This window comes from Moschus berezovskii, chromosome 1 (genome assembly GCF_049115385.1).
Source record: "Moschus berezovskii isolate FMDL1 chromosome 1, NW_MosBer_1.0, whole genome shotgun sequence".
In the NCBI taxonomy this organism is placed as follows: domain Eukaryota; kingdom Metazoa; phylum Chordata; class Mammalia; order Artiodactyla; family Moschidae; genus Moschus; species Moschus berezovskii.
This window is the reverse complement of record NC_142460.1, coordinates 103,917,216-104,493,931: the sequence shown is the minus strand read 5'-3', so window position 1 is coordinate 104,493,931 and position 576,716 is coordinate 103,917,216. Positions and strand designations below refer to the sequence as shown.

Here is a 576,716-nt window from a genome sequence, read left to right as displayed (position 1 = left end):
GTTTATTAAGTGTGTGTGAAGGTGAGTGAATGTGCTCATGTGTATGTGTGTAGGCATATATGTACACAGGTGAGTGTTCCACGCATGTATGCTTTCAGTTCATTTAATGACAACCATAAAATATTCGTTGAGTGTATACTAAGTGTCCAGTCACTGTTCCAGATACCTGGGATAAATCAGTGGACAAAATGCAATCCTTGCCCTCAAGGAGCTTAATTTCTTTGGGGATTTTGTGTGTGCAGAGGGGATGGGTATATACTTGTGTGTATGAGTCTGTTGTGTACACATATTAAAGAAAGAAGAATAATAACATGTGAGTGCACAGGCAAATCTGGGGCAGGAACCAGCTGCCACTTTCTAGGCATGTGATCCTGGGCAAAATATTTAACTTTTCTGAGCCTTGGTTGTTTGTTTGTTTTTTTAATTGGAAAATAATCCCTTTCTTTCACAATTGTTGTGAGACTAAATGTAAAAATACTTGGAAAGCTCTAGGCAAAGTACCTGATATATGATAGTTGCCAAATGATATTTTTTTATGTCTCCTGTGGAGTTGGAGGAGATATTTGTACGTGTATTGATATATATCAAGTGTGCATTTGTATCTGAGCAACATGCCCTGTGTGTCCAAGAGGCCGAATGTGTGGGTTCTCCCTGAGAGGAACCTCCCTCGCTCGGGATCTGTCCTACACTGTGGAGATATCTCAGATCTGGTCAAAGGTGATGCTGTTGCCTGGAAAGTTCCATTCTAAGACAGAAGGTCCTTTATAAAGCTGGGAAAGAAAGGCTGCTATGTCTGGAAGCTCATGAGTTGACCCATTTCAGCCTTGGTTAGGTCTGCCCTGAGTCCTTCCAGCTGCAGTGTGACTGTGTGTTTGTACTTCCATTTTTAATGCACACAAAGACTCTTGGCCTCCCTGTCACTGACACCAACCTGCAACAACTTGCAGCTTCTGTTTTCCCAGTTCCATGAGTCCCTGGCCATGCTATTCCCTCTGAACTTTCTTCTTATCCCCTAGATCATTTGTTAGAAATATAATTAGGAAATGGGCCCAGAAGGCCACTCTGGAGGCAGGACTGAGTTTCTGTGTAAGCTGCCTGGGACTGCCAAGACCCTTGCTTTCAGCAAGAACTTGAGCTTGTCAAGTTTCTGCTCTCCTCCCTCTACACTCTCTCTCAAGGAGAAAGGCCATGGTTTGGGCGATGTCTTCAAAGAGACTGACTCAGAGTGTCTACCTTCAGCCTCAGTGTCCTTCCTCTGCTCCATCTCCAAGTATCCATCAGATATTCAACTGAGCAGCTGAGACTCAGTGTAACTGATGACATAGCCATTTTCTTGACCACAAACCAGCTCCCCCTGGGCATCCAGCTGTTCTAATGAATGACTCCAGCATTCTTCCAGACATGCCAGCTTGAAGTTCTGAGTCATACCTCACATGTCCCTCTGTTGAATTTCCCAAAGTTGATCAGTTATCCAGTCGTCCCAAGCTCGTCCCCGAGCCGGTCCTTCCCACTCTTGTTCCTGTACCACTCCCCACGTCAGGCTGCCTTCCACTCCAGTGTGGACTCCCTGCCTCCAGCCTCTCCCTTCACGACCAGCCAGACCACCATCCATGTGCTCATGGCTTTCCCTCAGCCACTGTCTCTCTCCATCCACAGTGCCCTCTCCTCTCCTCCACAAACTCTGCTTCAACCTAACTGGTCCCCTTATGGTCCCCAGGACACTACACACTCTTGCTACCTGACCTTAGCTGAAGTGGTTTCCCTTGCCTAGAATCCTTTCCTCCATTCCAGCCTTTTATCTAAATTATAGCCATCTCTCATGGTATACAGCATCCCTGGCTGAGATGTACCCTATGGTTTTAAAAACATGATGAGGAGAAGCTGGGAAACATGGAGGAAGGGAACTAATTGCTAGTGATTTGCATAGAGGTAGAGGATTTAATCCAGAAAAGATAATGGCAACCCACTCCAGTACTCTTGCCTGGAAAATCCCATGGATGGAGGAGCCTGGTAGGCTGCAGTCCATGGGATCACTGAGTCAGACATGACTGAGCAACTTCATTTTCACTTTCATGCATTGGAGAAGGAAATGGCAACCCACTCCAGTGTTCTTGCCTGGAGAATCCCAGGGAGAGGGGAGCCTGTTGGGCTGCCGTCTATGGGGTCACACAGAGTCGGACACGACTGAAGTGACTTAGCAGCAGCAACAAATCATATCTACCCTTGGCAGGTGAAAACTAAATACACTAGAGATAGATATAAAACCATACTGCACTGTTAACTGTGGTTGCCTCTGGGTGCCAGTATTCTAGAGAATCCATTTTCTTCTTTATATTTTTATGGAACTCTCCAAATTTTCCACTACAAGCACTTGTAATTAGAAACACAAATGCTACATATAAGGAAAATTTTCTCTTTCCTTCCCCTTCTGGGCCCAGAGGAAGGCCCTGCTGCCTCAGGCTGCTGTGGTTTCTTCCTCTGCTGAGCTCCAACGGTAACTCTTGGGTGCAGCTCTGTGTTTATTCATTGTTTTAGGTCCTCCTGCCAGCTCCTTGAGGAGAAGGAACACTCCTTCTCGGCCCTCCCCCACCTCTCACTCTGCTTGTAGGAGCTACTTCTCAGAAACCGCCTGGCCTGCTTCCACCCTTGGCCTTCACACTCATTGTTCCATCTGCTGGCACCCCCTCCTCCTGGGTCCCCCCACTCAGACAGCTTGTGGGCTTCCTGCTTCTCACCTTCAGTTTTGACTCAAATGTCTCAGTGGTGAGCCTTTCCCTGAGAAGGCTATTTAAAATTGCACACCCCCCTTTCCTGCTTTGTTTCTCCCTCCAACATAGACTTCCATCCACCATGCTCTGTATTATACTTCCTTATTGTCTATCTCCTCAGAGTGATCTGAAAGCTCTAGATGACAAGGATTTTTGTCTGTTATTCTCTGCTGTAATCTCACCACCAGGATGTATGTACAGAAGATAAGTGTTTGTTGCATGAGTGAACACGGTTTATAATAACACTAGTTCCCATGTGGCAGGTCTTGTGCGAAGTGCCTGGTAATCCCCTCCTTCAGGCTTCATGGTGTTTTGAAGTAGGAAGCTTTATCTCTGTTTGAAAGATGAGGAAACCAAAGCTCAGAGAATGAGGTACTCAGCTGAAGGCAGACAGGAGCGCATGGCAGAGTGGGGTGAAAAGCAGATCTGTCTTCTCTGGGGGCCAGGGACTTGCCATTGTAGGAGACCTCTCTGCCCTCATGGCTGTCCCTCACTGTGCTGACACCCCTCTGCATCTTGGGTACCAGGCCCCCCACTGCAGGAACCACAGTGCCGCTGCCCAGAGCTGGCATTCCTCCAAATGGGCTCCCCTCCCAGTCTGGGTCCCTTCTGGTAACCCTGCAGTCAGAGAAGCCAATTTGATCCTCCTGTTCCTCGCTGACTCTACTCTGGGTGCTCTAGGGAATGGTATAAAGGAGCAGGCCCAGAGGGTTTCTTTCTACTCCCTCAGCCCCATTTTCCCAAAGGGAGCTTGGGTGCTCCCTGAGAACCTTCTGCAGACCAGCAGGGTGGAATAACAGCAAGAACCAGGAGATTCAGGTTCAAGTTCTGGATTCACAGCTCTCAAGTTATGTCATGACCATGGGCAAGTCGTTTAACTTGTGCACTGACAGAATGAAAAGAATTATGCTTTCCTTGTGGTCTGCCTCCAGTGTCGCAATGACAGCCAATGCAGAATCTGCCTCATGGGGCTGTTGTGTAGAAGTGAAGTGAAAGCAAAAAGTCGCTCAGTCATGTCCGACTCTTTGCGACCCCATGGACTATACAGTCCATAGAATTCTCCAGGCCAGAATACTGGAGTGGGTAGCCATTCCCTTCTCCCGGGGACCTTCCCAACCCAGGGATCAAACCCAGGTCTCTGGCATTGCAGGCAGATTCTTTACCAGCTGAGCCACAAGGGAAGCCAAGGGGATGCTTACTTGCCTCGTGATACAGGAACAAGATTCATCCTTAAAGAGCCACTGACTTGCCATGTGCAAGTCCTGCTCGAGGGTGGGTATTGTCTGAGTACTGTCACAACAGAAGTGAAACAGGCCAGTGGCTTTGTAAGACACACACAGCCTATGAATGACAGGTGATTCTTGCACCAACCTGGCAGCTGCCTTCCAGGAGTCTGAGGATTTACCCCACGTGGACGTTACAACTGACCATCACCAGCCAAGCATGAGATAGGACGGAGACTGGTGAAAAAGGAGGAATGCCTTCTGGAGGTCAGTCTTCAGGTCCCCAACTCAGGGACAGGGATCCCCACACCCCAGTTCTAGTGCCCCAAATCCTGAGGGGTCTGGGAGATCTTGCCTCATCTCTCTGGACTGAGACCTGGAAACCTGGGTGTGGCGGACTCTGGAAGGCTTCAGGGGGTGCTGCCTGAAGGTGGGGCTGGTGAGCCCCATGTCCCTGGAGAGGAGGAGTCACTGAGCAGGTTCTGGGAACGTGGGATCACGCAGCGCACTCCCTACCCCAGCCCAGAGCTCTAGGGACACAGGTTCTCCAAGCAAGCATGCTCAGTCCTGGGGGGCCGGGGAGTGGGTAAGTGGGGGGCTTTGATTGAAGTGGTGAGTTTTCTTAATGGTGAATGGTGAAGATGGTGTGTTTGCATATCTTCTTAAAAGTTCTGGTATGATTTAAAAATGATTGGTTCGTTAGCCACTTAGCAGGAGAATAATTCAGCAGAGATGATGAGGAGGTGGCCGAGGTCTGTCAGTAGTATCCTGCCTTGATGAGCATGAAGGCCAGGATGCCCAGGAGAGTGATCAGCAGGAGGCTGAGTCTCCCTTTGTTGAATTGCTTCAGGAAGAAAAATTTCGTCCAGTCTGCCTTGGACTGGTTGTTGAGAGGGTACCGGAGTAGACAGGGAGCCAATTTGGTTATCATCTCGGTTATCATCTTAGCACCATGCCTGATAGATAAGGCTTAATTGTTGACTGCTATTGTTATCGGGCTCAGAGGTTAAAGCGTCTGCCTCCAATGCGGGAGACCCGGGTTCGATCCCTGGGTCGGGAAGATCCCCTGGAGAAGGAAATGGTAACCCACTCCAGTATTCTTGCCTGGAGAATTCCATGGACGGAGAAGCCTGGTAGGCTACAGTCCACGGGGTCGCAAAGAGTCGGACACGACTGAGCGACGGAACAGAATGGACGGAATGAACTGTTATCAGTGGCGACCAGCCTGGGAAATGGGCAGGGTCTGCAGTCGACTGGTAGGATGGGTCATGGGTGTGGATTGTAGCTAACCATTAACTCCAATCACCCACTAATCTTTCCTAGAGTTTCAGTCCTCAGAATTTGGAATTCCTTGTGCAAGGTCACACAGTCATGACTTTTAAAAGGCCTTGATTGGGACACTTTTCAGAACACCTAACCTCTTTAGTCAGTATACTATATTTCAGATGGGAGGTAATTGTTGCCATCTCTGCTGGCTGCACAATTTGAGGACTAATTTGTACAAGCATCAATTGCCACCATGACCAAGGCATGGAGCATAATTATCTCAAGTGGAAATTATGATTGAGCCTATGAATCGAGGCCCGATTTACAGGGTCTGTGATTAAGCTGCCACCTCCAGAGCCTCCGTGACTGTTAGATGTTGGGGCTGTAATCAACTGGAGCCTGTTTCCAAACACCCACTCTCCAAGTTCCAGTAGGTCAAAAGTCCTGACTCCAGTGAATGTCAAGATCCCTGCAGAGTCTGTGGCAGAACTGAAACTTTTCCATTGTCTAAGACTTGATTCACAGTTTTCAAGGGACTTCTCTTTCCTGGCTGTGTTACCTAGTTGTGGGAGAGTAAGTATGATCTGAAGTAATCCATCTGGTATCACTCCCCTGACAAAATCTCTTTGCTCTCCCACCCACAGTTTCACCCAGGAAGACTGAGTTCTGTTTGTGCCTGAAGGGAATGAAGACCAGGGATCCAGGCCTTCCTTCTCCCTCATGTTGAGTGACCATAATCCATGGGGGAATTCATCTCTTGCCCTCACCATGGGCAAGGTCTGCTCTACACATGGGCTCAGAGGCCACACTTTTAGTACTTCTGAGAAGCTGATGATGGCATCTGTGACATGGGAGGTCTTTCATCCTGAGGCAAGGGTAGGAGTTCTGCCAGCCCTCTGTACCATCTGGAAGCAACGTTGGGAATATTTGCAGGTCCACAAATGGTATTTGATTGTTTCATGGCATGAAAGACTTAATTTGAGCCTTAATGGAGAGAGCAGACTAACGAAGATTGAGGAAACATGGCCTATAAGAACAAAACATGCTGAGTTTGAGTTAAGCTGCACATTCTACATGTTGTAGTCAGCACTCGGAACACTGCAGGTAGGCAGAGCTGGAACCAATGTCCACAGATAACTCTCCAACTTTAACTGTCTTTTTACCTTCTCACAGACCAGAGTCTTGTCATAATTACCTTGGTTATACAATCCTTATTTGTATCTCCAGAGAGACAGCCATGTTTGGAAGAAAGAACGAGTCCCCAAGTCTGAAAGGAGTTCCAAAAAGAAGGAATGTGTAACAGTGAAAAGTTGTGGGGTTTTGACTCAATCAGGCTTCAGTTCCAACCCTTGTTACGTCATACACTATCCATGAGAACTTTACAGCTTCTCTGAGTTTCAGTTTGCACAGTTCAAAATGGAACAGATAGTATCTATCCTGTTAGATTGTTATAAAAATCATTAAAACATATGTAAAGCATTAAAAAGCTGGCTCATATTAGGTATTGAATAAATGGCAAGTATTAATATCTGTAAAATGAAGGTATTTCATAATACCCAACTTGGCAATATGGTTGTGAAAAGGAGAGGGGAATGCTTTTGGCCTGTAGCAGATGTCTAATAAATGGTAGTTGTTAGTCCTGTCTTGCCATGAACTATACATCTGCCTTTCAGCAAAGTCACCTCTACTGCCAGTGAAATGGGAAGTATTTCTAGTCTACTTACCACATAAGGACTGCAGTGGCAACTGGCATTAATTACATGTGCCTCGCTTGATTCTTGCAGTTGTGATAAATAAAATCACATACAATATATCGGAAGCCAGACATGGGGCACAATGTACTAGAATGAAACATTCTGGGAGGCAAGGGACTTGGGTTCTTGTCTTGGTGCTATCTTTTGTCAAGTGACCGTAAGCAAATCACCAAGTAATCAGGCCCTCGGGTGCAGACCCTGCTGACCTTTCAACAGCTGTGAGAAAATACAAATGTGAGAAATTATCACTATTATTCCTTGACGGTAAAAGCAGTTTTCCCATTTTCATCTTTGGAACCCAGCAGAGTCCTTGGCATATAGTGGGCACTCAGTACTTTTGTTTAATGAATTAATATTAATAAACTGTCCAGAAGTTATAATCATTAGTAAACTTTTTTACCCATAAACATATAGCTTTTGGTGATTTTTTGGATCCCTGGATCTCAAAGTATTTGTATTCCATGCTAACCTTAACATACTCAGTTCAGTTCAGTCGCTCAGTCGTGTCTGACTCTTTGTGACCTCATGAATCACAGCACGCCAGGCCTCCCTGTCCATCACCAACTCCCGGAGTTCACTCAAACTCATGTCCATCGAGTCGGTGATGCCATCCAGCCATCTCATTCTCTGTCGTCCCCGTCTCCTTCCGCCCCCAATCCTTCCCAGCATCAGAGTCTTTTCCAGTGAGTCAACTCGTCACATGAGGTGGCCAAAGTATTGGAGTTTCAGCTTTAGCATCAGTCCTTCCAATGAACACCCAGGATTGATCTCCTTTAGAATGGACTGGTTGGATCTCCTTGCAGTCCAAGGGACTCCCAAGAGTCTCCTCCAGCACCACAGTTCAAAAGCATCTCAGATATGTTATTCAGGTGCAATGGAAAGTACACACACAAAAAAACTGGCAGTAAAGAGAGAAGGAAGTGGGTCTTCCATATATGGCAGCTGTAGGGGGACAGCTGCTCAATCCTCCTGCACCCAGCTCTAGTTTGGTTACCACTCATCTAGGTTCCTTGTTCTTCTGTGTACCCATTCTATAGGATTCATCCTCAGAGTGAAGGTGGTAGGCACTGCAGAGGCTTGAGCTGCTTTTGTTGATGACTCTTCATGGGTATTAAGAATGGAAAGATGTCCACAGTTCTCCTAAAGGGAGATAGCAAGTGGAAAGCAGCAAGCAGAAACATGAATGAAGGTGCTGGGCTTTCTGGTGCCAAGGGAGAGATCGTGAAGACTTCTTGGCAGTAGTGGACGTCACACGTACCCTCCACCCTACATACTGTTCCAGAATTGTTATAGTGCTTGGTCCCTGAGGGCTTTGGTAGAAGAGGAAAATGTATGAAGACTGAGAGAAGGGAGATGGAGAAGACCAAAATGCCAACAGACATCATCATGTATGCACTGTAATAAACGGCCCTGGGCCAGATCGGCTATCTATCAAGTCATCCCATGTAACTAAAGAGCATCTTAAGTAGTCATTTTTAATACCATCTCCTCACTGCAACTTCTTTTCCTCACCCCCTCTCCCCCTCCCCGTCTCCTCCCACCCTGTCTTTTCACCTTCCCTACACTGAAGTCCCACTAAAGGTAATTTCAGGCAAGCTTCACCCAATCACTCCAGTGGGGCTGGGTGTCCCGCTCCAGCCTTCAACTCACTGCACTGTAATTTCTGCTTTATTTATTTACTGTCCAGCTCTGAAGAGTAGGACCTTTATCTTGCTCAGTATGTGTGTATCAGTTGCTCAGTCATGTCCAACTCTTTTCGATCTCATGGACTGTAGCTGTCCAGTTTCCTCTGTCCATGGAATTCTCCAGGTAAGAATACTGAAGTGGGTTGCCAGTCCCTTCTCCAGGGGATCTTCCCAATCCAGGGATGGACCTGGGTCTCCTGCATTGCAGGCAGATTCTTTAACCTGAGTCACCTGGGAAGCCCTTTAATTCCCAAATACCCCCAACAGTGCATCACACAAAAAATGCTTAACAAATGTTTATTATGTGTACCAGGTTATACCTCTAATTTATTGCATCCCCACCCCCCCACCAGATATTATAATAACTAAGGAGAGTTACATGTCAGTCTTTTTTCTTTATACAATAGACAAAAACTGTTAGAAAGCTAGATACCATTCAGCTATTTTTTTCCCCTGGTACCAGGTCATTATACTGCTGAGTTCCTTCAAACTATTTAAATACATCATTTGGTGCTGCATAATTTGTTCAAGACCACAGAAGAAAATGTAAAGTTTTCCAATTCATTTTACAAAACCAGCAAAAATCTACAACAAAATCCTACGGGAAAAAGTAGACGAATTTCATTTATAAACATCAATTTAACAGTATATTAAACGTAGCAAAACTGAGCAAGATACAAAAACTAAATCTTAGTTACACGAACACAAGTGCTACAGAAATAAAGACCCTCTCCCCACCGAGTCTACTTATGACGCAGACGGTAGCTTTTATATCCCCCCACCCCCACCAACAGCTGGCCCTCACCAGGGGTGGGTGCTGGCCCTAGCCCTCACACTGGCCCCAGCTCTGGCCCTATTAGCCTCATCTGCCAGGGCCTCACGGTACTGCACTGGCCAGTGTTGGGGTTCTTTCTTATGGAGCTTGGCCACGAACCCCAGGACTTTCATCTTGCTGGTTTCCAAGTTGCTTCGGGGACCCCAAGAGAATTCACATTCCGGTGGGTTGGTATGAGGCACACGCCTGTAATTGAGGTATCTCAGCTGCACGAAATCTTCCATAATAAGCCTCTTCGGGTACCCAAAGAGGAAGTGATACTTTGAGGGACGCACCCCCAACCGACGCAGCATCGCCCAGACCTGTGCCTCTCTGGCGCTATTACCTTTCATGTAGATAAGGCCCAAGATCATCATTAAGAGACCCAACCTGGGGCCGTCTCCTCTCAGAACCTCCTCCTCATCCTCAATAGGTTTTAGTTTGTTGATCAGGATGTAAGTGTGGTGCTTGCGGTCAAGCTGTTTCAGCTCGAAACCGAAGACATACCGCAGATGCTCTGCGGCCCTTGCGATGATCTCAGGGAACAGATCCTTTAAGTCTCCGATAACGTATTTCACCATCTCGGAGCGAGTGATGGGGCTCTTCTTCCTGTCCTTCAACAGCAGAAACTGCACCAACTCGGCTACCGTCCGATCCAGACGGCGGCAGGCTCTACGCCGGGCCAAGGTTTTGGCTGCCAAAGCCCTCGCGCCTTTCGGGGTGAGAGAGGGTTCCGCAGCCCCCTCCTCCCTGACAGCGCCAAGGTCCTCCTGGGGGCTTTCCTGCAGGAGGGGGCCCGGGGCCGGCTCCGGCGAGGCGGTCAGAGCCTGGGTCTCACCGTCATGGCTGCCATCCATCTCCCTCTCCGCCTGAGGGATGGCGAGAGCCCCGCTCTCGGGCTCCTGCAACATGTTTTCGGGTAGGCAGGTGCAGAGCGCGTACGCGGGCCGCGGGGTGTGCGCGCCGCTGCACAAACCCGGGTGGAGGGGCTGGACAGCGGCCGGAGCGGCTGCAGGAGGGCTGGGAGAGACGACACGCGATTCGCGGCTGCCGGGCTGCACCGCAGAGGGCTCGGGACGCCGGCCGGGCGCGGCCACCGCGCAGCCTCCGCGCGCGCCCGCGGGCCGACTCGCCGGCTCCTTCCGGCCCGCGCAGCCGAGATGGCGGCCCGAGCCCGCGCGAAGCCCGTCCCCTTCCGGCCCCCGCGGGGCTGGGAGCGCTCGCAGGCTTCTCAGGATGCCCGGGCTGTGGAGGAGTCAGGGCTGAGTTTCAGTCTGGCAGGCTGGAGGCGGGAGCAGCCTGGCTATCCTAAGGTTTCAGTGTAGAAGGATGAAATAGGGATGGAGTTCTAGTCACGTCCCTTCAGCAGGTGCTTATTTCTGAGTGCGCCTGTCTAAGATTTTGACTGATTTACTGTGTCATGAGTGCGGTCTGCCTGGCATATCAGGCTGTGCGGGACAGTTCGCGACAGGCCTTGAACACGATGCTCGGGAGATTGAAATCTATTTAAACAAGGGAGTGTCCGGACCGGATCTGTATCATCTAGTCTCTCTGGTGACCCTGTGGAGTATGGATTGGAGAAGGGCTGACCAAAAGCTGGGAATCCAACTTGGAGTATTGGTATTATTATAGTGCAGAATAGGAACTGAGATGTGGGCTGTCTTGCTCATTGGCATATCCCTAGGGCCAAGAACAGTGCCCGGCACATAGAGGCACTCCATAAATATTGTAAAATGGATGACGAGAGGGTAAGGATAGCAGATTCTACAGGAGTCAAAGAAGATGATAAAAGATATGTCGAGGTACAGCTGGCAGAAATAGTAGCTAACTGGAGGAAAGGGGAGGGGGGTTGTTTTTAACCTAGTCAAACTTAATTACTCCCATTATTTATTTCTTTTTGCCTGCTCTACTCTGACCTTCACCAGTCTGTCTCCCTCCCTGCTTTCTCTCTCCAGCTCCTCCTCCCTCTTCTTCCTCTACCTCTTCCTCCTCTCTCCTCCCCTCCTGTCTCTCCCTCTTCTCTCCTTTCCTCCCCTTTCCTCCTCTCGCTTCACTTCTCTCTCTCCTTTCAAGCCTTCCTTAGTTATTTCCTGCCATTTCAGAATCACTATAGCAATTTGTGTTTAACATAGGCCTTATTGTGCTCTAGTCTCTGTTCTAACCATCATTCAAATATTAATTTGTTTAATTCTCAAGGTAAGTACTTTTATCACTGTCCCCATATATGGATATGTCTTTTCTATGGGATTTGCTATTTACTAGCTATGTAATCTTGGGAACATTACCTAAACTTCCTGCCCCTCATTTGCCTTGTGAGTAAAATGGGCATAATAGTAGAGACAACACTGTGGAGATAATGTGAAGAAATGCATAGAAACCATTTAACGCAGTGCTTGACACATAGTGTTCAATAAGTGGGTTTTTGTTGTTGTTGTTTAGTCGCTAAGTTGCGTCTGACTCTTTTGCAACCCCATGGACTGTAGCCCACCAGGCTTCTCTGTCCATGAGATTTCCCAGGCAAGAATACTGGAGTGGGTTGCCATTTCCTTATCCAGGGGATCTTCCTGACCCAGGGATCAAACCCGCGTCTCCTGCCTTGGCAGATGGATTCTTTACTACTGAGCCAACAGGGAAGCCCTCAATGAGTGTTAGCTATTATATTGCATATTTTTTAATGTACTAATTTTTTACATGTATTAACTCACCTACTTCTTCTAACAGCCTTGCTAGATAAGTGCTATTATTATTCTCATTTTACAAGTGAATAACACACAAAGAGGTTAAGTAATTTCCCTAACATCACATGACTGAGCCACTATTTCAATCATATAGTATGACTCCAGAGACCATGCTCTTAACCACTATATTCAGTTCAGTTCAGTTGCTCAGTCATGTCCGACTCTGCGACCCCATGAACAGCAGCACGCCAGGCCTCCCTGTCCATCACCAACTCCCGGAGTCCACCCAAACCTATGTTCATTGTGTCAGTGATGCCATCCAACCATCTCATCTGCTATCGTTCCCTTCTCCTCCAGCTCTCAATCTTTCCCAGCATCAGGGTCTTTTCTAATGAGTCAGCTCTCCATATCAGGTGGCCAAAATATTTGAGTTTCAGCTTCAACATCAGTCCCTCCAATGAACACCCAGGACTGATCTCATTTAGGATGGACTGGTTGGATCTCCTTGCAGTCCAGGGAACTCTCAAGAGTCTTCTCCAACACCACAGTTCAAAAGCATCAATTCTTTGGCGTTCAGCTTTCTTTATAGTCCAGATCTCACATCCATACATGACTACTGGAAAAACCATAGCCTCGACTAGTCGGACCTTTGTTGGCAAAGTAATGTCTCTGCTTTTTAATGTGCTGTCTAGGTTGGTCATGACTTTCCTTCCAATGAGCAAGCGTCTTTTAATTTAATGGCTGCAATCACCATCCGCAGTGATTTTGGAGCCCCAAAAAATAAAGCCTGACACTGTTTCCACTGTTTCCCCATCTATTTCCCATGAAGTGATGGGACCGGATGCCATGATCTTAATTTTCTGAATGTTGAGTTTTAAGCCAACTTTTTCACTCTCCTCTTTCACTTTCATCAAGAGACTTTTTAGTTCCTCTTCACTTTCTGCCATAAGGGTGGTGTCATCTGCATATCTGAGATTATTGATATTTCTCCAGGCAATCTTGATTCCAGTTTGTGCTTCCTCCAGACCAGCATTTCTCATGATGTACTCTGCATATAAGTTAAATAAGCAGGGTGACAATATACAGCCTTGACGTACTCCTTTTCCTATTTGGAACCAGTCTGTTGTTCCACGTCCAATTCTAACTGTTGCTTCCTGACCTGTATACAGGTTTCTCAAGAGGGAGGTCAGGTGGTCTGGTATTCCCATCTCTTTCAGAATTTTCCACAGTTTATTGTGATCTATGACCAACCTAGATAGCATATTAAAAAGCAGAGACATTACTTTGCCAACAAAGGTCCATCTAGTCAAGGCTATGGTTTTTGCCGTGGTCATGTATGGATGTGAGAGTTGGACTGTGAAGAAAGCTGATCACCGAAGAATTGATGCTTTTGAACTGTGGTTCTGGAGAAGACTCTTGAGAGTCCCTTGGACTGCAAGGAGATCCAACCAGTCCATTCTAAAGGAGATCAATCCTGGGTGTTCATTGGAAGGACTGATGCTAAAGCTGAAACTCCAATACTTTGGCCACCTCAATGCGACAAGTTCACTCACTGGAAAAGAGTCTGATGCTAGGAGGGATTGGGGGTGGGAGGAGACGGGGACGACAGAGAATGAGATAGCTGGATGGCATCACCGACTCGATGGACATGAGTTTGAGTGAACTCCGGGAGTTGGTGATGGACTGGGAGGCCGGGCGTGCTGTGATTCATGGGGTCGCAAAGAGTCGAACACGACTGAGCGACTGAACTGAACTGAACTGAACTGATATAGTCAAAGGCTTTGGCATAGTCAATAAACCAGAAATAGATGTTTTTCTGGAACTCTCTTGCTTTTTCGATGATCCAGCAGATGTTGGCAATTTGATCTCTGGTTCCTCTGCCTTTTGTAAAACCAGCTTGAACATATGGAATTTCACAGTTCACGTATTGCTGCAGCCTGGCTTGGAGAATTTTGATCATTACTAGTGTGTGAGATGAGTGCAATTGTGTGGTAGTTTGAGCATTCTTTGGCATTACCTTTCTTTGGGATTGGAATGAAAACTGACCTTTTCCAGTCCTGTGGCCACTGCTGAATTTTCCAAATTTGCTGTCATATTGAGTGCAGCACTTTCACAGTATCATCTTTTAGGGTTTGAAATAGCTCAACTGGAATTCCATCACCTCCACTAGCTTTGTCCGTAGATGTTAATTACTATTATTATTATTGACCATACTCTGCTTTGTATTATAGTTATTTTTGTGCTTATCTTATTCCCCTCCAAAACCAAATATCCTGAAAGCTAGGTCTGTGTCCTTAACTCTTACGAAGAGCCCCTCAGCATCAGAACTCAGTATGTACTTGTCATTGAATAAATGATGAAAGGCTTTGCTTTTTTTTCCAGAGGAAATAGCACTTCTTTTAAGTAAATATCTGACAGAGATTTCTAGATGTAATCATGAACTCTATTTTTAAAAGAGTCTGAAAATATAAAGTATAAAACCCATTTATACCTTATGACTTAGAAAAGCTGAAAGTATGTGAATGAAGAAGGAGGATGTTTATTATAGTCTAACTTGAGGCTATTATTAGTTTCTATTATGCCAGACATTTTATGTACAATATAATTTAGTCCTCACAAATCCGTATTAGGAAGGTATTATTATCCTCATTTTGCAAATGGGAAGAGAGTCACTGAGAGGTTAAATCACCTGTCCCCAGCCACCCATCTGCTAAGTGCTAGACTAGAAATGAGAACCTCGATCTGTCTGTTCTGAAGTCTGTACTCATGACCACAATGCTGGACTGCCTGGTTGTCAGTTTCTCCTGAGGGTAGAATCACTCCTACCTGAAATGCTATCCTTGGAGACAAAATATTCTACTTACGTATCTTTCTCACTTCAAGCTTTGCCAAGGAGAGTTAGAGGAGGTAGTTACATGCAAAGGAGCATGCAGGAGATACATTGAATGGAAAGAATTTTGAGGGGCAAATTAGTAGTAATATGACTGGGTTTTGAAAACTGAATCAATAATATAATCCTACTTATTAAAAAAAAATAAATTACTGAAACAACATGGATGAGTCTGGTTGACATTGAGTAAAAGAAGAAAGACACAAAAGATACACAGTATGATTCCAGTAAATCTGATGTTCAAGATGGGTTCAGCTAATCTTTGGTGACAGAAATGAGAATGGTGGAGGCCTGGAGTGGGGTTGACTGGAATGGGATAGGCATGAACTTTCTGGGGGTGATGGAAATATTCTGAATCTTGGTTTGGGTGTAGATAACACATTTGTCAAAACTTATTAAACTCTGCCCTTAATATCTATGTATCTCTTGGTGTATAAATTATACCTTAAAATTATAAAAATAAGGTTTTAAAATTGAATTTAATCGATTTAATTGATAGCGTTAGTTTCAGGTGTACAACACAATGACTCAATGTTCATATATACTGTGGAATGATAACCACAGTAAGTCTAGGGACCATACATGGTTACAAGATTTTTTTTCTTGTGATGAGAACTTTTAAGATCTATTCTCTTAACAAGTTTCAAATATGCAGTACAGTATTATTAACTATAGTCAGCATGTAAAAACATTCTTTAAATGAACATACCTTTAGGTATAGGAGGTGATGAGGGATATGAAAGTTGAATGTCTTTGCTTTGCCACTTAACAACCCCTGGATGCTACAATGTTTTTTACTGAAAGGGGCCTAGACAATCAGTTGTCAGTTTTGATTGTGCTGACCTCATACTGGATCGGCAGGCTATTTTTCCCCCAAATACTTGTTTATTTATTTTTTGTGTGCGGTGGGTCTTCATTGCTGTGTGCGGGCTTCCTTTCATTGCAGTGAGTGGGGGCTACTCTTTGTTGTCCTGTGTGGGCTTCTCATTGCAGTGGTTTCTCTTGTTGATCATGGGTTTCAGCAGTTGCAATGCGGGGCTCAGTAGTTGTGACACATGGGCTTAGTTGCTCTACAGCGTGTGGGATCTTCCCATACCAGGGATCAAACCAGTGCCCCTTACAAGGCAGATTCTTAACCACTGGACCCCCAGGGAAGCCAAGGCCAGATAGACTTTTAAAACAGCCCTTCCTACTTCAGCTGTTAAAAGGGAGGAAATGTATATTTCTCCTTCTTTGATGGGGTTGGGGATGGAGGGCCGCAAAACAAAACTTTGATAACTGTTGGATTAAAAGCTTCCTGAAGGATAATTCTTTGTAGCCTAGACTACAGTGTTTGAAAGCCTACAGTGCTTAACACAGTTTCGTGTGTGGAAAGGGGTAAGGGAGTCATACTGGAAAAGCAGACCGGCAGGATGAATTATCCTGGAAATGTCTGGCACTCTGTGGGTGTAGAAAAGGTGTGTTCTAGAACAAAGCACTGAACCGGATCAGAAAACCTGACTTCTGGTGTCCCAGCCCATTCATTTATTCTTGCACAGCATACTTAACCTCTCTGGACCACTGTTTTCTCATTTTTAGGCCTGACAACCTTAGCCTTTGCCAGTTCCCACAGTTATTTTGAGGTTCAAATAAGGTTATAAATGTAAACATACTTTTAAAATGCTCTACCACTAGAAACAAAAAAGTTACAGGTTTGTTTTTTTTTTTTCTTTAAGAGACGTGGTTGAAAACTCAGTAATAAGTGTGACTGGCCTCTCATGCAGACATTTTGGAATGAGCTTACGCATTCCTGGTTGAAAAAACTGTCTGGCCAAAAAAGATTAAATAAAGAAATGTCAAGTCCTGACACTCCATCTAAGGCTAGTGACTGCTTTGGTGGGAAGCCAGAGTTATCTTGTTGGATTCCTTCTAAATTTGTCAGTAGAGTCCTCTCCTTCTTCACACAGATTCTGAGCAGTGTCTCACCCCCAATCTGAGTGAGCCCCAAACTGCATAGGTGCTTATGTCTTCTCTATTTCTCCTGACAGTTTGGACAGCCGTGCAGCTGATCCAGCTCAAAGAAGGGATCAGAGGAAGAGCTTTGTCCCACATCCCTGGGCCAGGGGCAGAATGAAGCCCAGTTCTGTCACAGCAGAGCGGGCAGAATGTAAAGCCCTGGGTCCTGTATGTGTGGCTGGTATTGAAGCAGGATGGCCAGGCAGATGATTCGATCTGACTTGGGTAATGAAAATTGTTTGTTACCGTTTGAAGAGCAATTGTGTAAGCAACAGTACTCCTGTGTTTGGCTGCCTGTGACCCACTGGCGTCTGTAACATAACACCCAACCCAGAGGAGGAACAGACCCTGGCCGGCGGAGGGGAGAAGAGAGATGCAGGGGCACAGGGCCCCCTTTTCCCTCCCTCCTCCACTGTCCCACCCGCTCTCTAAACCTCGAAGGAGAGTTGGCGAGCAGGCATTTGCCACCTGGACACAATGAGGCCCAGTGCGAGGGGCAGGCGCGAGGCTGGCCGGGAGCCAGGGCCCTGTTCTGAATGGCCGTCGCCAAGGGGCTGCCAACAGCCCATCTCTGTCCCCCAGGGCCAGGGCGGGGGCCCATCCACCCCCAACTCCAAGGCCCAGCTCACGCCATTTGCTGGCCGTGACCAGAATGCGCGGGACTCAGGGCCTTTGAGCAGCTGCACAGAGCCGTTTCCCCTCCGCTGGCTACCAGTGCACTGGGATTAGTGTGGGCTCTCCGAGTGCTTTTGTGGGCTGCTTGTTATTCTGCACGCACTGAGCACTGTGCATTCATCTTTATTAGTTCTAATTGCTTCCCTATTCTAATGGGATCTTGATATTCCCATACAATTGAAAGGAAATGTATTCATTAAAATAATTCTTCTCCTAACTGCCGCTTCAAGCTGCTCCTCTAAGTGACATTGTCTCTCCAGCCACAGCCTGCTGAGGCCTCTTATTAAGACTCTAGTCAAAAGCCAACTTGGGGCAGCAAACTTTCCTTGCAGGAGTTTCCAGACACTGAAGAGAGGGCGCTTTTTAATCGGCTCACACACTGAAGCTGGAGGCCAGCTGGTAGAAATGGGGGTGCCTACTGCTTGGGGTGGGTCGGGGGAAAAGGGTGGCCTCCAGCACTGCCTGCCTCCCGTAACAATGCCCCCTTTCTGCACACCGACCCGGCTCATTTAGACAGGACTCCCCCACTGTCATCTGGGTGGAACTTTCTGTTTATGCCACAAGCAGTTACTAGGTGTGTTCTTAGAGCAAGGCGCTGAGTAAGGTGCTGTGGGAAGTGTGGAGCCGGAGCTGCAGTCTTGAGGTGTTTATGGTCTCTGTGGGTGGCTGCCTGCTCAGAGCCCCTCAAGTGTGGCAGGAGAGGGGAGGCTGGGAACAATTCTCAGTGTTCAGAAAGCTTCATGGGATAGAGAACTTAGAAAAGCAGGTACTCTTCCATAAATATGTTTGATTTAATAACCAAAGTCTTTCAAGCCATGGGGTCATGGGGGTAAAACAAGAAACTTCTTCGGGACGTTGGGAACCACCAATCTATTGGGGGAAAATAATCCATTATGAAAAATCATGCATGTGTTAACACCTGCTCTTTCTGTGAATGGTGTAAAGACAGCTCTAGGAGTTTTGGAGGAGTGTAGGGGAGTGCAGGCCGGGCACAACACTGTTGCTTGAATTTTCGTTAACTCCCTAGAACAGTCCTGTGAGAGAAGCACAGTTGTTCCCTATTTTACAAATCAGAAGTTAGATAATTTGTCCAGTGTTAAGAGTTGGGAGTCAGGACTTAAACACCAGCTTTCTGATCCCAAAGCACAGGCTGCTTTCGCATCTGTCAGAACCATCAGAGGAGATGTAATGTGGAAAGTGGCATTTAATCTCTCTGAAGGCTTTTAGGGATGGTGGGTTGTCAGCAGGTAGAGAGTGGGGTCCACAGGAAGGAAGAGCCTGAGCAGAAATGCAGGGACCGGCAAGAACCTGGCAAATCAGGACATGGCAGGAGTCCCGGGGGCCCAGTGATTGGACAGTGTGCACAGGATAGCAGGAGGAAGGAGGGTTTGTGGGGGCCAAATTTTATAGAGCCTCGCCTGTCAGAAGTTTGGATTTTATGCTATAGGTACTTCTCCAAGGAGGATATTTGAGCCTTTGGATAAACACAATATTTCTTTCAGGAACATCAGTTTTCCTCGAGGTGAGTAATTTTAAACATCTTCATATTAAGAGAAGTTCAGATATATCATGGAATAGTATGCAAAATTCTCATGAATTTTTAAGAGAAAACAGAAGACTTCAAAGAGAGCTTGGGTGTGCTGGCAGGAGCTTCAGGCTGTGAGGTCCCCTGGGGCAACCAAAGGCATTCCTTTTGTCTGCTGTTGGTGTATTTTAGCGGGAAAGTTTGAGAAGTGCTGATTTCAGATAAAATGTTTTGATCCCAGGCATAAAATAATTAGGTATATTTCAGTAAGAGTGGCAGGGGCTTGGAAGTCAGGTTGGACAAGGTAGGGACAGAGCAGGAGACCAGGTGAAAGATGGTTGTAGTAAACTCTCAGGAAACATGAAGGGCCTAGGGGGCTGCCTGGGCCTCAGGCCCCTCCTCTTTCCCCCCAAGCCTCTTTGGAGGGCATCTGCCTGAGAGATGCCCCACCTGAAAGCCATGCCTTCCTTTCACAGAGAATCTTCCTGCCCGGCCATGTCGCCCACAACACTGCCCACCTGCCACCTTCTAGCCCAGCAGGTTTATTAGCTCAGCTGCTGAAAGGTACCAGAAGGCAAGTGGTTGGACCAGTGATTCTCTGGGGTGGGAGTGAGGAAAGGTGGGTCTTGTGGTGTTGCAGTGTCTTGCTGTCCTATGCTGGTGGGCAGTGCTGTTGGTCCCACCATGGTGGCCGACACCCTGTAGTCAGGAAAGACTCAAAGGGAGGAAGGACAGAATAAGGATCTCAGCCTCGGACCAAGACGTACCATCAGGAGATGAAGGTAGCCCACCTTACTTAGCCAGACTCTCCTTTCAGGTAGGTGACTTTTTAAGGTAGTTTAGAATTTAACTCTTGAAGCATTATTTATTTGAAAAGCATTAAAAATTCCTTAGTGCTTTATTTTTTCTTCTCATTTTAGAAGGCATTGTTTATTATGGAACAGTGTGACAATCTTGACCATTTAAAAGAAAACAACAACAAAAAAAAAACACCTATAATTCCACCTGCAGGGATAACTACAATTAACAAATACCCTGGCATGTATCTTCTGCCAGTTTTTCTAAACATGTATTTTTTTCCTATTAAACAGAGTTATATTGTATATGCTGCTTTATATACACACTGTATATACTTTTTGACATACTGTTAATCTTGCACAGTAATAAACGTTTTTCTATAATGTAATTATTTCTAATTGAAACTATTGACAGATCCAGTACCACCTTTAATGCCTGTTGTTACATTTTAGGCTGTTTGCAGAATTTTTAAAATTAAATACAATGTGATGAACTTGTTTATGGCTAAAGCTTTCCTGTTTCCCAAGATTATGGAAATCATTATATAAGAATACAACCTTATAGATACATGATTTTTGAAAGACAAAATTGAGATTATTCTGTATGCATTTCTAATTTATGCACTAAGTCCAATTTGAAAATTTTTTCATGTCAACACAAGTGAATCTGCACAATTATGTATTGTTAGTTTTCTTTTAAAATAGACAATACTTTCACACAGTTCAAAAATCACAATGGTATTGAAAAGTATAATTGAGAATTTTTGCCTGCACTCTTGTCCCTCTTCACCTGGTTTCCTGATTTCCCTTCTGTAGGTCCCACTTTTAATAGTTACAGTGCCCCTTTTTTGAAAATACAAGCAAATGCCATTATATATACCTTGCCCTTTCTTACAAAGAAGTTAGCACATTATGTAGTTATTAGGTACTGTGCTTTAAAATAGAAACTTAATAGTAAGCAGTGGAGACTTTTTCATATCAGTATATAGTTCCTGGCATTTTATGGGGTAGATAGACAATAATATCTAACCAGTTCCATATAATCAGACATTTGGGTTATTTCCAATCTTTTACTATTACAAGTAATGTTATAATACATACATATATCATTTCTGTATGTGTCCAAATATATTTGCAGGAAAAATTCAGAGTGAGATTGTTGAGTCAACGGGTAAATACATTAGCAACATTAATAGAAAATGCCATATTGCCCTTTACAGGGGTGCATCATTTTCTGTTCCTACCAGCAATGTATAAGGGTGCCTATTTCCCTAAAACTTCCCCCAATTAAGTGTATTTTGGATACGTATAAATCTAATAGGTGAAAAGTCATTGCAACTATAATTTGCATTCATTTTAATAATGAAATTGAACATTCTTTTATATATTCTTTAAAGCGATCTGTATTTCTTTTTTCTGAAAAAGGGCATTTTTTTTCTCTTGGGCTATTGATCTCCTTGATATCTAGAAACAAATTATGTGAGAGTGATTTACCCTTTGTGAAATAGGTTGCAGTTTTTTTCCAGTTAGTCTTTTTTTTTTTTGCTTTTACTTTTGGTGCTTTTGCCATGAAGACTTTTTAAAAAGATTTTTATATAGATGTATTTATCAGTCTTTTATTTTATGACTTCTGAATTATTGAATCAATTAGAAAGGCCTTCATTACTCCAAGATTATAAAGGAATTCTTTTCTTCTTCTGGTGATTTTATGGTTTTATTTTGTGCCTTTAAACCTTTGATCCAACTGACTCTTATCCTGGTATACTATGTGAAATGCTACTCTAGCATCTATCTTTTTCCAGTTAGTCAAACACCATTTATTAAAAATCTTATCTTTCCCTCACTGACTTGGTATTTATCATATACCTAATTCTCATAAATATTTGAATCTGTTTCTGGGCTTTATTCTATTCCACTGGCCTGTGTGTCTATACAACATCATTTTTGGCAGCCACAAAATATTATGTTTTATGTACATAGCATAATTTATTTGACTAATTCATTTTGTTAAACAGCTAGGTTGCTTCCAATTTTCAACATTCCAAAGAGTGCCTCAGTGAATAAAATCCTTATACACATTTTATGTGTGCATGTGTATGTAGTAGATCCATTCTTTCCTTTGGGTAAACTTTCATACATACAATTACTGGGTCAAAAGTTACGTGTCTTCTTCAGCTTTTTTCCTACATACTGCCCTAATGCCTTCCAGAAAGACTGTACCACTCTATGCTCCCTCCAACAGTGTATGAGCGCTGATTTCCCCTCACCCTCACCAACTCTCTGTATTATCATTCTTTTTAATCATTGCCAATCTGATCAGGAAAAAAAAAAGACCTCTCATTGCTGTTTTAATTTGCCTTTCTTTGAATACTAGCGAGGTTGAATATTTTTTCAATTTATGGTAGTTTTTGATGTACAGAAGTTTTTAATTTTTAATGTAGTCAAATCTATCAATCTTTTCCTCTATGGTTTCTGCTTTTGTTGACATGTTTAGAAAGTCCTTCTCCATTGTAAGATTATAAAATATCCACTTATATTTTCTTCTAGTACCTTTATGGTTTCATTTCCATCTTTATCCATCTGGTATTCATTTTGATGAATGGTGTGAGCTGGGAAAGAACTTGTATTATTTATTTATTTCCCAAATGGATACCCTGTTCTTTCATCACTGTTAAGCATATATTTGTGAGTGTGTGTGCGTATAACTATTCCTAGAATGAACGTCTTGAATAGCTGGATACTGAGGGTCATCAGAAATATCAGTCACACTAAACGGGCAGATATGGCACTTTCAACATATGTGGGCTTTTAAGCACTGACCCACATTTGATCTTCAAATCCCAGCACTGCATCTCAGGGCTTGTGCAACTTTGAGCGAGCCCATCTGTGATCCTCCTTGAGTCTTGGTTTCTTCATCCATAAAATGGGGTAGTAATACTTCCCCGGACTGAAGCCTGCCCTCCTCCTACCTCCCTCCTTCACCTAGTGATCGCCTCAGGCCCTTACTGTAAATAGGACGTGCTGGGGAGGGGAGGGGTTGAGTGCTGTGTCTGCTTTTTATAGGCTTTCTATCTTTACACTTGTGCTCAGACGCTCATTTGTTACGTCTTGCTGGTTTTAGTGTCTTTTCATTAGCAGCCTTTCTCTCCCCTTCTACATATGCAGTTTTTAATCATATGCCAGCTAGGAAACCAGACAACTGGATTGTTAGAAGCCTATATAAATTAAGAGTAACTGGAATCTGAGTGAAGGCCTGAGGGCCTCTCCTGTTGTATATAATATAGTGGGTCTCAATGCTGGCTGCACATTAGAATCACCTGGGGAGATTTTAAAGCATATCCACGCCTGGGCCCTACCCCAGACCAATTAAGTCAGATTCTCTGGCAGTGGGATCCAACCCTAGGTGTGTGATGAAGCTCCACAGGTGATTCTAATGTGCATGCAGGGCTGGGAACCACTGGTTGAGTGCACTGGCTTTGTGAGACCTGTATTCACACTCAGTGGTCTCCTTCTCTGGTTTGCTCCCAAAACGTGCCTCAAGTTGTGGGGGTTGCTCTACAGAACAGAAGGCCAGATGGCAGAGATGTCAGGGAGATTCTGGAGGCTGTGGGCTTGCTGGAGAGAGCAGCTCCAGTTCCCAGGCCTCTGTCACTCTGGAGGTCACATACCTCAGGACATTTGGAAACGGTGCCCCTGGGGGCTCTCCTGAGGCGTATGAGAGGTAATGAGAAGCAAGTCTTGAGAAAATAGCTGTAGTTATTTCTGTTTTGTTTATTCGTGTATTCTCTTGTTCTCTTGGCTCCTTCTCTGTCCCCCAAAACACATGTCGGTGATACATATCAGGCCATGCTTGGTTCCCAGCTTTGGTGAATCCTTTCTATCCGTGGATGGAGCCACTCTCTCGGAAAGGTAGACTCACTCCCACCGATGATTGGTGGGCCAACTTTGTTACCTGGAAAAATAGATACACCCAACAGAATGGGTCCCAGCATTATAAGTCTTTGCTTCTAGATCAGCCTTCTTCTTACTCTCGAGTTCTGATAACCTGACTGTGGGCACATGGTCTTGGGCTCTCTTCTTGGCGTCTCACCTAGTTCATCTGTGACTAGGGCCTCCCTGTTCCACTAGATTCTGGGGGGGAAAGTTACGGCCTTTACTAATGAATGAAAACTCCTCCAAGCTTACCAATGAAGGGAGACTGTGGAGAGAGATGACTGGAGTTTTCCCTTGGGATTTCTCACTCATCACCAACACTACTCAGTGGCCCCACCCTCCAGCACACACACATACATACACTGAGACAACTCAGGATCCTTCAGACCAGCCTTTACGGCAGGTTGGGGATGACAAGAAAAATAAACAGAGAAGAATAACATGACTTCATATAATCTCATTTGCAAGATATGACTTGATCATGAGGGCTCAGGGCCCACTTATCCTAGTGTGGGGCTGCCTCTGTGTAGTCAAAACCATCACAGCAGTCCCAGAAAGCCTGTCCAGCTGCCCCCTTGAGAGTTCAGGTGAATCCACCAAAATAATGAAGCCAAGAAGCAGATGAGTTTCTCTTCTCTCTGGTGTCAGCCTCTAAATTCCAGCTTCCTATCCCATGAACTGCCTTTTCCTGGGATGATTGAAATGATTGCTCCTTTTTATGGGAAGTAGAACTCAGATTCAAGTAAGGTTTGATGGTCATTCATTGAGGCTGCATACAGCAAGGAAGAGGGTGGGCACACACCAGCTTACCTCAATGACTTGACTGGTTTTTCCAGAGGTACAGTTTATATCCACAAAGATGATGATTTTTCTTTAGATGTGTCCAGTTGAGAGACAGCATTGTGAAATCTTCTGGTGTTGATTCACAGTGGAGCCATAGATGGGCTGCTGCTGCTGCTGCTAAGTCGCTTCAGTCGTGTCCGACTCTGTGCGACCCCATAGACGGCAGCCCACCAGGCTCCCCCATCCCTGATGATGTGCTTTTCAAAGAGATCCCAATAGTTGTTCTGGAAGAAAAATACAAGGATCAATCAGTCTGCTGAGGGTTCTTCTCCACCTGGAAGTCTATGTGAGGTAGCTCTGCCTAATATGGTGATTTCCTTCTTCATACTCTTCAAGAGAGACTTCATTCCCTGTGCATGGGGAAATGTCCTTACCCTACTTGCTTCAGTTGTGTCTGACTCTTTGTGACTCCATGGACTGTAGCCCGACAGGCCCTTCTGTCCATGGGATTCTCCATGCAAGAATACTTGAGTGTGTTGCAGTGCCCTCCTCCAGGGGATCTCCCCAACCCAGGGATCGAACCCAAATCTCTTACGTCTGCTTGCATTGGCAGGTGGGTTCTTTACCAGTAGCACCACCTAGGAAGCCCAAAACAAGAATATAGAAGGACAGAACAAATCACTGGAGTCTGAGTGTGAAATGCTGATAGATTTTCCTAATGCTTTCTGTCTGGTCTGTGTTCCTGGAGGTTGTATGTCCATCATCCTGCATTCCTTCTGGGTTGGGTAACCCCATAAACCCTGGCCCACTGATCCTCAATGGAGACAGTGCTGCCCCCTAGAGGCGTTTTAGAAATACCTGGTGTATTTATATTACCCTGGTTGCTGACAGAGAGGGCCAAACTTCTTGCCTTACCTGAGTCAGTTTTATCCAGTGATTTGTCCTGCACTTCATGTGACATTTGACATTTGAATGTCCCACTTGACATTCACACAGGTGGAAAATCTCTTTATATTGGTCTGAGCCTAGAACCTAATTCCATTTTGTATATAAACACAAAGTACTTTTTGCATAGTTTTAATACATACTGAATTTTTCATGAATGCTATTATCATATAAATCAAGAGAATACTGTATTTTATCTTTCCCAGGAGTTGTTCACCATTTCAGAACCACAATATGAACAGCAAAATCTTCACTGTATTTGAGTGCCAAAATAACACACCTCTGTTCAGCTGCATTCATTCGTATCTGTATGAACATATAGTATTTGTTCAATCTTGTTTCAGCACATCAAATTTAAAGAAGTACCCATAATGTTGCAGTCAATATTGTTTTACTGCTCTTAAATTCAAACATATTCATTGCAAGTAGGTACAGTTATCTTATATCTTCTTGTATAGTTATGCTCAAACATATATAGATTAAAATGCATATTATTTTATTCTAAATTATTTTCTTTTAGTTCTTTATCTTATGGTTAGGGTTGTATATTTGATTCTTTAAAGAATTATGTTTTTCTTTTCCATTGGGATAGTCTTGATCACTGCCTCCTGTACAATGTCACGAATCCCCGTCCATAGTTCTTCAGGCACTCCATCAGATCTAGTCCCTTAAATCTATTTCTCACTTCCACTGTATAATCATAAGGGATTTGATTTAGGTCATACCTGGATGCACATGAGTTTGGGTGAACTCCGGGAGTTGGTGATGGACAGGGAGGCCTGGTGTGCTGCGATTCATGGGGTCACAAAGAGTCAGACATGACTGAGCGACTGAACGGAAAGAATTATGTGTATAGATAGGTCATATTATCTATAAATTTCATTTCAGAATAGTAAAAGTGGTCTTACAAAATATTTGCTAAAAAAGGGAGCGTTGAGTCTGATAGAATTGGGATGCACTGCTCTTGGTAATCTCCTGGACGATGTTCTGTTTTACCTAATTTTCACAACAGCTGAATGAGCCAGGTCCTGTGATGATGCCATTTTGCACAGGAGGAGACTAAGTCACAGGAACATGAGATGCTCTGCCCAAGGTCACATATCTGGAAAGGGGAAGCCAGGATTCTAGAGGCCATTTATGATGCCAGGTCACTGTTCTGGCCATCTCTCATGATTTGTCCAGGTGCCTGGGGCCTTCCTACCTGAAGCCCATCCTCTGGCCCCGCTAGGTCTTTTACAGGACCCACCAGAGACTCAGACTGAAAGAAAAAAAATGACTTTTTCCTTTTGAATAACATTTCAATAGAGCAAATCCAAGGAAAGTGCTTTGCACAGAGCAGAGCGCTAGTGAACTTTGTTGAATGAATGAGTGAATGATTTGGTAGAGTGGTGCTAGGTCCTTTGGAACACTCCCTGGATTTTTAGGAATTTACTTCAGTAAGTTGGTGTTTTGAACTGTGGTGTTGGAGAAACTCTTGAGATTCCTTTGGACTGCAAGAGATCCAGCCTGTCCATCCTAAAGGAAATCATGCCTGAATATTCATTGGAAGGATTGATGCTGAAGCTGAAACTCCAATACTTTGGCCACCTGATGCAAGGAACTGACTCATTTGAAAAGACCCTGATGCTGGGAAAGATTGAAGACAGGAGGAGAAGGGGACAACAGAGGATGAGATGGTTGGATGGCATCACTGACTCAATGGACATGAATTTGAGTAAACTCTGGGAGCTGGTGATGGACAGGGAGGCCTGGCGTGCTGCAGTCCATGGGGTTGCAAAAAGCCGAACACGACTGAGTGACTATACTGAACTTAATGAAGTTGCTGTGAGTCTCCCAGTGGTTCACACCAGGTTCACAGGACTCCCAGCTCAGGGATGGAGACTTCCATTGTTTCCCTGGGGCTGAGAAAAGCTGGCCATTCTTTTTCCTCAGGAAGCACAGCTGCTGAACAGGAACCGGAGCATCTCCCTCCTTCTTTCCCCATACGCACTGATGTGGGCCTCAGGCCCTGGATGTGGGGTGTTCTTTAAATAATAGCTTTTCTTCAAGTCCTTGCCTGTGATCTAATTGATGGTGGCCTGGGAGAAGCCAGCTCCTTCAGTGGGTACCACAAACAGATGCTGCATGGTGTTTCCTGTGTATCTTTGGCAGGTCTTACTCTGAGCTCCTGCTTCTTTCCTTCATTCAGCAAATGTTTTCTGAGGGGTAGCTTTGTACCAGATACTGGGGTGCAGGGATGAGCAGTAACGCACGGTCCCCAACCTCCAGAGACTCAGATTTAGGACAGAGGACTGGCTTCTTAGAATGTATCTCTATCTATTATTTATTTGTTTGTTTTTGGCTGTGCTGTCTTCATTGTTGCTAGAGCTCTTTCTCTAGTTGTGGTGAGCTGGGCTACTCTCTGTGGTGTGTAGGCTTCTCACTGCAGTGTCTTCTCTTGCTGCAGAGCACAGGCTCTAGGGCATGCAGGGTTCAGTAGTTATGGCACATGGGCCCAGTAGTTGCGGCTCCTGGGCTCTAGTAGTTATGCACAGAGGGCTGGCTTTTGCAATAAAGTATGGAACGAGCTGTAACAGTAGCCTATACAGAGGATCTGGGAGCCCAAGGGGGCAGGGCAGCCGACACAGATTGGGAAGAAGAGGGAAGCCTTCCAGGAGGAGATGTTGTCTCCACAGAAATTTAGCAAAGACAAAGGATGACTCTATTAGGCAGGGTCCCAACAGGGAATGATGGCACACTAAGTTGAGGAGGGTTTACATACAGAGGGGTTATTTACAAGAGTGTGGGTAGGGGGTGGAGGAACATTATCAAATATCACAGAAATGCAGGCTAGCAGCAGCCCCTAGGCCGGAAGAAATGGGGAGGGGGTCTCTGTACCTCAGAAGAAAAGTCCTGCAGATGAGTCTGCCTCGATAGAAGGAAGGGCCCTCCTCTGGGAGCAGGCTGCCTCATAGGACTGTCCCGGGAGGGAGTAGCTACCCTGGGCTTACTCGCTCCTGTGTTCCAGTTGCTCCTGGTGCTTCCCATTGGCCAAACCCAACCGGAAGCCACAGGGCCCTGGAGTTCGCTTATGGGATCCATACAGGGCAGCCTCTGGGGCACGGAGCAGGATGCAGAGTGAATCTGGAGGGGCCAGCAGGTCTTATCCAGCACACTGGGTTAGGGAAGGGAAGGTGCAGAAAAGCATGTAGATGAGGGAACTGTGTTCTTTATGGCTGGAATGTGGAGTAAACTGGGCTGAGCTGTCCATCATGAAAGACCTTGCATATCTTCCTGAGGAATTTGAAAACTTATCCTAACGGCAGGAGGAGCACTGGAGGATTTTAGGCAGGAGGTGACAAGTTTAGATTGTGTCTGTAAACCCTTCTATCCCTGGCGTGCAGCTGACCTGGAAGTACCATTTCAGATTAGAGATGGTGAGGCCTGAATCAAGACACAGCCATGGAGAGAGGAAGAGGTAGATGGGTTTGAGGACTTTTTAGGAAGTGGACTCAAGATGTGATCAGCAATTGGATAGGAAAATGTCAAGGCCTCAGTTTTTGGCACAAGAGGGAACTTCGTGGGAGCAGGTCGGCTGTCCAGCTGTCACCTCCTGGGCTTTGCTTACTGGATTCAGGAGAAGACTTAGATTGGCCCTCATTAGCAGGACTGTAAGCTTTCAAGGGGGGCTTTGGAGGGGCTTTTTAGACATGCAGCAGGTTGGCCCCACCTTGGCTATTCCGTGAGCAAATCAAGCTGGAGAGCACGAGACGGCATCTTCTGCTGCCTGCCTGGGATTCCCTGAGCCAGGACCTGCTCGCCTCCAACACTTGCCCCTTTCCATATGGAGAGAGGATGTGTTTCCTTTTAAAGCGCTTCACTGCAGGGGCAAATGAGGCCCAGCTGAGGGGGGAGAGCCAGCAATGAGGCAGCGCATGGGCTCCACAAGCTGGGGCGAGCCCTGGGTTCCTGTCATCCCCCGTTTCCTTCCCTGCTTTTCTGAAGGCCCTGGTCCCCGTAGGCTCATATTTCATCACTCGGCAACTCTGAGGAACCTGCTATCCAGTAACAGGGCCCATTCCTCGGAGTTCTCTGCCCAGAAACCTGGAATAATTTTCTTTTGTTTTAGAGGGAAATGCTGAGGTAGTTCTTTCAAGTCCTAAGAACTTGGGTCGTCATGGCAACATGTAAGGGTGGGGTGGGTGAGGTGGGGGGCTTCTTAGCAGCATTTCGTTTCAAATGCCAGATTAAAGGAAAAGCTTCTTTGGAGTTTGCCTCATTAAGACATAGCTGGGTGCAGGCTGGCTGGGTGATTTTCTGGTTCATCATTTTACACGTTACATTTTGCCTACATTTTTCTCACCTGATGGACAGTCTTCTGGGACTTCTCCCTGAGAATTTTGGCTCACGCACCTCTCCGAAAATTTCAGCTCATTTCTGGCAAGAGAGTTGGTGGGAGTGTTTTCTTTGTTCTATCTGGGGCCTTGTCCTGTAAGCCCCTTACTCACAATAGGACTGCCACTTAAAAGGAAAAAAAAAAGATAATATGCTTATTGAGGTCTTGTTGAGTCTGTGGAAGGAAGGATGTTCACTGAGCAGCCATTTCGTTCCACACTACACTTTTGGTCCAGGATCCTTCTCCCATTTGACCTGAACCAAGGACCAGGGGAGTCCAGTGCTGACTCTGGCTCTGGGGGATGCCTTCCACCTGCTCTCTGGGGGAATCTCAGAGAAAATAAAGGTGGTAATGTTTAACCCAGAGGCCGAACTCAAGTATTTTTCCCCCTAAACTGAACCATAAATCCTGGCTTGACATGACTTCAGAATTCTTCAGCTGGCACTGGCCTCCTCCCCACTCCACCCTAGTCCAAACCTTCTTTCCCAGCACGGGAACTTGGACCCACAAATGCTACTCAGTCACCTTACAATCACCCGGGTGTCAACTAAAATATTTCCCACACTCAGTCACTGAGTCTTGGCATTTATTCCTTCAGTGCGACTCCTGGATTCACCTAGTTGCTAACGCTCTTATTAACAACAGCCCGCACTATTGGCTGGTACTGAGAGCCAAGATTTCTATGCATCACCTAATTTAACAATCACCCAAAATCCTGTGAGGCAGGTACCATGCTTCTCATCTTACAGAAGAGAGAACTGAAGACCCAAAAAAGGCTAACTTGTCCAGAGCCAAGGAATGGTCAGAGGCAGAACCAGGTCTGTCTGATGCTTTTTCCGCCAGGATGGTCCGAAGGCTCTCATTCCCTCTCCTAGACCCTGGCAAGCACTCTCACACAGGCTCCATACCTCATTTCCCGAAGGTAGCCGCTGAGTGATCTTCCTTAAGCTCCCTTGTCATTGCTTCCCCCAGCATGCTCAGTTTAGGAGGCGTGGAGACCACAACTGTCTTGTTCACCTTGGTGTCTATAGGACTTAACCCACAGAGAGTGCACAATTAGCACTTATTTACTTACTGAGTCAATGAAAAAGATCTCTTTCCGCCACCAGCCCCTCCCTTGTTCTCTCTTTTTGGGTCCTTCCAAGCCAGAGCCACTGCTGGCCTCCACCATCAGACATGACTTACCTGGCTTCTGAGCCAGTCCTGTCCAGGCAGGTAGAATCCAGAGTTTTCACGTGTGTTTACAGGGTATATACCTGTGGAGTTTCTGTAGCTCTGGATGCTGCTGCTTCTGCAGGGAAAAAGTATTAATATTTCTGCTTCAGTAGATCCAAGATCTAGGGGAGAGTCCTGGGCTCCCAAATGCCCCCTGGGTCCCTTCCTCCCTCCGTTCCCTCACATGTCAGCCTCACCTATAGAGTAACTATTAAGGTGGCCAAAGTACTGGAGTTTCAGCTTTAGCATCAGTCCCTCCAATGAACATCCAGGATTGATCTCCTTTAGAATGGACTGGTTGGATCTCCTTGCAGTATAAGGGACTCTCAAGAGTCTTCTCCAACACCACAGTTCAAAAGCATCGATTCTTCGGCGATCAGCTTTCTTCACAGTCCAACTCTCACATCCATACATGACCACGGGAAAAACCATTGCCTTGACTAGACGGACCTTGGTCGGCAAAGTAATGTCTCTGCTTTTTAATATACTATCAAGGTTGGTCATAACTTTCCTTCCAAGGAGCAAGCGTCTTTTAATTTCATGGCTGCAATCAGCATCTGCAGTGATTTTGGAGCCCAAAAAAACAAAGTCTGACACTGTTTCCACTGTTTTTCCATCTATTTCCCATGAAGTGATGGGACCAGATGTCATGATCTTTGTTTTCTGAATGTTGAGCTTCAAGCCAACCTTTTCACTCTCCTCTTTCACTTTCATCAAGAGGCTTTTGAGTTCCTCTTCACTTTCTGCCATAAGGGTAGTGTCATCTGCATATCTGAGGTTATTGATATCACCGATTCTGTGGACATGAGTTTGAGTGAACTCCGGGAGTTGGTGATGGACAGGGAGGCCTGGCGTGCTGTGATTCATGGGGTCGCGGAGAGTCGGACACGACTGAGCGACTGAACTGAACTGAACTGAACTGAACTGAAGCACCTACTGCGTTAGACACTCCACATACATTATCTCATTTAACTGTCACAGCAACCTCAAAAGGCAGCTAATGGTGTGTCCATTTTACAGATGAGGAAATGAGGCTTGAAGGGACTAAGCTACTTGCTAAAGGTCTCAGACTGGCACCAGTAGATGAGGGATTTGAGCAGGGGCTTATCTGTGGTTGGAGCCTTTGTGATTTTTTCTTCCCTGCCCTTCCTCAAAGGGGCCAGGCTCTGCTGTGTCCTACCCATCAAACCTCAAAATTCCCTCTCACTTTTTGGAACCTGACAATTTCAGGGGCTAATAATCATAGTAAGAACAGGTACACTTCTGTAAACATCTGTGTATTCCAGAAGCTCCACAAATGGCCTTATTTAATCTTCATTTCCTAAGAAGTAGACACTGATTATCTCTGCCTTATAGATAAGAAAACTGAGAGATTAAGTTTCACCCCCAACGTCCAATAACTACTGAGGGGAGGAAGCTAGGGTTCAAACCAGGTGTGTCAGGGTCCAGAGTTCATTTTCCTGACTACTCTTTTTAGAGCTGTCTGTCTGGGATGAGGCCTTGACAGCCGTTTACTCGCCTGCTGCACCCCACTTCTAGCTGAGGTCCAGCCACCCAGAACCTGGTCACTACTACCTTTTGGCTTCTGGACTCCTGCTGCTCTGCCCCACCTGCCTGATGGACCAGCTTTCCAGGTTGACCTGAACAGAACTATGCTCTCCTGCTCCTTTGGTTGCTGTGTTTAGCATGTCTGGCCACCCTGGCCGCTAAGTCAGTGCTTTGGTCAAGCCCCCGCTACAGCTCAACCACCCCCGCCCCCCCACAGCTCAACCACCCCTGCCCCCCCACCCCTTGCCTGTGCATGGAGGTCCCTGTGTGATTCCTACCACCCGCCACCACCCTGTGAGCTCGACAGGCTATGGTACCCTGCGGTTACACCTGGGTGGCTGTCTAAGGAGGCCCAAGTGAGTCTCGGCTCCTCTGCCTGGCTTCCTGGGCATCACGGAGCTCCCCTGCTGCTCTCCACCAGTGATGAGCTCTTCTCTGTGGCCCTGGGACCCCCACCCTTTGGGGCCAGTCCCTGTGCTTGGCCGAACCTGGCTCAGGGCCTTCTTGGCCCTATGGCTGAGGCTTCCTGCTGGCTGCCCGCTCCCACTGACCTGCTAACTGGTTCTGCCCTGTTCTGCGGTTTGCTGGCTGCCTGAGTCTATCTGCACCGACTCCCACCCCTTGGCTCCTTCTGTCCCTGAGGAGTGCCTGCTCCGAAGCCTCTGCATGTCCCTGCAAGCTGCAGGTCCTGCCCTGCAACCTTGCCCAGTCACCCCTCACCCCACTCGATGGGACATTATCCAGCCTTTTTTCCCCAACATATCCTGACTTGGACTCTGCTCCACTTTGAGCAGAATCAATCACTCAACTGAGAATAAAAGGCGGGGTGCATGTGCAAGACTTAGTGGAGGTACTGAGATGCCCGCTGCCCCGCTCCCCAGGCCCACTGTTCGACGCCTGCACGCTTTGTGCCTGGTTGTGCTGTTCTACTTGATTCCTCCTAAGACGGCAGGCCCCCGCCTCTCACCCCACCTCCCTGAAGGCCCCCCTGGGCTATGAAGCCAACTCTGAGGACTCTAAGCCAGGGCTTTCCCATGTTCTTTGCACACAAAGAAAAGGCAAGCTGGGGTAAATGGAGTGATGGCTGGCAGCCAGGGAGGAGCCTGCCAGGAGGTCCAGACACCCCAGGCTTGGCCCCAAGTGCTAAAAGGATGGATGAGTCTCTGCTCACCTGGAACCCATTCTGCCGAGAGCAGCTCTCCTCTGAGCCTTGGCAATAAACAGTAATAAATCCCTTTTATCAAACGATTAAAACATACCAAGTGGTGTGTTAGGCATTTAGATACATCTCGTCTGGTTCTCTAAGGCAGGTAATAATTATCCCCATTTTACAGATGAGGACCTAAAGCTCAGGCATTCAACGGCTGCCCAGGGCATCTGCCTCTCTGAGCTTCCAATGGGCTAAAAGTGAGCCTGTGATGAACCCTCCCACATCCATGGTTTCCTCCTTACATGCCCATCTTGCAATGAAGCGGGATCTCTTTGAGAGCAGAGCTGGGTCTGGTTTCTGTCTGTGTCCCACCCTGCCTGGAACACTGAGGGAGCTGCCTTTTCTCCAAGTCCTTCTAGGAAGCCCCAGGATTCTTTGGCCCAACTCTTGCTGTGATCCTGAAGGAATAAACTCAAACTCAAGTGCCCTCCTCAAGGAAGGCCAGACCCCTTATCTGGGAAGAGGGGCTGAGCTGCTGCCAAGTGGCTTGGTGACTGTGGCTGTACATAATAAAGTGTTTCCAGGACAAAGTCTGTAGGAATCCATATCCCTTTGCTCCTCCTCAGTAGGGCATCTGCTCACACTAATATCCTTGGTTGTGGCCTGGAGAATCTGTCCCACTTCAGATATTGAGAAATCTCAGGTGTCTCTTTAAAGGTGATCCCATCTTTTATGGATATGAGGGCTTCCCTTGTGTCTCAGCTGGTAAAGAATCCGCCTGCAATGTGGGAGACCTGGATTCATCCCTGGGTTGGGAAAATCCCCTGGAGAAGGGAAAGACTACCCATTCCAGTATTCTGGCCTAGAGAATTCCATGGACTGTGTTGTCCGTGGGGTCACAAAGAGTCGGACACTACTGAGCAACTTTTACTCACTCACTCGCCCACCTTTATACCCGGCTCCTCATGGCGACCTCTGGCAGTCCTCGAGAGAGGAGAGGCATGGAACTGAGCAGTAGGTCCTATTTCCACACTCCTGCGTGCATTCTATCATGTTAAATAATAGACAGTGTTGGGTCAGTGTGACCCCAGAAATTGCTGAGCTGGTCCAATCTCTCCATTTATAAATAGTGAAGCCAGGGCCCAAAGAGATGAGCGTTTCCTGCAAGATCACACATGAGAAACCCCCTGACCATTCAGTGCTCTTCCCATGGAATACGTTGTTTGAGCATCAATTCAGTAACCAAGGTTCTGCCACTGAGTTCGGGGTCCTGGAAGTCACTGACTTTCCTCTGTTGCTTCTTGGTTTAGAGGACTTTGTCTGACCTGTGGGGAGAGGGGATGGGCAGGTAAAACCACCAAAGGACTAAAACCCCAGGCGCCCTCCTGGGCCCTTGCTTCACAAAATGGCTGGACCACTTGTGCTGTCTGTTGCCCACGCTCCCTCTGTTCCCATGGTGTGGGAGGGCTGCCTCTATTTTGAGGACTGTGGTTGTTATGGGTCCATTAGTGGCACAGACTTTCTTGCAAGGCAAGGTCTGTGCTCTTTGGCCAAACAGGGGCCTGGCTCACCCTCAGCCTGGCAGGACCAGGAGGGTTAACTGGGAGCTGCCCTCCCCGTCCTCCTTGTCTCCCTTTCTTCCAGAGGGAAGGCGCAAGCTCTCTGCCATCTACATATTTTCAGCTGAGTTATATTTTGCATAAAGTAAACTTAGCAAACAGAGAACACAGTGAGAATATATTTGGCTTTGAAGCGTCAGTGTTCTGACAGGCATTTCCTATTAGCTATCTCTGAGCCGACCAGCCCGGCTGGGTTTTGCTTAAGTGGCATAATTCTCCTGCAGTGGAGACAGCTCATTCATTAGTCATTCCAAAAGCCAAATACAAAATACCCTTCTATAAGCCAACTCCACCAACCAGCCCCGCAGCCCTCAGCCCAGGCGGAACAGTGAAACTGTGGAGCTTATGAGCCGGCAGAGGTCAGTCCAGGAGCCACCTGTCTGAGGACCTTAGCGGAAGGCTTTGGCTTGAGCCCTTCGTTCTCTCTGGAACAGGAATGACACATCTTCCTCTGGTTGGCAGAAGCCTGGGGAGCTGTTTGAAGGATGGGCTCTACCCCATTTCACTACTGAGTCACTCACAACAGCTAGAAGACCCAATCCAATGTACTCTGGTTTATGGTTTTTTAGGTCCTAGAAGCTAAAGGTACTCGTTCTAAGAGGAAGCAAAGGAATGTGTCGTTTCCTGCTTGGGTCTCTCTGCTGAACTCAGCCCTTCCTTGATTGGCATCCTGCATGTTTATCTCTTTTAATCCCTGTGCAGTGAGGGCCAACATCCCCATTTTACAGATAAGGAAACTGGAGCTCAGAGAAGTGACTTGCCAAAGGTCACACAGCCAGGGTTTGAGACTGTCAGGCTCCAAAATTCATCTTCTGACCTCTGTCAGGAAGCATCCTTCAGGATGATTATTTGATTTTAAAAATGAAGATCTTGATACATATGGTGGTGAGGATCTCTTTTTTTCAGCTTTGGAAGACCTGAGAATGCCCCTTAGTCCAGGCTGCTGCTGCTGCTGCTGCTAAGTCACTTCAGTCGTGTCCGACTCTGTGTGACCCCATAGACGGAAGCCCACCAGGCTCCCCCATCCCTGGGATTCTCCAGGCAAGAACACTGGAGTGGGTTGTTATTTCCTTCTCCAATGTGTGAAAGGGAAAAGTGAAAGTGAAGTCGCTCAGTCGTGTCTGACTCTTAGCGACCCCACGGACTGCAGCCTACCAGGCTCCTCCATCCATGGGATTTTCTAGGCAAGAGTACTGGAGTGGCTTGCCATTGCCTTCTCCGTTAGTCCAGGCAGGATGGGCTAAAAAACCAGCCAGGAGGAGGCAGAGAAGGCATGCTGTTCTGCGAAGAAGGCTGAAAACACCTGGGCTGGAAGCTGGTGGTGGTGGCGGTTCTGATGAGGGTGGAGCCTTACTTGAGGGGGGCCAGGAGCTGGGGCCAGCTGAGGGACAGGGAAGGAGTTGTTACAGTTCTACCACCCAGCTGGGGGTTCCACACGTGCCCCACAGCATGGGCCGTCTGACAAACCCTGACCAAGCAGAATGCCATGTGGTAGACTCCACTAACACCCAGTAATGAGAGGAACACCAGAGAAGCACTGAGAAAGTTCCTGTGCGGAGGCCACGAGCTGGCGGTCATGACCACAGCTGGCAGTCGGTGTCAGACTCCCTAGAGGGCCTAATTAGCACTCCAGGTGGATGAACACACTCACAGGTGCCCAGACCAATAGGGAGGTGGGGGTGGGGTGGGGTGGGGGAGACAGGCCAAATATATATTCTACCTCTGATTTGTATGTATGCATATGTGCGTGGGGGCTTCCCAGATAGTAAAGAACCTGCCTGCCAACGCAGGAGATGTAAGAGACGCGGGTTCAATCCTTGGGTTGGGAAGATCCCCTGGAGAAGGGCTTGGCAACCCACTCCAGTATTCGTGCCTGGAGAATCCCCATGGACTGGGGAACCTGGTGAGCTACAGTCCATAGGTCCATACTCACAAAGAGTCGGACTTGACTGAAGCCACTTAGTGTGCATATATGAATGTGTAAAAGCCAGGAGTGAGAACCTCAGAGTCCTTTCAAAGCAGAGCTCCAAAGCTTGACCTCCAGACTGGTGCCCTCCTTAGCCTGGCATCAGACCTTCCTCATTGCTGGCCTCAACTCACCTGTGCAGCATTGTCTCCCACCATCCCCTCCATCTCTCCACTTTCTGTCTCAAACTATTTGTTGTCTCCAAACACATAAAATACTTCCTCTACAGCTTTTCTGCTTGCTGTTTTCTCTGCTTGCATTTTATCTCTCCCATTCATAGCTAGCCTCACCTAGGCAGCTCCTACTCACCCTTCAAAACCCTGCTAAAATGTGTCAGGAAGCCTCTATCTCCCCAGGATTTTTTTTTTTTTTACTGTGTTCCTGACCCTTTTTCTTTAACTCTGGTAAATTATTGATTCTAGTACACTGTGGGGGACCCTATCCTATTTTATCTCTGGATTTCCAGGACTCCGTGGAGAACTGACATATAGAAAATGCTCAGTCAGTTGATAAAGCAGCACATCCTGAATGGCTGATGATTTGAAAATGTGCCACAGAAAGACTGTGCCTCAGATCTGAAAGAAAGCACAACTGATCTACGCAAGCTACTTCTCTGATGTGGTCCCACCTCATCCATATCCTCAGCTTGATGTAGTGTACATACCACCTAATCTAGTAACTGGCACATATTAAATGCTCTGTGAATGGGAACTGACGTTGTTGCAGTAGTTTCTCAGGACTCAAAATGGACCCAGAAGAGTTCATAGAAAGAACGCTGAATCTGGAGGCAGGGCTGCAGTTCTGTCTAAGACTCTAAATTGTTGTTCAGTCACTAAGTCACGTCCAACTCTTTGCAACCCCATGGACTGCAGCATGCCAGGCTTCCCTGTCCTATGCTGTCTCCTGGAGTTTGCTCAGGCTCATATCCTTTGAGTCGGTGATGACATCCAGCCATCTCATCCTCTGTTGCTCCCTTCTCCTCCTACCCTCAATCTTTCCTAGCATCAGGGTCTTTTCCAGCGAGTTGGCTCTTTGCATCAGGTGAACAGTATGAAAAGACTCCAGATAACTTTGGATAAGTCACTTCAGCCTCACTAGACTTCAGTTTCCTCATCCAGAGTGGCAGATATAGCCAGATGTCTATAGTTGGGCCCCTTCCAGCTCAAATGTAAACAAGCCCAAACAAAACCAAAACAACCATCACCGGTAGATCTTAGGGATTCCAGCTCTGATCTTCCTGGTGTGACCTTTGATCAGAAACCAGGGAACCAACCCCAACCTAAATGGCTCTTCTGGGGGTATGTTCTTGTCCCAGGCAGGACCAGTCCTCAGGGAGGGAGAAACTCCTTGCCAAACTGGCGGCCAGTCATACCCACTTCACCGTCCCAGAGAAGGAGGTAGAGTCTGTCATGGAGCTTGTGGCAAAATCCTTCTTCCTCCCCAAACACCAGCTATGATTAGCTGTGTCCTCACCACGAAACTGCAGGGGTGTGTGCGGGTGAGTCACAGATGTTCAGATCACATTTATAGAGTGCTTGCAAGGCGGGGGGGTGGGGGGGGCGGTGCTTCATGGCTGTCAGAGCACCCAAGCTCCCTTTCCTTAGCTCTAGCTGTTGTTGAAACCTTAGGACCCAAGTACCTGGGGTTACAGAGTTTAAGAATCATCCTCTGATGCTACCCAGTTTCCAGGCAGTTCCTTATCCCAGGCCTCTGCCATTCAGAGCAGGCCCCGGGAGGTGGATGGGGACTTGCCCCCGAAACCATTGTCCCTACCTCACCCTCCGCCCTCCCCCTCCACCCAGCAGGACTGCCACAGGGACAGACCCAGGCCTGAACCCCTTTCTCCCTGATCCCTGCCATCCCTGGTTCCTGCCATCCTCCAAAGGGACTGGGAGATCTCTCGAGGAGTGGTTGATCTGAAACTCACAGTCTCCCAGCCCCAACCCCCCACCCCATACCCTAGGCTTACTCTGTGGCTGCTGATGTGAAGCAGGGCTGTGGCCACTGGTGCAGGAGTCCCAGCCCTTCTGAGATGGGTGCTCTGTTCCCAAATGCCCCCCTCATGCCTCCATCCCATCTGGTGACGGAGGACCCTGAGCTGCTAGTTTGAACTGAGAAAGAGGTGGAGGCCTTGCAGGCAGATGAATCCTGGCAGGCAGGCAAGTTGCAACAGGTGGACCAGGGCTGAAGCCTGCAGACCGTGAATCACCTGGGTCCTCGCTGCTTACTGGACAGAGCTGGAATAATGACAATAATAATAGAGATCCAGGGTGCTGTTATTAACGCCCACCTTTCCTCCCAAGGATGGTATCTCTCCTCCATCTATCTGACAACCCTGGGAGAGGGGGGGAGGCGGGAGGGCAGGGAGTTGCTGAGGGCAGAGATTTTGTTGCCCTGTCTTAAATAGGGGGGAAACTAAGGCCAAAGTTATTCTCTGCTGAACCTGGATAGTCCTGAGAAAAAGACTGCTTTCCAATGTCGTCCTGATGTCGGGAGAGTCACGCAGCCTCACAGTTTCTGGTCCTTCTCACTGGCAAGCTCTAGGCTCAGGTTTTTGTTTTTGAGCTCTCACAGTCTTTCCTCTAATCTTTACTTACAACAGACTTAGGGCTAGGGATGATTATTATCCCCATTTCACAGCTGAGAAAACTGAACTTCAGAGAGGTTAGGTAACTTTTCCATGGTCACACAGCAAAGGAATGGAAGAGCCAGGATTTGAACCTGCTGGATTGACTGTGCCTTCGCAGCCTCCTGTGCCATTCACAGTCAAGAATCCCAGCATCTCCAAGGCTGGCTTCCAAGTCTCTCCTGGCCTTTCTCCATTGTCTTTCCCTCTTGGATTCATCCTATCTCAAGATTAGGGCTCTTCTCAGAGTTCCCTGGAGGACAGCTTTCATTTTCATCTCTGAGCGGCCGTGGAAAAGTAGAGACTCAACGCTTTAATTCTGGGGTCTTAGTAATTATCTTGTATCTACCACCCACTCAACTCTACCCACTAGTTATTATAATAACAACAATAATAATTTAGGGAAGCAATGATGATGATCACAGCATTCACTGATTCCCCACACTGGAGGCTGGACAGAGATAGATACAGTCTTGCCCTTTTAAAAATTTCACGGTGATTCTGGATTTGGATGTCAGGAGCATTGTATTCTAGTCTTGGTTCTGGCAAGGATATCAGACCGCACGTGTCTGAGTGAGCCCTAAATCCCTCTGTGCCTTTATTTTCCCCTCAGTAAAATGGGAATAACAGTCTTGCAAGGTGAAGTGCTTTAAGCTTCTTGAGAGAACTTGGTAATAGGACCATTCTTTTCGTTAAGCATCACCACCCATATTTACCGTTTAAGAAAGACCCAGGAGCCTGATGCCTCAGTGGCACATTCATTGTCTTCCTGCGGAAGCCTCCCGCTGCTCTGGCTGCCCAGCCCTTGGGGGAGGGTGCTGGGTCCGGGCTGGGGCAGGGGCTGATCTCTGCGTTGCAGTGGGAGTCTTACTTTTCCAGTTCTTATCCTCAATAGCTGCCTCTGCCAAGGCCCTGGAGCTAGAAAAAGCGAGGCTATTGCCTGAGCGCAATAAATGCTTTTATTAGCCCTTTTATTAATGATGGTCGGTATTCGTTGAGAAGCTGGGACAATAGTTATTCCAGTAAAAGGATATTAAGCTCCCGCAGACAGGCCGTGTATATCTAACAAGCTCTGGCCCCCTCCCTCCCCCGACGCGGCTTTATTAGGATGCAGCACACCCCTGGCCTCCTAGCAACTCCAAGAAGAGAGAGGAGGGGTGGGGGAGGAAAGGATAAGCTGGTGTCATTAAACACACAGCCCTTTTCAGAGGTTACGGTAAACCAATCACAGGAAGCTTTTGCTTCCCCCTTGAGAGCTGGGGAGCCTGCGTGATTTTTGCCTTTTTTTTTTTTCTTTGCTGCCTCTGGGTTCTTGGCTATTTTACAGCCAGAGCTGCTAGTGATGAGTTGGTAAAGGAGGAGGACATCCTTGAACCATTTGTTAAATTTGAGATCATTCCCATTCTTTATTTTCAGCCATTTTACATTATTTTAAATTTAACAAACACATTTGTAATACTTACTGTATGTGGCAGTGTTCTGAGTGCTTCTCAGATATTTATTTAGTCCTCATAACATCCCTATGAAGCAGGTACTATTATTATTTCTATTTCATAGATGAGGAAATTGAGGCTCAAAGACATGAAGCGACTTGCCCAAGGTCCCACAGCTAGTAAGTAACAGAACCAAGTTTGAACCTATACAGTTGTCTCCACTCTACTCCATCTGAAATTGAAATTGAGTGTGAAAAGAGCTGGAAAGTATTTCTGAAATTTAGCAGCTTTATCACTTTACCAAAAGGAATTAGATATCTTCATATAAGTAATATATAGTAAATTATAATAACAACCCAGAAATTCAGAATATCTGTGAGTTGAAAACATCCTTAAAGATCATCTGATCTGATCCTCTGATGAATACAAGAATTCTCTCTGCAATATCCCTCATGTGTGATCCTCCAGCTTTTGCCTGAATTTCTCCAATGACAGGGAACTCATTAGCTCATCAGGCAGATTGTTCTAGCTTGGCACACTTCTCACTGTTACAAAAGAAAGTTCTTCCTCAGGCCAGACTGAAATTTACCTCCCTGTTACTTATTCTCATGTAGCTACCTTTGTCTTCTAAAACTGGGAAAGAAAAAAAAAAGTCTCCAGTTTGTATAGGAGATCAGTCTTAAAGCGCTTAGAAACAACTTTCATGCCCCCTTAAATCTTTCTCCTCTTTGGGGTTAAACTTCCTTAGTTCTTTTATGGTTCTCATTTGTTATAATTTCCAGATTCTCTGTCTTTCTGTTTCCACCCCTCAGATGTTGTCAGTGTTCATCCCAGAGCGGTGTCAGAAGGAAGCACAACACATCAGGTGTGGTCCAGGAGCGCTGAGAGCAGGCTCACTTCCTGCTCTCCTTGTTTGGAACTCTGCCCTCCAGTGATGCAGCCTGAACTCACCTTAGGTGCGCTGAGAGTCACATTATACCCTTGACTCACATTGAACTTTGACTTCCCACGTGGCTTAGTGGTAAAGAATCCACCTGCCAACGAAGGAAAGGCAGGAGGCTCTGGTTTGATCCCTGGTTCACGAAGATCCCCTGAAGGAAGAAATGGCAACCCACCCTCTCCAGTATCATTGCCTGGTAAACCCCATAGACAGAGGAGCCTGGTGGGGTACAGTCCACAGGGTTGAAGGATCACGCATGACTGAGCATGCACGGATATTGAACTTGCAACCAATGTGTGGCTCTTTTAGCTCCCTCTTCCAAATTCTGAAATTATACTGCTGTGCTGGGTTTTTGTTTTTTGTTTTGAGCCCAAGGGTAGTAAATTTCATCTTGTTAAATTCAGTTCCTTGTCCAATCTATCAAGGTAAAGTTGGAACCTTACTCTTTTACCCTATTTAATAGTGATTTTGTATCATCTGAAATTTTGATAAATATGCTATCTGTGTTCCCATCCAAGTTGTCATCAATTTTTTTTTTTAAGCTGAATAGGAAAATTTCCAGGGCTGGGTTTGTGGAGGAAGATGAGGTAAAGCTAGAGTGGTTCCAAAAAGACATTTTCTTTTTGGATTGACAGCGGTTCTTGGTGGTGTGCGCTTTCTGGGAATGTGAGTGTTTGGGTAACTGAATAAAGACTCATCCAGCAACATCACTTCTGCGTCAGAGCTTGTGACCCATGACGAGGCAGGAAGGCAAATACTGATAACTTGGTTCATAGATCTGATTGCTTCCTATATACTCTCTGCTGACAAGTACTGAGAGTTGAAAGGGAGGATGTTATGAAATAAAAGCAAGGCTCACAAACAGGACTGTGAGGAGACAAACAGGACTCCCAGACCAGGTGATTGCTGTAAGCATTGAGATCTCCAGAACTGAAAAAGAAGACATTCTTGGAGCGAAGACAGAGCTAACAACAAAAAAACGAGCTTTGGCACACTGCATGGAGTTTGAATAAATTTTTCTCAGCTTGAACAGCCACTCTCTTCTGTCATTCCTCAGAGGTCACACCTAAGTTTGAATAAATTTTTCTCAGCTTGAACAGCCACTCTCTTCTGTCATTCCTCAGAGGTCACACCTAAAAGCCAAAAGAATCAGACTGAGGCCACCTCATTGGGGTTCACAGCAGGGAGGGTCTCTGTTTATGCCAGAGGGTGTTGGAAATCAATTTAATGTCAAGGCCCTCCTCCCCAGCCCACTCATACCATGCACCACAGGGGTGTATTTTTAACTGTCTTTCTAATATTCATTCACCCAAATTGTTCTTCTGCTTGCCCATTTTGTCACAGTCTTTTTATTCTCTAGTTCCCACCTCTTCTCCTCCACAGGCTCTGCCCTGACCCCCTCAGGAGCCTGGTGGGCTGTGGTGTCCCAGGCACTTGAGTTGGATGCAGCTGTGGTGCTGGAGGTTGGTTTGGGTGCCTGGGGGTAATTATTGGTGCCTGAGACTTATGGGATTTCCAAGACAGTCATGGAGGAGAAACGGAACCAGGCTACCAAGTCCACATATGGGAAGCCAGGAAAGCCGGCCTGTGAGAGAGCCTGGAGCCAAGGGGGAGCCAATGTGAGGGGCAGACAGAGCAGTAGGTGCTGAACTGGGTTTTTAATGTGTTACTGGTGGCCAAGGCAAAGGGGCTAAGGGCCCAGGCTGGCAAAGAACATCCCCAGCCCCATGCCTCCCTACTCCATACTCCAGCTCTGATGCCCATCTCAGACTCTTTCTTGCTCCCACAATGCACTGGGATGATATTTTAGTCCATTCAGGCTGCTATAACAAAAACACCATAGAGTGGGCAGCTTCAAAAGCAAACACTTATTTCTCATACTTCCGGAGGCTGGGAAGTCCAGGATCAAAGTGCCAACTGATTCAGTGTCTGGTGATATCCCATTTCCTAGATCACAGACCATCATTGTCTTACTGTGTCTACCTGACGGAAGCGGTGAGAGAGCTCTCTGGGGTCTCTTTATTTATAATTTTTTTGCTGCACTGTGCCATGTGGCACGCAGGATCTTGGTTTCCTGACTAGGGATTGAACACATGCATCCTGCATAGGCAGCAAGGACTCTTAACCACTGGACCACCAAGGAAGTCCCTGGGGTCTCTTTTAGAAGGACATGGATCCCATTCATGAGGGCTCCATCCTTGTGACTCAGTCACCTCCCAAAGGCCTCACCTCCTGTTCAGTTCAGTTCAGTTCAGTCGCTCAGTCATGTCTGATTCTGCAACCCCATGAACCACAGCACGCCAGGCCTCCCTGTCCATCACCAACTCCCAGAGTCCACCCAAACCCATATCCATTGTGTCGGTGATGCCATCCAACAATCTCAACCTCTGTTGTCCCCTTCTCCTCCTATCCTCAATCTTTCCCAGTATCAGGGTCTTTTCAAATGAGTCAGCTCTTTGCATCAGGTGGCCAAAGTATTGGAGTTTCAGCTTCAACAACAGTCCTTCCAATGAACACCCAGGACTGATCTCCTTTAGAATGGACTGGTTGGATCTCCTTGCAGTCCAAGGGACTCTCGAGAGTCTTCTCCAGCACCACAGTTCAAAAGCATCAATTTTTCGGCTATCAGCTTTCTTCACAGTCCAACTCTCACATCCATACATGACCACTGGAAAAACCATAGCCTTGACTAGATGGACCTTTGTTGGCAAAGTAATGTCTCTGCTTTTTTATATGCTGTCTAGGTTGGTCATAACTTTCCTTCCAAGGAGCAAGCGTCTTTTAATTTCATGGCTGCAATCACCAGCCTCATGATACCACCACATCAGGGATGACACAAGCTTTCTGTCTATAATCAACTTGAATTGTCCATCTACGGGACTTGATGCACAGGGCCCACTCTCAACTCAGGAGCTGCATCCCTTCCCCTCAGAGGGCCTGTAATCAATGTAAGAGGTGCTCCTGTTACCTGCTTCAGCTTGTTGGAGCCCCACTAGGTGGACCACCCCCACCTGGCCTCCCTGCTTGGCTAGGTTTCAGGGAGTTGGACACTCACCATCGGGCCCTGTGCCCAGTAAGATCTGAATTCAAACAGGGGGGTGGCCACCCTCAAAAGACGGAAACCAGTTATCTGTACAGAGTCAACATTTCCATTAATTTAGTAATGGCGCTGGTGGTAAAGAACCCGCCTGCCAATGCAGGAGACGCAAGAGATGCAACTTCAATCCCTGTGTCGGGAAGATCCCCCAGAGGAGGAGATGACAACGCACTCCAGTATTCTTGTCTGGGAAGTCCCATGGACAGAGGAGCCTGGAAGACTACAGCCCATGGGGTCGCAAAAGAGACTTAGAGACTAAAAAACAACAAACTTGTTCAGTTAGGTTACTAAAAAGATGAGTGTAAACAGAATCTGTTTTTTTACTCCTATACATTAAGGGAATACATAAACCAAACCAACCCCTACAGTTTGTCTGGATTGAGTATTTCACTTTATGATTTATCTTTAAGCCACACTGATCTAGTTAATGGAGAAGGAAACGGTAACCCACTCCGGTATTCTTACCTGGAGAATCCCATGGACGGAGAAGCCTGGTAGGCTACTGTCCAGGGGGTCGCAAAGAGTCGGACACGACTGAGCGACGGAATGGAACGGAACGGAACGGATCTAGTTAAAGGCCATAGGCCTTATTATTATTTTCTGTTATTAGCCAAATTCTTATTTGCTTGTGGTCTGATTCTTTCAGGTGTAGGCTTGTGTTAATTTGTAGGGTTGAGTTATTTATGTCATATTATAGTCTGCTGCTGCTAAGTTGCTTCAGTCATGTCCGACTCTGTGCGACCCCATAGACAGCAGCCCACCAGGCTCCGCCATCCCTGGGATTCTCCAGGCAAGAACACTGGAGTGGGTTGCCATTTCCTTCTCCAATGTGTGAAAGTGAAAAGGGAAAGTGAAGTTGCTCAGTCGTATCCGACCCTTAGCGACCCCACAGACTGCAGCCTACCAGGCTCCTCCATCCATGGGATTTTCTAGGCAAGAGTATTGGAGTGGCTTGCCATTGCCTTCTCCATATTATAGTCTAGTCTATCCATTTCCTATGTGTTTCCTCTCAAGATGATCACCAATTCAAAATGAATTAAAACCCTAAACCGAGCAGTGGGATAAAAGGAGTGAGAATGGAACTTGAGAGAACCGAAGGATCATCTCTTGGAATTTTGACCCAGTTGTCCTAGACCCCAAAGGCAGATGGAAGCACTCAGCTCAGAGGGGAGGGAAATAGGAAGATAACAAAGATAAAAACACCAACTCCACCCAAATGACTCAAATGAAGGCGCGTCTTGGAGGCTTTTTGTTTTCCTGAAACTCGAGGCCTGAACCTAGGAGAGCACTGTCCAGCTGCCTGTGCTCGAATGGGAGCTTCATAAATCTCCAGAAAGTGGCTGACCCTTTCTCTTCTCTCTTTGGCTCTGTTTCCTTCTTTGCTGAGGGTCCTGATTTGTCAGAGCAGAAGGGAATTGCGTCAGTCAATTTTGAATCAGACAAAACAAAACCAAATGGACAGCCTTCCTTGGAAATGAAAAAATACTGGTGGGAATTTTTTTTTTTCCACCACCCCTGACTTACTAAGCAGCGCTAAGCATATTAGAGGAGAGTGGACAGGATTTCAGATATATGGAGGGGAGCAGCAATTTGAACCCTGAGTTGGGTGGGGCTTGGGTAGGAAAGCAAAGGTGTGGATTCAGCCTCATGATTCTCCCTCTCCCCCTGCAGGTGAGAAGAGGTGAAGAGACCAAGGTAGCGCAGGTATGAAGGTGTACATCTGCAGGGATGCCCTGTACATGCTGCTACAAGGAGTAAACAGAGAAAAGAGTCCAGGAGAGTAAAAGAAAAGGTGAGTGAAGTTGAACAAGAAAATACTCAGGTCAATAATAGTGATCATAAGAACCATTAAGGGTAAGAGTGATAATAAGAACTATATGCCACATTTGTCCGTTCAACATGCCTTTGTTCACTGCTGCTCTGGGCACGGCACGTTCTAGGGTCTGAGGATACATCGGTAAATAAAATTAAGTCACTCCGTCAAGAAGTTCTAGAGTAATACATGTCAGGCAGGTAACATTCCTCATCTCATCTATTGACCCTGTGAAGTGGTTACTATTATCCCAGCCTACAAATGATAAAACTGAAGCATAAAGAAGCTTTTATAACTTGGCCAAGTCTCACAGCCGAGCCAAAATTTGACCTCCAGTCCCTCTGACTCCAGAGCCCCTAGAGTGTGATATGCACCCTCCACTAGTAAACCCCCAGGGAAGCCCCACTGGCCCAGCCTCAGTGGTGAGAACTCATTGGCCCGAGCATTTTCCCTCCTTGAACTTGATTCTATCCATCCATGGCAAAGAGGGGTTGGATTCACTGATCTCTGAAGTCCCCTCCTGCTTATTTGGAAACATATTCTATACTGGTATCCTCCCTGCTCCCAAGTGCTTCTCATGGCGATGAGTGGGAGGAGCTCAGTGGATGTTCAAAAAGAGATGACAGCCCAGAGTAATGTTTCCCACACTGGGTTCCAAGGATTTCTTTCCCGGGGTTCTGAAGTTTTCTATGAGAATTTGATGTTTGTGAAACAGATTCCTTAAGAGCCCTCAGTTCCAGAGAGAAGCAGTCCTGGAGGTGCCCTCTGACCAGCAGAGGAGGGAGAATGATGGGAAGGAAGGGTTGGGAGAAGGGTCTGCTGGACCTCAGGAAGCAGCCTGTCTGGGCAGTTACCTTTCTTCCTGGAGGTACAGGACTGGGGCAGTCCCAGCATAGCCCCTCCCCTTCCCCTGCCTTCTACTTTAAATACCTGCAAGTCTTGGGGGAGAGTGGCTCAAGAGGGAGGGGTTATATATATATTTAAAGCTGTTTCACAGCAGGAACCAACCCAATATTGTAAAGCAATTATCCTCCAATTAAAAAAAGACTCTCTAAAAAATACCAGCAAGTCCACAGGTCCCCTGAAGCTGGGAGAGGTGAAAGGCAGTGGGGGGACGGGCAGGGGGCCCCAAGATGGTTCAGGGTGCACCTAGAACTTTGAGGGTCAGGCTAGAGCATTTGAGGGAGGACGAACATGCCGCCAAATGGTCACGGGCGCCCAAACAAGGCGGGATGGGTCCCAGCTCTTCCCCTTAACCCCGACTCAGCTCACCTGGCCGGTTAACTGTTCTAATGTGGAAAGTGAGGCGAGAGTGTGAGCCCGGCTTGCCCAGGAGCTAAATGCAGCCCAGGTCCTCCTGATAAGCTTAGTCAACTTATTAAGTTACACAGGAAAAATAGAGATGGAATATTAATTCCGCACACCTCTTCCCTCTGCCTGGGGAACCTGCCTTCTCTGGGTTTCACTTTTCAAAGCCTGAAATAGATATGGAGATTTTGTACTTAATTAAAGGAGAAGGGTGCTCACTTCAGGTCTTTTCAAAATCATTTTGGTTCTGAGCTCAGTGGAGCCAGTGAAGACCCAGTCACCATCTGGCAGGAAAGGTGTTAACTTGGAGTCTCCGGTCAATTCTAGACATCAGATTCGGAAACAAAGAGAATTAATTTCGGAGTCCCCCTTGGCCGGCCCCTCCTAGCCGGTAAGCCGAGAGCCTCTGTATTGACTTGCTGGTATTAAAAAGTTAAGTCTGCTAGGTCACCTGCAACACAGAATGCCAGGTGCCAGAGCCTGCCCCACCGGGCAGGATTATCTTATCAGCCAGGCTGATAACACTCAGGAAAGCCTGGCCAGAAGGAGCAAATATTTATAAGCCCAACACCTTTCAGTCCATAACAGATTAGGCACAGGATGGCAGCAAGAGCAGGGGGCTGAGTTAGCAATCAGCTCTGGGCTTCGGAGCCTGGTTCCCGATCAGAACCTTCCTATGCATGTTCGGCTCACGAAGAAGGCACGTTGAGTGCTGAACCGTGTAGGAGGCACTTTCCCACCTATTCCCTCACCGGACCCTCATGACAGCCTAGTGAGAGAGTTATTGTGTTACTCCCATTTAACAGTGGAAGAGACTGGGGTACAGAGAGGCTCACTGATTTGCACTTTCACTTTGCTAGCAAGTGGAACTTAAACTCAGGTTTTCTAGGTCCAGAACTTGTTTGTTTTCTAAGCTGCAGCAGTGGCCTTGACTGGTTCTTGGCCATGATTTAAATTCACAGCTCCCCAAGGAGCCCCCTGTGCTCCTCAATTCCCTGGTCACAAGCTCCTCTCACTTGGCAGATGAGGCCAACCAGAATCTGATAAAGAGGGAAAAGGAGATAGTGACCCTATGGGAACAGTCACTAAAATAGCCCTGGCCCCAAAACACACACATCCCTGTGGGCTCTCCGAGGGCTTGGAATTCATTCCTTTGGGTCTCCTGGTCTTTTCTGTTTATTCATTCTCCTTGGGAGAGGTGATTAAATGATTAGATGCAAATGAATTAGAATGAGAGGTCATCCTTGGTGTCAGAGGAGGTGTCACTGATTGGAGGGGTCACTGGTTCCCTCTGTGCTAGTGTGGAGGGAGGCTGGGGGGGAACCTGGAGGAAGCCCCCTCCCTCTGGGTCTTGGGTTTCTTCTCTGCCAAAGGAGACTAAATGAGCTTAGACATCCCTACTTCCTGAACCTCAGAAAAATCTCCTGAGACGAGGAGCTCCATAAACCCTTCTCTTTTCCTCCTCAGCCAGGAGAGCAGGAGTATTCTGAGGAAGCAACTTCTAAACTGACTGCAGAAGAGGTGAGTAGCTGGGGTCAGGAAGCAGCCTGTGCAGAGGCCTGGAGGTGAGTGCCAACATGCGTGTCTGAGCAGCTGTGGTCCCAAAGCTTAAGTTACAAGAGGTTGAGAGATGAGGCTCAGAGATAAGCAGGAGCCAGATTACAGAAAGTCTCGTAAGACCATGTTAAGGAGCGTGGGCTTTATCCTAAGAGCAATAGGGAGCCAGAAAGGAGTTAAAGCAAAGAAGTGGCGTGACAGTAGGTGTGTTTTAATACTTTCCCTCTGGAACAAATGTGGAGACTAGATTGGAGGGCAGGGAAGAGGAAGGGCAGTGGGAGAGAGACCCCACCTGAACTTCTTTCTGCTTCCCACCCCCTTCCTCTGACCTAGGTTGGCCTGGTTATGATACCAGTATTTGCAAGAGTAATACTACTGGGCTTCCCAGGTGGCTCAGACAGTGAAGAATCTGCCTGCAATGTGGGAGACCCCAGTTTGATTCCTGAGTTGGAAAGATCCCCTGGAGAAGGGAATGACAACACACTCCAGTATTCTTGCCTGGAGAATCCCCTGGACAGAGGAGGCGGGTCAGCCTTTGCAAGTTGAGTTGCTGCTGCTACTGCTGCTAAGTCACTTCAGTCGTGTCCGACTCTGTGTGACCCCATAGACGGAAGCCCACCAGGCTCCCCCGTCCCTGGGATTCTCCAGGCAAGAACACTGGAGTGGGTTGCCATTTCCTTCTCCAATGTGTGAAAGTGAAAAGTGAAAGTGAAGTCGCTCAGTCGTGTCCGACCCTTAGCGACTCCATGGACTGCAGCCTACGAGGCTGCTCCATCCATGGGATTTTCTAGGCAAGAGTACTGGAGTGGCTGAGTGGATGAGTTACAGTCCATCAACTTGCAAGAGTCAGACATGACTGAGCGATAAGCACTTTCACTTTTTCACCATTTGTAGTTGCTTGCTTTGTGCCAGGCACTATGTGGGGTGCTGTCTGTGCTTTGTCTCACTTTTGCCTCACGGCAACCCCACCAGGGGGGAATGCTTACCACCCGGCATTTATAGATGAGAAAACTTGGGTCAGAGAGGCCAGGTGTCTTGCCCTGGATCACACAGCTGGTATTGCAGCAGCACTACGCAGGCAGAGATGTGGCTCATTGTTTTTAACCGTGGGTGCCCTGCCCCCTGAGATACCATCCCCACGGTTAGCCTGCACTTTCAGGGAAGGATGGAGCTCTGTTGGCCAGCTTCCTGCAGCAGAGGAGAATTGGAACAGAGGTCCTAGTTAGCACAGATGTGATTTGCCGTGGCTCCCCTTTAAACAAGCTGTGTGGTGCATCTGGAGAGGGTGTGAGATCTTTGGGAGCATTGGGGATCCCATGGCTGGTTCACCTTTTGGGTCAGAGGAGAAACAGAGCCGGGCATGGGGCAGGCTGTGGTTCTGCAACCCTCCTCTCCATCCACCTCTAACATGAAGGGGCCTCTCAGAAGCCTTGGGGGTTCAGGAACCACTTCCCAGTCCAGAGGGGAGCCAAGAAGTCACACTTTGCAGAAGCTAGAGAATGCAGAGGGAGAATGGCTGTTACTTCTTTCCCACGCTGCCTTTTCTAGAGGGGGAATAGGACCCCAGGTCTGGGTCAGGGAACTCTGAAGGGCACCCCAAGGTGGTTAGCACAGGGGCAGTGCTCCCAAAGGCCAGGTCGAGTAGAAGGGTAGACTGACATCCCTGATTTGATTCCCCCGAAGTCACTGGAGACCCCCAGTGAAATTCACCCACTTCTATCCCATGACACAGAACAAAGAGGTTACTATGCTGAGAGCCAGGAGTGCAGGCTTCTGTGCTGGGCCCTGCCACATTGGACTGGGTAACCTTGGAAAGGTCCCTCTCCTACTCCTTTTCCCCCACCGGATGGGGTGAGCCCTAAATGCCCCCTCTCCCAGCCCTGGAGTCCAAGTCTCCAGGGTCTGGATGAGCCTGTGGTCCAAGCTGGCTGGCTTCACAGCCCTCTCCGGTCATGGGTCTCATCCTCTCTTCCAGGGCCACCCTGGAGCCAGGCTAGAAAGCAGGCCAACAGTTCTGCTCCTACCCCACCCCCTCCAATCCCCCAATCCCCCCTTACTCTAGGAGGACACCAGCCCTTCTGGGTTTGCTCTGTCAGTTGGATAGGGCTGGCTTGCACCTGCAGAAGGGCACACTAATTTATTTTGCATCATTTTGCATTACCTGGCTCCTGGGCCTCCAGCTTGACATGCAGATTTATGTAAAAGAGACCCGACATGCAAATGAGCCAGGCCTGCCACTTGTTTTAGTAACAGGCAGAGCCACATCACTGGCTCCTCTGGCCCAGCTGTTCTCCCCATGGCCCATGGATCTCTCAGGCCGAGGTCCGTCTCCCTGCTGCGCTGCCTCTGCTCTGCTCTGCTCAGAGCTCAGGCCAGCTGGGAAGTCAACTTGACAGCGAGGTTAGAAAGAAGAAAGCTCAAACCCTGCTTCTCCAAGGAGTTTCTGGCTGCGACCTGTTAGGAGACAGTGGAGAGATAAAGACAAACACCCACAACCGACCAGAGAGAAGGAGGCCAAGTGAGAGAAAGGCGCACAGGGATTCAGAGGGGCCAGGAGACACGGCTGCACACAAAACAAGCATGAACGGAGAGGGACAGGCAGATGGACAAAGAGCAGGCAGAGCACAAAGTCAGAGAGGGGGAGAAGCAAAAAAAAAATAAAAAGCAGAGACAAGAGACAGGAGAGATGGGGACACAGGAGGGGGATGCTGATGGAGGGGGCGGACACCAAGAAAGGAACAGATTTCAGAGCTGCTGTGGAGGAAGAATAAGGATATAGCAACAGCCGGGCTGCGGGGAAGAAAAGTGAGGGAGGAGTTGGCGATGATGACAGCTTGACGTTGGAGAGTGGGGAAAAGGAGTCACAGGCGGAAGTGACAGGGGAGACCCGTAGGGAGAGACAGGGGAGCTGCCCTGTGAGAAGCCCTGACAGCAACTTGGCTGCCACTGGCAGGAGTCGTGCCACCACCTCGTAAACCGATTCATATCTGCCTAGCTGTATGTGGGCTTCCGTGCTAGCTCAGTAATCAAGAATCCACCTGCCGATGCAGGAGATGAGGGTTCCATCCTTGCGTAGGGAAGATCTCCCTGGAGAAGGAGATGGCAGCCCACTCCAGTATTCTCGCCTGGAGAATCCCATGGACAGAGGAGCCTGGCAGGCTACAGTCCATGCGGTCTCAAAGGAGTCAGACTAAACAGCAGCTATTAATACATATATACCTACGTATCTGTAGAGCACACTTATAAAGCACGCGGATATGCAGTGTAGAAGAAAACGTTCTACAGCCATGAGGTTCTAGAGAGGGAGCTTGAGGGGTTGTCCAGGATGGCAGTGGCCGCTGTGTGTCTGTCCTCACAGAACCTAGGGAGAATTCACAGCTGGTCACCCTAACCTTCCAGCTGGAGAGCAGCCAACAAGCTGTGTCCAGGCTGTTCCTTGTTCACCTGTCCCAGCCAGCCTCCCACTTCCTGTCCCCTGAATGCACTCAATTTGAGCAAGAAAGTAAGCAAACAAATCAAAATGCAAAGAGGGGACCCGCTGTGCTCCCACAGCCTCTTCTGTAGGGAAATTGACATTGTGGGAGGAGGGAGCAGGCAGAGGCCCTGGGTAGGTGGTCTTGGAACTCCGGCAGTTTGGGAACACTCCCTGGGCTTTTGGATAATCTCCACCTCCGCACTCTGCCCGCTACGAGAGGTCCAGGGAGGGGACAGAGGAGGCATTTCTTAAAACCTGAGGTGTCAACACTGAAGGTGTCCTCAGAACCCCTCCAGCCCAACTTCATCATTTCATGGAAGAGGGCACTGTGACCCAGAAAGTTCCAGCAGCCTGGTTAGTGCGTAGTCCCCATAGTGTGGGGTTGGGCTAACGGACATTTTTTGTTAAACAACTCTTGTTCCCTCCAGATGGTCTCCTTGGCACTGATTGACCTTGCCCTCTATGCCTCTGGGATTCCACTGACTTGCCCACGCCAGTCCTGGATACACCCACAGCCCCTTGAAGGGTGGATTGCATTTTTACTCTGAGATGGATGAATTTGGTATATATTGTGAAACTTATGGGCACAGACACTTCTGTGCACTCTTCACCTGAAGCCCTAAGGCTCTCTGGGTCACCTTTACCATCTCGCCAGCTAGTACTTGCTAGTTTCCAGCAGATAAAGCCTGCAAATAGCTGAGTCCGATGAAAGTGTCGTGTGAGCCGTGGGATATTCACCTGGCAGAGATCTGCTCTAAGCTGGGGTCTCCAGACACCTGGGTCATCTCCGGAACCCCTCCTTGCCTCTCCTCCCATCTAGAAGTGGAGGTCAGCTCCTCAGACTCCCATCACTGCCTGGGTCTGACTCAGTCTGCTTGGTTCAGCCAGAGGTCATGTGGCTCCACTCCAGGCCCATCTTTTGGGTCACTTTGGCCAGCCTCATGTGTAACTTTTGTGTTAACCTCTGATTCAGTGGTTTTTAACTTCTTGGAATGAGAGACCCTTTTGGGGACAGGATTAAGGCTATGCAGTCTCTCCCCTCATGGTACTGTTCATGTCCTTGAGACTTTGCCTATTGATGTCAGGGAATTCATGGATTCTCTGAAGCCCTCAGACCAAGACAGACAGACCTAAGGGTCCTGTTGGCAGGAAGCCAGGGTCCCCGGGGAGGCCCAAAGCCCCAAATCATTTCAGAAGAAACTGAAACCCTAACAAAGTGACATTTTAGGAGACTTCCCACAGAATGGCTTCTTTCCCTCTTTCCATCTCAGAAATTCCTTTTCTAGGCAACTGTTTCTTCCTTGTTGAAAAGTCAGATCTAAGCTTTCCACTGTACCCTAGCTTCATATCGGGCAAGCTGAAATGGCACAGAATTCACAGCTCAGTTCTCCTTTCCCGTGTACTCTCTCTCGCTGTGTCCCTCTCTCCAACAGCCCCTCCCAGGCAGCGCGCCCCTGACCCCATTTTGCTTTGTCTCAAGCCAGGGCTCAGCTGAGTGCCAGACCCTGAGATGGCTCCAGAAGAGGTGCGGGGTAGATGATGCACTCTCGGGGAGTTGAAAGCTGGCTCGTCATGTCACCTCATCATCCAGGGGAGACTGTGGATGTTCACGATCTCAGAAAAGGCCTCTGAGGGCAAGAATGGGTGGGAGGAGCAGAGAAGTCCTAGGAGAAAGGGAAGGGTGGGCAACCCGACTGAGATTTCCCTCTGCAGATTCCAGATCCTGAGTGCTGCCATATCCCCACTCCCATCTCCCCTTTTCCAAAAGTGGGTGATCGAGAAGGCTGTGGCCTGCGGACTCTGGGCCTGGCTGGAGATGCCGAGAGGCCTCTGTGTGAAGGGGGAACGATGGGAGGGCTGGAATCTCTGGGGACCGGGGCGGGCCGGGGGCCTGGGAAGATCTTTCTGGAAGGCCCAGGACACAGGGTGGCCAGGACTCAGAAGAGTGAGAGCAGGCGCCTCGCCAGAGAGGGGTCCGGCCAGCCCACAGGGTGGCCCAGCCATCCAACGTGCCTGTAGATAGAGAAAGCTGCTTAATCTCCCCCTGGAAATCAGGAAGTTGGAACCCACACAGCTGATTACAGGACCAGAGGAGTGATTTCAGAGGAAAGATGAAAAGAATTAAAGTCAGCTCAGGAGTGAGCAGAGGAGAGAGAGCTGGGAGGTGGGGGCACGTGCTGAAGGGTTTGTCTGCAAAGCCCCTGCACTCTGAGCCCAGCTGGGAGCTCTTGTAGGGGCAGGTGGGGGGCTTTGCTGAGGTGGGTTGTGTGGGTGAGGGTCAGGCCTGTCATGTGGAGGCATTCTGAGGGGTGAGGCTCAAAGCTGAGAGGAACTACCGGGGGTTCTGAAGATCATGAGAGAGCGCTGAGAGAAGACCCCCAGAGGCCAGGAACAGAGCCTAAGCCTTGATTTCCAGGCCAGGCAGGGCCCTTATGTGTGTGGTGGGGGGGCGGTGCTGTTGTGTGGGGCTGGGGCCGGGTCCTCTCCACTGTCCCTCTCCTCCAGGCCTGGAAACCCCAGCCCCAAGTCTTCTGGCTAAGCAGGAAAAGGGACAAGAAAGTGTGTGGTGGGTGGGTTATCTATCCTGTCAGAAAGTGTCACCCAGGCCATCCTGGGGCTGAGGGGGCAAGGACAGTGGCTGTGGTCCCAGGAGACCCTGGGTTGGAGGACAAGGACTGTTCTGTAATGGCCTTGCCCTGCTTCGGGTCTAGACAGGAGAGCTGAGGCTGGAGGACCGCTGGGCTCAGGCAGAGCCTCTGCTGACTTCTCTGCTCTGTTATCTGCCCCAGTCTCACACACACTCACACTCACACACACACTCACAAGACACACACTTTCACACACTCACACAGACACACACCACTCACACAGACACACATCACTCACACACCACTCAACCACACACACACACACTCACACACACACATGCCACTCAACCACACACACACACTCACACACACATACGCCACTCAACCATACTCTCTTGCTCTCATATTCTCTCTCTCTCTCTCACACACACACGCACACTTAAACATACATTTAAATAACTTGCAGACGTATATTAGCAAAAATATTCCATCTGGGCTGGGATTTCTCTCATTGCTTTGAATTCCCCTGGGTTTTAACTTTGAAAAAAAAAATAGGAAGAGGCAAAGATTTGACTAATGTTGGGTTAAGGTTTTTTTTCTTACCCCTTTCTTTCTTGGTTACTGACTGCCAAGAATTTATGTTTGTAAAAGGAAAAGAATTAACTGTGTTGATTAAGAGGCAAACTCCCTGGAAATGTTCCCTCTTAACCCTTTGGTGCCCTCTCAGCGAGCAATGCTGGGGTTCTCTGGTCCAGGGCTTCACAACCTTCTGGGGGGCTGGCTCCCCCCAAAGGGAACTTACAGAACGGAGGCAGGCTGTGCCCTTCTGCTGTGCGAATGTGTGTGTGGAGGAGCAGATGTACGGGTAAGCATTGTGAGAGTTCGTGTGCGCGCGTGGGTGCTGTGAGTTTGCGTGTGCACGTGTGTGAGTGTGCAAGTGTGGGAGTGAGTGTGGTGACCACATGTCTGCCCATCAGTCGATGTGGGGTGTGCTGGGCATCCCTGCCTCCCTCTGGCTGTGTAGTAAACACCATGAAGGTGGGGGACCTTCAACTTGACCAAATTAAGGGGGGTTCTATGATCTAGCAAGAGCAGGAGGGCCGAGGGGTTGGGGGTGGGGAGATTTTAGCTGAGGAAGCAGGTTCTTTCCTGATATCTAGCAGCTGTTACCACGGACTGACCACAGTCAAAGCCAACCTTGGCTCAGTGTCCTTGTGTGGGGAACAGAGGGTGGGGGAATTCTCTCCTCTTTCCATCTCAGCCTAAGCACCCACCAAAGGTGTTCCCTCCCTGTTTTCCTTCCACAACTCCCCCAGCCCTTAGGAAGAGCCTGGGCTGCATGGCTGCTGAGCTTATCCTCTGGGATAGGGTGGCCCTGGAGCTGGAACTGAGGGCTCTGACTGGAGAAAGGATGTTGTGGGGAGAAAGAGGAGCAAAGAAAGGAGAGCTTCTTAGAAGCTCTGAGCCTCATGCATATACGTCCAATATACGGAGCTACTGAGCCCTCCACCTGGCCTCACTCCTCCCGGACTTACCTGGACAGACCTTCCATCCCTCCTTTGTTTAGCCGATTGTCTTTCAAGTCTTAGATGTCAGCCCCTCCAGGAAGCCGTCCTTGCTCGCATCCTTGCATGACAGTTCCCTGGGCACATAGGCACTCTCCACCTGGTGTCATCCTCACATCCTATTGTCTGTTTTCCCCTGGACCCTGCACTCCTTGAGGATAGAGACGTTGTCTTCTTTATCTTGAATTCCCTGTGCCTAGGACCATGCTGGCACCCTGCATGGTTAAGGCTCACCCCCTTGGATTTAAGACCCTTGATTGCTGAGATCAGTGTTAGTCACTCCACACGCTGTGATCTAGATCGCCTTGTACACACAGCCCTGCTGTGACACTCACCATAAGACCCACGACTAATCTGCACACATATCTGACCCTCTTAATTTTCGGTGAGTTCTGCAGAACAAGAATTTTGTCGCAATCATCCCCAGGACCTAGCACAGCATCAGACAAATAATAAAGGCCTGATAAATGTCAAATGAATGAAGGAGTGACCGAATGCATGATACAGATCCAAGAACATATAGAGACTGATGTAGCTATAAAGATCGTTAAGGGCTGGAGTGCCGAGGGGAGACTGTGCTATCCAAGCGGGGGGAAGGAGAGAAGGGAAACCTTAATCGAGCATTTAATGTGCGCCACAGCCCCCAGCACTGCGCCTGGCATCCAGGGGTGGTCATTTCACTGTATCATCTCCATCTTGTGAGGGGGGTACTTCCCTCATTTGACATATCAGGAAATTGAAACAAAGAGAAGTTAGGTGACCCTTGCCCAGGGTCACCTGCTGCACAGATTCGGCTGGGATTCAAACCCAGAGAAATATGCTTCTCCCACTGTGCCATGGTTCACAAAGGAGGTGAGTTTTTGAGCAGTTTTGAAAGATGAGAGGGGCATGGCTTTGTAGAAAAGGATTGCAAGCCCAGGCAGGTGGAAGACTGAGGGTTCCTAGGATTAATGCTGGCTAGCTTGTCCCATGAGTTTACATAAGCTACTGTGTGTCCAGGAAGCAAGAGGAGACCCAACATACAAGGGAAGGTGCAACCGTGGAGAAGGCGGCAGAACAGAGAGCAGCCCAGGAAGGCCTTCAAAAATAGATCTGAAGCTCAGCTTTGAAAAGGCAATGGGTGGAAACTGTCAAAAGGAGCCAACACAGATGCAGGACTTATCAGGTGGCAAATGCTATGCTGAGCACATATGAACACATTTAATCTTTGCAGCAAGGCTCTGAGGTGGATCTTGCTATGATTCCCATACACTGGGGAGAGTGGAGACCCAGAAAGGATAAGTAAGCTGCCCCAGGTCACAGGACTGGTTAAGGTAGACCTGGGATTTGAACCCAGTCTGATTCCAGAGTTTGTGCTCATGGCCACTGAACTAAGGAAGGTGAGCAGGGATATGGAGGTCCCTCAACCTGGACAGTCAACGTAAGTCACACTGGCAGGCCACCGGGAAGTGTGATCTGGATCTGGTTGGAGGGTTGTTGTTCAGTCACTGAGTCATGTCCAACTCTTTGCAACCCCATGGACTGCAGTACTCTAGGCTTCCCTTTCGTTCATTGCTCAAACTCATATCCATTGAGTGGGTGTTGCCATGTCATCCTCTGTCGCCCTCTTCTCCTCCTGCCCTCAATCTTTCCCAGCATCCGGTCTTTTCCAATGAGTTGGCACTTTGTATCAGGTGGTCAGATTATTGGAGCTTCAGATAAGTCCTTCCAATGAATATTCAGGGTTAATTTCCTTTAGGATTGACTGATTTGATCTCCTTGCCATCTAAGGAACTCTCAAAGAATCTTCTCCAGCACCACTAAAAAGCATCAATTCTTTGGTGCTCAGCCTTCTTTATGGTCCAGCTCTCACATCCGTACATGATTACTTTTATATACTATGACTACACGCCATAGCTTTGACTAGACAGACCTTTGTGGGCAAAGTGATGTCTCTGTTTTTTAATATGCTGTCTAGGTTTGTTATAACTTTTCTTCCAAGGACCAAGTGTCTTTTAATTTCGTAACTGCAGTCACCATCCATAGTGATTTTGGAGCCCAAGAAAATGAAATCTGTCACTGCTTCCACTTTTCCCCATCTATTTGCCATGAAGTGATGGGACTGGATGCCATGATCTTAGTTTTTTGAGTATTGAGTTGGAGGGTAAGAGAGGTCAAGTTAAAGGAAAGATGCAAATCCCAGTCTAGTGAGTGAGGACATCATTTCAGACTGGGGAACGCTTAAAAGGCAGGGGGGACAGGGACAGAGTCTCTGATGATCTAAATCTTCCCCTTGCATGTGGAGAATTTTGCTTCAAGTACTCTGGGGTTCATCACCCCTGTCCCCAGCCCCCTGGAGAGAAGCCCCAGAGGGCTTTGATGATGTGAGTTATTCCTAGGGTCCATTCCCTGGAGAACTTCGACCTACTTCCTCTGCACCCTCCCCTACCTGTGAGCAGGGGAGTCGAGCCAGAGATGGCAAGTGGGCCCACCCTGGCTTTGCCCTTGTTCCTCCTGGATGCCTGCTGCCCAGGGGGACTGGGCCTTCTCCTCTTATCCATTCAGGCCAGGAGCCTGGGAAAGGGGACTTGCAGCCTCCTGGTAACAGCTCTGACGTCTCCTGATTAGAGGGCTTCTGCTCTCTCCCAGTCATGTTCCTTTGTGGTCTGGGTGGGTGTCACTGTCACAGGCCAGCCCGTGCTTCTGCCCAGAGCATTCAGAGACACTTGGGGGGAGGGGAACAGCCAAGCTGTGGTCTGAGGCGAGATGATGACTCCCACACTGCCCTGGTCTTGTGCTTTTGGGGGGCTGGCTCTTTTTGAAGGGGGATGCTTTGTATCGGAACACCAAGAGCTGTTCTCTTGAATACCCATGTTCAAGAAACGCTTTCTGTCCAGCTTTGGAACTTTGGGTCTGGAGGGAAACAGCATCCTAGAATCCCCCCATGACTTCTCTTATAGCCCCTGAAGATCAGCTGTCAGCCGTCCTCTCCCACCCGTCCACTGGGCAGAAAAATCATCTTAAAGCATATCTTGGAAAGGTCCCTTCAAACCTTTACCTTGGTACCACACCTTATGGTCACCAAGCATTCTCACATCCTTGGCCATGGGGCCTTCCTCATATCAGCCCTGTAAGGCAGTCTGCGCAGAGATTATTATACCCATTTTACAGATGAGGAAAACAAGGTCACCTGGTTGGTGAGTCATGCTGGCCCCACTGTTGGATTTCTAGGCAGTGGGATCAGAAGACAGTCTGGGAGGGGAGGGGCTGGGATCGAGATCCATGCCAACCAAAGAGATGGGATTGGAGAGATGAGTGATCACAAGTCTCTCTGTGTCCAGAAAGGTCCACCTCGAGTCACCTGCCTTTCTCTGACCAAGACACCAGCAGCTTCCCCGCTGAGTGATGGTGAGTCAGCTCCCAGCCACCCTCAGCCAGGCCTTCCTTCTCCTGGGTTTCGTAGCATCTGACTCAAGGTCTGTTTCAGGCAGGCAGTATCTGTGGCGCCTTCTGGTGTAAAGCCCACAACTAAACAAGAGGAAACATTTGAGAACTATTTGTGAATAAAGGACACCAGGAGCAGCATTCAGGCTCTTCAGAGAAAAGAGGTGCTCAGTCTAGAGGGGCGGCAACTATGGCCACCCACAGTTACATAACAGCATCACCATGACACGCTGCATTGCTTTAGCACCACTTCTGAAGCGCTTCAAGCACTTTCAGCTTTATTAGGCTATTTGATCTCGTAAAAGTCCCACAAATGGGTGGTGATAGTTACTATAACCATTTTATGGATGAGGAAACTGAGGCCTAGAAAAGTGTTAAGTGATGCACCCAAGGCCTTACAGCAAGGGAGTGGGGAAAGAGGGCTAGATCTGTCCTGTCTAGAAGTTTCTCTAGGGGTTCTGTTTCTGGGACTCCCTTTTGGTGTCTACATTCCTATGAGGTAAGGTGTGGGCAGAGGAGGTGACTGGCAGCAGGCTCAGAGACTCTTCCTGTGCAGGATCACTGAGAAACAGTGAGTCAGGCTCCCTGATATTGAAGTCAGTTTCCTCTTTCACTTCCCCAAACAATTGTTGGGGAGTGAGCTCACTTGTTGATCCTCAGAGTGGAGCTGAGGGTACCTGCGCAGCTGCCCCTGAAGGGTTTGAGAGTTGTGGTGATCTAAAACAGCGGCTAGTGCCTTGGGACTCCAGCCCTCCTGACCCAGCAGTGCCCCAACCACGGGAGGGCACCTGGCTAGCCCTGTGTGTGGCCACAGACTCAACACTTGTTTCCTGACCTCCAGTATTGTTCCCATTCAATCCTGTCCATGGCTGAGCTTCCTAAAGCTCTCCCCTATTCTCACAAATTGTCAGTGGAGTCCCATTCCTTCCAGCCTCAGTTTGGCCTTCAAGACCCACCCCATCAGGTTCCACAGTGTCTCCCCAGCCTTCGGTCCTCTGCCTTGTCCTTCTCTATAAAACCCTGTCTTCAGCCAAGACTGTAGGGCTTGTCTAGACATGTTTTGTGTTTTCCCAGCTCCACAGTGGACTGTGATATTATTCCCTTGGTCTGGAAAGCCACTCCTACTCTCTCTGCTGGATTTTTACCCATCCTTCAAAACCTTTGACGAATGTGATCTCCTTCATGAGGCCTTCCTTGATTGCACCAACCAGGAAGTGCTCTCTCCTTCCTGGGATGTCTCACTTGCTATACGGGTGTCTATACAGGCAATTCTCTATGTGTTGTGGTGATGGTATAAAGCCTTGGATGTTTGTAAAACTTCAGAGGTTGCAGAATTCTGCAGTACCACTTGTGCATGCACGTGTGTTTGGTGCGTATGTTTATGAGAGATGAGCACAGTTATGCACACCTGAACACAACAAGGGACTGGACCCTTACTGGGTTTTGAACATGTCAATCACTTCTGCTCGGCCAATGAACAGAAAGCCAGATGTATCCCCCAGAGGAGAAAGCACCCTAGCTATAAAATCCATAAACACTTGGAGGGAGAAAGAATAGAAGGAGAAAGTGAACAGTATGTATTGATCACTCTGTATTCATAGAGAGTCATAGAGGAGACTTCATGTGAACAAACGAGCTCACTTAAGGCTCACAATAGCTTTTAGAGGTGGGGATTATTGCCCTCATTTTGTGAATATGTGCCATTAAGGATCAGGGTCTTCAGGAAATAGACTCTGAGAGGAAGACTGTGTGCAGAAAGTTAATTGGTGACTGTTCATGGAACAAGCTCTATATGGAAACAGGCCTGGGCTGAGGGAGAGGTTGAATGGCATTGGCATTGCCACGAAGTCTCAGGCACTCCCATGGGGCTGCTAAAGCTTGGATGACCCTTCAAAGATGTTCCCCCATCTAGGCAATGGGGCTGGGTCATTGCACTCCTAGGAAGGGACATAACTCAGGCAAGACTGCTCCCTGTAGCTGAGGGCATTTCCTGGGGAGCACCAGCACCATCTGCATGCACCATTCTGGACTTGAGAAATGCCTGCCCTGCATACACACAGCACTGCTGGCAAGTGGGAGGATTAGGGATTGAACTCAGGCCCATACTTTGTCCTAGGGCACCATGTGACTTTCAGTCTATCTCAGAATTCAGCTTGGCCACACTGTACCCAAGAGGCACCTTCTGGAAGGCCATGCCCAGAAAGTCCCCTGTGAAGAGAACAGTCTCCCTTTTTGGGAAGGTTCAGTAGATCTAGTGTCAAATAATAGCAGTGAGAAGGCAGGTAATACTGATCAGTAACCGATGTTTTCTGATTCTCACACTTTGGAAACTTTGATGGTGGAATACGAGTGTAATATCCAAAGTATGTCACAAACAGGAAAAACACCCAGGACAGTCAGAGGGCTGGCAGGATGCATCCCAGCTGAACGTGAACCAGACCTGGTGGGCTCTGGAGGACAGGACTGCAGCTCTCCCCCAATGTCATGTGCTGGGAAATAACCTGGGGAGGGCTTTCTTCAGAAAACCAAGCTGAAAGAGGCAGGTCATTTGATTGAACTCGACATCTGGCTTAGCATCTGAGATGCATGTAGTAATCTCTGCTGTAAGTTTCTCCTTTTGCAAGGACCGTGTCTTACTCAGCTCTGTGTTTTCTGAACCTGGCACAGGAAAATTTATTACATGAAATCTGAATGACCCTGGGCAAGACCCCACCCTGCTCTATGCCTCAGTGCCCTCATCTATAAATGAGAGGTTTCCCAACCCTGTTTCTTCTTGAAACGGGAGAATCTGGTGAAGCCTCTTTAGGAGAAGGGAGGTGAGGGGGCCGCGTCCAGGGCCTCCAATCCTGCTCTACCCAGAGCAACTCCCCTTGTATTTGTTTATGCATCCATACGGTTTCACTTAAACCGGCATTCCTCAGCTAAAAACAAAGCCTGGGAACCACCAGGCTGCATATGATATCTGAGGTCCTTTACACACAGCTCTGACATGTGTGGATGTGAGCGAGCAGATGAACAAATGAACTAATGAATGAGTGAATTAATGAACTCTTGGTATACCTAGCTAACGTAGGCCAGTCCCTGGCCACACCATTCTTAGAGCAGCTGGCCAGCCACCCTGGGAAGTTTGGAAAGAGACACAGGGCTTTCCCGACGTTCTGTCAATTGTAGGAGTCTGTCTGTCTCCACCACAGCCATGGATGAGGCCTCCTCCCTGCAGATCCCTTGGATGCCACCCGGTCTGGGCTGTACTCATCTTTGACTCTCCTAATATGTTGACTCAGCTGAAAGAGATACTGACAGCAGCTGTGCGAGTCACTGGCAGGGCTGGCGAAAGCGTCCTTAGGTTTTCTCAGTGTGTGTCCCAGGGTGTGGCTCTAGGTCTGCTTGTCTCAGCTCCCTTCCCTCCTAGGGAAATGGCTCCTAATGTTGGCCTTGCCCCCCTCCCACTGTCTCTCCTTTCCTTCCTTCCTCTAAGTCAGTGGTTCCTAATCTTGACTGCATGGAAGGGAATCGCCTAGGGAAACTTAAAAATTACTGATGCCCAGAGATTCTGATTTCTTGCTTTGGGGTGTGGCCTTGGCAATAGACATTGAAAAAGCTCCCCAGGTGATTCTAATATCCAGCCAATGTTGAGAACGACTAGTCTGAGGACATGGAGTAGGACTCCCAACCTCAGCTGAAACCATTTCTAGCCATGGGATTCAGATGTCTACTGCAGCTGGGGAGGAGTGGGGCCCAGGTTTCTCTCAGCAATGGAGATGTAATTGGAAGTGGAAAGAAATACACAGTGCCACCCTTGCTTGCCCCACTAAACTACCGCTGAGTCCCATGGGAGGAGAGGCCTCAAAGGAAGTTGAAGGGACTATTTTCATAAAGGGTCCTGTGAGATTCAGGCAGGTCAGTGCTGTTTGGGGTCCAGGTGTCAGGGTGTGACCGCATGGGGGAGGGACACAGGACACTGTAAAGCTCAAGTGGACAGAGGACACCCAGTGGGCAGTGTGTCCCTTTTGAGGGAGCTTTGGGACAGTGCCCTGAGCATGGGTGGCAGCGTTTTCAGAAGGCCTGCTGGCAACAAGTCCCACTCTGGGGTGACTGTGGGCTGCACAGCATCAGAGAGCAAACACGGTTGAGGGAACAAAGCTTTGGTGAGATATGGGGTCTACTCCCCATGACAGTCCTGCTGATAAGCACATGTGGGGTGCTCCCAAGGGGCCCCCTGAATCACAGAGTGAAGCTATAGCAGACAGCATCGAGCAGCAGTAAAATCTGGTCATTTGCATGGACGGGAATCCCTGTGGACACTATAATCTTGAAGCTGTCTGGTGGTGGTGGTGGTGGAGTGACCAGATACGACAGAGGGGGACCAGAGGAGCAGACTTTGTGACCTACTCTGAAAAGGCCCCCTGGTTGGATCAGCCCCCCAACAGCTTTCTCTCCCGTGCTCACATCTGACCAGGGTCTTCCCAATTCAAGGCTTCTCTGCATACATGTTCTCAATGGGAATTATGTGCTTTACTTCCTGTGCAAGTTCTTTCTCTCTCTTGAAATCACATTTTCTTCTAAATTAGAAAACTTCTTTAATTGTTAGCAGGAGCTGAGGTTCGGTTCCTGGCATGGACAATATCATTAAACACTGGAAAATAAACAAACTGGAAAAGTTTAAGACATTTTCGAACCCTTTGCTTCCCAAAGGGCGTCTGGGGCCTTGGGCAGGACAAGGTTCTGCTGGCCTGGGTTTATATTGTGTTGATGACTTGACCCCTCCAGCTGTGAGAAGCCAAACTGACAGCGGGTTGTTTTTACTAAACTTCCCAGGATTGCAAACTTGATTCAGGAGGCATTTGCACTGATTTGCGCTGAGGTCTCCAGTGACCGCGCCAAGCTTCCTCTGCGGGCAGAGTGCATGATGGGAGTGGCCAGTGGTCCTCGGAGCTGACAGCTGGTGTAAACCATCGCAGTCCTCTGCAGCTATTCCACAGGGGCCAGGGAGGCGAGGGGAACTGTGGGAGGGGTTGGTGTGTGAGAACATTTCTTCCCATCTTGCTGAAATGTGAGTCTAATGAAATGATAATGAGGTTGTGGCCTTTAAGCTCCATTGAGCTTCTTGTGCATTGTAATTTTACCCAGAGTGGGGCTAGTTTTTGAAATGATTAAAACTATCGATTCCTAGGCCTGTGTGGCTTGAATCTGAATTCATTACAGGCCCAGAGGTGAGGGATAAACATTTCTCCCTGGTTCAGCTGGGAAACAGATCCCGTCTTGTCTGAGTCTCCTGCCCGCCCACCCAGCTCTCCAGCAGACCTCTGGCAGCACAACTAACTGGTATGGGAACCTCTGGCAGTGTTGGCAGACAGAAAAAAAATAGGACCCAGCATCCATAGAGAGACAAGTTATGAAAGTCCCAACCGGAAGCCCCAGACCATTTTCTGGGACCTCTCCCTCAGAGAGGAGGAGGAGGGAAGAGCTCAGTGTTTAGTCTCAGTGATATTTTCTTACCAACATCATAAGTGAAATGTCTTTTCTGTGGAAAGAAACACAGAATCCCTCCAAAGTTTGACCCAGAAGAATCCTGGAAGGAGAAACTCCAGCTGGAAGGGTGGCTGACAATGTGGTGTGAACTTGGACCTCCTGAGCCCCATCTTTCTCAGGATAAAATGAGGGGTTTCTCTCTCTGATTTTTGTTACCACCATTCTGGTTCCCAAGAGCATACAGTGACTCTTTTCAAGTTGAAAAGAGGTTGGCATCTTAAAAAATAACTTTACTTTGAAAATGGTATGGAGGTTTCTCCAAAAATTAAGAAATAGAACTAACATGTGATCCAGCAATTCTACTTCAGGGTATTTATCCAAAGGAAATGAAAACATTAATTCAAAAAGATGTATGCACCATCATGTTCATAGCAGCATTATTTATAATAGCCAAGCCATAGAAGAGGAACTCAAAAGCCTCTTGATGAAAGTGAAAGAGGAGAGTGAAAAGGTTGGCTTGAAGCTCAACATTCAGAAAACGAAGATCATGGCATCTGGTCCCATCACTTCATGGGAAATAGATGGAAAAACAGTGGAAACAGTGTCAGACTTTATTTTTTTGGGCTCCAAAATCACTGCAGATGCTGATTGCAGCCATGAAATTAAAAGAGGCTTATTCCTTGGAAGGAAAGTTATGACCAACCTAGATAGTATATTAAAAAGCAGAGACATTACTTTGCCAACAAAGGTCCGTCTAGTCAAGGCCATGGTTTTTCCCGTGGTCATGTATGGATGTGAGAGTTGGACTGTGAAGAAAGCTGATCGCCGAAGAATGGATGCTTTTGAACTGTGGTGCTGGAGAAGACTCCTGAGAGTCCCTTGGACTGCAAGGAGATCCACCCAGTCCATTCTAAAGGAGATCAGTCCTCGATGTTCATTGGAAGGACTGATGCTAAAGCTGAAACTCCAATACTTTGGCCACCTCATGTGACGAGTTGACTCACTGGAAAAGACTCTGATGCTGGGAAAGGTTGGGGGCGGGAGGAGAAGGGGACGACAGAGAATGAGATGGCTGGATGGCATCACCGACTCTGTGGACGTGAGTTTGAGTGAACTCCGGGAGTTGGTGATGGACAGGGAGGCCTGGCGTGCTGTGATTCATGGGGTCACGGAGAGTCGGACACGACTGAGCGACTGAACTGAACTGAAGCCATAGAAACAGCCTAAGTGTCCACTGATGGATGAATGGATAAAGAAAATGTAGTATCCATGTGTACAGTGGAATATTACTGAGCCACCAAAAATTGAGCACACTATGGTAAGTGAAGTCAGACAAAGAAAGATAAATACTGTGTGATCTCACATATATGTAGAATCTAAAAACAAACAAAGATCGAAACAAAATAAAACTGAACTGGATGAAGGGGATCAAAAGGTACAAACTTTCAGTTATAAAATACATAAATCATGGGATGTAATGTACAGCATGGTGACTATAGTTAATACTGTATTGCATATTCAAACATTGCTAAGAGAGTAGACCTTAAAAGTTTTCATCATAGGAAAAAAAATTGTAACTGTGAGGTGATGGATTCATCATGGTGATCATTTCACAATATATACAAATATTAAATCATTATGTTGTACATCTGAAACTAATATATGTCAATTGTATCTCAATAAAAAATAATCTTAAGCTATTAAGCTCAATAATCTAAACGATTAAAGGAGGCCAAGTGAAGTGAAGTGAAAGTCGCTCAGTCGTGTCTGACTCTTTGTGACCCCATGGACTATACAGTCCAGGGAATTCTCCAGGTCAGAATACTGGAGTGGGTAGCCTTTCCCTTCTCCAGGGGATCTTCCCAACCCAGGGATCAAACCCAGGTCTCCCACATTGCAGGTGTATTCTTTACCACCAGGGAAGCCCCAAAAGAGGCCAAAAAGAAAATTACAGAAAATGTCAATAGCATAAAGATAGGCATGCTTCTTAAGTATGGCTGTCTTCTACCAAAGTGCTGTTCTTAGCTCTGTTCTTGTCTTAAGGACTAAAGCAATTTATATACACTTGGCCCAGCTCCCTGCCTGTGTCCATGTGGGGGCCGCCATATTAAAACTGGTCAATCTGCCATCTTAATCTCCTTTCTGACAAGCCTAAGAGATCACATTTTAAAGGCCCACCTGGGGCCTCCCAGTCATGTGGAGGTTTGGTCTGAGGAGCAGGAGTTCTCCACCACAGTGTGGGGGTGGTGTAAATGACTCAAGGAGATAGTTGGGGCGCTGTCCTCCACATGGGGGCAAAGCAGCCTGGCAAAATTTCCCCTTGACCCCATCCTCTCCCCCTCCTTTTTTTTTTAAACAGCCTCATTGGGCAGTCGTGGCCATAAAATACACATCCATCATTATATTCAGACTGGAGCATCAAGGTCTGCCTTCAAGGTCACACACTCCGTGAGCATGTCCGTTTTGGAAATGGTGTGATACATTTCCAGTTTTCCTGCTCACTTTTTTACAAGTAAGCATCACTATCCCGAAGCGCTCTCTATGCCAGGCGAGGGGCACGCCCTTCCTCTGGGTGTGCATCTGGGGTCCCCCCATCTCATCTTTTTCTCTGTGTGGCTCCCACTATACTGTGGACTCCTTGAAGGCAGGGTTTCATTTTATTCCCTTTTACATCTCATTGCCCCGCACCGTGTCTAGCCCAAAACATACCTGGGCAGATGATTGTTGACTGAATGAATGAGGGAAAGACTCCATGATGGAGGTCATTTGTCATTTAATTTTCAGGACAACCTTGTGAGCCAAGCAGGGCAGGAATATGAGCTCTAATTTCCTGGAAAAAAAAAGCACAACAACGGAACTCCAGGAGGGTAGGGTCTTGGTTAAGGTCACCCGACTCCTGGAGCTGGCGCCAGGGCTGTGCTGCAGTCTGGTAGCTCAGAGAGGGTTGCGTTTTGCTGCCCACACTCGCTTGCTCTGGGACTTCTAAGATACCCGTTCAGTCTTTCCCGGAGAGCCTCCTACACAGGTGGTTCCCTGGGCGGGTCATAGCAAGGTCCCCTTTTATTTTCTCCCCCCTGCCCCACCCCCGGCACCTGGGCTTTTGAAAGATTAGGCCTAGCAAATGAACTGCAATTATGCAGTAATAATGATTCCATTTTCTCATTTTTATTAATAAAACACATATGCGACGTGCCACTCAGAGCATTCCGTGGAGAGAAAACGAGTTTCCCCACCAGGTGAATAAAATTTCACCCAGAGGCAGGCAGTTCACAAACCACCTTCTGGTCTGGGAATCGTGGGCGCTGCACTTGACAGCCCAGTCGCTGGGCCTCTGCCGCTAAGCCGGCTGCCTGCCCTGCGTCTCTGAAGTTGGAGGAGACAGGGGCCATTTCAGCTGCTCCCGGCTTGCCTTGCCGTCCCCGCTGGAATCAGCAGACCCTGACTTTTGGAGAAGCGTTACTGCGATGTGTCAGCTGCTCCGGGAGAGCCCTGAGTGATGTATTCCAAGACCTGTCAGGAGAAAGGGTTTACGGTCAGTTAGGAACTGTAAACTCCCTCCCGAGGAATTGCCCATGGAATTTTAATACTCTGTCTCCCTCTGTCTGGGCACTTCCTTCCACTCTTGGCCCACTCCTCGATGCATATGGAGCAGGGTTCAGGTCTGATGGTCCCCTGGGAGAGTACACGGTTTCCCTCCATCCAAGTGTCACGGCTGGAAATGGGAGGCGAAGCGCAGACAGGACTCGGGCCTCGTTGCCGCCTCAGGCCTTGGCAGGGCCCCCTGCCGTTGATTCTCCCCGCTCCCTCCCCTTTCTCAGAGCAGGAGTGAGGCCCAGCACAGGCCCAAAGCAGCCAGAAGTGGAACTCTAGCCTGGCTCCTCCTTCGGCCTTTATTCAGGCAACAAACTCTGAGGGCCTCCCTCACAAGGGCCCACTGCGCACTGGGCAGGGAGCTGGGAGCTGGAGCAGTCAGGGTTCACGGTCCCGTCCTCATGACCCTCACTGCTGCTATCCAATTCTAATCACCTACAGAAAAATGAAACAGGAAAAAAGGGAGAAATAAGAGAGGAAGTTGCTGGAGGAAGAGTGCAGTCAGGAATGACCCAAAGAGGAAGTGAAATAGAAAACTATGGGACCTCCCTGGTGGTCCACTGGTTAAGAATCCATCTTCTAATGCAGGTTATGCGGGTCTGATCCCTGGTTGGGGAGCTAAGATCCCGCATGCCATGGGACAACAAAGCCCATGCGCTGCTGGCAACTACTGATCCCACCTGCTTTAGAGACTGTGCTCCGCACGCCACTGTGAAGACCCAGTACAGCCAAAATAAAAAAAAAAAACACCCAACAGACTGTCAAAAATTTTTTTTAAAAAAGAAAACCATGAATGGTTTGGGAGGCCCAAATCAGCCCCTTCCTACAAAATGGCTCAATCTTCCACGTCTCTCTGCAATGAAACTCATCTTCAAAATTCATGCTGATAGCGCCGAAGTCTTTGTTTCTTGCCCAAACTTCACTTTTGAGTATCAGAAACACCAACGCCTCCCCCACCCCACCCCCACATCCAACTATCTTTACCTGGAGGTTGCAGAGGCAACTCATCCATGACCAAACTCACTATCTCCCATCAGCTGTATAATTATAATCTCTGATTTCCTTTTCCTTCTCCACTGAACAGTCTGAGGCTAGTCCTCATGTGTGGGTTTACGTCAGTGTCCCCAGAGCCCAGTACAGCCCATGGTACATGGTAGGCATCCAGGAATATCTGTTGAAAAACAACCAGTCCTACTTCATAGAAAAGTCAGTTTCTATAGGATCTATTTTCCTCGTTTTCCCTTGTAACTCTTCTCATCTGTTTCTCCTCAAGGAGTGACCATCCTGTGGCTACAACTCTCAAGACTGTTGCTTTAGCAAAACCCAAATGGAACTGGTGAGATTTCTTCATCCCACAGGGAACTCTTTGACCATTTGTAGGGGGGAGCGGTTGGAAGGGGTTGTCAGGACTTGCCTTTGTATCCTATGTCTTCCAGTCCAGGGCTGGATTTGCATATGTTAATATGGAGCACTGGAGCCGGTTAATGAGAAGCAGTGGGCCATGTGGGTGAGCGGAATTCCTCAGAGTATTTTTTTCAGATGTCTTAATTCACTCTCTTTGTTGTATTTCGGCAGATCCAGGTGTTTGGATTGAGTTGGTCCTGGTCCCTGCTCCCCTCCCCCAAATCTCTGAAACCACAGATTTTTCTAGATGCCAGACTCAGCCTTTTGTCCAAAGGGTGATGGAGGGGTGTAGTACTCTGCCCACCTGGAAACAGCCCCAAGGAGCTGGCCTGAGGGAGCCGGCCCTGGGCTGGAAATCCCCAGGCCAAGGGCTGGGGGGTGGGGTGCTCCTGAGGGGGTGTTGGGGGGAGAGGATAGAATTCCTGAGACAAGACCCCTCTATGGAGACAGCCCGCTGGGCTTCCAGCCCTCCATCTGGGTTCCACTAAAAACACATTTTGTGCGTTTCTGTTGTTCTTAAGTCTGGGTTTATTTCAAGGGGAAAATTATAAAGAAACATCTTTGCCTTTATTTCAACAGCAGCTTGTGCTTGGGTAGATTCTCATCTGTCTGGCCTGTCCTGCCTGGAAGTGAAGGGAGGGGGTGAGGGTAGGGTCCCAGAGAGCAGAGGCCCCAGGAGACTGAAGCCCCAGGCTCTGCTAGCTGCCAGTGTCCCAGACCACCGGGTCTGTCAGCACAGCTCACCTTCCCAGCTGGATGGTTTGAGAATGAGAGGTGGGGACTGAGGGATGCACAGGGCATGCAGAGATTGGCTCAGGCTGCCCACCTGGGAAAGCTCTACAGGCAGAAAGACAAGTGACAGCGTCCCCACAGGCATTTGAAAGCCTTCCCCTGTGAGCCCAGGGCAGCATTCAGTACGTGACCACTGCGGCGAGTCTGGGTTCCATCCTGATAGGAAGTCAGACGTAGCAGAGGCCCATCCTGAGGATTCAGGTTCTGACCCAGACCGAGAATCTGCAAGGTTAGCTGGAGTCCTTGAACCTGAATCAACCCTCACCTCAGAGACAAAGAGAATGAAGGTCAGCGCTAGACAAGCCCTCAGCCACCTAGCCCGACTTTGCCATTTCACAGGTGAGGAAACCAAGGCCCAGTGGGGAGAAGCTACTTGCTGAGGCCACAGAGGGCCACTTGGTAGACCAGACCTACATCCCAGGTCTCGGTGCTGTCTGGTCCTTTTCTGCAATGCTGCCTATGAGGGTGGGTGGGTGGCCGTATCACCATGGAGCGGCCAAGAGCTCTCATAAACACACCCTTCAGCGATTAGCATGTACGCATGCACACAACACCTACACTGGCCCTTGGACCCTGTCAGCAGTACCTGCACCCCCAGGTCAGCTGGGTTCCTCCAGGGTTGTCTTGGACACTCAGGCTCTGGCAGACACAGGGACTCTGAACACCATGGTAGATATGGACCTGTCTTTGAACGGAGCCGATGTCAGACAAAGAGAATTCGCAGCCCGGGTGCTAGGCCCTGGCCTTTACCCATCAGAGAGCAGTTCTTACAGAGGTCTCTCTTCATCTGAGAAGGGCCTCAGCAAGGACTCAAGCTGACCTGCTTGGGAAGGCTTTGATTGCCCCCTGGTGGCTGTATCTCGCATCCTCAGCCCCCGCTTTCCAGGCCCTCAGTCTATTCATTCAGCAAATTTGTACTGAGCCCCCCTGCTGTAGGCCAGGAAACCGAGTGGTCAGTGGACTGTAGGAGACTGCTGTACAAAGGGAGAATTATAATACCGGTTGATTAGTGCTATTAGAGAGGAAAGGGTAGGGCACAGAGGAAGTTTAGGAAAGGAGCCTAAGAAAGACTCCTTAAGGGGTATGGGCTGACATGCTTCCTGGGCTATGCATAAGCACTCAGTTATTAAGGTTCATTTATTTGGAGTTTATAGTTTACCAAAAGATTGCATTTGCATTTTTTAGTTTATCCTACTGACAGTCCCATGAGGTATGTATGATAGTCCTTGTTTTCCAGATGAAGACACTGAGGCTCAGACGCTCAATGATTTGCTCCAAGTTACAGTCTTGTAATTGACTCACTTAATTAGTACGGTTTCCAAACTACTTCATCTGGACCAGACATCCAGGGGGAGGTGGGCATACCAGGCAAGGGCTGCCAGTGGGGCTTGGTGGCCACCTCTGCCACCAAGGTGTTGGTAAGGTGGAGGTTAGAACACCTTTCTCCCACCCTCGGTAAGCAGACTTCTGTTCGCCCAGAGCTGCACAATGAGACCTGGCAGGCCTCATGGGGCAAACACAAACTGGAGAGTTCTGGACCTGGTGATGATACCCCAGTCCCATCACACACTGGGAAGTGAGGGACACAAGGGATGTTTCATTCCTCTTTGCTCTCCCCTGCACGTAGTTAGCTTCGAGCTCAGAAGCACCGGTTGAGCACTAAATGGCCCTCTGAATGAGATCCTTGGAGCCACAGCAAGGTGGGCCCAGGAGGAGCCTTGTCTTTCATGCCCACACACACGCTGGAACTCCCAGGTCCATGTTAAAGAAGAGTGAGAAAGCCAGTGCAGTTGTTAGAAACAGGCGGTGACAGTGACCAGCAGCCGCAGGGCACAGCCCAGGCAGTACTAACTGGGAGATCAGCCACTACTGTCCGTCCTGGAGAGAGAGACCTAGCGTTCCTGACCGAGGGGCGATGTGTGTCCATTTAGGCGCTCCTCATCCTCCTGTGCACGTGTGCTCAGTTGCTGCCAAGTCATTTCTGGCTCTTTGTGACCCCATGGACTGTGGCCCACCAGGCTCCTCTGCCCATGGGATTTTCCAGCAAGCATACTGGAGTGGGTTGCCATTTCCTTCTCCATTATCCTCCTGAACCAGGACTAGTTCATCACGAGGTCCTGCTGACTCCCTTCCCAGATTGTCTCAGCAACCCCACTGCTACCCCAGGATCTATGTCTCATCATTTCTGCTTAGAATCTGGTTTGTCTCCTAACTGTTCTCCCCCTTCCTTCTCCCCCCAGCTTCCCTCACAGGTAGGACCAGTGCCTCAGTCATACCTGCTGGGCTCCCTCAGGGTGAGTCCAAGCCTCAGGATGTACAGACATCTCATAAGGGTGGGGGGGCTGCCTCTGGGAAAGGGCTGGGCTGAAGAGAGCCTTGGTGTGGTAAAGCATAAAGGTGAGCTTGAGTGTGAGGGGCCATGTGCAGAGGCCTGATGCACCGACCGGGCAGGCTACTGGGCGTGTCAACGTCGAGATGAGAAACAATGTGAACACTCTGCTGGGGCTCAGGGTGACTTGTACCTCCCCCAGGATTCTAGGCCTGTGTGTTTCCTAATGAGCTCTGAAATGGAGCTCCTAGGAAGCAGTGTGTTGCAAGGACAGGACTCAGTGAAGAAGCCCCTTCGGACCAAAGACACTGACAAGGGGTGGAGGATTTAAATTTAATGAAGCTTCTCTGATAGCCTATCACCGACCCATTACAACAGCCATTCTCTCATATTTAATGCCATTTAATCTTCACCATAGTCCTATAAGGTGATGAAACTCAGAGAGGTTCAGTAACTGGCCCAAGGTCACAAAGCTGGAGAGTAGCAGCACTGAGATTCAAACCCAGGCCCCTCCTAATTCCAATGTGATTTGTTACAAGAACATCTGTAGACCTTGCTAATTTCTGGACATGATGTGCAGACTTTAATGAAGGAGTCAGATATTTGGGAAGACAAATATTCAAGGGAGTGGGCACCAGGTATTTTTAGGTAAGCAGATTGCCCCCGCCACAGAGTCTGAGCTCCCTGCCAGCTCAGTCTTATCCCAGGACACATATTGTCTGCTGTGCATTTGGTCTTGTCAGTGCTCTATAGAACTGCGTTTTCAAGGACTCCATCACTCCCCAAGCATACAAATGTCTCTCCTTCATTTTTCCTGTTAAGCAGATTTAACGAATGAACTAAGAATCTTGGCCACCATTAATTTCACAGCCTACAATTATTTGCATCTCCCCCCATTTTTTTTTTGGCTTGAGTCATTTTAAAAAGCCCTTATGATTCTTTTAATCCCTTTTAGTAGAGCAATTCCATTCTCCTCTTTTAACCTCCTCTCTCCTGAATGTCCCCTACCCTACCCCCACCATGGAAAGCTTTAAATAATGCAGCAAATTCTTGTTTCATTTCCTTTTCTCTGTTTCCAGATGGATTTTTCTCCCCAGAACATCCCTGGGAATCGTTTCTGTCAGATGCTTCACTAGATGTCCCTTGGTCTTTAAGCTCATCTATCCCCTCCTCCCACCCCAAAATTGCAATTTTCTATTTTAATTATAGTTTCTCTTGCCACACTTGAGGCTTTTTTTTCTTCTCCTATTGCAGTCCTCTACCTTTCTTGGATTTTAATCCTTTCTTCCAGTGCAGAGAATTCATGAAAATTTCTGGATTCCTCCAGTTTCCTTCGTTGCTGCTGAATAATTCTTCTTAGTCTGTGTGTGATTCTCATTGTTCAGATACTGAACTAAGTTGCTGAGCAGTGAAGCCAGGGTGCCCCGTGTGAACTAGTGGCCCTGTCCAAGCAGATCGAATGACCACCCTGGAGACGATGTGTCCCTCGGTCGGTCTGGTTGCTGAAGTCCTGGGCTGACTGTCTCCTAGACCCTAGGAGAAGGGTGGCCCTAGGGCCCCTGGCCACATGCCTCTGTCTCTCTGGCCAGCTGGTGAGAGCTCCTAGGACTCTCCGAATTAGGTTCTATAAGTTTCTCCTTGCAGGCTGGGCTGGCCTTGACCAAAGACAATCTGGGTCACCGGCAGCTGTTTCCCAGGTGCCTGTTGCATCCGTGGGCTGAGGCTGCAGCTGGACTGGAGTCTGGGCAGGGAGTGAACGGGGAAGTAACCCGTGTGACAAGGAAGCTGACGAGGCCTCTACACGAGGGGAGGACTGGACGGCAGTTCTCCAGTGCATTCCAGGCATAGAGGCTGAGCTACTCACCACGGAGAGGAACTACTTGAAAGCTGCCACCCATCCTGTTTGGGCTCACAAACCTGTCCCTGTTCTGTCCTTCAGGCAAGTATGTAGGTTAGGACCAGTGAAGGTCATTTACTCTGGGCATGTGTAAACTTCAGCTTTGAGCCTGGCTCAGTCAGAAACACGGGATCCTCCAGGGTGACCTAGAAGTCCTGGAGAAAGGGGTGATACACCGATAGCTCTGTAACCAGGATGGGGCATATTACTGCCTGAGCCTTAGGGCTGATATGATACAACCTCCGTGAAGGGCCAGTAATGGGCCACACTGATATTATTACACAGGCGAGGACATGCAAGGGACATCATTCTCCCAGTCATTCATTGCTTATCTCCTTCTGTAAGGGATCTGAGATAAGAGACCCACTTGGAAAGTGGAGAAAGAGAAAATGCTGTGGAGATCCTGAAGTATTAGATAAGGTCTGAGGTCGTCTCCAGTGGGAGTGAAGGAAGTGGACGGGAGGGTGTTCCTGTGGAGCCAGGTGAGCAGGCAGAGTGAATACAGAGGCAGATCCTGAGAGTCCTGGAGCAGGCTCACTGGGGGATGAGAAAGGAGCAGATGGGCTGTGCATTCCTTGTGAGCTTGCCTCTCTGTCCTGGAAGGACATCTGGAAAACCAAATAAGAAGGCAGAATATGAGGCAAATAAACAGTTCCAAAAGTTGGGGTCACACCCATATTGTGAATAATTCTGACACCTACTAGGTGTGCTTTGTAAGTTGTGCTTTTCTTTGCAGAAGATTTGTTTGTGAGTTGGCCTTTTATGCTTCCTTGAATAGTTCAAGGGCGGTACAATGTCAAAGAGTGGCTTGGAGAGGTTTCTTTTGCTCTTTTCCTCTTCATTAGGCAATCCTCCAAAAAGCACTAAATACAAATGACATTTTTTAAAACATGGGTGGTTGTTGTAAATCAACTTGTGTTGATTACATAAGTTGCAATCAACATAAAGTGTGATTATATTGTAAAGTGTAAAGTGTGTATGTAAAGTGTGAACCCAAGCCCCATAAGAAAAGTTGCTGTTTTCATTGATCTGTAAAGAATCAGCTGAATGCCCACTATGCCTTGGAGACGGGTCCTCAGATCTTGCTTCCAAGCTGATTGCAGTTTCTGGGTCTCTCCAGGCAGAGCCTACAGCTCCTACTGAAGGGGTGCTCAGTGGGGTACTGGGTTGAGGCTGGCTGGAAACAGAAGCTCAGAGCAGTCTGGAGCCGGGAGTGATAAATTTGTGAGCCAGTAGGGATTTGGGGCTGGCTGGATGCAGGGGGTGCACGGCTTCTGGGGAGGAAGGCAGGTCAAAGTGGAGGTGTGAGGGAAGTCCTTGGTGGTCCAGTGATTAGGACTTCAAGCTTCCACTGCCAGGGACCTGGGTTTGATGCCTCATAGGGGAGCTAAGAACCCACGAGTTGCATGGTGTGGCAAAACAAACAGAAAACAAAGCTGGAGGTGGGAGAGAATCTGGCTGTTCAGAGATGTAGGGGTCGGTTTGTTGAAAGGGTGGGAATCTGGAAAGGAGGAGGAAATGAGGTTGGAGAAATGATGATGCTGCCACACCCTTGGGTGCTGGGTGAAGAAGGCAGGTCTGCATCCTTGAGCAGGACTCTCCACTGAATGCTTCCAAGCCCAGAAAAGCTGGGCTGAAAATTGGATTTTAGGAACGTTGGCCAGATACAGGATAAATGGCAGGGTGGGGGCCAGCCAAGGAGGTCAGGAGGGAGAGGCTGTGACTCTGAGTCCAGCATGAGAAGCAAGGGCCTGGGCCAGTGTATATGGCTTAGAAATGAGAGGACACACAAGAAGGGAAATGGAGAGGCCATAATGGTGGCGGGTGGGGGAGGCGGCCCAAGTGGGAGGACTTGAAAGGAGGAGAAAAATGCCCCAGAAGCAGGCGACATGGGTACTTTCTATTCCCAGATGAACTCTCTGGAGAGGGCTAGTTAACCGGGCTAGTTACCGCTGCCCAACCCTCGCTAACGTGGACACTAGAGCAGCAGGGAGAGTTCCCACAACCTCCCCCCTCCAAAACGGCGGGTCGAGACAGGTAGGGGTTAATGTGGTCTGCAAATAAGCCGCAGGTTAATCCTCAACAGTGCTTAATGCAGGGTAAAATGTGATAAATTATTCACATCGCACAGGGTAATAAGCAGGTTGAATCGGTGGCACCAGGCCTCTTGAGCTGTATTTTATACTCAGGTCCTCCTCTTATTCCTCTTATTTAATCATTTTCAGAACACCTGACTTAAATAGATGTTTCGGGTCTCATTTTTTTTTCCCTGCAAAAATAAATTAGATCATACATTCATCTCATGACATTCTGACATTTACCATATTCTTACATTAAAATAAAGATGATTAGGAAGAAAGGAGCTCAGTAATTAGGCACAGGAGGAAGCTGGAACACACTCTTCCAAAGGTTACCCCTTCTGGCCTTCATGGAAGAAGAAGGTCTCTTCTGCAGAGAGGCTTCAGAAAGCTCATTTGCATAGGAGATGCTCCCAATTGATGGTTCATCTGAGGGAATGAAAAGTGTTTCTTTCGAGCTGACAGGGATTCTCTCTCCTGTGGAGCAGGGTGTCTGGGCAGAGGTTCTCACAGGCCTCCGGGGTGTCTGTAAAATGTATTATCGTGAATAGGCCTTTTGTAGCCAAGAGCCTCCCACGAGTGGGCAGCCGTTCAATGGCTCCCATCCACGGCAGCTAATTGCCCTGAACACTGGGGGATTTGCTTTACCTTCCTCAGGCAGTCTCCCCCAAAGAGCACAGAGACCTCTGTGAGGAGAGGCTTCTTGGGGAGGGAACATTTCTCTGGTAGCTCTGCTGTCGGTGGAACTTAAAGCCGGTGGGGAAGTGCTGGAAACCAGAGAAAGAGGATGGCAAACTCAGGCATCGATGAGAGATGGGAAGAGAGCACAGAGAGAAGAGGGGCAGGGCTAGTGGCGGTGGATGAGAGAATCAAGCCCAAGGAAAGGAACGGCTCCTGGGGCAAGGCGGGCTGAGGTGGACGGTAAGGTGGGCAGGGAGCAGTCAGGGCTGGGGGTGAAGTTTCGGGAGAAAGAATTAGGGCTCTCAGAAAGAAAAAGAAGGGACTTCACTGCTGGTCCAGTGGCTCAGACTCCACGCTTCCTATGCAGGGGACCTGGGTTTGATCCCCAGTCAGGGAACTAGATCCCACATCCCACATGCTGCAACCAAGTCATGGTGTAGCCAAATTTAAAAAAAAAAAAAAAAATATATATATATATATATATGTGTGTGTGTGTGTTAAAAGCATAAAAAAGGAGTTTAAAAGGAGGAGTTTAAAAAACGGAGTCATGGGAAGAGGTTAACCAGAGAAGGAGCTCCAGGAAGAGTATGCGAGGCAGCCCCCATCCCCAGCCGTTCCGATGAGCCCAGCTAAGGGTAGTTTAACTGAGCTGTCCTCTCTCCCTACCCCAAATCTGCTTCCTTCTGTATAAAGCAGGACACGAGCACACACACACATATGTGCATTTTCTGATTTCTTTATCGCATTACTGTCCATAAAGTACATGGCAAACTCAAGCCGCTCACTTCCTCCCCACCCCTGGGTGGTTGTGTGTATGCTCCTCTCCTTCATATCGACAACCAGGCCAGGGAGGATGTTTTTAATGTTTAATTAGAAATACCAGACAGATGGGGACACTAATAGAGTTTGCAGATGCTTCCAAATTGGCAGGTTCTTTGTGTCTCAAAATGGGTTTTGGGTGCCCTGGGCAGCCCATTCAGCATGTCCAGTGAGATGTGACAGTGGCCCTGACCAGGACAACTTCTGAGAGGGGCTGGCATGGATGGGAGTGTCTGGGCCACAGCCTTGCTAGCTTCTCTTACAATGGGAAAAACGGTCAGCAAACGTTTCGAAGTAAGTGTCTTAATGGATATTCAGCAATGAGGATGGAAATTCCAGATTTGGTTGCAGAAGGCAGTGGTTCATGTGTCCTGCATCATAGAAGAAATCAGAGAGGGATGAGACAGGCTGGAGAGAGGGGCAGGGGGAGGCAGCCCACATTTGCCAGTGGGTATGAAAACCTGAAAACACTCCAACCTTTACCATTGAGGTAGGAGGCACCTGATTGATGTTCAGTGATGGAGTGGACCACAGGAGTGAGAATGACTGAAGGAAGTTTTTGGGGAGGCTGGCAGGCAAGCCTGGAGCTAAGGGAACATCAAGCTGCAGGAGTGTCTGTGTGCTGCCTGGTAGGATACCCCCCCGCCGCCCCACCCCCACCCCCGCCAGCCCTGCTTCCAGCTTCCTAAGCAGGTTCATCTGAGCTCTCCTGTTAGTGCTACTTAGCGGTAGATGATGAGCCAGGATGTCAGCACCAGGCTCTGGAATGTTGCCTGTCCACCATCAGTATGGAAGGGAGGATCCCTCTCCAGGCTCCCCTGGGCAAGACAGTGCTGAGGACAGCCAGTGGTGGTATGGAAGCTGGAGATGGGGCATCGGTCATGAGGGCAGAAGTGCTACTGGGCACCTTGAAATACCGACTGCCCCAGAGCCTAGAATAAAAATTTATAGCATTCCCTTGAGGTTCAGCCCTTCTGAACGTCTTACTTAAGGTTCGTCTTTATTTCCTTCAGTCAGTCAAATAGAACCAGTATTTACTCAGCCTACATTTAAAGACTGGCCCTTAAAGAGCCCCCCAGTCCAGTAAGTCCAGTTTAAGGGATAGACAGATAGACCAGTCATCTCATACTAAGTGCACAACAGATGTTTGAACAAGGTGCCAAAGTGGCATCGAAGAGGGAAGAGGTGATTTGAGGACTAAATAGTTAAAAACCAGCAAACATTTATTAAGTGTTTACCACATTCCAGACACACTGCTAGGGCCTTCCATCAATTAATTCCCTTAGTGATTAGAAAAACCCAGTGAAGTATGCTCTGTTATTATTCTCATTTCACAGAAGAGGAAAAAATGGCAAGGAGGGTTTTTAAAAATGATCTAAATTCTTGCCTGGAGAATCCCAGGGACGGGGGAGCCTGGTGGGCTTCCGTCTATGGGGTTGCACAGAGTTGGACAAGACTGAAGCGACTTAGCAGCAGCAGCAGCAAATTTACTTAACTAGTAAGCAAGAAAGCAGGATTTGATGCTACTGCATCCAAGTGACTTTCTCAGTAGATGAAAGAGATGCTTGCCTGGAGAGAAAGTGGAGGAGAGCATTGTGAGCAGAGAGAAATGCAGTGAGGTCACATGACATGTCCTGGGAGCAATGAGTAGCTGTTTCATAGGAGCAAAAAGTGTAAGAGCAAAATGGAGTGGACTAGGGACTTCCCCAGCAGTTCAGTGGTTAAGACTTCACCTTCCAATGCAGGGGGTGTGGGTTCTTTCCCTGGTTGGGGAGCTAGAATTCCACATGTCTCATGGCCAAAAAACCAAAACAGAAAACAGAAAAAATACTGTAACAAATTCAGTAAAGACTTTAAAAATGGTCCACATTAAAAAAAAAAATCTTTTAAAAAAGCAGTAGACTGTGAGGTTGGAGGGACCAGACCATGTGGGGTCTGAGAGCTTAAATAGCACCCTCTTGTCACAAGGTACCCTTGAAGGGTTTTCAGAGGGAGTCCCAGAGTCAGGTATACTTTTAAGAAAGACCGCTCTGGCTGCAGGATGAACTGGGGTGATGGCAGTGGGGAAAGGGTTGGGGGGCTGTTGTGAGCAAATGAGATGATGAAGAACTGAACAGTGAAAGAAGGGGTATCTTTCTGAAATGATTTTTAGAAGGTTGATTGCATGTGGTGGCTAAAGGGGAGATAGTAAGGGTGCAGCCCAGGTTTCTGGCTTGGAAACTGCCATGGCTACCAGTTGAGGTAGGAAGAGCAGGTTTATGGGAGGGTGAAGGTATGGAGCCAAATGAGTTCAATTTTGGACACGCTGCTTTGGGGGTACCTGAGGGACTTCCAGAGCAGTGGGCAGTTGGATCCAAGGATCTAGATGGGTGTTGTTGGCCACCGTTCCATCTTCTCTGTCCCATCCTGCAGACAGTTCCTCCCTGGGAGCAAATGACAGGAAACATGAGACAATGGAATCTGGAGTTGGCAAGGCTGAGTGTGATTAATGCAGAAGAAATGAAGTCAGTGTTGGATGGCAATACACCCAGACTCTGTTAGACACAGCAGAAAGTGATCAAAGGTGGTAATGGATGCTCAGAATATTCACTCCACTAGACAGGGGGAATCCTTAAGTGATTTGAAGAGGGAATTCGATAAAGGCTTGAGTGTCTTTTATTTTTAGCGTGAACTTTTAAAATTCAATACAGTGAAATTTGTTGAACAATCATCATGGTCACTGAGTCAATATTTATTAAACACCTACTGTGTGTCACGCACCTTTACATGAGCTAGGGATATAGCAGTGAAGAAAACAGACAAAAATCCTTGCCTTCTGGAGCTTCCCTTCTGATGAGGGAGGGTAGGAAGACAAGTGATAAACAAAAAAGAAATGAAATACGTAATATTTGGGTTATCAACTAACTTACAGAGCTACTATGTTGTACTGTGCTCAGTTGCATCTGAGTCTTTGAGACTCAGTGAACTGTAGCCCATCAGGCTTCTCTGTCCGTGGAATTTCCCAGGCAAGAATACTGGAATGGATTGCCATTTCCTTCCTACTCCCAGGGGATCTTCCTGACCCAGGGATCAGACCCTAGTCTCTTGCTTCTCCTGCATTGGCTGGCAGGTTCTTTACCACTACACCACCTGAGCATGTGTGTGTGTGTTACTCGCTCGGTCATGTCCAAGTTTTTGCGACCCCACGGACTGTCACCGCCAGGTTCCTCTGTCCATAGAATTCCCCAGGCAAGAATACTGGAGTGGGATCGTCCCAATCCAGGGATTGAACCCAGGTCTCCTGCCTTGCAGGCAGATTCTTTACCATCTGAGCCACCAGGAAGCACCTGAACATCTTCAGAAATTAGGAGAAGGCCACTCCTCTGGGCTGAGGCCATCCGGTGGCTAGTCACAGAGCTTGGTGAGCAGAGCCTGGGTCTGATCTTGCTTTTTTGGCCAGGCGTCCAACCCACACAACTTTCATGGCAGCCCTAGAAATAACGCCCATTGAATGATGGAGTCAAATAAAATAAGGGAGGCAGGTGGTAAAGGGAAGAGGGTGTTACAATTAAAAACATAAGAAAGCCTCAGCGAAGAAAATGACGAAGAACAAAGACTCAAAGGGGATGAGTAAGCAAGCTGTGCGGCTCTCTGAGGGTAATGCATCCCTAGGCAGAGGGGACGGACAGTGCAAAGGCCTGAGACAGGAGCTTGCCTGGCATCTCTGAGGAGCAGCCAGGGGGCCAGTGTGGCTGGAGTGCAGAGGTGGCTGGAGCAGGGAGCACAGGGGAGAAAGGAGTAGGAGAGGGATCAGAAAGGCAGCTGGGGGCCAGACACTGGAAGGACTTTGGCTTTCACTCTGAGTGACAGGGGAAGCCTTTGAAGGATTTTGAGCAGGGGAGGGACATGACTTGACTTACTTTTTAATGAGCTCCATCTGGCTTGAAAATACAGTTCAGAAGGGAAGAATGGAAGCAGGGAAGTGTTGAGGAAGCTACCACAGTGACTGAGATGGAGGTGATGGCAGTTCGGACAAGGGAGTCAGCAGAGGAGGTGAGAAGTGGTCAGATGCCAGATATGGTTTATGAAGCCAACAGAATTTGCAGATGGATCAGATACAGGGTGGGAGCACACAATGACCTGAGCTGTGGAAAAATAGATTGCCATTTGCTGAGAAAGGGAAGGCTTCAGGAGGCAACACTGGTTGGGCACAATGTCAACATTTTAATTTGCGCACTCATGTGAATGTGCAAAACCGCCCTCCCTTGTAATAGGCCCTGACCCTTGCAATGACCCCAAATTACAGAGGACAAAACCCAGAGCCAGAGTAACTTGTTTGAATCTTGCCCTGCTAATAAGTGACAGAACTAGGATTCAGACAGATCTGTGTGACTCTAAAACCCAGGTTCTTTGCCCCATATACCACGTGATCTCAGAGAATTCCTTCCCCTCTTGATGACCAGAAAGAAACTACACCATGAGCTGCATGGGAGCTGAGCCTGTGCCTCTTCTATCTCTGTATTCCCAGAGTCTGGATTTGGTTGAAGAAACTAGTCAACAACACTCCTCCTCTCAACTGGAGTCATGCAGATAGAAACACCAGCTTTTTTTTGACAAGCTTTTGGTGGAAGATGAGGCTTGATGGGTGTCCATAGGGAGCTTCTTGATGTTGGCCCCCACCCTCCAGAGCTTGGTTGCTGCTGTGAGCCACATCATAGACCCTTCCCCTGGAGGTGGTGTCCTGCAGGCAGACCTTCTCTGAGAGAGACGGAGGGAGAGGAAGGGGGTGGGCTTGGCATGCTCTGGTCCTTCTCTTAAACTTGCTGTTATATATACCATTCCTCTCATAGGAGCATGGAGATGAAGGTCTTCTCAGGTTTGACCCCTACCCCAAACCTGGCATGTGATGCCACAGCTGCTCAGAAAGTGTTTGGGGAAAAAAGTAATTTTTTAATGGCTAAAATAGAAGCAAGTACTTACTACCTTGCAAAGACTAGAGAAGGCACTTTGCACACATTTCCTCCTCACCATTATATAATCCTATGAGATAGGCAATATTTTTATTTCCATTTTACAAATGAGAAAATGGAGACTTTGAAAAGTTAAGTACTTGACCTAGAGTGGAGCCAGGATTTCAACCAGGCGGTGTGTCCCACAGTGAGACCTCCAGATGAGCGCATGCACGCCCCCCAAGTGCTGAGGGCATGAGACACACCGTTAGACATTAGCATGAAGTGTGTTGGGAGCCAGACGAGTGAGCTGTGAGTTCTGCTTAGAGTTGGGGTGGGGGAAGATGGAGTTGTGAACAGTCCCGGAAAGAAGGGTTGACTCGGGTCTCAAAGGACAAGATGGAATTTGTCCAAGGGATGAGATTAGGGGAAGGAGGAAATGGCATTTTAAGTGGAGGGACTGGCTTGGGCGAAGATCCTGTGCCTTGAACAGTATATGGTATCTTTGGGAAATAAAGGCTTCCCTGATAGCTCAGTTGGTAAAGAATCTGCCTGCAATACAAGAGACCCCAGTTCAATTCCTGGGTCGGGAAGATCCCCTGGAGAAGGGATAGGCTATCCATTCCACTATTCTTGGGATTCCCTTGTGGCTCAGCTGATAAAAAATCTGTCTGCAATGTAGGAGACCTGGGTTCGACCCCTGGGTTGGGAAGATCCCCTGGAGAAGGGAAATGCTACAACTCCAGTATTCTGGCCTGGAGAATTCCATGGACTCTATAGTCCATGGGACTGCAAAGAGTCGGATACCACTGAGCGACTTTTACTCACTTCACTCACTTGGGAAATAGTGTGTGGACCAGATTTTTTGGAATAGGGATCACAAAACGGCAGTCTGCCCTCCAAATTCAACCTGAAGACAAGTGTAGTATGTACTTGTATGTTGTATAATATAAATGTAGTTTTAATTGCCCCAACATTTAAAAATTGAGTAATTTCTCATAAAATTATGGACTTCTGGCTTCTCTTGAAACACTGGAAGATAACTCTGCATCACCCTAGACTTGCGTTCCTGTGTGGCCACCTTTGCTGTGAGACGAGGAACCGCTTCCTTCTTCGGGTGGACATGTGCTCCCTCCCACTGCCTCCCACTCCCAGCACCTGCCTGCTTCTCCCATTTATTTAACAAACCTCCCTGGCTCCTACAGGCCTTGGAGTTTGCAGCCTTTGAGCTAAACACTCAGACGGAGCTTTGATGGGGCTGCTATGCCATGGCAGGACTTTAAATTTTATCCTGAAGGTTATGAAAGAGAGGAGCACATGATCACGTGAGCACGGAAGGCAGGGGGATGGGAGAGATGGAAGTAATGTTGAAATTGTTAGGCACGAAGATACCCATGGATCTTTCTGGAGAATTCCTATTCTTGGTGAAGCAATAGTTATTCCAGGAGGGTCACTGTCATGGGCACTGGACTTGGAGTCAGAGGACCTGAATTTTAAAAGAAGTTTGTCCTTTCAAAGAAGACCTCCAGCAACTCTGTTTAGGAAAGGAGGAAACTTAGGTCAAAGTCCTGGCTTTGCCATTTGCTCTCTGCCTATTTCTGACAAGTCACTTAACTTCTCTGAGCCTCAGTTTCCTCAGCTGTAAAACAGGAGTAACATTACCTAGTTTACAGAGTAGTTGTGAGTATTGAATAAAGGAAGGTGTTTGAACATGTTGTAGACTGTAGAGGTCCCAGAGAGAGTAGAAGATCAATGGGATTGATCTTATAGGAAGACCTCAGGTGCAGGGCTTGGCTCTGGGAATGCCAAACTTCTAGAGGTGGCACAAATCTCAAAGTATCTGGGGTTCCTGCCGTCCTAGGGCTTTTCCTAGTGACAGACCACATCAAGCTGCATGAGCAAGAACATATGTATAAGGATTTATGTCACCTGTCTCTCTCTACCCCTCAACACACACACACATACAATCTGGTGGAAGGGTAAAAACACAGCATGTGGTCTGAGCTATATTTGGCTTCTGGGCTTGGGGCGGGGCAGAGGGTACCCAAATCTCATATGTATAAGGATTTATGTCACCTGTCTCTCTCTACCCCTCAACACACACACACAGAATCTGGTGGAAGGGTAAAAACACAGCATGTGGTCTGAGCTAGATTTGGCTTCTGGGCTTGGGGCGGGGCAGAGGGTACCCAAATCTCCTGCATCTAATATACAGCATCCCAGTGACTTAGGGAGGGAGGCTGCACAATCTGCCTGGTTTTCAGCCTCTCCTTCCTTCTCTCCCTTCTCTGCCCTGCCGCTCTCTCCCCCCACTCCGTCTCCAGCCCTGCAATTCGTCACTGCTCTGTGTCCATGCCCTCTGTGACCGCATCTCTCGGCAGCACTACTTTTCCATTTTGATGTTAAAACAATATTTTACCCAATATATGACAGCACTTGGAGCATTTGCAAAGGCCTTTCACATCTGTTATTTCTTTTGATCCTCACCAGGTCACTGTCAGGTAGGCAGGGAAGGTATTATTAGCAAGAGTGATAGTCAAAATATTTAACAACCAATATCCAAGGGGCCCACCAATTGGAATGGATGCAGGCCATACCACTGGGCAAGGGCTGGAGGCATTCTCCCTTCCTTAGTTGAGGAAGGTCTGGGGAGGGGAAGGGCTCCAGAGGAGGGACCAGGCAGGAAGGGGCTGGGGAGGGGGCCGATTTGAAGGACTCAGGGAAATGGCTTTTTCTCAAGCAGTGTAGAAGCAAGTCTGTTTCTCAAGCATGTATAACTGTACCGGTGCCTACAACTGACTGACTGTCAGGCCAATTGCACAGATATGAGAATTTAGGTCCAGGGAGGTCAGTCACTTGCCCAGGGTTGGAGGTGAAAAGAGGACCAGAAGTTAGGTCCCCAGACTTCTCAGGCAGTGACTTTTCTGCTATTTCGAAGCGCAGGCTAACTGCAAGAGCTTTTGTTTGTATCTCACCCTCCATGATGACAGCACAGCAGCCTGGAACACTAGTGACTGCTGCTCCTGAAATATGATCCTCCGCCTCACACTTCCCTTCACACTTCTTTTGCCAAGTCTTATCTGCTCCCTGTCTCCTGTCTCCCCTTCACATGTGTCGTGATCCTGCCCCCTGAATTCCCTCACTTGACTGTCTCATGACCCCATCTCCCTTTGTACTGCCTGTTCATGTTTTTGTAAATATAATTTTCATTAAACTAATAGTGTTTGGAAGTGAAATAGTCCTACTAAGTATTAATATAGGGCTTCCCTGATAGCTCAGTTGGTAAAGAATTCGCCTGCAATGCAGGAGACCCAGGTTTGATTCCTGGGTCAGGAAGATCCCCTGGAGAAGGGATATGCTACCCACTCCAATATTCTTGGGCTTCCCTTGTAGCTTAGCTGGTAAAGTCTCCACCTGCAATGTGGGAGACCTGGGTTCAATCCTGGGCTTTGGAAGAAAGGCTACGCACCCCTGTATTCTGACCTGGAAATTCCATGGGCTGTATAGTCGATGGGGTCACAAAGAGTCAAACACGACTGAACGACTTTTACTTTTCAAGTATTGATATAATGAAAAACCAATTGCTGTCTGGTTTATTGCTCCTCACCTCTGATTTCTACTTCTCAAGAGGTAATGACTTTCAACATTTTTTGCTTTTTATTCAAGTATTTATCTCAATTTTCTAGTGGAAGTAAATGCTTATGTTGTAATTTTATATTTTTTTCTATTTTAGATACTATCTTAGCTGTGAAAAGAAGAGAAGCGAAAAGCAAAGGAGAAAAGGAAAGATATAAGCATCTGACTGCAGAGTTCCAAAGAATAGCAAGGAGAGATAAGAAAGCGTTCCTCAGCGGTCAATGCAAAGAAATAGAGGAAAACAACAGAAAAGGAAAAACAAGAGATCTTTTCAAGGAAATTAGAGATATCAAGGGAACATTTCATGCAAAGATGGGCTCAATAAAGGACAGAAATGGTATGAACCTAACAGAAGCAGAAGATATTAAGAAGAGGTGGCAAGAATACACAGAAGAACTGTACAAAAAAGATCTTCATGATGAAGATAATCACGATGGCGTGATCATTCACCTGGAGCCAGAAATCTTGGAATGTGAAGTCAAGTGGGCCTTAGAGAGCAACACTATGAACAAAGCTAGTGGAGGTGATGGAATTCCAATTGAGCTGTTTCAAATCCTGAAAGATGATGCTGTGAAAGTGCTGCACTCAATATGCCAGCAACTTTGGAAAACTCAGCAGTGGCCACAGGACTGGAAAAGGTCAGTCTTCATTCCAATCCCAAAGAAAGGCAATGTCAAAGAATGCTCAAACTACCACACCATTGCACTCATCTCCCACGCTAGTAAAGTCATGCTCAAAATTCTCCAAGCCAGGCTTCAGCAATATGTGAACCGTGAACTTCCAGATGTTCAAGCAGGTTTTAGAAAAGGCAAAGGAACCAGAGATCAAATTGCCAAGATCCGCTGGATCATGGAGAAAGCAAGAGAGTTCCAGAAAAACATCTATTTCTGGTTCATTGACTATGCCAAAGCCTTTGACTGTGTGGATCACAATAAACTGTGGAACATTCTGAAAGACATGGGAATCCCAGACCACCTGACCTGCCTCTTGAGAAACCTGTATGCAGGTCAGGAAGCAACAGTGAGAACTGGACATGGAACAACAGACTGGTTCCAAATAGGAAAAGGAGTACGTTAAGGTTGTATATTGCCACCCTGCTTATTTAACTTATATGCAGAGTACATCATGAGGAACACTGGGCTGGAAGAAGCACCAGCTGGAATCAAGATTGCCGGGAGAAATATCAATAACCTCAGATATGCAGATGACACCACCCTTATGGCAGAAAGTGAAGAGGAACTCAAAAGCCTCTTGATGAAAGTAAAAGAGGAGAGTAAAAAGGTTGGCTTGAGGCTCAACATTCAGAAAACTAAGATCCTGGCTTCTGGTCCCATCACTTCATGGGAAATAGATGGGAAAATGTGTCAGACTTTATTTTTTGGGCTCCAAAATCACTGCAGATGCTGATTGCAGCCATGAAATTAAAATATGCTCACTCCTTGGAAGGAAAGTTATGACCAACCTAGATAGCATATTAAAATGCAGAGACATTACTTTGCCAACCAAGGTCCGTCTAGTCAAGGCTATGGTTTTTCCCATGGTCATGTATGGATGTGAGAGTTGGACTGTGAAGAAAGCTGATGGCCGAAGAATGGATGCTTTTGAACTGTGGTGCTGGAGAAGACTCTTGAGAGTCCCTTGGACTGCAAGGAGATCCAACCAGTCCATTCTAAAGGAGATCGATCCTGGGTGTTCATTGGAAGGACTGATGCTAAAGCTGAAACTCCAATACTTTGGCCACCTCATGCGACGAGTTGACTCGCTGGAAAAGAGTCTGATGCTAGGAGGGATTGGGGGCGGGAGGAGACGGGGACGACAGAGAATGAGATGGCTGGATGGCATCACCGACTCTATGGACATGAGTTTGAGTGAACTCCAGGAGTTGGTGATGGACAGGGAGGCCTGGCGTGCTGTGATTCATGGGGTCGCAAAGAGTCGGACACGACTGAGCGACTGAACTGAACTGAACTGATACATATGTTCTACTATCTTCTTGAAAACTTCACTCCTGGAGCCTAAGGTTTTCTTGCCCCATGCTGGATCAGTGGCTTCCCTGGGTTGCCGCACAACTGTCATCCCCAGGCATCCTAGATCATCTTTCTGGAAAATCCTTTAGTCTTTCTCATGTATTAGATTCTCCTCCTTTCTTGGATCCCATGTCTTCTTTCTTGGTTTATTCCTCATTCTATCCGTTAGTAGCTTTATAAGAATGGGTACATCAGAGACACATTTTTTGAAACTTGTCATGTCAGCAAGTAATTTTGTTCATGTTTATTAACAGTTTGACTGCCTAGAGAGGTCTAGATATAAAATAATTTTCTTTCAGAATTAGGAAGAAACAGCTCAGTGGTCTTTGAGCTTCCATGCAGCCATGTTTTTATTTGTTTTTGTTTTACTTTCTATAGTAATTTGTTTGAATGATATGTTTAATATTTATACATGGATTTTTTATTAGCTGTTCTATAATATGCTTATGCATTTTTCTTTTTGAGATGCTTTATATATTAATTTCAGTTTTTATTTTATGAAAAATTTTATGACATTATTGAGGTATATTATTGGATTTATAAAATTCACCCATTTCATGTGTACAATTTAGTGATTTTTCACAAAATTACCAATTGAACAGTCATCACCACAAACGAGTTTTATTTATTTATTTTTCAGAGACATGAAGCTTTCGTCAGGTTAACACATGATTTTGCCAGAGCATTTACTTGTTTTTATTAAGTCACTTGATTTTAAATGAATTTACTTGATGACTTGGCATAATAGAGACCCAATTTAGGACATGGTCAATGTCTCAACTTGAAGTCAATCATCTTTAGCTCATGACCATAAGTCAGTTCTAGAAAATTTTCGTCACCCCAGTAAGATTCCTCCTGCCCATTCAGCATTGTTTTTGAGAAGTCTGATGCATAATGAACCCCAGTCCTTTATATGTGGCCCAGTTTTTCTCTCTAGGAGCTTTAAGGATCTCCTTTCTATTTCTGATGTCTGAAATATTACAATGATGTCAGTATAATCTTTTATACCATTCTGGAAATTTTTAAAATGATTTCTTTGGCAATTAATCTCCAGAATTTTCTCAGTGTCCTCTTTCTTGAATTCCTGTTCTAGTATTGAGCTTTCTAGAATAATTCTCTAATGTTCTAGTCTTTCTTCCCTTAATTTTTTTTTCAATCTCTTGCTGCTTTATTTTAGAGACCTTCTAAATTTTTTTCTTCCAAACTTATACAATTAAAAAAAAAATTAACCCTCTTTATTCCTAAAAGCTCTTTCTTATCTCTGAAGGTTCTTGTTTCTATCGACCCAATCTTGTTTCATGGGTGCAATGGTTTCATTTCCCTCTGAGGATATGAATAATGCTATTAAAATTTCTTTTTCTTGAATTGGTTGTTTCTCCTGAGCCCACTGAAATCTCTTTGCCTGTGCACTGGGCTGGTCGAGTGGTGGACCACATCTCAGTTTATCCAGCAGACACTTGCCCAAACTCTTTCCTCTAGAGGGTAAGCCAGGCTTCATGAATTCTGGTAGCCTAATGAGGTCAGAGGTGGAGGAGACTTTTAATTAAGGTAATATTAAGGATGGAGATTTTTACTTAATCCCCCTGATTTCAGTATGGTGCCTTACGGCTTTGTCTGCTTTTCCTGGTATCTTCCCCAAGTCCACAGTTTCTCTCGTTTGGCCACTCCAGAGGCCTGCATTTTGCTGGGTGGGATGGAAAAGCCATCTGGCTACAAGGAATGGAGAGAAGAATCAGATTTTTAACTCTTCTTTGTGTTTTCAGCCCAACTCCATCCCATTAGCTTCAGAGTTACCTGGTATCTCTATTCTCTAAACTTTCCTGGGTTTGGTGGGTTTTTCTGATTGTTTTTCTTTCTTTCTTTTTTGGTTTTGGCTCTCATATCAAATTAGCTTCCTTCTTGAAGGCTTTTCCACCCCCTGTCTGCCCTGCAGGCAGCTTTCTTGTCTTTACTTCATCAGTTAATACTCACCCAACTACTTTTCATCTTTCCAAAATTTTTTAGTATCTTCCATCAGCTATTGTCTCTTTTCTTGTTCCTGGAGTCCTTGTGGTTTTAAACTTTATTATTTACTGTCATTTTAGGAACAGAGTCAAAGGCATATGTTTAATGTGCCAAGTCTAACCAGAAATTCCCTTCCTTTTCTGTTGCCACACTCTGTAGTCTGACTCACATTTCTACTGTGGATTGCCCCCAAACAAATAGTCTCTTTCTGGCCCCTTTACCTTTGCCAGTAAAGCTAATGGAATATTCTCCTTACCTTCTTTGCATCCTTCAAGGCTAATCTTAAATATCATAGCCATGAAAACTTCTCCAGTTATCACTGCTAGAAAGATGACCTTGCTCTCTTCTAATTCCCTCTGCACATTTCAGCTCTCCTAAGACACCCCCTACCAAGTGGTATGTACATCCATCACCTTTCTTATATAAGTTCCTTGAAGGGAGGAACAATATCTTAACATCTTGAATTACTTTAAACCAGATCAATATGTTTTTGTGGAATAATAACTGTAATAATCAAATGTTTGCTCTAATGTGTACCTTTTTTAAATGTGCATTTCAACTACAATGGTTTTTAACACTCACAGTGTTAAAATTCTGTAAGGTAGAGTATTAGCTTCAAGTTTTGGATGAGGAAACAAGATGTTAAACTTGCCCAAGGTCCAAGCAGGAGGCAGGATCAAAAGTCAAATCCTATTCTCTTTGTCTCTAACGTCTAAAGTCCAAGTGCTGTGTTTCAGTAATCTTTTAAAAAAGTATTGTTAGTTATCTTTGTATTATTAGATTGGATACTTAACATTCTTCTTCCAGCTATGTGCTATTCTCTCCACTCTGAAAGTGTAGGTGTATTGTGGTTATACCATTCATTCCAAACCCTTGTCCCTCCAGCTGGAATCTTCAGGTTGGCCCCTGTGTATCCATATCTGTCACTCACTGGGCATTTACTGCCTGCCAAACAATTAGTAATAAATATGGTTAAGTGCATGGGCTCTGAAGACAGATTTAAATCCTCTACCTACAGCTATGAGTATGGGCAAGTTACAACCTCTCTATGCTTCAGTTTCTTCCTCTATAAAAGGAACTTAATAATAGTAGATACCACATAAAGCTACGGTGAGAATTAGATAAATACACATAAACTGTTTAGATAAGTGTGCAGAAATTAACAATACCTCTTATTTTCATCTCATTTAACTTCACACCAACCCTATCAGGTAGAAATTATCTTAACTTTGCAGTAAGGAGCCTGCTATACAGGTATACATTGAGGTCCATCTGATGCCACAATCATGTTCTTAACCACTGTACTACACAGCCATTGAGACAGAAGCTATGTGTGGACATTTTTCAGGCTTTTAAAATTTGGTAAATCCATGAACAAGACAGTGAACAACTTGATCTCCAGAGAGAAAGTGAGAACCTCATTCTGTGTATGGATAAGAGCCATCCTTAGCCCTGATAACACTAGAGTTGGGAAAGCAGAGCTCCAGCCCCCACTGCTGTGTGACATCCTCCCCACACCCTCCCCTTGTCTTGTTTCTCTCATCTGTAGGATGAGGGGTTGCACTGGCCATCTTCAAGAGCCCTTTGGTTTTCTTGCAGACTCCCAGCAAAGCCAGGATATCTGCTGAATGCCAGCACCATCTGGTGGCCGTGGGCCATAACCCAAGCCTGTTTCTCCCACTGCCACCTGGTGGCCACTAATGCCACAGTAAGTTTGCATGCCATTTTGAATTAAAAAAAAAAAAATCAAAACATTCACACGTTATCTTGATAACAACCAGATAATATATGTAAGGTTGATATTTGTACTTCTTCTACCAACAGAAAACTGGTGTGCAAAGAGGTTAGGTGGCTGGCATGGAGTCACACAGCAAGCTGGTTGGGTGTCAGAGCCAGGTCTAAAAGTTTCTGGGATGTTAAGCTACCTCTGAAACAGATCTAGTGGACTTTATTGAGAACCTACCAAGTGTAAGATGCTCACATTCATTTAGTTTGAGAATATCAGTGAGACTCAGTGAGGCTAAATAAATCTTTCAGCATGGGCATACAGAGGCAGAATCTGCACTCAGATTCTACAACTCTACCCAACCATATTGTCCTTCTTCCTCCTTCATGCCTGGGACTGGCACACAGAACAACCCAGATTCTACTCTATTCTACTCTCCAGAATCCTATAATTCCTCTTTAGGACTGAGTCCCTACATTTTGGCTTGGCTGATAGTCACCCAGAATAAAGACTATATTTCCCAGACTCCCTTGCAGCTAGCTGTGGGGGGGACTGGTATCAGTTCAGTTCAGTTCAGTCGCTCAGTTGTGTCCGACTCTTTGTGACCCCATGAATCACAGCACGCCAGGCCTCCCTGTCCATCACCAACTCCCGGAGTTCACTCAAACTCATGTCCATCGAGTCGGTGATGCCATCCAACCATCTCATTCTCTGTCGTCTTCGTCTCCTCCCACCCCCAATCCCACCTAGCATCAGACTCTTTTCCAGTGAGTCAACTCGTCGCATGAGGTGGCCAAAGTATTGGAGTTTCAGCTTTAGCATCAGTCCTTCCAATGAACACCCAGGATTGATCTCCTTTAGAATGGACTGGTTGGATCTCCTTGCAGTCCAACGGACTCTCAAGAGTCTTCTCCAGCACCACAGTTCAAAAGCATCAATTCTTTGGTGATCAGCTTTCTTCACGGTCCAACTCTCACATCCATACATGACCACGGGAAAAACCATAGCCTTGACTAGAAGGACCTTTGTTGGCAAAGTAATGTCTCTGCTTTTTAATATGCTATCTAAGTTGGTCATCGGAGAAGGCAATGGCAAGCCACTCCAGTACTATTGCCTAGAAAATCCCATGGATGGAGGAGCCTGGTTGGCTGTAGTCTGTGGGGTCGCTAAGGGTCGGACACGACTGAGCGACTTCACTTTCACTTTTCACTTTCACACATTGGAGAAGGAAATGGCAACCCACTCCAGTGTTCTTGCCTGGAGAATCCCAGGGATGGGGGAGCCTGGTGGGCTTCCGTCCATGGGGTCACACAGAGTTGGACACGACTGAAGTGACTTAGCAAGTTGGTCATAACTTTCCTTCCAAGGAGTAAGTGTCTTTTAATTTCATGGCTGCAATCAGCATCTGCAGTGATTTTGGAGCCCCAAAAATAAAGTCTGACACTGTTTTCCCATCTATTTCCCATGAAGTGATGGGACCAGAAGCCAGGATCTTCGTTTTCTGAATGTTGAGCTTCAAGCCAAACTTTTCACTCCTCTTTCACTTTCATCAAGAAGCTTTTGAGTTCCTCTTCACTTTCTGCCATAAGGGTGGTGTCATCTGCATATCTGAGGTTATTGATATTTCTCCCGGCAATCTTGATTCCAGCTGGTACTTCTTCCAGCCCAGCGTTCCTCATGATGTACTCTGCATATAAGTTAAATAAGCAGGGTGGCAATATACAACCTTAACGTACTCCTTTTCCTATTTGGAACCAGTCTGTTGTTCCATGTCCAGTTCTCACTGTTGCTTCCTGACCTGCATACAGGTTTCTCAAGAGGCAAGTCAGGTGGTCTGGGATTCCCATGTCTTTCAGAATGTTCCACAGTTTATTGTGATCCACACAGTCAAAGGCTTTGGCATAGTCAATGAACCAGAAATAGATGTTTTTCTGGAACTCTCTTGCTTTCTCCATGATCCAGCAGATGTTGGCAATTTGATCTCTGGTTCTTCTGCCTTTTCTAAAACCTGCTTGAACATCTGGAAGTTCACGGTTCACATATTGCTGAAGCCTGGCTTGGAGAATTTTGAGCATGACTTTACTAGCCTGTGAGATGAGGGGCTTCCCTGGTGGCTCAGAGGTTAAAGCGTCTGCCTCCAATGTGGGAGACCCGGGTTCGATCCCTGGGTCGGGAAGATCCCCTGGCGAAGGAAACGGTAACCCACTCCAGTATTCTTGCCTGGAGAATCCCATGGACGGAGAAGCCTGGTAGGCTACAGTCCCCGGGGTCGCAAAGAGTCGGACATGACTGTGCGACGGAACGGAACGGAGATGAGTGCAATTGTGCGGTAGTTTGAGCATTCTTTGGCATTGCCTTTCTTTGGGATTGGAATGAAGACTGACCTTTTCCAGTCCTGTATAGGCAAGTCTAAGAAAGAGTCTTTGAAGGAAATGGGCATAACCTTCTTTGCTGGCAGTTTCTAAAACAGTTCCCAGTGATCCTACTTCCTGGATGTCACATTCTTGAGTAATTCCCTTCCCTTGGGTGTGGGCTGGAGCAGTGTTTCTAAGAAATAGAATGTAGCAAAAAATGATGGGACGTCACTTCTAAGATCAGCTTACAAAAGACTGTGACTTCCATCTTGCTCACATTCTTGATGTGTTTTCTTGCATGCTTACTCAACTAAAACAAGCTGCCATATTGTGGGTGGAGAAACCATGTGACAGGGAACTAAGGCCCTCAGTCCAACGGCCTGCAGGGAAGCGAATCTTGCCAATAACCATGTGAGGGAGCTTGGAAGCTGATCCTTCCCAATTTGAACCTTGAGATTCACAGACTGAGCCAACACCTTGGTGGCAAACTTGTGAGAGACCCTGAGCCAAAAGGCCTGGCTAAGCTATGCCTGCATTCCTGAAATTATGAGATGATATATGTTGCTGTATTATGCCTCTAATTTTTGGAGTAGTTACACAACAATAGATAACTTACATACCTTCTCCTTTCCTTTTCTCTCCCTTGCTAGTCAGAAGGTGGTTTGATGGTTTGAGAAGACAACTTGGACCGGGATATTGAGGACCCCCATGAGGAGAAATGAGATAGACAGAGTCTGGGGCCTGACACAATGGAACATTACTATTATTTTGAATTTTCTTTCATTTTCAGCAGAGCCCAACTCTGCCTTTTTTGTGTCAAAGAGGTATGTGTCCTTTTTGTGTAAGTAAGGCTATCCCAAGCAAAATGGTGAAATAGGTGAAATTTGCATTTGATGTCTGTTTGTTCCTGCGTCTTCTCTGCTCTTTTCTCACTCTTTCCCTTGTCTGATGCCCAGTTCATGTCTTCAGTGCCTTCCTTTGACCGTCTTAATAGAATGGATCCCAGCCCCAGGCTTCCCTCTTCACTCTCGCTTTGCTATTGAATTCCAGCAGGGCTCCTGTGATGCCACTTCTTCCATCAGGAGACTGACAAGTGTGTGCTTGTTTGCTTGCAGGAGTATAGGAAGAGTGGCAGGGGTGGGGCTGGAAGACAAAATAAGTAGTTTTCAAATGATGGTATTTCTGATATTGTGGATTTATCAGAAAGAGATATTTTAAAATAGTGAGATCTTCCAGGTTTTTCTCAACTAAGTGCACGTGGGCTGCTCTGTACTCTAAGGCTGAAGAGAAGGAGGATGTGGGAAGACCCTAGAATGACTGGGTGGATGAAAAGGGAAAGGCAACTGTTGTCAAGAATACAAAATGGTAGAGAATACATGTCTTACTTCCTTTATGACTTTGGGGAGCAATTTATGGTTCCTGAGTTCCGTACTCACCTCCCATTCTCATTCTTTTTTTCATTGCCATTCTAGTAATACTTGGATATAAAATTTTATTCTCACTAAAGGTCAGAAGAATTTGGCTTTTTGAGCTCTCATAATTTATTTTTTATTATGGGTCTTAATAAATATTATGCTTTAATTGTTTCTTCCTGCCTAGGGAAGATCAGGGAGTATTTCTCATATCTTTGTTTCTGGCACCAAGCAGTGTGCCTAGCACATAGTAGGCTCAAGCACTCAGTACATGCTTGTGTATGCCTAAGGGGGGTTATTTATTTCTTAGGAAGCATCTTCAGGTCAGTATATGCGATACCCGCTCCACACACAAATACAAACTGTTATTGCAGAATTCACTTACTTATTTAATAAGCAATTATGGAGCTCTTACCATATGCCAAGTACTGTTCTAGATGCTTAGGTTGAAAACATAAATGAAACAGAGCCTCTCCTTTCATGTGCTTATATACTAGTGGGGAAGACAGAAACTTAACCGATAAGAAAGTAGAATAAATGGCATTTTGGAGGATGATAAGTACTATGGAAGAAAATAAAGTCTGAAAGAGTGGTGAGGGAGTCCTGGGGAAAAGAAAGTGGACTATGTGAGAGTCAAATGTGCCCCCCCACCCAGATATTCTGAGTGCTCCCCTATACTTCCTGGCTTCCACTGCAGCAAAGCAGAGCCAGGTAGCTGGTGTTGGCCAGTGGACTATGAGCAGAAGGGATATATATTTTCAGGCCAAGGCAGTTCAGAGTTGGTAAGCCTCTTCTATCCCCCTTCCTCAGAGAACTTAGAGGCATGTGTTCAACTGAGAGTGTCACCAGATGGGAAGAACCTGAGCCTCTGAGTCCTGGATGGAGGAGAGTACTCTACCCCCATCTGCTTTGCTTTTGTTGCCCTAACACAGTGGCATTTGAACAAAGTCCCAAGGAAGGGGAGGGAGTGAGCCATGTAGTTATCTTGAGAGGAAGAGGGTTCCAGGCAGAGGGAACGTGAGAATGACATCTGGACCAGCTTGAGTAACTTACAGACAACCAATTTCACTTCTCTCCAGCTGTCTTGGGTGGTTTGGCCTGTACACCAGGTTCCTTTTTTAAAAAGGAAAAGAGGCCAGTTTATTTTGTGATTGTGAGCAAAGAAAAGTGGTACAGCTATCTACCTCTTAGCCTCTTCCTCTTGTTCCCAGGTCTCGTGCTTTTTTCCCTTTCAGGATGTTGCTTACTGTGGGTGTAATGCTGATAGCAGTGTCTGGATCATGCTTTCCCTCCTCCCTGCCTGGGGAGAGCTGGATGAGTAGGGTTGGGTATCAGGCCATCATCCTCCTGCAGCAGCCCTTGGGTGTGCTCCCCTTCCAGCTCTTGGCCATCAGAGGAACTCGCCCTCACCGATTCCCATGCCCCGAGGCTCCGACATCATGTGTGGGACTTTTTATTTTCTCATGGATTTAATTTCTCTTAAGACCACTTCACAGAAGCTCCATTTTAATTGCTGTATGCTCAGTTGTTTTGTCTTACTTAAAAAGACAAGTTTAATAAATCCAAACATTCTTTGGTCTAGATCTTAATGACCTGTACAAGGTTAACTTTGATGAATACTACATTTTAAGCCAAAACATATTCTCTGAACTCTAAACATAGTATAGCTTTTGGTGCTTTTTTCAAAGGCAAGGAAATCATAACAATATTCTGTATAGAAAAATTCTAAATATAAAATATATAAGCTGATTCCACTTTTACCTTTTTCTTTTTTAAAAAAATCCAAATGCCTGTGTTTACATAATTACACATGAAAATTTTAAGAAACCTCTAATACCAATGTTTCTCAAACTTAAATAATGTTCAGTTTCCTTGTAGGGGAAAAAGAGTCTCATGGACCTCTAGAATTGGCTTAAATTATTTTTTATGATGTTGCATACACATATATATCTATGTGTATATATGCAAACTTGAAACTAAGGAAAAGACTAATTTTTATGGATTTTATGCATCGATAAAACCAAAACAAATTTATAAATTAAATACAAACAAAACTACAAAATGGGGAAATTAAAATTTACAATGTTGATTTAATATAAGGAATGGTATTTTGCTGAAACCAAATTGCCCCTCACACCATAAATATTTTACTGACTGCAATAGCACAGACCTATTTAACCACATACCTCGTGATGACTCAATTCTCCCACTAACCTTTGTTTGTATGGTACACCACAATATAATTTGTCTATAACTCGTTGTGACCACATCATTTATTTTTTAAATCCCTCTGTGTTTTTTTCCTCATACGCCTGCAACAATTCACTTAGTGCTATTTGCCAATCACAAATCCAAACAGAGGCAGTGAAATTGCATTCCCAGAATAACTATAAAGCGTTGATAAATATATAAAGATATTCCACCCCACCAGTAATCCAATACAAATTAAAATTAGAGCCACTTCCATTATCAAACTGGCAGAGCTTTTGAAAAGGATAAAGTAAATACTGGTAGGTATATGAGGTGGGCACCCTTGAACACTTCTGTTGAGAATGAAAACTGGCCTGACCTTTCTGGAAAGAAATCTGGCAGTAGGTATTCACAGACTTAGGAACTTTCATAGCATTTCAATTAGTAATTTCACTTACAGGCTTTTATCCTATGGAAATAATTTTGAAATGTGGGCAAAGGTTTCCTTATAAGTATATTCAATGCAATGTTCTTAACAGTGAAAAATAAGAAAACCCCTCTAAGTGTTAAAAAATAATAGCATCAACTATATTATCAATAATTATGTAACCATTACAAATATTTATGAACAATTTGAATAACAGGATATAGTGTTCAAAATAGAACATTGAGAAATATGGCCACTGACAGCAACATGGATGGACCTAGAGATTATTGTACTAAGCAAAGTAAGTGATACCATATGATATCACTTATATGGGGAATCTAAAATGACACAATGAACCTATCTATGAAACAAAAATAAACTCACAGACATAGAGAAGAGACTTGTGATTGCCAAGGGGGAGGGAGGGTAGAGGAGGGATGGACTGGGAGTTTGAGGTTAGCAGACTACAGGATGGATAAACAGCAAGGTTTTACTGTATAGCACAGGAAGCGGTATTCAATATCTTGTGATAAACCATAATGGAAAAGAATATGAAAAAGAATACATATATATATATATATATACATGTAAAACTGAATCACTTTGCTGTACAGAAGAAATTAACACAACATTGTAAATCAACTATACTACAGTAAAATTTAAAAAACAACAAATAAAAAGACATGGAGGAAAAAATAAAAAGCAGGATACAATACTGTATTTTCTACATAGTTCTATTGTATAAAACATGTAACTTTGCAAAGTAAAAGACCCAATGAAAATAAGCCAAAACCACAAATGCTTTTTTCCACCTGAAATGTAAGTAATTTATGCTTTACTTTTTTGTAGTTCCTGATTTTTTTCAAGTTTTCAATAATCAGTATACAATTGTTTTGTTTTTATAATTACTGTCAACAGCCCTGTAAAGGATAGCATGTCAGCTTGGACCATGCTTAAACAGTCCTTATTATGAGTTGAAATTGCTTCCCTACAACATCTCTTCACAGGTCCCAGGTTTACTTTCTAGAGTTACACAGAGGAAGTCCACAACTGCTGCAGGGATATTTCAAAAGGGTCAGTTAGCAACCTTCCCCACCTCCCACCTCCATAACCCAGCTTCCACCCCCACTTCTGTCAATTTCTTCTCTGCCCAACACTTCAAACTGTTCTCTGTCAGACAGGGTTTCTGATCTCACTAGCCTGCTTACCTTGCTCCAGACAGGCTCCTATTTAATAGGTTTCCTCTAAAAATGTGATATTCAGACCTGAAAGCAGGTCTCCAGAGTTCTAAAGCACAGTTGCAATTATGCCACTCCTCTGCTTAAGAACTTCCAAAGGCTCTTACTAGAAGAGCAGACCTCCCCCACCCCCAGCTTGGCATTAATGCCCTCCTGGATCTGGTCCCAGCCTTTTCTACTTCTAACACACTGTATACCTGTGCTTTCAAACTATGGGTTGCTATGTATTAGTGTCATGAAATCAATTTGTTGACCAGAATAATAAAAAAGAGTAGAATAGAACAGAAATACCAAGTTGCATTGCACATACTAAAGGCAATTAATATCACAGGAAGCACACACACACACACACACACACAGACACACACACACAGAGTCAGTAGGTCATAACTGAAGTCTATTTCTTACTGTGAGTGATGATCAAAAAAATTTGAAAGCCACTGCCCATGCCAGAGCCACCTCAGGCCAGCAACTTGTCTCTAATATAGCTTTGTACTGCTTCGATCCCACTGTTCCCTCAGTCAGGAATTCTCTCTGCTGTCTACTCAAATCCAGGGCCCTAATAAGATGGCACATCCTCCTTGAAGTGTTCCCCATTTTTCCTCAGGTGTGATCCTGAAATGATGGTCTCATTTCTTCAGTTCAGTTCAGTCCCTCAGTCGTGTTTGACTCTTTGAGACCCCATGAAATGCAGCACACCAGGCTTCCCTGTCCATCACCACCTCCCAGAGCTTGCTCAAACTCATGTCCATCGAGTCAGTGATGCCATACAACTATCTCATCCTCTGTCATCCCCTTCTCTTGCCTTCAATATTTCCCAGCATCAGGGTCTTTTTAAATGAGGAAATTCTTCGCATCAGGTGGCCAAAGTATTGGAGTTTCAGCTTCAACATCAGTCCTTCCAATGAATATTCAGGACTGATTTCCTTTAGGACTGACTGGTTTGATCTCCTTGCAGTCCAAGGGACTCTCAAGAGTCTTCTCCAACACCACAGTTCAAAAGCATCAATTCTTCAGTGCTCAGCTTTCTTTATAGTCCAACTCTCACATCCATATATGACTACTGGAAAAACCATAGCTTTGACTAGATCAACCTTTGTTGGCAAAGTAATGTCTTGCATTTTAATATGCTGTCTATGTTGGTCATAGCTTCTCTTCCAAGGAGCAAGTATCTTTTAATTTCATGGCTGCAGTTACCATCTGCAGTGATTTTGGAGCCCCACAAAATAAAGTCTGTCACTGTTTCCATTGTTTCCCTTCTATTTACCATGAAGTGATGGGACCGGATGCCATGATCTTAATTTTTTGAATGTTGAGTTTTAAGCCAACTTTTTCACTCTCCTCTTTAACTTTCATCAAGAGACTCTTTACTTTTTCTTCTCTTACCATAAGGGTGGTATTATCTGCATATCTGAGGTTATTGATATTTCTCCCAGCAGTCTTGATTCCAGCTTGTGCTTCATCCAGCCTGGCATTTTGCATGATATATATACTCTGCATATAAGTTAAATAATCAGGGTGACAATATATAACCTTGATGTATTCCTTTCCCTATTTGGAACCAGTCTGTTGTTTCATGTCCAGTTCTAACTGTTGCTTCTTGACCTGCATATAGATTTCTCAGGAGACAGGTAAGGTGGTATGGTATTCTCATCTCTTGAAGAATTTTCCAAAGTTTGTTGTGATCTACACAGTCAAAGGCTTGTTTCTTACAGCACTCAAAATGACTTGCCTTGTACTGTAACTTTGTACACTGAATTCTTAAGAGAACCTGGAGGGAAGGGTGGTGTCTTACCCACCTTTGAGTCCTTCAAAGACCCAGAAGCATAGTGAACCTGGTGATGCTCAATAAATGTCTTCCCACCTGAATATTTTCTATATCTCTTTCCAGGAACATTTTTTTGGTATTTTTTCTCCTTCTGTTTTCTTGACCATAGGCCCCAGCAGGCATAAGATCCTGGGGTCCATGTTATCTACAGTGGTGCCTCTAAAAATCAGTCTGTCTTGAAAGTGTTTATCTTTCTTGAGATGTAATAAGAGAAATAAATATATGCTTTTATTCATTTTATAGATATCTCCTTTATTTGAGAGCGTATCTCTCCTATACTTTTGGTGTTAAGATGTATTTATATGAAGCAATGTTGATGATAAATTAGAAAATAACAGTTGACTTTTAGTGTGTGTGCACTAATTATCTTTACTTGGCAAAGTAAAAAAACTAGTAATTCTATGTTCATCTTTAAAAAGATTAAAATTAAAATTTGCTGGTTGCAAACTCTGAAAGCCTGGGAATCAATTACCCTTTCTGGGCTGGCTGAAGATAGGTTCACTTTCTTAAATGCTACATAAATTCACTAACATAGGGCTGGAGGAGGCTTTCTCTTCTCATCTCAAGGATTATTATTTATTGACCTGTGCTCCTCCTATGTTTCCACTCTCCAGTTCCTAAATATGTTAAAGTGAAGTCCCTCAGTCGTGTCCGACTCTTTGCGACCGCATGGACTATAACCTACCAGGCTCCTCTGTCCATGGAATTTTCCAGGCAAGAATACTGGAGTGGGTTGCCATTTCCTTCTAATTACCCCTTAAATTCCTTGACCTAAATGTATCTCTTGGGGGCAGGAGGAGAAGGGGACGACAGAGAATGAGATGGCTGGATGGCATCACCGACTCGATGGAGGTGAGTTTGAGTGAACTCCGGGAGTTGGTGACGGACAGGGAGGCCTGGCATGCTGTGATTCACGAGGTTGCAAAGAGTCGGACACGACTGAGCGACTGAATTGAGCTGAACTGAAACTAAAATGTATCTCTGTCCCTTTAAATGGGGGCGTGCCGTAGCGGGGCGGACCGCCCAGGAGAGACCCGGGAGAGAGGAAGAAAGCGGAAGCGTGGCCAACGGGTATATACTGCGCGTGCGTGAGGCTCGAGCAGGGGGCGGGGTCACGTGGTCCATGGGTTGTGGGGGTTCCTGGGCCGGCGCGGCAGAGAGCTCTGGTAAGGAGTGTCCGGAGAGCGGCCCAACTGGGTGGGGACGTCGGTTGGCGGCTGTACGCGGGGCGGCAAGAGAACGCGGGCCGGGTCCCTGAGCTTTGCCGCTTTCCGACAGCGGCGCGGCTTCAGACAGGCCAACTGGACCAAGGCCCACCGTCCGAGCGGGGTTGACTCTGGGATGGAGGGGAGTACCCTGTGTTTGGCCTGGAACTGGGTTAGTTTCCACTTGTTGATTTCATGGAATGAGAGGCTGAGGTGCAGGGGCACTCGCTTATTCAGATTGAGTCTTGGAGGCCGGTAGTCACTCCCCCAGAAGGAACAGGTGTGTAACCTGCCTTTGGGGCCTGAAGCACAGGTGCAGGCTCTTCCATCCCTCGAGGCCTGGGATGAGTGTGCTTCTCTAGTGTGGGGCCGAGGCTTAGGCGGGGTGTTCACCTCTTAGGATTTGTGCGCACCCTGTGAGGTTCGGTCCAGTTTCTCTGTGGATGCGAAATGTGCCCTAGAGTGAGGGCAGCAGGGGACACGTGGGTCTCTAACGTTCGAGGCCGTTCCTGTGTCCTGGTTAGTTCTCCAAGTGTGGTACTGGGGGGAAGTGGTGGTGGCGGGGAAGGGCAGAGTTGCCTAAAATGTTTGGGTGTGTTTCAAAGAAGAGAAGGTGGGATGAATTAGTGTCAGTAAGAGAGGATTCATGCCACCGGGTTTCAGTAACTGATGGGGACTCTTCTCCAAACAGGCATTCCTCCTTCATCAGTTCAGTCCAGTCGCTCAGTCGTGTCCGACTCTGCGACCCCATGAATCACATCACGCCAGGCCTCCCTGTCCATCACCAACTCCCGGAGTTCACTCAAACTCATGTCCGTCGAGTCGGTGATGCCATCCAGCCATCTCATTCTCTGTCGTCCCCGTCTCCTCTCACCCCCAATCCCTCCTAGCATCAGACTCTTTTCCAGTGAGTCCCTGCTAATATTAGATTGATACTAGAATGGTAAGGAAAGCTGTGTCCACTACCACACTCCCGGCACCCCAAAGAACAAACCAAACGTGGTTGTTAACTTGTGGTGCCAGCTTTATTCCAGATGTCAGTGATTAGGAGATCAGTTATGAATCAGGTGTGTGTTTCAAGTACCTGATGTAAATAGGGATGGAGACTCTACATGTGTTTGTGTAAGATGTGGGTTTGCTCCTGGTTAAACTTAAGAAGAGTAGATATTGAAATCTCTGGTAATAGCTGGTGTATTCCATAGAATGCAGAATGGAGATAAATGAGAAAAAATTCTGGTTGATCTTTTGAGTTTCTTATCTCAAAGAGGCATAGGTGAAAAACTTTTTTCCAGGGGTCAAGGGAAGAGTATGTTGCTTATCCTTTATACATTTCCTTTGTACTTGGACCGATATCAGCAGATGGGTGTTTTCTGTCTTCCAGAATACTGGGACATATTGGTGACTTTTCAGCTCTTTTCCACCCTTTTATAGATATTTCAACCACTGTGATATCAAATGTCAGTTATGTATGTTAATGAAAAGTAAGGCCTGTTGAACTTAAGTGTATTTAACTTTTGATAGTTTTCACAAGAGTTTAGATATCATCTTAACCTACAGCTTCAGGTGTCATCTGTACATATTTGTAAGATTAACTGTTCTGTTCTTAAATGGATCTTAATGTTTGAATTATCTTCATTCTGTTTAACAGCCTTTCTATTACTTCATCCAACCTTAAGCACCGCAGAGAGAAGAGAAAACTCCTACCTCTAATATTTTAAATTTCAGAAAAGGACACTGGTTGGCCAGATTGGATATAAGAGTGTCATGTGCTTATTCTTCTGGCTAAGCAGATAGGGTATTTGATTGGTAGAACCACCAAAATTGTTGAAACCTCTGTTTCTGAAGTCCATGGGTAAAGTGAAATGAGTACCCTCAAGTGTGATGCTCAGTTAGCTACAAATAACATCATCCTTGATTAAAACTACCTTCACATGGATCAAAGTATAAATTTTCAAGTCCTGTGCTGTATGCGCTGCTGCTGCTGCTGCTAAGTCACTTCAGTTATGTCCGACTCTGTGCAACCCCACAGATGGCAGCCCACCAGGCTCCCCTGTCTCTGGGATTCTCCAGGCAAGAACATTGGAGTGGGTTGCCATTTCCTTCTCCAATGTGTGAAAGTGAAGTTGCTCAGTCATGTCTGACTTGTAGTGACCCCATGGACTGCAGCCTACCAGGCTCCTCCGTCCATGGGATTTTCTTTTTTTTTTTTTTAATTTATTTTATTGGAGGCAAATTATCTTACATTAATATATTGGTTGGTTTTGCCATACATTGACATGAATCAGAATCCATGGGATTTTCTAGGCAAGAGTACTGGAGTGGCTTGCCATTGCCTTCTCCGCTGTATGTGCTACACCAGCATAATTAGAAAACACTTTCAGGCTTTTTTTCTGTCTTACATACAGGTGTCTGGTTGCAGTTCAAGGTTAAAGTGACTTATTTCCACATCACCTGTGACTGGTAGTGTAATATCTTTACTGCTGGTTTCTGAAATTTTATTTTTCCAGTTTTTCCTAGGCCCTTGAAGAAGGTTACCTGGTGGCTCAGCTGGTAAAGAATCGGCCTGTGATATGTTCCCTGGGTTGGGAAGATTCCCTGGAGAAGGGAAAGGCTACCCACTCCCCTCTTCTGGCCTGGAGAAGTCCATGGACTACAGTCCATGGGGTTGCAAATAGTCAGACGTGACTGAGCGACTTTCACTTTTGAAAAAGTACCTTGATAATTGAGTACCATTGCAGTACCCTGTGAAGGAGTCATGTAGGAGCCTGACATATGATCTCTTAGGAAGTCAGTCACAGCCAGTTTTTGCTCCACGTTGGAACAGCATGCTGTGTGTTCCTTTGAGCACAGGTGAAATGGGTTGTCTGTGTGTGAGGCATGTGAGAAGTGAGACTGATGAAAGTCCAGCAGACACCCATCCCTTCCCCACACACACTCAGAAGCTTGTAGTTATTGAGTGGAATGGTATGCAGAGTCCAGCCCCTATGAGAATCATTTCTTTTTTTTTTTCTTTGCCTAAGATAATGGTTGAATTCTTGTAAATTGGATGAATGTACGATGTGCATGCTTAGTCGCTATAGTCGTGTCTAACTCTTTGCAGCCTTATGGACTGCAGCCTGCCAGGCTGCCCTGTCCATGGGATTCTCCAGGCAAAAATACTGGAGTGGGTTGCCATGTCCTCCTCCAGGGGATCTTCCAGACCCAGGCGTCTCTTAACCCCATCTACATTGGTAGGCGAATTCTTTACCACTAGTGCCTCCTGCAAAGCCCCGAATGTATATTTTCACCTTGGCCTATAGGTTGAATTAATGTAAAACAGCACAAAATGTTTGAAATTATGGAGTTTGTGTCATGTCATACATGAGCAAAATGATCATTTAAAAAAATGTTAGAGATTGAAAAAAAACTTAATTGCAGAGAGGGGAACTTGCAAGGTGGGGGGCTTTTGGAGAACAGAATGACTACCCGTATTTTATTTTGAATGACCAGAACGGCTGTTAAAGGCTCTAGAAGCCAGTGATGCAGCATTGCTTGGCTGCTTCTGTGGGGAGGGTGAGTAGGTGCATGGATTGGTGTAATTAGGCTACTGTGTAATTAGGCACTGGGAATACTGTGATGGAAGAAGGGCAGATGTGATCTTTGCTTTCTTGGAACCCACATTCCAGTTGAGGGAAAGAAATGGAGGTTCAGACACTGAAAAAAATGATTGTAATGTGATAAGTGTAATAAAAGGAGAACACTGTTACAGGTAATTACTAACAGGTGCCTACTAACTAGTCAAGTTGAGCAGGAGAGAAAAAGACTTTTGAGGAGGCAAAGTTTTAGCTGATATCTGAAGGATGAGTACGATCATCTATAGTTGACAGACCTGATTGCATAAAAGTGGAACTCAATTATAACTTGGTTTATTATGGCATAGATTCCTATATGCTATAAGTCAAGTAGTATCCTCTGAAGCTTAACAATTACAGGTAATAAAACTGATATATTTAATTCACAACACAAGTGTTATTCCTATCTTCTGATTTTTGTGTTGATCAGTAGATGTTTATTGAATGTGTAGCTAGGCATGTTAGTGAACCCAGTGATGTGGAGTATGCAAAGACGCCTGGTCCCATTTCTGTTGTACAGTTGGGGAGAAAAGATGTAGTCACATGGTAAGTTAACTAATGAATCAATATAAGGAAGCTGCCAAGGTGCCTTTCTAAAGACGTTCATTCTGGATTCTGAGGATGCTTAGGGAGGGAAGGTTCCCAGAAGGAAGGACAGAGGGACTCTGGATACATATAATAAGGTTAGTTTTAAAGGAACTATTATTCCTGTAGGCATTGGGGAAATGTTAAAAATGAGCCCATTTACCAGAGTAAGATAATAGAAAAACTCACAGAAGTTCATCCTCTGTTATATTTTTCTTTACAAAACAAGCCACAAGAAGACAGCTCGAAACAAATAGAAAAAAAACACATGGATTGAAAAGACCAGAAACAAAGTTGGCATGTAACATTGCTTCCATGTCATGATTTTGTGATATCTTTCAAAGGCTGTAGTGTATTAGGAAAAAACCCAACTTGATTTGATTTCAGTGTAATGTGGTAAGTGTCTCATGTAACATTTTTGGGAGGAAAGGAATGTCAGCAAATTAAACAGGATCCTGAAACTTGAACAGTTGGGAATGTCTGCTGAAGTTTAAAAAAAAAAAACTAGTAGAAGAATTCCACTTTAACCTGGCTTAATATAGGTCACATTCTAGAGTTCTTATTCAGTTGGCCAGTGTTGTTATGGAGTCATTGCTGTTTATATGGTACACATATTTTTTTTCTTCCCCAGGTGTTCCTTGGGCCTCCTTTATTCATTGGTCAGGAATAATTAAGAGAGCCTTGGGAGCTCTCAGGATGTCAAACAATCTTTGGTTGAAGCTATTAAATTATTAGTTTATCCGCCCTCAGAAATGGACAACATACTGGGTAATCATGATTCTGTGATATATATTCTCTGTTAGATTAATCTGATTCACGTAACCTGTTGTGTAGTTTGAAGGTACACTCTGGCATGGCATCCCCTTGAGAACTATAAAAACCCTAGATTACGGGATGGTTGGGTGAAAACTAGTTATAGAATTGTATCTCAAGAGGAAATTACTAGTAGTTCATTTCTTTGTTCTGCATCAAGTGTGTATATCAGTCAGCCAGTCAGTTCAGTCGCTCAGTCGTGTCCAGCTCTGCAACCCCATGAACCACAGCACGCCAGGCCTCCCTGTCCATCACCAACTCCCAGAGTCCACCCAAACTCATGTCCATCGAGTCAGTGATGCCATCCAACCATCTCATCCTCTGTCGTCCCCTTCTCCTCCTGCCCTCAGTCTTTCCCAGCATCAGGGTCTTTTCAGATGAGTAAACTCTTCTCATCAGGTGGCCAAAGTATTGGAGTTTCAGCTTCAACATCAGTCCTTCCAATGAACACCCAGGACTGATCTCCTTTAGGATGGACTGGTTGGATCTCCTTGCAGTCCAAAGGACTCTCAAGAGTCTTCTCCAACACCACAGTTCAAAAGCATCAGTTCTTCGGCACTCAGCTTTCTTTGTAGTCCAACTCTAACATCCATACGTGACCACTGGAAAAACCATAGCCTTGACTAGACAGACCTTTGTTGGCAAAATAATGTCTCTGCTTTTTAATATGCTGTCTAGGTGTAATATCACGCAGAAGGCAGTGGCAAGCCACTCCAGTACTCTTGCCTAGAAAATCGCATGGACAGAGGAGCCTGGTGGGCTGCAGTCCACGGGGTCGCTACTAGTCGGACACGACTGAGCGACTTCACTTTCACTTTCTCTTTCACACATTGGAGAAGGAAATGGCGACCCACTCCAGTGTTCTTGCCTGGAGAATCCCAGGGACGGGGGAGCCTGGTGGGCTTCCGTCTATGGGGTCACACAGAGTCGGACACGACTGAAGTGACTTAGCAGCAGCAGCAGGTGTAATATCAAGTACCATGTATTAAGCATTTCATCAGTAGTCTTTATTTGGAAGAGTGTGCTCAATAAATGTTTGGGCAATACCAAGTGACAAGGGAGGGGTAGGTATTTCAGAATGCTGGTGATATGGCCAGAAACAATTGAAGTTTGCTAGTGTATTCATTTTCTATTTCTGCTGTAACAAATTACCACAAATTTCATGGCTTAAAAAAACCACAGATTTATTATTTTATAGTTCTATAGTGCACCAGTCCAGTATTGGTCTTACTAGGTCAAAATTAAACTGTGGCAGGGCCAGGGTCCTTCTAGAAGAGAGTCCATCTCCTTGTCTCTTGGAGTTTCAAGAGCCTGCCTGAATTCCTTGGCTCCTGGCACCCTTCCTCCATCTTCAGAGACTGCAGCACAGCACTTCTCTGACCCTGCTTCTGTTGTCACATCTCTTTCTCTGTCTTCTGCCCATTTCTCACACTTTTAAAGACTGTTTGGTTACATTGGGCCCTTCTGGATAGTCCAGGGTAGTCTCCCCAACTCAAGATGCTAACCTCTACCATTCAGTTTATGTTTTACTTGTTGGTGTTTAGTCGCTCAGTTGCATCCAACTCTTTTGCGACCCCATGGACTGTAGCCCACTAGGTTCTCTGCCCATGGAATTCTCCAGGCAAGAATACTGGAGTGGGTAGCCATTTCCTGCTTCAGGGGATCTTTCCCCATCCAGGGACTGAACCCAGGTCACCTGAATTGCAGGTGAATTCTTTACTGTCTGAGTCACCAGAGAAGTCGATTGAGTTCATGAGGAAATTTTGCTATTGTTGTTCTAAGAAGTGTAGCCTCTGGTAAGGTCGCCTTTGGATATACTTAGCACTGGCTAGACTTTTACAAAAGTACCAGATCTTGTTTCAGGGTCTTTAAAGGAATTTGGAAATCTTGAAGTTTTAAATTTCTTGAATACTTGTTCTGTGTTCAGACATTATTCTAAATGCTTTACAGTCATTATATCATTTGTTCTTCATAGTAACTCTACAAAATAGGTAATTGTATTCCTGAGAGTTGGGAGTCTTAATTGTGACTCTTCCCTCGCTCCCCCCCCAAAAAAAAAGAAAAATTGGGGGACTGTGTTGGTTTATGTAGCCTAAATGCTGGAAAGCTATGTCTGGAGCTAACATCAAACATAAAAGATTGGAGCCGGGGGCTTGCATGATGTCAGGACACTACTCTTTCCTCTTTTCTGGTTCTGGTTATAGGTTGCTTTCATTCTTGCTCAAGAATTTGTACTGAGAGTATAAATTTTGTTGGTGGAGACACTGACAGATGCATAGTAGGTGTTGATGTATGTTGAATAAATGACCTCTTTTTCTGCAGAATGGGATAGGGTATATTGCTTAGCCTTATTATTCATTGTTTAACGAACAGCGGGAGTGGCTCTTCCTTACCAGTTCCATTTTGGTGCATCTTGGTAAAGGACCCTGGCTGTATTGTGCAGTCTTTGTTACTAGGGGCTTTTTTATTGACAGCCTCCACAGGAAGCACATAGTTTGAAAGAGCTTTCCCCAGAACAAAAGGTGATGCTGTGGGCAAACAGCACAAATGGCCACAATATTTCATCTTACAAATATAGAAATAGAGGAGCTCAGAAAGGGTAGACTGATTGACCAAGGTCATAGATAGGAACTGGTAAAGTCCAGATTCAGATATGATTTTAATTGACTCTTTGGTCTATATTCTTTCCAGTTTGCCACCACATCACACTAACAGGAGCTCGGTGAAGTGAAGGTAGGAAGTAGGGTGGCACAGCAGGGTGACATTCTTTTTTCAGAGAATGCTTGATTTCTTGAAACTTCTTCAGCGTGGTATTGGAATTCACAGATGCTGAGATGTTTTGAGAACCTCTTATTAACTCCAGATAGAAGCTATAAAAAGAGCCAGGAAAAAATTGTTTTCCTCTCAAGTTATTTTGGGGACACAAATGTGAAGAATGAAACGTTTTAAGTTATAGAGTCATTTAAAGTTTTTGTTTTTGTTATGTGGTTTTTTCCACTATTTTAAAAAAATGTATAAGAATAAAACTTAACTGTCTTCAGGAAACACCTATTGTGAATATTTGTGCATATTTGTAAGCATTCCTTGACTAATTGAAATCATTTTTGCTAAGTGGTACAAATAAGAGGGAACTTTATTGAGAAGTAATTTGTCATGAGCCAGTTCAGTCTTCTTTGAAGAAAGGCTCATAAAGGCTAATACTGCCCCTGCCTTTGGCTTATTGCAAAAGGAGAAGTACATTTAGTACCCGAGATTGGAAAGATGCTTTCAAATGTTGCCAGACACAGAATACCCTCAGTTACGTCTTCTAGGAATGTAGTCGATAGCACATGTTTGTAGGCCAGAGCCTCATAGTCTGTCTTCTGTGACACGTGAAAGGAATTAATCTGTTTGGTAATATACGAATGTACTAGCTACACAAATTGGTTTCAGCTCTTGAAAATCAGTCTTCATGAGTCTGTGTCTTATGCATAGTAGATATTCATTTTAAAAAATTATAGAAAGAAATATTGAAGAAAGTGGGATTCACGTTCAGTCAGTTCAGTTTAGTTCAGTCGCTCAGTTGTGTCCGACTCTCCGCGACCCCATGAATCACAGCACGCCAGGCCTCCCTGTCCATCACCAACTCCCGGAGTTCACTCAAACTCATGTCCACAGAGTCGGTGATGCCATCCAGCCATCTCATTCTCCGTCGTCCCCTTCTCCTCCCGCCCCCAACCTTTCCCAGCATCAGAGTCTTTTCCAGTGAGTCAACTCGTCGCATGAGGTGGCCAAAGTATTGCAGCTTCAGCTTTAGCATCAGTCCCTCCAATGAACATACAGGATTGATCTCCTTTAGAATGGACTGGTTGGATCTCCTTGCAGTATAAGGGACTCTCAAAGAGTCTTCTCCGCCTGCTGCTGCTGCTAAGTCGCTTCAGTCATGTCCGACTCTGTACGACCCCATAGACGGCAGTCCACCAGGCTCCCCTGTCCCTGGGATTCTCCAGGCAAGAACACTGGAGTAGGTTGCCATTTCCTTCTCCAATGCATGAAAGTGAAAAGTGAAAGGGAAGTCACTCAGTCATGTCTGACTCTTAGCAACCCCATGGACTGCAGCCAACCAGGCTCGTTCGTTCATGGGATGTTCCAGTCAAGAATACTGGAGTGGGGTGCCATTGCCTTCTCTGAAAACTGAGCCTAATTAGATGAAATTGTCAGTGAGTTTTGGGCATATTATTTTTAAAAGAACAATAACAACAACTAATTCTCAACTCCTTTTAAGAAAATTAATTATTTCAATGGCTCTGTGGTTGTCAGCTATTTTTCCTGCCTTCACTTCAGTAAGGAATAAAGAGTAACAGAAGTTTGTCTGCTGGGGAAGTTTGGTGGTACGTGAGCACTTAGTTGCTCAGTCATGTCTTTGACTCTTTGCGACCCCACAGACTGTAGCCCGCCAGGCTCCCCTGTCCCTGGGATTTCCTAGGCAAGAATACTGGAGTGGGTTGCCGTTTCCTTCTGCTGTCTTTGGGTAGTATATCATTTGAGAAAGCTTCCTACTGAGAATTAGTGCTCATGGGGTACCATGGAAAACACCTAGTCTAGAACACAAAATTACGTTTGCTTTTATTATCATCATTACTGTGGCATTGTTTCTATTTTCTTATTTTTGTTCTTTTATTGTATACAGGCAGAGCTAAGTGATAAATGTTTTAAAGTTTGGTCACTTGTATCCTAATTATAACACAAACTAAAAACATGTAAGGGCAAATTTAATGGTTAAACTATATATATTTTTTTCCTGAGTATATTTTTAGTTTTTTAGAAATTTTTCAGACAGTTATTTTCTAGACAGTTTTTTTTTAAAGTAAACCAGATTATGTTTCTTTTTGGTATGATATTGTATCCTTTAGAGCTGTGAAAAAACAAAATTTGCATACATTTCTTTACTATCTCTGTTTTCCCTTAACTAGCCTTCTTTCTAGAACACTCTGGTCAGCTGTGGAATTATTTTACACTGACATCATTGTCTCCTCTAATAGATCTGAACCTTTAGATTTGCTAGTGTCCTATTAAGTGACTTGCTATCCATTCTGGGCCCTCTGTGTCTGCACTAAGTTTCCCTTAGAGGTCTATGGCCCTGTCTGGATGCTGATGACAAAACTGGTCTATATACTTATCTTCATGGAGAATTGGAGATCTGCTCAGGTTTGGGAATGTGAAGAAGGGGTTAACTGCAGTTTTCGGCACCAGTGATCCTCTTGTTCTTAGGTACGTAAATCTGGTTGGTACCAGGTCTAGTGGTTGAGCTTGTCCTATGTCATCTCTATCACCAAATTTAGGACTTTGGGTGGTGGGCCACTTCCCAGACTCCTAAGTCAGATATTCCTCCTTTGTGCTCCCATAAAAACCCTCCCCCCATATCATAGCTCGTACCCCAGGATTGATTTCTCTTAGTTTGTTATCAGATGATTGAGTGAAATCAGTTTCCACAAAAGTCTGACCCAGTAAGTCTTTGGTATGTCCATTTGAGGAAATCTAAATAATATATTTTTTCTTTTTTGAAAGGAGATCATCATTCAGTTCATCATGATCTGAGGCCAAAAAAACAAAAACTTGCTTGGATTGACTGAATAAAGTTATTAAAAGTAAACATGGAAAATGAACCAGACCATGAAAATGTGGAAAAAAGCCTCTGTACCAAGACTACTGATGAGGAACTGAACAAGTCTTTCAGTCTAGAAGCTTCACTTTCAAAATTCTCTTACATAGATCTGGACAAGGAACTGGAGTTCAGAAATGATCTGGTAAAAATTCAGCTTTTGTCAAGTGATGATGTTTAACCAAAATGTTGCTTAGAGTGCACTTTATAATCCAAAGACTCTAAATTCATCATTTTGGATAGATTAATAGGCATCTAAATACAGTTTTATGAAATAATACTATTCATTTCTATAGCTGATTATAGTTTATAAAACACTAATACATCTCATTTGAGCTTCACAATGCTCTGATACTCCATTTTTACAGGGGAAGAAACTGAAGTGCAGCTCTGTTAAATGATAGCTCTGTCATAGTGCTAGTGGTAGACTTAGAATTCTTGTGCAGTGATTTTTTTTCCTCATTGACTTGATATCAATAGGTTTTTGTGATGATATGAATATTTAATAACAAGTTGTTTGACCTAATTATTCACCACCATAATTTATGAAATAATTAGGAAATTCAGTGTCAGACCTTTGTATATCTCTTATGACTTAGAAGATTAGGGTTTGTCGTAAGACATGCTGTTTTGTTTAAGAAAGCAGATGCCAAAGCCCTTCAATAGAAGCTTTCTGGAAAGGATTGTTAGGATGTTGCTGTCAGTGCATATTTGTCCTTGATAAACTCTGAATATGTGGATAGAAAAGGAAACAGTTCTGAGGTTTTTGACCTAACCCTTAATATCATGAATTATTGAGTTGGCTTTCCGTGAGAAGAGTTTGGTGGTCTGTTTGTCTTCTAATTGATAATGGTTCTAATCAATTAAAACACCCTCCCAATTTTAAGAGGGAAAGTATTATTATGTGAGCATTAATTTCTTTTCTCTATTTAGATTGATGATAAGGAGTTCGATATTCCTCAGGTTGATACTCCTCCAACACTGGAAAGCATACTAAATGAAGTAGGTATATATTAACAGTCACTGTTTTATCATGTTGATTTGAATACTTCTGGGTTACAGTGTTTGTTTCCAGGTCTGCATTGTCCAATAAGGGAGCCAGCAGTCACATGTGGCAATTTAAACTGATTACTGTTAAAGAAGAATTAAAAATCCATTTTCTCAGTTGTGCAAGGCACACTTCAAGTGCTCAGTTGTCATATGTGGCTAGTGGCTCTTGTAGTGGACAGCATAGATGCCAAAAGTATTTCCATTATTGCAGAAAGTTCTAGATTGTGAGCTTTTCAGGGGCGGAAGCCATGTCTTGTTTGTCTCTGTGCCCAGGACAATACCTCATGCTTGGGCCGACTAAAGAAATGTTGTATTAAGTGAGTTGAAATACTAAATTCATGACACTTCTGAGATTTGTATTATGTTTTGATAATGTCATCTCTGCCAGTGATATTCAAATAGCTCGTCCTCGGGAGATACAAAAGAGCATCTGCAGCCTTGTAATGCACTTCATCACCCTTCTATATAAAGAAAATGAAGCCACCATAGTTTATCTTGTGAATGTCATCTCGATTAAAAAGTTTCTCAGAGCTCTGAAATGATGTTACTTTCTGAATTAGCAGATCATAAAGGCTTTATAATGGAACTCTTTGGAAGTACATGTTGATGAAGTGTGCTAGCTTTTTTGTACCCTTCATCTGCTCTCAGTTCTTCAACTCAGTCTTCTTGATCTTTTAACAACTTGCTTAAGACTCCCATTGGAAGTTTTAGCTCCTAATTTGAGAAAGATTCTTAAAAATCTATTTCAGATCCATAGTTATGTTTTGTAAAAGATAATGATGCAAAGATTCCTCAATAGAAATGCCCACTGGCCCCATAAGAGGGGTTGGGCCCTGGTTTGCTTTTTTTTTTTTTTTGGCTCTGGCCCCTTTATTACTTCTTTATCTGTACTTTTAGGTTTATAGGCAGTACTATATAGGATGCAAACTACTTTCTCTATGAATTATATCTTTTATTATTTTAAAATATCAGCTTGATATTGCTATTTCTTTGAATATATTTTTAAATGTTATGTTTGATCTGTATTAAGAAGACTTGAGCATTTATAATTTTAACCAAGAAGGCTTTGGTCAATGAGACTGTCCTGTTAAAGTCATATTTATTTATTGTTTTCTAATAGGAAATCTTTCATTTATAGATGAAGAGATTAATTTGTCAGTTTTCATAACATGATGTTAATCACATAATTATTTCAATTACAAAGTGAGAACTACAAATAATCTTAGAGGATGTGTACAAAGCCCTGTTTGTACATCTTTGTACAATAATGTCAAAGTAATGCTCTAATGAATGAGGCTGTAATTTATAATGAAGGAAAGCTATCTTTGCAGAATTTACATACCTACTAGTATCAGTAAGTATAATAATCACTAGTGGTTAACTGATGATACTGTTATCTTCCTCACTAATTTGGGTGCCTTGTGCATTTGGGTTACAGTGTTAAATACTGCGATTATGAAGTGATATGTGATTGTCTCTGATTTTGAGAGAAAAATAGGACTGGAAATTGGCTGGCTGTCACACCAAGGTGGACAAGTGAAAATAATAATTTAAATTGTAGAACATTATGAAGACTAAAAAGGGAAGAAGTATTGAAGAGTGATTTTAAGAAAGAAAAGGGACAAAAGTAGAAAGTGTAAATAAGCACTTGCTTCAGGATATGTGGATACATATATCCTATAAAATTCATAAATAAACCTGAAGAGATGCTGGGAAGAAGTGGACATCTATTTTACAGAAAGTTAGAGATTACTGAGACATGCTAAATCTCAGAACTTAGGTCATGAAATAATGTTACTAGGCCTTGGCATCCTTTGAAACTGTGCTACTTCTGAGGTTTTTAATCTTCAAATTCCGTTCTCTAATAATAATCCTCTCCCATCCCTACATTCTCTTCCTTCCATTAAATCTCCTCTTTGACCTCCTTAGGACCAAGTCTCTTGATCCTCTTTAGTCCCCAGTGTTTGAAAGTAGCCCTGACTTCAGTTCTGCTGTTGGCTCATGCAGCCGGATATTTCTTTTGAACTTTTAATGGAGATATCACATAAAGAAAAAATGCACAGGTCATAAGTGTACAGCTTGGTGAATTTTCACAAACAGAATTCTTCGTGTAACTGGAGTCCATCTGAAGAAATAAAGCATTGCTGCTGCTGCTGCTAAGTCACTTCAGTCGTGTCCGACTGTGTGTGACCCCATAGACGGAATCCCACCAGGCTCCCCCATCCCTGGGATTCTCCAGGCAAGAACACTGGAGTGGCTTGCCATTTCCTTCTCCAGTGTGTGAAAGTGAAAAGTGAAAGTGAAGTCGCTCAGTCGTGTCCGACCCTTAGCAACCCCACGGATTGCAGCCTACCAGGCTCCTCCATCCTAGCACCCCAGAAACTCCTCTTGTGCTTCTGTAGTATTGAACCCAGGATAATCACTGTCCTGACTTCTACCAGCATTGCTTGGCTTGCTGGCTTTGAACTTCATAAAAATGGAATTATATAATATATGCTTTTGTGTGTCTGACTTATTTCCCTTAACATTGTGTTTTTAGATTCATTTGTATTTTCCTGTATGTAGTTATTCATCCATTCCCATTGCTGTGTAAAATGCATACCATTTTTAATTCATTCTACTATTTATGAGCAGTTTTATAATACCCAGTTTCTGGCCACTTTGACAAGTGCTGCTGTAAATATTCATGTCTTCAGGTACCTACACACGTGTACACATACACACATTTCTTCTGGGTATGTACCTCAGTAGAGTTGCTGCGTCATCAGATGTGGGCATGGTCGGCTTTGGTAGATGCTGCCACAGGTTTCTCAGAGTGGTTGTGATAGTATATGCTTTCTGTAGCAATATACGGATATGGTTATATATGATATCGTGTATATTACCATGTCATATATATGGTAATATATATATACACCATATCGTATATGAAGATATGGTTCCCATGTCTTCATCAACTTTTTAATTTTTCTCTTTTTCACTTTAACCATTCATACTTAATAGGTGTGTAGTAGCATCATATCAGAATTTTAATCTGAATTTTCCTGAAGATTGATGAAATTGTGTCCCTTGACATATGTTGTAGACTTTTGGATATCTCTTTTGTGAATTGCTTTTTCATGTCTTTTGCCCTTTTTCTGTTGAGTTGATTTTTAAAGTATTTTTAGGAGTTCTTTATATGTGATGTATATAAGCTTTCTATTAGATGTGTGTATTGCAAATATCTTCTTCCATTCTGTGGGTTACTTTTTTTCTCAGTTAATGGTTTCTTTCGATGAGCAGAAGTTCTTAGCAGTAGTTCAACTTACTAAGTTTTTCCATTTTTGTTAGCTTTTTGCTGCATCCTATTGAAGAAAATTTTGCAAATTTCAAGGTTATGTTGATGCCATCTTATTTTAAAATCTCTGTTGTTCTACATTTTACATTAGATCCGCAGTTCATGTGAATTGTGTGTGTGATGATGTGAGGTATGAGGCAGCAGCACTTACTGAGCACCATTTTCTGTGGTGTCACTTTTTGTTTTAAATCAGGTGATCGTATATGGTGGGTGTGATTTCATTGGTCTTTCTGTACTTGCCCCAATATCACAGTCTGTTTGAATCTTTATAATAGGTCTTGATATCTACTAGGTTCAAATCTTCCAGCTTTTTTGTTATTCTTTAAGATTACCTTGCTTATTCTTAGTCTTTTGCATTTCTACATAAGTTTTATAATCACTTTATTGGTTTACAGACACACACCCCAGGTGAAAAATGATAGGATTGTGTAGATTCTACACATCAGTTTGTGAGAATTGATATCTCTACCGTGTAGCTTCCGTGGTGGCTTAGTTGGTAAAGAATCCACCTGCAATACAAGATACCCTGGTTTGATTCCTAGATCAGGAAGATCCCCTGGAGGAGGGCATGACAACCCACTCCAGTATTCTTGCCTGGAAAATCTCCATAGACAGAGGAGCCTGGCGGGCTGCAGTCCATGGGGTCTCAAAGAGTAGGACACAACTGAGCGACTAAGCACAGCACACACCATGAAGCTAATAATTTTAAATTCAGCCTCACTGGTACCCTTAATTATCTTCCTCATTCCCCCGCCCCCCCACTTAATCCTGTAAGCCCTCAACCCTGGCTTAATTTAGCTAATCTATTTTCTTTAATTATATCCCTGGGCTGCTTAAGAAAATCAAATAAGATTCTGGCTGACTCTCTTGCTTAAGACCTTGGTTCTGCATTTCATTTATGAGTTGTTTCCGTTCTCTTTCCCTAAGGCAGTCCTTCATTCTTGCACAGCTCTCAAGTAATGCAGTAACTTTGCAAACTTTCATCCTGTTCTTTGCACTCCATTTGTATGTGGAGATATCTGAAAAACAGTTGGAAATGTGGCCTAAACCTCAAGAGAAATGTTGGTACTAAAGATACAGATTTTGGAGTCCTTAGCATGACATGGTATTTGAAGCTATATATGGGGGTTAGCTTGTTCATACAGAAATTGTGTGAAGTAGGAAGAGCCAAGAGCCAAGAATATAATCCTGGGGAACAAAATCACTCAAAGGTTGGGCTGAAGAGAAATAGAACATGACTAATAGAAGAGGCACATAAGTTGAAGGAACAGTAAATAAGAGATGTATTGGAAACTAAGGGAAGAGAAAATTTCCAGAATTGAGGCTTGGCCAGTGGTATTACTTGATGCATATGGGGCAGTGGCATGCTAAAGGAAAAGAGGCTAGCAGATTTGACTGGTAACTTCAAGAGTAGTACTCAGTAGCCAGTAATGGGTCGAGAAAGTGGAGTGTGGACTGCTGTCTTAAGAACGTGGATAGAAATAACGGAGTCCAGCTGAAACCGAAGGTATGATCAGAACTTTTTTCTCTAATGTCTGCTGCCTAGAATCAGCTTGTTTGAAGCTAGACTGATTTTGCTTTATCTGCTGTTCTTTCTTATCTCAATTAGTAGTATTACCTTTTGCCTAGTTGCTCTAGCTAGAATCCTTGATCTTTTTTGACTTCTTTCTTAAATTTAACCTTCTTTGCCCCCCGCAAAACACTGTTTAGATGGTAAGCAGGAATCTTTAATTTTACCACAGTAATGTCTCCTTATTCCTTCTCTTGACCCCTTCGGCTGCATTCCTAGACTGAACTCTTCTCTCTTTCCTTGACATTGCAGTAGCCTTCTTCCTGGTTCTTATTAGTCTCCCTGCCCCAGTCTTCCCCTCTACTCTCATTCATCTTCATTCTACCCCATTTATCTTCTTAAACATGATTCTCATCATGTGTCGATTTCTTAGAGATCTCCTTGCCTTCCAACTGCCTGCTGTATGCAGTACATTAATTTATTAAGTAAATGAGTACTGATTATGTGTCCAGCATTGTACTAGACACTAGGAATACAGTGGTGAATGTGGGACCTCCTGTCACCTACCTTAATGAAATGTAAAGCTTTTTACAGTGTGGGTTCCAGCTTATGTTTCTAGGATCATCTCCAACTCCTACTTGTATACTCTGCTCATCTTAGACTACTTCCTTTTTCACTGGCACAATCCATATTATGAAATCACTGTGTTTGCACATGCTGTTTCCAACCCAGAATGCCTTTCTTCTGTCATGTTTATTAAGGTATACTATTTATAGTCAGGTGGTATTTATTTTCTTCAATCGCCATTGACTGTTAGTTAACTAATAAAGCACCTAGGCAGGTTTGAATATGAAGAAATATTTGGCAACTAAAAATATAATCTGCATAACTGCTCCTACTTCTTTCAGCTACAATAAATAATTTTTTGGAGTGAAAAAAGTAGGGAGAGATATCTAGAGTTGAAATTTAATTCTGTACTGTGCCTCTCTGATCAATAGCAATGCATGGAAAAGGGGTGAAAAACAGTAAGTGTATGTTTATTTTGGAGCAACCCATTAATGCCTGTTTGACTTATAGAGTATTTGGACTTTTGAATTTATGTGTCCACGTTCTTCTAATTTAGACTGATGATGAAGATGAATCTTTTGTTCTTGAAGATCCTACCTTGTTAAACATTGATACTATTGATTCTCACTCTTACGATACTTCATCTGTGGCAAGCTCAGATAGTGGTGACAGGACAAACTTAAAAAGGTAAGTATTCTTTTTTTTAAAAAGTTGAAGTATAGTTGCTATATAGAGTTGTGTTGATTTCTGCTGTATAGCAGGAGTGACTAAGTTATACATACCTTCTTTTTCATATTCTTTTCCATTATCCCAGGATATTTCCAATATTCCAGGATATTGAATGTAGTTCCCTGTGCCATACAGTAGGACCTTGTTGTTTATCCATTCTTTATGTAATTCTACTAACCGCAAACTCCCAGTCCATCCCTCCCCCACCCTTCCACCCCCTTGGCAACCACAAATCTGTTTTCTTTGTCTGTGAGTCTCTTTCTGTTTCATAGGTAGATTCATTTGTGCCATATTTTAGATTCCACATAAAGGTGATATCGGTATTTGTCTTTTTCTGACTTAATTCACTTGGTATGATGATCTCTGGTTGCATCCATGTTGCGTAAATGGCGTTATTTAGTTCTTTTTTTTTTTTTTTTAATGACTGAGTAGTCTTCCAGTGTATGTAGGTACCACATCTTTATCCATTCATCTGTCAGTGGACATTTAGATTGTTTCCATGTCTTGGGTCTTGTGAGTAGTGCTGCTGTGAACATAGGGGTGCATGTGTCTTTTTGAATTATAGTTTTGTCTGGCTATATGCCCCAGAATGGAATTGCTGTATCATATGGTAATTCTATTTTTAGTTTTCTGAGGAACCTTCATACTGTTTTCCACAGTGGCTGTACCAACTTACATTCCCAGTAACAGTGTAGGAGCATTCTCTTTTCTCTATACCCTCTCTGACACTTGTAGACTTTTTAATGATGGCCATTCTGACTGGTGTGAGGAAGTATCTCATTGTGGTTTTGGTTTACATTTCTCTAATAGTTAGTGATGTTGAGCATCTTTTCATGTGTTTGTTGGCTATCTGTATGTCTTTGGAGAAATGTCTCTTTAGGTTTTCTGTCCATTTTTCAATTGTTTTTTCTTGTTGTTGAGTTGTATGAGCTGTTAATACATTTTGGAAATTAAACCCTTGTTGGGTGTATCGTTTGCCAATATTTTCTCCCACTCTGTAGGTTGTTTTTTCATTTTGTTTAAGGTTTCCTTTGCTGTACAAAAAGCTTGTACATTTGATTATGTCCCATTTGTTTGTTTTTGTTTTTATTTCTTTTGCCTTGGGAGACTGACCAAAGAAAACATTGGTAACGATTTATGCCATAGAATGTTCTGCCTATGTTCTCTTCTAGGAGTTTTATGGTGTCATGGCTTATGTTTAAGTCTTTAAGCCATTTCGAGTTTATTTTTGTGCATGATGAAAAGGTGTGTTCTACCTTCATTGCTTTATATACATCTGTTCAACTTTTCCAGCACCGCTAAGCTGAAGAGACTTCTTTTCCCCATTTTATATTCTTGCCTTCTTTGTTGAAGATTAATTGACTGTAGGTATATGGGTTTATTTCTGGCTTTCTGGTAAGTATTTGTTTAAATCAAACTTGCATACAGTATGGTCTGCTGAAGCCGAGCATGGAAAGTAGAAGGCCACTTAGGTGGAAATGAAATGCTTGTTAGACCCTGAAGATTTTGGTACTGTTGAGAGGAGAGCATAAGAAGGTGGATACCATGTCCGTCTTCTGCACCTCTGGGGTGTGTGCTCAGTCACTCAGTTGTGTCCAGCTCTTTGCAGCCCCATGAGCTGTAGCCCACCAGGCTCCTCTGTCCATGGAATTTTCAGGGAAGAATACTGGGGTGCCGTGCCATTTCCTACTCACGGGATCTTTCCCGACTCAGGGATCATCTCCTGTATTGGCAGGCGGATGCTTTACCGCTAGCCCCACCTGGGAAACCCCCAGTAGGAAGCTAAATATAGCCAGGGAGTCCCAGAAGCAGGAGAGCCTTTAGAGGGCGCACACATCAGACCTGGTGCAGTGTCCATGGTGGAAATGTGGAGATGTGTGGGAAATGTGGTGGGAATCACCTCACCAACGTTCTGTTCCCTCCACTCCTTCCTCCACCACCTTCCTCCCGCTGTCTAAGGACAGCTCCAGCATTTCTTCATTCCCTTGGAATGAGTTCAGAGGACAGTTGCAAAGATGATTAAAGATTTGGGAAAAGGACTCCTAACTCTAAATAGCTTCATTTTGGCTGCTTTCACCTTGCACATTCTTGGAGGGCACATGAAAAGGAAAGAGAAGTGGAGGAAGCATAATGTAAACGCTTTATTGAATTCATGTGTAACTTTAGTGTTGATAACTTGTCAGTGCATATTTCTTCAGCTTCTTAAATTTTGCCTGTATCAGGACTGTATTCTTTAGGTTGTCAACTCTTGTGAAATAGGGGCCGTGGCTGGGTATATTAACTTGTTCATCAGTTTCTTCTACAACTGAACTTTTTCTGCTTTATTGAGATGTGATCAATATACAGTACTCTGTAGATTGAAGGTATACAATGTAATTCTTTGATATGTGTATATTAAATGACTAACACAGAAAGGTTACTTAACACCTTTATCACCTCACATAATTATAATTTTTTTCTGGAGTGAGAAAATCTAAGATCTACTTTCTTAGTAACTTTCAAGTATATAACAGTGTTGTTAGCGATAGTCAGCACACTGTACATTAGATCTCCAGAACTTATTCATCTAAAAACTGTAAGTTTATATTCTTTGACTAGCATCTCTGTATTTCCCCCAACCCCTGGATATCACTGTTCTAGTCTCTGTTTCTATGAATTGCTTCTTAAAAGGTAGTGATTTTGTTTCTTTTGGGTGTGCAACCCAAAAGTGTGATTGCTGGATCACCTGGTAGTTCTATTTTTAATTTTTTGAGGGACCTTCATGCTATTTTCCATAGTGGCTGCACCATTTACATCCCTACTGACAGTGTCCAGGGATTCCTTTTTATTTGCATCCCCACCAACTCTTATCTTTTGTTGTTTTGATAATAGCCATACTAATGGGTATGAGGTGGTATCTCATTGTGGTTTTCATTTGCATTTCCCTGATAATTAGTGATGTTGAGCACCTTTTCATGGACCTATTGGCCATTTGTATGTCTTCCTTGGAAAAATACCTATTTAGGGCCTCTGCCTGTTGGTTTTTTTGCTTCCGAGTTATAAGAGTTCTTTTTATATATTGGTTATTATGGGATTAAAGGTTTGCAGATATTTTTCCCAGTTCCATAGTTGCCTTTTATGTTTTGATTGCTTCTTTAGCTGTACAGAGGCTTTTTAGTTTGATATAGTCCTGTATGTATATATATATTTATGTATATCATATGTATATTCACTTTTGCTTGTGCTTTTGGTGTCATACATAACTAAAAAAATCTATGCCAGTACCACTGTCAGGGGCTTTTCTGTTTGCTTTTTCCTAGGAGTTTTGTGGTTTGAAGTCTTATGTTTAAGTCTTTAATCCATTTAATCTTTGTGAGTGGTATGAGACAGAGATATGATTTCCTTCTTCTGCATGTGATTACCCAGTTTTCCTAGCACCATTTGTTGAAGAGAATATTCTCTCCTTATTGAGTGTTCTTGGCTCCTTTGTCAAATATTAGTTGACTCTATATGCAAGTGGTTATTTCTGTGCTGTCTATTCTGGTCATTGATCTATGTCTTTTTTAATGTTAGTACCATACTGTTTTGGTTACTGTAGCTTATAATATAGTTTGAAGTCAGAAAGTGTGATGCCTCCAGCTTTGTTCTTTTTTCTTAAGATTACTTTGGCTGATTGAGATCAGTTGTGTTTCTGTAAACCAGCAATGAAATATATAAAAAATAATAAAAATCACATTTACAGCAGCATCAAAAGCAGTGAAGTACTTAGGAAGAAGTTTAGGAACAAGGAGGTGAAAAGAGTTGTACACTGAAAGGTAAAAGACATTGATAAATGAAATTAAAGAAGACAAATAGATGGAAAGCTTTTCCATGTTCATGGATTAATTAAAATGTTCGTACTACCCCTACCTATGTATAGATTTAGGTCAGTCCCTATCAGAATCTCGATGACATTTTTCACAGAAAAGTAATTCTAAAATTTGTATGGAATCCCAATAAGTTAAATGTTTTTGATGATTTGGTCATTAACCTGCTTAAAAGCTGTGGTGTCATCCTTTTACCCACAGAGTAATGTCCTAACTGCTTTGCATGGTGTCAGTCTGAAGCCTGCTTACTATTTTGACATAAATGCTGAGCACTCCCACTTCTGCCTCCTGGCCCATGCCTTTTGTGTACCGCACTCCCCCCACACACTGTACACCATTACGTCTTCATATTTTTGCTTGTGCTTTTTTTTTAGTCCGACAGACTCCTTATCTAGCCTTATCCATCACAGCCAGATCAGATGTCTTCTCTTTTCTATAGCTGTCCCTGATATCCCCTTAATAAACAGGATTAAACTCTTTATTTTGTTTCTATCATGCTTTATTCATTTTTCTTCTCTAACATTTATCCTTTAATTTGAGTGAGTTACTCATTAGTCCCTCTAGCTAGGATATGAGATCCTCCAGAGTGGGAACTTTGAGCTTTTTATATTTGTATCCCCAGAACATACTTTTAGTCATATCGAGTAGGTGTTCAGTGTTTGGTAAAAGCTTAAAGAAGTATTTTTTGTACAGTGATGAGTAGGGTAAGTGAAAGGAGCTGTTAGTAGGAGCGTCAGAGAATGACTAATGAGTAGGAAATTTGAGGCGGTTGGGAGAATGAGAGGGTCGTTACAGACAACAGTAGGGCAAGAATGGTTGCAAAGGTGGAAGGCAGGTAGAGGTGATGTAGACCTGTAAGCAGGGCTTCTCTATAGGTGACCTTCTGATGAGTAGCAGAGCCTTTTGCTATAGTTATTAAGGTGAGCAAGGAATAGGTTGAATCTGTGAAGAAGAGATGGTGGCTTTTTTCATTTTCCTGCTGTGCTTCTCTGAGGTTCAGGGTGAATTTAGTATAACATTTTAATGTGAGACTTTTAGACTTTATACCTCTTGAGAAAACAGAGCTAACAATACAGTATTGCTTTCTGCTTTTCTTGTTTTTATTTACTTCTTTCAGAGCTTTAAGACCTTGCCTTTTCAGTTGTTCTCTTCTGTTCTTAAACGTTTTCCTTTTTTTTTTCTTAAAGAAAGAAGAAGTTACCTGATTCTTTTTCACTCCATGGATCAGTTATGCGACATTCACTTTTGAAGGGAATTTCTGCCCAGATAGTGTCTGCAGCTGTAAGTATTTTGTTCTCTTCCCCCAGCTTTATAACCTGCAATGGCATAATGAAGCAGGAATGAGCATAAAACAAAGCACAGCACTTCTCTTGGCCCGAGGCTTAAGAAAAACAGAATCTGGCTTTCATGGGTTTTGTGTGATTATTTTTGACTCATAAGACATAGCTACACATCTTGACGTAGAAATTAGTGCAGCCATGAAATAAAGGTCTGCCCAGAGTCTCGGGTGTGCCTAAATGAAATATGGCAGCAAGCCTAAAAGAAACACTATCTGCCTTTTCTTTAAATTCCTTTTCAGTTTAGTTGCCATCTTGTGTATTTGGTTGAGGTGGAAGGATTTTTTAGTGTTTTCATATGGAGGAATGATTGATCAGAATCTTTTACAACTGAGTGATGTTTTTATAATTCACAAAAGTCTTTTCATGTACCTTATTTTATATACTCTTACAACTTTGAAAGTAGGGAAAGCCATATCCTATTTTACAAATAAGAAGACAGACTCAGAGGTGATATTAACTTGTCTTACATCATTGGGTTAGGAGATAGCAGAGCAATTATTCAAAATTGGGGGTTTTTGGCTCAAAGTCTAGTGCTGCTTTTGTTGTGAAACGGGGGTGGTATTGGTGAAAGTGGCCAGTGTGTAATGGCTGGAACAGAGTATCTCTGTTTTGAAAATGGTTTGGAGCACTGGATTAGTACAAAAATATTTAATAGTCCATTAAGACAATAGATGCTGATTCTGGTATGTCTATCAAATTTTCATTTGGCCTCAAGGCTTATAGTTTTACATAGTCTTTTGGTTTTATGAATTCAATATATAGATTCTATAAATAATAATAATAATAATGATGTTGATATGAATAGTGATTCATATCCCAGGAATTTTGATATGTTTTTATATTCTTTTCATGGAGTTTAAGTAGTGTTTTGCATGTTCAATTTGGACAAAGTTTTATTTTTTTGAGGGTAAGAGATTGATACAGAAGTGGATCATGACACCATAGCCACATTGTAATTTTTACGTTTATCAGTGAAAGCTCTTATTGCAGACCACCACCCCCACTCCCCACCCCTCTACCCTGGGCAAAAAAACCAGAACAAACAAAAAAACAACAAAAAAGGAAAAAGTGTTCTCCGTGGGCATTTGGTATACCCTGGCCTAGCTCATATATCATGAAGTCAATTTAAATAGAGAGATAGGCAAGCAATGGAGGAAACCTGGGCAATTGTCCTTCCTCTTTTAGGTGGAGAGTAACTCATATTTGCTAGAATGGGAACCACCTGTTGAGGATTACATTTCCATGACGTTTTCTGAATTTAATCCTTATGTAGGTGATGAAATTCATTCCTTTCAAAATCAAGATGAACCAGAACAGTCATTTGACCCACCTGTGCAGTTTTAAAAATATTTTGAATAATTGAGACTGAACTAAAACTCAGACATTGAACAATGATTAGATAAATCTGTTATTTAAAAGGGTTTCTCTTTTCTCTTGAAGAGGAGGGAAAAATTCTAATAAATCCCAGAGTGTTTGCATTCTGTTCTTATTTCATTGCCATGGCTGAGCTCCTTTGGTATGTTAAAATGAAAACTGCTTTTCTTGTGACAGTCTTCATACTTTGTTTTTCTAATTTTGGATTACCAGCTCAATTTAAATTGTATGCTTTTCTGTGATGGTTGGTATATTAACATGTAAAGCTAGTTATATTTTGGGGTATCTCCTCTGAATGGCTCTTTAGTAATGACTTCAGCCGTGTGGATAGTGATGTTATTAGGGCTTCCTAGGGTGTTGACCATCATATACTTGTAGTCTATGCCTGGAGAACACTTAGGAGAGATGAAACTTTTGGAGTTGTGAACTTTGTTGTTTAATTTTGGAATCCCCCTCAAAGTAATATGACATGGAATTATATTTAAAATTGACTCAAATTAACTTTAAAGTATATTTATCATTTTATGATCACTTAAGATAATGGAGATCGGAGAAGGCAATGGCACCCCACTCCAGTGCTCTTGCCTGGAAAATCCCATGGATGGAGGAGCCTGGTAGGCTGCAATCCATGGGGTCGCTAAGAGTCAGACACAACTGAGCGACTTCACTTTCATGCATTGGAGAAGGAAATGGCAACCCACTCCAAAGTTCTTGCCTGGATAATCCCAGGGACGGGGGAGCCTGGTGGGCTTCCGTCTATGGGGTCGCACAGAGTCGGACATGACTGAAGTAACTTAGCAGCAGCAGAAGAAGATAATGGAGATACCTTAAGATAGTGATTTTGTAAAATGTGTCCATTGCATAAAAATTTCCTAAGAAAAAGCAGATTCCTGGGCATTATCCCAGACCTACTGACTTGGAATCTAGTTCTAACAGTGTAGCTAGGGATCTGCATTTTAACAGATATTCCAGGTGACTCTAATGCTCCTTGACTTTTGAGAATCACTATCCTAAGCTGCAACATCAGTTCTAAAATTCTGTAGTAGGGGGCAAAAGTGATGGTTCCACCTCTTTTCTGAATTATATATGTAAAGAGAGGGCCTTATACCTTTTTTTTGTTTAAAAGTGGAAATATCTTTCAAACACTTTTTTTTAAATTTTATTTAGGACAAAGTAGATGCTGGCTTGCCTACAGCAATTGTAAGTACACTTTAAATAATCTTCTAAAGGTAAGCTTTCTATTACCCCGTTTTCTTAGATTTATTCTTCTGATACTCAGTTATTACATACATTTTATGAGAATAAATTCATATGTCATTTATTGCCAGTAATCATTTAAAATTTATTCGTGTTGAATATTCTCTCTCTTTCTAGTATATTGTTACTCTTCAGTTTTGTTTTTTGAGATGCATATAATGGGATACTGATTAGCCCATTTCCAGATTTATTTTATGTGGTGCTATCCTGCCCAAGTACATTTGCTCCTTCTGTGACTTGACCTCCTTTTGGTTATAGGGAGTGGAGACAGTGTTTGGTAAAATTACTTTGTGGTAAATAGTACATTTAACAGCTCTGAACGCCGCTGCCAAGCTTGCCAAATAGTAAATCTGTGAGGGTGATTATAGAGAACTGGGGGATATTGAAAGTACACTAGTGCCCTCTTTTCTATTTTCAACTATTTCCAGCTGCCTCCTGTAGCTCTCTTATTAGTCAGTCAATTGGTGAGGGAAGTAGGCTGAGTTTTGAGTATTTCTGGCGCCTTTTGACTCTTGTGAATGAGCTGGGGAAGGTCTTTCCTGTCCTTTTCCCACACCTCATAAGAGGCTCTTGGTTGGGTAGCATAAGTGCCTTTACTTTGTCTGGACCCTTGAACTTTTTTTGTTTTAAATTGCTTTAGAGGAAGTTAAGTGGCGTGTTTTTGCCTATAATGTTGAACATATGATATTTTAGTATTGTTACCCTTAAATTTAGAGGGATGCCAGGAAATAAGATGTTCTGAGTTTTATCTTGCATTTTGCCTCCTAGATGAAATTTTCCTTATTTATGATAGATGGTATGTTATCTGGTGTCTAGAGGAAAGAAGACCAACAAATTTAATTCTGATTATTTCAAGATCCTTGATGTAATGTTTTAAAATATAATCTTCTCTTGTTCTCAGGCAGTATCCAGTTTGATAGCAGTGGGTACATCTCATGGATTGGCCTTAATATTTGGTAAATTTTCTAGCTGCTTATTTTAAATATTAAGTACTTGAGTTTTTTAAAAGATAAGGTCTCAATCACAGTTTTTATAGTAAACTTATTTTTCTGAAAAATGCCAGAAAAACTTGAAGAGTAGCAGTCAACATGTTTATAGTTAAAAATTGCTTGACTCAGCTTCATTTTGTTGCTCATTGCAAGTTTATTTTCTTCTTTATGAATTTATAAGCTATCATATCATATACCATTTGACTCTCTGCAGACCTGTACAAAAAGAATGTAAAGTTGAGAGTGACAAGATTTGTCATTTTGTCTGCCTCTGGTTTGTGGTGGTGGTTTTTTTATTCTAAATCATATCTGAGTAGTAAGTATTTGAAAAGATCTTCAGGGAAAGATTTCCAGGCTTTCTCAGTAATTTTCAGTAACTTAACTGATAGTAAGGTTTTTTCATTTACATTGTAAATCCCTCTAAACTGAAAGTTTTTTTAGCCCATAATCACTTTATTTTTTGGGTTGAGACGAGAACTTTGTTATTTTTATAGTATGTGATAATCCTAAGTATTTTTTTCATTTTTTTTTCCTCCATGAGACTAAATAACCCTGATTTTCATCTTTCTTTGCTTTTGCTGTCAATACTATGAGCAAAACATTTTGTCTGTTTAAATACTACTAGAAAATGTTTTCCTGTCATTTTTAGTGTTCTCATGGATTTTAAAGCTTCTGAAACTCTCTCAAATGGAATTCCTGATGACACTGTATTTTAGTAAGGATGCTACAGAATATTGTTTGTGGAATACCTGGGAACACCTTAATAGCAAAACCATAATTTGATCTTTGTGGGCCTTGCATCTTTATCATGAGTGAATAACTAGTCATTTTCCCTTGTTTTTGAATAATTTGACTTCCAAGTTTTCCATTATACCAGAAACCTATTCATCATGTGATTTTAACATCTAATCTTTTCAGAGGTGATGGATACAAATTATTGTCTGGGGATGAGAAGAATGGAAACAAAAAAACACAATTCTCTAGAGAGAACTTTAGAATTGATTCTTTAATAATTTCTCTTATTCCATAATATGTGTTCATAATAAATTTAGATGAGCAAAAGATTGAAGATACACCAAAATCTGCTATCCAGAAATAATTCCTAGCATTTCTGTATGACCTTGTAATCTTTTTTCCTGTACATATGTATATACATATGTTTACCCCCAAATTGGATCATGCTAATTTGTAACCTGCTTTTTCATTATAATGAACATTTTTCTATGTAATTATTAAAATCATCTGTAATGTCTTTTTTCCTGTGTTATCAGCTTTTTTGTTTTAAATTTAAGTATGGTTGATTTACACTGTTGTGTTAGTTTCTGGTGTACATCAAAGTGATACAGTTCATGTGTGTGTGTATGTATATATACACACCCACATATACATACATATATATTCTTTTTCATATTCTTTTCCATTGTGGTTTATTACAGGATATTGAATGTAGTTCCCTGTGATACACAGGATTGTGTTGTTTATTTTATCTATAGTGGTTTGTATCTATTAATTTATCCCTCTCCTTTAGTAACCATAAGTTTGTTTTCTGTGTGAGTCTGTTTCTGTGTAACATCATTTTTAATGGCTACATGTATCCTGTTAAATGGATTCACCATTTAATCAATCATTTTCTACTATAAGACATTTAGGTTGTTTCTAAACCAAAAAATAGAGTGATGACCATCTTTGTAACTGCAATTTTTTGTGCACATGATTACTTCTTTCAGACAAATTCCTAAAAGTGGATTGCTTATGTCAGGGTATGAACATTTTAAACGCTTCTGATGTATATTGCCTCACTGCCTCCTAGAAAGTTTTACCCAGTTGCTCTCCTATGAGGTATATAAGAATGCTTGTTTTCCTATGAAGGCAGGGTTGGTATTAATTAGATTGATAGAATTTTGGGAAAGAATGTTGGAAGGACTTTTAGTTAGTCACTTTATTTACATATGAGGTGTTTGAGAACCGGAGAGGTTAAGTGACTTGTACAGAGCCAAATTCAGAGTCAAAGTATACTGAATCCTAAGATCAGTACGTTTCCACCCCTCCAAGTTGTTCACCTGTTCTGAGAGAGATGGAGGCAAATTCCAAGATACAAAAAAGAAAGAATGCAAGAACTAAGATGAACGAGGATAGAATATAATGCATATGTTTGTCTAACAGCAGAACATGCTTATTTTTGTTCCCCCTTACCAGTACTCACTCTGAACTCTGTCTGCTTTAATATCTCTTCCTTACCCACCAAGGTTCTAAGAGTATGTGCCTGCTTATAATCAAACCCATGTAGAATTCACTGCAACAAATTAAAATGAAGTCTTTTAAAATAAAAAGCTAACAGGGGAGAAGAAGAGTACATTGTCTTTCATTGCTGTTTCCTTAATTTCCTTGGACCTGCTTTCTAATTCTTTATAGACCCGAGCAACTTTCTTGTGGATTTGATGAAACGGTAATCTTTCATTAAAAGTCTCATGAAAAAGAAAGTATGCCGTAATGAGCATTTTGAGAAAGAATCCTAACATTCAGTTATGGTTTGGATTTTTAATCATGCAGTTAATAAATTTTACTCATTTTTGTAGGAATCAGGTATCTGGACAATGAGTTTTAACAAATGGGTTAAAATTTGCTTGAAAGTCAGGAACAAATGGCAGAGTAATAATGCTAAGAAGTGTCTAGATTTGAGGTCTGGGTTAAATCTGATCTTTTAAACATCTTTGTTGATCATAGGAAGAAGTGCAGCAGGAAGAACTTGTTTAAGTACCTTTAGAGTCTCTTTGGAATGAAGGCCTGGGTCATTAGAATAGTAATCATTATAGGTTTCTTAAGCATGATGTAAAATTCCTATTCTTAAGGAAGTAAAGATATATAATATTTGTTATATATTTTGGTTCTTACCTAATTATAGGATCTCAAAAATTTGACTCTTAATCGAGATCTATACCTATCCTAAGGCCCTTTAGTTTTTCATTTTTTGAGTTGTTAGTATACCTTAGTGGATTATCTTTTTGAAATTGTTTTTATCAAATTTAATGGACTTGAATTTACTATGCTAAAATATGGATATTATGGATTTTTTCTATTTCCATGACCAATGCTGCTGCTGCTGCTAAGTCGCTTCAGTCGTGTCCGACTCTGCGACCCCATAGATGGCAGCCCACCAGGCTTCCCCGTCCCTGGGATTCTCCAGGCAAGAACACTGGAGTGGGTTGCCATTTCCTTCTCCAATGCATAAAAATGAAAGTGAAAGTAGAAGTCGCTCAGTCGTGCATTTAATCACATTTAGTATTATTCTCACAGATAACTAAAGTTTACCACTTATACTCTTGAAATTTTCCCGGTCTTTTCTCTGAACTTTTGAACTGATTTCTTGCTTTTCTCTTTCTTTTGATCTTTTCTCCATGGATTCAAAGGAAAAGGTATAGTAATTTTGATTTGCATGAGTGACTCTTTGTCTTTTGACCTTTTTATTGTTGAAGGAGAATGTTATCAATTACAGTTGACACCCTCTTATGAAATGCTTATTGAAAATAACTAGCTAATTGAAATTGGTTGCTGCTAAGTCACTTCAGTCGTGTCCGACTCTGTGCGACCCCATAGACGGAAGTCCACCAGGCTCCCCCGTCCCTGGGATTCTCCAGGCAAGAACACTGGAGTGGGTTGCCATTTCCTTCTCCAGTGTGTGAAAGTGAAAAGTGAAAGTGAAGTCGCTCAGTCGTGTCCGACCCTTAGCGACCCCATGGACTGCAGCCTACCAGGCTCCTTCATCCATGGGATTTTCTAGGCAAGAGTACTGGAGTGGCTTACCATTGCCGTCTCCGAATTGAAATTGGTTAGAGGATTGTTTAAAAAATTACAAATATATGCATATTTGTAATATTTGATTTTAAATGAAAATAAATATTCATTTCCCCCCTAATCTTTTGATACAGTCCAAAACTGTTTGAGTTTTTTCCTGCCAGTTGGAGGTCTGCAGCATCCTTTTCTGGCACAAGTTGCATCAATGATGGGTCATGCAAAATTTGTACTTTTAATTAAACAAAAGAGATAAAAGCTTAGGTACCTGTGAATCACTCGAGGTGTGCAAAATTTTAGATTTTCATAGAACTTTTCAGTTTTCTGCAGTTATCTTTTTTTTAAATTGTATTTATTTTAATTGGAGGCTAATTACTTTATAATATTGTATTGGTTTTGCATACATTGACATGAATCCGCCATGGCAGTACACGTGTTCCCTATCCTGAACCCCCCTCCCACCACCCTCCCCATACCATCCCTCTGGGTCATCCCAGTGCACCAGCCCCGAGCATCCTGTATCATGCATCGAACCCAGACTGGCGATCCATTTCACATATGATAATATACATGTTTCAGTGCCATTCTCCCAAATCATCCCACCCTCGCCCTCTCCCACAGAGTCCAAAAGACTGTTCTATACATCTGTGTCTCTCTTGCTGTCTCGCATACAGGGTTATCATTACCGTCTTTCTAAATTCCATATATATGTGTTAGTATACTGTATTGGTGTTTTTCTTTCTGGCTCACTTCACTCTGTATAATAGGCTCCAGTTTCATCCACCTCATTAGAACTGGTTCAAGTGCATTCTTTTAAATGGCTGAGTAATACTCCATTGTGTATATGGAGTATTTCTTATTCATTCGTCTGCTGATGGATATCTAGGTTGCTTCCATGTCCTGGCTATTATAAACAGTGCTGCGATGAACATTGGGGTACACTTGTCTCTTTCAATTTTGGTTTCCTTGGTGTGTATGCCCAGCAGTGGGATTGCTGGGTCATATGGCAGTTCTATTTCCAGTTTTTCAAGGAATCTCCACGCTGTTCTCCATAGTGGCTGTACTAGTTTGCATTCCCACCAACAGTGTAAGAGGGTTCCCTTTTCTCCACACCCTCTCCAGCATTTATTGCTTGTATACTTTTGGATGGCAGCCATTCTGACTGGCGTGAAATGGTACCTCACTGTGGTTTTGATTTGCATTTCTCGGATAATGAGTGATGTTGAGCATCTTTTCATGTGTTTGTTATCCATCTGTATGTCTTCTTTGGAGAAATGTCTGTTTAGTTCTTTGGCCCATTTTTTGATTGGGTCAGTTATTTTTCTGGAATTGAGCTGCAGGAGTTGCTTGTATATTTTTGAGATTAATTCTTTGTCAGTTGCTTCATTTGCTATTATTTTCTCCCATTCTGAAGGCTGTCTTTTCACCTTGCTTATAGTTTCCTTTGCTGTGCAGAAGCTTTTAATTTTAATTAGGTCCCATTTGTTTATTTTTGCTTTTATTTCCAATATTCTGGGAGGTGGGTCATAGAGGATCCTGCTGTGATTTATGTTGGAGAGTGTTTTGCCTATGTCCTCCTCTAGGAGGTTTATAGTTTCTGGTCTTATATTTGGATCTTTAATCCATTTTGAGTTTATTTTTGTGTATGGTGTTAGAAAGTGTTCTAGTTTCATTCTTTTACAAGTGGTTGGCCAGTTTTCCCAGCACCACTTGTTAAAGAGATTGTCTTTTCTTCATTGTATATTCTTGCCTCCTTTGTCAAAGATAAGGTGTCCATAAGTACATGGATTTATCTCTGGGCTTTCTGTTTTGTTCCATTGATCTATAATTCTATCTTTGTGCCAGTACCGTACAGTCTTGATGACTGTGGCTTTGTAGTAGAGCCTGAAGTCAGGCAGGTTGCCTTACTTCATGACAGTTACTTAGAGCAACTCATCTTTACCAAGTTTTTCTAAAACATCCATTTAGCTGTCATAGAAACAGCAGCTTGCTCTTTTCCACTCTATTTCATCAGTTGACATATCGTTTAATTAACATTTGTTAAGTGCAATAGTATTTGTAGTTGCATGAACAGATTTGGAAATGAACACAGTTGACTCTTCCTAAGCATCTGCATTCTAGAAAATAGCCAGTTATCTGTGGGGAGTCAGTGTATCCTGTGCTTTAGTCAGTAAGATTAGAGGGAATGGAGAGCTTTAATTCTGTGTGTGTTAGATGGTGGTCAGATAAAGTGCTTCTGCTGTTTCATGATTATTGATGAAAAATGTTTCCTAATTTCTCTTTTCTTCTTCTTTGGTCTTAGAGAATATTTTAATGTGCACAAAGGAGTAGTATTGAAGAATGGTGAAAATTGGCGATAAAAGTAGAGCTGTATGCATATAATTTGATTTTGATTCTTTCTAGGATCTAGGTATTTCCTTTGATGGTCTTTAGGGTGTAGTTAAATTAGGGGTGAAGAAATAGAGCATTAGGTTAATTTTGGTATGTGGAAAGAGCAGAAATTCTTGAAGTATGTTCAAATTTAGATTTTATGGCTATTGTAGACTTTATATGTTATTTATGGCTTTTCTTTGTTACTTAGTCCATTACTCTTAAGCCTGGAATATGCTGAGATCGACCCTAAGTAAAGTGTATTTTGAAAGATATACTAATAAAGAAATAGATGTAATTCATTGCACTGTAAATTTAGATGTGCTTTTTGTGGTATCTGGGCTTTGAGTTCTCTTAATTGATAAGCTACTTATTATCATTAAAATAATTCTTTGCATGTGTATCATTGGATAGTTTTCATATTTTTCATAGGCATTTACAAAATTTAAGCTCTATACAAACTCTGTGAAGCTTATAGGAAAAACGATAGTCTTGTTGCATTTTTTCCCCCCCAAATCAAGAGCCCTTTTGAAGGAGTAGAACATGGAAAGCTCTGATTTTCACCTTTCTTACTTCTGTTGGGTCCCTTTGTTCCTTCTGTATAACTTTAGAAATTGTTTGAAAGAGGTTTTATGTTTGTCTTCACCAAGTACCTTTCCCCAGAATAGTCTAGAAAAATCTGGACTACAGAATGTTCTAGTAGAAGAAACCTCTTCCGTAAGACCCCGCTTTCTTCTTTCCACAGAAATTCTATCTTTTCTGATTTTAGTTTAAATTGTATAGGTTTGTTAATGTGGCACCATAAATGCAGAATGTATAATGATACCAATAAGAATTGATAAGTATCTTTGTGGAGTTGAACTAAATTACATTTTATGCACCGTCCATTACCCCACAGCCATGCTGCCTTATAAAGGGACATTATAAAGATAATGAATACGTTGTAAAAGTCAAGGGGAAAACATTGACAGTCTTCATTAACAGAGTCTTATGGGATATAAATTTAGTACATATTTTAGGAGTGACCACTGTTGATAATTTGGTCCTTCGCTAGTTTTTAGTACACAGAAAAAGAATCATGTCTGGGTTTTTAGTGTAGAGGTTAGTTGTGTCTTTTTCCTTCCCTCTTTACTTCCTTTTTCTTAATGGTACCCTTATTCTCTATTTTGTCATACTCCTTAAATTCTCCTCTGCTTACTTTCCTTGAGTTACCAGTTTAGTTCAATTCAGTCACTCAGTCGTGTCCGACTCTTTGCAACCCCATGAATCGCAGCACGCCAGGCCTCCTGTCCATCACCAACTCCTGGAATTTACTCAAACTCATGTCCATTGAGTTGGTGATCCCTGAGTTATAAGTGTATTTAAATAGTCAAATTTAAAGTAAGGACTTTGTTAAAGCAATAGTTAGTGTCTTTAAGTACTGGTCGATCAGAACTGTGTAGTTTGGATATCAAAGCAGAAACTGTTCGACAGTACTCTTGCCTAGAGGGCAGACAACTGGGCTAAATGGACTTTTTGAGGCTGGTGCAGAATTTCTGTCTTTTTCCTCTTACTTTTTAGTCCATTCGTTGGACTGTTCACATGATCCACAGTGGTGGTATGTATACAACACTGTTGCCCAACCATTGAATCTTGACAATTTGCAGAACAGGGTGTAAGGATCATCTACTAACTGTATAAAGTAGCCCTGACAAAATAAGGATCAGGGAAAACACTATTAGGCATGCAATTCAGTAGAGCAAAGTAAAATGTGATGTCATATTTAGAATCAGGAAAAAGGCAATTTTAATAGTTTGGAATCAAACTGGAAAAGGGAAGAAAATGTATGTAAGGATGGAAGGAAATAAGGAAAAAAATCTGTTCATGTGATAATTTTAGATGTGAATAAACATAGGACTTAAAGTACATCAGACCTTGTGTATTATAATTTTATTCCTTTTCAAATGTTCATCTTGGAAGGCTAAGATCTAAAGTGACATCATAAAACATCAAATATTTTCTGTGTGCTAGATGCAGCTACTAATTGTGTCAGAACTGAGACAGTTAATTCTGACATTAATTGTGTCAGAACTCCTGGGGAGGTAAGGATTGCTATTTCAGCCTGCTTGTGAACACAGAAAAATATTCTTACAGTATTCACTTTGGATGGGCAAAAGGGCTTACCTAGTATTATTCCCTGCATTTGGGAATGAATGTCTTTAGGCTTTTTCTGATGATAACTGGGTTTACCTTTGTGGGAGGAAGATTTGCAAATATGGCATCTTTTAAGATGATTGTCCAGAGAAGGCAATGGCAAGCCACTCCAGTACTCTTGCCTAGAAAATCCCATGGATGGAGGAGCCTGGTAGGCTGCAGTCCATGGGGTTGCTAAGGGTCGGACACGACTGAGCGACTTCACTTTCACTTTTCACTTTCACACATTGGAGAAGGAAATGGCAACCCACTCCGGTGTTCTTGCCTGGAGAATCCCAGGGACGGGGGAGCCTGGTGGGCTTCCGTCTATGGGGTCACACAGAGTCGGACACGACTGAAGTGACTTAGCAGCAGCAGCAGCAAGATGATTGTCAGATGCCTTCTGTGTGCAGGGCACTGCCCTAGGCATTCTGGGGATATTGATTCTCTCATGATCTCAGCCCTTAGATAGGTCATAGTCTAGGAGTGGGAGTAAGATGTCTTCCCTCCAATAAGTAGCACGTAGATAGTGAAGGGAAGCACAAACAGTTGCTGGAGGAGTTAAGAGAACTCCTGATTGTGCAAGTATGGTGTCCCCCCCCCCAAAAAAAAAACAGTTAAAGTTTGTAGACATGCTTTATGTTTAAAATTTTTATTTCATTGTTTTCAAGTGGGTACAATAATGAGCTCTTTATAAAATAAGCACTGCCTAGGATAAGCCATGGAGAAGGCAATGGCACCCCACTCCAGTACTCTTGCCTGGAAAATCCCATGGACAGGGGAGCCTGGTAGGCTGCAGTCCATGGGGTCACTAAGAGTCGGACATGACTGAGCGACTTCCCTTTCACTTTTCACTTTCATGCATTGGAGAAGGAAATGGCAGCCTACTCCAGTGTTCTTGCCTGGAGAATTCCAGGGACAGGGAGCCTGGTAGGCTGCAATCCATGGGGTCGCACAGAGTCGGACACAACTAAAGTGACTTAGCAGCAGCAGCAGCAGGAGAAGCCCTAGAGGAATTTCTTCTAATTATTAGATAATAAAGTTTAGTAATATCCAAATGCTTCCTAGAGAAATCAGAGGTGATTACAGCAGTATCCTTGCCCTTAAGTAACTTAATTTAGTAGAGATTTGAATTATTTGCTTTTAGCATATCAGCTGTTGATACTTGAAAAGAATTTCCTTAAGTTGTTTAAACATACCCTATGATTTTATTTATATTGTTCATTTGCTTGGTAAATCTTTTCTTCAGGGATAATATAAATGTAAATTTTAGCCATACTGTAAATAAATTTTGATTTTTGAAGTTTTAAATCTACTGTAAAAGGTGGTATTTCATGTACCTTGCATTCTAATAGAATGAAAGTTAGTTGGTTGTTCCAAGAGGTACAGTTTTCTTAGTATTTTTTTTTTTAACATCAGCAAGTTTTATATTATGCTTCCTTGTAGTTATTGTTTTTTCTGCATTCTTAGTGTCTAATTCAATGCCTGCTGTCTAGTGGATGCTCAATAAATGTATTTTAAGATGAACATAACTTCATTTGATTCTTTTGATTCTTACTACCTCAAAGTGTTTGAAAACAAGTCTATGCTATGTACATACTTAGTCACCCCTTTATTTCTTTCACTTGATTTTATCAATTGCTTTCTTTAGATCAGAATCAAGCTTTGCGACTCTGCTTGGGTAGCACTAGTGTTGGAGGTCAGTATGGAGCTATCTCTGCCCTCAGTATCAACAATGACTGCTCAAGACTTCTCTGTGGCTTTGCTAAGGGACAGGTAAATAGGAACTTTCTTTTACCTATAAGACAGTGTAAAATGAATTAAACCAGTTATCTCTAGATCAGTATCTTGAAGACAGAAACATGTTATAAAGTGATATGTCTGTCTGTAGAGCTAACCTGAATTTTGCTTGGTCTGATTTTTGTCCAAATTTTTAAATTAAGTTATTGACTGAGCCAGAGTCTGTGATTTTTAATATCTCAATTCATATGTCCCTATATGTAAATAGCTTTTATAAACCAACCAGGCTGTTATACAAAATGTACTTTCATTCTGTAGTGAGGATGATTATTGTTGATTTTTAAGTATGGTTATATTCTGCTTTGTAACTGTGTCCCTGGACACAAATTTGGTATTTGTTTTTACTTCTTAAACTGGACAGTAAGTTTTGTTTCTTCTCTTCTGACTTACATGTCACTAACTGGTTTGGCAATAAGCCCTTTTTATAATTTTTACCAGTGCTAAAGAGATGCACTCATTAAAGAAATCTCTTTTCCCTCTCAGTAAAAGAATAAGATTTAGAATCTGAAGGGAAAAGTAGCCTGGGTAGGATGCAGGGAGGATGAAGGTGGAATGAGGGCCCCGTGCTTTAGTGGGTCTGCAGCCTTTAGTTATGTTTTAACTTTATAGTTCTTTGTCTGCAATGTTTATAGATCAGGAATAGATTATTTCAACCAAAAGCCAGGATGCTTATGTCCAAAAAAGAGCAATAAATTTGTTTTTAAAGCGTTTAGTTGTCTTGTAGATCACTATGTGGGATTTGGCCAGTGGAAAGCTTCTAAGATCAATAACAGATGCTCATCCTCCGGGAACAGCAATATTACATATTAAGGTACAGTTCTTATTTTCTTTTTCTAATAATCTTTATTATTATGCCTTTGTATCCATTTTAAAGTAGATTTCTTTTTAAACAGAATCCTTGAAAGTGAACTGTCTTTTATGTGACTGGCCCAACAAGATGTTTTCTCAAGTAAAATCCAGAGATAGGCTATCATGGTAACATTCAGCTATAAGTTGTATTGACGTCTAGTAGATACAGCAGGAAAGAGAGTAAATTGAAGTGATCCTAGACGAAAGGTTGGCAGCAAAGACAGCAGTACCCTGCTGAAAACTCACGTGCAAATTTTAAAAGGTCTTTTTACTTTTTCCTTAGTCCACCAGGATTTTACTGCTGAGGTGGTATGCCCTGTCACACTTTGTTGGGAATTACTTGAAGTTCAAGGCACTGGTTGTGAAGGAACCAAGGTTTGCTTTATGTTTAGAAACGAATTTCTTGGTTTATTTTCTTTCAGGCCTCCAAAGGAAAAGCATCAAGGTTTGAATCTTGACTTTCTCCTTACATGCCTGAAAAAAATAAACCACCTTAGGTAACATTTAATTTATAAATACAGTGTGAACCTTGGTTTTCGTATGCTGTCAAGTCCATGTTCAGAAGTATAAAACGTACAGGATTATAACTCGGGAAGTCTAAAATCAGATCTTCTGGATTTTAATCATGTACACATTTGGTTAGTTAGCTGTGCAGACCTCTTATCCATACATATGCTTTTTAAAGTCTGGGAGCATCTGGAGTTTATGTGTCTGCATCTCGGTTAGTTACATAAAAAGTCTTTTGTGACAAGGCAGCATTTGAAGCATTTAGTAACAATGAAAACAACCAAGACAAGTAAAAGTAGAGAGAATTTCTCCTTTCTGAACATCATGGCAGTTTATCTTGACCTGTTTTCATGCCAACTTCTGATATGTTATTGTTTGTGTTATGTCTTATCTCCTTTAATAGATTAAGGTCTTTGAAACCAGGATCTGTTTCTCTTTTATTTTTGTGTGTTACATGTAGTAGTTGCTCAATAAATGTTTGTTTGGTGGTTTATGAAAATCTAATCCATTTGCAGAAAAAATCAAAATCTTTGGGAGACACAATAAGAAATAGAAGAGGTAAAGACAGAGAGAAAAAGGCAGAAGAAATAAAAGCAGAAGAATGTAGCTGACATTGAAAGCACACTTGTGTTTCTTGGGAATGCCACAAGTATAGACACTTCTCAGTAATTCTGAGGCCTGCTATTGACAAAGGCTACTTATGCTGTCAACCTCTTACTCATTATTCTCTAAACTTAACCCTACGCATCCCATCAATAATAATTTGGGCTTTAATTCATACACACACACACACATACATGTCTCTCTGTGTGTGTGTATATATATATATAATATTAAAATTAAATGTACTACTGTACTAAGTTTAGGTATATCATAAAACACATACACAGGAAATAGAAAATAAATAAAAATTATGAATGCTGTTATTTTCTCTACACTCCACTTTTGCAACTGCTCAGCTAGACCTTTGAGAACCATGGTGTAGGACTTCTGAACTTTGCCTATGTGTGGTTGAGGAAGATGCATTTCATAGTAGCCTCCTATAGTTCAGCTGTTCCGGAAGAGTCCAAAGGCATGCCAGTTAAGATGGTTTTACAGCCTTTGGGGTTAGGAAGACTAGTCACTGGAAGTGATATAAATTAAGTTATTCAATTTTGTGTCTATTGGCATGCACATCTACCAGACCACATCAACCCTTAGGACAGTCTCTCATTATGAACATTATTTATTGAGCTTCCCAGGGTAGATAATAGTAACTAAAGTATACTTTATTGAAGAAGACTGAAGGGGCAGTACATTTTAGGAAGAGTTGCATAAAAAGTTAAACTCTTTTTAAATATTGTAGATTAACTCTTCAGTTATTCAGAAAACATATTCTGACAAGCTTATTTCCCAAAGACATCAAATATCTTTTACTGTGTCTTTATTCTTGAGAGCTAGGCAGCTGTAAGTATATCCAAAGTATCCTATTCAGCTTAATAGCAAGTTTCAAAAAATTAATAAAAGAACCCAAGTAGAGAAGTTTAGGGCTTTTACGAATCACAGTTTGTATTTTTCTTTTATCCTTTTGAGAGGGTTTTACTTCTTTAAAGTCTCAGTTTTTAATGATACTGAACGGGTAAGTTTGTATGTTTAGAGTAATGAGGTTAGTCTAGGTGATTTCAAATGCTATTAAATGTATTTGTCTTGTATTTTTAAAATTTTATATTTTTTCCCCTTTTTAACATTTGACTGGTTGTTTAAAAATCATTAAGAAAATAAATTCCTTCTCTGTTTAGTTTACAGATGATCCAACACTTGCAATTTGCAACGACAGCGGAGGCTCTGTTTTTGAATTGACATTTAAGTAAGAGACTATTGGACGTTTGTTAGACAAATGAAAGGATTAGCTCCAATTTAATGACTTAAAGTTGAATATGAAGAGGTCTGGAAAACCTATGTGATTGTAAATAGGTTGTGGTTGTATATTACACTTATCTGGGGAGGTTTATAGAACACACGGAGCACCATGCCTGGTCTCCCAAAATTCTGTGTCAGTACATCCGAGTTGGGATTCTAGACTCCTTCTTCCCAAAGTGTTCCTAAACTCTGTCAATCTTGGGAACCATTATCCTGGAGTATATCAGTAATTTCAGTTTAGACCCCAGGCCCAGTTTGTTATAACCATAATGACCAGGTATACAAGGTTCCTTTTGCCTTGGAATTGCCCTGTTTTCTTTAAATAAAGGGAAAGACTGTTTAGATATGTGTAAGAACATTTATAAGTCTGAGTTAAAAAAGACAAAAAAATTCAATGTGTATTTTGTTTCCAGAGTTTTCAAAGTAAGGACTATGTTTTTTACATTTCACATGCCTCCTGACAATATCAAGTCCAAAGTAATTGTTTGAAAAATACCAGTTCAGTTCAGTCGCTCAGTTGTGTCCTACTCTTTGCGACCCCATGGCCTGCAGCATGCCAGGCCTCCCTGTCCATGTCCATTGAATCGGTGATGCCATCCAGCCATCTCATCCTCTGTCGTCTCCTTATCCTCTCACCTTCAATCTTTCCCAGCATCAGGGTCTTTTCATATGAGTCAGTTCTTTGCATGAGGTGGCCAAAGTATTGGAGTTTTAGTTTCATCATCAGTCCTTTCAATGAATATTAAGGACTGATCTCCTTTAGGATGGACTGGTTGGATCTCCTTGCAGTCCAAGGGACTTTCAAAAGTCTTCTCCAACACCACAGCTCAAAAACATCAATTCTTCGATGCTCAGCTTTCTTTATAGTCCAATTCTCACTTCCATACATGACTACTGGAAAAACCATAGCCTTGACTAGAAGGACCTTTGTTGACAAAGTAATGTCTTTGCTTTTTAATATGCTGTCTAGGTTGGTCATAACTTTCCTTCCAAGGAGTAAGCGTCTTTTAATTTCATGGCTACAGTCACCATCTGCAGTGATTTTGGAGCCCCAAAAAATAGTCAGCCACTGTTTCCACTGTTTGCCCATCTGTTTGCCATGAAGTGATGGAACCGGACACCATGATCTTAGTTTTCTGAATGTTGAGCTTTACACCAACTTTTTCACTCTCCTCATTTACTTTCATCAAGAGGCTGTTTAGTTCTTCACTTTCTGCCATAAGGGTGGTGTCATGTGCATATCTGATGTTATTGATATTTCTCCCAGCAATCTTGATTCCAGCTTGTGCTTCATTCATCCAGCCTGGCATTACTCATGATATACTCTGTATATAACTTAAATAAGCAGGGTGACAATATACAGCCTTGACATACTGCTTTTCCTATTTGGAACCAGTCTGTTGTTCCCTGTCCAGTTCTAACTGTTGCTTCCTGACCTGCATACAGATTTCTCAAGAGGCAGGTCAGGTGGTCTGGTATTCCCACCTCTTTCAGAATTTTCCAGTTTATTGTGATCCACACAGTCAAAGGCTTTGGCATAGTCAATAAAGCAGAAATAGATGTTTTTCTGGAACTCTCTTGCTTTTTCCATGATCCAGTGCATGTTGGCAATTTGATCTCTGGTTCCTCTGCCTTTTCTGAATCCAGCTTGAATATCTGGAAGTTCACGGTTCACATATTGTTGAAGCCTGACTTGGAGAATTTTGAGCATTACTTTACTAGAATGTGAGATGAGTGCAATTGTGCGGTAGTTTGAGCATTCTTTGGCATTGCCTTTCTTAGGGATTGGAATGAAAACTGACCTTTTCCAGTCCTGTGGCCACTGCTGAGTTTTCCAAATTTGCTGGCATATTGAGTGCAGCCCTTTCACAGCATGATCTTTTAGGATTTGAAATAACTCAACTGGAATTCCATCACCTCCACTAGCTTTGTTCATAGTGATGCTTTCTAAAGCCCACTTTCACATTCCAGGATGTCTGGCTCTAGATGAGTGATCACACCATTATTATCATGTGGGTCATGAAAATCGTTTTTGTATAGTTCTTCTGTGTATTCTTGCCACCTCTTCTTCTTCTGTTAGGTCCATACCATTTCTGTCCTTTATTGAGCCTATCTTTGCATGATATGTTCCCTTGGTATCTCTAATTTTCTTGAAGATATCTCTAGTCTTTCCCATTCTATTGTTTTCCTCTATTTCTTTGCATTGATTGCTGAAGAAGGCTTTCTTATCTCTCCTTGCTATTCTTTGGAGCTCTGCATTCAAATGGGTATATCTTTACTTTTCTCCTTTGTTTTTTTGCTTCTCTTCTCTTCATAGCTATTTGTCAGGCTCCTCAGAGGGCCATTTTGCTCTTTTGCATTTCTTTTTCTTGGGGATGGTCTTGATCCCCATCTCCTGTACAGTGTCATGAACCTCCATCCATAGTTTATCAGGCACTCTATCAGATCTAGTCCCTTAAATCTATTTCCCATGTCCACTGTACAATCGTAAGGGATCTGATTTAGGTCATACCTGAATGGTCTAGTGGTTTTCCCTACCTTCTTCAATTTAAATCTGAATTTGGCAGTAAGGAGTTCATGATCTGAGCCGTAGTTAGCTCCTGGTCTTGTTGTTGCAGACTGTATAGAGCTTCTCCATCTTTGGCTGTAAAGAATGTAATCAGTCTTATTTTGGTGTTGACCATCTGGTGATATCCTCGTGTAGAGTATTCTCTTGTGTTGTTGGAAGAGGGTATTTGCTATGATCAGTGTGTTCTCTTGGCAAAGCTTTATGAGCCTTTGCCCTGCTTCATTTTGTACTCCAAGGCCAAATTTGCCTGTTACTCCAGGTGTTTCTTGACTTCCTACTTTTGCATTCCAGTCCCCTATAATGAAAAGGACATCTTTTTTGGGTGTTAGTTCTAAAAGGTCTTGTAGGTCTTCACAGCACCGTTCAACTTCAGCTGCTTCAGCATTACCGGTTGGGGCATAGACTTGGATTACTGTGATATTGAATGGTTTGCCTTGGAAGCGAACAGAGATCATTCTGTCGTTTTTGAGATTGCACGCAAGTACTGCATTTCGGACTCTTTTGTTGACTATGATTGCTACTCCATTTCTTCTAAGGGATTTTTGCCCACAGTAGTAGATATGATGATCATCTGAGTTACATTCACCCATTCCAGTCCATTTTAGTTCACTGATTCCTAAAATGTCGACATTCACTCTTGCCATCTCCTGTTTGACCTCTTCCAATTTGCCTTGATTCACGGACCTAACATTCCAGGTTCCTATGCAGTATTGTTCTTTATGGCATTGGACCTTGCTTCCATCACCAGTCACATCCACATCTGGGTGGTGTTTTTGCTTTTGCTCCATCTCTTCATTCTTTTCGGAGTTATTTCTCCACTGATCTCCAGTAGCATATTGGGCACCTACTTGCCTGGGGAGTTCATCTTTCAGTGTCCTATCTTTTTGCCTTTTCATACTGTTCATGGGATTCTCAAGGCAAGAATACTGAAGTGGCTTGCCATTCCCTTCTCCAGTGGACCACATGTTGTTAGAACTCTTCACCATGACCTGTCTGTCTTGGGTGGCCCTACATGGCATGCCTCAGTTTCATTGGGTTTGACAAGACTGTGGTCCATGTGATTAGATTGGTTAGTTTTCTGTGATTGTGGTTTCTGTCTGTCTGGCCTCTGATGCCTTCTCTCAGTGCCTACCGCAGTACTATTGATTTATTCAGCTGATGTTTATTGGCTATCCCCTATGTGTAGGCATTGTTCTAGATACCAGAGTTATGGCTGTGAACCGGTCAAGGTTGCTACTGTAGTAGAACTTACATTCTAGTTGGGGTGGGGGTAGGGAGACAGTCAATAAACCAACACATAAATAACTTTAGGTATGAGTGCTGTGAAGAAAATAAGACAGGTCAGTGTGCTGGAGTACATTTGAGAATAATTCAGGAAGGCTTCTCCTGAAGGTGACATTTAAACAAAAACCTGAATGATAATCTGGGCAGCAGATGGAAAGACTTGAAAGAAGTGTTCCAGGCAGAGGGATATTCAAGCACAAAAACTTTGAGGTGGGCACACTGTGGCCTGCTGGAGCAGCAGACAGAAGGCTAGTGTGGCTGGAGCACGTGTTTATCAGGAGCAGTAGCAGTGGGACAGGACTGAAGGCAGGAGAGAGATCATATAAATTCATAAAGGGTGTTTTAGACCTGGTAAGAGTCGATTTTATTTTGTGTACAGTGGTAAGCCATAGGAGAAGGTGGTAAATCTGACCCTACGTTAAAAAGGACATGCTGATGTCATGTGGAGTTTGGATTGTTGGGGGCAGGAGTAGGGGTCTAGAGGCTTTTGTCGTCATTTGCTGTAGAGATGTAGTGCCTTGGATCATTGCTAAGTTGATTCTGCATTTTTGGGTTACATTTTCAGGAGAGTGATGGGAGTGAGAACTTGTGAATCTCGATGCCTGTTCAGTGGTTCCAAGGGTGAAGTTTGCTGTATTGAACCTCTCCACTCTAAGCCCGAGTTGAAAGATCATCCCATCACACAGTTTTCCTTATTGGCCATGGCATCCTTAACAAAGGTATTTAGAAGATGAAGCTCATAACTTAAGAGACTTTGAATACCAAAAGTCTGAAAATTGCAGGGTGAATAGTGAAAATGTATTTTTTCTCCCTAAAGATACTGGTCATTGGATTGAAGCCATCCTTGAAAGTGTGGATGACTTTTCCTTATGGACGGGTGAGTAAGTCTCTCCATCTTATGGACAAAAAGACCATGTTGGGAGGTCGGGGAAGATGACTCATGAGTGGCGAATTCTGTGAGGTTGTCAGAAAACTAGGTAGAATGGGAATCAGCTCTCTGTCTGCTTACCTTGATGTGACCAAAACAGTGTCAGCTGGTGACCAGAGCAGTGTCATGGGATCACCAGATCTATTCTTTCCTACCTTTATTCTGTTAAGTTTTCTTTCATGAACAGCTGCTGCTTTGATATTGAACTACTGATAGAGAGGACCCTACTGTAATATAGTGTGAATTGCTCTGACGTATTCTTTCCTGGGTTTCTTCTGCCTGTGATATTTCATTTTGGGGGATGCTTCTCACAATGTATTATGTACACCTTGGTATCTCTTTTCCTTCCTGCTTGGATGCTTTCAAAGTGATGTTTTCTTCCAGTGAATATGTAAGGAGAGGCAAGAATGGGATGGGATGGAGAATGATGATGTAGAACCAAGACTAGTCCAGAAAGTAGGCCCTGTAATGAGGGAACTCACTCTTCAGTTTTCTTATTGGTACTCTATCTCTGGGCCCCAGGGAAAGCAGGCCTGCCCTCTAAGATGGTAGAGCCTGCTCAGATTACCATTAACTGTTCTTAGGTGACCTTCATTGGCTAATTGAGATTTATCATGGTATGTGTTTACATCTTTGTTTTTGTTGACTTCCCCCCAATATTTTATTATGAACATTTTCAAATAGAGAAGTTGAAAGGATTTTACATTAAACATCTATATACCTACCATTGTAAAACTCTACCTTTAGTATTTTATTGTATACCTCATTATATACCTGTTTATTGTCATTCACTCATCAAATTGTTTTTTTTAAATGTGCTTTCAAGTCAATTGCAGAAATTCCCCCAAAATATTCAACATGCATATGATTAAGTACAGTTCAGTATTCAAAGCTTTTCCTTTGGTAGAAAAATTTACATACAACAAAACACACAGATCTTGAGTGTACATTTGCTAAACTTTGCCAAACATAGATACTTAGATAACCCAAACTTCTGTCAAGATGTGGAACTTTACTGTCCACAAAGAAGGTTCCCTGTTGACGCTTCCCAATCAGTCCCTACTCCGCTTGAATTTTAATGAGAAATTAGGGGAAGTTTTTATCAGTTAACACCAGTCCATTGCTGTTTTAAACCAGAGTTTTCTCTTTATTCTTCTTGTGTTAACAATGATTTTTTTTTCCCTTCTTACCCAGATGGATCCTTCCAGTGTTCCTTTGCTGGCCTGGCACTTCGTGGCAGTACATAATTACGTGAATCCCATGCTTGCCTTCTGCAGAGGAGATGTTGTTCATTTTCTCTTGGTAAGTCCTAATATGATTCTACATCTGTGCTGAAGTCCTTTATCATAGGTTATTATTCTGATTCACCAGTAATTCAATATTGTGTCAAAGAAATATACTATCATAATTCTTTGGAGAGAGAGAGTAACCTATTTAATTTTTGAGGCTTTAGTGGTTAACATGGAAAACCCTCAGCTCCGTGCCTCCTCATGGTGTATTTCTTATTTCCATCTCCGTTGACTAACAAATAATTAATGGTTTATGTGTATGTGTAAATATTTCAACGCACATAGGTCTGTATTAATGGCTTACCTACCTACATGTAGTGTGTTTATTAGAGAGCAAGTATCATTGACACCTGCTATGTCCTTTACATTGTAGTGGACACGAGGCAATTGGAGGACAGGTACAACTTAATTTCTTCTTTAAAATAGATTAAAATATGGTTTGAAAGGCAAAACCAGTATGTTCATTGCTACTAGTGAGGACAGTTTAAGGACTCTACAGTGTGATGAAAATTTAAAACTTGATGTAAGTTTCGAGTATGAAGAGATTTGTATGGAGGCTGTGGAAGACTTTATGAAGGGTACAGGGCAAATACTGCAGGAGGGGTGGATATACATATTGGGGGAAATAAGATGAACTGAAGATACAGAGAGAAGAATGCGCCTGTGGCACCTCTTCTTGAGTTTCCTAGCTCAGTGACGGAAGTGCCTCACTGTCCACCTAGTGTCTCCAGCCCGAGATCTGGGAGTTGCCTTTTAGTTGCATTTTTCTCTCTGTTCTTGCTCCATCACACATCCTGCTGCTAATTTACTTCCTTTTTTTATCTCCCTTATTGCTGCTTCCCCAGCCTAAACCACAGGCATTTCTAACCAAGGCTCTGAAATAGCTTCCTAACTAGTCTTTTGCCTCAGTGTCTTTTTATTTCTTTTTTAAATTGACATATAGTTGATTGACAGTATTGAGTTAGTTTCCGGTGTACAGCAAAGTGATTCAGTTTATATATATATATATTCATCTTTTCCAGCTTTTCCATTGTAGATATTATGAGACATTGAATATAATTTCCTGTGCTTTACAGTAGGACCTTGCTGTTTATCTTTTATCTATAATAGTTTGTATCTGTTTATCCCAAACTCCTAATTTATCCCACTCTCTCTTTCCCCGTGGTAACCATAAGTTTGTTTTCTGTATCTGAGCCTATTTCTGTTTTGTAAATAAGTTCACTTGTATCATTTTTTTAGAATCCACATATAAGCGATGTCATATGTTTGTCTTTCTCTGTCTGATTTACTTAGTGTGACAGTCTCTGGGCCCATCCATAGTGCTGCAAAGGCATTGTTTCATTCTGCCTTGTGGCTGAGTAACATTTCATTGTTTTTATGTACTACATCTTCTTTACCCATTCATCTGTTGATGAACATTTAGGATGCTTCCGTGTCTTTGGCCTTGGTGTCTTTACATATGCCTACATCTCTGTCAGGAAAGCTCTGTGCTCTCTTCAGCGTTATCCTAGCTCATGATTAGCATTGCCTTCCCTGACCTCCTGACCTCAGTTAGCATTTCCCACTACAAACATCCATAATACCTTCTTTTATAACATTCAGCACTTCTAAAATTCCTTATTTAATGTTTTTCTTCTTCACTAGACTGAAAGCTCCATAAGTCTAAAACCAACCCTATTGCTGTATTCCAACTACTAGGACAGTACTTAAATATATAGAAGGTCAATAATAAATGTTAGAATTAATAACAGGGAGAAGCTTATTGTTGAAAATAAAGTTGAATATGTGGCATGGATCTAGATTCAGTTCAGTTCAGTTGCTCAGTCGTCTCCGACTCTTTGCGACCCCATGAATCACAGCACGCCAGGCCTCCCTGTCCATCACCAACTCCTGGCATTCACCCAAACTCATGTGTATCTAGTAGGTGATGCCATCCAGCCATCTCATTCTCTGTCGTCCCCATCTCCTCCCACCCCCAATCCCTCCTAGCATCAGACTCTTTTCCAGTGAGTCAACTCTTCGCATGAGGTGGCCAAAGTATTGGAGTTTCAGCTTCAGCATCAGTCCTTCCAATGAACACCCAGGACTGATCTCCTTTAGGATGGACTGGTTGGATCTCCTTGCAGTCCAAGGGACTCTCAAGAGTCTTCTCCAGCACCACAGTTCAAAAGCATCGATTCTTCGGTGATCAGCTTTCTTCACAGTCCAACTCTCACATCTATACATGACCACGGGAAAAACCATAGCCTTGACTAGATGGACCTTTGTTGGCAAAGTAATGTCTCTGCATTTTAATATGCTATCTAGGTTGGTCATAACTTTCCTTCCAAGGAGTAAGCATCTTTTAATTTCATGGCTGCAATCAGCATCTGCAGTGATTTTGGAGCCCCAAAAAATAAAGTCTGACACCGTTTCCACTGTTTCCCCATCTATTTCCCATGAAGTGATGGGACCAGATGCCATGATCTTCATCTTCTGAATGTTGAGCTTCGAGCCAAACTTTTCACTCTCCTCTTTCACTTTCATCAAGAGGCTTTTGAGTTCCTCTTCACTTTCTGCCATAAGGATGGTGTCATCTGCGTATCTGAGGTTATTGATATTTTCTCTTGATTCCAGCTTGTGCTTCTTCCAGCCGGTTGACAAATTATGGCCTGTGGGCCAGACCTGGCTGGCTACTTGATTTTGTGAAGTTTTATTTCATGCCCATTTGGTTATGTCTTATTTATGGCTGCTTTTGCACAACAGTGGCAGAGTTGAGTAGTTATGTCAGAGATTGTATGCTCTGCAGATCTGAAAATATTTACTCTGTGACCTTTTACAGAAAAAGTTTGCTAACCTCTGATCTAGATTGTGTAATAATTGCCCTAGGTTGGTAAGGGGGAACCATCACAGGTTCTTAGGTAATTAAAGTGATATGATTAAAGTGACATTTCAGGAATAGCACTGTAGAAATAGCAAAAAGAACATTATAGGAGGTTGGAGGGAAATGGAGCGTTTTGGTCTTGTAATAAAGCAAGTGAGGTCTTTAGACAGGAATGGTTGCAGTGAGAGTTAGGGATGGCATTCTGAAGGAAAGACAAGGCTTTTCATGGGGACTGAAGGACATAAACAAAACATTGCCTTTCTGACTTTGTATTTTAGAAGCATGACATATTCAAAGAGTTAGAGTTAGGGAAGGATAGTGTTGGGTTGGAAGTGAAGGTGAGACTTGAGTGGTATATTAGGGAATGTTCTCTGGGCAGATTGGCAATCCAGGTCTGGGGTGCAAATGCAAATTCCAAGATCGAGAAGGTAGTTGAAGCTGTGTAAATCAAAAGCAAGAGCATCCGTAACGTTGGTGGACACTCGTGTAAGGAAAAGGAAAACAAAAGCAATAGAAAGGAGGATCCTGTAAAGGCATGTGGAGGTAGGTGGGGAAATAGAACAGTATGGCACCACACAAAAGACGGAGGAGGAGAGGCTTCAGGACATTATCAGTTCCAGTGTAATACCAAAGCGAGATCAAGGAAGAAGTCTGAAGGCAAGGCCACCAGATAGGTACGAAGTAGCTTTTTAGAAACGTTTCAGAGGACTAAGTATCAGCAGAATTGAAGTGGAAGCTGAATTATAGAGCATTGTTAAAGAAATGGGTTTCTAGAATAGACTCACACTAGTGAGTACGGTGTTTGGTTGCAAGAGGAGAAAAGTTCTTAATTTTCTGTAAGAAGTAAATCAAGGAAAATTTTTGTTTTTTGAAGATGAATAAGTCAGAAACCTGTCTGATAGCAAGAGGATAAGGGACCTTTCAAAGAAGTGATTAAAATATATTAGCAGAGGAGGGGTAATATTAAGCAGTGATGGAGGGAGTAGGATTCAGAATTTGTACAGGTGAAGTGATTTCTTTTTTTAGTAAGGACTTTAGCCAGTCTTAGAATAGTTAATATTGGCCTTGATATTTTTGTTTATGAAACACTTTCAACATATGCAAGATACGAAACCATTTGGTGCTTTCTTATTTTCATTTTACAAATGAAACTGGAAGAATAAATGATTTACCTTTGGTGACTCAGCTGTAATAGTGGAACTTGCTCTTAAACATGTGGTTGTGGATCTAGCTCCTTTTACCAGAGCCTTCTTTCTTACTGGGGAAGTGACTTAGGAAGTGAAGATGGGAGGACATGAAGGGCTCACATTAAATGGTCTCAGTTGTTTGTTATCTGACAAGTGATGGGACTTGAAGGCAAAGAGGAATTGGGACGTAAAGGTAAAGAAGGACATCTAGTCTACTGCTATGGGAAGTGTGCAAGAAAACCCGAGTTGAATTGAATGTCATGAGTTTCAGGCAGGTTACTGTATTGTGTCTGTCTTCTTCAGTGCTCTGTCGCCTTGGAGCAGAAATAGAACAAATGATAAGGACAGTTGAAGATTATAGAGTGTATACATATGCATATATAAATAAAGTATTAACCCTTGAAGTTCTGGGAAATCTCAGGCTGTTTGAGCTATACTAGTATCATATTTCAGAAAAGCCTAGTTTTGGTCACTGCAGCACCTTTTTTTCCTTTTAATGTACTTTTGTTTTACTTTTTTTAACACCATGCCACTAATCCTATTTTATGCTTTAATTCTGGCTAAATACAGTTATTGATGTGATGAAGTTAGTTTGTTCTGAGTATGACAGAGTGAATATTACATTTGCCAGTGCAGGCATACCCTGGGGATATTATTGATTCCGTTTCAGACCACTGCAATAAAGCAAATATTGCAATGTAGTGAGTCACATAAGTTGATTGGTTTCTCAGGGCATAGAAAAGTTATGTTTGCACTACATTGTAGTCTTTTAAGTGTGTAATAACATTATCTCTTAAAAAAAGCAGTATACATACCTTAATTAAAAAATACTTTATTGCTTAAAAAAAGCCAAAACAATTACAATAGTAACATCAACGATCACTAATCACAGATTACTATAACAAATAATACTGAAAAAGTTTGAACTACTGCAAAAATTACCAAAATGTGACACAGGGACAGGAAACAAGCGAGCAAACGTTGTTGGGAAAATGGTGTCAGTAGATTGATGAAAGATTGCCACAAACCTTCGGTTTGTAAAACACACAATATCTGGAAGCACAATAAAGTGAAGTGCATTTAAAACATGGTATGCCTAAACTGACAGCTTGACCACTGACCAGATATACCATGGATTAACTTATATGCAGAGTACATCATGAGGAACGCTGGGCTGGAAGAAGCACAAGCTGGAATCAAGATTGCTGGGAGAAATATCAATAACCTCAGATATGCAGATGACACTACCCTTATGGCAGAAAGTGAAGAGGAACTCAAAAGCCTCTTGATGAAAGTGAAAGAGGAGAGTGAAAAGGTTGGCTTGAAGCTCAACATTCAGAAAACAAAGATCATGGCATCTGGTCCCATCACTTCATGGGAAATAGATGGAAAAACAGTGGAAACAGTGTCAGACTTTGTTTTTTTGGGCTCCAAAATCACTGCAGATGCTGATTGCAGCCATGAAATTAAAAGACGCTTGCTCCTTGGAAGGAAAGTTATGACCAACCTTGATAGTATATTAAAAAGCAGAGACATTACTTTGCCAACCAAGGTCCGTCTAGTCAAGGCAATGGTTTTTCCCGTGGTCATGTATGGATGTGAGAGTTGGACTGTGAAGAAGGCTGACCGCCGAAGAATCGATGCTTTTGAACTGTGGTGTTGGAGAAGACTCTTGAGAGTCCCTTATACTGCAAGGAGATCCAACCAGTCCATTCTAGAGGAGATCAATCCTGGATGTTCATTGGAGGGACTGATGCTAAAGCTGAAACTGCAATACTTTGGCCACCTCATGCGACGAGTTGACTCACTGGAAAAGACTCTGATGCTGGGAAAGGCTGGGGGCGGGAGGAGAAGGGGACGACGGAGAATGAGATGGCTGGATGGCATCACCAACTCTGTGGACATGAGTTTGAGTGAACTTCGGGAGTTGGTGATGGACAGGGAGGCCTGGCGTGCTGTGATTCATGGGGTCGCGGAGAGTCGGACACGACTGAGCGACTGAACTGAACTGAACTGACTGATACCAGATATCGGAGAAGGCAATGGCAAGCCACTCCAGTACTCTTGCCTAGAAAATCCCAAGGACGGAGGAGCCTCGTGGGCTGCAGTCCGTGGGGTCGCTACAGGTCAGACATGACTGAGCGACTTCACTTTCACTTTTCACTTTCACACATTGGAGAAGGAAATCGCAACCCACTCCAGTGTTCTTGCCTGGAGAATCCCAGGGACAGGGGAGCCTGGTGGGCTGCCGTCCATGGGGTTACACAGAGTCGGACACGACAGAAGCAGCAGCAGCAGCATACCAGATATACTACATACACTTGTGAGTGAATTTTTCATTTGTTTAATAGTTTCTTTAGTTATCAGTATTTGTTTTACCCATATTCTGAATGGAAATCATGTTCTAGGTGGATTGACTAGGTGAGAAACTTTTTAAAGTCTCTCAAACAGTTGTTTTTATTTCATTATCAGGTTAAGAGAGACGAATCTGGAGCGATACATGTTACTAAGCAAAAGCATCTCCACCTATACTATGACCTCATCAACTTTACTGTGAGTATTATTGAAATGAAATATCCCCATTTACTTTATGTAATTGTTTTGAGTCCATGTTCTGTTAAGGCCCACAAGATTTCTGCCATGACCTTTAGGATCATATAAAATGTAGACAGAAGTGAAGTCCTACTTGTCCTGAAAAAAGTCTTGACATTGGTGTGATGCCACACATTATTTTTATTGTCCTTCAGCCTGCTGAACACTGGCAAGATCACCAAAAGTTCTCTTTAGTATCTTGAATAGCTCAAATAGATCAGAATAACTTCTTCAGGATCATTGCTGGGCTTTCTTTGTAAACACATTTTGGTACTTCTGAGTATGTTCTCATTGGTTCAGGAAATGCTATTTTCTTGTGGCTAAAAACTTTGCAGAGTTCTCTCTACCATGCATCTCGGTCCTGAGCAACCTTTGGGTTTTAAAAAAAACGATTATTTCCTTTCGTATCAATTTTTATAATAGATGATTTATTAATTTAGTTGCACACTGCTTTTTAAATCTTACAAACTTGATTTAGAAATAACACTTTTTTCCCATATACATTTCATGAAATAATTTTGTTCAACCTCTTGCCATGTATATTAGACATCAGTGTTTTGTCATTACCAGCATCCCTTATGGAATTGTCTTAACATATTTTTCTCGAATTTATCATCGTCACTTGCATTTAAGATGTTTGAGGTGCATCTCTGTAACCATCTGCATATGATTCTGTCCCTGGAAAAAATTTCCCAATCACAAATAGCCATTCTAATAGTAGGACAGTGGGTGTTTTTCATTTGTCCTGTGACATATTCATGATGTGACCCCTAACCGCATTGCTTTGTAAGTTACCTTTAAAAGGGTTGTTTACAACGTGTCAACAATTAAAATAGAGTCTAATCCCCAGAATAATCGCTAAACATGCTAACATTCTTAGTCATTCTTTCTCTTAACCAGGTGACCTTTGAAAGCTTGTAAAAGCTAGCACCAAGTTTGTACAAGGCTAAATAATTTGTCTTTTCTGAATGGTACTTTGTTTCTCAAAGTAATCAAGAGAGCACATTACAAAAGTTCTTTGTAAATGGTTTGAGTGTCAAACTGTTTTCTGAGAGACAATGTTTTTTTGAAAAACCAAAGCCTTCCCTTACAGCAGCCACTACAGTGATAAAGTATATACACATGTAGCATAGTTAAAATAGAAAAATTGATCCATTTTCAACTTGATTGTTATTTGATTGTGCAAATAATTTCTGAGCATAGGAAGAGATCATATAAATAAACCAAAACCAGTATCAGAGAAAGTGCAGGGGAAATACTTTGTTCTGGCTAATTTAGAATTCTAATTGTGAAGATTTTAAGACTTCATTTATTTCTTGGGGAGGAATTGAGAATTTTCAAAAAAATATTTTGAAAATAAATTTTATATATAACCCAAGAAATTTAATCAAAAGGACATCTTTTAAGACTCTTGAGAGTCCCTTGGACTGCACAGAGATCCAACCAGTCCATCCTAAAGGAGATCAGTCCTGGGTGTTCACTGGAAGGACTGATGCTAAAACTGAAACTCCAATACTTTGGCAATCTCATGTGAAGAGTTGACTCACTGGAAAAGACTCTGATGCTGGGAGGGATTGGGGGCGGGAGGAGAAGGGGACGACAGAGAATGAGATGGCTGGATGGCATCACTGACTCGATGGACATGAGTTTGAGTGAACTCTGGGAGTTGGTGATAGACAGAGAGGCCTGGTGTGCTGTGATTCATGGGGCTGCAAAGAGTCAGACACAACTGAGTGACTGAACTGAACATTATTAACAAATATTCAGACTATATAGAGAAATAGAGCAAAGAGCTCTGCCATAATTTGTAGGTGAAGGAAATATATATTTTTAAGTAGTTTCCATTTAAAAATATGTAATACTTAAATGCTAACAATCATTCTTTGACCAGCTAGGTTTATGAGGTTTTCATTTGCCATTTTGCTTGATTACTGTCAAAAACACTAGAAATGCAAAGTTGGTCACTTTTAAGTTATTGTGCCAATGTACTACCTTTAAAAATTTTTGATAAAAAGCAATTTATCTCATAATATCTATTATGGCTCTTAGTTAGCCTTCTTTTACATTATGAATCACTCTAATACCATCAGAACTCAATACTGTGCTGTGCACCTGCTGTTCTTTGGGCTGGTACTGAGTAGTTCTTGCTGTGATTGTGTTGTCATCATCTGATTTATTAAATGGTTAAGGTCCTCAACGTCATTTAACTGAGTAGTCAAGCTTTCTTCTCGTCCCGGATGATGATGTGGGATGGGCCTCACTTTTGTGTTTCTGTGTGCTTGAATTACAGTGGATAAACTCGCGCACAATTGTGCTCTTGGACAGTGTAGAGAAGTTGCATGTGATTGATCGGCAAACTCAGGAGGAACTGGAAACAGTGGAGATCTCAGAAGTTCAGTTGGTCTATAATAGCAGCCATTTCAAATCACTAGCCACTGGAGGAAACGTGAGCCAGGCGCTGGTAAGGGTAATCCTTTATTTTAGTATTGTTCTGATAAACTTGATATTTTAAGAATTCTGAGGAGTTATCTTTATGTCTTGGAAGTTTCTTTGAAAACCACTAACTGGGTTGAAGTGGATGTGAATTTATTTGTAAGTATGTGTAGGAATGTGAATGTAAGAATGTGAATTAAAACAATAATTCCTGTTATCTTCTATTCATAAGTGTGACTAATACCAAAGAATTTTAACTTTTATACTAAAAATAATGAAGTGAAATTTAAAGTTCATAAGAAAGAAATTATAAAAGCAAGATATTTTAGAAAGTTTTATATGGTGACAACAAACATGATAGATTTAAGGAATTAAAGACTACAGAGATAGGTAGCTTGTAAGGCTTTGGAAATATATGGATAATTGCTAAAGACTCGAACAGGTATGAAGACTGTAGTCATTGAAAGGCAAAGAGAGCTTTGAGAGAAAAATTCTTTAGGAATGGGAGGTAGATGAAATGTAGGAGTCTGCAGAGAAGGAAGACCTAAAAGTTATTTTAGTATTAATTTTACTATATTTTAAGTAATGACAATGGCATTTAGCAGTTTACACAGGTGTGTGTGCCAAGTCTTTGCAACCTTATGGATTGTAGCCCGCCAGGCTTCTCTGTTCCTGGGATTGTCCAGGAAAGAATACTGAAGTGGGTTGCCATGCCCTCCTCCAGGAGATCTTCCCAACCCACATCTCTTATGTCTCCTGCATTGGCAGGGGGGTCCAGTTCGATTCTTGGGTCGGGAAGATCCACTGGAGATGGGATAGGTTACCCACTCCAGTACTCTTGGGCTTCCCCTGTGGCTCAGCTGATAAAGAATCAGCCTGCAATGCAGAAGACCTGGGTTCGATCCCTGGGTTGGGAAGATCCCCTGAAGAAGAGAAATGCTACCCACTCTAGTATTCTGGCCTAGAGAATTCCATGGACTGTATAGTCCATGGGGTCACAAAGAGTCTGACAGGATGGAGCGACATTCACTTCACTCTTTACCACTAGTGCCACCAGGGAAGCCCATTTACATAGGTAGTTTATAGTTAAATTACTTAAAATTATGATCTCATGTTTCCTAAGTTAGTAACCTTTAAGCAGGAAATTTGGACTCTTGTGGAGCTTCTCTGCATAATTTCTTGGAAAAAAAATAGTAATGAAGGTCTTATTTATGAGTGTCTACAGCATAGTATCTAGCCATTGATCAAATCTCCCTGAGATATTAGAACTTCAGAGCATAAATATATGTGAAAGAGTCTTCCAGTATTTTCAGAATTTAGAAACTAGGAAAATCCGGAAGAAGAAATGGTAATTCAATAGAATTCACTAGGTTAAGAATAATTATTGTCCCACACTTAGATATTTTCTTTTGTCTGGAAGTGTAAAAGTATTAGTTACTCGGTCATGTCTGACTCTTTATGACTCATGGACTGTAGCCCACCAGGCTCCTCTGTCTGTGGAATTTCCCTGGCAAGAATACTGGAGTGGGTAGCCATTTCCTTCTCCAGGGGATCTTCCTGACCCAGGGATCAAATCTGGGTCTCCCACAATGAAAGCAGATTCTTTTCCATCTTAGCCACCAGGGAAGCCCCCAGATCAGCTCTCCCTGACTCTTAGCAACTGCGGCAGCAGTGGTGGTGGTAGTAGTGGCAGTCTGAGTGATTACTAAAAACACTGATAGACTTTGAACTTGTACTTTTCAGCCATGATGGAATAGTGGGGACTGGGTTTGCTCTCCTGTCTGGGGAAAAAAAAAAAAAATCAAGGAAAAAAGCCAAAAAACAAAAACAGTAATTTTCAAGATATTAGTGAACTTGAAAATAGAACAATAGAATCTATCCAAAATGAACCAGAAAAAAATTTAAAAAGTGTTAGTGACCAGTGAGGTAGCGTGAAGTAGCCTAATATGTAGTAGAAATCTCTGAAGGAGAGGAGAGAAAAAATTAGAAGAAATAATGATCAAAAACTTTCCAAAACAATAAACACAGAATTTCAAGAAGCTTAGTGAACCCAAACACAAGTAAAATGAACAGACTGATACAAATGAATTGGAAAGAGGAAATATTAGAGCAGGCAGAGGAAAAAGAAACATTAAATGCAGAGGATCAGCAATAAGTGTACGAGCAGATTTCTCACCTGACATAATCTGCCGTAGTCTCCAGAGAAGATATACCAAATGGCCGAAAAGCAGATGACAGGATATTCAACATCATTAATCATTCAGTTCAGTTCAGTCGCTCAGTCGTGTCCGACTCTTCACGACCCCATGAATCACAGCACGCCAGGCCTCCCTGTCCATCACCAACTCCCAGAGTTCACTCAAACTCATGTCCACCAAGTTGGTGATGCCATCCAGCCATCTCATTCTCTGTTGTCCCCTTCTCCTGCCCCCAATCCCTCCCAGCATCAGAGTCTTTTCCAGTGAGTGAAGTCTTCGCATGAGGTGGCCAAAGTATTGGAGTTTCAGCTTTAGCATCAGTCCTTCCAGTGAACACCCAGGACTGATCTCCTTTAGGATGGACTGGTTGAATCTCCTTGCAGTCCAAGGGACTCTCAAGAGTCTTCTCCAATACCACAGTTCAAAAGCATCAATTCTTCGGCGATCAGCTTTCTTCACAGTCCAACTCTCATATCCACACATGACCATAGGAGAAACCATAGCCTTGACTAGACGGACCTTTGTTGGCAAAGTAATGTCTCTGCGTTTTAGTATGCTGTCTAGGTTGGTCATTATGTAAATACAAATCAAAATCACAATGAGATACCATTTCATGCCTCCCGGGATAGCTGCAGTCAAAAAGAGACAATAACAACTGTTGACTGCAATGCAGAAAAATTGGAACATTCATATTTTGCTTGTTGGACATGGTGCAGCCACTGTAGAAAACATTTTGGCAGTTCCTCAAAATATTGAAGATTCCATGTGATAGAGTGGTTCTATTCCTAGCTAGCTACTCAAGAGGAATGAAGCCATATCTCCATAAAAACACTTATACACAGATGTTCATAGCAGTATTATTCATAACAGTCAAAAAGTCAGAATGTCTGCCAGCTGATAAATGGATAAGCAAAATGTGGCGTGTCTGTGTAGTAGAATGCTGTTCCTCAGTTTAAAAATGAGCTACTGACCCATGCTACAACATGGATGAACCCCAGAAATACCGTGTTAAGTGAAAGAAGTCATGGAAAGACCGTGTATTGTTTGATTCTATTTATATGAAATGTCCAGAAAAGGTAAATTTATAGAGACAGATGTAGATTAATAGAACTGGGAATAAGAGTGGGAATGAGAATTGACTGGAAGTGGGTAAAAGTTATCTTTGTGGAGTGATGGAAATATTCTGAAATTGGATTTTGGCGATGCTTTTGAACTGTGGTGTTGGAGAAGACTCTTGAGAGTCCCTTGTACTGCAAGGAGATCCAACCAGTCTATTCTAAAGGAGATCAATCCTGGGTGGTCATTGGAAGGACTGAGGCTAAAGCTGAAACTGCAATACTTTGGCCACCTCATGCGACGAGTTGACTCACTGGAAAAGACTCTGATGCTGGGAAAGGTTGGGGGCGGGAGGAGAAGGGGACGACAGAGAATGAGATGGCTGGATGGCATCACCGACTCTGGGGACATGAGTTTGAGTGAACTCCGGGAGTTGGTGATGGACAGGGAGGCCTGGCATGCTGTGATTCATGGGGTCGCAGAGAGTCGGACACGACTGAGCGACTGAACTGAACTGAACAACTGTACATTTACCAAAATGTTACTGTATACTTAATGACTGAATTTTATGGTATATAAATTATACCTTAATATTGTCATTTAACAAAAGAAGTTGACTGTTTAAAACAAAAGTAATGATATTTTGTGGTACGTACTTGATGATATGTAGAAGTAATAGGATGACAGAAATAGTACATAGCAGGGAGTGGGGAGAAGGAAGTATGTTACTGTAAAGTTCTTAACATTATACATCAAATTGTATATTATGTAAATGTAGACTGAGATTAGTTAAAGCTGCTTATTATAAACACTAGTCACTGAAAAAGTATCCCTTTATAAGTCAATAGTAGCAAAAAAAGGATGTTAAAAAATATTAAATTCAATGAAGCATAAAAAAGGTAGTACAGGTGGAAAACAATAAGATAATCTAAATCCAGCTGTATCAATAATTATAGGAAATGGAAGTTATCTAAACATTTCAGTTGAAAGGCAGGGATTGTCATACTGGATTTCAAAAAAAGCAGGACCAACTCTATGCTGTCTGCAAAAAGCTCTCATTAAATACAAAATCATAGATAAGTTAAAAGTAAGGAAAGAAAAAGACATATTGTGCAAATACTAATAATTAGAATGGCTATTTTAATATCAGATTAAGTAGATTTCTGAGTAGGGAATATTACCAGAGATAAAGAGAAATTTCAAATTGATAAAAAGATTAATTCGTCAAGAAGACATAATAATCTTAAAGGCTTAAGCACCCAATAACAGACCTTCAAAATATATGAGACAATAACAAATCTAAAAGAAACAGACAAGTCCACAGGTATAGATTTTGGAAAATTCAAAACTCCTTTATTAGTAATTAATAGAATAAGTAGACAGAAAACCATCAAGGGTATACAGAAGATTTAAAAAGAATTATTGACCAACTTGACGTAACTGATATTTAGAGAGTATTCCACCCAGCAAAAGCAAATTACAAACTTTCTCAAGTGCAGATGGAGCATCCAATAAATTATATGCTAGGCCATAAAGCAAACAACAGTAAATTGTTGAAAGAATCATCTGGGTAAATCTGGAGAAAACGCAAATATTTGGAAATTAAGTAACACCTTTATAAATAACCCATAAGTCAAAGAAGAAATCTCAAAGGAAGTTAGAATATATTTTGAACTAAATGAAAGTGAAAATGCAGTGTATAAAAATCTGTGGTCTCGGACAGCTTATACAGCTCAGCATTTTTACACAAAACAAAGCAGAAGATCTAAAAAGACATTTCTCCAAAGAAAACCTACAGATGGCTCATAAGTACATGAAAGATTGCTCATTATTAGAGAAATGCAAACCGAAACAACACGATCACCTCACACCAGTCAGAATGGCGACCATCAAAGCATCTACAAATAATCAGTGCTGGAGAGAGAGAAAAAGGAACCCTCCTGCACTGTTGGTAGAAATGTACATTGGTCTAGCCACTATGGAGAATAGTATGGAGGTTCCTTAAAATAGTAAAAATAGTTACCATGTGATCCATCAATCCCACTGCTGGACATGTATTCAGAAAAAACTGTCATTCAAAAAGAGACATGCAGTTTAATGTTCATAGTACTATTTACAATAGCCACGACGTGTTGTGTGTACATGGAAGCAACCTAAATGTTCATTGATAGATGAATGGATAAAGATGTGGTGTATATTTATATACAAACAGACACACAGTGGAATATTACTCAGCTATAAGAATGCCAGATACAGCAATATAGATGTACCTAGAGATTATTATCATGCTAAAGTAAACCAGAGAAAGACAAATATCATATGAAATCACTCATATGTGGAATTAAAAGAAAAGATGCAAATAAACTTATTTACAAAAACAAAAACAGGTTCGTAGACATAAACAAACATGGTTACCAAAGGAGAGAGCTGGGAGGGATAATTAGGAATTTGGGATTAATATATGCACACTACTATATCTAAAATAGATAACCAACAGGGACCTACTGTATAGTACAGGGAACTGTGTTCAATATTTTATAATAATCTATAAGGGAAAAGAATCTGAAAAAGAATGTATATATGTAAAATAACTGAATCACTTTGCTGTACACTTGAACTAACACAACATTGAAAATTAACTAAAAAAAAAATCTGGGGTCTGTAGTCAATTTGAGGGTAATTTATAGCTTTAAATGGGCATCCCTGATAGCTCAGCTGGTAAAGAATCCACCTGCAATGTAGGAGAACCTAGTTTGATTCCTCGGTTAGGAAGATCCTCTGGAGAAGGAATAGGCTACCTACCCACTCATGTATTCTTGGGCTTCCCTGGTGGCTCAGCTGGTAAAGAATCTGCCTGCAATAGGGAGACCTGGATTCGATATCTGGGTTGGGAAGATCCCCTGGAGAAGGGAATGGCTACCCACTCCAGTATTCTGACCTGGAGAATTGCATGGACTATATATACGCCATGGGGTCACCAAGAGTTGGACACGACTGAGCGACTTTTACTTTCACTGTAGCTTTAAATACCTTAAAAAAAAATCTCAAATTTGTAACATAAGTTTCTATCTTAAAGAAACAGAGAAGAGCTAATAAACTTGAAGTATATTAAAGGAAGAAATAACAAAAGTGAACACAAATCAGTTAAGTAGGAAATGGACAAACAGAGAAAATCAAAGAAAATAAAGCCTATTTTTTTAAAAGATTAATAAAATTGATAAAACACTAGTGAGTAATTCAGAAAAATGGTGCAGTTACTAATGTCAGGAATGAGAGAGATGCAATTACCGTGTAGTCTGAAAATATTAAAAAGATAATATAAATAACTTTATGCCTAAAAATTAAACAATTTTAGATGAAGTGGAAAAATTCTTTGAAAAAGTACAGATTACTAAAACTGACCAAGAAGAAATGAAAGTCTAAGGGGTTGTATGTTAATTTGATTTCCTACAAAGAAAATCCAGGCTTAGATAGCTTCACTAGTAAAGTCTATTATAATTAAGGAAAAAATATCAATTTTACATAAAAATCTTTTTAAAAATAGAGAAAAAGGGAGCACATTATTCTTTTTATAATATCAGCTTACCTCTGATAATAAAACTGAAGACATTGCAATAAAGTATAATACAGACCAATGACCTCATGAGCATAGAAGCAAAAATCTAAAATAGTAGTAAATAGAAATCAGCAATGTATGAAAAGCGGAATCATTTTCAAATGGTATTTATCCAAGTCATGCCCGTCTGTTTTAACATTCAAAAGTCAATATAATTCACTATATTAGTTTACTGTAAAAGATGTCAAAAGATGTAGAAAAAGCATTTCACAAAATTCAGTATCCATTTCTGATAAAATTCTTAGCAAACTAGGAATAGAAGGGAGCTTCTTTGGCTTGATTAAAAAGAACATCTACAGAAATCCTACCACTAACATTGTACTTAAATTTAAAGTGGTACTGCTAGAAACCCAGACTGAAAAAAATGTGCAAAACCCTGATTCTGATCTTCTAGAGGAAATATAGAAGCAGAGGAGCATGTTAAAAGATTCCACTGGGATGCCATTAGCAAAATTCAGATAGTAGGAAACTCCAATTAATAAGTGTTCAGTGTCTTCAACAAATAGGCTTCATGGAAAGTAAAGGACTGTGAGAGATAGAGGCACACCGACTCTTAAGAGATGTATCAGCCTGCTTCAGTGTATGGCCCTTATTTGAGTCTTGACTTAAACAAATGAAATGTAGAAACAAAGAATAAAAATCTCAGTAACGTTTGACATTTATGAGGCAATTTGAAATCCAAACACTGATCAGATATTTGATATTGAGGAATGATTGTTAATTTTTAAAAGTCTGTCAAGGAAATTGTGTGGTTATGTTAAAAAGGATTTATTATGCATATACTGAATTTTTGTAAATGAGGTATTTAAAATCTGAGATTCATTACAAAATTATTACTGTGTTATAGAGGAGTCAGTGGGAATTATAGATGAAACAAGATTGAGCTTATAATTAATTAAGCTAGTTACTGGATACATTGGGTTCATTATTTTTTTCTCTCTACCTTTGTATATATTTTTACAATTTCATAATAGGAAACATTACTAGTTATCAGTTCTTGACCACATATATTTTGGAAGATTTATAAATACTACTGTATTTAAGCCTCTCAGAAACTGCATGGTTTTAAAATATGGAAAAACATAGTGTCAGAACTTTGAAACTTGTTTAAACTCTGTCACCTAATAGGTGACAGAGCCAAAATTTGCAACCCAGATTTATCAGGCAGTAAGTCTTGTTTCTATTTGCTGGGCTCTGATGATTTTCATATACTGTGCTGCTTTATCTTCTTGTTTGCTTTTGTGTTTTTTGTTGGTATTTATTTCAAAGAACTTGGAGGTATCATTTCAATTAGCCTTATTCTTTGCCAGAGCAGTGACTACCTGTTATCCAGTTGTGGGCAGGTTGCAACAGTTTTTTTTTTCAGATTTAGAAGTTGACATGTTCCTCCCTTTTTTGCATTACTCTGAAAGATAAAAAGACCATATACAAGCAGAGAACTACTTTTTGCACTTTGTCTTTTCTGCCATTTTCACAGACAGAGCGGCACTCGACTGACATTTTTTTCCCCCACTCACTTACAGGATGAAACTATATTTTCTTTATAATGCACATTCTTGAAAATTTGAGACTTCTAATGCATGTAGTTTTTACCTTTTAATTTTTTTTTTTAGGCTTTGGTTGGAGAGAAGGCTTGCTATCAATCCATAAGTAGCTATGGTGGTCAGATCTTTTATTTGGGAACAAAAGTAAGTTCTTCCACTTTGTGACTTGGCGTTTATGTCAGGAGAGTTAGGGTTGAAGGAGGTTGCTGGTAAAGAGAGCAGTACATTACAAAGTGAATACTGATCAGCAGTAATTGAAAACTTTGAAGGGTTAGATGATCATGATGATTAACTAATCAATTTTTTAAAAGATTGCCCCTTAATTTTATTATAGGTTATTAGAAGATAGTGAATATAGTTCTCTATACTGTACAACTAGTTAATTTTCTCTATTTTTAGACATACTATATTTTTACTTTTGTTTAGGTTCTGTTTAATAGGATGCTTATTTTCTTTATTCAGAGGTATACTTTCTCAATCTTCCTTCACATTTATGTTTTCATGACCAGGAAGATAACTTTATCATATATATTTGTCATGTAATTAAGATGTGCTTTAGCTTAGATCAGCTTGTGCTCACTCACTCGATTGGTCCAACTCTTTGTGACCCAATAGACTGTAGCCCACCAGGCTCCTTATGTCCATGGGATTTCCCAGGCAAGAATACTGGAGTGGGTTGCCATTCCCTCCTCTAGGGGATCTTCTCAAACCAGGAACTGAACCTGTGTCTCCTGCATTTGGCAGGCTGATTCTTTACCACTGTACCACCTGGGAAGCCCTAGATCAGTTTAGGGTATATCATTAATAAAATACATTGAGATATTTGACTTAGAATAGGAACTTTTTGTATATCAATTTGTCCCTTTTTTTTTGAACTTTTTGTTTATCAATTTGTTTTTGTTTTTTAAAGCTTTTTGTGTATCACTTTGTTCCTTGTTTTTTTAAACTTAGCGTGGAGAAACTTAGCATGTTGGGAAATTGGATTTTCCTTCTTCTTTGTCCATGGAATGAACTCCTTGGACTATAGATTTATTCACTTTTAAATGTTTGATGTACTCTTTTTTTTTTTTTGTCCACGCCACATGGCATGTAGGATCTTAGTTCCCCAATTAGGGAGCAAACCTTCCTGCAGTAGAAGCATGGAGTGTTAACCACTGGACTGCCAGGGAAGTCCCTGTTTTACTTTTTTTTTTTTTTTATATATGTTTTACTTTTTAATATGGGCTCTTGAAGACCCTTTACTTTTAAGTGTAATATGAAATATTTTTACTTAAAGAGATGTAAATGAGATGTAGAACTGAGACAAATGTGTCTCTCAAATAAATCTCTTGGAGATGATAAGTCTAATTTCCTTCTCATTTTCTAGTCTGTTTATGTGATGATGCTGAGGAGCTGGAGGGAGGTGAGTTCAGAGTAATTTTATATATTAGCACTATTGAATTGAGCACATCTTAGCATTTTTTGTTTTGACTTCGCAGAAAAAGATTATTTGGATTTGTGCTTTTTAATTTCAGAAGTGTACATCAAAACTATTCTATCATATACTTGGTTTGATAAAACTGACTCACGATTAGGTTTGGCTATGTATATAGAAAATTCAAAATACCAGTGGTATAAAAGATCTTTCTCTCATGTAACAGCTGTCTGGAGGTACACAGTCTGTGGCTAATATGGCAGCTCCATAGTCTTTGTCATACTACCCTATTTCACCATTCTTGTGTGTGGATTCTAGTCTCAAGGTCATTTTATGTTCCAATATAACTGCTGGAGCTCCAGCTGTTAAGTCCACATTCCGGGAAGGAGGAAACAGAAGAGAACGCTGGCCCTGACCTTTTAAGGTCACAATCCAGAAATGTCTAGATAACACTTCCTCTTATCATTGGCCAGAAGTTAGTCACATGGCCCCAGGTGGCCACAGGAGAGTCTTAGAAATGTCCTTTAGCTGTCTAAAGGTTTATTGCTATCTCAAACAAACTTGGAATTTGTTATGAAGGTGGAGGTAGTGAATGGATATTGTGGCAACTAGCTGTTTCTGCTCCAGCAGCATTCTAGCTGTTTCCTCTCTTCAGGTTTAGGCTGTAGCTCCTTATACCAACTTATACAGTCACCGTACTATCCAGTGCTTTACGAAATTGTTTTCCTTGGAAATAAGATAGTCACATGGTTATTGGAATAATTTCAGCTACTAAGCAACAACTTTTGGAAAGACACTAGGTAGAATAGGAATTTTTACTGATGATTGGTCAGACAAAGGGATGTGGTTTCTCTCATTTATTCATTTTAGAGAGTGGATCACCTCTTGAAACAAGACTGTCTTACAGAAGCTTTGGCTCTGGCATGGTCTTTCCATGAAGGAAAAGCAAAAGCAGTAGTAGGTAAGTCAACAGAACACTGGTGTAGTAGGTACTGCTTTTCTGAGGCAGAGAAAATGAATAATATTAATCATTCACAGAACACTTTTGACTTAGTGTTCAAGTGTTTTATAAGCAAGATGTTATCGACCTTACAGATTTTCAGGAAAAAAGGTTAATGACAAATACAGGATATAGAATTTTAAATGTCACTTTTAAAGTTCATTTCGTAAGGAAAACTTAGCTGTTAGAACAAAAGAAAGTACACTGACATGCTGTCTGGTCCAGCCGATGGGAGGTGTTCCTGTTATGGCATATTACCCAACATTTTGCTACCTAGATTTGTTATATCTATTTTAGCATAGGTTATCAATAGAAGTCCAGAGCAGTTTCACTCCTGAAAATGTGGATTAATTTCGGATTTATGCTGGGTTTTGCTTCTCTGCAGGATTATCAGGGGATGCAAGTAAGCGAAAGGCTATTGTTGCAGATCGTGTGAGTATTTTAATGGGGTCTTTACTGGGGTACATCTTGGACATGATTAGGTAAATGACTATAGTCAAGAAGAGAGTGTATAAAAAAGCAAATCAGATGATAATTCCTTGGTGTTACTGAGAATGCTTTTGTAAATTCCTTCTTACTGACTTTTCTTTTTTCCCTTGCTCACTCTTTAATGAAGATTATAAATAGTGAAATAGCCAGAAGACAGCAGACAGGAGAAGGAAGAAAACCCAGGGATCTGGATTGTTTCTGAACTAATTGTAGCCCATAGGATGCTGATATTTGTTATAAACTGATATGTAATAATGAGAAATACTGAAAGTGCAAGTGTTTGTATTGCCTGAGGTAGCAAAGATGGCTTACGTTTATTATTATTATTGTTCAGTCGCTCAGTTGTGTCCGACTCTTTGTAACCCCCATGAACCACAGCACACTCTGTCCATCACCAACTCCCGGAGTTTACTCAGACTCATGTCCATTGAGTCAGTGATGCCATCCAACCATCTCATCCTCTGTGTCCCCTTCTCCTCCTGCCCCTAATCCCTCCTAGCATCAGGGTCTTTTCCAATGAGTCAGCTCTTCACATCAGGTGGCCAAAGTATTGAAGTTTCAGCTTCAACATCAGTCTTTCCAATGAACACCCAGGACTGATTTCCCCTAGGATTGACTGGTTGGATCTCCTTGCAGTCCAAGGGACTCTCAAGAGTCTTCTCCAACACCACAGTTCAAAAGCATCAATTCTTCGGCGATCAGCTTTCTTCACAGTCCAACTCTCACATCCATACATGACCACTGGAAAAACCATAGCCTTGACTAGACGGACCTTTGTTGGCAAAGTAATGTGTCTGTTTTTTAACATGCTATCTAGGTTGGTCATAACTTTCCTTCCAAGGAGTAATCGTCTTTTAATTTCATGGCTACAGTCACTATCTGCGGTGATTTTGGAGCCCCAAAAAATAAAGTCTGCCACTGTTTCCCCATCTGTTTTCCATGAAGTGATGGGACTGGATGCCATGATCTTTATTTTCTGAATATTGAGCTTTAAGCTGTTAATTAGCATTAATATGGCTAGTGTTAATATTTAATACTAGCTTTGTTTTCCTAGTCTAGGCTTGCCTGAATTCATTTACTGTTGTCATTCCTCCCCCTTTTTTTGTGCAAATGCATTGGTAAAAATTAGATTCCAAATTAGTATAAACATTTAGAAAACATATACAGACACTGGTCATTCCCAAGACTTGTAAATGATTCTCTTAGTTTATAGTAGGAAGAATTGCCTGTATGTGTTCTTTAGGGAAAGATCTATGCAGAGGATAACTGAAGAGGTAAACGTCAACATTTTATTTCATTTTTATTTCATACTAATGAATCTGGAACCTGGAGGTATTTATTAGGAAAGAGTAGCAAATTGGTACTAACCCTGAGCCTGAAAGAAATTAGGCTGGGGTTAAAAAAATGGGGAAATAAAGCCACTAAAATTTTAAATTATAGTTTTTCATAAAATAGCCAAGCCTGATTCTGTATTATTTATGATCATATATATTAAGATGACATATATTAAGTATTAAAAAGCTTTAGAGACATATTTTAATTACTGTTTTCCTTACAGATGGTAGAAATCCTATTGCATTATGCAGACCGAGCTCTAAAAAAGTGCCCAGACCAGGGAAAAATCCAAGTGATGGAGCAACATTTTCAGGTACATATGCAAGTGCTTCTGATAGACATTACTATGAACAGGTCTAGTACTGGTCTTTGATATTATTTGAGAGTGGAACTTTCATGTTTTGCTTAAACATTTTTCAGCATTCAGAGCTTTATTACAGAGCTTGTGGAACATTCTCAGTTCTTAAATTTTGAAATAGCAGGTGTACAGACACATGGGAACGGATGAGTAAAATGTTGTGGGGTGTCGGTGCTTAGGCGCTTGGTGCTTCATGGAAGGAACAGACACCTTACACCTTGCTGATGACTAACACTTCTGTTGACTTGTTGGACAAGTGGACTACCAAGGTTTAAATTTAGTTCTCTTAGGAGCACCTGTGATTCAAGAATAGGTACATTGCAAAAAAATTATGATCTCTTAAATATACTAGTAAAAAATCCTTTGGTTTCTCTTGAAACTCAGTGAAAATAGAAGTCAAGGAATGATTTAAAGATCTGCACAGTGTTTATTATGAGAGTATTTACCATTTGCAATCATCTCAAAGTATATTTGTTGGGAATCTGTTGTTTCTTCTTCACTCTGAGGTCTTGCTCCCCTCCCCCTGCCTCCTCTTTTAACAGATATTTGAGCGTCTGGTATAGCAGTCAGCAAACATTTTCTAAAAAGGGCCAGATAGTAAAATTTAAGCTTTGTGGGGTACATATGGTCCCTGTCACACGTTCGTCCATGTGATTTTTTTTTACTTGTTTTTAAACAACCCTTTAAAAATGTAAAAACCATTCGTAGCTGGGAGCCATTCAACAACAGGCTGTGGACAGGACTTTGCCCATGGGTCAAAGTGTGCAACCTCTGGTCTAATATGTTCTAGGCACTGGACGATAGTGTGCAAAGGATGTGTGCTCCTTGTTATCTTGAAGTTAATAGTCTAGTCAAAATAACTTTTCTTATGCACATTAGTGGACATATTTAGAAGCAATATAGGGTTTTGGAGTTGGAGGAGCAGACACAGCTCATATCTTTTTATATTTCCATTTGATGCTCTTAACTTTGGAAGACTATAAGAGTAGATACGGCAGTAAACAGTTGGAGGGTATCAGAGCAGGATTTGGTTTCCTGAACTGTGCTATTGAATGCCATAGTAGCGGGCTTCTAGCAAAGTAACATTTATTACCTTGTGGCTAGAGGCTCATTAAATTTGTAGTGAAGAAGAGAGAGGAGCTTATGTAAGGTTATAGAAGTAGACAGCCTAGGAGGAAAACATATGGCAGAAGGAAAGCATTTGCGGATAGAACTATTTAGGAATAGTACCTGGTATATAAATGATCTTGTATATCACTGCAGTATATTGAGAAAAGAAAACTCAGGATTTTAACAAGAGAATATCTGTTATCAAGAAGTGGTAGGATGGTACTCATGTAAGAACTCTGGTTGTTGGAAGATGTACTTGGTGAAAAGAAACATCCAATAGGGAATGTTTAGAGGGGTTAATGAGGAGGATGTGTGTGTTTACATGTGGCATGCATGTGAATATACACATAAGGTGGAAACCACTTTGTTGGGGAAGAACCTGGTAGAGAGCTATAAAAGAAAAAAGGGAACAAAAGTGATATTCTGACAGAGAATTATTAAGGAATCTCAGCATGACAGGGACTGTAGATGATAGTTTCTAAAACAGATTTTAAAATTTACTGAAAAACAAATCATGGTAGTAATGTGTTCTTTAACCGTCTAGATATTTGTCACAAGTTTAATTCTGCTAAAAGAGTATCTAATAAAATTTGATTTATTAATCACTTAGCCTCATAGGCAGTAAAGAAAACAGTGGTGGGAATCATTATTCTGAATTTACTTTTTACCAATGATTGGGGAAGTATAAGGGATAAACTATTGATAGAAAAATTATCTCTTTATTTTAAAGGTTATAATAACATCTCATGATGAAAAATAACATTGTGAATCCTGTATTTTAGAAAGCAGATATTTCAGGGGAAAAAAAAAAGCATAGTCTCATGGTTATAGGCCAAAATACTAATATACCCCTAAATACTAATAGATTCACAAAGAACAGGAATTTTTTTTTTAAAACTTTTTATTTTATATTGGGGTATAGCCAATTAACAATATTGTGAACAGTTTCAGGTGAACAGCAAAGGTACTCGGCCATACATATACATGTATCCACTCTCCCCCAAACTCTCCTCTCATCCAGGCTGCCAGATAACATTGAGCAGAGTTCCATGTGCTATATTCATTTTAAATATAACAGTGTGTACATGCCTGTCCCAAACTCCCTAACTGTCCTTTCTCCCTATCCTTCCCCCCGGCAACCATAAGATCGAAGAACAGGAAATTCTTAAATTTTGACACAATAACTACAAACAATACAAAAAGAAAGGAAATGGGGAAGAATGTTGAGAGAAGTATGTCTATAAAACAGAACATCTACCAAAGTTGGAGAGAGGTGGATAACCAAAAATATTTGTCAAAAGCATGAAGAATCTATATGACTATCAGAAAAGAGACTCATATGGTCCAGATTGTACCTACCAAAATACTAAGGGACGCAGAGGGATTTTGACAAAGATTAACCTAATACGTATATTACATGCCAAGTATTATGTGAAGGGTGTGGCATTCATTTTTGTTTAATTCCTGCAACAAGCTCATGAGGTAGATCCTGTTTTTATCCTCATTTTGTAGAAGAGGAAGTTTAGGCTGAGAGAGGTTAAGTGACTTCTGAAGGTAACATTGCTGATAAAGAGTGGGGTCAGAACTCCAGTTCAGGTTATTCTGACTCCAAAACCCAGCTCTTAAGTAACCATTGTACTGTATTGTTATTTTCAGAGCAAGTTCAGGGAAAGGGTGGGTGAGAAAGGGTGATATTAGTAGACGATCAGGAATGATAATTATAGCAAGCATCTGAAGTATGCTGTGTGCCAGACACTGTTACAAACCATTTACACTGTTACAAACTATTTACACACGTTAACTTATTTAATTCCTGTAACTCTATGAGGTAGGTTTTGTCATTATTCACATTTATGAGTGAGACCAAAGCACAGAGAGGTTAAATCACCTGTTGGAGGTCACATAGCTAGTGAACAATAGAACTGGGATTAGAATCCAGTACTGGGACTTCGGAGTCCACATCTGGAATGCTACACTCTACCCTGGAGCAACACTTGTGGTTTTGCTTCCATTTTCATGAGCACAGAGAGTGGTCTTTAAAATGGAAAAGTCCAGATAAATATATTAAAGAAACAGACTGAAGCCCAGCATATGTTTCATATAGTTACATTATGATTGTTCAGATCTCAAGACCCAGTGCAGTTATAACCCATGGTCCTATTTGAACAGTCTGAGCTATCTAAATAATTTGTAAGTAACTTTGGATCAGTTTTCAAATAAGGCACACTTGCTTAAGCACGGATGCCTAAGCAGAGAAGACATAGCTTATTTCACTCAGGAGGACTATACTTTTGAAAAAGGTGATCTTTAGCCCATTAGGATGAGTAAAATACATGCTCAAATGGCCACAAATCTTCTGTTTTAAGTTTTAAATTGTAAATATTTAATCATAAAATAGTAAAATAGATTAACTCTTATAGTGTAATTTTGTAGAAGAAAAGTGGATGTAGGAACTGTAACCCCACTGTGGTTTGTGAACATTTTCCATGAGTTCATTTAAGAATAACCTTGCTAAACTCATAAAAACTGCACTTTTGAAAGGAATGTGAGGACACTACATTCATGCAATGCTTATTACATAACATCTTGATTTTGTTAAAGCATTTGCCTTAGTTTTCCATTACTCTCATTGCTGAGATGGATTAGTAAATAGTAGATTTACAGATGATGAACATTCCTACCCCAAAGAGTATTCTTGCAGGTTTAGTATTAATTACTTTCTAGGGCTCTTTCATATCCAAGATTTTATCATTGATTTGGATGAAGATTTATTGAGTGGCTTGTCGAATTTGGATCGAACCAAGAGTCAGGTTCCAAAATGATCTTGACAGAGTGCAATTAAAATTGTTATGAGGTGAAATTTAGCACGGATAGACATCAAGACTTGCACTAGATTCAAATAATTAAGTTGAATTCATCTTGGATTGGGGAAATCTAGCTGGACAGGATTTTAGTTGACCATGAACTTAGTGTGAGTCAATTGGGTATTGAGACCCAGATAGAGGACAGTGATAGTACCACTGGGCTATGTGTTGAAAATAAAAACTTTAAATAAGGTAGTTTATGGACTGTTGACAGACCAACTTTTATCCAACAACTGGGCTGGTGGGAGGTTTTTAAAACAACAATTGAAAAAAAAAAGATACCGGAGTTGTTTAATCTAGGGAGAAAGTAAATGCAGACGTGGCTGCTTTCAGATGGTGAAGGACTATCATAGGGAGATTGATTGTACCGCAGCAGAGGCAAGGCTAGTATGTGAAAGTGAAAGTCGTTCGGTTGTGTCCGACTCTTTGTGACCCCATGGACTCTACAGTCCATGAAATTCTTTAGGCCAGAATACTGGAGTGGGTAGCCTTTCCCTTCTCCAGGGGATCTTCCCAACCCAGGTCTCCCGCATTGCAGGCAGATTCTTTACCAAATGAGCTATCAGGGAAGCCCCTAATTGGGTAGAAATCAGGAGGTCTAGTTCAGTTTTAAATGATCTCTAATGATTATGTGATAAGTCTTGGACTGTGTGCCTCCTACTGTCGAGTGTATTGAAGTAAAGGGATGATGACCAGCTAACTAGGACATATTTTTTTAAATTAATTTATTTTAATTGGAGGATTAGTACAATATTGTGATGATTTTTGCTGTACATCAACATGTATCGGCCACAGATGTATATGTGTCACCCCATCCTGAACCCCTCTCCCATCTCCCTTCCTACCCCATCCGTCTGGGTTGTCCCAGAGCGCCAGCTTTGGGTTTCCTGCTCCTGCTGCTAAGTCATTTCAGTCATGTCCGACTCTGTGTGACCCCATAGACGGAAGCCCACCAGGCTCCCCCGTCCCTGGGATTTCTCCAGGCAAGAACACTGGAGTGGGTTGCCATTTCCTTGTCCAGTGTGTGAAAGTGAAAAGTGAAAGTGAAGTCGCTCAGTCGTGTCTGACCCTTAGCGACCCCACGGACTGCAGCCCAGCAGGCTCCTCCATCCATGGGATTTTCTAGGCAATAGTACTGGAGTGGCTTGTCATTGCCTTCTCCGTTGGGTTTCCTACTTCATGCATAAAACTTGCACTGGTCATCTATTTTATAAGGTAATGTACATGTTTCAGAAGGTGAAGGTGGGATGATTTGAGGGAATAACATTGAAACAGGAGTGTTTATAAAAGACTTTGTTTTGCTGGGTGGGAAGGTCTGAGACTTCAGTATCATTATCAAGAAACTCATTGGAAACAGGTAACCAGTAATCCAATTAGTTGAAATTCCTAAGACTAGATTCTATCTCAGTCAGAATACTGAGCATTGGGACTTCCTTGGTGGTCCATTGGTTAAGACTCTACACTTCCAGTGCAGGTGGTGCAGGTTTGATCCCTGGTGGGGAAACAAAGATCCCACATGCTCTGTGGCATGGCCAAAAAAACAAACAAACTGAGCATTTACATTTTACCAGCAGGTGGCACTCATGTATGCTGTCTCAGTTTTAATCTTTACCTTTGAGGAGGAACCTCACCTTTTCCTTAGAATCAGAATATATAATACCATTCAGTATTTTTGCTTTCCTCCAAAGATCAATATTTGCCCCGTCTTAACTACAGAAGATAGCTTTTGGATCTCATGATGTTTTTGACAGGCTTTGGCTTTTATTTATCTAAGAAAGGTTTGAACCTGTAATTATAATTTATTTGTACAATAGGTAGTAAGCACTCTAGTGTTCTTGCCTGGAGAATCTCAGGGACGGGGGAGCCTGGTGGCCTGCCGTCTATGGGGTCACATAGAGTCGGACACGACTGAAGTGACTTAGCAGCAGCAGCAGTAAGATTAAAGAGAATTAAAGTGTTCTCTTGTCTCATACATCTTGAACCTTGCCTTTTCTTTAGGCTGTCTTTCTTATCCCCAAAACAAAGCGTGAAAGTGTTAGTTGCTCAGTCGTGTCTGACTTTTTGTGACCTATGGACTGTAGCCCGCCAGGCTCCTCTCTCCATGGGATTTCCATGCAAGAATACTGGAGTGGGTTGCCATTCCCTTCTCCAGGGAATCTTCCCGACCCAGGGATCGAACCTGGGTCTCCTACATTACAGCCAGATTCTTTACTGTCTGAGCTGCCAGGAAAGCTCCTAAAAACAAAATCAGACAGCAAACAAATCCCTTCTTTGCCCCACGCCATCTCCCATAGTCTTATTAGGCCTCTTGTTTGTACAGTCTCAGCAGAGCCACACAGAGCTGTCTTCGTCTCCTCACCTCCCTCACTCCTTGTCTATGAATTCTGTGGGCCCTTTTATTCCTTATCTTATTGGTCCTCAGTAGCAATCAACACAGTTAGCAACTCTGGAAACAGTCTATCTCTATGGCTTCTGTGGTATCATACATTCCAGGTTTTTCTCCCTCTCTCTCTTGCTACTAATGTCTTTCTTTGTTCATTCTCAAGATCTTGTCTGTCACTTGAGAGTATTTGTTAAAAATGCCTTTTCTTGAGTTATTTCCCTGTTCTGCTGAGTTAGGCCCTCTGAAATTGGTGACCAGGATTTGAAATCAGCCCCTGAGTTGATTGATCAGCATGTTGGAAGTTTGAGAATCATTGCTTTATCTTGTGACATAGGTAAATAGCTATCTTACTATTACCTCCAACCTAAGTTGTTCTGAGTTCCAAGATTCCTATAGTTAAGTTGTCCGTTTATATCTTCACTTGGATGTTTTATAGGTGCCTCAAACTCATGAGGGTTTTCCCTGGTGGCTCAGATGGTAAAGCATCTGCCTGCAATGCAGGAGACCTGGGTTTGATCCCTGGGTCAGGAAGATCCCCTGGGAAAGGAAAGGGCAACCCATTCCAGTATTCCTGCCTGGAGAATTCCATTGACAGAGGAGCCTTGTGGGCTACAGTCCATGGGGTTGCAAAGAGTCAGACATGACTGAAGACTAATATTTTCACTTTCAAACTCATGAACTGCTACTGCTGCTAAGTCAGTCGTGTCCGACTCTGTGTGACCCCATAGACGGCAGCCCACCAGACTCCAAACATTTCCTCTCAAAACCTCATCTGATGACCCCTGTTTTAGTGATCGGATCCATGTCCACCTAAAGTAAATCGAATGATTCTTGTCTTTGACTTGTTCCCTTTCCTGCGTCTTGACTTTTCCTCCAATTTAATCATTCTGTCTAGTCTGCCACTGGCCTGTTCCACGTCACCATCAATCTTCTCTTGGTATATTACCATAGCCTCTGCATTGATCTTCCTGTACATAGTCTTATTGTACTTTAGTCCATTTTCCACACAGCAGCCAGAGAGAAATGTATTACGTTTAGACATGAGACTCTCAGGATTTTAAAATATCTTAAGAGCTTCTCGTCCCATCACGTCATGGGAAATAGATGAGGAAACAGTGTCAGACTTTATTTTTTGGGGCTCCAAAATCACTGCAGATGCTGATTGCAGCCATGAAATTAAAAGACGCTTAGTCCTTGGAAGGAAAGTTATGACCAACCTAGACAGCATATTAAAAAGCAGAGACATTACTTTGCCAGCAAAGGTCCGTCTAGTCAAGGCTGTGGTTTTTCCAGTGGTCATGTATGGATGTGAGAGTTGGACTGTTATGAAAGCTGAGCGCCAATTGATGCTTTTGAACTGTGGTGTTGAAGACTCTGGAGAGTCCCTTGGACTGCAAGGAGATCCAACCAGTCCATTCTAAAGGCGATCAGTCCTGGGTGTTCATTGGAAGGACTGATGCTAAAGCTGAAGCTCCAATACTTTGGCTACCTCATGCGAAGAGTTCACTCACTGGAAAAGACTCTGATGCTGGGAGGGACTGGGGGCGGGAAGAGAAGGGGACAACAGAGAATGAGATGGCTGGATGGCATCACCGACTTGATGGACATGAGTCTGAGTGAACTCCGGGAGTTGGTGATGGACAGGGAGACCTGGCGTGCTGCGATTCATGGGGTCGCAAAGAGTCAGACACGACTGAACAACTGAACTGAAGGGCTTCTCATTCCATAGTGAAGACTGAATTCGCAGGCGGTTTCGAGGGCTCCGTGTGATCTATCCCTGCCTGTATTCCCCTAATTCTCTGTATCCCTTCCATACTTCAGAGTTCTTTTCAGATTCTTGGTATTCCTGTTCTTTCTTGACTCAGAGCCTTTGTCCATGGTGTGTTCTATGCATAAAAAATGCTTCCCCCCCCACTTTTTTTTTTTTAACTGCTATGTATTTTCAGGTGCCAGCTTAAACATCACCTCCTCTGACTTCCAGATTGTCAGATTCATTTCTTTGTAAAAATTGTCACTTAAATTACTTATTCAGTGTCAGTCTTCCCCAGCTAGACTTTGTATGAATACAAGGCTGGGGACTTGTATGAATTCAGAGACCATTTTTTAATCTTTTCACCACTCTATTCCCAGCATCTGGTTTAGTGCCCTTGATTTTGATAAGTATTTGTTGAAGGAAGTTTTAAAAATACATGAATTTATCTTGTATATTGTGTTTGCCTTAAGGAATATGTTGTAAACCTAGCTGTCTTCAGGCTAACTCTGGGAGGTTTGAACTGAGAATAAAACTTAGCATTTGTAGCACAGATGTCCACAGTCATGACTAATATTATTATATGCTATGTGCCTGGCAGGTATCTCATTTAATCTTGATAACACACTTGAGGATTAGGTATTATTATTTATCCCCATTTTACAGATGCTTACAAGTATAAATAGACGCAGAGGGAGGTTGAATAACTTGTGTAGTATCATACAGTATATCAAACCACAGTAGGCACCCAGCCTCTTTGACTTGGGAGCGTTGACCCTATTCTGTATACCTTGCAGTTTATTCTTTGAAAATTTCAGACCCGTATGTTGTCAGCTAGGTCACTTTGAAATAAAGAAGACCTAAATAATAATGTGGTTTCAGGAAGATACTAAAATATATACAAAAGTGAAAATACAAATGAATTCATTTTAGGGTAATCATAGTAATCATATTTGAATGATCTTGGGCCCTTTTATTCCTCATCTTATTCGTCCTCAGTAGTATTCAACACAGTTAACAACTCCAGAAACAGTCTGTCCCTTTGGCTTTTCTGGTGTTTGAGTTTTCTGTTAACAGTGTTCTCCAACTCTAAAGCTGCCAAGTGAACTGTGGAAGCATTTTTATGTATTTTTGGTTATTTTATCTTGTTACGTTTATCTTTGTTTGTTCATGTTACAGAGTAGAGGTTAAATAAATAAACCCAAAGCATTTAAAAAATATGAATCAACCTTAAGAAGATTTGAAAAGTTATATAATTTTAAAATATCTTTAAAGTGAAACCTTACGTTAATCGTTACCAGGCTCCCTTCCTAGTTTCATTTTACATTTCCATGTCAAAAAGAACATTCAAGGCCTTTGTTATTGCAGCCGTTGGCATTTATTTTTGTATTAAGAGTTCATGCCAAAGAGTGGACAGGGACTAAAAGCTAAATGTAGGATGAAGCAGTAGAGCTTTCCTTGTCTAATGCATGCTTCCCTGAAATGATTTGAAGAAGGAAAAACAGTATTGGTGTCCAGCACACTGCTTTATCTCTGAGGCTTGTTTAAAAATGTTGGTTCTAGGGGGTCAGATTTTTTTCCTTACCAGATTATTTTGTTATAATGATATCTGAAAATAAAAAAGAAGGAAAAATACATGTATACACTTACGCATACAGAGGGCTATTTATATATAACTGTTCACGGTGTTTGTGTACTAATACTGGAATACCAGCTGCTTAATTCTGAGTGCCTGCAGAGATGGATTGATCTGTTGATCTGTCTATCTGAGATATGTGTGTGTGTGTTTAGGTATGTGTATCTGCTTTGGTGTACATATATTCTAGGACTTTGATTTTGAATTAAGATTTTGAATCATTATCAAACAATGCAGTTTTTATTGCCTGATTGATTTTTAGAATATAAATTATGAGAATTATATTGCTTTAGTTATAATGCAAAGGAATCTGCCTCTACTGTCTCATTTCTTTTCACATCATCCCCATGAAATAGGGAAAGCCAGAGATTATATCTTGAGTTGGCAGATGGTGAGACAGTCACAATGCGATAAAATGATCTATTCAATCACTCAGACAACTGACATACTTAAATTTAGGTCTTCTGTCAGCTCAGCATGTAAGTCACATATTCATATTGTCTTTTAAAATTAATCTTAAATATATGCAGATATCTAACAAGAGAAACAATCTTCTTTGGTCACTTGATCACTTACAGGGCTATGTAGTGAGGAAGAAATTAGAAAAATGTTTGCTTTATAAAAATTCTGGAGACCAAAGGTTCAGCTGTTTCTCAGGGATGGCCTTGTATGCTTCTGAGACTCAGAGGGATTCCTCTTAGTCTGTTTAGAGCAGATGTTGCGCACAGTGTCTGTGTCGCAAGACAAATAAGTAGGCAGCGCACAGCACAGGCAGGAGGACTTGGAGTCGGCACGTGGGTCCTTGGTCTCCCAATATCTCTTAGTGAGGCAGGTGTAGACAGGTCTGGCTGGATGGAATGAGGATTTTGCTTCAGTAGAAGAACTGGTCTTTTTCCTTTTTCTTTTAAATTATATATATCTGTTTGTTTATTTTTGGCTGTTCTGTGTCTTTGTTGTTGCAAGTGGTCTTTCTCGAGCAGAGTTCCATGTGCTATACATTAGGCCCTTGTTGGTTATGCGTTTTAAATACAGTGTGTACATGTCCACCCCAGACTCCCCAACTATCTCTTCCTCTCATCCTTCTCTCTGGTAACCATGAGTTCATTTTCTAAGTCGGTGAGTCCCTTTCTGTTGTGCAAGTTCATTTGCATCATTTCTTTTTAGACTCCACATATAAAGGATGTCATATTTCTCCTTCTCGGTCTGACTTCACTCAGTATGACAATGTCTGTGTCCATCCATGTTGCTGCACATGGCATTATTTCATTCTTTTTTATGGCTGAGTAGTATTCCATTGTATATATAAACCGCGTTTCTAAAGCCATTTATCTATTGATGGATACTTAAGTTGCTTCCATTTCTAGGCTATTGTAAACAGTAAGTGAACATTGGGGTGCATGTATCCTTTTGGATCATGTTTTTCTCTGGATATATGCCCATCAGGTTCATATAGCAGTTCTAGTTTTTTGAGGAACCTTCATACTGTTCTCCGTAGTATCTGTACCAGTTTACATTCTCATCAACAGTTTAGGAGAGTTCCCTTCTCTCCACACCCTCTCCAGCATTTATTGTTTGTGGATTTTTTGATGATAGCCATTCTGGCTGGAGTAAGGTGATATCTCATTGTAGTTTTGATTTGCATTTCTATAATAATTAGCAATGTTCTTTTAATTAAATTTTAAGTGTTTGGATCATTGTGCATGCGTGCTAAGTCACTTCAGTTGTGTCCGACTCTGTGTGACCCTGTGCACTGTAGCTTGCAAGGCTCCTCTGTCTATGGGATTCTCTAAGCAAGAATACCAGACTGGGTTGCCATGCCCCCCTCCAGGGGATCTTCCTGACCCAGGGATCGAACCCTCATCTCTTATGTCTCCTGAATTGGCAGGGGGGTTCTTTACCCCTGGCACCACCTGGGAAGCTCTTGGATCATTGTAGATTCACATTTAGTTGCAAAAATTAATGTAAACAGATCCATTGTACTCTTAACTCAGTTTTTCCGAGTGGGAACATTTTGCAAAACTGTAGTACAGATACTTAACCAGGATATTGACCAGTGCAGTAAAGATACCAAGAAACATCATCATCACCACATACATCCCTCATTATGCCCTTCTGTAGCCATGGCTACTTCTCTCCTGTCCCCCCTCCCTGCCCCATTTCTTAACCCTTGGCAACTGTTAATTGTTCTCCATTTCTATCATTTTGTCATTTCAAGAATGCTATGTAAATAGAATTTTTAGTCTGTAACCTTTGGGGATTGACCTTTTAAATTCAACTTAATTCTTCGGGGTTTCATCTAGGTGGTTTTGTCTGTCGGTAGTTTGTTGCTTTTTATTGCTGAGTTGTATTCCACAGTATGGATGGACATACCACAGTATGATTAACATTCAGACATTGAAGGACATCTACATTGTTTCCAGCTTGGGGCTGTTAAAAATAAAGCTGCTATAAACTTTTGTATATAAGTTTGTATAAGCTTTCTTTATTTCTCTGAGAGAAATGTTCAAGAGTGCAATTGCTGGATCATACAATAGCTGCATGTTTAATTTTTTTTAAGAAACTACCATATTGTTTTCCAGAGTGGTTGTACCATTTTATATTTTCAGCAACAATATATGAATGATCTGGTTTGTCCATGTCCTCATCAGTATTTGGTGAAGTCACTCTCAGTTTTATTTTTGCTATTCTGATAGATGTGTACTGATATCTCTTTGTGGTTTAACTTCTGTCAAATTTTATGTGTTTTGCCTATGTTCTAATTAGATTTCCATTTTAATGTTGAGTTTTGATAATTTTAGATTTTTAAAAATGTATTCTACATTCTAATTTTTTGTCAAATAGATGATACTTTCAGTCAGTAACTTCTTTTTACACTTTTTAGCAGGGCCTTTTGCAGAGCAAAAGTTTTCAATTTTGATGAAGTCCAGTTTCTTTTTCTTTTATGCTTTGGCATCAGGTCTGAGAATTCTTTGCCTAACCTAGTATCCTGAAGATTTTTTCCTGTGTGTGTTTTTTTTAAGTTTTACCGTTTCGTGTTTATATTTAAATCTGTGATATTTTGAGTAAAATTTTACATAACTTAGATTGAAGATTTATTTTTGTTTTTTGGCCCATAAGTGGCCAAGTGCTCTGGCATCATTTGTTGAAAAAGCTATCTTTCCCCCACTGAATTGCTTTAGCACCTTTGTCAAAAGTGAGTTGGGTGTTCTTGTGTGGGTCTGTTTCTCAGTTCTCCTTTCTGTTTCGTTGATCTGTGTGTCTGTACTTCTGCCAGTTGCCACAGTCTTGGTTCAGTTCAGTTCAGTCGCTCAGTCGTGTCCGACTCTCCGCGACCCCGTGAATCACAGCACGCCAGGCCTCCCTGTCCATCACCAACTCCCGGAGTTCACTCAAACTCATGTCCACAAAGTCGGTGATGCCATCCAGCCATCTCATTCTCAGTCATCCCCTTCTCCTCCCGCCCCCAACCTTTCCTAGCATCAGCTATAGCTATATACAATAAGTCTTGAAATTGGATAAAGTGATTCTTCCACTTTATTTTTCATATCAAAATTATTTTAGCTATTCTAATTTCTTTACCATATACATTATATAATATTCTTGTCTGTACAAAAAATCTTGTGAGGATTTTGATAGAAATTATCAATATATTATACGTATGTATCAATTTGGGCAGAATTGACATCTTTACCATGTTGAGTCTTCCAGTATGATTGCTGTACATGATTTATTCGATTTATACCTAGTCAGTTTGCCTGCCTGCCTTACCTCCCCTCCTCCCTTCTTTTCTTTTACAATTGTAGATGGGATTGAATTTTTTATTTTGGTGGCCGTGTGTTCACTAATAGCATATAGTTGGTTTTTGTGTTTATCTTGTATCCTGCAATCTTGCTGGACTCACTTTTTTGTTCTAGGAAGTTTTGTGTAGATTTCTTGGGATTTTCTATGTAGATAACCATGTTATCCACATACAGGAACGGTTTTATTTTTTCCTTCCTAATCTGTGCTTTCTCCCCCACCACCCCCAATACCACCCCTGCCAATGGTTGGAACTTCCAGGGAAGTATTTCTAGGGCTGGAACTTCTTCCCACGTTGAATAAGACTGGTGAGAGTGACATTCTTGCCTTGTTCCCAGTCAGAGTTGAAACGTTTGATTTTTCACCATTAGGTATAATGTTAGTTGCGTATTTGTTGCAGATACTCTTTATCAAGTCATGGAAATTTCCCTTTCTGTTTTTTTAAGAGTTGTTTTTCATGAATGGATGTTGAATTTTGTCAGATATACTTTATTCACTGTTTGATATGATTTTTTTCATTTGTTAATTCCGTTCAGTTCAGTGGCTCAGTCGTGTCCGATTCTTTGTGACCCCATGAACCGCAGCACGCCAGGTCTCCCAGTCCATCACCAACTCCTGGAGTTTACCAAAACATGTCCATTGAGTCGGTGATGCCATCCAACCATCTCATCCTCTGTCGTCCCCTTCTCCTCCTGTCCTCAATCTTTCCCAGCATCAGGGTTTTTTCCAATGAGTGAGCTCTTCGCATCAGGTGGCCAAAGTATTGGTGTTTCAGCTTCAATATCAGTCCTTCCAATGAACACCCAGGATTGATCTCCTTTAGGATGGACTGGTTGGATCTCCTTGCAGTCCAAGGGACTCTCAAGAGTCTTCTCCAGCACCACAGTTCAAAAGCATCAATTCTTTGGCGATCAGCTTTCTTCACAGTCCAACTCTCACATCCATACATGACCACGGGAAAAACCATAGCCTTGACTAGACAGACCTTTGTTGGCAAAGTAATGTCTCTGCTTTTTAATATACTATCTAGGTTGGTCATAACTTTCCTTCCAAGGAGTAAGCGTCTTTTAATTTCATGGCTGCAATCAGCATCCGCAGTGATTTTGGAGCCCCAAAAAATAAAGTCTGACACTGTTTCCACTGTTTCCCCATCTATTTCCCATGAAGTGATGGGACCAGCTGCCATAATCTTAGTTTTCTGAATGTTGAGCTTCAAGCCAACTTCTTCAGGCTTCTCTTTCACTTTCATCAAGTGGCTCTTTAGTTCTTCTTCGCTTTCTGCCATAAGGGTGGTGCCATCTGCGTATCTGAGGTTACTGATATTTCTCCCGGCAATCTTGATTCCAGCTTGTGCTTCTTCCAGGATTTCTCATGATGTACTCTGCATATAAGTTAAATAAGTAGGGTGACAATATACAGCCTTGTCATACTCCTTTTCCTATTTGGAACCGGTCTATTGTTTTACGTCCAGTTCTAACTGGTGCTTCCTGACCTGCATACAGATTTCTCAAGAGGCAGGTCAGGTGGTCTGGTATTCCCATCTCTTTCAGAATTTTCCAGTTTGTTATGATCTACACAGTCAAAGGCTCTGGCATAGTCAATAAAGCAGAAATAGATGTTTTTCTAGAACTCTCTTGCTTTTTCGATGATCCAGCGCATGTTGGCAATTTGATATCTGCTTCCTCTGCCTTTTCTAAAACCAGCCTGAACATCCGGAAGTTCACGGTTCATGTATTGCTGCAGCCTGGCTTGGAGAATTTTGAGCATTACTTTACTAGCATGTGCTAGCATGTACTAGCATGTGAGATGAGTGCAATTGTGCGGTAGTTTGAGCATCCTCTAGAATTGCCTTTCTTTAGGATTGGAATAAAAACTGACCTTTTCCAGTCCTGTGACCACTGCTGAATTTTCCAAATTTGCTGGCATATTGATTGTAGCACTTTCACAGCATCATCTTTTAGGATTTGAAATAGCTCAACTGGAATTCCATCACCTCCACTAACTTTGTTGGTAGTGTGCTTCCTAAGGACCACTTGACTTCATGTTCCTGGCTCTAGGTGAGTGATGTCTGTCTCTAGGTGAGTGATCACACCATCATGATTATCTGGGTCGTGAAGATCTTTTTTGTGCAGTCCTTCTGTGTATTCTTGCCACCTATTCTTAATATCTTCTGCTTCTGTTAGGTTCATACCGTCTGTCATTTATTGAGCCCATCTTTGCATGAAATGTTCTCTTGGTATCTCTAGTTTTCCTGAAGAGATCTCTAGTGTTTCCCACTCTGTTGTTTTCCTCTATTTCTTTGCACTGATCACTGAGGAAGGCTTTCTTATCTCTCCTTGCTATTCTTTGGAATTCTGCATTCAAATGGTTTTATCTTTCCCTTTCTCCTTTGTTTTTCACTTCTCTTCACAGCTTTTTGTAAAGCCTCCTCAGACAGCCATTTTGCTTTTTTCATTTCTTTTTCTTGGAGATGGTCTTGATCCCTGTCTCCTGTACAATGTCACGAACTTCTGTCCATAGTTCATTGTTAATTAGGTGATTTATATTGATTTGTTTGAGTTTTAAACCAACTCTACATTCATTAGGTAAATACGCTTGGTTATGAGATATTGTCCTTTCTAATGTGAATATCTGTGTTCATAAAGAATGATAATCTGTTTTGTTTTCTTGTAATGCCTTTGTGTGGTTTTGGTGTTGGAGTTATGCTGACTTCATAGAATTAGTTGTGTGTTATTACCTCCTTTTTTATGTTATGGAAGAGTTGATTTTACTAATAATTTATAATAATTGATATTATTTATTTCTTAAATGTTTGATAAAATTTACCATTGAAAGTATCAAAGTCTTGAGTTTTCTTTGTAGGAAAGTTTTAAAGTACATTTTCTTAGAAGGTTTGTAGTTCTATTTCTATTTGAGTGAGCATTTATATTTTCTATCTTTAAAGAAATTCAGCCATTTCATCTAAGTTTCATTATTCAACAACAACTCATGACATTTTCATTACCCTTTTCATATCTGGAGAATCTATAGCGATGTCATCTCTGTTGTTATTTATTTTGTTAATTTCTGATTTAATTTCGTTGTGGTCTGAGAACATACTTTGTATGACTTCTATCTTTTTAAATTTGAAACTTGCTTTATGGCCTAAAATATATCATTTATCTTAGTAAATGTCCTGTGTGTTTAAGAACAATATATGTTTTGCTGATGTTGGAGTGTTCTAAAAATGTCAATTTATAGATTTCTTTAATGCTATCAATTCAGTGGGCTTCCCTGGTAGCTCAGCTGGTAAAGAATCTATCTGCAATGCAGGAGACCCTGGTTCAATTCCTGGGTTGGGTAGTTCCCCTGGATAAGGGATAGGTTACCCACTCCAGTATTCATGGGTTTCCCTGGTGGCTCAGTCAGTAAAGAGTCAATTCAGTATGTACCACTGTCATTGTTGACTTTATAATCTTCAAATGTGATCAGTATTCCTTCTTTGAAGAGTTTTAGAGAAAGTTTGTTTTTTAGGTGGAAAGAACATTTATTTTCTGATGTATGATTCCTTTCTTTTTTTGTATTGGGATCAGATAATGTTTTGTGTACTAATTCTACTTTTTGGAGTTTATTTAGGGTTTTTTTTGCTGTGTCTGTGGCCCAGTGTATGATCACTTTTCATTAGTGTTCCATCAGCACTTGAAATATATGTTTTGTGTGTTTTCACAGAGAATAGTTCATTCTCAGTCAGATTTTTTAAATTGTTAGACATCCTAAATCCTTACCCTTTTTTCTTCCACCCAGTTTCTCGTGGACAGTGAGGAGTAACTTAAAGTGCCCTGTTACAGTGCTCTTTTCTCTCTCTTTCCTTCCATCTTTAAGCCTTAGGAGCATTTCAGTTCAGTCGCTCAGTCGTGTCCGACTCTCCGCGACCCCATGAATCACAGCACGCCAGGCCTCCCTGTCCATCACCAACTCCCGGAGTACACTCAAACTCATGTCCACAGAGTCGGTGATGCCATCCAGCCATCTCATTCTCCGTCGTCCCCTTCTCCTCCCGCCCCCAACCTTTCCCAGCATCAGAGTCTTTTCCAGTGAGTCAACTCGTCGCATGAGGTGGCCAAAGTATTGCAGTTTCAGCTTTAGCATCAGTCCCTCCAATGAACATCCAGGATTGATCTCCTTTAGAATGGACTGGTTGGATCTCCTTGCAGTATAAGGGACTCTCAAGAGTCTTCTCCAACACCACAGTTCAAAAGCATCGATTCTTCGGCGATCAGCCTTCTTCACAGTCCAACTCTCACATCCATACATGACCATGGGAAAAACCATTGCCTTGACTAGACGGACCTTGGTTGGCAAAGTAATGTCTCTGCTTTTAATATACTATCAAGGTTGGTCATAACTTTCCTTCCAAGGAGCAAGCGTCTTTTAATTTCATGGCTGCAGTCAGCATCTGCAGTGATTTTGGAGCCCAAAAAAACAAAGTCTGACACTGTTTCCACTGTTTTTCCATCTATTTCCCATGAAGTGATGGGACCAGATGCCATGATCTTAGTTTTCTGAATGTTGAGCTTCAAGCCAACCTTTTCACTCTCCTCTTTCACTTTCATCAAGAGGCTTTTGAGTTCCTCTTCACTTTCTGCCATAAGGGTAGTGTCATCTGCATATCTGAGGTTATTGATATTTCTCCCGGCAATCTTGATTCCAGCTTGTGCTTCTTCCCACTGTAGAATATAGAGTGTACCATGTTGTAATTTGGCATATAGAAATAGGAAATTAATCTTCATGATGGTTTATTTACTCAATGCCATTTTAGCCTGAATTTTACTTTAGCTGATAAACATTTAATCTGATCACAATCCTGTTTTTCTTTGCATGGAGTTTGAGGGTTGGCTTCTTTTTAAGATTTAAGATTTTTGCTTTTTTCAGATTTCAGTCTGAAAATCTTAGGTGAATTAAAACAAATATTTTTTGTTTTTATTTTTTTAAAAGAAAACCTTTTACCACTTTACTTCTGATATTTAAGATTGTGTCTTTTATTCCAGCAATTACCTTTGTAATTATAGTATTGTATAGTTCTCATCATCCTCTATTTGGGGGGGGGGTGGGCATTGGTCCTTTCTGTTGTTAAATTTAGCATAATTTTCTTTATTCTTCCTCCTTAGCATAATTTTCTTTATTCTTCCTCCTCAACCCCTCCTCCGTACCAAATTTTAACCATTATCTTTTATACTGTTAAAAATGTTTCTACTTCTAAGTTTGTGAGTTTAAAAGGATATCTTTTGACTACCAATACGCAGATGACGCCACTTAATCTTCCTCCAACCTTCTTTTTTTCTTTCTTCTTCCAATTTGTCTTCATATAAGTCTTTTCCTCACTGTCAGGGTATCTGTTTGTTTAAGACTTACTTTTTAAGTTAAATAGAGTTCTTGCTGATCGCCAGTGCTTTTGCTATAGTTTCCCCAGTCATGTCTTGGCTGCTGAATCAGTTCCTTCAAGAAAGGCTGATTCCCTGGTGGTCCAGTGGTTAGGACTCTGCACTCTCACTGTCGAGGGGGCCCAGGCTCAATTCCTATTAGGGAAACAGATTCCACAAGCCACGCCATGAGACCAAAAAAAAAAAAAAGGGCTAATGAATCACCTCCAGTCTCATCAGTAAAGTCTTTAACTACCCTGAAGTTGTAAAGCTCACAGTGGTGGCTGTATGATTTCCAAAATTCTTATTTTCAATTGAAAGCTTGAATTTTAATTATTAGCAACATGTTCCTTTTTTTCCCTTAAAGTGACAGCTTTACTGTGTTCCATTTCTGAAAAAATTTTTGTCATACACGAGTCTGAATAGATATCTTTTCCTGTCAATCATCGTACTCCATGATAGAAGTGATTGGTTCAGCTCACAACTCAAACAGTTGCACAAGTGCTTTTGTTGAGACAACTATCGTGCTTTGCTGTGCAACAGAAGTGCTTTAGTCCTGTTTCTTGTTTCATCACACAGAATTTTTTTTTTAACTCACTGGAAAAGAGTCTGATGCTGGGAGGGATTGGGGGTAGGAGGAGACGGGGACGACAGAGAATGAGATGGCTGGATGGCATCACCGACTCGATGGACATGAGTTTGAGTGAACTCCGGGAGTTGGTGATGGACAGGGAGGCCTGGCATGCTGTGGTTCATGGGGTCGCAAAGAGTCGGACACGACTGAGCGACTGAACTGAACTGAATACAATTAATAAAAAGCACTGCTTCATCAAGGACAGTCTTTTTTTTGTTGTTTTTTTGACTGTGCTGAGTCTTTGTTGTTGCTCGCAGCCTTTCTCTAGTTACGGTGAGTTGGGGCTACTCTGTAGTTGCCATGTGCCGGCTTCTCACTGCGGTGGTTCCTCCTGTTACGGTGGTGGGCTTAGCTGTCCTGCAGTATGTGGGATCTTTCCTGACCAGGGATCAAACCACGTCCAGCTGCATTGGTAGGTGAATTCTTAACCACTGGACCACTGAGGAATCCCCTAAGGGCAGTCTTGAATGAAAATGGCATTTTTTTTCCTTTCCTCTGAGGGTGTGACTGTGAAGAATATGATGACTGAAGTGACTTAGCAGCAGCAGCAGCAGCAGTATAGATTGGTTCCACTGCTTGGATTCGGGCTAAGAAGGCAACAGTTTAACTGACCCTTGTTGTATTATATTTGCAAATGAGAACATGCTGAATAATAAAAGTGAAATCTTCATATTATTAAGATTATAATATCATGAAAATGTTTGACTTTGCAAAACTCTTGAGTCACACTTTGAGAACAGTTGATATCATCTTAATTATGCTAAATGATTAGAAAAAGGCAAAGAAATATAATCGTTTGAATAATATTTTCTCTTAGTGGTAAAATTATGGAGGACATTTTATCTTTTAAAATGTCGTTATGTATTTTTCAGATGTTCTTTGAATTCATATCACTTTCATGAAGAAGAATATCATGCTTCACATTCTTGGCTATAAAATGATAGGCTTCTAAACAGAAGGGGACAAATTTTTAATAAAAAACGTATTTTTTTTCCAGATATGGAGGCCATTTGGTCAAGATTTGGCCAAAAGTAAAGTAATATGGAAGAGGTTAAAAAAAAAAGGAAAGCTTCGAGAGAACAATGTTTTTTGAGTTGTTGAGTCTTCAAATTGTTGGTCTCTAGCTTTTATATTGAAAAGCATTTTTCTTTTCCTAAAAGATCTTGAAAACGTTGTTATCTTCTGTCATCGAATACTACTGTGAGAAAATCTGAGGCTAGCCAGGTGTGTTTCTGTCCTCTCTCAAAATTCATTTTATTTACTGGCTACTTAGTTTGGGTAATCCAGAAATTTTACTGGGTCTCAGAATAACCATCCCAGGCCATTTTTTTCGTGCACTATTAATATGCAGATTGACGACTATTAAAAAAAAAATCTCAGCAAGGTTTTCTTGGATTGTATCTTGAACTATTTGTTGTATTCTGTTGTTTTAGTTTTCTTACTCAGGGGTTTCAATTACGCATATATTGATGTTTTCTCCTTCTCTTCCTCCCCTTCTCACCTTTCTCCCCGCAATTCTCTGCAAGCTGGTTCTCACCCATTGCTGTGCTTACCATCTCATCACGAAGATAAAACACCTTTTTACTACTGATGCTGATGATATCCTAATCTATCAATAAAATGTTCATCTTTCATTCATCCCTGGTGCTGTATTAAACAGTGATGATCACTCCTTCCTTTTTAAAATTCTGTATCCTGTAGATATCTATGATTGTATGCTCTTCTTTTTTTTTCTTTTCTTCAAACTTTTAAACCTTTGTGACTGTTCCTGAGTTGGATTTTGTTTCTGTTCTCTGACCATGTCTAAATATTGGTCGTCCTCAAGATGTACTTCACTGTTCACTGATTTTTTCCCCCTGTTATCGCTGGACAGTTTTATTCATGTATAATATTTCCTCTCATAACTTAGAAGTGTGTAATTGTTATCTAGCATTCCTCATGATGTACTCTGCATGTAACTTAAATAAGCAGGTTGACAATATACAGCCTTGACATACTCCTTTCCCTATTTGGAACCAGTCTGTTGTTCCATGTCCAGTTCTAACTGTTGCTTCCTGACCTGCATATAGGTTTCTCAAGAGGCAGGTCAGGTAGTCTGGTATTCCCATCTCTTTCAGAATTTTCCACAGTTTATTGTGATCCACACAGTCAAAGGTTTTGGCATAGTCAATAAAGCAGAAATAGGTGTTTTTCTGGAACTCTTGCTTTATCAATGATCCAGCGGATGTTGGCAATTTGATCTCTGGAACCTAGATAGCATATTAAAGAGCAGAGACATTACTTTGCCAACAAAGGTCCATCTAGTCAAGGCTATGGTTTTTCCAGTAGTCATGTATGGATGTGAGAGTTGGACTGTGAAGAAAGCTGAATGCTGAAGAATTGATGCTTTTGAACTGTGGTGCTGGAGAAGACTCTTGAGAGTCCCTTGGACTGCAAGGAGATCCAACCAGTCCATTCTAAAGGAGATCAGTCCTGGGTGTTCATTGGAAGGAATGATGCTGAAGCTGAAACTGCAATACTTTGGCCACCTCATGCGACGAGTTGACTCACTGGAAAAGACTCTGATGCTGGGAGGGATTGGGGGCAGGAGGAGAAGGGGACGACAGAGAATGAGATGGCTGGATGGCATCACCGACTCTGTGGACATGAGTTTGAGTGAACTCCGGGAGTTGGTGATGGACAGGGAGGCCTGGCGTGCTGTGATTCATGGGGTTGCAAAGAGTCGGACTCGACTGAGCAAGTGAACTGAACTGAACTGAATTGTTACCCAGGTGTTTCAGATTACTATATCCAATTGCTTACTGTTCAGCATCTAAGTAAAGATGTTCCTCAAAGCTATTATGATAGCCCAGGCTACATTTAGCTTCTTCCTTCTGACACTCCCTCTTTTATTCCTTATCTCATTTCATGACATCGTCATCTAACCGTCACTCAAACTAGAAACTTAGCTGTTTCATAGACTCCTATGCCTTCCTACCCACAACCAGTCTGTCACCAACCTCTACAGTTTTTCTTTGTAAATAGTTATTGATTCTATATCCCATTTTTTATGCCTACTGTCAATACCCCAGTTTAATCTCCTGTTTCCATCTTGGACTGTAATGGCCACCTATCTTCAGCCTTTGGTTTTCCAAAATCTTTGGTTTTCCAAATCCTCCCTTTATAGAATCAGCAGAGTAATTTGTCTGCATGTATTAATCTGGTGGTTTCACTCTCCATTATCCCTGTAGTTTATTTTATCCTTAGTACTTAATACTAGGCTAGGCACTTAATTCCTCATTTTATGCCTTTAGTAATTCTGAATATATTTTAATAATTCTACCTAGTAATTAAATGAAGTTTTATGGGTCTCCCCCTATTGTTTGTAGTTTCTGCTGCCATCTACTTATGGTACATTATTTCATGAGGTGCTTTAAAATTTTTTATTTTGAGCACATCTTTAGTGGGACTTTTTCAGGTCTTATTTTGCCTATGTCAAATACTGTTTCTGGAATTTTCTTCTTTCAAGTGCCCTAGGAGTATCCTTTTTTCAGGATCACCTATTATGTTCATTTCTTGGCTTGATTATTCCCATACTAAGGAGATAGTGTAAATTCGAGTCCCAAATCCACCTATAGGCAGGATCTTGATTATAAATTCTCAGAGAGTACAAATTTACCCCCACAGAGTCCAGGCATCCAGGCAGAGACAGGGTTTCTTGTGATCTTTCTACGCCTATAGGCAGTCCCCACCTCCCCCGCCCCTAATTTCCTTTCTCTAAGGAGGCATCTTTCAAGAATCCTGGTTTTAGGAGGGTCTTTGTTTCACTTCTTTATGTTGCAAGAATCAAGGCCTCAGCTTGTTTATGACATTAAAACCCAGGCTCTTATATGAATAACAAATTTATTAGACAGTGACAGCTCAGGGCTTATTGTTTTGGTTTGCAGTTCCGTTTTCGATTTTAAACCCTGGGTATTGCGCCTATTTTGGGGCAGGGGGAGCTCAATTATGTATTTTAAAGAGTGTTTATTAAATTTCCCCAGTGTTTCTAAGAAGTTTTTTATTTGTTTTCTCCTGGAGATTATTCATCTCACTCTGTATTCTCACTCAGGGTTTAGACTTAATACAGCTCTAACACATTTCAAATCTATGGTTTTAGTTTGTTTTTGAAGAACCTAAGTAAGATTCTAATGTAGTCATGAGGAATATTAATAGCTAGAGGAAGCAGGATGGATGGCGCAAGGATAGCCTTTCAGAATCATAGGTCCTTCTTCCGCTTACTTCTCTCTCAGATAATAAGGATTCCTTAGTTTTTGTTCTTTTTGTCAAAAGATGTTAAACATGTGGTATTCTCTTCTTCACATAGTGTTTCCTCTCTTCTGATGGGGTATTCTTCTGCACATAGCCTAGCCTTCCAGGATGTTTAAAGGAAACCATTGCTTCTCAGCTAACAGAAAATGAAAGAGCACTGCTGAGCTGTTAATGCCTGGGTGCTTGACAAGTTCTAGTCATAATAAGCTACTGCTCTTTCCTCAAACGGTTTCGCTTTAAAAAGGCCAAAATTATGGGTTGCCATTTGCTTGGTATGAGTCTATACATGATGAATTTTAAAATATCAAAATATTTTGAAACTGAGAAATTAAATCAACCTTAAAATAGCTGGTTTGGAGGATTGTGGCAAAATATGGACAACTTTAATCACCCGAGCCACCAGTGGGACCAACTAACTGTATTATATTATTAATTTGATCTATTTCTTTCCTTGCAGATTTTCTTTACAAAACTGTGAGATAATTACATATTTTCAATGTTGTTATAATGTTGTAAGCTCTTTATTAACTTGTACTGTCCACATAATATTTTATTTAAATAGCAGATTTACTTAACTGTTTTCCCATGTTGTATATTTAATTTCAATGTCTCTCTCCCCTCTGCCTCCTTCTCCCCTTTCTTTTATTATAGAGCTGTAGAGAATACCTTAATACATTATTTTTTTTTCTTCTTAAATGTATTTAGGATATTTCCAGATAGAATTACTGGGTAAAAGTGTTTTCACATTTTTAAGGCTTTTGACACGGAATGCCAAAATGCTTACCAAAAGTATAGTGCCAAGTTATATTCTCCCAACAGTTTAACAGTACTTGAAACAGACTACTTTTATTATGTGTTGTGTCTATCCAGGGGGCCATTGGACAGAGATGTGGTTCTGATGCTTTCTTTATTGTTTCTCTACAGGATATGGTACCTGTCATAGTTGATTACTGCCTTCTGCTACAGCGAAAGTGAGTATACATTGCCTGTCAGAGTCAATTATTTTGAATCCTACTTGCCTCTTGCTTATTTATAATATACTGCTATGAATTTGACTGAATGGTTTTTTAAAACAATGAATTTACAGAAATTTGATTCTTTAAAAATTTTCAGTCCATTTACCTAATAAAATTAACTTGTCCAATATAGATGCTGTGGGTATATCATCTGTAAATTTATGTGGCAGAATAGTGGAGATGAAGAACATAGCAAAAGAATAATACTACTTAAAGATCTTTAAAGTATGTGACTCATGCACTATATATATATATAGAGAGAGAGAGAACATATATATATATATATGTGCTTTTTTATGAATCATAACTAAAACACAGTATTTCATACCATTCAAAAAAAGGCAAGATTTATTGTGTTTCCACAGTGTTGGTTTTTGGAGCCTCTTTGTTTAAAAGAAATAAGTGTAAATAAACTCTTGATTAGATTTTGTTTATTTAAATAGTAACTGTGTAAATTAACCAGCCTGTGCTATTTCATAATTCTTCAGATTTATAATAATAGCGTCCTATATTCCAGGTTTTGTTCTAAGTACTTTCCATTAATTTATCTATCTTTTATAACAAGTTATTTAACTTTTATAATAGTGAGGTAGGTATCGTATTATCTTCATTTTACATATGAGGTTCCAGAAGCAGTATGTGATTAAGTGACTTGCCAAAGCTTACTCATACTTCTTTTGAGGAGCAAAGGTAGGGTTCTAATGCAGGCGGCCTAGCTCCTGGGTTTTTGCTCTTAACTACCAGCTTGTACCACTTCTTCAGTAGTAGAGGACAGCTCTGACGATCCAGTGCAGATACTCCCCAAACCCTATGCAACACTGACTTGACTCCTGAATTGATGTTTATTCAGGTTGCTTGAATCATATACAGTTGGATATGAAGGTTATCAAGACAGTTATTTGCTGTGTCAGACCTTCAGTTAAGTCACAAAGGGCTCTAGCTTCTGTTTACCTAGGGCTCATTCATTCCAGTGTTTTAGCTATAACATTAAATGTAATTATCCAGTGAGGTATATTGTATTCACGGTTGGGTTATTGTTGAGAACATTGTTTTACATTGTACATTATATTGTATTTACATTATATTGTCTTCTTTATAAAGACCCATGGAAGACATTTCTCTTATATCTAGTGGGGTGTTTTTGGTTCTGTTTATATATTTAGTGTACACTGGCCAGTGTTAGGATTGATGCTCTTGCTCCCTTCAGACAGTCTTTGAATTTGTAATTATTTCATCATCAAAGCTGAGTTCTTCACACTTTTTAATTGTTAAATTGATAGTTCAGAAAGTGAATTTGGTAATTTTCTCTGTCAGTTTGAAGTTATTATGAATGATAAACTCCAAATAGAATCTTTAATATGAGTATTAAAAGTTATGTAGAAGACCTTTTTGATGGCCCTCTGTTATTCAGAATGGATTTTTTCTGTTACTCTCTGTAGGGAGCTAAGTTTGAGTAATTAGCATCTGTTTTGAAATTAGCCCTTCCAGGAAACAAAGTCTGCACCCTGAAGAGTAATGCTTAAGTACAGAGAAACACAAGAGCCAAAAACTTTTTTTGTAGGTACTTTTCTTTCTCCCTCTTTCTCTGATGCTCTAATAAATATTCTCCCAGGATGATGAGAAAATGTCTTAGAATTTTGTTTTATTTTTATTTGAAGTTAGAGATGCAGATAGGAGTTGCTGAGTTATATTTTTCTTGCTTCTTTATTATAGCCTCTTACTGGTTAAGAAAGAAATGGAGTTTGCCATTAATCTTACCAGCACTGCATGCTGCAGTTTGTCACAAGAGTGCCTTTGTGAACTTTTATGCTCTGGTTACTGAATTTTTAGCTCTTTAATTCTCCTCCCCCAGACTTTTTGTGCTGAGCTGAAATATATAATTATCTTTCTTAGCATGTTGTTTTTAACAACACATTACAGAGTGCAAGGGCTAGCAAATACAACATTTTCCTTAAATTCATTAGAGTTACTTTGTTACTCTTATTTTATCTTTCTTATAGTAAAGCTTCATTAATCCCAGTTTCTTTAACTTGGCTAGTAGTTGGTAATCACAAAAATGTAATGGACTATTGATTTCAAATGAAACTAACATAAAAAATACTCCAATAAATGTAAAGCAAAGGGGAAAATGGTGCAAAAATTACATTTGTGGCTATGAGAAAAAAATTAATGGATATAGACACCACCACCCCCCCCAGATATTGCAAATACTATTTATTGAAAAGCAGCATGAGGCATACCTAGAGGCTATTATACAAAGTGAAGTAAGCAAGAAAGACAAATACCGTGTATTAATGCATATATGTGGAATCTAGAAAGATGGTACTGATGAACATACCTACAGGGCAGCAATGGAGATGCAGACATAGAGAACAGACTTGTGGACGCAGTAGGGGAGAGAGAAGGTGGGGTGATTTGAGAGAGTAGCACTGAAGCATGCTTACCATATGTAAAGTATATGGCCAGTGAGAATTTGCTGTATGATACAGGGAACCCAAAGCTGGTGCTCTGTGACAACCCAGAGGGATGGGATGGGGAGGGAGGTTTAAGAGAGAGGGGACACATGTATACCGATTGTTGATTCATGTTGATATATGGCAGAAACCATCACAATATTGTAATTATCTTCCATTAAAAATAAAATAAAAGACTATTGGGACTTCCCTGATGGTCCAGTGGCTAAGACTCTGCACTCCCAGTGCAGGGGACCCAGGTTCGATCCCTGGTTGAGGAGCTAAATCTCACATGCGACAACTAAGACCTAGCACAGCAAAATAAATAATAAATAAAAATAAATCAAATAAAAGACTGTTAAAAAAAAAGAAAGCAATGTGGGGCTCTGTGTGTGCAGTTGTAGCCAGTCCATTTATCATTTGTCCCCTTCCAGGACTTCGGGTGAAGCAGGCCCCCTCCCATTACTTTCAGAATCTACTCTGTCCTTTTTGTGGGACTTGTCATCAAAGACCACATCTGTGGATGAACCATCTACCACTTTTCACAGCTGACGTGAGGCACATATGTAAAGATTACACATTTAGCAAATAAGTAATCAATCAGTCCTAACAGGTAATTGGAAAAGGCAATGGCAACCCACTCCAGTACTCTCACCTGGAAAATCCCATGGATGGAGAAGCCTGGTAGGTTGCAGTCCATGGGGTTGCTAAGAGTTGGACACGACTGAGCGACTTGGCTTTCACTTTTCCTTTCATGCATTGGAGAAGGAAACGGCAACCCACTGCAGTGTTCTTGCCTGGAGAATCCCAGGGACAGGGAAGCCTGGTTGGGCTGCCGTCTGTAGGGTCGCACAGAGTCGGACACAACTGAAGCGACTTGGCAGCAGCAGCAACAGGTAAATAGAATTAGCACAGTTATTATATTTAAAAAAGATAGAATTAAAGAATCAGTGAATTATATAAGTCAGTACATTGTATGCATGGAAACACGGATTGCCAGTCATCAGAGAACTGAAAACAGCGATATTGTTTAATTTGTAATTAAATTATATGGGGAAAAAAACTAAAGATAATTGTCCATTGAAACTGTTGAAATTATACATTGCTGATGGCTATATGAATTGGTGCTGTGATGCTTTTTGGAGATAATTTAGTTTTATAAAATTTTATTTTTTAATTGATGAAACATTACTTTACAATTTTGTGTTGGTTTCTGCTCTACAATAACACGAATCAGCCATAATTATATATATGCAAAATCTCCTCCTCCTCCCTTCCCTCCCCTTCCCCATCACAGCCCTCTGTGTCACCACAGAGTGCCAGGCTGGACTCCCTGTATTATTTAGCAACTTCTCATTATCTGTTTTACACATGATAGTCTATGTATGTCAGTGCTATTTTCTCAATTTGCCCCACTCTCACCTTCCCCCACCTTCCCGTGTCCACAGGTCTGTTCTCTACTAGGTTCATCAGTGTATTATTTTTCTAGATTCCATATATACGTGTGTGTGTGTTAATACTTGTTTTTCTGATTCACTTCACTCTATAGAAGAAACTCTAGGTTCATCTACCTCTCTACAACTGACTCACATTCATTCCTTTTTATGGCTGAGTAATATTCCATTGTATAAATGCACCACTTCGTTATCCTTTCATCTGTTGATGGGCATCTGGGTTACTTCCCTGTCCTGGCTATTGAAGGTGTTGCTGCAGTGATCATTGGGGTTTATGCATCTTTTTTGAATTGTGGTTTTCTTAGGGTATATGCCCAGTAGTGGCACTGCTGGGTCATACAGTGGATTTATTCTTAGTTTCTAAAGGAGGCTTCATACTGTTTTCCTTAATGACTGTATCAGTTTACATTCCCATCAGCAGTGCAGGAAGATTCTCTTTTCTCCACATCCTCTCCAGCATTTATTTGTAAATTTTTTGATGAAGGCCATTCTGACTAGTGTGAGATGATACTTCATTGTAGTTTTGGTTTGCGTTTCTCTAATAATGAGCAGTATTGAGCATCTTTTCATGTGTTTATTGGCCATCTTTATGTCTTCTTTGGAGAAATGTCTGTTTATAGGTCTTCTGCCCTTAATTTGATTGGGTTGTTTGTTTTTCTGATACTGAGCAATATGAGCTACTTATATATTTTGGTGATTAACTCTTTTATCAGTTGCTTCATTTGCAATTATTTTTTCCCATTCTGAGGGTTGTCTTTTCACCTTGTTTATAGTTTCCTTTGCTGTGCAAAAGCTTCTAGGTTTTTTTACGTCCCGTTTGTTTGTTTTGGTTTTTATTTCCATTAATCTAGGAGGTGGGTCAGAGAGAATCTTGCTGTGATTTAGGTCAAAGTGTGTACTGCCTATGTTTTCCTGTAAGAGCTTTATAGTTTCTGGCCTTACATTTAAATTTCTAATCCATTTTGAGCTTATTTTTGTGTGTATGGTGTTCAGTTCAGTCGCTCAGTTGTGTCTGACTCTTTGAAACCCCATGAATCGCAGCACACCAGGCCTCCCTGTCCATCACCAACTCCCAGAGTTCACTCAGACTCATGTCCATTGAGTCAGTGATGCCATCCAGCCATCTCATTCTCTGTCGTCCCCTTCTCCTCCCACCCCCAATCCTTCCCAGCATCAGAGTCTTTTCCAGTGAGTCAACTCGTCGCATGAGGTGGCCAAAGTATTGCAGTTTCAGCTTCAGCATCAGTCCTTCCAATGAACACCCAGGACTGATCTCCTTTAGAATGGACTGGTTGGATCTCCTTGCAGTCCAAGGGACTCTCAAGAGTCTTCTCCAGCACCACAGTTCAAAAGCATCAATTCTTCGGCGATCAGCTTTCTTCACAGTCCAACTCTCACATCCATACGTGACCACGGGAAAAACCATAGCCTTGACTAGACGGACCTTTGTTGGCAAAGTAATGTCTCTGCTTTTTAATATGCTGTCTAATTGGTCATAACTTTCCTTCCGAGGAGTTAGCATCTTTTAATTTCATGGCAGCAGTCAGCATCCATAGTGATTTTGGAGCCCCCCAAAATAAAGTCTGACACTGTTTTCCCATCCATTTGCCATGAAGTGATAGGACCAGATGCCATGATCTTTGTTTTCTGAATGTTGAGCTTCAAGCCAACCTTTTCACTCTCCTCTTTCACTTTCATCAAGAGGCTTTTGAGTTCCTCTTCACTTTCTGCCATAAGGGTGGTGTCATCTGCATATCTGAGGTTATTGATATTTCTCCCAGCAATCTTGATTCCAGCTTGTGCTTCTTTCAGTCCAGCATTCCTCATGATGTACTCTGCATATAAGTTAAATAAGCAGGGTGACAATATACAACCTTGACGTACTCCTTTTCCTATTTGGAACCAGTCTGCTTTTCCACGTCCAATTCTAATTGTTGCTTCCTGACCTGCATACAGGTTTCTCAAGAGGCAGGTCAGGTGGTCTGGTATTCCCATCTCTTTCAGAATTTTCCACAGTTTATTGTGATCCACACATCAAAGGCTTTGGCATAGTCAATAAAGCAGAAATAGATGTTTTTCTGGAACTCTCTTGCTTTTTCCATGATCCAGCGGATGTTGGCAGGAAGTGTTCAGATTTCATTCTTTTACACTTAGCTGTCCAGTTTTCCTAGCACTTCTTAAATGCCACACTTTTTAAAAAATTTCTAAAAGTAGAATGCCTAAGGAATTATTAATAAGTACCCCAAATGGAAAGACTACATAAGGAGATATTCATTGTGGCCTTACTCATAATAGTGAAATAGTAGAAATAAATGTCATCCTACAGGAATAGCTAAATAAATTCTGGTGTTTTGGCATATTGACACATAAATAGACAAAGTGATAGTTTTAAAGAGTGACTAGAAACTTAGAACAATGCTTATCATATAATTGCATGAAAACAAAATTCAGATGATATCTATGATGACTATAACTCTAAAATTACTTCTGGGGATTTCCCTGGTGGTTCAGTGGTTAAGACTTCACATTCCAGTGCAGGGGATGCATATTCAGTTCCTGATCAGGGAGCTGAGATTACACATGCCCTTTGGCCAAAAATCCAATTATAAATAAAAATAAAAAACAGAAGCAATATTGTAATAAATTCAGTAAAGACTTTAAAAATGGTCCATATAAAATAAATCTTAAAAAATATAAAGTTATTATTTGCAGAAGAAATGCAAAATAAATAGTTATTGAGTGTGGCGGCATTTGATTAATTACATTTTTTTGTGTGTCTGCAATAAAAGTTTTCAGCCATGTTTTTAAAATATTGAACATTTTCTTTTCCTTTCCCTCAATTATCACTACCTAAACCCTTTGGGAAGCAAGGGGCAAGAACTAGATAAAGAAGCAAATTGGCCATGCAGATCAGATGGGAAGATTTAGATACCAGGAAAGTGGAAAGGATAAATTGTGAATAGTCCATTTAATTTTTTTCTACTTCATCACAGTCTCTGTACTACCTGCTCTCATATTGGTATTGTCTTTAAGAAGCAGTGTGTCGTAAGGGATTCAGCACAGAGTTTAGGCTAGAAGACTGATTCAAATTCTGACTCTATCCCCTTGTTAGCTAACTGACTTGCAGCAAATAATTTAACTTACTCAACAGTTTTTATCTGTAAAAAGTATTGGGCAAATTAATTAGGATAGTATATATAATATGAGATTTTTCTAAATATAAAGCTCTATGCAAATATTGTTACTATTTTTAATAAACTTGGAAGTTGAAATAGGAGAATGATGAGATATACTTAGTAGACTGAATTTAATGGATGGTTGGAATGTTCCTAAAAGTATTTTTCCCCATTCTATTACAGGGATCTTTTATTTAGCCAGGTGTATGACAAATTAAGTGAGAATTCAGTGGCCAAAGGAGTGTTTCTGGAGTGCCTTGAACCATATATTTTAAGTGATAAATTGGTGGGGATCACACCCCAGGTAATGAAAGACTTGATTGTTCATTTCCAAGATAAAAAGTTAATGGAAAATGTGGAAGCCCTCATTGTACATATGGATATCACCAGCCTAGATATTCAGCAGGTGAGTTTATAGGCAGTCTGCTAAATTATGGAATAGACATCATTCCTTTATTGATTATATTTATCTGATTTTATTAGGCCTCACTCTATCGACCCCAATTATTTTTGAGCACTTTTTGGTAATAAGAGGTCTCATAAACTTGTATTTATCAGTATATGTCTTTGAAGTGTTCTTTATTGAGAGCTTGATTAGAAAATCCTGCAAGCCTTTGGTTTTTTTGACATCCCCCAGACCTCTTAGCGCAGAGTTTATATTTGGTAGTTGCTCTATAAATAATTATTGGCTGATCCTCCATCAGTTTGTTCACTACTACAGTTTTCATCCTGCAAATGAATTTCAACTATAGGTACTTTCACATGAATAATAGAATATTTTTACTTTTGAGAGTATGAAGCCATTTTTTTTGAAAAGTTAGTTTATATGTCCAGAGTTGATAACTTCCATACATTATTTTGAAATACAGAGGATAGCATAAGAAGCAAATTTTCAGACATTTTAGCTTGATTAGCCAACCTGTTGTTTGATAAAATGCTTCCAGTATATCTGAGGTCTCCAGAACAAGTTTTAAGTCCTTAATTGAGGAGCAAATATGTATCTGACCTAAGACACTTCATTAACTCTTCATTTAACTCTTCAGTTTCACACTAGTCTAATTATGAGCGAAGGCACAAAGATACCAAGGGGCTGAGCCCTATGATCTAAAATATGAGTGATTTACAAAGTTAGAAGGACCAATAGGTTTTTTGTTTTTTTTTTTTTAATGTGAAAAATCACATGAAAATGAAAGGTTTGAAAAATGATTATTGTTTTCTTCCTGGAAGCTCTGTATGAATCCCTGTGAGTTTGCAAAAACGAGTTCCTCTTCTATATATGCCTTTCTGTCACGTGGGTAAGTTGGCATAATCTTCACACCTGACATTAGGTCCATTGATTTGAGAGCATGTTATCATTCTAGCTTTATTTACCTGTCACTGATGTAAGAGAAATTTCTGATTTCTTCTCCTTCTAACATTTTTAGCTTTTTCTCTGAAACTGGGTTAATATATCTATTCTTTTTCATGTTAAAAAAGCAGTTTTAAACAATCTCCCCCTCAGATTCCTTTCTCTCTGTATCAAACCATCCCCTTCTTCCTCTTGCCTTACCACCACATCTTATTTCCCCCTTGCAGCCAGATTCCTTTCTTCCCCTGCTCTTTCTCTCCTTTCTTTCCCACACTTTGAAAGTATTTTCTAGATTGCTTCTTCCATTTCATTCACATCCTAATAATTGTTCAACTTTGCTTTCACTGGAGTCTGTAATGACCTCCATGTCCACTATATCAAATGGTATTTCCCAGATTCCTTCAACAGCATTTATTCATTAATTCAATAAGAATTTATTGAGTTACAGGCTCTGAGTATGCTTTCATGAACCTAGTGGACAAGGCTTGTCCTCTCATAAGGCTTATATTAACATCAATAAAAAAAAGTTTGGCAGTGAAAGACAAACAAGTAAACAAACCAAAAATATCCAAAACAAGTGTTCTGTTAGAAGTCAAACAGGCAATAGGTAAAGAGAGAATGAGAGACTATCTTAGATTGTTATAGAAAACTTTCTTGAGAAAGTAGCATTGAGTCTGATTGATTCTGGAATCTGAAGAGGAATCAGTAATGCAAAGATCTTGGAGGAGAAGATTGTTATGGGTAAAAGCAACAGCTGATGCAAAAAAGGAAAAAAACAAAAAGATATGCCTTGGGTCTTAACATGCTTAGTCACTCAGTCATGTCTGACTCTTTATGACCCTATGGATTGTAGCCCACCAGGCTCCTCTGTCCGTAGGATTCTCCAGACAAGAATACTGAAGTGGGTTACCATGCCCTCCTTCAGGGGATCATTCTGACCCAGGAATTGAACCCAAGTCTCTTCTGTCTCCTGCATTGCGGTCAGATTCTTTATCATTGAGCCACAAGGGAAGCCCTTGGGTATTAAAGTTACAAATGAAAGAAAAACAACTTGGTTGAAAAAGAGAGGTAGCCCTTTCAGGGCAGGGTACAGATTTTTCTGTTTTATTTTGAGTGTTGTGTGAAATCATCAAATGATTTTAAATGAGATTATTCTGATTTGCTTACGGGTAGCAGAATGAGAGATGGGGACCAAGTAGAGAAGAAGCAAGGAAATTGGTTAAGAGCTAGTCAAAAGGAGGTATACTAGCCAGAGATGGTAGTGGTGAGGTGAAGAGAGATGGCTTGACTTTGGGTGTGTTTTGGAGGTAGAACTCATTTTCTGATGAATCAGACCTGGAGGTGTGGAAGGAGAGAATTTAAGACTCTTGCTTAATATTTTGGCTTGAGAAGCAAGGTGGATAGTAATTCCTTTAAGAAGACTGGAAGACTGGAATAGGTCTGAGCGTAGGAGACAAAATCAGGAGGTATATTTTGCAGTTTTATTTTGAGATACTACTAGACATAGACACTTAGGTGAAGATGTGAAGTCAGTGGTTGAATATGTGGGTCAGAGGGGAGGTTCAGTTCAGTTCAGTCAATTAGTCGTGTCCGACTCTTTGTGACCCCATGAATCACAGCACGCCAGGCCTCCCTGTCCATCACCAACTCCTGGAGTTCACTCAGACTCACGTCCATCGAGTCGGTGATGCCATCCAGCCATCTCATTCTCTGTCGTCCCCTTCTCCTCCTGCCCCCAATCCCTCCCAGCATCAGAGTCTTTTCCAGTGAGTCAGCTCTTCGCATGAGGTAGCCAAAGTATTGGAGTTTCAGCTTTAACATCAGTCCCTCCAATAACAACCAGGACTGATCTCCTTTAGAATGGACTGGTTGGATCTCCTTGCAGTCCAAGGAGCTCTCAAGAGTCTTCTCCAGCACCACAGTTCAAAAGCATCAGTTCTTCGGGGATCAGCCCTCTTCACAGTCCAACTCTCACATTTCCAGAGGGGAGGTTAGGGAAGCTATAAAGATACATATGATCTTGACACTGGCTGAGAGGAAGAGCAGAGGACCCAGTACATGCCTTTGTCTGGAAAAATTCTCCCGTGACACCTCACTTCCATTTTCCCTCTGAACCTCTTTGGCTGTTCTTACCATTCTCCTTTTTTGACCTCTGCTTTTCTACTTCAGTCTTCTTCTGTCACTCAGTACTATAATTTAGCTCTCATAGGAACGATGTACTCCATACTTCAAGTTCAGGGCTTCGCAGGTGACTCAGTGGTAAAAAAAAAAAAAAAAAAAATCCACCTGGCAATACAGGAGACATGGATTCGATTCTTGGGTCAGGAAGATCCCCTGAAGGAGGAAATGACAACCCACTCCAGTGTTGTTGCCTGGAAAATTTCCATGGACAGAGGAGCCTGGCGGGCTATAGTCCATGGGGTCGCAAAGGGTTGGACACGACTGAGCAACAGAACTTGATCCTTCAAGTCATCTCTGTTCCTCTTTTGTTTTCTCAAATTGATTTCTCTCCATCCTTAACCGTTTCAAGCTCCTTTCATCCTTCCTGCTCCTTTTGCCGGCAAACCCCCTCATTTCCACCTCTGCCTTTGGCTTACGTACATGCATCTCTTGTTGTTGTTCAGTCACTCAGTCGTGTCTGACTCTGCGACCCCATGGACTTCAGCACTCCAGGCTTCCCTGTGCTCCACCATCTCCCAGAGGTTGCTCAAGCTCATGTCCATTGAGTTGGTGGTGCCACCCAACCGTCTCATCCTCTCTCACCCCTTCTCCTCTGGTCTTCAGTCTTTCCCAGCATCAGGGTCTTTTCCATTGAGTCAGCTCTTCACATCAGGTGGCCAAAGTATTGGAGCTTCAGCATCACTCCTTCCAGTGAACGTTCAGGGTTGATTTCCTTTAGGATTAACTGGTTTGATCTTCTTACTGGCCAAGGGACTCTCAAAAGTCTTCTCCAACACCACATTTCAAAGGCATCATTTCTCTGGCACTCAGCCTTTTTTATTGTCCAGCTCTCACATCAATATGTAACTACTGGAAAAACCATAGCTTTGACTGTATGGAACTTTGACAACAAAGTAATAACTCTGCTTTTTAATATGCTGTCTAGGTTTGTCATAGTGTTTCTTCTAAGAAGCAGGCGTCTTTTAATTTCATGCATCTGTTAGGTCCTAACTTAAATATTGCTCCTTCAGGGATGACCTTCTGAATACTCCAGACCAAGACAGCTTCCTTTATAGACTTACCACATTTGTAAATGAACTATTTGCGTACTTGAGTATCTTCCCCAAGTCATAATTCACATACCATTTTGTGCCTCTTCTTTTGGTGAGTGTCCAGGATGAATGGAAGTGCTGTCAGGGTAGAGACTAAATCTGGATTTGTCTTACCTATTATCCCAGTGCTGAGGAGAGGACCTGAATATAAATGTTCAGTAAATATTTGCAGAACTAGTGACCAAAGGTAGAATGGATATGAAAAGGGGGAGGATAGAGAAGAAATAAAATCATATATTGGAGGATGTTTAAAAGTCGCTATTATACTATTTAAAGTAACATTGAACCTACAACAGCTCTTACCCTGGCATTGTGTTTGAGTACTGTAATTTCAGGTTTTTTTTCAGAGAAGGGATAAGAAAAATTAGGAAAGAGAATTCAAAATCTTCTCCATAATTAAAGCTTTGAGGAAAATAATTGGTGAGACTTACTAAATTGTATGGACCAAGCAACATTTCCTTTTTACAGATAGTTCTCATGTGTTGGGAAAATCGACTATATGATGCTATGATCTATGTCTACAACAGAGGCATGAATGAATTTATTAGTCCAATGGAGGTAAGATTCTTCCTAATTTGTACACATATTTAATAATGTCTATTAATGTTTTTACCCTTCTCTGCATTTGCTTTGAATAGTTTGTTTTCATCCAGTCACTTTAAATTGTCTTGTGGGTTTATTAGACTTGCACCCATTGTTGTTCAGGACTTTAGATAGTCTTTATAATTTTATACCTTCATATACCTATATGCCATTGCATTTTTTTTTTATCTGCATAAGTAGGTGTTTAAATCCCAGGGAACAACAGATAAAAGCCTGTGAGACTCTTAAGTTTTTTTTCTAAAAGATTTTCATATTATTGTAGCTTTTCCAAAAGTTACAAGAAATTTATACTATAGAGTAATTGTTAATTATTATTTATTAATAACGAATCATTATTCAATTCTATAATAGAGTAATACTCTATTACTCTGTCTGGAGTAATGGTACTATTGAGTAATGCTGTTCTGTAGCTATATTCTGCTAGGGGAAACTCCTGAAAATGGTGAGAGGTCATTATTTGTTAATAGCTAATTTGTTGCTTTTCCCATTTCAGAATTTTCTAGCATTCATTAGAATTTCTTATTATCTTTACCATTAGAAAAGAGCACCTAAAAAGCATTTGGGTTTATTTTTAAAAGAAACAAACCTGTCTTCATCATGTTAGTTCCTTTAAATTTGAAGACAGAATTAAGGGTTATGGATTGTGGATATGTCAGGAAGATCCCCTGGAGGAGGAAATGGCAACCTACTCCAGTATTCTTGCCTGAAGAATCCCATGGACAGAGGAGCCTGGTGGGCCATGGTCCATAGGGTCTCAAAGAGTCAGACATGACTGAAGCGACTTAGCATGCATGTAGTGCCCTGCCAGCCCACTGTGTTATTACGGTGACTTCATCACCTGGTTCAGAAGATCCAGGCGTCTCCTGAAGGCATCCAGTCAACATTTTTGCATATTTAATGAACCTCTGAAAGCATTTACAGTATTATTTAAGTCAGCAGTCATTCTGTGATATTTCAATTTTCTTTTCACTTGGAAGGTGAATATCCCTCTAATTCATAATTCCTTAAGTTTTGTATACTTCTTTCTCTTGGTCATTTTCCAGATGAGTGCCACAGCCTTCCCACACTGGTTTTGATTTTGATTGTCTGTGTTTCAAATAAGTATTCTTAACATTTGAACAACTCTCAGCTGCCTCTTCAGTGAGGTCCATGACCTCTGTGCATGCAAAAATGTTCTCCATTTTTAAACCACAGTTAGGAAGAATTAATGCGGTTTCTAGTTTCTCTCAAAATAATCCCTGCAAACATTCTGATTTGATGCATTCTGTGTTGATAAAATTGGTTGTGGGGTTTTTGTTACTGCTGCTTTTGAAGTTTTTGTTTTGTGTGGATTTTTTATTGCTTAGAATCTGGTTTGTATTTATAGCTATGCATCTCAGATGGAACACTCTACTGTTGAGCTTGCCTTGTTTTTTGTTGAATAGTTTTCAAGTTTAATGACTTTAAGCAGGAGCTTGGTGTTTGTTATTAAATAGTTATTTGGAGAGTTTAGCAGTGGGAAGTTAGAGGCATCCTGTGATTGCCCTTTTATAATTCTCTGCCTATAAAGAAATCACTATTCAGTGTTTAAAGTTTAGTTATTTCAGTTTAAATAGGGCCAAATTAAAAGAATCTGAAAAAGAATAGATATATGTATATGTGTAACTAAATCACTTTGCTGTACACCTGAAACTAACACTGTTGTAGCCACAGGTTCTGGGAAGCAAACTCACTCAGAGGGACAGTGCAGATAGTGGAGTGCAGTTTGTTACACCGGTGGGTCCAAGGCAGAGTCTCCTTTTAGCCAAGGACCCTGACCGACTTTTGTGAAAACCTTATATACCTTAAGTGTACTGCTCAAGCCCACATCCCCAAATTCATTAAACCTAGACTGGAAAGTGTTAAAGGGAGATGCAATCCAGTTGCAGCCATGATTCATAATCAGAAGGGTCAGGTATACATTGTAGCTTACACCAATGGGTGCCATAAAGATTACAAAGGTGATTGACTACATAGGGGATTATTGCATTCTTTTTGGCAACGGGAAATCTTGGTTTGGAATCGTGTTTATCAGTCTAGGGGGCCACTTTGGCCATAGGTATATTATCCCCTTGGCTACCACGCACATAAGTCCAAAGCTCACTGAAAGTGCAAGATGGAGTTTCCTTCTTTTTCAAGATGGCGTCAGCTCAGCCTGTTCCTTTCCTCCCTCAACACAACGTTGTAAATCAACTATACTCCAATGTGAACGAAACATTTAAAAAAAAAGAGGAACTGTATTGCCTTTTGAAATTTTCTACTTTTTCTAGGATGAAAGACAGTGTCATCATATTTAAAATGATTACCATAGTATCTGAAATCTTTCCTTAGTTCTAGTTTTGGCTGTTATATATATATAATCTGATATAGTAATATATATATATATTATCTGATATAATAGTGCCTTGTGTTGGGAGGGAAAACTTGACCAACTGAAATCCGAATGGTGGGGAGAAGACTGTGAATTAACTGACAGTGAACGGATTGACAGGGGAAAGGACAAGGTTTAGTCACACTTGTACTGGGAGAACTAAGAAATGAGTGAATCACTAAACAACCAGAGGGAGAGGCTTATCTACGAGTTTAATGAAACTTGGGGTGTGAGGGGGGAGGGATTTAGGTTTCCTTGGAAAATATGAAGAGCTTTATTGGGCTCTTTGATAGTAATGAACAGTTGGATTTGCCCCACTTCCCAGTGCTAAGGGCCTGTCTTCTCCCAAACAGTAAACTCCCTCCCAGGAAGGCCAGCATAGTTTTGCCATTAATCTTGTATTTTCTTAGGCTCTATTTCCATTTCAACGTCTTTTTCTGTGTGGCTGCTGATTGTTCACATTTTCAGCTTACAGTAATCTTACTTACTGTTTTGGTGGGCTCCTAATCCTTTGATTTGCTTACTATTTTTTAAAAAATAAAGCTCTTTTAGGAGTCTGCTGCTGCTGCTGCTAGCTTATATTAGAAATAACGTTCTCAACAAAGACTTTCTTCTAACTGGTATTTGTTAAATGGTTTCTTTCAGTGAGGAATATGACAACAATGATTATTTTCTAGTGATCCTACTGAAACAGTTTATGTCCACATTAAAAGTTTTTATATTTAATCTTAATAGCAAATGACTAATTCAATCAGAGAAAGGTGATTATAGCATAAGATTTTTAATTATTTTTTGAAATATTTTTTGAAAGATGATGTTGATTGTTCTATTAATTTTCATGCAGAAACTTTTCAGAGTCATTGCACCTCCTTTGAATGCAGGAAAGACGCTAACAGGTATTAATTTTCTAAGCCTTAATGTTTTTCTCTTCTTTGTGTTTAAAAATATTATTTAAATACACAGATTTCACCAATTTTATGTGTACAGTGTGAATTTTGATAATTGTGCATGATCATATAACAACTGACATATTCAAATTGTAGAAGGAGCTATGTAATTCCACACTAAAAGGTTTCCTCCTGTCCCTTGTACTCTACTCCCCACAGTCCCATCCCCTGGCAATTTCTGACCTACTGTGTTTTTTTTTTAACTACTGTTCATGTAAATAGAATTACATAGTATTTAATTTTGGTGTTTTATTTATTTCACTTAGCACAGTGTTTTTGAGATTCATCCATGTTGTTGCATATATAATTTTGTTCCCTTCAGTTGCTGAAAATGGTAATCTGTGGGTTGGATATACTGTCATTGGTTTATCTACTCATCAGTTGAAGGACCCAGTTGCTTCTGTTTTGGAGCTATTATAAGTAATGCTGCTCCATTTGTGAATGAGTTTTGTTATGTTTTTAATTAAACTTTTTATTATGAGGAAATTGTAGATTCACATGCAATTGTATGAAATGACACAAGAGATCCTGTATACTGTTTACCCATTTTCTCTCAGTGGTAACATCTTGCAAAACTAAAGCAGAGTATCACAACCAAATATTCACATTGATTCAGTCACAGTACAGAACACTTTTGTCACCACAGGTATCCCTTATGTTGTTCATATCCCCCATTGCTGACCCATAGCTGTGAATAAGTTTTTTTGGGCATGTGTTCACTCTTCTTGAACAACTATCTAAAATTAGAATGGATGGATTATTGTATAGTAAATGTATGTTTTACTTTCTGAAGTATTGCTGTTTGGTTTTTCAAAATGAGTATACTGTTTTACGTTCCCATCAGCAGTATGAGAGAGTTCTGATAGCTCCATATCTTTGCACACACTTGGTATTGTCAGTCTTTAAAAATATTTAGCCATTCTAAGTGAGTGGTTAATGGTATCTCATTGTGGTTAAAATTTTATTTCCCTCATGCTTAGTGATGTTCAGCATCTTTTCATGTGCTTTTGCCCATTCATGTATCCTTTTTTGTATGAATCATCTATTTAAATCTTTTAGCACTTTCTAGAAAGGTAGAGAAGAGGTGTTATTTCACTTCATATTATTGAATTCTGGGTGTGTGAAATCTCCATCAGAGCCTTTTAGAGTCCTTATGTAGTCTGGATACAGTTCAGTTTCAGTTCAGTCGCTCAGTCATGTCCAACTCTTTGCGACCCCATGAATCACAGCACGCCAGGCCTCCCTGTCCATCACCAACTCCCGGAGTTCACTCAAACTCACATCCATCGAGTCGGTGATGCCATCCAGCCATCTCATTCTCTGTCGTCCTCTTCTCCTCCCGCCCCCAATCCCTCCCAGCATCAGAGTCTTTTCCAGTGAGTCAACTCGTCTCATGAGGTAGCCAAAGTATTGGAGTTTCAGCTTTAGCATCAGTCCTTCCAATGAACACCCAGGATTGATCTCCTTTAGAATGGACTGCTTAGCCTTTATTATTTACTTCATCTTGCCTTGGGTTTATTTATTTATTATTTTTAGTTTCTTGGGGTGAAAGTCTAGATTACTGATTTGAACGCTTTCTTCCTTTTTTTTGTTAAAAAAAAAATACGTGTTTATAGCTGCAAATATCTTTAAGCAGTGCTTTAGCTGCATTCTGTAAGTTGTGTCTGTTGTATCCTTATTTTCATTCATGTTGAAGTATTTTCTAATTTGCCTTGCTGCTGCTTCTGCTAAGTTGCTTCAGTCGTGTCTGACTCTGAGCGACCCCATAGACGGCCCACCAGGCTCCCTTGTCCCTGGGATTCTCCAGGCAAGAACACTGGAATGGGTTGCCATTTCCTTCTCCAATAATTTGTCTTGAGATATTGGTTATTTAGAAGTATGTTGTTTAATTTCCACATATTTTTGGATTTCTCACATTTCCTTCTGATACTGATTTCTCACTTTTTTCCATTGTGCTTAGAGAATATACTTTGTATGGTTTCTATTTTTTTAGTTTATTGAAATTTATAGCCTAACATATGGCCTGTTCTGGAGAATATCCCAAGTGCACTTGAAAATAATGAATGTGTTTTGTTGTTGAGTAGAATGTTCTATAGATGTCTGTTAGATTTAGTTGGCTTATAGTTTTGTTCAAGACTTCTGTTTCCTGTTCATCTTCCTCTAATTGTTCTATCCATTATCGCAAAATGAGTATCTAAATGTTATTGTTGAAATACCTATTTCTTACTTTAGGTCTGTCAGCTTTTATTTTATTTTGGAGTTCTGATGTAGACAGTTTGGAGTTCTGTAGTAGACAGCTTACAATTCTGCCTTATTAGCCTTTATTTCCTGCTTGTGCAGATCCTCAAAGTCAGGCCTGGGTTGTAAGTCTTTTCAGGTCTTTCCTGCATGTGTCCACAGCCCTTTACCTGTACATGTCCATGTCCTTCTAGAGTTCCAGAAATATTTTGGACATTTTGAAAGCCCCTGAAGACCTCCATTCTCCAGTTTTTCCTTTTAAATTTTCTGGTGGGTTTTTAGTCAGTTCCTTCTGGTGTACTGCCTCTGACACCTGTAAAGTTAAATATCCCTTGAGGATAGTGCTCTTTGCTTCGAGTAAACTCTGAGTCAGGACAGAAAAAGATAAGCCCTAGAATGCAGCTTTTAAGTGAGCTGCCAGATAGGTTAGACAGTGATAGTTCTCTAAGGGATGGGCTTTCGGGGGCACTCCAGACCCATTTTGCCCCCTTGAATGGTTGCTGGTTTTCACAGCTGCCACAGTTGCAAGGCTGTTGGTTTCAAAGCTATGGTGAAGCTGGGAAAAAGCGAGTGGGATTAGGTAATGTTAAACCACCGTGAAGCTCACTGTTCTTAATGAGATTCAGGCATTTTCCTTGAATTAAACATTCCTAGGATTATTGGAAGCCTTAAATAATTTTTAGAGTTCTGGAAAAGTTGATTTTGATCATATCTGCCAATGTTCTTTGCTTTCATGAAGGAGCAGATTATTGGAGGTTCTCCCTGCATCATCTTATAGGTCAGACCCTCTGGCTTTTGTTTTTGTTTGGTTTGGCCTTTTTCCTCTCTGTCCTTGTCCTTGGATGGTTTCTGTTGCTCTGCCTTCAGGTTCACTGTCTTTCATGTCAACTCAGCTGTTAAATCCATTCTGAGTATTTATCTTCCATGATCATATTTTATAGTTCTGCAGTTTTCATTAGGTTCTTTTTTTATTGCTTCTGTTTCTCTCCAGCATCTCTTCATTTATCTATTCTAATTTTCATGTGTTGAAACATATTTTGTTTTGTTTCATTGAGGATAAATATAATAGTTGATTTAAAATTCTTATCACTTCTAACATTTTGTTCATTTCAGGTTTGGACTTGATTTTCTTTTCCCTTAAGAAAAACATAATATGTTTTATTTTCTTGTTTCACATGAAATATGATGAAATATTTTAGATTGTATCATGGATATTTGAATGTTACATTATGGAGATTCTGGATTCTGTTATTTTTTTCCACCAATAATTTTTTCTCATTGTTTTATCAGGTAATTTTCTTGGCTGGGCTTGAATTGCAAACTCTGTTTCTGTTGTGGCTCCAGTCTCTTCTCAAAAGGTCCTTTGTCCTTAGCTGGTTTGCTTTGATTCTGTTCCATCTATGTGACTTAAGGGTCAGTCAGTAATGAAGATAATCAAGTTTGAAGATCCTCTTTCTGGCTTACTTTTTTATAAGATTCTGCCAGTCGGTTGACTGTTCACATCACCTAACTTCTTGAGCTCCCCAACCAGAAAGATTGCTGGTTTTCCCATGTGAGCCCTCAGCTGCTACTGTGCTTGGCACACAGACTGCACTTGGTCTCAGACTGCAAACCTCCAGTGATGGTAATTTACTTGTGTACATCCCTGTCTCCTCTCCTCTGAGCACACAAACTCCACACCAAAACCTAGGACTTTCAGGGGTGAACTCTTGTCTTGGTTCTGACTTTTTTTCTCTGGATGAGCTGCTCTGACTGTTGTTCATACACAGCAGCTTAGGGATCAGTCACTAATCTGGGTAGATAGTTTGAAGATCCCCTCTTTGACTCTTTCTATTATGAGATTTCACTGGTCTCTTCCACTTTCATGGTTTCCTTCACTTTTCTGGTCCCTCTCCCACAAAGATTAGTTTTCCTTCTGTTACAGCCTCTGTGTGCAGTTACTGCGTGGGTGCCAGTCTGTCCTGTTCCCAGAGAATGTGAACTTCCCACCAGATTTGTCTACTACTTCTGTTCCCTTTTCAGTACCTTCAGGTAGCTTTCCATATAATGTCTAGGTTTTGTAGTTTTTTCTTTCTGTAAGGACAGGAGGAGGGAAGATCATTTGGTAGAGCCTTAATCTCTCTTTATTCTTAGTCCCTTTTCAGTAACCCTGAAACTAATCCTTTAACAAACTTGAAAATTACCTTTCATGTATATATGTAGCAAAAATGAAAGCAGAATATAAAAAACTCCCGTGTTCTGGTTCATAAAGCACAACAAATTTTAAAGAATAGAAATCATACAAATCCTGTTCTCAGACCATAATGGTATTAAACTAGAAAATACTAAGTGAAAGAAAGCTGCTGCTGCTGCTGAGTCGCTTCAGTTGTATCCGACTCTGCGTGACCCCAGAGACGGCAGCCCCCCAGGCTCCCCCGTCCCTGGAATTCTCCAGGCAAGAACACTGGAGTGGGTTGCCATTTCCTTCTCCAATGCATAAAAGTAAAAGTGAAGTCGCTCAGCCATGTCCAACTCTTAGCAACCCCATGGACTGCAGCCTACCAGGCTCCTCCATCCATGGGATTTACCAGGCAAGAGTACTGGAGTGGGTTGCCATTTCCTTCTCCAGAAAGAAAGCTGGGAAGTCTCCAAATACTTGGAAATTAAACAACACACTTCTAAATAATATATGGACAAAGGAGAAATCTCAAGAGAAATTTAGCAGTATTTTGAAATAAACGAAAATACTTAAAAAATTTGTGAGATGCAGCTAACGCAGAGCTTCGAGGGAAATTTATAACATTGAATGCATATGTTAGAGAAGAAGAAACATCTAAAATCAGTACTCTAAGCTTCTAGCTTAGGAATTTAGAAAAAGAAGAACAAATTAAATCAAAGTGAGCAAAAGAAAAGTAATGAAAATTAGAACAGACATTAATAAAACTGAAAATAAGAAATCAGTTGAGAAAATTGTTGATGCTGGGGTGGGCAGGGTTTGGTGAAAACCAAAAGCTCTTTCTTTGAAAAGATCAATAAAATCTGAGCCTCTAGCCAGGCTAGCTTGGATAAAAAGGAGAGCAGACACAAAATTACTAATGTCAGAAATGGAAGAAGGGATAGCTGTCCCGATCCTGTGGGCATTAGAATTCTGAGTAATAATAAAAGAGTATTATGGACAATTCTATGCCCATAAGTTTGATAACCCTAATGAAACAGGCCAGTTTTTTGAAGGATACAATTTGCCAAAACTCACACAAGAAGAAATAGATAATCTGAATAAGCCGGTACCTATTAAAGAAATTGAACCAGTAATTAATAAGCTTCCAAAACAGAAAACACTAGGTCCAGTGTGTTTTCACTGATGAATTTTGCTAAACTTAAATTTAAGGGAGAAATTATACCAGTTGTCTACAATCTCTCAGAAGACGGATCTCAGGGAGTATTTTCTAGCTGTTTCTATGAGGCCTGATACCAAAACCAAGACATTATAAGGAAATAAAACTTACAGACCAGTATGTCTCATGAATATAAAAATAAAAATTCTCAACAAAATGTTAGCAAATTGAATCTGTCAAGTTATAAAAAGAATGATACACCACAACCAAGTGGTTTATCCCAGGTGTGCAAGGCTGCTTCAAGATTTGAAAGTCAATTAATGTATTTCATCACATCAGTAGAACAAGAGAAGAAAATCACATGATCATATCAGTAGGTACTGAAAAAGCATTTAACGAAGTTCCATTCCTATTCATGATAAAAACTCTCAGCAACTTAGGAATAGAGAAAAACTTGTGGAACTTGGTAAAGAACATCTACAAAATACCTACAGCTAATTGAGTTTGAGTGAACTCCAGGAGTTGGTGATGGACAGGGAGGCCTGGCGTGCTGTGATTCATGGGGTCGCAAAGAGTCGGACACGACTGAGCAACTGAACTGAATGTCATATTTATTGGTGAGAAACTTAGTGGTGAGGAGCAGCGCAAGGATATCCTTTTCTTACTACTGCTTTTCAACATCATACTGAAAGTCTTAGCTAGTGAAAAAAGATAAGAAAAGGTATATGGATTGGGAAGGAAGAAATAAAACTGTTTACAGGTAACATGATCATTTATGTAGAAAGTCTGAAGGAATTGACCCCAAAACTCCTGGAACTGATTAGCAGTTGTTGCAAGTTTGCAGATACAAAGTTAATATACAAAAGGCAGTCACTTTACTATATACCTTCTGTGAACAAGTGGAATTCGAAAATAAAAGTACACTGCCGTTTATCCGTTTAGTTCGTTCCCTTAGTCGTGTCCAACTCTTTGCATCCCCATGGACTGCAGCACGCCAGGCTTCACCAACTCCTGGAGCTTGCTCAAATTCATGTCCATCAAGTCAGTGATGCCATCCAACCATCTCATCTTCTGTCGTCCCTTCTCCTCCTGCCCTCAACTTTTCCCAGCATCAGGGTGTTTTCCAGTGAGTCAGCTCTTTGCATCAGGTGGCCAAAGTATTACAGCTTCAGCATCAGTCCTTCCAGTGAATATTCAGGACTGATCTCCTTTAGGATGGACTGGTTGGATCTCCTTGCAGTCCAACGGACTCAAGAGTCTTCTCCAACACCACAGTTCAAAAGCATCAATTCTTCGGCACTCAGCTTTCTTCACAGTCCAACTGTCACATCCATACATGACTACTGGAAAAACCATAGCTTTGACTAGATGGACCTTTGTTGGCAAAATAATGTCTCTGCTTTTTAATATGCTGTCTAGGTTGGTCATAACTTCTCTTCCAAGGAGCAAGCATCTTTTTAATTTCATTGTATTTCATGGTATAAATACATTTATATTAGTACCCTTATGTATAAATCTGACAAAGTATGTACAAGATCTAAATGACAACTACGAAACTCTGATGAAAGATATAAAAGAACTCAATAAATGGAGAGATATTCTGTGTTCATGGATAGGAAGACTCAGTGCTGTCATGATGTCATTTTGTACCAATTTGATCTACAGGTTCAGTGTAATCCCAGTCAAAAATCCCAGCAAGTTATTTTTTGGATATTAATAGTCTTATTCTGAAATGTATATGGAGAAGCAAAAGACTCAGGATAGCTAAAACAGTATTGAGAGAGAAGAACAAAGTTGGAGGACTGACATTACCTAACTTCCAGATTTAATGTAAACCTAGCTCAGAGGGTAAAGTGTCTGCCTGCAGTGCAGGAGACCTGGGTTTGATCCCTGGGTCAGGAAGATCCACTGGAGAAGGAAATGGGAACCCACTCCAGTACTCTTGCCTGGAAAATCCTATGGATGGAGAAGCCTGATAAGCTACAGTCCATGGTGTCGCAAAGATCAGACACGACTGAACAACTTCACTTTCACTATAATCAAGACAATGTGGTGTTGGCAAAAGAATCAAAAAATAGATTGGTAGAATAAAATAGCTCAGAAGTAGACTCTCATAAACATAGTTGACTGATCTTTGAAGAAGCTGTTGGTGTAAAGATAGTCTTTTCAACAAATGGTGCTGGAAAAACTGGATATCCACCTGCAAAGTGGCAGCTTTTTAATATGCTGTCTAGGTTGGTCATAGCTTGTCTTCCAAGGAGCAAACGTGAATCTAGAGAATCTAGACACAGACCTTACACCTTTCACAAAAATTAAGTCACAGTGGACCATAGACCTAATTGGAAAATGCAAAACTGTAAAATATCTAGAAGACAACACAAGCAGTAATTTAATTGACTGTAGTCATGGTAATGAATTTTTAGATACAGCACTATCCATGAAAGAAAGATTATTATCCATGAAAGAAGTAATTGATAAGCTGTGCTTCTTTAAAAGTAAAAAATTCTGCTCTGCAAATGACAACATCAAGAGAATGAGAAGGTAATCCAGACTGGGAGAAAATATTTGCAAAAGACTCTTATCCAAAATATATAAATAACTTTTAAAACTTGACAATAAGAAAATGAATAACGCGATTAAACAAAGACTTGAACAGACATCTCAAAGAAGATATGCAGATGGCAAGTAAGCATATTGAAAGATGTTGAGCACCATTAGGGAATTACAGATTAAAACAACAATGGGATGCCAGTACACACCCCCATTAGAATGGCTGAAATCTGAAACACCAACAACACCAAATGCTGGCTAGAATGTGGAGAAATAGGAACTCTCATTTATTGCTGGTGGAAATGCAAAATGGTATTGCCATTGTGGAAGACAGTTTGGCAATTGCTTATAAAACTAAACATGCTTTTATTGTATGATCCAGCAACTGCACTCCTTTATCTGAAGGAGTTGAAAATCTATCTCCACAAAGATGTCACCACAAAGGTGGATAGTAGCTCTCTTCATAACTGCCTAAACTTGGAAGCAACCAAGATGTTCTTTAGTTGGTGAATGAGTGATTAAACTTGGTACATCCATACAATGAAATACTGTTAAGTACTAAAAATAAATGAGCTATCAAGTCATGAAAAGATGTGGAGGAAAATTAAATGCATTACTGAGTGAAAGAAGCCAGTCTGAAAAGGCAACGACTTAGGATTCCAATTATATGACATGATGCAAAAGGCAAAACTGTGGAGAAAAAGAATCAGCGTTTGTTAGGGGTTAAAGGGAATGGAGGGACAAATAGGTAGAGCAGAGGATTTTTAGGGCAGTGAAACTATTCTGTGATATTATAATGGTGGATATGTTACTATACATTTGTCAAAACCCATAGAGTGTACAGGGCTTTCCTGGTAGCTCAGATGGTAAAGAATCTGCCTGCAATGCAGGAGACCCAGGTTTGTTCCCTGAGTCAGGAAGGTCTCCTGGAGAAAGGAATGGCCATCCACTCCAGTATTCTTGCCTGGAGAACTCCATGGACAGACCGTGGGGTCACAAAGAGTTGAACACGACTGAGCGAATGACACATTATAGAGTGTAGGGCACCAGAAGTGAGCCTTACTGTAAACTGTGGGCTTAGGTTGTAATGATATGCTAGTGTATGTTCATTGACGACAAGAAAGGTCTCACTGGTGCAGGGCGTTGGTAGTGTTGGAGGTTGTGTGGTATAGGAATGCGGGATATACAAGAAATCTTTATACCTCCGTCTCAATTTTGCTGTAACATGATTAAAACTTCTCTACAAAAGTAAAAGTTTATTGATTGGAAAAAATATTTGGAATTGAAGCAGAATGTAATTATTCATGTAATTTTGAGCAATTCAAGTTTATTTGCATGTACAACAACACAGACTTGGAGTCTTTATAAAGGATTATTGATTAAGAGATGTACACTTGCTTGCATTATTATAGTATTGTTGTCAAAAATTTCAGTTCATCAGTATTACCAACCATAAATTCCTACCAACCGAAAGGATTGCTGATCACTTCACCCCTTCTTGATGCTTTTATACTATTCTTTGTTAACTTTGATCTTTTGACCTAAACCTTGGTCTAATTATGTTTCCGGTTTCTTTTAACCAAGAAATAAATTTATACTACCAGATGGCAGAATGTTACATCTTAGACATAACTTTAGGATACAAAAGGTCATAAAGAGTGTTTAGTCTTAAGTTTTTTAAACATTTGTGAACAATGAACTTTTTGGCCTAGAATATTGTAGGTAGTAAGAGTCCATGTTACAAATGAGAAGGCATTATAATTATACCTTAATATTAGTTAATTGGTCAAATCATTGCCTGTTCAACACCTTCTCTTGGCCTAAGCTATTAGTTAAGCCAACAATACATAAATGTCTATACGAAGTTTACATCTTTTATTGTATCTGTACCCTTGAATGACTGACTGATTTTGTGTCTGTGAAAAGAATCTATTAGAAATTCTAAAAAAAAGAAAAAAGAATTAAAGTGGTCTTATCTCACTTTTCTATTGTTTGGGAATATACCTAGAGCACCTTAAATGCCACAGGTTTTTTTGTTGTTGTTAGTTGTTGTTTCCACATAAAGATTATATTTCTGAAAAGCTTTTGAGAGAATTGCTAAAGATACTTTTCTATTTTAGATGAGCAAGTTGTTATGGGCAACAAGCTTCTTGTGTATATTAGGTAAGAGGTTTTGAATTTATTTATGTGTATATACTTCTTTTACAAAACTTCTATATTCTCAGAGGTACTGTCATCTCTTAATCTATATAGTGCTTTCATTTTTCAGTGTTCTTTCATGTATAGCCATGCTTCTGAACAATCAGTAATTCTGTCCTCTACCCTTGCTCTCCTCTGCCATATATTTGCAATGTCTAAAGACATTTTGCTTTGTCACAACTGGGATCGGGAGAGATGCCACTGGCATTTAATGCATAGAGGCCAGGGATGCTGCTTAGCATTCTGCAGTGAACAGGATAGTCCCCACAGCAAAGAAAACCGAAATATCAGTAGGGCAGAGGTTGAGAAATCTTGATACAGAGTGTTTTACTTTTACTACCAAGTCTATGGGATATGTTTTTGTCCATATTTTATGTATAAGGGCAAGAAATTAGTTTGCATCATGAACAAAGTTAGTGACTGAAGTAAGCGGAAATGTTTATCTGTTTATTCCTGGATCAGAGTTCTTCTGATAGACTATGCAAGCTCAGAATTCTGTCCTAATAGAGCTTTTACATAGATAACTGGCTGGCAGGCAGGCAGGAAGGTGGCAGAACTGATGGCACATCGTTTTAGCTTCTGTATGCATCAGTTATTAACTTTGAGACCTCTTTCACATTTGTTACATCGATTCTTTAGTATAGAAGAACATATGTAGCATTTACCTTGCTCTTTATCATCTGCACTTTAAACTTTTTAGAATATGCTGGTATCCAGCTGTCTCTAACATTCAAAATTGATGACTACTTCAAAGAGGTTTAAAATTTACTCCTCCCCACCCCCTGCCACCAAAATAAGGACATATTCAGAAGACAGTTTATAACTCAGCCCCCAGAGCTAGTCATTAGCCATTAGGAAGGTCTGGTTTGGAGGTAAAACCGTACAGTTAATTTCTCATGAGATTCTAATTCTCCCCAAAGGCTTGTCCGATTACAAATATTTTTTAGCCTAGCTCATTTCCCATCTTTATTCACCATTCTTAGAACCACTGGATTTAAAAGTCTCTGCGAACCTGAGGCTTTTACCTGATAATAGTATAATGATGCTGTCAGATTCTTTCCAGATGCTGGGTGTAAGACTTCTAGGTAATCTGTCCTTATTCCTTCTTTTTCATTTAGTGCAGCTTGGGTTTTCTTAGGAAAAATAAAAAGAAACAAAAGTCATTACTCAGTCATAGGGTGTGTTATTTCACCACCACCTTCTGTCACCCACATTTTCTGAACTGGCTATCATCTCAGTCTGGATTTGGACCTGACCTACCTGACAAGAGCTGAGCCTGCTTAAACATCAGACTAGTATCTTGGGTTTGAGAACAGTGTATTCCCAGGAAGTTAGCCCATTCAGTTCAGTTCAGTCGCTCAGTCGTGTCCTACTCTTAAGATCCATTCAATTTCTTCTCTTTTAGCTGTTGTCTAGCAGGTCGTGCATATCCACTGGGTGACATCCCTGAAGATCTTGTTCCCTTGGTTAAAAACCAGGTTGGTGCATTTTCATAGCATTTTTACTCTCTTAAAATGCGGTAAAGACAAATTATAATTGAGGGTTGCACATGGGTCCGGAGCTATCTGCTGTGACAAGAGAGAGCCTGCACACCATCACTGGAGCCAGTATTTATAGCTGAGAGAGGTTAGAGAATTTATAACCCAGTGGCAATTTAAACGAAATTCAACCTGGTTTTATTTTATACAAATGGGAATCATTGCTTCAGCAAGATACTTTGTGAGAAAAGAATCAACTTTTTTTTTTTTTTTCCAACTTGCAGGTTTTTGAATTTCTAATTCGCCTGCATTCAACCGAAGCTCCCCCTGAAGAAGAAATCTATCCCTATATTCGGACTTTGCTGCATTTTGACACACGAGAATTTCTAAATGTATTGGCGCTGGTAAGAAATACTGCGATTCTAAGGTATTTTTAAAAAGAGTTGAGGTGATAATTATTTTTAATAGAAAGAAAGATGAATAATAGTCCTTACACAGGTACAGTTTTTATGTCCTAGCAGTAAGTCAGGGTCTCAAAAGTTTTAATTTTGTTGTGCTATCTACAATTTCTAATTCTTTTTCTCCTTCCTACCCTTCCTTTTCTGCATTCTTCCCCTCTCTTTCCTTCCTCCCTGAGTGTCTGTGTCTGTCTGTATGTCTCTTTCTGACACATCCTTATTAAAAAGTTAAAGCAGAGTTAGATGTGGTACATCCTTGATTTCATAAATTGTTATTGTTTGCATACTAAAGATGGCAGATTGCTCTGAATGACATGTGGTGATGATGATAGTAGAAGTAACTGGAGTTGAAATGGAATGTGGAAGCTTCCTGCTGAAAAAATATCCTTATACCTGTTTAGTTTTATGAAAGAGAGGTCTGGGTAAGCCAGATTCTCTGTGAAAATGCCCCTGGGGGAATAATTATATAAAACATGATATATCTTCCTAATTAAGCCATGTTGTAGTTGTTTTTTTAAAAAGATTTTGATAATGTGGACAGTGCTTATATTTTAGTGTCCAGTGAAACAGCAGACTGACAAATTTAAAAAAAAATTGTATGTGCACAATATTTGAAGGAAATATATCTAAATGTTAATAGTGATTATATCTGTGAGATGAAGTAAATTTATTTAATGAACATATAGTGCTCTTATTATAAGTTGAATAATAAACTGTTAAACTTTTAAAAAGTGCCTGTGATAGGGTTGATATTCCACTCATATCACATTTTGCATTACTTTAGTTGGAAAATCTGATTTCAGAAGTAGTAACTTTAATAGCAGAGGAAGAAGGGAAAAGAAACTTGGAAAATGAAAGTCAAATCTAGTTGGTTTAGGAGACCTTCAGTTCAGTTCAGTCGCTCAGTCGTGTCCGACTCTTTGCAACCACATGAATCACAGCACACCAGGCCTCCTTGTCCATCACCAACTCCCGGAGTTCACTCAAACTCATGTCCATCGAGTCAGTGATGCCATCCAGCCATCTCATTCTCTGTCGTCCCCTTCTTCTCCCGCTCCCAATCCCTCCCAGCATCAGAGTCTTTTCCAGTGAGTCAACTCATCGCATGAGGTAGCCAAAGTATTGGAGTTTCAGCTTTAGCATCAGTCCTTCCAATGAACACCCAGGACTGATCTCCTTTAGTATGGACTGGTTTGATCTTCTTGCAGTCCAAGGGACTCTCAAGAGTCTTCTCCAGCACCACAGTTCAAAAGCATCAATTCTTCGGCGATCAGCTTTCTTCACAGTCCAACTCTCACATCCATATGTGACCACTGGAAAAACCATAGCCTTGACTAGACGGACCTTTGTTGGCAAAGTAATGTCTCTGCTTTTTAATATACTATCTAGGCTGGTCATAACTTTCCTTCCAAGGAGTAAGCGTTTTTTAATTTCATGGCTGCAGTCAGCATCTACAGTGATTTTGGAGCCCAAAAAAATAAAGTCTGACACTGTTTCCACTGTTTCCCCATCTATTTCCCATGAAGTGATGGGACCAGATGCCATGATCTTTGTTTTCTGAATGTTGAGCTTCAAGCCAACCCTTTCACTCTCCTCTTTCACTTTTCATCAAGAGGCTTTTGAGTTTCTCTTCACTTTCTGCCATAAGGGTGGTGTCATCTGCATATCTGAGGTTATTGATATTTCTCCCAGCAATCTTGATTCCAGCTTGTGCTTCTTTCAGTCCAGCATTCCTCATGATGTACTCTGCATATAAGTTAAATAAGCAGGGTGACAATATACAACCTTGACGTACTCCTTTTCCTATTTGGAACCAGTCTGTTGTTCCATGTCTAGTTCTAACTGTTGCTTCCTGACCTGCATACAGGTTTCTCAAGAGGCAGGTCAGGTGGTCTGGTATTCCCATCTTTTTCAGAATGTTCCACAGTTTATTGTGATCCACACAGTCAAAGGCTTTGGCATAGTCAATGAAGCAGAAATAGATGGATGTTTTTCTGGAACTCTCTTGCTTTCTCCGAGGTCCAGAATACGATGTAAGTGTATTACATTGTAATAAAAAACTCTTAGTGTCTGTCCTGGAGGAAAAAAAGTGGTAGGGCAGGGGTTCAGAAAGCATCCTAGAGAGCAACAAAGAGTTTTACCTAGTTTTCATTTTTTAAAGGGCTGTCATGGCACTGAAGATCATTTGGGATTATGCTATGTCTAAATTATGATATTGACATTGATAGTAAGACTGCAATAAAATCTACGTCATGTACTTGACAGATATTTGCCAAGTATGTCACACATACTGTACTAACTGTGTGTGTATCCTGGGCTGACAGAATATAAGCCTTGCCTTTGTGGAGGAAGAGGATCCAGCTTGTAGATTAGTAACTATAGCATGGTGTAAGACATGTCACCAGAGATATGAAGGATACTGTAAGAACATTTAGGAGAGGGATCGAACGGAAGGGTCAGCAAGGTGCCTTGGATGAAATGATGTTGATGATAAGTCTCACAGGATGTGTAAAAGTCTGGTTAAGGATAGGGAAAAGTATTTCAGGTAGAAGGACAGAGTGTGTAGAAAGACCTGGAAATAAGATAGAGCAGTGTGTGTTAAGGTAATTGAAAAAAATTCAGTATGGCCACATCTTTAATTGTAAGGAACTCTGCAGAGAGAGAGAGAAATCCAGAGAGGCAGATAGAGACTGAGTTTTATTATCCGTGGTAGGAAGTTTGGACTTTATAGCCGCTGAAGCCTTTTGCCTTACTTAGTTGCTCAGCCCTTCCGACTCTTTGTGACCCCATGAACTGTAACTTGCCATGCTCCTCTGTTCTTGGGGATTCTCTAGGTAAGAATACTGGAGTGTGTTGCCATGCCCTCCTCCTCCAGGGGATCTTCCCAACCCAGAGATTGGACCCAGTACTCCCGGCATTGCAGATGGATTCTTTACTGTCTGAATAGAAAAATGTCATAATTTGTAGTTTAGAAAAATTCCCTCTGATTGTTGAATGGAAAATGGTTTGAAATAAGAGTGGAGGCACGAAGATGTTAGCAAAATTTTGTGGTCATCCAGATAGACGATAATGGCGGCTTGAATTAGGACAGTGACAGTGGGGGTTCTAAGACATGAAAGGATTTGAAAGATATTTTAGGAGGTAAATCAGCCTAAAATTTAGAGTTTATTGTACAGTTCAATGTGCAAGGTAAGATGAATAGGGAAGCATCAAAGATTCCTACATTTCAGACCTTATGAACTGAATGTATAGTGGTTTATTTGTAGATTCAACAGGAAATCAGAGGAGAAACAGTTTTATTAGGAAATGGATGAGACTGGGCGTGCAGAGTAGTGGTGAGGTATAGTGGAGGTAGATAATTAGTTCTTTTCTGGACTTAATGAATTTAAAATGCCTAAAAGACAAGCAGAGGTTTCCTGTGTGTATGCATCAAGGGTTGGCTGTGTCCCCAAGTATTACAGCTGGAGAAATTGATAAGACTTAGGATCCTAAATCCTGGATTCACTACCTATTTGTCTACTATAGTTGATTATTCATGTGACCTTCCTAATTAATATGCCTTAATAAAAAGAACATTTTTAGGGACGCACTAAAGAATTTAGATGACAGACTTTTAAATCATATTTTCTCACTTTTTAAAATGTAGGAATATTTTTTTCAAATGAGGTTTTTAACTTTAGCTTTATTAGGGTACAATGTATACAAAATATAATTCATCCATTTCAAGAGAAGAGTTTGACAAGCATGAATGCATGCGTGCTAAGTCGCTTCAATCGTGTCCGATTCTGTGTGACCCTATGGACAGCAGCCTACTAGGCTCCTCTGTCCGCGGGATTCTCTAGGCAAGAATACTGGAGTGGGTTGCCATGTCCTTCTCCATTGACAACGTATACAGTCTTATAACCACTACCACTATCTAGATACAGAACAGGTGGTCACTTTTGCAGTTTTGTAGTGAGTCCCAATCCCAGCCCCTGTCAACTGCTGATCTGCTTTGGGAAATAGGGTTTCACCTTTCTAAAATGTCATTTAGAGAAAAACATAAACTTTGTGGTTTCTTCTGACTTGTTTCACTTAAAATAATGCTTTTGAGACTTACCTATACTGTTTCTTTTATCAGTAGGTTGTCCCTCTTTATGGCTATGTAATTTTTCAGTTTATGGATATACAGTTGTTTTTTTTTTTTTTAATTTTAATTGGAGGCTAATTACTTTACAATATTGTATTGGTTTTGCCATACATTGACATGAATCCGCCCCGGGTGTACATGTGTTCCCCATCCTGAACCCCCCTCCCACCTCCTTCCCCATATCATCCCTCTGGGTCATCCCAGTGCACCAGCCCCGAGCATCCTGTATCATGCATTGAACCTGGACTCGCGACTCATTTCACATATGATAATATACATGTTTCAGTGCCATTCTTGTTGATCCATTCACCAATAGTTGGTCCTTTTGATTGTTTCCAATTTAAGTTACTATGACTAAAGCTATCATGAATATTTACATATGAGCCTTTGTGTAGACATACATCTTTATTTCTCTTGCTGCTACTGCTGCGTCACTTCAGTCGTGTCCGACTCTGTGCGACCCCATAGACGGCAGCCCACCAGGTACCCCGTCCCTGGGATTCTCCAGGCAAGAACACTGGAGTGGGTTGCCATTTCCGTCTCCAATGCATGAATGTGAAAAGTGAAAGTGAAGTCGCTCAGTCGTGTCCGACTCCTAGCGACCCCATGGACTACAGCCTACCAGGCTCCTCCATCCATGGGATTTTCCAGGCTGGGAAGTACTGGAGTGGGTTGCCATTGCCTTCTCTTTACTTCTCTTGAGTAAATACCAAATAATGCAGTCACTGGGTCTTTTGTGAAGTGTATTGTTTTACTTCCTAAAAAACTAACAAGACTTTTCTAAAGTGGTTCTGCCAGTTTTCATTCCAGTAGTATATGAGAGTATCAGTTTCTTCATCTTCTCTCCAAAACATTGTATGGTTCGTCTTTTTAATTTGACCATTCTAGTAGATGTATACTGGTATCTCATTGTGGTTTTCTATTTCCCTCCTGACAACTGACATTAAACATCTTTTCATTAAAATATATTAGCAAAGAAGTTATGTTTCCCATTCATATATTCTCCATCCATATATACTCTATGGTGAAAATATCCACTTTTTGACCATTTTCCCCTATTTTTAAACATTGTATTTGTTTTCTTGTTTTGAGAATTTTTTCAGGTAAGTTTTTAAACATCAGAATACATGAATTTAGCAAGTGTTTTCTCCCAGTCTGTAGTTTGTCTTTTCATTTTCCTAACACTGTGTTTTGAATAGCGGAAATTTTAAATTTTGATCAAGTCTAATTTATTAGTTTTGTTTTAGAAATCCTGCTTCTGGGCTGTAGCTGTGAAATCTTTGCCTAACCCAAGGTCACAAAGATGTTCTCTAGAAGTTTTATGGTTTTACCTTTAAATCTGTGATCCATTTTGAAGAAATTTTGGCCTGTGGTGCAAGGTTTAGATGCAAGGTCTTTTTTTCTTGTTCTTTTTTTTTTGCATTGAGATATCTAATTCTTATAGCATCATTTGACAAAAAGACTGTCCTTTCTCTGCTGGTTTGTCTTTGTACTTTGTCAAAGATACATCATCTGTGTATACTGGGTCTATTTCAGAACTCTGTGCTATGCCTCTGGTCTGTTTGTCTGTCTTGATGACAGTACCACACTGCCTTGATTACTGTAGCTTTATAATGAGTATGAAAATGATGTTATATGTTCTTATTCTTTTTCAAAATTACTTTGAATTTTGTAGTTTGGGGTTGTTTTTGGCATTTCAGTATGAATTTTGAGTTACCTTGTTAACTTCTGCAGAAACCTGCCTGGATTTTGATTAGGACTGTGTTCAGTATTTAGTCAGTTTAAGAATTGACTTAGCAATACTGAATTTTGTGACCCATGGAAAGATATACGGTTCCATTAATTTAGATTTTCTTTAATTTTTCTCAGCAATGTTTTGTAGTTTTCAATGTAGTTTTCTAAGTGATAGGATTCAGTATAATGTTTTCTCTACTAAAATTTTTTGAAGTGAAATAATACTTGCCTCCCATTTATCTTGCTTTTATATACTTCCATAAGGAAAACTGGTGTCACTTGACTTTTCTTAACTTTCCCAGAGACTTACTCTTTTCCTAGAGTACCAGAATACTTTTTTCCTTAACATTAATATTTAAAGACTAATAGTTTAAGATATTACTCAGAATTGACTGTTTTTGGTCAATTTTACCATATATGTACTGTGGGCCTTTTCAGTATGTGAATTTGAGTCTTTTTAGTTTAAGAAAATTTTCTTGAATTACAGATTTAAATATTTTTTCCCGCTCCATTATTTTGTACTTCATCTTCAGAAACTTACGTTATTTGTATATCTTTGCGTTCTATATCACCTTTCTTTGGTCTCTTTTATTTCCTTCTTTGTTTAAATTTCATTTTCTTGGTTCTTTTAATTTACGTTCTCTATTTCTGTTAATTATACTTTCGGGCATATCTGTTCTCCCTTGGTAGCTTGTAATTCTGTCTTCATTTATAAGATGACTTTTTTTTTTTCTTTCAGTTTTTGTTTTTATTTTCCGAGTTCAGTTAGCTTTTATTTCACATTTTCCTACTCTTCATTTCTTTTCTGAATTCTTAAATTTCTGGTTTGTGATGTTCTTTCGAATCTGCAATTGTATGTTTAAATATATTTCATATATATTGAGATATTTTTATAGTTTACTTCTATTTTCTGGCTAGTTCTTATTTTGTTTTATTCTTGAGTGCCTTCACTTTCTGTTTTTTTGGATTTTCATTTTTAAATGGATTTTTCTGGACTAGCAATAATTGGTGATCTTGTTGGATCATGGGGGAAGATTGCATACTGTTCCAAATGCAAGTACCTGCTTTATTTGCTATAACTCAGTGCAGTTTCTTAAATAAATAGTGTCTTTGGGGTGTAGTCTATTTTCTCAATCTTGACAAGTCTCTTGTTTTAGTAGGATCTTTTTCTTGAGCCCTTCCTTCTTTACCACAGGCCTCCAAGGAATATATTTCCTTTCTCTTTTCTATCTCAAAAGCTGTATCTTACCAAGACCTCCAATTCATACTTGTCATTCTGCTTCCTTTGATCTTCCTGTCAGCCAATGCTATGATCCACTGGGTTGCAGACCTGGTCTCAGTGCTTGCTCCCCCAGGATGGATCTTCCTATTATTTTGAAGGTGAATTCCATTTGATACTATATGTGTTCTTTGCCTGCTGAAACCTCGCCATACCTTCCCTTCCTCTACCCAATTCTCTCTTGACGGTTTTGTTTAATGGACTTTAGAGCCAACTTTGCTAGTTGGGGATGTTCACTTACTCACTTTTATGTAAGTCAAAGTTTTTAATATGTGTTGTCCTTCTAGTTTTCCCATTAGGCGGGTTGTGGGTATTTCTTTTTTTTCTTTTCTGTGTGTATGTGGATCTTATAGGGAGATGTGTGAAGAGATTAGGACAGGGGTTCACAAACTGCGGTCTGTAGACCAAATCCAGCTGCATTTGACCTCTGGCTTGGGTGAGACAGAATACTTTTCAATTTTTAAGGGTTGTAAAAACGGAAGAATATGTCATGCAAACCACATGTATCCTACAAAGCCTAAAATATTTTCTCTCTGGTCCTTTACAATGTTTCTTGACCCCTGGATCAGGATTTAGCCAACTGTCATTATCTTACAGAAACTCTGTATAATAATTTTTAAGGGGCTACAGAAGTTTTTATGACCAAATTCACAGGTGACTTTGGACTTGAATTTTAGGTCTACTTTTGCACTTCACAAACTGTCATTCTCCATTAGGATGTCTTTACATATTATTCCTCTAACAAGCATTGTATAATTAGAAGAATCTTTGTGGAATGATAATGTTTTAACATAAATGTGCCATTTTGGTGGCAGCTGTTAACTACAGTCAAAATATGTCATTGTGTATATCACAACATGCTTAATAAAAGTATTTCACCACTTAATTACGTTTATAGTAGTAAACTTGCAATGTGTGTTTCAAAGCAGTGAATACATGTTACCAAAAGGCAAGTGGATAAAGCAGTTCTTTTTTACTTGCTGTTAGTGCTGTAGTTATTTAATACATATGCTAATTCTCCATGATTTTGTGTTTGCTTGAATAGCACTTGTATTAGCAGATAGTATCTTGTCTGACAGCGGAGTGACATCTCACTTTGGCAGGCTGGGTGTGAGGGGGAAGTTGTGTTTGTTTGAATGTGTGTATATTTGTTATTTTCCTAAGCCTTAGAACTGAGAGACTTTCTTGACCATCTTTCCTTCTTCAGACTGGGTCATGTTTAACCCATGTAAACATCAAAATACCCTCTGTTTGAGCTTTTCGAATAAGAGTTCTTCCAGTTCCCTGAGTAACTTATTTCAGCTTTTCTTAACTAACCGGCAGCAAAGTGTTCTAGGTGAAGAAAATTTTTTATAAAGATTTCATTTTCCTCTGTAATTAACTAGACAAATCAGCAGTCATCGTTTAAAATGCTTACTGTGTGTCTGACAAGAAAAGGGAAAGAAGAACATGCTAGTAGAGAAGAGCATGAGCAGAGGGTCTTTGGGGAAGTTGGGGAAGCTTGGGGCCAATTTAAAGAACAGCAGATATTCTGGCTTGAATGTTAACTGTGATGTAGTCTTGAAAGTTTGTGGGTTGGAAATTCTTTAATTTGTTGGCACAATATGTAGTCTATTTCCTTGCTTCGGGATAGTCAGTAGTAAATTACTGCTTTGTAGATTTAAGCATTTCATGAACAGATGGGCATAATAAAGGACAGAAATGGTATGGACCTAACAGAAGTAGAAGAGATTAAGACGAGATGGCAAGAATACACAGAAGAACTATACAAAAGAGGTCTTAACGACCAGGATAACCACGATGGTGGGGTAACTCATCTAAAGTCAGACATCCTGGAATGTGAAGTCAGGTGGGCCTTAGTAGCATTACTACGAACAAAGCTAGTGGAGGTGATGAAATTCCGACTGAGCTATTTCAAATCCTAAAAGACAATGCTGAAGTGCTGCACTCAATAGGTCAGCAAATTTGGAAAACTTGTCAGAGGTTGCAGAACTGGGAAAGGTCAGTTTTCATTCCAGTCCTAAAGAAGGGCAATGCCAAAGAATATTCAGACTACCACATAGTTGCACTCATTTCACATAATAACAAGATCATGCTCAAAATCTTTCAAGTTAGGCTTCAGCTGTTCATGAACCAAGAACTTCCAGATGTACAAGCTGGATTTAGAAAAGACAGAGGAACAAGAGATCAAATTGCCAACATCCATTGGATCATAGAAAAAGCAAGAGAATTCCAGAAAAACACCTACTTCTGCTTCAGTGACTATGCTAAAAAGCCTCTGATTATGTGGATCACAGCAAACTTTGAAAAATTCTTAAAGAAATGGGAATACCACCTTACCTGCCTCCTGAGAAACCTGTGTGCAGGTCAAGAAACAACCGTTAGAATTGGACATAGAACAACAAACTGGTTCCAAATCAGGAAAGGAGTACGTCAGGACTGTATATTGTCACCCTGCTTATTTAACCTTTGGGCAGAGTCCATCATGTGAAATGCCAGGCTGGATAAAGCACAAGCTGGAATCAAAATTGCTGGGAGAAATATCAGTAACCTCAGATATGCAGATGACACCACCCTTATGACAGAAAGGAAAGAGGAATTAAAGAGCCTTTTGATGAAAGTGAAAGAGGAGAGTGAAGAACCTGACTTAAAACTCAGCATTCAAAAAGCTAAGATCATAGCACCCAGTCCCATCAATTCATGGCAAATAGATGGGGAAACAGTGGAAACAGTGAGAAACTATTTTCGTGGGCTCCAAAATCACTGCAGATGGTGACTGCAGCCATGAAATTAAAAGACACTTGCTCCTTGGAAGAAAAAGCCATGATCAGCCTGGAAAGCATATTAAAAAGCAGAGACATTACTTTGATGACAAAGGTCTGTATAGTCAAAGCTGTGGTTTTCTCAGTAATCATGTACGAATGTGAGAGTTGGATCATGTAGAAAGCTGAGCGCAGTAGAATTGATGCTTTTGAATTGTGGTATTGGAGAAGACTCTTGAGAGTCCCTTGGACTGCAAGGAGATCAAACCAGTCAGTCCTAAAGGAAATCAACCCTGAATATTCATTGGAAGGACTGAAGCTGAAGCTCCAATACGTTGGCCACCTGATTCAAAGAGCCAACTCATTAGAAAAGACCCTGATGGTGGGAAAGGTTGAAGGCAGAGGAGAAGGGTACAACAGAGGATGAGATGGATTGTGAGAGGGTAACAGGCAGGAAGGCCAGGGGTCTCCAAACTGAGGAAATAAGCTGAAAGTATCTCTTAAAATTCTATGTTGCTATGATGACACCTGGTTCTACCTGAACTGAACTTTTCTCAAACCTTGAGCTAACCAATGCGTTTTCCTTATGGAAATGTTTTTCTTAAGCTATGTTAATGAAACTATGTATTTGCTCTGGAATTTGCCTTTCTTCAAAATGGTTCCACCTAATACTGACTTTTGAATGCTAATGGTTAAACAAACCAGTATTCGTATCGATTGTTTTATGGCTTGGGGATGACATACCTCATGCCATCCTATTTCAAAAATGCATATCCTGGGAGAGGGGTCTGGTGAAACTCCCATCAGCCTTGAGGTGTCTCTCTTATCTGATTAATAACTTTCTAACAGACATAAAATAGCTTACTAAAACTAGCAGGGGGGGGCACTCTCCGTCCCCCTTCTGATGTCTGTGTCAGAAGCTTTCTAGTCCCTTTTTTACTTTAATAAAACTCTGCTATACAAAAGCTCTTGAGTGATCAAACCTGGTCTCTGGTACCAAAGTTAAATCTTCAGAGATCACAAATCCGACACCATTCACCATAAGCTATCAGTGGGATGGCATCACCGACTCAATGGACATGAATTTGAGCAAGCTCCGGGAGATGGCAAAGGACAGGGAAGCTAGGTGTGCTGCAGTCCATGGGTTCTCAGAGAGTCAGACAGGACTGAGTGACTGAACAACAACAAAGGGCTGAATGTTCAAAGTGAAAGTTTAGGAAGATCTTCAAGTCTTTTGTCACTCTTACTCAGTAGTATTTTCATTTCAGTTTTTTTGTTTTTTTATTTTTACGGTGTTGCGTTGGTCTCTGCCATATAGCCACAGGAATCAGCCATCAGTTCAGTTCAGTTCAGTCGCTCAGTCGTGTCCGACTCTTTGCGACCCCATGAATCGCAGCACACCAGGCCTCCCTGTCCATCACCAACTCCCGGAGTTCACTCAAACTCATGTCCATCGAGTCGGTGGTGCCATCCAGCCATCTCATCCTCTGTCGTCCCCTTCTTCTCCCGCCCCCGATCCATCCCAGCATCAGGGTCTTTTCCAATGAGTCAGCTCTTCATATGAGGTGGCCAAAATATTGGAGTTTCAGCTTTAGCATCAGTCCTTCCAATGCACACCCAGGACTGATCTCCTTTAGGATGGGCTGGTTGGATCTCCTTGCAGTCCAACGGACTCTCAAGAGTCTTCTCCAGCACTACAGTTCAAAAGCATCAATTCTTCAGTGATCAGCTTTCTTCACAGTCCATCTCTCACATCCATACATGACCACTGGAAAAACCATAGCCTTGACTAGACGGACCTTTGTTGGCAAAGTAATGTCTCTGCTTTTTAATATGCTATCAAGGTTGGTCATAACTTCCCTTCCAAGGAGTAAGCATCTCTTAATTTCATGGCTGCAATCACCATCTGCAGTGATTTTTGGAGCCCAGAAAAGTAAAGTCTGACACCGTTTCCACATTTTCCCTATCTATTTGCCATGAAGTGATGGGACTAGATGCCATGATCTTAGTTTTCTGAATGTTGAGCTTCAAGCCAACTTTTTCACCCTCCTCTTTCACTTTCATCAAGAGGCTTTTTAGTTCCTCTTCACTTTCTGCCATAAGGGTGGTGTCATCTGCATATCTGAGGTTATTGATATTTCTCCCGGCAATCTTGATTCCAGCTTGTGCTTCTTCCAGCCCAGCATTTCTCATGATGTACTCTGCATATAAGTTAAATAAGCAGGGTGACAATATACAGCCTTGACATACTCCTTTTCCTATTTGGAACCAGTCTGTTGTTCCATGTCCAGTTCTAACTGTTGCTTCCTGACCTGTGTATAGGTTTCTCAAGAGGCAGGTCAGGTGGTCTGGTATTCCCATCTCTTTCAGATTTCTCCACATTTTATTGTGATCTACACAGTCAAAGTCTTTGGCGTAGTCAATAAAGCAGAAGTAGATGTTTTTCTGGAACTCTTTTGCTTTTTCGATGATCCATCAGATGTTGGCAATTTGATCTCTGGTTCCTCTGCCTTTTCTAAAACCTGCTTGAACATCTGGAAGTTCACGGTTCATGTATTGCTGAAGCCTGGCTTGGAGAATTTTGAGCATTACTTTACTAGCGTGTGAGATGAGTGCAATTGTGAGGTCGTTTGAGCATTCTTTGGCATTGCCTTTCTTTGGGATTGGAATGAAAACTGACCTTTTCCAGTCCTGTGGCCACTGCTGAGTTTTCCAAATTTGCTGGCATATTGAGTGCAGCCCTTTCACAGCATCATCTTTCAGGATTTGAAATAGCTCAACTGGAATTCCATCACCTCCACTAGCTTTGTTTGTAGTGATGCTTTCTAAGGCCCACTTGACTTCATGTTCCAGGATGTCTGGCTCTATGTGAGTGTTCACACCATCGTGATTATCTGGGTCGTGAAGTTCTTTTTTGTACAGTTCTTCTGTGTATTCTTGGAGAAGGAAATGTTAACCCACTCCAGTACTCTTGCCTGCAGAATCCCACGGACGGAGGATCCTGGTAGGCTACAGTCCATGGTGTCGCAAAGAGTCGGATACGACTGAGCGACTTCACTCACTCACTCACTCTGTGTATTCTTGCCACCTCTTCTTAATATCTTCTGCTTCTGTTAGTCCATACCATTTCTGTCCTTTATCGATCCCATCTTTGCATGAAATGTTCCCTTGGCATCTCTAATTTTCATGAGGAGATCTCTAGTCTTTCCCATTCTATTGTTTTCCTCTATTTCTTTGCATTGATTGCTGAGGAAGGCTTTCTTATCTCTCCTTGCTATTCTTTGGAACTCTGCATTCAGATGAGTATCTCTTTCCTTTTTACTCCTTTGCTTTTCACAGCTATTTGTAAAGCCTCTTCAGACAGCCATTTTGCTTTTTTGCATTTCTTTTCCATGGGGATGGTCTTGATCCCTGTCTCTTGTATAATGTCACGAACCTCTGTCCATAGTTCATCAGGTACTCTATCAGATCTAGTCCCTTAAATCTACTTCTCACTTTCACTGTATAATCATAAGGGATTTGATTTAGGTCATATCTGAATGGTCTAGTGGTTTTCCCCACTTTCTTCAATTTAAGTCTAAATTTGGCAATAAGACGTTCATGGTCTGAGCCACAGTCAGCTCCCGGTCTTGTTTTTACTGACTGTTTAGAGCTTCTCCGTCTTTGGCTGCAAAGAATATAATTGATCTGATTTCGGTGTTGACCATCTGGTGATGTCCATGTGTAGAGTCTTCTCTTGTGTTGTTGGACGAGGGTGTTTGCTATGACCAGTGCATTCTCTTTGCAAAACTCTGTTAGCCTTTGCCTTGCTTCATTCCGTGCTCCAAGGCCAAATTTGCCTGTTACTCCAGGTGTTTCTTGACTTTCTACTTTTGCATTCCAGTCCCCTATAATGAAAAGGACATCTTTTTTGGGTGTTAGTTCTAAAAGATCTTGTAGGTCTTCATAGAACCATTCAACTTTGGCTTCTTCAGCATTACTGGTTGGGGGATCGGCTTGGATTACCGTGATATTGAATTGTTTGCCTTGGAAACAGAGATAATTCTGTCGTTTTTGAGATCGGCTGTAATTATACATATATCCCCTCTGTCTCGAGCCTTCCTCCCTGCTGCCCCTCTACGTCATTACAGAGAGCCAGAATGGGCTCCCTGTGTTATATACAGCAGCTTCTCTCCAGCTATCCATTTTACACATAGTAGTGTATACTGATGTTACTTTCTCTGTTAGTCCCACCCTCTCCCTCCCCAACCTGTGTTCACAAGTCTGCATTTCCATTCCCTCCCTTCAGTTTCTTCATATATGCATCCTATAGCTTCTATGTATTTTCAGAATCCAGTGGTGTCATTTACTTGGGTGCAAGTTCTATTCAAAATGTATTTGGCTGTCTTTGAGCAGGAATATAAAATAAAAAATGCTGTACTTGGCAGTGTTGTGAAAATAGAATACCTATTCTTTGTATGTATTCTTGCGGATTTTAATATTGTGACAGTTTTACCATAGTGATTTTTAAAAGTATTTATTGTTGAACATCATTTATTCCTAATTGTCATGGAAATCATGGAAATTTCTTTTCATGACAGTTAACAACTGTATTTCAGTTATTGTTTTCAAAAAGCATGGACAAGATGATGGCTGAGCATGTAACATGTATTTCATCCTTTTCAAATTCTTGCTCACAAATTGCCTCTTCCCATCAATACTTTTTCTTTTTTGTTGCCTATAAACTTTGCCTTCCTTTAATTTTTATAAATTTTAAAAATTATTTTTTATTTTTAGTTTTAGTGGGTCTTCATTGCTATGTGTAGGTTTTCTCTAGTTGCAGAGAGTAGGGGCTACTTTCTAGTCGTGGTGCATGGGCTTTGCGGTGCAGTGGCTTCTCTTGTTGCGGAGCTTGGGCTCTAGAGTGTGTGGGCTCAGTAGCAGGGGTGCACAAGCTTAGTGGTTCCACGGCATGCGGAATCTTCTCAGACCTAGGATTGAACTCATGACCAGGGATCTGCCTCGTGTCTCCTTCATTGGCAGGGTGAATCACTTTTGTGTTGTATAACAATCACTTTATTTTTATACTTTTTATTCAGAATGCCAAATAATATTGAATAATGTAGCCTTCTGTTAAACTCACTAAAAATAACTTGTTAAAGTTATATAAGAAAAAACCTACTGAGGAGTGGTTATGTTATTTGGGAATTTACCTATTAACAAGAATTTAATATCTTGTTTCCTTCTAAAACTTTCAAATAATGCTTACCTTTTTAAAATTTCTTTTTCCTTTTTAGACTTTTGAAGATTTTAAAAATGATAAGCAAGCTGTAGAATATCAACAGCGTATTGTGGATATTTTGTTGAAGGTGAGTATCCCTAGAATGTCTTTGATTTGATATTTATATTTATAAAAGTGAATTACTTTGTAGCATGTTCTAAATAATTTTGTTTAATAAAGGAATATGTTACAATCATTTAAAAATTTCATTATGATGTCTTTGTCTTCACAAGCTAAAGTACTAATTATTCATTCAAAAAATATAATGTATCTCAGCTTTAGACTGGATGTTGGATACAGAGTGCTACTCGTGAGAAATGCATATTGTGATAATTGCTATGTTAGTGTGATTACATTTAGTAATGGAGACTAACTTCAGAGTGCTTTGAGAAAATAATGTTCTGAAGAGCCGTCTGTCTCACACTAGCATCATCACTGCGTTGCTAAGATAGTGCCATGTGTAGTTTTGCCATGGTACTGAGATGATGGGTAACTTAGGAAAGATTTGAGGCACACAGAGATGATCATCCCAGTCTAAGTCCATCTGGATTCAATTGAAAACTATTTTGAGATTCATGCTGTTGCTCGTGAATGACTGCGGAGACAGATTCTTTTCCTCTCCATCTGCACAGCTTCACCCAGGCCAGTTTCTTCTTGTAGTTAAAAGCTTAGAGTTTTTATCCTGTTCATTTGGCTATAAAATAGTAGTTCCTTCCTCTTAGTAACTTTTAGATTATTTTGGAGAAGAGATCAAAATTGAAATATTTTCTTTGTGTATAATATTAATTCATTAACTACATTTATAGTAGTTCTTTATAATTTCAAAGCTCATTTGTAAACACGATCTCATTTGAGTTAAAATAGGCAGTGATGAATATGAGAGCTCCCAAATAACGTCAGTTTGATATTGGTGGCTAGTATGGAGAATTTTCACTTAGGTTTCAAAATACCTTCCTGAATGGTCTTATCTTGTCCTTCTTTAATTTGTGATCTTACCTTTCTTCTAGGTAATATTCTTCTCTGGCTTCCCATTGGTGCAGTTGAAATTAAGTTCTTCTGTGAGAGAAAGTTCAAAATAATAACAGTTTATTGTGGAAATTTAATTTTCTCCTGTAAGTCTGGAGTGTAGGCAGCCTGGTCTAGTAGAGTGGATTCACAAACTTGTCAGGGATGCATAACACTTCCATCTTACTGCTGTTGTTCTTAGTACATGGTTTGTGTCTTTTGGTCCAAAATGACTGCTCAGGTGCCAGTATTACCTCTGCATTCTAACCAGGCTGAATGCAGAAAGAGATGAGGTAGAAAATGTTCTCTTTCTTTCAGAAGATTTCTTAGAAGTTGTGCACTGCAGTTCTGCTTATATCATGTTGATCAGCACTTAGCTAGGGAGACTGTGAAGTGTACTCTGTATGGCGGGTGGCCACGTGTTTAGCTAAAAATGAGCAGTTCTGTTTCTAAATTAGATGGAAGGAACAGATGTTGGAGTACAAGTAGTAGTTTTTGCCATACCCATGTAAATTTTAACATGGTATACAAGATCCTTTTATACTTTCTGACCCCTGACTACATCTCTGTAACTGCTTCTCTCTCTGACGTTCCCTCTCACCCCACCAGTCTGTATTATCAACTCCTCAACAGAGTTTTTGGCCATGCTGAGCAGCTTGTGGTTCTCAGTTCCTCGACCAGGGATTGAACCCGGGCCGTGGCAGTGAAAGCCTGGAATCCTAACCACTCGGCTACCAGGGAACTCCCTTCTCACCGATTTTAAACTGTTGGGATTCAGTGAACTTTCTGTGTCATCTTTTTTGGCTTATGTTCTTTGTGTGAGTTTTCTTTTATCCCATCGTGTGTTTTCCTTCGCTTTCTCTGCCTGGCCAATTCCTAGCCATTCTCCAAGACATAACTCAAATATCATCCGTGAGAAACTCTTCAGAACCCTCTCTCACAGTTCCAGTTTGATTTGTTGCCTTTTCTCTGGGATCCTGTAACACTTCATGGTACACTTGACACACTGTATGGTATTTGTTTACATGTGTCTTTTCCTACCTGGAATGAGTTTTCTGTAGGTAGCGACTGTAAGGGTATGTTTGGGGTTTTTCCGTCATTATTTTAACACCTCTAACAGGATGCCGGCAATCTGGTAGGTGTTCAAGAAATGTTTGCAAGTTGATTGAATTAGAATTTAAGTTTTAAATTATAATTAGAATTTAAGTTTTAAAACTGTACTAAGTTGGGAAAATGATCCAAATGAAGGAAATAAAAAACTCCATAAAGTACTTAAACTGTTACTCTTGGTGAATTATTGCTTTTATATATTGTTTTCTTTAATTGAAGTATGGTTAATTTATAGTATTGTATTAGTTTAGATATGTAGCAAAGTAATTCAGATATATATATATATGTATGTGTGTATATATGTATATTTTCAGGTTATTTTCCATGATAGGTTATCACAAGATACTGAATATAATTCTCTGTGCTATACAGTAAATTCTTATTGCTTATCTGTTTTATTATAGTAATTTGGTTTTTCTAAACTTTTTATTTTATATTGGACTGTAGCCAGTTAAGGTGTTGTGATAGTGTCAGGTGAAATGCAGAGGAACTCAGCCATACATATACATGTATCCATGCTCCCCCAAACTCCCCTCCTATCCATGCTGCCACTTAACATTGAGCAGAGTTCCCTGTGCTTATGTATAATGATTTGTATCTGTTAGTCTTGTACTCCTGTTGACCCCTGCCTCCTCCTTTTCCCTACTAGTAACCATAAGTTTGTTTTCTGTATCTGTGAATCTCTTTCTATTATGTATATAGATTCATTTGTATTATTTATTAAATTCCACATGTAAGTGATACCATATGATATTTGTCTTTCTCTTTCTGAGTTACTTCACTAAAGTATAATATTCTCTAGGTCCATCCATGTTACTGCAAATGGCATTATTTCATTCTTTTATTTATTTTTGGCTGTGCTGGGTCTTCGTTGCTGCATGGGCTGTTCTCTAGTTGCAGCAAGCAGGAGCTACTCTCTAGCTGTGGTTGTATGGGCTTCTCTTTGCAGTAGCTTCTCTTGTTGCAGAGCGTGGTCTCTAGGGTGCACGGCTTCAGTAGTTGTGGCTCCCGGACTCTAGAGCACAGGCTCAGTAGTTGTGACACATGGACTTAATTGCTCCTTGGCATGTGGGATCCTCCTCGACCAGGGATCTAACCTGTGTCTCCTGCTTTTGGCAGGCTGACTCTTCATCACTGAGCCACCAGGGAAGCCCTGCTTCATTCTTTTTTATGGCTTAGTAATCTTCCATTGTAGCCATGAAATTAAAAGATGCTTGCTCCTTGAAAGGAAAGTTATGACCAACCTTGATAATATATTAAAAAGCAGAGACATTACTTTGCCAACCAAGGTCCGTCTAGTCAAGGCTATGGTTTTTCCCGTGGTCATGTATGGATGTGAGAGTTGGACTGTGAAGAAAGCTGATCGCTGAAGAATTGATGCTTTTGAACTGTGGTGTTGGAGAAGACTCTTGAGAGTCCCTTGGACTGCAAGGAGATCCAACCAGTCCATTCTAAAAGAGATCAATCCTGGGTGTTCATTGGAAGGACTTATGCTAAAGCTGAAACTCCAATACTTTGGCTACCTCATGCGACGAGTTGACTCACTAGAAAAGAGTCTGATGCTAAGAGGGATTGGGGGTAGGAGGAGACGGGGATGGCAGAGAATGAGATGGCTGGATGGCACCACCGACTCGATGGACATAAGTTTGAGTGAACTCCGGGAGTTGGTGATGGACAGGGAGGCCTGGCATGCTGTGGTTCATGGGGTCGTGAAGAGTCGGACACGACTAAGCGACTGAACTGAACTGAATCTTCCATTGTATATATATAAACCACATATTCTAAAGCCATTTGTCTCTTGATGGACACTTAGGTTTCTTCCATGTCATGGCTACTGTAAATAGTGCTGCTACGAACATTGGGGTGCATGTATCTTTTTGAACTAGAGTTTTCATCCATACAGGCTTCCCTGGTGGCTCAGATGGTAAAGTATCTGCTTGCAATGCAGGAGACCCAGGTTTGATCCCTGGGTTGGGAAGATCCCCTGGAGAAGGAAATGGCAACCCTCCAGTATTCTTGCCTGGAGAATTCCATGGACAGAAGAGCTTGGTGGGCTTCAGTCCATGGGATCGCAAAGAGTTGGACACGACCGAGTAATTAACACTTTCATCTCTATATATGTCCATGGGTAGGATTGCTGAATCATATGGTAGCTCTATTTTTAGTTTTTTTAAAGGGGCCTCCATACTGTTTTACATAGTGGCTGCATCTTGTATATTATTTTGATAGTATTTAACCTAGGGTCATTGAAGAATGACCTTATCTCAAATGATAAGTTTGAGATTATTTTCTCATTTCTTGTGATAGAATTTTAGTCACCATATATGTAGCTTTTGTGAGGGAGCAAGGATCAGAAAACAGGAGAGTGAGCATCAAACCTCAGGCATTATCGTGGGTGCTGAATGGCTGCAGACATAGAGTGGGAAAGCTGTAAATTTGTGACTTTGTATAACATTGCCCAGAAAATTTTGTAAACATGGTCTCTGAAATTGATCAGAGAGAAGAAATGGGAAGAAGCTAAAATTTCTGGGATAATACTAGTTGGACACTTGCTGAAGTGGCAAGGGATTGGGGCTGTGAGTTAGAACTGTTTCCTTAGAAGACTTTTTAGGATCAGACAGGTGAGAGAGGAGTTTACACTTGTAGAGCAAAAGGAACAGCTAAAAGCAGAGAAGAATACTAGTTGGGCCCTGAGAGTTGAGTCCTGGGAAAGGACCCACACGCGGAAAGGAAATGGTGATTGGGTATTTTAAAGCTATAGAAAGCTATTTGAATATTATAAGTTGGAATTTAGATACACAGTTTACAACTTGAAACATCCTTATATTCTAAGTGATTGCTGGACTAAGTAAAAGACAGGGGCAAACTGCTTAGCAAAGTGAGAAAAGGCAGGCCAAAAATGGGGCCCCAAGGGAGTGTTTTATCTTTGAAGAGAAAATGAAAGGAGAGAGTTTGTAGATGAGATGAGCTGCTGTTCCCTAATTTGTTGTAGAATTGCCTCAAGTTCAGTTAGTTTAGAACAACGCCTAGTCTTCTTTCTCAGACTTCTGCTGTCTCCCTCTTTGTTAATAGCATTGTTCTCCTCCCTGCCTAAGTCTCAAGACCTGTCATTTTTCATTCTTCCTTTAGCCACACGTTTCCACGCACGTGAATTCCTGCCCTGTCTCCTCTCTCTCTGCAGTGAGTTTTGCACCTGTTTCTCCTTCCCTGTTCATCATCACTGCATTGTTCTGAACTCCTCTGACTCTCCCATGGACCTCTGCAGTCCCATGCATCTTGGTCTCTCTACCTTTATTTCTTGCTTCTGTTACTTTCTCCTAAGCACTGCTGTTGGGGTAATTTTCCTAAGCATAGTGCTGATCACAATCAGCTCTCCTCATTGCACCTTTAGTAACTCCTCCATTTTCTAACAAATAAATTCTGGATTCCTTAGAATGGCATTGGAGCCCTAAGTTTTCCTTTTGGTCTGATTTTTCCCTCCTCCTCATGCATACTGCTGCATTCTAATGAATCATGGCATTTCTCCAGACAAACTTATATTTTCTTGTGTTCATGTTTTTGCCCCCACTCTTCTCTCTGCCTGGGCTGCTCTTTCTTCTGACATTTCTTCCCCTGTCATGGACTCCACATGGGCTTTAAAGCTTAGTTTAGAAGCTACTTTTCTCATTTTTTTGTTTCAAATTTTTTCTCTGATCAGTTGAACTAAATTTCCCCACTGTGCTTCCATTGTCATTTGTTCCTTTGTAAGTGCTGATCACATTGTGCTTTTTATTTAAGATTTGTTTACCTGTCTCACCTTGCTTTCTGGTTCACAGTTCCCTTGAAGGCTTCTACCATAAGCGTCTTAGGCATAGTGGTAGGTACTCAGGAGACAAGAGCTCACTTAAACCAGAGGAGAAATTATGACTTGATAACTGTGTGTGTGTGGTTGTAAAGAGCATGTTATATGAAACTATCTGTTCACTGAACTGCTTATAGCCAAGGCAGAAGCCATTCACTTCACTGACTCATAGGCTGGCTGACTTCTTTTCTGGGATACCTTCATTCTCAAGTTGTCTTACCTTTAAACCGTAAAGCAGTTCCCTTCCTGTGTTGGTGGACAGATTTTTTAATAGGGTTACTTTAATTTTAGATTCTCTTTTAAGAATTCCAGAAGGAAACATGATTAACGTTTTTTTTTTTTTTGGAAATCTGCCTCTAACAATTCAGTTCTTTTCCAGCTTGTGCCTGTAAATATGCCAGAGCTCACTCAAATGCTTTCAGGAGTGCAGGTAGTTGTGCTTCTTCTCTGAGTGGTGTTGAACTCAGTCGTCACACAGCCGATGAAAGAATCTTTTTTATGAGTCCTTCGTACTGAAGCTTCCCCACCCCTGCCTCGAACTGTATATTTTTCTGTGTCAAACCAGATGATATATTGAATAAATGGTCTCTTTTGCTCATAGGTTATGGTGGAGAATTCCGATTTTACACCCTCACAAGTAGGGTGTCTCTTTACCTTCCTTGCCCGGCAGCTTGCAAAACCTGACAACACCTTATTTGTAAACAGAACTCTTTTTGATCAGGTGAGTGTCTTTAGCCATAAGAAGTAGAATTGTTTTTATTTACTATTTGTAGAAAAATTCACCGGATTACATGGTTTCTTAATAGAATAACCTACCAGGTAAGTGTCCTACAAGGTAGAGGCTGTTCATCTTTCAGTTTGGATCTAAATTAGCTTTTGTTTTTTAGTGTTGTGTTTGGATTGTGTGACTGTTCAGTAACTTGGTGTCATGGGAGTATGATTTGTGGAGATTGGTTTATAGAGATTGTTTTCCCAATTATTCTGTTCTAAATTTGGCTAGAATTTTTGACTTAAGAATTGTTCAATTAAATAATTACCCATCTCATTGGTAGTAAGATATGATGTTGATCATCTGGAAGAGAGATTATTTTTAGAAAACCCGAATTTACTTACTTATCATTCAGAAGGTTTTTCCAAATCCCAGTTAAATACCTTCTACAAAGCCACAGGTGATGAAGAAAGTACTCTTTACCTGGAGAAAGTTGCTAATAATGACCAGCATTTATTGAGCACTTCATTGTGCCATGCTCTGCTTCAAAGTTTTACATGGATGTATTAACTCAGTACTCCCAGTACCTCTGAACTTGGTATAGTTGTTACTCCTATTTTGCAGATGAGGATGCTAAAGCCTGGAGAGGTTAAATCACTCATCCAAGTCACTTAATAAGTGTTACTAGCAGCAATAAATGTTGTTATTAAGTATTAATAAGGTTAGGATTCAAATTCAAGTGGCCTGATTCCAAAGTCCATACTTAGCTCAGTCCATGGTATTGGGGATTTTAAGGTATATATGATGTCAGATTCTAGTCATGTTTCTAAATAGTATAAAGAAATATGTTTAAGGGATATATTGAATTGTTAGCATAACTGAGCCTGCTGTGTCATATATTGGGCCGACCAGTTGGGAAGTTATATCTCTGTGGTCTTTGTTGAGCTGGGTGTGAACAAATTGGTGATAGAGAAAGAGTAACTATGGTTTTCCTTATGGCATGCTAGCTGGTATCCAATTTAAAAATAACTTTTCTTTGACCAGGTCCTTGAATTCCTTTGTAGTCCTGACGATGACTCCCGACACTCTGAAAGACAGCAGGTATGAACTGCTAGAACTCATCTTGCTAAAGAATGGGAAAGAAGACAGTGAACCAGAAGGAGACTTCTGTACTAGACCTTACGGCCTAAGGGTAGAAAGACTTGTGTCTAACCCTAATACTATGTGAGATAGTGGCAACCAGGAAATAGTGTGGATGGTTGTTAGTTTGAGCCTCAGTCAAACTATAAATAAATTTCTAGGCAGACTGTACCTGTCTTGCATACACCATGACATCAAAAGAGAATAAAAAATTTATCCTTCTCCTTTATAAGCCATAGTTGGCACCTACTGTATGCTTCTTTCTGCCAGCATCATGTTAGTAACCATACCTAGTTGCTGTGGTCATGAACCAGAAACACTTCAAGATCTTGAGTATTGGAACACTCAGCGTTTGGGAGTGCCCTGTGGTTCCACTGCACTAGTCCTCACCATTTCTGGGGACTGGCATCTGTCTCATCAGTTCAGTCACTCAGTCGTGTCTGACTCTTTGCAACCCCATGGACTGCAGCACACCAAGATTCCTTGGCCATCACCAGCTCCCGGAGCTTACCCAAACTCCTGTGCATCGAGTTGGTGATGCCGTCCCCTTCTCCTCCTGACTTCAATCTTTCCCAGCATCAGAGTCTTTTCCAATGAGTCAGTTCTTCATATCAGGTGGCCAAAGTATTGGAGCTTCAGCTTCACTGTCAGTCCTTCCATTGAATATTCAGGACTGATTTCATTTAGGACTGACGGGTTGGATCTTCTTGCAGTCCAAAGGACCCTCAAGAGTTTTCTCCAACACCACAGTTCAAAACCATCAATTCTTCAGCGCTCAGCTTTCTTTATAGTCCAACTCTCCCATCCATACATGACTACTGGAAAAACCATGGCTTTGACTAGACGGACCTTTGTTGCAAAGTAATGTCTCTGCTTTTTAATATGCTGTCCAGGTTGGTCATGGCTTTTTTTCCAAGAAGCACTCATCTTTTAATTTCATGGCTGCAGTCACCATCTGCAGTGATTTTGGAGCCCAAGAAAATAGTCTCTCACTGTTTCCATTGTTTCCCCATCTATTTCCCATGAAGTGATGGGACCGGATGCCATGACCTTAGTTATCTGAATGTTGAGTTTTAAGCAAACTTTTTCACTCCCCTCTTTCACTTTCAAGAGGCTTTTTAGTTCCTCTTCACTTTCTGCCATAAGGGTGGTGTCATCTGCATATCTGAGGTTATTGATATTTCTCCTGGCAATCCTGATTCCTATTTGTGCTTTATCCAGCCCAGCATTTCTCATGATGTACTCTGCATATAAGTTAAATAAGCAGGGTGACACTATACAGCCTTGACGTACTCCTTTCCCGATTTGGAACCAGTCTGTTGTTCCATGTCCAATTCTAACTGTTGCTTCTTGACCTGATACTGATTTCTCAGGAGGCAGGTAAGGTGCTCTAGTATTCCCGTCTCTCTCAGAATTTTCCACAGTTTGTTGTGATCCACACAGTCAAAGGCTTTGGCATAGACAATAAAGCAGAAGTAGATGTTTCTCTGGAACTCTCTTGCTTTTTCAATGCTCCGACAGATGTTGGAAATGTAATCTCTTGTTCCTCTGCCTTTTCTAAATCCAGATTGAACATCTGGAAGTTCATGTATTGCTGAAGCCTGGCTTGGAGAACTCTGAGCATTACTTTGCTAGCGTGTGAGATGAGTGTAATTGTGCGGTCATTTGAACATTGTTTGGCATTGCATTTCTTTGGGATTGGAATGAAAATTGACCTTTTCCAGTTCTGTGGCCACTGCTTAATTTTCCCAGTTTGCTGGCATATTGAGTGCAGCACCTTCACAGCATTGTCTTTTAGGATTTGAAATAGCATAACTGGAATTCCATCACCTCCACTAGCTTTTTTCATAGTTATGTTTCCTGAGGCCCACTTGACTTCACATACCAGGATGGCTCTAGGTGAGTTATCACACCATCGTGGTTATCTGAGTCATGAAGATCTTTTTTTGTATAGTTCTTCTGTGTATTCTTGCCACCTCTTCTTAATATCTTCTGCTTCTGTTAGGTCCGTACCATCCGTCCTTTATTGTGCCCATCTTTGCATGACATGCTCCCTGATGCTGCTGCTGCTAAGTCGCTTCAGTCGTGTCCGACTCTGTGCGACCCCATAGACGGCAGCCCACCAGGCTCCCCCGTCCCTGGGATTCTCCGGGCAAGAACATGGGAGTGGGTTGCCGTTTCCTTCTCCAATGCATGAAAGTGAAAAGTGAAAGTGAAGTTGTGTTTGACTCTTTGCGACCCCATAGACTGCAGCCTACCAGGCTCCTCCGCCCATGGGATTTTCCAGGCAAGAGTACTGGAGTGGGGTGCCATTGCCTTCTCCGGACATGCTCCCTAGGTATCTCTAATTTTCTTGAAGAGATCTCTAGTCTTTCCTATTCTATTGTTTTCCACTATTTCTTTGCATTGATCATTGAAGAAGGCTTTCTTATCTTTCCTTGCTAGTCTTTGGAACTCTGCATTCAGATGGGTATATCTTTCCTTTTCTCCTTTCCCTTTAGTTTCTCTTCTTTTCTCAGCTATTTGTAAGGCCTACTCAGACAACCATTTTGCTTTTTTGCGTTTCTTTTCCTTGGGGATAATTTTGATCCCTGCCTCCTGTACATTGTCATGAACCTCCATCCTAGTTCTTCAGGCACTCTGTCTATCAGATCTAATCCCTTGAATTTATTTGTCACTTCCGCTGTATAATCATAAGGGATTTGATTTAGGTCATACCTGAATGGTGTAGTGGTTTTCCCTACTTTCTCCAATCTAAGTCTGAATTTTGCAATAACGAGTTCATAATTTGAACCACAGTCAACTCCCAGTCTTGTTTTCGCTGACTGTATAGAGTTTTTCCATCTTTGGCTGTAAGGAATATAATCAATCTGATTTCAGTATTGACCATCTGGTGATGTCCATGTGTAGAGTCTTCTCTTGTGTTGTTGGAAGAGGGTGTTTGCTATGATCAGTGTGTTCTCTTGGCAAAACTCTGTTAGCCTTTGACCTGCTTTGTTTTGTACTCCAAGGCCAAATTTGCCTGTTACTCCAGATATCTCTTGACTTCCTACTTTTGTGTTCCAGACCCCTATAATGAAAAGAACATCTTTTTTGGGTGTTAGTTCTAGAAGGTCTTGTAGGTCTTCAAAGAACTGTTCAACTTCAGCTTCTTCAGCATGACTGGTCAGGGCATAGACTTGGATTACTGTGATATTGAATGGTTTGCCTTGGAAACGAACAGAGATCATTCTGTCATTTTTGAGACTGCATCCAAGTAGTGCATTTTGTTTATTAAGTTTGTTTACTATGATGGCTACTCCATTTCTTCTAAGGGATTCTTGCCCACAGTAGTAGATATAATGGTCATCCGAGTTATATTCACCCATTTCAGTCCATTTTAATTCACTGATTCTTAAAATGTCAACATTCACTCTTGGCATCTCCGGGTTTGACCACTTCCAATTTGCTTTTGATTTATGAACTTAACATTCCAGGTGCCTATTCAATATTTCTCTTTACAGCATCGGACTTTGCTTCTATCACCAATCACATCCACAAGTAGGGGGTGTTTTTGCTTTGGCTCCGTCTCTTCATTCTTTCTGGAGTTTTTTCTCCACTGACCTCCAGTAGCATATTGGGCACCTACCGACCTGGGGAGTTCATCTTTCAGTGTCCTATCTTTTTACCTTCTCATACCATTCATCAGGTTCTCAAGGCAAGAATACTGAAGTGTTTGCCATTCCCTTCTCCACTGGGGAAGGAAACGGCAACCCACTCCAGTACTCTTGCCTGGAAAATCCCATGGACAGAGGAGTGTGGTAGGCTACAGTCCATGGGGTCACAAAGAGTCGGACACGACTGAGCGACTTCACTTCACTTCACTTCTCCATTGGACCATGTTTTGTCAGAACTCTCCACCATGAATCCGTTTATCCTTCCACTAATCACTGTGAGAAAAAAACTGATCACTTCTTTCTACTTAGCCACTTGCTTGAGGGCCCTTTCTAGGAGTAGGATTTCTTAAAAGCTTAGCCACTGTAATTGTAAACACTGAGACAGTCTGTTTATAACTGATGACCAGATTTTGTCAGATAAGTGAAGTTGCTCAGTCGTGTCTGACTCTTTGCGACCCCATGGACTGTAGCCTACGAGGCTCCTCTGTCCATGGAATTTTCCAGGCAAGAGTACTGGAGTGGGTTGCCATATCCTTCTCCAGGGGATCTTCCCGACCCAGGAATCGAACCCAGGTCTCCTGCATTGTGGTCAGACACTTTGCCATCTGAGCCAGTACTTCTGGAGCAATGCTGATTTTTTTTATGGTAATATATTCCCAGCTGGAGGTTGAGACTCAGATAAAGAACATAGGAATGCAACAGTGAACCCTTTCTCTGCACAGCTGTGGCCCCATGACTGCTGCAGACTATCTTAGAAAAGAGAACAGCTGCTTAAATTTTGATTGTCTCTTAAATTATACTGAATACAAACAGTAACTTGGGTCCCTCATTTTGCCCCTATTTCTCTATTGGCAGGAAAAGTGAATCATGTTATACATGGTGTTGCTATATAAAATGATAAAAACTTTTTATGTAAATTACTAAATAAAGCAGAAATAAAAACCAAGCCTAAATGTAAAAGCCAAACCTTTAAAAGTAATCATAGTTAGTAATCTGTTATTGGGAATCCTTTTTGAGATTACCTGGGGATTTTTTTCCCTCACTCATTTTAGAAAGTAGAAAACTGATGATGTAAATTGCTCAAGGTCATAACTAAAATTCGAGCTCAGTTCCTTTCCTTCTAATCCAGCAGTCTTTCTCTTAAACGGTTTTTCATATATCAAAATTTTGTACTGATGTGAATGTTGATTGATACTTTCATTTATTAAAATAAATAAGATGAAAGTGCTGTAATGAAAGCAAGTCAGAACATCACTCATCTGTCAGTGTTGTGACTTCTTTGCTGAACTGGATAACAGTTTTCTAATACTGGGAAAATGATGCCTTAATTTTTTTGTGCTATTTTTGGTGTAATGACTGACAAACACACTTTTAAGTTTGATTCTCTTACTAACTTTATCTCCATCAATATCTTAGCCAGAAATTGGCACAGTTTTTCTGTAAAGGGCCAGAGAGTAAATATTTTAGGCTTTACGGGTCATATATAGTCTCTGTCACATATTCTTTGTTTGTTTTATAATCCTTTAGAAATGTAACAAGCTATGATTTATAGCATTTATTAATTTCCATGGTGTAAGTATTCCCATCGTGGCTGATTTCAACCTTCCAGCATGATATCATATTGCATGTGAAGTTGGGTAGCAATGTACCATAACACACCCTTACATAATATTTCCACCGTACAGGTAAAGTGAAAGTGTTAATCGTTCAGTTGTGTCTGACTCTTTGTAACCCCATGGGCTGTAGCCTCCCAGGCTCCTCCATCCATGGACTTCTCCAGGGAAGAATACTGGAGTGGGTTGCCATTTACTACTCCAGGGGTTCTTCCTGACTCAGGGATTGAACCTGGGTCTTCTTCATTGCAGGCAGATTCTTTACCATTTGAGCCATCAGGGAAGCCCACCATGCAGTAAGGCTACAGTCTCTAACCTGGAGAGCATATGCAATAAAATATAGTAAAATACTTAGGAAGTGGTGTGTTTGGGTATTACCTTTGTTTTTAATTTATTTATTCATAAGTTTATATAATTTTATTTTTAACAAATGCCTTTATTTAACAATGAGCTTAAAAATTCCTGGAAAGTTGACAGTTAGCTTCAACTCCTGTAAGTTGGTTCAGACTCACTCCAGCACTGGCAGTTGATCATGTTATTTCTGACTGAGGCTTCCAGCAGATACGTTCGCTCCATCATTGTCCTATATAGCAGTGCATTGTAATACTCTAAATGGGTTAAATTAGAGTTCTGAAGTATAAAGGTAGGCTAGGTTTTATTTCTTTCTGCCTTTGTAAAAAAAATTAATTTGAAAGTAATTTTCTGTGTTTGAAAATATTTTGTTAAATGGCTTCCTGGAGTTCTGAGAAAGGGCATGTTACTCTGGGTCTTGAACTTAAATATAGGAGAGAACTTTCTGATACTGCTGTAATGATTATGTAGTGATTCTGTTATATTTTGAGATTTATTTTAAAATATGTCTCATAGCCTGGTCATATATTCAGAAACTTCGTGAGGTAAAGATTAATTTTTTATTCAGCTGCTTCAGTTCAGTTCTCACTCAGTTGCGTCTGACTCTTTGTGACCCCATGGACTGCAGCATGCCAGGCTCTCACGTCCATCATCAACTCCTGGAGATTAACCAAACTCATGTCCATTGAGTCGGTGATGCCATCCAACCATCTCATCCTCTGTCGTCTTCTTCTCCTCCTGACTTCAATCTTTTCCAGCACTAGGGTCTTTTCAAATGAGTCAGCTCTTCACATCAGGTGGCCAAAGTATTGGAGTTTCAGCTTCAGCATCAGTCCTTCCAATGAACACCCAGGATTGATCTCCTTTAGAATGGACTGGTTGGATCTCCTTGCAGTCCAAGGGACTCTCAAGAGTCTTCTCCAACACCACAGTTCAAAAGCATCAATTTTTCTGTGCTCAGCTTTCTTTATAGTCCAACTCTCACATCCATACATGACTACTGGAAAAACCATAGCTTTGATTAGATGGACCTTGTTGACAAAGTAATATGCTTTTTAATATGCTGTCTAGGTTGGTTATAACTTTCCTTCCAAGGAGTAAGTGACTTTTAATTTCATGGACACAGTCACCATCTGCAGTGATTTTGGAACCCCCAAAAGAAATTCTGCCACTGCTTTCATTGTTTCTCCATCTATTTGACATGAAGTGATGGGTTGGATGCCATGACCTTAGTTTTCTGAATGGTGAGCTTTAAGCCAACTTTTTCACTCTTCTCTTTCACTTTCATCAAGAGGCTCTTTCATTCTTCTTCACTTTCTGCCATAAGGATCGTATTGTGGCTGAGTGGACTCCTGAAAAACTAATCAATAAGAGTAGATTCCAAAGTGTTTTTACTCATTTATTTTAAATATGCAGGTCCTTTTAGAATTGCTGCAGGCTGGAGGCATAGTTCAGTTTGAAGAGAGTCGACTCATCCGTATGGCAGAGAAAGCAGAATTGTAAGTTGTGTTGAAGCCATATATTAGTTCCCATAGAACTACTAGAGTACTACTTCTCTAACTTGAAGCCCAGTTGACTGATGCATTGCCATTTTTTTAAATTAAGAAAAGCTGTGCATGTAATAATTTTTAAAAAACCTAAATGCAAAAGTTTTTGCCTTTCAAGTCTAGAAGTTAGTTTAATTTGCAGAAATTAATAAATTAATAGCAAGTAAATTTGAAGTTCTTGTTCATTTTTTTTTTTAGTGTAAAAATGAAATATCAGTCTTATGGGGTATTTTTTACTTAAAATTTCCATGGTATTTATAGATTTTTGGCAGTTACCTTACATATATATTATAAACAATGCAGAATTTAGCAAGCAGATGCAACGTGTTAGCACTATTGTTTATCTAGTTTGTTAAATATTTCATTTGACATGTTTAATTCTGAACAGGGAAACTTCATATTATTGATTGTATTAGTTTCTAATACATTAACTATTTTTTATATGACATATTGTTGCTTTAACATTTATTTTATACACATCTTTGAAATTTCTTAAAAACATAGTATTCAGCAGCATCTTAAAACCTGTATTCAAAGGAATGGCAGATATTCATATTCCTTAGATACTATAACTTGATTTAACAGTAGAAATCACATCTACTATATTCATTTTCCTTAATACTAACCTCTATGCCTGAACAGATATCTTAAAACAGTAAGTTGATAACCACCTGCCTGTTTGGTACACTGAAATTTTTCCTTTTATGTTCTAGCTACCAAATTTGTGAATTTATGTATGAACGAGAACACCAATATGACAAAATTATTGATTGCTACTTACGTGACCCACTAAGAGAGGTGAGTTAAGAGATCACTTTACCCTTTTTTCTTACTCAGTTTCCTCCCTCAACTTATCAAGTAGAAATAATTATTCAGTAGAAATATTTGGACATATGTTTCTTCATTATTCAACAGCTGTTTATTGAGTGCCTGTTACTAACTCAAGTGTATATTGATAATTTAAACAGATATATAGTTCCTGTAGTTTTATAACTTATTAGTGATGGAGACTGACAGTAAGAAAACCAAATATGTAATTGCAAATTGTGATAAGCATTAGAGAAGGTTCCCACGTGAGTAAATAATGGGGGAACGAACTTATACAGAGCAGCCAGGGAAGGAATCTCAGATAAAATGACATATAAACTGAGTTTTGGAATTTGAGAAGAAGCCAGTCAAGCAAAGAGCCCAGAATAAAAATGTTCAAGGGTAGGGAACAGTATACGCAAAGATCCTGAGGTGGGAAAATTTTTTTACATATTCAAGGAACTGAATAGGGATCATATAAATGAAGCAAAGATCAGTGTAAGTGGAGCATAATGGACAAGGGCAAGACAGATATGATGCGAAACTAAGAATGTGGACAGGACCACCAAAGCAAAAGAATAATATTCACTCTGGGTTAATGAAATCGAGACTGAAATTAATTGGAACAGATTTGCAACTTCTAAGAATCTACCCTAAGGAGAAGGAAATGGCAACCCACTCCGGTGTTCTTGCCTGGAGAATCCCAGGGACGGGGGAGCCTGGTGGGCTTCTGTCTGTGGGGTCGCACAGAGTCGGACACGACTGGAGTGACTTAGCAGCAGCAAGAATCTACCCTAAACAGTTACTCTTTCTCTTTTAAGTCTGTCTTCCATTAGTTAAGGGGCTTCCCTAGTAACTCAGCTGATAAAGAATCTGCCTGCAATGCAAGAAACCCCAGTTTGATGCCTGGGTCGGGAAGATCCACTGGAGGCAGGGTAGGCTACCCACTCCAGTATTCTTGGACTTCCCTGGTGGCTCAGCTGGTAAAGAAACTGCCTGCAATGTGGGAGACTGAGTTCGATCCCTGGCTTGCGAAGATCCCGTGGAGAAGGGAACAGCTACCCACTCCAGTATTCTTGCCTCGAGAATTCCATGAACTGTATTGTCCATGGGGTGGCAAAGAGTCAGACATGACTGAGTGACTTTCACTTCACTCCGTCAATTAACCATCTCCAAATGGTTTTCTTTTCCAAATAATAGATATTTACCAAGACCGATATAGATAATAGATCAGTTCAGTCACTCAGCTGTGTCCGACTCTTTGAGATCACATGGACTGCTGCACACCATTCTTCCCTGTCCATCACCAACTCCTGTAGCTTGCTCAAATTCATGTCAATTGAGTCGGTGATGCCATTCAACCATCTGATCCTCTGTCGTCCCCTTCTCCTGACTTCAGTCTTTCCCATCTTAGGATCTTTTCCAGTGAGTCAGTTCTTCGCATAAGGTGGCCACAGTATTTCAATATCAGTCCTTCCAATGAATATTCAGGACTGATTTGCTTTAGGATTGACTGGTTTGATCTCCCAATCCAAGGGACTCTTCAGAGATAGTAGATAGTGACTAAATATTCTTGAGTGAATGAATGAATAAATTTTATTGTCTTGTGTTTTTCAGGAAGAAGTCTTTAACTACATTCACAATATCTTATCCATTCCTGGTTACAGTGCAGAGGAGAAGCAGTCTGTGTGGCAGAAAGCTATGGATCATATTGAGGTACTGATTCAGTAGAATTTTGAAAACTTTGCCGTATTTGTATAGATATCTCCCAAATTAAGTTTTTGCTAACTATGTAGTGGGAGATATGTTATTAAGTTGATTTGTTTGAGGGTTAACATCTTTTTCAGATCATTTATTCCACCTCACATTTGTGGAAAACCCATGTTATATACAATTTATTATATCATGACTTCTGAAAATAACTCATGTTAAATCAGCTAGTTCACAAACCGGAATTTTAGTGTTTTTTCACAGTGTTCTTAGGAATTCTGAGAGTACTATTGATCTTTTCACCTATCATGTGACAGGAGCCATTCCCTCAATCACCTGATGGAATTTTAGAAACATCACTGCAACGAGTTATTCTCTCTGATGTATTTCCCTTATATAAGAGGATGTATTTCTCTTATGTAAAAGGATGATGATTCTGATTTTGTTTATGAATGCTGTTTTACAGGAATGCAGTAGTTGACTTTGAAACTAAAAGTTCTTTTTTAAATATTTGCTTAGTTGTTAAATACTCAGCAGTGTCTGACTCTTTGTGACTCCATGGAGTAGGGCCCATCAAGCTCCTTTGTCCATGGGATTTCCCAGGTAAGAGTACTGTAGTGGGTAGCCATTCCCTTCACCAGGGGATTTTCCTGTCCCAGGGTTCGAACCCAGGTCTCCTTTATTGCAGGCAAAATCTTTACTGTCTGAGCCAATAGATGGTTGGCCCAAAAGTTTGCTTCAGATGCCTAAATGCGGAGACTAATGTCAATTTCAAAATCAGATTGATTATATTCTTTGCTTCCAAAGATGGAGAAGCTCTATACATTCAGCAAAAACAAGACTGGGAGCTGACTGTGGCTCAGATCATGAACTCCTTATTGTAAAATTCAGACTTAGATTGAAGAAAGTAGGGAAAACCACTGGACCATTCAGGTATGACCCAAATCAAATCCCTTACGATTATAAAATGGAAGTGACAAATAGATTCAAGGGATTAGATCTGTTAGAGTACCTGAAGAACTATGTACGGGGGTTCGTGACATTGTATAGGAGGCAGTGATCAAGACCATCCCCAAGGAAAAGAAATACAAAAAGGCAAAATGGTTGTCTGAGGAGGCCTTACAAATAGCTGAGAAAAGAAGAGAAGCAAAAGGCAAAGGAGAAAAGGAAATATATACCCATCTGAATGCAGAATTCCGAAGAATAGCAAGGATAGATAAAGCCTTCCTCAATGATCAATGCAAAGAAATAGAGGAAAATAGTAGAATGGGAAAGACTAGAGATCTCTTCAAGAAAATTAGAGATACCAAGGGAACATTTCATGCAAAGATGGGCACAATAAAGGATGGGAATGGTATGGAGCTAACAGAAGTAGAAGATATTAAGAAGAGTTGGCAGGAATACACAGAAGAACTATACAGAAAAGATCTTCATGACCCAGATAACCACGATGGTGTGATCACTCAGCTAGAGCCAGACATCCTGGAATGCGAAGTCAAGTGGTCCTTAGGAAGCATCACCATGAACAAAGCTAGTGAAGGTGATGGAATTCCAGTTGTGCTATTTCAAATCCTAAAAGACAATGCTGTGAAGGTGCTGCACTCAATATGCCAGCAAATTGGGAAAATTCAGCAGTGGCCACAGAACTGCAAAAGGTCAGTTTTCATTCCAGTTCCAAAGAAATGGAATGCCAAACAATGTTCAAATGACCGCACAATTACACTCATCTCACACGCTAGCAAAGTAGTGCTCAGAGCTCTCCAAGCCAGGCTTCAGCAATACGTGAACCGTGAACTTCCAGATGTTCAGGTGGTTTTAGAAAAGGCAGAGGAACCAGGGATTTCATTTCCAACATCCATTGGAGCATCAAAAGAGCAAGAGAATTTCAGAAAAACATCTATTTCTGTTTTATTGACTATGCCAAAGCCTTTGACTGTGTGGATCACATAAACTGTGGAAAATTCTGAAAGAGATGGAAATACCAGACCACCTGACCTGCCTTCTGAGAAATCTGTATCAGGTCAAGAAGCAACAGTTAGAATTGGACATGAAACAACAGACTGCTTCCAAATCAGGAAAGGAGTACATCAAGGCTGTATACTGTCACCCTGCTTACTTAACTTACATGCAGAGTACATCATGCGAAATGCCTTGCTGGATGAAGCAGAAGCTGGAATCAAGATTGCCAGGAGAAATACCAATAACCCCAGATATGCAGAGGACACCACCCTTATGGGAGAAAGCGAAGAACTAAAGAGCCTCTTAATGAAAGAGAGAGAGGTGAGTGAAAAAGCTAGCTTAAAACTCAGCATTCAAAAACCAAAGTTCATGGCATCTGGTTCCATCACTTCATGGCAAATAGGGAAACAGTGGAAACAGTGAGATACTTTATTTTCTTGGGTTCCAAAATCACTGCAGATGGTGATTGTGGCCATGAAATTAAAAGACGCTTACTCCTTGGAAGAAAAGCTATGACCAACCTAGACAGCATGTTAAAAAGAGACATTACTTTGCTGATAAAGGTCTGTCTAGTCAAGGCTATGGTTTTTCCCTTAGTCATGTATGGATGTGAGAGTTGGAATATAAAGAAAGCTGAGCACCGAAGAATTGATGCTTTTGAACTGTGGTGCTGGAGAAGACTCTTGAGAGTCCCTTGGACTGCAAGATCAAACCAGTCAGTCTTGAAGGAAATGAGTCCTGCATATTCATTGGAAGGACTGATGTTGAAGCTGACTCTCCAATACTTTGGCCACCTGATGTGAAGTGCTGACTCATTTGAAAAGACCCTGAGCTGGGAAAGAATCAAGGCAGGAGCAGATTGTACAACAGAGAATGAGATGGTTGAATGGCATCACCGACTTGATGGACATGAGTTTGGGTAAGCTCCGGAAGTTGATGAAAGATAGGGAAGCTGGTGTGCTGCAGTCCATGGGGTCGCAAAGAGTCGGACATGACTGTGCAACTGAACTCAACTGATTGTGTGTGTGATGAGGATGGCATCATAATGCATTCTAAAAAAAGGGCCCCCAAATCACTCCTCACTTTAGTTTTCTTAGGTACAAAACATGCAGTATTCTTCAGAAACCAACAGAGCTAGAGAGCTGTTGGAATCTCTTCTGTTTTTTTGGTCCTCTCATTACTGAGAAAAAGAAGTAATGAAGGATGTTGAGGTAGTTCTAGTTTTGTAAATAACATTTACATCTACAAAGTTTGTTTTTTCCTCCTTGTAGCAAGGATCAGGAAATGGTAATGGGTTGAGAGATGTAATGAAAGATATGATTATTCAACATGTTTTAAAAATTTTTTACATATGAAAAATGATAAGAAAGGATGAGCTCTGAAAATTTCATAAAGCATTTCGTGTAATGTGAATACTTTTAGTTCCTGATGATTATGAAGTTTAGATTAGAAATGTGAACAGCATCTAATATAAAACATCTGGTGTGAAAAGTGTTACAGTTAGTAGGATGAAGGACTTGCCACACTTTCATTTATTGGATTGGGAACATATATATGTTATTGAGTCTTATCATGTTTCTGCTAACAACAAGATCAATATGTCTTGGTGAAAGAAAGAAAACCCAAGAAAACCTTCTTCGACTGTGAATTATATTTTTTTCTTCTAATCATTTGATATTCTTTTTCTTTTCATCATCCCCTTTAAGTCTCCATAGTTACATTATGGCTCATTGTTCATTTCATTTCAACTGCATTATGCAGTGCTTTGAGCACATGGACTCCAGACATCCAAAAATGAAGCTCTTGTCTCTCTGCATAATGTGAAACATGATGCATTAATCAATGAACAAACAAATTATTCAGCAGAAAACTCATACTGGTGAAGCAAGAAATATTTTTGCTGTGCAATAATTATTTCTGCTGACTATTTTTCCCACATCTGTGCTTTTTTTTTTAACCTTGAACTTTTTAGTACTTCTGAAGGTCACATTAGAAATCTATAGGCTTTTTGTTGAAGGTCTTGTGTAGCTTTTTTAATGTAAATGAAATCAACATTAAGTGTGTAGAGGGAAAGTCCTTATAATACAGTTTTCAGACAGGATACGTACATAGTGTATGGATTAGTGGTTCTTAACACTTTGCGAGGTACAGACTGCATTTGAAACTCTAATGAAAGATCTGGACCTGTGCTTCATAGTCATGCGCATGTGTACAGATGCATCATTTTGTTCACCATTTCAGGAGCCACAGATTTCCTAAAAGCCATTCTTAGGTTGGGTCTGTGGATTTCAGTAAAGAATCTCTCATTTAGATGGTTTTTCCAATATAGACAATTAATGTTTCATGAGATTTTTAAAAACACTTTTCATTTTGAAATATAAAGAGAAAAGTTCATAAAATAAAAGTACAGTTTAATAAATTAAAAACTCAACATACCAGAAATAGTTATTGCTAGTACACTAGACTGTTTCAATGTATCCTTTCCTGATCATGGTTCACTGCCTCACTAATACTGTCAGAAAAAGAGGATAAATATTCATTATCCTCATTCTTCTGATAATTTATTGCACTTTTATATATTGTCATTGCATCTGCCTGCACCCCTAAAGATATATGTTTTGTTTGGCTTGTTGATGAACTTTATATAAATAAGGTTATACTCTGAGGTTATTTTCTTTTTCTGAATATTTTGAGAAGTTTATATATTTTGTTGTATGTAGCTGCGGTTCATTTTTATTATGGTACAGTATTAAATTTTATAAGTATATCACTGCCTATCCATTCTACTGATACCTTACATGTGTATCTTGAACACAGCCACATGCGTTTTTCTAGTACAGTGTCTGTTTGATCTCCAGTCCAGCATTACAGCATCAGCTGAGAACTTGATAGAAATGCTGTTTCAGTCTTCTCCTCAGTCCTAATTAATCAGAAACTCTGGTGACAGGGCCCAACAGTATATTTTAATAAGCCCCTCTAGTGATTTTGGTGCATGTTAACATTTGATAATCTCCGTTCTAGGGTGTGTAGTTGTCACTTAACTGGGATAAATATTTTAAACGTCAGCAGATGCCAGCATTGTGTGAGATTTTCCACTGACTCTATATTCTTGCTGAACTTTTAAAATTTTGTCTGTCTAGTGGATGTATAATGACATTTCATTTTGTTTTAAATTTACATATCCTTAATTATTGAGATTGATAGATTCATATTTATTGGCCATTTAAATTTTCTTTCTGTGACATCACTCTTCAAGTCTTTTGCCCATTTTTCTGTTAGAATGTCTCTTGTACTCATTGATGAAGGAATTCCTTGTGTATCCTAGATGTTAGTCTTATTTTCAGTGATACGTGTTGCAAGTATCTTCTACTCCCTGGCTTTTTTCTGTGGTTCTTTTTAAGAAAAGTTTTTTTTTTTGTTTTTAACTAGTCAGAATAATCAGTTTTTTTCCTTCGGTACTGAAGAAGTCCTTCTGTATTGTCTAAAAGCTTTCTTGTTTCTTTTTTTAACTTTAAATCTTAGACCCACCTGAATGCGGTTTTTGTATAGGGTTTGAGGTGGGGATTAATTAATTTTTTTAAAATATGGATACCTAGTTCTCTCAGGAACAATTTTTTTCCATTTTTGAATTTTTCCCCTTTTTAAAAATTGAAGTATAGTTGATTTACAATGTTTCAGGTATACAGCAAAGTGATTCAGTTGTATATATATATTTTTTCCATTTCATATTCTTTTCCATTATAGGTTATTACAAGATATATATTGAATATAGTCCCCTGTGCAATATAGTAGGTCCTTATTATTTATCTATTTTTTATATAGTAGTGTATATCTGTTTATCCAAAATCCCTAATTGATCCCTCCCCCCTTTCCCCTTTAGTTTCTATAAGTTTGTTTTCTATGTATGTGAGTGTTATTTCTGTTTTGTAAATAAATTGATTTGCATCATTTATTTTAGATTCCACATGTAAGTGATATCATATGGTATTTATCTTTGTCTGATTTCATTTAGTGTGATAATCTCTAGGTCCATCCATTCTGCTGCAAATGTCATTATTTCGTTCTTTTTAATGGCTAAGTAATATTCCATCATATACCGCATCTTCTTTATCCAGTCATCTGTCTGTACACATTTAGGTTGCTTCCATGTCTTGACTGTTGTAAATAGTGCTGCTAGGAACATTGGAATGCATGTATCTTTTTGATTTAAAGTTTTTACCTTTTCTAGGTGGACATATGCTCAGGAGTGGGATTGCTGGATCATATGGTAGTTGTAATTTTGGTTTTTTGAGGAACCTCCATTTTCCATAGTGACTAAACCAATTTACATTCCCACCAACAGTATAGGAGGGTTCCCTTTTATCCACACCTTTTCCAGTATTTACTATTTGTAGACTTTCTGATGATGGCCTTTCTGATCCATGTGAGGTGATATCTCATTTTAGTTTTGATTTGCATTTTTCTAATAGCAATGTTGAGCATGTTTTCATGTGTCTGTTGGCCATCTGTTTGAGAAATGGAGAAATGTGTTTAGATCTCCTGCCTATTTATTGATTGGATTTTGTGTGTGTGTGTGTGCGCGCACGTGCACATGCTATAGGAGCTGTTTGTACATTTTGGAAATCAATCCCTTATTGGTTGCATTGTTGGCAAATATTCTTTCCCATTCTGAAGGCTATCTTTTTATTTTATGTTTTCCCTTGCTCTACAGAAGCTTGTAAGTTTGATTGGGTCCCATTTGCTTATTTTTGCTTTTGTTTTCAGTACTCTAGGAGATGGATCCAAAAAAACATTGCTGTATTTATATCAAAGAGTGTTCTGCCTAAGTTTTCCTATAGGAGTTTTATAGTATCTGCTCTTACATTTAGGTCTTTAGTCCATTTTGAGTTTATTTTGTATATGGTGTTAGAGAATGGTCAGTTTTCATTCTCTTACATGTAGCTGTCCAGTTTGCCCAGCACCAGTTATTTAAGAGCTGTCTTTTCTCCACTGTGTATTCTTGCCTTGTCATAGATTAATGACCGTTAGTGTGGGTTTGGGTTTATTTCTGGGCTTTCTTTCCTGTTCCATTGATCTGTGTCCTAGCAACAGTTATTTTAAAAGATTACCTTTATGCACTGCTCAATAGTGCTAACTTATGATGAGACATCAAGAATCTCTGTGTTTTGTCTTTTTCTGGGTCTTGTTCTGTTTGATTGGGCTTGAAGTCACTAGAAATATTGTTGTTTTATAATAAGTCTTCATATTTTTAAAAGAGTATTGTCTGCTTAGTTCCAAATACCTTTTAGAATCAACTTGTCAAGTTCCTAACCTTATGACTGTGACAGGGATTGCATTGAATCTTTGAATCTTTTTTAATCTGACATCTTTACATTATGAGGCTTCTACCTTATGACTGTATGGTGTAACTGTTTGTTCAGTACCTTTCTGTAACATTTTATAATTTCCTCTGTAGATTTCCTCTGTAGATTCCTCTGTAGATTCATCTACTGTTACATTTATTGTTACAACTTCATATATTTTAGCAAAACACTAATGTTAATAATGTTAATAATATGGTTAAAATTTTATTTCTGACACATAATGTTTAGTATAAAAATTTTTGTGGAAGTCTTCTATTTCTAGTATGCTAAAAATTTCTCCCTTATTCTGTTTTTGTCATGAATTTTATTGGTATTAAATCAGCTTTGAATTCTATGGATAAATGCAACTTGAGCCTGTTATATTATCTTTTTTATACATTGTTAGATTCTATCTTTATTTATCAGTGTTCGCAATTAAGACCAATGTATAATTTTCCTTCCTTCCTTATGTTCTACAGGGTTTAGGTATCAGAGTTTTGCTACGCTTATAAAATGAGCTGAGCTGAAGAAGTTTCCTTTTTTCTATTCTTTGTAAGATATTAATTAACTTTGTAATTATTTTTTCCCTAAATGATATCTGGGAACTTACCAGTGAAGCTATATGGGCCTGGAGTGTTTTATATAGGAAGATTTTTGACTATTCATTCAATTTCTTTAGTGACTACTAATCAATGCAGATTTTCTGTTTCTTAAGTCAGTTTATTGAATTACATTTTTCTAAGAATTTAGCCATTTTGACTGAATTTTCAAATTCTTGACATAGATTAATTCATAATAGTTTATCTTTTTAATATCTGAAGATCAGTAGTAATATCCCCCTTTTCATATGTGATATTGATTAGTTGTGCCTTTTCTGTTTTGAGATGTGTTGTATGAAAATAGTATAAACTACAGTTATTTGTGTCAGCTAAGTATTATTAATCCTAAAACACCAACACAAAATTTTTAGATTTATATCATGAATATTGCAGTCATGATAGTTCATCGTATTTTTATTTGACAGTACAATATGTTGGTCTATAGACAGTCTTTGCATTTTAGCCGTGGATCATGCAATTGAAAAGGTAGAATAGGGTCACACAAACCAAGTAAGAGGAGAGTTTCAAGAAGAAAGGGATAGCCAGTAGTGTCTAGGAAAGTTCAAGGAGAGGGCAGATGGCAAGTCTTAGATTTGACAGAAAAAGGTCTTATTAACAGTGGTCAACCTCTTAGTGTCATTTAAGACTTATGACCTTAAGTTAATTTCTTAAGACAGTTTTGGTTTCAAACTCTACAAGGCATTGGAGGTAAAGTTTCAGAAGTCTTAGCTAAAGAAATGGCAACTGTGGTTTTTTTTTTCTTCATTTCTTTAAGTAATTACTTTAAGCTCAAAGGTAAATTCACTGGCAGAGAATTTGGGGAGCTTTTGTTCTTACTATTCATCCTGTAGGTATCATGGCCTAAATCCAGAATTTTAGTGCTTTCATTTTCAATGAATTCTGAATTACCTTTTATATAAAAATCTGATCTTTTTTTAAAATGATGTTTTTCTGATTTTGCTCACTTGCAATATGTCTTTAAATTGTGGCCCTATATTGAGGTCTCCTGAAAAGCAGTATAGAAGCTCGTGAAGGTATCGATGTTGGTATCATGCGTCACATCTGTGGAAATTCTATTTAAATTTAACACTGTAGATTATTTTATCTTTTTCTTTTGTTACAGGAACTTGTGGCCCTCAAGCCCTGTAAAGCTGCAGAGCTGGTTGCTACTCACTTTTCTGAACAGATCGAAACAGTCATTAAGAAACTTCAGGTAAATTCTGCAGAACATCTAGTGGAGAGACAGTTACTGAATACCCACCTAGGAATCTTTATTGTAATGGTTTCTTCCCTTCATTGTTTCCCTTTAATGTTTCTACACATTGTGTGTGTGCATGTGCATGCCTAGAAGCAATTCTTTGATAATCTGCGTCTAGAAATGAGGGGGTTTATCTTTATGCATAATGAGTATTACCATCCCAGAAACATTTTTGGAAATATAACCTGTACTTACTCTAAAGTTGTAATCCGCAGAGGGTCCTCCTCCCCAACCCCACCCCAACTCTTACCTTTTTCTATAGTGACTATGACTATATTCTCTTCGGAGTTCATGTTATTTGTTTAGATTTCTGTTGTGCTCCTATTGGGCTAATGCTGTCTATTTAGAACTTTTTTGGGGGAAAATCTTAGCTGGAATACAGCTGTTTTAATGCTGAATACTGAGATGCTCAGTTTGAAGTACTGTTTAATGGACCTAGCATTCCATTTGTCACTACTAATGGTAGTACTAGTAGTGAGTTTTGCTCACTACCATGGTGGCCACAAGTGATAGAGATAGAGATTAGGACAATGACAGGGGCATGTAGCACAACCAAGAGTCCTCAGGTAGCAATCATAGTAGTAGAAGTTAGGTATGCAAGAGGGAAACCAAAGTAGTGATTTGTGGGGGGCAGCTTTATACATGAGTGATAAAGATAGGGATTTCATTTCATTTCATTCATTCATAGTCACACTACATAATACTGTGGCCCCACTCTGTACCACAGTATGGTAGACTCTGGGGGGGCACTGATAAGAATATAGTCTTTTTCTTAATTTTTCCTGTGGGATAGAGAAGTACTTATATAACCACAGTATATTGTTATAAGCTCTACACCAGACATACATAAAAAGTGCTGTAGGAACAAGTGACAGACTGTGTGAGCAAGTCAGACAAGTGTTCCCAGATATGCCCAAACTGGGTCTTGAATAATTGGTGTCAGTTTTCCAGGCAGAGAATTGAAAAGGGCATTCTAGATAAAGGGCTCTGGGTGAGGAAAGACTTGAAGGCATGAAGCAGCATTCATATTCAGAGAATGATGTGGTAAAGATGATGGTGGAAGAAGCATTAGATTAATCTGTAAAAGATATATTGGAAGAAAGGAATTAAATGTATAGAGACTGGAAAATAGTTTGGGGGCTGATACTGAACAGTCATATGTGTAATGCTAAGAAATTATGCTGTATCTTCTGTGTGCTGGAGACTGAAGTTTCTTTTAAGCAAAGGAGTGATACCAGTAGATTCATTTGATAGAATATTAACTCCGTGTGTGGAGAATGGGCTGGCAAAGAGAGCAAATAGAGGCGAGACCAGTTGGGAGGCAAAAGGTCTTGGCAAGAAATGGTTAGGACAGGATGAAAGCATTGCCGGTGGAGAGGACAAGTCTAAGATACATTTGTGAAATAAAATGTGTGGGGCTTGGAAATTAGTTGAATGTAATGGGTGGAGTCCTTGCAATGAACACCCAGGATTGATCTCCTCTAGAATGGACTCTCAAGAGTCTTCTCCAGCACCACAGTTCAAAAGCATCAGTTCTTTGGTGCTCAGCTTTCTTCACAGTTCAACTCTCACATCCATACATGACCACGGGAAAAACCATAGCCTTGACTAGACAGACCTTTGTTGGCAAAGTAATGTCTCTGCTTTTTAATATGCTATCTAGGTTGGTCATAACTTTCCTTCCAAGGAGTAAGAGTCTTTTAATTGGTGATGGACAGGGAGGCCTGGCATGCTGTGATTCATGGGGTCGCAAGGAGTCGGACACGACTGAGCAACTGAACTGAATGGGTGGAGTGAAAAATGACTCCTGGGTCTATAGGGTTGGTTGTCCAGTATGATGAGGTCCATTAACTCAAGATAAGGAGTCCTCTATTAATTCAGTGAATATTTCTTTTGGCTGTGGGCCAACAGAAAGAAGAGAAAAGTCACTCAGTCATGTCTGACTCTGCAACCCCATGGACTATACAGTTCATGGAATTCTTCAGGCCAGAATACTGGAGTGGGTAGCCTTTCCCTTCTCCAGGAGATCTTCCCAACCCATGGATTGAGCCCAGGTCTCCCACATTGCAGGCGGATTCTTTTCCAGCTGAGCCACAAGGGAGGCCATGGGCCAAAAACACATTGATAAAGTGATGATATAAAAACATATACAGTTGACTCTTGAACAATGCAAGGGTTCAGGGTGCCAATCCCAATGTAGTCAGAAGTCCCTATATAACTTTTGACTAACTACTAATAGCCTACTGTTGGCTGGGAACCTTACCAGTAACAGAAACCTTCAATTAACACATGCTTTGTATATTACATGTATTATGTACTGTAGTCTTAGAATAAGTGAGCTAGAGAAAAGAAAATGTTATTAAGAAAATCTTAAGAGAAAATACATTTACAGCACTGAACAAAATTTATCAATACTGTTGTATATTTACAAGATGAATCATCCATCAGTAGCCATATCAATATTGTCTTTTACAAAGCACTGTATATGTTATATATATTATTAAAACATGACATCAAAAAATGAAAAAATGTGAAAAAGAAATTTGTATTTATTTACAAGCATAACAACTCATGCATTGATAATGAGAAAGCAGTATGATTGCTTTATGGTGGCCTAGTGTAACTGATATGATTGCTTCATGGTAAGCCTCGCCTGTGCCTTAATGAGTGAATTGTTATAAAATTTTTATAGCACAAAGTATTGTTGTTCAGTCACTCAGTCGTATCTGACTCTTTGTGACCCCATGGACTGCAGCACACCAGGCTTAACTTGTAGTTTGCTGTCTCTTCTGTAGTTGATTATATTGGAGAGTTAATGAGGTTTTTTTGGTGGTGGTTGCTATTTGGACCTCACCTAGATTAACTGTCTCACAGTTGGCCATTGTCACAGGGAGAACCAGGTGAGGCAGGGTGAACCCATCTGTGCCACCAGAGCAGGTCAGAGCACTTGCTCTGGACCCATTCCAAGGGTCCTCATGCTGGGAACTGTTACAGGATTTGTCTCAGTAGAGGGCATTTTTTTTTTTTGGCAAGGGTTGAGGGGCAAAACAATGTATTTATATTTGTTCTACACTCAGAATTGAATATGTGGCAATGATTAGAATTACTGAGAAGAAATGACCTCCAAATGACTCTTTAGCATTTCTTAGATCTGCACAGAGAGCTCACTAGAAGTAAACATATGCATGCATGCTTTTTAAAGGGATGTTCTAAAATTCTTTATCACAGCATAGTTGGAAGAGTTTGTTTTAATATTTAATTGTATTCTTTATTTTTCTGTTCAGAACCAGGTTTTGCTTTTCAAGTTTTTGAGAAGCCTTCTTGACCCAAGGTATGTTTATAAAATTTAGTTTTTCATGATACATAGGTGAAAAACCAAAGGAAATAAATTGAGTTTAAGAAACTGACTCATGATATCCAGATAGTATAGTCAGCTCTTGATTTTTAATATTAGCAGGAGTACTGGTTATAGAGATTATTCTAAATACATGATTGGAAAACTGATTACATCTTGAAGGTATATTTTCCTTCCCATTTGAATGTGAACCTACATGATAAGTTGTCATCTATGTAAAGAAAATGATGAAGTCATGCCATTAGGACTTGTTTCAGGAAGAATTTGATGACCATCTAGCTTCCTCTGCCTCTGGTAGCATCACTCCTTCTGACTCCTTATTCTATTCTGTATAGTGACAGCTTTACTTTTCAAAGTAAATAACCTAGTTCCCAGCCCACCTTTAAATATATTACTTTTTAAACTTTCATTTGAAATGTTTAGTTTTAAATAACTTTCTGGAGATGTGGGAAGGAAAGTTTAAATGTTTCTTTAAGTGCTTCTATAATACTCATCAAATAAAAACTAAACCAAGGAGATGATGAGATTAGTAATGGGTTTGTAAGCAAAGCAGCTCTGTATGTGAGATCTTAATGTCTTCCTGCCCTGGCGGCTCAGACAGTAAAATCTGCCTGCAATGCAGGAGACCTGGCTTTGATCCCTGGGTTGGGAAGGTCCTCTGGAGAAGCGAATGGCTGCCCACTCCAGTATTCTTGCCTGGAGAATTCCATGGATATAGGAGCCTGGCGGGCTACAGTCTATGGGTTGCAAAGAATTGGACATGACTGAGCAACTTAACAGTTTTAAGACAGTCACTCTTAACCAGAATTGTGTGTCAGAATCACCTAAGAAACTTTTAAAAATATAGGTGCCTGAGCCTAACCCCACAGAATTATCATGATGTACATCTGGAGTTAAGCATCACTGACTTGAATGTAATATTCTAGGGTGACATAGCTTTCGCATGCCTTGTGATGTACTCTAGCCATTGAAAACAGTCATATACTTACTTTAGAGATTCAGTTCAGTTGCTCAGTCGTGTCCAACTCTTTGCGACCCCATGAACCGCAGCACACCAGGTCTCCCTGTCCATCACCAACTCCCGGAGTTTACCCAAACTCATGTCCATTGAGTCGGTGATGCCATCCAACTATCTGATCCTCTGTCATCCCCTTCTCCTACCCTCAATCTTTCCCAATATCAAGGTCTTTTCAAATGAGTCAGCTCTTCGCATCCTATGGCCAAAGTATATTATTATAAAAATATAAAATTTTGGCTATTCTAGTATTCTCTACTATTTTTAAATGTCAAAATACCAGAAGTTTTGTAGATTGTAAAAATTCTTTGAAATTTCTGTCATTTAAACCTTAACCAGATTATGCTTCTTTATTTTTTTATTTATTTTTAAAATTTATTTATTTTTTTTATTTATTTTTGTTGGTTTTGCCCTACATTGACATGAATTCGCCCCAGGTGTACATGAGTTCCCCCTCCTGAGTCATACAGATGTGTGAATGTTGAGAAAAGCAGTCTGACTACATACCTTCCTGAGCTCCAGTTCGATACGTTTTCAAAGTATCTATGTTTTAGTTCCCTGGTTGCAGAAATTACTGAGGCTCGACATCTGTTTTTAATTTGTATGAGTCATGTGTTCTTCCTTCAGATCCAGTTTGGACCCTAGCCCACCGCTGGAATTAACTGATGGAGATACCTTAGAATTATGGTTAGGGGTAGGAGGGAAGGAAGAGAGCTGGGGGAAGGATGGGGCTGAGGGTGGAGCTGAGAAGAAGGGAAACGGGGCCAAGGAGGACTGAGCTAAGTGGAAGAGGAAGGAGGTGCCCAGCCCTTTCTCTGGATCCCATGGACCTTTTTTCCCCAGAGCAGAATTCCTTCTATCCCACCAGTATCAGATCCATTCTCTTAAGACCTGATCCCTCTTCCCCTTGAATAATTTATTTTAACTGAGTCCTTGTTCTCCAGCCATCCTACCTGGATATACTCTAGCTGGAAGGACAGAGAAGTTCAGCTTTGAACTTGGCCTTTTCTCATATGTAGCAAAGTATAGAGGACAATGGCGATGAAATCTTAATTTTTTTAAAAAAATTAGGTAATAGAAATATCACTTTAGTCATTTGCTCTGCTGTTGCTCTGATATTTAATTTAAACTTCACAGTAATAAAAATGGCAAATCACAAGAGTATTAGAGGTCTTCCATGAAAAGTCCTGCTCTATTATTACCTATACCTAGATTGTAAATATGTTATAAGGTAAGATCCTTTATAACATGAGCAACTGAACTAAAGATCCTTTCGAAGTACTATGACAGTTGTTCACTAGCAAACCACAAATAATTTTGCATTTACTCAGTATATGAGTGAGGTGGCTCAGTGGTAAAGAATCTGCCTGCCAGTGTAGGAGACACAGGTTCAATCCCCAGGTTGGGAACATCCCCTGGAAAAGGAAATAGCAAGCCACTCCAGTATTGTTGCCTGGGAAATCCCATAGACAGAGGAGCCTGGCAGGGTACAGTCCAAGAAGTTAGAAAAGAATCGGACGCAACTTAGCAACTAAACAATAGCAGTATATTTTATCTCCCTAAATATCTCCCAACCCAGGATAATTAAGTTAACTTTTCACACATTACTCCTTCCTTGTCACATCAATTCAGCTCCCAGGCTCTGTCTCACCTACTTCAGAGAGAAGCAGTGCACGCACAGTCCTTTCCCTTTCCTCTCCCCACAAAGCCACGTGACCTGGAATGTCCTCACTTTTGGTGTAAGAGCCAGGTCGCCAGCTTTACGTTAGCCTAGAGAAATTAAGAGTTGACAAAGATTCTCCTCTTGACCAAACTTTATTCAGACTCCTCTGAGCCCTCTGCTCCACTAGGTCTGACCTTGGGCTTCCATCTCTGTTTTTGTGGAGTGTATTTTGAAGAATCCTGCTATGTCATTTTAGCCAGAATCCTTACCCTCAGTATCTGGTCACCCTTGATGTCTGTCCAAATTTCCTGTTCCCTACCACCCCCCAGGAAATACCTGATCCTTTCGGCCTGCCTTCAGCAAGTATTCTGTTAGGTTAGTTTGTCAAAGAATTATCCTGTCCTCTTAGTAATTTTCTATCCATGGACTGCCCCCTAACCCATGGCTGTAAATCTCCACTTCTTGTGTTTGAGTTGAGCCCAGTCTCTCTCACTTACTGCAACACCCCATTGTGTTCCTTATGCCTATCATGATAGTCCAAATAAAGTCTACATTACTGTTTTAACAAGTGTCATGGATAATTTTTTCTTTAACAGAAAAAGACTGAAAACTTCAGCTCCACCTTTAAAGAGAGCATACTTTCCTACTGATCCACCGTATCCAAGATGCCAAAGAACTAGTGTTCTGCTTTCAGAGTCCCAACCCAGAACCCATTACACTTCATCCTCTTGCTTTATGTCTTACCTAGGAGGCAGGCATCAATTTTGATTATGCTGTAAATTTATTTTAAATTTGATGTTTGGCATTTCAGTACAATCGTTTTTATATAAATAGTATTTTAAATGATAGTATCTCAGTTCAGTCAGTTCAGTCGCTCAGTCATGTCCGACTCTTTGCGACCCCATGAATCACAGAATGCCAGGCCTCCCTGTCCATCACCAACTCCTGGAGTCTACTCAAACTCATGTCCATAGAGTCAGTGATGCCATCCAGCCATCTCATTCTCTGTCGTCCCCTTCTCCTGCCCCCAATCCCTCCAAACATCAGGGTCTTTTCCAATGAGTCAACTCTTCGCATGAGGTGTCCAAAGTATTGGAGTTTCAGCTTTAGCATCAGTCCTTCCAATGAACCCCAGGTCTGATCTCCTTTAGGAGGGACTGGTTGGATCTCCTTGCAGTCCAGGGGACTCGCAAGAGTCTTCTCCAACACCACAGTTCAGAAGCATCAATTCTTCGGTGATTAGCTTTCTTCACAGTCCAGCTCTCACATCCATACATGACCACTGGAAAAACCATAGCCTTGACTAGATGGACCTTGGTTGACAAAGTAATATCTCTGCTTTCTAATATGCCATCTACGTTGGTCATAACTTTCCTTCCAAGGAGTAAGCCTCTTTTAATTTCATGGCTGCAGTTACCATCTGCAGTGATTTTGGAGCCCAGAAAAATAAAGTCAGACACTGTTTCCACTGTTTCCACATATATTTCCCATGAAGTGATGGGACCAGATGCTATGATCTTACTTTTCTGAATGTTGAGCTTTTTTTTTTTTTTCCAATTTCAGTACAATCATTTTTATATAAACAGTATTTTAAATGACAGTATCTCAACTAACCCATAAAAGCCTGTTTGATTCACAATGTTAGTATATAATACCAGTGAGGGTGGGAAAAACTGTTTTCCTTCTACCTGTCTAGGTTCTAGACAGATTAAGAAGAGAAAGGCATACAAAATTATTGAGTGTTTTATGTGATATGTAAACTTTCATAAGGAAATGAAGACCTGAAGAAGCACTTAAACCTGAGCATTTTATGCTAGGTTTGACGAAGAGTAGAAAGTCAGGGACAAATGTATAGGACTGAAGGATATGAGCTAAGGGTAATAAGCTGGGGGAAGCTTAGCAAGACATGTTTGTTTGGATTCCTGTCAGTGTCTATCTTCAGAGATGAGGAAGTTCCTTCTCTCTAGGAAGAGAGAGAATACCTTTCATAAGTGGTAAGCCAGTTTAGTTACTCACTCATGTCTGACTCTTTGTAACCCCATAGACTGTAGCCCACCAGGCTCCTCTGTCCATGGAATTCTCCAGGCAAGAATACCGGAATGGGTTACCATTTCCTTCTCCAAGCTTTCATAATGTAGTCTTATGATCTGCTTCACGGGAGAAGGGGAAGGGCAGAGAGTCCATCAGTATGCCAACATGCTATATTTTGGGAAAGTGTGTCCTGAACCCCATCACTGATATGTGTACATTGAATTCTGAATTGAGGGGGAGGAAGGTTAGGAAGGTTGAGTTCAGAGAATGTAAGGAGGCACTGCTTCCGGATCCTGCCTTACACCAAGATCTGAATTACAGTTTGTCTTGGGTGCCCTCTGAATTCTGCCTCCTCCCACTCTGTCCTCTTCTTTCAAGGGGTGCAGGGTGCACACACTTCTTCAAGCTCTCCACTTTATAAGCACATTCAGAAATATAGTATTGACCCCAGGTAAAATCCAAGATTAACTTCTTCCATGCCCCAATCAAAACACTCAAAACTCTTGCAAATTGCTTGTCTATTTGTGTATCATGTGACACTTTTACAGTGAGAATGTACAGTTACCATATGAATACAGTGAAGTATACACAACTTTGAAAAAAGCCCTGTTTCAATGCCAGTTGACTTCAAGGTAGTATGGACTAGTTTACATTGATATCTGAATGATTTCCCATCACAGTTTAGCCTTTGTAAATGAGTATACTGTTGACTGATATGAAGTAAAGGGTTAGAATCTTTGAAGGTATTGGGAAAACTGAAGTGGGAACAGGGGAGTGTAGAAAAAGGGATTTAGGGTCAAAAGAACATCAAGAGAAGGTAGACTGGTTCTGCCTAGCAGTTTTCCCTGGCAGACAACTTCAGACTATTTTTGCCTTTGATTCTTCTCTTTCTGTTCTTAAGCAGTGAAACTTTTTTTAAAACATCCAGGTTTTTCCTCTCATGAAGCTCCTATAGCGGCATTCTGGAAAGTAGAGAAAATGAAAGAAAGTCATTATAAGCAATCATGGGAACTGCTTATATATATGTGTCAAATCAGAATATTGCTTTTTTTTCTCTTGCCCCCAAAACCTGAGTTAGTAGGGTCTTCCCTCATTCCTCTGTGTGTGTGTGTAGTTTATGCATATTTGATTTAACATTTATTTGTATTTATTGAGTACTTAAAGCAAGAATTTATTTCATTATTTTGTCAACAGCATTTTATAGGGAACCAATAATCTAGTTGAATTCTCATGTGTATTTCTCTATTTTCTTTATCCAATGTCTTTAAGTTACCTTTGCTCTGTAAATAATGTCCTTTGTAGAATTAATTGACCTACAAAGATATTGGTGGCATTTGTATATAGAAAGATTAGATAGTTTTGAAGGGAGGGAGGTTAATCCTCAGAAGCAAATTATTTGCCTGAATTGAGGCCAACAGCCTGGGAGAGAAAGGATTTGCATCCTCTTCCAATTTCCTTCTTTTGAGACAGCTGCTACATAAAACTCTACCCCAGCCCTACTCCCCATGTGCATTCCTGCTGGCCAGGAATTCTTACTACAGTTCTGATATGTTTACATCCAGGTGCAGGTCCTTTGTAAAGTGGGGATGCTTGAAGGAAAATGCAAAAGGACACTGATAGTTTTTGGGGGGCTATGAGCTTCATAAGGAATGAAGAGAATGTACAAGTGTGTTTATATTTACAGTATTTTCCTCAGTACAGTTTTCTCAGTGATGTTGATTTTAGCCTTTGTTAACAATATTCTGGATGCCTCTGAAATATGTGGTATGATTTTCTTGTAGAAAAAAAAAAACACATAAAACATCACGTTGTGTTTCTAAGTCTTTAATCAAAATAAAGTAAAAATTGAACATTGCCAAGGAAATGAGTGTCTTTGCCAAGGAGCAAAAACATAGATTATGGAAATTCTTATACATTGATTTAAGTTGTATCTGTCACTGTTTCTCTGGATAATTTTGAAGGGATATTTTAAGATACTGACACAGTGTTGAAATAGCATATTTCAAAGTTGAAAAGAATATTATATATCTTCATGAACTTTAATATATAAAAATGCATTCCTACTTCAGTGAGTGCCTACTTGGCCAGACTCACCATCAGATACTCTATCTCTGGTTAGTATTTTTGCCAGCAGCTCAAATTCAATCTTCTAAATCCTTACACATCATCATCTCCTAATCTCCTTTCAGGTAACTAGATGAATGGATGGATGGGTGGATAGATAGATAGCTTACATTCAATTATGTCTTTATTCCTTAATAATTCTTTATAGTGAGATTGCTGTCTGCTAAGCAACGTGTGAGAGATTGAAATAGCTCAAAATAATACTGTGTTTTCAATCTAAATGTGTTCCTCCTCCTTTATTTTCTTTCTTAGCTAATGGCAGTATCCACACATTTATTTCATTTAAAAACTTACTGAGTACCTACAGCATACTAAGCACTGTGACAGGCATGGGAGATACAATGGTGAATTGTGAACCCTGCCTTCAGAGGCAATTGGAGTGTAAGCGTCTTAAATAAAATGCTAGGTGCGATGATGAGTTTAACTCTTCTTCGCCGCTCCTCTGCACCCTTTCAGCCCTGCTGCACAGAATAAGCTAATCGTCGGAATGTGCCTCTTGGCCGTCCCTTACATGCGGCTCCTCCTCTTGTTCCTCCACTGCCCTCGCTCCTGCCTTCAGCGTCTCTCTCCCGGTCTCTGTTGCTGGTCTCCTCATCAGCCCTGTTAATTTTTCTACTCCTATTTTCAAACAGCCAAATAATGATAATGTTCTGTTTCCCTTTCTCAGAGTTCTTTTAGCTTCTGTTACCCAGGATAAAATCCTGGATTTATGGCATAAAAGACCCTTCTTAATTTTATTCAGGAGTATCGGTTCAACTTAATTTTCTTCCATTCTGCCATTTCTCTTTTCCCCTTTGTTCCTCAGAAGTGCTGAACTATTTGTTCATGGGATACACTGCATAGGGTTGTTCTGCCTGCCCTTTCAATATGTGTTCCTTCCTTTTAGTCCACTTTCTTTCTTTTCATAGTTTAACCTATATGTATTAAGCGCTCTAAGGTTATACATGTGCTTTGCTCCAGTGAGTCCATTTTGGAAAATATATCCTAAGAAAATACCAGAAGAAAAAAGTAGTTAATATTAAATTATCCCTGTCAGCATACTTACAGTGAAAAAACTGTCTAACAAAGTAGATGAGGGAAGCAGCTATCTAAATGGTAAGATATATAAACATAATTGAATACCAAATTGGCAAACATGGCAGGGTGAATGTTTAAATAATGTTAAACTGGAAAATATATAACAGTAAATGTTATGCTCTCATACTGTTTGTGTGAATGAATGAGTGATAATTGGATGATGCAGTGAGATGTAGATAGCTTCATGCTTACCGTATTCATTGCCCTCATAGATTGCTTATTGTTGCTGTTTAGTCTCTGAGTCACATCCAGCTCTTTTGTGACCCCATGGACTGTAGCCCACCAGGCTCCTCTGTCCATAAGACTTCTCAGGCAAGAATAATGGACTGGGTTGCTATTTCCATGATAAAAGTTTAGATTGGTAAGTTAATAATGAAAATGAGAGCAGTTGTTAGGAGTTTGGAACGAATGGTCTGCTCTTTGCTTTTAGAATTTGTGACACAATGAAAAGTTTCACGTGAGTGCTACATACTAAAGTTTCAAAAACTTTGCTTGTTTATATTTAAAAAAACTTCCCAGATACCCATATTTTTCTGTTTTTCAGTGAAAAGAACACATATTAAGGTACTTTTCGGCTTTTAAAAAATCCTACCCTTTCTTCTATATTATTTATACTACTATTTTTTTCATCACCTTTGTTTTTTGTTTCTTTTCTATTCCTTTATGCCTCCTCTGACTTTAATTGAGCATTTTATATATGATTCCATTTTCCTTCTCTTAGTATGTTAATTACACTTCTTAAAAATGTTTCTAGCAGTTACCTTTTGATTTTTGAATGTACATTTATAACTAATTCCAAGTTCAACTGTAACACTAGTACTTCATGGGTAGATAACATTCATAATTTCTTACTCCTGTGTCTTATAATATTGATGTCATTCATTTCACTTATTTATAAACTATAATCACTGAACACATTGTTACTGCTATTCTTTTGACACTATTATCTGTTATGATAATTAATAATAAGAAAATAAAATTTTTACTTTACCTTCATTTATTCCTTTCCCAGTGCTCTTCCGTTTTTTATGTGGATCCAAATTTCTGACCTGCCTCATTTTTGTACTTTCTGAAGAGCTAACTATTTGAAAAGCAAGTTTACTGACAATGTATTCCCTCAACTTTTGTCTGAGAAAGTATTAATACTTCTTCACTTCTGAGAGATAATTTTACTGGATATGGAATTCTAGGTTAGTATTTTTCTTTCAACACTGGAAATATTTCACTCCACTCTTTCTTGCTTTCATGGTTTATGAAGAGAAGTCTGATATAATTCTTATCCTAGCTTCTCTATGGGTGAAGTTGTCTTCATCACCCCCCACCCACTCCCCTGGCTTCTTTCTGGACTTTTTTCTTTTTTCTTTGATGTTCTGCAGTTTCAACACAATATGCCTAAGTGTAGATTTTTTGGAGGCTTCCCTGATAGCTCAGTTGATAAAGAATCCACCTGCAATGCAAGAGACCCTGGTTCAATTCCTGGGTCAGGAAGATCTGCTGGAGAAGGGATAGACCACCCACTACAGTATTCTTGGGTTTCCCTTGTGGCTTAGCTGATAAAGAATCTGCCTGCAATGTGGGAGACCTGGGTTTGATCCCTGGGTTGGGAAGATCCCCTGGAGAAGGGAAAGGCTACCCACTCCAGTAGATTCTTGCTATTTATCCTGCTTGGTTCTGTCTGAGCTTCCTGGATCTCTGGTTTGGTATCTTTCATTAATTTGAGGAAATTCTCAGTCATTATTGCTTCAGATATTTCTTGTGAACTTTTCCTCTTTTTTTAATCCTTATCATATTGCCACCTTGTATATATTATACCAAGTGTATTTGTCCCATAGTCCTTGGATGTTCTGTTTGATTTCCAAGCCCCACCCCCAGTCTTTTTGCTCTTTGTGTTGCAGTTTTGAAAGTTTCTGTTGACATATCTTGAAGTTCAGTGATTCTTTCCTCAACTGTGGGCAGATTGTTGATGTACCCATCAAAGACATTCTTCATTGCTTTTAGTGTTTTTTCTTTTTAGCATTTTCTTTTGATTCTTTCTTCAGTTCAGTTCAGTTCAGTCACTCAGTCGTGTCCGACTCTCCGCGACCCCATGAATTACAGCACGCCAGGCCTCCCTGTCCATCACCAACTCCCGGAGTACACTCAAACTCATGTCCACAGAGTCGGTGATGCCATCCAGCCATCTCATTCTCTGTCGTCCCCTTCTCCTCCCGCCCCCAACCTTTCCCAGCATCAGAGTCTTTTCCAGTGAGTCAACTCGTCGCATGAGGTGGCCAAAGTATTGCAGTTTCAGCTTTAGCATCAGTCCCTCCAATGAACATCCAGGATTGATCTCCTTTAGAATGGACTGGTTGGATCTCCTTGCAGTATAAGGGACTCTCAAGAGTCTTCTCCAACACCACAGTTCAAAAGCATCGATTCTTCAGCGATCAGCTTTCTTCACAGTCCAACTCTCACATCCATACATGACCATGGGAAAAACCATTGCCTTGACTAGACGGACCTTGGTTGGCAAAGTAATGTCTCTGCTTTTTAATATACTATCAAGGTTGGTCATAACTTTCCTTCCAAGGAGTAAGCGTCTTTTAATTTCATGGCTGCTGATTCTTTCCTAGTGTTTCCATTTCTCTGCTTACCCAAATGTTCTTATATGTTGTCAGTTTTTCTGTTAGATCCCTTAGCATATTAATCATGGCTGTGTTAGATTCCTGTCTGGTAATTCCAGCATCTCTGCCATATTTGAGTCTGATTCTGATGCTTGCTGCTGCTGCTGCTAAGTCACTTCAGTAGTGTCCGACTCTGTGTGACCCCATAGACGGCCTCCCCTGTCCCTGGGATTCTCCAGGCAAGAACACTGGAGTGGGTTGTCATTTCCTTCTCCAATGCATGAAAGTGAACAGTAAAAGTGAAGTCGCTCAGTCGTGTCCGACTCTTAGCGACCTCATGGACTGCAGCCTACCAGACTCCTCCGTCCATGGGATTTTCCAGGCAAGAGTACTGGAGTGGGGCGCCATTGCTTGCTAAGTCGCTTCAAACCATCTCTGTGTGTGTTTTAATATGTCCTGTACTTTTGTTGTTGTTGGAAGCTAGACATAATGTAGAGTATAAAAGGACTTGAAGTAAGTAGGCCTTTGGTATGAGTTTTTATGTTTATCTGGGAGGAAGATTCCCTGGAGTAGGAAGTGGCAACCCACTCCAGTGTTCTTGCCTGGAAAATGCCATGGACAGAGGAGTCTGGGCTGCAGTCCATGGGGTTGCAGGGAGTCGGACACAACTGAACATACACATGCACACAGCACACAGAACTCCTACTAAAGGTCTGAGATGTGTGGTTCTTTCTTTGCATGTCCCAGTTATTTAGAAGCCCTGCTGATGTGGCAGTGAGGTATGACAGTGGTGGAAGGAAGCAGTCTACTGTCCTGTGATGAGCTTTTAGTCTTTTAGTGAGGCGGTGCCCCTGTGACCTTCCCAAGTACCTCTCGGTCCCCAACCCTGCTTTAAGTGAGACAGGAAGGCTAGAGAGTGCTGGAGTTGGGCATTTCCCTTTCCCCACATGAAAGGCTAGAGCAGGCTGGAATTGGGCATTTCTTAGCTTAGTTACTTTGGCTACCTGATGCGAAGAGCCAGCTCATTGTAAAAGACCCTGATGCTGGGAAGAATTGAAAGCAAAAGGAGAAGAGGGCGGCAGAGAATTAGATGGTTAGGTAGTATCACTGACTCAACAGATGTGAATTTGAGCAAACTAGAAGATAGTGAAGGACAAGGAAGCACGGTGTGCTGCAGTCCATAGTGTTGTAGAGAGTTGGACACAACTTAGTGACCGAACAACAGTAACTTAGTTATGCTCCAGGAAAGGCCCAGTTGGTTTGGCTCTAGAGTAATTATAGTGCAGGTATATTAGATCTGCCAGGGCTTTCTTAATAAAGCACTACAAACTCTATGGCTTAAACGACAATTTATCATCCAAGTTCTGGAGGCTTGAAGCCCATGGTTAGTGTTGGCAGGTTTGGTTCCTTCTGAGGGCTGTGAGAAAGAATCTGTTCAATGCCTTGTCTCTAGCTTCTGGTGATTTGCTGGCAGCCTTTGGCATTCCTTAACTAGTAGAAGCATCACCCAGTTTTCAGCTTCCACCTGGCATTCTCCCTGGGTGTATGTTTGTGTCTGGATTTCCTCTTCTTTGAAGGACACTGATTGTGTTTGACTAGAGGCCCACCCTACTCCAGTGTAACCTCATCCTAATTTAACTAATTACATTTGCAAATACCTTACTTTCAAGTAAGGTCACATTGTGAGGAACTGGGAATGAGGACCTCAACATGAGAATTTGGGGGTATCTGTTTCAGTCCCTACAGCAGGCCTTGTTACGGACAAAGTGCTCTGATTGTGTTTCAGAGTGGCCACATTTCCACCCCCCTCTGCTGAAGCATGATGGGATTTTTCTCCAGTCCTCACAGTGAACCTGGCGAGCCCACTGGAGGTAAAACTAATAAAAGCATGAGAACTCCCTGACAAGATGTAGCCCCTCTGGAATTTTTAACTCTGAAGTTTGTCCTTACTGAACCTCCAGTGTGTTGTCAATTACAGTTTAGACTTTCCTGCCCCACTCCAGTGTTCTTGCCTGGAGAATCCCAGGGACGGGGGAGCCTGGTGGGCTTCCGTCTATGGGGTCACACAGAGTCGGACACGACTGAGGTGACTTAGCAGCAGCAGCAGCAGCAGCCCCAGTCCTGGTTCCAGCAGCAGTGGTCTCTGCTTCTGGGCTTCTGCTCCAGCTCACTGTAATACTTTGTATCCACCTCTCTCAAATTTGAGGGGTGGCAATTTGCTCTGTGACCTCCTTCCTCAGATGAATCCAAAAAGAGCTGTTGATGTTCACTTGGTTCAACTTTTTTTCTTGTGAGGATGGAATTGATAACTTTTAAGCTCTTTGCATGCTAGACTAGAGACCAGAAATCTTTGTCCTTTTTATGGTCAGAATTATGTATGGATATCATAATAGATTTATAGTAGTCTGACCATGGAACAACAGACTGGTTCCAAATAGGAAAAGAAGTACGTCAAGGTTGTATATTGTCACCCTGCTTATTTAACGTATATGGAGAGTACATCATGAGGAATGCTGGACTGGAAGAAGCACAAGCTGGAATCAAGATTGCTGGGAGAAATATCAATAACCTCAGATATGCAGATGACACCACCCTTACGGCAGAAAGTGAAGAGGAACTAAGAAGCATCTTGAGGAGAGTGAAAAGGTTGGCTTGAAGCTCAACATTCAGAAAACAAAGATCATGGCATCTGGTCCCATCACTTCATGGGAAATAGATGGGGAAACAGTGGAAACAGTGGCTGACTTTATTTTTGGGGGGCATCAAAATCACTGTGGATGGTGATTGCAGCCATGAAATTAAAAGACGCTTACTCCTTGGAAGGAAAGTTATGACCAACCTAGATAGTATATTAAAAAGCAGAGACAAAGGTCCGTCTAGTCAAGGCTATGGTTTTCCCTGTGGTCATGTATGGATGTGAAAGTTGGACTGTGAAGAAAGCTGATCGCTGAAGAATTGATGCTTTTGAGCTGTGGTGCTGGAGAAGACTTTTGAGAGTCCCTTGGACTGCAAGGAGATCCAACCAGTCCATTCTAAAGGAGATCAATCCTGGGTGTTCATTGGAAGGACTGATGCTAAAGCTGAAACTCCAATACTTTGGCCACCTCATGCGACGAGTTGACTCACTGGAAAAGACTCTGATGCTGGGAGGGATTGGGGGCGGGAGGAGAAGGGGACAACCGAGAATGAGATGGCTGGATGGCATCACCGACTCGATGGACATGAGTTTGAGTGAACTCTGGGAGTTGGTGATGGACAGGGAGGCCTGGCGCGCTGTGATTCATGGGGTCGCAAAGAGTCGGACACGACTGAGCGACTGAACTGAACTGAACTGACCTGACCCACTTTTCTAGTAGGGTCAGTAGCAGATATTAGTGATACAGAGAGCTTTGCATTAGAAAGAAAATACACTTGCAGTTACCTGCATTATTATTATTACTATTATCAGTTCAGTTCAGTAGCTCAGTTGTGTCCGACTCTTTGTGGTAGAAAAAATTATTAGTTTTTATTTGAAGTCTGTACAGCATTAAATTGATTCAGATATTGTTTATACTTGATCGGGTTATGCAGCTAAGTTTTTTTTTCTATCCATAAAATCGTTAGACTTATAAAATCTATTCTTCTTGCTTATGCAGGAGATCACTCAAAACAATCCACCTTTTTCCTATCAGTATCAGATAAGTAACAAAAATTCTATTGAGATTTGGAAGAGGACATTTGACACTTGATTGTTAGAGTACGGAAATGGAAAGCAATCCTATGCGCTAAAGATCTGTCTTCAACCTGCTATTACATTGATTTGATGTGGCAGCATCTTTGCTGTTAGCCTGTCTCCTTTGCACTATGCCTCATAAAAGTATATATAGGATTTCTGCTGTTCCTCTCTGAGGAATACCGGCAGCTGTGCACAGCGTGCAGGGTCAGCGTGGAGAGTAAAGAGATCAAGTACTGGCTTCCTTCTTGCTGGAGGACAGGTTTCCATCTAGGCCAGTCATCTGTCCCATTTGTGGAACATTATTGTTGATTACGTGACAGTTTCGTGCAAATTGTAGGTATTGTCTTTGCTACCTATAATTAACACATTTAAAGCATTTTTTTCAGACAAATTGGCAAACCCAGGTTTTTGTTTAATTTGTAGAGGAGTCCATTATGGAATTTTTAACTTGGGATATATGTGGAAAGCTTCAGCTTCAGCTTCATGGCTGTGTGAAGTGACTTGATTTGAATAAAAACTATATGGAAAATAACTTTATTTGCTCTTATGGGTTGTGAGTTATTATTTGCATTCTCAATTCCAGAGGTACTGAATAGTCATCAGTATGCCACCACCTCCAAGGGCTGGATGTATGGAAATGAACAGAGTTCAGACAGTGAGGATTTAGGCTAAGCTGAGGTGGCCCGCAGTTGTCAAAGCAACTCACTGAGGGAAACTGTGAAGTCCTCTTTCTCAGAGATCTAGAAAAGCAATCTAGACTGGCCTATTTTTGTGCAGTTTTTAGAATGAAGGGGAAGGACCAGACCAGACTTTTTTATTCTTGCAAAATATTCATTTTCTTAGTCAAATATTTTGAAATCAGAAATTTGAATATTAGAATCATTTTTAAGTTATACTTTTCAAAACTGGCATATAGTTTATCCTTCCCCAGAAATAGCCAGTTATACTAGATTATAATTTTAATTAATTTTCAGAGACTGAGTGAATATTTTCTCCAACCTGAATTTTGGAGTGTGTTTAGACTGTGTGTGTGTGTGTGCATGCTTCAAATGACATATGTATATTCTATTTTAAAGCTGATGGAAGAAAGCCTTTTATGAGTCTTATAAAATTCTCCCTTTGTATGTATTTAAATGTTTACATCATGTGAGTCAATTCTGTCATTAATATAGAAATTCCCTAACAGACTGGTTCCAAATAGGAAAAGGAGTACGTCAAGGTTGTATATTGTCACCCTGCTTATTTAACTTATATGCAGAGTACATCATGAGGAACGCTGGACTGGAAGAAGCACAAGCTGGAATCAAGATTGCTGGGAGAAATATCAATAACCTCAGATATGCAGATGACACCACCCTTATGGCAGAAAGTGAAGAGGAACTCAAAGGCCTCTTGATGAAAGTGAAAGAGGAGAGTGAAAAAGTTGGCTTAAAGCTCAACCTTCAGAAAACGAAGATCATGGCATCTGGTCCCATCACTTCATGGGAAATAGATGGGGAAACAGTGGAAACATCGTCAGACTTTATTTTTTGGGGCTCCAAAATCACTGCGGATGCTGATTGCAGCCAAGAAATTAAAAGACACTTACTCCTTTGAAGGAAAGTTGTGACCAACCTAGATAGCATATTAAAAAGCAGAGACATTACTTTGCCAACCAATGTCCGTCTAGTCAGGGCTATGGTTCTTTATGGATGTGAGAGTTGGACTGTGAAGAAAGCTGATCGCCGAAGAATTGATGCTTTTGAACTGTCGTGCTGGAGAAGACTCTTGAGAGTCCCTTGGACTGCAAGGAGATCCAACTAGTCCATTCTAAAGGAGATCAATCCTGGGTGTTCATTGGAAGGACTGATGCTAAAGCTGAAACTCCAGTACTTTGGCCATCTCATGCGACGAGTTGACTCACTGAAAAAGAGTCTGATGCTGGGAAGGATTGAGGGTGGGAGGAGACAGGGACGACAGAGAATGAGATGGCTGGATGGCATCACTGACTCGATGGACCTGAGTTTGAATGAACTCCGGGAGTTGGTGATGGACAGGGAGGCCTGGCATGCTGTGATTCATGGGGTCGCAAAGAGTCGGACACGACTGAGCGACTGAACTGAACTGAACTGAAAGAGTAGATAAAGTCTAGGTCTAAAATACATAATTTTGACAGCCATTAAAATTAGCAATGAGTATTTGGCAAAGGAGGTAGCTGATAAAAGACATGATAGAAATATGCTTGGGAAATGGATATAACAAATCGCTTTTATGTGTAAGACTGATAAGCAGCAGTCAGAAATGGATGTAAATTTGTTAATGCTACAGTTTACTTATTAAAGTTTTGATTATGTTGATTTGCCTGATCATTTCCTAGCAAACACATTATTTCCCTCAAAAACAAATGCATCAAAATCTATTCATTTGGGTGATTTGCTTGGTTTGATGCATATTCACATCTTCAGTACTTGTAAAGAGTTTTGTGAATAAATGTTCTGGAAAGAATTAAGTACTGTGGTTTATCGGCAGGTGCTTATGTCTGATTTTAATCTGCTCCGTAGTCTTGGATTTGTAAGACATTATTACCGGAAGTCTGACATAGGTAGAATATTAGCACCACCTAAAGGTCCATCTAGTCAAGGCTATGGTTTTTCCCGTGGTCATGTATGGATGTGAGAGTTGGACTGTGAAGAAAGCTGATCGCTGAAGAATTGATGCTTTTGAACTGTGGTGTTGGAGAAGACTCTTGAGAGTCCCTTGGACTGCAAGGAGATCCAACCAGTCCATTCTAAAGGAGATCAATCCTGGGTGTTCATTGGAAGGACTGATGCTAAAGCTGAAACTCCAATACTTTGGCCACCTCATGCGACGAGTTGACTCACTGGAAAAGACTCTGATGCTGGGAAAGGTTGGGGGCGGGAGGAGAAGGGGACGACAGAGAATGAGATGGCTGGATGGCATCACCGACTCTGTGGACGTGAGTTTGAGTGAACTCTGGGAGTTGGTGATGGACAGGGAGGCCTGGCGTGCTGTGATTCATGGGGTCGCAGAGAGTCGGACATGACTGAGCGACTGAACTGAACTGAACTGTGTATAGACATATGGAAAGTACACGGACTCACCTTAATGTCAAGAATTGGTTTGCATTCCCTTTCTCTTTTACCTAATTATGTTCTATTGAGACACAACTTTTTTTCTACAAAGAGAACTGTCATTCCCCTGGGTGTGCCATCTTCATCTCCTATTTTCTCCGTGTAGAACTTTCTGACAGGACTTAGTCCTAACTACATCTGACTTTACGGCCCTAGTCTTTGTCATTTTCGCTCCTCTATTCTACATTTTGAGTCCCTCTGTTTGAAGACAGTCCAATGTACTGTTTATTTCATCAGTTCAGTTTAATTCAGTGTGTGTTTACCGAGCACCTATTATTTTGTGATAGTACTGTGCCAATGCTGGGAATACAGTGATGAATACTGCACCATCTTTGGTTTCAGAATTTATCGTATAGTTGGGACAGACACTTAGATAGCTTTCAAGTTATGTGATCAGAACTCAGGTGGAGGTCTACATAGGGAATAGCCAGTCATTTAACAAAATCCTGCCTTAAAGGCAGTTGTGAAATAAAGAAAGAGGAAAACTTGATCTTTGGGATTTACAGCCTATTTGAGGAGATACTGAATTAGCCTCAGCATGTATTGAAATCCCCAAGCAGCAGAATTTAGTGAGATCCTTGCCCAACCTCTGGTCAGGACTGAGAGTCATAAAGCTCTTAATTTGGGAAAGATTTTCTATTCTAAATATAATTCCTATTCTGTAACTGAAGGGTCTTGCTAATAAAAATAGGAGTGCTATGTACCACTATCTGGAATACTTATAACCCCTAGATCATTCTCAAGTCCAGATATTCCTACCTATGGCTGTTAGTTTGCTGCACCTGGGTTACAGTTGTGTTTAAAGACTGATTCCCTTAAATCTTGAGGGGCACCTCTCAGGGTACACAGAGTACCTTGTAATCGGTCTGATTTCTGATGGGCCAGATTTTCTATGTGCCATTATGAGAAAAAACTAGAAGGGTCGATTTAGACCATTAACCTTTCTGGCTGTCTCTCTCTGTCGCTCCTTTTTTTTTTTTTTCTTTTTAGCGATTTATTTCTTTTTTATTTGATTTTAGTAAAGTATAGTTGATTTACAGTGTTGTGGTAATATCTTCTGTATGGCAAAGTGAATCAGTTATACATATTCTTTTTCATATTCTTTTCCATTATGGTTTGTCACAGGATATTGAATATAGTTTCCTGTGCTACACAGTAGAATCTTGTTGCTTATCCATTCTATATATGAGTTTGCATCGGCTAATCCTGAACTCCCATTCTGTCCCACCTGTAGTCCCTTCCTCCACCAAGGCAACCACAAGTCTGTTCTCTGTATCTGTGAATCTGTTTTTTTTTCATAGATATGTTGATTTGTGTTGTATTTTAGATTCCACATATAAATGATAGCATGCAGTATGTATTTTCTCCTTCTGACTTAATTAGTATGTTCTCTAAGTCAATCCATGTTGGTACACATAGCATTATTTCTTTTTGATGGCTGAGTAATATTCCGTGTGTGTGTGTGTGTGTGTGTGTACTGAGTAATATTCCATGTGTGTGTGTGTGTGTGCGTGCCATGTATGTGTGTGTGTGTGCCGTGTGTGTGCCGTGTGTGTGCCGTGTGTGTGTGTGTGTGTACTGAGTAATATTCCTGTGTGTGTGTGTGCCGTGTGTTTGTACACCATATGTTTTTTAACCATTCATCTGATGGGCATTTAGGTTTTTTCCACGTGTTAAGTATTGTTGAGTGTTGTGAATAGTGCATGTATCTTTTTGAATTCGTTTTCTCTGGGTATACTCAGAGTGGGGTTGCTGAAACATATGGAAACTCTATTTTTAGTTTTTTGAGTAACCTCCATACTGTTTTCCATAGTGATTGCACCAGTTTACATTCTAACCAACAGTGTAAGAGGGTTCCCTTTTTTTCACAGCCTGTCTATCATTTGTTATTTGTAGACTTTTTAGTGATAGCCTTTCTGACTGGTGTGAGGTGATACGTCATTGTTGTTTTAACTTGTATTTCTCTGATAATTAGTGATGTTGAGCATCTTTTCGTGTGCCTTTTGAACATCTGTATGTCTTTGGAGAAGTTTCTGTTTAGGTTTTCCTGTCCATTTTTTGATTGGATTGTTTTTTGTTGAGTTGTAGAAGCTATTTGAATATTTTGAAAATTAAGCCCCTGTGCCATCGTTCACAAATACTTTCTCCCTTTCCATAGGTTGTCTTTTTTATTTTGTTTATATTTCATTTGCTGTGCAAAAGCTTGTAATTGACTTACATACCATTTGTTTGTTTTTATTTCTATTGTCTTGGGAGACTGACCTAAGAAAACATTGCTATAATTTATGTCAGAGAATTTTTTGCCTATGATCTTTTCTAGGAGTTTTATGGTATCTTGTTTTATAAATAAGTCTTTGAGCAATTTTGAGCTTATTTGTATGCATAGTGTGAGGGCATGCTCTAACTTCTTTGATCTATATGCAGCTGTTCAACTTTCCCAGCACCACTTGCTGAAGAGATTGTCTTTTCTCCATTTTATATTCTTGTCTCCTTTGTCAAAGATTAATTGACCATAGGTGTGTGAGTTTATTTTTGGGATCTCTGTTCTGTTTCATTGATCTATATATCTGTTTTTGGGCCAGTATCACACTGTTTAATCATAACTGTAGCTTTGTAATCAAAGCTTTGTCTGAAGTCTGGAAGGGTTATGTCTCCTGTTTTTGTTCTTTTTCCTCAAGACTACTTTGGCAATTCTGGGTCTTTTATGGTTCCATATAAATTTTAGGATATTTGTTCTAGTTCTGTGAAAAATGGGTAATTTGATAGCAATTACATTAAATCAGCAGATTGCTTTGGGTAGTATTGCCATTTTAACAGGATTCTTCCAACCCAAGAGCATGGGATATCTTTCCTTTTCTTTGAATCGTCTTTAGTTTCCTTTATGAAAGTTCTCAGCATGCAAGTCTTTTACCTTCTTGGTGAGGTTTATTCTTTTTTTTTGGATGCAATTTTAAAAGGTGTTTTTCTACATTCCCTTTCTGCTGTTTCTCTGTTAGTGTAAAGAAATGTCACCAATTTCTGGATGTTAATCTTGTGTCCTGCTACATTGCTGAATTCGTTTATCAGTTCTAGTAGTTTTTGTGTGGGGTCTTTAAGGGTTTCTGTATAAGGTAGCATGTCATCTGTGTATAATGATAATTTTACCTCCTCCCTACCAATTTGAATACCCTTTTATTTCTTGTCTGACTTCTGTGGCAGGGATTCCAATACAATCTTGAAGAGAAGTAGTGAGAGTGGGTATCTTTGTCTGGTTCCAGATTTTAGTGTGAAGGCTTTCCACATTTCACTGTTGAGTATTATATTGGCTGCAGGTTTGTCATAAACAGCTTTTATGTTGAGGTATGTTCCCTCTATATCCATTTTTGTAAGGGTTTTTTAAAAATCATGAATGGATGTTGAATTTTATCAACTGCTTTTTCTGCGTCTGTTGAGATCATTGTATCGTTTTTGCCCTTTCTTTTGTTGATATGATGTATCACATTGATTAATCTGCATATGTTGAATCCTCCTTGTGATACTGGGTTGAATCCAGCTTGGTCATGGTGTGTGACCTTTTTTATCTGTTGTTAGATTCAGTTTGCTAATGTTTTGTTGAGAATTTTTGCATCTATATTCATCAAAGGTATTGACCTGTAATTTCCTTTTTTTTTTTTTGGTAGTGTGTCTTTGTCTAGTTTTGGTATTAGGGTGACAGTGGCTTCATAAAACGTCTCTGGGAGTATTCCTTCCTCTTTGGTTCTTTTGAAGAGTTTGAGAAGGATCTGTGTAAGTTCTTTGCATATTTAGTAGAATTCTCCTATGAAGCCATCTGGTCCTGGACTTTTTTTTTTAATTACATATTCTATTTCTAGAGATTGGTCTATTCAGACAGTTAACCTTTCTTTAGAAGGTTAGTTTTCCAAGCAGTCATTTTTGTATCTTCTTAAACCTGTTCCAGTTCTTTATATACAGAGCTTTGGTTGAGGAATTCTGAAGAGAAGATAGACTCCCAGAAGAACTGACCTATTTTGAGGGGAGAGAAAATGATTCTTAGATCTCCAATGAGAAGCAGTTGATTTTTCTAAATATTTCCATTAGTCTCCACCATGATAAAACTAATCCTTGACCTCCACAGCTTTTGTGTAGTCATTATGAATAGCAGGCTTTGTGAATGGCTGACATTCCAGGCAAATGAACCATAAATTTAATATATTTTACTCTTAATCCACTTGCTTGTTTTAACAACAGCCAGATAATTATCTGTTGCTGCATTGTGCAAGATGCTGTTGCAGGCTTTGAGAATTCATTAGTGAGAAGATACCTGGTGGCTGCCCTCACAAAATTCATAGTCTTTTAGGGAAGATAGGTAATTAAAGAAGTGATTACAACATGATGTGATTGGTACTATAAGGGAAGTAAAGTGGGGACAGTTGTTGAGACTGGAAGATGGCTTTTTGTATATAGTCATTCATGGATCAAATTATTCAAACTAAACTAAGTCTATCTTTGGGTTTTTTTTGAGCAATAATAGAACTTTGTGTATGATTTAGAGGAGCCCTCACTGAATCTCATATCCATAATTATTCAAGATAAATTGAGAAGCATTGTGATTTAGAATGTCTCTATCATATATAATTGACCTTAATAACCTAAGTAACATTAAGACTTTTGATTCACAGTTTTACCTGATCAAAAGGTAGTCTTTGTTTTAAGGTAACATTTTGTGTTGTTGTTGTTCAGTCACTGAGTTGTGTCCAATTCTTTGCGAACCCATGCACTGTAGACCATCAGGCTTGTCTGTCCATGGTATTTCACAGGCAAGAATACTGGAGTGGGTTGCATTTCCTTCTCCACGGAATCTTCCCCACCCAGGGATCAAACTTATGTCTCCTCCATTGGCAGGCGGATTCTTCACCACTGAACCACCTGGAAAACTTAGCATGCTTTTTAACTCTAGCCTTAATTACAGATATGATTAAATAATGCTACTCTCTTGCCTTTTCTGTTTTCAGGGAAGGTATTCATGTAAATCAAGAATCGCTGCAGATATCTCCCTATATAATAGAGCAGTTCATTGACCTCTTGTGTCAGTTCAGCCCAAACCACGTTATTGAGACACTGCAAGTCCTTGAGTGCTACCGCCTAGAAGAAACTATTCAGGTAAGACCAGTGCTGTAGAGAAGGAAAGAGTCAATGTTTATCATTCACTATTTTACAGATGAGCACAGGGAGATGCATATGTTAAATCAGTTGCCTGAGTTTATGCCCAGTATGTGCTAGCATCGAAGATTGAACCCACTTCATTTGACTCCGTGGTGCATGCTTTTCTTTGCTGTGATAAATTGCCTCTCTGTTCATTCTGGTGAAGTCAGAAACAGCACATGCCAATAATTGTTGTTAATCAAGTTTCACAGGCATTTTAGCAAACAGGACAAACACAGAAAAAGGAATACAGTAAAAATATTAAAAGGGGAAAACCAAACTCTTACTTCAGACACTGATGGTTAGATAGTTCTGTGATACTGTCGTGAGACTTATGAGACTAAATGGCAATTAGCGCAGTCATTGCCTTGATTCTCTTTCCTTGTTTCTTCCATTTCCAAATGGAAATGTGTGTGTGTGCACATGTGTGTATGTATATATGCACACATGTTCTAATCTACCATAAGAGGCTATATGTTCCCTGTTTAAAATTTGTTTTTTAGCTGCCATTATGTCTTTGCCATCAAAACTGATGAAACAGTAACCTATATTTTCTGCATCCACCTCCTAAACTCCCCACATGATTCAGTTCAGATTAGTCGCTCAGTCGTGTCCGACTCTTTGCGACCCCATGAACCGCAGCATGCCAGGCCTCCCTGTCCATCACCAACTCCCGGAGTCCACCCAAACCCATGTCCCTTGAGTCAGTGATGCCATCCAGCCATCTCATTCTCGGTCGTCCCCTTCTCCTCCCGCCCCCAATCCTTCCCAGCATCAGACTTTTTCCAGTGAGTCAACTCGTCACATGAGGTGGCCAAAGTATTGCAGTTTTAGCATCAGTCCTTCCAATGAACACCCAGGATTGATCTCCTTTAGAATGGACTGGTTGGATCTCCTTGCAGTCCAAGGGACTCTCAAGAGTCTTCTCCAGCACCACAGTTCAAAAGCATCAATTCTTCGGCGATCAGCTTTCTTTATAGTCCAACTCTCACATCCATACGTGACCACTGGAAAAACCATAACCTTGACTAGACAGACCTTTGTTAACAAAGTAATGTCTCTACTTTTTAATATTCTGTCTAGGTTGGTCATAACTTTCCTTCCAAGGAGTAAGCGTCTTTTAATTTCATGGCTGCAGTCAGCATCTGCAGTGATTTTGGAGCCCAGAAAAATAAAGTCAGCCACTGTTTTCACTGTTTCCCCATCTATTTCCCATGAAGTGATGGGACCAGATGCCATGATCTTAGTTTTCTGAATGTTGAGATTTAAGCCAACTTTTTCACTCTCCTCTTTCACTTTCAAGAGGCTCTTTAGTTCTTCTTCACTTTCTGCCATAAGGGTGGTGTCGTCTGTATATCTGAGGTTATTGATATTTCTCCTGGCAATCTTGATTCCAGCTTATGCTTCCTTCAGCCCAGCATTTCTCATGATGTACTCTGTGTATAAGTTAAATAAGCAGGGTGACAATATACAGCCTTGACGTACTCCTTTTCCTATTTGGAACCAGTCTGTTGTTCCATGTCCAGTTCTAACTGTTGCTTCCTGACCTGCATACAGGTCTCTCAAGAGACAAATCAGGTGGTCTGGTTTTCCCATCTCTTTCAGAATTTTCCACAGTTTATTGTGATCCACATAATCAAAGGCTTTGGCATAGTCAATAAAACAGAAATAGATGTTTTTCCGGAACTCTCTTGCTTTTTCGATGATCCAGCATGATTAAATTGTTCTAAATTATGAAATATTTCAGAATATGCAGAAGTGTGCAAAATATCAAATACATATGTGCCTATGAACCCAACTCTTTAGATACTAATATTTTGCCATACTGGCTTCAGATCTTTGTTGTTTGTTTTAGAAATAGGAGAAAAATCATCCTTCATCTGTCATGTCTCCCCTGAGGTTACCACCAACCTGAAGATGGGAGGTTTGTTCTTCCCATCCTTTTTAAAAAATTTTTCCTATATATGAATTGAATTTACCTATAAAATACAAGTTACAGTTTTATATGCTTTTAAGTTTTCTATTAACAGTATCATAATAATCCTATTGCAAATTGCTTTTTGTTAATTTTTTGTTTATCAATTTTTATGCATGTAGCTGTAGTTCTTTCATTTTCTGTTTGTGATGCAAAAACAGTTTATTATGACACCATTTATATAAAATTAGGTAATGTTTGCAATAGAAATGATCAGCTACATCCATGGGAATCTAGCATGTCATACAGAGGAATAAATATTTTAACAAATAACACTTGGTTGTCGTGAACAGTTGATCAGAAATTTTGTTTTTGAAAAAAGAGCCTCAAACTAAACAGTAAAAGTTTTGCATTGTCAGAGTAGTTCTTTCGTTTTAATATCTGTTGAATGACCGTGCCACAGTTTATATATTTTCCTATCAGAGTGTTGCCAGTTTTGTGCCATTATAAACAATGCTTACTCTGGACATCTTTGTCCATATCTTCTAAGTACCCATCTGAGATTTCTCTAAGTAGTATGCCTGAAAGTGGAATTCTTTAGACAATAGAGTAGCTTAATTCTACTCATATTGCCAAGTTGATTTCTTGCTTGTTTCCATTCTCATCATTAGTGTTTGAAATGTGCTATTTTTTTATATCCTTGCTGATTTCTAGTATTTTAGACTTCTTACTTTTTGCCAGTATGATTATTATCATTGCTTGTTCAAGACATTGCATATCTTTCCATATGTTTAGTGACACTTTGGATTTTCTTTTCTCTGAATTATGTATTCATATCATTTGTCCAGTTTCCTATTAAGATTTTGCCCTCTCTTACTGATTTCTAGAAGCTCTTTCTAATTTCTGGATCTCTAGTCCTTTACTGATTCTGTGTGTTGGAGATGCCCTCTTCCAGTCTGTTATTGCATGTCTTTTAATGTGTTTTTAGTGACTTTTATTTTATCAGTCTTTTCCTTTAGTGTCAAAATTTTGTGTGTGTGACCTTTATTTCCTACTTGAATGGCATTAAGAATGTCCTCTTATATGAGTTTTGTAGTTTGAGACTTTTTTCATTTAGACATTTAATACATCTGGAATTTATTTTTGTAAAATGGTCAAGAGAGGAATTTAAATATATATTTTTCCATGTACATGGTTAACGGTCCATGTGGCTTTTTTTGGCTGTGGTAGGTCTTCATTGTTGCGCAGGCTTTTATCTGGTTACGGTGAATGGAATCTGCTCTCTAGCATGGGCTTCTCATTGCGGAGGCTTCTCCTGTTGAGGAGCATGGATTCTAGAGCACACAGGCTTCAGTAGTTGTGGCGCAGCAGCTTAGGTCATTAATCCATTTTGAGTTTATTTTTGTGTATGGTGTTAGAGAGTGTTCTAATTTTGTTCTTTTACGTGTAGCTGTCCAGTTTTCCCAGCACCGCTTATTGAAGAGACTGTCTATTCTGCATTGTGTATTCTTGCCTCCTTTGTCATAGATTGGGTGAGCATGTGTGTGTGGGTTTATCTCTGGGCTTTCTGTCCTGTTTCTTTGATTTTTATTTCTGTTTTTGTGCCAGTGCTATACTGTCTTAACTGTAGCTTTGTAATATAGTGTTGAGTCAGGGAACCTGACTCTTCTAGCTCCTTTTTTCTTAAGATTGGTTTGGCTATTTGAGGTCTTTTGTGTTTCCATATATATTGTAAAATTTTTGCTTCTAATTCTGTGGAAAATGTCATTGGTAATTTAATAGGGATTGCAATGAATCTACAGATTGCTTTGGGTAGTATAGTCAATTTCACAATATTGCTTCTAATCCAAGAACATGGTATATCACTCCATGTGTTTGTGTCATCTTTGATTTCTTTCATCAGTATCTTATAGTTTTCTGAGTATAGGTCTTCTGCCTTTTTAGGTAGGTTTATTCTTAGGTATTTTATTCTTTTTGTTGCAAAGGTGAATGGGATTGTTTCCTTAATTTCTTTTTGTGATCTTTCATTGTTAGTGTATAAGAATGCAAGAGATTTCTGTGCATTTATTTTGTATCCTGCAACTTTACCAGATTCATTGATTAGCCTTAGTAGTTTTCTGATCCTAAAAGACTAAAGGCAGCTAAAGGCATCTTTAGGATTTTCTATGCATAGTATCATACCATCTGCAAGCAGTGACAGTTTTACTTCTTTTTCAATTTGAATTTCTTTTTATTTTTTTTCTTATTTTTTTAATTTTTATTTTTATTGGAGGCTAATTATTTTACAATATTATGTTGATTGGTTTTGCCATACATTTACATGAATCCGCCCTGGGTGTACATGAATTTCTTTTTATTTCCTTTTCTTCTCTGATTGCCATGGCTAAGACTTCAAAGACTATGTTGAATAATAGTGACCAAAGTAGACATCCTTGTCTTGTTTCCTGATCTTAGAGGAAATGCTTTCAGTTTTTCACCATTGAGAATATTGTTTGCTCTGGGCTTGTCATGAAAAGAAAAAAGTGTTGGTTGCTCAGTCATGTCCGACTCTTTGCAACTCCATGGACTGTAGCCCTCCAGTCTCCTTTGTCCATGGAATTCTTTAGGTAAGAATACTGGAATGAGTAGCTATTCCCTTCTCCAGGGGATCTTCCTGACCTAGGGATCAAACTCCAGTCTCCTACATTGCAGGCAGATTCTTTACCATCTGAGCCACCAGGGAAGCTCATGGACTGGTCGTTTATGGCCTTTATCTTGTTGAGATAAGTTCCCTCTATGCCCACTTTATGGAGATTTTTTTTTCTTTTTATCATAAATGGGTTTTGAATTTTGTCAAAAGCTTTTCTGCATCTGTTGAGATGAACATATGGCTTTTATTCTTCAGTTTGTTAACGTAGTGTATCATGTGGATTGATTTATGAATACTAAAGAATCCTTGCATCTCTGGGATAAATCCCACTTAATCATGGTATGATCCTTTTAATGCATTGTTAGTTTCAGTTTGCTAGTATTTTCTTGAGTGTTTTTGTGCCTATATTCATTAGTGATACTGGCTTGTAAATTTTTTTGGTAGTGCCTTCGTCTGGTTTTGATATCAGAGTGATAGTGGCCTGATAATATGAAATTGGGAGTGTTCCTTCCTCTGCAGTATTTTGGAAGAGTTTCAGAAGGATATGTGTTAACTCTTCTCTAAAAGAGCAAGAGAGATCCAGAAAAACATCTACTTCTGATTTTATTGCCTATGCCAAAGACTTTGTGTGGATCACAACAAACTGTGGAAAAGTCTTCAAGAGATGGGAATACCAGACCACCTGACCTGCCTCCTGAGAAATCTGTATGCAGGTCAGGAAGCAACAGTTAGAACTGGACATGGAACAACAGACTGGTTCCAAATAGGAAGAGCAGTACATCAAGGCTGCATATTGTCACCCTGCTTATTTAACTTACATGCAGAGTACATCATGCGAAATGCCAGACTGGATAAAGCACAAGTTGGAATCAGGATTGCTGGGAGAAATATCAGTAACCTTCAGTTCAGTCTAGTCGCTCAGTCGTGTCCAACTCTTTGCGACCCCCTGAATCAATAACCTTAGATATGCAGATGGCACTACCCTTATGGCAGAAAGTGAAGAAGAACTAAAGAGCCTCTTGATGAAAGTGAAAGAGGAGAGTGAAAAAGTTGACTTAAAACTCAACATTCAGAAAACTGAGATCATGGCATCTGACCCCATCACTTCATGGCAAATAGAAGGGAAACAATGGAAACAGTGAGAGACTATTTTCTTGGGCTCCACAATCACTGCAGATGGTAACTGCAACCATGAAATTAAAAGACGCTTTCTCCTTGAAAGAAAAGCAATGACCAGCCTAGACAGCATATTAAAAAGCAGAGACATTACTTTGCCAACTAAGGTCTATCTAGTCAAAGCTATGGTTTTTCCAGTAGTCATGTATGGATGTGAGAGTTGGACTATAAAGAAAGCAGAGTGCTGAAGAATTGATGCTTTTGCACTGTGGTGTTGGAGAAGACTCTTGAGAGTCCCTTGGACTGCAAGGAGATCCAACCAGTCCATCCTAAAGGAAATAGTCCTGAATATTCATTGGAAGGACTGATGCTGAAGCTGAAATTCTAATCTTTTGGCCACCTGATGCAAAGAACTGACTCATTTGAAAAGACCCTGATGCTGGAAAAGATTGAAGGTGGGAGAGGGAACAACAGAGGATGAGATGGTTGGATGGCATCATTGACTCAATGGATATGAGTTTGAGTAAGGTCGGGAAGCTAGTGATGGACAGGGAAGCCTGGCATGCTGCAGTCCACGGGGTCGCAAAGAGTCAGACATGACTAAGCAACTGAACTGAAATACTTGATAGAATTCACCTGTGGAGCAGTCGGTACCTGGACTTCAGTTTGTTGAAAGTTTTTAAATCGTAATTTTGGTTTTGGTACTTGTGGTTGGTCTGTTCATATTATCTATTTCTTTCACTTTCAGTCTTAAAAGGTTGTATCTTTCTAAGCATTTGTCCATTTCTTCTAGGTTGTCCATTTTATTTGAATATAGTTGTTTGTAGTAGTCTCTTATGGTTCTTTGTATATTATTGGTGTCGGTTTTAACTTGTTTTTCCTTCCGCTGTTAATTCCTTCTTGTGTATTTTAAATTCTTCTTGTTGTATTCTTCAGCTTTGATAATCCTCTTTTCTATTTTCTTTTTGTTTCAGTTATCACTGTGTTCATCTTATTTTCCCACATTCAGATAGCATTTTATTAGTAATGCTTTGAACTCTTTTCAGGTAAATTATTTATCACTTTTTGTTTCCCATCCCCTTAATGAATTTTTCTCTTTCATCTGTAACTCATTCCTGTTTTTTATATCTTGTTTGACATTCTCTTTTTTTCTCTGTGAGATTATGTGAAACAGTTCCCAGTCTTGAAGGCATGTCCATATGTGGGAGCTTCCCTATGAAGTCTGCTTGTCCCCAGTGGCATCGGTGGAAGAACTAAATTTAAAGTGAGCATAGGCTGCATCATTCCCTGTTTTGTGCTATCAGGCTCTATATTGCTGGCATGCAGGGCTAGAGTCACTGCCCCGTCATGGGTGATGCCAAGGCCTGAGGGTCTGGAGCAGGGTTTTCTCCAAATGTGATGGTGATATTTGCCATGGTTCGGGATATGGCTGGGACCTGAGGGCTTGGGACTGCACTTCTAAGATTGTTCCACTTTTTTTTTAATTAGCAATTGTTATTTACTTATGGCTGTGCTTAGTCTTCATTGCTATGCGTGAGCTTTCTCGAGTTGCGGTGAGCAGGAGCTACTCTTGTGGTGAAGGGGGGCTGTTCTTCCTTGTAGTACATGAGCTTCTCGTTGCAGTGGCTTCTCTTCTTGCAGAGCACGAGCTCTAGGCCCCCAGGTTTCAGTCGGTGTAGCACACAGACTCAGAGTTTGCTGCTTGAGGGCTGCAGCGCACAGGATTAGTAGCTGTGGCACACGGGCTTAGTTGATTTGCAGTATGTGGGATCTTTCCAGGATTGAATCTGTGTCCCCTGCCTTGGCTGATGGATTCTTAGCCACTGGACTACTAGGGAAATCCAGTTTGTTCCCCTTTTTTTCCTGGTGTGCACACATTGGCACTTATGGCAGAAAGTGAAGAGGAACTCAAAAACCTCTTGATGAAAGTGAAAGAGGAGAGTGAAAAGGTTGTCTTGAAGCTCAACATTCAGAAAACTAAGATCATGGCATCTGGTCCCATCACTTCATGGGAAATAGATGGAAAAATAGTGGAAACAGTGTCAGACTTTATTTTTTTGTGCTCCAAAATCACTGCGGATGCTGATTGCAGCCATGAAATTAAAAGACGCTTACTCCTTGGAAGGAAAGTTATGACCAACATAGATAGTATATTAAAAAGCAGAGACATTACTTTGCCAACCGAGGTCCGTCTAGTCAAGGCAATGGTTTTTCCCGTGGTCATGTATGGATGTGAGAGTTGGACTATGAAGAAGGCTGATCGCTGAAGAATTGATGCTTTTGAGCTGTGGTGCTGGAGAAGACTCTTGAGAGTCCCTTGGACTGCAAGGAGATCCAACCAGTCCATTCTAGAGGAGATCAGTCCTGGGTGTTCATTGGAAGGACTGATGCTAAAGCTGAAACTGCAATACTTTGGCCACCTCATGCGACGAGTTGACTCACTGGAAAAGACTCTGATGCTGGGAAGGATTGGGGGCGGGAGGAGAAGGGGACGACCGAGAATGAGATGGCTGAATGGCATCACCGACTCGATGGACATGAGTTTGAGTGAACTCCGGGAGTTGGTGATGGACAGGGAGGCCTGGCGTGCTGTGATTCATGGGGTCGCAAAGAGTCGGACACGACTGAGCGACTGAACTGAACTGAACACATTGGGTAGAGGCAGGGTCAGGGCCAGAGTGGCTGAAGCCACACTAATAAGCTAGATCCGTTTCTACCTTTGTGCAGTTGTATCAGCAGTGGCAGTCTCCACCCTAGTTAGAGGCAGGCTGAGGGCCTGAGCTGGTTCCAGTCTTTCCTGATGCTTGCACTTATGTGTGTGCAGGCAGTGACAGTACTGACGTGACTGGAGGAAGGGTCAAAGTCCAGGCATCTGCTGCTCCCTCCCAGGTACAGGCATGCACGCTAATCCCTGCAGTGGCTCCCCGCTCTGGCTAGATGCAGGGCCATGGCATGAGGTGGCTCCACTCCCTCCATGGCCACTTGGGCTCATTGGAAATTAAATTTCTAAAAGGAAATTTTTTGAAATGACCTTTTAAAAATTGGTTAGTGCTGGTATGTGCTGTTAATGTTTGTGCATTGTTTTCCAATCTTGTATTTTTTTTCATTCCCTCATCAGATGTCTGGGAACTCTGGGATATCACTGAACAGAAGCAGTGATAATATGCATTCTCTCCTTATTTCTGATTTAAAAGGAGATGTTGGAGAAGGAAATGGCAACCCACTCCAATATTCTTGCCTGGAAAAGTCCGTGGACAGAGGAGCCTGGCAGGCTGCAGTCCATGGGGTTACATGACTGAGCATGTGTGCATGCAGGTGGAGGGAGATGGGTTGGTAGCAATAAACTGGTAGAACTAAAAAAGATAAATAATAAAAGGGGATGTGTCTAACATTTTGTATTAAGTATGGTGTTTATTTTAGGATTGTAATAGATGATTTTTATTAAACTAAGAAAGTTCAGTTACCAGTTTGGGTTACAGTGTTTTGTATTGTTTTCATTTTTGTCAGAAATGGATGCTGCATTTTATTACTTTTTCCGCATTTATTAAGATGATTACATCTTCCCTCTTTGATCTGTTCACGTGTTAATATGTTATTTGTTTCTTTCTTTTTTCTTACTCCTGAGAAAGTTTAATTCTAATTTATTAGTCTTTTCAAAGACTAACATAGAATATTTTAAACCTCATTGTTGTTTCTTTTTATGACATTCTTTTCTGTATTTATTTTCTTTTTTCTTAGCTTAGCAGATATTTCTTTTTTTACTTATTAGGAACTCTTGGTTTATTAATTTTTATTGAGAATTAGCTAATTCCCACAGGCTAATTTATAGTGTTTTCATTGTCATTTTGTTCTAAATATTTTATGAATAGATACACTTATAAATTTCTGGTGTATATTATTACTATTTATGTATACATGTTACTTTTTGTTTAGTGGATATACATAATTCAGGTGCATAACAACTTTTTAAATAAGTGAAAAGAGAATGAATGTCTTTGGCTCACTTGTAGTCCCAAATGGGCCACTCTAAGACTAGAAAGACAAATATTTGCATGTTATGCTGTAGAGTATCAGTAATATACTGTTTAGCATATGAATTCATTATTTATTATCATGGAACTTTTTCATCCTTAATAGGATATTTTGACTCCGCAAACAAGATTTTTCAACAAAAACTTTATCTTTTTTTTTCTTTGCTAGATTACCCAGAAGTATCAGCTTTGTGAAGTTACTGCTTATTTATTAGAAAAGAAAGGAGATATTCATGGTGCCTTCTTAATAATGCTAAAGGTAACATTTTACTGTTTGCTTTGTCATATTTCTGTCTAGCCCTCTATTCATTTATCAGTGTTTTTTTCTTGAGATAAAATTGGCATATAACATTGTGTAAGTTTTCATCAATCAGTTTCTTATGTTTCAGAGTAAGTTGCAGACAGCAGTACATTTTATCCCTAGATATTTTTATCATGCATGTCTTTAACTTGAGTCAATCTTTCTTTGTATTTTTTTAAGGTAAAATTTATATCCAATAAAATCCTCCAGTTTTAAATGTACCATTTAATGAGTCGTAACCAGTGCATGCACTTGTTTAACTCCAGTGCCTAACAAGATAAGAGAATATTACCTTCAGTCCAGAAAGTTCCTTCACAGTCAATTCCCAATTATGTCCCCTCAGAGAGAACAATTTGAATTTTTTCTCTGTGGATTAGTTTTGCCTTTTTTGTTCATTCATACTAAAGGAATCATCCCATAGATACTCTTGTATAATTCTTCCATTTGAAATAATGTTTTTAAGATTTGTCTCTGTTATTACATGTATTAGTTCCTTTTATTGTTGAGTAGTCTTTAATTGTATGACTACATCACAGTTTATCCATTCTCCTGTTGATTGACACCTGAACTATCTCTAGTGTTTTGCTATTATGAGTAAAGTTGCTATGACTGCTCCTCTACAAAAATGTTTTCCTTTCCCTGGGGTCAGTACCAGGGAATGGAATTGGTGCCTCACAAGATAAGTAGAGGTTTAGTTTTATAGGAAATTAGCAGACCTCTTTCCACAATGGCTGTAACATTTTATGTTCCACCAATAATGTATGAGAGTTCTGGTTGCTCTACATTCCAACAGCAGTTGGAATGGTGTTATATCAGTTTTGTAAAAAATTTAATTGTTATGAAATAAAATTTAGCATTTCAGTGGCATTAAGTATATTCACATTGCTATGTAACCTCGCCACCATATCTCTTTTTCAACTTCCCAAACTCATTAGACCAGTTACTCTTCCCTGCCTGCTAGCCCCTGGCAACTACCATTCTACTTCAGACTCTGGGAATTTGATCACTAGGTACCTCACATAAAAGGAATTGTGTCTAGCTTATTACAGTTAGCATAATGTCTTTAAGATTTATTCATATTGTAACACATCAGAATTTCATTCATGTTTTAAGGCTGAATAATATTCCATTATATATACACTACATTTTGTTTTTCCATTCATTCAACAATGGACACTTGGGTTGCTTCCACATTTTGATTGTTGTGAATAATGCTGCTATAAACATGGGTGTACTAATATCTTCTTGAGTCCTTGCTTTCAGTGGGATTACTGAATATACACCAGAAGTGGGATTGCTGAGTCAAATGGCAATTCTATTTTTAATTTTTAAAGAACTGCCATACCGTTTTTCTGTAACGACTATTACCATTTTACATTCTCACCAGCAGCGCACCAAAGTTTCAATTTATCTTCACCAACACTTGTTATTTTTTATTTTCTTGGTAATAGCCATCCTAATGTGTGTGATTATATATCCATTTTTTTAAACATTGTCATCTAGCTAGGAATAGATTAGGGATATCCTATTTATATTTTAAAAAATAGTTCACATTAGCTTCACAAATAGTTCACATGGCTAGTGTTTTTCTAGCCATATAATTGTGAAACAGGCCAGGAACAGTATTCCACAGAGAATTTGTATAGGCTCTTAACCCCTTTTAATCTCTAGGTTACTCTTTCATCTTTTTTTTTCCTTGCAATGTATTTGTTGATGATACCATGAACCCAATTTTAAAGGATAAGTAAATGTATTCTTGGCATGGATGGGAAATGGAGAAGTGGGAGATCTTTGCAGGGAGTGAAATGATCGTTTGTAAAATACAAAGAAATACAAACTGCTAGGAGATGAGCCAGTAGCTTTACTAGGGCTCAGCTCTCAGTGTATAAATAGGCAGGTCAGTCTGGAAACAAAGACTTGATCCAGATTTGGAAAGATTTTGTAGGACATGCTAAAGAATTAGGGCTGATTGTGCTTTCACCCAGGATGAACTGAAGGTTTTTGAACAAGAAACTGATGTGATGTTGTTTCATAAAGACTGCTCTGTTGACTGTAGGAGGATCTGTGGGATGCAGAGAAGGAGGACGTAAAACTGGAAGCAGAGAGCACTTAGGAGGCTATTGCAGCAGTGAATCAGGAAGGCTTGAGTGGGTGTGACGGTTCTGGTGAAGTGAAAAGAGAAGGTGGATTTAAGAACTTATTAATCATTGGAATATGGTATGGGGTGAATGAGAGGGAGCAGTTAATGATGATTCTGATTTTTAGTTTACCATTAGCCTATAAAGGACCTCAAGGAAAGGAGCAAATTTGGGCTAGAAGGGATATATTAAGGTCAACTTCAGTCCATATTAAAAAGCCTTCGGAATATCAGTTAAGGGTGTCTGAGGATCTAGAATTCAGTGGAGTAGTGGATGCTACAACTACATATCTAGAAGACGTCACACCCAAGGCTGTGCCCTATGCTGTGGTGATAGACTTGTCATGTCCTTTTTTATTTGCTGCTGCTAAGTCACTTCAGTCGTGTCCGACTCTGTGTGACCCCATAGACGGAAGCCCACCAGGCTCCCCTGTCCCTGGGATTCTCCAGGCAAGAACACTGGAGTGGGTTGCCATTTCCTTCTCCAATGTGTGAAAGTGAAAAGTGAAAGTGAAGTCGCTCAGTCGTGTCCGACCCTTAGCGACCCCACGGACTGCAGCCTACCAGGCTCCTCCATCCATGGGATTTTCTAGGCAAGAGTACTGGAGTGGCTTGCCATTGCCTTGCACCCATCCCTTTTTCTCATAATTGAGTGTGAATTTTATTCCCTTACCCAGAGCATGGATTAACCCTAATCCCCATTACTGTGCCTAAAGAGTGTCAGTGATGACTATGTGGTGGTACAGCAGAAGCAAAAGTGGGGCAGAATACGTGATATTTGATATTTTGGGTCACTTCCAGTACTGCTAGCTATGCTTTCTCTATACACAGATGTTCTCCTCTGAATGACAGAGATCATTCTTAAAAACCTTGTTGTTTCTTGGATTTTACCTTTAAAATATGTTAATTCAGGTGTTGGTGGATTAGAAATATAAAGTGTTCCTTTTACCTCCTAGAGACTACAAAGCAAACTTCAAGAGATAATACATCAAGATGAAAGTAAGTTCTTGAGTGTAATTTGCAGTTTCTTTTTCTGTGGACCCCATGTTTTAAAATGTATTAAATGAAAAACTACATTTACTAAGTAATAATTGATCTGTATATTACTGTTTATCATTGATGCAAATTTTGACTTGTTTTCAAGGCTCATAACAGGAAGTAATATGAACCATTGTGCTTTTGTGATGCTAATTGTCAGTACTAGAGGTCATTTCATTATACAGAAAATTAGATATTCTTCACTGGTATTAATTAATTTTTGGCCATATTTTTTTTTCCTTTTTTTTTTTTTATTGGAGGCTGATTATTTTACAATATTATATTGGTTGGTTTTACCATACATTGACATGAATCCACCCCAGGTGTACATGTGTTCCCCTTCCCAAACCCTCCTCCCACCTCCCTCCTCCCCTTATCCTCCCTCTGGGTCATCCCCGCATGCCAGCCCCGAGCATCCTGTAATATGCGTCGACCCTGAACTGGTGATTCGTTTCACATATGATAATATACATGTTTCAATGCCATTCTCCCAAACCATCCCACCCTCACCCTCTCCCACAGAGTCCCAAAGACTGTTCTATACATCTGTGTCTCTTTTGTTGTCTCGTATACAGGGTTATCATTTGCATCTTTCTAAATTCCATATATATGCGTTAGTATATTGTATTGGTGTTTTTCTTTCTGGCTTACTTCACTCTGTATAATAGGCTCTAGTTTCATCCACCTCATTAGAACTGGTTCAAATGCATTCTTTTTAATGGCTGAGTAATGTAGTTCTTATGTTTTGGTTATTATAAATGAGATTCATAACTAACATTTTAAAACTTACTATAATGTGCTGAACAACAACAAAACAGAGCTTCTAATCAGTAAGTAATAGCCAATGTTTCTGTTTTGAACGTACTTGATTTTAGCAGAAAGCGTTAGAACTTGAAGTTTAGGATCTTGAATGACTTTGTCACAGATAGATATGTAATTTTTATTGTATTCCTTGATACTAAAAAATTGTTTTGTAAAAGTGTGGTAAAATAAGTGCCACATAAAATTCACTGTTCTAACCATTTTTGAGTGTACAGTTCACTGGCAGTAAGTACATTCACAGTGTTGTACAATCATCACCAGCATTCATCTCTAGAACCTTTTCACCTTGCCAAACTGAAATTCCATGCCCATCAGTTACTGCTTATTCCCTCCTCCCCACTCAGCCCCTGGTAACCACCATTCTGCTTTCTGACTTGATGAATTTGATTACTCTGGGTTAGGTATCTCATATAAGTAGAATCAAGTAGTAATTGTCCATTTGTGTCTAGCTTATTACACTTAGCGTAATGTCTTCAAGATTTATCTATGTTGTAGCACATGCAGAATTTCACTCATTTCTATGGCTGAATAATACTCTTGTTTTATTTATATGCTGTGTTTTGTTTTCCCATTCATTCATCAATGGGCACTTGGATTGCCTGTACCTTTTGACTGTTGTGATCAGTGCTGCTGTGAACATGAGTATACAGACTTCTCTTTGAGTCCTTGCTTTCACTTCTTCTGAATATATATTGCTGGATATATGGATTGCTGAGGTAAAATTTTTTGAGGAAACACCATGCCATTTTCCATAATGGCAATATCATTTTACACTCTCACCAGCAATGCACAAGAATTTCAAGTTCTCCACATATTAACTAACATTTGTTATTTTCTGTTTTCTTGGTAGTAGCCACCCTATTGGGTGTGAGATAGCATCTCCTTGTGGTTTTGATTTGCATTTGTGTAATGATTGGTGATGTTGAGCATCTTTTTCTTGTACTTAATTGGCCATTTTCTATATCTTCTCTGGTGAAATGTCTGTCCAGATCTTTTGCCCACTTTTGAATCGGATTATTCATTTTCCTATTCCTTAACATTTTCAAAATAGCCCTCCCAAAGTTCAGAGAATCACTGGATAGGTGATTTTTAGATTGTTTTACCTTTTTAACTCACTAACACATTTCTTGAATTCCTTGGCCCACACAGTCCTCTAAACACCTTTACCTTAATTCCCTGTAGAGTATTCATTCTTAGAACTTCCATAAACAGTTGACTTTTCTTTATGTCGTTCAACTAAGCATTTAGTTATGGTTTTTGTGCTGTCAGTAAGTGTTCAATTTGACTGCTAGATTTGTTGCATTTATAGTATTTTTCTTTTTCATTTTTCTGTTATGAAAATAATTTTTGCAGACACTACATGAAAGATTATGGGAAAAATAAGAAGAATGTTTCCCCAAATCACTACAGTGATTTGCAGGTGATATGTCTAGGGAAGCCAGTTCTTTGAATTCCAATGAGGATAAATTTCTCAGTAATAGTCTCATAACTACCATCTACTGTCAGATTCAATTTTGACAGTGTGCCTTGGTGGTGTAGTAATAAGCATAGCTGCCTTCCAGTTTTGACAGTGTGCTTAAGAATTTTGGAGGATTTGGTAATTGCACAACAGTGAGCTGGTTCCTGTGGGTTACACACAGATGGCTAAAACATAGTCCTCACCCAAAGAGCTGAGTTGCTTGAAGGACATAGATGTTTAAAAAAAAAAACTTCCAATGCAGGTAGAGTCAAATACTACAGTAGAGATGCAGTGAGAGTGACAAAGGATTGTGGACAACTGGGAAGCTATTTGTAACTGAGTTTCTTTTGTGGAAGGTGCAGCCTTGGAAATAATCATGACTGGAATAATGAGTAGGAATTTGAAAGACAAGAGCAAGGAAAGGAGCTTCTGGGTTGAGGAGAACATTAAAGTGCCTGACTAGTAACCTTGGGAAATAATCTGGTGGAAGGATGCCCCAGAATATTACTTTGTTTACTTAGGATCAGAGGTTTATTGACATTCTATTGGTAAAAATTAGTTTTTCATGGATGAGACTCACGTTTGGACTTGTGCTTAAGAGAACTACTGTTTAGCCACTCAGTCATGTCTGACTCTTTAGCAACCTCACGGATGGTAGCCTGCCAGGCTCCTCTGGGGTTTCTGAGGCAAGAATACTGCAGCGGGTTGCCATTTCCTTCTCCAGGGTCTCTTCCTGACCTCCAGTCAAACCCATGTGTCCTGCATTGGCAGGCAAATTCTTTACCACTGAGCCACCAGGGAAACCCTAAGAGAACTGTAGTGGCAGTATAAAAGGGAATGAGGAGGCCAAGATTTGGAAGTCAAAAGTTAAGCTGTAGTGCAAACAAGGTGATGAAGGGCTCCATCAAGTAAAAGCCGTGGATATATGGGAGCGTGGGTATGGAATTAACAAAATTAACTATTTATCTGAATGTATGGATGAAAGAATTAAAGATGATGAAGATTTATAAACTGGTTGACTGAAAGGTCATGTTCTGTTAGTTTGGAAATGTAAGGGTTTGGAGCATATTTGAAGTGAGAGAACTGGGCTAGGTTTTGCACATACGAAGTTCAAAGAGACTACAGGACGTCCATGTAGAAATGGATGCCTAGAGCCTGGTGAGAATTCAGCCTGCAGATTATGAAAGGAATAAGGGCTGGCAGTGTATATTTGAAGGTTATCAGCAAGGACATAGGAGGTAAAACCAGAAGAGTGGCTGAAGTTATTGAGAAAGAAATGAAGAGAAAAGTGCCTGAAATAGTATCTTGAAGAAATACGTACATTAAAGAAATAGAGGGAGACCTGTGAAAGATATTTCTACTAACAAATCCACAAACAAATATTTGGGGATTTTTCCGTAGCTAAAGTACATTATAATGCTAAGTATTAATATGATGTGTTTTCTATGTCCTCGGAATGTCAAACATTTATATAGAAAGCTGTTGCAAACAATTATCTGCTTTTTAATCTACTAAACCTCAGTATCAGGTCTTACACGTGATTATATCATTGAAACCTAAAAATATGCAGAGAAAAAAAAGTTTCAGTTTTTACAGAAGTTTTGAGATTATCAGTATTATATCCTTGAGTGATGTTAACAATTTTTCTGACTCTAGATACCAAAGAGGATCCCTCATTGAAGGATGTTGAAGAGACCACAGTAGAGACGATTGCCCTCTGCCAGAGAAATTCACATAATTTGAACCAACAGCAGAGAGAGGTAGAAGAATCACTACAAAGCCTTTTAAAAGTCTGTTTTGGTCTGAAACTAGAAATTAATTCTATTTCCACTGCCCTCTCAGCTACCTGAATTCTATGCAACTGGATTTTAATCACCATTCAGTGTTCCCAGGAGTATATGACTCCTAAAGTTATTATGGGAAGGGCCTGTCTGCTTTGTTCTCACAAAAAGCTTTATATTCTTAGATTTGACTGTGCTACAAAACTTAGGTGTGTGAATACTAGATGTCCTTGTTCTCTTTGGACAGAGATTTTGTGTATTCCGTGTAGTGGTACTATGGATGTGTCATCCATTTATCATGTCTTATTCCCTGGGGATAAAGTAGTATGAAGAACTGGTGGAAAAGCCTCAAGGGATACAGAGAAAGCTGGAAAAGGTCAAAAAGGCTACCATATAGTACTTCTCAAACTGGCTGCACATAAGTCACCTGGGGAGCTTTGAAAACTCCCAGACTATACCCATGATCAGTTAAATTTAAGTCTCTGGGGCTGGACCCCCATCATCAGTGTGGTTCTGTTTGTTTGTTTTTCTGTTAGGAGGAGAAGGAAAGACTGGCTTTATTACTTTGCCAGATACAGGGGAAACATAGTAGGCTAGTGCCTCAAAAACTGTACCCCTGTCCCTGGTGAATGTCTCAAAGCCTCCCATTTGTTTCCACTGTTGCAGCCAAGGTTGGAACCACACCTGTAACAGATTCCAGACTGCAAAAAGGGAGTACGCAAAGCTGAAGGAGGTATAGTTGAGAACCTAGTGTGGCTGGGAGTTACAGCAGTGAAGCAGAAACAAAGGGGGTGAGATGCGACCTGACAGCTAAGACTCTGTACTAGTTTTAAGAAGTAAAGTTAGCAGTATGATGTGGTATAACTGTGTCTGCCCTTCTAGTCTCTGGCCTCTGACTTAACACTACGTGGCCTCCTTCCACTGCTGGGGCTTCTGAAATGTGAAAGAGGGTAAATTTTTCATAGTTTGCCATACGTGTTACAGTGAAAATGGTAAACTTGTGTGTTTTCTGTTCTTATGAGATGGGTAAATTTCTCCTTTGCTTTTTTCCTCAAGGCCTTTTTTTAGGTTATAAATTTTGAACACCCTTTAGAATATAAATTGTGTATAACAAGCTCATTTACATGATGTGGATTTTTTATTAAAACACTTTTTTGAGTGAAATGATACATACCCATTATTTTTGTAATCCTGCAATACAAAAAGTTGTACAGAAGGACATTTTTAAAAAAGTATCCTGTATCACATCACTCAGAAATAACCATCATTATCATTTGATGAATATCACTGTAGATATTTTTTTTATCTGCCTAGGTTTACATAATTTTAGAAAAATTGGATCAAAAATGCTTTCTTTAAAAATACAGTATTTACTCTCATTTAGGAAGCCTGTGTAAAACTGAAGAATTTCTGAATTTCAAATAGGTAGTTGTTTACTATACTATCTCTTAATAAATCTCTCTGAAGTTTAAAAAATCTAAATAACTATAATAGATTGGAATTATCATTTATAATTACATTTCAGTTTTTATAGTATCTATGATGTGCAGCCAATAAGGAAGTTTATGTGAACCCATACACACTTGCTCCAGCCTCTCTTCTCTGTCCCCTTGAATTTTTATTAGTTATGTTATTTTACCTCATTGAGGTTAACAAAACATTCTTTTCTATATCCACAGTTCCCATAGGGTTTAATCTTTATTTCAATGGATTATAGGCTTTACACTGTTCCTTTTATTTTTCTTTTAAAGTACTTTTAAAAAAAATTATATATTTTTATTAATGGCTGCACTGGGTCTTCATTGATATGTTGCAGGCTTTCTCAAGTTGCCTCGAGTTGGGGCTGTTCTTTGTTGTTTTCCTTGCGCTTCTCATTGCAGTAGCTTCTCTTGTTGTGGAGCATGGGCCGTAGAGTGCCTTGGCTTCAGTAGTTGTAGCTCGTGGACTCAGTAGTTGCGGCTCACAGTCTTTGGAGTGCAGGCTCGTCGTTGTGGCACATGGGCCCAGTTACTCTGTGTCATGTGATTTTTCCTGGATCAAACTCTGTACCCCACAGTGGCAGGTAGATTCATTCCTATCCACTACGCTACCAGGGAAGTCCTACACCATTCCTTTTTGCCATAATTTTTTCATTCGTGAGTTTTTATTTTATCTTTTGGCTAACTGTTTATATTGCACATGGTTATATTTTGATAGAAAAACACAAAAGTAAAATTGTTAAAGCTATGTTTATATGTATTTAATACTAAGCCTTTTTATCTTTCAAACTTTCTGTCTCCTCCCTAATATCTACTTGATGTTCTTCCTTCTTACGGAAAGTTTAAGGAAAAATGACAATTATGTTCTATAAATAAAGCCATTAGGCTCACATAAGCTAAAATATGTCCAGATTCACATATATTAATGGTAGAATTTGAGCAGGTCGGGAAGCAACAGTTAGAACTGAACATGGAACTACAGACTGGTTCCAAATAGGGAAAGGAGTACGTCAAGGCTGTATATTGTCACCCTGCTTATTTAACTTCTGTGCAGAGTACATCATGAGAAATGCTGGACTGGATGAAGCACAAGCTGAAATCAAGATTGCCAGAAGAAATATCAATAACCTCAGATATGCAGATGATGCCACCCTTATGGCAGAAAGTGAAGAAAAACGAAAGAGCCTCTTGATGAAAGTGAAAGGAGAGAGTGAAAAAGTTGGCTCAAAACTCAACCTTCAGAAAACTAAGATCATGGCATCTGGTCCCATCACTTCATGGCAAATAGATGGGGAAGCAGTGGAAACTGAGAGACTTTATTTTTTTGGGCTCCAGAATCACTGCAGATGGTGACTGCAGCCATGAAATTAAAAGATCCTTGCTCCTTGGAAGAAAAGTTATGACCAGCCTAGACAGCATATTAAAAAGCGAGACATTACTTTGTCAACAAAGCTCTGTCTAGTCAAAGCTGTGTTTTTTCTAGTAGTCATTTATGGATGTGAGAGTTGGACTGTAAATAAAGAAAGCTGAGTGCTGAAGAACTGATGCTTTTAAACTGTGGTGTTGAAGACTCTTGAGAGTCCCTTGGACTGCAAGGAGAGCCAACCAATCCATCCAAAGGAAATCAGTCCTGAATATTCATTGAAAGAACTGATGCTGAAGCTGAAGCTCCAATACTTTGGCCACCTGATGCAAAGAACTGATTCATTTGAAACACCCTGATGCTGGGAAAGATTGAAGACAGGAGGAGAATTGGACAACAGAGGATGAGATGGTCAGATGGCATCACCGACTCAATGGACATGAGTTTGAGTAAACTCCGGAAGTTGGTGATGGACAGGGAGGCCTGGCATGCTACAAAGAGTCAGACACAACTGGGGTCAGACATGACTGAGCAACTGAACTGAACTGAATCTGATATTCTGAATCAGATTCACATATATTAACGGCAGAATTAGATATTAAATTCATGCCTCCAGAACTTTAGGGATTATCCTGATTATATTTGAACTCTTATCTCTTAATCATAGACAGAACTAAGGCTTCCTTTGATGTGGTGAAAGGGTAATTTATTCTGTATATCTTTTTGGTCAAAAATGTATCTGAGCTGGTATCTGAGTCTTCCTCTCTTAAACACGCATGCACCTCTTAACACCACTGTCTGCTTGCCCCCACCCTCTGACAACTGGTTTTTGCTTCTTTTTTGAACAACTTGCGTAACAACCACAAAAACATTTGAATGTTAGTTTTTATTCAAATACTATTTTTGTGAAAATGCTGAACTCATTATATGTAATATCACACATTAAGTTTGGGGGATATTCGTGGTTGTTTGCCTTTGTTCCTTTTTGTTTTTGTTTTGGAGAGAGTCAGAACAAGAGCTCTGGCCACAGACCCTAAACTAACTGGAAAATTTGAAGTATCCAAAAGCTTAATAATGAACTATCTGTACTGTCTCTTTCCAAAAGTTTCTTCAGTTAAAGTCAGAGTGCAGGAAGTTGGGTTGTCAGTCCTTTTCCAGGTGGAATCTATACCTGTCCTACTTTGTATGTCTGTCTGCCCCAGTGTCCAGTGATTACATATAATAAAAAGTATGGCTTTGTTATGCACATAATTCCGTGAAAGGGAAAGTGGTTGGTTATGTAACATGACAAAGTAGTTCACGTTCAGTTGTGTTGCTCTCGGGTTAGGATTGTCATTATCATAATGGTTCTTTCAGCCTGTGAGTTTTTAGAGTTATCCAAGTTAAAATTTTAAGAACCAGCCTTAAAGAGCAAGAGAGATGAAATATTTAATAGGTATTTGCCATATATTTCTGGTTAATGTGGAGATTTAATTGAAAAGTTCCTTTATTTAAGGGTACAAATACTTCCCATGGCTCTTATCTCTACAGCCATGCTTCCCCAGTCTGCTGTTTATAAATCAAGAATAAAGTAACCTTTAAAAAGGTAATTCACCTAAAATTTCTGGATTAAATAAGGAAAAATTTAAATCAAATTTCTAAATATATTATAAAAACCAAAAAGGTAAAATTTAGGTATACCATATACCGTTAGATTAAAAGACCTAGAAAGAAATGATGTGGTTTAAAAACAAGTTGAAATAGGCAACTGAAAGACAAACTAAGTAAAGCCATCTAAGAATAAAATGCAAGATTAAAAATTCATGAGTACTAGATAAAATTTCAATAAAATAAAGAATTGTCAGTACACAACATAGTTAAAACTAGTATCTTAAAAACTAGAAGAAAAACTGTTTAAAAAAATAAAGCATAAAATCCTGACGTTAGAAAACCTCAAATTGGGGCAGATAAGGGCTTCCTTGTAGAGCTCTTTCAGCGCGGGAGGCTGCCCAGTTGGAAAGTTGCTGGATTGTGAGCCTATCCCCTTAGTGGGCTCCCTGAGTAACCATGCTTGTCCTGCTCTGTCAGTACTGACTTTTCTTCATGCCTGTTGGATGTTTGCAGGAATAAGTCTCTTCCAAGATTCCGGGTTAAATGAGGCCTTTGTAAATCTCTACCCAACAAGAAAATATGCTTGAAATTTTAAAATGTATTAGTTTGATTTTTGATGATGAAGATTTTCTCTAAGGCTTAGGAAGAGTACATATGATGCACATATGGCAGTGTATAATCTTTTGGCAAATTACTCAACTTCTCTAGACTTCAGTATCTTATCTCCAGTAAAGGTAATGCTTACTGTATTAGGTTATCGTGAGATTGAATTGCCAGTTGAAATGAAAATTGTATGTAAGCACTTAATACAGTGCCTAATATAATAGGAATAAATAAATGATAGATTTATTAATTTATCTCATAAATAAATTTCCATCCTCATTCTGTGATTGGGAATATTAATTGAAACAATGTTAACTTCCACTTCTTAGTTTATGATGACTGAGAAAATACAAAATAATGCTCGACACAGAAGAAAACTTGAGATAATTATATTCATTTATCTTGCTTGATGTCAAGCTGACAAGAAATGGGAGGAGGGTAGTTGTGGGGTAGTTCTCTATCCCCTTCTGCTTTACACAGGGCTGTTTAGACTGTGTCAGTGATATAACATTTAAGAATAGCTGGAGGCTCTGCTGTGGCTCCTTTGACCCTCCCCTCTCCTAAGACACAGAAGATTGCAGTTCCAGACTTACTTAACTTCACCTTCCTTAATTTTCCCAAGGTACATGGTAAAGATATCTGTTATGGTTTTTGCTTTTTATTGTCTCTTCCTAGTCAGGTGTTCCATCTTTTCTTTTTCTGATTTTTACCAAAAAGTGTGTTTGAGAAGTACATTTCAGCCTGTGAAACAGTAGGCTGATGTTAGTTATTCTTAAAAACAACACAGTCCTTTTGTTTTTCTTTGTTTTTCTGTGACATTACAGGCACTCTGGTTTCCATTATTGGAGGCAATGATGGCCCCTCAGAAGCTGTCTGGTTCAGCTGCACCTCATCCACACTCTGAAGGTAAGTTTGTCAGCATCCATGTATACCATCACCCAATTTTTATCTGCTAGAAATAGTCGTTTAGATAACTTCTCCCAGTATCATGTTTTTATTATTATCTTAAATGAAATCATATTGTAGTTTTTATCTCATTTTTCAGGTTCACTTCTTTCTGAGGCACCAGTTACATCCTTTGTCTTAAATAACAGTAACTTTGCAGGTTACCAGGTTAACTTTAAAATATCAAATTGGCCCTGGTTAGCTAAGTTTCTAGGAAGCTTTATTCCTGTGACTTACAGGAAAAACCTAAAACTCTGATTTTAAACTAACCTTAATATTAACATGTTGTTATAACAGCTCTGAAATCTTTGACCATGCAAGTTCTCAACAGCATGGCAGCATTTATTGCCCTTCCATCCATCTTGCAGCGAATCTTACAGGTGAGTTGAAAGGGGAAAATTCAGTGTTGATCAATTTTAACTTACATTTTAGTTATGTATAAATAATGTTTAAACGGGTCTCAAACATAATGCAGCTGATTTTTGGCATTAGATAAATATCTAAGTTATGACTGTGACTCTCATCCTTTAGCTCTCATCCAGTGATGTCAGTTTGCCTGACACACACTTGTAGCCTTCAGTTGTTCACTGTGACCTTGGGATTCAGATACATAAGCTTCTTTTTGGTGTCCTGTTTCCAGCTGGTTACACTTTTTAGTGCAAAAAAAAAACCACATAAAAATTGTTAATATGGACATTTCTTAATCTTGTTACTTAGGTTTTCTAACTCATCCTAAAATTTTATGTCCATAACTTATCTCCTACTCTTCAGCAAAAAGGCCTGAACCTTTCCAACTTCATCAAAAAGAGAATGCTAAAAATACACTAAGATATTTTTAGAAAAATCTGTGAACACTCTTGGGGAAGCAGTAGGAATTATCCTTAGAATCCATTTTGTCTTTCCTTACTTTATGCAGGATAAGTGAAAAGTAAAAGTGTTAGTCGCTCAGTTGTGCCCAGCTCTTTTCAACCCCATGGACTATAATGCACCAGGCTCCTCTGTCCATGGAATTCTCCAGGCAAGAATACTGAAGTGGGTAGCCATTCTCTTCCCCAGGGAATTTTCCCAACGCAGGGATCAAACCCCAGTCTACCACAATGCAGGCAAATTCTTTACCATCTGAGCCACCAGGGAAGCAGGATACAGACACACCAAAACAAAGAAAAACACAGTAATATGATGCTGTTGATCTTCATAATTTTCAAATTATTTTTATCCGACCATGAAAGTTGCTTTCATCTCTCTTTTAAGACTCTACAGGCTCTCCTTTCCCATCTGGTATGAAGCAGCTGGGCCTTTGCTGATAAAGACTACTGTATCCAACAGTCTCTCACCACATTGCATGTTATCCTTTAGAATGTGTCTTCACATGTATCACTTCATTTGATCTTTATCATGAATTGAATAATAACTTGGTACAGACTGCTTTTCTTACATCCATCGTAAAATACATTTGTTGTACGGTTTCAGTTATATATGAACTATCTCTATAATGAGGGAGTACTTTAAGTTACCAAGTAAATTAGAAAAAAATGAAATCCTAAAGTCATAAGTGTCTTCCCTCTCATTATACACATTCAGCTTTATGTTCAGCTTTCATCACATTTTAATACATAAATTATAATAAATAAAAATTGATTTTTCTTTTGGCAAATGCATATAATTTTTTTTTAAATAGTGTATTTCGAGAGTCATATCCTTGAAGGCTTTTGGTATTTGAAAATCTTTATTTTTGTGTTATACTGGTATTCATTGTAGTTGTAGTCTTATCATTTCCACCATCAGTGGTTAACTCATACTAATCAGGAGAGTATGCTGATTGTTAAATTCCTATTTGCACATAACTCTACCTTATGTTTGTATAGAGATTTTTATTTTTTCAAGTTGCTTTCACAGATACTGTATTTGAAGCTCACAAGAATCTCTTGAAGTAGGTGGGGCTACTGTAAAAATTTCTATTGATGAAGGAGGAAACTAAAGTATAGAAAGTTAAGTACCTGATCCACCATTAGAGGCAACATCCAGACTGCCACCAAAGTCTCTGATCTCTTAATTTACACTGTTTCCCACTATATCATGTAAGCTCCTTCATTTGCTTCAGTCCCTGGTGTTTTGTGGCATTCTAATCTTATAAATCTAGTGGCTTCCCTGGTGGTTCAGATCATAAAGAATCCACCTGCAATGGGTTTGATCTGGGTTCGATCCCTGGGTTGGGAAGATTCCCTGGTTTGGGAAGATCTCCTGGAGAAGGGAATGGCTACCCACTCCAGTATTCTGGCCTGGAGAATTCCATGGACTATACAGTCCATGGGATCTCAAAGAGTCAGACACAACTGAGTGACTTTCACTGGTTTTTTGAGGAGTTAGTTATTAGTTGGTTTATGTATTGTATATTACCCTGTTTGGTTAATTATCTATGTAGATGGAAAAAAGGCACTGCCCTAAAAGACTGTGGGGAGACAAGAAAATATCAGATCTAACAATTCATAGGGCTCTAAAGAACAGGTCATATTGGCCACCTTAAGGATTGCATGCTCTGAACCCCAGGTAGGGTAATTGCTACTTCTGTATCTGTACACTCTCAGTCCATGTGATAATAGCTGGAACAGCCATGTGAAACCATGACTGTGCCTCTTGACTGTACCTGATTGACTCAGAGTGGACAGCTGGCCAAGAGGGGCCAACCAGTATCCTTTCCAGGAAATTTTGGAACTGAATTGAAAAGGTGAAGAGTTTCTCTGCAGTTCTCTGGATTATATAAGGTACAAAAGTTCAGGAGCTGACAGTGACTACCTTTCTGTCATATGGACTGAAATAGTATAAAGTTAATCTTCAGAGAGAAGAACAATGAAGCAGGCACACAAAGAGGAGAATAGACAAGATACATGGAGAAGAGGGAAGATAGAAGGAGAGGATTCAAGACATTGGGAGAGGAGTGTGGAGAGAAAATCCTGAAGGTGTCTACATCCCTCATTGTGGTTCTTAAGCCTTACCTGTATTCCTTTGTTTGGCTCCTTAAACACCCCAGCACCTTTACAATTATTATGTTTTTTGAGTAAGATAGAATGAACTAGGTTTCTCTAGGTTTCTCCTCTGTGGCCAGAGGAGTACCAATGAAAGTATATGTGTGAGACAGACTGTGGAAAGATTTCCTGGAGGAGTAGATGTCTGAACTGAATCTTAAAAAGCCTAAAGGAGTCAGTGGTTTTTTAAAAAAAGGACTATTATAAGCAAAGTGAACTATATATAAAAGAATCTGAGGTGAAACATGGTAGGTACGTTTGAGGAGTTGCAGATGTTTAAGTATGCTTGGAACATAGGACAAGATTAAAGTTGCATCACAGAGCTGAAGTTTGAGAGGCAGGGACCCTGTCCTTAGTTGCTTTGTAAACTGGGGAAGGGACTTTGGTTTTTATTTTAAATTCACTAAATACTCATTAAAAGATTTTAACCAGAGGACTGATGAAATGAGGTTTCTTTTTAGAAATATCACTCAGTCTGTATTATATAGGATAAATTGGAAGGGATCAAGACTGAGACTGAAGGCATAGAAATACCCAGAATATATTCATAATAGGTACTCAAAGTTTGTTATTTGAGTTACATAGAATGGATAGGAGAAGATGGATTCAGAACTTGCTTAGCTAACAGAATTTAATTGACTTTTTGACTGATTAGATGTAGAAGAACACAAGAAGAACCCAGGTAAACCCCTGATTTCAGTTTTGTCTGGCTAACAATGAGCAGTGGGGAATACAAGACCAGACTTCATAGGAAGAGGTAAGAGGTGGAAAGGAAGATTTGGAAGTCATCAGCATAGAAGTGGTAGTTAAATTCTTTGAAACCAGATGAAGTTCAGCCTGAACAGAATTAGTGAAAAAAAGGCTAAGGCCAAAATGGAGTTCTAGGAAACATTCAAGTATCAGAGGGTTTACCTATTTTTATTGCCCCTTAAAATAATGCGGGAGACCCTGGTTCAATCCCTGGGTCAGGAAGATCCCCTGGAGAAGGAAATGGTAACCCACTCCAGTATTCTTGCCTGGAGAATCCCATGGATGGAGAAGCCTGGTAAGCTACAGTCCATGGGGTCGCAAAGAGTCGGACAAGACTGAGCGACAGAACAGAACAGAAAACAAAAGAGATATTGACATGATGAGAGGTTCTCAAAGATCTTCCTGACCTAAATATTCATTCAGAATGTTCCTGGGGACCTTAATTGTACAGGTTTCGTTCATGAACATTAGGTGATAAGTCAGTTTTTTTTTTTCCCTTTCAGTTTTAATAAATTAGTATTTTTAAGGGACCATATTTATGTTCTGTACATTCTGCCTTTACTCCCTGTTCTTACTCTATGGCAAAAGTAATTTTTGGCTTCTGAAAAGCTGCTTATGACTATTTTACTAAGGGAATTAATACAAACAAATGACTTATATTCTCTTGGCATTATTCATATTTTAAAGTAATGCTTGATCAGTAAAAATTTTATTTTTTTAAATTTATTTTTATTGGAGCATAATTGCTTACAGTGTTGAATTAGTTTCTGCTGTACAACAGTGTGAATCAGCTGTATGTTTACATATATCCCCTCACTCTTTAGCCTCCCTCCAACCCCAGTTCACCCCATCCCACCCCTTTAGATCATCAGAGAGTACCAAACTGAGCTCCCTGTGCTATACAGCAGCTTCCCATATATGTGGTATAGTAAGTATCAGAAAGCAATAGAGGTATTGCTATTTGCAAGAACATAGATGGACCTGGAGAATATTATACTTAGTGAAGTGAGTCAGAAATAAATACTGTATTGTTGTTATTGTTCGATCATTAAGTCATGTCCAACTCTTGGCAACCCCCCCATGGACTGCAGTACACCAGACCTCCCTGTATGAAAAGTGAAAGTGTTAGTTGCTCAGTTGTGTCCAACTCTTTGAGACCCCATGCACTGTCGCCCACCAGGCTCCCCTGTCCATGGAATTTTCCAGGCAAGAATACTGGAGTGGTTGCCATTTCCTTCTCCAATCACTTATATATGGGATTCTAAAAATAATACAAATGAATCTATGTACAAATCAGAAACAGACTCACCGATATAAAAAAACAAGTTTATGGTTACCAAAAGGAGGAAGGGGGAGAGGAACAAATTAGGAATATGGGTTTAACAGATGCAAACTCCTCTGTATAAAATGGATAAACAACATGCATTTACTGTATGGCATGGGAAATTATATTCAATATCATATAACCTATAATAGAATATAATCAGAAAAAATAACTGAATCACTATGCTGTACACCTGAAACTAACCCAGTATTGTAAACCAACTATTACTTCTATTTAAAAGAAAGAAAATGCTGGGAAAAAGTGGTCATCACATCTTTTTATAACATGCTTTTTAAAAAACAAGTTTATGTGAAGTACCTAAATGTGCTCTTCTTTTGTAGATTAAGGACAAGTTAAAGAGAAACTTCAGCAGTTATTTATTGCTGAAGAATCTAGCTGACATATTTGGAAAATAATTTGAAAAGCTAGTGGATTGTGTGCATGCTGTGCCAGAAGCCTTGAGCTCTCTTTTGCATTCTATAATTTATATGTTGTCCCAGCATGAGGTTATTTTCATGATTTTGCTTTTAAATTATGCATGTTAGAGTGAAATGTACTGATATAAATATAGACGTGACCTATAAAGGTTTCTTCTTCCAGCATTTAACCTTTTCAAGACCTCTTTATTCTCCAAACCACCCTTGTCGTAGGTGAATGACAGAGCTTTTCTGTGCTGGAATGTGTGCTTTTCTGTCCACACATACACAGTGCATACTTGTATTGTGTATGTGTGAACATGTTAGAGTAGCTATTACAGTGTTTTTGTAATAAAGTATTATAGTGTCCATTGATACTTACTTAAAGAAGTAAATGTATTTACTGAGAGCTTGAATGTACGTGTAATTGGATGTAAGTTCAGAAGTGTTAACATGGATCCGTTTTTATGCAAAGAAAATCAAAAGGTTGTCTCATTTGTACATGGCCTGAGTTGTTCTAGTAAAGAGCTAGTCTGAGATGTCTGTAGTTTTGTCTTTTGCAGATGCTCTGCACGTATTGGACAGGTATCTTTAACTTAGTGAGACAAATTTCCCCAGTAAGTTTAAGTGATCTGTTCAAGCCCAAAGTAAACTTGTTCATTAGTACACAAATGCATAGTTACCCTTTGGTTTCTTCAGCAGTACCTCAGCATCAGGACCAAGAACCTATGGCAGACAATCTGGTGCTGCTCTTGACCAACTGAAAGTACCAAACACTGATCTGAGTTAGGAACTGCATCTGTCCTGTCTTTAGGAACCATCACCAGAGCATAGAAGAGAAAAAAAAAAAATCCTAAGATTATGTTGTACAAGCGCATGAACACACAGTTTCTTCTCACATTTCTGTATCTTTCTCCTAAGTTTTCCCTGGTCCACAGTCTCCTTTTTTTTTTTTTCTCTTAACATCTGAACTCACTGTACCAAGATTTTAATAAACCCTACTCCTTAATAAGTAACCAAAAATGTTCCCCGTACCTCCCAGCAAACATTAGTTTGTCATTTAGTTATTCATATTTGTTACTCTTATCTAGCAAATATTAGTTTAGTTTATTAGTTTGTATGTCATTTTCCTTTCTTGAAATCTCTTCCTAAGAAAGACTGAGACCAAAATTTGCAGCCACCAGCTTTTGATAATAGGGATGGGACCTCAAGGTGGACTATGGGGAGAGAAACCTAAATCCCCAACAACAAAGAATGGTTGAATAACACATACCATCTTCACACATTTCATACCCTGTAACTGTTCCTATTGTTTGATAATATGGGAAACTGCTCACAACATACTATTAAGTAAAAAAAAGTAAAAGTATTATATGAAATGCCCCCAAAATATATCCCTCTCTCTCCTTCCCCAGAAGTAAGACTGGAAGAATATACCTCAAAATATCAAAAGTGTTTCTATTGGGGTGGTTAGATTTCAGTTCACTTTTATTTTTGTATACAACAGTGTTTTTCAAATTGTCTATGATAAACAAGTTATTTGGCATACCTCATATGAAAAGCAGTGGAAGGAACATTGTCTAGGTATCTGTTGTTTATCAGTAGTGATTTGATTAAGAAAAACTTTGAAAAACTGCAAGTTGCTTAGATTCAGAAACTGATCTCCTAAACTGGCATGACTTGGTTTGGACCAGATGGTAGCCAGATGTGGGTCGCAGGAGGAGTTGAACAGATTCTGAGTGTTCTTGAGTACTTTGGTATTAATGTAGCAGATAAATAAGAGCTCGAAAATGGATGTCTGTATTAGTCGCTCAGTCATGTTCTACTCTTTGTGACCTCATGGACTGTAGCCCACCAGGCACCTCTGTTCGTGGGATTTTCCTGACAAGAATACTGGAGTGGGTTGCCATTTCCTTCTCCAGGGGATCTTCTTGACCAGAAATCTCCCGCATTGTAGGCAGATTCTTTTACCATCTGAGCTACCAGGGAAGCCCCCAAAAAGGATAGGTGATGTTTAATAAGAAAGAAAGGAAGCTTACTGCAGAAACAAAACCAGAGTGAAATTTATGGTTGTTAGCAAGAGGCTTGAATCATTTAAATTTTATTTACTTTTCCAAAATGATTTGATGACCTGAGACCAGTGTGCATTTCCAGTAGAAAGGTTCGTGGAAGAATAAGTATTTTGTGACTATTAACAAATACTTAAGAGTCTTGGGCTTTTTCAGATAACTTATATTTTAAAATACATTTAAAATAACAGGAATAGAATTATAATCTTTAGCAACTTTTTTCTAATTAGGACCCAGTTTATGGAAAAGGAAAACTTGGAGAAATCCAGGGCCTTATTCTGGGAATGTTGGACACCTTTAACTATGAACAGGTAAGCTACTTTCTATTTCTAAGCCCATTCTATGGTAGAAAGAAGCTATTTTCTCTTTGTACCTGTACTTTTTCTTTAGAAATTACCATCTGTTTAGTGGAAGTTTGAAAGATTGAAGTGTATGACTTTCCAATTAAAAAATTTTTTAGACCTTAATTTATATTTTGTATACATATACACATATATTCTGGAATGTGTAATTGCAGCTTTTGAATTTATTTTATTCTTTTGTTTCATGGGTGATGGGACATATATCTTGTTTCCCAAATGAAAAATATAAGAAACTTTCTTGGAAAATAATGGAATATAAAGGTATAACTCAAAAAAGAAAGGGTCAGGATGAGTATAGAAAAATTGCAGGATAAAATTAGTGTTCTTTTAAACATTCTGAAACAGTTAATCACCACTAACCAGAAATGGTCATTAAGTTCAGTTCAGTTGCGACCGACTCTTTGCAACCCCATGAATCACAGCACTCCAGGCCTCCCTGTCCATCACCAACTCCCGGAGTTCACTCAAACTCACGTCCATCGAGTCGGTGATGCTATCTCATTCTCTGTCATCCCCTTCTCCTCCCGCCCCCAATCCTTCCCAGCATCAGAGTTTTCTAGTGAGTCAACTCGTTGCATGAGATGGCCAAAGTATTGGAGTTTCAGCTTTAGCATCAGTCCTTCCAATGAACACCCAGAATCGATCTCCTTTAGAATGGACTGGTTGGATCTCCTTGCAGTCCAGGGGACTCTCAAGAGTCTTCTCCAGCACCACAGTTCAAAAGCTTCAATTCTTCGGTGCTCAGCTTTCTTCACAGTCCAATTCTCATTAGTCTTCCTTTAACCCGAAACTGCTTGTGGCATTAATTTTCAGTAAAAGCCAGCTTGGTGTACAAGTTTTTCTTCATATACTTCAAAGTGACTCATGAAGCCACCAAGGAATAGTGCCATTTAGACATGTTAAGATACAATGTCTGCTTTTTTAATAGAAGAAAAAGAAAGAAATTGAATGACAGAGCTTTTCTTAGGGTGCTGTAAGAACTGCAGTTATGTTAAGTAAAATAGCACAAGGAAGCTGATCCCCCTTCAGGCACAGAGTCTGTGATGGCAAAAGGAAACTGAGTGCAAAGCTGAAAGTTTTTACAAACTTTGGAAGAGGAAGAAAAGATGGAGTTGATTGGAAAGAATTGAAATAGACCATTAGAACAAAAAGTTCTGCCTTATAGATAAAGTTTAAGGATAAGACTGTGTAGCAAGGAGGATGGACAGTATATCTTTCCCTTTGGGACTGACAGAAAAGAACCCAACTGCACATCGAAATGATATATATGAATGTTGAGAATTAGATGTAGTAAGGAAACAATACTTTATAAACACAGGGAACTTTAAATGACTTAATGTGATAGCTGTGAAATATCTTTATGTGACTCAATGGCAGATGTCACAATCTTGAGTAGATTCAAATGGCTTTTAAGTGCTGATTGGAAAATGTGATCTCTTGCCCAAGGGAGATGAAAAATGAGTAATGGCCATTAGCTTTTCCAGTGAAAGGTTAATGTGGAATATTGCCATGGATGCAGTTTCTATTTAAAAAATCAGAGTTTATTTTTTAACAATTTGTTAGAACTTTGAGCAATTCAAAGAGAGCTTATTATATGAGTGTAATAAATAAGTGGATTTGGGTTAATCCAGTCATCTGAAAGCCATCAGTTCCAAATTAAGCCACAAGAATGGCATAGCACTCATTTCTCCATAGTAACTAGTGACAGCGTTTTAATAATTATTTTGAGACTCGATGTAGTACTTATCAGTACTTGTACATTGAAGTTAACCACTTAAGTCTGAGGTGCTTTGATGTTTATTTGATCAGTTTTATGCCTTTGTAGTCTCTTCCTGTTCACCTGTGGTTAAAAATGAAACAAGTGCAATTCTCCACTCATCCCCTCTGTCTCTTTCACTTTATAAACAACTTGTTGATTTCTTTTTATTTTGGTCATTCATAGACCCTGCTGGAAACGACGACTAGCCTTCTAAACCAAGATCTCCATTGGTCATTGTGTAACCTGAGAGCTTCAGTTACCAGAGGACTGAATCCCAAGCAGGATTACTGCTCTATTTGTTTGCAGCAATACAAGAGACGCCAAGAAATGGCTGATGAAATTATTGTCTTTAGGTAAGAGAGGGAAGGAAACGTAGTACATATGTGTGTATACATGTATGGTATTGCCAGGCAGGAGCACACGTAGACACACAGCCCCAGTCAGCCATTCTGGCAGTGAACAAAACAAGGCAGAGTTCCTGTTCTCATAGATCTTATATTCTGCATAGGGGTCAGGGGGAAAGAGTATTAGAGTGGTCAGGTCATAAATAAATACAGGTAATAAGAGCTATGGAGAGAAATAACACGCAGGGTAAGGGGATGGAGAGAAGAGTTCAGGGTGAGAATGTTATTTTAAGATACCATAATGAGGAAAAACATGTCTAAGAAAGTGACATTTGCGCAGAATGAGAGCGGTAGGAGTGAAGGTTAGAAATATATTTTAAGAGAAGAGCTAACTTGCTGATGTGTCAGATGTGAAGTGACAGGGATAAAAACATCTTCAGCCCAAGCTACTGAATGAATGTGGTACCGTCCTCTAAAATAAGAAGGAACAGGCATGAGGACCTGGGGAAATCAAGAGTTTTGTGTTGGAGATGTTAGGTTTGAGATGCCTTTTAAACATTTAAGTAGGAATGTCAGGTAGACAGTTATTCTAGTCAGAGATATGTCCTGGAAATATAAATTTAGACATCATCAGCATGTAAATGATATTTAAAGCCACAATGCAAAGCTAGAAGTAGTCTAGTGCAAAAGTAGAAGGTTTGATCTCAGGAGGAGACAGCTCATCCAGAATATACAGATAGAGGCAATGTAAGATGGACTCTAGAGCCAGGCTTTAAACCTTGAGTTCAAACCTTTACTCGCCCACTTCCGAGCTATTCCAGTGAAGTTGTTCAGTCATGTCCGACTCTTTGAGACCCCCAGGGACTGTAGCCTACTAGGCTCCTCTGTCCATGGAATTTTCCAGGCCAGGGTACTGGAGTGGGTTGCCGTTTCCGTCTCCTAGCTATTAGACTTAGACAAATAATTTCATCTCTTTACATCCTAGTTTCTTTATTTTTAAAGAGGGATAATAATGGTACCTACTTGCTAGAATTTTTGTGAAGATTAAATGAGATAATTTACATAAGACACTTAAAACCATATTGACATACAGTAAGCACTGTATAAGTGTTAGCTTCTGTTTTTACAGATAAAGATTGATAGATTTGGTGATTAGAAGGGAAAGTATTTCTTATCACATAAAGAGCCCATTCATTCTACAACTATTTATCAAGCACACTATGTCAGGTACTGTTAGAAGGGATAGGGTACCAACCTTTGTTTTGAATAAAACAAAGGTTTTGCTCTCAGAATTTATACTCTAGTGAAAGAGATAGACGAGTGAAATGCCAGATAGTAACTAACAGGAAAAAATAAAAGCATGTTAAGTGAGATGTAGAGTGTCTGTGAGGGGAGATATTTTATGAAGAGTGGTCAGGGAGAACACCACTGTTAAGATGATTATGGACAGGCAGTTAAAAATGAATTAATTAATAAAAATGTAATAATTACCATGAGTATATATGGTATAGAGGAGAGAGAACCTTGGAAACTAGTAATTTGTGAAGAGTTGTTAGGGAGACTTAAGTGACATTTGAGCAGAGACTTAAGGGAAGTTTCCATGCAATATCGGGGTAGAATGCTCCAGACAGAGGATCAGCCAGTGCAGAAACCATGAGGCAGGTGCTTGGCATGCCTCTCTGATAGTGAGTGAGCAGGCTAGCATTGCCTGAGCAGAGTGAAGGGAAAATGATGAGATGACTTCAGCAGCCAAATCATGTGGGAACTAAATCATTATGAAGAGTTAAACTCTTCCTCTGAGATGAAGAGCCATTGGATGGTTTTGAGGATAGGGTTGACACGATATAATCTATGTATTAAGGATCACTTTGACTGCTGTGGTGAGAATGGACTGCAGAAGATCAAGGGTGAAAGTGGAATGACCATTTAGGCTAATCCAAGTGAGAGATGGCCCAAGATGATAATAGTGAAGTAAGCAGTGGTGGGGTTCTGTATATATTCTGAAGGTATAGCTGACAAGATCTGTTTATAGATTGTATATGAGGTATGAAAGAATAGTTTTCAGCCTGAGAAACTGGAAGGCTCTAGTTACTATTTGTTTAGATGTGGAAGGTTGGATGAGAGTGTGCATTGAGGGTAGGGTTTGGTGGAAATCAAGAATTTGGTTTGGGGCATGTTATATGTATGGGGGAGGATAGAGAAAAGAAAGATTTTAAAGACTATCAAAGAGAGAAAAGGACTGACTTCTGAGGTGGTCCAACGTTTCAGGTTGGAGAAATGAGGAGGAATCAGTGAAGATGACTTAGAATTATGCTCAACACTTATTTCTGGAAGGTTTATTTGGTAGCTTAATGTAATTAACAGGGAATTTCTTCATAGAAATGATGTTAGAATTTACTGTATAGTACTAACATTTTTGTGAATGCTTATAAATCAAATCATGACTCTTGAATTTGGTGAGAAATACCACTCATGTTATTATCAAATGACTTATATAATTATCATTTTCCCCAGTTGACGTTGTTCAAACTGTCTAAAAATGTTTAATAGTTTGAGAAGTCGGCAGAAGTTCAACTCACCCCTGGGTGGTTTGTAGTCAAAGAACTGTGATGCTGTTGTCCTCACAACTGAAGTGTACAAAATACATGAGTCTGGATTTTAAAAAAGAGAGGAGAGCAACAAGAGCAACAACTCTTTTCTTATTTCTTAACCTACATACCCACCAGTGCATTTCAGCTTACTGGAAATAATTATCGCTTTTAAATACTGTCTAATACAACTCAGGTTTATGATTTTATGATAATGAAAAGTGTCAATTGGTTACCTTCGTTTTGCAGCTGTGGCCATTTATATCACTCATTCTGTCTGCAAAGCAAAGAGTGCACCATAGAAATTGAAGGGCAAACAAGATGGACGTGCTACAAATGCAGCTCAAGTAACAAAGCAGGAAAGTTGAGTGAAAATTCATCTGAAGTTAAAAAGGGAAGGATAACCCCATCACAGGTAAAACTTGTTTTCATGTCAAGGTGGAGAAAGAAATGGCAACCCACTCCAGTACTCTTGCCTGGAGAATTCCATGGACAGAGGGGCCTGGCAGGATACAGTCCATGGGGTTGTCAAGAGTAGGATATGACTGAGTGACTATCACTCTCACTCATGCAGATAGTCTCTTCTTAACAATGTCTTTTAGACCTGGGCTCTTTTTTTTCAGGTCTTTTCAGGCCTCAGCAGATTTACTTCATTTTCTGTTTCCTGCACCTTCCTCCATGCTGCCCTATCCTATAGTTGACGTTAACATCACTTAGTGAAATGTTGGACCCATTGCTTTTCTCTCTTTGTTTTTGGCTTGAGAAACTGGAATTCTGTAGTTGCGATTTATTTAAATGTGGAAGGTTAGAAGGGAGCATGCATTGGAGATGGAGTGTAGAGAAACGAAAGATTATAAAGATTATCGAAGACAGAAGGATTGACTTCTGAGGTGATCCAGCATATCAGATTGGAGAAATGAGGAATCAAAGATGATTTAGAATTATGTTTAAATCATCTAACTTATGCTAAATCAATTAAGCTTTCAATATTAAGTCAGAAGATAACCCAGGGAAAAAACTCTGACCTAGCTTCTCCCAGATAATAGTTCAGAGTTTCTACATTCCAGTGGTAGCCATTAGTATCCATATTCATCCAGTAAATACAGAACCATGTGCCAGGCACTGTGTTAAATGCTGGAACAAGACATTTGTCTTATGGAGTTTGTATGACAATGAAATTATAAACATTTCCAGGAAGTGTTCTCCAATTCTTTCTGACACCAATTACATGGTATTTTTTCCATATTCAGTTCTGACAACAGTTCTGTCAGTTCTCTGGGTTCCAACTGTATGCCCAGTAATGCCATTCAGTTCTCACACTGACCACCAGGAATTAGTGTCAGACTTTATACATTTAAGGGTCCATTCCCAAGAGACTGTCCTTACCACCAGTTACAAATGGGGTACCAGATTACTTACTGTTCTGTCTGACTTGATAAATTTAGGGGTCCCTGTGACCCACTCTGCCAGGTTTAATAATTCAGTAGGACAACTCACAGAAGTTGGGAACATGCTTTATGTTTACCTGTTTATTATAAAGGATAGTCAGGAATAGCCATATGAAAGAGGTGCATAGGGCAAGGTAAGGGGGGGAAAAGGGTGCCCAGAGCTTCCATGCCATGTCTTGGTATACCACTTTCCCAGTTATCAGTGTGCTCACCAACCTGGAAAGTCCTTGAACTTCAACATTTAGGGGTTTTTATTGGAAACTTCATTACGTAACCATGATTGATTAAATCACTGGCCATTAGTGCTTAGACTCAATATCTAGCCCCTCTCCCCTCCTCCTATATGGGGGTGGGGGAAGGATGGGGAGGGAAGAACTGAAAGTTCTAACTCTCTAGTCATGATTTGATCTTTCTGATGACCAGCTGCCATCCTGAAACTAAGTAGGGGTCCCCAAGTACCAGTCATCTCATTAACATTCAGAAGGCACTCTATTTCAGGAGAGTCTGAGAGTTTTAGGGACTATGTGATAGGAACCAGAGACAAAGACCAAATGATATTTTTTATTATACCACAAGGACTTACAGATGAACTGTTCTGTAAAAGTGATAATGAGCAGAGCTGATCTAGACATGAGATGTCATGGAAGATTTCTTCAAAGTGTTAGTTAGCTGCCCCAAAGCAAAAGAGATAGAGTTTAAGCACAAGGATAGGCAGGAGGAGAAATATTCCAGGCAGAAGGAACAGTATATAGAATAAACAAAGCATCTCTGCAGGAACTAGACATTGAGTATGATTGGATCCAGAGGGTGAAAGAATGGTATTATATGAAATTAGTAAGTAAACAGGGACCATACTAATTATTTTTATGTTTGTGCTAAAGAAGCAAGACATTGAACGGCTTTAAAGAAGGAATGATATGATATGATCAAAATAGTATTCTTTTTTGAAGAATAGTGCTTTTAAAAGAACTGCAGTACAGAAAATGAATTGAAAGGAAAACAAGATAGGTGAATGTAGGGAAACCCAAGATTATTGAAATTATTTTGTGGAAATAAATAGTAACTTGTACTAGAATGTGGAAGTTGGGATGGAGAAAAGAGCCATATGTGAGATGTGTTTGAGATGAGTACAAACGTCAAAGTAATTAATATGGTCCCTGCCTACCTCGCCAGCTTCATCTCATACCGCTTTCACCTTCTAGATTCAGTTATGCTCAACTTTTAATTCTATATTGATTCTATATTCTTTTTTGCTTTACAACTGGTAACCTTTATTTGAGAGGTAGAATCAGTAGGACTTGGTGATAATTAAATTGGTTGGTGAGGGAGGTAAGACAGAGAGAAGAGTCAAAGATAGTACCCAGATTTCTTATTTGAACAACCAAATGGATGGTGGTACCATTTACTGAGATAGAAAGCACTAAATAAAGAACATACCTGAGAGTAAGGCAGAGAATTTATTGTTGGAGTTAGAGATGTCTGCTGGATATACAGATGAAGATGTTCAGTGTTTCTGGATTGAAAATTGTATTAGTCATCCAGTGCTTCCTTGTTCACATTTAGGAAAGGAAAATCGGGTCCTGTGATTTCTAACATCTTTCCAAGCTGAATTCAAATGCAGATGTGGGAACCTTTATTTATGTAGATAACTAAGGCTTTGCATTTTGGTGTACTTCAGTTTTTTTCCCTCTTTCAGGTATATTCTGTTCATAAACAGATTGTGACTAAATGCATATTATTGTCTGCATATTACCAATTAGATTTTTTTCTTTCTTTCTAGATAGTCCCCAGAGGCTAAAATATGCCTTTTTTCCTTTTTTAAAAAATAGTTCTGTATGCAGTTATATATTTTAATACATAATTTGCAAACAGTAAATTCACTTCTGCAAGTTTTGACAACCTCCTTTACAATCGAGACAGAGCAATATTACCACATCCCTCAAAAGTCCCCCATAGCTCTTTGTAGTCAGCCTCTCTCTTCACTCTCCAGCCCCTGGCAACCACTGATCCATTGGGAGTTATTTAATACCAGGTGAGATAAAGATTGAAGTTCTTTTCTTTTGAGTGAAGGTATCCATTGAATTGCCTTTGTACCTTAATCAAAAACCAATTGACCTTGTATATGTGGGTTTATTTCTAGACTTTCTATTCTATTCCATTGATCTATATATCTGTCCTTGATCCAACACTGTGTCTTTATAATAAATCTGGATATCAGATATCAAGTTTGTTCTTCTTTCTAACATTTGGCTATTCTATTTGCTTTTCCATATAAATTAAAAAATCACCTTGTCGGTTTCTCCCAAAAATATTCATGCTGGGATTTTATTAGGATTGTGTTGACTGTATAGATAAATTGGGGGAGAGTAGACATCTTAATGATATTGAGTCCAATCCATTAACATGGTATGCTGCTGCTGCTGCTAAGTCACTTCTGTCGTGTCTGACTCTGTGCGATCCCATAGACAGCAGCTGACCAGGCTCCGCTGTCCCTGGGATTCTCCAGGCAAGAACACTGGAGAGTATAGCTCCAATTTATTTAAATTTTCTTTGGTTTATTTCATCAATGTTTTGTAGTTTTGGCATATAAATCTGGCATATGTTTTATAAGGTTCATTTCTAAGTATTTAACGACTTGATATTACATGTTTTACTCTTTTATATTTTAATTTCTAATTGTTCATTGCTAAAATATAGAAATACAATTTACTTTTGCATATTGACTTTGTATCTAGTGACCAGTGGCCTTACTAAGCTTACTTATGAGTTCAGTTCAGTTCAGTTCAGTCGCTCAGTCGTGTCCGACTCTCCGCGACCCCATGAATCACAGCACGCCAGGCCTCCCTGTCCATCACCAACTCCCGGAGTACACTCAAACTCATGTCCACAGAGTCGGTGATGCCATCCAGCCATCTCATTCTCCGTCCGAGTACTTTATGTATATTTTTGGTATTATCTACATAATCTTATCAAATGCAAATAGTGACTGTTTTGTTTGTTTCCAATGTTATTTCTTTTTCTTGCCCTATCACATTGGCCTCTAGTACACAATTGAATAACAGTAGACATCCTTGTCTTGTTATTGATTGTAGGGGAAAGTATTCATTTTTCATTATTCAATATAATGTTAACTGTAGGCTTTTGGTATGTAACCTTTACTCTATGTTTGAGAATTTGTTCCAAGAATGGATGTTGAATTTTGAAAACATTTGTACTACATTTGTTGCCGTGTTCCCATATCCGCGCACCTCACACAAGAAAGTAATCTGTTTCATTGACTTTCTTCTTGCCTGCTCTCAGAACATTGAGAGAAGGGAAATTATTTTGAAATTGGATCTGTATGTCAAAGGAAGTTTTATTTCTGAGGCTATCCTATTCTGCAGGGCAGAAAAAATGAGTGCAACCTTTTCATTTCTTTAGGAAACTCCATTGGGATTACTGATCATCCTTTTGAAAATCTGTCTGATGCTTCCTAATTAATAAGGGGAAATAGAAGGAGAACTGTTTTGGATTCCTTATATTTTCTGTCTGTCTCCTTTGGTTTTCTTAGTAAGATTTGGTAAAAGGATCTAGTAGGTTGGTAATGCAAGAAAAGAGAAGATGAAATTTATCAAATATATGCTTTAGATGTGAATATGATAATCTTCACAACAACTTTAGCTGAGGGAACTGTATGTAGCTCAGAAAAAGAGGACCAGTATTTGAAATCAAGTTTTTAAAATCATCATCACTCTCAGTTTTCCTGCCTCCTGACTGTTCTATTTTTAGTATTTTTACTTTATTGAAATCTGGTAAAGGTGATTTTTAAAGTTCAGTTCAGTTTCTCAGTCATGTCTGACTATTTGCAACCCCATGGATTGCAGGGTACTAGGCTTCCCTGTCCGTCCCCAACTCCCGGAGCTTACTCAGTCCATCAAGTTAGTGATGCCATCTAACCATCTCATCCTCTGTCGTCCCCTTCTCCTTACACCTTCAATCTTTCCCAGCATCAGGGTCTTTTCCGACGAGTCCATTCTTCGCATTAGGTGGCCAAAGGATTGGAATTTCAGCTTCAGCATCAGTCCTTCCAATGAATGTTCAGAATTGATTTCCTTTAGTATTGACTGGTTGGATCTTCTTGAAGTCCATGGGACTCTCAAGAGTCTTCTCCAACACCACAGTTCAAAAGCATCAATTCTTTGGTGCTCAGCTTTCTTTATAGTCCAACTCTCACATCTATACATGATTACTGGAAAAACCATAGCTTTGATTGGATGGACCTTTGTTGGGAAAACAGTGTCTCTGCTTTTTAATATGCTGTGTAGGTTGGTCATAGCTTTTCTTCCAAGGAGCAAGCATCTTTTAATCTCATGGCTGCAGTCACCATCTACAGTGATTTTGGAGCCCAAGAAAATAAAGTCTCTCACTGTTTCCATTGTTTCCCTTCTATTTGCCATGAAGTGATGGGACCAGATGCCATGATCTTAGTTTTCTGAAGGTTGAGTTTTAAGCCAACTTTTTCACTCTCTTCTTTCACTTTCATCAAGAGGCTCTTTAATCGTTCTTCACTTTCTTCCATAAGGGTGGTATCATCTGCATATCTGAAGTTATTGATAATTCTCTCAGCAGTCTTGATTCCACCTTATGCTTCATGCAGCCTGGCATTTCGCATGATATACTCTGCATATAAGTTAAATAATCAGAGTGACAATATACAGCCTTGACATACTCCTTTCCCGATTTGGAACCAGTCTGTTCTTCCATGTCCTGTTCTAACTGTTGCTTCTTAACCTGCATACAGATTTCTCAGGAGGTAGGTAAGGTGGTCTGGTATTCCCATCACTTTAAGAATTTTCCAGTTTGTTGTGCTCCACACAGTCAAAGGCTTTGGCATAGCCAGTAAAGCAGAAGTAGATGTCTTTCTGGAACTCTCTTGCTTTTTCGATGATCCAACGAATGTGGGCAATTTGATCTCTGGTTCCTCTGCCTTTTCTAAATCCAGCTTGAACATGTGGAAGTTCACAGTTCATGTATTGTTGAACCCTGGCTTGGAGAATTTTGAGCATTAATTTGCTAGCACGTGAGATGAGTGCAATTGTGCGGTAGTTAGAACATTCTTTGGCATTGCCTTTCTTTTTTAAAGTACAGTGATACTATGTTGAATGTGCTAACTTAAGATTTCTTACCATTGTATGAACCATTCACGTTTTTAATTGTAAGAAAATTTTAAATGAAGATGCTAATTCTATACATGATGGTTTTTATTAAGCTTAATTTCATGAGAGTTCTACTTTGCTCTAATTTCCTTCAAAAATCTGTCACCCTTGGTTATTAAGTTCCTGATCTGTTCGTGGAGAGAAACAGGTGTGTGTCCCATTGACTCCAAAATCAAGCTGAGATTGCCAGTCAGCTTCCACCTGTTGCTTTCCATCCTCAGTAAATAACTGAATACATTTGAAACTTTTCACTGCCTTTGTAATATGATCCTTCTGTCAAATAGCTTTTTATTTCACCCTTTCCAAGGCTTGAGATGATTGACTTTTTACTTCTTCAGTTACTGACTCTTATTCAACAGGATACAAGTAACCCTCAGAACTGTGGTTTTCTTGGATAAAATCTTTTTACCTTTTTTCTTGACTCTCTTACTTTCATTTCTGGTTTTCACAACTGATCAATATATATAAGCCATAACTCTGACATGTCAATTTTCTCCCAACAGTTCTACACAGGCATGATTGGATTTCTTCTTCCAGAAAGTCTGCTTTCCTCTGGAACAAGTTTTTTATTCTTTGCAAGGAAATGTAACAGAAATGACTCAGATTTCTTTCTTTCTTATTACCACTCCCTCTCCCCTTAGGTTTACAGTAGGTCAATCGGGTTAGGTCCAAGACTAGACATTGCAAGTTGAATTTTCCGTTTTGCATCCTCTATATATTACTCACAGATAAAATACGTTTGAGAAACTAATTTCAACTGAAATACTCATCCTGCTTTTACATAGATTATTCTTTTATTAAATTTATAGTAGCAAATAACCACCTTCATTGGCACTGATTAGCATTAGAAGAAATTAACTTACTATTGTTCATTTTAAAAATAATAATTCTTGGCCAGCAGGCAGCTTAATATCAATTCAAAGAAATATAATGAAAAATTTACTAGATTTTAGTTTTAACATTAATTAACAGGGCTTAAAGCTCTTGAGAGCTGGCAATAAGCTAACACATTATTGTGTGCCAGAAATATTCCAATTGTTATTCCTCTTAAAACTTAAAAAACTGAGAGCACACACAAAAAAGAAAACTACAGGTCAATATCACTGATGAACACAGATGCAAAAATCCTCAACAAAATTTTAGCAAACAGAATTCAGCAACACATCACAAAGCTTATACACCATGATCAAGTAGGGTTTATTCCAGGGATGCAAGGATTCTTCAATATATGCAAATCACTCAATATGATGCACCATATTAACAAATTGAAAGATTAAAAGCCATATGATAATCTCAATAGATGCAGGAAAAGCCTTTGACAAAATTCAACACCCATTTATGATTAAAACTCTTCAAAAACATGGGCATATAAGGAACCTACCTCAACATAGTAAAGGCCATATATGATAAGCCTACAAACATTATTGATCATATAATGATAAGGCCATGTATGATAAGCCTACAAACATATATGATAAGCCTACAAACATATATGATAAGCCTGCTGCTGCTGCTGCTAAGTCACTTCAGTCGTGTCTGACTCTGTGTGACCCCATAGACGGCAGCCCACCAGGCTCCCCCGTCCCTGGGATTCTCCAGGCGAGAACACTGGAGTGGGTTGCCATTTCCTTCTCCAATGTGTGAAAGTGAAAAGTGAAAGTGAAGTCGCTCAGTCATGTCTGACTCGTAGCGACCCCATGGACTGCAGCCTACCAGGCTCCTCTGTCCATGGGATTTTCTAGGCAAGAGTACTGGAGTGGCTTGCCATTGCCTTCTCCGTGATAAGCCTAAGCAAACATTATTCTCAATGGTGAAAAACTGAAAGCATTCCCCCTTAAGATCAGGAACAAGACAAGGGTGTCCACTTTCATCACTATTATTCAATATAGTTCTGGAAGTCCTAGATACAGCTATCAAAGAAGAAAAAGAAATAAAAAGAATCCAGAAAAGAAGAAGAAAAGTTCTCACTGTTTGCAGATGACATGATACTGAACATAGAAAACACTGAAGATAGTATCCGAAAATTACTAGAGCTAATCAGTGAATTTAGCAAAGTTTGAGGATACAGAATCAATAAACAGAAATCACTTGCATTTCTATATATTAACAATGAAAAATCAGAGAAATCAGGGAATCAATCCCATTCACCATTGCAACAAAAAGAAATATCTAGGAATAAACGTACCTAAGTAGACAAAAGAACTGTACACAGAGAATTATAAGACACTGATGAAAGAAGTTAAAGATGACATAAACAGATGGAAAGATATTCCATATTCCTAGGTAGGAAGAATCAATATTGTGAACATGACTATACTACCAAATGCAATCTACAGATTCAGTGCAATCCCTGTCAAATCACCAATGGCATTTTTCACAGAACTAGAACAAAAAATTTTCACAATTCATATGGAAACATAAAAGACCCCGAATAACCAAAGCAGTCTTGAGACAGAAGAATGGAGCTGGAGGAAGCAACCTTCCTGATTTCAGGTTATATTACAAAGCTACAGTCATAAGACAGTATGGTACTGGCACAAAAACAAAAGTGTAGACCAGTGGAACAAGACAGCCCAGAAATAAACCCATGTACCTATGGGCACCTTATTTTTGACCAAGAAGGCAAGAATATACAATGGTGCAAAGACAGCCTCTTCATAAATGGTGCTGGGAAAACTGGACAGCTATATATAAAAGAATGAAATTAGAATATTTCCTAACACCATACACAAAGATAAACTCAAAATGGATTAAAGACGTAAATGTAAGACCAGAAACTATAAAACTCTTAGAGGAAAACATAGGCAGAACACTCGAGGACATAAAGCAAGATCCTCTATGACCTACCTGCTGCTGCTGCTAAGTCACTTCAGTCGTGTCCGACTCTGCTAGAGTAATGGAAATAAAAACAAAAGTAAACAGGTGGGACCTGATTAAACGGAAAAGCTTTTGCACAGCAAAGGAAACTACAAGCAAGGTGAAAAGACAACCCTCAGAATGGGAGAAAATAATACCAAGTGAAACAACTGACAAAGGTTTAATTTCCAAAATATACAAGCAGCTCATAAAACTCAATGCCAGAAAAACAAACAATCCAATCCAAAAGTGGGAAAAAGACCTAAACAGACATTTCTCCAAAGAAGACATACAGAAGGCTAACAAACACATGAAAAGATGCTCAACATTGTTCATTATTAGAGAGATGCAAATCAAAACTGCGATGAGATGTTACCTCACACCAGTCTGAATTGCTGTCATCAAAAAGTCTACAAACAATAAATTCTGGAGAGGGTGTGGAGAAAAGGGAATGCTCTTGCACTGTTGGTGGGACTGTAAATTGATATAGCCACTAGGGAAGACAGTGTGAGAATTCCTCAAAAAAAAAAATAAAACCACCATATGACCCAGCAATCCCACTCCTAGGCATATATCTAGAAGGAAACCAAAATTGAAAAAGATGCATGTATCCCATTGTTCATTGCAGCACTATTTACAATAACTAGAACATGGAAGCAACCTAGATATCCATCGACAGATGAATGGATAAAGAAGTTGTGGTACGTATACACAATGGAATATTACTCAGCCATAAAAAGGAATGCATTTGAGTCAGTTCTAATGAGGTGGATGAACCCAGAGTCTATTATACAGAGTGAAGTACGTCAGAAAGAGAAAGATGAATACTGTATTCTAATGTGTGCATATGAAATCTAGAAAAATGATATTGAAGAATTTATTTACAGGGCAGCAATGGAGAAACAGACATAAGAGAATAGACTTATGGACATTGTGAGAGGGGAGGAGAGGGTGAGATGTATGGAAAGAGTAACTTGGAAATTTACATTACCATATATAAAGTAGATAGCCAACAGGAATTTGCTGTATGTCTCAGGAAACTCAAACAAGGGCTCTGTATCAACCTAGAGGGGTGGGATGCGGAGGGAAATGGAATTTCAAAAGGGAGGAGATAAATGTATACCTATGGCTGATTCATGTTGAGGTTTGACAGAAAACAGCAAAATTCTGTAAAGCAATTACCCTTCAATAAAAAATAATTTAACAAATAATAATTTTTTTAAAAAACGAGAGCATCAGGAGACTCATTAGAAAGTCTTACTATGTGTAGCTTGATACCTTTTTCAGATTTTGATATATCATCCTTTTTCAGTAAATGACCAGATACAGCAGTCAAATATCAGCGTTTTTTGTTTTTTTAGTAAGAGATAAATATGCAAAGAAGAAGGGGATTAAAAATAATAAGCATATAGATGCCTAGTCATCCTTCACAATTGCAAAAAGAGAGAATGAAAAGAAATAAGCTGATACTTTCCCTGGTACTTGGAGTTGGTTTTATTTCTTGGTTTTTAGAATTGTATAAGCAAATGTTTCATTTTGGGGGATAAATCTACACATAATGTCAGATAGAAGTATTTACAACTTTGAAGAAATTATTCAGTAAGTGACATTTATTAATGCTCACTGGTCATAATTTTCTGTTAACCATTGTACATTGTTTATTTATCCCACTATTAATTGGAGATTTGTTTTACCTGCTACTTAATGAAATAGGAAACCTGATATTAAGGCCCTGTTTTCATTTCTCTGTTTTCACAGAATGTTAGCTCCCTGTTAAGTTATTCTTAGCCAAACGAAATTCTAAAAAATGAATTTTGAAGATAGAAGCATTTCTCAAAAGAGTACCTTCTAAATTAAACTTACAAATGAAATGAATATTAATATGTCTCAGAAGTGCAGAAGTGATAAATAATCCTAACATCAATGCATCTTTTTGAGGAGACTTATGTTCATTAACTTCAATACTTTGGCCACCTCATGCGAAGAGTTGACTCACTGGAAAAGACTCTGATGCTGGGAGGGATTGGGGGCAGGAGAAGAAGGGGAAGACAGAGATGGCTGGACGGCATCACTGACTCGATGGACATGAGTTTGAATGAACTCCGGGCATTGGTGATGGACAGGGAGGCCTGGCGTGCTGTGATTCATGGGGTCACAAAGAGTCGGACACGACTGAGCAACTGAACTGAACTGATGTTCATTTTCCAATATTCTTGTTATTATATACTGGTATTAAGTGATTCATTACTTCAGCTCATATATAATGTATACCTGGTTATTGTTATTCAGTTGCTCAGTTGTGTCTTGCTCTTTGTGACCCCATGGACTACAGCACACCAGGCTTCCCTGTCCTTCACTATCTTCTGGAGATTGCTCAAACTCATGTCCATTGAGTCAGTGATGCAATCCAACTATCTCATCCTCTGTTGCCCCCATCTTCTCTTGCCCTCAATCTTTCGTAGCATCAGGGTCTTTTCCAGTGAGTCGGTTCTTCGCATAACGTGCCCAGAGTATTAAAGCTTCAGCTTCAGCATCAGTTCTTTCAAGGAGTATTCAGGGTTGATTTCCTTGCTGTCCAGGGGACTCTCAAGAGTCTTCTCCAATGCCACAGTTCAAAAGCATCAATTGTTCGGCACTCAGCCTTCTTTATGGTCCATCTCTCACATCCGTACATGACTGCTGGAAAAACCAAAGCTTTGACTAGATGGACCTTTGCTGGCAAAGTGATGTCTGTGCTTTTTTAAGATGCTGCCTTGGTTGGTCATAGCTTTTCTTCCAAGGAGCAAGCATCTTTTATTTCATGGCTGAAGTCACTGTCTGCAGTGATTTTGGAGCCCAAGAAAATAGTTTGTCACTGTTTCCCATTGTTTCCCTTTCTATTTGCCATAAAGTGATGGGACCGGATGCCATGATCTTGGTTTTTTGAATGTTGAGTTTTAAACCAACTTTTTCACTCTCTTTCACATTCATCAAGAGGATCTTTACTGCCACTTCTCCTTCTGCCATAAGGTGTCATCTCCTTATCTGAAGTTATTGATACGTCTTCCAGCAGTCTTGATGCCAGCTTGATCTTCATCCAGCACAGCATTTACCATGATGTACTCTACATATAAGTTAAATAAGTAGGGTGACAATATACAGCCTTGATATACTACTTTCTCAATTTTGAAACAGTCTGTTGTTCTATGTCTGGTTCTAATTGTTGCTTCTTGACCTGCATACAGGTTTCTCAGGAGGCATGTAATGTGGTCTGGTATTCCCATCTATTGAAGAATCTTCCACAGTTTGTCGTGATCCACACAGTCAAAGGCTTTAGCATAGTCAATGAAGCAAAAGTAGATGTTTTTCTGGAATTCCATTGCTTTTTCTGTGATCCAGCAAATGTTGGCAATTTGAGCTCTGATTCCTCTGCCTTTTCCAAATCCAGCTGGTACATCTGGAAGTTTTTAGTCCACATACTTTGAAGACTAGCTTGAAGGATTTTGAACATTACCTTCCTAGTATATGAAATGAGCACAATTGTGTGGTAGTTTGAACATGCTTTGACATGGTGGAATTGGAATGAAAACTGACCTATTCCAGTCCTGTGGCCACCATTGAGTGGTGCACTTTAACAGCATCATCTTTTAGGACTTGAAATAGCTCAGCTGAAATTTCATCACCTCCACTAGCTTTGTTTGTAGTAATGCTTTCTAAGGCCTACTTGATTTCAAACTTGAGGATGTCTGGTTCTAGGTCAGTGACCATACCATCATGATTATCTGGGTTATTGAGATGTTTTTTGTACACTTCTGTGTATTCTTGCCACCTCTTTTTAATATCTTCTGATTCTGTTAGATCCATACCGTTTCTGTCTTTTATTTTGTCCATCTTTGCATGAAATGTTCCCTTGGTATCTCTAATTTTCTTGAAGAGATCTCTAATTTTTTCCATTTTATTGTTTTCCTATATTTCTTTGCGTTGTTCACTTAAGAAGGCTTTCTTATCTCTCCTTGCTATTCTTTGGAACTCTGCATTCAGATGGGTATATCTTTCCTTTTCTCCTTTTCCTTTCACTTCTCTTCTTTTCTCAGCTGTTTGTAAGGCCTCCTCAGACAACCATTTTGCCTTGTTTGAATCCCTTTTTCTTGGGGATGGTTTTGGTCACCACCTCCTGTAAAGTGTTTCAACCCTCCATCCATTGTTCTTCAGTAGCATATTGGGCACCTACCCACCTGGGGAGTTCATCTTTCAGTATCCTATCTTTTTGCCTTTTCCTACTGTTCATGGGATTCTCAAGGCAAGAATACTGAAGTGGTTTGCCATTCCCTTCTCCAGTGGACCACATTTTGTCAGAACTCTCCACCATGACCCATTCGTCTTGAGTGGCCCTACACGGCATGACTTAGTTTCATTGAGTTAGACAAGGCTGTGGTCCCTGTGATCAGATTGGCTAGTTTTTTGTGATTGTGGTTTCAGTCTGTCTGCCCTTTGATACCCTCTCTCAGTGCCTACTGTCTTAGTGGGGTTTCTCTTACCTTGGATGTGGGGTATCACTTCACAGCTGCTCCAGCAAAGTGCAGCCGCTGCTCCTTACCTTGGACGTGGGATTTCTCCTCACGGCTGCCACTCCTGACCTTGGACATGGGGTATCTCCTTTCAGCCACCGCTCCTGCCTTTGGATGTGGGATATTTCCTCTTCGCGGTGTGCTGCTCCAGCGCCACACAGACACCACTCAGGGTTTAGCAATATGTGAACTGTGAAATTCCAGATGTTCAAGCTGGATTTGGAAAAGGCAGAGGAACCAGAGATCAAATTGCCAACATCCGCTGGATCATCAAAAAAGCAAGAGAGTTCCAGAAAAACATCTATTTCTGTTTTATTGACTATGCCAAAGCCTTTGACTGTGTGGATCACGATAAACTGTGGAAAATTCTGAAAGAGATGGGAATACCAGACCACCTGACCTGCCTCTTGAGAAACCTGTGTGGAGGTCAGGAAGTAACAGTTAGAACTGGACATGGAACAACAGACTGGTTCCAAATTGGGAAAGGAATACGTCAAGGCTGTATATTGTCACCCTGCTTATTTAACTTATGTGCAGAGTACACCGTGAGAAATGCTGGGCTGGATGAAGCACAAGCTGGAATCAAGATTGCCAGGAGAAATATCAGTAACCTCAGATATGCAGATGACACCACCCTTATGACAGAAAGCGAAGAACTTAAGAGCCTCTTGATGAAAGTGAAAGAGGAGAGTGAAAAAGTTGACTTGAAGCTCAGCATTCAGAAAACTAAGATCATGGCATCGGGTCCCATCACTTCATGGCAAATAGATGGGGAAACAGTAGCAGACTTTATTTTGGGGGGCTCCAAAATCACTGCAGGTGGTGACTGCAACCATGAAATTAAAAGACGCTTACTTCTTGGAAGGAAAGTTATGACCAACCTAGATAGCATATTAAAAAGCAGAGATATTACTTTGCCAACTGAGGTCCATCTAGTCAAAGCTATGGTTTTTCCATTAGCCATGTATGGATGTGAGAGTTGGACTATAAAGAGAGCAGAGCGCCAAAAGATTGATGCTTTTGAACTGTGGTGTTGGAGAAGAGTCTTTTTGAGAGTCCCATGGACTGCAAGAAGATCCAACCAGTCCATCCTAAAGGAAATGAGTCTTGCGTATTCATTGGAAGGACTGATGTTGAAGCTGAAACTCCAGTACTTTGGCCATCTGATGCAAAGAACTGACTCATTGGAAAAGACCCTGATGCTGGGAAAGATTGAAGGCAGGAGGAGAAGGGAACGACAGAGGATGAGATGGTTGGATGGCATCACTGACTCAATGGACATGAGTTGGTGATGGACAGGGAGGCCTGGCGTGCTGCAATCCATGGGGTCGCAAAGTGTTGGACACCACTGAGCAACTGAACTGAACTGATAATTCTTCAGGCACTGTATCAGAGATAATCCCTTAAACCTATTTGTCACCTCCATTGTATAATCATAAGGGATTTGAGTAAGTCACACCTGAATGGCCTAGTTGTTTCCCTACTTTCTTCAATTTCAGTCTGAATTTAGCAATAAGGAGTTCATGATCTGAGCCGAAGTGAGCTCCTGGGCTTGGTTTTGCTGACTGTATAGAGCTTCTCCCTCTTTGGCTGTAAAGGATATAATCAGTCTGATTTCAGTATTGACCTTCTGGTGATGTCCATGTGTAGCGTTGTCTCTTGTCTTGTTGGAATGTACGCCTGCTGCTGCTGCTAAGTCACTTCAGTCGTGTCCTACTTTGGGCCAAATACTATTCTTGGTACCAAATATACATTGGTGAACAGCAACAAGAAAATAGTTCCCAACTTCATGTAGCTTACCATCTAATAAGAGAGCTAGACAGTAAATAAGTAAACAGACTGTCAGATGTATAGTTTCAAATTGTGAGAGGTGTATGAGTAGTATGAGGAAACAGAATGTTACAGGGAGAACAGAAGGAAAACCTACTTAGGATTGAGGGGTCAGAAAATATCTATCTGCAGAGATAAGAAGGGTCCAGCCCTGGAAGAACATTCAAAGCAAAAAATAACAGCAGGCACAAAGAAACAGAGGAGGAAGTAACTTGTTCAAGGAACTGAAAAAGATCAGTCTGGAACATAGTGATAAAGGGGAACATGGCAAAGAATGAGGTTTAAGAGGTAGAGAGGGCCAGATGCTTATTGGCTTGTAATATTCTGGTAAAGAGTTTAGCTTATATTCTTACAGTAACAGTAAGAAGAGTTTAAAACAAGGAAATTGATACTATCCATTGATTGTGATTGTGGAAAATGTGTAGACAGCCACACCACTATTACCATCCACTTCTTCACCTCTTTGCCAGAGCAGCGTAACAGATTCTTAAGGTTCTATAATTTTTTTCACTTTCCTTTGATCCAGAAAAAGCTTGAAAAGGAAGACAATAGTACCAAAAAAGAGTGTTTCCAGTCTTTACATAGAACTAAAGCTTTACTGGAAATATAGGCAAATGGCATAAAAAGTTTTGTTGTCCAATAAAATGTGGAAAAATGTTCAACTTTACCAATGATCAAAGCAATACCGGCTAACACAGCAATATGATACCACTTTTTAAAATGTATTAAACTTTCAAATTTTTAAAAATACGTATTAAACTGGCATATATTAAAAATACTAATGCATTTATGATAGGGATGTGAGGAGACAGACTAGTGGGAATGCATATTTGTACAAGTCCACAGTCTCTTATCCAAATCCTTTTATCCAGACATGTCTCAGAATTCACAATTTTTTTGTTTTTTTTTTTAAGAATGGTAATATAGAGACTTCCATTTCACTAGGAGGCTTTGGTGGGGGAAATGGTCAAAATATATAAAGCAATGATTCTCAAGACATTGGACCTCAAGCAGTGAAGGATAATGACCCCTGAGAGACAATAAACAAATTATATAAATCCTAGCATTACCCCTCGGAGAAGGCAATGGCAAGCCACTCCAGTACTATTGCCTAGAAAATCCCATGGATGGAGGAGCCTGGTAGGCTGCAGTCCGTGGGGTCACTAAGGGTCGGACACGACTGAGCGACTTCACTTTTCACTTTTCACTTTCCACTTTCACACATTGGAGAAGGAAATGGCAACCCACTCCAGTGTTCTTGCCTGGAGAATCCCAGGGACGGGGGAGCCTGGTGGGCTTCCGTCTATGGGGTCACACAGAGTCGGACACGACTGAAGTGACTTAGCAGCAGCAGCATTACCCCTTAACGTACTCCTGGAGGAAAGTTTCCAAGCCATTGCACAGGGAGGGAGAACCAAGGCGGAGTTCATCGGTGTCTCTGTGTTGAGACAGAGCAGGGAGTCCAAGGAGACAGGTAGCTAGAGTTCACAGGACAGACTACTGGATGGAAGAGAGCCACACAGAGGGCTCCGGAGATCTGTGGAAGGCAACCTTGCATTGAATACTGACCCATTAGTGTGTGGGGAAATGAGCCACGGCCAGAAAAAGAAGTACCCAAAATATTAGGGGTAGCAGTGCCTCAGGTTCATTGAGAGCCAGAAATATTGCAAGCCTGGAAAGCTTAATAACTTACAGGGCAGCACTGAGAGTACTAAGTAAGGTTTTGACCCCAGTATTTGGGGTAAATTTAATCCTAGATTAACTGCTGTTTTGATCCCACCTAACAAAACTTAAAAGAATCTAAGATAGTCAAATTATTTCCATGTAGTTTAACCACATCACAGAGCAAAGTTCAGTAATATGTTAAGGATTACAAAAATATCTAACTGAACAAAGTAGAATTCACAGTGCCTGGCATTTGATAAAAAATTACAAGGCATGCAAGAAAGCAGGAAAATACAAGTCATAAAAAGGATAAAAAAATCAATTACATGACATTCTGGAAAAGGCAAAACTATGAAGACAGTAAAAAGATCAGTGTTTGCTTGTGGGGAGAAGATAGGGAAGGATGAATAAATGAACAGAATTTTTAGGGCAGTGAAAATACTCTGTATGATACTGTAAAGATGGATATGTGTCATTAAATGTTTGTTCAAATCCATAGAATATGCAGTGCCAAGAGTGAGCCCTAATGTAAACTGTGGATTTTGGATGGTGATAATGTGTCAATGTAACACGTCACCAGTTACAACAGATGGACCGCACTGGTGGGAGATGTTGATAATAGGGGAAACTCTGCATCTGTGGGAGTATGGCATATATGTAATTTCTCTGTACATTCCTCTCAGTTTTGCTATGAACCTAAAACTGCTATTAAAAAATTGTCTTAAGAAAACAGTCCATTGAAGCAGACCCAGAAATGGCACATATGCTAGGATTAGTAGACAAGAACAGCTATTATAATTGTATTCTATATGTTGAAGAAGCTACAGGAAAGATTGAACATGTTAGAGAAATGGAAGTTATCAAGAGCCAATCAGACATCTGGAGATTAAGCCTTCAATGTATGACATGAAGAACACACTAGATGGAATTAACAGCATAATGAGCATTGAAGAATGATTACTGAACTTGACTTTATAACTGTAGAAACTATGCTGAGTCAAATACACACTGAAAAGAAGCAGATAACTATGAATCATGGAACGGCTTGAACTGGCAAAATATAAATGTTATTGGAGTTCTGGAAGAAGTAGGGGCAGGGATAGTACAGAAAAAATGTTTGTAGAAATGTAATGTTGTTCAGTCACCCAGTGGTGCCTGACTCTGCAGCCCCAGGGACTACAGCACACCAGGCCTCCATGTTCCTCACCATTTCCCAGAGTTTGCCCAAGTTCATGTTCATTGCATAGATGCTGCTGTCCAGCCATCTCATCCTATAATGCCCTCTTCTCCTTCTGCCCTCAATCTTTCCCAGCATCAGGGACTTTTCCAATGAGTCATCTGTTAACATCAGTCCTTCCAGTGAATATTCAGATTGATCTCCATTAAGATTGACTGGTTTGATCCCCTTGCTGTCCAAGGGGCTTTCAGGAGTCTTCTCTAGCAACACAGTTCAAAGGCATCTATTCATTTGGCGTTCTGCCTTCTTTATGGTCCAGATCTCACAACCATACATGACCACTGGGAAGACCATAGCCTTAACTATACGGACCTCTGTTGGCAGAGTAAAGTCTCTGCTTTTCAACACACTGTCTCGGTTTGTCATTGCTTTCCTGCCCAGAAGCAATCATCTTCTGATTTCATGGCTTCAGTCACCATCTGCAGTGATTTTGGAGCCCAAGAAGAGGAAATCTGTCACTGCTTCCACCTTTTCCCCTTATATTTGCCTTGTAGTAATGGGGCCGGCTGGATGGCATCACTGACTCGATGGACATGTGTTTGAGTGAGCTCCGGGAGTTGGTGATGGACAGGGAGGCCTGGCGTGCTGTGATTCACGGGGTCACAAAGAGTCGGACACGACTGAGCAACTGAACTGAATGGGGCCGGATGCCATGATCTTAGTTTTTTAATATTTAGTTTTAAGCTGGCTCTTTCACTCTCCTCTTTCACCGTCATCAAGAGGCTCTTTAGTTCCTCTTTGCTTTCTGCCATTAGAGTAGGATCATCCACTTTTCTGAGGTTGTTGATACGTCTCCGGCCTGTCTTGATTTCTGGCTTGTAACTCATCCAGCCTGGCATTTCTCGTGATGTGCTCGGCGTATAGGTTAAACAAATGGGGTGACAGCCGGGCCCTGTTGTACTCCTTTCTCAGTCTTGAATCAACCAGTTGTTCCCACACAGGGTCCTAACTGTTGCCTCTTGACCCCCATACAGGTTTCTCAGAATGTAACACAGAGTCCCATTTCCAATAATGGCCTGTATTGGACAACTCTTCTGCCAGTAGCAATTATATAGACAAAATATTGTAGGAGAGTAACTAGAAGTAGGCAGAAACTGTAGGAACAAAAACCTTAAAAAAGGGATGCAAACTAAAGGAGCTTTGCTTGACTAGCCTTTTTCCCTTTAGAGCTTATCTCATTTTGCCTTGGAGAAATGGAGGAAAAGGGCTTACGAAAGTAGTATTGTTATCAAGATGAAGAAACAAGAGTTCAGGACTACCAAGTCAGCTGTAAATTGAGAGAGGACATCTCAGAAAGAAGGGAGCCAGAAAAGAGGGATCCCCAAACTCTTTTTGTGAGTTCCCAAATTGCACATATACAAACAGTGCTTGAAGAAACCAGACAGAAAGTAGCATCAGGAGGCCTAAAGCACTGAGCAGAGATATCAGCAGCTGCATAGTGCTCAACTTGAGTACAAGCTTTGACAGATTTGAGGGATTGATAAACACCTCAGATTTTGTATTGAAACAGTAGAAGGACCATGCCTTAGGACTAAATGCCATACTAAGACTAAGGGCCCACTTGACTTCACATTCCAAGATGTCTGGCTCTAGGTGAGTGATCACGCCATCATGATTATCTTGGTGGTGAAGATCTTTTTTGTACAGTTCTTCTGTGTATTCTTGCCACCTCTTCTTAATATCTTCTGCTTCTGTTAGGTCCACACCATTTCTGTCCTTTATCGAGCCCATCTTTGCATTGAAATGTTCCCTTGGTATCTCTAATTTTCTTGAAGAGATCTCTTGTTTTTCCTAGTCTGTTATTTTCTTCTATTTCTTTTCATTGATCGCTGAGGAAGGCTTTCTTATCTCTCCTTGCTATTCTTTGGAACTCTGCTTTCGGATGCTTATATCTTTCCTTTTCTCCTTTGCTTTTCATTCTCTTCTTTTCACAGCTATTTGTAAAGCCTCCTCAGACAGCCATTTTGCTTTTTTGCATTTCTTTTCCATGGGGATGGTCTTGGTCCCTGTCTCCTGTACAGTGTCACAAACCTCCGTCCATAGTTCATCAGGCACTCTATCTGTCAGATCTAGTCCCTTAAATCTATTTCTTACTTCCACTGTATAATCATAAGGGATTTGATTTAGGTCATATCTGAATGGTCTAGTGGTTTTACCTACTTTCTTCAATATAAGTCTGAATTTGGCAGTAAGGAGTTCATGATCTAAGCCACAGTCAGCTCCTGATCTTGTTTTTGCTAACTATATAGAGCTTCTCCATCTTTGGCTGCAAAGAATATAATCGATCTGATTTCAGTGTTGACCATCTGGTGATGTCCATGTGTAGAGTCTTCTCTTGTGTTGTTGGAATGTGAAGTCAAGTGGGCCTTAGAAAGCATCACTACGAACAAAGATAGTTGAGGTGATGGAATTCCAGTTGAGCTATTTCAAATCCTGAAAGATGATGCTGTGAAAGTGCTGCATTCACTATGCCAGCAAATTTGGAAAACTCAGCAGTGGCCACAGGACTGGAAAAGGTCAGTCTTCATTCCAAACCCAAAGAAAGACAATGCCAAAGAATGCTCAAACTACCGCACAATAGCACTCATCTCACACGCTAGTAAAGTCATGCTCAAAATTCTCCAAGCCAGGCTTCAGCAATATGTGAACCGTGAAATTCCAGATGTTCAAGCAGGTTTTAGAAAAGGCAGAGGCACCAGAGATCAAATTGCCAACATCCGCTGGATCATGGAGAAAGCAAGAGAGTTCCAAAAAAACATCTATTTCTGCTTCATTGACTATGCCAAAGCCTTTGACTGTGTGGATCACAATAAACCGTGGAAAATTCTGAAAGAGATGGGAATCCCAGACCACCTGACCTGTCTCTTGAGAAACCTGTATGCAGGTCAGGAAGCAACAGTTAGAACTGGACATGGAACAACAGACTGGTTCCAAATAGGAAAAGGAGTACGTCAAGGAGGTATATTGTCACCCTGCTTATTTAACTTATATGCAGAGTACATCATGAGAAGCGCTGGGCTGGAAGAAGCACAAGCTGGAATCAAGATTGCCGGGAGAAATATCAGTAACCTCAGATATGCAGATGACACCACCCTTATGGCAGAAAGTGAAGAGGAACTCAAAAGCGTCTTGATGAAAGTGAAAGGAGAGTGAAAAGGTTGGCTTGAAGCTCAACATTCAGAAAATGAAAATCATGGCACCTGATCCCATCACTTCATGGGAAAGAGATGGGGAAACAGTGTCAGACTTTATTTTGGGGGGCTCCAAAATCATGGATGCTGATTGCAGCCATGAAATTAAAAGACGCTTACTCCTTGGAAGGAAAGTTATGACCAACCTAGAAAGTATATTAAAATGAAGAGACATTACTTTGCCAACCAAGGTCCGTCTAGTCAAGGCTATGGTTTTTCCCGTGGTCATGTATGGATGTGAGAGTTGGACTGTGAAGAAAGCTGATCGCCGAAGAATTGATGCTTTTGAACTGTGGTGCTGGAGAAGACTCTTGAGAGTCCTTCGGACTGCAAGGAGATCCAACCAGTCCATTCTAAAGGAGATCAATCCTGGGTGTTCATTGGAAGGACTGATGGTAAAGTTGAAACTCCAGTACTTTGGCCACCTCATGCGACGAGTTGACTCACTGGAAAAGACTCTGATGCTGGGAAGGATTGGAGGCGGGAGGAAAAGGGGACGACAGAGAATGAGATGGCTGGATGGCATCACTGACTCGATGGACATGAGTTTGAGTGAACTCCGGGAGTTGGTGATGGACAGGGAGGCCTGGCGTGCCGTGATTCACGGGGTGCAAAGAGTCAGTCGCGACTGAACTGAACTGAACTGAAAACTAAGGGAAAAAGCAAAATAAATCCTTCCTCACAAAGTCAAAGCCCAAACTTTGATACAATCAATTGGAAGAAGGGAAAGGTGTAACCTAAAATTAAAAGAAAAAACATCAATGGTGGTAGATCGGTGGATGACCTAGATATTTGAATTAGCAGTCAAGGACTTTAAAATAGAAATTATAAATCAATTAAAGGATTTAGAGGAAAAGATTAGCACAGTGATTGAATACATAGGGAAATCTTAGCAGATAAATGGAAGCTATAAAGTAAAGCCAAATGTAAATTCTGGAGCTAAAAAAGCTGAGATGAAAATTTTATTAGATATCAGCAGCATTTTTAAATGTTATCTATAATTTGGAGACAGTTCAACAGAAATCATCTTGAAGCACAGAGACTGAAAGATTAAAAATAAGTGAAGAGTACTTGGTAACCTGTGAAATGATATCAAATAGTCTTTTATATAGATATATATCACTGGCATTCTCAAAAGCAAGGAGAGATAAGTAGGGGGGTGGAACTGAAAATTTCCTACATTTGATGAAAAACATTAACCCATATGTCCAAAAACTTAGCAAATTGCTAGTGGGATAAGTACAAAGAAAATCACACTCAAACACATCATTGTCAAACTGCTAAAACCAAAGATAAAGAGGAAATCTTAAAAGCAGCCGAAGGTAAGACAATAATACAACAATAACTGACTTTCTATAAAGGTGGTGGGAATGGGAGGCTGGAGGACAAGAAAATGGCATCTTTAAGGTACTAAAGAAAACTAACAAACGGTGCTTATGTTATGTTACATTCCCAGTGGGGTCTAGGGCAGCATCCCATAATCAAATCCTTAAAGACCATAAATAGCTTCAGTTCAGGTCAGGTTTTGATGTTAGATAATTTCTGGTGCCAAAAGTTTTTAAAAAGAAATACTTTTGAATTCAGAGCTTTTTGGATTTTAGAATTATAATAAAAAAGTTTGTGGATCTATTTACTTCTCAAGAGGAAAACTGGCGGTTTATATTTGTAAATGTCTACATCCTTCCCAGGTGGCTCAGTGGGTAAAGAATCAGCCTGCAGTGCTGGAGACGCAGGAATCATGGGTTCAATCCTTGGGTCGGGAAGATCCCCTGGAGAATCCTTGGCAACACACTCCAGTATTCTTGCCTGGAGAATCCCATGGACAAAGGAGCCTGGCAGGTTACAGTTCATAGGATCACAAAGAGACAGACGTGACTGAAGCAACTGAGCACGCACACACACACACACACATCCTTAGAAGCAGGAACTTAATCTGTGCAATGAAAGTAACACATGAAGAATGTATGCCAAGAGTTACACAAGGATGTTTATGAAAGCATTTTTAAAATAATTTTTAAAAATTGAAAACAGCCTAATGTCCCAATAGCCTCCTGATACTTCGTTAAATTACTTCCCTGGTGGCTTAGAGGGTAAAGCATCCGCCTGCAATGCAGGAGACCCGGGTTCAATCCCTGAGACGGGAAGATCCCCTGGAGAAGGAAATGGCAACCCATTCCAGTATTCTTGCCTGGAAAATCCCATGGACGGAGGAGCCTGGGAGGCTGCAGTCCATGGGGTCGCAGAGAGTCGGACACGACTGAGTGACTTCACATTCCTTTTTCTTTCCTATCTGTGTAATGAATGGACTGCTTTATATCCATGAAGAAGCATGTTGTCAAAGAATATTGACATGGTGGAATAAACATTCTCAAGATGTTACATGAAAAGATCACAAAACAGTATGATTCCAAATGTTAATAGTAGTTATTGCTGTGTGGTTGTCTTGTCATTTTTACTTGCTTTATTTCATTCTTGTATTTCTTAATTTCCACCTATGAACATGTATTCCTTTGGTAATCTGAAAAATCAGGGCTGGTTTTTAAAAAAGCACGGCAATACGGAAGATATTCCTATTGCTATTTAACTTCAGTTTGATTCTCTAAGTTGGGAATCATTTTGTTAACGAAGATCACAAAAGTGTAGCATTATTAAGGCCTTGGCATAGTATATCATGCATATCCCCAGATATAGTGTCTACACACCTGGATTTGAAGTGTCTTTTAAACTGCATTGCCTGAGGCATTTCCAGAAGGAATCCTGTTAAATGAGAAATAAGACCTTTCGTAAGTGATTCTAGACCATTTCTGTTGCCACTTCAAACACTCTGACTTAATCTCCAGAGAACAGCTTTCTCAGATAAATTGTCCAGCACCACATCTAGTTCTTGGCTTGTTTTTAAAAGTCTGCAGATTTTTATGAGGTCATTTTTTAAAACTTAAATATCTACTTTGCTTTGAAAATCTATTTTCTCCCTTTTCAGAAAGAGCATACCAGGAGTTAAAATTGGATCACATTTAGCAAGCTACATCATACATCTGGAGTAAATTCCAGAGTATTAATATCATGGTATGTTAAAGCAAAGACTTTCAAGTCTAATTTTTGCAGACCTACTAATCTTAAAGGACAGTCTGGGTAGCCAACAGTTTTGATCCCTGAGTTGAGGTATGTTTTCTAAAGTTATTCTGAAAGTCAGAGGGGAAGGGCAGAAAAGACTGCAGTATGGTCCTGTTTGAATAGCTTGATGCCACAGTTAGAGGAAATGTCTTTATCACCTTTTACTGTAGACTCTTAGAATTAAACTGCTGGAATTGGAACAGGCTTGAGAAGTAGAGCCCAGTTGCTTTCCCAGTGCTTATATCTCTTCTGCATCATTCTAGACAGATAGTATCTAGTATCTGTTGAGCTACTTATAATAATTATTTTTTCTTATAAGTTAATATTCTGATTTCATATCTTAGTCTCTGTGTACTTAATATTTGCTAGAATTCATTGCTAAAACTATGTGAACATAGAGTTTTCTTTATGTAAAGATTTGATAACAAATTTAGCTTATTTAATAAATGTAGGGCTATTCATATTTTGTTTTATCTTGGGTCCAGTTTTATATGTTGCTTTTAAGGAGTGTGTCCTTTTCATTTATCAAATTTTTGGTATAAATTTGTTCTTAATAGGCTCCTATTGCCTCTTAAACATCTGTGAGTAATGCGGTGCAGAGTAATAATTTCCTTTTCATTGCTAATATTGGTAACTTACATTGTTTTTCTCAATCAGTCTAAATAGCAATTTATCAATTTTGTTATTTTCAAAAAACCAGTGTTGGCCTTGTTAATTTTCTCTGTTGTTTTGTTTGATTTCTATTGCACTGATTTCTGCCTATTATTACCTTCCTTAGTTTGGTTTTACTTTGATCTTCTTTTTCTAGCTTCTTAAATTGGAAGTTTCTTTATTTTAAACCTTTATTTTCCAGAATAGCATAAAAAGTTATAAATGGTTTTCTGAACACTCTTTTAACTGTACTCTACAAATTTCCTTAAATGTTTTATTGAGGTATAGTTGATATAAAATACATTGTATTTGAAGTATACAAATTTAACATATGTATATGTGTATGAATTCACCAACACACTCAAGATACTGACCCTATCCATCACCTGCAAAAATTTACTCAGTTCCTCTCTTCTGATCCAGGGAAATCACAGATTGACTTTCTGTCACAGTACGTTGATTTGCATCTTCTAGTTGTTGTGTATGTGCTCAGTCGTGTCTGACTCTTTGCGACCCCAGGGCTACAGTCCATGTAGCCCCCCAGACTCCTCTGTCCATGGAATTTCCCAGGCAAGAATACTGGAGTAGGTTGCCATGCCTTCCCCCAGGGGATCTTTCTGACCCAGGGATCAAACCCACATATCCTGTGGCTCCTTCATTGGTAGGCAAATTCTTTACCACTAAGCCACTTGAGAGGTCTTGCATTTTCTAGAATTTTAGATAAATGAAACTGAAGTATTTATGCTTTTTTGGTCTGGGTTCTTCACTCAGTGAAGTTATTTGAGATGCATCCACATCGTTGTATCAAGAGTTCATTCCTTTTTACTGGTGAGTAATATTACATTTTATCAGTTCATTTCAGTCGCTCAGTCGTGTCCGACTCTTTGTGACCCCATGAACCACAGCACGCCAGACCTCCCTGTCCATCACCAACTCCCAGAGTCCACCCAAACCCATGTCCATTGAGTTGGTGATGCCATCCAACCATCTCATCCTCTGTCGTCCCCTTCTCCTGCCTTCAGTCTTTCCCAGCATTAGGGTCTTTTCAAATGAGTCAGCTCTTTGCATCAGGTGGCCAAAGTACTGGAGTTTCCGCTTCAACATCAGTCCTTCCAGTGAACACCTAGGACTGATCTCCTTTAGGATGGACTGGTTGGATCTCCTTGCAGTCCAAGGGACTCTGTGGATATACCATAATTTGTTTATTATTCCACCTGTTGATAGACATTTGGGCAGTTTTAGTTTATGGCTATTATAGGTAAAGCTTTTATGAAAATTTGTGTAAAAAATTTTTGTTTCAACATATATTTTTCTCTTGAGTGATACCTCAGAACAGAGTTGCTGACTCATATTAAAAATGTATGTTTATCATTTTAAGAAACTGCCTAACTGTTCTCCAAAGTGATTGTAGCATTTTACTCTCCTGCCAGAAGTTATGAGGGTTTCAGTTCCTCCACATCTTGATATAGTCAGTCTTTCTAATATTGGCTACTCTAATAGGTGTGCAGTGGTATCTCATTATGTTTTTAATTTGCATTCTGTGAATTACTAATGACATAGAGCATCTTTTCATGTGTTTATTTATCGTCTTTGGAGAAATGTCTATTCAAGTCCTTTGCCCGTTTTTTAATTGAGTGGTTTGTCCTGTTGTTGAGTTTAGAAGTTCTGTATATAGTCTGGGTACTAACCCTTATCACGGGTGTCATTTGCAAATACTTTCTTCCAATCTCTGAGCTGCCTTTTTATGCTATTTACAGTGTCCATTTGTCCATGAAAGTTTTTAATTTTGATGAAGTCCAGTTTGTCCCTTTGTTGTTGTTGCTGCTTGAGCCTTTGCTGTCACATCCAAGCAATCTAAATCCTAAGTCATGGAACTTTTCCCCCTATATTTCTTTTTCTAAGAGTTTCATAGTGTTACCTCTGGCATTTAGGTCTTTGATCCATTTTGAGGTAATTTTTGATATATATGATAGACTGTAAGTCTAGCTTCATTCTTTTGCTTGTGGCTCTCCAGTTCTCCCACCACTGTTTTGTCTAAATGACTGTCTTTTCCACATTAAATGGTCTTACTTAGCACCCTTGTTGAAAATCATTTGACCATATACACCATTTACAGGATTTATTTCCAGTCTGTTTTATTCTATTGTTCTATAATTCCTCCTTTATGCCAGTTAGCACACTGTTTCTTTGGTGGGGGGGGGGGGTTTATTGAAGTATAGTTGATTCACAGTATTGGTGTAAATTACAATATTTTTGTAAACAGTGTTGTAAACATTACAATATTGTGAAAAAGTTTTAGGTGTACAACATAATGATTGTTTTATATATGTGTGTACACACACATATATTTCCATTATAAGTTATTGCAAGAAATAACCTATAGTTATTCTTAGGTTAAGAATATATTGAATATAGTTCCCTGTGTTATACATTAAATCATTGTTGTTTATCTATTTTATACATAATGATATGTATCTGTTAATCCTATACTCCTAATTTATCCCTGCCCCCTACTTTCTCCTTTGGTAACCCTAAGTTTGTTTTTCTGTGTCTGTGAGACTATTTCTGCTTTGTAAATACATTGATGTGTGTTATTTTTAGGTTCCACGTATAAGTGATACTATATAATATTTGTCTTTCTTTGTCTTTCTCTGACTTCACTCAGTATTTCTAGGTCCTTCCATGTTGCTTCAGATGGCAATGTTTCTTTTTTTTTTTTGATGGCTGAGTTTTATACACATACACACCCCACATCTTCTTTATCCATTCATCTGTTGATAGACATTTAAGTTGCTTCCATGTCTTGGCTGCTGTAAATAGTGCTGCTATTAATGTTGGGGTGCACATACCTTTTTGAATTAAAGTTTTTTCCAGGTATATACCCAGGAGTAGGATTGCTGGATCATATGGTGGTTCATGTTTTAGTTTTTTAAGGGACCTCCACGTTGTTTTCCAGTGTGGCACCAATTTTTATTCCTACCAGTAGTGTAGGAGAGTTCCCTTTTTTCCCATACTCTATCCAGTTTATTATTTGTAGACTTTTTGATTATGATCATTCTGATTGTTGTGAGGTGATACCTCATTGTGGTTTTGACTTGCATTCCTCTAATAATTAGTTGATCTTTTTAAGTGCCTGGCCATCTGAATGTCTTTGGAGGAAATGTCTATTAAGGTCTTCTGCCCATTTTTTGATTGAGTTTTTTTTTTTTTTTGATACTGAGTTGTATGAGCTGTTTTTATATTTTAAAAGTTAAGCCCTTGTCAGTCGCATCATTTGCAAATATTTGCAGTCTGTAGGTTGTCTTTTTGTTTTGTTTATGGTTTCCTTTGTTGTGCAAAAGCTTTTAAGTTTGATTAGGTTCCATTTGTTTACTTTTGCTTTTATTTCTTTTGTTTTGGGAGAGTAAGTAATCTAAGAACATATTGCTACGATTTATGTCAGAGAATGTTTTGCCTATGTTCTGTTCCAGGGGTTTATGGTGTCATGTCTTATATTAATATTTAGGTCTTTAAACCACTTCAAGTTTATTTTTGTATATGATATGAGTGAGTGTTCTGATATCATTGATTTACATGAGTCTTTCCAGCTTTCTAAACACCACTTGCTAGAGACTGTTTTCTCCATTATATATTCTTGCCTCCTTTGTCGAAGATTAATTGATGTAAATATGTGGGTTTATTTCTGTTCCATTGATCTGTACATCTATTTTTGACTAGCACAGTTTTGATCACTGTAGGTTTGCAGTAAGTTTGGCAATCAAGAAGTGTGAGACCTTCAGATTTGTTCTTTTTTAATTGATTGTTTTTTGCTACTCAGGATCCCTTGAGATTGCATATAAATTTTAGGATGGATTTTTCTATTTCTCAAATTGCCATTGCATTTGAGACTGACCCCATTGAATCTGTAGGTTGCTTTAGATAGTATGGACATCTTAACAATATTTAGTCTTCTAAACTATGAACACAGGGCGTCTATTTGTCTTTGTCTTTAATTTCTTTCAGCAACATTTTGTAGTTTTCAGTATATAAGTCTTTTGCCTCCTTATGTTTATTCCTAGGTATTTTATTATTTTTGTTGCTATAGTAAATAGAATTCTTAATTGCCTTTTTGAACTGTTAATTGTTAGTGTATAGGAATACAACTGATTTCCTGTATTTTATATCCTACTACTTAATTTGTTTATTCTAATAGCTTTTTTGTGGAATCTAAATTTATAATTTTCTACAAATAAGAGCATATCATCTGCCAACAGAGATAGTTTTCCTTGTTTCTTTCTAATTTGAATGCCTTTTAATCTTGCCTAATTTCTCTGGCTAGGACATTTATTGATTTGGATATGTTAAACCCTCCTTGCATCCCATGAATCCCGCTTAAACTTGATATATGAACTTTATAAGGTGCTATTGAATTCAGTTCGTGAGTATTTTGTTGATGATTCTTTCCACTATATTCATCAGGGATATTGACCTGTAATCTTCCTTCCTTGAAGGTTAATGCTGATCTCCTAAAATGAGTTCCCTCCTCGTCAGTTGTTTGGAAGAGTTGAAGAAGGAATGGAATTAATTCTCCTTCAAATACTTGGTGGAATTCACCAATGAAACTATCTTGTCCTGGACTTTTCTTTTGGGGGAAGTTTTTTTTTTTATTACTGATTCAGTTTTCTTACTAATTTTTGGTCTATTCAGATCTCGTTTCTTCAGAATTATAGGTATTTGTAGGATCTGATTTCCTTTTGATTTCTTCTTTGATCAAAGCATTATTTGGAAATTTGTCAGTTCCTAAATATTTGAGAATTTTCCAGAAATCTTTGTGTTACTCGTGTCTAATTTATTTCTATTACAGTTAGAGAACATTCTTTGTATGACTTCAGTTGTTTGAAATGAATTGAAAATTGCTGTTGTCAGAGAATAATCTATGTTAGTAAATGGTCCATGTATACAGGCTTACCTCATTTTATCGTGCTTTTCTTTATTGCACTTTGCAGAAACTTCATTTCTTTTTTACAGATTGAAGGTTTATGGCAATTTTGCCTCAAGCAAGTTTATTGGCACTTTTCCAAAAGCATTTACTCACTTTGTGTCTCTGTGTCACATTTTGGTAATTCTCACAATACTTTTCATTATTATTGCATGGTGATCAGTGATCTTAGATGTTACTATTATAATTGTTTGGGGACCACAAACTGCGCTTACTTAAGATGACAAACTTAATCAATAAATGTATGTGTTCTAGCTGCTCTGCCTACTAGCCAATCCCCTGTTTCTTTCCCTCTCCTTAAGAAAGAAAGGTAGTGCTAAGTCGTGTCCAACCCCATGGGCTATACAGTCCATGGAATTCTCCAGGCCAGAATACTGGAGTAGGTAGCCTTTCCCTTCTCCAGGGAATCTTTCCAAGCCTCCCTATTCCCTGAGACCCATTAATGTTGCAGTTAGGCCCATTGATAACCCTGCAGTGGTCTCTTAAGTGTTCAAAGGAAAGGAAAAGTCACATTTCTCTCACTTTAAATCAAAAGCTAGAAATGATTAAGCTTTACTGAGAAAGCCTTACCAGAAGCCAAAATGGGTCAGAAGCTTAGGCCTCTTGTGCCAAACAGTTAATCCAAGTTGTGAATGAAAAGTAAAAGTTCTTAAAGGAAATTAACAGTGCTACTTCAGTGAACACACCAATGATAAAGCAAAACAGTCTTATTGCTCATGTGGAGAAAGTTTTAGTGATCTGGATAGAAGAACAAATCAGCCATAAAAATCACTTAATCTATAGCAAGGCCCTAATTGTCTTCGATTCTGTGAAGGCTGAAAGAAGTGAGGAAACTGCTGAAGAAAAGTCTAAAGCTAGCAAAGGTTGGTTCATTAAGAAAAGAAGCCATCTTTGTAACGTAAGAGTGCAAGGTGAAACAGAAAGTACTGATGTAGAAGCAAGTTATTCAGAAGATCTAGCTAAGATAATTAATGAAGGTAGGGGCACTAAATGACAGATTTTCATCATAGACAAAATAGCCTTATATTAAAAGAAGATGCCTTGCCCTCTAGGACTTTTATAGCTTGAGAGGAGACGTTAGTGCTTGGCTTCAAAACTTCAAAGGACAGATTGACTCTCTTGTTAGTGGCTAATGCAGGTCATGACTTGAAGATGAAGCCAGTGCTCATTTACCATTCCCAAAATTCTGGGGCCCTTAAGAATTATGCTAACTTTGCTTTGCCTGTGCTCTATAAATGGAACAACAAAGTCTGGATGACAGCACATCTGCTTACAACATGGTTTACTAAATATTTTAAGCTTATTGTGAAACATACTGCTCAGAAAAAAGTTTCCTTTGAAAAAAATATTATGGCTCACTGACAATGCATCTGGTCATGTAAGGACTCTGATGGAGATATACAACAAAATTAATGTTGTTTTCATGCTTGCTAATATAATATCCATTCTGTGGCCCATGGATCAAAGAGGAATTTTGACTTTTAAGTTTATTATGTAAGAAATACATTTTTTAAGGCTATAGCTGACATAGATAGTTCACTGATGGATCTGAGCAAAGTCAACTGAAAACCTTCTGGAAAGGGTGCACCATTCTAAACACCATTAAGATCGTTGGTGATTCATGGGAAAGGACAGAATATTGACATTAACAGGAGTTTGGAAGAAGTTGATTCCAACCCTCACAGATTACTTAGAGGGGTTCAAGACTTCATGGAGGAAGTCACTGCAGATGTGGTGGAAGTGGCAAGAGAATTAAAGCCTGAGGATGTGACTAGATTGCTGCAGTATCATGATAAAACTTGAACAGATGAGGTGTTGCTTCTTATGAATGAACAAAGGAAGTGTTTTCTTAAGATGGGATCCACTCCTGGTAGAATGCTGTAAAGACTGTTGATGTGACAACAAAGGATTTATGTTACATAAACTTAGTTGATAAAGCGGCAACAAGGTTTAAGAGGATTGACTCCAGTTTTAAAAGAATTTCTGTTGTGGGTAGAATACTGTCAGACAGCTTTGCATGCTACAGAGAAATCATTCTTGAAAGGAAGAGTCAAAAGATGTGGCACACTTAATTGTTGTCTTATTGTAAGAAATTGCCACAGCCACCCCAGCCTCCAGGAACCACCACCCTGATCAGTCAGCAGCCATCAACATAGAGGCAAGACCCTCCATCAGCAAAGAAATTATTACTCACTGAAAGCTAAGATTGTAGTTAGCATTTTTTAAGCAAGAATATATTTTTCAATTAAAAATGTACATTGTTTCTTTAGATATAATGCTCCTTAATAGACTAGTATAGTGTAAACAACTTTTATATGCAACAGGAAACCAGAGAGTTGTGTGACTTGCTTTATCGCAACTTTTGCTGTAATGCAATGGCCTGAAACTGAATTCATAATATCTGTGAGGTATATCTCTACTGTACCTGAAAAAGATTATGTATGTATTCTGCCTTTGTTGGGTAGTGGGTTCTGTCAGTGTACATTTTCTGTATCCTTCCTTTTTATTTTTTAAAATTGACATTTAATATTGTGTGGTTTGAGTGTACCATGTGTTGGTTTGATATATTTATGTATTACAATGTGATTACCCCAGTAGCCTTTGTTGTTGCTGGGTTGTGTCTGACTCTTTGCAACCCCATGGACAGCAGCATGCCAGGCTTTCCTGTCCATCATCATCTCTGAGAGCTAGCTCAGGCTCATGTCCATTGAGATGGTGACACCATCCAACCATCTCATCCTCTGTCATCCGATTCTCCTCCTTCTTTCAATCTCCACCATCCAACCATCTCATCCTCTGTCATCTGATTCTCCTCCTCCTTTCAATCTTTCCCAACATCAGGGTCTTTTCTAGTCAGCTCTTCGCATCAGGTGGCCAAAGTATTGGAGCTTCAGCTTCAGCATCAGTCCTTCCAGTGAATATTCAGGATTGATCTCCTTTAGGATGGAATGGTTGGATTTCCTTGCAGTCCAAGGCACTCTCAAGAGTCTTCTCCAACACCACAGTTCAAAAGCATCAATTCTTTGGCATTCCCGTGGTCATGTATGGATGTGAGAGTTGGACTGTGAAGAAAGCTGATTGCCGAAGAATCGATGCTTTTGAACTGTGGTGTTGGAGAAGACTCTTGAGAGTCCCTTATACTGCAAGGAGATCCAACCAGTCCATTCTAAAGGAGATCAATCCTGGATGTTCATTGGAGGGACTGATGCTAAAGCTGAAACTGCAATACTTTGGCCACCTCATGCGACGAGTTGACTCACTGGAAAAGACTCTGATGCTGGGAAAGGTTGGGGGCGGGAGGAGAAGAGGATGACGGAGAATGAGATGGCTGGATGGCATCACCGACTCTGTGGACATGAGTTTGAGTGTACTCCGGTGGTTGGTGATGGACAGGGAGGCCTGGCGTGCTGTGGTTCATGGGGTCGCGGAGAGTCGGACACGACTGAGCGACTGAACTGAACTGATGGTCCAACTCTCACCTCAATAAATAACTACTGGAAAAACCATAGCTTTGACTAGATGGACTTTTGTTGGCAAAGTAATGTCTCTGCTTTTTAATATGCTGTCTAGGTTGGTCATAGCTTTTCTTTCAAGGAGCAAGTGTCTTAATTTCATGGCTGTAGTCACCATCTGCAGTGATTTTGGAGCCCAAGAAAATAAAATCTGTCACTGTTTCCATTGTTTCCCCATCTATTTGCCATGACGTGATAGGGCCAGAGGCCATGATCTTAGTATTTTAAATGTTGAGTTTTAAACCAGCTTTTTCACTCTCCTCTTTCACCTTCATCAACAGGCTCTTTAGTTCCTCTTCATTTTCTGCCGTAAGCGTGGTGTCATCCACATATATGAGGTTACTGATATTTCTCACAGCAATCTTTTTTATTTACTATTGTTCTTTTTATTTTATTTATTTTTATTGAAGAAGAGAGATTTTATTGTCACATATTCTTAAGTCCCACCATTCTTTATTTTTACAGTTTCATAATGGTCCACAAAGCTCAAGATCTAATTTTTCCTTATTTCACATAGCAGGTGAGTTATTCTTTTCCTATTGTAGAAGGAAAGACTTGCCTTCAGTCTCTTCCTCAGCCCCAAGAATTAGTTTAAATGAGTTTTAAACTTTATCTTCTTCATATGGACAAATATAAATAATGACGTTATGAGGAAAAGTTATTGGGGATGATTATAAGTTAGTGGGTAGATTTAGACAGTTCTGTAAAAATTTAAGTTCATCCATCACCAAAATATCAGTCTTTTCCCCACAGCATGACTACAATTGGCTTTTTTTCCCTTCTGCTTCCACTCACTCAAAGACCAAAAGATAACTAAAATTTCTGACTCCTGCTGAAAATTTGGGAGCCTAGACCAGGCAACTTGGAGGAGATAAGACTCATCACAAGTCAGAGTAGAAGGGGTATTGCACAGTACCCTGCTCAAGACCTGGGTGGAATTCTCCTTTTCTCCTTGATTGTCCTGTTTGGTTTATACATTTATATACATATAAATTTATATTCACTGCTAACTAAGCTCTAATTGTCTTTCCATATTAAATCTGCTTTTGAGTAATTGATTTTATTTAATTGCCTATTATTTACCAGTTTTTTTTTAACTCTTTTTTTTTTTATTTTTTCAAAAACAATTTTAGGAATCTTTACTTAAAAACAACCTTATCTTAAAATGGAGTAATTTTGGTTTTACGAGCAGCAAGCAAAGTACAGAAGCAAAAATGCATTACAGGAGCATTAAGTTCTACATTAGGTCACAGCATCTAATCTGAAATCACACCCATAATATCATTTTTCAGGATATCTGGGAAATAGTTATTTTCCAGGATGTCTGAACCATCGCTACTCTATTTTGACTTTTAATTGTAAAAAAAAAAAAAAAAAAATTTTTTTTTTAATAGCCAAAGCAGATTTCACCATTAATGACCTCAGTGTTTTTCTAGGTATGAGAAGATGAAAGAACTGAAACTCATAAAACCTTTTTCTGAAAAGATCTAACTATCTGAAGGCCTGTACTGCCAGTTTTGTTGTTTTTTTTTTTCAGAGCACAGAGTGCGTCATTCCTGATTTTCACCCTGAACTTCTTTCAGAGGGTGTTGAAGGTCAGCAGCTTGCAATGGTCATGATGTAATCTTTGTAGAGGCAGCTGACAAGTACCAACTTCCAGTCAGCAGGGTCCCTTCATAGCCACATATCTGACCATGTCACACCATTTCATGGCCATTGTGTCCCACGGTGCTGGGAAGGCTCATTCCCAGGTCTAAGGAAGTGATGGGCCACTCAGTGTGCTAAAATTGGACCAGGCCTTTCAAGTAGCAAAAATCTCTGGACCACTGTCTTACTAGCCTCCTGGTCCAGGAAAATAATTCCTCTTGTTGCTTTTTCCCATACCCAGAGTCACATTATTACAATTTTTGATCTCATATGGAACTGTCAGTTCAGCATTATATCACAGGCTCAGTGAAACAAGTGACATAGAAAATAATATAGCCATAGCTAGCAGTTATTAGTAAAATAAGAATTATAAGTCAAGAACTTTCATTAGATAAAGCCTGGTATACCCCAAGTCACCTGACTTCATTCGTTAAATGATTATAGTCTGGTGTTAATCTCCTGGTTGTACATTATGGAGCATCCGACCTTTATCTGAAGATTGGTTACTGAGATAAGCCTTAGAAACTAACCTGGAGTGTCCTTTTTAATAACCTAATTAAATCTTTTAGCAGTATCACGTAATAAGGAACTGTCTCAGCAGTGAGTCTTAGTAAACAGTGGACATTAACAAAACTAGAAACTTAATTTAACAATTTACAAAACTTAATATTCTGTGATTTTTCATTATGGAGGCCCTGTAGCCAGGGAGGCTTTAACCCATCACATAAAAATGAGGTTTGTCAGGGAGCTGGGAAAAGCGAAGCAGCCATCTTGGATTTCCCATAGCCCTGACTCTGATTTCCAGCTATTGTTTTTAATTTTCCAATTTAGAAGCAGACTGTTGCCATGGTTTAAGGACATTAGGATGGCACAAGTCTAACAGAGTTTTTGTATAAGCAGAATGAGCTTTTATATGTCTACAAACCCGACAATTGGATTAATTTCTAAAACTAGCATAGGATCAGGCCTATGGTAGAAAAGCATTTGATTTATATACAGAGGGCTAAGAAGTCAAGAAAACATTATAAATGATCATATGAATCAGGTCCAGCATCCTGGTCAAGCTGTCTAGCTCTGATGTCGTCGTCTTATCCTGGTGTAGTGTAGTTTCTTCTGAAAAAAGTCCTTCCATCCAGGTTGGAGACAGTCCTTTAAATTATGTCCTTTTTTTTTTTTTTTTATTTTAGTCCTGGTTGCAGGTCACGAGTCTTCTGATCTTCATCCAAAGATAGATCACTGAGATAAGCTTCAGAAACAAACTTAGGGTGTTCTTTAAGAATTCAATTAAATTTTACATTAATATCACATAACAGCAAAGAACTATCCAAGAAATGAGTCTTACTACCTCCATTGGTAGACCGCCATTAACAAACTGGGATTTAACATTTATTGAAACATCCTTTTCTCCCTAAAATCACCCTTATTTTTACCAAATATAACCAGATTAAGACTTGTTTCAAAAAAAGATCTGTTCTCAATAAACTTGACCTGATTATTTATATAAACATAGATCCTTTTTTTTTTTCGCTGAGACTTTTATGGAGTCTCAAACTTAACTTTGTTTATTTTTATATTTTTTTTATTGGAGGCTAATTATTTTACAATATTATATTGGTTGGTTTTGCCATACATTGACATGAATCCGCCCCGGGTGTACATGAGTTCCCCTTCCTGAAACCCCCTCCCACCTCCCTCCTCACTTTATCCTCCCTCTGGGTCATCCCCGCACACTAGCCCCGAGCATCATGTAACATGCATCGACCCTGAACTGGCGATTCGTTTCACATATGACAACATACATGTTTCAATGCCATTCTCCCAAACCATCCCACCCTCACCCTCTCCCACAGAGTCCCAAAGACTGTTCTATACATCTGTGTCTCTATTGCTGTCTCGTAAACAGGGTTATCATTTGCATCTTTCTAAATTCCATATATATGCGTTAGTATACTGAATTGGTGTTTTTCTTTATGGCTTACTTCACTCTGTATAATAGGCTCCAGTTTCATCCACCTTATTGGAACTGATTCAAAGGCATACTTTTTAATGGCTGAGTAATACTCCACTGTGTATATGTACCACAGCTTTCTTATCCATCCCTCTGCAGATGGACATGTAGGTTGTTTCCATGTCCTGGCTATTATAAACAGTGCTGCAATGAACACTGGAGTACATGTGTCTCTTTCAATTCTGGTTTCCTCGGTGTGTATGCCCAGGAGTGCGATTGCTGGATCATATGGCAGTTCTTTTCCAATTTTTTGAGGAATCTCCACACTGTTCTCCATAGTGGCTGTACTAGTTTGCATTCCCACCAACAGTGTAAGAGGGTTCCCTTCTCTCCACACCCTCTCCAGCATTTATTGCATGTAGACTTTTGGATAGCAGCCATTCTGACTGGTGTGAAATGGTATCTCATTGTGGTTTTGATTTGCATTTCTCTGATTATGAGGGATGTTGAGCATTTTTTCACGTGTTTGTTAGCCATCTGTATGTCTTCTTTGGAGATATGTCTGTTTACTTCTTTGGCCCGTTTTTTTATTGGGTCATTTATTTTTCTGGAATTGAGCTGCAGGAGCTGCTTGTATATTTTGGAGATTAATCCTTTATCAGGTGCTTCATTTGCTAATATTTTCTCCCATTCTGAAGACTGTCTTTTCACCTTACTTATAGTTTCCTTTGCTGTGCAGAAGCTTTTGATTTTAATTAGGTCCCATTTGTTTATTTTTGCTTTTATTTCCAATATTCTGGGAGGTGGGTCTTGGAGGATGCTGCTGTGATTTATGTCAGAGAGTGTTTTGCCTACGTTCTCCTCTAGGAGTTTTATAGTTTCTGGTCTTACATTTAACTCTCTAATCCATTTTGAGTTTATTTTGGTGTATGGTGTTAGGAAGTGTTCTAGTTTCATTCTTTTACAAGTAGCTGACCAGTTTTCCCAGCACCACTTGTTAAAGAGACTGTCTTTTCTCCATTTTATGTTCTTGCCTCCTTTGTCAAAGATAAGGTGTCCATAGGTGCGTGGATTTATCTCTGGGCTTTCTATTTTGTTCCATTGATCTATATTTCTGTCTTTATGCCAGTACCATACTGTATTGATGACTGTGGCTTTGTAGTAGAGCCTGAAATCCGGCAGGTTAATTCCCCCAGTTCCATTATTCTTCCTCAAGATTGCTTTGGCTATTCGAGGTTTTTTGTATTTCCATACAAATTGTGAGACCATTCAGATATGACCTAAATCAAATCCCTTATGATTATACAATGGAAGTGAGAAATAGATTTAAGGGACTATATCTGATAGATAGAGTGCCTGATGAACTCTGGACGGAGGTTCATGACATTGTATAGGAGACAGGGACCAAGACCATCCCCATGGAAAAGAAATGCAAAAAAGCAAAATGGCTGTCTGAGGAAGCCTTACAAATAGCTGTGAAAAGAAGAAAAGTGAAAAGCAAAGGAGAAAAGGAAAGATATAAGCATCTGAATGCAGAATTCCAAAGAATAGCAAGGAGAGATAAGAAAGCCTTCCTCAGTGATCAAAGCAAAGAAATAGAGGAAAACAACAGAATAGGAAAAACAAGAGATCTCTTCAAGAAAATTAGAGATACCAAGGGACATTTCATGCAAAGATGGGCTCGATAAAGGAGAGAAATGGTATGGACCTAACAGAAGCAGAAGATATTAAGAAGAGGTGGCAGGAATACACAGAAGAACTGTACAAAAAAGATCTTCACGACCAAGATAGTCACGATAACGTGATCACTAACCTAGAGCCAGACATCTTGGAATGTGATGTCAAGTGGGCCTTAGAAAGCATCACTACGAACAAAGCTAGTGGAGGTGATGGAATTCCAGTTGAGCTATTTCAAATCCTGAAAGATGATGCTGTGAAAGTGCTGCACTCAATATGCCAGCAAATTTGGAAAACTCAGCAGTGGCCACAGGACTGGAAAAGGTCAGTCTTCATTCCAATCCCAAAGAAGGCAATGCCGAAGAATGCTCAAACTACCGCACAGTTGCACTCATCTCACACGCTAGTAAAGTCATGCTGAAAATTCTCCAAGCCAGGCTTCAGCAATATGTGAACCGAGAATTCCCACATGTTCAAGCAGGTTTTAGAAAAGGCAGAGGCACCAGAGATCAAATTGCCAACATCCGCTGGATCATGGAGAAAGCAAGAGTTCCAGAAAAACATCTGTTTCTGCTTCATTGACTATGCCAAAGCCTTTGACTGTGTGGATCACAATAAACTGTGAAAAATTCTGAAAAAGATGGGAATCCCAGACCACCTGACCTGCCTCTTGAGAAACCTGTATGCAGGTCAGGAAGCAACAATCAGGACTGTACATGGAATAACAGACTGGTTCCAAATAGGAAAAGGAGTACGTCAAGGCTGTATATTGTCACCTTGCTTATTTAACTTATATGCAGTGTACATCATGAGGAATGCTGGGCTGGAAGAAGCACAAGCTGGAATCAAGATTGCTGGGAGAAATATCAGTAACCTCAGATATGCAGATGACACCACCCTTATGGCAGAAAGTGAAGAGAAACTCAAAAGCCTCTTGATGAAAGTGAAAGAGGAGAGTGAAAAGGTTGGCTTGAAGCTCAACATTCAGAAAACAAAGATCATGGCATCTGGTCCCATCACTTCATGGGAAATAGATGGAAAAACAGTGGAAACAGTGTCACACTTTATCTTTTTGGGCTCCAAAATCACTGCGGATGCTGATTGCAGCCATGAAATTAAAAGACGCTTACTCCTTGGAAGGAAACTTATGACCAACCTAGATAGTGTATTAAAAAGCAGAGACATTACTTTGCCAACCAGGGTCCATCTAGTCAAGGCTATGGTTTTTCCCGTGGTCGTGCATGGATGTGAGAGTTGGACTGTGAAGAAAGCTGATCGCCAAAGAATTGATGCTTTTGAACTGTGGTGTTGGAGAAGACTCTTGAGAGTCCCTTGGACTGTGAGGAGATCCAACCAGTCCATTCTAAATGAGATCAATCCTGAGTGTTCACTGGAAGGACTGATGCTAAAGCTGAAACTGCAATACTTTGGCCACCTCATGTGACGAGTTGACTCACTGGAAAAGACTCTGATGCTGGGAAACTTTGGGGGCGGGAGGAGAAGGGGACAACAGAGAATGAGATGGCTGGATGGCATCACCGATTCTGTGGACATGAGTTTGAGTGAACTCCGGGAGTTTGTGATGGACAGGGAGGCCTGGCATTCTGTGATTCATGGGGTCGCGCAGAGTCGGACACGACTAAGCGACTGAACTGAACTGAACTGATGTTCTAGTTCTGTGAAAAATATCATTGGTAGCTTGATAGGGATTGCATTGAATGTATAAATTACTTTGGGTAGTATACTCATTTTTACAATATTTATTCTTCGAATCCACGAACACGGTATATTTCTCCATCTATTAGTGTCCTCTTTGATTACTTTCACTATTGTTTTATAGTTTTCTATGTACAAGTCTTTGGTTTCCTTAGGTAGATATATTCCTAAGTATTTTATTCTTTTCGTTGCAACAGTGAATGGAATAGTTTCCCTAATTTCTCTTTCTGTTTTCTCATTACTAGTGTATAGGAATGCAGTAGATTTCTGTGTGTTGATTTTATGTCCTGCAACTTTACTGTAATCATTGATTAGCTCTAGTAGTTTTCTGGTAGAGTCTTTAGGGTTTTCTCTGTAGAGGATCATGTCATCAGTGAACAGTGAAAGTTTTACTTCTTCTCTTCCAATTTGTATTCCTTTTATATGTCTTTTTCTGCTCTGATTGCTGTAGCCAAAACTTCCAGAACTGTGTTGAATAGTAGTGGTGATAGTGGGCACCTTGTCTTGTTCCTGACTTTAGGGGAAATGCTTTCAGTTTTTCACCGTTGAGGATAATGTTTGCTGTGGGCTTGTCATATATAGCTTTTATTATGTTGAGGTGTGTCCCTTCTATTCCCACTTTCTGGAGGGTTTTTATCATAAATGGATGTTGAATTTTCTCGAAGGCTTTCTCTGCATCTATTGAGATAATCATATGATTTTTATTTTTCAATTTGTTAATGTGGTGTATTACGTTGATTGATTTGCGGATATTGAAGAATCCTTGCATTCCTGGGATAAAGCCCACTTGGTCATGATGTATGATCTTTTTAATGTGTTGTTGGATTCTGATTGCTAGAATTGTGTTAAGGATTTTTGCATCTATGTTCATCAGTGATATTGACCTGTAGTTTTCTTTTTTTGTGGGGTCTTTACCAGGTTTTGGGATTAGGGTGATGTTGGCCTCATAGAATGAGTTTGGAAGTTTCCCTTCCTCAGCAATTTTCTGGAGGAGTTTGAGTAGAATAGGTGTTAGCTCTTCTCTAAATTTTTGGTAGAATTTAGCTGTGAAGCTGTCTGGACCTGGGCTTTTGTTTGCTGGAAGATTTCTGATTACAGCCTCTAGTTCCGTGCTTGTAATGGGTCTGTTCAGATTTTCTATTTGTTCCTGGTCCAGTTTTGGAAAGTTGTACTTTTCTAGGAATTTGTCCATTTCTTCCAGGTTATTCATTTTATTGCCATATAATTGCTGATAGTATTCTCTAATAATCCTTTGTATTTCTTGTTGTCGGTTGTGATCTCTCCCTTTTCATTTCTAATTTTATTGATTTGTTTCTTCTCCCTTTGTTTCTTGATGAGTCTGGCTAGTGGTTTGTCAATTTTATTTACCTTCTCAAAGAACCAACTTTTGGCTTTGTTGATTTTTGCTATGGTCTCTTTTGTTTCTTTTGCATTTATCTCTACCCTAATTTTTACGGTTTCTTTCCTTCTACTGACCCTGGGGTTCTTCATTTCTTCCTTTTCTAGTTGCGTTAGATGTAGAGTTAGGTTATTTACTTGACTTTTTTCTTGTTTCTTGAGGTGTGCCTGTATTGCTATGAACTTCCCCCTTAGCACTGCTTTTACAGTGTCCCAGAGGTTTTGGGTTGTTGTGTTTTCATTTTCATTCATTTCTATGCATATTTTGATTTCTCTTTTGATTTCTTCTATGATTTGTTCATTATTCAGCAGCGTGTTGTTCAGCCTCCATATTTTGGCATTTTTAATAGTTTCTCTCCCATAATTGAGATCTAATCTTACTGCATTGTGGTCAGAAAAGATGCTTGGAATGATTTCAATTTTTTTGAATTTACTAAGGCTGGATTTATGGCCCAGGATGTGATCTATCCTGGAAAAGGTTCCGTGTGCGCTTGAGAAAAAGGTGAAATTCATTGTTTTGGGGTGAAATGTCCTATAGGTATCTATTAGGTCTAACTGGTCTATTGTATCATTTAAAGTTTGTGTTTCCTTGTTAATTTTCTGTTTAGTTGATCTAGCCATAGATGTAAGTGGGGTATTAAAATCTCCTACTATTATTGCATCGTTGTTAATTTCCTCTTTCATACTTGTTAGTAATTGTCTTTAATATTGCGGTGCTCCTATGTTGGGTGCATAAATATTTATAATAGTTATATCTTCTTGGATTGATCCTTTGATCATTATGTAGTTTCCTTCTTTGTCTCTTTTCACAGCCTTTGTTTTAAAGTCTATTTTATCTGATATGAGTATTTCTACCCCTGCTTTCTTTTGGTCTCTATTTGCATGGAATATCTTTTTCCAGCCCTTCACTTTCAGTCTGTATGTGTCCCTCGTTTTGAGGTGGGTCTCTTGCAGACAACATATATGGGGGTCTTGTTTTTGTATCCATTCAGCCAGCCTTTGTCTTTTTTTGGGGCATTCAACCCATTTACGTTTAAGGTAATTATTGATAAGTATGATCCCGTAGCCATTTTCTTTATTGCTTTGGGTTCGAGTTTATACACCCTTTCTGTGTTTCCTGTCTAGAGAAGATCCTTTAGCATTTGTTGGAAAGCTGGTTTGGTGATGCTGAATTCTCTCAGCTTTTGCTTGTCTGTAAAGCTTTTGATTTCTCCTTCATATTTGAACGAGATCCTTGCTGGGTACAGTAGTCTGGGCTGTAGGTTATTTTCTTTCATCACTTTAAGTATGTCTTGCCATTCCCTCCTGGCCTGAAGAGTTTCTGTTGAAAGATCAGCTGTTATCCTTATGTGAATCCTCTTGTGTGTTATTTGTTGTTTTTCCCTTGCTGCTTTTAATATTTGTTCTTTGTGTTTGATCTTTGTTAATTTGATTAATATGTGTCTTGGAGTATTTCGCCTTGGGTTTATCCTGTTGGGGACTCTCTGGGTTTCTTGGACTTGGGTGATTATTTCTTTCCCCATTTTAGGGAAGTTTTCAACTATTATCTCCTCAAGTATTCTCTCATGGTCTTTCTTTTTGTCTTCTTCTTCTGGGACTCCTATGATTCGAATGTCGGAGCTTTTAACATTGTCCCAGAGGTCTCTAATATTGTCTTCATTTCTTTTAATTCATTTTTCTTTTTTCCTCTCTGTTTCATTTATTTCTACAATTCTATCTTCTAGCTCGCTTATCAGAGAAGGCAATGGCAAGCCACTCCAGTACTCTTGCCTAGAAAATCCCATGGATAGAGGAGCCTGGTAGGCTGCAGTCCGTGGGGTCGCTAAGGGTCGGACACGACTGAGCGACTTCACTTTCACACATTGGAGAAGGAAATGGCAGCCCACTCCAGTGTTCTTGCCTGGAGAATCCCAGGGATGGGGGAGCCTGGTGGGCTTCCGTCTATGGGGTCACACAGAGTCGGACACGACTGAAGTGACTTAGCAGCAGCAGCTCACTTATCCTGTCTTCTGCCTCTGTTATTCTATTGTTTGTCCCCTCCAGAGTGTTTCTGATCTCATCTATTGCATTATTCATTGTATATTGACTCTTTTTTATTTCCTCTAGTCCTTATTAAACCTTTCTTCCATCTTCTCAATCCTTTTCTCCAGGTTATTTACCTGTAACTCCATTTTGCTTTCAAGATTTTGAATCATTTTCACCACCAAAATTCAAAATTCTTTATCAGGTAGATTCCCTATATCTTCCTTTTTTGTTTGTGTTGGTGGGCATTTATCTTGTTCCTTTACTTGCTGGGTGTTTCTCTGCCTCTTCATCTTGCTTATATTGCTTTGCTTGGGGTGGCCTTTCCCTCTTCTGGCAGTTTGTGGAGTTCTCTTTATTATGTAGTTTCCTCGCTGTGTGTGGGGTTGGACGGGTGACTTGTCAAGGTTCCCTGGTTAGGGAAGCTTGTGTCGGTGTTCTGGTTGGTGGAGCTGAATTTCTTCTCTCTGGAGTGCAATGAAGTGTCCAGTAATGAGTTATGAGATGTCAGTGGGTTTGGAGTGACTTTAGGCAGCCTGTATATTGAAGCTCAGGGCTATTTTCCTGTGTTGCTGGAGAATTTGCATGGTATGTCTTGCTCTGGAACTTGTTGACCCTTGGGTAGTGCTTGGTTTTAGTGTAGGTATGGAGATGTTTAATGAGCTCCTATCGATTAATGTTCCCTGGAGTCAGGAGTTCTCTGGTGTTCTCAGGATTTGGGCTTAAGCCTCTTGCCTCTGGTTTTGGTCTTATTCTTGGAGTAGCCTCTAGACTACTCTGTCATTTCCAAGGTGGTTCCCTCTGTTTTAGCTTCTGTTTGCTGGTTTCTTCAGTGTCTTAATTTCCGCCCTGACACTAGGGTGTGAGTGGACACTTTTTAAAGGCTCAGTTGTTCAGTCCTCTTCTGGGAAGGGAAGAACGCTGCAGACAAATATCTCTGGTGTCTGTGGGTAGTGCTTGCAGCGTCTCGGCCACACTGGGTTTCCTCCCGCTCACAGCACGTGTGCTGTCCCAGTTCTACACTGCTCAGGCTCTAGGTTGCTCTGCTGGGAACTGTCCGAGGCAGGTGCTGGGTTGTATGCACTTCCCAGGTCTGAGCAGCTCAAGTTCAGGTTCTCGGGTACTCCACAAAGGCGCAGACTTGGTTGGGCCTGCGTTTTGTGCCTTCCCCGGTCCGAGCAACTCAGATGACCAGGTGTTTGGCGACCACGGTCGCTGCGACTTATCGCCTCCCCAGTCCCTGCCACTCGGTTTTCTGGGTGTACAACCGGCGCACCTTCTCAGGTGGATATCGACTGGCCCGAGCCCAAGAAGTCTTGATTAGCAATGAAGCCTGCCTGCAGTTTGGTATCGGATGCCTTTCTGGGGCCGCGATTGCCCCCTCTGGCTCTGGCTGCCCTCCCTTGCCTGTCTCGGTGGGGGATAGGAGATGGGCCGACCGCAGCCAGCTCGCTCTGCTCATTCCTTTGTTCTGTGAGTAGGGCTGGCAGAGTCTTAGGTTAGAGCTTTCTGCCTTTTCGCGGGGAAGCTATCCCAGTCTGCTTTGCTATCCCTAGTTCTCTCAGATTGCCCTCACGGCATTCAAGCCCAGTCCTCTCTCTAAGCAGTTCAGCCGGCTCCTCCCTGCCCAGCCCTCGCTTGCTAATGGCCTATGCAGGCGTCTGCGCTGCTTCTCCGCTGGGAGTTACCGTTTGGTGGGTAATCTGTGGGTTTTTAAAAAATCTTTAAAAAAAAAAAAAAGAGGGTTATGTGGCCCTCTGAGGTTCCAAGGCTCGCCACAGATTCGCCAGTGAGAGTGTTTCTTGGTGTTTGGAAACTTCTCTCTTTTTAAAGCCTCCCTTCCCGGGATGGAGCTCCGTCCTTACTTCTTTTGTCTCTCTTTTTATCTTTTATGTTTTTTCCTACCTCCTTTCGAAGACAATGGGCTTCTTTTCTGGGTGTCTGATGTCCTCTGCCAGCATTCAGAAGTTGTTTTGTGGACTTTACTCCGCGTTCAAATGTTCTTTTGATGAATTTGTGGGGGAGAGAGTGATCTCGCTGTCCTATTCCTCCGCCATCTTGTTCCTTCCTCCTCACAGCAATCTTGATTCCAGCTTGTGCTTCATCCAGCCCAGCATTTCGCATGATGTATTCTGCATGTAAGTTAAAAATTCAGGGTGACAATATCCAGCCTTGACTTCTCCTTTCTCAGTTTTGAACCAGTCTGTTGTTCCATGTCTGGTTCTAACTGTTGCTTCTTGATCTGCATATACAGGTTTCTCAGGAGGCATGTAAGATGGTCTGGTATTCACATCTCTTGAAGAATTTTCCAGTTTGTTGTGATCCACACAATCAAAGGCTTTGATATAGTCAATGAAGCAGAAGTAGATGTTTTTCTGGAATTCTCTTGCTTTTTCTGTGTTCCAACGGATGTTTGCAATTTTATCTCTGCTTTTTCTAAATCCAGCTTGAACATCTGGAAGTTCTCGGTTCATGTACTGTTGAAGCCTGGCTTGGAGAATTTTGAGCATTACTTTGCTAGCATGTGAGATGAGTGCAGTAGTTTGAACATACTTTGGCATTGCTTTTCTTCGAGATTGGAATGAAAACTGACCTTTTCCAGTCCTGTGATCACTGCTCAGTTTTCCAAATTTGCTGGCATATTGAGTGCAGCACTTTCACAGCATCATCTTTTAGGATTTGAAATAGCACAACTGGAATTTCATCACCTCCACTAGCTTTGTTCTTAGTGATGTTTCCTAAGGCCCACTTGACTTTGCATTCCAGGATGTCTGGCTTTTGCCTGAGTGATCACACCACTGTGGTTATCTGGGTCATTAAGACGTTTTTGGTATAATTCTTCTATGTATTCTTACCACCTCTTCTTAATATCTTCTACTTCTGTTGGGTCCATACCATTTCTGTCCTTTATTGTGCCCATCTTTGCATGAAATGTGCCCTTGGTATCTGATTTTCTTAAAGAGATCTCTAGTCTTTACCATTCTGTTGGTTTCCTCTATTTCTTTGCATTGTTCACTTAGGAATGCTTTCTTATCTCTCCTTGCTGTGCTTTGGAACTCAGGATTCAGATGGGTAAATCTTTCCTTTTCTCCTTTGCTTTTCACTTCTCTTATTTTCTCAGCTGTTTGTAAGGCCTCCTCAGACAGCCATTTTTCCTTTTTCCTTTTCTTTTTCTTAGGGATGGTTTTGATCACCACCTCCTGTACCATGTTATGAACCTCTGTCCATAGTCCTTCAGGCACTCTATCAGATGTAATCCCTTGAATCTATTTGTCACTTCCACTGTATAATCATAAGGGATTTGATTTAGGTCATACCTGAATGACCTAATAGTTTTCCCTACTTTCTTCAATATATGTCTGAATTTGGCAACAAGGAGTTCATGATCTGAGCTGCAGTCAGCTCCCTGTGTTGTTTTTGCTGACTGTATAGAGCCACTCCATCTTTGGCTGCAAAGAATGTAATCAGTCTGATTTTGGTATTGACCATCAGGTGATGTCCATGTGTAGAGTCATCTCTTGTGTTATTGGAAGAGGATGTTTGTTATGACCAGTGCAGTCCCTTGACAAAACTCAGTTAGCCTTTGCCCTGCTTCATTTTGTACTCTAAGGCCAAACTTGGCTGTTACTCCAGGTATCTCTTGACTTCCTACTTTTGCATTCCATTTCCCTATGATGAAGGACACTTTTTTTTTTTTGGTGTTCATTCTAGAAAGTAGTGCAAGTTTTCATAAAACTGTTCAGCTCTTTGGCATTAGTGGTTGGGACATAGATTTGGATTATTGTGATTTGAATGGTTTGCCTTGGAAACAAACAGATCATTCTGTCGTTTTTGAGACTGAACCCAAGTACTGCATTTCAGACTCTTTTGTTGACTGTGAAGGCTACTCCATTTCTTCTAAGGGATCCTTGCCCACAGTAGTAGTTATAACGGTCATCTGAATTAAATTCACCCATCCATCCATTTTAGTTCACTGATTCCTAAAATGTTGATGTTCACTGTTCCCATCTCCTGTTTGACTACTTCCAATTTATCTTGATTTACGGACCTAACATTCTAGGTTCCTATGCAGTATTGTTCTTTACACATTGGAGTTTCACCACCAGCCACATCCACAACTGGGCATTGTTTCCACTTTGGCTCAGCCTCTTCATTCCTTCTGGAGCTATTTCTCCACTCTTCTCCAGTAGCATATTGGGCACCTCTTGACCTGGGGAGTTCATCTTTCAGTGTCATATCTTTTTGCCTTTTCATACCAGTAGCCTTAGCAACAGAGAAGGCAGTGGCAACCTGCTCCAGTACTCTTGCCTGGAAAATCCCATGGACAGAAGAGCCCGGTAGGCTGCAATCCATTGGGTCGCGAAGAATCGGATATGACTGAGCGACTTCACTTTCACTTTTCACTTTCATGCATTGGAGAAGGAGATGGCAACCCACTCCAGTGTTCTTGCCTGGAGAATCCCAGGGACGGCGGAGCCTGGTGGGCTGCCGACTATGGGGTCGCACAGAGTCAGACACAACTGAAGCGACTTAGCAGTAGCAGCAGCAGCCTTAGCAAACACCTTTATAATGTCAGTAATTACCATTTCTTTTTTGTGTTGAGAACAGTAACGATCTAGTCTCTTAGCAACTTTGAAACATACAGTAGAGTATGTCCTTTTTTGTCTGACTTCTCTCTTTGTATAATGCCCTCTAGGTCCATCCTTATTGTTGCACATGGTAAGATTTCCTGCTTTTATGACTGAGTAATATTTCATTGTGTGTGTGTGAGGATGTGAGATATATATATATATATATCTTCTTTATCCATTCATCTTCTGATAGATGCTTGTTTCTGTATCTTGGCTACTGTAAATAATGGTGTGCTGAACATGGGTGAGCAGGTATCTCTTCAAGATGTTGATTTCAGTTCCTTCTGATATATACCCAGCATTGAGATTGCCGGATGATATGATAGTTCAGTTTTTAAAATGTTTTGAGCAACTGCCATACTGTTTTCCATAATTGCTGTAGCAGTCTACATTCCCACCAACAATGTGTAAGGGCTCCCTTTCTCCACATCCTCGCCAACATTGGTTATACCTTGTCTTTTTTTAATGAAAGCCGTCCTAACTGGTGTGAGGTGATAGATCACTGTAGTTTTGCTTTGCATTTCCCTCATAAGTGATGTTGAGCACTTTTTCATGTATCTATTGTTCTTTGGTTTGTCTTTTTTGGAAAAATGTTCAAATCCTTTGCCCATTTTTTAAATTGGGTATATCTTCTGTAATCTTCGTATTTGTTCTCTCATTTCTTGAGAGAAATGTGGAAATCTCTGACTGTAAGATATATTTATCCTTGCATTTCTATCACTTTTTAACTTATGTATGTTAAACTGTTAGATGTATAGATGTTTAGGATTGTTAAGTCCTCCTGATGAATTGATTTCTTTATCATTATGAAATAATATATCCCTGACTACTTTGGATCATGTCAGTTGTCCACAAAGATAATTAAAATTAATATTGTCCCCAAAGATCTATTAGGTTTCTTACCATTTGGCTAAAACCAATTTGGACCATCCGTAATACTTTTCATAGCTTAATCACATTTTTATCTTGGCTAACCACTGAGTTTTTCATCTGAAAGAAACTTCAAAGGGACTTTAAAAAATATACATATATTCATTGGTTCCCTTAAAATGTCTATTTTATCTCAGTTATACCACTTCTGGGGCTTCCCAGGTGGCACTAGTGGTAAAGAATCCACCTGCCAATGCAGGAGATGCAGAAGACTCGGGTTTGATCCCTGAGTCAGGAAGATCCCCTGAAGAAGGAAATGGTACCTCATTCCAGAATTCTTGCCTGGAAAATTTCATGGGCAGAGGAGCTTGGCAGGCTACATACAGTTCATGGGGCCTCAAAGAATTGGACATGACTGAGCACACCCACACACACTACTATACCACTTCTAATTGAGTTATTTTGAGGGTGGGTCAAACAAAACTAAACTGTAAATAAGAAGATATCAAAAGGTTTGCCTTTTTTTTCCCCCTAGGTGAAAATGTCCCCATCGTGTCATCCATCCAAAGGGGATCCTGCTATTAAAAAGGTGAGTGAGTTTTAATAGAAGAAAGCCAACTTCCTCCTTCTGTGTGTGTGTTCTCTATTGAACAGTGTTCTCAAAATGATTTTTAATCATCTTAATGCTGTCAAAGGTTCTTTCTGATTGGATGCTTTAAACAGATATCACCAGAGTTCTTTGACTCTTCCAGAAAAGCCAGTTGGGGGTTTGAGTCTAGCATCAGTCTCCAAACAGCTAGGGGCTTTCATTTTTCTAGAATCTCTGTGTGTGTACTGTGTGCCCATTTCCTTCAGTTGTGTCCGATCCTTCACAACCCTATGGACTGTAGCCTGCCAAGCAACTCTGTCCATGGGATTCTCCAGGCAATAATACTGGAGCGGGTTGTCATGCCCTTCTCCAGGAGACCTTCCTGACCCAAGGATCGAACCCACATCTCTTATGTCTCATGCACTGGCAGGAAGGTTCTTTACTACTAGCGCCACATGGGCATCCTGGTATCAGTGAGTGATAGCAGATGAAAGATATTCTAAGGATGAAAGGTATATATATAGTTTTTCTTAACAAGGTACCATCCCTCCAGGTGGCTATTCCTAAAACAAACTAGTCTGAGGTATTAACATTTCAGCAGGTATCAGCTAATAAGTAAGTCCTCATAAATACTCATGAGATAGAACTCCTATCTGTGAAGTTTCACCCCTTGACTGTAAACTCTGGCACAGATAGAGTGTGTCTTTCAACCAAGTAATTCTCAGATGATGCCAAGAGAAACACTAAAATCCTTTTCTTTATCCAGCTATAGCAGTACAGTGGAAACATAGTCAACAGATTGGCATTTTTGCTGTGCTCTCTTTTTCTGTTTTTATTTCTCTGATAGTTGAAGTGTCCTGGTTGAAGGTTTGCTTTCCTTGTCCCCCACTTTTTTAAACAATTTCACAGCATCCATGTCGGCAAAGGCTTGTATAATAGAACAAAAATAACAACTTGCTGGCCCTGTTGACTTAACAGCAGGTTCTAGCTTCAAAGCATTCTGCCAAAAACAGGTCCCTTTTCTCTGCCTTCAGAATCCTCCGAGCCTGCTTCAAAGGAAGAAAAAAAAAGAATAGAAGCAAAATATGTTATCTGAAAAGCCCTAGAACATGTTGCACATGAAGACCTCTTTCACTCTTGTCAAGGCAGCAAGGGCGTGCAAGGCGGTGGTGCTGATTGCTGCCGCTCAGAACCATCACACTGTAACACGAGGAGCTGGAAAGGGCATCATCAGCCACTTAGTCCCACTCAGTACAAAGGAGGACACTGGACTCGAGAGGGAAATTTTCTTGCCTCTCTCAAATGTTACATGGAACACACTTCTAACACAGTGGTTAAAAACCCATGCTTTGGGTTCAGCCAGACTTGGATTCAAAGATCAACTCTTCTACTTCTTTACCTGAATAACCTCAAATCAGCCTCCCTGTTTCCTTCTCTGTAAAAGGATAATGCTACCTCTCAGAATTTAAAGATTAAATGAGAAACGATTTAAGTGCCTGACACATAGTAAATACTCAGTAAATTGTAACTGGCATTAAAACGCAAGTCTCCCCCAATTCCTAATCTAATGTCCTTTCACTTTGTTGTGCTACTGATACTGTCCATTCAGCAAATACTTCTTTGTACTAGATAATGAGCAAAGAAGCAGACTACAGAGATGAGAAATAACATCCATGTTCTCAAGGACCTCAGCCTTTAGTGGAAAAGGTAGACAGGTGCCCTGACAGTTACCTTGCAACTTGACACATGCCATGCAGGATGATGGGGTGCTGCACGAACACAGGGGAGAAGCCCTGTTTTGAAATTACCAACCTCATTTAGTACAACTCTTATATTCTTTAGGTACAGAGTCCAATTAAAAAACTTGAGAAATGGTTAGCTGCTCTCCTACAACCTCGTTACTAGATTATAATGAAAGCAAATGCAACTATACTTAAAGACATTTATTAATATCTCAAAAACATTTTATCCAGACTATTAATACATATTTTGAATACCTTTTATTTTAGCAATGAGAGACCGTTTCTAATATTTAACATTCTGATTATCAAGCCATTAATTTTACCAATAGAAAATTTTTCTGCTGTTTTCTGAGCTAATGAGCAAAGTTGTAGGTGTTACTCCGTATTTGAACAACTAAAAGGCTTTTTAGGAGCCTCCTTTGGAAGTTCATGTGTTGCCATCTTTGAAATGTGGATTCTTGGTTAGGGCCACTGACCACCCCTGTCTTGAAGCCCTAACTTAACAGCACATACTTAATATCTCACTGGTTACAGTGTTTAGAAAAACTTTAAAATGTACATCATAACAGATGCTTCTCCCAGACTAAGAGAAGAGATCAGGGAAGGCTTCCCAGTGGAGGTAGAGCTTAATCCAGCCTTGAAACAAGGGAAAAGGTATTCTTGGCAGATACAGGTGAGCACAACACATTTCAGGAAATGGGGACTGTTCTGCCTATCTTAAATATGGGAGCTTACAGCAGCCCAGTGAAATAAATAAGAGTCCAGGTGACAGAGCCCAGTCTGTGAAGTTTGCTTTTGATCTCACGGATAAGTGCTCCCATCAAACATGAGGTTTGAGGCAGAAAGACCAATTAGAAGAAACAAAGTCCTAAGCCTGTGCTGTGTTAATGGAATGAGGAGGTGAGGTAGATTCAAGTCTTAGCGTTTTCTGTCCCCCTACACACTTTTGACACCCTAAGTCTAAGTTAGGCGTCCTTCCTTTTTTGAGCTCTCAGAGTACCCTGAACTTGCCTCTACCAACATGCTTACCGGGCTGTGCTGAAATTGCCTCTTTGCTTATATGTGTCCCCCACTAGACCCTCGGCCTCAGAAGGGCAGGGCCCACAGCAGTTGTGTTTCTTGTTGTTCGTCTAAGTGTAGAACAGAGTATGCAGTCGCTCAGAAGTTGTTTCATGGATGAGAAAGACGTAAGATTCCACAGACTTCGTCGTTGTTTTGGGGACTCAAGGGGGAAGAGGAAGTTTCTGCTGAGTAAAAAAGAACCAATGAAAAAAACATCATTGCTGTCCTGGGCTTGTGTTCCCAGCATGGTCAGCTCCTTACTGTTTGAGCTCAGTCAGCAGCACTCTGAGCACGATCAGTGTGAGGCTCAGCGTGTCATTGTTATTTCCCTAGTTCGGTGTGTGTATCTGTGTTTGTATGTGCATATCTGTGTACTCTGATTGTCGTCTTGGATCTGCAGTCACTCTTCCCAAAGCTGCACTGACAGGGGGGAGCACCAGCAGTATCTGTTGAACAGTGTGGCTGCCAGAGTGACGTGTGTAAGAAACACAAAAGAGCAGCAGTGTGCGTGATTTGAGCCAAAGCTTTTCTGTTGACCAGTAACCACAAAGTGTTTGGTGACTCTGCTGTCAGCATTGGCCCTGCCAAGAGCCATATTCAAGTGCTGAGGAGCCGGGAGCTGTGTTCTGTCAGGTCCTGCTGGCTCGGGGTGGGTGTTTCGTGGAGGAGTCACTCTATTCTGCTGTCATGTCAGGACCTGGCAGACTCCATTAACATTTTGTATTTTAGGAATTCCTTTGGAAAGCTCTGGGTTAGAAATACTTATCATGTGTAATAATATATCTTTAGTGCTTAAAGTTTGTATAACATTTTTTATATATAAAATTTCTTCTTAATGCACTCTAACTGATAAGTTCAATAAAAAAAAGTAGGAAGACACATATACTTTCCTAGGACTTCTGTATCTTGGATGTATCTTGATCTAGGATGACTAGAAATTTGAAAGTTACATGCATTTTCCTTAGAAACTGTCATAAAGTCCATTGCAATAAACTCCCTAGCATCGATCAAGATTGGAGGTACTATCAGTGTTTGAGGTGGATTAAAGAAATGTAGAGAGTTAGTGGAAGGCAGCATTAAAAACTTCTTAGCTATAATGCATCACTTCTTCACTACACTGGAAACACCAACCAGGAACTTATGTGGCTAAGTTGACGTTGTTCAGTCACTCAGTGATGTCCAACTCTTTGCGACCCCATGGACTGCAGCACACCAGACTTCCCTGTCCTTCACTATCTCCCAGAGTTTTCTCAGACTCATGTCCATTGAGTCAATGATGCCATCCAGCCATCTCATTCTCTGTCACCCCCTTCTCCCGTCTTCTGTCTTTCCCAGCATCAAGGTCTTTTGTTGTTGTTAGCTGGTTTAATATGGGCATCATCTTTATTTTATTTTTTAATTGAAGTATAATTGGTTTTTAATGTTGTATTAATTTCTGCCATACAGCAAAGTGACTCAGTTATACATATATATGTGTTTTGTTGTGCAGTCACTATATACATTCTTTTTAATATTCTTTCCCATATAGTTTATACCAGAATATTGAATATGGTTCTCTGTGCTATGTAGTAGGACCCTATTATTTGTCCATTCTGTATGTAATAGCTTACATCTGCCAACCCCAACCTCACTCCATCTCAACCCCTTCCTGCTTGGCAACCTCAAATCTGTTCTGTGTGTGAGTCTGTTCCAATTTCATAGATAAGTTCATCTGTGTCATATATTAGACTCCACAGAAGGTGATACATATGGGGCAGTGCTTTATATTTGATACTTGGATGTAGGTGGTCAGTAACCATTGGTTATTTGTATAGGAGTTTCTGTATATTTATCTGACCCATTCACTTTCTTAAAAAAAAAAAAAGAATTGGTAGGTTTAACCTAATCTTGTAGCTGGTGGTCACATGGAGGTAAACAAAGAGAGGAAACTCTTTCACGGTCACACTGTAATTCTTTCAGAGGCTGAGCCAAAAATAGCTGAGTCAACTGATTCGGGTCTGAATGTTCTTGCTTATTAGTTATTTTTGGATGTTCAGCACTGTCAGGCATTATATAGAGAAAAAACTTAAAAAAATATTATGGTGTTTAAGGCCTTCACTTACAATATTTTCCAGTTTCTGTTATTAATATGGTGAGCTCCTTTCATTGTTGAGCATCTGGCCTTCCTGGGCTAGATGCAGGATGATTGCTGGTCAGTGAAGCAGGCTTTATCCAGACAGCTCTCCTGGAAGCGTCTCTGTGGTGAATCCAGGGAATCCAGAGTAAAAAACACAGGTCTCTGTTCCTCAGCTGTTGTCTGTTTTCTTGTCATCTGCCTTTTCTTTGATTCTTTACCATCCTCTAGTATTGTTTTTTTAGTGGAATGTCATTTTGTACTTTTTTAATATATGCAAATATTTGGTTATACACACACAGAATACCTCCAGCGTGGGGGGTGGGCAGTATTTGCCTCTGTAGAAGGAAATAGGGAACCAGCCTTGTTTTCACTGTTATATCTTCTGGTACTGCTCTTTCAGTTCAGTCGCTCAGTTGTGTCCGACTCTTTGCGACCCCATGAATCACAGCATGCCAGGCCTCCCTGTCCATTACCAACTCCCGGAGTTCACCCAAGCTCATGTCCATCGAGTCGGTGATGCCATCCAGCCATCTCATTCTCTGTCGTCCCTGTCTCCTCCCGCCCCCAATCCCTCCTAGCATCAGTCTTTTCCAGTGAGTTAACTCGTTGCATGAGGTGGCCAAAGTATTGCAGTTTCAACTTTAGCATCAGTCCTTCCAATGAACACCCAGGATTGATCTCCTTTAGAATGGACTGGTTGGATCTCCTTGCAGTCCAAGGGACCCTCAAGAGTCTTCTCCAACACCACAGTTCAAAAGCATCAATTCTTCAGCACTCAGCTTTCTTCACAGTCTAACTCTCACTTCCATACATGACCAATGGAAAAACCATAGCCTTGACTAGATGGACCTTGGTTGGCAAAGTAATGTCTCTGCTTTTAATATACTACTCTTTAGCACTACTTTTTTTTTTTTTTAACTCTGAGTTATTTTCTCTCTATTTGCAGAGAGCAAGGGCTACTCTTTTTTTTTTCTTTTTTACTTTACAATATTGTATTGGTTTTGCCATACATCAACATGAATCCACCATGGGTATACACGTGTTCCCCATCCTGAACCCCGCTCCCAACTCCCTTCCCATACCATCCCTCTGGGTCATCCCAGTGCACCAGCCCCAATCATCCTGTATCATGAATCGAACCTGGACTGGCGATTCAGGGTCTTTTCCAGTGAGTTGGCTCTTTGCATCAGGTGGACAAAGTATTGGAACTTCAGCATCAGTCCTTCCAATGAATATTCAGAATGAACAATGGCATTGTCACATGCATAATAATCAGAGAAAGCAGTTTTGTCATATTCTTGATTACAGAAGCATGGTTACACTCTCTGAGCCGTCCCTGTTTTAGGTGAGCTTCCTCTACTATTGTGGAAGCATGAGGGGCTGGGCACTCTGACTGGTGGAGCCCACTAGTTAGGGGTACAGTCAAAGTTCTCTTCTTCTCGTTAGGGGGAAAACTGGGAGTGGCAGAGTGGGAAGCCTTTCTAATAGTTGTGGGTAAATTAAGTAAATATTCAGTAAGCCTATAACGGGCCAGGCTCTTCACACACAAGTTAACGGTGACTGAACTGGTGGATTTAATAGCCAAACCTCCCAGAAATTGGTGCACAGTTTCACATGTAATACCAGAATTTAAAGCTGACTTTTTTTCTGAAATGTTCTGGTGAGGCAGAATTTTTATAGATGATTCCAAGTCTTGCCAGTCATGTCAGGAATGTAGATGACTGTATTTGCGCACGATTTTTATTAAATTATGTAGTGGGAAAATTTTTTTTTTTTTTTAAGGAAAAAGCCTCATAGAACCACTATTTCCATAGCAACAGGAAAAGCTGGCTGCTTTTCCTGTCTCAACTGACCAGCCCAAGAATGACTGGTTGATAGTTTCATAAAAGTCAAAGGAACACGAAAAGAGAAAGTGCTGAGAGACAGATGCAACATTTTCTAGCTGTTGTGTGATGGTGGCTTAAATAAAGATTCATTTGCCTTTTTTATTTAATTGAAGTGCAGTTGATGTACAATATTTTATAAGTTGTTGTTGTTTTTCAGCCACCAAGTCACGTCCGACTCTTCACAACTGCATGGACTGTAGCACACCAGGTTTCCCTGTCCCTCACCATCTCCCCTAGGTTCATGTCCATTGAATCGGTGATGCCATCCAACTGTCTCATCCTCTGTCACCGTCTTCTCCTTCTGCCTTCAGTCTTTTCCAGCGTCAGGGTCTTTTCCAGTGAGTCAATAAGTTACAGGTATACAACATAGTGATTCACAATTTTTAAAGGTTAGTCCATTTATAGTTATTATAAAATATTGGCTATATTCCCTGTGTTGTACAATGTATCCTTGCAGCTTATTTTATATATAGGGGTTTGTCTTTCCTACTCCCCTTCCCTTATATTTCCTATCCCCACTGGTAACCACTAGTTTGTTCTGTGAGTCTGTTTCTTTTTTCTGAGACATTTACTAGTTTGTTGTATTTTTTAAATTCTGCATATAAGTGATATCATATACTATTTGTCTTTCTCTGTCTGATTTATTTCACTTAGCATAATACCCTCCACATCCATCTATGTTGCTGCAAGTAGCAAAATTTCATTCTTTTTATGGCTGAGTAGAATTCCATTGTATGTATATACATCTGTTGATGGACACTTAGGTTGCTTCCAGTTTTTTTGTAATTGTAAATAATGCTTCTATGAATATTAGGGTGCATGTATCTTTTCAAATTAGTGTTTTGAGGATTTTTTGGATATATACCCAGGAGTGGAATTTCTGGATTATGTAGTAGTTTTATTTTTAGTTTAATAAGAAACCTCCATACTGTTTTCCACAGTAGCTGCACAATTGACATTCCCATCAACAGCATATGAGGGTTCCCTTTTCTCTACATTGTTGCCAACATTTATTATTTGTGTTTTTAATGTTGAATTACATGAACTATTTATTTTGCATATTAACCTTTTATCAGTCATATCATTTGCAGATACTTTCTCTCAATCAGTAGGTTGTCTTTTTTGTTGATGGTTTCCTTCACTGTGCAAAAGCTTTTAATTAGGTCCTGTTTGTTTATTTTTCCTTCGGTCTCCATTACTCTAGGAAATGGATCCAATGGATCCAAAAAAGTACTGCCACAATTTATGTCAAAGAGTGTTCTTCCTGTGTCTTTCTCTAGGAGTTTTATGATTTTAGGTCTTACATTTAGGTCTTTAATTCAATTTGAGTTTATTTTTGTGTATGGTGTTACAGAATGTTCTGATTTCGCGTGTAACTGTTCATTTATCCCCACACCACTTGACAAGGTTGTCCTTTCTCCATTGTGTATTCATGCATGCTTTGTTGACCATAACTGCGTGGATTTCTTTCTGAACTTGATTCTGTTCCACTGATCTGTGTGTGGGTTTTTGTGCCAGTACCATACTGTTCTGATTGCTGTAACTTTGTCGTATAAGCTGGAGTCATTGGCCTTTTTGTGCCTCACCCTTAACTCTCCTGCAAAGGTGCGATTCCCCATGAACAACCAAGTGATAGCCCTTGTTGTATGCTGCCTCTTTCCTTAAAGTATTTGTCTTAGAAAAACTTACATGCACATTATATCCAGATGTGACTTCCATGCCTCTATTAATTTAACAAACAGAGCAACTGGGGGATGTGATTTGATCTTTGTTTTTGCATAGACAGGGTAAAAGATCTCAGCAGGCCAAGGTACCTCTTTATGCTGATGTGAAGAAGCTGAGGTGCAGTTGCCTTCAGATATCTGGAGGGTGCTGACTGGGAAGTTAGAAGTGTTGTTTGTATTGGGTTGGTCAAAAATTTCGTTTAGACTGAACTACTGGGTTGGCCAAAAATTTCGTTTGGGTTTCCTGAAAGAAATTTTTGGCAAACCCAATTCAAAGAATGCTTCTGACTTCCAAATTTTTGGCCAACCCAGTAAGTAGTTCAGAGGACAGAACTAGTACTTAAGGGTAAATACTGCGTAAATAATGTTGTTGGTTTAGTATGAGAATTTTCTTACATTATCTATTACCAGAGGTATGCAAGCAGTGGCAGGATGTCTGTCTCTCAAAGCTGCTACAGAGGGATTCTTGCTCTGGGTGAGAGGTTGGACTGGTTGATTTTTAGATCTTTTGGAAGGATGTTATGAGTCTGTAGTTGCATTAAACAAGTGGCATGCTTGTTAATATGCTGAATTATTTTAGGTAGACCCTAACACCTAGTCTGAATTAATAAAATATGTTGTCTATCAAAGAAAAACAAATTTGGACTTAGATTCATTCAAAAGAATTACTGCCATAAGGGGAGGGAGCTATTACAATAGAAGGGAGGAGTCTATTACCATAGGGGGAACATTTTGACCAAAGGATCTGCACGGGTCTCAAAAATTAGGAAGAAAGGAAATTTGTTTTATAGAGGCAGGTAAACACGTCTAGAAAGGACCAGATATGGGGGAGTAGGTGGCAGAATCAGACAGTAATCAATAAGTGTCTTTGCTTGATGTCAGCTGATTCTCAGATGATATCATTAAGGAGAGGTTGTTTGCTGGCTTGAGCAGAGGGTGGGTCAGAAGCTTGGGAGGAGAGAAGCCTAGCTAACATTTGGTCATCAGTTGGCAAGCATTTTGTTCTAATCAATCAGTGAGGACAGGCACCTCAGCTAATCTTTTTTGAGGCAAAGAATGGAAATTTGGTAGGTGTGTGTCTGGCTTTGGCATACGTAAGCCTGAGGACTAGCTAGGTCTTCTCTGAGTCTTATGGGGAGGGGTGGTTCTTTCTGTTCTGGAAAATAGGTTAAGGGGAATTTCCTTATCTGACTGTTTTCCAGGAGCTCATGGCTCAGGTAAAGTTTGACATGGTCATGGATCTGACTGTTGCTGCCATGTTCTTTCCTATTCTTATTTATTTATTTAACGTATTGTTGATTTACAGTGTTGTGTTAAATTTTTTTGTACATCAGAGTGACTCAGTTATATACATATATACATTCTTTTTCATTCTGGTTTATCCCAGGATATTGAAAGTAATGCCCTGTGCTGTATAATAGGACATTGTTTATCCATTCTGTATGTCATAGGTTGCATCTCCCAATCACAAACTCCTATTCCATACTTCTTCTGCCCTTCTCCCCTTTGGCAACCACAAGTCTGTTCTCTCTTTGAGTCTGTTTCTGTTTTGTAGATAGGTTCCTTTTTGCCATGTTTTAGATTCCACATAAAAGTGATAGCATGTATTTGTCTTTCTGACTGACTTTACTTAGTATGATGATTGCTAATTGCATCCATGTTGTTGCAGATGGCATTATTTTGTTCTTTTTTATGGCTGAATAGTATTCCATTGTATTTATGTACCACATCTTATTTATCCATTCATCTGTCAGTGGACATTTAGGTTGTTTCTGTGTCTTGGGTATTGTGAATAATATTGCTGTGATCATATGGGTGCATCTTTTTTTTTAAGTTTTATTTTTTGAACTTACTTCTTTTATATTGGGGTTTCCGGTGAACAGTGAAGAGCCTCAGCCATACATATACATGTACCCATTCTCCTCCAAAGCCCCCTCCCATCCAGGCAGCCACATAACATTGAGCAGAGTTCCATGTGCTGTACAGTGGGTCCTTGTTGGTTATCCATTTTAAATAGAGCAGTGTGTACGTGACCATCCCAAACTACCTAACTATCCCTTCCCTAGCAACCATAAGTTCGTTTTGTAAGTCTTTGAGTCTCTTTCTGTTTTGTTAAGTTCATTTGTATCATTTCTAAAAGGTATTGTTTTTCTACATTCCCTTTCTGCTGTTTCTCTGTTAGTGTAAAGAAATGTCACCAATCTCTGGATGTTAATCTTGCGCCCTGCTCCGTTGCTGAACTCGTTTATCAGTTCTCGTAGTTTTTGTGTGGGGTCTCTAAGGCTTTCTGTATATAGTAGCATGTCACCTACAGACCGTGACAGTTTTACCTCCTCTTCCAATTTGAATATGAACAATTATATGTCAACAAATTTGATGACCTAGAAGAAATAGACAACTTTCTAGAAACACACAGTCCATGAAAATTGAATAAAAAAGAAATAGATGATTTGAACAGAACAATCACTACAAGTGAAATAGAATCTATAATTTAAAAACAAACAAAAACTCCCTACAAACTAAAGTCCAGAACCAGATGGCTTCACAGGCAAATTCTACCCAACATACAAAGAAGAACTTTTATTGATCCTTCTCAGACTCTTCCAAAAGATTGAAGAGGAGGGAGCACTCCCAAAGACATTCTATAAAGCCACCATCACCCTAATACCAAAACCAAAGATACCACCAAAAAAGAAAATTACAGGCCAATACCTTTCATAGTGAATATAGATGCAAAAATTCACAACAAAATTTTAGTTAACCACATCTGTGATCTAAAGATCATACACAGTGACCAAGTGGGATTCATCCCAAGTTCACAAGGATAGTTCAGCATATGCAAATTAATGTGATATACTACATTAAACAAAGAAAAGACAACCACACAGTCATCTCAATAAATGCCAAAAAAAAAAACCCATTTGACAAAATTCAACATCTTTTCATGATAAGTCTTACCAAAATGGATACAGAGGGAATGTATCTCAACTTTTAAAAAACTACTTATGACGAACCCACAGCCAATATAATCCTCAACAGTGAAAAGCTGAAAGCTTTCCCACTAAAATCTGAAACAAGGATGCCCACTCTTAGTCCACTTCTATTCAATACAGTATTGGAAGTCCTAGCCACAGCAATCAGACAAGAAAAAGATACCCAGATTGGAAGGGAAGAGGTAAACTACATGCATAAACTGCATGTCACCATATGCAGATGACATGATATTATATATAGAAAACCTTCATTCTTTTCCGTGATTATGACCTGAAGTCCCTGACCTGGGTTTTTCTGAAACCTGCCTATTACTCCTCAGGTAGAAAGAGAGAATGTCAGTGAGATACAGTTACTAAGAAGGACAGCAGTGATCCTTTGTTTGTGACACTAATTCTTCTCTACTATAATTGTATGTATCTTCTGGCTTGAAAAGTAAGACTAGCCAAGGGTCTCAGGGGATCTCAGAATTCTTACCCAGTGTGCAGATCCCATTCCTCACCCATTTCTTTTGCATTAAGTTAATATTTTCTAATGTAATGTTTTGATTAATGTGTTTTTTTAATCAATAAACTTTGTTAGAGCAGTTTCAGGTTTATGGAGAATTTGAACAGAAAATATGCAGTTACCATATATCCCCTCACCCCAAGTTTCCCTGTTATTAACCTCTAGCATTTCTGTGGTATGTGATTACACTTAATAAGCCACCATTATTATTAACTAAAATCAATAGTTTACACTACAGTCATATGTACAGTTTACATCACCTAATCATCATTCCTTCCCTCCCTGCAAAGTTTTGGCAACGGCTGTGGTTTTTTTGTTTGTTTGTTTTTTAACTGTCTACATAATTTTTTTCTTTTCCAGAATGTCATATTGTTGGACAGTGTGCATCATTTTCCTTCTCTAGGTTCTGTTTCTATAAATTGAACCGGAAGCACATTAACTTTTTTAGCAGCCATTTGGTAAGGTTGATTCAACTATGTTTGATAGCAAACTCCTGATTCTGTTCACACATGCTGCTGGTCCTACCCTATGTAAATAAATCAGTTTTTAGAGTCAATACAGGGCTTTTCTTATATTGTTTCAGTTTATAACCTTTGGGAGTCATGTATTTTCATACCATGCATGTTGGCCTGTTTTATGTTTATCCAAGCCATGGATAAAATATTTGTACCAAACAAAGCCAGGAATGGAGCCCTGTAGCTGATCATGAGAGACCTAGTCATGTTATTTATTAGTCACCATACTTTGGCAGTTGAAGGTTAATGGATGTGATTTTTCAGCTTCTTATTCTGCTTCTGAATTATTAATAGTTGACAAGATTGTTTCCACTGAGTAGAATCCAGTCATATGAGATCATATACGTATGTGAGACCACATCAGAGCCAGTGGTGGTTCTTTATTCTATCTTTGGTCCCCTCTCAGCATATGGAAGTATATAATAAGTAGTGCTCATCAAAACAAGTAGTGCCATCATGTCTACCATCTTGGAACTTTGGACCCTACTGCAGTTCAGAGTATTGAGCAGCTTACAGAAGGGCCTTTCCCCTCCAACAGTATTCCTGATGAAGCTTTTCAGCCTTCCTAAAATACGTGGCAGAGATCTTTTCTCTTCAGCATGTGTGACAGAGCTGCCAACAGCTTATTGTTTTGCATTAAAAACAACTCAGTAGGCCATTCTTAATTGCACTCTGTTGAAATATCACCTATTTGTAAAGGTCATAGACTCCAAACAGCAGAGCTTTGCAGAGTTTGAATTGCATTAATGTAGGTGATGTTCCTGATTGGCTGATATACTGTTACCCAGAGTACAGCTTTCTGTCTGGACCACTGTCCCAGATCAGTTACTGTGTCACCCTTGAAAGCTCCCAGTCCTTTCATGGAATATCATAACATGGAATCTAGTATGTACAGCAAACCGTGAGGAATCTTCTTTGGTTAAAGGAAGAGAAGGTAAAGAGTGGGTATTTACTTAATATGGCGTGTTCTGTCTGACAGGTCACTGCTTTGGGACTTTCGTGGTTTTTGTTGTTTTCTATACATATCCCACAGGCATTCTAGTTGTGATTCTGTTTTGACATGAATACGTTTTAGCCCCCAGGTTTTGTGGTGAAGTAGCTGTTAATAGTAGCTATTATTCCAGACACAGCATTTTCTTAAAGAAGAGACCCCACTCTAAATGGTTGAGTCACATAACTTTTTCCTTTATTGATTGATTCAGTTAAGGCTACCTTTTTTTGGAACTATACAGGGCAATTCATATCTGTCTCCCGCAATTTCACTGCAATGTGTGAAAGAAAATGAAATTATACAGAGATTTCTTTGCAGTCTTTAGGAGGAAGAAATTCTCTAATTCCCTCTGTTTTGCTTTTAGCTGTGAGAAGCCTTCTTCAACAGTGCCAGCCATCTCTTTCCCTGCTCCTCCCATTTGCTTCAGTAGTGTTGTGATTCCCCAGTCAGTGTACCTGTCTACTTCCAAGAATCTCTTCACTGACCCCACTGCCTCTGTCTCCTGGAGCTCCAGTCTCCCCTCCTCCACCCCTTCCATGCTGAGAAAACTTCAGTTGCTCCTTGGTGCTAACAAAGTCAAGTCTGAATAAGTTTAGATGGACAGTCTAGGCCGTTGATGCATCACCAGCCCACACTTGATCCTCATCTTCTCTTCTTTTCCTTCTTCTTTAACTAAAGGAAATTTCTCACTTTCTTAAGCATAATGAATCCCCTGTCCTCATATTTGCTCTTCCTCTCCTTTCCGTAGTCTGGTATGTCCTTCCTTCCCTCCCCTCATAAGTGATGCGTTATTTTTAACCTCCAGCTCAAATTCTGCTTCATTCATTCGAAAAACATTTATCGAGTACCTTCTGTACAACCAGGCACCGGTCTATGTGCAAGGGGATCCTGCAGGGAACAAAGCCAAGTCTCTGCCTTCACAGAGCTCACATTCAGCTGACAGAGGGGAAATATTAAAGATATATGGTGTATTATATTCTGAGAAGGCTATGGAGGAAAAACACAATGAGGGAGATAAAAAGGAAGATTGCGTTTTTAAATGAAGTAGTCACCAAAGGTTGATAGCTAACTTTTTTACCTGAAAGAAGTTGAAGGTTCAGTCATGGGCTTCCCTGATAGCTCAGTTGTTAAAGAATCTGCCTGCAGTGTGGGAGACCTGGGTTCAATCCCTGGGTTGGGAAGATTGGAGAAGGGAAAGGCTACCCACTCCAGTATTCTGGCCTGGAGAATTTCATGGGGTCGCAAAAAGTCGGGCACACCTGAGCGACTTTCATTTTCACTCATGTGAGCCTGAGTGGAAAGAGCATTCCAGTCAGAAGCAACAGCAGATGCAGAGGTCTGGATGCAGGAGAGTGCCGGTGTGACCTGGGAACAACACAGAGGCCACTCTGCCTGGGATACTGAGAAATCAGTTGAGAATATGAAGGAAATGAGGAATGTTGAGAGTTTGGAGAGAGAGGTAAACCTGTAGCATAGTGGCAGAGTGAATAGGCCAGGGAGATAATCAGGAAACACACTTGCAGTTCATAACACTGGATTTAAATGTCTTTGACCTCTTCCTTTGAATTCTTATAGCAGTTGTTACTCATGCTTCATCTGGTACTTGGCATAAACTACTGTTTATTGTTTTCAGTGTCTGGCCTAAGTTTCTAACTTGGTATTTGTTGTGGCCTTTTTTTTTTTTTTTTTTAATATGTTATACCCCACCTGTCTCCTCAGCTGCTTTGATGTAATTTTCAATATGCAAACAGCAGAAAAGGACAGAAATAATGGAGAGTATCAGAACAAAATGAAAATATGCTTGAGTAGAATTTAGTGATAGCTGAAAAGCATTTGGAGAGGAGGAATCTTGAATGAAAAATTTTTAACCTCCACTATCTAAAACAGGGAGTCACAGAGAGTTGGACATGACCAAGAGACTGAACTGAATCTGAAACAGGACAGTTTGTTGAAATTGAATGATACTAAAATCATTACTGTAATAATTACAGTGAAACCCACCTTCTCATTGCCTCAGTTGTTACCCCACACATCCACCTTGATCCCAGAATAAAAGTTTTACATATAACCAATATATTCAGTCAGTTCAAGTTGTTCAGTCGTGTCTCTTTGCGACCCCATGGACTGCAGCACGCCAGGCTTCCCTGTCCAGCACCAACTCCCAGAGCTTGCTCAAATGCACGTCCATCAGGATGGTAATGCCATCCAACCATCTCATCCTCTCTCGTCCCCTTCTCCTCCTCCTTTCAACCTTTCTCACCATCAGGGTCTTTTCCAGTGAGTCAGTTCTTCGCATCAGGTGGCCTAAGTATTGGAGCTTCAGCTTCAGCATCAGTCCTTCCAGTGAATATTCAGGACTGATTTCCTTTAGGATTGAGTGGTCTGATCTCCTTGCAGTCCAAGGGACTCTCAAGAGTCTTCACAGCATCATAATTCAAAAGTACCAACTATTTGGCATTCCCCCTTCTTTATGGTCCAGCTGTCACATCCATATATGACTACTGGAAAAACCATAGCTTTGACTATATGAACCTTTGTCAGCAAAATGATGTCTCTGATTTTTAATACACTGTCTAGGTTTGTCTCTCATAACTTTCCTTCCAGGGAGCAAGCATCTTGAATTTCATGGCTATAGTCACCCTCTGCAGTGATTTTGGAGCCTGATTCCACTTTTCCTCCTTCTGTTTGCCATGAAGAATTGGGACCAGATTCTTTGATCTTAGTTTTTTGAATGTTGAGTTTCAAGCCAGCTGTTTCTCTCTGCTCTTTCACCCTCATCAAAAGGCTCCTCTTCACTTTCTGTCATTAGAGTGGTATCATCTGCATATGGATTGTTGGTATGTCTCCCAGCAGTCTTGATTCCAGCTTGTGATTCATCCAGCCTGGCATTTTGCATGATGTATTCTGCATGTAAGTTGAGTAAGGAGGGTGACAAAATACAGCCTTGACATACTCCTCTCCCAGTTTTGAACCAGGCTGTTGTTCCATGTCTGGTTCTAACTGTTGCTTCTTGACCTGCATACAGGTTTTTCAGAAGACAGGTAAGGTGCTCTGGTATTCCCATCTCTTGAAGAATTTTCTACAGTTTGTTGTGATCCACACTGTCAAAGGCGTTAAGGTAGTCAATGAAGCAGAAATAGCTGTTTTTCTGGAATTCCCTTGCTTTTTCTATGATCCAGCAAATGTTGGCAGTTTGATTTCTGGTTCGTCTTTTCTAAATCCAGCTTGTACTTCTGGAAGTTCTTGGTTCACATATTGTTGAAGCCTAGCTTGAAGGATTTTGAGCATTACCTTGCTAGCATGTGAAATGAGCACGGTAGTTTGAACATTCTTTGACATTGCCTTTTTTTGGGATTGGAATGAAAACTGACCTTTTCCAGTCCTGTGGCCACTGCTGAGTTTTCCAAATTTGCTGGCATATTCAGTGCTGCAGTTTAACAGCTTCATCTTTTAGAATTTGAAATAACTCAGCTGGAATTCCATCACCTCCACTAACTTTGTTTGTAATAATGCTTTCTAAGGCCCACTTGACTTCACAGTCCAGAATGTGCTCTAGGTGAGTGATCACACCATTGTGGTTGTCTGACCTTTTTTGTATAGTTCTTCTGTGTATTCTTGCCACCTCTTCTTACTATCTTCTGTTCCTGTTAGGCCCATACCGTTTCTGTCCTTTATTGAGCCCATCTTTGCATGAAATATTCCCTTGGTATCTCTAATTTCCTTGAAGAGATCTCTAGTCTTTCCCGTTCTATTGTTTTCCTCTGTTTCTTTGCCTTGTTCACTTAGGAAGGCTTTCTCATCTCTCCTTGCTATTCTTTGGAACTCTGCATTCAGATGGATGTATCATTCCTTTTCTCCTTTGCCTTTCCCTTCTCTTTTCTCAGTTATTTGTAAAGCCTCTTCAGACAGCCGTTTGCCTTGTTGCATTTCTTTTTCTTGGGAATGGTTTTGATCACCGCCTCCTGTACAATGTTACGGACCTCCGTCCATAGTTCTTCAGGTACTCTGTCTATCAGATCTAATCCCTTGAATCTATTTGTCACTTCCACTGTATATAAGGGACTTGACTTAGGTCATACTAGATACATTACTGTGGAGAAGGCAATGGCAAGCCACTCCAGTACTCTTGCCTAGAAAATCCCATGGATGGAGGAGCCTGGTAGGCTGCAGTCCATGGGGTCGCTAAGGGTCAGACACGACTGAGCGATTTCACTTTCACTTTTCACTTTCACACATTGGAGAAGGAAATGGCAACCCACTCCAGTGTTCTTGCCTGGAGAATTCCAGGGAATGGGGAGCCTGGTGGGCTTCCGCCTATGGGGTCACACAGAGTTGGACACGACTGAAGTGACTTAGCAGCAGCAGCAGCAGCAGATACAGTACTGTTGTGGATTTCTGATTTAATTCTGTTGAGGTCAAAGAACATACGCTGTATGATACAGATCTTTAAAAAGTCATTGAGACTTTCTTATGGCCAAGCATATGGTTTCTCGGTGTGAACATTATTCACGCGAACATTCATGTGAACATTCATGTGAATTCATGTGAACATTGTTCAGTGAACATTATTCATTGAAAAGTGTAATCTACAGTTGTTGGGTATAATTCCTATAAATTTCTATTATGTGAAAACAGTCGTTAGTGCTCTTTATATCTTCTGTATGCTTGCTGATTTTTTTTTGTCTAGTTATTTGATAATTACTGAAGAGTATTAAAAGTCTCCAACTATAATTGTTGATTTATCTGTCTCCTTTTCCTTTTTCTGTTTTTGATTTATCTGTATTTTGCTTTCCTATTCCTTCTTCCTTGTTTTCTTTAGGGCTATTTGAATATGTCTTAGTATTTGTGTTGATTCTTCTGTTGTTCTTTATCTTTTAAGTGGTTGCTGTAGGAATTACAGAATACATCTTTACATTATTGCAATCTGATTAGAGTTAATATTTTACTACTTAACACAAAATATAGGAACCTTGCAATGCTAGAGGTTCATTTACTAATCTCTCATCATTTAATTCTTTCTATGGTTTCCATTTCTCTAGTGAGGTTCCCTTGTATATTGAGTTGTTAGGGCTATCGTTTCCTTTAAATCTTTAAGCATAGTTATATATGCTTTAAATTCCTTGTCTGCTAACCCAGTATTAGTCATCTCTGAGTCTGTTTCTATCAGCTTCTTTCCCAGTTAGAAGTCACATTGTCCTGTTCCACATATTGGGAAACTTTTGATTCTGTACTCATCATTGTGGATGATGTGTTATCATCTGGATTTTGTTGTCTTCCTTTAGAGACTTTTGAGTTTTGTTCTGATAGGTTATTAATTTACTATTAAATCAGCTACATATTTTTGAGGCTTGCTTTTAAGCTTTGTTTGGCCAGGTCTAGAATATCCCTGATCCTAATACAGGGCTTTTTTTTTTTTTTTTTTTGGTCTCAGTGGACACCCAGGTGTTTATCAAGGCCTTTTCACCTTAGAAGTCAGTATTCCCTTGTCTTCCAGCACTCTGTACCCTCCAGAAGCTCCATTTGTCTCCCAGCAGTTGAAAGCTGCTCCCCAGCAGTTTTTCTCTGACAGGCCTCTGGAGTCTTGCCTGTATATGTGCAGCTGAGCAATCAGGCAGAATTCACTTACTTTGCTTTGTGCTTAGTCCTGTCCAACTCTTGGTGACCCTCTGCCTAAGGGGACTCTATCTATATAGAGTCCTAGAGCTCCATCTCAATTCAGCTTCCTCCTTTTCAAAATTCTCCCCATTGCCCAGCCCCAGACTCCTGTCTCTAATTCTTCAACTCCACAAGACTGCCGCTTTCCCCTTGGCCTCAGCCTGGAGAGTGCATCCAGGTAGGACCCCAGGGCAGTCACAGGACACCTTTGGTGTATCTCCCTTCTGGCAAGGATTGCAGTCCGGCTCTGCCTTTTGTCCCAAATTTGGAAATAACTTATATATTTACATTTATATTTATATATGGATAATTTTGTACCTACTAATGTTGGGAGAGCTACTCTGGTTCAGCAGTATTACTTTATAGTGGCAAGATTTGGAAGTCTCCAGTTTGCTGGGTTTTTTCCTCAGTTACAATAGCTTAATATAGTACCTTTTCTTAACTTTCTTCTTCTCACTTCACTTCCTACCCTCCATCTCCCAACAACCAAGATCTCAAAAGAGAAATGGTCCACAATCTCTCTCTCTCTTGGCAGACAGCAAATTGGTGTCTAAAAGAAACTGGGTACCACCACAGTGCACAAGTGTTCCTTTTCCTTAGGTTTGTAATTACGTTGTTAACTTGAATTGGGTTTGGCTATATAATGTTAGGGTTAAACTTGCTTTTCCAGTTGACTCTTTACTGCTCTTGTTATCAGGTAATTATTTTATCCAGTTAAAATGGGCAGGAGTGCTGGAATTTAAAATGTGTCAGCAATCAGGACCCTGATAGGAAATCATTAAGGACCCTGCCCTCGGAAGAGAGCTTTGTCCTAATTGCTACCCCACAGCAGCATCCATCAAGATAATCGTTTGACTTTCCTCTTAAGTAGACAGTAATCAGTTAGATAATCAAAGGGTAGGAAGCCTTAATTACATATATGAATTCCCTGTTTTGATTTTTTAATAAGACAAAGGGGGATTTCTGACTAACAGAAAATGCCACCCTACTCAGGAGCTTTTCTTTGTAACTCTGCTTCCCATAAAAATAAGTCTTCCTGGATTCTTTTAGATTTTCTTTTCCTGACAGAAATAAAAAGCAAGAATGGAAGGACCATAATATACCATGTAGCAAGAATGAAAGTTTGCATAGGACAGTGCCCCCAGAAAGGAAGGCGGTTGGGGGTCCCAGCCTAGTTGTCATCCACTGCATTTCCTGGTACTTTCATTTTTCATTTCTAGTTACCAGTGGCCCTGGTCTGTGTCCTGACATCTCCAGATAATGCCAACTGTAGATAATGCCTCCATGACATGGGGTGGTGATACCCAGAAATTATTTTTTAATGTGTTTGGGAGTCTGAGCTTCCCATTACACTCAGATGGCTCTGTAGTAGTAATCCCTGTTAGGACAACAGGCAAGGTTTATGAATTTGACCAAGGAACTACATTAGTTATTTAAAGTTCAGGCTGCATTTCACAGTTGCCTAATCTGTTTTTAAAAAACCTTTATTTTCTAATCTTAGTGAGACTCATTAATTTTTGCCACCATAGATTTTTCTCAGGGTGTTGCTTTCCAAAGCAGGTTAGGAGTAGCCAAGCATAGACAGGTGGAGTATACAGGCGTCAGAGACTTGAAACCAACTGGGGGACATTGCTTTTTGCGAGGGAGCAAAATGGGTGGACAACCAAATGAGAAAAAACACTGTGTCAGCTGTATAGTGACACAGCACTCTGTGGTTCTGACCTCATCAGGGGCCCCAGGGATCCTCAGCCCCCCGGCACACCCCCAGCTCAGGCTGTCCTCGGAAAGTCCCTGACACCTCCACACTTGGAGCAGCTCGTGTTATTACTAACGTGGAGAGTGGGCTTAGGATTAGACCTGTTGTCAGGAGCTCCCCTTACAAGTTGTATTTTAACATGTCTGAACCTTCTCCCATGTAAATCAGACATCAAGTCTACCTCTTGGGTTAATATACACATCAAACACAAAAGAAGTAGAATAAGGCCAGAGACTTAAATAGATGACAGGAAGCATTTTCCCTGTTTCTTCCTTCTCCTCCCCTTCTTCCCTCCCGTCTACTCCCCTCATGTGAAGAAGGTTATGCAGGTTTCTGTTTTGTAGATGAGATAACTGACCTCAACAGTATCAACACAACGGATTTGTGTCAGGCACGCTCAGATTTTTTTCTGTGCTGGCAGAACACATTCATGACCTGATGTGTGCATAAAACTGTCTTCACACCGTGCGTGAGGTGTCTCCCTGCAAGAGCTCAGCTCGTTCCTCAGCACTGCTGGTTCTCACAGGACTTCTGCAGCCCAACCCTCCAAGATGCACGTGTAGGCATGACACTAACAGCTGTAGAGGGTTTTCATCTGCCCTCCTGCCTCCTGGGCTTTTTGTTGAGACCCTCATAGGCCTGGTGTAGGATGTTTTAACTAGAAAACAGAACAGTGAAGGATCTTCTGAAGAAGGTGAGGCCATCAGTGTTTCAAGAGCATGGCTCAGATAGTGACCCAGCTAGTCCTAGTGTGCCCTTTTTTTTTTTTTAATGTTTACTGGAGTATAGTTGATTGACAGTGTTGTGTGAGTTTCAGGTGTACAGCAAAGCGACTCAGTTATGCTTATATCCACTCCTTTTTTTTTTTTTTTAAAGATTCTTTTCCCATATAGACTATTACAGAGTATTGAGTAGAGTTCCCGGTGCTATACAGCAGGTTTTTATTAGTTATCTATTTTATGTATGGTAATGTTTATATGTCAGCCCCAATCTCCCAGTTTATGCCTCCCTCCTTTGTCCCCGGGTAACCATAAGTCTGTTATCTACATTCATAACTATTTCTGTGTTGTAAATAAGTTCATTTGTTCCCATTTTTGAGATTCCACATATAAGCGATATCATATTTGTCTTTCAGTGTCTGACTTATTTCACTGAGTATGACAGTCTCTAGATCCATCCATGTTGCTGCCAATGTCATTGTTTTGATTTTTTGTGGCTGAATAATATTCCATTGTATATACATATACGCTTTTTTATTTTTTATTGGAGTATAGTTGCTTTATAATGTATTAGTTACACAGCAGAGTGAATCAGCTATACATATACGTATATCTCCTCTTTTTAAAATTTCCTTCCCATTTGGGTCACCACAGAGCATTGAGTAGAATTCCCTGTGCAATCCAGTCAGTTCTCATTCCTTATCTGTTTTATACATGGTATCAGTAGTGTGTATACCTCAATCCCAATCTCGCAGTTCATCCCACCTCCCTTTCCCCATTGGTATGTATACATTTGTTCTCTACCTGTCTCTGTTTCTGTTTCGCAAATAAAATAATCTGTACCATTTTTCTAGATTCCACATATATGTATCAGTATCAATCAATGCAGTATTTGTTTCCCTCTTTCTGACTTACTTCAGTCTGTAGGACCATCCACATCTCTACAAATGATTCAGTTTCATTCCTTTTTATGGCTGAGTAATATTCTTTTTTAAAATTAATTTATTTTAATTGGAGGCTAATTACTTTACAATATTATTGAATAATATTCCTTATCCATTCCCCTCTTGATGGAAATTTAGCTTGCTTTCATGTCCTGGCTATTGTAAATGGTGCTGCTGCCATTAACATTGGGATGCATGCATCTTTTCAGATTATGGTTTTCTTCAAATGCATGCCAAGGAGTGGGATTGCTGGGTCATATGGTAGTTCTGTTTTTAGTGTTTTGAGGAACCTCCATACTGTTCTCCACAATGACTGTGTATCAGTTTACATGCCCAACAATGCTGTGGGAGGGTCTCTTTTCTCCACACCCTCTCCAGCATCTATTGTTTTGTAGATTTTTTGATGATGCCCGTTCTGACCAGTGTGAAATGATACCTCATTGTAGTTTTGATTTGCATTTCTGTAATAATTAGTGATGTTGAGCATCTCTTCAAGTGGTTTTTGCTCATCTGTGTGTCTTCTTTGGAGAAATGTCTGTTTCGATCTTTTGCCTACCCAGGCAGCTCAGCTGGTAGAGCATCAGACTTTTACTCAGAGAGCCCAGGGTTCAAGTCCCTGTCCAGGTGCCAAAAATAAATAAATAGATCTTTTACCCGTGTTTTGACTGGGTTATTTGTTTGATACTGAGCTACATGAGCTGTTTGTACCTGCTGCTGCTGCTAAGTCACTTCAGTCGTGTCCGACTCTGTGTGACCCCATAGACGGAAGCCCACCAGGCTCCCCCATCCCTGGGATTCTCCAGGCAAGAACACTGGAGTGGGTTGCCATTTCCTTCTCCAATGTGTGAAAGTGAAAAGTGAAAGTGAAGTCGCTCAGTCATGTCCGACCCTTAGCGACCCCACGGACTGCAGCCCACCAGCCTCCTCCATCCATGGTATTTTCTAGGCAAGAGTACTGGAGTGGCTTGCCATTGCCTTCTCCGGTTTGTACCTAGTGTGGGTAAAACCTTCTGGGTCCCTTGAAAGTGACTGTCAGGCTCTTTCCAGGTCAATGCCAAGAGCATGGCAAGTAGAGGAGACCCCTGGCCTGGACCGCCCAGTTCAGATCTGGGCTGTACCACCAACCAGTGACCTTGGGCACCTCCTGCACCCAGGACCTTAGTTCTTCCAAATGGAAGATGAGGGTGACAAAAGAACCAACCTCCTAGGGTGTCTGATGATTAGATGAGGTGGATAATACAAGTTCAGGGCTCAGAGCACGCTGGCACACAGTAATCACTTGCTCCATAACTGTTAGCTGCTGCAGTGGTGGTTACTCCTTTTTCACCTCATAGAAAACTTAAACCAGCATTTCTTCCTCTGCTGTGAAAAGTCACTGTCCTGTTTCTTTTCAGTTGTGGTCTTGTAGATCATGGGGTTTTTTAATGGATGTTTTTCAGTCAGTCTTTCACAATTTCCATGTCCAGCCTCACACTTTCTTCCCTCACAGCTGGTTCTGAGAGAAATCTCCTCAGGAGATGTTCTGCCAGGTGTTCCCGCCTATCTCCAGTCAGCTTAGCAACATACCAGCTTATTTTATTATTTCTTCACCTAGTTCATTATTAACTGTGAGCTCATGGAGAGTTTTGCGGCCTTGGGAAATGAAGGTGAGAGGCCAGGTTCTGTGTAAAAACAAACTGCCTTGTGGATGGGAATTTTAGGAAAGGTGTTTTCTGTTTGCAGGTGGAGCAGGAAGTATGGTTTCACTCCTATCTCTGAAGTCAGTTTCACTTTAGGCAATAGGGTTAAATATTAAGGACCTCTAGTTTGAAACAGCTTGTGTATATATGTGCTACGTCACTTTAGTCATGTCTGAATCTTTGTGACCCCATAGACGGCAGCCCACCAGGCTCCCCCGTCCCTGGGATTCTCCAGGCAAGAACACTGGAGTGGGTTCCCATTTCCTTCTCCAATGCATGAAAGTGAAAAGTGAAAGTGAAGTCACTTAGTTGTGTCTGACTCTTAGCGACCCCATGGACTGCAGCCTACCAGGCTCCTCCATCCATAGGATTTTCCAGGCAAGAGTACTGGAGTGGGGTGCCATTGTCTTAACTGTATAAGAAATAAAGAAAGACTTGATAACGAGGCCAAAGCAGGAGAAAGTGGGAAATATGGCTCTCATTCCGTCCATTCTGCTCCGGCTCTGCCTGCATCCCCACCAGCAAATTACAGAACCGCCAGCAGAAGGCTCCTGGAGTACAGAGGAGACGGTTACATCACAAAATCAGACCAAGAGCCGATGCCTCTCACATTCTAGGCTCAGCCTTCTCATGTGGGAAGACAGTTAGGAACAGAGATGCTGGGATGTTTATCTCAGGGCCTTGTTTATTGTGAAGAATAAGGCATGAACAGGCAGAGCTCAGTCTCCCGTGAGTACCTCTGTCTGCGTGTATGACTCGGAAGGCTCCATATCCAGAATGCTTGGTGTTATTATCCGTATTCCTAGGAACTCAGCCTTCGGGGTGGCAGCGATCAGAGTTGTTTCCTGTATCAAGCTTGATGTGCTTATGAGGCCTGTGAATCCCGAAAGCCCTGGTTTGCTTTTTTCCTTGCAGCGGATGGAATTACAGCTCTCACTTCCACCCATCTGTGAGGCACTGAGCTTTGAAATGGGCTAGTACACTCGCTCTGCCCTGCATCCCTCTCCCTGGGGCTCTCCCAGATCATCAGGGCCACGTTTTCCACTGGGTTTACTTTAAATCTGAGTGTTACAAGGGCATGTCCGGGGCTGTCATTGTTTCTTCCTCTTCATGTTCAGCTAGTTTAATTTTCAGCTCTTGTTACTGGACTTCATTACATGGAGGAAAGAAATTTGCTCTAGCAGATAGTATCTTTCTCTTCCAATTGGAGAATCACTCCTGATCAGTTCTGTGCCTGGTGGGTTCGATGGTCTAGATATGGTGCTTTACGTTTAAGGATAAAGCACCATAAAGCACAAACTGAGACTGTGTTCAGATTTGGCGCTCCTACTTTTCTTTTGAGCATGGCACTGATTTAGCAAATCAGTTTCTCTGTACAGCATCTTAGGCTGAATCTACTGTTTCTCTTCAGCCCTATCATGGGTCTTTGTGACAGCACCCCTAGTTGGTTGCCCTAGTTTGCTTCTAATGTTGCAGTAAGATCCCCAATTAGCTTCAGTAAACACCACTACCTTCAGCCTTTGTGCCCCAAATGCCTGTGATCTCACGGCACCCAGATGGCAGTGTGGCCCTGGTAGCACTGCCCTTCTATAGATCAGAACACAGACCCAGCAGAGCAGTGGGACCTGCTCAGGTTATACAGGGACCTATGGCCAGATTAGCGCTCAAGTTCGCAGCTTCTCAGTCCCTTCCTGTGCCTTCCAGATGCTTCCCCTAGGCACAGACATAACACAGGCACAGCAGTCACGGCCATTTACTGACCATCAAAAGGGTGCCGGACCCACATGTCAGTTGATCCTCACAATTCTGGAGAGTAGTGTTTTGCAGCTAAAGAAGAAACTAAATAACTCAGCCAGAACTGCTCACTAGTCATCACAGAATCCAGGTGGAACCAGGTCTGTGTGAAGTCACACCCTGCATGCCCCTTCCTGCTTTGCAAGTTCCAGGTGGTTTAGAAACGCCTCAGTGACTATGTAAGAAGTAGAAAATCTGCTCACCCTTCCCACGCCTCCATTGGTTTGATCAGAGATAGTCATTTCATAGCTGTTCCGTGCCGGACCAAGTGCTAGGCACTGTGAGTGGGAGACAGCGCCCTTTCCTCGGGGCGCTTATTGCTCAAGGCTTCCCCCCACTGCCCCTTCTCTCTCTCCTGCAGCATCCACCCCTCCCTCTCATTGCCAGAGTTGCCAGTCTTGTCTGCATTGTGCTCTGACGGTTCGTCTCTTTCTGTGTTCAGTGGCCACGTTAGGACTAGGTATACGTGACCAGTACTGTGTGTAAACGGGGAGGCCCTCCTGTGCCTCCAGTTAGTAACACTTAGGTGAGGACTTGCGGAGTCCCAGGCTTCTACTGTGTACTCCTTCATCTTCTCAGCCACTTTATGTGGGGCAGCTGTTTTCACTGTGCTCATAGAAACCCTAGCTCAGAGAGAATAGGTAACTTGCCAGCAATTGTGGTGCCAGTGATGGTGATGCTGGGGTGTGGGCACAGGCAGGCAGGCCCTGGAGCCCAGGCTTTTGTCTGCCAGCCACTGCAGTGTCACGGGCAGGCTTTGGTCACATGCAGTGGAGGGTCCAGCACAGGATATGCCAGGACAACAACAGAAAGACGCTTTTATCCACAAGTCCCACTGGTTTGGTAGATTTCCCTTCCTTCTTAAAAGGGCTGGTATTTTCTGACATTGGAGAAATAATCCTTCCCCCTAAAGTGAATTAAACAAAATAGATATTTCACTGAGATACAGGATAAACATGCCAGAAGTCACAAAGAATCTTTACAAAATCAAGTTCTTAGAAATAGGAAGACAATGCCAGTGATTTCACAGTGGGCCAGGGAGAGCAAGCTGCTGCCCACTCTGATTCCTAAGATGGACAGCTCAGAGTAAAGGAGTATGTGGGATGTTCAGCCAATGTTTGTTGAACATCTTCTGGCTGCAGAGCCCTGGGAATGAAGGATGAGTAAGAAGTAGTTCTGATATTCACGTTCACAGGCTGACAGGGAGGCAGGGAGACAGTTACAGGGAGCACAGTGTAGTTATGGACCAGCCACGTGGCTGCTTAGTTATTGACAGAAGGGCTCAGAGACAGGGCCAGAGCTGAGCCTTCCACGTCTCGTGTGTGCAAGAGTGTAATCTGGACCCCAGAATGGCGTGATTTCAGGGACATTTTGACGATGTATGTAGATGATGTGAGAGCGTCGTTTCAAACGAGGCTGCCCTGGTAAACATGGTGTATATGGTTATTATACCTCAGTAATCTCTCACGCTTTGCTTATCAACACTGGAGAAAATGAAATCTTGTGGATTTCTCATGTCCCAGAATCTGTGAGATGTTAAGCTCCTCTTGATTGACTCATCTTTATACCCCAGGTGCTAATATAGCAGAAGTCCCAGAAATATCTGAACCAGAGAACTGGCTCCCCATTCGTGAGGCCTGGAGGTGAGAGAGGACGAGCCTGCATAGGGAGGGGCATAAACCAGCTGAAGAGGACTCTGTGGACCAGCCCCCTCCCGGGGCCCCGTCCTGCCCTCCTTACCCCACCTCACTGCTGGATCCATCAACGCAAGGAGCAGCAGACAGAAATCCTCACCTTCAAGAGCTGTTAGTCATTCCCTGAATGCTTCCTCTTTTTTTTAAAAGCTGTCTTGTTCCAGGCAGGATTTTAAGACAGGTGAGCATCTGCTGGGTCCCAGGCATATCTGCAGATAGCTCTGCTGTCTCCTCAGATGACCTGTTCTCAGATAGACTTCCACAGTGACAGCACGGCCTGGCCAGGAACAGGGCATCTCCATTCTGCAGCAGCTCTGCTTCCAGAGGGTTCCAGGGTGGCCCCAGCCATGGCACCTTTGTTCGGTATCTGGGTTGTTCAGGATGATGGCTTGTGTTATCAGAAAGGACCTATCACCTTCAATTATTTCACACCTGTGGAACAACCACATTTTTTAGTTCTCAAGGATGTCATTAGAAAATCCCTTCCCTAGGTATCTCCAAGGAGTGTAAGGGCCTCGAGCAGAATACGATGACAAGCCCGGGACTCAGTGCCACCCTGCATTGGCGTATCCTGTTTGAAATTACGGTTCTGGGTATGTGTTTGTGTGCACACTTACCTATTTATTACTCCAGCTTTTTTCTCCAGGAGAGGGGGACTAGGGTTTATAAGGTAGAGGCTCTTGTTATGAGCCTTGATTGTGAATTTTTGATTCCTATTGGGCAGCCTTTTTCTCCTCCATTTACACAATTGTGTTAACCTACGTGGTAAAGTAGGTGTAGGGCTTGCAATTAAATCCAGCAAACCATGTGGCAAGAAACATTAAATTTGCTTATTATACCTAAGGGTTGCTAAGATGAAAGTGAACTCAGTGAATGTTGAAAACATACCTAATTGGGACACCTTAGAAAAAGAGAAATGCTGGTTGTTTGGTTGACGTGGTTTAGTTGAATGGGAAGAAGGCAAATGCCCATAAGCTGAGCGGGTCCTGCTCCCCTTAGGACGGGGTGAGGACAGGAAGTCCAGCTGTGCTGAGTGGTTCTGGGTACAGGTTAGCGGTGCTACTCCAAATGTTGCCTGGGGGCTCGGACCCCACCCCACCCCTTCTAACCAGAATCTGCATTTTAACGAGATCTCTCTGTGGTTCTTCAGTTCAGTCGCTCAGTCGTGTCCGACTCTCCACAACCCCATGAATCACAGCACGCCAGGCCTCCCTGTCCATCACCAACTCCCGGAGTTCACTCAAACTCATGTCCAGAGAGTCGGTGATGCCATCCAGCCATCTCATTCTCTTTCATCCCTTTCTCCTCCCGCCCCCAACCTTTCCTAGCATCAGTCTTTTCCAGTGAGTCAACTCGTCACATGAGGTGGCCAAAGTATTGCAGTTTCAGCTTTAGCATCAGTCCTTCCAATGAACACCCAGGATTGATCTCCTTTAGAATGGACTGGTTGGATCTCCTTGCAGTCCAAGGGACTCTCAAGAGTCTTCTCCAGCACCACAGTTCAAAAGCATCAATTCTTCGGCGATCAGCTTTCTTCACAGTCCAACTCTCACATCAGTACATGACCACAGGAAAAACCATAGCCTTGACTAGATGGACCTTGGTTGGCAAAGTAATGTCTCTGCTTTTTAATATACTATCAAGGTTGGTCATAACTTTCCTTCCAAGGAGTAAGCGTCTTTTAATTTCATGGCTGCAATCAGCATCTGCAGTGATTTTGGAGCCCAAAAAGATAAAGTGTGACACTGTTTCCACTGTTTTTCCATCTATTTCCCATGAAGTGATGGGACCAGATGCCATGATCTTTGTTTTCTGAATGTTGAGCTTCAAGCCAACCTTTTCACTCTCCTCTTTCACTTTCATCAAGAGGCTTTTGAGTTCCTCTTCACTTTCTGCCATAAGAGTGGTGTCATCTGCATATCTGAGGTTATTGATATTTCTCCCAGCAATCTTGATTCCAGCTTGTGCTTCTTCCAGCCCAGCGTTCCTCATGATGTACTCTGCATATAAGTTAAATAAGCATGGTGACAATATACAGCCTTGACGTACTCCTTTTCCTATTTTAATACTGAAGAAGAGCTAGATCAGAAAACATGAGTTGGACCAGCATTTGAGACTCCTACACTTGCTGCCTCAGTGAGCAAACTCCCAAGGGAGTTTATTCTGTGCCTGGAATAGACTCATCAGCTATGTAGTGCTTCCTGGGGGCAAAAGCATGATGCTGTTTTTAACAGTACCATTTTCTACTTAAAAAGAAAATTTATTAGAGTACAGTTTATTTACAATGTTGTGTTACTTTCAGATGTACAGCAAAGAGATTCAGTTATACATTACATATATTCACTCTTTTCAGATTCTTTTCCATATAGGTTATTACAGAATATTGAGTAGAATCCCTGCGCTATATACAGTAGGTCTTTCTTGTTCTTATTGTTGTTCAGTAACTAAGTCATGTCCAACTCTTTGAGACCCCATGGACAGTAGGGGTCCTTGTTGGTTATCTATTTTATATATAGTACTGTGAATATGTTCATCTGAAAGCCCTAATTCATCCCTCCCTTCCACATTTCCTTTCCCCATTTTCCCTTTGGTGACCATAAGTTTGTTTTTGAAATGTTAGTCTATTTCTGTTTTGTAAGTAAGTTCACTTGTATCATTTTTTAAATTACATTCCATATATGAGTGATAGATTTACCTTTCTCTGACTTACTTCACTAACTGATAATGTCTAAGTCCACCCATGTTGCTGCAAATGGCATAATTTGTTCTTTTTTAATAGCTGGATAATATTGCATTGTTAGATGTACTGCGTCTTTATCCGTTCTTCTGTGATGAACATTTGGACATTCTATGTCTTAGCTAGAAGCTGCAGTGAACACTGAGGTGCACGTATCTTTTTCAACTATGGTTTTCTCCAGATACATGCCCATGGGTGGGGCTGCTGGATCATATGGTAGTTCTGTTTTTAGTTTTTTAAGGAATAATTCAGGGCCGTTTGTGATTCCAAACAGATTAAAAATGTTTGTTCTAGTTCTGTAGAAAATGCTTTCAGTAATTTGTTGGGATTGCACTGAATCTGCAGGTTGCTTTGGGTAGCATCTTGAGTGTTGATTCGTCCAATCCAAGTACATGGTATATCTTTCCGTTTGTGTTATCTTTCAGTACTTTTATCAGCGTCTTAGAGTTTTCAGAGTAGAGGTTTTTGCCTCCTCAGGTAGGTTTATGCCTGGATTTTTTTTTTTCTGATGTGATGGCAAATGGGATTGTTTCCTTAATTTCTCTTTCTTTCATTGTTAGTGTATGAGAATGCAAGAGATTTCTGTGTATTAATTTTGTATCCTGCAAATTTACCGGATTCACTGATGACCCTAGTAGTTTTCTGGTAGCAGCCTTAGGGTTTTCAATGTATTGTATCATATCATCTGCAAACAATGAGGGCTTTACTTCTTTTCCAATTTGGAGTCCTTTTCTTTTTCTTCTCTGAGTGCCGCAGCTAGGACTTTCAAAACTATGTTGAATAAAAGTAGTGAGAGTGGACATCCTTGTCTTGTTCCTAACCTTAGAAGGAATGCTTTTAGCTTGTCACCATTGAGAATGATCTGTGTGTCACATGCATTTTCTACTTCTGATCTCACATGACCTTCGCTTTCACAAAATGATTTGGCTTCCAGAATACATCCAATGATTAAATAAATGCAGAAATCTAGATTTTAAAAAACCATGTGCCTATGGAAAATAATGTAAAACCTAATCTGGTTGCCACCACGTCCTGTACAGCTGCTAGTCTTACATGGCTGACCACTTAGCTTTGAGTTCCTTTGTGACAAATGCAAAACAGAAAACACAATTGGCAGAAAGTCTGTACAGCTAGTAACTGTGTCCAATACAGGTTTTCTCAGCACAGGGTTTGATGGGCGTTTCTTCAGTGGCTCATCATCTACATTTTCATAACAAGCACAGCAGTATATTTCATGAGATTTTTTCTTGCTCTTGTCACTTTGTCATTTTCCAGCTTGGCTTTTACAACCTTCTTTTTAAATCAACCACTTTAACACCCCAACCCAGCACCACCTTACCTAGTCCATTCCTGACTTTGTTCCACTTAGACCCTCCTTAAACTTCATCATGGAGTAACCACGGAATCAGCAAAAGTAAGATCAGGGTGGTTTGGTCCCTTGTCATATGGACTGTGGGGATGGCAGGCCCCACAGCTGAAGTGCTGAGTGGCCAGTGAAAGGCAGGTGTTGTCCATAACCAGTCCTGCCCTTCCAGTTCATGCCAGCAGTACTTGAGGGATGCGGAAAATTGGGGCAGGACCATGTTTTCCATTGTTAAGTCTCTCAAAAGTATTATGTGTTTTCTCTTCTTACTTGTTTGAGCTTGGTTTGCAGTATTTTTCAAACCTTCAGATCATCTTTAGCTTGGAACACCCCTGTGCATCTTACTTAGTATAAACTGAAGTGTGATAGTCCACACAATTTCTCTCCAAGAACAGGATCGTTTTTCTACCAAATTAGATTGAGAAGTGTTTCTTCAAGTGTCAAGGCAAGTTGGAACATTCTCAAGAGTAGAGAGTGATCCCTCCCCTCCGTGTGTCTGGAGACCCAGAGGTGTGAGTCTAGAATGAAAAGTGGGGCCTCTGTGGTCTATCCTCCTCTTTCTGGCTGCCTGGCTTGGGATTCCCACGGGCCAGCCTCCGCCGTCCCCGTGTCACTGAGAGCGTCAGGAAGACGTAAGGCGCCTGGGCCGGGGCGGCCTCCAGGGCAGCTCAGCAGGGTCCACGGGCCCAGGCGCTGTGAGCGTCCCTACTGTCAGCTGTGCTCTCCATCTTGAAACACATTCTTTCACAGAAGATGAAGCTGTGAAGCTGTTTCACACTCACAAGCATGGTTTATTCAGTTCAGTTCAGTTCAGTTCAGTTGCTCAGTCGTGTCTGACTCTCCGCGACCCCATGAATTACAGCACGCCAGGCCTCCCTGTCCATCACCAACTCCCGGAGTACACCCAAACTCATGTCCACAGAGTCGGTGATGCCATCCAGCCATCTCATTCTCCGTCGTCCCCTTCTCCTCCCGCCCCCAACCTTTCCCAGCATCATAGTCTTTTTCAGTGAGTCAACTCGTCGCATGAGGTGGCCAAAGTATTGCAGTTTCAGCTTTAGCATCAGTCCCTCCAATGAAAAACCAGGATTGATCTCCCTTAGAATGGACTGGTTGGATCTCCTTGCAGTATAAGGGACTCTCAAGAGTCTTCTCCAACACCACAGTTCAAAAGCATTGATTCTTCGGCGATCAGCTTTCTTCACAGTCCAACTCTCACATCCATACATGACCACGGGAAAAACCATAGCCTTGACTAGACGGACCTTGGTTGGCAAAGTAATGTCTCTGCTTTTTAATATACTACCAAGGTTGGTCATAACTTTCCTTCCAAGGAGCAAGTGTCTTTTAATTTCATGGTTTATTCAGGGGTGGTGCTTACTTCCATTCTGCCTTAGTGCTTAGGGTTCTTCCCCCTAAGGGTGGGAAATTTTGAAGAAAAGAAGCAAAGTCATTCCTCGAACACAAGTTTATATAACCTCTTAACACTGTAATGCTTTTGAAAGTTCAAATCCTTAGGGAGTGGGGAGGGATAGACATGGCAGCACCTTCCTCCTAGAGTGGTTATGAGGGTTCAGTGAGCTCATCCACGGAGAGCACACAGGGCTTGGCACGCAGGAAACGCTCAGCACATGGTAACAGTTCCGAGTGGTGTTTACTTGTTCTCTGCCTCCCCTGTTCCTGCCAGGACTTCCTGTAAACAGAACAAGTCTTCAGACCCCCATCTGCAGCCCTGCAGTCCCAGAGCCCTCGCTCAGCTCGGAGGGATGGGCGCTCATGTCGACACCTTCCCCGCTGAAACACACCATCATTTAACTGAGGATGCTCTGAATTGTAGTAATAAAACCCAGCATATACTGAGCCCTTATGGGGGTGCGGGGGCAAGCAGATAAAAGAAGGATCTCATCTAATTTAATATTCAGTAAGCCCATAAGGAAGCATTTACCTCTCTCACAAGTCAGAGAAGGGACCTGCCTAAGGGTCACCCAGCAGGTTAGTGTCAGAACTTGTATTTCAGGTTGCCTCTGACTCCAAAGCCTACAGCGGCCTTTGCCAGGACCCCATTTCTTCCTCCAGCTGTGAGCTGGATTGGATCCACAGAGAGCAGGACCATGGTGTTGGCACAGTAACCAGTGGGACAAGGCGAAAACTGCTGGAGAAGCAAGTTAGACTTCCCCGCTCCCAAAAGCAGACTAAAATCTCCGTCCCTTGGGTAGCTACCAGCTTTACAATAAGGCAGGGAGATGACGTAATTTCTCATTTGTAACATATCCCCGCCACCAGCACAAAGGAGGGGCATCTTTGCTGGCTGCATTCAGTGCTGGATACGGGGGTGCACGGTTGCATGGAGCTAAATTCTCCACAGTAGAGGCAGAGAGGAACCGAGACACCCCAAAGGAAGCTCATAAGTATGGAAACACTGAGGCTACAGGGAGAAGCCTTAGGGAGGTTGTCAGCCTAGAGCTGGCACTAAGGGCCTGAGGGGGTGTGCAGCCACTTGTAATAAATATTCAGTAAAGTGGCTCATTGATTGCTGGTAGCGTGGGTTTTCTTCCACGTGAAGGAAGCACTGCATCATGTTCCATGGAGGCTGCCCATGTATCTTATTAATCCTACTGTTTCTGATTTCTCAGGCAACCTCAGAACCTGTTCTGGATCCACAGCAAATCCAAGCATTTGATCAGCTCTGTCATCTCTACCGAGGAAGTTCCAGGGTAATGTTCATAGGGTTATCTAAATTTTCATTTCCCTGCTTATAATTACTGTTTTGGTAACGCAGCGTCCCAGGTCCTCACTCCAGCCTCCTCCTCCATCTGTAAGGTGCCCTGGCATCCCTGTCATGGTGTGTGGAGCCCTGACCCCAGGGAGCACTGAGAACTTGGCAGAGGATGCATAGTAAGTGGAAAGACCTCTGTCCCCTACTCACCGTGGGCTGAGGACACAGGAGGGCCTCCAGAGAAAGCAGGCGTAAGCCCAGTCCCTCACCTGGGAGCCTCTGTTTTTACTGATGACTGCCAAATCTGCCCTAAGCCCCAGACTCTGCTGTACATCTGCAGTGGCTGAATTTGTTTTGGCCATGAAAGATAAATGCCAAATTGTAGTGGCTTAACCAATATAGCATTGCAAATGCAGGGATCCCAGGCACATTCCATGAATCTCTCTCTAGATTTCTTCTACATTGTGGTTCTGTCATCTCTAATATATGGATTATACTCACATGGTTCAACATGGTTGCCCCAGCTCCAACCATCACACCTGCATACCTGTTAGCAAGGTGGAAGAAAAGGAAGAAGTTCATAAGCCCTCTATTTAACGATAGTTCCTAGAAACTGTGTACACCACTTCCACTTACCTTCTTTGTCCAGTACTTAGACAGGGGACCTAACTGCAGTGGAGACTAGGGAGACTGGTCTTGATTCCAAAAGCCCTAAAACTACTGAATCCTGGAACTAGAAGAAGAGTACCTATTTAGAGGGCTACTGGCAGTCACGCGCAACACTCTGCTCTTGCTTGCCCATGCCTGTCTCTGTGTGGCCTTCTTTGTCTGTCATCCAGTCACCTGCCAGCACCCTGGGCTCATCCTTCCCACCCCACCCACTCCATAGGGCGATCTCATATCTGTTTCTCCCCTTTCCTTCCAGCTCACAGAGGTCACTGCAGGTCTTCTGTCCCTTCTCTAGGGATTCTGCTTCTTGCAGGGCACCATCTCCAAGCCCCAAAGTCCTGTTACTCCCCTGGCTTATAACACTTTCCTGGCTCTCCAGCCCCTGCAGGTGGAGTCAAATTCAACCAGCTCCTCCTCACCCCCAGTCACACCTAAATTCTAGTCTGGCCAGATTTCTTCCCTGCGCTTTCCTCGAGCTTCACAGACTGGCTCTGGGCTCTTGTTTTTGTGCTGCACTCCCTTTTCCCATTCCCCACACACCTGCTAGGCTGGTGGCAGCCCAGAGGAAAATCGGTGTTCCATCTCTGAGAACTGGTCTGGGCAGAGGCTTTTCTTCCAGGAAGTTCCCTGACCTGGCCTCACCTCGCCCCTTCCCAGCCTAAGTCCGGCTCTGCCCCGGGAGGGGTTTCTGGGCCTTTGATTCTCAGGAAGTTCTGCTTCACACTATTGAGCCACTAGTTCAATTCAGTTCAGTTCAGTCGCTCAGTCGTGTCTGACTCTCCGCGACCCCATGAATCGCAGGCCCCATCAATTTCCAGAACACTTAAGGTACAAAAGTGGAAAACAAAAAATATTTTTGTGCTTGATCCTTTCACTTCAGCATCTGAATGTGAAAGAACTTCGTGTTTATGTAGCCTCTGTTGCCTGTCCTGGTATGGCATCATATGTAGTAGTCCTTGCAGAGAATGCCATAGGCTGGTGGCAGCCCACAGGGTTACAGAAGATGGGAAGTGACGTGGGTGGGGCTTGTGCAGAGCGCAGGACCCCCTCTGTAACCTGCTGGACAGCAGTGAGAGTCCCCGCAGGGAGCCTGGTTCAGGACTCTGCCTCGGACCACAGCCACGTGTCTGAGCAGGGCCAGGTGCTGGAGTATTTTAGGTAAATCAATACTGTGAACCAGGGCTCTTCAGATGTCTCCCCAGTTACCACAGCCACTGCAGTGAGTTTTCAACAGAAGGACAGACACATGTAAGCCTCCTGCCACTATCACCTAGGTGAGGAAAGAACCCTTATCAGAGGTCGGAGGGCAGTAAAGACAGACACCCTGGGGGAGGTGGGAAGAGAGCAGGTGACAGACGTCATCTCCAGGGGAGGCAGAACCTCAGGCACCTTGGCCAACCAGAAACTGTCCCAGGGACCAGAGCTTGAATCCCAGGCTACCCTCACCCCTGGGGTGACCCAGTTACTTCACTTCTCAGGGCTCTGGGTTTTTCACCCAGAAGGTGGTTGTGGAGAATCAGACACATTTCATGTAAAAGACCTAGTAGCATGATCTAGTAGCCTAGAAGGCACTGGCTTGCCCTGCTGTAGGTGACGGCTCAGTCCTCACAGCTGCTGTCTTTCCAGGTAAAGTTCAGGTGTGGCACTCCACTCTCCTCTGACCATCAAGGGCAACTTGGGGCTAGGTCATCAGGCTCTATTCCTGATCTTCCCGGCAGGCTAGATCAACAGTCTGCCTTCCTTGGCAGGTCTCCCAGCACTGAGCCTGTAACGGAGGGTGTCACTGGTGGACACCGGAGCAGGGAGGGCACTTAGAGGAGAAGGTGGCATCCGTGAGTGTCCCTGGAGGCCGTGAGTTTGAAGTGGCAGCTGGCGCGTCCATCGGGAGCTATCTGGATCATGAAGGCAAGGGCGCAGAGCCAGAGATCACCACTCACTCTGAGGAAAGCCCACTAAGGAGAAAGGGAGTTTGGAGTGAGCTGGGCAACAGGGTCACGTGCCCTCTGCTGAGGTACACAGCGTGAGGGAGGCTCAGAAAGTATCACAGTGCGACGTGCCTGTGAGACTTACCATGTCCAGCCTCCTCGTTGTTAAAGGAGGAAACTCAGGCCTTGCCAGAGGCCGTGAACATGTGCAGAGTCACCGTGGTGGTTAGCTCGATGCAGATGTGGGGTCCCTGCCTGCTTTACCTCCAGCCCCCGCTGACTGTGTCCCCTCCTCTGCAGCTGGCCCTCCTCACGGAACTCTCCCAGAATCGCAGTGGCGAGAGCTGCAGGCCATTTGGAGGGTCCCAGAGTGGCCCCGCCTTCAACAGCATCTTCCAGAAGGAGAACTTCCAGCTGCAGCTCATTCCTCCCCCGGTGACTGAGGACTGAAGTCTTTCCTGGGCCTGGAGCCCAGAGACAGGCCAGCAAGGGGAGGGATCACCCGAGGACTCCATGCCCCCAGCCGCAGAGACCCTGGCCCTTCCGATATTGTTGCAGCCTGGGCACCAGACTGATTTTGTTTTGCTTATTAAGCAAATGAACACGATGTACCTCCATCTAGTTATTTAAGGATATGCGTTTTTGTCTGTTGGGACTGTTTCCCCAAAGAGCGGAGAAGAGGCAGAGCTCTGTAGGCAGCAGCCCAGTCCATGGCCACCCCGGCCCGTCTTCTCCTGCTGGTGGTTAGTATGGGGTGCCGCTGCGTCCTGCTGCCAGAGGGACAGTGGTCGCTGGGCTGCAGCATCAAGGAAACCTGCGCTGGAGGGGACGAAGGGCCTGTGGGGGCCAGGGCACCTCCCTTTCCTCGTTTGTGTTGAAACAGTTTGAGTGTTAACATCTGCCATTTCTAACCATAAATGCCTCCTGTTCATGCCCTGCAGGCCTGCTGACTGTCTCACTCTCCACCTACCAAGTCACAAAGGACGTTCAGAACCATTGTGGCCACAGTGCAGTTCTATTATAGCTCAAAGTCAAGGGCCCTGACTGGGGCAGCCCTGCCTTTATTCCATAAGCAGCTGTGTCACAGGCTCCATCCAGACCACCAGCCACCCAGGCGCTCCTTGGCCAGGGCCCAGGCTGCCAGAGCAGGATTTTCACATTTCTTGGCCCAAGAACTTTGTACATCATTGAGCCAACCACTGCAGGAGACTGTACCACATAGGCAGAGACTAGGTGTCCATCCCGCGGACTCAGGGCCAGCAGGCTCTCAGAGCTGTAGAGCACAGACAACACCAGGCAAGTGCTGCGGTCCAGCTCCAGGTCCGACGCCCACAGTTCCGACCACCCCAGCAACCCTCCACACTCCAGCACTCCAGGTGCCAGGCCTCACGCTGGGCTCTTTCTAATCCTCCAGAACAACCCCCAGGAAATCGATGTAGAAACTACATAGAACTGCGAATAGAAAAGAAATCCTGCTTCTGTCACATCCTGGCTGTGATCCTGAGCAAGTCAGTTCACCTCTCTCAGCTTCAGTTTCTTTATAAAGAGTAAATGAGCCCGTGCCTGAGAACGCAAAGTGCAAACATGTGCCGTACTGCCCAGATGTGTGAGCTGAGCTCTTAGCACAGAACTCCCGCAAGGCGGTGGCATGGTGGGGGGGATACAAGGAGGCCACACTGGGGGGTGTGGAGGAGTAGTACAAGACCAGCCATCAGACACACAAGGGTCTCAACCCCATCCTACAGATAAGAAAGCTGAGGCTTACATGGGAAAATTTAACCAAGATGACACACAAAAAACAGCAGATCACAGATCTGAACTCAGAACTGATTCCAGAGCCAGTGACACCACTCCACAAACTCCATATCAGAAGGTTTCTTGATTTCTTGATGAGTCTAAAATCAAAGCCAAAGGAGCTTGACAATCTCAAAGCAAAACGCAGCGCTTGCTGCCCTTCCTCAGTTTATACTCGAAGGAGCCAAGGCAGTTAGTTCACTGCACACCCAAGCCGTTGTTCACACCAGGACCGGTGAACACCAGCACCTCTCTCCTCCAGCCCATCCCTGATTTATCAGTCCCAAGAGTCCCTTGTTATTCGGGTCACAGCACCACTGAACAAAGGCCGACAGCTTTATACCCAGGTCATGCCTTCTGGGTTGGATTTGAAGAGCCCTCCTGGCTCATCTGAGGGTAGGTGAGAAACCGACCCGCTGGCTGGGCACTGCTGGGCCCTGGGACGTGCCAGCCTGAGCTAGGCCCAGTACGTCCCCTCTCCTGGCACTTAGCACGTGTCCTAGTCTGCAGTGACATCGGGTCCCACTTCAGAGCAGCTCCACAGGGGAGATACAGCCAGGCTCTGCTGCGGCTGGGGCTAGGGGGGCTCACTGCAGAGGGGGGGCTCCCAGGGGTACAGAACAGCAGCCCTCGGCACACAATCCAGCCCACTGCAGAGCTCCAGCTGCTCTTCCAGTCACATGCCCACCCCTGGGCTGTGACAGGTGGCAGGAGGAAGGATCTTGGGGAGGCAGGCTCCAGGCACCCATGGGGAGGGCATGTACCTGAGCTGAGCCGGCTCCTCCTATGCTGCCCCAGGGGAGGGCAGGGGGTCCTCTGAAAGGAAGTTGGGGTCCTGAGAGAAAGGAGGGGTTCTGATTGGCCAAAACACAACAATGTCCATCACAGCCCGTTTCTTCTTTGTACCTGGTAAACAGTATTTGAAAGTTAGTTGCTCATTCATGTCCAACTCTTTGCGACTCCAGGGACTGTAGCCCACCAGGCTTCTCTGTCCATGGAATTCTCCAGGCAAGAATACAGGAGTAGGTTGCCATTTCCTTCTCCAGAGTATCTGGAAGGACCATCTGAAAATGGTTACTCAGCTCCCAGCTTCAGCAGAGTGCCCCCCTCCTGCCGTGGTGGGTGGGGGTAGATGCAGCCTCACCCAGTTCCCCACGGGAGGCAGAATGGACTGATGCAGACAGGCCTCTGAGAAACAAAGATAACATCTGCTCCCTCTGCAGCAAAGGTCCAGGTGATGTGTGGGAGATGCTTTAAAGGCAACATAGTACCAACCACAGCCCACCACGCTGAGACGGGGAGGGAAGGTGTTTGTGGAAGAGGAAAGCCAACAGGGGCGAATGCGTCAGTGAATAATTCAGAGCTTTGGGGATCCTTTTAGAAGCAGTATGTTTCCACTAGGCACTCCCCACTGAAAATGTTTTTCCAAAAGTGCATCTCCAGAATGAGATGCCTGTGACGCACGCACAGCTGCAGGAAAGGCCTGGTGTGTTGTCCTCTGGGCAGCCCGAGGAGGACTCCATGACCTTCGGGAGTCTGCGGGGAGGCGGCCCCACTGGGCCCCAGGGGGCAGCTCTGATTCATCAGAGGGTTCATCCAGCGGCCCCTCCTCTCCAGGGCACTGGTGGCCATCTTCCTGCCACCAGCCCCTCCACACTCCAGTACTCTCTGAAGCCTTCCCCACTTCCCCAGGTAAGTAGCAGTTTGACTCACCTTGTTTCCCCACTTGGGTGTTGTCCTGTCTGCCGCCATCGCTCCTGAGGGCACACGACTGTGTCTGGTCCACTCCTGCATCTTTCACAGTACAGTGCTGAAAGCAGACCGGCTGCAACCATCTTTTAAGTCTCTTTAGTGTAAACGTTTTATAGACACAAAAATTCACAAACCACATGTGCAAAGCTGGATTAATCCATGAAATAAACACCTGTATAATCAGCACCCAGATCAAGCAAACAGAAATGACCAGCGCCCAGATGTCCCAGAATTCCGTTCATCACCCCCCACCCCAAAGTCAGCCACCATCGTGCAGTATAAAACCATACTTTTGCCTGTTTTGAACTTCATATAAATGAAGTACATTTACTCTTTTGGAAGTGGATTTTTTTTTTTTTACTCCAATTATGTCTGAGATTTATCCATGCTGTTCATTCTTATTGCCAAGGAGTATCCCATTGTATGAATACACAATAACCTATCCATTCTATTGCTGATGGATGATTGGGCTGTTTCCAGTACTGTCTTCCTGTCTTTTTGGTGGACATACGTATGCATTTCTGTCGGGTCTAAACTTAGGAGTGATTTTTCAGGGTCAGAGGGCAGGTATAATTAACAGATTTTTGAGCATATGCTACTGCCTGTGTGGATAAACGAACGTCTCCAGCTTCGGGGACAAAGCCAGTAGCCCCTGTTCCTACCTGAAATCTGTTCCCTCAGAACTCTATGCCACATCCATCTCAAAGGTCAGAATTTGGTGCCGATAATCTGGAGGGCCAGATCCCAGCCCCTAGCAACCTGGAGGACCTCATGGTTTGCCAGCCCAGCCTCTCTTCTATACAAGAATGAGTCAGTCCATCATTCTTCAATATTCCCCCAATCCACTGCACCTGCAACAGTGACTTCCTGACTTCCAGTCAGCTTCCTCCCTTCCTCCTCCCCGCCGCCAACCTTGCCATGATGCCGTTACTCCCTTTCTGAGGCCTCTGTCAGGCTGATGTGGAGCCCACGTGCTCTTCTGTTTGACTCAGTACACACTGCAGCACTAGGAATTCGCTGCCTGCATGTGACTCTTCGGATACATGGGGTGAGGCTAAATCCCCCGGGGAAGAACTGACCTTCAAGACCCCCAGTGATTTCTAGTTGGACCCTCTGATCATGTGCTGACCTCCTGGCGACCTACAGAGATGCCCACTCAAGACCCCATGTTCACTGGGGCCTTGGTCTCTTGGGAAACCCCAATCCTTCCTACATTTAGTGAAGCTCCTACATCAAGCTACAGTCACCACTCAACAGTCTAGATTCCCAGCAAAACCAGGCTCTGAAGATCCCTATGAATCCCACGTGGCCTCAGGAAGCCCACCCTCCAGACGTACCACAGAACCCCAGACCTGGGTCCTCCCAATGGTTCCAGGCCTCACCGCATGGCCTCAGAGCACTGCTGTGGTTCTTCCAAGGTCTTCTGCCGACACATGGTGTACCTACGTTTGCTTGATGAATTAGTTCACACAGACTCTAAACACATGGGCCGAAACCCTTAGTCTACTACATGGGGCTCTTCCTTGTTCACAGCTGGGTCATCAGAGTCAGGGGCCACAGTCCCCTGGGGTCAGCTGCCCCCAGGAGGCAAGCCCGAGGTAGGTGAGGGCTGGTGCTTACCACAGGAAGCAGCTAGTATCCAAGGCCCCACTTCAGTGAGGCTGGGAGCAAAAGAAGGTAGAAGCCACTAATACCTAAGGTGCTAAGATTTGAGGCCAATTCCCAAGAGGGTGCTTAGATCCAGGGTGGGCCACTCCTGAGCCTGGTTTCGGCCAAATCCAGGGGGAGGTCAAGCCAGGCTGGGCAGAAAGCTAGAGCAGTAGACAGAGGTGCATCAGGTGATGCCCAGAGGGCTGGGCTGTTGTTCCTGGATGCCCCTGCCTAGAGTCAGGGCTGGGAAAGGCTAGGTTTGGGGAGGAAACAGATAAGGGAGAGCAGCAAGAGAGAGCAGGCGTGACTACAGGGCCTTAACCAGTGAGGGCTAACACCAGCTGAATTTGGGTGTTTGGACCAAACTCTGGACCTGCTGCTGCTGCTAAATCGCTTCAGTCGTGTCTGACTCTGTGCAACCCCATAGACGGCAGCCCACCAGGCTCCACTGTCCCTGGGATTCTCCAGGCAAGAACACTGGAGTTGGTTGCCATTTCCTTCAATTCTGAGCGACTCACCTGCCTCTACTGTCAACTGAACTGTGGGATGCTTCAGCCATGAACTCATGAAGCTATCCTGTCCTACCTGGCACACACGGTTGCTGGGTTTGGCAGGTAAGATGGTGTCTGTGGAAATGCTTTGCTAAATTCCCCTTCAGGTGCTGTGTGGCTTCGAGGATCCACGCCGCTGCACTTTCTGCCATCATCCTGCAGTGACTGTCCAGACCTTCTGGGCGTGAATCTTCTGGGATGCTCGCACACTAGGTGATGGCTCGTGGTCAGCGAGGGCTGAAATGTCCCACCAGAGACCTTCTGATCTGCCGTTGCCAAAGCCACACACACAGCTTCAGGCCGGGAACTGAGGACATGAGAAGCAAATACCCGCTCCAGCCCCAGCTCAAAACCCTTCCGGTCACGGGTGGAGGCCTGGACTGCGGTCCCTCCCTCCCTCCCTGGGGAGGCCAGGTGGCTCCAGGACACACAGTCCGTAGCCCAGCCTTCAGGAGCCCCCTCCCCAGGCAGGGGAGCAGGCGGGAAGCTGCCCAGACTCGCGGGATCCCCACTCCCTCCCACAAACCTCCAGCAGTCTCGGGCTCCACCTGCACTGACTGTCCCGGGACTCAGTATCTCCCAGCTTGCGGAGTTTGTTTCCCAGTCTGTAAGTAATTATCAACTCATTCTTTGAAAACTAGGAAAATTCCAAAAAGCGAACAGAAAAACACCATGAATATGCAGGCATATACTCCTATCTGCCTGGTTTCTGAACAATTCTGACTTCTAATTGCTTCCCTTTGGCATCACCGACTCTGTGGACATGAGTTTGAGTGTACTCCGGGAGTTGGTGATGGACAGGGAGGCCTGGCGTGCTGTGCTTCATGGGGTCGCGGAGAGTCGGACACGACTGAACTGAACTGAACTGACCCTCACACCCCAGCAAGCCCGAGTCCTAAGGTCCCATCTTACCCCTTCATTCAGCACAGAGTTGGAGTGGGACTCCAGGGGTTAAAGGCATCACCAGTTCCCAGGGACTGAAATGTAGTGAGGACAAGATGCTAAGTTTACTGCAGAATAAAAGCATGTGCAGTCAGCACCTGTAAGACGCTACAATGAGATGCTTTCTAGAGCTCGGCAATACAATTATGTAGAGTTAAATTAGCAGAATGCACACACAGTTGATGAGATTAGCTGTCTACAGAAGTCACTTTAAAAGATAAGTTATCTTTTGTGAAGGCAGGAAGAGCTAGCCTAGATTCTTGATTAAACACAGAAGCAGCAACGGCCAAATCCAAGCACTGAGATGTCTACAAAAAGATGGCGTGTGCGCACGCATGTGCGTGTGTGTGCACGGGGTGGGGCTCCATGTGAAGCACAGAACAGCAGGAGGGAGGGAGAAGCCTGGCAGCGTCTGGATGAGGAAGGGGAAGGTGTCCTCTGGGTCAGGGACAGAAAGGGCACCCTGTGCCCTGCTGCTCGCCCACTGTCTGCCTCCTGGCTCAGCCCCCAAGGTCCTGAGAGTGGGAAGGCCTACAGGAGGAAGCAGACGGCCCAGCACACAGGCTCCACGGCCAAGGTGACTGGGTTCAAATCCAAGTCCCACGTACTTGCAGGTTGCACCACTCTGGGCAAATGTTTGCTTCCTGAGGCCTTTTCCTGGTGTGACAGGAGGATACTGCAATCTCTCCTAGAGGGCTGCTGTGGGGATAACTCAGGAAAGCAGAAAGGTAGCTGTATCATCATTACTATGAACAGTGGTATTACTCTTATTACTGATGAACAAATTTATTTAGCACTCCCCATGAGGTTGTTCAGTAAAAGCCAGCCCCAAAGCTGCTCTGCTCTTGGTGTGAATAAAAAAATCAAGCTCTTGAACCTGCCATGCTGAGCCTTGGTGACCAAGTGACCAGGCCCCGAGGCTCAGCAGGGCAGCTGTCACCCTGGCTGCCAGCCTGCAGTCAGAACCGTCTTACGTGGAATATGTGAGCTCAATACACAGAGTGCAGTTCTGTGTGAAATAAATCCTATTTGTGAGGGAACGTAATTTTTATTTGTATAAACCTAATGCAGCCAACAAACAGTTATTTAAAGGGTTCTGGGAGTTATCATGAGTGCTGAGCGTGAGTGTATAGTGTACATAATAATTATACAATAATAATTATCTGCAATAAGTTTCTGTAAAATTTAAATGGAATAATGATATAAATGACATTTCCTAGCACAAAGGAAGCACTGATATGTTTCACATTTTCCAAATGAGGTCTTTTTGTTTTTCATTTAGCTCACACTGTGTTACTATTTAATCAGACAGAACTTCTCCAAAGGTGGGGGTGGAGTGGGGAGGAAGGATATTCCAAAATTCAAAATAGCATATTTGTGCTGGTAAAAAAGGAAAAAATCACGTTTATTTTACAAGGTAGTATTCTCCTAAAGTATTATACAGAGAGGAAAGTTGAGCTGTTTGTAGGAAAACAAGGTAATTTTAGGAAATTAGAGAAGAATCAACATTGTGCTTAAAACTTGAAAACAGACAGGTTTTAAAAATCACACAGTAAGTTACTATTACAAGGTACGAACAGCCTTAGAAGTACATATGAACACCATGATATGGAAGCTCAGCATTAAAACCGCTAGTGATGATTTGCTTTTAGACTTGTCCAGTCTATGAAGAGGGCACTTCAATCTGAACAGAAAGAACTCAAAGCGTGACCAGAGACAGGACCCTTTCCCAGTACAGCCAACTCTCAATTACCCATGATAATGAAAGGGAGCAGTGACACTGAAATTTTCTAGAGGTTAATTATTCCAAAGTTAGTTCTGAGTGCCCTTGTACTCATGTTTGAGTGTGAGAAACACTGACGTCCCTGGGACTGACAGCACTGACCAAGAGCACAGACCGCCCACTGCTCGCTCTCTCCCCTCCTCTCGGGAAGAGACAGCGCACACAAAAGCCGGAACAACCGCTTCTTCCAGTGCCGACACCACCTCTGGAGCGGGGGAAAAATCCAAACCGTGTCAGCAAAATTTTGCAAATAAAATGCAATAATAAGTGTTGACAGTATAAATATTTTTTTTAATTGTGCTTTTATTCCCCCTTGCCTAAAAGTATTTATACCTCCAAAAATATCTGGGTATTTTGACAGCTTTCTAAATTACCTGGTTGCATCCTATTGCCTAAGCAGAGAGATTTGCATAAAAGGAGGTTATGATCAAAGGAATTATGATGTTTCACACAGGCCAGGAAGCAGAGATTAAGAAATAAAACCACCACTCAAGATAAAATCAAATCCTAGATCAAATCCAAAAAGGTACTTCAGGAAAACAACTTCATGGTTTTGTTCTGGTCCTGGTGATTTTATTCTGTACTGTATTACCTCGAACTACAGGTCGTCCCCTTCCAGGAATGCAGCAGTTTTTCTAAAGAGGTTTTTCTCAGATTTGCATTTCAAATCTTGAATATACCTAGATTTTTTATTGTAAAGCTTCCATTGTCAATGTACCAAATAGTTATAACCACAAAAGCATTTTAATTGCTTTGTTATTTCTCAGAAAAGTCATGAACACATGTGAAACTCGAAAATGCTAAAAGAAATCTTGGTTCGATCAGAAAGCTAAACTCCACACAGTACTTATTTCGTATCTTCTACCTAACAGCTTTTACACCAACTTTCAAAACGTGGGAATGGTGTCAGTTTTTGACAAAAGCCTGAGAGAGCAGTTTTTCCATCCACACAGCCCAACTCTGCCCCAGGTGAGCAAAGGTCCAAGCAATAAAGCTTTCATGTCTCTCAATGTACAAGTGTGAATCAAAAGCCTATGTAACATAACCGTGTGCAATGTCTATAATACACACTGCAGCCTAAACAGTTTCTAAAGTGCCTATAAATATGCTTATACAAATGAGTAACACAGTATCAGGATTACAGAGAGATTCTTTCATATAATATAGAACAGAACAGGCCTAGAATTTAAGTTGAAACTACATATTTTTATACCCTTACCAGTTGTTTTGGAATGCAAGCATAAAGAAACAGTTCTGGTTCAATCATATATGATTTTCAGATAATTATTAACAGTGATAGAACAAAAAAAGTTCTTGCTTGTGCTTATTTAGAAAAGGCTATTTTGAGATCCAGGAGCATTTTATATTTAGAATCCAATGGGATGTCTCCAATTCTATAAAATTGATAGTAGTAAGTGAATCTTAGTGAGTTTTTAATTATAAAGAGTTTGTGCGAGTATTTAAAGTGATTATCAACTAGTGTTAAATCCAAAAATTCCATTAAAATCCTGGCTAATCTGAATGGCAGCTCAGGAGTTTTAAAAAACAGGAACCTAGGCAAAAGTCGTAGATACAAATGTGAAGGGCCCAACCCTGACACAGCCGGCCTCAGAAGTGTGGCCCTGAGCCCATGGACTCCCATGGCTTTGGAGACCTGGTGGTTGACCCCAACTATCAACACATTAACAGATGGAGGAGAGAACGGACAGGAACAGTGCAAACAGAGCCTCGTATTCCTGTCCAGGGATGAAAAGAGCTCACCCACGGCTAGGTGCAGACAGGACGCTGATTGCAGGTGGCCAGTCAGTCCTGGCGGCACCGAGAGCCCACAGCAGGGCTCATCAGCTCTTTGTCCCTAAGCCTTTCTCCCCACACCTGCCTCTGTCGCACTCTCCTGGGCCCCGCTGGCCCTGGAGCTCTGGACACCATCTTCTCGGGCTGATGTGTTGAGTCTTTATGTTTCAGTAAGTGGGAACTTTATGCTGGCTGCATTCTCACCTAGCACACAAAGTGTTAAGTAACACTGCTTTCAAAGGAATACGCACACTCTGCTTTCTGAACCCTTAAGGATGTTTAGGGCACCTGAACCTAACAAAATGTTCTAGCCAGTCATGAGAACTGCACATACAACTAGGAAAGCAGGTTCTGCCTGGAGAGGTTTGTGCAGGATGCCAAGTGGAGGCTTCAGGAAAGGACACAACAGGCCTCTTCTTGTTTCTTAAAATATGAACTAACGTGACACAGAAGAGTCGCATCATGATGCCGACAGAGCACAGGATGCTGCCAGAGAGCACGCTCGTGGAGAGTTGGGAACAGGAAATGATTCTGTCTCCAACCTGGACAGTTCAGTTTCATATGGCCGTATTTCAAATTTCCTGGATTCTTCACTATGCCTCACAGACAGTACATTTGGAGAAATGGCAGATAACCAACTCACACAAGAACACCTGTTATAAATGGATATTAGGAGCAAAATTCTGACGAGAGCTAAATAAGAAAGAATCAGTCACTATTTTATGTGTGTAAGAAAAGAGAACATTTACAATAGCCCGTGAGTATTACTGTAGTAAAGGGAATGAATATTACACAAAATATTTTCTCCTGACTTAGCAGTGAACTATTTCAACTGTTTTTGCATTGGCATAAAAAATCCATGCATCATACTGAATTCTAGTCCATTTCTCACCTAAGCCATTCTAATGCTTCATACAACCAAATGAAGCAGAGTTAATCAAACCTATTAGATTCATTCCTAATCCCTAAAGGACTGCTGTCTTTAGCATTTCCATGCTAACTAAAACTATTATTGATTTTTTTCCTTAAGACATCAGATGTGGCTGCCTCCTAAATATAATACCTACATGACTTCCTAAAAGTCTCCCGCAGATTTGAACAATTTTAAAAAGCAGGGAAATGTTGGGGAAGCCACCCCTGAAGCCAGCTCAAATGCTACTCCTTCTCCAGCTAGCCCAAGCCAGGCGCATCTCTGCCTCCCCCGGGTTCCCAGGGCACTCCAGGTCCCCTCACCTGCATGGATTACCTCCCCGAGTGGACCATGCATGGTCCCTTCCTGCTGGGGGTCAGGCCTGACTCATTCTGTATCCACACAGCACGCTGGAGCGGGGATAGGCATTCAACCTAAGCTGGACTGAGCATGAAACAGATGATGTCATCTCTTCTGGAGCAAGGTCTAGCCCAGCCCCAGGTCATGGAGGGCTGGTTGTGCAGACACCGCCTTAACTGGGGGCTGAGCTGGCCTCCAGGAAGCTGTGGCAACGCTGGCCCACAGCCAGTGCAGGCAGCAGAGAGACGAGGAAAGGAGAGAATGGCACGCACCAGAGCACACCCTGAGCTGGCCAGGGGAGCATTTTCCACCCGGACTAGCAGGGTAGCGATGCTCATCAGCATGCCAAAAGGACTGCCAGAGCGTTGTTCTGCGAAGAACTGGCTATTTATAGAACAGTGTCTCCTTCACTCTGGGTATCTCCTCAACCTGATCCATGACGCTCTGTGATCAAAGTTCCCAGTGAAATTAAGGCTGGGTCACAATTCATGACACCAGATGCTACATAGAAAGGAAGTGAAGATACAAAAGAAAACCATTTATAACAAGAGCATGTCTTAGTTATAAGATGAATTTAAAAGTGAAGCTACATTAGCAGACCACTGAACTGCTACGGTTGTTACAGAGGGGTAGAAAACACTGCACTGGAAACAGGATCCATCAGACAAAAGTACAAAAGCTCAGCGTGGGTCAGAGGACGTGGCTTCCCGCCTGGACCCTCACACGGTGGTTTCTATTGTTTCAATCACTTCCAGATCAGACTGCGAGGGGGAAAGGAGGGTGCACTCGTCTGGCTCCCAGCTGCTCTCTGGACTGTAATCTTCCTCTGAACTCAGTTCTGCTCCTTCTTCCGTGTCCTCGTCACACGATTCCACATAGTGAGCCCCGATCGCGTTGATCCCAGAGTCCTCGGAACTTGAGGGAGAAGAGCAGTGATCTATTTTTGGTGTATTGCTCTCTTTTGAAATAAAGGCATCGTGTGCAGAGACCTCCTCGGGGCTTATTTTGTGGGAATGTGGCGCCGGCTGCTTCTGCACGTAACACATCTTCCCATTAATACATTTAACCTGATAGTTGTCAATAAAGAGGTCTGAGATCATACAGTACCTTGGCGAGTCAGGGGGGAGAGGGGGCTGGAAAACAGATGCAAATTTCAGAAAGTGTTCAGTGAGGGAGACCGAAATCTGAATGGTGTTCGCAGGCTCCCGAGGCTTCGCAGGAATCTCAGTGCTGGGCAGCTGTTCCACAGGGGTCATCGGCTGATACACATACTTGCCTGTGGGGACACAGAAAGGCAGCTGAAATCTGAGAGTGCTACGCATACTAGGGTAAGGCAGCCACAATGGCTTCTCTCTGAGGACTCAGAATGTTTTTAAAACGATTTCAAAACCATCTCCAAAGAAACTAAAAATAAAATCAACATGGTTATAATCAATCAAAAATTCAGCATGGTACATAAACATCATGGTGTTTTCATCTAAAAACTCAACACACTTTACAAATCTTAATTTTATATTTGAGTCTTTTTAATGCCTCTGGAGTAGGTGGGTGGATACTATCATCCTTATTTTACAGGCATCTTGAAATGATCTACCCATCATACCAGAATAAAGAACGTTTACAATATAATATGGTAAAAATACACTGTAAAATAGTATTGTTGTTATTCAGTCATGTTCAACTCTTTGTGACCCCATGGACTGCAGCATGCCAGGCTTCCCTGTCCTTAACCACCTCCTGGAGTTTGTTCAAACTCATGTCCATTGAGTCGGTGATGTCATCCAACCATCTCATCCTTTGTCATCCCCTTCTCCTCCTGCCTTCAATCTTTCCCAGCATCAGGGTCTTTTCTAATGAGTCGGCTCTTTGCATCAGGTGGCCAAAGTACTAGAGTTTCAGCTTCAGCATCAGTCTTATTTTATGGTGTAAAACAGTATAATATACCATAAAATTATAATTCTATTTTATCTTTAGTGATTAGATGCTAATATAGAAACTTAAACGGGGTTCCCCGGTGGCTCACCAGTAAAGAATCCACCTGCCAATGCAGGAGACTCCAGTTCAATCCCTGAATCGGGAAGATAGATGCCCTGGAGAAGGAAATGGCAACCCACTCCATTATCCTTGCATGGGAAATCTCAAGGACAGAGAAGCCTGGTGGGCTTCAGTCCAAAGGGTCATAAAAAGTTAAACAGAACTTAGCAAGTAAGCAACAATAGACATTTAAATTTTATTAGCAGGATTATGGAAGATTTTCATTCTTCAGGTTTCTAAATGTAAATCAGAATACACACACACATATTTAATAGATAACAGCCTATAGGATTGTCCTGGTCACCCTCAGTGGCTGGGGTAAGGTGCAGAGTATGAAACGATCTCTTTTAAAACCTAAAGCTCATCAGTGACCTAAACAGGAGATATTCTCCCTAATGCCAGCTTCACAGGCACAACCTTAGCCAAGCAGAAGTAAAGGCACAGGCAGATGCAGAGTGACCTGCAGAAAATCAAGAAGCTTAGCCCCAAACCTTCCCTCTTCTCTGAACCCTCAAGTGTTTCTCACGGAATTTATGTGGAAGTGAAACCTAACTGCATCTGTTCCTACTGTCTCTTTCCTCATTTTCTTCACTCAACAGTTAACAAAGCCATCTCTGCATAAAGTGTTAAGAAAATAGCGATGACAAATACCTAGTCTGTAAGCCTAACCAAAACGATCACATGGATGACAGCTTTGTTTAACTTAATGAAACTATGAGCCATGCTGTGTAGGGCCACCCAGAACAGACGGGTCATGGTGGAGAGTTCTGACAAAATGTGGCCCACTGGAGAAGGGTAAACCACTTCAGCATTCTTGCCTTGAGAATCCCACGAACAGTATGAAAAGACAAAATGATATGACACTGAAAGATGAACCCCCCAGATCAGCTGGTGTCCAGTATGCTACTGGAGAAGAGTGGAGAAATAGCTCCAGAAGGAAAGAAGAGGCTGAGCCAAAGAAGAAACAACGACCAGCCTTGGATGTGTTCGGTGGTGAAAGTAAAGTCTGAGGCTGTAAAGAACAATATTGCACTGAAATCTGGAATGTTAGGTCCATAAATCAAGTAAACTGGAAGTAGTCAAAGAGGAGATGGCAACAGTAAACACTGACACTCTAGGATAATCAGTGAACTAAAATGGACAGCAGTGGGAGAACTGAATCCGGATGACCATCGGATCCATTCCCCTGGAGGAGGAAACGGTGACCCACTCCACTATGCTTGCCTGGAAAATCCCATGAACAGAGGAGCCTGGGGGGCTACAGTCCAGAGGGTCAAAAAAGAATCAGACATGACTTAGTGACTAAACAATTGTATCTATTACTGGGCAAGAATCACTTAGAAGAAATGGAGCAGCCCTCATAGTTAAAAGACAGTCTGAAATGCAGTACTTTGGTGCCATCTCAAAAATGACAGAATGATCTAAGTTTCCAAGGCAAACCATTCAATATATTACAGTAATCCTAGTCTATGCCCTGAACACTAATGCTGAACAAGCTTAAATTGAACACTTCTATGAAGAACTATAAGACTTTCTAGAACTATCACCAAAAAAGATGTCAAATTCATCATAGGGAACTGGAATGCAAAACTAGGAAGTTAAGAGACACCTCGAGTAAACACAAGTTTGGCCTTGGAGTACAAAATGAAGCAGGGCAAAGACTAGCAGAGTTTTGCCAAGAGAATGCACTGGTCTCAGCAAACACCCTCTTCCAACAACACAAGAGACGGACTCTACACACAGACATCACCACATGGTCATACTGAAATCAGATTGATATTCTTTGCAGCTGAAGGTGGAGAAGCTGAATACAGTCAGTAAAAACAAAACCTGGAGCTGACTGTGGCTCAGATCATGAACTCCTTATCGCAAAATTCAGACAACTTGAAGAAAGTAGGGAAAACCACTAGGCCATTCAGGTATAGCCAGTCCCTCCCATCAGCAAGCTTCCACAAGCTTCTTATCTTTATCCATCACAGGGCAGATGGAATTTTAACTTACACTCAGATTACATCATGCGAAATGCCGTGCTGGATGAAGCACAAGCTGGAATCAAGATTACCAGGAGAAATATCAATAACCTCAAATATGCAGATGACACCACCCTAATGGCAGAAAGCGAAGAGGAACTAAAGAGTCTCTTGATGAAAGTAAAAGAGGAGAGTGAAAAAGCTGGCTTAAACTCAACATTCAAAAAACTAAGATCACGGGATCTGGTCCCATCACATCATGGTAAATATGGGGAAACAATGGAAACAGTGACAGATTTTATTTTCTTGCACTCCAAAATAACTGCAGATGGTGACTGTAGTCATAAAATTAAAAGACACTTGCTCCTTGGAAGAAAAGCTATGACCAACCTAGACAACATATTAAAAAGCAGAGACATTACTTTCTTGACAAAGGTCTAGTCAAAGCTATGGTTTTTCAAGAAGTCAAGTATAGATGTGAGAGTTGGACCATAAAGAAAGCTGAGTGCCAAAGAACTGATGCTTTTGAACTGTGATACTGGAGAAGACTCTTGAGGGTCCCTTGGACTGCAAAGAGATCAAACCACTCGATCCTAAAGGAAATTGGTCCTGAATATTCATGGGAAGGACTGATGCTGAAGCTGAAGCTCCAATACTTTGGCCACCTGATACAAAGAACTGACTTATTAGAAAAGACCCAGATGGTGGGAAAGAGTGAAGGCAGGAGAAGGGGATGACAGAGGATGAGACAGCTGGATGGCATCACCGACTCGATGGACAGGAGTTTGAGCAAGCTCTGGGAGTTGGTGATGGACCGGGAAGCCTGGTGTGCTGCAGTTCATGAGGTAGCAAAGAGTCAGACAGGACTGAGTGAATGAACTAACTGATTAAGGTATGACCTAAATCTAATCCCTTATGATTATACAGTGGAAGTGACAAATAGATTCAAGGGATTAGATCTGATACAGTGCCTGAAGAACTATGGATGAAAGTTTGTAACACTGTACAGGAGGTGGTGATCAAAATCATCCCCAAGAAAAAGAAATGTAAAAAGGCAAAGTGGTTGTCTGAGAAGGCCTTAAAAATAACTGAGAAAAGAAGAGAAGCTAAAGGCAAAAGGAGAAAAGGAAAGATATACCCATCAGAATGCAGAGTCCCAAAGAATAGCAAGGAAGAGATAAGAAAGCCTTCCTAAGTGAACAATGCAAAGAAACAGAGGAAAACAACAGAATGAAAAAGACTAGAGATCTCTTCAAGAAACTCAGAGATACCAAGGGAACATTTCACGCAATGACAGGCACAATAAGGTACAGAAATGGTACAGACCTAACAGAAGCAGAAGAGACTAAGAGGTGGCAAGAACATTCAGAAAAACTGTACAAAAAAGATCTTAATGACCCAGATAATCACAATGGCGTGGTCAATCACCTACAGCCAGACATCTTGGAATGTGAAATCAAGTGGGCCTTAGGAAGCATTACAACAAAGCTAGTGGAGGTGACGGAATTCCAGTGGAGCTATTTCAAATCCTAAAAGACGATGCTGTGAAAGTGCAGGATTCAATATGCCAGCAAACTGGGAAATTCAGCAGTGGCCACAGGACTGGAAAAGGTCAGTTTTCATTCCAATCTCAAAAAAGGGCAATGCCAAAGAATGTTCAAATTACTGCACAACTGCAGTCATTTCACATGCTAGCAAGATAATGCTCAAAATTTTTCAAGCTGGCTTCAACAGTGCATGAACCAAGCACTTCCAGATATACAAGCTAGATTTAGAAGAGGCAGAAGAACCAGAGATCAAATTACCAACATCCATTGGATTGTAGGAAAAGCAAGAGAATTCTAGAAAAACATCTACTTCTGCTTCAATGACTATGCTAAAGTCTTGGTCTGTGTGTATCACAACAAACTGTAGACAATTCTTAAAGATATGGGAATCCTAAACCACTTCACCTATCTCCAGAGAAACCTGTATGTAGGTCAAGAGTAACAGTTAGAACTGGACATGGAACAATGGACTGGTTCAAAATTGGTAAAGGAGTTTGTCAAGGCTGTATATTGTCACCCTGCTTGTATAACTTCTATGCAAAGTACATCATGTGAAATGCCAGGCTGGATGAAGCTCAAGCTGGAATCAAAAGACTGTCAGGAGAAAAATCAACAATCTCAGATATGCACATGTTACCACCCTAAAGGCAGAAAGAAAAGAGGAACTAAAGAACCTCTTGATGAAGTTGAAATAGGAGAGTGAAAAATCTGACTTAAAACTCAACATTCAAAAGTCTAAGATCATGGCATGTTGTCCCGTCACTTTTCGGCAAATAGGTGGGAAAAAATGGAAACACTAGCAGATTTTATTTTCTTGGGCTCCAAAATCACTGTGGACAGCGACTGTAGCCATGAAGGTAAAGATGCTTGCTCCTTGGAAGAAAAGCTATGACAAACCTAGAGAGTGTATTAAAACGCTGAGACGTCACTTTGCCAACACACGTCTGTATAATCAACATTACAGTTTTTCCAGTAGTCATGTTTGGATGTAAGACTGGACCAGAAAGAAGGCTCATCACCAAAGAATCGATGCTTTCTAACTATGGTGCTGGAGAAGACTCCTGAGAGTCCGCTGGGCAGCAAGGAGATCATACCAGTGAATCCTAAAGAAATCAACCCTGAATATTCACTGGTAGGACTGATGCTGAAACTGAAACTCCAATACTTTGGCCACCTGATGTGAAGAGCCGACTCACTGGAAAAGACCCTGATGCTGGGAAAGACTAAGGGCAGGAGAAGAAGAGGGCAACAGAGGATGAGATTGTTGTATGGCATCACTGACTCAATGGATGTGAGTTTAAGCAAATTCCAGGAGATGGTGAAGAACAGGGAAGCCTGGCATGCTGCAGTCCATTGAGTCACAAAGAGTCAGACGATGACTGAGCGACTGGACAGCAACAAAGTATGATTTAAAGACATAAATCTGGAAGAAAAAGTGCTAAAAGTCCTAGAGACTAAAGCCACAAATGTGTGCACCACCCTGGGTTTATTCCTAGTGTAACTGATTTATCAATCAGTCCATGTGATATCGTCCATGAATACTTATGACTATTTTTTAACCTCAGTGCTGTCGCCATTTTGGACCAGGTAATCCTTTGTTGAGGGGCTGCCCCTTGCACTGCAGGATGTTTGGCAGCATCCGTGGCCTCTGCCCACTCGATGCCAATAGAACCTCCTCCCAGGTCTGACATCAAAAATGTCTCCAGTTGTTGTTACATGCTCCTGGAGGCAAAATAACCCTTGTTGAGAACTGCTGGTTTAAGACCTTCTCATGAGCATCTCTTTGTAGGCAAATCACAAACTGTGCTCTGCTCTCATTTGTTTTAGTTCTCAGTCAAATTGAAAGTTCTAGAATAGGGATCACATCTGTAAGGAAAACTACCTTAGATTTTTGAAGAGAAACTTTAGATCAGACATGTAAACAGCAAACTGTGCCAGAGACAGTACGACATCACTCATGTATTAAGATCAAGCAAGCCTGCCTATATGTTTTACCTCTGTTTCTTGGCTCCTGTACACAAAAGTAGGCTTAGATGCCACAACTTCTTTCTAATTACATTATTCTAAAAATAAACTGGGTTTCATTCTGGAGTAAGGGAACTTCTCTGGAGATCCAGTGGTTAGGACTCCTTGCTCTCACTGCCAACGGTCTGAGTTTAGTCCCTGGTCAGGGAACTAGATCCTGCATGCTGCATAGTGCAGCCAAAAAACAAAAACAAAAAAAATTAATTTGGGGGTAAAACTGTTAAACCTTTGGGGTCCCAGGTCTGCTTCCAAGTCTGGATATATTTCACACAAATCCTACAGTTACCAAAAATACAAGCAAGAAGAACCACCATGCTTCCTTGGGAAACTGTTTTAAATATATCAGGAATCTTCAATACTGTTATCTGTAAAGGAGGGCATTACTCCTTGTCAGGCAAAGTTCAAGTCAGGCAAGATCTAACAGTTTGTTATGGCAGGACCTCTGCCTCTAAGCAGAGAGAGCAAAAAGGCAGACCTTCAAGCCTCACCTCTGATCCACCAGCCGCAGGATTAGAGAAAGATGAGGTTGTGCAGGAGACAGAGAAGGGACTGGGAGAATTTAAGGGCCTACTGTCCACAGAGTGGTGAACACAACACCTGAAATGGCGGTTTGATCTTTGCACTCCTTGGCTGGTAGACTGGTGGTTACTGAGTTCAGGAGGCTGCAGGTGGCAGATGCTCAAGAAATGCCTGTTGCAGTGATTAAACACATTCTGTCCCAAGAAACCCACTTGTTATGGCATAAGAGGATCTTAAGACCGAGAGGGACCAGGGCTCTGCCTCATCCAAAGGTGGAGAGCATCCTGAAGCCTGACCCTGGGCCTTGTCTCCCCAGCCTCTCCTACACTCACTTAACCCTCCTTGCTGCCCCAGCCCCTTGCCCCACTTTGTGTTTCTTCATAATTTGCCTTTTTTTCCTCAGTTCTTCTACCTGTTACTCTCTCTAATCCTTTCTCCTTCAAAGTACCATTTTTCTTTCTTGAAGTATAGTAAGAGAAACGCAGCTTGGAGAGAAAGGTGTATGCTGCATTCCAGATAACATTTTCTTCTACAAGTTACACTGACTGACTAAATGTGCTTATTCAGAGCTGAAACGACAGCCTGTTATCTGGTGAAGTTGGGGTACAGATGCAAAAACGTGGGCAGAGAAGGGGTTTCTGGCCACTTAGCCAGGAAATTCAATAATCACTGTATTCTCTGAACAACTGTCTTAATGAAAGGTTTACTGTGTTATTTAAAGAAAAAAAAATGGATACCAACTTTTAAAACTTAAATCCCTAAAAGGAAAGATACTCAAAGACAGTCAGGGCTTGGAGAAGAGAAAAGTAAAGACAGCGAGAAAAGAATCTAGACACCACAGTGACCCAACATTCCACCTCTGGGTACACACCCAGAAGAACTGAAAGCAGAGTCTGGAAGAGACATCTGCACCACACTCCTGGCGGTGTTATTTGCAATAACCAAAAAAGGTGGAAGCCACCTGAGGGTCCATCGATGGATGGCTGGATAAACAAGATATATGGTATATACACACAATGCAATGCTATTCAGCCTCAGAGAGTAAGGAAAACCATACCATAATGTGGATGAACCCTGAGGACACCATGTTAAGTGAAATAGGCCAGTCACAAAAATACAAACACTTTATGATTCCAGTTATATGAGTCACCTAGAATAGTCAAATTCACAGAGAAAGGAAGTGGAATGGTCTTTTCCAGGGGCTTAGGGGTTAGAAGGTATGGGGAGTTGTTGTTTAAGAGGGATAGTTTTGGTACCAGTTTTACAGCATGAAAAGAATTCTGGAGATGGATATTGGCAACGGTTGCACAACACTATGAATGTACTTAAAACTGCTGTGCTGCTACTGCTGCTGCTGCTAAGTTGCTTCAGTCGTGTCCAACTCTGTGCGACCCGACCCCATAGACGGCAGCCCACCAGGCTGGGATTCTCCAGGCAAGAACACTGGAGTGGGTTGCCATTGCCTTCTCCAATGCATGAAAGTGACAAGTGAAAATGAAGTCGCTCAGTCGTGTCCGACTCTTAGCGACCCCATGGACTGCAGCCCAGCAGGCTCCTCCGTCCATGGGATTTTCCAGGCAAGAGTACTGGAGTGGGGTGCCATTGCCTTCTCCGAAAACTGCTGTACTGTATACTAAAAAATGGTTATGATGGGAAATATTATGAGAATTTTAGTATAATTTAAAATAATAATCAGTATGATTTACTCTATTAGCAGACTGAGGATAAAAATCTGTATGATGCAGAATATATGAAGAATTCTTACAACTCAAAACCAGGCAAAATAACCCACTTGTTAAAAGGAGGTCAGCTAGGCAAGGGCGACAGGCGTGATCCCTGCGACGAGGGGACGCTTGTACCTTGCTTACTCCGCTGTCAGCGTCTCAGGACTCTGCACGGCTGTGTCACAGCTACAGTCGCCACTGGGCTAGAGAATACAGGGGCTCTCTCTATTTTTCCTACAACTGCATGTGAATCTATAATTTTTTCAAGATAAAAAAGTATAATTGAAAACAATGGGGGAAAAACACCATCACTGAGGTGACGCTGCACCCTTTTCATTATGCAGGACTGTATCAGGAGGGACACGCTACAGACAGGTCTCATTACAGATGGTGTTAACTTGGAACACTTGCTTAAATGTGGTATTTGTCTAGGTTTCCCCCACTGTAAAGTTAGTTCTTTTCTCTTTGTAATGTTAAGTATCTTATGAAGAGATATTTCGAGACTATTCAAATATCCTGCTTCTCATCATACCTCCATCTATTAATTTTAGCATACATACATAGGTGGATGTGGTCTGCAACGGTCACTACTGTGGTGTCTGCCAAGTAGTGATTTTCTATTTCCATCATTTCTTCTATATTTACTAATGAGAATTCTACCCTAGCAGGAGCTGCTCCTTCTCCCTCACTTATTTATTCAAATGTATTCAACTGAAATGTATTCAATTATTTACTCATAGAAGCATGGACTTGCAGATATTTATTTTTTCTAAGGATTGTAATCCGTTATTACTATTATTTTGTTGTTCAAACTATCCCAGACTTCGCTCTCGCAAGCTCCTTTCAGTTAGCCCCTGTGTCATTTCAACATGCCCATATTTTCGTGACAACTTCCTCATTTTGTGACATCGTAAGAAGTTACTGGCTTCCCCTGCCCCAGTCATGGAATCAGCCATTTCTCCAAAGAGCCCTAACTCCTTTCTTAAGAACTTACTTTCTTAAGCTTATTCTCAAAATACTCCTGTGAAGTAGAATCTTAGTTATCTAAAGACTCATTCAGTCACTCACAAAATTCATCCATAGGAAACCTCATTACACTATTTAACTCTCATTTTTTAAAAAATAATATAAGAAGGGACTTCCTTGGTGGTCCAGTGGCTAAGACCGTGCTCTCAATGCAGGGTCCCGGGTTCCATCCCTGGTCAGAGAGCTAGATCCCACATGCTGCTACTAAGGATCCCACAAACTCAACTATTAGTACAAGATCTCACGTGTCTCGACAGAGATCAGACCATGTTGCTGACCATGTGCTGCAACTAAGACCCAGCACAGTCAAATAAACAGTGTGTTTAAAAAATAATAATAAATTAAATAATATAAGAATTAAAAATAAACTTCATAACCCAATTAATTTATCTGGGATCTTTTTCAAGGCAGCTGAAATCACATTCTCAATAATGAAACTAATCACAATAGGTTTCTGTGATCACTAAGTGAAAAATAAATTCTGTATGTGTTTCTTTTCAGGAAACCTGGTTCAACACTTTCAGCTATTTCTCAACCAAAGGCCAATCAAAACCACTAAGAAGTAACTTACACTACTCTTTAAAGTCTTGGTTCATAATTTTTCTGCTTATTCGTCCCAATGGTGTTTAGCAATAATATGTAGTACATACTGTTTCCACAATGACTCAACGAGACACTATAAAAGATTTATGTTTTCATCCTGGTGGAATGGAGGGAGGACGAGTGGGAGGGGAGACTTAATTACTTTCTCAAACTCAGGTAATAAGTCAGAGGTCAGTTCCAGGACTCAGCTCTTATGACATCCTGTGTTCTTTCTTCATGAGAATACTCTTTTTTTTTTTAATTATTTATTTTAACTGGAGGGTAATCAGTTTATAATATTGTGGTGGTTTTTGCATACATCATCGGTATACATGTGTCCCACCATCCCGAACCCCCCCCAACTCCCTCCTCACCCCATCCCTCTGGGTTGTCCCAGAGCACCAACTTTGGGTACCCTGCTTCATGCATCGAATTTGCACTGGTCATCTATTTTACACATGGTAATACAAATGTTTCAATGCTATTCTCTCATATACTCATTTTTAATTAATAAGATTTACTTAATGCTCTTATTAGTTTACACTGTCATTCTCTGCCATTAACTTCAATTAATACTCCAATTTGTAGCAGGGCAGATACATTTCCTTGAAAGCATTTCTTTTGGTTTTAGCACTAAGTGGGTTGAGGGATGTAGAAAATGATTTATATAGCCCCTTAAGCTGTTGTATGTACTTTGTTAAACTATTTTTTTTAGGATCAGTTGCACATTGATTCTTTAAAAAAAAAAAAAGATCCTCTGGGGGCAATGAGATTTTTGCTTTTACAGACAGTTTTATGACTGTTAAATGTGTGTCCCCTTGACACATGAAGAACACTGCTCTCAGGGAATGCAAAGTAATTTTAAAATTAGCCTAAGCAAAACATAATTAAAAAGGTAAATCTACTGAAAAAAATTGAGTGGCCTAAGGGAAATTGCATCCACAGTTTGGTACTTTGATTTTATATAGTGAATTACAGAATGTTTATTTTAGTCCCAAGGGCAATCATTATATTGAAAGCAATATTAAATAATCTTATCCAGCTATTTCTGCCATGTGCATTATTTACTTAGTTATGTAGCATATCATAAGCTAAAAGCAAAAGAACCTAACACTTATAATCAATATTTGTTTGTGGCCTCACCCTCCTCCACCACGCTCCACTAGCAATCAATATACCAATATTTTTGTACATCAATCTATAAGAACAATAAAGTTCATATATAGCTCAATATATTGAAGTCCCCAATCAGAAATTTATGCAAGGTCCTAGTTTCTTCATTTTTTCAAACTGTGTAACCTTTAGTGTGGTGGAACATATACTAATGTAAAGCAAAACCCTAGTGAGACAGAGCACCAGAGCATGGTTTATTTACTTATTTAACCAATGTTTACTGACTACCACCTTCCCTAGTGGCTCAGATGGTAAAGAATCTGCCTGCAATGCAATGTGGGAGACCCGGGTTCAATCCCTGGGTTGAGAAGATCCCCTGGAGGAGGGAATGGCAACCCACTCCAGTATTCTTGTCTGGAGAATTCCACGGACAGAGAAGCCTGGTTGCTACAGCCTATGGGGTCTCAGAGAGTTGGACAAAATGACTAAGCAACTTAACACTTTCACTTTGGGCCTCCCTGGTGGCTCAGACAGTAAAGCATCTGCCCGCAATGCGGGAGACCTGGGTTCGATCCCTGGGTTGGGAAGATCCCCTGGAGAAGGAAATGGCAACCCACTCCAGTACTCTTGCCTAAAAAATTCCATGGATGGAGAAGCCTGGTAGGCTACAGTCCATGGGATTGCAAAGAGTCCGACACGACTGAGCAACTTCACTCATCACTTAATATGTGCAGTCATGCTTTACGTGGCTTCCAGTCAAAGAGCAGGGAGAAAATAACAAAGTAAAAATAAAGGCTTCTCTGGTGGCTCAAATGATAAAGAATCTGCCTGCAATGCCAGAGACCCAGGTTCAATCCCTGGGTCAGGAAGATCCCCTGGAGAAGGGAATGGCTACCCACTCCAGTATTCCTGCCTGGAAAATCCCATTGAGAGGAGGAGCCTGGAGGGTTACACCAGTTGAGCAAAGTTGTAAGTATGCAGGACCTTCTCCACGCCGCGATATAGGATTCCAGGCTTCACAGAAGGCTTGTACCTTGGTGTTAAAAGACACGCACCTGTGGAGCAGCAAGTGGGACTGCTCCAGGCCATGTCCAGAGCCAGAACATGTAGCTGGCATGTGGATTCACAGGGCCAACCAAGAGAGCAAAGGAGGATGAAGTCCATGAGGAAGACAGAGGCTGGACGGGGCCTGGAATGCAAGGCTAAAGGGTTTGTGTTTTGGCAACAATGGGGAACCATTGCAGATTCCTGAGGAGGCAAGTAATAATGACAAAAGAGGGACCAGAGAATTCAGTCTGGTAAAAATGTGCATAGAGACTGGGAAGAGGCGAGACGGGGTTAAAGCGAGGCTCCTGTGGGTCTTTAAGCATGACATCTGACTAAAGTCACCTGGCTCAGAAGAGGAAGGAACACAGGAGACGTTCCCAGAAAGGTGACAGACCCTGGGGGTTCACAGGCAAGGACTGGGGAGCCCACTGCACCTGGATTTGCATCCCAATCTGCTAGTACTGGTTGCCCAACCTTTACCAAATCATTCAAGTCCCCTGCTTTCCACTTCCTCAGGGTAAAGCGGTCAGTGCTCTCTCCCTGCTAAAGCACTGACTCAGTGTGGGGCACACTGCAGACTTTCCAGCACTGGCGCTGCTTGCAGAAGACAGGAGCTGCCTGGGTCTCCAAGCCCCTTGAGGGGCTTCCCAGCCTTGCTGTCTACTCACTGCCATTTCTGTCTGCTCCATTCACATGACAGGCACAGATAAAGCTAGTCTGAAGTGCAAATCAGACTTCGGCAACCAAGCTACCACCCTCTCTGGGTTGGTTTCACACTCAGATCTGGAGTTAAGGCAAACTGGTGAGAGGAGGAGTGGAAGAGGTGAAGGAAGGATCATGCAGCAGCCGGCGCAGGGCAGAAGCCCTCACCAACAGACCTCCACAGTCCGCACTGCTCTGGGCCACGATTCTGACACCCTCAAGTGTGGGCAGCTGCTACAGTGAGACCTGCCTTAAAAATAACATTTCTGGAAGTGCCATAAACCAACAACAGAGAGAGAAGCTCTGCCCCACATTTACCGAGTTAGAGCAGTCAAGGTGAAGACAGACAAGATGAAGGCTCTATCCCTTTTGAAATTATGTTTAGTCCTACCTGAAGTCACATCTTCTGGTGTGAGGGGCAGATATATGCCCAAAAGAATTTTGTGTATTTTAGTAAGTAACTACCATGAACGACTAGGGGTAAAGAGAAGTGTAAAATACATCCCTCCTAGCATCCAATTCAGGTCACACAAACATGTGCAAGCACAAGAGGAAACAGAAGTATTAAGTCGGGAAGTATTCACTATATACGGTGCAGGAGTCCAGAGAAAAGCAAGGGCTGGAAGGGCTGAGAAACACGTAATGTACACTTAAGAAGAGCGAGGGCTTGGACAAAATGAAGCAAAATGGCAGGCTTTGTGCAAAATCCAGAGGTGGACGAAGTGTGGGATCTCTGAGGCACAGTGCAGTGAACAGCCTGACTGCAACAGAGGTTCTCTTGTCACTGAGACCAGTCCCAGCACCCGGGTAATCTGGAAGGCGGCTGTGTTCACCACTGTACCACCAATGCCACCCAGACAATCTGGAGAGAGAGCAGGACCCTTCCCTTGCCGAGGAAGACTGGATACCATAAGAGCCACTCTGCTTAATAAACTGACACAACGGAACTCCTTGAATCTGTAGACACAGACAATTCCAGTTGGGAAAGAGCCTCTTGTAGAACCAGAGAGTTCAGAAACATCCAATAGGCAAGTCTGGCTACAAGAGGCTATAGTAAAAAAAAAAAAAGCAAACAAAAAAGGCAGAGATTGAGAAGTCTCTTAGGCTTCCAGTCCCTTTCGAGGGCAAATAAGGGTTTCATGCGGCAAATATGTCTGAGACATCCTACTCACCCACTGGGAGCTGTTCTGTAGAGCTGGTTTTAATATAGTAATTGATTAGAAAAGGGATGGCTGAGGGAGTCTTCTAAGGATGGGTGACTGAGGGGGAAATGAAACATGAAAGCCATAGGTTCAGAAAGAAAAAGATGGCTGCTGACAGAGCACACAGAGACTCAACCAGTACGTATTACATACCTGCACTTTGCAGTACAGGAAAACCCTGGGAGAAAAGCTTGACGGAGGGAAAGAGGAACAAGTAGAAAGGTGGCTGATTATGCATCATTACAAGCTAAGAAAAGTTGTGTTAGTTACCTCCCTCTTTCTGTCTGAAGATGATGATGATAATCATTACCTTTAATTTCTTTATAACAAGCCTTGACCATCTCAGTCTCCTACCTTTCTCTGCGAAAATCAATAGTGGATGGGTTGAGTTACCAGACTTGACAACAGATATCTAAAATTTCAAATAGAAAAAAATGGAGAACAAAGAAGTTTCCGATGGAAGGCAGCACAGGTGGAGACCGAGAGCATGAAGACTCCAGGGCAGTTTCTGCCATTTTGCGCGCGCACAGCTGTGGGGTTCTGCAGACCCCCCAGTAAGCTGTTTAGCAGCCATTAATCCAACGGACAGGTGCTCCTGACAGTCTAAAGCTAAGCTAAGGGAAAGAGTATAAGACATCTGCCACATTCATCTACTGATCTAGGGATAAAATGTTCAGAAATTCACAAGAAAAGGATGCTAACCAGTCAACCTGATCTAAGAAAAGTATGATCTTGAAGCATCTGTGCTCTGCACAGGGGCTCAGTAGGGACTCAGGAGGTGTTGACTGAATGTAAAATAATACATCTTTGTTAAAGGTTATTTTTGTAAGAAACATGTCTGTATGGTAGTCAAGAACGTCATTTTCAAATTTATACAAACCAACATGGCATTCTGGAACTTTTATTTTTTCTTAGTCACGATAATAAAACACATTCTAAGTATCAATGAGATTTAATTTAAAACCAAACTGTTAACATTTACATAATTGTTATACTCGCAGGGTAGGTTGGGAGTAGCATTCAGTACCTTTATGAATGAGAGCAGAACATCGAGGACGGCAAAGTACAGTAGAGCACTTCCCTGGAGCCTGGGATACAGCTGCCTACAAAAAGGACAATGGAGAGGGACAGGGAGAGTGGCCCTGCCTGCAAAGCATGCATAAAAGAGCCACTGGAGAAAAGAAACCCTAATTACACGTGATGTCCTAGACGTAACTGGACCATGTAGGAGCAGCAGGTAATGAACCTTCCCAATCAGCACCATGCTTAGCACTATGCAAGCTTTACAGCTGTTTGCCCACATTGTGTGTGGTCATTTATGACTAGAGAGGTTGCCTGCATGGGTTCAGCTTTATGATACAACAATGAGATTTGACAACATGATAACAAATGCAGATTTTCAAGGCTGAATAAGACTTCTCTGGGTTTGATGAGTTTTTCAAATTATCACTTGAATTTACAAGGAAAAAAAAAAAAGTACCACCATCAAAAATATCTCCCCTGCACAGAAACAAAGTCACAGGCCTTTGGGGGCTACACAGTGGCTTAAAAACACTCCCAGAGACACCACCCTTACAGCAAGGATGAAGCATATCCAGGTGCAGTTGTGGTTATGTGCCTGGACTAATCTCAGCAAATAAAGCCATCCTGAGAATTGTCTGTGCAGATGACTAGCTCAAAGAGGTCCCCAGCTGTTCCTGCCAGAGGCATACCAATTGTGGAATTTTTTAAATGTTGCCAATACACAACCAAACAGGATTCCTGTGAGTCCTTTACAGACCACAAACCTAAAATGTCAGGAGAGATCTTCTTGATGGCTTCAAACAAAGACTAATGAGGCTTTCATTGCTTCCGTCTGTAATACAAACAGGCCACATTCTATTCAAAACAAGTATCTCCAAGAGTTTGCTGATTAATGCAAATAATTCAAAAAATCTATAGTGTTCCCATAAAACCTCAAAGGATTACAAAATGATGTGACAAAGGAAGACACTTTTTTCCTTTACAGTAAACATTTTTATGAACCCAGGGGAGACATATTCATATACTGCACTGCCTAAGGAAACTTTTGGTGGATGTGATGGTAAATTATGTGTGTCACAGGAGGGATTTTTGGATGAGACCAACATTTAAATTGGTAACCTCTGGGTAAAGCAGATCACCGTCCATAATGCAGGTGTGCCTCACCAAACCAGATGGAGGCAGAGAGCAGAGAGACCAGCCTTCCTAGACAAGAGGTAAAGTAGACTGTCTGGGACTTCATCTACAACACTGACTGTCCTGGGTCTCCAACCTGCCAGTCCGCACTGCAGATTTCTGGACTCACTATTCTTCATAATTGTGTGAGTCGATTTCTTATAGTAAATCTCTTCCTGTATGCACACACACCCGATTGGTACTGTTTCTCTGAAGCACCCTGAATAATACAGTGGAATTGATTTTACTTGCAACGGGGAAAAGGTTTGTATAACCTGTTGAACATTCACCTCTACTATCGAGGAAACAATGTACCGAACTCTTCAGTCTAGTGCCCGTTTTTCCTTTATCAAATCACCTCAAAAAGGGATCTTCTACTTCAGTTTTAATTGTCTCTCAGGCCAGCTGGTGAGAAGCAGCACTGAGAAGGTTCCAAACTTTGTTCTTTTCTGGGAAATCCGGAAAAAGGACAAGATGGTGGAGGAGAACAACTTCAGCTCACCTCCTCTGATGAAAATGCCAAAACCATTTTTTGGAATCTACCCAATGAGAAATCCATAATTTGACTATCTTGGGCCAGGTCTCAAAAAGCCCCTAGAGGGAGGAGGGGATTGCGACACACAAACTTGAGTCACAGACTCCTCCCTAAGAAGATCCCGCCGGCGCCAAGAATTAAGAAACTCCTCCCAAGAAAAGTCCCGCCGGCGCCAAAAGTCGAGCCAATCAGGAAAAGAGGGAAACCCCCCCCCCCTAAAAACCGCGCGCGTATAAGCTGGCCAATGAGCTTCCGTGCATGTATAAACTGGCCAATGAGCTTCTGTCAGCTTGATCTTTTGAACAGAAATAGGTGCTTATGTATCCTGGAACCTGTCCCCGCCATATTTGGTTTTCTTTTAAACCAACCAACGAAAACCCTGTAACCAAGCTTCTCGCTTCTGTACCCGCGCTTTCTGCATCCCGACCCCATAAAAACCCCCTGCTCCAGCCGTTGGGCGCGCAAGTCCACCGAGAGACTTTGTCGCCCCAGGTACCTGTGTATCTGAATAAACCTCTTGCTGTTTGCATCCGAACGTGAATGGTCTCGCTGTTCCCTGGGAAGGGTCTCCCTTGTGGAAAAGATACTCCACGGAGGTCTTTCATTTGGGGGCTCGTCCGGGATCCGGAGACCCCCCCCCTCGCCCAGGGACCACCGACCCCTCGTCGGGAGGTAAGCTGGCCAGCGTTTTATGTTTTACTGTTTTATGTTTTCGTGCTTTCTGTGTGTCTGTTGTGGTGCGACTTGAGTTTCAGCTGAAACAATCTGTATCTGGCGGAGCAGGAAGGAGCTGACGAGCTCGGACTTCCCTCCGCAAGCCTGGAAGACGTTCCAAGGCTATCTGGAGCCCGATTTTTCGGTGCTCATCCGTCTCAGTTCACGACCAGAGTCGGACTTTTCGGGGCTCCGCCCTTGTCCGAGGGGTACGTGAAACTTCAGGGAGGCGAGGGATCCGGACCCTCATCTACGCCTCCATCCGAGCTTTTGTTTTCAGTTTTGCGCAAAAACCGTGCCGTGCGATTTTGGTGTATTAGTCTCTGTGTCGTGTTTGTTTGTCTTATAACAGGAGTACCCTTACTAGAAAAAAAAATGGGTCAATCTCTAACCACCCCCCTGAGTCTTACTTTACAGCATTGGAAAGGTTTTGGCTATGGAGATTAAATAAAAATTACGCTGCGAATACAATCCCCAGAGCTCGGGTCAAGTAAAAAGGATGAATCGGACCCTAAAGGAAACATTGGCAAAATTGGCAATAGAGACTGGCGGGGACTGGGTGACTCTCCTTCCTTATCCCCTTTATTGTTTATGGGGTCCCTCCGCCGACCCCCTATAGAATTGGTCCAACTGTTTTATAAACTAGTAAATTTTATATTGTAATGTCTAATTCATGACTGAAGACTCACACTGTGTCTGTCTTAATATGTCTTGGTATGTCTTTGTCTCTGAGTAATAATTTTAAAGTTAATTTGTAAATGAGCTCTATTTAATTGGCTTAAAGGGTAAGCGCTTACAAATCAGATAATTCTAAATTAATAAATTCCAGGTTCAAGTAAAGTGGAAAATATTCAGTATTAAATACCTGATATTAATGTTTGTTGATCTATCTAATATAGACATGTCTTAGAGTAATTAACGTTAAGTAGAATATTTTCATTGCACCTAGGTTCAACATAAATATATCTGGTACAAGTTTGTCGACAAAGAAATTACCTTGAGTAAAGAAAAAAAAAAAAAAAAACTTCTAAAAAATGTAAATGAGACAAGAGCTTTTAGATAAACTCTATTAAGATTAAAATGTCTGTCTAAAACAGTTTCTCTAGATTTTGGTAACCTGAATTTCTAAGGTTGTGCTAAATTAAGTAACAAAATTTTATTGAATAGCTAGGTCATTTCCAAATAAAATAAGGTTCTGAAACATTCACTACTGAATGCTAACTTAAAAAAAAAAAAAAAAAAAACTAAAGATTTTAGACTATTAACAAATAATGTTTGATGCCATCCTGAGATGTTTGCTAAAATTTTTAAGTTATCACTGGTGTTTATGTTCACCAATCTATAAAATGATAATATAAAGGTCAAGTCTTGGTTGCTTAAGGGAAGTAAGATGTGTGTGTTCAGTAAAAAAAAGGTATAAATAATAAAGTTACATTTATAAAGGAAAAAGATAATAGGTCTGACTTACAGTTGGCTGTTTCAGGATGGGAGAACAAATGGGTACAAAAAGTAATAAAATGGTTTTGTGAAAAGTGGACCCCAAGGAAAGAGTTTTGTGTATAAACAAACGTTTTCTTGAGATGTTAAACTGCATTTGACAATAGATTTAAGATTATTTGCCTCTTAAATGGTCTGTTCTATATTTGCCTCTGAAATCCTATATTGTTACTATGGCTGAGTGACTAGCTATTGTTTCAGTGACCTATAATCCCATCTGGGTGAGTGTTCTAAACCTTTCTGATATTTGTTGACAAAACTTCCTAAATCAATCTGATGAAGCACTTTTGGCTTCTAGCTGACTTTGGGATGCTTCAGAGGGCCCCTGAAACATCCCAAAGGGAGATATTATACTAATTGGGTTCAACTTCCATGTTAAATTACATGGGAAGTACTGTCAAGTAAATAATAAGTCTCGGGTATATTGTATGGTAAATGTTACTAATACAGATATCCTAGAAACAATTTATATATAAATTCTGATATATTCAGGTAAAATGTTGCCGTAATTCTGCTTACTATCTTAAAGTGTTGTCACAGCATTAACCAAGTTTCTTGTGAAAATGCTTCCTCTTCCAGAAGATTTATAAAAAGGACTTTTGGATAAATACAAGTTTCTGAACTGGGTACGAAGTTAAAAGATTCTAGTGAGAAACCTGATGACTGTACAAAGGTTAACAAAAAGACCGAATGAACTGGCAAATATGCTTATAACTTTTATGGTTTCTGAAAAATTACTGGTTTGAATCTGTGTTTTAATTATGACTTAACAGTAATTTGGTAAAATGATATTTAATACACAAATTGAAGCATTTAACATTTTTCTCTGTCTGACCCCTTCAGAGACTGGAAACTCTTAGGCTTCCAGTAACTTTATCAGATAAACTAAGAAGGTTATCTCACTAACAGGTACAGAAATCTCAGTTTGGGAGACCTTAAGAAAGGGAGGAATTCACTCACATCTGTTACGCAAAATCTGTGATAAGCCTTTGAGATGACTTTCTCTAACCCTGAAAGGTCTTAAAGTTAAGTTTGAGACTCCATAAAAGTTTCAGGAAAAAAAAAAAAAAAAAAAAGAAAAGTCTATGGTTATATAAATAATCAGGTCAAGTTTATTGAGAACAGATCTATTTTGTAAACAAGTCTTAATCTGGTTATATTTGATAAAAATGAGGGTGATTTTAGGAAAAAAAAAGATGTTTCAATGAATGTTAAATCCTAGTTTGTTAATGGAAGTCTGTATCTACTAAGACTCATTTCCTGAATGATCTTTGCTGTTATGTGATATTAATATGAGATTTGGTTGAGTTCTTAAAGAGCACCCTAGGTTTGTTTCTGAAGCTTGTCTCAGTGATCTATCTTTGGATGAAGATCAGATGCCTTATGACCTGCAACTAGGACTGGAAAAAAAGACATAATTTAAGGGACTGTCTCCAACCTGGATGGAAAGACTTTTTCCAGAAGAAACTACACTACACCAGGAAGAGAAGACGACGACATCAGAGGTAGACAGCTTGCCCAAGATGTTGGACCTGATTCGTAGGATTATTTATGTTTTCTTGACTTCTTAGATCTCTGCATATAAATCAAATGCTCTTCTACCATAGGCCTGATCCTATGCTAGTTTTAGAAATTAATCCAATTGTCGGGTTTGTAGACATGTAAAAGCTCATTCTGCTTATACAAAAACTCTGTTAGACTTGTGCCATCCTAATGTCCTTAAACCATGGCAAAAGTCTGCTTCTAAATTGGAAAATGAAAAACAATAGCTGGAAATCAGAGTCAGGGCTATGGGAAATCCAAGATGGCTGCTTGGCTTTTCTCAGCTCCCTGACAAACCTCATTTTTTTATTTGATGGGTTAAAGCCTTCCTGGCTACAGGGTTAATGCCTCCATAATGAAAAATCATAGAATATTAAGTTTGTAAATTGTTAAATTAAGTTTCTAGTTTTGTTAATGTCTAGTGTTTACTAAGACTCATGGCTAAACAGTCCCTTGTTACGTGATACTGCTAAAAGATTTAATTAAGTTATTAAAAAAGACACTCTAGGCTAGTTTCTAAGGCTTATCTCAGTAACCAATCTTCAGATAAAGGTCAGATGCTTCATAATGTACAACCAGGAGATTAACACCAGGCTATAGTCATTTAACAAATGAAGTCAGGTGACTTGGGGTATACCAGGCTTTACCTAAGAAAAGTTCTTGACTTATAATTCTTATTTTACTCTTAACTTCTAGCTATGGCTATATTATTTTCTATGTCACTTGTTTCACTGAGCCTGTGATATAATGCTGATATGCAGTTCCATATGAGATCAATAACTGTAATAGTGTGACTCTGGGTATGAGAAAAAGCAACAAGAGGGAATATTTTCCTGGACCAGGAGGCTAGTGAGACAGTGGTCCAGAGACTTTTGCTACTTGCAAGGCCTGGTCCAGTTTTAGCACACTGAGTGGCCCATCGCTTCCCTAGACCTGGGAATGAGCCTTCCCAGCAACGCGGGACACAATGGCCATGAAATGGTGTCACATGGTCAGATATGTGGCTATAAAGGGACCCTGCTGACTGAAAGTTGGTACTTGCCAGCTGCCTCTACAAAGATTATGTCACGACCATTGCAAGCTGCTGCAACACCCCCTGAAAGAAGTTCAGGGTGAAAATCAGGAATGAGGCACTCTGTGCTCTGAAAAAACTGGCAGAACAGGCCTTCAGATAGTCAGATCTTTTCAGAAAAAGGTTTTATGAGTTCCCATTCTTGCATCTTCTCATACCTAGAAAAACACTGACGTCATTACTGGTGACATCTGCTTTGGCTATTAAAAAAAAAAAAAAAAAAAAATTTTACTATTAAAAGTCAAAATAGAGTAGCTATGGTTCAAACATCCTGGGAAATAGCTATTTCCCAGATATCCTGAAAAATGATATTATGGGTGTGATTTCAGATTGGACGCTGTGACCTAATGTAGAACTTGATGTTCCTGTAATGCATTTTTGCTTCTGTACTTTGCTTGCTGCTCATAGAACTAAAGATCCCTGGATCAAACTCTACCCACGGAGGAAGATTCCTCCGTTTGAACAAAAGAAATGGGGGAATGAGAAATCCATAATTTGACTATCTTGGGCCAGGTCTCAAAAAGCCCCTAGAGGGAGGAGGGGATTGCGACACACAAACTTGAGTCACAGACTCCTCCCTAAGAAGATCCCGCCGGCGCCAAGAATTAAGAAACTCCTCCCAAGAAAAGTCCCGCCGGCGCCAAAAGTCGAGCCAATCAGGAAAAGAGGGAAACCCCCCCCCCCTAAAAACCGCGCGCGTATAAGCTGGCCAATGAGCTTCCGTGCATGTATAAACTGGCCAATGAGCTTCTGTCAGCTTGATCTTTTGAACAGAAATAGGTGCTTATGTATCCTGGAACCTGTCCCCGCCATATTTGGTTTTCTTTTAAACCAACCAACGAAAACCCTGTAACCAAGCTTCTCGCTTCTGTACCCGCGCTTTCTGCATCCCGACCCCATAAAAACCCCCTGCTCCAGCCGTTGGGCGCGCAAGTCCACCGAGAGACTTTGTCGCCCCAGGTACCTGTGTATCTGAATAAACCTCTTGCTGTTTGCATCCGAACGTGAATGGTCTCGCTGTTCCCTGGGAAGGGTCTCCCTTGTGGAAAAGATACTCCACGGAGGTCTTTCACCAAAAAGATATACTCTACTTTCAAAGACAAAGAGAAAGCCTCAACGAGACAATAGGAGGGGCGCTTCTGCGATAAAATCAAATCCCATACCAACAGGACAGGCAATCCACGAACTGGAAAACACATACATCACGGAGTTTCTTCCACAGGAGGGAGAGTTCCAAGCCCCACATCAGGCTACTCAGCCTGGGGTCTGGAATCAGGAGGAACTGTCTCAGAGCATTTGGCTTTCCAGGCCAGAGGGGCTTGAGTGCAAGAGCTCCATAGGACTGAAGGAAGCAGAGACACCACTCTTGGAGGGTGCACATAACGTTTCAGGTGCCCTGGGACCCAAAGCAAAGCAGCGACTCCATAGGAGCCCAGAACAGACCTACTGGTGGGTTTTGGAAGGTCTCCAGAGGAGGCAGGAGTTGGCTGTGGCTCACCAGCAGAGGAGGCAGGGGGGTGGCAAGGACACTGGTGGCAGAGGCCCCAAGGAATATTCATTAGGTGAGCAGTCCCAGAGGTCATCATTTTGGCACCAAGCCCCAGCCCCACCCAACAGCCTGCAGGCTCCAGTGCTCAGGCAAAACAACCAACAGGCTGGGAAAACAGCCCCACCCAAAGACAGGCAGGCTGCTAAAGGCATCCTAAATGCACTTGTTCCATCAATCAGTGTCCAATTCTTTGTGACCTCATGGACTGCAACATGCCAGGCTTCTTTGTCCTTCACTATCTCCCAAAGTTTGCTCAAACTCATGTCCACTAAGTTGATGATGCCTCTAAACACAAGCCTTGACAGGGCCCTGCCCATTAGAGGGACAAGACCCAGCTCCACTCACCAGTGGGCATGCCAAACCCTCCAATCAGAAAGCCAAAACAAGCCTCTTGGACAGCCTCACCAACCAAGGGGCTGACAGCTGAAGCAGAGGAGCAGCTACAACCCTGCAGCCTGAAGAATAGAGACTGCAATCACAGAAAGTTATACAAAATGAGACGACAGAGAAATATGTTCCCGATGAAGGAACAAGATACAGCCTAGGAAAAAATAACTAAATGAAGTGGAGAGTCAATCTGCCTGAAAAATAATTCAGAAAAATGACAGTAAAGATGATCCAAAATCTAAGAAAAAGAACAGAGGCACAAGGAACTCCCTGATGGTCCAATAGTTAGGATGCCACACTTCCACTTCAGGGGGCTCAGGTTTGATCTTCGGTCAGGGAACTAAGATCCTGCATGCCACACGGCCTGGCCAAAAGATAAATAAAGAATGGCGGCAGAGACCAAGAAGATACAAAAAGTATTTAACAAAGAGCTAGGAGTTTTGAAGAAAAGAGATAATACAATAGCTGAAATGAAAAGTACACTAGAAGGAATCAATAGAAGAATAACTGGGGCAGAAGAAAGAATAAGTAAGTGGGAAGACAGACTGGTAGAAAACAATGCTGCAGAACAGAGAAAAAGAATTTTAAAAATGAGAAGCATCTAAGAGACCTCTGGGACAACATTAAATGCACCAATATTTGCATTACAGGGTATCCCAGAAGACAAAAGAAAGGATCCGAGAAAATATCTGCAGAAAGTAGCCAAAACCTTCACTAACATGGGAAACACTCACTCAAATCCAGAAGTGCAGAGTCCCATAGGGTATAAAGCCAAGGAAGGAAGCTGTGTTCGACTCTTTGCGACCCTGTGGACGGTAGCCTACCAGGCTTCCCTGTCCATGGGATTCTCCAGGCAAGAGCACTGGAGTGGGTTGCCACTTCCTTCTTCAGCCAAGGAGGAACATGAAAAAGGAGATATGACAAAAATTAAAGACAAAGAGAAAGTATTAAAAGCAATGAAGGAAAAGCAACATATAACACACAAGGAAATCCCCACATGGTTATCAGATTATTTTTCGGCAGCAAATCTGCAGGACAGAAAGGAATGGCCTGATATATTTGAAGTGATGAAAGGGAAAATCCTACCACTAAAAATATTCTACCCAGCAAGATTCTCATTCAAATTCAAGGAAAAAAAAGCTTCACAGAGAAGCAAAAGCTAAGAGAATTCAGCATCACCAAACGAGCATTACAACAAATGCTAAAGGACCTTCTCTAAGCAGAAAAGGCCACCTAGAAATAAGAAAATTTTGAACAGAAAAGCATGCCAATAAAGGCAAAATACAGCAAAGGCAGGAAATCATCCACACACATGCACGATATCAAAATAAGTAATTCTGAGAAGGAAGTTCAAATGCAGGATATTGGAAGTACATTTGAAATTAAGAGACCAGCAACTTAAAACAACTATATATATAGACTGCTATATCAAAGCCTCCTCATGGTAACCACAAACCAAAACATGTAACAGATACACACCAAAAAAGAAAAACCAATCCAAATACAACTCTAAAGATAATCATTAAATCACAAGAAAAGAAAGCAAAAGAGGAAGGGAAGAAAAAAGGCCTACAAAAACAAATCCTAAACAATTAACAAAATGGCAATAAGAACATACATATCAGTTCAGTTCAGTTCAGTCGCTCAGTCGTGTCCGACTCTCCGCGACCCCATGAATCACAGCACGCCAGGCCTCCCTGTCCATCACCAACTCCCGGAGTACACTCAAACTCATGTCCACAGAGTCGATGATGCCATCCAGCCATCTCACTCTCTGTCGTCCCCTTCTCCTCCCGCCCCCAACCTTTCCCAGCATCAGAGTCTTTTCCAGTGAGTCAACTCGTCGCATGAGGTGTAACTACCTTAAATGTAAAGAGATTAAATGCTCCAACCAGAAGATACAGACTGGCTGAATGGATACAAAAACAAGATCTGTTTGCATGTTGTCTACCAGAGACCCACTTCAGACCTAGGAAAACATACAGAGTGAAAGTGGTGTTATTGTTGTTCAGATGCTAAGGTATGTCTAACTCTTTGAGATCCCATGAACTTCAGCACACCAGACTTTCCTGTCCTTCAGTATCTCCTGGAATTTGTTCAAATTCAAACTCGTGTCCATTGAGTCAGTGATGTCATCCAACCATCTCATTCTCTGTCACACCCTTCTCCTCCTGCCCTCAATCTTTCCCAAGCAGCAGGGTCTTCTCTAATAGGTCAGCTCTTCACATCAGGAGGCCAAAGTATCAAAGCTTCAGCTTCAACATCAGTCCTTCTAATGAATATTCAGGGTTAATTTCCTTTAGGATAGACTGATTTGATCTCCTTGCTGTCCAAGGGACTCTGAAGAGTCCGCTCCAGCACCACAGTTTGAAAGCATCAAATCTTTAGCACTCAGCCTTCTTTATGGTCCAACTCTCACATTTGTACATGACTACTGAAAAAAACCATAGCTTTTACTAAGTGCACTCTTGTCGGCAAAGTGTTGTCTCTGCTTTTTAATATGCTGTCTAGCTTTGTCACCTTTAATTTTTTTGAAGAGATCTCTAGTCTTGCCCATTCTATTGTTTTCCTCTATTTCCTTGAACTGAACACTTAGGAAGGTTTTCTTATCTCTCCTTGCTATTCTTTGGAACTCTACATTCAGGTGGGTATACCCTTCCTTCCTAAGGCTTTCTTATCACTCCTTGATATTCTTTGGAACCCATCTGAATACAGAACTCCAAAGAATAGCAAGGAGAGATAAGAAAGTCTTCCTAAGTGTTCAATGCAAAGAAACAGGAAAACAATAGAATGGGAAAGACTAGAGATCTCTTCAAGAAAATTACAGATACCAAGGGAACATTTCATGCAAAGATAGGTACAATAAAGGACAGAAACAGTATGGAGCTAAGAGAAGCAGACGATATTAAGAAGAGGTGGCAAGAATACACAGAAGAACTATACAAAAAGATCTTCATGACGCAGATAACCACAATGGTGTGATCACTCACCTAAAGCCAGACATCCTGGAGTGTGAAGTCAAGTGGGCCTGAGGAAGCATCACTACAAACAAACCTAGTGGAGGTGATGGGAGTTCCAGTTGAGCTATTTCAAATCCTAAGAGATGAAGCTGTCCAAGTACTGCACTCAATATGCCAGTAAATTTGGAAAATTAAGCAATGGTTATAGGATTGGAAAGATCACTTTTCATTTCAATCCCAAAGAAGGGCAATACCAAAGAATGTTCAAACTACTGCACAAATGCACTCATTTCACATACTAGCAAGATAATGCTCTAAATTCTCCAAGCCAGGCTTCAACAGTATGTGAACTGAGAACTTCCAGGTGTTCAAGATGGATTTTGAAAAGGCAGACGAACCAGAGATCAAATTGACAACATCCACTGAATCATAGAAAAAGCAAGAGAATTCTAGAAAAACATCTACTTCTGTTTCATTGACTATGCTAAAGCCTTTGACTGTGTGGATCACAACAAACTGTGGAAAATTCTTCAAGAGACGGGAATACCAGGTCACCTGACCTGCCTCTTGAGAAACTTAATGTAGGTCAAGAAATAACAGTTAGAACTGGACACAGAACGATGGACTGGGTCAAAATTTGAAAAGAAGTATGTCAAGGCTGTATATTGTCACCCTGCTTATTTAACTTACATTCAGAATTCAGTTCAGTTCAGTCGTTCAGTCATGTCCGACTCTTTGCAAACCCATGGACTGCAGCACACCAAGTTTCCCTGTCCATCACCAACTCCCAGAGCTTGCTCAAACTCATGTCCATTGAATTAGTGATGCCATCCAACCATCTCACCCTCTGTCATCCCCTTCTCCTCCTGCCTTCAATCTTTCCCAGCATCAGGATCTCTTCTAATGAGTCAATTCTTCACATCAGGTGGCCAGATATTGGAGCTTCAGCTTCAGCATCACTCCTTCCAATGAATATTCAGGATTGATTTACTTTAGGAGGACTGGTTGGACCTCCTTGCAGTCCAAGGGACTCTCAAGAGTGTTCTCCAACACCACAGTTCAAAAGCATCAATTCCAGTACATCAAGCGAAATGCCAGGCTGGATGAAGCACAAGCTGAAGTCAAGATTGCCAGGAGAAATATCAATAACCTCAGATATGCACATGACACCACCCTTATGGCAGAAAACAAGGAGGAACTAAAGAGCCTCATGAGGAAGGTGAAAGAGGAGAGTAAAAAAGCTTGATTAAAACTCAAAATTCAAAAAACGAAGATCTTGGCATCTGGTCCCATCACTGCATGGCAAATAGATGAGAAACAATGGAAATGGTGACAGACTTTATCTTTTGGGGCTCCAAAATCACTGCAGATGGTGACTGAAGCCACGAAATTAAAAGACACTTGCTCCTTGGAAGAAAAGTTATGACAAACCTAGACAGCATATTAAAAAGCAGAGACATTACTTTGCCATCAAAGGTCCGTCTAGTCAAAGCTATGGTTTTTTCAGTAGTCATGTATGGATGTGAGAGGTGGACCACAAAGAAGGTTGAATGACAAAAAGCTGATGCTTTCCAACTGTGGAGTTAGATAAGACTCCTGAGAGTCCCTTGGACTGCAAGGAGATCAAACCAGTCAATCCTAAAGGAATCAGTCCTGAATATTCATTGGAAGGACTGATCCTAAAGCTGAAGCTCCAATACTTTGGCCACCTGATACAAAGAACTGACTCATTAGAAAATAACTGATGCTGGGAAAGACTGAAGGCAGGAGGTAAAGGGGATGGGCAGAGGACGAGATGGTTGGGTGGCATCACTGACTCAATGGACATGAGTTTGGGCAAGCTCCAGGAGATGGTGAAGGACAGGGAAGCCTGGCGTGCTGCACTCCATGGGGTTGCACAGACAACAACGATTGAGCAACTGAACGACAACAAAGGTCTGTCACTGCTTTTCTTCCGAGAAGCAAGTGTCTTTTAACTTCACGGCTGCAGTCACCATCTTCAATGATTTTGGAGCCCAAGAATATAAAATCTGCCACTGTTTGCACTTTTCCCCCCATTTATTTGCCATGAAGTGATGGGACCGGATGCCATGACCTTAGTTTTTTGAAAGTTGAGTTTAAGCCAGCTTCTTAACTGTCCTCCTTCACCTGCATCAAGAGGCTCTTTAGTTCCTCTTCACTTTCTGCCATTAGGGTGGTATCATCTGCATATCTGATGTTATTGGTATTTCCCTTAGCAATCTTAATTCCAGCTTGTGATTCATCTAGCCTGGCATTTTGCATGATGTACTCTGAATATAAATGAAGTAAGCAGGGTGACAACACACAGCCTTGATGTACTCCTTTCCAAATGTTGAATCAGTCCATTGTTCCATGTCTGGTCCTAACTGTTGCTTCTTGACCTGCATATAGGTTTCTAAGGAGTCGGGTAAGGTGGTGGTGTATTCCGATCTCTTATTTAAGAATTTTCCACAGTTTGTTGTGATCCACACAGTTAAAGGCATTAGTGTAGTCAATCAAGAAGAAGTAGCAAGTAAGAAGACAGAAAAAGCTATGCAAACAAATCAAAAGAAAGCTGGCACTGCACTACTCATATCAGCCAAGGTAGACTTTAAAAACTGTTAGGAAAGACAAAGAAGGACACTACATAATGATCAAGTGATCAATCCTAAAAGAAGATATAACAATTGTAAATACATATGCACCCAACATAAGAGCACCTCAATATACAAGGCAAATACTAACATCCATAAAGGAGCAACTGACAATAAGACAGTAATAGTGGGGGACTTTATCACCTCACATTAATGGACAGATCACGCAGACAGAAAATCAATAAGGAAACACAGGCTTAAGTGACACATTAATTCAAAAAGACACACGTACCCCTGTGTTCACAGAAGCACTATTTACAATAGCCAGGACATGTAAGCAACCTAGATATCCATCGACAGATGAATGGATAAATAAGCTGTGGTACATATATACAAAGGAATATTACTCGGCCATAAAAAAGGAATGAAACTGGGTCATTTGTAGTGATGTGGATGAACCTAGAGTCTGTCCATAACAGAGTGAAATTAGTCAGAAAGAAAAAAGCAAATATTGTATATTAATGCATATATATGGAGTCTAGAACAATGGTACTGATGAACCTATTTGAAGGGCAGGAATAGACACAGACACAAAGAAAGAACTTGTGGATGCAGTAGGGAAAGGAGAGGCTGGGATGAATTTAGAGGAGCACTGACATATATACACTACCATGTGTAAAACAGATGGCTAGTGGGAAGCTGCAGTACAGGCACTGGGAGCCCAGCTCAGTGCCCTGTGATGGCCTGGAGGGCTGAGGCAGGGGGTGGTGGGAGGAAGGCTCAAGAGGGAGGGTATATATGTATACTTAGAGCTGATTCACACTGTTGTACAGCAATGCAATTATCCTCTAGTTTGAAAAAGCTAACACAATATTGCAAATCAACTATACTCTAATAAAAACAATTTTTTTTTTAACGAAAAATGGTACAGATGAACCTATTTACAGGGCAGGAATAGGGACGCAGACATAGAGAATAGACATGTGGACATAGAGGAGGAAGAGGAGGATGTGATGCACTGGGAGATTGGGATTGACATATATATATACTGCCATGTCTAAGATAGATAGCTAGTGGGAACCTACTGTATAGCACAGAGAGTGCTCTGTGATGACCTAGAGAAATGGGAGGGAGTTCCAAGAGGGAGGGGATAAACATATACATAGAGCTGATACACTTCACTGTACAGCAGAAACTAATATAACATTGTAAATCAATTATATTCTAATTAAAAAATACTCAAATTAAATTAAAGACCTAAATGTAAGATGGATTTGGTAACTCTCAGAAGAAAAACAGGCAAAACACTCTTTGACATGAATCACTGCACTATCTTTTTAGATCCATCTCCTTCAGTAACGAAAATAAAAACAAAAATAAACAAAAGGGACCTAATTAAACTTAAAAGCTTTTGCAGCACAAAGGAAACCATAAACAAGATGAAAAGACAATCCACAGAATGGGAGAAAATAAATGGGAAAAAAGCAACGTACATGGGATTAATCTCCAAAATATACAAACAGCTAAGGCAGCTCAGTATAAAGAGAAACCCCACTCAAAAAATGGCCGAAGGTCAAAATAGGCATTTCTCCAAAAAAGACATACAGATGGCCAAAAAGCACATGAAAAGATCCTCAATATCACTATTTACTAGAGAAATGCAAATCAAAACTATAGTAATGTATCACCTCACACCAGTCAGAAAGGCAATCATCATAAAGCCTACAAACAATAAATGCTGGAGAGGCTGTAGAGAAAAGGGAACTTTCCTATACTGTTGGTGGGAATGTAACTTGGTACAATCACTACCAAGAAGAGTAGAAAGACTAAAATTAGTACTATTATATGACTCTGAAATCTCATTCCTGGGCATATATCCAGAGAAAACCAAAATTCAAAAAGATACATGCACCCCGATGTTCACTCAGCACTATTTACAACAGCCAAGACATGGAAGCAACCTAAATGCCCACTGACAGAGGAATGGAAAAAGACAGTGTGGTACATATATAGAATGGAATATTACTCAGCCATTAAAAAGGATAAAACAAGGCCATTTGCAGCAACATGGATGGACCCCAAGATTATCATACTAAGTGAAGAAAGGCAGACAAAGATAAGTGTCACATATTATCACTTGTAAATGAAATCTAAAGATATGATACCAACGAGCTTATTTATAAAACAAAAACAGACACCAGACTTCAAACAGAAGCTTATGGTTAACAAAGGGGAAAGAAGGGGGTGGGGATAAACTAGGAGGTTTATATTAGCATATATACATTACTATACATAAAAGAGATAATCAACAAGGGCCTAACATATAGCACAGGAAACTCTACTCAATATTCTATAATAACCTATATGGGAAAAGCATATGAAAAGCAATGTACTGTGCTTAAGTCACTCAGTCATGTGTGACTCTTTGCAACCTCGTGGTCTGTAGCCTGCCAGGGTCCTCTATCCATGGAATTATCCAGGCAAGAATACTACAGTGGGTTGCCATGCGTTCCTTCAGGGGATTTTCCCAACCCAGGGATCAAACTGAGGTCTCCCACACTGCAGGCAGATTCTTTACCATCTGAGCCACGAGGGAAGCCCAATAAAACTGGAGTGGGCAGCTTATCCCTTCTCCAGGGGATCTTCCTGACCCAGGAATAGAACCAGGATCTCCTGTATTGCAGGTGGATTCTTTACCAGCTGAGCTACCAGGGAAGACTTGAAAAAGAATGTGTATAACTAAACCATTTTACCATACACCTGAAACTAACACAACATTGTAAATCAACTATACCCAAATATGAAATAAAAATTAAATTTAAAAAATTTTTTCTTCAAAGGGCAAACAAATACTTCAAAGTGATTCAATGATACAACTTGATCTAGTCTGATTCTCCTATAACAAAATGATGGAACTCACAAACATTAATGGGTTATATTCTTCAGGTATTTCCATCAAGTTTTCTAATAAATATTGTCCCTGCTTCCTTAGATTAACAATACTTGCAACTCTTAAGTATTTTTAAATATTAATTTTTTTCTAAAGTTATTTTTATGCAGTTTCACCAAACTGCATTCTGAGTTTATGTTCCAATTCGACATTATAAAATCAAATAAAATTTATGTTTAGTACCTCAAATACTTTGAGTTATTTCACTTATTTTCCGTTATTTCCTTTATATATTTTGAATTTTGATATCAAGGGTCATATGATGCTACCCCAAATTTCGCATCCCTTTTCTAGTTACACAATGGGTATGAAACCCTGTATCGTCATTAGCAAACTGCTGTCATTTCTATCTTGTATATGAGTAAAGAAATAACAACTGTAATACAGTGTGTAAGTGATGATGCAGAGAGAACAGAGGAGGAACAGAGAAACAAGAGAGGAACCTGCTGCTGGAGGGCAGGAGGGAAGCAAATACTTGTAATAGATGGTGTCTGAGCTGAGTCTGGTGGCTGGAGGCCTGGTGGGGCTGGAAAAGGTTGGACACTCCAAGCAGATAATGCAGTGTGTAAAAGCACAGGAGTGCATAAGAGCAAAGATTTTCAAAGGATTAAATCACCTAAGTATGGCTGGAATAAGCAGTAGATATAAGAAGGAAAAGAATCCAAAAAAGATAAGCCAGGCCTTGCTATAGGGATTAGTCATAGAAACTTTATCCAGAAGATAATGGGTAATCACTGAAGGATCTGAAGTAAAGAAGGAGGCAGTCAGAGTATATCCTTGTTTTAGAAAGACCACTCTGCCAATAGTAGGGAAGGAAGACCAAAGGATCAGGAAGAGAGGAAGACAACCTAGGTTAGAGGAGAAGAATGGGTGTGTTGAGTGTTAGTCACTCAGTCATGTCTGACTCTCTGTGACACCATGAACTATGTATAGCCCACCAGGCTCCTCTGTCAATGGGATTTCTCCAGGGAAGAATACTAGAATGGGTTGCCAATCCCTTCTCCAGGGGATCTTCCCCACCCAGGGATCAAACCAGGTCTCCTGCATTGCAGGCAGGTTCTTTACCATCTGAGCCACCAGGGAAGCCCAGAAGAATGGGCTTCACCAGAAAAACGAATAAGGGCTAAATTAAGGCAGTGGCAAAGGAGTAGGTTCAGTTCAGTTCAGTTCAGTTGCTCAGTCGTGTCCGACTCTCCGCGACCCCATGAATCACAGCACGCCAGGCCTCCCTGTCCATCACCAACTCCCGGAGTTCACTCAAACTCACATCCACAGAGTCGGTGATGCCATCCAGCCATCTCATTCTCGGTCGTCCCCTTCTCCTCCCGCCCCCAACCTTTCCCAGCATCAGAGTCTTTTCCAGTGAGTCAACTCGTCTCGTCGCATGAGGTGGCCAAAGTATTGTTAGAAAGAGATAAATTTTAAGACATGATAATTTGCTTTGTGAAGCGAGAAGTAAGGGCCAAAGCTGACTCCTAGGTTTCCGACTCCTAGGTTTAAGCAATGACATACAAACAAACAAACAAAAAAACCCAACAGACAAAATATCTGAAACAGTAGTTTTCAGGACACTGAACATCAGAGACCAAAAATTTTCTCCTGAGAGACAAAAAACAAAGGAGGTAAGCCTTACAAGTTTCCAAACTTACTGCCTTGAGACAATTTCCTGGCCACAGCATAGGGAAGGACAACCTAGGAAAAGCCTCAAAAAAATACACTCTGAGATAAGAAGACAAAGCTGAGAGTCCAGGGGGACTAAGAAAGCCAACGTACCAGGGAGGAAAGAGCTGCACACGGAAAAGAAATCCCGAGACCAGCAGAGAGCCCCCATAAATATTCAATACCATGCTGATGAGTACAGGCACTGTGATTCACCTTACTACATTTTGGAAATACTAAATATTTTGTTAACAAATTGAAGATTCTGGCAACCATGCACCGAGACATCTATTGGTTTCATTTTTTTCTAACAGCATTTGCTCACTTTGTGTCTCTGTGTAACATCTTGGTAATCCTTGCAATATTTCAAACCTTTTCATTATTGCTATCTTTGTTATGAGTATGATCCACGATCTTTGGTGTTATTACTGCAAAAAGATTACAACTCACTGAAGGCTCAGATGATATCATTTTATAGTGATAACATTTTAAAATTAAAGTATGCACATTTTTTTTCCAGTTCTAAAAGACAATTGTATAAAGTAAACGTAACTCTTTTTTTTTAGGTTTTTTTTTAAACTTTTTATTTTGTATTGATATTGTGATAGTTTCAGGTGAACAGAGAAGGGACTCAGCCATAGACATAAAGGTAACTTCTATAGGCACTAGGAAACAAAACGATCTCATGATTCACTTTGTCATATTTGCTTTATCACGGTGGTCTAGAATCAAACCCACAATATCTCCAAAGTATGCCTGCACATGCTGATGAGGAAAAAATTGAAGAGGATTAGAGGGAAAAATGCCTGCCACTCAGAGTAGGTCCCACGAGCAACATTTGTAATTTGTAGGGCACTGAGGACAGGACTCAGGAAGGTCTTTCTCAGTACTGTTCCTTAGTAGTTTTCTTTTTTTTTTAACAGAAAAACTAGCCTGAGTAAGCATTGATCTTTACCCACCTAAAAAATCATAAAAGCAAAACCAGAAAAAAATCATTTCCAATTAACTTAACTACCTCCTAGAACTAAGTGCAAGAATGTCTTTAAGGATACAAAAACACCCAGCAACCAACAAGATAAAATTCACCTTTCTGGCAACCAACCAAAGGTTACCAGACATATCAAATAAGGATGGAAATATAACCTTTAATGTAAAAAACATCAATAAATTGAAATCTATCAAGAAATGACAAGGATGTTAAAATTAGCAGACACAAATACAATTATTGTAACTGTAATCCTCATGTTCAACAGGCAAGCTGATGGTGGGACAACTGGATAGCCACATGCAAAAGAAAGAAGTTAGACCCCTACTGTACAACATGTATGGAAATCATCTCAAAATGTACCACAGACCCATATGTAAGAGATAAAACTACACAATTCTTAGAAGTATAGGATTAGATCTTTGTGACCTTGAGTTAGACAGTGTTTTGTTCAATATAACACCAAAAACTCATGCTTCAAGAAAGTTAAAAAGGCAACCCATAAAAATGGGAGAAAATACCTGTAAATCATGTATCTGAGAAATGACTTCTACCCAGAGTATATAAAGAGCTCTTACAGCTCAACAAAAGATGATAAGTAATCTAATTTTAAAAAGGGCAAAGGATTTGAATACACATTCCTCCAAACAAGAAATACAACTGGCCAACAAACATGTAAAAAGATGCTCTAAAACATCAGCTATTAGGATCACAATGAGCTACCAATTCACAACTACTAGGATGACTATAATAAGAAAAGACTAGACAGCAGTGTGTTAAGTTGCTTCAGTTGTGCCAGACTCTCTGCGATCCTATGGACTGTAGCCTCCCATGCTCTTCTGTTCATGGGGATTCTCCAGCAAAGAATAATGGAGTGGGTTGCCAAGCCCTTCTTCAGGGGAACTTACCAACCCAGGGATCAAATTCACATCTCTGTCTCCAGCATTGGCAGGTGGGTTCTATACCACTACCACCTGGGAAGCCCACCTGGGAAGCCCAGACAACAATAAGGGTCAGCAAGAATGGGAAAAATTGCTCATGGGGATCTAAAGTGGAGCAGCTGCTTTGGAAAATTGTTCAGTTTCTCTAAAAGCTAAACATAGTTACCTTATGACCAAGTAATTCCATTCCTATATATATAACCAAGAGAATGGAAAAGATACGTCCATAAAAAAACTTGTGCACAAACATTTATAGCAACATTATGCAGAGCAGCCAAAGAGTAGAAACACCCCAAATGTCCTTCAACTGATGAATGGATAAACAAAATGTGGTATAATCCATATAATGGAATCTTATAAGATCATAAAAAGCAGAAGAGTAATGATACTTTCTACAACATGGATAATTCTTAAAAACATTATGCTTAGGCTCAGAGCTTAGAGTGTTAACTTCTAAATTTTTTAAAAAAGCATTTAAATTAAGGAACCACTATGAAGTTTTAATTTTTTGTTTTTAAAAGGTGAAAAAATAAGCAAAGGGGGAAAATGTTCAAGTGTAAATATTATAACTCAAACCACACTCGATTGATATTAATGAATCCAGCAGTGAATATTTATACAGTGACTATTTTTAATGCTATATCCTCCCCTTTCATTTTTTTAAAGAAATCTGGGTCCTTATGCAGTATTAGAAGTACTTATGTTTGTATCAGCAGCAGATATTTATACTCCAACTGAATTAAAACATTAAATTTAAAAAGAAAAGGCAAAGATAGTTACTGAGTAGATTACATGATCATTACTCCTGTGGTGGCATATTCTATATAATATGACTTCAGCAGAGGAAAAGCAGATGAGCTACCATCACTGTCATATAAAAGGTACTAAATAAATGTTTATCAATGACTATAAGTTAAAAGAAGTGTGTCTTAATGGAAACACTTTGGAAAGGTATGTGATATCCTAACTACAAAAATATTTCCTTTAGTATGTTTCCTCAACAGCTACTCTGAAGTTAGATGGATCAATGAAAAAACTGCTTTTAATAGAACTGTTCTGGCACATCAGGTAACTCAAGGCAAATAGCTGAGAAAATACAAGAACTAAATTTGTTACAAAAATTTTGCCTTGGAAATCTACCCTAAAATTAGTAATTTATGTAGCACATACTTACTTAGAGATCCCCCCATGGGAAGGTTCTTGGCCTACTAAAGCTCACCCATTAAAATTTACCATAAAGATTCGAAAGGAAGTTTTACAACTATAAATCTAAGTGGTTCAAGTGTTACACTGTCATGAGGATTCCCTGGGGAATGGGATACATATTGTTAAGTTCTGGTCACAGGCCTACCAGAGTAGAAGGTGCAGTTGCAGCAATCATACACTGAAGAGTATGCAGAGGATTTAAACACAATTGTGAAAATCAGGAGTGTTTTTAAACTTCAGTATTTTGCCCAATTAAAGAAAACTAAACCAAAAAAATGGGGAAATTTACCTAGTCAGAAAGTTTAATAGTCATATTTTTTCTAGTAGGGTTTTTACTTTTTTTGTTTAGTTTTCTAGTTGGGTTTTATTTTGTTTTGTCTTGTTTGAGGTTTGATTTGGTTTTTACAAGTAGAGATACACTCTGATGCTGATGAAGGGAGAAACTTTTCATAATTTTACTGAAAGCCTTCCTCTTTTTGCTATACCAGTGGAAAGTGGTCAGCACAGAACAGAACAAGGGAACAAAGGAGAGACATAACTGTCAAAGATCAATTCTGAGATAAGGTCATGGCTACTGTGCAAAAATATTTTATCATGCAAGCTGCATGCCTATCTACTTTTTATGATTTTTTAACAAGTATTTTAGATTCAAATTTCTTAGAATGTAGTCCAGTTTCCAAAAGATTTCTTAAGGGGGCTGGCTCTGGAACCCTGCCAATGGAAAGTCTGGATGACTTCAGAGCTGGGTAAGCCCTGTTTGTCAGCACCAACAGAGGCTGAGATTTACAACTGGGCTTCTGAGTCACTCCTACTCCAAAAAGATAAGGAATCTTACATGCAGTGAAAGGTACTGATTTAAGCCTTGATGTAAAATGATATGCTCAGAGAGAAAATAAATCAACTTATATTAACAAGGGGAAAAAAAAAAACCAAAACAGAGAGACTTAATAAGTGAACTTGTGTAGATTATTCTTCAGGAAAGTTCAGACTTTGGTTTCTCTTTCACCTGCATCCCTTCCAGTCCTAAGACTTTGACAGATGTCACTGATGACTTATGTATGACTCTGTGGCTCACTGTGTGACAATATTCTGACTATAACAAGAAACTCGTTAAGTGATTATCTGCCACCTGCTATCATTCCCTTATTTCCCAACAAGCATCGCTTTTCTCTATTCTGGCTTTCTTTCACCCTGTCTTTTAGACTTGAAACATTAGATTTCCATTGCCAAATAATTCCACTATTTTCAAATTTACCTAGAAAATTTATTTCTGCAAAGCTTTTCAACAAATAATTCATATAAGCATGCCCAATTGGCTAAAAAAATTACATTTAGGGTGTCTGTATATTCAACCTATTCTTATACGGTCTACTTTCAACATTTTAAAAATAATAACTGTGAAATATCTGTCTTACACAAAAGTATAAAGAAAAACATAATGAACTTCCATGCACCCACTACTTAAGTTTAAATATAAAACTAGCAATATAGTTGAAATTTCTGTGATTCATTCCTAATTTCATTCCCCTCTCCCTCTCCAGACTCTATCACTACAAGTGATAACCTCTATCTTGAGTTTCTATCTAATGCTTTTATTTATTTTTAATTGAAAGATAATTGCTTTACAGAATTTTGTTGTTTTCTGTCAAACATCAACAAGAATCAGCCATTAGGTACACCTATCTCCCTTCCCTCCAAAACCTCCCTCCCATCTCCCTCCCCATCCCACCCGTCTAGATTGTCAAAGAGCCCCTGTTTGAGTTCCCTGACTCATACAGCAAATGCCCATCAGCTATCTATATTACATATGGTATTGTAAGTTTCCATGTTACTCTCTCCATACATCTTACCCTCTCCCTCCTCCCCTCCCCACGTGTCCACAGGTCTGTTCTCTACATCTGTTTCTCCATTGCTGTCCTGCAAATAAATTCATCAGTACCATCCTTCTAGAGTCCATATAAATGCGTAAGTATATGATATTTATCTTTCTCTTTCTGACTTACTTCACTCTGTATACTAGGCTCTAGGTTCATCCACCTCATCAGAACTGACTCAAAAGTGTTCCTTTTTATCAAGTAATATTCCATTGTGTATATGTATCACAACTTCTTTATCCATTCATCTGTCAATGGACATCTAGGTTGTTTCCATGTTCTAGCTGTTGTAAATAGTGCTGCAATGAGCAATGAGATACATGTGTCTTTTTCAATTTTGGTTTTCGCAGGGTATATGCCTAGGAGTGGAATTGCTGGTTCATATGGTGGTTTTATTTTTTTAAGGAACCAGCATACCATCTTCAAAAGTGGCTATATCAATTTACATTCCCATCAATAATGCAAGAGGGTTCCCTTTCCTCCACGTCCTCTCCAGGATCTGTTTGTAGACTTTTTGATGATGGCCATTCTGACCGTACGGTATGAGGTGGTATCTCATTGTAGTTTTGATCTGCATTTCTCTAATAATGAGCGATATTGAGTATCTTTTCATGTATTTGTTAGCCATCTATATGTCTTCTTTGGAGAAATCTCTGTTTACGACTTTTTCCCCACTTTTTGATTGGGTTGTTTGTTTTTCTGCTATTGAGTTGTATGAGCTACTTGTACACTTTGGAAATTTATTCTTTGTCAGCTGTTTCCTTTGCTATTATTTTCTCCCCTTCTGAGGGTTGTCTTTCCTACCTTGTTTATAATTTCCTTTCCCTGGTGGCTCAGAGGGTAAAGCGTCTGCCTGCAATGCGGGAGACCTGGGTTTGATCCCTGGGTTGGGAAGATCCCCTGGAGAAGGAAAAGGCAACCCACTCCGGGACTCTTGCCTGGAAAATCCCATGGACGGAGAAGACTGGTAGGCTACAGTCCATAGGGTCGCAAAGAGTCGGACATGACTGAGTGACTTCACTTTCACTTTTCACTTTGCTATGCAAAAGCTTTTAAATTTAATTAGGTCCCACTTCTTTGTTTTTATTTCCATTACTCTGGGTGGTGGGTCATAGAGGATCTTGCATTGATTTATGTCATTGAGTGTTTTAATTTCATTCTTTTGCACGTAGCTAACTGTCCAGTTTTCCCAGCACCACTTATTTAATAGGTTATCTTTGCCCCACTGTATATCCTTGCCTCCTTTGTCAAAAATAAGGTACCCATAGGTACATGGATATATCTCTGGACTCTATCTTGTTCTAATATATTTTTTTTGGCACATGAAATTTTTATTCTTTCCAAGCAACAGGTGTTCTCACCTGTAAGTATAGACAGGAACTATCTGTTGGTTTTTAAGAAAAGATAATATTAAGGCCATGTCCCAGTCCTATGCTATGCAGCATTAGGTACACTGGAGTATTTCCAGTGGCCACTGGTAGCTCTTGATCACTTGAAACATGATTGACTGCCGCAAGTAGAAATCAAATTTGGATACACTGGAGGAAATAGTTTTTATCCCAAAATGACAGTGCACATCAAACAGCAGCTATCATTTTGGGACAAAAATGTTAAAAATCTAACTCATGTTCAGTGACTCAGGTTTGACATAATGCCATGGGAATCTTCCTGCAGTTGCAGATTCTGGGATTTTTTTTTTTTTTGAGGTCACTTGATTATTATTGACTGCTGTTTATAATATACAAAAAAGAAAATATTTTAACCAGTCTAAACATCCAAAAAGAGACAGACACAACTGAAGCGACTTAGCATGCAAAAGGGATATCATTATATCCCTGGACTTATCCATCTATAGACTAAGAATTTTCTTTTGGTATATATGAACAATAATCAATAATAACCATGGTACTTGAAAAAAAAATCCCAGAATCTGCAAATGTAGAGACTCCCATGGCATTATCAAACCTGAACTTACTGAACATGAGTTAAATTTTTAACATTTTTATCCCAAAATGATAGGTGCCGCTTGACATGCACACAAACCCTATAGAGAACTGGGACCAAACCAAAGTAGCCTATCTAATATTTGCCTTCCTGCAGAAATTTTCACCTACACTATAAAAAAAAGGATCTACAAACTTTCACCTAGACTAGAAAAGGGGAAAAAGTGGTAGAAAATTAAAAACAAAAAAAAGTGAGACTTGTAAAGAATTAACTGAGTCATACTTTTTTTGATAGAATTGCAAGAACAGAAGTTGAAAGAAACACAAGATTGCTTAAAGTATTCCTTTTCTTCTAACATGGCTGAAAAGAGCAGGGTCTTGATTCCTGCCTCACTTGAGGTTTATTCAGAAGTTAGAAAAACATTATCCAGTCATAGAATTATGGACAAGAATAAAAGGCTTTATAAATAACACTTGTAGAATCATCTAATGTAATAATCCTATTCATTATTCTTAGTGAGTTTTTAGTACCAGATAGTGACAAAAGGAAAATCCCAGTTATGATATACATGGAAAAAAGACACAGTGGACTATCAACACCAAGCTATAAAATAGTAATAAAGCGAAAGTGAAAGCGAAAGTCGCTCAGTCATGTCCAACTCTCTGCGACCCCGTGAACTATACAGTCCATGGAATTCTCCAGGCCAGAATACTGGAGTGGGTAGCCTTTCCCTTCTCCAGGGGATCTTCCCAACCCAGGGATCACACTCAGGTCTCCTGCATTGCAGGCAGATTCTTTACCAGCTTAGCCACAAGCAAAGATCAAGAATACTAGAGTGGATAGCCTATCTCTTCTCCAGGGGATCTTCCTGACCCAGGAATCAAACCCAGGTCTCCTGCATTGCAGGTAAATTAAGTAATTTTATCTCGTTTTATTTGTATACTGAGGAATATGGAAAGTGAAAGTGTTAGTCACTTCTGCAGTCTTGTCCAACTCTTTGTAACCCTATGAACTGCAGCCCACCAGGCTCCTGCTCCTCTGTCCATGGGATTCTCCAGGCAAGAATACTGGAGTGGGTAGCCCTTTCCTTCTGCAGGGGAACTTCCCAATCCAGGGATTGAACCGAGGTTCCCTTCATTAAAAGCAGATTCTTTAATCTCTGAGTCACCAGGGATATCAGGATTACATTAAAAAGATTCAGGTAACGATTCAGATATTTGAATATAAACAGACCTGGAAATATCCAAGAATTGGCAGCATTTTTCTCTGATATTCCATACCATGTAAACACCTCCCTAAAGGCTACCTGTACAGTAAATCAATGCAACAAATTAAAGCAGCTCAGATATTCAAGATATAAAAAAGATATAACTTTTTTAATTTTTATTTAATAAATGGTACAAAGCACAATGACAAAAACATTAACAGTTAAAATTTCACCAAATGAAATTATAATTTTAAATGGTGGCAGCAGCTAGATTTTAATGATTAAAGATTCCCCACCAGAAACCTATTCTAAAATATTTCAATTAGAGGAAGGAGGGAATAAGATGGCAGAGGAATAGGACGGTGAGACCATTTTCTCCCCCACAAATTCATCAAAAGAACATTTGAATGCTGAGTAAATTCCACAAAACAACTTCTGAATGTCAGCAGAGGACATCAGGCACCCAGAAAAGCAACCCATTGTCTTTGAAAGGAGGTAATAAAAAAACATAAAATATAAAAAGACAAAAGAGGTAGGGACGGAGCTCCGTCCCAGGAAGGAGGCATAAAAAAGAGAGAAGTTTCCAAACACCAGGAAACACTCTCACTGGTGAGTCTATGGCGAGCCTTGGAACCTCAGAGGGCCACAAAACCGGGAGGAAAAAGAAAGAAAGAATTAAAACCCACAGATTACCCGCCAAACGTAACTCCCAGCCGAGAAGTAGCGCAGACGCACGCATCCGCCATTAGCAAGCAGGGGCTGGGCAGGGAGGTGCCGGCTGAAGTGCTTAGAGGGCGGACTGGGCCTGAATGCCGCCAGGGAGCTCTGGGGGAGCTGACCGGAGATAGCAAAGCAGACTGTGGGGTAGCTTCCCCACAAAAAGGCGAAAAGCCCTAACCTAAGACTCAGCCAGCCCTGCTCACAGAACAAAGAACTGAGCAGAGCTAGCCGGCTGGAGACGGCCCATCCCCTGCCGAGACAGGCAGGGGAGGGCAGCCAGAGCCAGAAGGGGGCAACTGCGGCCCCAGAGAGGCATCCGATACCAAACTGCAGGCAGGCTTCGTTGCTAACCAAGACTTCATGGGTTTCTGACTGGTCAACATCCACCTGAGAAGGTGCGCCGGCTGTACACCCAGAAAACCGAGTGGGAGGGACCAGGGAGGCGATAAGTCGCAGCGACCGCGCTCGCCAAACACCTGGTCACCTGAGCTGCTCGGACCGGGGAAGGGCACAAAACACAGGCCCAACCAAGTCTGCGCCTTTGTGAAATACCCGAGTACCTGAACCTGACCGGCTTAGACCTGGGATGTGCATGCAACCTAGGGCCAGCCTCAGACAGTTCCCGGCAGAGCAGCCTAGAGCCTGAGCAGTGGGACAGCACACACGCCGTGAGCGGGGACAAACCCAGTGTGGCCGGGACACTGCGAGCACTCCCCACAGACGCCAGAGATATTTGTCTGCAGCGTTCCTCCCTTCCCAGAACAGGACTGAACAAGTGAGTCTTAAACAGTTTCCACCACCGCCCCCTAGTGTCAGGGCGGAAATTAGACACTGAAGAGACCAGTTTAGCAAACAGAAGCTAAAACAGAGGGAACCACCTTGGAAGTGACAGAGAAGTCTAGAAGCTTCTGCAAGAGTAAGACTGAAAACCAGAGGCAGGAGGCTTAAGTCCAAATCCTAAGAACACCAGAGAACTCCTGACTCCAGGGAACATTAATTAATAGGAGCTCATCAAACGCCTCCATACCCACACTGAAACCAAGCACTACCCAAGGGTCAACAAGTTCAAGAGCAAGACATACCATGGAAATTCTCCAGCAACACAGGAAAATAGCCCTGAGCTTTAATATACAGGCTGCCCAAAGTCACTCCAAACCCACTGACATCTCATAACACATTACTGGACACTTCATTGCACTCCAGAGAGAAGAAATCCAGCTCCACCAACCAGAACACTGACACAAGCTTCCCTAACCAGGGAACCGTGAAAAACCACCCATCGAACCTCACCCATAGTGAATAAACTCCACAATAAAGAGAACTCCACAAAGTGCCAGAAGATGGAAAGGCCACCCCAAACACAGCAATATAAGCAAGATGAAGAGGCAGAGAAATACCCAGCAAGTAAAGGAACAGGATAAATGCCCACCAATCCAAACAAAAGAGAAAGAGATAGGGAACCTACCTGATAAAGAATTCCGAATAATGATAGTGAAAATGATCCAAAAATCTTGAAAGCAAATTGGAGTTACAGATAAATAACTTGGAGACAAGGATTAAGAATATGCAAGAAAGGTTTAACAAGGATCTAGAAGAAATAAAATAGAGTCAATATACAATGAATAATGCAATAGATGAGATTAAAAACACTCTGGAGGGAACCAACAGTAGAATAACAGAGGCAGAAGATAGAATAAGTGAGTTAGAAGATAGAATGGTAGAAATAAATGAAGCAGAGAGGAAAAAAGAAAAATGAATTAAAAGAAATGAGGACAATCTCAGAGACCTCTGGGACAATTTTAAACGCCCCAACATCTGAATCATAGGAGTCCCAGAAGAAGAAGAAGAAAGACCATGAGAAAATACTTGAGGAGATAATAGTTGAAAATTTCCGTAAAATGGGGAAGGAAATAATCACCCAAGTCCAAGAATCCCAGAGAGTCCCCAACAGGATAAACCCAAGGCAAAATACCCCAAGACACATATTAATCTAATTAACAAAGATCAAACACAAAGAACAAATATTAAAAGCAGCAAGGGAAAAACAACAAATAACACACAAGGGGATTCCCATAAGGATAACAGCTGATCTTTGAATAAAAACTCTTCAAGCCAGGAGGGAATGGCAGGGCATACTTAAAGTGATGAAAGAAAGTAACCTACAGCCCAGATTACTGTACCAGCAAGGATCTCATTCAAATATGAAGGAGAAATCAAAAGCTTTACAGACAAGCAAAAGCTGAGAGAATTCAGCATCACCAAACCAGCTCTCCAACAAATGCTAAAGGACCTTCTCTAGACAGGAAACACAGAATGAGTGTATAAACTCGAACCCAAAACAATAAAGTAAATGGCAACGGGATCATACTTATCAATAATTGCCTTAAACGTAAATGGGTTGAATGCCCCAACCAAAAGACAAAGGCTGGCTGAATGGATACAAAAATGAGACCCCCATATATGTTGTCTACAAGAGACCCACCTCGAACAAGGGACACATACAGACTGAAAGTGAAGGGCTGAAAAAAAATATTCCATGCAAATAGAGACCAAAAGAAATCAGGAGTATCAATACTCATATCAGATAAATTAGACTTTAAGACAAAGGCTGTGAAAAGAGACAAAGAAGGACACTACATAATGATCAAAGGATCAATCCAAGAAGATATAACAATTATAAACATATATGCACCCAATATAGGTGTACCACAATATGTAAGACAATTGCTAACAAGTATGAAAGGGGAAATTAACAATAACACAGTAATAGTGGGAGACTTTAATACCCCACTCACACCTATGGATAGATCAACTAAACAGAAAATTAACAACAAAACACAAACGTTAAATGATACAATAGACCAGTTAGACCTAATAGATATCTATAGGACACTTCACTCCAAAACAATGAATTTCACCTTCTTCTCAAGCGCACACAGAACCTTCTCCAGGATAGATCACATCCTGGGCCATAAATCTAGCCTTGGTAAATTCAAAAAAATTGAAAACATCCCAAGCATCTTTTCTGACCACAATGCAGTAAGATTAGATCTCAATTACGGGAGAAAAACTGTTAAAAATTCCAACATATGGAGGCTGAACAACACGCTGCTGAATAACGAACAAATCATAGAAGAAATCAAAAAGGAAATCAAAATATGCATAGAAATGAATGAAAATGAAAACACAACAACCCAAAACCTCTGGGACACTGTAAAAGCAGTGCTAAGGGGAAGGTTCATAGCAATACAGGCATACCTCAAGAAATAAGAAAAAAGCCAACTAAATAACCTAACTCTACACCTAAAGCAACTAGAAAAGGAAGAAATGAAGAACCCAGGGTTAATAGAAGGAAAGAAATCTTTAAAATTAGAGCAGAAATAAATGCAAAAGAAACAAAAGAGACCATAGCAAAAATCAACAAAGCCAAAAGCTGGTTCTTTGAGACGGTAAATAAAATTGACAAACCACTAGCCAGACTCATCAAGAAACAAAGGGAGAAAAACCAAATCAATAAAATTAGAAATGAAAAGGGAGAGATCACAACAGACAACACAGAAATACAAAGGATCATAAGAGACTGCTATCAGCAATTATATGCCAATAAAATGGACAACTTGGAAGAAATGGACAAATTCTTAGAAAAGTACAACTTTCCAAAACTGAACCAGGAAGAAATAGAAAATCTTAACAGATCCATCACAAGCATGGAAATTGAAACTGTAATCAGAAATCTTCCAGCAAACAAAAGCCCAGGTCCAGACGGCTTCACAGCTGACTTCTACCAAAAATTTAAAGAGCTAACACCGATCCTACTCAAACTCTTCCAGAAAATTGCAGAGGAAGGTAAACTTCCAAACTCATTCTATGAGGCCACCATCACCCTAACACCTAAACCTGACAAAGATGCCACAAAAAAGAGGACTACAGGCCAATATCACTGATGAGCATGGATGCAAAAATCCTTAACAAAATTCTAGCAATCAGAATCCAACAACACATTAAAAAGATCATACATCATGACCAAGTGGGCTTTATCCCAGGGACGCAAGGATTCTTCAATATCTGCAAATCAATGTAATATACCACAAAAACAAATTGAAAAATAAAAACCACATGATTATCTCAATAGAAGGAGAGAAAGCCTTTGACAAAATTCAACATCCATTTATGATCAAAACCCTCCAGAAAGTGGGAATAGAAGGAATATTCCTCAACACAATAAAAGCTATATATGACAAACCCACAGCAAACATTATCCTCAATGGTGAAAAACTGAAAGCATTTCCCCTAAAGTCAGGAACAAGACAAGGGTGCCCACTCTCACCACTACTATTCAACATAGTTCTAGAAGTTTTGGCCACAGCAATCAGAGCAGAAAAAGACATAAAAGGAATACAAATTGGAAAAGAAGAAGTAAAACTATCACTGTTTGCAGATGACATGATCCTCTACACAGAAAACCCTAAAGACTCTACCAGAAAATTACTAGAACTAATCAATGAATACAGTAAAGTTGCAGGATATAAAATCAACACACAGAAATCCCTTGCATTCCTATACACTAATAATGATAAAATAGAAAGAGAAATTAAGGAAATAATTCCATTCACCATTGCAACGAAAAGAATAAAATACTTAGGAATATATCTACCTAAAGAAACAAAAGACCTATATATAGAAAACTATAAAACACTGGTGAAAGAAATCAGAGAGGACATTAATAGATGGAGAAATATACCGTGTTCATGGATTGGAAGAATAAATATTGTGAAAATGAATATATTACCCAAAGTAATTTATAAGTTCAATGCAATCCCTATCAAGCTACCAACAGTGTTTTTCACAGAGCTAGAACAAATAATTTCACAATTTGTATGGAATACAAAAAACCTCGAATAGCCAAAGCAATCTTGAGAAACAAGAATGGAACTGGAGGAATCAACCTGCCGGACTTCAGGCTCTACTACAAAGTCACAGTCATCAAGACAGTATGGTACTGGCATAAAGACAGAAATATAGATCAGTGGAACAAAATAGAAAACCCAGAGATAAATCCACGCACCTATGGACACCTTATCTTTGACAAGGGAGGCAAGAATATTCAATGGAGAAAAGATAGTCTCTTTAACAAGTGGTGCTGGGAAAACTGATCAACCACTTGTAAAAGAATGAAACTAGAACACTCCCTAACACCATACACAAAAATAAACTCAAAATGGATTAAAGATCTAAATGTAAGACCAGAAACCATAAAACTCCTCGAGGAGAACATAGGCAAAACACGCTCCGACATAAATCACAGCAGGATCCTCCATGACCCACCTCCCAGAATATTGGAAATACAAGCAAAAATAAACAAATTGGACCTAATTAAAATTAAAAGCTTCTGCACAGCAAAAGAAACTATAAGCAAGGTGAAAAGACAGCCTTCAGAATGGGAGAAGATAATAGCAAATGAAGCAACTGATAAAGGATTAATCTCAAAAATATACAAGCAACTCCGGAAGCTCAATTCCAGAAAAATAAACGACCCAATCAAAAAATGGGCCAAAGAACTAAACAGACATTTCTCCAAAGAAGACATACAGATGGCTAACAAACACATGAAAAAATGCTCAACATCCCTCATAATCAGAGAAATGCAAATCAAAACCACAATGAGGTACCATTTCATGCCAGTCAGAATGGCCGCTATCCAAAAGTCTACATGCAATAAATGCTGGAGAGGGTGTGGAGGTAAGGGAACCCTCTTACACTGTTGGGAATGCAAACTAGTACAGCCACTATGGAGAACAGGGTGGAGATTCCTCAAAAAACTGGAAATAGAACTGCCATACGACCCAGCAATCGCATTCCTGGGCATACACACCGAGGAAACCAGAACTGAAAGAGACACATGTACCCCAATGTTCATTGCAGCACTGTTTATAATAGCCAGGACACAGAAGCAACCTAGATGTCCATCTGCAGACGAATGGATAAGAAAGCTTTGGTACATTTACACAATGGAGTATTACTCAGCAATTAAAAAGAATACATCTGAATCAGTTCTAATGAGGTGGATGAAACTGGAGCCTATTATACAGAGTGAAGTCAGCCAGAAAGAAAAACACCAATACAGTATACTAACGCATATATATGGAATTTAGAAAGATGATAATGATAACCCTGTATATGAGACAGCAAAAGAGACACAGATGTATAGAACAGTCTTTTGGACTCAGTGGGAGAGGGCGAGGGTGGGATGATTTGGGAGAATGGCATTGAAACAAGTACATTATCATATGTGAAACGAATCGCCAGTCCAGGTTCAATGCATGATACAGGATGCTCGGGGCTGGTGTACTGGGATGAACCAGAGGGATGGAATGGGGAGGGAGGTGGGAGCGGGTTTCAAGATGGGGAACATATGTACACAAAGGACAGATTCATGTCAATGTATGGCTAAACCAATACAATAATGTAAAGTAATTAGCCTCCAATTAAATAAATTTTAAAAAAAGGAAAATATTTCAATTAAAATGGATTAATATATCTAAAACACCTCGCATCACACTTGCTAGAGTCTTAACAGAAGTTAAAACAACAGCAGCAATTAACCCTATCAAAAAAGCAATAAAGCTCATGCATTGAGGGCTTTCCTGGTGGCTCAGTGGTAAATAATCTGCCTGCTAATGCAGGAGACACAGGTTCGATCCCTGATCCAGGAAGATCCCACATGTCTTAGAGCAACAAAGCACATTTCTGCTCTAGAACCCAGAAGCCTGAATTACTGAAGACTGTATGCCCCTAGAGCCCATGCTCTCAACAAGAGAAGCCACCACAGTGAGAAGCCTGTGCACTGCTAGAGAACAGGCCCCACTTGCAGCAACTAGAGAAAAAGCCCACGCAGCAGTGAAGACCCAGCACAGCCAAAAATTAATAATTTCAAAAAAACACCTCATGCTTTGAAACTATAGAAGTACACAGTTTTACTAATTAAAAAAGTAAATCTTATATAACACAATTTTGTCTGTTTTTTTGACTACTTTGCACAGCTTGCAGGATCTTAGTTCCCTGACCCAGGGATTGAACCTGGACCCATGCAATGAAAGTGCCAAATCCTAACCACTGGACTGCCAGGGAATTCCCTAACACAGTTTCACTAAGAAACCTTGAAAATGATCTTGTCTAACCTCTCCATTTTAAAAGGTAAGGAAACTGAAGTCTAATGACTTAGCCAGATAGTACCAGAGCCAGCATTCCTGACATGCTTTTGCAAGTTCTTTTGCTGAGCTAAAATTATGAAGAAAAAGAAAAAGGCAGACCTACCAAAAGATTTGTTTTCAATAAGAAGCACTGGACTCCAAGGCAGAAGGCCAGATTCTTACTCCAGCTCTCACTATAATTATAACCTTAGGCAAGTTACCAAAACTCTCTGAGAGTTTTTGTGGATAAAATGAGAAGGCCAGAATGGATCAGTGATTCTCAGTCTTGGCTATGCAGCGGAATCCTCTGAGTGGCTTTTTAGAAAACAGCAATACCCAGGTCCTACCTTGCAAGATTGTATTTCAAATGGTCTGGGATGGTGCCTTGGCATCAATATTTTTTAAACGCTTCCCAAGTGATTCCAATGTGCAACCAAGATTATAATTCACTAGTAAAAGTAATTTGTAAGATCTCTTTTATTATCTAAAATTCTAATTCATTTTTCCTAGTTTTAGCTGTAGTCATCTGACTGTAGGTTAACTAATGGATAGATTAAACACAATAAATGCACATAAATCCAGAAAGGGAAAAAAAAAACTGTCCCTTTCTAGACCTTGCAGACATTCAAGGTATGGGTAGATTCTATACCACAGCCCCCTAGCATTTATCGAGGCCTGTTACAGAGAACGTATCTGCTTCTTTCCCTATTTGTCCTATATGTGCTAAGTTGCTTCCGTCATGTACGACTCTTTGCGATACTTATGGACTGTAGCCCTCCAGGCTCCTCTTTCCATGAGATTCTCCAGGCAAGAATACTGGAGGGGTTGCCATGCCTTCCTCCAGGGGTTCTTCCCAATCCAGGAATCGAACCCACATCTCTCATGTCTCCTGCACTGGCGGGTGAATTCTTCACCACTAGGACCACCTGGGAAGCCCCATGTGTCCTATAGAGGGAGCTCAATTAGTATCAAACTCTTGGCCCTCTATATGCCTTTCCTCCTTCCATCCAAGGAAAGAGAGAATGGTTTACCACTTAACAAATTTAATAAACTATGTACACTTGGCTCAGCTCCCTCCTTTTACCTCTTGGAAATGAGTCGACCACAGAACACAAGTCTGACCTACTTCTCTCGGGACAGTCTCTGCAGTGGCACTCACCTCAGTCCAGTGCTGCTACGACTGGGTGGATAAGCCTTCCAACTCTGAGCTGGCAGAAGCCTGCTGCTGCTGCTGCTGCTAAGTCACTTCAGTCGTGTCCGACTCTGTGTGACCCCATAGATAGAAGCCCACCAGGCTCCCCCGTCCCTGGGATTCTCCAGGCAAGAACACTGGAGTGGGTTGCCATTTCCTTCTCCAATGTGTGAAAGTGAAAAGTGAAAGTGAAGTCCCTCAGTCGTGTCCAACCCTTAGCGACCCCACGGACTGTAGCCTACCAGGCTCCTCCATCCATGGGATTTTCCAGGCAAGAGTACTGGAGTGGCTTGCCACTGCCTAGCTGCCAGCAAATATAAGCTGCATCCTCTAACTTCAATTTTATTAGAATAAGGGTGATATTTTTGTTCCCAGATACTGATTCTTGTCTTACTTCTCAACTGCTTCAGAACTCAGTGTAAGAGGAGGAATGCTATTTATTGAGTCCTTCAGATATCTCAACAAGACCTCCTCTGTATTTCATAATATCACAGAAAAAGAAAGATGATGTGCTTAGTGATTTGGCAATGTTCAGAGTGAATGAATGAACAAAGGAGCAAATAAATGTTATAGCTGTTATGGACTGAATGTTTGTGTCCACCCAAAATTCATATGTTGAAATCCTATCTTTCAATGTGATAGTATTAGGAGGTGGGGCATTTGGGAAGTAATTGGGTCATGAGTGTGGAGCCCCCATAAATGGGACTGGTGCCCTTATAAGAGACAAAGGAGAAATAATCTCTCTTCACCATGTAAGGACACAGCAAAAAGCAGCCATCTATAAAGCAGGAAGAGGGCCCTCTCCAGAACATAACTGTGCTGGCACCCTGATCTCTGCATTCTAGCTTCCAGAACTGTAAGAAATAAATAGTTGCTGTTTAAACCATCCAGCCTGTGGCATATTTGTTACAGCAGCCCAAGGTGACCAAGACAATGGTAGAAAGAGAATATCACATCTACTGAAGAATTATATTTTAACCAAAGGAACTTTCATCAACCTTATTTCTGGGTTTTCCAACATTCTGGGATGGAAAATTAATTCTTAAAAAAAAATACTTTTACTGAGTTATGACTGATATACAAAAAGCTATACATATTTTAATGTAAGCAATGTACACAACTTGATGAGTATGGAAATAAGCATGCTCTGTCAAACCATCACCACAGTCTATTCCATAACATATCCATCATGCTCAAAAGTTTGTTAATAATGCTTTTTGTGGAGAGCCATCCTATACATTCTAAAAAGTTTAGCTACATCCCTAGCCTTTACTCATTAGATGGGAAGCAACCACCTGGTTGTGACTGTCAAAAATGTCTCCAGACACAGCCAAGTATCTCCTAGGTAGCAAAATCATGCACTGGTGAAAACCACTGCCTTAATCTGACTTGTCAGTGAAGAAAGCCAAAGTGCAACTGACTACCTCTTGAAAGAGCAAATACAGAATCACAGTTTACAATGGCCAGAGAGGTCATTAGAGCTCAGCTGGTCCAACATTCTGAATTTTCAGATAAGAAAATTCAGTTAAGGAAATATTAATATTTATTACCAGTCATTCATTGAAGCAGAAGCTCTTACTTTTAAAATCAGCAACCTTGTCAATAAAAATGCAAATATAAGCATAACCCAGTCATTTCTTGTTTTTCCCTCCTGAAAACATTAATCAGTAATTATTTCTGGAGCCATGACATAGCACTTTAAAATACGTGAAATACATTTCCTCCTTGTAATACCTATAAGAAGTCCTCAGAAGCTATGCCCACAACTAAAGGTAAAAACCATGGTTCTTACCATATGTACCACCAAAAATAAATAAGTGAAGACACAAAAGAGTGGACATTGACAGCGCAGAAATGAAGGAACTAAAATGTTAATTAAAGGTACAGAACCTAACATGTATTACTTGGCAGAGAAACAGGTAGGTTTATTAATATAATCTTGCCTTCTCCAATCAATCTTCCACAGTAAGCTTTCTCAAGAAGACCCTTCTAAAATACAAATCTGATGCTGTTTCTCTTAGCCTGGCTTTAAATCCTTCAATGGTTCACAATATCCATCATCCTCAAGATAAAAACAAAATGTCCTACAATGGTATGCCTTCCATGATCTTGTTCCTGCCCACCTCTCCAGCCTCATTTCCTTTCCCTCTCCCATACAGACCCTACATTCTAGCCATTTCCATGAACCTATGTTTCATAAGAAGAGTAAAAGTGAGATCAATACAACTGTGCATAATATTTGTTTACAAACCCATCCTTCAGTTGTCAGGTCCAATGTCACTTCCTCAGGGACCACTGCCCCAACCCCTACTCTAATAAATGTTCTCATAGCACCTTAAACCTCTCCTTCACTGCTTTTATCACAGTCACAGCATTTGCAATTATGTATGTGACTATTTTATTCATCTTTCTCCACACAGACTGTAAGGGCCATTAGGACAGGAAGTGTGTGTTTTCATGCTCACGTACGTCCCCAGTGGAGGTACTACATATGCCTGGCATAAAGCAGATGCTCAATAAGTATCTGTCAAATAAATGAATGTTCTTTTACATCTAACAAGTCTTTTCACAGTGCTATCTCCAATCTGTAAAGACCCTCCTTTCCTTACCTGGTCAGTTCCTGTTTTCCTTTAAAACTCAGTTCAGTATCCCTCACCCTGGAAGTCTTCCCTGATCCCTAAGTCTAAGTTAGATACTCCTTTTCTGTGCTCTCACAGCATCCTGGATATATTTTCATATGGCATATACACTGAACGGTAGTTTTCCATTTATCGGACTCTCCCAATAAGGGTTGTGTCTATCATCTGTATATGCTCTGTAGGTACCACAAGTGCCTAACACAGAGGGGCATTCAGTAAAGGTTTCAGTGCATACAGATGTGCATATACTGCATTTAATTACATAGGTTCACAACTGTCTGCACAAACCTCTACTTAGTGAAAACATTATAGGGATAAAATAAAGCTGGAAATAAACACTGACATTTCAATTACATTGAAGGTCTTCACAAAGGACTGTGACTTAACAAAATTGCTTTTAAAAAAATGTTACTTCTTCTTGGTGTGCTTTAATAACAAAATTTTAAAACCCGTATCAGAACACTATATAAAATCTAAAAAAACAATTTAAAATAATAAATCAGTTCTGCCTGGGCGCGTCCACCAGAGTGGATGGTGGGAGTCCTGAACCGCGCTATGGAGGCGTCCAGTGAGCCCCAGTTGGATGCCAAGTCCAAGGTCACCAACCAGCTCATAGATTTTCAGTGGAAGCTGGGTATGGCTGTGAGCTCCGACAGTTGCAGATCTCTCAAGTATCCTTATGTTGCAGTGGTGCTCAAAGTGGCAGACCATTCAGGCCAAGTGAAGAACAAGTCCTTTGAAATGACAATCCCACAGTTTCAGAATTTCTACAGACAATTCAAGGAAATTGCTGCAGTTATTGAAACTGTGTGAAAATTGATTCTAAACCGAAAATAATCTAAAATCACGGACTTCACTTTCTGCAACAAAGCTGCTTAAGGATCGAATGATATTTATTGAATGAAAATTATACTTTTGGTTTTCCACTTTTTAAAATAATAATAAAAAAATCAGACAAACAAACAAATAAATAAATAAATAAAATAATAAATCAGTTCTAAGAAAATAGGAAAGTTGAATGTTGTACTCGGTGCAAGTTGAGTCATAATGATATTATCTCAAGAACCACTCTACCATGTTATTTCATTATTGAAAGGATACTTTAACTTAAGAATTTGCCAGAAAATGACTTTATCCCTTTTACAGATGATGGTAATGACTTCTGTAAATTTCTCTTAGGTCCTTATATTGAAAAGAAGAGTTAGTTGCTAAAGCAACCTCATTTTTCTTAACACATCTATCCCTCCAGACTTTGGAAACATTAAATGTTCTTCCAATGACTCTTTAATGGACATAATTAAAACAATATAAAGATGGAAGCTTTTGTTACTTGGCTGCTTCTATCACAGCTCATAAATGACTACACATTTGCCCTACTTACAAGTCACTCTCTCCTAAACCCAGAACAACCAAAGCTTTCAAGAAACCAATAAAAGGTCAATAGCCAGGTGACTCTCCTTTTCTCTATCTACAACTTTATTTAAAATGCAGTAAAATGAAAACTGGTAGAGAGAGAGGACACGGATAGGACCTAAAAGAAGAGTGATGGGGAGAGGAGAGAAGTGTCTTCTTCAAAAAACCACCCAAAGACAACCCCTTTCCTAGTGGCTCAGATGGTAAAGAATCTGACTGCGATGCAGGAGACTCTCAATGCATTGAGACATGAACTCAACCCCAGGGTCAAGAAGATCCCCTAGAGAAGGAAACTGCAACCCACTCCAGTATTCTTGCCTGGAGAATTCCATGTACAAAGGACCTGCCCAGCTGCAATCCATGGGGTCACAAAGAATCAGGACACGACTGAGCGACTTTTACTTTCATGACTCCTAGCCAATCACCCCTCCACAGCCTCTCTCCCAAGCACCCTCCATTCTCCTCCTCTTCGGCTGTGAGAAGAGGAGAGAAAGAGACTAAAAGCCTCTTAGCAACACAGACCCACTCTGTTGCTGCTGCCACTTGGCCTTGCCTGAAGACATCTCACTACTTGCAGAAGCAGCCACTTTCTCAGCTCCCCTCTGCCTGCACCTCCTCCTCCTCTATTCCCCCCCGCCCTTTATTACCCTTTGTGTCATCCTCCACAGCTCCAGGGAAGACACTCAAAAGTGGGGAGCAGAAAAGATGCTTATTGAGGATATCAGTTCCTGTGTGTGGGAAGTAGAGACTGAAGGTTATATGGTTTACAGACAAGATCCCTAAAAAAAGACACTCAAGGACCAAGGACATAAACACCCAAGGCCAAGAGCACAGAATATCTTCCTTCACCAACTCATAGAACCGTGATACTCCTCTAATTTCGTCAAACACAGAGGAACGACCACCTTGACAGAAGTTCACAGAGGATGTCAACAACGTTTTGTAGCAGTCAGAAAGGCAATCAGAGCATAGCAGGTATAAACAGAGACAAGGCAAAGGAGGACATGAGCTCACCTCTTCTTATGAAAACACCATAGTAACAACCAACTGTAAACAACTATTGACCAAAAAAATGCTGCCGCTGCTGCTGCTAAGTCACTTCAGTCGTGTCCAACTCCGTGCGACCCCACAGATGGAAGCCCACCAGGCTCCCCCGTCCCTGGGATTCTCCAGGCAAGAACACTGGAGTGGGTTGCCATTTCCTTCTCCAATGTGTGAAAGTGGAAAGTGAAAACTGAAAGTGAAGTTGCTCAGTTGTGTCTGACCCTTAGCGACCCCACGGACTGCAGCCCACCAGGCTCCTCCATCCATGGGACACCCTACATCCAAGACAAAGAGGAAGCCACACCGAGACAAAGGAGGGGCTCAAATGCGATAAAATCAAATCCCATACCTGCTAGACGCAATACTCAAAATGGAAAATAACTATATCACAGATGCTCTCCAGCAGGAGTAAAAGTTCAGAGCCCAACATCAAACTCCCTAGCCTAGGGGGTCTGGCATTTGGAGAAGCCCTCAGGGTATCTGGCTTTGAAGGCCAGCAAGATTTGATGCCAGGAACTCATAGGACTGGGGGATATAGAAACCCTACTTGTGGAGGGAGCACACTAGGTGTCATACACTCCAGTACCCAGGGAAAAAAGCAATAATCTCATGAGAGCCTGGGCCAGACCTACCTGCTAGTACTGGAGGGTCTCCTGCAGAGGCAGGCAGTGGCTGCGGCTCTCTGTGGGAACAAAGACACTGGCAGCAGTAATTCTGGGGAGTGCTCATTGGTGTGAACTCTCCTGGAAGCCACCATCTTCTCACCAAGACCTCATCCCACCCAAGAGACCACAGGCTCCAGCACTGGGGTGCCTCAGGCCAAATAACCAACAGGGCAGGAACACAGCCCCATCTATCAGCAGACAGGCTGCTAAAAGTCTTCCTGAGCACATGGCTGCCTGCTAACCACACCCCTTGACACGGCCCTGCCCATCAGAGGGGCAAGACCCAGCTCTACTGACCAGTGGGCAGGAACTAGTCACTCCCCAGGAAGCCTGCACCAGCCTCTTACACAGTCTCATCCACTAGGGAACTGACAGCAGAAACGAGCTACAACCCAGCAGAACGGAAACTGGGTTACACAAAATGAGATGGCAGAGGGCTCTGTTTCAGATGAAGGAGTACGGTAAAATTGCAGAAGATCAACTAAGTGAAGTAGAGACAGGCAATCTATCCCAAGAAAGGGGATAGAAAAACTTAAAGAACAGAGAGATGAAGAATACAGTAACTGAAATGAAAAGTAAACTGGAAGGAATCAATAGCAGAAATGAGGCAGAATGGGTAAGTCAGCTGGAAAATAGCAAGGTGGAAATCACTGCCATGAAACAAAAAAAAGAATGAAAAGAAATGAGGACAGCCTAAGAGACCTCTGAAACAACATTAAACACACCAACATTCACATTATAGTGGTACCAGAAAAGAGAGAGAGAGACAGGACCTGAGAAAACATTTGAAGAGATAATAGCTGAAAAAGTCCCTAATATGGCAAAGGAAAGCAAGTCCAAGAAGCACAGAGAGTCGCAGGTACGATAAACCCAAGGAAGAAGAAGAAAACTATTAGAGCTTATTAATGAATGTGGTAAAGCTGCAGGATATAAAATTAATACACAGAAACCTCTTGCAGTCCTATACACTAACAACAAAAGGTGTAGTGGAGAAATTAAAGAAACAATCCCATTTACCATCACATCAAAAAGAATAAAATACCTAGAAATAAACCTACCTAAAAGACTTGTATTCTGAAAACTATGGGCTTCCCTGGTGGCTCAGATGGTAAAGAATCTGCAAAATGCTGGTGAAAGAAATCAAAGATGACACAAATAGGTAGAAAGAATTAATCCTGTTCTTGAATTGGAAGAATCAATATTGTCAGAATAACTGTACTACCCAAGGCAATTCACACTCAATGCAATGTCTATAAAATTACCAATGGTATTTTTCACAGAACTAAAAACACATATTTTAACCTGTATGGAGACACAAAAGACCCTGAACAGCCAAAGCAATCTTAAGAAAGAAAAACAGAGCTGGAAGAATCAAGCTCCCTGACTTCAGACTATACTACAAAGCTACAGCCATCAAAACAGTATGGTATTGGCACAAAAAAAGAGAAACACAGATCAATAGAACAGGATAGGAAGCACAGAAATAAACCCACACATCCATGGTCATTAATCTATGACAAGGTAGGCAAGACTACAACATAGAAAAGACAATCTCTTCAATAAATGGTGCTGGGAAAACTGAACAGGTCCATGTAAAAGAATGAAATTAGAACCATTCAAAAAATAAACTCACAATGGATTAAAGTTAGCTAAGTATAAGCCCAGATACTATAAAACTCTTAGAGAAAAACATATGCAGAACACTCTTTGACTAAATCACAGCAATATCTTTTTTGACCTGTGTCCTAAGAGTAACAGAAATAAAACCAAAAATAAACAAATGGAACCTAATTAAACTCAAATACTTCTGCACAGCAAAGGAAATCATAAACAAAACAAAAAGACAACCTACAGAATGCAAGAAAATATTTGCAAAGGATGCAACTGACAAGGGATTAATCTTCAAAATTTATCAATAGCTCATGCAGCTCAATATCAAAAAAATAAAAAACCCATTTGAAAAACAAGCAGAAGACTTAGAGACATTTCTCCAAAGAAGATATACAGATGGCTAAAGGCACATGAAAAGATGCTTAACACTGCTAATTAGTACAGAGATGCAAATCAAGACTACAATTAGGTATCACCTCACACATAGACAGCCATCATTAAAAAGTCTACAAACAATAAATGCTGAGGAGCATGTGGTGACAAGGGAACCCTCCTATACTGCTGATGGGAATGCATACCCACTTGGAGAACAGTATGGAGGTTCCTTATAAAACTAAACATAGAACTACCATATGACCCAGAAATCCTATTCCTGGGCAGACAACTGGAGAAAAAATACAGTTCAAAAGGATACATGCCTCTCTATGTTCACCACTACTCTGTTTACAATAATCAAGACATGAAAGCAATCTATATGTCCACTGATAGGTGAATGGATAACGAAGATTTGGTACATATATACAACGGACTATTCAGTTCAGTTGCTCAGTCAACTCTTTGTGACCCCATGGACTGCAGTACATCAGGCCTCCCTGTCCATCACCAACTCCCGGAGTCCACCAAAACCCATGTCCATTGAGTCGGTGATGCCATCCAACCATCTCATCCTCTGTGGTCCCCTTTTCCTCCTGCCTTCAATCTTTCCCAGCAACAGGGTGTTTTCAAATGAGTCAGCTCTTCCTACCAGGTGGCCAAAGTATTGGAGTTTCAGCTTCAGCATCAGTCCTTCCAGTGAATATTCAGGACTGATTTCCTTTAGGATGGACTGATTGGATCTCCTTGCAGTCCAAGGGACTCTCAAGGGTCTTCTCCAACACCACAGTTCAAAAGCATCAATTCTTTGGCGCTCAGTTTTCTTTATAGTCCAGCTCTCACATCCATACATGACTACTGGAAAAACCATAGCCTTGACTAGACAGACTTTTGTTGGCAAAGTAATGTCTGCTTTTTAATATGCTGTCTATTACTCGGCCATTAAAAAGAATGAAATTGCACCATTTGCAGCAAGTGGACCTAGATATTATCACACTAAATGAAGTCAAGACAAAGACAAATACCATATGATATCACTTACATGGGAAATCTAAAAAAAAATCACACAAATGAACATATTTACAAAACAAAGGAGACTCACAGACTTCAAGAACAAACCTATTGTTACCAGAGGCAATGCAAAAGGTGACAGGTAACTCTGGAGTCTGGAATTGGCATATACACACTGCTATATTTAAAACAGATAACCAAGGACTTACTGTACAGCACAGGGAACTCTGTTCAATATTCTGTAACAACTTAAATGAGAAAAGAATTTGAAAATGAGCAGATACATATATATGAATAACTGCATCACTTTGCTGTACACCTGAAGCTAACACAACACTCCAATATAAAATAACTACACTCCAATATAAAATAAAAATTTTTTTAGAAAAGAGTAATGGGAACAGATTCAGCTTCAAATCTGGAAAACCCACGGCCAGATCACTTTCTTACTGGAAAACAGCAAGAACTGGATTACACTAATTGAGAAATGTTTTTTCAATTTCTTTCCTGTATCTGATTTGATTCATGAGATAAAAATACTCTTTAGGAAACTGTCTTGTTCTAGTTTCTACTTAACACATGTAGCCCATGCTCTCCACTCGAACTCCCTGACCTGAGGTAAAACCCCACAGGCCAACATCCAGTCCAATTACTGTCTCATGGGCCTTTAGACTTTAACTTGCAATCTCTTGAGTTCCCTCCGGCATAAAGAAATTTGCATTTCCTGTCTTCAAACATGGTCATGCATGAAAAACTTTTTTCTCGCTGCTATATTTAACCCAAAATGTATCCATGTTTGCAGCAGGAGAAGGACATTCCTGTATTTTCTTACTCCATTATCTACCAGAGAAGTTTCTTATTGTGATAAGTTACTCTTTAATACATCATCTTTAACATTATAAGTCCTCACTAAAGTCCCTCAAAAATAAAAAGTATTACTTACTTTCTAAACAGACTTTGTCCCTCTTCCCACCAACAATGCTTATTGATCCTAATGACTGACTGGTGATACACTGGCTCTAACATCTAGTTTACTACCACTTTGCTAGTCATGACAGATCAAACAGTGTACCATATTTTAGTAACTAAAAAGGCATGTTTAAGTGATTATGAAGTTTTGAGGTAGGCTTTCAATTAATCCAATGCTGAATTTAAAAGTACATCGCTAATCTATTTTTAGTTTTCTGTCTTTGTATCTTCATTTTTCAGAAGTTTGGTACTTTTAGAAAAATGAAGCTAAGTTTCATAAATGTCTTCTAAAGATCCTATAGTAGGTCACAGAACACTAACATTACTAAAGGTTACTTGAGAGACATGACAGCTAATTGGCAAAGGGTAATTCAGCAAGTATAAATACATCTCTGCCTAATGGATAATATATACAATGGGAAAAGTGTACCTATATATGGTCATGTAACACCCAGAAAGAGCAAGGTTTTGAAAAAGTATTCATTCATTCAATAAACATATATTATATATCATTGTATTACTGAATGTTAAACATTCAGTGTAAAACAGATTCCTTTACTTACACAACATTGGCATTCCAGTGGGAGAAGGAAGAGAATATAGTAAACAAACAGACATCCAAAGCAAATACACAGACTGTGATTAGAAAGGAAAAAAAGCATGATGCTGTTACAAAGAATAGAGAGGGCCTACTCGAGACAGGATTGTCAGGAAAGGCGTCTGTGAAGAGATGGTATGTAAAAGGGATGGCATGAAGGAAAAGAAGGGTGTGTGTTATATTACAAGCTTACAGCACAGGAGGCTGGAGGGAGGAGAGATGGTAGGACGCCATGTGGTGTGAGAATATTCAAGGCAGAGACAATAGCAAGAACAATGGCTTATAGCAAGAAAGAATGTTCTATGAGTCCTGATCGGAATTCAGGCTAGTCTGATGTGAGAATAATGAAGAGGGAGAGTGCAATGAGATATGTGAGGCTGGAGAAGTAACCAAGATCATATAGCACAATCAAAAAGTTACAATGTCTGGACTACATAAAAAAGCAAGGCCCAACAATAGGCTGCCTATAAAACACCCACTTTAAATATTTAGACATAAACTAGTCAAAAGTAAAAAGATAAAAGAAACTATATTATACAAAAGTTAACCAAAAGGAAACTGAGTGACTATAACATCAAAGTAGATTTCAGTACAGGGACTATTACCAAGGATAAAGAGGGATATTACATAAAAGGGCCAACTGACTAAGACATAATAACCCTAAATATTTAAGCCTAACATTAGAGCTTCAAAATACACGAAGGAAAATCAAATCTCTCCAAACTGATCTACAAATTCAATGCAAATGTAATTCGAATCCCAGAAGACTTGCTTTCTTTTATAAATCGAGAAGTCGATTCTAAAATGTGTATTTATCAACAGTTTTGAAAAAGAAGATTTCAAGACTTAGAATAAAACCATAGTAATTAAGACAGTGTGGTGCTGGTGAAAGGACAGACACAGATCAATGGAACAGAATACTGAGTTTAGCATCCTTACAGTCAAAGATTTCCAATAAAGACACCAGGGCAATTCAATGGAGGAAGGACAGTTTTCAATGAAAGGCACTGACACAACTGAATATCCATACGTTTCAAAAAAAACGAATCTCAACTAATACCCAACACTATATACAAAAACTAACTTGAAATGTAGGAGCCAACTAAACACGAAACTTATACAGTAAAACTTCTAGAAGAATATATAGGAGGTAATCTTTGTGATCTTGGAATAGGCAAAGATTTCTTAAATAGAACACAAAAGCATGGACCATAAAAAATGAAAGTTTAACTAGATGTCATCAAAATTTAAAACTCCTTTCTACATACTATAAGAAAATCCACAGATTAGGAGAACAATCTGCAAACACGTACTTGACAAGGAGTTGGAGTTGAATCCATAATATATAAAGAACTCTCACAACCTAACTGCAAAAAACATACAACAAATAACTGAGCAAACTGTTTGATCAGATTACAGACAGCAAATAAGTATATGAGATGATGTTCAGTATCACTGGTTATTAGAGAAATCACATTAAAGCTACAATGAGATACTACTATACCCATATTGAAATGGACTGTTGTTTCAAGTTGACAATACCATGTGCGGACAAGGATGTAGGACAACAGGCATACTCATTCATTGATAGTGTGAATGCAAAAGGTCCGTCTAGTCAAGGCTATGGTTTTTCCCGTGGTCATGTATGGATGTGAGAGTTGGACTGTGAAGAAAGCTGAGGGCTGAAGAATCGATGCTTTTGAACTGTGGTGTTGGAGAAGACTCTTGAGAGTCCCTTGGACTGCAAGGAGATCCAACCAGTCCATTCTAAAGGAGATCAATCCTGGGTGTTCATTGGAAGGACTGATGCTAAAGCTGAAACTCCAATACTTTGGCCACCTCATGCGACGAGTTGACTCACTGGAAAAGAGTCTGATGCTGGGAGGGATTGGGGGTGGGAGGAGACAGGGACGACAGAGAATGAGATGGCTGGATGGCATCACCGACTCGATGGACATGAGTTTAAGTGAATTCTGGGAGTTGGTGATGGAGAGGGAGGCCTAGCGTGCTGTGATTCATGGGGTCGCAAAGAGTCAGACACGACTGAGCGACTGAACTGAACTCTGGAAACGTTTGGCAATTTTTTAGAAAATTAAACATATACAACCCAACAATCCTATTCCCAGATATTTACTGAACAGAAATAAAAATATGCATCTCCACCGCAACATGCATTCAAATGTTTATAGAAACTTTATTCTTCACTGTCAAAACCTGGAAACAACCCAAGTGTCCAACAACTGATGAACAAACTGGTACATTCATACAATGGAATACGAAACTGCAATAAAAAGGAACAAATTACTGATACACTCAACAGCATGGATGAAACTTAAGAGCATTATGTTAAGTGGAAGAAGCTACACACTACATAATTCCATTTATATAACATTCTGGAATATTATAAAAACTATAGTAAAAAGGTTGCATATTGTATGATTCCATTTATAAAACATTCTGGAAAAGCATAACTATAAGGAGCAAAACAGATTAAAGGTTGCTTTAGGGTTGGGGGAGAGATAACAAGGGGGCTTGAGGAAAACTTTGGGGGTATTGAAAATATTTACACCTTGGTGTGGTGATGTTTATACAACTATATATGTTTAAATTTCATAGATGGGTATACATAAAAATGTGTGAATTTTACTGAGTTACCCTTCAATGAACCTGACTTTCTAAAAAGGAAAAGAAAGCACGGATCATGGTAAGCAGAAAAGGATGCCACCGAAAAAAGTGAAGGTTAAAAATGATAAATATCTTACAATTCTATAATGCTCAACTTTTAAAAACAGTTTCTTACAAATTTTTTTCCTTTAAAACCACTCTTTAACTTAATTTCCTGAATTTAAAAAATATCAAATGACATAATACATTGGTTTGGGTTCAAGCTGCCAGTGTCTTTATGTAGCTAATAAAAACTCTACAGCTGAAAGCTCCAGGCTCCTTTTCTAGGTAAGACAGCTTAGAGAATTTGTTGCAAGATGATAAAAGGGATATGGGAGTCACAGACTGAAGGAGCTGTCTTTTCAGACAAGTGAAGTTCAGGGATATGCGGCAAAATGGCTCTAGAACAAGGTCATTAATGTCAGAACGCGGAGTCCCAAACAACTTCTCTGGGTGCCTCCAGGTACGAGCAGCTGGAAAGAGAGAATAGGGATGTAACAGAAAACAGAAGTCACATCGGATACCGAAGAGACTCAGAATGGACTTTCACATGTAGCTCATCATACCTTCAAACAACCATGGCAAACAGGTATTATTTTCTTCTATATTAAGGCCATATGTGTTTCTCTGCCTAGAGTGGAACAGTCGTAGGAAAAGGCAGAACCGACTACATCACTTATGGGTCCTAGTATAAAATGAAAATGAATGTAGGTCCCATGTTCAAAGCTTAAAACTTTTAAGCCAACAACAGCAAATCATTAAACTGAGCACTAAGCCCTTTTAAGAGAAGAGCTGTCCAACTGCACAGTCATGTGGCCAAAATAGCAGTCCAGGGGAGAACGCATGGTCCACTGATAAATTCGTCATAAACACGCAAGAGATCTCTTGTCTATTCCTTTACTGAACTGATAATTACACTACAAATGTATTATTTAATATCTTCAGTTTCAAATCTCCAGAGGAGATTCTACAGCTTTTAAAAAATCCATTTTAATGTCTCAGGAAAGTTTTCCAGGTATCTTTTATCTACCTTTTCTATTGAAATTCCCCATCTCCCTTATCTCATACCCAGGAATAACAGAGAATACCTTTCCATTACCTTCTCTAAGGTGTCCCTTTTATACCCCTGAAGATCATTATGCGCCGTCTATCCAGAACCACAGGATATAAAAGCAAAAGTAAAATATCTAACTCATTCTAAAACTAAAATAAGCTAACTCTTACAGAGAGAAATTAATCAGTTTAAAAAGTTGGCCTATATATGAGACAATGAATAAGGAAGTACTACTGAAAAGCTAAATGTATTGCAAAACCGCAAGTTCTTTATATTTTTATCTCAATTTTTAAAGTCTTAATCTCTAACACCTTGAGAAGATACAATTAACTAGTAGTTAATTAGTTCCCTGTAAAAAGGAACTAAGATCTAGAAACAATTCCTTTTAAAAAAACACTATTTTTTTAAGTCTAAGTAAAATTATTCCCTCCAAAAAAAAAAAATCTATGTAATTTGCATATGAAGAACATATAGAATAGATCAACACAAGTATTAATAAACTGAGAAACATTTTTTATGAGTTAAGGTTACGGGATTATTTGGCCCAGAAAATTTTTCCCTCAAGGCTAATGTCAATTTTTTTATTAGTATAGTATCACTGAAAAACAAACATAAAACTATGTAAAGCCTCTTACGCTTATAGCTCTTATACAAGTACAAATCAGAAACTAATCTTCAAGTTAAATACACAAGCAACAAAACCAATAATAAATTAGCAACACTAATTTAATTTGACAAATAATGCTGTTTGGTTTTTTTTTTTTTTCTTGTTTTAATTTTATTTATTTATTTGCATTACAATAGTTTAATATGAACAATCAGAACTAATTAACAGTATAACAATATTTTACAACTGAAATAATTAAAATAAACTATAAAATTACTACATAAAACAGGTCTGATCTAGCTTATTTACTTTCTATAATCTCTTCAGTGCTGCAAAACCATTTATTTCTTTTTTTTTTTTCATGTTTTAATAAACACTTCGTCTTTTTGTATTGCTTTTTTTTTCATCACAATAATAGAAATATAACATCATATATCACTGTAAAACACATTTCCACATAAATGCTGATAAGCACAAAATACTTTTCATCATTTACATTTTAACTGTAATAATATATGGCAGAATTAAAGCTGCATCCATCATGAGTCTAACTCACCTTGCTGTAATGAATTTTTAAATGTAATGGTTTCTGTCGCAAAGTAAAATCGTACATAATGTCTAGTGACACAGTACGCTGGTGGATGGGTGGATCTGGAAAATGGAAATGCAACTTCATTTTTAATTAGATTTATAAACTTCACCACCTCCACCTCCAGCCAGCTTCCCAACCCTCCCTCCCACCACCATTATTTATTTATTTATTTATTTATTTATTTTTTTAAAATGAGGCTTTTAATTAATGTTTGACAGAGCTGATTCAGGTTGAATAGACTAAATTTCTTTAAACAAACTTACTTATACTCCAGAGTCCTTTAAAAACTTAATAGCATTTATACATTGAAGGTATTTGATTTTCTTGTAACTAGCACTTCAAATGCAACAAGCATTTGAAGCAACAAGCATTTGACCCAACAAGTAAAACTTTCTACAGTTCATAACTTTTATAAATAAAATAAATTAAATGTACAGTGAATAAGTTCTCTGAAATATTTCAATATTTCTGCAGGTTTAGTAACATCGTAAAATACATTTCAACTAAAATTCACTAATCTAAAAACCTGTTAGGCATTTTTAGGCGTTTTAAGTTGGAAATGAAGACCAATGTTACATCGTAATATGCCAATTACAAATAGCACTTCAAATAGCAAATACTACAGTTTGTCCCAAACTTTAAAAACTATTCATGAACTCAACACTGAACTATTGATGGCTATGAGAATTGTTTCCTAGCCTTTTTGAAAATTTCAACCCATTTACGTTTAAGGTAATTATTGATAAGTACGATCCCGTAGCCATTTTCTTTATTACTTTGGGTTCAAGTTTATACACTCTTTCTGTGTTTCCTGTCTAGAGAAGATCCTTTAGCATTTGTTGGAGAGCTGGTTTGGTGATGCTGAATTCCCTCAGCTTTTGCTTGTCTGTAAAGCTTTTGATTTCTCCTTCATATTTGAATGAGATCCTTGCTGGGTATAGTAATCTGGGCTGTAGGGTATTTTCTTTCATCACTTTAAGTATGTCTTGCCACTCCCTTCTGGCCTGAAGAGTTTCTGTTGAAAGATCAGCTGTTATCCTTATGGGAATCCCCTTATGTGTTATTTGCTGCTTTTCCCTTGCTGCTTTTAATATTTGTTCTTTGTGTTTGATCTTTGTTAACTTGATTAATATGTGTCTTGGAGTATTTCGCCTTGGGTTTATCCTGTTGGGGACTCTCTGGGTTTCTTGGACTTGGGTGATTATTTCTTTCCCTATTTTAGGGAAGTTTTCAACTATTATCTCCTCAAGTATTCTCTCATGGTCTTTCTTTTTGTCTTCTTCTTCTGGGACTCCTATGATTCGAATGCTGGAGCGTTTAACATTGTCCCAGAGGGCTCTAATATTGTCCTCATTTCTTTTAATTCGTTTTTCTTTTTTCCTCTCTGTTTCATTTATTTCTACAATTTTATCTTCTAGTTCGCTAATCGTGTCTTCTGCCTCTGTTATTCTATTGTTTGTTCCCTCCAGAGTGTTTCTGATCTCATCTATTGCATTATTCATTGTATATTGACTCTTTTTGATTTCTTCTAAGTCCTTATTAAATCTTTCTTCCATCTTCTCAATCCTTTTCTCCAGGTTATTTATCTGTAACTCCATTTTGCTTTCAAGATTTTGAATCATTTTCACCATCAAAATTTGAAATTCTTTATCAGGTAGATTCCCTATATCTTCTTCTTTTGTTTGTGTTGGTGGGCAATTATCTTGTTCCTTTACTTGCTGGGTATTTCTCTGCCTCTTCATCTTGCTTATATTGCTTTGCTTGGGGTGGCCTTTCCCTCTTCTTGCAGTTTGTGGAGTTCTCTTTATTATGTAGTTTCTTCGCTGTGTGTGGGGTTGGACGGGTGACTTGTCCGGGTTCCCTGGTTAGGGAGGCATGTGTCAGTGTTCTGGTGGGTGGAGCTTGATTTCTTCTCTTTCCTTTAGAAGACAATGGCTGCTTTTCTGGGAGCCTGATGTCCTCTGCCAGTATTCAGAAGTTGTTTTGTGGACTTTACTCCGCATTCAAATGTTCTTTTGATGAAATTGTGGGGAAGAAAGTGGTCTCGCCGTCTTATCCCTCCGCCATCTTGTTCCTTCCTCCCCAGAACACTGGATTCTTATATTCCACTTGATCGTGGAGTACCTCTTCCCAGCTGCTCCAGCAAGGCGCAGCCGCTGTACCTTACCTTGGACGAGGGGTATCTCCTCAAGGCCGCCCCTCCTGCTTTGAATGTGGATCAGCTCCTCTCGGCCCTCCGGTGCCCAAGCAGCCACCGCCTCCTGGACGTGGTACAGCTCCTCTCGGCCACAGCCCTAACCCTGGGTGCGGGGCAGCTCCTCTCAGCCACGATTCTGCACGTGGTCGGTTGCGCCGGGAGCCGGGCGTCTCTCGCGTCTGCGCCGCCGGGAGCCGGGCGTCTCTCGCGTCTGCGCCGCCGGGAGCCGGGCGTCTCTCGCGTCTGCGCCGCCGGGAGCCGGGCGTCTCTCGCGTCTGCGCCGCCGGGAGCCGGGCGTCTCTCGCGTCTGCGCCGCCGGGAGCCGGGCGTCTCTCGCGTCTGCGCCGCCGGGAGCCGGGCGTCTCTCGCGTCTGCGCCGCCGGGAGCCGGGCGTCTCTCGCGTCTGCGCCGCCGGGAGCCGGGCGTCTCTCGCGTCTGCGCCGCCGGGAGCCGGGCGTCTCTCGCGTCTGCGCCGCCGGGAGCCGGGCGTCTCTCGCGTCTGCGCCGCCGGGAGCCGGGCGTCTCTCGCGTCTGCGCCGCCGGGAGCCGGGCGTCTCTCGCGTCTGCGCCGCCGGGAGCCGGGCGTCTCTCGCGTCTGCGCCGCCGGGAGCCGGGCGTCTCTCGCGTCTGCGCCGCCGGGAGCCGGGCGTCTCTCGCGACTGCGCCGCCGGGAGCCGGGCGTCTCTCGCGTCTGCGCCGCCGGGAGCCCAATGCTGTTTTTTTAAAGACAGCTAATTTCTCCTTGAAACGGGACCATGGTACTCAGTGCCACAATACAGACTTTTTTAAGTGCATCAGTTCTGAAGAGTTGAGTGAGTGCTTTTATAAAATAATAAAACAATTGAGTAAAAAGTGAAACACTTCATCAAACCAGATGTTGTACCTTTAGGATCCACAAATCTATAAAACAGTTAATTCTTATTTCTAAAACCTAATCAGAAATGAATTTTACTCTGTTGTAAATAAATTATTCACAATACATATATCCTTTATTTCTGAGATAACTAAGCAGCAACTATCGTTGTAAAAACAATGCCTCTAAAAATATTTTAAAAGGTCACGAAGAAACAGTATACATCCAGGGAGAGAGGAATATATTTAACCCCAGAAATCATTCGACAATTTATCCCTACCCTATCCTAAAAACCTTTTAAAGCAGTAAAAAACTTGCCAGTAAGATGCTATCTTCAATAACGTTAAAATAAGCAACCAGAAACAACATACACCTTTGAAAGCAGGATACAAAAAGTGAGATTAAGAACTCCTATGCTGTGACATCAAAACAACAAAAATTACTCCCTCTATCTATACAAACACACATATATGTATGCCAAAGAATGTTCAAACTACCACACAATTGCACTAATCTCACATATTAGCAAGGTAATGCTCAAAATCCTCCAAGCTAAGCTTCAACATTACATGAACTGAGAACTTTCAGATGTTCAAGCTGGATTTAGAAAAGGCAGAAGAACCAGAATCAAATTACCAACACCCAATGAATCATAGAAAAAGCAAGAGAATTCTAGGAAAACATCTACTTCTGCTTTTTTTGAAGTACACTAAAGCCTTTGTGTTGATTACAACAAACCATGGAAAATTCTTCAACAGATGGAAATACCAGACCACCTTACCTGCCTCCTGAGAACCCTGTATGCAGGTCAAGAAGCAACAGTTAGAACTGGACAAGGAACAACGGCTGGTTCCAAATTGGGAAAGGAAAATGTCAAGTATGTATACTGCCACCCTGCTTATTTAACTCCTATGCAAAGTTACATCATGTGAAATGCTGGACTGGATGAAGCACAAGCTGGAATCAAGATTGCTAGGAGGAATATCAAGAACCTTAGATATACAAATGACACCACCCTTATGACAGAAAGCAAAACAAAACAGTCTCTTGATGAATGTGAAAGAGGAGAGTGAAAAAACTGGCTAAAACTCAACATTCAAAAAACTAAGATCATGGCAACCAGTGCCATCACTTCACGGCAAATAGATGGGGAAACAATGGTAAAAGACTTTTATTTTCTTGGGCTCCAAAATCACCATGGATGGTGACTGCAGCTATGAAATTAAAAGAATCTTGCTCCTTGGAAGAAAACTAAAACAAACCTAGACAGAGTATTAAAAAGCAGAGACATTACTTTGCCTATAAAGGCATATAGTCCATATTCAAAGTTATGGTTTTTCCAGTAGTCACGTATGGATGTGAGTTGGAACATAAAGAAGGCTGAGCCAAAGAATTGATGCTTTCATACTGTGGTGTTGGAGAAGACTCTTGAGAATCCCTTGGACTGCAAGCACGTCAAACCAATCAATCCTAAAGGAAATCAACCCTGAATATTCACTGGAAGGACTGATGCTGAAACTTAAGCTCCAATACTGTGGCCATCTGATGCAAAGAGCTGATGCGCTGGAAAAGACCCTGATGCTGGGAAAGATTGAAGTCAGGAAGAGAAGGGGACAACGGGGACGAGACAGTTGGATGGCATCACCGACTCAACAGACATGAGTTTGAGCAAGCTCCAGGAGATGGTGAAGGACAGGAAAGCCTGGCGTGCTGCAGTACATGGGGTCACAAAGAGTCGGACATGACTGAGCAACAACAACATACATACATACATACATACATATATATCTACACACACATATATATGATTTGTTGCACTGGGAGTTAAATCTGAAATAAATCTAAACACAGCATAGCTTCCTCTACCCAATCTACTCTCTTCAAACCTACTTATTCCATTTGCCATTTTTGGTGGTAACAAACTAAATCATCTAAGACTCAGATACAAAGTCTCTGTCTCCGCCTTTTCTTTCCAAACCTGCAGACTCACTAACTTTGTGGGCAAGAATAGTAAATAATGTTTTGGTTTATACATTTTCAAAGAAAGGAAAGCAACTGTTTTTACCTATCGGATGTTCTTTTCCAGTTTCTGCTAAACTAGAATAACAAAGTACAGTGAAAGTGTTTCCTTAACTGATTTTAACTTCAGTTCAGTTCAGTTCAGTCGCTCAGTCGCTTTGCGACCCCATGAATCACAGCACGCCAGGCCTCCCTGTCCATCACCAACTCCCGGAGTTCACTCAAACTCATGTCCATCGAGTCGGTGATGCCATCCAGCCATCTCATTCTCTGTCGTCCCCTTCTCCTCCCGCCCCCAATCCCTCCCAGCATCAGAGTCTTTTCCAGTGAGTCAACTCGTCGCATGAGGTGGCCAAAGTATTGGAGTTTCAGCTTTAGCATCAGTCCTTCCAATGAACACCCAGGATTGATCTCCTTTAGAATGGACTGGTTGGATCTCCTCGCAGTCCGAGGGACTCTCAAGAGTCTTCTCCAGCACCACAGTTCAAAAGCATCAATTCTTTGGCGATCAGCTTTCTTCACAGTCCAACTCTCACATCCATACATGACCACGGGAAAAACCATAGCCTTGACTAGACAGACCTTGGTTGGCAAAGTAATGTCTCTGCTTTTTAATATGCTATCTAGGTTGGTCATAACTTTCCTGCCAAGGAGTAAGCATCTTTTAATTTCCTGGCTGCTATCAGCATCTGCAGTGATTTTGGAGCCCAAAAATATAAAGTCTGACACTGTTTCCACTGTTTTTCCATCTATTTCCCATGAAGTGATGGGACCAGATGCCATGATCTTCGTTTTCTGAATGCTGAGCTTCAAGCCAAACTTTTCACTCTCCTCTTTCACTTTCAGACACAAAGAAAGTAAAAGTGAAAGTCGTTCAGTTCAGCCGTGTCCAACTCTTTGGGATCCAATGGACTACACAGCCCATGGAATTCTTTAGGCCAGAATACTGGAGTGGGTAGCCTTTCCCTTCTCCAGGATATCTTCCCAACCCAGGGATCGAACCCAGGTCTCCTGCATTGAAGGCGGATTCTTTACCAACTGAGCTATGAGGGAAGGAAGCCCCTTGACACTGACATTGACACAGGATATGGGTAATTGAGGTCATTCCTTATTGAGACTGATGAAAAGAAAAAGTCAACCTCTCCAGGACAAATAAGGAAGGAAGTGAGACTCCAAGCTTGACCCATTCACCCTCAATGCTCATTCTCCATTCCCCACTTGCTCAGCTCAGTTTCAATAACCATCTACTGAGTGTCCACTGCATTCCAGTCACTGTTCTGGGCACCCAGACTACAAGATTATTAAGACATAGTCCCTGCTTTATTGAAGTTTCCTTCTGGAATATCCCTTTCCCAAGTGGAATTTTCCTCATCTATCCTTAATACATCCAATTAAGGATTCCTTTATCTAACAATGCAGAATTAAGTACTCCCTCTTCTGAATTACTGTTAACCATTTATACCTCTCAAACTCTCTGAATACCATTGTCTTATATCAATGTCCACTGAGTACAGGTGAAGGGAAAGAAACAGTTAAATTCTATCTCCATCAATTAAGCTTCAGCTATTTAACCTTTAGCAAGTTAATTAACTTCTGAGTCTCAGGTTCCACATCTGTAAATAATGACATTTACTAAACACCTATTATGTGCCACATTTTCTAATCCCTTTGCTCATATTAATTTATTAAATCCTCACAATAACTCTGTGAGGTTGGCTGTATTATTACATCTTACAGATGAGGAAATTGATCTCCCTAGAAGTAGCCTATTTGTTGCATGAAATCATATTGGGGGAGTCTATATCCAAATAGTCAAGCTGTTGACTCCATATTCTGAACCCCAGTACTGTCTGTACCTCAAAATGAGGTAATGATACTCACAGAGGATCATGTTTGATAATGCATGTAAAAGCTTTTAACACTCTGCCCAGCACACAGTAGGTACTCATTAAATTCGTTCTCTTCCAGCTCTCTGGGAGATTCTAAATTCCTTTAAGGAAAAGTCTGTTTTTCACTCTTTTTATCTCCGAACAAATCTAGTGCAGTGCTTGGCAAACAAAAGGTGATCAATATTGTCAGCCCTCCATTTTCACAGGCTATGCATCCATGGATTCAATCAACTATGGATCAGAAATAGAAAGTTCCACAAAACAGAAACCACAGAGCTAAGTCCACACACCTATGGATATCTTATCTTTGACAAAGGAGGCAAGAATATTCAATAGAGAAAAGACTTATCTCTTTAACAAGTGGTGCTGGGAAAACTGGTCAACCACTTGTAAAATAATGAAACTAGAACACTTTCTAACACCATACACAAAAATAAACTCAAAATGGATTAAAGATCTAAATGTAAGACCATAAACTATAACACTCTTAGAGGAAAACACAGGCACAACACTCTCTGACATAAATCACAGCAAGATGCTCTATGACCCACGTCCCAGAGTAATGGAAATAAAAACAGAAATAAACAAATGGGACCTAATTAAACTTAAAAGCTTTTGCACAACCAAGGAAACTATAAGCAAGGTGAAAAGGCATCCTTCAGAATGGGAGAAAATAATAGCAAACGAAACAACTGACAAAGAATTAACCTCCAAAATATACAAGCAGTTCATGTAGCTCAACACCAGAAAAATAAATGACCCAATCAAAAAGTGCGCCAAAGAATTAAACAGACATTTCTCTGAAGAAGACATACAGATGGCTAACAAACACATGAAAAGATGCTCAACATCACACATGATCAGAGAAACGCAAATCAAAACCACATTGCAGTACCATCTCACGTCGGTCAGAATGGCTGCTATCCAAAAGTCTACAAGCAATAAATGCTAGAGAGGGTGTGGAGAAAAGGGAACCCTCTTACACTGTTGGCAGGAATGCAAACTAGTACAGCCACTATGGAGAACAGTGTGGAGATTCCTTAAAAAACTGGAAATAGAATGGCCATACGACCCAGCAATCCCATTGCTGGGCACACACACCGAGGAAACCAGAAGTTAAAGAGACACATGCCCCAGTGTTCGCTGCAGCACTGTTTACGATAGCCAGGACACAGAAGCAACCTAGATGTCCATCAGCAGACGAATGGAAAAGGAGGTTACGGTCCATGGAATATAACACTATGGAATATAACTCAGCTATAAAAAAAGAACGCATTTGAGTCAGTTCTAATGAGGTGGACGAAACTAGTGCCTATTATACAGAGTGAAGTAAATCAGAAAGAGAAACACCAATACAATATATTAACGCATAATATGGAATTCAGAAGGACGGTAACGACAACTCTATATGCAAGACAGCAAAAGAGACATGGGCGAAAAGAACAGACTTCTAGACTCTATGGGAGAAGGCGAGGGTTGGGCTGATTTTAGAGAATAGCACTAAAACATGTATATTACCATATGTAAAACAGATGACCAGTGCAAGTTCGATTCATGAAGCAGAGCACTCAAAGCTGGTGCTCTGGGACAACCCAGAGGGATGGGGTATGGAGTGGGGAGGGAGATGGGTGGGGGATTCAGGATGGGGGAACACATATGGACCCATGGCTGATTCTTGTTGCTGTATGGCAAAAACCACCACAATACTGTAAACTAATTAGCCTCCAATTAAAATAAATTAATTTTTTAAAGAAAGAGATAAAAAAAAAAGTTTCAAAAAGTTCCAAAGGCAAAACTTATAATTTGCCATAAGGAGGCAACTATTTACACAGTATTTATACTGTATTCGTAACTATTCACATTGTATTTGTGATGCATTACATACTACAGTTATCTAGACATGATTTAAAGCAGGCGTCCCCAACCTCTGGGTTATAATGTCTGATGATCTGAAGTGCAGCTGATGGAATAGTAACACAAATGCAGTGCTCAAGAAATGTACTGTACTTGAATCAGCCTGAAACCATCCCCCTCCCCCACCCCACTCCTGTCCATGGAAAAATTGTCTCCCACAAAACCAGTTCCTGGTGCTAAAAAGGTTGGGGACCTCTGATTTAAAGTACACAGAAGGATGTGCATAGTTTCTATGCAAATACTACACCATTTTATATAAGGAACTGAGCATTCTTGGATTTTGGTATCCATGGTGGGGGCGGGGTGCTGGAGCCAACCAACCAGTCCCCTTGCTCCCCCTTGCAGATACCAAGGGTCCAGTGTTGATGCACTTGACCCATCGGGACAAACTGTCCATAAAATGGATAGCAGAAGAGTCTCATCTAGAGCCAGCCCCCACCCATATGTGGGCACAGGGACAAGACTCATTTATTTTTCAATTTGACCTATTGCTGGTCTGGTAGGATCTTCTTGTCCTACAAAGATACTGGAAAATAGAAAAATTTTTCTTTCACCCAGGGATGGAGACAGTGTTGAATAAGGAACAGGACACCTAGACCCACGATGCCAGTTTCTAAGGGATAAATTGGAAATAGAACCCTAGTAATCCCAGGATTTCACATTTTATAGTGAAGTATAAATGGTTCTGCTATGCCTGAGGTAGACAGTTTTTATATGGAAACTGCTGAGTCCACCTATTTCTTAGTATTATGAATCCTGCATGTAACAATTGTTATATTCCACTTAGTAATATACAAGAAATCCTTCTTTCTGAACATAAAGATCTACTTTCATTTATTTTTCTTCACTACTAATAAATGTTGAACAAAATATTTAAGCTGTATCAGTGCATAAGAACATTAACATAATAGCATGCTTAGGGTATCCATGTGTCTTGGTTCAGTCTTGCATAAAGATTCTCTATATCAGAAGGAAATACATAGTTTTACACTACCATGTATAGAGTTACCTGTTCTCCCTGCCCTAGGAACCCCAAGTTTCGATATGCTTGTACTTCCAGTATTACCACAATAAAATCAATCATCTGGGAAAATTTTAGGTGCTGAATAAAATCTTTGTTGTAGTTGTTTAGTCACATCCTACTCTTTGCAACCCCATGGACTGCAGCACACCAGGTTTCCCTGTCCTTCACCATCTCCCAGAGTTTGCTCAAACTCATATCCACTGACTCAGTGATGCCATCCAACCATCTCATTCTCTGTCGTCCCCTTCTACTCTTGCCTTCAATCTTTCCCAGCATCAGAGTCAGCTCTTCGCATCAGGTGGCCACAGTATTGGAACTTCAGCTTTAGCATCAGTCCTTTCAGTGAATATTCAGGGTTGATTTCCTTTAGGATTGACTGGTTTGATCTCCTTGCTATCCAAGGGACTCTCAGGAGTTTTCTCCAGCACCACAGTTTGAAGGCATAAGCACTCAGCCTTTTTTACTGTCCAGTTCTCACATATGTACATGGTTACTGGAAAAACCATAGCTTTGACTACACAGACCTTTCAGTTCAGTTCAGTCGCTCAGTCGTGTCCGACTCTCCGCGACCCCATGAATCACAGCACGCCAGGCCTCCCTGTCCATCACCAACTCCCAGAGTTCACTCAAACTCATGTCCACAGAGTCGGTGATGCCATCCAGCCATCTCATTCTCGGTCGTCCCCTTCTCCTCCCACCCCCAACCTTTCCCAGCATCGGAGTCTTTTCCAGTGAGAGGCAAAGTAATGTCTCTGCTTTTTAATATGCTGTAGGTAAAATCTTAGTAGCTACTTTAAGACCCTAATTATAAGTTAGAACAATATTTTTTGAAAAAGTGTATTCCTCCTAACTAAAAAAGCAAATTTAATAACCCTGTCAGCCAGCTTCTAAGTGACAGACTGCCTGTGGTGTCAAAATCTGAAATTTGAAATGTGACTAAGGATAAACAAATTTTAATATGTATGAAAAATCTTAAGAAATTTTTTAAAATCCATGATGAATTTCACTCTTACACCACTGTGTATTGTGCCACTGTGTTTAGCTACAACTTTGATACATCCCCTGAGAGTTATATTTTCAAGATCTCTGGCCCATGACAAAAGGAGTAAAACCAGCTCAAACCATCTGGATTAACCGATATGAAGCCAGACACATGGTACGAGGTAAAGAAAAGTTGGTCTCAGCTAAAGGTAGTATACAAAAGTAGATAAGGTGATGCCAAAAGCTGAGAGCAAAAGCTGTGATGAAAAATTCTGCACCCAAGGCCCTTGGTCACAGCAGCCAACAGAAATTCCTATCTGTGGCCACACTGATGATAGACAATCAAAAAGCTTCTGCTACCTTTTAAATGAAAGTTGTTGAAGTTGGAGAAGGAAATGGCAACCCACTCCAGTATTCTTGCCTGGAGAATCCCATGGACGGAGGAGCCTAATGGACTATAGTCCACGGGGTCGCAAAGGGTCGGACACGACTAGCGACTTCACTCACTCACCTTAGCATCAGTGTGTTCCAAAGTCTTGCATTTCCACAAGACTGAAGGCTTCACACTTTGGATTAGAAACATCTGAGACCCGGGATCATCCTGGGAAAGATTGCAAGACTCCTCTAATGTGCTCCCATGCTCCTTTTCTCCTGTGGTTTAACCTGGACCAGCACTTACATCTGTTTTTCATGCCCCACAATTGATTATGTTTGGTTTCTTTGTGCCTAAAGGAAAATAAAAGGAGACCAGAAATCCTTTATGGTGTAATAGGAAAAGGGGTTAGTTTGAGTTTCTCTTTTTGTAATTGTCTTGCAGCTCTTCGGTGGGCCTGGCCAGCCTGGTGATACTGAGAGAGAGGCTTTAAGGCTGTAAGAACTATCTAAACCTTAAAGCCTTGGATCTTTGGGGTAAAGGTTAGTGGGGCTGTGTTGTATAATGCTTTGAATTGACATGAAATGAGTTTAAGGGGGAAAACCATAAGCTGTGAATTTTGATCGTCAACATCTGTCCATTTCAGAAGCCTCCCTTTTAGCAGACAGCCTATGTACCTTTTATGTGACTGCCAGTAGTTTAAAAAAAAATCTGTTTCAAAAAATTGTTGCATGTTTTGATGCAATTTGGAAAACTTTAAATTCATAAGAAAAACATTCATGTCAATACTGAAGAAACGTTTGAGGCTTTTCTTAATTGCAATAAATATCCAACATTTTTCTAATAAAAAAAAAAAAAGTTGTTGAAGTTGATCTGATCAACCTTTTTGCATTTTAAAGGCCTCACTGATTTCCAAAAATGCTCCTTTACTCTAAGTATCCAGTTACTCTCCCAATGAATGGAGTAACTCAAATGATGTCTCGAAATGTTTAAATCTTGGGCCCCAGGCCCTGCCTTCTTATTGTTTATGTCATTGTTGGCTATAAATATGAACTACAGAAAATACAATGATAACTATAATGATGTAGTTACCAATACCATGAAGTATTACATTATTTCTAATTCTACAATATATGTATTACCTCTAGTTGACAAAACACCTGTATGCAGGTTAGGAAGCAACAGTTAGAACTGGACATGGAACAACAGACTGGTTCCAAATAGGAAAAGGAGTACGTCAAGGTTGTATATTGTCACCCTGCTTATTTAACTTATATGCAGAGTACATCATGAGGAATGCTGGGCTGGAAGAAGCACAAGCTGGAATCAAGGTTGCCGGGAGAAATATCAATAACCTCAGATATGGAGATGACACCACCCTTATGGCAGAAAGTGAAGAGGAACTCAAAAGCCTCTTGATGAAAGTGAAAGAAGAGAGTGAAAAGTTTGGCTTGAAGCTCAACATTCAGAAAACGAAGATCATGGCATCTGGTCCCATCACTTCATGGGAAAGAGATGGGGAAACAGTGTCGACTTTATCTTTTTGGGCTCCAAAATCACTGCAGATGCTGACTGCAGCAGAGAATGAGATGGCTGGATGGCATCACTGACTCGATGGACATGAGTTTGAGTGAACTCCGGGAGTTGGTGATGGACAGGGAGGCCTGGCATGCTGTGATTCATGGGGTCGCAAAGAGTTGGAAACGACTGAGTGACTGAACTGAACTGAACTGAAAGCTCAGAGAAGTTAAGTTACTTACCCAAGACCATATAGCAAAATGAATACAAGCACAAAAGCCAGAATCCAAACTTGAGTCAATCTGACTGCCAATAAAGACCATACTCTTCCCATTCTCATTACCTTTTATAATATTGCTGTGATCATAATATACTATCCAAATATTATTTGTTTAAAAAAGAAACTACACACACACTAATCTCCCTAGTACCTGAGATAATACCAGACCTTTTTTAATAACAATGATCTCATAAAAGCAACAAATTTACATATCATCACTGTTAATAACCACTATCCATGAGGATGGGGAATTTTGTATTCTGTTCACTGCTGAAGCCTCAGCTCCTAGAATAGTACCTGGCACCATTAGGTATTCAATAACTATTTGGTGAATGAATAGCAAAAATTTATGGTGGCAGGGCTTCCCTGGCGGCTGAGTGGTAAAGAATCCGCCTGCCAATCCAGGAGACCTGGGTTCAAACCCTGGTCCAGGAAGACCCCACATGCCTTGGAGCAACTAACCCCAAGCACCATAACTATCTGAGTCTGTGCTCTACAGCCTGGGAGTCGCAACTACTGAGACCACGTGCCATAACTACTGAAAGTCCCCGGAGTCCATGCTCTGCAACAAGAGAAGTCACCACAATGAGAAGACTGAGCACTGCAACTACAGAAAAGCCTGTGCAGCAGTGAAAGCACAGCACAGCCATAAATAAGTAAGTTTTTAAAATTATGGTGGGAAATTTTTAATTATTAAAAGCACCATGCTTTGTGCAAGACACATTCTGTAATTCTCTTTCATGACCAATATAATATTGTAAAATAATTAGCCTCCAATAAAAAATAAAAAAATAAAATAAATAGGCAACACCTAAAAAAAAATAATAATAATCTTAGCCATGTTTATTTGGCTAAGATTAAATTTATATATAAGTTTAATGAACTATTTGTGATTGGCAATAAATATATGAATAAAAAAAAAGAATGTGACTAAAAGTCAAATATATACAATAAAGAACAAATCAAGTACTAGTTCTCGAAGTAATTAAAGAAAGAACAACAAATTTTTAGGGAGAAGTATACTCTTCAACATCGCTACAGTTTATGTTTTGAGAAAATTGAAATAGAAAAAAATATACTTTAGGTTTACATTAAAACATATGAAATATACTGCAAATATACAATTGCTTTGTTTTTTAGAGATTGCACACATACAACTTTAAAGTTCAGGGATAAGAGCTAAGCAGAGCTGTAGCCCATGTATAAACTATCCACAGAAGAGACACTCTCGAGAAGGACTCTTACAGCTAAAAAGACATTAAACACTTAAGTGAAAATATCTCTGGAGAGGCAACTAACAAAGGGACTTTTAAAGGAACAGTAATGGTTGGAAGTCTTAGAATACTGAGAAGGATAAAAGAAATGTTCCATGAGACTGTCTTCTAGGTTCAAAAGAATTTGAAGTCAGTTACTTCAACAATCTACTAGCAAATATCCAAAGCTGCTAGCAACTTTTGGTACGAGATCCATTCAAAATAGCCCAATACAACCAGCTGTTTTAATGGTACCCCTGGTAACCAGTTGAAAAGAAAAAGAAAGGGAAATGGGGCGGTGGGGGCGGGGGGAAGGATCTAAAAGAAATGTTAGTAGTGATAATACTATTATTGCACTTTGCTTACAAAACAAGCAGCATGCTTGGAATTTTATGTAAGTAAATTACTTTCACGTATTGAAGAATATGAGGCATCTTCACATATTCTTTTAGGAACGTAGGCTGGGATCTTGCCAAGCACATTCCCCCTTGCAATATGACAAATATTCTGATTCTCTGGCTTCTTGACTGTTCCAGATGCCTCCATTTTCTGTTTTGTGTGTGAATATAATTAATCCACCAGTATAGAAACACTCATGCCAAACCAAGGAATAAATTCACAAATGAAAGGGTAGGCTTACAGTAACCGAAGTAAAACTAAAATGTTCAGATATCATAAAAACTTTGAAGAAGCTTAATGAAAATAAACTGCTTAGAAATTAAAATGAATTGGCCATATTCTATCTAGCAAACACTATAATAAATAAGTTTCAGAGTTTTACATCTCTTTTTCTAAAAATGAATGAGCTTATATCTGATTAACCTTGTGAAGGGCACTGAATACAGAAAACTTAACTTTCTTCATTTCATGATGCTGATAACTGTAGGGTAAAGGAGTTAGAGAAGGCGAGGTCTGGAAAAAGAACCAGACCAGAACTTTACAGGAACAGATCACCTTTAATGAGGCAAGAAGGGGCAGCAGTCAGATTAGTGACCTGCTGCACTAACCCAAGAAAGAGTAAGTTTATATAGGCATATATGTGGAAAGCTACTGTCAAGGGGGCCTGTTCTTCTCCAAGATTGTTCAGAGTAGTTATCTCTTAAACAGCTGGGGCAAGGAATTCTAGAGTCTGGCCAGAGGCTGGACCCGCTGGGCTCTGGGAGTAATCAGCCTTAATGTCCATTTCTTTCTTTGGGTGAGAGAGTTCTTTGTTTTGCATAGAATGGTGGTGAGGACCTGAAGGGGAGTTTTGACTCCAGGCTATTCTGAACCATGTAACTTTCCTTCAATAATTTCTTCAGCTTTTTTACTTCATGTAAAACAGATAAAGAGATGCCTCTCTGAAGTTGGAAGGGCGGCGTCCTCATTATGAATTTCCCAGGCACATCTATGGAACCCTACCTTACAGCATAATCTGAAAAACTCTGAAACAGATGGTCTCTAGGTACTTCCTTTTCTAAGTTCTAGAGAAGTTAGACCTAAGTTCTACCACACTATGAATATATGGCATTTACTTAACCAAGTAATTAAAAGTAATGTTAAATGAATTAAATCATTTAACAAATAGTTTTTTCTTCAATTACCCATTTTTCTTTAACAGAAAGTTTCTAAGTATATAAACTTGGCCTTTAAATTATTACATTTTTGAGAGTCACGATGATTAAATGAGATTAGTAAATAAAATATCATTTTTACATCCTTTCAAAATAAAGGGCTTCAAAATGATAGTTATACAGGGAGGCTCATAAATCCATAATTCTGTTTAAAGTAAATCCAAAGTTAAATACAGAAATTAATTATACTAATCATAACTTTAAAGTAAAACGTTAAGTACTCCAGCTTTAGCTATAATTTCACACACACAATTTGAAATGCAGATCAATTCTAAAACACAGCTTCTCAAGCTGCTAAAAATGGCTAATAACCTTTGTTATTTAAATGAGGCTTGATATTGCTACATTATAAAATAATAAAAAACACATTATAGGTAGACTCACTGTCAGGTGACAGTAAACTATACAAAATTATAATAAAGGCCTTAGCTCCTTAATCTAAATATAATATTTAACATTAGCTTAAAGCAGACAAAACTTCACTTTTGTTAACAGTTCCAATATAGTCAGTAGTTCTTGAAGAAAAAAAGCCATTATAAATAACAGCAGAGAGTATCTCCTGACTATTGTTAAAAAAAAAAAAAGGCTAATAACACCATCCAGAAATTATATAAAAATAATCACTTTAACAGTGTAATACAAGAGGAACAGTCTACAATTTGTATTGTTCTCAGATTAAAACCTGAGGGACAATAAATTCTGATTTCAAACTGAATATGTAAAATGTTCAATTTTTTAAAAAGCTAGTTTACCAAATTGTATATTCCCTGAATTTAATCACGAGGAAATATCAGACAAATCCAATGTGAAGGTCATCCTAAAAAATAATTGACCAAACTCTTTAAAAGCACCTATACAAAAAACAAAGAAAGACCAAGGAACTGTTCCAAATTAAGAGACTAAGGAGACATAGCAACTAAATGCAATGTGGCATCCTAAATTTGATCTTGGACCAGAAAAGGGCATCAGTGAAAAAACTGGGGCATCCTGAACAGCCTATGGAAATCACATCAGGGGTCAGTGAACTCTTCTGTGTAAAGGACCACACAGCAGATGTTTTAGGATCTGTGGGCCACATAAGGTCTCTGTTACATATCTCTCTATGCCATTTTCTTTTAATAATTCTTTAAAAATGTATAATCCATCTTAACTTACAGGCCTTACAAAATATGCAGTAAGCCTGATTTTGATAATCATGCCATAAAAACGTAAGCTCAATATTAATAGTTAGGGAAACCTGAGTAAAGATGGCACTTCAGACTGACATATAAATTTATATTATTTTATAACTTTTCCATCAGTTCAAAATGAAGAATTAAATAAACGTTAATTAAATAAATAAAATATAAATCTTAATTAGATTCAGTTCAGTTCAGTTCAGTCGCTCAGTTGTGTCTGACGCTCTGAACCCCATGAATCACAGCACGCCAGGCCTCCCTGTCCATCACCAACTCCCGGAGTTCACTCAAACTCATGTCCATAGAGCCGGTGATGCCATCCAGCCATCTCATTCTCTGTCGTCCCCTTCTCCTCCCGTCACTGCAGATGCTGACTGCAGCCAGGAAATTAAAAGACGCTTACTCATTGGCAGGAAAGTTATGACCAACCTAGATAGCATATTAAAAAGCAGAGACATTACTTTGCCAACCAAGGTCCGTCTAGTCAAGGCTATGGTTTTTCCCGTGGTCATGTATGGATGTGAGAGTTGGACTGTGAAGAAAGCTGATCGCCGAAGAATTGATGCTTTTGAACTGTGGTGCTGGAGAAGACTCTTGAGAGTCCTTTGGACTGCAAGGAGATCCAACCAGTCCATTCTAGAGGAGATCAATCCTGGGTGTTCATTGGAGGGACTGATGCTAAAGCAGAAACTGCAATACTTAATTAGATTCAGTTCAGTTCAGTCGCTCAGTCGTGTCCGACTCTCCGCAACCCCATGAATCACAGCACGCCAGGCCTCCCTGTCCATCACCAACTCCCGGAGTTCACTCAAACTCATGTCCATCGAGTCGGTGATGCCATCCAGCCATCTCATTCTCTGTCGTCCCCTTCTCCTCCCACTCCCAACCTTAATTAGATTACATCCATGTAAATAACAGCTGTGTCAACGTCAAACTTTTAGACTGAATTATATCATCAGCTTTCCTAGGTCTCCAGCATGAGCTGTAGATCATGGGGTTTCTCAGCCTCCATAACCACATAGACAATTCACCGCAATAAATGTGTGTGTGTGTCTCCAACTGGTTCTAATTTTTTGGAGAACCCTAATACACTCTCTCGGAGAAGGCAATGGCAAGCCACTCCAGTACTATTGCCTAGAAAATCCCATGGATGGAGGAGCCTGGTAGGCTGCAGTCCGTGGGGTCGCTAAGGGTCAGACACGACTGAGCGACTTCACTTTCACACACTGGAGAAGGAAATGGCAACCCACTCCAGTGTTCTTGCCTGGAGAATCCCAGGGACAGGGGAGCCTGGTGGGCTTCCGTCTATGGGGTCACACAGAGTCGGACACGACTGAAGTGACTTAGCAGCAGCAGCAGCAATACACTCTCTATTCTTCCATCCCTCAGCCAGGGTAACCAGTAATCCACTTTCTGTCCCTGTGGATTCGCCTATTCTGAACATTACATACAAATGGAATTATACAATTACGTGGGGGTTGTGTCTCACTTACTTCGCTCAGCAGGTTTTCAAAGTTCATCTATGTGGCAGCATTCATCAGTACTTCATTCGTTTTTATTGTCAAATAATAGTACAGGTATGGATAAACCACACCATGTTTAGCCATCCGTTAATCAACTGATGAGACATTTGGGTGGTTTCTACTTTCTGGACATTATGGATAATACTTCTGTAACATTTGTGTACAAGTCTTTGTGTAGACATGTTTCATTTCTCTTGGGTAAATATGGAACCTAACCTAACCTAACAGAAGCAGAAGATATTAAGAAGAGGTGGCAAGAATACACAGAAGAACTGTACAAAAAAGATATTCACGACGAAGATAATCACAATGGCGTGATCACTCACCTGGAAACAGACATCTTGGAATGTGAAGTCAAGTGGGCCTTAGAGAGCATCACTACGAACAAAGCTATTGGAGGTGATGGAATTCCAATTGAGCTATTTCAAATCCTGAAAGATGATGCTGTGAAAGTACTGCACTCAATATGCCAGCAAATTTGGAAAACTCAGCAGTGGCCACAGGACTGGAAAAGGTCAGTCTTCATTCCAAACCCAAAGAAAGGCAATGCCAAAGAATGCTCAAACTACCGCACAATTGCACTCATCTCACACGCTAGTAAAGTCATGCTCAAAATTCTCCAAGCCAGGCTTCAGCAATATGTGAACCATGAACTTCCAGATGTTCAAGCAGGTTTTAGAAAAGGCAGAGGAACCAGAGATCAAATTGCCAACATCCGCTGGATCATGGAGAAAGCAAGAGAGTTACAGAAAAAATTCTATTCCTGCTTCATTGACTATGCCAAAGCCTTTGACTGTGTGGATCACAATAAACTGTGGAACACTCTGAAAGAGATGGGAATATCAGACCTGACCTGCCTCTTGAGAAACCTGTATGCAGGTCAGGAAGCAACAGTTAGGACTGTACATGGAACAACAGACTGGTTCCAAATAGGAAAAGGAGTACGTCAAGGTTGTATATTGTCACCCTGCTTATTTAACTTATATGCAGAGTACATCATGAGGAATGCTGGGCTGGAAGAAGCACAAGCTGGAATCAAGGTTGCCGGGAGAAATATCAATAACCTCAGATATGCAGATGACACTACCCTTATGGCAGAAAGTGAAGAGGAACTCAAAGGCCTCTTGATGAAAGTGAAAGAGGAGAGTGAAAAGGTTGGCTTGAAGCTCAACATTCAGAAAACGAAGATCATGGCATCTGGTCCCATCACTTCATGGGAAAGAGATGGGGAAACAGTGTCAGACTTTATATTTTTGGGCTCCAAAATCACTGCAGATGCTGATTGCAGCCAGGAAATTAAAAGACGCTTACTCATTGGCAGGAAAGTTATGACCAACCTAGATAGCATATTAAAAAGCAGAGACATTACTTTGCCAACCAAGGTCCGTCTAGTCAAGGCTATGGTTTTTCCCGTGGTCATGTATGGATGTGAGAGTTGGACTGTGAAGAAAGCTGATCGCCGAATAATTGATGCTTTTGAACTGTGGCTCTGGAGAAGACTCTTGAGAGTCCCTTGGACTGAGAGGAGATCCAACCAGTCCATTCTAAAGGAGATCAATCCTGGGTGTTCATTGGAAGGACTGATGCTAAAGCTGAAACTCCAATACTTTGGCCACCTCATGCGACGAGTTGACTCACTGGAAAAGAGTCTGATGCTGGGAGGGATTGGGGGTGGGAGGAGACGGGGATGACAGAGAATGAGATGGCTGGATGGCATCACCAACTCGATGGACATGAGTTTGAGTGAACTCTGGGAGTTGGTGATGGACAGGGAGGCCTGGCGTGCTGTGATTCATGGAGTCGCCAAGAGTCGGACACGACTGAGCAACTGAACTGAACTGAACTGAAAACTGCTAAGTCATATGATAACTCTATGTTTTTTGAGTAACTGACAAACTGTCTTCCAAGATGCTTACACCACTTCACACTCCTACCAGCAATCCATGAGAGTTCAAATTTCTCCACATCCTCGCTAACACTTGTTTTTATCTGTCTTCCGTATTACTGTCATCCTACTAGGTGACAAGTAATATCTCAAATAGTTTGACAGTCTAAAATTGTAAAACAATCAAATGGCTGTCATCTTAATCAAAATAATTTTACATAAGTTGCTGCAATTTAACACAAAAGTTAACATATGATTAGGTGATAATTTCTCCAATGAAGGGAATGGAGACACCCATTACAGCGGGCCCTTGAACTTCATTAAATTTGGAGTTTTTTTTTTCAATTAATAAGTACTACAGTACTACACAATCTGAAATTGAACCCACAAATTTTGAAACATGAATATAGACAGCTAAATATAATTATATGTGGATTTTCAGTAACCCTAGCCCCTGCACTGTCCAACAGTCAGTTGTACTCAATAAAAAGAAACTAAGTGATAATGTCTTCTTAAAATAGAGTTTGCTTGAAATCTGATATCTGGTTAAACAGATGATTAATATACTTACTGCCTCTCATTATACTAAATTCATATGTGCATATATCTATGTTCCATGAATATATTTTTTATTCTAAAATGCTTTGGAAAAAAAAATACCACACAGTAGGAATTTTAAAAATAGACTTATCCTGATTGTATGGTATACTAGTCAACTAACTAATTCTCCTGCCAAAAACAATTCTGAAACATTAGAAAAAAATTTTAATATTCCAACTACACTAAAAAACTGACCAAAAAATTATGAAATTATCAGACCAAAACCCAAGTAAAGGTAGAAATTCAAAGAAGTAAGTATAAAAACAAACATATTTACTTTGAGGATATTTGTAGGATGAGGTGAACTTGAGCTTTGGTTTCTAGGACATTCTGGAAGCAGAGGGTTCAGGAGCCAAAAATGTAAGCCTTTACATAAATAGGCTAAAAGTAAGCTCCCCATAACTCCAGGAGTTGGTGATGGACAGGGAGGCCTGGCGTGCTGTGATTCATGGGGTCGCAAAGAGTCGGACACGACTGAGCGACTGAACTGAACTGAAGCTCCCCATACAGACAGTATTAGTTTAAGAGTAAACTAGAAATAAACCTACTCCTGTAGGACTTTTACATATCTTGAATCTTGGACAAATGAGGAATACGGGGAGAAAACTAACAACTCATTAACAAAAGCTGTCCTTCAAAAGGTTTTAGCCAAACTTTACACATCCTGGGTGGTCCAAATCTGTCAATGTATGTGTCTAGATTACAGCAGTCCTGCACTAACAGTGAGTGCCTCTAGATGCCTGGCAGAAGCAAAAGCAAATAGTGTCTGGAGGAATTTCCACAGGTAACATTCAAAGAAATAGGTGCTCACAGTTCAAAAACTCAATATACAAATAAATCAGGCTCTTTGTAAAGTCCAGTTGAATCAGATCTGTAAGGCTTTTAATACTGGAGTGATCGGAAATAGAATATAAAACAAGTATTCCTGTTATGTCCACAGAAATAAAAGGAACTGAAGATAAGAGCAGAATCAAGTACCTACTAAAAATGTGCAAGTCTTTTTCAAAATGACTACTTGAAAAAGTACCAAAGACAGTATCTATAAAATAATACAATAAGTGGAAAACTCAATGAATTAATTTGATAACAGATTAAATACAACTGAAGAGATTATAAACTAGAAGGCATATCCAAATAAATTATTTAAGATGCAATATATAGCAACAAACGGACTCACAATAAAAAATAGAGATTAAAAGACAAGGATAGTAAAATGAATATTTAAAACATCTGATTACAGTTCAAAACAAGAAAAAGAAAATAGTGAGAATAGGGAAAACATAATATATGAAAGAGTGAGTGGTCAAGTATTTTATGGAACTGATAAAAGACATCAATCCACAGACTGAAGAAGCTAAATGAATCACAAACAGGGTAAAGAAAGAATTCCACATTTGGACAGACAGTCAGATGTTGGACACACAGTCAAATGCAGAACATCAAAGACACTATCTTAAAAGCAAATAGAAAAAGAGATAGATAACCTTCAAAGGGGGAGAAGGTAATGGCACCCCACTCCAGTACTCTTGCTACAAACTGACAGATGACGTCCCTGCAGCAAAAGGAGATCTAGCAGAAAACAGAATGATATATTCAGTATACTAGAAGTCTACGTTTATGAACGTATCTTTGAACAATGAGGGTAAAAACAAAAATATGCTAAACTTCACTCATAATATGAGAAATTAAAACTTAAGTTAAATACTATTTCTATCCTATCATATTGGCAAAAGCTCAAAAGTTTGAAGACACACTCTAACCATAAGGCTGTGAGGAAATTGGCATTCTTGTATGTTGCTGGCCAGAGCAGCAACTCCTGTGAAGCAGAATTTGGCACTACCTAACAAAACTATCGGAGAAGGCAATGGCAAGCCACTCCAGTACTCTTGCCTAGAAAATCCCATGGATGGAGGAGCCTGGTAGGCTGCAGTCCGTGGGGTCGCTAAGGGTCGGACACGACTGAGCGACTTCACTTTCACTTTTCACTTTCACACATTGGAGAAGGAAATGGCAACCCACTCCAGTGTTCTTGCCTGGAGAATCCCCGGGACGGGGGAGCCTGGTGGGCTTCCGTCTATGAGGTCACACAGAGTCGGACACGACTGAAGTGACTTAGCAGCAGCAGCAGCAACAAAATTATATGTGCATTTATTCTTGATCTAGCAACCCCTCCTCTAGGATTTTATTCTAAAGGCATACCTCTACAAATACATAACAATACATGCACCAGTTATTCAGTGTTACATTATTTGTAATAAAATATGAGAAACAAAATGTCAAGCAAAAAAAAAAGGTTAAAAACCTACTGCACATATATATACAATAGAATACTATGCAGGCAAAAAGATATAAGAAGGACCTCCATGAATGAGTAGGGAATGATTTTTAGGATATACTGTCAAACAAAAACACAATGCAGTAAGCAATAAAGTATGACTAGATTTAGTTCACAAAAGAGGTAAAAATAAAAATGCGTATGAGTATATAAATACACACACACATAAATATACATGTGTGAACATACACAGAATGCAGTCATTTTGCAAAAACACACAGAATAACAGAGAAAATTAATAAAAATGAATATTTATTTAAAAGAGGTGCAATGGAATGGAGTGGGAGATACAGAATTATAGATGAGACTTTTCTCAGTATTCTTTTATATGCAGCTTTGACTTCTGATATAGTCAAAAGTTAAAATCAAATAAAAAAGACAGAGACTAATACTTCCAGGAATATGGAGTAGACATGCTTTATCCTATGCTTTCTAACTACAATTAAAACCCTACACATTATATATACTGAATAAAACAGAAAATGACTTTGAATTGGGGAGAAAGGAAAGCTAACCCACTAGTATCTTAGGAATCAAGAAACAACTTGGTGGTGAGTTACTGGGGATTTTTGTGGGGGTTTATATTCCCGGTTTGGAGCTAAGTTCAGTTCAGTTCGGCCGCTCAGTCATGTCCGACTCTTTGCAACCCCATGGACTGCAGCACGCCAGGTTTCCATGTTCATCACCAAATACCAAAGTTTGCTCAAACTCACGTCCATCGAGTTGGTGATGCCATCCAACCATCATACTCTGTCGTCCCCCTCTCCTCCCACCTTCAATCATTCCCAGCATCAGCGTCTTTTCCAATGAGTCATTTCTTCACATCAATGGCCACAGTACTGGGGTGTCAGCTTCAGCATCAGTCCTCCCAATGAATATTCAGAACTGATTACCTTTAGGATTGACTGGTTTGATCTCCTTGCAGTCCAAGACACTCTCAAGAGTCTTCTCCAATACCACAGTTTGAAAGCATCAATTCTTCTGTGCTCAGCTTTCTATATGGTCCAACTTTCACATTCATACACGACTACTAGAAAAATTAAATGTAATTCTCCAGGCCATAGAAAAATTAAATGTAATTCTCCAGGCCAGAATACTGGAGTGGGAAGCCTTTCCCTTCTCCAGGGGATCTTCCCAACCCGGGAACTGAACCCAGGTCTCCCTCATTGCAGGCGGATTCTCTATCAGCTGAGGCAAAAGGGAAGACCATAGCTCTGACTAGACAGACCTCGGTTGGGAAAGTAATGTCTCTGCTTTTTAATATGCTGGTTGGATATTAACTGGTTGGATCTCCTTGCAGTCCAAGGAACTCTCAAGAGTCTTCTCCAACACCACAGTTCAAAAGCATCAATTCTTCGGCGATCAGTTTTCTTTATAGTCCAACTCTCACATCCATACATGACTACTGGAAAAACCATAGCTTTAACTAGATGGACCTTTGTCAGCAAAGTAATGTCTCTTCTTCTTAATATGCTGTCTAGGTTGGTCATAACTTCCCTTCCAAGGAGTAAGCATCTTTTAATTTCATGGTTACAGTAACCATCTTCAGTGATTTTGGAGTCCAAGAAAATAAAGTCTCTCACTGTTTCCACTGTTTCCCTTCTATTTGCCATGAAGTGATGGGACCAGATGCCATGATCTCAGTTTTCTGAATGCTGTGTTTTAAGCCAACTTTTTCACTCTCCACTTTCACTTTCAAGAGGCTCTTTAGTTCTTCTTCGCTTTCTGCCATAAGGGTGGTCTCATCTGCATATCTGAGGTTATTGATATTTCTCCCAGCAATCTTGATTCCAGCTGGTGCTTCATCTAGCCCAGCATTTCTCATGATGTACTCTGCATAGAAGTTAAATAAGCAGGGTGACAATACACAGCCTTGATGTACTCCTTTCCCAATTCAGAACCAGTGTGTTGTTCCATGTCCAGTTCTAACTGTTGCTTCCTGACCTGCATACAAGTTTCTCAAGAGGCAGGTCAGGTGATCTGGTATTCCCATCTCTTTCAGAATTTTCCACAGTTTATTGTGATCCACACAGTCAAAGGCTTTGGCATAGTCAATAAAGCAGAAATAGATGTTTTTCTGGAACTCTCTTGCTTTTTCAATGATCCAGCAGATGTTGGCAATTTGATCTCTGGTTCCTCTGCCTTTTCTAAATCCAGTTTGAACATCTGCAAGTTCTTGGCTCACATACTTTTGAAGCCTCGCTTGGACAATTTTGAGCATTACTTTGCTAGCGTGTGAGATAAGTGCAATTGGGCGGTAGTGTGAACATTCTTTGGCATTGCCTTTCTTTGGGATTGGAATGAAAACTGACCTTTTTCAGTCCTGTGGCCTCTGTTGAGTTTTCCAAATTTGCTAGCATTTTGAGTGCAGCATTTTAGCAGCAGCATCTTTTAGGATCTGAAATAGCTCAATTGGAATTCCATCACATCCATTAGCTTTGTTTGCAGGGATGCTTCCTAAGGCCCACTTGATTTCACGCTCCAGGATGTCTGTCTCTAGGTGAGTGATCACACCATCATGGTTATCTGTGTTGTGAAGATCTTTTTTGTATAGTTCTTCTATGTATTCTTGCCACCTCTTCATAATATCTTCTGCTTCTGTTAGGTCCATAACATTTCTGTCCTTTATTGTGCCCATCTTTGCATGAAATGTTCCCTTGGTATCTGTAATTTTCTTGAAGAGATCTCTAGTCTTTCCCATTCTGTTGTTTTCCTCTATTTCTTTGCATTGACCACTGAGGAAGGCTTTATCTCTCTGTGCTGCTCTTTGGAACTCTGCATTCAAATGGGTATATCTTTCCTTTTCTCCTTTGCCTTTAGCTTCTCTTTTCTCAGCTATTTGTAAGGCCTCCTCAGACAACCATTTTGCCTTCTTGCATTTCTTTTTCTTAGGGTGATGTCTCAACAAAAACCTGTTCTCTTACTAAAGGACAAGGAAAGAAATAACCCAGCATGATGTAAAACTTTTAGACAGTAATCACTCTACTCCAGGCAAATATCAGAGAAAATACTGTGTACTGTACCCCGATTCACAACTGCGGAAAATTCTGAAAGAGATGGGAATATCAGACCACCTGACCTGCCTCTTGAGAAACCTGTATGCAGGTCGGGAAGCAACAGTTAGAACTGGACATGGAACAACAGACTGGTTCCAAATAGGAAAAGGAGTACGTCAAGGTTGTATATTGTCACTCTGCTTATTTAACTTTTATGCAGAGTACATCATAAGAAATGCTGGGCTGGATGAAGCACAAGCTGGAATCAAGATTGCCAAGAGAAATATCAATAACCTCAGATATGCAGGTGACACCACCCTTATGGCAGAAAGCGAAGAACTAAACAGCCTCTTGATGAAAGCGAAAGAGGAGAGTGAAAAAGTTGGCTTAAAGCTGAACATTCAAAAAACTAAGATTATGGCATTTTGGGGGGCTCCAAAATCACTGAAGATGGCAACTGCAGCCATAAAATTAAAAGATGCTTACTCCTTGGAAGGAAGTTTATGACCAACCTAGAAAGCATATTAAAAAGCAGAGACATTACTTTGCCAACAAAGGTCCATCTAATGAAGGATATGGTTTTTCCAGTGGTCATGTATGGATGTGAGAGTTGGACTATAAAGAAAGCTGATGACCGAAGAATTGATGCTTTTGAACTGTGGTGCTGGAGAAGACTCTTGAGAGTCCCTTGGACTGCAAGGAGATCCAACCAGTCCATCCTAAGGGAGATCAGTCCTGAGTGTTCACTGGAAGGACTGATGTTTAAGCTGAAACTCCAATACTTTGGCCACCTGATGCAAAGAATTGACTCACTATATATTGACTCACAAATATTTGAAAAACACACACATGGAACGGCCCAAATCTGGAACACTGACACCACCAGTGGTGGACAGGGTGTGGAGCAACAGCAACTCGCATACATTTCCGGTGGAAATGAAAATAATACAGTCACTTTGGAAGATAGACTCTTACCATACAATCCAGCAATCAAACTTCTTGGTATTTATTTACACAAAGGAGATGAAAACTTAACATTCACACAAAAACCTGCACACAGACGTTTATGGCAGCTTTCTTCATAACTGCCAAAAATTGGAAGCAACCGAGATGTCCCTTAGTAGATGAATGAAGCAACTGTAGTATACAAGACCCCAGAGAGCCAAAACAATCTTGAGAAAGAAGAAAGCTGGAGGCACCATGCTTCCTGGCTTCAAACTATACTTCATTCTTGGTGATGATTCTTTCAGATTTGATGTCAAAAGCAAAAATAAAAAGGTGGGAACACATCAAACTAAAAAGCCTATGCAGAGGAAAGGGAACCATTAACAAAATGAAAAAGTAACCTTCCCAATGGGAGAAAATACCTACAAATCATATAACTGATTATGGATTAATATCCAAAATATATAACGAACTCACTAAATTCAATACCAAAAATAATCTGGTTTAAAAATGGGAAACAATCTGAATAGACCTTTTTCCAAAGAAGACATACAGATGGTCAAGAAACACATGAAAAGGAGCTCAACATCACTAATCATCAAGGAAATGCAAATCAGAACAAAAATGAGATATCACCTCACACCTGCTAGAACAGCTGTTATTAAAAAACACCTAAGAAATAACAAGAAATAAGCACTGGTGAGGCTGTGGAGAAAAGGGAACCACTGTGTGCTGTCGGTTCGGGATGGAAACTGGTGCAGCTACTATGGAAAACAGCAGAAGGTCTCTCAAAAAATTAAACACAGAACTACATATGATCTAGCAATTCTACCTCTGGGTGTGCATTTGAAGAAAATGAAAATGTTGATTTGGAAAGATATACGCACCCCCCTGTTCACTGCAGCATTATTTACAATTGCCAAGACGCTGAAATGATCTAAGTGTCCACCAGGAGATGAACTGATAAAGAAAATGTGCTGTATGTGCAGAATATTATTCAGTCATAAAAAAGAATGAAAGCCTGCCATTTGTGACAACATGGATGGACCTTGAGGGCATTACAGTAAGTGATATAAGTCAAACAGAAGAAGACAAATGCCATATATTCTCACTTACACATGGATCAAAAACAAAAACCTGAAAATTCACAGGTACAGGAAACAGACTGGTGGTTGCCAGAAGCATGGCAGTCAGAGAATGGGGCAAAATGAGTGACGATGATCAAAATGGCCAAATTTTAGTTATAAAATGAACTATGATTAGGGATGTGTGAGTGCTAAGTTGTTTCAGTCATATCCAACTCTGCGACCCTGAAGACCACAGCCCACCAGGCTCCTGTGTCCACGGAATTCTCCAGGCAAGCATACTGGAGTGGGTCGCCATGCCCTCCTCCAGGGGATACTCCCAACCCAGGGATCAAACCCACATCTTCTGTGTCTCCTGCATTGGCAGGTGGGTTCTTTACCATTAGCACCACCTGATAATTGGGAATAGTTGTTTCGTTATTGTAACCATAATAATAGCTAATAATACTCTACTGTATATTTTCAAGTTGCTACCAGAGTACAGCTTAAATTAAAAGTTCTCAGCATAGGAAAAAATTCTGTAACTATGTACGGTGATGGATGTTAACCAGACTTACTGCAATGATCATTTCACTATATACACAAATATTGAACCACTATGCTGTACCCCGGGCTTCCCTGGTGACTCAGAGGTTAAAGCCTCTGCCTCCAATGCGGGAGACCTGGGTTCGATCCCTGGGTCGGGAAGATCCCCTGGAGGAGGAAATGGTAACCCACTCCAGTATTCTTGCCTGGAGAATCCCATGGACGGAGAAGCCCGGTAGGCTACAGTCCATGGGGTTGCAAAGAGTCGGACACGACTGAGCGACTGAACAGAACGGAACGGATGCTGTACCCCTGAAACAAATGTCAGTTACACCTCAATTTACTTTTGTAAAATAATAATTAAAAAAACAAAACTGTGGTACATGCAGGTGATGGAATATTATTCAGCACTAAAAAGAAATGAGCTACCAAGCCATGAAAAGACATGTAGAAATGCACATTAATAAGAAGCCAGTCTGAAAAGACTATACACTGTATGATTTCAACTATATGACATTCTGGAGAAAATAAAACAATAGAGACAATGAAAAAAATCAGTGGTTTCCAAGGGGAGGGGTGAAACAGCGCACAGGGTATTCTTAGAGCAGTGAAAACACTGTATGATATTACAAATGCTGCATGTATGTCATTATTGTCCATATTCATAGAATGTGCGATACCTAGAGTGAAGCCTAAGGTAAACTGTGGACTTCAGATGACTATGATGTGTCAGTTCATTGGTTCATCCTGGGTTTAAAAAAAACTGTACCATTCTGATAAATAATAATGGACAAGGCTATGCACAAGTAGGGGCAAAATACACGGGAAAGCTCCATACCTGCCTCTTGATTTTGCTGTAAACCTAAAACTGCTCTTAAAAAAGTCTTAATTAAAGACACTTCACCAAAAAGGATATACAAATGGTGAATAAGCACACCAATGTCAACCATCAGGTAAATGCAAATTAAAATCAAAATGAATGAATAGTACACATCTATCAGATCACTCATATAAAAATAGCAGCACCACCAAACACTGACAGAAAATGTGGTGAAGAAACTGGATCACTCATACATTGCTGGCAGGAATGTAAAATGGTACGGTAACCATGGAAAACAGTTTAGCAGTTTCTTAAAAAACTAAATGTGCAACCTCCACATAACTATAAGCATTTGTGCTTCTGGGCATTTATTCCAGAAAAATGAAGGCTTTTGTTCACACAGTAAACCATACACAAAGGTCTACAGCAGGCTTATTTATAATAACCAAAAACTAGAAACAACCCAGGTGTCCTTCAGTGGGTGAACAGGTAAACAAACTGTGGTACATGTACAGCATGGAACACTACTTAGCCATAAAAAGGAATGGGCTACTGATATACCCAACAAACAGAATGAATCGCCAGAGTTATTACGCTGAGTGAAAAAAGCCAATCCCCAAATGTTACATAACATACGATCTGTTTATATAACATCCTAGAAGTGACAAAACTAAATAGAGAACAGATTAGTAATTGGCAGGGATTAATTAGGGCTGGTGCAGAAGGGAACGTGAGTATGGCTATAAAGAGGCAACATTGAGGTATCCTTGCAATGCTAAAACTGTTCCTGAACCCATATGTATCAATGCCAATTTCCTGGTTGTGATATCATACCACAGTTCTGTAAAACGCTACCACTGGGAAACTGGATACAGAACATGTGGGATCTCTGTATTATTTCTCACAACTGTAAGTGAACCTACAAATTATCTCAAAATAAAAATTTAATTTAAAAAAGATGAAAAATGTATACCTGAAATTGATTCAAATCAGAAATAAATGAACCCAACTGATAACATGACCACACAGAAAAAAATTAACTCAAGAAACTTTTGAACAGTGTTCTGACTACATACATCCTTCCCAGGATATAATTTATCTTGAATTTTAAGTCATCAATTTGTTGTTGGTAGTGAAACCAATAGAAGAAATGAGTAAATATTATGATATCACGGAAAGCAGGGTTTTTACCCACACAACTATGGAATGGGGAAAGACGAAAGAGACGCACACTTTCTAAGTCTGCCGCTGAAGGTAACACGCAGGAGCATCCCAGCAGAGACAGCACACTAAAAACCCAGGTAATGGTTTCCATACCGTTCTTCACCGAAAGGAACGTAGGTTTCTTGGAAAAATGACTCATTTCTGGCCTGGCGTGAGGAAATTCCTAGGTAAGTCTGGAATATCTTTTTTCAGAAAGCAGTAAAGTAAAATGACAGGGACATGTCAAAAGGTCACAAAGTCATCTTGAAGAAGCTCTCACTGCCCAAATGTAGGACAATCTGAGCATCAAAAAAATATGATGCTTGATTATAGTATATTAAAAAGAGTCAAGCTGTCTATCATATTACCTAAAAAAGAAGAGATATAAAGAAAAGAAACCTCTTCAAATGCCATCAAATGTTAGGAATGACACAATTAGAATATCACTATCAACACAATGTAATAAGTGATTCACACAGACTCTCCAGTCAATACTAAAATCAATGGGTTAAAGTTTATTGGGGAACAGGATATTCACTCAGTGTCAAAGTATCACTCCACAGTTACTTATTCTTCAGTTCAGTTCAGTCGCTGAATCGTGTCCGACTCTTGGCGACTCCATGAATCACAGCACGCCAGGCCTCCCTGTCCATCACCAACTCCCGGAGTTCACTCAAACTCATGTCCATAGAGTCGGTGATGCCATCCAGCCATCTCATTCTCTGTCGTCCCCTTCTCCTCCCGCCCCCAACCTTTCCCAGCATCAGAGTCTTTTCCAGTGAGTCAACTCGTCGCATGAGGTGGCCAAAGTACTGGAGTTTCAGCTTTAGCATCAGTCCTTCCAATGAACACCCAGGATTGATCTCCTTTAGAATGGACTGGTTGGATCTCCTTGCAGTCCAAGGGACTCTCAAGAGTCTTCTCCAGCACCACAGTTCAAAAGCATCAATTCTTCGGTCATCAGCTTTCTTCACAGTCCAACTCTCACATCCATACATGACCACTGGAAAAACCATAGCCTTGACTAGATGGACCTTGGTTGGCAAAGTAATGTCTCTGCTTTTTAATACACTTATTCTTACCAAGTGATTAAAATAACTACAAAAAAAGTAACAAAGGAGAAACAATACGTCTATACTGACAGATTTGGTGGTTATCACCCTACACAAGCAGAACACAGTGACCTGCGTCTCCTCCTATAATGCTATACAAGGGATACAACAGTACAAAGTTAATAACTAGGCAAAATGTTTAACCTAAATCTAATACGGCACATTTAAAACATGGGATATACTACAGACAGTTAATCTGAACTCTTCAAAAACTTCAATACCACCCAAAAGAGTATGATTATTATAGAATGTTTGAAGGGGAGACTGAAGTGATAAAATAATGAAATGTGATGCATGAATGTTTTTATTCCAGTAATTTTATTTATTTCACTTGTTAAACCATTTTACTGAGGTATGACTGACACAGAAAAAGCTGTACAGATTTAATACATAAAATGTGATGAATGCAGAGGTAAGTATACACCTGTGAAACCATCACCACAGTATATGCCATTAAAACATCCATGTGATATATGAATCTTGATTGGCTCTTGAATTGAAAAGTCAGCTATAAAATTAATTTTTTGACAATTAAGGAAACTGTATGTTAGATGGTGTTGCTGAATTCGTGTTACTATCTTAGGTGTGATTAGTATTGTGGTTTCATATGTAAATGAGAGGTATGCTGAAACATTTAGGTGAAATGTCATGTCAGCAACTTACTTCTAAATGGCTTTAAAAAAAGCACATGTATGAGCATATGTGTGTGTGTGCAGACAGAAAGAAAAAACAAATGAGCCTAACAGACACAAAATACCATGATTATTACACAAAATACCAAATTATTACAAAACTCTTTTAGTGTTTTCATTTCACTAAAGGTCTGTTTAAATGATATACAGAGGAAGAAATAACATTCTATATCACACCAAGAATCTAGTTTTAAATGGGCAAATAAGCACTGCTGCTGCTAAGTCAAATAAGCACTAAGGACGTTAAAAAATTTGTCCCGAACAGACTTTTTCAGGGCATTGCGCAGATACAGCTGGAGAGATTTACTGTAGCTGCTGACCACTTCAGACATTGCACGTTTTTGGTAGTGTGCTTACAGAATACTGCTAAATATCCGAATATTGAAGAACAAACCAACAATAAGAACAAAAGAAACATAAAACAAAAATTCTGTGAATTTTAGTAAAGTAACTTGCAAAAACAATTAAATCTACTTTGTCCACCATTCTAGCAGCCAGGACTCCTCCTAAAAAGCATAGTTTTATACACTGTGCAACCACTCCAAAACCCTTCATGTTGCATATAACTAGCACTTTGCCATTTTTCTACACAAAATCAATATTCCAAATGATACCTAAGTATTGTTACAGGAAGGAAATGGCAACCCACCCCAGTGTTCCTGCCTGGAGAATCCCAGGGACGGGGGAGCCTGGTGGGCTTCCATCTATGAGGTCGCACAGAGTCGGACACGACTGAAGTGACTTAGCAGCAGCAATCATTAAAGTCAGTATGTGCAGCTTCACTTTATCAGCTTTATAATATTCTGATCCTTTGAAACGTATTAACCCATGTGTGATATAACACTTCTACATCATGTTTGATATAATCTGTTTGATATAATAATAGTACTTATTAACTGGTGTATCTAATTAACCGAAACTATCCATTGCTTAACAATGGTGGAAAATAGGATAGAGCAGGGGAGTGGAAGAGCACAAAATAAAGTTCCAAGATAAAAAGTAGATAACTATCACAAAGTAGCTAGTATGAAACAGACCTTTCCACAATGAGGACAACTGAAAAACTTGATTTCTAAAGGTCATACTATCCAAAATGTATGTTTTTACCATCTGTGATGTGTTGGAGTGTGTAATTGAACAAATGAGTATGGTTACAAAGTGAATTCCACATTAACTGGGACATTTGTGCAAGGAGAAGCAGCTGGAGTTTGGGTTTTTGACATATCACCACTATGATAATATAGCTATGTAATTATCCCCATATTAAAAATGGTGAAACTGAAAGAGGGAAGTTAAGTAACTTCCCCCAAACCATGCAACTCATCAGTGGGCAGAGCCAGAATTCAAACACAAAGCCCAATTCCAGAGCCTGTCCCTGGGATGACTATACTATACTAATATTTCCGTCGCTTGTTTTGAGGAGGGGCTGATGCTGAACACCTGCACTAAGTACCCGGCTTATGTCATTTAATCTTCACAACAACCCTGTGAAGTAGGATTTTTATTCCTATTTTTCAGATGAGAACACTGAAGCTGAGAAAGGTTGAGTAACCTATCTGAAGTTATCCTGCCAACGAACGGAAGAACCAGGACTGAACTCAAGTGTCTGACTCCACAGCCCTCACTCTTTCTACGACCACACTCTGCCCTCACATTTTATATATAAAACACTTTATTTTTCAAGAAAGCATATCTTCTTCTAGATAACTGTTAGTTTAAGTTAAACATATGTCCCTGTGTTTATCTGGAATTAGTAACAATTTCTCCAAAGATATTCTTTCTTGTGAATTAATGAGGTTCCACAACATGAGAGGATAAACTTAAACTGAGGGTGTTAAAATGCAGGGAATAATCATAAAAAAGTCCTCAAAAGCTATTTGGTTCAAACCTTTTAAAGTTCAACAGGCTTGGAAACCAGTAATAATTCACGGTACAAATGCAAAGCTCACCAAAAGAGGCTTGCACTAGTTAGGGATCATCTAAAGATATGACATGACTGAACCATCATATTATACAAATGCATCATTAAATATCTTTATATCTTTTATAACTTTTCATTTTGTATTGGAGTATAGCCAATTAACAATGCTGTGATGGTTTCAGGTGAACAGCAAAGGACTCAGCCATATGTATATACATGTATCCATTCTCCCCCAAACCCCCTTCTCATTCAGGCTGCCACGTAACATTCAGCAGAGTTCCCTGTGCTATACAGTAGGTCCCTGTTGGTTATCCATTTAAAATATAGCAATGTGTACATGTAGATCCTAAACTCCATTAAATGCTTTTTAAAAGCATGGTTGTACAGTTTGCAACCACTCCAAAAATTCATATTGCATATAATTGCCCTTCTCTTAAAATAAGAAACCATTCTTATTTTTACTTATTTATTTAAATCCTCTTTGTTCCAAAGAGAATTTGAAATGGCTGAAATCCTCCTCACTGTACCCTGAGCAGAACCAAGAAACCCAGAGCCTGGTTACCAGCTGGTCTGTGACATTCTAATACACTGACCACATGTGGTCAGGGCTACTTCATGGGACCTCCAGCAAGTTTCCACCTAATAAATGAGGATAACAATACCTACTTCACAAGGCTGTTGTGAAGTGTAAATGAGCTAACACATGCATAAAGTTACAATTGTGCCTGCATATAAACAAGTGTGCTGCTATTATCGAAACACCACTGAGATGGAAAAACACCTATGAGCTTTCTCTGCTGCTGCTAAGTCACTTCAGTCGTGTCCGACTCTGCGCAACCCCATAGACAGCAGCCCACCAGGCTCCCCCGTCCCTGGGATTCTCCAGGCAAGAACACTGGAGTTGGTTGCCATTCCCTTCTCCAATCCGTGAAAGTGATGTCGCTCAGTTGTGTCCGACTCTTAGCGACCCCACGGACTGCAGCCAACCAGGCTCCTCTGTCCATGGGATTTTCCAGGCAAGAGTACTGGAGTGGCTTGTCATTGCCTTCTCCTGAACTTTCTCTACCTCTGGATAAAAGATTTGAGGAAACCCAGAAAGTGACTTCACCTCTGCACTGGCTAACACCTGAATCTTCTTCCTTTAACTACCAGACATGGAAAGAGGCCTCATTAGAAGAAAAAAGCTTCAGCTGACTCCTCCATCTAATCAAACTACCACTCCCTTTTTTGCCAGTTTTCACTGTCAGACATCTCAAATATATTTTCTGTAGCTTCTGTTACTGACATGCCTGAGCTGTCCCTTGGGAAAACCAGCTGGCATTACCCCGGGGAAGTCAGAACTTGATTTGGGGGGTTGAGTAGAAGCAGGAAAATAGAACAAATGGAGTAATGCAAAAACCATAATGCTAATACACTAGCTAGTGGAGAGAACTATACTTGCCACATGGTCCTGACAGTTAAATCCTCTAATCAGCTTTCTTTCCCTATAGGACATATAGAAGTAGGAAGACAAATTATAACCAAACACTTGCTGAGATAGTCCAGTCACAGGACCAGACATTTAAGCTTCTAGGTAGTGCCACCTTCTCTGAACAGTCCTGGGAAAAAACACTTTCAAATTCGGCCTCTCCTACTCCCATTTTTCTGTAATTCTATTCTGCCCATCCACCTTCTGCTTTAACAGTCTTTCTTTAGATATGTTAATATCATCTATTAGACTACATCAAGTCCCACTCTTCCTGCTTTCAACCTGAAAGAGACATCTTTTTAAGATGTCTTCACAGAAAACTGAGCTCACCTATTGTGTGATTTTATTAAGCCAATAAAGGTGAGTTCTGCTGGTGGTACAGGCATCATATCACATACATGACCCCACCTCTACCTATCCATCCCCCCCTCACCCCCCAACACCTTCTCTTCACTTTCTCTTTGATAGTTCTTAACTTGTGTTTCACTCCCCACCATATTCAGGGATCTCTTTACAGTTCCCATTCTTCTGTACTTCAATATGGCAATTGATACAATTTGCCACCTACTTCTTAAAAACTTTCCCCATCACTGGTTTTAACAAAGCCAAAAAACTGTTGATTTTGCTCATTAACTTTAAATTGCTCCAGAGTACCTGTAGTGGTTAAGACTCCAGGTCCAAGAATCAGACAGAGAAGACTTCAAATCCAGGTTCTACTCCTTACCAGCTACATGCCCATAGGAAAGTTACTTGACTTCTTTAAGCCTTTCTCCTCCACTATAGAATGGACATAATAACATAATTGGTTATTGAATGCTTAGCATAATCAGCTTACTCTGGCACAAAGTAATCACTCAATAAATATTAACTACTATCTTTGTGTCCTAATTCTCTTATCCTGGTATTTTATTCTTCTCTTTCTACCTTGAAGAATTCATGACCACAAATAGATATGCTATAATTAAGTATATTTCTTAAGTTATTGTTGCAAAACTAAACCTTTCATCCTCTTCTTCAGTAATAAAAAAAAAAAATCACTATCTCTAGTTTCACCAGTATCTAAGAAACAACCTGCTGAAAACGGATTTCATCTTCATATTCTTTCTTAAAGCACTCCTTTCCCTTGGCCTCTGTAACACCACACTTCCCAGATTTTTTCTTCTTTGGCCATCTCTTCTTAGACTCAATTGACAGCTCATCCTCCTGTAACCAGCCTCTAAATGTTAAGCGTTCTAAAGGGAAAGCCTAAAGGGTTTCTTCATTTCTCATACTATAACCTCTCCGTTGGCAATCTCATGCTTCATCATGGGTACAACTGCAATCTATAAAGAAGTTAATGACTTCCGTATTAGCTCCAGTGCAGACTTCTCCAAGTTCTATATCCTCTATATCCAAATGCCTACTGACATCACCATGCAATAACAAGGCAACATAAACTCAAGAGATACAAAATTGGATTCATGGTCTTTGTGGATTCATGATTCCATGATCATCCAAACCTAGTTCTTCTCCAGTATTTGGTTGTTAGTGAATGAACAGCATCACCATCCATCCAAGCTGCATAAGGCAAAATTCTAGAATCCTAGAAGCTATCCTTTATAACTATCCTCTTCCTCTCCCTCCAAATCTAATCTAATTTCCATTAAATAGACATTGTTGCATGAATTTCAAACTATTTTTTACACTAATAAGAAAATATTCTCCCATGCCGATTTCATTCCCCTACTACTCATTTCGCCATTATAATGCCAAGGTCTCTAGCAACTGGAACTTCCCCACTGTCCAGTTCATCCCTCCCTAACACCCCAACAATCAAATTTCTTATTTCTTCTAACAACCTATCTACTCCAGTCACAAAAAAGCTACTTTACAATATCTACTGCTGCTGCTGCTAAGTCGCATCAGTCGTGTCCGACTCTGTGCGACCCCATAGACGGCAGCCCACCAGGCTCCGCCATCCCTGGGATTCTCCAGGCAAGAACACTGGAGTGGGTTGCCATTTCCTTCTCCATGTACAATATCTACATATGATTTATTCTTTACCATCCCTCTTTCCTAGCCAAGCCACGTCTTTTCCTCTCTCAAAACTCTTTCTGGAATCCTTCATTTGTTAATTCAACCCAATACCACTCCATAAAAAAATAATAATAAAGGTTCAGATTCAGGGCCATAGTTCATTCAGCCTAATAATCTATCTCCGACAGAGACATCAATAGAACATATCCAGTTTTCATCACAGACATAGTCCTCAAAATTGATTACCCAAATACACTAATTATTTCCTTTACATCAAGCACTGCATCTGTCAACATAAACACAGTTTGTGTCTTTCATGAACAGGTATGTACTTGGAGCCTTTTCTACTTCATGAGGGTATAAATTTCACAAATTTAACATCAACCATATAAAACTGAATTTCCTTTATACTTGTTCTGAATTTCCTCTCTCAAGCATCTCAAGGTAGTCTTCCTGGTTTAATATTTACCAATTTGATGAACAAGTTGATCATTTTTCATCCATATCGTTTGTGATTTTAAAGGAATGCAAAAATAAATATAGGATGAATCACACCCTTACACTCTGTTTATGCGACATGATCCAGCTATATTCATATCTGTATTCCTAGTTTCCATAATAATGTCTCATAAAGAGAAGGTGTTCAATGCATGTTCACCAAAATTAAAAGAGTTTTATTTAGGACTGATATTGTGTTCATGAATTCCAAAAGAAGTAGAACTTCTCAAATATGTTAACTCTGCTTCTCTTAAAGAAAAATAATATTGGGGCTTAAAAAGGGTAGAAAGAATTGATGCTTCAAACAGGTGAGGAGACTGAACAGGGCAGCTGGCTGCTCTAAATGAACTGAAGCTATTCTTGGACGTGATCACCAAACCACCAGCAGCAGAGGAAGCATGGAATCCCAGAAGGCTGCCAAAGACTGAAAAGAGCAAATAAATGCAGGCTAGATTTAAAAAAAAAAAAAAGAACTGCAAATGGTCCAGTATACTCAATGTCAGTCCTTTCTAAATGCAGATTATTTTAAAAGTAGCTACTAATCACTTAAGAAAATGTTAAGCATTTGTGGAATCAACCTGCGTTATACTCAACTAATTTCCTTTATTTTTTTTTTTACAAGAGTATGTTTACAGATAGATATCATATATCAAAAAGACATAAAAGTAGTATGTACGGAGAATTTCGACAAAGTATCTGATCAGGTTCTCACTAAACCAATACAGATAAGATAAACAGAAGGTGGATAAAGGTATAATGAGGGGTGTGTGTGTGTTTAGTCACTCAGCCGTGTCCAACTCTTTGCAACCCCACAGGGACTGTAGCCCACCAGACTCCTCTGTCCATGGAATTTTCCAGGCAAGAATACGGGAGTGGGTTGCCATTTCTTACACCAAATGATCTTCCCAACCACCCAGAGATCAAACACGCATTTCTTGGTCTCCTGAATTGGCAGGCAGATTATAGCTGAACCCCCTGGGAAGCCCAATTAAGTAGTGAGGTAATTGTTAAAATGATCATAACAACAGAGTGCTCATTAATGAACTGTTATGAACCTGAAAGCGAGTTCAGGACTTTGATCTGTGGTCTTCTCCTATTTAACAAGTTTATCAATAAGGAAAGAGGAAAATACATGGAAGGGATCTATCTAAATGATCTGTGAGTAACCATATCCAAAAATATATGTATAACTGTGAGATAGACCAGCGCTCTAACTTATGCCACAAATGTAAAACACACACACAAACAAAAAAGAGGCTTAATGGCTTAGTTCACAGCAAGCTGAGTTCAATCTGACAACGACAAGCTCAATATGATGTGGAAGAAAGAAAAGCTAATGTGATGCTAACTGCAGTAGTAGTATTTCAAACACAAGTGATATCAGTCCTGCTTAATTTTGGACAGATCATACCACAACTGGGATATGGTGTACCCTTCTAGGGGTCACTATCTTCATAAGATCATAACCATTTTGGCATATGTTCAGCACAGAAAAACCAGGATGCTTAGGGGTCTGAACACCATTAAAGGAAAGGCAGAAAAGAATGGTGGTGGTTTAGTCACTCAGTCATGTCTGACTCTTGCTACCCCAAGGACTGCAGCCCACCAGGCTCCTCTGTCCATGGGATTTCTCAGGCAAGAATACGGGAGTAGGCAGCCATTTCCTTCTCCAGGGGATCTTCCTGACCCAGGGATCAGACCCTGGGATCGAATTCATGTCTCCTGCACTGTCAGGAGGATTCTTTACCACTGAGCCACCTGGGAAGCCCATAGAAAGGAATGGAGATTTGTAAATAGGACAAGACAATGCTTGAGAGGAAAACAATGGCTACCTTCATTCAGTCATTCAACAAATGTAAATTACAAACCTATTTCAGGCCAGATGCTGTGACTAGAGATGGAGTAAAAAAGTCTACATCCTGTGTATATCTGAAAAGTTGAAACAGACAGATCTAAAAAGGTTAAGATTGTTATATATGATTTCATAAGGTAGAAATAGGAGGTGTAGGAAGACATTCCAATGTAACTGATTTTAGCTCCATATAAGGAAGAGCATTTTTAAGAGTCAAAGCTGTCTAATGAAGGAAGAGGCTTCCTGAGAAGACAGCAAGGTTCCCATCAGTAACGGTGTACTCAAAGGGGAGATTGCCGAAATAAGACAGGCACTGAACTGGACCATCTTTAATGTTCCTCACAATTCACACTATGGTTCTTTCTATACTTCCACAGGAAATGGACTCACCGGAGTCACCCTACTTGTGTACTCTAGCATCACAGGTTTCCCACAGTTGTTACTTTCAACTCTTCACCCTGTCCCCACTGAAGCAATGCCACACAATTAGGAATGGAGCTGAGAGCAACAGGAATAATGAGATATAGGACGAAACAGACCCAACAGTGCACAGAATGCAAAAAATCAATACTATTCAATGTGTCTTGCATTTGTAAAGGAAATGTAAGAATTCTCTATCCCTAAAGTCATAAATTTAAAATATCTTATTATATTCAATTAATATAAACAAGGATCTGTTATGTACTGCATCTCTTGTTGGGAGCCATTTTTTCTAACCAAGGAAGAAAAAATAATTTTAAGATCACTTTGAGAATCTGCATCCTAAATAAGCACTCCAAACCCTCCATTATAAGGTTATGTGGAAACTAAGTTTAGAATACATTTCTAAGAAGAAATAATTCATCAGATATAGCAGGCCAAATACCATAAACTAATCAAGTTGTGAAATTCTGATTAAATGGGCACTTAAATCTATTTTAAAAATCACAGGCAGGATAGACATAAGAAAAAGGTCTAGACTATTTAGTTCTACAAATTACTTTAAGATCACTGAAGCTTACTTTCATTCATTTTATTTTTGCAATTTTAAAACAGTCTCTATAATACACTGGCTTTATATGCTGGAACTGGGTATTCAAGGAATTCACCCTTTCAAACTGTTAATATTAACTTCTTGGAAGCAGTCCCTCACTCTTCAGCGCTTTCTCAACCTGGATACAAGAAATGGGCTACGATTCCAAACCCAAGGGTTCTCCTTCTTCTAAACAGCAGCCCGTTAAGACAAAAGTGAAAAAAGAAAGAGGTGCACCTTTTAACCACCAGCCCTGAAAAAAGACTTCCCCTCTGGTTGTCGTCAACTCTGACGGCTGTCTACCCTTTCTTCACACGCGCCTGGTCTTTTCGGTTGAAAAAGAAAACGGGGTGGGGGGGAATACACCCCAGTTTTCCTGGGACGGGGAGACCGCTTTTGTAGAAGTGGCTATAAAGGTAGGTTCCCCCCATATTTCATCTCGTTGCCAAGGCAGCGCCGACCCGACTGGTCCGGCGCGAGGGCAGCTCCCGCCGCCCGGACCCCACGGCGGCCCCGGCCTGCGGCAGGGCAGCCCCGGCCCAGCCAGGCGCCCCCCAGGCCGCACTGTCCCTGCGACGACCCCGGACGGCCCCGCGGGAGCCCTCGGGACCGCGGAGAAAGGCGAGGAGACGGGGCTCGACTTACAGTGACACCATCCGAGGTGACAGCACCAGTGCAGCTTGAAGCACTTGCCGTGGCTGTGCGTGGCACAGATGGAGAGCCCGTCGCACGGCTGGAAGTCGGGTCTGCGGGCGGCGCAACTCCGCGCCAGGGCCTGAGCCTCGTCCACTTTCTCGCTCTTCCAACCGCGCTCGGGCGCCGGCGCCGCGGCCGCACTCATGTCCTCTCCCTCCGCGCAGCCGAGACCCGGGGCTCGGCAGGAGCGGCGTCTGGGCGGGCAGGAAGCCGAGGCGGGCGCGGCGCGGGCCGGGCGGCAGCTCGGCGCTCGGAGGTGGCGGCGGCAGAGCTGGCGGCGGCGGGAGCGCAGCGGTGCCCAGGCTCGCAGAGGAGCCGCCCCGGGCGCTGCGACCGGGGGCCGGGCCTGCCGCCGCGCGCCCTCCCCCCGCCGCGGCGCGCGCCGCGCCCCCCGCGCACACGCACGCGCACACGCGCGCGCTGGCCCCGGCAGGCGCCACGAGTCCCTCCGCAGCCCCGCCCCTCACACACGGCGGCTTACGCGCGCTCGGCGGCGCCGTTGCCGCCGCATACTCGGTCACTCTGCCCCCGTAGGCTGGCCCCTAAGGACGGGGAGCCTTTAGGAACACAGCCGCCTCGGAGGCTCGGTTTTCACACGCACGCCAGCTTCCACGCACGCTTCCCACACTCACAGTCCCTCCAGAACACACGGCCACACTCCGCGGAGGGCTGTGAACGCTGAGGTCGCCCAGCGCGCTAGTCCCTGCGCAGGTGGGAGCGGGGTTTTCACACACGCACAGCCTTGCCCCACGCACGGCCCACTTTGCCCTCGTACACACACACACACACCCAGAGTGTCGGGGCACATCGGCCCCTGGGGGCACGCACACGTGCATACAGGATACACGTGCGCTCCCCCGGGGCTGTCTCCCGCTCCCAGCGCGGCCCCTGGGGCACACATCTTGGGCCAAGGCCTCCAGCCTGCGTGGGCGTGGCCTGTGTTAACCACTACCCGCCTCTTAGCTGGAGGCTGCAGCCCCACCTTGCTAAGCGGGAAAGTTATCAAGCTGGGTGCCATGGGGTTGTGTATGTAACAGAGATGTATCTGTGATGCATGGGACTGGTATGTGGAATGTGTTACGTGTGTGTATATTTGGTATGTGGATTAGCTGTGGTGTGTATGTGTAATTGGATGTGTCGTTAAGTGTGTACATGGTATGTGTGTGGTATGCATGATGCCTGTGACTGTGATGTGGACTGTGAAATATGTGTACATGCATATATGTGGCATGGATGCATATGACCATTGTGGAGAGTGGGTGGGCTGTTTTTGTGTGGCAGGGTATGGTTCTGTATGTGGTATTCAGTAGATGAGTTTCTGTGTATGTGGGGTGTGGTAGGCACAGTTGTTATACAGGGTTGTGTGTCTGTGGTATGTATATGGCAGTGTGGTGCATGTGACTGCTATATTGAGTGTATGTGTGTGGTATATATGGATGGATTTGGTTGTGTGTGGTACATGTAGTTGTGGGCATACAAGCAAGACTCGTCTTTGCTGTGGACTCTGTGTGTGCCTTTGTGTATTAATCCCCACCCCGGCCAGCGGGTGTGACTGGCCCTGTTGGTGGCTGCAGCTGTCCCCCACACCCCCTATTCAGCTTGCCTTCTTCCCTCTTGGGGACTGCTGCTGCTGCTGCTAAGTCACTTCAGTCTTGTCCGACTCTGTGCAACCCCGAAGACGGCAGCCCACCTGCCCCTGCCCCTGGGATTCTCCAGGCAAGAGTACTGGAGGGGGTTGCCACGGCCTTCTCCTCTTGGGGACTATTGCTCCAAATGGATTTTTCATGCCAGGCTCTGCTGCTGAGAACTCACCCCTGGCAGGATTCAGTGAGGAGAAAACAAACCATTTGCTCCCAGGGAGAACGACTGGGAATTAGCGTTTCCCTGCAACAAGGCCAGAGCCCAGCCTTGAACACAGAAAAGGAGGGGACCTCCTCTCGCTGTTTGCCAAATGTTTTTCAGAGCACAGGAAAATGCCTGTAATTGCCAAGGTTCAGGGAACAACAACAAAGTCTTTCAGTACAAATGCTGTGTGGGAACATGGTTATGCCCAGGTCCACCTTCTCCATTATTTTATTCCTTTACTGCTTTGCACTGACAAGGAGATTCATCATGGTTTTGAAATAACCAAATTCATCTTCAAGCTCTGAAAATCTTCACTGCCATAAGCAGTCTTCCCTTTTTTTTAACCTTGGCTTAAGATGGTAACTGTAATCTGCATATATATGACTCTAGTGAAGTCTTTGTTTAATAGGGGTTGAGGAGAAACAACCCCTTTATTGACTACACCAAAGCCTTTGACTGTGTGGATCACAACTGAGTGGAAAATTTATAGAGATGGGAATACCAGACCACCTTACCCGGCTCCTGAGAAGCTTGTATGCAGGTCAGGAAGCAAGAGTTAGAACGAAACATGGAACAACTGACTGGTTCAAAATTCAAAAAGGAGTACATCAAGGCTGTGTACTGTCACCCTGCTTATTTAACTTACATGCATAGTACATCACGTGAAATGCCAGAGTGAATAAAGCACAAGCTGGAATCAAGATTTCTGGGAGAAATATCAATAGCCTCAGATATGTATATGACACTACCCTCATGGCAGAAAGTGAAGAACTAAAGAACCTCTTGATGAAAGTGAAAGAGGAGAGTGAAAAAGCTGGCTTAAAACTCAACATTCAAAAAACTAAGATCATGGCATCTGGTTCCATCACTTCATGGCAAATAGATGGGGAAACAGAAACAGTGACAGGCTTTATTTTGGGGGCTCCAAAATCACTGCAGATGGTGACTGCAGCCATGAAATTAAGAGATCCTTGCTCCTTAGAAGAAAAGCTATGACCAACCTAGACAGCATATTAAAAAGCAGAGACATTACTTTCCCAACAAAGGTCTGTCTAGTCAAAGGTATGGTTTTTCCAGTAGTCATTATGGATGTGAGAGTTGGACTCTAAAGAAAGTTGAGCGCCAAAGAATTGATGCTTTTGAACTGTGGTGTTGGAGAAGACTCTTGAGAGTGCCTTGGACTGCAAGGAGATCAAACCACTCAACCCTAAAGGAAATCAGTCCTAAATATTCACTGGAAGGACTGATGCTGAGGCTGATGCTCCAATACTTTGGCTACCTGATGCCACTAACTCATTGGAAAAGACCCTGATATTGGGAAAGATTGAAGGCGGGAGGAGAAGGGGACAATAGAGGATGAGATGGTTGGATGGCATCACCAACTAGAAAAGACATCAGTTTGAGTAAGCTCCAGAATTTGGTGACGGACAGGGAAGTATGGCATACTGCAGTCCACGGGGTTGCAACGAGTTGGACATGACTGAGTTACTGAACTGAACTGAACTGAAGAGAAACAATTTGGTGGCAAAGGTATTGTCAAGGAAGGTATGAATCAAAATCTCAAAATATGATTCCCCAAATAACCTAACATTACAACAATTGAACATTGAGACATGAAGCATCATGTCTTCAGCTTCAGCCCCAGGTATCTCTCTCCCCCACCAAAAATAGCCTAAGGAAGTACATCCCTGCCTCATGTCTCCATCCCTGCTATGAATTTCACAGCCTGATCCACCTCAGAATAACATGCATAAAAGAGAAAAAGAAATTAATAATCCATTATTGCCATAGCAAGCCAACCCAGAATTTGTTTAACAAAAGGGGATTCCCCTCTCTCCTACTCTATTCTTTTCCTTTCCTAACCCATAAATTCGCTCTAATACTGTCCATGCTATGTAATTTGAACAGAATCCTTCTGCTGGCTTTTATTCGAGAGTGAACCATATTATAAGTTTCTGTTATATATGAAACCATGCCATCTGAGCTAATGAAAAATGAGCAGAAGTAATGTGTTACAGCCAGGAGGCAAGGTAAATGACCCAAATACCCTACTTTATGATTTGAAGCTGAGAAGTCTTTACATTTTCTGTAACATAAAACTCATTCCATTCCCTTGGCCTAAAGATGTTATTAACCTCTATTTTCCGGAATGGAGCACAAAGAGGTATATGTGCTGTGACCTCTCAAACATTATACATGGCCTTCAGGATGTGTTTTCAGGATATAAGTCTTTTAAGTTTTATTATGGAACATAGAAAAGTAGAGTAGTATAATGAATCCACAAGTATCCATCACCCAGCTTCAATAATTATTAACTCATTTGGAAAATCTTTCATCTGCAGCTCTTCCCACTCCTGACCCTCACTCTGCCACTGAATTATTCTGAAGCAGATCCCATACATCATGGGCTTCCCTCGTAGCTCAGTTGGTAAAAAATCCACCTGCAATTCAGGAGACACAGCTTTGACCCCTGGGTCAGGAAGATCCCCTGGAGAAGGAAATGGAAACCCACTCCAGTATTCTTGCCCAGAGAATCGCATGGACAGAGCAACCTGGCAGGTTGCAGTCCATGGGGTCACAGGAGTCGGACATGACTTAGTGACTAAACCACACCACACCACACCACATCACACACATATAATTTCATCCATAAATAGTTTAACATCTATCTCTAAATGAAAGTTTAAAAACCGTAACCCACAATACCATTATCACATGGCAGGATACAATTTGACCATAAATATGAACTTATTCCATAGCTCCTGACCACCCATCCAGCTTCCCTTTAAGAATGCCACTTCCACTGTGGAATTTATCTCTTTCCTGCCTCTTTCTCTCCTGCCTACCTCTTCAGCTTATCTGCCACTTTCTCAAGTTTTCTCATACCAATCCAAACTAAGTTATATACATACTTCCTTTGTATCACTTAACAGCTTTAAATACGTAATTAAAGAAGGAATTATTTATGGCTGATTCTGTTGAGGTTTAACAGAAAACAACAAAATTCTGTAGGCAATTATCCTTCAATTAAAAAAAAGAAAAAAATTTTAAGTTAAAAATAAAAGAAGGAATTATTGAGCGAATGTGTTTCCTTATCCCCTCTCCTCTGCTACAAACTGTAGGTGCCTGAAGCCAGGAACATGGGCTCTGTTCTTGTTCACCATATTGTTCCCAGTACTTAACACAGAGTTAATCATTGTCATTGAAGTAGTGGAAATTATTCCATTGCAGATTCCCAAAGGCTGGAAAAAGTCCATCTATGGAAAACTGTTTATAAACGTGTGTGAATAATTCCTGTAATTACCTTTTCAATAACCATACCCTTGAATATTCCCCTCCCACACTGATGCTGACCTTAGCTATGTATATTGGTTACCTATTGCTATGTAATAAATCACTCCCAAATTAACACACACAACACAGTTCCTGTGGTCCGAACTCTAGGTATGACTTGGCTAGGTCACTTGCTTCAAAGTCACTGACAAGTCTGCAATGAAGGTATGGGCCAGGGCTGCATTCTCATCTGAAGTTTCAACTGGGGAAGGGCCTACTTCTAAGCTTGCTCACTGATTGACTGTTGTCAGGATCTGATTCATTAAAAACTGTTGGGCTGGGGGTCTCAGTTCTTTACTGGTTGTTGGCTGGTGGGTACACTTAGTTCCTTGCCACATGGGCCTCTTTGTAGGCCTTTTCATGCTTTACGAGATCAAGCATGTAGAAAGAGTCAGAGAGTGTCAGTCTTGTATAATCTAGTCTCAGAAGTGATACCTCATCATTTTGCATATTCCGTCTATTAGAAGCAAATCAATAGGTCCAGCCCTCATGTCAGGGGCAGAGGTTACACAAAGACATAAATATCAGGAGACAGAAATCACTGGGAGCCATTTTAGACGCTGCATTCCACATCGTCTGAACTGCTTTAGCCAGTGGGAAAATAGAAAACATGCATAGAAGATTTCCAAAGAACCTGCTCATTGAAATTTGCATTTTCTTTCTGTGCTTGAAACCACACAACCAAAATGGATACAAGCTGGTGGAACAAGCCTGCTGGAGGATGAAATGCCTTGTGGAGGAGAATGGAGGTGCCCCCAGGTGATAATGCCCAGATAATTGTCTATCAACCAATAGACGCATAGTATAGAAGTATAGTGAGGCTATACTAGATTATCCTAGACCCGCCTGCTGATTGCAGAAGTGAGAAGTCCAGTAGAACTCTGCTGAACCAGTCCTGGACAGAGCAACCATGAGGACACACCACAGCATCAGGAGCTACGTGAAACAGCTATTGTTTCAAGATGCTGAGTTTTGAGTAGTTTCTTACAGAGTAAAAGCTCACTGATGACATCCACCCATTCTATCTTGTTGTGGGCAAAGTAATTGAGGATTCAAGAGGCTAAGTGACTTGCTCAGAGTCACAGTGCAGCAGGCAAAGAGGGACAGGTTCTCTGGGACTGGGCATCAGAACAGTGCAGATGGTTCAAGTCTAAGCTCTGTTGTTTTCTGGTTAGGAGGCCTGGGCAAATCATTTATGCTTTCGAGACTTCAGTTTCTTTGTCAGCAAAACAAAAATGATTTTCCAGAATATCTCTTGGCACTCAAAACTATGACCTGCCCACTTGGTTATAGATGGAGCTAGTGCTAGAAACCTGTCGGTTCAGATGTCATTTGTGAATAGTCAGCCATTCTCGACTGCACATTTTTGTCTAATGCTAATGTGAGTTTTGTCTACGCACACCAACCACTCTGAACACTTTGATAAATCGAGTCATTACAAATCAGTTACTTTTGGTTGCTTGATTGAACCAAGCAACTAATTCCACCATGGTTATAAATAACCTGCTAGTAATTGGTCAATTTGTCATATTAAAGCAATTAGAATGATTAAGTGGATGGAGAAGCTTCCAAATGAGGTGCAACTATATTAAGAGTCTTCAGTGGGGAGGGAGGCTGCCTCTTTAGCATTGCCACTGGCATAATTCAGACCCTCATCATCCACTTTGATATAAAGGAAAGAACGGCAACTTTGGAATCAGACAGAGCAGAATCAAAGCTCAGCTCCTCTACCACCTAGCTGAGTGATCTTGGACACATTATTTAGCTTCATCTCTTAAATGAGAATTATAATTCCTATTCCATACACCTGCTGCTGCTGCTGCTGCTGCTAAGTCACTTCAGTCGTGTCCGACTCTGTGTGACCCCATAGACGGCAGCCCATCAGGCTCTCCTGTCCCTGGGATTCTCCAGGCAAGAACACTGGAGTGGGTTGCCATTTCCTTCTCCAATGTGTGAAAGTGAAAAGGGAAAGTGAAGTCGCTCAGTCATGTCTGCAGTAGTCAGTAATTATGATAACATGCCAAGAGTAGAGCACAATAGCTGGTATGTTGCAGATCCTCAATAAATATCAGTCTTCCTCTCAACACCTTCAAATGTCTCCCATGTTTACAGACTCTCTATGTTCAATCCTTCCTTCATGATGCTGAGAAGAGGTTTCTGTTAAACATAATCTGATCAGAACGTGTGTGTGTGTGTGTGTGCGCATACGCGTACGTGTGCTCAGTTGTGTCTGACTCTTTGAGAGCCTGTGGACTATAGCCCACCAGGCTCCTCTGTTCATGGGATTCTCCAGGCAAGATTACTGGAGTGCGTTGCCATTCCCTCCTCCAGGGGATCTTCCCAATCCAGGGATCAAACCAGAGTCTCTTGTGTCTCCTGCATTGGCAGGTGGATTCTTTACCACTGCACCACCTGGGAAGCCCAATCAAAACATACCTGGCCTTAAAAACCTTTGACACTGCTCATTGCCTACTGAAAAAACTCCGAATCTTGAGGCTATACAAAGCCCTCCCTAGACTCCAAATCTCCAGATTTTTACTGTGCTTCTGGACATGTAATACACTTTCCTTCCTGCCTGCCTCTGTGCCTTTCCCCATTCTGTTCTCTTTGCCTTGAACTGCCTGCCCCTCACTTTACACATGAGGAGTGCCCCTCCTTTCCTTCAAATTCTAGCTGGAAGCCAATTCGAAACCTTTTCTTAGTTTTCTCACTCCTCCGTACTCAAGGACATGCTGTGCCTACCACTTGGTACTAGAAGACACTCAACAAATATTTTTGCATGGACACATTAAAAAATGTATGACTAAACAGTAAAAAAAAAAAAAAAACCAGTATAGAAAGGCAAAACATCTATTTTTTAAACCATTAAGCCCCCAGAACTAGGAGATTTCTATGAAGCTTTTGAAATTAAAAAAGAAGTTTTGTTTAACAAACTGGCTTGTAATCTTATTGAATGAATGTCTTAACCTCTTACAGGTGAGTGACCGAGGCTGCAACAACTCTGCCAAGAGGTATTTTAGACATTGCAAGAAGAACAGACTCATATTAAATACTCATGGTCCTTCCCTAACCTGCTACACATTGCACCATGAAGGACAGCTTTCCTGCAAAATATTCCATTGCACCTTCACCAAAGGCAAAGTATAAAAACAGATGGGTCCCTGAAACTGAGAAGGATCCTGCAGGGTTTTCTTGGATACAAGGCCCTCTGTGCCCTCCCCTTCTTGTTTGGCTTCCTTTGAGTTTCAGAGAACAGACTGAAGTAGTTAATGATTAGAACAATAGAATCACAAGACTTCTGGTTTCTTCCAAAGAGATTTTAATATATGTACATATATATAAAACAATCTGATGCATGTCTTTGCATTATTCTACAGAAACTAAGACCCCACCCAGTGGAAGATGATGACTATATGCTGATCACAAGCCCATAGTCCCCAGATTGGTTAGAACTAAAGGCTGATGATTGAGATTCCTGAAATATCACCTTGTTACCTTGCTACCAAGCAGCCAGAAAAGTGTCTCCCACAACCCTCACCCATAATGTTGCCTTTGAAAACCCTTCCTTAAGAGCCATCCAGGAATTCAGATCATCAGCTGTCCATTTGCCATGCTTGGCACCTTGCAATAAATAGTGTGCTTGTCTTCACCACAACCCAATGTCAGTAGGTTAGCTTCACTTTGCATTTATAAAGCACACCCAAGTTCAGTTTTGTAACACCCTGAGCAATCCAGAACAGCAGTTCCTGTAGTCTTTTTGAAGCAGTAGAAGTGGTAGATATTTGTGGATCATCTTAATACAGTTTTCAAAATTGACCATTCCATCCCTTCAGTTCAGTTCAGTTCAGTCGCTCAGTCGTGTCCGACTCTCCGTGACCCCATGAATCACCAACTCCCGGAGTTCACTCAAACTCATGTCTACAGAGTCAGTGATGCCATCCAGCCATCTCATTCTCTGTCGTCCCCTTCTCCTCCCGCCCCCAAACTTTCCCAGCATCAGAGTCTTTTCCAGTGAGTCAACTCGTCGCACGAGGTGGCCAAAGTATTGCAGTTTCAGAATTCCATTCCTTAGCTGCCCTTTAAAGGGATACACCAAGTTTTGTCCCATTTGTCTTATCAACTAGAGAAATATCTTTATCTATGAAAATTTTTTGTGGAAAAATAACCTCCAGAGTAGATTCTGAACATAAAAAGGCCTATGATTAATGTGCCAAGTCATCAGCCCCCTGTGGGCATCTGTACACACCCTCAATGTCCAAGCCCAATAACCATTGGACTTTTCCTGAGTAATATGATGTGACACTAATGGAAGTGGGATCTAGGTCAATTTTGTGCTCCACACAGCATAACTGTTCTTTACGCTCCAGTGGTCCACACTCACTTCTGGAAGCAGCAGACCCATCATAATTTTGAAACAAGAACATCCTGGCTTCTTTTAATGGTAGGATAACACACACAGTTTACCATTTCCATTTAAAAAAAAAAAGAAAGAAAACCTTTTTTCTTGATGATTAGCAATTAAAATAATTCAGCTTTAATTAGCTCATTTCAGTAAGCAGCTAAAGGCTAAAATGACAGTGAAGAGCAATCTGGAATACAATGACTGACTCATGGATTATAAATAAGACAGCCAAGGTGCCACATGCAACCCTTGAAGATGCTGGGCTGCGGTCAGCACTCCATCCACACCCAGGGCCCCAAGCATTTAGGCAGCGTCCAGCATCCAGTGCCAGCTTATTTATTTACTCCACAAACAGCCGTTGAGCATCTTCTGTGTGCCAGGCTCTGGGTTAGATGCTAGAGAAAATTTAGAAGGGAAACATAAACCAACCATAAGAATACAAAAGATAATTGCTTTATCTAAGAGGGTTAAACAAAGCACAGTAAAAGAATGGGGGAAAACAGAAAAATCTGCCTGGAGCAAAAAATATTTCATGGAAAGGATGAGTTAGCCCTGGCAATGCAGTCAGCCTGGGCTGGGGTATGATGGAAAAGAGCACAGCATGCATGCAGGCAAGAAAAGCAAAGGGCCACCCTAAGTCTGTCTTGCTCGAAAGTAATGCTGGCCTGATAGGCCAGTCAGATGAGGAGTGGCATAGGCAGGAGGGACAGATCATGAAAAGGCCTACAAAGTTCAGACAGAGTCCCCTAAACCAGTAGTTTTTTAATACTTTTCAGTTAGAAGCACTTTGTTCAATAAAAATACATCAGAAAACATGAATGAAACAAATTCATGAAGTCCACCTGCTCCCACTGAAGCTGATACATATTGGTTGGGAATACTAGAACCTCATTTCTTTGCAACCCCATAACAGCAGAGCCAAACTACAGCTTAAGGAGAGTGCAAGTTGTGGTGAGCAGCCTTTCACATGGCCCCCAGGGATCACTACCTCCTGGTATTCACACTCAGAATAATTCCCTCCCTTGAGTGTGGACAGGGTTCAGTTCAGTTCAGTCGCTCAGTCGTGTCCAACTCTTTGCGACCCCATGAATCACAGCACGCCAGGCCTCCCTGTCCATCACCAAATCCCGGAGTTCACTCAAACTCATGTCCATTGAGTCAGTGATGCCATCTCATTCTCTGTCATCCCCTTCTCCTCCTGCCCCCAATCACTCCCAGCATCAGAGTCTTTTCCAGTGAGTCAACCCTTTGCATGAGGTGGCCAAAGTATTGGAGTTTCAGCTTTAGCATCAGTCCATCCAATGAACACCCAGGACTGATCTCCTTTAGAATGGACTGGTTGGATCTCCTTGCAGTCCAAGGGACTCTCAAGAGTCTTCTCCAACACCACAGTTCAAAAGCATCAATTCTTCGGCGATCAGTTTTCTTCACAGTCCAACTCTCACATCCATACATGACCACGGGAAAAACCACTGCCTTGACTAGACGGAAGCAACACCAATAGTAGTGATGGAGTCACTTCCAAGATTAGGTTACAAAGACTATGGCTTCTGCTGTCATAGTCTCTGTCTCTGTCTCAGAGATCTCACTGTGAGGGAAGTCAGCAGTCACATTGTGAGTGGCCTGTGGAAAAGGCCACATGGGAAGGAAATGACCTTCTCTGGCCAACACTGGAAAGGACTCGAGGCTCCAAAAACCAAAGGAGTGAGCTTGGAAGCAAATCCTCCCACCTGAATCCTGAGATGAAACAGTTCTAGCCAACACCTTCACTGCAGTTTTAAGAGACCCTGAGCCAGTTGAGCGGCACCCAGATTCCTGACCCACAGAAACGATGAGATAATCTGTTATGCAGCAAGAGATAACTAACACAGGAGCCAAGGAGGGATTCTGAGCCCAGAGTGACAGGATCAAGTGTGAATTTTAAATATTAGGGGGGCTTCCCTGGTGACTCAGTAGTAAAGAATCTGCCTGCCAATGGAGGAGACACAGGATCATCCCTGATCCAGAAAGATCCCACCTACCACAAAGCAACTAAGCCCGTGCTCCACAACTATTGAGCCTGTGCTCTAGAGCCTGGGAGCCACAAGAGAAGCAACTGCAATGAGAAGCACGTGGACAGCAACTAGAGAGTAGCCCCCACTCTTCACAACTAGAGGAAAGCCTGCACAACAGCAAAGACCCCAGCACAGCCAAAAATAAATTTAAAATTTTTTTGAATATATTGGGAATTTTGGAGTGACATATACGCATTACTATATATAAAATAGATAAAAAATAAGGACCTACTATATATCACAGGCAACTATATTCAATATTTTATATTATAAAAAAGAATATATGTCCTTTTTATACTTTCAAATATGAATATATATTCATATGAAATAAATATATTCATATTTCCTATGAATATACCTTTTTCAAAATATATTCACTTTTACTAATCACTTTGCTATACACTTGAAACTGACACAACATTGTAAAACAACTCTACTTCATTTTTTTAAAGCAAAGTATTATCCAAGGAGAATTTACAATTTTAACCACTTATTGCAATAAAGTTGATTAGTTAAACTTAAAAATAAAATAGCTACCCCATTAATAACTATTAAGCTAGAATGAGCCAGTAGGAGAAATTGAATGGGGCAAGATTAGAGGTAAGGCAATTTCCACTCTGGGCAAGGGGGAGTGGGGTGGGAAGAGAGCCTGAATGGTGGGAATGGAAAGCAGGAGAAGTGGTATAAATCCTGAAGAGGTATAATCAATAAAATTCTGGATTATTTGAGTCTGGGGAGCAAAGGAGTTTCAGGGACCATGCTAGTCATTAGCTAGGGAACAAAGAAGGAGGAATGTGAAGAAAAACAGAACGAGTTCCATTGGGGATGTGTAGAGATCAAAGCGGCTGGGAATCATTCTCAGGGAGAACACTGACAGCTACTTGGAGGCTGGCTCAGAGAAGTCTGAGGTAGGGTACTCTGCATAAGAAATTGCACCTACACATTAGTGTGCTTCACTCACAGAGGCTGAAAACTCCACTGCCACTGGGGCCAAGAAAATAACATAAAGGAGTGAAGAGCTCTGGATATAAAGTAATAGACAGCAATGGGGACCTATGAACTGCAGAATCCCTGCCTTCCTTAAAGCTATCAAAATCAAACCCATTTGAAACTCTCTGCTGTGTGGGAAGCTGAATTCAGTTTCTAGAGAAGCTGGATTTAACAGCACTCCTTAGGAAGGTGTCACAGCAGAGTGAGAAGGACTTGAGTCTTGGAGTCAGGCAGCCCTAAGTTCAAATCTTGCCTTCACCATTTGCTAACTGATGTCATGTATGCTCTCTGAGCCAGCATTTTCTTAGCCGTATACAGGGTTGATAACCAATTTTAAAGGAGGTGGTTGTGATTAAGTGAGGAGACAATGGTTATTCAATGCCAAGTATAGTTCCTGGCACAGAACAGACACTGAAGTGGTAGCAGATATTGTGACAGTGATATAATTGGCCATCATCTCCCACAGAAGGGCTCTCCAGGACACAGTGAATATCCTCAGCATTTTGTTCAGAGAACAGGAATCATGACAGAGCATCCATGCTAGAGTTCTTAGTACTCAGTGTCCTGGAGGGTGGGCGGGTGGGTGGGTGATCAGGTATTCAGTACTTTGTACAATGTGAATTTTAAAGTCAGGAGGTACATGGTGCACTAAAGGAAGCCAAGACCTCAGACTTGCCTGGTGATCCCAGTGGTTAAGACCACACTCCCAATGCAGGCGGCCCAGGTTTGATCCTGGGTTGGGAAACTAGATCCCGCATGCCACAACTAATGTTCCCGAATACTGCAACGAAGCTAATAGATCCCATGTGCCGCAACCAAGACCCAGCATAGCCAAATATATGAATAAATAAATATTTTTTTAAAAGGAAGAAAAAAAGAAACCAAGACCAGAAGTCATTGAACATTCAGGCCTCCAGGAACCAGGGTTGCATATAAAGCAGCCCTAGGACCAATAGCAGCAGGCGACCACTCCTGTGCTCCAGAAACGTGACTCTACTGTTCTTGCCTCACATCACGAACACACTTTTTCTATTATTTTGTTGTCCACCCTAAAGTTTATCTTCCCTCATAGTATCTGCTTTCTTCTAACTTTGATCGCATATGGTCTCAACCCCTACTTATTCTTTTCCACTATTAATCCTTTCTAACTCAGTTCTTGATATGACCTAGCTTTTCTTCTTTCCTCCCAGGTTGAATTCCTGAGAGTGAGAATTTGACCACCATCTTAGCAGTCATTGGCAACTGAAGGAAAAGAAAGTGAAGTCACGTGATGCAAAGGCCATCTAAACTGCTCCTTTAGCAGGTAGACAGTCTCCCACTGAAGGAACGTTGGACATGGAGGTGCTGTGGCTGACATGCCTGGAGTAGTGTACAGGTAGTGTGTGTCGAGCAGAGGCTGGGAGTGGAAGAACGTGTCAGAAATATGATACTGTTGTTTCAGAAGTCAGTGTGAGAATAATAATAAGCTGTAAAAAGAAGGAAGTCCTGCCACTTGCAACAACTTGGATGGACCTTGAGGGCATTATGCTGAAATAAACCAGACAGAGAATGACAAATACCTTATGAATCTCACTTACATGTTGAATCTAAAACAAAAACACCCTCTGCAAATTCATAGATACTGAGAACAGATTGGTGATTGCTAGAGGCAGGAGCCAAGGGGTGGAGGGTGGTAGAAATGGAGGAAGGGAGTCAAAAGGTGTAAAATTTTATTGTAAGAAAAATAAGTCCTGGGGCTATAACTGGTCATGTCCCAGGTGGTGCAGTGGTAAAGAATCTGCCTGCCAATGCAGGAGACACAAGAGATTCAGGTTCAGTCCCTGGGTTGGCAAGATCCTCTAGAGAAGGAAATGGCAACCCATTCTAGTATTCTTTCCTGGAGAATCCCATGGACAGAGGAGTCTGGCAGGCTATAGTCCATGGAGTCACAGAGTCAGACATGACTGAACATGCGCATAGCAGCAGGGGATGTAATTAATTATAGCATGGTGATTGCAGTTAATAATATTGTGTTATATATTTGGAAGTTGATAAAATGATAAATCTTAAAAGTTCTCATCACAAGAAAAAAATCTCTGGTGATGGATGTTAACTAGACTTATTATGATGATTATTTTACAATAGCTACATATTTCAAACCATTGTGTTGTATAACTGAAACGAGTATAACTTTAGATATCAATTTATCTCAAAAAAGTCAGGTTGAAATTAGTTGTAGGAAGATGACATGCAACGAGACAACACTGAAAGCTTCTCCCTGGAACCCCTCGTTCCCTCCCACCCCCAGTGGATCAGGTACAAAGAATCATCAATGCTGTTAGTTCTAAACATTGTGGTGGCTTCATTCGGGTTCTTTATATAGCTGTTTGTAAAATGAAGCCCTTCTGTGCCCCAGTTTCAATGGGATAGAATAAGGCTTGCTTGCTGTATTCATTCCTACTTGGCCTGAGTGTATACCTGAGTAGAATTTGGGGCACCCATGTTATTCCAGGCCTGAGCAGAACTAATTCATCTAGGGTGAGATAAGGGTAAGTCCAAGGCTGTTTCTCATCACTGGCAGCTGTATTTCCCCAAGGAGCAGCTGATCCCGGGGAATTTCATTCTCCACTTCCCAAAGAGAGAAAGCTGAGCCCCAGTGGCAGCTGTTGTGATTTCCAGGAGCCACAGAGCCACCCTCATCCTTCTCGCATCGCCTGTGGGCGCCCATCCAAATGCATATGTTCCTGTTTGGAAACTGAAGGTGTAAATAGCTTGGAAAGTGACTGAGAGCAGAGACTTATGGATTCACAGATGGACAGGATTAAGGAAAACTCCCCTTTTAACACTCAGAAAAGTGGAGTCACAGAAAAGTGATGAGCTGACTTGCCCAAGGTCTTCAAACTCCTCATTCTACAATCTATCCTGGTAGAGAAAGAAATCATATATTGTGATTCTAAAGCTGCTGTTCTTTTTCTTCCACATAGAGGTATGAAGAGGAATTGGCTTCTACTTTTGTGCATTTTACATTTTGATTACTCCTTTTTCACTCTCTACCCATATTTGGTTATTAGGATGAGGTTTTGATACTGCGATGTTATAGGCAAGGACCCAGCAACGCACAAACCTTGCCTTGCTGCCACTGCCTGATCGCCCTCCCATTAGGCTCCAAGGAAACTGAGCATGGAAAGAAATCACAGGTTGTGAAACAAGATGCCTCCATGTTAGGAGGGCCCAGGTGCCCATACCCCAGTGTAGAGCTCTCTGGTAAAGAAGTAAGCAGAGCCTCCTTCTTCTTGTTATATCCCTGCCCCCCAATCATGTGCAAAGAGGAAGAAGTCTAAGAAATAGAGGACCTGTATGGCCAGGTTTGCACAATAGGTTTGGTTTATTTGCTCCCCCAAGTGCATGTCAGGAGAAAGTAGAAGAGAGAAGAGATTAACCAGGCACGATGCATCTAGAAGCGAGGCAGAAAGCACAGGAGAGGAGCCCATGGGTTCACACCCTGTTATAAATGTAGTGTGGTTTCCTTATCTGGTGCTGTGTGACAAATCATTCCAAAGTATAACGACTTACAACAAGAATCATTGATTATGTCTTGTGGTTCCAATGGAGCAGGAGGAATTCAGACAGGGCACAGCAAAGACAGCTTGTCTCTACCCCATAATTTCTGCAGTCTCCACAGAAGACTTGAAGGCTGAGGACTGGACATGTCTAAAGGAGCATTCACTCACATGTCTGTAGTTGGCTGTTGGCCAGAGTGTTCACGTGGCCTCTCCAGGAGGCTTCCCCTAATACAGCCAGTGCCTCTAGAGAAAGCCAGGTGGAAGTCATAGTAACTTTCATGACCCAGCCTCAAAGATCACACAGCATGCCTTCTGTTACGTGTGAAGTTGAGGCACTTACAAAGGTCTGCCTGGGTTCAAAGGGAGAGGGCAGACCCCACCTCAGAATGAATCATGTCAGCATCACATCATAAGAACAGTGAGAGATGGGAAAATACAATCTACCTCAGTGCCCAATCCATGTCTTGGACTCTGACCATTCCAACTAAAAATTTCTTCCCTGTTGAGTGGGAAGCCAGGAAGAAGGTGATCTGAGACAAGAATGTCTAGGAAGGGGGCCTCACATTTTATTTCTCACAGAATCATCACCCTATTCATACAGATATTAATTTACAGGCTACTTCCCACTCTCTTTGTAAACCTCCTTACCTTGCCCCTAACAAAAATTCAAATCAGCTGTCTGGCTTTGACTTCTAGATAAGACTAGGTTGATGGGCTATAAGGCACATATGTGGATACTTAACAAGGACCCTCCCCTCCCCTTAACCCATCAACCCCCTTGCAAACAAACAAAACAAAATAAAACCTAACACTTTATTGAAGTGGGCCCGAGAAATCCACATGAAAGTTAATTTACCTTGGAACTACACCAATGTAAAATGCAAATACATTAGCACTTATATCTTATTAATCATTTACATTTTAGTGGAGATTCATTTGGGTTTGAACTGGGGTAAGAGGGGGATAAAAATGGAGTCAAGAAGCTGTAAGGAGAAGGCAGCGCGCATGCTCAGTGGTGTCTGACTCTGCGGCCCCGTGGACTGTAGCCCACCTCTGTCATGGGATTCTCCAGGCAAGAATACTGGAGTGGGTTGCCATTTCCTCCTCCAGGGGATCTTCTCGACCCAGGTTTCAGAACTGCGTCTCTTGTGTCTCCTGTGTTGGCAGGCGGATTCTTTACCACTAGCGCCACCTGAGAAGCCCCAAGGATAAGGTAGAGGAGGAAGAAAAAGCAAAATACCTATAATTACCTAGAACTTTGCTGTATTGCACTTGACCAACCTCTAGTTCTTGAAAGCAGTTTACATGGTTTTCCAGCTGTGGACCCACACTATCAGCTTGAGAATCACAGATCCTTCTCCATCTTTCAACCAGACACCAGCCCTCGATGCCAGGCTTCTCTTTCATCCTACCTGTCACTGGAGATGCCTCTTCCCTGTGAAGACTCCTACAGAAGGAACTAAGTAATCCACATTTTCTAATTAAAAATGATAGCAATAACAATTCCCATACTAACACTTAACAACTTACTATGTGCTGCATACTATGCTAAGTACTCATACTGTCTCAAATAATCTTTACATAAATGATCTACAGGCTGGATCCTAGAAACCATCCCCACTTTACAGATAAGGAAACTGGAGGCACAGAGAGGTTCAGTAACTTGTCCAAGGCAGCACAGCTGATGAGGCCTAAAACTGAGATAGGAACCCAGGCAGCCTGACTTTGAAGCCCATGCTCTTAAACATTGCACTGTTGCATAGGGAAACCTTGTACAAACCAGTTATTGGGAGAAAGATCACTGTAAGCACCTTTATTAATAAATAGATAAAAAGATAAACATTATGAATTAAATGCTAAATTATTTAGCCAGGGGGAAAAGTAGCAAATCAAGAGTAGAAAAAAAAAATGAAACAAGAATATATGTAAATAAAATAAAGAACAAAACCAAGATGTGTATTTAAAAAGTGCTTTTTAATAAATGACTTGTCTCAATGAAAACAAGAAAAAATTTAAATTAATAAGATTAGAAATAAGAATATAATGCATAACCAAAATGAATGCCTGCTTACAAAAATATAAAGCCCTGTGAAAGATTAAATAACTGAGAAATATTAGCAGTTATTCCCACAAAGATGCGTGGTCCTGATGGGTACACAAAAATTTCCCAAACTTTCAAAGAACAACAACAACAAAAATGTCTATGTACATAAACTTTCAATGTATGAGTTTGTGTGTGTTGTAGTTATCCAATTTATTACATGAAATGAAAATGAATTATTTAAAAATCTGAATAGGAATAAAATCAAATTATAGGCAAATCTCATTAATGAACATAAATGTTAAGATTTTGTGTCAGTAAAAGCAGAGAAAAGCACTTTGCATGTACTAGTCACTATGCTTAATTTTAGAAACACAAAACAGATACATACAAAGAAGTAAAAGTGATATAGGACATGACTTTAACAGGAAAATGGAAATATATATAATATAATAATATATATTCAAAGAGATTTTAACAAGTTTTTAGCTTTAATTTTCATCTCTTCCTGATGAAAACTTTTAAAATCAGGTGTTGGTAATTTAGGGTTGCTTTTTTGTCTTATGGAATATAATTCATTAATTCATCAGAAAGGCAAAATCCTGCTCTGTATCTCATGTTTAAACTCACCTCTCTTATATGAGAATAAATCCTTTATCCCCAGGTAAGGAATGTGGAAGAAGAGGTACCGGTAAAAAGAAAACTATCAGCATCTTTGGGCAGGGACCCTAATAACTACAGATTGTGGCAATAGGGATCTAGGATCCAAGGAGAGACAAATTCAAGAGGCTCATGTGCATGAAATACACCAGAATCGCCCAGAAAAAGTCATAGGAACCACTGCTTCTAAGTCCTGAGAATATGCTTTGTTTTTTCAGGCTTTTTTTAGTTTGAACTACTGCCACACTATTTTTATCTTCAGTTCTTCCAAACAGGAAACTAAGGCAACATTAGCTTGGTGGATTTCCAGTCTAAACATAATAGAGTGTATTGAAAACAAACAGTTTATTTTATTCTTAAAGAAGAAACACTGGTTTCTCAAATCAGATTTTTTGTTCCAGAAATGTTGTCAATAACTATTCAAGAAGAAAGAAAATATTATGTATAAATATCAGAAAGGAAGAAACTAAACTGTTTTATAGATAACATGAATATAGACCTAGAAATCTAAGAAAAGTAACTAAAAATTTACTGGAAATGAGTTGAGTTTAGTTGCAGGACTGACTCCAAAAAATTTGTAGGTATATATGCATATTATACAGGCTTCCCAGGTGGTACAGTGGTAAAGAATCCACCTGTCAATGCAGAGACACAGAAGACACAGTTTCAATCCCTGAGTCAGGAAGATCCCCTGGAGCAGGAAATGGCAACCCACTCCAGCGTTCTTGCCGGGAAAATTCCATGGACAGAGGAGCCTGGCAGGCTGCTGTCCATGGGGTCACAAAGAGTTGGACATGACTGAGTATACACACACACACTGCATATCACATATACGTGTATTCTATTATATTATATATGTATCAGTGTATGTACTGACATATAACAAGGAAATACAGTAAAAAAGGATTCTATTGTTGCTATTATAGCAAAAAAAAAGACCAAATAAATGGGAATTGATTTAACTTGTGGCAAGGTTTATTCATAAAAATTATAGACAGGGTCATTAATAAATTGAGTGTGATAGTTGCTGTTAATTGGGAAAGTAAATATAATACTATTTGCCAGGTTAATATGCAGATTTATCAGTTGAAACCTCAGAAAGTTAAAGTCCCTAACAAATGAAGAGAGCAATTCCTCTGGTATAGTAACAAGAAGAATACCAAATAATTTTTTTAAACATAATTATTACTGACTCACCCTACTGTAGATTTTGCTTTACTAAATTTTAAAACATATTATAGAGTGGTAGTTATAAAAGCAATGGAGCACCAAGTTAAAAAATAATCAAGTTGTTGAATCAGAAAAATAAAAATGGAACAGATTAATTCAAATTCTAAGATTTTAATATGTGACAAATCAGAACTAGGACAGTGAGGAAAGGAATCACTAATAAATACAATTGAGACAGTTAGTTATTGGTATAAAAAAGCATTTACTTACAATAATTAAGAAGAAATTGGAATCAGATCAAGTTTGGTGGGTTTCTTTAAATTCGTAAGTCTCTTTTTCCTTCTTGGTAAAATGGGACTCGTAGTACCTAACTTGAGGGTACTTTTGAGGAGGAGTGACTAAAATAATGTATGTAGAGCATTTAGCGTGGTGCCAGAACATAGTCAAGAGTGTTAACATGAGTCAGAGCACTAAATACAAACTAGAACAAACAAATTGGTTAAATGATCTAGAAAAACAAACAGAAAAATGTTTATCTAAGTGGTGGAGAAGAAACAAATTTCTGTCCATAGAGGCATAAAGGACCTTATCAGAGATAAGACAGGTGTACGAAAATTAAAAAAAAAAACAACTTTCAAACAAAATGTATTATTGAGAATAAACATATATTATTGAGCTCCTAAGTGACATAGCTTTGAGAAGACTATTGCCTGGACAGAGAGGGAAGGGTCTGAATTTCAAGATGGCCTGAAGTCTCACTCTGTCAAAAAGCCCTTCCAGGATGTGCCCAGGGCCTTTCCATCAGCTCAAAGGAGCTCAAACCCAGCAAGTGTGGTCCCCCTCCCTGTTCTGTCACCCTCTCTGGCTGGTTTGTCCAGAGCCCTGTGGTCCCTCCTCCTCCAGCCTGAGGTCCAGAGGAGCTTCCTGCGGTCACACTGGCACTGAGCCATTTCCCTCTCTTCACAGGAGCTGCTCACCTGGCTCAGCTCCAGCCAGTCCAGCGAGCCTACCCCTGGGCGGGTTGATAAGAAGTCTGGGGGTCCCCAAGGAGAGAGGGGTCTGGAATTCTCAAGGAGAAGGAAAGGACAAACATCTTTGTTTTTCCTCTAATTTCCTTAGTCTTAGTCACATAAAACTAACACTAAGGAAAGTAGAGAACTGATGATTACACAACAAACAACCCAGTTTAAACTCTGTACTAAGGATTATGTCGGAGAGGCAATGGCACCCCACTCCAGTACCCTTGCCTGGAAAATCCCATGGACGGAGGAACCCGGAAGGCTGCAGTCCACGGGGTCGCTGAGGGTCAGACACAACTGAGCGACTTCACTTTCACTTTTCACTTTCATGCCTTGGAGAAGGAAATGGCAACCCACTCCAGTGTTCTTGCCTGGAGAATCCCAGGGACGGAGGAGCCTGGGAGGCTGCCGTCTATGGGGTCGCACAGAGTCGGACACACTGAAGTGACTTATCAGTAAGGATTATATAACAACAATGTATCCTGCTTGAGGACAGTTTCTTCTTCCTGAAAACCTTCTGGCTAATCCTGTTATCTTAAAATGTAAATTATGGGGGTAGGTCTAGTAAGATCTTTACAACCTTGAGACATTCTTTTGATTTAATGTAATAACTAATTAAGTGAAAGTGAAGTCGCTCAGTCATGTCCAACTCTTTGAGACCCCATGGACTGTAGCCTACGAGGCTTCTCCATCCATGGGATTTTCCAGGCAAGAACACTGGAGTGGGTTGCCATTTCCTTCTCCAGGAGATCTTCCCGACCCAGGGATTGAACCCGGGTCTCCCACAAAGAGGAGAGTGAAAAGTTTGGCTTGAAGCTCAACATTCAGAAAACAAAGATCATGGCATCTGGTCCCATCACTTCATGGGAAATAGATGGGGAAACAGTAGAAACAGTGTCAGACTTTATTTTTTTGGGCTCCAAAATCACTGCAGATGCTGACTGCAGCCAGGAAATTAAAAGATGCTTACTCCTTGGAAGGAAAGTTATGACCAACCTAGATAGCATATTAAAAAGCAGAGACATTACTTTGCCAACCAAGGTCTGCCTAGTCAAGGCTATGGTTTTTCCCGTGGTCATGTATGGATGTGAGAGTTGGACTGTGAAGAAAGCTGATCGCCAAATAATTGATGCTTTTGAACTGTGGCTCTGGAGAAGACTCTTGAGAGTCCCTTGGACTGAGAGGAGATCCAACCAGTCCATTCTAAAGGAGATCAATCCTGGGTGTTCATTGGAAGGACTGATGCTGAAGCTGAAACTCCAATACTTTGGCCACCTCATGAGACGAGTTGACTCACTGGAAAAGAGTCTGATGCTGGGAGGGATTGGGGGTGGGAGGAGAAGGGGATGACAGAGAATGAGATGGCTGGATGGCATCACCAACTCGATGGACATGAGTTTGAGTGAACTCCGGGGGTTGGTGATGGACAGGGAGGCCTGGCGTGCTGTGATTCATGGGGTCGCAAAGAGTCGGACACGACTGAGCGACTGAACTGAACTGAACTGAATAACTAATTAAAAAAACATATAACTCCCTTCCTAACACTAGCCAGCGGGACACTCTCTGTCCCGCTTCTGATGTCTATGTCAGAAGCTTTTTCTTGTCCCTTTTCATACTTTAATGAAACTCTGCTACACAAAAGCTCTTGAGTAATCAATCCTGGTCCCTGGTCCCAAAGCTAAATCTTTGGAGATCACAAATATGACACTGTTCACCGTAAGCTATCACTGCCCAATGGTCCCGTGTTCTCTTGACCCTCTCACCCACCTGACTGATTCTCATTGTCTCACTTTTCTCCCCCTCTAGTAATCTTAAATTGCACGTCATTCCCATATACCCACCCCAACCAATACAACTTCTGTATCAGTCAGGGCTCTCCAGAGAAACAGAACCAATATTCAAAAGAGATTTTTAAATAAGGAATTAACTCACATGATTATGGAGGCTGAGAAGTCCAGACCCAGAAGAACCCATGACAGTTCCAGTCCAAGTTCGCGCCTGGAAGACCCATTCCCCGTTCCAAGACAGTAAGGTAGAGAGAGAGGATTCTCATTCTATTCAGGCTGTCATGGATTTGATGAAGCCCACTCACACTGGAGAAGCAATCTGTTTTACTCAGTCTACCAGTTCAGTGTTAATCCCATCCACAAACCTACTCACAGACACATCCAGAAATAATAAATCTGGGTACTCCATGGCCCAGTTAAGTTCATACATGAAATTAACCATCACACCTTCTAAATGTGGTTCATACCTCTAACTCTTCATTCAAGGATTGTTTCCTTTGTCTGGCCACTCTTTTTCCCCCCTTTTCTTCATCTGGATAATTACTTTATCCTTTATGACTCAGGTAACTCCTCCAGGAAGTCTTCCTTGACACATCCTAGCTGAACTGAAAGTCTCCCTTCCACGCATCATAGCAGCCTGTGTGCTTCTCCCTGAGTAGGCTACAAATTCCTTGTGGCCCACAGTCAAAGCTCTTAGGTGTGTTGGTTCCTAATGCAGTTCCTGGCACACAGTTGTCCTAAGAAAAGTCTATGCCACCTGCTGCTGTTTATGCGGCTGCCATCCTGGTGAAGTTGCTCGTACTAATTTAGACAATGGCTTTCCTGATCATACACTGGAATCTCTTAGGGAACTTGTAAAAATACCAGGATCTGGGCCCAACCCAAGGCCGAATGAATGGGAATCTCTAGGGTGGGCCCAAGTATCAGGATGTTTTCAAAGCTCCCCAGATTGATTTGCCTGTGCAACCAGTATTGAGAACCATCAACTCAGGACACCATTCAGACCCCAACTAAGAGATGATCTTAATTCTGGTCTGACTAGGCAGATGGGGAAGGGAATCCCTGCTGATATGTTTGCTATACAGAGCTTAGGGGATTCAGGAAGCATCTCCGCTCCTTCTCAGTGTGTCCCCACCACACACACACACACACACACACACACACACACACCACTCCTGCTCCTCACCACACCCACACCCCAATGAGGCTAAATACTTGGTGCTATCACTTTTACATCTTCTTGGACGGTAGCTATTGAAGCCTCTTCTCTGGGAACTCAGCAGTTCCCATGCACTCAGATTGTTTGCCTTTACTCCTAGTTCAGAGAGATGGGGCACTTCATTCGGCATTACAGCACCTTGACCCTCAGGTGATCCTTTTAGAGCTAAAGGGTTGCCAGAAACTAATGGGAGGATCCATATGAGCCTGAAATATATACAATTTTAGAGCCCCTCTTTAAGAAAAAGAATACAAAATTACAAATCACAAAATTGCCAGGGCCTTCCTAAAGTTTTGGAAAGAACTAAATTTAAACTTCAGTAGCTTCAGAGGCGGAGAAGGCAATGGCAAGCCATTCCAGTACTCTTGCCTAGAAAATCCCATGGATGGAGGAGCCTGGTGGGCTGCAGTCCGTGGGGTTGCTAGGGGTTTGACACGACTGAGCGACTTCACTTTCACTTTTCACTTTCACACATTGGAGAAGGAAATGGCAACCCACTCCAGTGTTCTTGCCTGGAGAATCCCAGGGACGGAGGAGCCTGGTGGGCTTCCATCTATGGGGTCACACAGAGTCGGACACGACTGAAGTGACTTAGCAGCAGCAGCAGCTTCAGAGGAGATCTACTTCTGAGAACCGTGTGTGTGTGTGTGTGTGTGTGTGTGTGTTGCTCAGTCATGTCTGATTCTTGGCGACTCCTGGGACTGTAGCTTGCCAGGTTTCTCTGTCCTTGGAATTCTCCAGACAAGAATACTGGAGTGGGTTGTCATTCCCTTCTCCAGGGATCTTCCCAACCCAGGGATCTTCCCGCACTGCAGGCAGATTCTTTACCATCTGAGCCACCAGGGAAGCCCTCTGAGAACTGAAATTACCATGTATTGTGTCAATACATACTAGAGACTTTCCTATGTAGCTCTCCTTACAACAAACAAGCAAGAATGTATTATCCTTGTTTTACAAATCAGGAAGCTGTGGTTCAAAAAGGTTTGTTACTCATCCTGGGACACACACTTGGCACTGAAATTCAATCCAGGCCTGGCTGGTTCCAGAACACAGACTGTTTCCACGATACGTGCAGATCTCAACATCTACAAAAACTGGGTACCCCCAGGGGCCAGGGGTTATTATAAAAAGCAGGGAAATCCATACCACACCAAGGAACGTATATAGACTGAAAAATGAATGTGACTGGCATATATATGGATAGTTTTCTACATGATGTAGATACTGCTGTCAACTTAAAAAATGCACAACCTAAATGTTGAGAATTATGTTTTATTCAGTAGACTTGCTGAAGACTTAAGGGCTTCCCCGGTGGCTCAGCTATAAAGAATCTACCTGCAATGCAGGAGATGCAGGAGACGCAGGAGATGGAGTTTCGATCCCTGGGTTAGGAAGATCCCCTGGAGGAGGGCATGGCAACCCACTCTAGTATTCTTGCCTGGAGAATCCTATGGACAAAGAAGCCTGGTGGACTGCAGTTCATGGAGTCACAAGGAGTCAGACATGACTGAAGTGACTGAGCATGCTGACGGCTTAAGCCTGGAAGACAGCCTCTTAGAATTATCTTAAGTTCCTGGTTTAAGTCCTCAGCAAGTCCGTTGAATAAAACATAATGCTTAACTCAGGTTGGTGCATTTTTTGAGATGTGGAGGGCAACATGCTTTGTCCGCAGTGTTGCAGTGGATAAAATGAAGTCATTTAAAAGCACAAATGTTACTTGATAGCTTTAATCATTGAGTCCTTTCTCAGTCAACATATACAAAAGGTATAACTTTTATACGAGCACTTGCAAAACTGTTTTTATGTTAAAAGGGCCCCTGTGCTGAAAAGGATGGGAGCCCAGTGGGTTACTGGTGCAATGGTACATCTCCTGTTCCCCAAGCCTGTGGCGGTCCTTCCACTGGGCTCCAACTTCTCAGAATATTCTCTAAGGCGAGGGATTATAAAACAATCCATCTGGGTAAACAAGAAATAATATAGTAGAAATTCTATTTATATTTATTTAATAAATATTCTATTTCTATTTATTTATTCATCTTTTAAAATGTCACTGTATGTCTATGTTTCATAAGCTACATATAATCACAGTAGCATATGTGTGTGTTTATAACTAAGTATATATCTCATGGAATACTAGTTAAGAGCATAGACTGCCTGGTCAGATGGCCTGAGTTAAAATCTTAGGTTTGCCACTGTGTGTCCTTAGGCAAGAATCCTTTTTGTGCATCAGTTCTCTCATCTGTAAAATGAGCTAATAATACCTACCACACAGAGTTGTTGTGAAGACAAAATACTTGAAGAATATTTAGAAAAGTGCCCTGCAATAGTGAGGGCTGTAAGTTTTTTCCACGATAAAGACAAAGATAATTATAATTCCCGGGCTTCCCTGGTGACTTGGTGGTAAAGAACCCGCCTGTCAGTTCAGAATAGGCGGGTTCAATCCCTGAGTCGGGAAGATCCCCTGGAGAAGGAAATGGCAACCCACTCCAGTGTCCTTGCCTGGGAAAGCCCATGGACAGAGGACCTGGGGGGCTACAGTCCATGGGGGTCGCTGAAGAGTCAGACACAACTTAGCAACCAAAGAGAAAAAACTTTCATGCCTATATTAAGTCACACTAAGAGTGCATTCTCTCACTCATTCTCTAGCTCTCTTCTTACTCTTTAAACCAGAGAAGATGTGATCTTAAAAGATTGGCAATTATTGCCCTATTTTGCTAACTCTTCTGGAGGCAGAGAAACAAATGACTCTGAGCATCAGACCAAGATTCCTCCCAAACTACCTCCTCCAGTTGAAACCAGCCTCTGGCCTTGGGATCTGCCAAACTGCCTAACTCTTCAAGAGTTAAAATGGCAGGAATAGTGTGTGTTAGTCACTCAGTCGTGTCCAACTGTTTGTTACCCCATGGACTATAACCTGCTAGGCTTCTCTGTCCATGGAATCCTCCAGGCAAAAACACTGGAGTGGCTTGCCATTTCCTTCTCCAGGGGATCTTCATGACCCAGGGATTGAACCCAGGTCTCCCACATTGCAGGCAGACTCTTTACTATCTGAGCCACCAGGGAAGCCCAGAGTTAGAAGAGTTAAAAGCTCAAAAGTTAAAAGAGGGTGCTAATAGGCTGGGGTTATTTCTCTTGTGTTGTCCTGTGGTCGAGCCCTGTCCGGGAGTGGGAGACAGACTACTGCACAGAGATTTCCTTCTGATAATTGGGGGATGGAGAGACCAAGAAACAAGGCTCCACTTAGAGCGGCCTCCCACTCTCTCCGAGGAAGAAGAAAGAGGTCTGTGTGCTGGGCTGCTCCCTTGCCAGCAGCCTAGCAGAACAGCTGCTGATCCCTGGCCCTGAGCTCCCACTTCCCCATCTCCAGGCTGGGGCCACTGGCAGAGGGAACAGCAGCTGCAGAGAAAAGAAAGAAGTGCATTGAGTTTTGCTCCTGCAGCCTGCTCTCCTTTCCTTTTTGGCTCTTTCCAGTGACAGTCTCATCGTCTGTATCCCCTTGTAGCCCCAGTGCCCTCAAGTCCAGAGGTCAGCCTCTGTCTCTCCTGTCTCCCTGGATGTTCTCATCCCACATTCCAAAAGGGAAGACCCAGAAGACCCTTGCGAAGTTCCAACCCCATCCCTCCAGGCTCCTCTCCTTTCCCCTCCCATCTGCCTCTCCTGTGCTCAAATAGATTTATATTACTTATGCAAATAAATGTAGATGATTAAGCAAATGATTATGTAAATGATGCCTTCCCTTTTCTCATCCCAATTCTGGTAACACTAGGAGAAAGTAACAATAATGATTCAATCCTGCCATTTGCAACAACTTGGATAAAACTTGAGGGCATTATGCTAAGTGAAATAAGTAGGCACAGGAAGACAAATATTACATGATCTCACATATATATGAAATCTAAAAAAATTGAACTCATAGAAACAGTAGATTGGTGGTCACCAGGGGCTGGCAAATAGATGGGGAAAAAGTGGAAACAGTATCAGATTTCATATTCTTAGGCTCCAAATGTGGACTGTGACTGAATTCATGAAATTAAAAGACGCTTGCTCCTTGGAAGAAAGCTATGAGAAACCTAGAGAGTGTATTAAAAAGCAGAGACATCACTTTGCTGACAAAGGTCCATCTAATCTAAACTATGGTTTTAGATCCATCTAATCAACATTCAGAAAACAAAGATCATGGCATCTGGTCCCATCACTTCATGGGAAATAGATGGAAAAAACAGTGGAAACAGTGTCAGACTTTATTTTTGGGGGCTCCAAAATCACTGCAGATGCTGATTGCAGCCATGAAATTAAAAGACGCTTACTCCTTGGAAGGAAAGTTATGACCAACCTTTATAATATATTAAAAAGCAGAGGCATTACTTTGCCAACAAAGGTCCATCTAGTCAAGGCTATGGTTTTTCCCGTGGTCATGTATGGATGTGAGAGTTGGACTGTGAAGAAAGCTGATTGCCGAAGAATCGATGCTTTTGAACTGTGGTGTTGGAGAAGACTCTTGAGAGTCCCTTGTACTGCAAGGAGATCCAACCAGTCCATTCTAAGAGAGATCGATCCTGGGTGTTCATTGGAAGGACTGATGCTAAAGCTGAAACTCCAATACTTTGGCCACCTCATGCGACGAGTTGACTCACTGGAAAAGTCTCTGATGCTGGGAAAGGTTGGGGGTGGGAGGAGAAGGGGATGACCGAGAATGAGATGGCTGGATGGCATCACCGACTCTATGGACATGAGTTTGAGTGAACTCCGGGAGTTGGTGATGGACAGGGAGGCCTGGCGTGCTGTGATTGATGGGGTCGCAAAGAGTCGGACACGACTGAGCGACTGAACTGAACTGAACTGAATCTAAGCTGTGGTTTTTCCAGTAGTTTTATATGGATGTGAGAGTTGGACCATAAAGAAAGCTGAGCACCAAAGAACCGATGCTTTCAAACTGTGTTGGAGGAGACTCTTGAGAGTCCCTTGGACAGCAAGGAGATCAAACCAGTCAATCCTAAAGGAAATCAGTCCTGAATGTTCATTGAAAGGATTGATACTGAAGCTGAAGCTCCAATACTTTGCCCATCTGATACAAAGAACCTACTTATTGGAAAAGACCCTGATGCTGGGAAAGATTGAAGTCTAGAGGAGAAGGCGACGACAGAGAATGAGATAATTGGTTGCGTCACTGACTCAATGGACAAGAGTTTAAACAAACTCCAGGAGATAATGAAGGACAGGGAAGCCTGGCGTGCTGCAGTTCATGGGGTTGCAAAGACTCGGACATGACTTAGCGACTGAGCAACAACAGGGGCTGGGGAAAAGGAGGGCGATAAGCGAAGGTGATCAAAGGGGACAAACTTAAAGTTATGAGATGAACACACTCTGGGCATCTAATGTACAGCATGGTAACTAAAGTTAATACTATTTTGTATTGCTGGGAGAGCATCTCTTAAATGGTCTCAATACACACACACACACAAAGTAACTATGTGAGATGATAAGCACATTGACTAATCTTATGGTAGTCATCTCCCAATACTGCCTATATCAAATCATCACATACACCTTAAAGTTACACACTGTTGTATGCAGTTATATCTCAATAAATCTGGGAAGACAATAATAATTAAAAGATAGAGAAAATAGAATCAATTTATAAAAGGGAAAGAAGTGGAAATTTAATCTAGAAAAGAAAAAATGCAATGGCTATTTCACAATGAGATTCAATTTCCATAAAGAAAAAAATAAAAGAGGACTTTGACCTCAAATTTCCATTAAAGTTTCAAATCTGTAGCAAATTACAGAATCTGACTCCCTGTATCCATTGGGTTTTCCCATTGAAATTAGCAGCTCTTAGCAAGTAGTCAAAAGGGCTAATTGCTATATTTCACCAATAGCTCATACTATTACACGGGTCCCAGGTGGCACAAGTGGTATAGAACCTGCCTGCCTATGCAGGAGAGTAAAGAGATGAGGGTTTGATCCCTGGGTCAGGCCTTCCTAGAAGAGGGCATGGCAACCCTCTCCATATTCTTGCCTGAAGAATCCCATGGACAAAGGAGCTTGGCAAGCTATAGTCCATGGAGTCACAAAGAGCTGGACACAACTAAAGTGACTTAGCATGCATGCAGAGCTTATATTACACACTGAAAAAAACACTGAATTTTTGTCTAATAAACAAAATATCTTCACAGAAAGAACCATAAGTACAACTGTTCAATTATGAGTTTTAAAACTCATCTCATATTTGAAAGAATGAATAAAGCTGTCTTTTCATGAGCCATGTAAGAGTAAGCAACTGGGTTTTTTAATTGAAATACACACTTTTGTAGATTGAGCATGATCTACAAGAAAATTATATACATCTTACCTAATTTTTTTAAGTTTGAGAAAGTTTATTGGAAGCCAACTACATGACAATCACTGGAAATCTAATAATTTCAAATGCCGTTACAAGTGAAATTCTCTCTCCAATTTTCACCTACTCAGATTGCCTATTATTTATAAAACTGACCCACAGCACATCCACACATAAACTCTAGAAGCCCACAGAACATTTTGTTGAAAGTTTTAAAAACAAATGTTATTACAGAACCATCATTAAACATATGAATGATATTCTATTGCTTGGTTAAAAGTGCATCTCTAAATTGGAACTTTTAAGAAAACTTCTTAGCAGCACCATCTAGTGGGAAGTGCAGCAAAAAACTCAATATAACAAGTTCATGGAATGCTTTATTTAAAGTTTACTTCAAAAATGTTATTCCATTTTCTCACATAGAGTCTAAATTATGAGATATTTCTGAGGACCAATTAAATAACTGAAAATACAGAAGTATAGCAAAACTTAGATTTTTTGCAATAGTTCAGATTTCAAATTTTCATACATTCTATTAACAAGTGTTCTTGAATTTTACATTTATTTTATGTAATGTTATTATCTTAAACAAAGAGAATTTTTAAATTGTACACAAAATGTATTTTTAGTTGTTTTTAAGTATTTTTTAATGCAAATCATAAATTGAGAAAAATTTTATTGGCTCATGTATTCTATAGTTTCAGGTGAGTAGATAAGACAGAAGTTAGGTTACCTACAGAAATTTAGTTTTTATGTCACCTTATGTTAAGCTGTGCTAATATAGTTTTAAATAGACAATAGATGAGCAATCATTCTACGACTATCCTTTCAGTTCAGTTCAGTTCAGTCGCTCAGTCGTGTCCAACTCTTTGCGACCCCATGAATCACAGCACACCAGGCCTCCCTGTCCATCACCAACTCCCGGAGTTCACTATCCTTTAGCATTCTTAAAATAACCTGGGCTAATCTCCAGTATGCAGAACATGAGTTATGATAGTTTAGATGCCTAACCTCAGACAAGGGTTACATTAAGATTTTTACTCCTTCAGTAAATACAGTTGACCCTTGAAAAACATACATTTCAACTGTACAATTCCACTTACATGCAGATTTTCTTAATAAATATGTTGACAAATTTTTTTGAGATTTGCAACAATTTGAAACAATTCACAAGTGAACCACATAACCTAGAAATATTGAACAATTTAAGAAAAAGGTGTATCAGGAATGTATAAAATATATGTAGATACTAGCCTATCCTAACATAGGCATAAAGTGAGTGATATTTGATATAAAATTAATAATATGGTGTTTTTTTATCTTCTTTTTTTACTGTTATATAACTTTGCTTTCAAAGAATTACATTACTATATAGGATGCCTCTCTCTGGTAACTGGGTAAACTGTATATCACCCTGCTATCACAAGTTAGGGTGTTCTTTTGATGCAACAATGTTTCCAGCACTGTGCTATGAATATGACTGTAATATTCTGTGCCATAAAAATTTTCTGATAATTAATTCATTAGCTTATAGGCTAGGCCACCCTGAAGTAATCATACTGCTGCTGCTTTGCTATTTATGTATGAAACTTTACACCTGCAAATAAATACAAATTTCTTTTTTGCATTCTGTTTTCATTTTTGATGTCTAGTATTAGTAATAAGAATAACATTTACCATGTTCTGTATTGTATAAGACAATATTAATGTAGGTACAACATCTTATAAACAGACAAACTAATGGTATTAATAAATACAGTTCAGTCTGTAAGTGCATTTTCTCCCCCTTATAATTTTCTTTTTTGACTGAGTTGGATCTTCGCTGCAGTGCACAGACTTCTCTAGTTGTATCACATGGGTTTAGTTGCCTGATGGCATGGGGGATCTCAGTTCTCAGACCAGGGATCGAACCCACATCCCCTGCACTAGAAAGCAGATTCTTAACCATTGAACCACCATGGATTTCTTAATAACATTTTCTTTTCCCTAGCTCACTTTACTATAAGAAGTTCAGTTCAGTCACTCAGTCGTGTCCGACTATTTTGACCCCATGGACTGCAGCACACCAGGCTTCCCTGTCTATCACCAACTCCCAGAGCTTACTCAAACTCATGTCCATCAAGTTGGTAATGCCATCTTCTTATTATAAGAAAGCAGAATATAATACATATAACATACTAAATATGTATTAATTGACTGTTTATGTAACAGGTAGGGCTTCCTGGTAACTGTAGACAATTAATTGCTAAATTTTGGAGGAGGTAAAAGTTATACATGGATTTTAGCTGCACAGGTAGTCAGCACCTCTAACCCCTACATTGTTCAAGGATTATCTGGTGTATTGAGCATCTCCTTTGTACCAGGCACTGGTCTAGGTTTCAACTAGAACAACAAACAGTTCAGTTTAGTCGCTCAGTCGTGTCCGAGTCTTTGCGACCCCATGAATCGCAGCACACTAGGCCTCCCTGTTCATCACCAACTGCCAGAGTCTACCCAAACCCATGTCCATTGAGTTGGTGATGCCATCCTCTGTCGTCCCCTTCTCCTCCTGCCCTCAATCTTTCCCAGCATCAGGGTCTTTCCAAACGAGTCAGCTCTTCACATCATGTGGCCAAAGTATTGGAGTTTCAGCTTTAGCATCAGTCCTTCCAATGAACACCCAGGATTGATCTCCTTTAGGATGGGCTGGTTGGATCTCCTTGCAGTCCAAGGGACTCTCAAGAGTCTTCTTCAACACTACGGTTCAAAAGCATCAATTTTTCTGTGCTCAGCTTTCTTTATAGTCCAAATTTCACATCCATACATGACCACTGGAAAAACCATAGCCTTGACTAGATGGACCTTTGTTGACAAAGTAATGTCTCTGCTTTTTAATATGCTGTCTAGGTTGGTCATAACCTTCCTTCCAAGGAGTAATCGTCTTTTAATTTCATGGCTGCAATCACCATCTGCAGTGATTTTGGAGCCCAGGAAAATAAAGTCAGCCACTGTTTTCACTGTTTCCCCATCTATTTCCCATGAAGTGATGGGACTGGCTGCCATGCTCTTAGTTTTCTGAATGTTGAGCTTTAAGCCAACTTTTTCACTCTCCCCTTTCACTTTCATCAAGAGGCTTTTGAGTTCCTCTTCACTTTCTGCCATAAGGGTGGTGTCATCTGCATATCTGAGGTTATTGATATTTCTCCCAGCAATCTTGATTCCAGCTTGTGCTTCCTCCATCCCAGCATTTCTCATGATGTACTCTGCATATAAGTTAAACAAGCAGGGTGACAATATACAGCCCTGACGTACTCCTTTTCCTATTTGGAACCAGTCTGTTGTTCCATGTCCAGTTCTAACTGTTGCTTCCTGACCTGCATACAGGTTTCTCAAGAGGCAGGTCAGGTGGTCTGGTATTCCCATGTCCTTCAGAATTTTCCACAGTTTGATTATATTCTTTGCAGCCAAAGAAGGAGAAGCTCTATACAGTCAGCAAAAACAAGACTGGGAGCTGACTGTGGCTCAGATCATGAACTCCTTATTGCCAAATTCAGACTTAAATTGAAGAAAGCAGGGAAAACCACTAGACTCTTCAGGTACGACCTAAATCAAATCCCTTATGACTATACAGTGGAAGTGAGAAATAGATTTAAGGGACTAGATCTGATAGACAGAATAACTAACAAAACACCCAGAATACATAGTTTAAAGAAACTTACATCAGGGGAAGGATTACAGAAAATAAGTAAATAAACAAATATATAATATGTCAGACAGTAATTGTGCTATGGAAAAAATGCGCTGTCAAGGAGATAGGGAGTAACAAGGAAGGGAATGGTTGCTATTATATGTGATGTTGTCCTGACACCTCTAACAAGGTGACCTTGAAACAAAGGCTAAAAAAATGGAGAAAGCAAGCCATGCAGATATCTGAGAGCCATGAGTTTCAGGTAGACAGAACAGGATGTGCAAAGGCTCTGGGGTGGGAGCTTGCTTGGTATATGCAGAGAACACCGAGGAGGTTGGCTGGGGCAGGATGATCCAAAACAGAAATAGGGGCTGAAGTCAAAGATGTAGTAGGACTTTATCATGTGGGCTCTTGTGGCATTGTAAAGAATCTTATTCTTATACTACATGATGTAGGAAACCATGGAGGATTTTGAATGGGAGGGTCGCTCTAGATGTTGTTGATAAGGCCACAGTAATAGGAGGGAAGTAGGGAGTCCCATTAGGATGCGAAGATAACTTGGACCTAGGTGACAGCAGAGGAAATAGTGGTAAGTAGCAAGATTCTGGATTCATATGCAGGGAGAACCACCAAGATTTGCTGATGGGTTAGACGTGGAAAGTGAGATGAAGAGAAGAGTCAAGGATAACACTAAGGTCTGTGTCCTGAGAAGTTGGCAGGATAGAATGGGGTAAGCTGCAGGAAAAGCCTATATTTGGGGGGCGGGGATTGGGGGAAGGTGTGCTGGCAGATATCAAGAGCTTGATGTTGAACATATAAAGTGTTAGATATCCATTAGACATGGAAATGTCAAATTGACAGTCACACAGGGGAGAAGTCCAGGCTAAAGGTATGAATTTAGGAGTTTTCAATGTGAAGATGATATTTAAAGCTTGAAGCTAAATGAGATCACCAAGAGAGTAGGTGTACATCAACCAGATAAGAGGTTTAAAGACTGAGCCATGGGGCCTTCCAATATCTGTTGGTGAGAAAGATAGAGAACCAGCAGGGGAATCTAAGAAGGAAGCTAGTGAGGTGGAGGAAATCAAGAGAGGTGGTGTCCTGGGATCAGATGAAGCAAGCTTTTTAAGGAAGAGGGAATGATTGATGAATCAATAGGATGAGAATCAGGAACTCACCATTGGATTCAACAATAAAAGAGCCACTGGAGACCCTGACAAAGGCATTGTTGGTGGGTTGCTGGGAGTACAAGTCTGATTGAAACAGGTTCAAGAGAAAATGAGAGTGAAGCAGCAGGAAACAATGAGGATAATCAGTCTAGATGTCTGGCATGAAGGAAAGAAGAGAGAAGCGAGTGGTGGGAAGGGGAGGTAGGATCAAGACTTTTTAAGAGAGCAGAAGTTGTTTTCAAACAAGATGTTTTTTTAAGATTGAAGATATTGTTGCTTGCTTGTATGCTAGTCGGAAAGAAGCCACAGAAAGAGGGGGGTTGATGAAGCAGAAGGAAGAGGAGAGGCTCACTGGAGTGGTGCATTGAGTACGTGCAAGGGGATGGTATCAGAGCGTAGTGGAGGAGCTGAGCGTCGATATACACAGGTCGTTGGTTCACAGAAACAGGAGGGACAGCAGGATATAGGAGCACAGATGCAGGGGGGTGGGTGGCTAAGCTGTGTTGGTGGCTACTTGTGGTAGTTCTCCTCTGATTGCTTCTATTTTTTTCTGTGAAGGAAGCAAGGACATCAACAGAGAAGGGGGAGAGAAGGAGGTGACAAAATTCAGAAAAAAGGGGGTGTGAAATAGCCACCTAGAAGAGTGGGGAAGTGAATGGCCTGGGGAAGTGTCTTGTAACAGGATAGCCTTCTTGAGGTTGGGGCTTTAATTTTTTAGTGACCACCTCCTTTGCAGAATTCCAATAGTAATACCCTACCTTTCTTATTTCGCGCATAACACGTTAGATCCTATTATCATTTATCTGTTTTTTGAGAATCCTGCCTCTCTTTTTTTTCTAATTATACCTCACATGTTTTCAAAAGGGGGCTGAGACAATTTATATACAACAGGGAATTATTTAAAACTGCCTAACTGAGAGCTTCAGGAGAAAAAAAAGAAAAATACACGTGGTCCACGTGTGAGATACTTGTGACTATGTGGGGTAGTCTAATTCTCAAGTGTGATGTTATCAAGTCCACAAGGTTATACACTAAACCCATATCCTCCAATCTGGCCTCCACCAACAAGAAAGGCGATATTTGGTTCCCATAATTACTTTTTGTTTTATTTCTCAATTATTCAGAAGCTGGCTGGTGAAGGCAGTCACTGGAGGCGGCCTTGAATACTCCAAGAATTTAGCCCCAAGAAGATGAAGGAATATTCAGAGCACATTTTTAGATGAGAAGAGATTTTGCTGATGGAAGCTGTGAATTATAGGGGACTCAGGGAAGGAGTTAGATAGTTGAGGAAGACAAGGCACCAAACGAGGAGATATACGGAGCTCTGTTGGGATGGGGGTCCTGGTGATGAGGGACGGCTGGGAGTTCAGGGCTTCCTGACCACAGCGGAGACCAGCTGCTGCGAGGAGGGTGACGGGGAAGGTCTATACAGCAGAAGCTGTGTATGGGAGGCTGTGGCGCATGGCCCAGGTTCCCGCTTTCAGTAGCAAGGCAGTATTCCCTAGGCTGCTGGGAGAAGCCAAGGACTTGAGTTCCTCCAAGAATACTCAACTTGGCTGAAGGTATATGCCTTGTCCAAGGCCATGCCTCCCTCCATGGGGACAACTCACATCGCAAAAGTTGGAATTGCAAAGGCCCAACCCCCTTGCCTCAATTCAGGACATCTCTGAAGAGCTTTCTGAGCCTCAGAGCTCCCCAAAGATCTGCTGAGGCTGCTGCCACATCCGCTTCATGGTTCAACTCCTCCTGGTCAGTCTTATTTTCTTCACTCCCTCAACAGGTGTTATTCCCAAGAGCTGTCAGTAGCAGTCTTCCTACAGGGAAATCTCTATTTCAGAGTCTCTTTCCTGGAAAACTTGTTCGACACCAATCGCTAACAGAAGTGGTCTCAGGAACCAAAATCTAAAATGGGGTTCTAGAGCTGGGTTACGAACCAGCCAACCAGCAATGAAAATGTCATCTGGTAGTAAATGGAGTATTGAAAACTCCTAGCATGCTGTAACTGTGCAAATGTTAAAACCTTGATCAGTGGACAAGTTGGGACAAAATATCCGTGGAAGGTAATGGGGGTGTTACTTCAGGCTTTTGAGAGGTTACAGGAAGTTATAATTACACAGATTCAGATGGCTGTTGCTGAGGGCTATTCCTGTA

At 41.1% G+C, this 576,716-nt stretch overlaps 5 protein-coding genes across 14 annotated transcripts; 2 read left to right on the top strand and 3 right to left on the bottom strand.

Moving 5' to 3' along the window:
* Positions 1 to 8,979: 8,979 nt before the first annotated feature.
* On the bottom strand, positions 8,980 to 10,658 carry MAGEF1 (MAGE family member F1). Its single transcript, XM_055408895.2, has one exon. It carries the CDS (start codon positions 10,419 to 10,421, stop codon positions 9,498 to 9,500), a length of 924 nt encoding a protein of 307 aa, XP_055264870.2. The 5' UTR covers positions 10,422 to 10,658; the 3' UTR covers positions 8,980 to 9,497.
* Positions 10,659 to 105,367: 94,709 nt separating this feature from the next.
* On the top strand, positions 105,368 to 418,809 carry VPS8 (VPS8 subunit of CORVET complex). Of its 9 annotated transcripts, XR_016038004.1 has the most exons (49): positions 105,368 to 105,428; positions 116,024 to 116,262; positions 117,051 to 117,119; positions 123,138 to 123,268; positions 128,343 to 128,436; positions 131,037 to 131,069; positions 132,028 to 132,082; positions 142,098 to 142,222; positions 142,971 to 143,057; positions 145,381 to 145,448; positions 149,920 to 150,073; positions 150,172 to 150,231; positions 151,477 to 151,584; positions 158,094 to 158,174; positions 160,504 to 160,674; positions 169,130 to 169,204; positions 170,427 to 170,462; positions 171,345 to 171,435; positions 171,860 to 171,906; positions 173,522 to 173,611; positions 198,445 to 198,491; positions 205,803 to 206,025; positions 210,708 to 210,797; positions 214,076 to 214,127; positions 224,401 to 224,443; positions 225,885 to 225,957; positions 226,242 to 226,361; positions 241,596 to 241,667; positions 248,137 to 248,256; positions 249,289 to 249,345; positions 256,421 to 256,503; positions 257,265 to 257,349; positions 258,976 to 259,074; positions 268,092 to 268,181; positions 271,511 to 271,557; positions 293,932 to 294,079; positions 303,982 to 304,071; positions 307,207 to 307,249; positions 311,226 to 311,329; positions 317,209 to 317,290; positions 317,627 to 317,709; positions 325,142 to 325,222; positions 327,216 to 327,385; positions 330,214 to 330,379; positions 380,633 to 380,686; positions 387,650 to 387,849; positions 415,195 to 415,275; positions 417,695 to 417,851; positions 418,172 to 418,309. XR_016038004.1 is itself a non-coding variant. In XM_055408827.2 (48 exons), exons 2-48 carry the CDS (start codon positions 116,110 to 116,112, stop codon positions 418,308 to 418,310), a joined length of 4,470 nt encoding a protein of 1,489 aa, XP_055264802.2. In that variant the 5' UTR covers positions 105,368 to 105,428; positions 116,024 to 116,109; the 3' UTR covers positions 418,311 to 418,809. The 9 variants fall into 9 exon arrangements, 8 of the variants coding, with proteins under 8 accessions (XP_055264802.2, XP_088694598.1, XP_088694601.1 ...); XM_055408827.2 differs by lacking the exon at positions 417,695 to 417,851 and having other exon boundaries at positions 418,172 to 418,809; XM_055408831.2 differs by lacking the exons at positions 105,368 to 105,428; positions 417,695 to 417,851 and adding an exon at positions 105,438 to 105,639 and having other exon boundaries at positions 418,172 to 418,809.
* LOC129545087 (uncharacterized) lies at positions 413,752 to 429,808 on the bottom strand. Of its 2 annotated transcripts, XM_088838502.1 has the most exons (4): positions 421,379 to 429,808; positions 420,430 to 420,571; positions 415,779 to 415,824; positions 413,752 to 414,254 (listed from the first exon to the last, which is right to left on the bottom strand). In XM_088838502.1, coding segments are annotated over exons 1-4 (312 nt in total). In that variant the 5' UTR covers positions 421,501 to 429,808; the 3' UTR covers positions 413,752 to 414,252. The 2 variants fall into 2 exon arrangements, with proteins under 2 accessions (XP_088694628.1, XP_088694624.1); XM_088838498.1 differs by having other exon boundaries at positions 413,752 to 415,824.
* Positions 429,809 to 429,964: 156 nt separating this feature from the next.
* On the bottom strand, positions 429,965 to 539,664 carry C1H3orf70 (chromosome 1 C3orf70 homolog). Its single transcript, XM_055408872.2, has 2 exons — positions 539,277 to 539,664; positions 429,965 to 430,683 (listed from the first exon to the last, which is right to left on the bottom strand). Exons 1-2 carry the CDS (start codon positions 539,470 to 539,472, stop codon positions 430,127 to 430,129), a joined length of 753 nt encoding a protein of 250 aa, XP_055264847.1. The 5' UTR covers positions 539,473 to 539,664; the 3' UTR covers positions 429,965 to 430,126.
* Positions 484,966 to 485,406, top strand: LOC129545076 (COMM domain-containing protein 6). Its single transcript, XM_055408879.2, has one exon. The coding sequence runs from the start codon at positions 484,983 to 484,985 to the stop codon at positions 485,262 to 485,264; it is 282 nt and encodes a 93-aa protein (XP_055264854.1). The 5' UTR covers positions 484,966 to 484,982; the 3' UTR covers positions 485,265 to 485,406.
* Positions 539,665 to 576,716: the final 37,052 nt, after the last annotated feature.

Coding starts and splice junctions, on each gene's coding strand:
- MAGEF1 (XM_055408895.2), bottom strand. CDS start 10,421: ATGTTGCAGGAGCCCGAGAGCGGGGCTCTCGCCATCCCTCAGGCGGAG.
- C1H3orf70 (XM_055408872.2), bottom strand. CDS start 539,472: ATGAGTGCGGCCGCGGCGCCGGCGCCCGAGCGCGGTTGGAAGAGCGAG. Junction 430,684..539,276: donor TCACCTCGGATGGTGTCACT/GTAAGTCGAGCC, acceptor GTGTCCCCACAG/GCAAGTATGTGTATCAGCCG.
- LOC129545087 (XM_088838498.1), bottom strand. CDS start 421,500: ATGGTTGCAGCCGGTCTGCTTTCAGCACTGTACTGTGAAAGATGCAGG. Junction 420,572..421,378: donor CACCCAAGTGGGGAAACAAG/GTGAGTCAAACT, acceptor ACTGTTTACCAG/GTACAAAGAAGAAACGGGCT. Junction 415,825..420,429: donor GAGGAGCCGGCTCAGCTCAG/GTACATGCCCTC, acceptor CCTTGCTAACAG/GTATGCAGGTGTGATGGTTG.
- VPS8 (XM_055408827.2), top strand. CDS start 116,110: ATGGAAAATGAACCAGACCATGAAAATGTGGAAAAAAGCCTCTGTACC. Junction 198,492..205,802: donor TGCCTTCTGCTACAGCGAAA/GTGAGTATACAT, acceptor ATTCTATTACAG/GGATCTTTTATTTAGCCAGG. Junction 248,257..249,288: donor ACAGAACTCTTTTTGATCAG/GTGAGTGTCTTT, acceptor TTCTTTGACCAG/GTCCTTGAATTCCTTTGTAG.
- LOC129545076 (XM_055408879.2), top strand. CDS start 484,983: ATGGTGGGAGTCCTGAACCGCGCTATGGAGGCGTCCAGTGAGCCCCAG.